Source organism: Ciconia boyciana, chromosome 2 (genome assembly GCF_034638445.1).
Source record: "Ciconia boyciana chromosome 2, ASM3463844v1, whole genome shotgun sequence".
Classification (NCBI taxonomy): domain Eukaryota; kingdom Metazoa; phylum Chordata; class Aves; order Ciconiiformes; family Ciconiidae; genus Ciconia; species Ciconia boyciana.
The window spans coordinates 146,546,189-146,988,407 of NC_132935.1; the positions used below are offsets into that span (position 1 = coordinate 146,546,189).

At 38.3% G+C, this 442,219-nt stretch overlaps 3 protein-coding genes and 1 long non-coding RNA gene across 7 annotated transcripts; 3 read left to right on the plus strand and 1 right to left on the minus strand.

Annotated features, from left to right (window-relative positions):
* Window positions 1-26,248: 26,248 nt before the first annotated feature.
* CACNB2 (calcium voltage-gated channel auxiliary subunit beta 2) lies at window positions 26,249-287,558 on the plus strand. Of its 2 annotated transcripts, none has more exons than XM_072854405.1 (14): window positions 26,249-26,548; window positions 38,240-38,332; window positions 196,938-197,057; window positions 243,150-243,272; window positions 247,700-247,836; window positions 249,633-249,709; window positions 253,618-253,751; window positions 257,211-257,291; window positions 257,607-257,665; window positions 260,772-260,881; window positions 278,547-278,698; window positions 279,384-279,479; window positions 280,798-280,983; window positions 285,718-287,558. In XM_072854405.1, the coding sequence occupies exons 1-14, from the start codon at window positions 26,453-26,455 to the stop codon at window positions 286,207-286,209; spliced, it is 1,956 nt and encodes a 651-aa protein (XP_072710506.1). In that variant the 5' UTR covers window positions 26,249-26,452; the 3' UTR covers window positions 286,210-287,558. The 2 variants fall into 2 exon arrangements, with proteins under 2 accessions (XP_072710506.1, XP_072710507.1); XM_072854406.1 differs by having other exon boundaries at window positions 285,721-287,558.
* Window positions 86,955-90,308, plus strand: LOC140648031 (uncharacterized). Its single transcript, XR_012041058.1, has 3 exons — window positions 86,955-87,020; window positions 88,534-88,653; window positions 90,249-90,308. It is a non-coding gene; the product is annotated as an uncharacterized lncRNA (long non-coding RNA).
* Window positions 287,559-291,526: 3,968 nt separating the features above from the next.
* NSUN6 (NOP2/Sun RNA methyltransferase 6) lies at window positions 291,527-316,973 on the minus strand. 3 transcript variants are annotated; one of them, XM_072854409.1, is made up of 12 exons: window positions 316,953-316,973; window positions 313,438-313,546; window positions 312,526-312,681; window positions 310,766-310,845; window positions 309,469-309,578; window positions 306,538-306,691; window positions 304,815-304,896; window positions 302,269-302,388; window positions 300,234-300,378; window positions 298,218-298,366; window positions 297,134-297,259; window positions 291,527-294,191 (listed from the first exon to the last, which is right to left on the minus strand). In XM_072854409.1, exons 2-12 carry the CDS (start codon window positions 313,510-313,512, stop codon window positions 293,979-293,981), a joined length of 1,410 nt encoding a protein of 469 aa, XP_072710510.1. In that variant the 5' UTR covers window positions 313,513-313,546; window positions 316,953-316,973; the 3' UTR covers window positions 291,527-293,978. The 3 variants fall into 3 exon arrangements, with proteins under 3 accessions (XP_072710510.1, XP_072710511.1, XP_072710508.1); XM_072854410.1 differs by having other exon boundaries at window positions 316,949-316,968; XM_072854407.1 differs by lacking the exon at window positions 316,953-316,973 and adding an exon at window positions 316,374-316,927.
* A 1,289-nt stretch (window positions 316,974-318,262) lies between these two features.
* On the plus strand, window positions 318,263-336,422 carry ARL5B (ARF like GTPase 5B). Its single transcript, XM_072854411.1, has 6 exons — window positions 318,263-318,437; window positions 326,530-326,590; window positions 327,849-327,996; window positions 330,507-330,590; window positions 332,272-332,423; window positions 334,402-336,422. The coding sequence occupies exons 1-6, from the start codon at window positions 318,269-318,271 to the stop codon at window positions 334,448-334,450; spliced, it is 663 nt and encodes a 220-aa protein (XP_072710512.1). The 5' UTR covers window positions 318,263-318,268; the 3' UTR covers window positions 334,451-336,422.
* The last annotated feature ends 105,797 nt before the right edge of the window (window positions 336,423-442,219 follow it).

The following is a 442,219-nucleotide window of genomic DNA, read 5'->3' on the forward strand; positions in this document are numbered from 1 at the left end:
CTGTATATGTTACACATTACCCAGTGACTCCTAAGATAAATAGTACCTTTTTTGCAGCCAGCTATGCTAATGCCCTTAGAAGTTTCTGGAGCTCATCTGCATGTTTTAAATACTGCCATCTATTCCTTCACTGTATTTTGTGCTTTAGGCATGAATGTGGCATTTCTCCAGAGACAAAAAATGACTTTTTAGTATAAGAAAACATGGTTAGTTTTGATATGTATATTTGGATTGCTTTTCTTTCACCTTGCGACTGTATTTGAGAAAGCATATCATCACTGCAACAATTTTTAGTCTGCAGCTGGAAACCAAAACCAGGTTTATATTGAAGTAAGGATTAGGGCTGATAATTTTATAAGAAGGGCATACTTTATCAATGTTGTTAGCTTTTCTTGCTTTACTGTAACCTTTTGTCAAGTCTTCCTCTCATCTTAAAAATAAGCTGCCTTCTGTTGTGAGTGTAGCCTTAGGAATGTGACTACAGAAAATGCAAGCAGTAGTTACACAATGGCTTTAATCAAAACAAAAGGTCCTGCAATTTATGTTACTAGACCCACCTTCATTCTCTTCTCCCCAAAAGAACAAAAAATCCACACGTGGAGCTGTTGCTCTGGGTCACGTAGGAGAATGTAAGAAGTGCCTTCTTCCTTTTATGTCTCTGATAACAGGAGCGAGCACAATGGGAGACCCTGTGTAGACGTCTGGTTGCATTGAAGTCACTGCCAAGCTCCCATCGGCGGCAACATCCTGGTGCAGGGGGGTGCAGGAATCGCAGAGGGCTGGTGCCGCTTCCTTTTGTAGAGATGACAGGAGACAGAGCAGGCAGGGGGACTCCGGAGGGGCATACTTCACTGCAGCACTTCCACATTGTAGCAGAAGGATCAAAGGTTTTATAGCTGTCTCTGTATCATCCTGCAGGAGCTCACTTCAGGGCAAATTCTCAGACGGTTCATGTTGTCTTGGCTTTAGACGTGAAGGATATTGTAAAAGCGATCTGGCTGATAACCCTGTGAGTACGGGCTCCCGCCGTGCAATAACCCACAGGACCCCAGCAGTCAGGGTGACCCCAGGGAATGCCATTTCTCTGCAGAGGAACCTCCCATGATACTCTCATAAAGGACAAGGCCTGTAGTCATGACCAGGGTGGTCCACCTCCACATTACAGCCACAGGGCACCCAAAGGGAGCACGATGTGGCAGTCCCTCCGCCCCAGGGTCTCAGCTCTGACATTGCCAGAGAACATTAACCACAGGATTACCTGGCAACCCAAATCTGCCCAGCATGCATTTACATATTGGCCCAAGATAATGCTGACCAACCACTAATTCAGTGCTATAGACTTGTCTGTATGTGACATCATTTTGTCCCTCTGCAGCCGGCTGGGGAGCCCTCCCTCATCCTTTTCCCAGGGGCCAGCAGAAACTAACTTGACCTATCCCAGAGAGATGACAAGAGATATGCATAGGGGAATAGACCAGTCAATTATTATGACACATTCCAGTCTTAATTTAAGACCACACCAAATTCCGCTATCTCTCCATGGACTCTCATACTGCAGGGAAGGCACCAGAACAATGTCTGCACTGGTCTGTTGGGTAGCTGCCCAGGCTGTCCTTGCCAGGGTACATGATGGGTGAGCAGCAGCCATATCTCAGGCCTGACAATTGTTTCAGAGTACCCCAGGTGTCCCTGTCATTGCATACCAGATATGGCATCCACCAGCACACCACCTCACACGAAAACTCTTTTTGGCTTTTCTGGCAAGGACTTTCTAGCGTTCGTCCTGCCACCTGCTTGTCTGTGCTATGCAAATATCATAACCCATATGGTATGGGCTCTTACGTGTTCTCTTCCACCATCCATACTGATGGTTTTGGACCAATGTGTTGCAACTGTTTGTGACTTGTGATGCTCAGAAAGGGCAACAGAGCATTGGAAATTTCACTGAGAAGCACACAGAAGGAGATACTATTATCTACACTGTGGTACCAGCAATTTGACTCTTCTTATTTGAGAGATGCTGCTATGAGTACTGAACACAAACACAAGTCATTCTTTTGTATTCCACGCTGAAGTGTGTTGGTGTTGTCTTGGTGGTCTTGGGTAGTTTTATCACTAGCAACTGGTAGTGTGCCCTAATTTCAGGACTTCAAAGGCCATCTTCATATTCCTGTGCAAAGGTTTCATATGAGCTCCAGAGCAAGAGTACACCTACTTTATGGCTGCCATCCCAATCCAGAAGTGGGTGGGTATTGCTCTTCTTAAGTATACAAGCAGAAGTCATCTATATACATGCTACAGCAGCTCAGTAGCAAGTAGCTGTAATTATCAGCAAGTTTAGAGAGGTGTAAGTGGACAATATACATCTGGTGGTTTAGTATGCCCAGGACAGCAGCGCAGCATTCAGAAAACATAACATCCACAACTCAGCTATAGCCATTAATGCAATTCTTTCCCCAGGTACTATCCACGTGAGGAGTCCCATGAGTATTCGAATCATTCTGTCGTATTCCAGGACTTCACTGATGATAATTTTTTTGTGCACTTTGCACAAGCCTTCAGAGGAAAAGATGCAATTGAGAATAAGGCCTCTTCTGTAATTTGCTAAAGAAATGAACACAAGTGGTAATGCACTCTAAATTGCATAGTGATTCATTGTCCTGCACAAATGCAAAGCATCTCCCTTTTAACTTCAAGACATACAAGGCAAAACAGATACATAACAGGAAAGCCAGAAGAAGGAAATGTCCAGTAGAAAGATCTTGTAGATGACTGTGTAAATGCCAAAACAAACAGCAAACATGTGAAGAATATTACCCCCTCCTCTTTGTAGTTCATTCTCATTGGTAAACACAAAACCCACACAATTCTGTGCAAATGTTGCTGGAAAATATCGTGTCTAAGAAGTCGAGCTTTAACACTGGAAATAGTTTAAATATTACAAAACAGATGACTTTTAATAACTCTTAAACTTGAGACATGCATTGAAAATATGATCCATATGTTCATAGCCATATATTTTGGAAAATACATATTCATAGTTGATGAAATCAGTATAATTTCGTGTGCAGGATTTCAATTCCATCTCAAGTAATGAGAAGGAAAAAAGCTTATGAGAGCATAGTCCATTTTCTATCATTTCCTACTAACATAAAATCTACTTTTTAATTTGGCTCTTTGTACTTGCAATTAGCAAGAATATGCCATTTGTCTAGACAACAGAGTAGCTGACTGTCTGGCATAGTGTTTCTGGCATTATTAGGGTGGACTAAGAAAGCACATGACTATTTGTTGTAAATTCTTTTCTAGCATGTAATATTTTAATATGCCATCAAAATTCTTAGGTTGGATTGCACTTAATTAACCCTGCATTCTCCACCTTGATTCTCCTTCACGGAGATGTGTTTTTTTAGAAGTAATTATAATGTACTTCACTTGAGTGAAGTGGGATTTTTTGTTTCCTTCCCTTCCTCTCATTTCATTTCTCCCCCCAATATAATTTCTGCTATGTGTTAAGTTTCAGTGTTGGTGGAGAAAAACTAATTTGTCGGAAGATCTTTTTCCAGACATTTCATAGTTATAGTGTATGTTGGATCATGGGCAAGAGGGACCTCGGCAAGGATGGTCTGAATTCTAAGGAAGCATAACTAGAGCAAAAGCAGTTCCTACCCACTTTTCGTTGGTATCAGAAAGCATACTCCAGCTCTAAAGGAAAAAAACCCAAAACAACAGAAGATTTAAATGGCATGGTGCAAATACCAACACTGGTATTCACCAGTCAGTTTACACTAGACTGCAAGTGATCAGATCCCCTGCACTTCTTCAACCACTCTTTTTTAAAGTTATTGCTTCCCAGCTGAGACATATTAGCTGACACTGGGCATGTGCCTAATCTTTTGCAAAGTCTCAGTAAAACAATTGCTAACCACTTTCACTTTTACAGCCTACTAGTATTACATATGAAGACATAGAAAAACAGTTTCTAATAATGGATAGTTATTTGGTTTAGGCAATATAAACTGAAAATTCCTGATGACCTGAAGTAGATACTAATGAACTTGCAATATGCTCTTGCAGTTTACAGTTCTGGTATGAATGTAAACCATAGCCTTAACAAGAGACGCTTTTGATACTCTTGTATCTGTGTCATATAAGAGATATTTTATACCTTTCCCTCTTCCTCCAGAATTCACAACACAAAACATATCCCAGATTCAAGACAGTAAGAACAAACCTTCAGGTCCCTAGCTTTCTCAAGAACTACTTTTTTGTATGCTCAAAATTACTATCTGAATAGTAAAAAGGCCCTTTCTTCTCTTCTGCACTTATGTCCTACTTATTTCAGAAATGGCCACCTTCAACAAAGAATTGTCAAGCTTGTTCCCCAGCGAAGCTGGTGGTTCACATGGTAACAAACAGTCTTGGCAGAAGAGACATTCATGTTCACTATATTAATGTTTACAAAATAGCATCAGATGTCAGATTCAGACTTTGCTCTCTAATGCTCTTACAATCAGCAAGACTTACTTCATAGCAGGTAAATGCATAAAGCACTTCTGAATTCTCAGGTTAGTTTTATACTGCTGAAACTTTACTAAAAGCAATAATTTCTGCTTTATACTATTTTAAACAAAAGAAAACATGGGCTTTTCCATTCTTTGTAACAAAAACCCCAAGTCTGCACAGTGCCTCTGTTGCTGAGATCTACATGATAAGATCATCTGAAATACAGCCGGCAACCAGCACTGTTTCTCAAGAACTGAAAGTTCCGAGGCAGTATGTTTGATGAAAAACACATTGCGTGTTCATTTATCCCCTACGCCTATTTAAAATGTGAGATATAAACATCTCTTCTACAAACATACTCAACAAACCTATATCTGGTTTACATCCTTCAGTCACCACAATGACATTTCGTTAGCTAATCCATTGTGGAACTGATTTTTAACAAAATAGAAGCAAATTCAATTTGTTAAGTTTAACCTGATCATGTAATACCCTTCCAGTAAGTCTACCACTACAGTTCTGGCTGCCTTATGTTATTGTTTTCTGGTGACAGATAGGCTGCTACAAATACTTCTACCATAATTAATCTGCTCCAAGGGAAAAAAAAAGAGTTGAAAGTAAACTTCTAAATGACACGTACTGCACCTTACAGTGTAAATGTGTCCTTGCGATTTTTAGCTCTATGAAGATAAGACAAATAAGACAGAACAAAACTCTGTGCAGTGACAGGGAAGAAGCAGTGTTTGATATCTCTGTGACGGCTAGATAATAATCATCAGTGACAACGTAACAGTTTTGGCACTAGGTTGCTTCTCTTTAACTCTGCCTGTTGGCTACATGCTCATCTACTGTTTTCACTCTAATTATACAGTGTTTCATATTACCTACTTAAATGAGAAAATAATTGATCAAGCTCTCTCAGGGAAAATCTAATGAAGAAGATAGTTCCTTCCCAAATGAGATTTTTCCATGCCTCATCTATCACATTATCCCATCAGTTGAGCTCTGCAGAAAGGTAAGAAAATAGAAAGAATTCTACAAGAGGTCAATGGAAAATTCAAAACCCAGGGATTTCCCAACAGTGTTGGGAGCAGCATCTGTGGGTGCTTCAAGTAACCCCTAGGGCTTGGTAAGTTTGTCCATTTGTTTATCAGTAGTTAGATACAGCAAAAGACACTTCCTTAGGTGCATGGTCTTATCTGTGCACTAGACTTTGGAAGAGAGCACGAAGACAGTAGAGGAGAATAGAATTGTCAGTGAAAAGCCCCAAATATTCTGTACAGAAGCCAGCCATTTCTAGGGATGGCTAATGCAAAAGGTAGCAAAATATCTTAATCTAGCCCTTCTCTCTACATCTGAGAGGACTTTGAGATTGCAGGTATAAGCCTTTATCTGGATCTAGCGAACTGGATCTAATCCTCTCCTGAGAACACACACCTTATTTTTCAAAGATCTGGACATGGTCTCTCTTCTCTTTTAGAGATTGTCTGAAGGAGGTTCTTCCACCAAATTTTATAAAACAGCATGGCAAATCAGAATACTCAAAAGCTAGTCCAAAACTAGCTAGTTGCAATTCCAGAGACTGCTTATGCATTTTCTCCAGGGCGTATGAAATGTAAATACAGAAACAGTCCTTGGAGCAAAGACTAGAGTCCACAAGTGATAAACTGGTCACCAGGCTGGAGAGTAACAGAATCACAGAAGAGCTGAGGTGGAGAGGCACCTCTGGAGATTGTTTAGTCCAACCACCCTTGCTCAGAGCAGGCTCAGCTAGAGAAGGTTGCTCACGGCCATGTCCAGCTAGGCTTTGAGACTCTCCAAGGATGGAGACTGCACAACCTCTCTGGGCAACCTGTGCCAGTGCTCAGTCACCCTCACAGGAAAAAAAGTTTTTTTCTTACGTTTAAGTAGAATTTCTTGTATTTCAATTTGTGCATATCACCTCTTGTCCTATTGATAGATACCACTGAGAAGAGTCTGGCTCCATTTTCTTTATTCTTTTACTTCAGGTATCCATACTCATGGATAAGATGCCCCCAAGCCTTCTCTTCTCCAGGCTGAACAGTCCCAGCTCTCTCAGCTTTTCCTTGTGCAGCAAATGCTCCAAGCCCTTAACCATCTTTGTGGATCTTTGCTGACCTTGTATGTCCATGTCTCTCTTGTCCTGGGGAGCCCAGCACTGGGCCCAGAACTCCAGATGTGTCTCACCAGGGCTGAGTAGAGGGGAAGAGTCACCTCCTTCAGCCTGCTAGCAATGCTCTGCCTAATGCAGCCCAGGAAGCTTTTGACCTTCTTTGCTGCAAGGACACGCTGCTGGCTGACGTCCAACTTGTCCACCAGCATCCCCAGAGCCTTTTCTGCGAAGCTGCTTTCCAGCTGGTCTCCAGCCTGCACTGGTGCATGGGGTTATTCCTCCCCAGGGGCAGGACTTGGCATTTATGTTTGTTGAACTTCATGAGATTCCTGTTTGCCCATTTCTCCAGTCTGTCAAGGTCCCTCTGAATGACAGTACAACCCCCAGGTGTATCAGCCCGTCCTCCCAGTATAGTACCACCTGTAAGTCATATTCCTTCTTTGCTTTCTCTCTGACGTACTACCTTAAATTAATTCTTACAGAGTGCTAACAGGCATAGAGGAGTACCACTCCTTAGAATGGCCAATAAGCGTGATGTAAGCATAGTCCTTTGGGGAGTAGGAGACAGGGATTTCAACCCCCTCCTGAAGAAAGCAACAAGCCAAGATCCCCAGCAAAGTTAGACAGCTTGCATAAGGATAGGGATCTGTGTTTCTCTTTCAACTATTTTTCAAAAGGCAGTGACTATACTTACTTTTTTTCAGAAGTCAGTTCACATATTAGGTTATTTTGAAGCATGTCTTGACTGGGCCTTAGAAAATACTTAGTTTCTAGATCCTAATCCTTAAGAGAGACATTCTGATTTGCTCAGACTGTGCAAGAAACTGAACTTTAGGGAGTTTACAAGTCAAATGGGAGTTACTTAGTGTGCTCATGTACCTCTAAAATTTATGCATCAAATGAGTGGATGCTCCAGGATTGCAACTTTTAAACTAGGTGCTTGGGTTCTGCTTAACTCCTGCTCCAAACATCTTCATAATCTATGGGCTCTAGAGTTATAGAGGGAAAGCAAACGTCACAAGCTTTTGGTCCAAGGGTATGACATATAGCAACTTTACGCTGACTTTGTCCTTTCCACCCAGCCTCACAGCCCCCACAGTGTACAACACTCACTGTCAAACTACTGCTACAGACTGTAGAGAAGGGAGAACGAGAGGTGAGACAGATATTGCATAGTTATTTCATCCTGCCTAACACTCCCAGCCAGTCCACGTCCCTGCAAATTAGTACAGTTTATGCTGTACAAAGAGTATTAGAGCTACAGATTTTTATGTTTAAAAGTTTAAACAAGTAAGCATTTTTGAAAAATAAAAATAAAAATTGCAAACTCTACTTACTACCTATCATCTCCAGCCATCTCCATTTCTGCCGAAGCTATGCGAACATGTGAAGTACCCAAACACCGGTTCGTTAATAAGCTTGTTGGGAAATCTGAAATTCAAAGAATAACTTCTTCTTTTCATAAGTTAACAGTTTAATTGCTATCAATAAACTTCTTCAGTTTCCTGCACTGAACAGTTCTGACTGTACTAGGAGATTTCCACGCTTTTGTTAATCCCAAAACGTGCCCATCAGATAAAATTTTCTATTTGGATAGCACTTCTTGTCTTTCCAAAGTTGTTCATAACTCTGGAACATAAGCTTTAAAATGCCAAGTTACTAAGAAGTCTCTTCATCTGAGTGAATGCGTCCTCAGTTAAAGCAATAGTCCCTTGCATTTCAGAGATTGCCTTCAGAGAAACCAGGAAGAAATTAAAGATAATCATGAGTAGTGAACTACAATAATGAACCTAATGTATCTCAAAGGTGATCTCAATGCATTTTAATTGTATAATTTAATTTAATACAAATTTTATAAACCACAGACCCTTTGATTAGAATAGTTTTCAGAGCTCCTGCTTCATTTCTATGGCAGTTTCAGGTCTGACTCCTGCGTGAAGTCATTGAAATTCATCTACACAAAACAGTTCTGCACCCCTACAGGGATGCAAAGGGGTCATTTTAGCAGAAATACCAGCTGACAGACTTCAGGGTTCCTCTGGTGTCCTCGAGGGTCCAAATATAAGAAAAATCTGTATGTACTAAGAGAATTGGTGTAGTAGAAATGGATAATATGCAGAACTGTGATTCCTTCAGAAGACAGCAAACATTTGTGGGTAGAATGAAAGCAGGATTTTTGCCTTATTTAGTATTTCATCAGAACAGAAGATAAACAGTAGTTAGGTAAAATACGGGACATGAGAAGACTAGAAGGTGTTAAACAAGGCAGACTTTACATAAGAAAATTATTCTCCCACAGGCAACAGCTTCTTTGTCTCCTTAATACACGATGGCTCCCTTACCTCCACATGCTGAGAGAGAAAAATGTCATCAGGTTTTGGCCCACTGGCTTCTTCAGCCCATGTAACAGCTGAGTTTGGCCTGCTCTTCTCTGTGAAGGCAATCATTGGGGTGGTGCTCCTCTACCTAGTCTAGCCTTTCCATAAGGAGTGTTACAACTTAGTTATCTCTAATTCTGGCAAATTTAGTTGAGAGAGGAAGCAAGGGACAGGCTGATTAATAGGTCATTTGATCATACAGTTTTTACATCCTCTGAAAAGTAAGCTAAAAGAACCACTGTGGGATGTAGTTTACCCTGATGTTCAAAGCTTTAACAGCAGTTTGAGTTTCAACAAGCAACTCCAAGCTACTATCTTCCTATTCAGGAAAGTTTCTTTAAAGGCAAGTCAAGCTTCTGCAAAGCTATTCAAACATGACAATATCCAAACCAACACTCCAGTTCTCAAAATTCAAATTCAAAATTCAAATTAAAAAAAAAATTCAAATTGGGCACATCTAGTCTGGCTAAAGCCTAAAGGGGGCATACTATCTAAAATATGGTAGCAAGATCAAGTTTTTGCTGAACCTCTGGTGAAGATTTGTGCAGTAGTGATGCTGCAAGTGTTTGTATTTTGTAGACTGAGGAGCAAACACTAAGTAAGTTTAGGTTGCTTTTGCTTTATGAACTGCTGTTGTATGTCAGATGAGTTGTATGTCTCTAGTTAACTTCATAATTATACAGGCAGGAAAAGAAAAAGATGTTTTGCTTTGGTCTAGAAAATTATGAGACTAATGAAATGGTAAGATAATTCTAAAAGATAAAGAGAAAACATTGCCTCTTTCTAAGTGTAGCAGTCAGTTCATAGAGTTATCCTGCCACAACAAAAATGGAATTGCTTATTTCTTGCTATCAAAAATTTATCAGCATTTATAGTTTTAAATGTAGTTACCTGCCCAACATTTCCTCTGCAAAAAACCAAAATTAAATTATTTCTTTAACGGTGAAATGAGTTCTTTGGAAGTTCACAAACATACGCTTTTGTGCTGTTTCAAGTACTTTCAGTACTTTGATCACATGCTTTCTCAAAGGTTTATTGGGTGACTACAACTAGTTAGCACTTCACAAAGGTGCTACAAGATAAAGTGGAGGATATTCAGTGGGTTTATTGGAGCAATATTTGCTCCTGTTGACTTTTTTCCAAAATGTTCAACATTCAGTTACTCTAGGAAAAGCTCTTTTATTCGCTTTAAGGCACATATTTTACTGTGGTAAAATGAAAGACAATCCCTTTCTTGTGCTGTAAACAGCTATGGAATTGCAAACAACTCCAATTCACCCAAGGAATGCTATGTTTCAATAATATTTAATCCCAAATAAATATATCAAGGGATTTATTTAATGTGAAATCTTTAAAATGCTCTTTCCTTAAGTATAACTCCTATCCTTTTCATGACACAGATTAGTGGGTTTAGCATAAAATATATTATAATCTCATTGGTTTGTAATCCAGTCTGATTTCACCATCAAATTTTTTAGATATTGTTTCTTGACATCTTTTAGTTATAAACAATATAGAACAGAAGTCAATGATATGGCTTCTCCAGAGAAACTAGTCTCTGTTTACTAAATGTTGTAATTTTTTGTGCGTCAGATACATATTGCTCATAAAGTCATAGCAAATAACAGTTGATATCATAAATCATATGAAAATACTAACATTTTTCGTGAAGTGATCCCTACCTGTATATTGCATGTTTGCCTTCAGAACACATTTATGGTCTGAAGAAAATCTGGAGATAATGAAAATGGTAGTAAATGCATTCCTCAGAATACTGTATACTTCATACTAACCACTTATTTATGGTGTGGGCCAGATCCAAGATAGTAGAAAAGAAAATTAATAGCTATTTTCTGGCAGGAGAGTTTAATCCATTATTATGCACTGGATATCACAACAAAGAAGGGCTGTTTCTATTTGGACTCTCCCAGTGAATTGACAAGACACTTGGCTGTCATCCTTAAAATTTTTGGATATACAAAACCAGGCTTTGCAATAAATATTTACGTTTGGTATTTTATATAAAACACTGTGCCAAGACCAAATGAGAAAAAGGCTTTAAACCTTCAAAAATGTTGAAGTAATGTTTAGCTTTTCTCATTTTAAAGCATTCCTTTCTTTTAACTGTATTTGTGCTTCTCATTTGGGAATTCCTAGCAAGATCAAATTGTCTGAGGCTTTTAACATAATTGAAGATAAAATTTGGAAGCTGCTGTGGAAAACAGGTTATTATCCTGTGAACTTGTTTTCTACCCAAGATTTTACAGAGGTTCAGAAGCTTGGGTGGATATTTCAGGTCTCTTCCGTGGGGACATTTTGTAAGGAAATTACAATATCCATGTAAATAGATCTAATTTTAAGGGTTTGGGTATTTCAAATAGAGGCTGGTACAAAATCTTGACGTGAGGTTTTATTTATTTATTTATTAATGAGGATCACAACCAAAGTAAGCTAAGTCGCATTCACATGAAGTTACTACTGAGAAATGGAAAAGATGGCAGTACAAGTAGCTATAGTGTTCCTGCTTGTGTCATCAGCCTGTAGGGTAAGAGAGTATCAGGGTGGGAGCTGTGGATTTAGAGCTAGGTAGTGCACTGCTACATTACTTCCCCGGGTTTCAAATTTCCACCGGTCGTGACTGTACAGGGGAGTTGTGTCAGGACGGGAATGAAATAAATGTGTCGCTCAGGTTTCTTGACTATCAACCAAATTTTGATTCTTTAGTATTACAGTATGACATTATTGCATCCTTTATAGGGAAGAGATGTACACTCAGTATCCCAACCTGTTTTTCAGGCTACCATGCAAAAAGGACTATCTAATAGCTGTCAGTGTTATAAATTCTCTGAAGAACAATAGTTCTAGCAAATTTAGAGAGCTGCAATAAAACAGCTTCATCTTATGGCAGTTTTAATACTTGATAGAAGCCCAGAGCACTGGAACAATCAAACGAGAAAAATCTGATCTCCTCTCTGGAGTGACTTATCTGGCAATGCTCAGAGAACGTGACCTAATTTGAGGAACCCTTCTTGCATTCATGCTAATATGAAATGTGACAAGAGCACTTAAAAACTATTCCTGATAAAATCTCAGGGGCAAAGGGTGGCTTGTGTCTGTATCCTATCTCATTACCCCAGCAGGCAGCTATACAAACTGAGCTCTCTTAGCTGGAATCCAAGTGACTCATTGCTTTAAAGACAATTGCGATGCTAGCATAGATTTAAAGCATGCATTCTATAGTAGCTTGAAACTTTCCTTATGACTTGTAAAGGAGATGACTTTATGAATAAGAGTGCATATTTATATTGTTCATGTTTTCCTTTTCTCTTAAAGATTTATGGTAATCATTACAAAATAGTTTATCCATATAAAATACATAAGAAGAGTTTTGTCAAGAATAATTGTTTGAAATGATTATTAAAATAGCTAGAGCTTGCATGGTCTCTGCCTCAATTCAGAGCTCTGCTATAGGAGTTTATCAGTCATAAATAACTTATAAATTATCCCAACTGGTTGTTATTCAGCTGGCCTACTGGTAAAGATGTAGTCATTCTAGGACAGCTGATGTTACAGAGGTTTCATTTTTTTTATACTAGCCTGCTTGATAAGATATCCTTTATTAGACTTGATTTACATTTATGGAGCTGCAGTAAAATACTGCCTTTTCAAAAAGTTATGCCTCGACCTGGTACAGAATGATGTGATTGTCCGTCACACCACTGGTAACATGGGTATGATGTTTACAAGTCTCTTAGGAGAGTTTTGTTTGTCACAAGTAACACTGGTGAAATGTTATTTTTGGAAATATTATCGTATGCAGCTTTTTTACTAGCGGCATTCTCGCACATGAGACTAGTGCTGTTAGAAGTGTGTTCACAGCATCACTGTTAATCTGAGAAGCTTCCATGACTGCTACAACCCATATATGCTTAAAATAACCATGATGCAAGTTCTTTAAGGCTCTAGTAAGAAAGTCCCGAGGTAGAAGTGCATTGAAAACACAAATTAAAGTCAGAATAAGTACCAGAGCACAAGGGCATGGAACAACATGGAGCAATAGAGCAACTGCTGCTTTGATGAAAAGGTAGCAGCCAACAGAGAGCAGGCTGAGGAATTTTAGCCTCAAGAGAGTGATTAGATTTATTAGGCAACAAATTGTATTTTCATTCTGTATGATGGCTTCAATGGCTATTGAATCAAAGAATGTTTCAAAATCACAGATATTTGATTGGTTGGTACTCCATATGCCAACCTGGTGGGTATGTATAAGCAGCCGTCAGATAAATTTCTAACTCTGAAATGGAGAATCATACTTAATCTGTGTCAATGAACCTTGTTTTTTTGATACTGCTCCTCTTATAGCTAAAACTTTTTCCATGGTACCTGTCGGGACAGTGCAGCTTTTTGACATTTTCTAAGCAGGAGGTATAGCTCCAAACATGTTTTTCTTTTAAACCTCACGAGAAGCAACTGAGGAGCTGTAGAAGCAAAGGTCTCTTGGCGTATACATACTTACTAGAGTGAAAGGGAATTAGTCATATAAGCCAACATTTAAAAATCCTTCCAAACCAAGATTAATTACCAGATGTTCCAGGAACTTTATCATCAGTCCAGTCAGTACAGATGTCCTTGCTTTGTGGTATATGTGGTAGTTGCCTTTTTGGCACTGTATATTGTTTCCTGGAGGGCTTCAAGGGCTGCAGTTACATGGCTTTTTGCATTAACTGATTTTACTGCACACTTTTTTAGGCTACAGGAAATATGAGAAGTCTGTATGGTTTCTCTTGATTATAGTGCGATCTGGAAAGCACCACCACAGGCGTCTAATCTGCCTTTGCTCTAAAGGCATGGGGATTAGTGCTAACAGACGTTGCATGTGAGACTCACTCACAGTATCCAGAGAGTACCCAAGCACCACTTCCCATTCATGAAACCCTGCTGTGTTTATCTTAGGGCATTTTGGCCTCATAGTTTCCATGTATGTAGTCATAGTCACATGGAGCAATCTCCAGTTAAACCGTCTCCCCTCTAAAACAATAAGGAAAGTAAACACTAGAAACATTAAAGCTGCTCTGAGAGCCCTGTGCTTCGCTTACCTGTGAGTTTCAGCATGTGTCCACTATAGCCAAGGATCACACAGGCTGCAGCCATAAATCAGAGCCAGTTTTACAATAGCTGGCCAGCACAGAAGAAGCATACTTAGAGCAGGACAGAGCGCAGTACGTGCCAGCTACCTGAGTACTACCAGCTTGCTCAGGCTGAATTTACAGCCCTCGCTGAACCCCGCTGCTTTCCTGTTATCTGTGCCGGCTCACTTCGGCCATTTGCAGTACAGACTTCTGGCTGCCCAGGGACGCGTCATGAGACACCTTTACACACTTTGCTAACCATGTTGTCACAGACCAGTTGTTGTTCCACAGCAGGCTTTCATTTACCCTTGGCTTTATAAATCTTCGTAGATCAGCAGCGGTGTTTCAAAATCATTTTGAAGCAGGGGAGAAGCTGATGAAATAATTTGGATTTCCAATTTGCAGCAATTTACTCTCAGCAAAGCCACTGACTGGCAAATATTTAGCAATTCATACGGGGTTTTTTGCTAGAAATACAAAGATGCGATCTATCTGCAGATGTAATTTATTCATAATATTAATAACATCTTGGGGTATTTTTACAGAGAGCAATGTAAGTTGATATAGAGATTATGAAAATGCCTCTTGACAAAGCTGATACTTGTTAATCATAGGTCCCACAGAGAAGTGTAATTTCTTACTGACAAAGATATGAAGAAGTTTCAAAGATGATGTGGGCGTTGTCCGAAACACCTAACAAACAATGAAGGGCGCTGATTGTACTTCCGCAGAAGCACAGCCTCAGGGCCTCACACTTTCAGAAGACTTATAGTACTGCTCCAACACCAGTGAAATCAGACAACGTGGTAGACTCCACAGCCTGTCAGACTGGGATCAGTTCACATGTCAATAATGTGATTTTCCTATTGCTAGCCTGCATGGCTAAGTAAAGACTAAAATTCTTTGGAAAAGATTATATATTTTATAGAAAACAATAGCTTTTCATCAAATAACACTTCTGTCTGTGCTTTCACTTTTCAAGTCTTGCAGGCCTTTGTTATTTTTACTCTACCAGCAATTTTCTTTTTTTTTTCTTTTTTTTCCCCCTCTTTTTTCACCAAACTTGGCCTTGGATCGCAGACAGCTTAACCTAGGCTAAGGGTTACAAGTGGCATTTTACTATATGTTTTTGTCAATAAAGTTGGCCAGTCAAATCTAGTCCTCCTTTTTTGTACAAATGATAAACACAGTTATCAAGTACTTGCATCTAATTACTGTAAAGTTGTTTGATTCCAGTTGTTTGGGTGATGACAATGGTTAGGCAGCAAACAATTTTAAGATGCCAAACCTTGAAAGACTGGGTTTTAGTTTGGAGGGAGGTTGGGGACGTGGGGGTTGTTATTTGTTTTTGTAATAAACTGATCCTATACACTTGTTGCATATGGCTCCCAATCTGATCATTAACTTTGAATGTAATGCAATGCTACTTCTACCTCTCTGAGCTCTGAAAATCTAATCAAACCACCCTTCCATAATATTGTATCTGTTACCTACATCTATTCTCAAGTACTTTCCTTACTGAAGCATATCCTTAGTAAGGAAGATGTGGAAATGTTAGTGAATGCTGTATGTTCCTTTGCACTGATGGGTTGAAATATGTCATTTTACCTCCTAACAAAGAAATTTTTTTTAAGAATTGTTTTTGGAAAAGGAATTATTTTTCAGACGTTTTGTATTTATAGTTTTTTGTACTTGTATGTTACATTTACAAGCAATCAATATTTTTAATATTTGTGATGCTCATAAGTAAAAATATGTATGTGCATAGACAAACTGGATGTATAGTAACTGTGCTGAAAGAGTTTTGGTTTCTGTTTTTAAGGATATTTTTATTTCTAATCTAATATCTGTTTTATTACCCCAAAACCACAAAGGGACATTTTTAGACATGTAATATCAGCTTTTTTTACCACTTGTGTTTTCAATACTTTTTGTCATATTTTTCTGGTTTGAGCTGGATTTTTTTTGTTTGATTTGACAATCAGATTGGATTTCCTCTAAAAGATGTTATGTCGTGTCTCTGAAATTTAAGCTACTTCAAAAATACAAAGTCTGATCTAAAAATGGGATTACTGTCATAAAATGTGGTCTGAATTGAGGTTCCACACTAGTAAAGAGCAAACCTGAAAAGCCCTGCTGGGGTGCCAAGTGATCTCAGAGGCACTCAACTCAGTGGACACCGTATTTCTTTTTAGAGTTGCACCTGTGAGCTAAGACTAGGTAACTTTTTTCCCTAAGAAACACCTATAGGGATGCTTAGATCCACATTATTTATCTGTCAGGAGGTTCCTGTAACTGTCACGGATGGTCTATTCTGAAAACAAGGTTCCTTAGGACTAGGAATGGGAGGAAGAGTAAATATTAGTTTTTAATCTAATGCTTGAATGTTCCAAGAAGATGGGAAAATCCCGAGATTTGATTCCTGTTCTTAAAGGACATTTTAATTTATTCAATGCCTATTTTGGTTAAAAAGCTGGAATAGTCTCACCTTGGAAACATTTAACTGTTCTGTACTTCTGTTTCCTGATCCGTAAGTTGTAATTTAACTGGCTTATTATACTATTATTTCTAATCAACACTTGAGATCTGTGGATGGTTTCTTTCTGTGCAAGAAAACATCAACAAAAATGTTTGAGAAAAGACTGCATTTAAATTATACAGTGCAAGACAATTAGAAAAATTACTCATTCTATCAGACATTCAGAATAATGAAAACATTAAAAGTACTGGAACACATACTTCTTGTGCATGAAAGACACCTATCTTGAAATTGGTTTTCCCTTTCTAGTTGAAACATAGCAGCAAATGTAGAAACTGGTGAGTTTTCTTGAAATATACAGAATTCAGCTATGCAAATGAAGAGATTATATATAAGCACTATACTAGATTGTGGTAAATAAACTTTTATTGCAGTTGCAAACAGCAACATGAATGCTAATTAAATAGAGTTTACAGACTGTTATTGCACAACAGCATATGTGCAATCCAAGAAAAACAGAGCAGAGACTCAGCTACGTAGCGAACTGAGGGTGCAGTGTGGAGTAGCATGCATTTTGACAGCAGCACTTTATGAGGAGCACTTATGAGCAGCACCTAATCTGCTTCTGAAGTCTCAGAGCAAGAAATTTCTTTCTTTTACGTGATCTTCATGTTCTGCCTGATACTTTGGTGTGCACTCTGTTTGCATTGCTAATTGGTAAGAAAGGCATGTAAAAGCCCTTATTACAACTTTAACCTTGTTTATTCAGGAAAAAAAAAATGAAAGAAATATTATCTGGTATATTTAACTGGCAAAAGTTCCTAGTAAAAGCCCTTTTGGTTTACACTAGTGGCTGAACAAACACTGCAGGCAAACTAATGTTTCTTCCAGAAGGAGCTACTCGGCAAATGAAGTTGGAATCGCTGAATGGGTGACCACCCTCAGCTGGCCACTTTGCTGCTTTAGGACATTGCTGCCTCAGCAAAAAGGATGGCCACGTGGCTATTTTACTGGTTGGAGAACTATTGCACTCAACATACGAGTGAGAACCAAGAATTAATCTTGTTTTAAATTAGCATACTGGATTTGAAACAGCGGGAGTTCAGGAGTTGATTCATGAACAATAGTTTGGCTGCAAACAGCTAAAATTTCGGTCCTGACTATCTCACTGTGTTTACTGTCATTGTTTCCTTTATGCTGGGTGACATATATAGCAAAACTGAATAAAACAGTATTGGTTTTGGTAAAAGCATGCAGCGAGATTTTTCTCAAGGAAAACAACCTCACAGTGGACCAAACTGCAAATCCCTGAGCAGTTAATCATGAGATTCACACTGATAAGTAATTCTTATGACATTGGCCATATTACTTATGCAAGTAGCCATTCACCAATGTATTATTCTGTTGTTAGGAAACTTACTCTAATACACAGTGTTGGCTTTTTTCATGTGTGTTTGATCTATTCTAAATGTTTTGTTTCAGCCTGTAGAAACGAAAACATGTTTTTCGCTATGTGTTGAATAGTAGATGAGCATTTGGAAGATATCAAAATATTTACTGCAGTAAATATTGAATTAGTTTGTATAAAGTGCTTTGGAATACTTGCACGAAGTAAGAATTGTGTTAGTGTTTATAAGCCATACTGAAATATATCCAATGCAAAAGAAAACTTATTGTTTGAGATTCTGTCATCCAGTTAAAAACTACTGTAGAGCACTTCGTAACTCATGAAAGGTTCTACAAAGCTAATGAAGCTACTCACTTGAATGATTTGCAGGACTCCTTTTGGTGTCTTTATCTACAGCTCATTCACAAATCTAGGAAAACTAGGGCTTAAGTAATAGATGAACATGAATTGTTCTCTTTTTTTGATGCTTCCTCTTCAGGTGAGCATGAAAAATTGCACTGCAGTCAATAGGACTAGTAGCAAGGGCTGGGCTTCAGGGTTGCATCCAAATTTGCTTTTCTTAGCCATTAGAACATGACTAAATTGTCCCCCAATTTCTCTAGCCAAATCTGGATGTCAGCAAATGAACAGGTGATCCTGCTGAGAGATGGCTCAGCTAGGAAGCCAACAAGATTAAAGATTCATTTGGAAAATACCATATGACTTCAGCAACCTTCACATATGTCTTCATGTAACTCTATAACTAAGTTAATTTGACACAATTTCAATGTCAAGCATCGCTTAAGCAAGCTGTGCTTTAAAATTGTCTCTGACTAGTTATTTTGGGGGTCTGAAATATATCCATCTCACTAAAACCACATTGTTAGAGAAAATAAGACTTTGATGATGGAGTTTCTCTGCTTTTGTGAGCTCTACAGTGATTCAGTCATGGGAAAACATAGATTAATGTATGTTACTGTGAAAGCTGCAACAATGGATTTAGAAGACGTTATTTTTGTGGTAGGGTAATCTGAGTATCAACTTTAAAAAATTAAGACATATCTTATTTTACAGATTATTTTTTAATATTGCCATTGGTTAGTAGAACACTCAAAAATAATTTTTCTGTCCTCCCTGACTCCTTATACAGACACAGTCCACAGGCAATAGTCTAGCAACAAATGGCTTCAATATTCTTGTTCTGATAGTAACTCCTGGTTCAGACCTTCATGAGCTGCAAGTGAATAAACAGATGCACACTGACTATATTAAAAAAAAAAAAAGAAACAAACCAACTGGGTGAAATGGATTTGAATATTGCCCAAACAAAGGCTGTAAAATCTCATCCTGAATTTATTTTGTTCTCAGGAAAAATCATTTAGTGTACAGAAAAATGACTAATTACCAAAGATGATGATCTGCTTCCATTCTTGAGGAGGAAACTTTTTAAGGGTTTGCTCATTATCACTATCCGAAATGTATTTTTCTTCCTGTTGTGCTAGAATGAAAGCAAAAATGCTCCACATATCTTTCTTTGTAGAATTAGGGCTCTGGCTAACAGGCTGCTTCTTTAGTATTTGTTGCCATGGAGCTGCCTCTGCCTATTGAATTCACCTGGGTGGACTTCGGATGGCACACTGAAGTTGATTCAGTCTGTCACTAACATTTGTCTTCAGTGACCACAGAGTTTCATAAAGGCCGTAAGGAAAAGCAAGTCCTGTTCAGATTTCCTATTAAGGGATTGTTATAAGTAAAATTAAAGCTTCATTTTTTCATCAGGTGCTTTGTGAGATCATTGATGGCCTGACAGTCCCCCCTTGGAAGAACAATGCTTCGTCATTACCGTTCTTTGCTGCCTTTTTCAGAAATATCCATTCGGGAAACTAATCCAAGAGCGGATGTGGATGTGTTTCACCATGGCTTTCACCAGCAGCACCAGTGCTACCCAGCAGGGGTAGTACGGCATTGTTTGATTTTTAATGTCCTAGGCGTCACAGGCTTGGACACCAATACATTAGCTGTTGGTTTTTAATAGATACGTCATTTTTAAAGTTGATCCTTTCCTATTATTTTTATCTATGTAATTGCATCATGTAAAAAAAAAGGTATTATGTCTATTTCAAGCTATTTTTCCTACAAAATAGACCAGGGCAAAATTGAAGGGAATTTGTTTTCTTAGCATCTAATGATATAAAGAAACCATCCAGATTTGAGAAACATGTCATAGAAAGTACTTGAGAGTGTATTTTAAAATACATGATTTCAAAATAGTATTAAAGTACATTTTTAGCTACAAAATGTAGAGTAAATCTGATTGATGCTTGCCACAGTTTTCTTCTTTGCACATGACTAGGAACAAAATGTTGCTCTTAGGCTTCTGGCATTTTTTTTCTACAGAGGTCATATGGGATACCGTTGCAATGTCACAATAAAAAACTATCATCTCAGCACAAACTTGGTTCTTAGGTTTTCAAAGGACACTTCAAGGACAGTTATCTTAATACAGTGTAGGGCAGCACAGAATCAGAGGGGAAGATGGTGAAGTCTTATGCACTTTTTCAGGTTTTAGGTGGACAAATGTTTCTCTCAAAATTTTACTCTGGAAATAGATAAGATGGTTTTGATGGCAACTAATTGACTGTGGCTAATACAGAATTTACATCACGGTATTAACGTGACTGCTGATATCTTATTGTTCAGAATCATTTTTTTTTATGAAACTTGAAGGCTGCTAAAGCTTTATTGAAAATCGCTTTCTTACAAAATGAGAACTTTAATTTTGGTAAAGATTGGGGAGCAGCTGAGTAAAAAAGACTTAGCAGTAAGGGAGAAAAAGGAGGAACAAACAAAAGCTTGAAGACTTGTCTTTCCTCGCCCTCCTTTTGTTGCATAAACTCAAAGTGCTTACCAAAAATTACTTTTCAGAAGCCAAACTGACGTTATTCTGCAGTAATGTTTTCAAAACTGACCGTGGTTGCAGTTTGATGTTTATAGCTAAGCTGCTGTAAGAGCTGGTGTGCTGCCAGGAAGGAATTCCTGCAACCCTGCTCTAAGCTACGTAATCCTGCTGTCCCCCCCTTCCCCTTTCACCCTGGCAGTTGCACTTATGGGACTTCATGGTAAGATGGCTCATGGAGATAAAACAGCAGAGAATTAACCCTATGGAAAGGTACTTAATTTTCTGCTAGATTTTGCTTTTAATTCTTGAATGGAGTCCCTCGTGCTCTGAGAAGCACAAGTGGTGTGCAACGGAGGATGAGGTTAGTGCAGCCAAGGTGAGGAGGGAGGGAAATGACTTCTGGCAAATGCTTGCTGTCGAAATCGACTTGATGGTAATATGGAGCTGTGCCATCAGTGATCTGTGCTTCAGATCTGTGCAAGTATAATTGGCAAAGAATTTGTAAACTCTTAGGTTTATTAGCTCTGCCAACAGCCTTGGTAATGATGAGTTAACTGTCAACCATGTTGACGGTTTGGCAATCCTCATACAGATTAGAGGTTGTCATTGTCTTTTCTTACACCATTTATTGTGAATGAAGTTTTGCTTCGGTGCCACAAATAAGTGACTGTTAGGTGGAAAAAAAATATGTCTTCCTAAAGCTGAGCACAGGGCTTAATGAAGGGTAGAGGAAAGGCCAACCTCAAGGAGCTGAGAAGAGCCCGGATGCCGTCCCTGGACACAGGCCGCACGGTCTATTAAAAGCTGTCTCTTATGTCAGTAACTCACATGGACTGAGCATATTTGTGGGTGAGAGTGCTATAAAACCTTTTTGTGCTCTTGTGATTCAAGTGTTTAATAATAAGAGAGCAATAAGACTATAAATAGGAACACCATAGTTGGTAAGGACTGGGGATACAAAAGGAGGTATGTGGTCTCAGTTATGACAGGAGGGCAAAGAAAAAGGAAAGAAAATATCAACAGAAACCAGCAACTTGTGCAGAAGTGCTTAATCAAACATGAACTTTGTATACAACTCATTGACAACAAAATTGCCTCGCAAAGTGAACGGCTTGCGAGCAGGAGCGTGCCTTTTTTGGTTACGTTCTGCAAAGGGCTGAAAATATGTGCTTAGTAGGTGTTGTGGCTTTTGCAAGTATTGCGAGCCTTCCTGTGCATTAGAAGCATTTTTGCCAGTGTTTGTACTTCGCTCATATCTTCCATCATGTAGGAACATTGCTCCTTCCTATCTTGTGTCCCCCCCCCCCACCCCCCGAATATACCGTAACAGTATCAGCCAAGGTTTTGCTGCATGGCACCTATATCCTACAGAATAAAGCATAATAAACACGAGCTGGAAGAACAGATCAGTTCATTAAATCCAGCCAGGCAGCGTTGTGCTCTGATACAGACCGATAATAGATTTGTAAGTGAGCCTGTCTGGAGTGGTTTTGTTCAGACTTGTCGTGTGAAAGATAAAGTACAATAATAAGAGGAATCTCTTTAGTTTGCAGTTGTGACAGCCAGCTTCCAGTTTATCACTGGAGAAGAGGATGAACTATATCTATTCCGAGATATTAAATCCAGGTAACCGAGTGAATTCTTGTTTTCACAACACTGAATTTCTAGCTACAATGTATTTTAAGCAGGGGGTAGCACAGAGTAGTAGATGGTCAGCACTTCTAAACTGGTATTACTAAAGAAATCTGCCGTATCAGGGCTTTAAACATATGCTCAATTAGAAGCATGTTAGTAGTTTTGTAAGAGTCGTTGTAAGCTCACTGGCCTACATTTATGCAAGTTTTTAATGATCTCCCTTTTAGCTTTTAAATGCATTTACACAAATATCAGCCAGTCATCCTAGGCCTATTTTTGCACATTCAGGCGATGGTTACAGACTAAATCAATCCTGTACTCACTGTACGTGTGTGCAAAGGTTAGGACATGGTGCTGACACCACATTCTTGTATTGGTGGTAAAGGACAATTAAACATGCAAAATAATACAGTGCTCCTTGCTCGAAAAGAACATCTAATCTCTCATACAATGAAAAAAAGCTATTTTTTTGGTACCCAAATCAGGTTATCTTTGTCAGCCTAAGGTTTTAGGGTTGTTTTTTAAAAAACAAAACAAAACAAAACCAAACCAGCTTATCTTTTCTTCTGGTCTTCTAACATTTACATGTTTAGAAAAATCCAAATAAGCATGCACAACACCTCTCCATTGCAGATAAAAGCATAAAAAAATGCAGCAGAGTGGTTTTCTGCTGAGAAGTGGTTAGGCATAGCAGGTTGTTTTCCCGTTGAGAAAGAACAAGCAATTTGGAATCTCTGCATATTGTTTTTACACATTGACCCTTATCCTGGAGCAGATGTGGCCAAAAACAGTGTGCAGAGGGATGTCTGTGTTCAGCTGAAGGATTTTCACTGCACTTTTCAAGGTTAGAGAACTCTGTTCAACTGCTAAACAAAAGGAGTGAAACAGAGTAAGATACTTACAGTTATTTTTCTAGGCTAATCTTCTAGCCACTCATTACATCAAGGCAATGAATGATAATTGCTACTAAAGAACCATTAGGTAGAATATTTTTTCTCAGGAAGAAAAATGAAATAAACTTCCTAGAAATGTGGAAGTGATTAGTGTGTGGGGGGGTTGTTGTGGGTTTTTTTCAGAGAAAACTGTACAACACAACTATTTATATTTAACTGTTTTTTTAAAGTCAGTGAGTTCCCTTTTGTTTATTTGTGCCTTAAAAAATTAATTCCTGAGTCCCTGCTTTCTACAGCCCTTGTATGTGTGTACATTAACAAGCAAAATCATTACCTTTATCTTTTTATAAAGGAAAGAAAAGAAGACAAAGTAATCATAAAAGATATAAGACAGCAAACAAAAAATGAAGTTCATTTGATATATTCAAGCTCTAATTTATGAGGGAGTAGAAATACCCTTTCAACACAGATACACAATTTATAGGTTTAGAAACTGTAATGCTTCCAAAATGATCTCTACTACTCTTAAAGAAGAACGGTATACTTGAAAAAAAGTGCTATGTTATTTATACAGTCTTTACAAAGTGAAAAATTCAGAGGGCAATACGAAGGACCACTGTTACATGATTAAATAACTTCCACCCCTTCTCTGCGTGAGAGAGAATAGGCAATCTCTGACAGATGCCTGAAATTTACCAAGTAAATGTACTGAATCACGGTGGATGAAGTGCCTGTCGTAGAGAATGGCTTGAAACAGAAGGATAAATGGTTCCAAAGCTATAAAGGTGTTAGAAGTCAAAGCCAACATCTTTCGACAACACCACCCCACTTAGCATCATTAACAGGAATACTGTGTTTAGGTTATTTTGTATGTCTTTATTTATGTATTATCCTTCCTCAATTATTATGATGGTCACAAAAAAGTAATTCTATTAAAACAATCTAATTTGGAAGTGACAAAGAAATAACTACTTCAAGGCCTACATTAGAGGGTGAGGTGTGCATTCTTCCCACCAAATGCATAAAGAGAAAATATCTTTTTGGTTACAGCCACTAAGAGAATATCTGGAAGCAGTCCAGGCTCTAGCATCTTTATAGTTTCAAGATTATTCAGCATCTCTATTGAACAGTTTGAATGAAATGTAAGCATGTAAATGACATTCTTTTCACTTAAAATTAAGGTTCTGTTTTGCCATAGACACAACTTGGACAAAATTCTAGAAATTATTTTTGAAGAATACTATGACCACTTTTCAAAATGAAATGTGAACCTTCTTGGACAAGTGAAAGTTTTCAAGCTCCTTCAAACCTTGGAGCACTTCCATTTGCAGGGAAAGCCAATTTCTTTACAAAAAATGGGTAGTTCCTGCAGGATATTTTCACTGTTCACGTGAGAAAATCCATAGGGGTAAGCTAATTCAGAGAGGAAATTTATTAGCTGTTATGAAAAATGAGATAAATCAACCACACAACTGGGAGAAGGCTTGAAAGTACTTCTTGAAGTTGAACTGGCTTTTGTGCTGGTTTTGGTTTGCTGGCTTCTTTTCCCGTATGTGACTATTATAATGCTCTAAGTAATGGTTGTGATTTTAAGTATATGACGTTAGCCCACTCAGAGTTTCTGTACTGTTTTTTCACTGTTTACAATCAACTGATAAGAGATTTCACAAGCAATCACACAAGTTTCCCTCTTGTGCTGCGTGGAGCGCAGCTAGGTCCGATCCAAAGGCGACAACAAGAGGTAACAAGTCTTCCCCTACAAAGTCTTCTCTGACTACAAGTACCAGTCCATTGTGTGCTTATGTGGTCAGAGGGCTTGGTCTCTGTTGGGACAGTCTTAAGCTGGGTTTTGTTTCCAAGAAATGAACGACAGATCATTTCAGGGGTGGAGGGTGATTTCCCGGGTCAGATTTTGAAGAGGTCTTTCAAAAGCCTCCCGTGGGGTATCTGATAACACAAGTGAAATTGTGCTGCTACAGGTTATATAGAATTAGACAGCGGTCTTTCTCTCACCTGCTACCTGGGAATTACTCATCCCTTGTTGATACGTGCAGGGGAATCTCCAGGAAGTACAGGAAGAAACCGTATCAACAAGACAGACCCATGGAACTTTCTCTTTGGGAAGTGCAGGTTTGTCCACTAGAACCAACCGTACCCCACGACTCGGGCTTCGGTACGGGTTGAGACATGCCGTGCCGTCTCAAGGGCCAGGAGGAGCAGCACCGCAGGGCCGAGGGAGGGGTGCACCCTGCCTCCCCCCGCTCTCCCGGGCGTACCTGGCTGGCGGGGGCTTGGCTGAGGGGGAGCGGCGCGCCTCTCCCACCGCTCCGACCCAAACCGCACCCGGGAATCGGCGCTCCACAAGCCACGGAGTTGTCTGACCGGCGGGAAGCGTCGTTTGCAACAACTTACCGACGGCAGGCGGGAGCGAGCCCCTCCCGCCCACGGCCACGGCCGCGGCCACGGCCGCGCCGGGGCCGACCCGGCCCGGCGCACACCCACCCACCGGCCGGGCCGCCCTCCCGCGGCCCGGCCGAGCGGCGGGGAAGAGCAGGGCCTGGCGCCCGCCGCGCCCCCAGCCCCAACTTTCTTGCTCGCCCCTCCGCCGCGGCCGCGGCCGCGCAGCCCTGCCCTGCCCTCCCCTGCCCTCCCCTCCCCGCCGCGCCGCGCCCGGCGGGGAGGCAGGCGCCGCCCCGCGCCCGCCGCCCGGCCGCTGCCGGAGGGAGATGCTCCCTGTCACTTTCCCTTTTCCCCACGCGCCGCCCCCGGCCCTCCCCCCGCGCCCGGCGGCGGTGCCCCGTCCCCCGGCGCCGCGCCGCGCCGCGCCGCGCTGCGCGCTCCCCGCCGGCAGCAGGCAGGGCCGCGCCGCCGCCCGCGTCCGCCCGCCCGCCCCCTCCCCCGGCATGGCCGGGCGCTGAGGGGCGCCCCGCCGCCCCGGCTCGGCTCGGCTCGGCTCGGCACGGCTCTGCCCCGCCGAGGGGCTCGGCGCCCGGCCGCCCGCTCTCCTCGCCAATGGTCCAGAGCGACATGTCCAAATCGCCTCCCAGCCCGGCGCAGGAGGTGCAGATGGAGCTGCTGGACAACCCCCTGCCCGCGGCGGCGGCGCAGGTACCGCGGGGCCGGCGGGGCTGGGGCCGGCGGCCCGGGGCTGCGGCGGGGAGCGGGGCGGAGGACGGCGGGGCCGGGCCGGGCGCGGAGGGCTTCGCCCTGAGGCGGCGGGCGGCAGGCTGGGGGAGGCGGAGAGGGGGGCGAGGGGGCTGCCGGAGCTCCGCGTCCTTCAACTTCGGCTGCCCGCCGCCGGAAAAGTTTGCCGGCTCTCCTAAGACGCCTGAAACCCCTGTCCTCCTCCCTGCCCCCAAATGCCATTTAATTAACGCGCACAACGGGATGCTCTGTGCCACAGAAGCTTCGTACGTCAAAAGAACCTTGCAGTTGTCTGGAGGGTGGATATATAAGAGAACGTTGCTGTCTAGGTGCTCTCCGTGCATGTATTACAGGTTACGGCTGTTTTTCCCTGCTCCAGTAACCTGTTGTATCTGTACCTGATGCTTACCACGCACTGCCGAAACCTTCCTCATCTGTTACACAGGCTGGTAACAGTCTGTGTTGATGGGGGAAGGCGATTCAGGCTGGTTGTTGAGCAGGATTTTTGGGGAGGCTGAAGGTGTTGGGCACGCTGCAGATTTCAGCTGCTCCATTACCGCGCAGAAGGTGGCTGTACAGTCATCGCTGAAATTTTAACAACTCGGTCCATGTGCACTGCGTTCAGGTGGATGGATGAAGAGAAGGAGACAGGGTATGGATGTTTGCACGCTTGGTAAAGACTTTATATTTTGAAAGGTGGCTCCTGTTTAGTATATGAATGTTGCATAATATCTTCGAGTTTGCAATAGTTGGCTACAAAGACTTATGGTGCTATTTTTAAACCCAGTAAAAGGGTGGTAAAATCTGATTGCGTGCGTTTTAAATTACAAACATGCTTGTTCTTGTTAGGACAGAGTTTTTTTTCCTTTTGGGGTGGCAGTTTTTATTGCTGCTGCCAAAGCTATCTCTGATGCTTTATTTTCTTTGAGAAGGTGGTCCAGTTTCATCACAGAAGTGCTCGATTGCGAGAGGAAAATGCTGTCAGTCTGTCAAAAGACTCGCTAATTGATCTTTACTTACTGGGGACCAGTGACAGCAGAACAAAATCCAGGCACTGAAACAGAGTCTAGGTTAAGCTAAAAAAAAAAAAAGTGTCTCTTTGGATGTGAATTTGACTGCAGCCTCCAAGTGCAGAACAGACATTTCAGTAGGGCCATATGTTTTGCCAGCTTCTCCAGAAGCAGTGGCAAGGGAACTAATTTCTGACCCACAAATCCCCCCTTTTTATATCTTTTCAGCCCTAAGCACAGAATCGGCAACTGTCAAATCATATGGTGCCTCTCTGCTGTGGACAAATGTCAAATACTGATCATAAAATCGATTTTCACCCCGTCCTTTTAACTAGGCATAAAGAACCTCTGTTTAGAGAGGAAGGATAGTTTGCTAACTCCCGTGTTATTTATGTTTCAGGTAAAATACTTATATTCTCTTTTATAGAACTGGTTTCTGAACACTCACAGACAAAAAGATCCACTTTTTAAGATAGTAATAATGCAGCTTTTTAGTTCAGGGAATACTTTTCAGTTTTTGGAACCAAAGCCATTAGGCAAAACAAGAACTGTATCTTCACCATATACACATATTCTAGTCATACATAAACCTTTGGTGTAGAGGAAATAAGATTATGGAAGCAAAAGAGCCCTTTGTCTGAATAATAATGTTAGTTAATTCCTTAGCATGCACTGCATTGAGAGACAATTATTCTGATTTGAATTTTTGCTCCATTAACATGATTTCGAAAAAAATCAATATTGTAAGATCTTGCTGCTTTAGAACATACTCGCAGTGATAAGGAGAGGCTTAATGAGAACATGTGAATCATCAAGTAGATTGCCTACAGGTACTTCAGTTATGCCCACCTCTATCTTTTTCTCTAAGGTACTTGAGTATCAATCCTAGAAACATTTCATGCCAAGTAATGCGTCAGGAAAAAAAAAAAAAAAACAACCAGCATTCGAGCTTATGGAGTGATATCACTCCTAAAAGTATTCTCTCTGAAGTACTACTTCTGGGAATTATGATTTAGCAAAATGTAATTGAAGAGCCTTTGTAGAGTTGTAACAAGCCTCAAAATTTCTCTTATCCAAGAATTTTATTTTTGCAAAGCTGAGGATTTCTTTTAACCTGGCTGTACATCATGGTCGATAGCTTGGATCATGCCTGTCCATCGATTTTGGCCAAACTTGTCACCACTTGGCAGGGGAGTGAATGTAGTTAACACTCTGGAAGTAATTACTCTTAAAAGGTAGTTAAATGTGTGAACTGTTCCTAGAGAGCCTCTATTTCTTATTTTCATAATGCATTTTCCTAACAAGATCTGCAAACAAAATTAAATCCCTTTACGTGTTGATCATGACAGTTATACTGTACTCTCCCTGGGAAGTTCTTTGCAATGGGGACAAGGTATTGGTGTGTTATTCTGTATTACCTAAATTTGGTGGCTTTTAGGTCCATATTACTGTAAAAACATAGTTTTAGGTACTCGCTGTGATCCTAGTCCAGATGGGGTTGTGCTATAGTTTCAGATGTCCAGTTTTATCCAGATGAATGCACATGCTGACAGTTACACTGTGGAGTTACTCACAACGTCCAGGTATATGTCAGTGCAAAGTGGTAGTTTTAGGTGTGGCCCTTTTGTAATCAAATCAGCATTTGATTTTCTGAAATCGTAAAACAAGCAAACTCTGTTCAAATGCATGAGTGTTTGATGATCAGTATCTGTTTTTTAAAAAAATCAACTCCAGTCCTTTTTTTAATTCTTTATTTCAAGAACCCCTTCAATCTAGGAAGTTGAATTAGTAGAATGTTCAGTTTAATCGTTTTAATTAACTCAGATGCTATGCTGATTTGTTTATAGTATATTACAGCATAGCATATTAATGCCTTTCATGGGAGCTCTTGGCCTCTCTTCTTCTATTTTCCCTCCCTCCCATGTAATTTTTTTCAGATCCTACTTCAAAGTCCCTCAGTCCCCAGAAATCATTAGATTCAATTTCTATTGCTATTTTCTCATCATAAAGCTTCCTGTGTTGTGTCATAGGAACAGTCATAGCAAATCAGATCAGTAAATTATAAGAGATGTTTCAAAGAAAATACAATGAAACCTTGTATCAAGCAACTACAGACTACCTTGTGGAGGGAAAAGGTATCTTACCCTGGATGAATTCTTCCTTATTCCCCATTATTTTCCTCCTCTTCTTTTGCTTGCCTTCTTATGCATCACCTGTCAATGCAGGTCCTAATAACCTGACACATTTTAAATGAAAACAGTTCTCTTGATTGTTTTCTTCAGCTCTTTCACTTGCATTTAGATTTCCTCTGTGCCCTGATACTGTTACGTGCTTCCCCCTTCCAAGTCTAAAGGCTTCATCATCTCAGGAGCTTGTCTCCAGCTGGTCTGGTTGCATTGCTGAAGGTAAACTGCAGGCATGGGGTTAGGGACAGGCTTGTTCAGTTTTCCTTCTGTATTGACTGTGATAGATGTTAATGTGAATCTTAGATTAATGTGCATGTGGTGACTCCAGAATATCAGCTTAGTTATTTGGCTCTAGCACTGACTGTTGTTCTTCCTGGATCTCCAGCTATCTTTTCAGTTGCATAGCACCATCACCTCACTGCCTGTCTTGTGGTAATGAGGAATGGAAAGAATAGCCAGAGATTTATTCTCAGCAGATTAATCACACTGCCCTCTGCTGCTCTCTTTCAGCTGAGCTGATTTATCACAATTCATACCATGTTTACCTATTCTTCAAACAAACATTTTGCAACAGTGTATTTCCCAGTACTGGCTTGCAAGAATACTTTGTAAGCAATAAACAAACAAAATTTATATCCCTTTGCTTACTTAAATAATAACAATAACCATTCATTGTAGAGGCATGGAAGGTTTTACTCTCTGCTGGCAGCATCCCTAGAAGCCAGATCCAATGTGGCAGCAGCTCAATGGAGTATATACAAATGAAGAAGAGATGAAATCAAACTCCATTCATTGGACTTCCTCATGGTCCTCAGCAAGAGGTAGTATTTTCACTCCCAATGTGGTAACCCCCTTTCAGTGTTGTACTCCTTACTGACAAAAATAAATTTTAATAGTCCTTCACTAAAGAAAGCCCTTCAAGTTTCAGCTGTTAATTTTCTGGTGGTTCTTTTCTGCTCCTTGGGTTTGTTTTTCATTGTCCTGAATTCTATCAGTAATAGGTGATGTTGCATGCTCATCTCTTCCAGAGACATTTATTTGCCACTTGGGTATTACACATCATCAGCATATATGGTCTATAATAATTGTATTTTACATTTTCCTAGAGTGTAAAATCCCTCTGAAACAATTCAGCAGTTTCAGTCCTACCTTATTTGAGTATCTGGTAACCTTCTTCTAGAGACGATCTCTGTTTTTGTCTTGTTTTGTCTCTAGGTTTATAATTACAAACTGTTACGGATGAAAAGTTCCTGTACTTTCCCAGGCTGGCTTCTCTGGAGCCTCAGTTACTTTTCTTCTGCTTCCTTTACTCAGTTCTTTTCTGTGCTGGGATAGAAGAGATTCGAAATAACACAAAGGAACCAAAATCAGCCTTCCTGACCTCCAAGGGCTTGCTTTAGTCTCTGTTGGCAGGGCAGCAGACCCTTAGCAGTGGGAAGCTTCCCCATAGTTGGCTGTTGCTCCATGAAAATATCTTTCTGTCATAGAGTCAGATCTCTTTTTCTGTGTGCTTGTGTAAGAGAAATACAGAAATCCATGGAGAGCAGGTGGGGCATGTAGGCACGTGGCCTACAACTGTAGCTGCCAATCCTAAAAGGCTGCAGGAGCCACAGCAGGGTTTGCACATGAGCTTCAACACCTACTGCTGTTGTGTGCTCCTGTTTTGCCGAGTTGCAAGCAGACATCTTCATCACTGGTGTTACCGGGAGATGTGCAGCAGATTTGCACTGAGGTGGGTTCCCAAGCCACTGGAGAGGAGGAGAGCAGGCCGAGTCCCCTACTTCTTGTCTGACGGGTGGAAACTGCCGGGTTCTGAGGCCAGGGTGAGAGCACTGGAATATGGCTTAGAAGTGTAGGAACTGGTGAGAATTAGGCTATTTCTAGCTGCAGTACTGGCAAGGCTTTATCACAGGCCAGCAGAAAAGAACATCAGAGATTTAACCCTGTTACAGATTTCTCAGCAGAAATGGGTTTTCCTTTTTTTATGGGGAAAAATGGAGCATCTGTCAAATACTTATTTTTGGATTATGTATGCAAGTTTGGATAAATAAATTATTTGTGGGTTGTTTTTGTTGTTGTTGTTTGGATGGATTTTTTTCTGGTGTAGGTGGAATATTTTTATAAAAGGACTATGGAATGGACTTAGCAGACTCATCATTGTAGCTTGTGTGAACTCGATGACTGTATATGGAGATCCTCACTTTGATAGCATTCCTGAAGGGAAGTCTTGTCTTTTCTGAATTGTGTCCTGATAGCAAATGGTGTTTGTTTGAAGAAATCCAGGTTTTGAGACCTAACCTTGGGATTCTTCTCTGCTATGGGGACATGAGTCTGTGCTCCTCAGGCAACTCCTTCACTGAAGGTATGCCACAGGGCTGACTGCCTGTCACAGGGCTGCACTGGTGTTGGTCGTGTAGGGTGACCTGAAACCCCAGCCCTGAGACAGAGGCAAGCCAGGATATCTTTCTATGTCCAGTATTGCCCCCTTGTCCCCATTGCCATTATGAAATGCCACGAGGTCTGTGTACGTCTTCCAGCCCTTGGCTGTACTGTCAGAAGGCTGACCACCCCTCACTTACAAGATTAGTGTGATTTGTGGTGCAAAGATCAGAAATATTCATGTCTCTTTCTGTAGCTGACCCTTTATATCCAAAGATGCGCAGTTTGCATTGTTTGAGTGTGGGTGTGGGGGTTTACAGTTATGCAGCTGATGGTGGAGGCTGCACCACCCGGTAGCTGGAGGGTATTGGTTCTGGGTGGTGGCAAGCCTGGCCATTGACCAGAGAGGGCTCAGGAGGTCTGACCAACAGGAACATTCTGTTGCCTTGTTGTAAGGAATTGATTAAAGTGGCAATTCCTTGTTTTCCTAAGAGGTGGATGGAGCTGGATGTGCATGTTCTGCACTGTCCTGGCATGCTATTCTTTGCCTGGGACATAGGCATTCTAAAAAATCTTTTAAAGCCTTTGCATGGGAAGGAAAAATGCTTAGTGCGCGCTCTCATTTCTGACTTTCCTAGCAATTCTCTAATCCTTCAGGGGGTTGCTCATTTACCTTTAGGTATTCTTTTGATCCTTGTAATTGGTCATTTGTTCATCTGAGATGGTGAAGCCTCATTCCAGCTCTGAATTTTTATTTTCTGTTTTTGTTCTCTCCAGTTCCTTTCTTGCATCATTATTTCTGTTTTGAGACCTGACTCCACATCAGTGACTCTGCTGCCTAAATCTTCTGCACCTTTCCTTTATTCTTTGAATGAGACCAGTAGGATAGTTTTTAAGGGTTTATGTTTACCACTAACGATGATATCAGTCTCAATGACTGGTGCTATTTTACCCATTATAATTAGTAAAGGTTCAGACTCAACCCTGTGTATACTGCTTTTCTCTGCTTTGCTGTTAAATACTATTGGAGTGGTTACTGGTAAAGGGCATTTTAAGACTTTTACTGAAGAAGAACAAGAAGACTTTTGAACAAGAAGAACAAGAAGACTTTTACAACCAGTTCCCTGGTTGTAGATACTTGGTCATTGTAAATGTTTTATATTCCCTCTTCCAGATCATAGTATTTTCCCTACAGGGATAAACTATGCCTTCTGCTTGTCGTGTGTGTTAGAGGATTAAATCTTACGGGTGCATGCCTTTCATGCATTGAGGCAGAACCTCATTAAAATTAAAGGGTTTTACTGAGTGACATTGATCTCATCTGTTTGCAATAATGAGTAATTGTATATGAAACTGTTAATTATCAGGAAACTGCTACGCATGCCTCTAATGCTTCATATGATTCTCATATTTTGTTTGATTAGATGGGCTGAATAAAGGTTGCAAAATGTATTTTCACATCAGAGTTGGAAAGCAGAGTCTTTCTTTGCTTAATCTTAATAAATTAATATTATATAAAATAAATACATAAATCTTAATAAATTAAGACTTTGTTGATGAAATGTTTTTAATGAGATTACTCTGGTAGGGCTTTCTTTGGGGTTTTTTTAAGGTTTCACATTGTCTGCTAGGTATTTTAAGAAGCTGCAGAACCTAAGTGCGTGTGTTGTGTTTCTCGTCTCTGGCAACTCAGCCAATTTTAAAAGAACTTCACACATCTGACTAATAAACCAAGCTACAGTTTTGATCTTGTAAACACTTACATGTATACGTAACTTTATTTGTGTAAGATGTTCTGCTGAAATCCAGTGAGAATGTTCCTGTCAGCAAACTTTTTATATAAACAGGCTTGTTCGCAGTGCTGGGGTTGGTTGTATTAAAATCAGCTGGGGCAAATGATGGTATGCCATAGGCACCCGGTTATGCTGGGTTTCGAGATTGTTACCATTGGGTACTGTATACTGGGGTGCAGAGACTTTTGGTCCCCTATGGTTCTGTTAGGTAGAGCTACCGTATAGGTTGAGAAAGACTGCCCCGTGTTGCTGCTTTTACTGGCCGATGTCCGCACGTTATGATTCAGCCCTTTATTTTTAGCTGCCTAATTGCGGCTGACTGCTGCACACAACACAGATAAGGCAGCTAATTTTAATATGAAAATCACAGTAACATATTGAGTTCATTGTGAAAAAAATTTTTTTTGTTTTCCAGAATTGAAAGTAACTGGTGGTAGTGGGTTTGGTTTTTTTTGTTTTTGTTTTTTTTTTTTTTTTTTTTTTCACAAAGGTCTTGTTCTCGCATTAAGCTCTTATGGAAAAAATACACTCAGAGAAGCAAAACATAATGAATATGACAGGATGAATATTCATGATTCTCCACATGACAGAGATATTTAATAATTTTTACAAATATGTAAGAATCTGTTTTGTTTATGGAAGACTTATCTCATTTTTAGAAGAGAGTTTCAGATATTTCTGACTGTGGGAATAAGCTTGAAAGGCATGGAAGACAAAAGTAATGTCAGATTAGCATCCTTTAAAATAATGAGAAGAGTCATCATATCCCACTTTTCCCACGTGCCAAAATTGTCCCCCTTTCCTCTGACTCAGAGGTGGTCTGTGCGCAGAAGCAGCTGTAAAACTGACTTTCCCTACACTGTGTAGCCATGGCCTCCCATCATGTCAACTGCTTTTTGTGTTTAAAGTTAGTATTTAGCTTGTACTTCTGAATAGTTTCACATATATAAGACTGGAACAAAAATGTGCATGCTGCTATGCACAAAAAAACCCCCTAAACAACTGAAAAATCAAGGTAAGTTTCAGTTTGAGCTGGATTTGCTGTGTGATGTTGCCCACAATCAATGCTGTTAGGTGTTGCTATGCAGGTAGAGAAGTGTGTATTTTATCTGTGCTTGTAAGACGTTTTTATTCTGCTCTTGTTTGTTTTATCCTCATCACTCTAGACACAGTCCCTCTTCTGCCTTTGTAGTAATTTTTTGCATTAGAAAACTGAACACTATGATTCTGTAAATAAAATAAATATTGTAGAAACTGGGTACAAATACAAAAATATGACTGTGAAAGAGAATATGTGTATATTTTTTCTAGGGATTACAAAATACTATACTGTACATTATTTATGAAGTTGCCTAGATAGTGTGATCTTTATGTAGATGCTTTATATTCTTGAGCTGCTCTGTGAATGTTTTGAATTCTTTATTTTTTTGTAAGTATATTTCCATATTCTTCCACAAAAAATTGGAGAAAAGAGGGTCAGAATGTTGGTGGGTAGCTACAGTCAGTTACCTCTGTAAGAACCATTTTTAAGAGGTAAATTTAGATTGAAAGATGTTTTATTTGAAGACTACTGATGTCAAAGATACTTTTTATGTATTTTACATACCTTAATATTATATTATATTAGATGGAATATTATACTGGGTGGAAAAAGATTGTTCTCATAGGACTGTCTATTCTAACAGTAACTGGAAAATGTTTGGAATAATTTGCTGGTAACGGTGGTTCCGATCTACTTTTTATTCTTATAGATCTATGAAGACCTTTCTACTCTCACAAAGTTCTTCTGTTATCAAAGATCCTTTTTAGAAATGCAACCATGTAAAGTCATTCCTCGTTCAATTTTCATTTTACATTTTGTGACGTACTGGGTTACAGTTCTAGACTCATTAGAAAGTCATATTTTCATCCCCATAATGTGTAGTATGCTGATTTTTATATAGTTCTGCCTTAACCAATGAGTGTAGTATCAGTTCATGTGCCCTTCAGAAACTTATTACATGGCTTTTTTACAGTTTTGTAAAAATCATATGAATTTGGCAAAATATCTTTCCCATGAATCTATATTTTGGGGGAAAGTCATTGCTTTTCTTGTAAGTCATTGTTAGTTCAGTGACATAACAGATATTAAATTATTTTTGCTGAGAATCAGTGTCAGGCTGACAGATCTCGTTACTTGAGTCATTCTTTCTAAAAGATTGGTATAATATTAGATTTCTACTAGTGCTCTGAACTTCCCCGGAGTCAACACTAATGGTCCAGATACAGCCTGAGACTGTTCTCGTGCATCTTGTGGTGGCAAATTACCTGGATTTGTCAATTTAACAAATGATCTGAAGTTAGTAGTGGTTATCTGTCGTCCTCCTCAGTTACTCTTAGATTGCAAAATATTCCGTCTTATTTATGATATGTGTTACTGCTAAGAGCTACAGCTCAGATTTTCAAGTCATGATCTTAAAAACTTGCCAGTATGAGGTTTTAAGTGCGCCTCCGAGCCTGTGCTGGAGCCCACCCTCCCCTACCATGAGAACCGACAGGACGCAGCCCCAAAGCTCAGGCGGTGCTCTGAGGATTGCCCAAGCCCAGAGAAGGACATGCTTTATGCAAAAACCCAGGCAGAGTTTTATCCCAGGGTCTGCTGGATCAGGGCCAGGTTGTCAGGTGTGTTGTGTTGTAACACATGCACAGCCACGTTCTCCAGTAAGCTGATCATAATTTTCTCACTGTGCCTAAACCCAGGACTGACAGCGGCTTAGGGCCAAAAACAACAGCAGGATGCGGATGCATGGACTTGGAATTCTAGGAAATAATAGTGGATAAATAATATAATTTTAGTGTAATGTTTTGAGATAGTAGCACACTAGCACCTTATTATCAAGAGGGGTTTTGTTGTTGTGGTATACTTTAAGGAGAACAATGAGATTTCTGTAAAGGAATTTTTATTCTTGGGAGAAGGATTGTGAGATAGTATTGGGGAGGATATGAAATTACTCTCTGAAAATTTAGCATGTAGGTGATGGAGGCTGGTTGTGTTTGGTTTTGTGTTGTTTTTTCTCCCCTGAGTTATTGCAGAACTCAAAAGTTCAGTGCTGAACGCAAGATGAGAGCTAAGATTGGGAATAGGCCAAGGCAGACCTTGAAAGTGAAGACAAAGACCCTGTTTATTTCAGGGAACTGTGGGAGGTATTTAGAGACAGGAGATGTGATCCAGAGAGATGGATTAGTAAAATGACCTTTACAGCAGCATGATGAGCGAGGAAAAAAATTGCACTTATCAACCTCAAGGAAAATAATGTTTGAAGTAGTCAGGACATGATTTTGATGTAAGTTTAGATGAATTTAAGCAATGTGACTAGATAGGAAGAGCTGTCTCTTAATGTAGTTGTGCAGAACAAATCTGTGAGATTTTGCTATACCTGGGAGGGACACCCTGGGAAGGGTCTGAGGTGGTGTCATGGCACAATTTACAGTCACCACAAAAGTAAGTGGTTGCAAATAGCATAGTTTTAAACTCTTTCATGTTTTTTGAAATTTGTTTTATGATACTTATTGATGGTCCATATTAATCGCATAGAACAAATAGCTTTTTTTGGGGGGGCTGGGCCATTTTCTGTGTTCCTAAACCGTAGTTTAATAATTTCTTCTTCAGCCAACCATTGCTTTCTCCTGGTGTCTTTTTGATTTCCGAATAGAATTCCTAATAAACGATGCTTTGCTTTTTAGTTGTATATTATCCCTTTTCCAGTTACATGTTTAGTCCTTTTTTTATTGTTATACTGCTTTTACTTACTTTGACTTTTTTTAAAAAAATATTATTATAAATTCTTCCTTGGTTGTAAGTTTGTATCTGAATCAACAAGTTGTTGGTCACTTCTTGCTGTTTAATGTCCCTCAGCTGACTTGGCTCATAGCTGTGATGTATTGGAGACTGCTCCAGTATCTCCTTTCCTAGCTCATTTATTTAAACTAGCTGCAAAACAAACTGTACTTTTTAATTATTGTGACTTGCATGAATAATACTACAACTATAGAAGTCTATAAATGCTTCTCCAAACCTGAATGTGAAAAACCCCCCAAAACAATCAGGGCTCAATTGGCCAAGCCTGGTTGCGTTGGTGAGCACTTGCGCACATAGTCCCATCAGTTCCTTACTGAATATGTGCTTATTAATTGGCATGAAGCTGATCGTCTGAATCCCTGCTAGTCTAGGAGACATTGGTAATGCTTGTACTGAAAGCTTTCTGTGCAACACAAACTAATGCTGTTCCTCTAATCTTTTTTTTACAGTCTTATGGTAAAGGGGCAAGAAGAAAAAACCGATTTAAAGGATCAGATGGGAGTACATCTTCTGACACTACCTCTAACAGTTTTGTACGCCAGGTATGTGTTTTTCAGTTTTTAAAAGACTGGATGACTTGCTGATGTTAATGTTCAAGTAATTTTTTTTTTTTTTTGGTAAATTGTCAAATCAAAGAGTGATACTGTAGCTTGAGAAATAGCAGAAGTCTCTGCCGGCACAATGAAAAATATTTGGTTGCTATTGTTTTGATCTTGGCAGAAAAATACTTTTTCATTTCTTATTCATTTCCATGTATAGTAGTTTTCATTATTTTTGTTACTCTAATGCCGTCAGGTGATTAAAGCTGGAGGAGGCAGAGTCTGATGGGAGTGCCTAAAGTGGCAACATTTGGGAGAAAGCATCAAAACCCTACCAATGCTCAGGGTTTTCTTGCTTAAAATAGTGCTGTGCGAGGCAGTGTTAACTTAGATGCTTTCCTCCCACATCCCAGTGTTATTTTAAGGCATGGGTTGGAGGGGAAATCCCTGGCAGCATTTGTGCCCATCGCACTGATGCTGAAAGGCCTGTAGAGGACGGAGTGGTGCCATAGGCTCCCGTGACCTGTGCCTACATGTCTCTCCCTCAAAGGGGGAGACCCAAGTGGACTCTCATGGGGATTCCAGACCTGTGTGGGTCCTTGGAGGACAGCTCAATCTGGCCAACAGAGGTGACAAAAAATGCAGGAAAGGGTATCCAGAGCACAGGATGGTCTTTGACTGCAGAACGGTGCTACTGAAGCTGTGCTTTTATGGAAGGAGAGTGAGTTTTGATGCGCTTATGGTTGACAGCAACTTGGAGAGCATGAAGGGTAGCCAGAGCATCACGGCGACTGTGCCTGTGCAGAGTCTGAAATACAGTTCTTCATGCATTGGTTTTATCAGTACACATCTTCTGTTTGCAAAATTCTTCTGCTTTGTCCTGCTGTGATCATGTTAGCAGGTTTTGTGATAGGCTGTTGATTTGATAAAGTCAGGCCCCTATTACATTTCAGTGTCTGTTGGACATAGGCGTGAAATATTAATTGATCATGGGAGTTTTTCAGTGGCAGTAAACAATATGAAGGCAGAAACCCTGCATCAATAAATTACTTACTTGTAACATTTTGTCCTGTTTAAAAATACTCTGAAAAAAGCAGTCCAAGTAGTGTTTGGGAGCAGCAACAGGATCTCCCTCTTCCAAGGAATCTTTGTAGGGAAATCTGTGTTGCTGTTTTCCTTAGCCCCTCATGGATCTTGAATTCAGTCTGGCACACTTTTAGCAGAGTATGAGTGTTTATTTTACACCGGCTGCACAAGGTTCTTTGCCTTTCTTGTTTACCTAAATGAAGTCTGAAGTTGGTCTCAAGTATCTCTTCTTGCTGTCATGAGGGGGAGCAAGGCAAAGAGGATGTAGCACAAGGAGGTGGATTATCAAACTACATATAGATGTTGAGGTGGACTCCTGTAGTCAGTAGAGATCTGGTTGGCTCTATAGACTGTGGAGCATGATTTATCAAATCTTCAAAACAGAGATATAAAACAGGGTTGGTGAGCTACAGTCTAAAAGTGTCTATATCTTTCCCAGGGCTGTAAAGGGAGCATAGGGTGTGACTACCTCAAGTGTAGATTTTTACAGAAGAGATTTATGTATTTCCCTGAAATAAATCCAAATTTAGTAGTTACTCAAGTGATATAATACAAATGACTGAAAGGTGAAATAGGCTTCTGCAAAAACCCAGAGATTTAATAGATTGCTGAAGCAAAACTCAGTTTTGAAATGGTGTTGTCACTGAAGATAATGAAGGGATGTTAATGGATAATTATATGTTATGTGACATTGTCCAAAATAAATTTAAAAAAAGAAAATCATCACAAAACATTCCTGGTAAGTAATGCACAGGCAGAGCTGTTCAAATTGTAGGAGATGTATGAGAGTGTCTCATCACAGTTGCTGCTGAGAGGTTTATTTCAGAGCTTGGACTGCATCTTCAAAAGGCTTTCCTGCACTATTCTCCTCCTGGGACAGCTTGGTTTTCTCCTGCACTAAGGAATAATTGCCACCAGCATGACGAGGGTGCCCAGTGCTCCAGATAATAAACAGAACGGGTGCAGTCGCTTTCTGCTGGCTCAGCTGCTGTGCCCTTCCCGGAAGCTACCTTGGTGCTGCATATTGCTTGTCTCCATCTTTCTTGGAGGACATTTTGCATGTTATAAATGAACATAATTGTTTTGCCATAGCCATTTGTTTGCAGGAGAAAAAGTGACTCCAAGAATTTGGTGTTTCCCCTGCGATGGGTGAAAGCTGCAGAAAAGCAGAGCGGACAAATGAATCCAAACCCAGTAGAACCAATGACGCACCCGTTTATTTTCCATTATTTTATTTTGGTGCTATCTTAAAGTCAATTTTTGCTTGGAATGGGGTTTGTGGGTTTTTTTGGCAGTGCTTTTGATCTACACATGGGATACACACAACCTGTTTGTTTCAGCGATGCTTATGATGCTTATAGCTGCCTCTTTTTTTTCCAGCTTCCTTTTTTCCTCCCTTGCTTCCTGTCTCCTTTCACATTTACTTCTTAACTTGTCCTGCAACTTTTATGTGCATCTCTACAAGTATTCCCTTCTGCACTCAAGAAGGAATCCTGGGACTGTCCTGAACATTTATTGCTAAGGTCTGCCTACATTCCTCATAAAGAAGAAAGAATGTTTGGAAGGTGCTTTTGTGCATATTTAGCTGGCCTGTCCTTAAACTGGGAGGGCTGCGAGAGGCATGCAGGTTCTTGTCGCAAGCATCGATGGAAAGCGGACATTTCCTAACAGAGACATATATTGGTGCTGGATAAAACAAGACAGATATGTCTAGTCCTAAAGAAATGTTATGCATGTGGAAGGCAGTGGGAGGTATTGTGCAAGAGCAAGGATATAGTATTCAGCCCTTTGAATCCACGGAGCTGCTGGCCATTTAAGTTAAAGCTGCTGCAGGAGGGAGGGAGTTAGTATCTATTACTTACATTGACAAAGCTTTATTATGTCTGCGTTTTACTATTTCCTTAAGGACATATGCACCTCTGGCTCCAATGTGTACCTGGCAAATTTCCTGCAATGCATACCAAATGCTGCAGTAGTAAAAATAATGCCAACTTAGTTTTATTTGAATGAGAGAGAACAAAGTAACATTTTATTCAAATTGCTTGAAAATTCCTGCTGTTGTATAAGGAGAATGAAATGCACTCTGCACAGCCCTGTGCACAATGATCTTTTCCGTTTAAATCTGGTTTTCAGCGTGCTGAAATAGAGCAGAGCAATCTATCCAGTATTGTTTCTAATGTATATAAAAGAAGCATTAAACTGAAGCAAGAGCATTTATATATATGTAAAATACAAATTTAAAAAAATGTTCTTTTCAATCCAGTTAAACCTCCTCTGTACTGTGAATTTTATCTATTGATATAGATTTTTATTTCTATTTTTTACTTGTGACACTGTAAAACCAATGAGATTTTAGGAGAATGTTTTGGATCATGTTCTCTTTGTTTGTTACAAAAAATTGTTTGTTTAGTTTTGTCTCCAGAATATTATTGATGATGCTGGAGCTTAAAAAAATAACAACAACTTGGCCTTCCTTTCACTTGCCAGCAGCTACTGCTTGACTTTTCAGTAGCAGGAGAGGGAAGAATTTTTCCTCCCCTCTGTTGTGTTGTGAAGTTGTATGGGCAATTAAGCAGTGTATTTGGAAAGCAGAAGCATCATTGCACACCGATCAGCTCCTAACTGACTTTAATCAGTTGTCTTTAGGGAGCTAAAGAGCATTGTGTTATATATTTTTCATAATCTTTTTTGAGCTTTGGAATGATAAGCAGCTTGTTCTTAGGGTTAGTGATGAATTGGATCTGATCTCTACTTGCTGCCATTTTGACTGATGCATGGCAATGATTTTGTTCCCAAGGGTTTTTTCAAAATACGGATCAGACAAAATATTTTGCAGACAACACCATGGCACTTCCCAGCAACATTATTTTAAGCAAATTGCATGTTCTGATAGCATTACATATTTTGTGGTTGCTCTTCTGGACCTGTCTTTGTCAAGGTTTTATTTTAAATCCTAATGATTAATCACAGAGGCAGTCTAGGTTGTTGGGATTTTTACGTATTGCAAAGGCAGATTAGATTGTGAAATAGACTGTAGACTATGGACTTGCTTACTAAAATATTTAAGGTTTTACAAATCTGGTTTTTTGCCTTTAAATATTGGCTTGATGCCTGTTACACTGTGTTCACTCAAAAACACAGCTATAAATAATATGTAGGGAATTCATTATTCTTCTACTTTCCTCTAAGGACGTTTGCCTAGCTGTGTAATTACCTATTGAATTTTATGAATGGTAAAACTAAGATTTGCACTAAGAAATGATTTGAAAATATTGACTTAGTTTTGCTCATAAACATGCCTCTTAATCTTGAGTTCACCAGAGAACTGGGCCGTGTCAGAAATGTATTCCTCTTCTTTTAATTGCCCTTTTTTTTTTTTCCCCCAGATATAGAGCTTAGCTTTGATTTATTTTTTTTCTTTTTCATGAGGGGAAGAGCTTATGTATTCAGCTCATACATGCAGCCTGCCAGTGAGGCAATGCATTTACAGGCTGAGCTGCAAAGAGCTGGTGTAGAGCGGGCACGGATATTAGCTTTCGTCTTAATGCCCAGTACTAACAATCTTATGCTGAAAACCTGCTTATGCTTTCTCTGCTAGGACTATTCCTGCTTCTTGAAGACTTTGTGTGAACAAGATTGTGGCTATCCAGAAAATCTAAATAAATAATTAAAAAAGCTCATTTGCAAATTAATATATTCTTACATCCTTTGTGTGCCTCTAATTATGAGACATGTTTGGCTTGTAGAGAAAAAAGGAGCTTTTCAGACTTGCCTTTAGCTTTTACACATAACAAAATGAGGTATGTCAGAAATTTTTAGAGCTATTGTGCAAACACTGATTGTGGTACATGAAAATGTATACCTTCTGCTCCGCTTAATTTTCTCGTCTTTTATTTCTGGTGCTAATGTCTGGGCATATTTTGTTAGGTTCAGTTTTTTTCTGGTCTGATTCTGCTGATTTCACTGAAAGCCACAGCAGTGATGCTTGTGGCCTGTGCTTGCTGTTGTGGTTGCATTGAAGCCTTACGCAAGTGATAAGTACTAGAACATCTGCTTATTTGAAACACATTAGAACTGTTATTTCGTGGGTTTTTAATTTGATGGAATTGTGGTATCCTATGTTTTTCACTGTGAATTATAAGTTTTTGAAGGAAATGTATTGCACTTGGATAAAGCCACCTTACGCTGGGGTTGGTATATGGAGTATGATGTCTGTACTGCTGTGTTCTGGCATTAGCAGGAGCCACCAAACTTTGCTGTTAAGGCCAGTGTGTGACCTTAAATCATGGACAGGCAATGTAGTTTCAGGGTGATGTGCTGTTCGTATCAAGCAACGTTAATCAGTTTTTAGTCAAATCCAGTGAGTCTGTATTTGTTATGATACAAAATTAGGTAATGTCTCTAGGAGTAGCACTAGTATGGGAAAGTGACTATTTTTTATGTATTTCTTGCCGTATGAAGTATACCAAGTTCACAGCGGAAGAGTGGGCGAAGCACGTAGAGCAGTGTAGGGATTCATAAGAATGTGTCAGTTCAGCTGTTGATGTAGAGTTTCATTCATGGCTGATATCTCAGTTCCTCAGTCATGTCGTAAAAACCAGCTAGATGGAGGAGTGGGAGGAGGACAGCTTTTAGAAGAGGCCTGGACTGGGAGCGTGTGGCTGGAAGGAGGAAGGGTGGAGGGAGGAGAAAGGGACTTTCCCTTCTGGTGGCAGTTGTGAAGCTGCACTTTAGGCTCTGTAGACATGGGAAAATCACATTAGGCTAATTGAGCTATACATTTCCTCAGCTGTAGTAAGGGTTTGAAAAGTCTCCTTTTTTGGCCTGGAGAGAAAAGAACAGATGCCCCTATAAAGCATGGGATTTTGGCACGCGTGACTGGAGGGGAGATGGCTGAGAAAAACCCAGCAGAAAGGAAGTTCATTTGCGGACTTCAGTTCTTTCATGGGCCCTTTTTTGCCTCAAATGGTTTCTAAGAATAGAAATCAAAATGCTGCCATGTGTTTTAAAAAAAAAACAACAAAAAACCCAAAAAACCACACACCCTCTAACCAAAACAAACAGGCAAAACATCATAAAACTCTTCTTATACATCCGTTTACTCTTTTTGTAACAGGGTGTGAGAAAATTACAGGGGGGAACAACTAAATGTAATACTTTATTAAAAACTGAAGGATATGAGCCCTCCTTATAGCCTGTTTGATGTTTGCATGCAGCTGAATTCAACACATCCTTTTCCAAGCAGCAGTGGGAACCATGAAATTTTGAAGATGGGGCTCATATCTAATGGCTGCTGAGATGATTGCCAGTGTTGCTTTTGAGCTCGCCACGATGATGGGTAGGTGTTGCGAGATGTCAGAGAGGACATATGTGGCCTCCTGAGAGGATGTGGGGAGATGCGAGCCCTGAGGTGGGAGGTGGCATCCCCGCCGGTGGCAGCTGCTGGACCTTCTCCTTTGCCGTTCCCGTTGCTGCTGTCTCATGTGTGTCCTGGCTACGTGCTTCTCCTCTGGGTCTATCAGGGAGAGGAGAAATGGGGCTTTCCAGCTGCTCAGGAACTACCACAGCCTGTGCTCAAGTTCGGCAGCATCAGATGCGTCCCTTTGTACTGGAGCGTTCGAAGAGTGCGACAGGATTTGTGTGTCCCTGAGCCACGTGGGATTTCTGCGGGTGACAGGGCTGCCGCCGTGCTGCAGGGGAGGAGGAGGAGGCAAGGGCTCAGCTGCTCAGGCAGGCAGAGGTGTGAGGGTTTTTTAAGCAGTTAGGCAAACTGATGGAGGTAAAGCATCATCTTTGCAAGTTTGCTGAATATACAGTTGGAGACTTTTCCATCATAGTGCATGGCATAGGGAATGAGCAGAAAGGCTTAAGCCTAACTGTGTTTTTAGGCTTTCTCTTTGGCCAAATATCTTCATGACTGGCAATTGTCCTCTGGCAGTCTCTGTCTTGCAGTTTTGTGCTAATCAGAGTGTGCTTTGCATGAGCTGAACCTCTCAAAGCCTTACAGCTGCACCGAGAATCTCCTTGCGTGTATTTGTTGGTCTTTTGGGTGGGGTATAGCGGGAGCTCCAAGAAAAAAACTACACAGTTGTAAACAGTTAAGATCAAAATTAGGAAGAGAATTGAATGAGAATCAAGTGTTTTGTTTTGTCCCCTGCTTCTCCCAGGAAATTCACTGCGGTTTCTAGTTCTTGTGTGCAGCATTGTCTTACTCAAAATAATTTTAAGCATTGTGGTGAGATGCAAGGTTCTATTATATGCTATCATAGATGGCTTCTAGTTATAGTTAGCACAGACATACAAAGTATCTGCAATGGGACAAGAGTTCCGATGCATAAATTTAATTATAGCTAATGAAAAAAAGTAAAAAATAATTTATGAAGAAAAATACAGTATATTGACAACTTTTTCTTACAGGCCAATTTAGTTGGAGTGGATGTGTTTTGGGGTTGGTTTTTTAATTTTTTTTTTTTTAATGGAGCAGTCCATTGGAAATTCTTTAACAAGGCCTTAAAATATAGGGGTTTATTTGAGAACTAAGGTGGTTTAAGTCACTTGCAAAGTTCAAGTTTATATTTATATGTGAATGCTATAAACATAGCTGCTGACTTAGCTCCTTTTAAGGAAAATTAAATCTGAAATGATTTTTGGCATTTTAAATATTGCATTCAGAGCTTGCATTTATGCTGTATGGTTTTGATTGGGGACGAATGTCTAACAGAAGGGAACAGTTTGGTCCTCTGTAAAGCAAATGTCACCTTCCACTCCAAAATGCAAGCAGTTTCAAGGGAAAATAATTGCTGGTTGGCCGATGTGCAGCAAGCTGCTTCAGTTTCTCTTTGGTGTGGAGCTTGGCTGCTCCCAGTCACTGGGAGGGCTCAGGGAGTAAAGAAAGGTACTTTGCAATTAGCCAGAGGGATGTACTGAATCTTTTGTCTTTCATGATACCCCACCAGTACGTTCCTGCTCAAACTCAGGAATGTTATACCTCACTAAGTAGATATATTACAACATATACAAGTGCCATTTCTGTCCAATTAGTCATGAAGTTGCCAGTTTTATGGGCAGTTGCAGCAGAAAGCTGTCTTTGCTTGGGCTATGTATTTAGACAGTACTTCCAAAACTGATTATATATTTCTGTAGATTTGAACGTTGCTTTTTTCGTCTGATCTCATTCAGACTTTTCTTTGCTGGAATATCAGGTTCATTGAAAAGCTTCATGCTCCAGTCCTTCTAAAATGAATTGTAAATCTTCAAACAAATTTACAGTAAAGCTTTTTTTGTGGCCATTGAATTACAGAGTGGCATCCGTGTGAGCACAATTAGTGCACATTTTTTCACTGATGCTTACATAATGTTTTAGTTCCCAAATATGACTGGCCTGAAAAATAGTAGGACCTGAAACAGTCCTAGGTATATGAAAAAATGGAAAGCTACTCTTCCTCGAAATCTGATATTGTGGGATATCTGAATTCTTCCACCTCTGCCAAAGGAGGTCATTAATAATCCTGCTGAGATGTGTAGCGTTAATTCTAAGCTCCACATAAACCTGTAGCAACCTATATGATAAATGATTGTCATCAGAGGGTTTACCCGTAGGATAATCAAGTCTTGGGTAGGAAAGAGAACTGGTTCTTGCAAACAAGTGAGGAGCTGAAAGAGGGGAGGACAGGTGAAGTGAAAAAGGGAGAAAAATATCTCTATATGCTTTGATGTTGCCCTCCTATTGCCCCTAGTGATATTTTTGAGTTTTCAGTTGTTTTGCAGATTGAACTGGAAAATATTTCTGAAGTCTGGGAAGGCTGTTACAGGATGAAAACTAGACTTCTGCATTTATGCTGAATTAGCTTGAGATGCTATGTCTTTTGTGTTAGAAATGCAGCTTTAAGCCATGGTTGATTAGTTGGCTCTCAAAGGTCTGCTTATCAGATGCTACTTTTGGAGGAACTGAGTTGTAGGCAGGTGCCATTGTTCCTGTAGAAACAGTGAAGCATGGTTAGTTGGGTTTAGTTTTCCTATAAATTATGAAAATTATAGTATATGTTCAGTAATCTCCCCTTACTAGTTTTCTAAAAACATGTTATTGCATGCATAGCTCTCTGAAAAACAAATCATTCATTGTCCACCTTCTTTGACCTTATTTACTTTTTAGGAATTCTTTTGAAAACAGTAATGTGTCAAGGAAATGTTTGCTTATAATAAGAAAAGATTAAAGATTATTTCAGCCTTGTCCTTGAAATAATTGCTGAGGAAATTGCCAGAGTTAGTAATAGAGTATAATCAGAAGTTGATTGGTTTAACTTATCTCTTCTCAACATTACCTACAATTTGTCCATCATCTGCCATTTATACTGAAATGGAAATAAAATGCTTTCTTAATCTGCTTGTATTCTTAAATAACACGCTAAAATAATATGTTAAAATGAAATTGCCCATGATTTTGAGAAATAATGTTTGAACTTCAAACTACTCCATCAATAGTTTGAAGATATCAAAGGGTAAAATTTACAAAATCTTCATGTTTCTGTTGTTATCTGAGAAAAGTGAACAGTATTTAAAATGCTGTTGCAGACCTGACAAAGAAACGAAAGCATGTTAATAGATTTGACCAACTATGCTGTTACTATACTTTGAAATCTGAATGTAGAAAATGAGTCAACAGCTTATATAATAAATAAGTGTGGTGATAAAGTGTGGTGTTGAGATAAAGCCTCCGAATGAAATGACACAGCCAAGTGGAAGAGAGACAGCATCAGTTTGAGGCCTAAGAAGCAGTGATTCATTGGAGATAGTCTGGAAGAACTGGCAGTGTGCTGTGTGCTTTTTTTTTAATGGAAACGACTTAACTCTGGAAGGTTTAAGATTTTTCTAATCTTATTTGATTAACTGCTCATAAGCAAGAGCTACTTAGACCACTACTTAAATTTTTTGCACAGTGTTCAGCCTACGTGTGATATTTATTTATTTTAGAAAGACTGCAAGCAAGTTAAAATATCTTGAATTTGCATTGTTAGGTAAAATATTGCTGAAGGTTTTGAAGAGATAAACTGCTTGGAGGTTATAATGCTCTGTCAGCAGTTTTGCAGAAAATTTTGGGATTACCTCCCATAGGTAGTGTTTGAACTTAAAGAAAACTTATATACATTAGCAGTATGCAGTTCTTATTTGAACCACCGCTTATATCTGTATTTCGTTTTTGAAGTGCATGCTTTGCCATTCTCTCAGCAGTGCAGCCCTGGCTAGCTATGGCAGTTGAAGCCAGTCACTCTGCCAGTGTCCTTGTGGTAGACAGTGGGCGTGAGAAGGGCTTGCGCCAACCAGTCAGCCATAGATTAGGTCATTCTCCCTTCCTCTACTCTGAGGCAAATCCGCTGATACCCATTTTATGATGCTCTGATGCCTCTCTCTCTTTGCATCTGTTTCCTAAAATCCCAAGTTAAACTAGCTAGATAATTTATTAATGCTGTATTAAAACTTCTGTATTGGAAGTTTTCTGTTTACCACAAAACATGCTCTTTCTTAAACCCGAGTGACTAATTCTAAGTCTCTTGAGCTCGGATGCAGGCAAGGGAGCACTGCTAGTGAATTGAAACTGTGCAGGGGAACTCCACACATCCAGAAAACATGTGATTGCCAGGTCCATGTCAAAGCTTGGAGTTCATACGGGCCTGCATCCAAGGTTTTCACTGAGATATGCAGAGCATCTGCTCTGAACTTTGAGGTATCTAATTCTCATGTGCACTAAACTAACTTGTAATGAAAAGTATTACCCTCAGGTCCAGGTCTACAAACTCCTGAACTTCTGCATGAACCAGCACGTCTTGTTAGGAGTCTACCTGTGAAGAAGATTAATTTAGAGGAGGAGTCCAAAGTAAGACCTCTTTTTTTTTTTTTTTTTTTTTTTTTTTCTCCAACAGAACAGTGGCTTTCCTTTTCTAGTCCGGCTCAAGAGTCCCATCTCAACCCAGTAGACTCTTTTGTGTTTATTCATCTCTTAGCTCAACTGTATGGTTTTTTGCATCTGCCTGAATAGCTTGTCAAATAGACGCAACTAACATGAATCCTGCAGAAACCCTCTGAACAGATTATGTGAGCTACTCTGTCTTGAAAATGAGCCAAGAAATGTCATCTTTCTTCCAGTGGGGCTGGATTCTTTTATTCCCACTCACAGCTAGGGTCTCTGGTGGCACACTTGAAAATGAACAATCTAAGCCACAACTAAAAAATGTAACAAAGGATTGAGAAGCAAAGCATATTCTGTACACTGCCTGTATTATATCTCCTAAATGCAGTTTCCTTTATATGCAAATAATACCCGTTAACTGTTTATGAGCCACAGTCACATTTATTATAAGTCTCTGATGAGAGATATTCCCTAATTTACAATAACTTGTTAAAGTTTTGTTGGTTGGCTGCTCTTGAATGATGAAAAGAATATTTTTTAAAATTTACATCTAAGGTTTCTGTAAGTTTTCTTGATGTATACATCCCGTGTTAACTGATGGACTCATGGTCATGACTTGTGGTAAGGTTTGTGGGCTTCATGAATATGGTACTGACCAAGAGGTTCAAGACACTGTGAGGGACTTGTCATCTCGGTAGGTAAATGAATGCAGAGTGCTCACAAATCTGTCAGGTCAGTGTAAGGATTTATGAGCTGTTCTTTACTCCATCAAAATCTAAACTCCATTTCTAAAAAGAATGGAGTTGTATTACCCAATAGGTATCTCATATATCCTTAGCAGGCCACCTTTTTTTTTTTTTTTTTTTTAACCCTCTTGGAACTTGGCAAAGTTTTCTAGAAGGAAGTAGTAAATTTAGAAAAGATAGAAATAATTCCTTTGTTGTCTGCAACTTAGCTTTTAGATCGCTGTTTCAGAGATCCCTGTCTCTTATTTCTGGCAATCATTTAACTTTCTTCAAGTATCTGTAGACTGTCATCATCTCGGACAAATGGATATGTGTTATAACAACACTGGGATAGTTTACATACACCTTGCCTATTTCCACCTGTCTTCCATGCTTTTTGAAGGACCCATATCTGAAAGACTGATGTCATAAATAATTACTTTATGATACCAAGAGAAAGAGTTTTAATTTAAACACTTATTCATTCCAAAAGAATAAAAAAACAAATAGTGTTCATCTCAGACCAAAGAAGATCTGAAACTTTGTGAAAAAATAAAACTCTGTGGTTACATTTGCACTACAATTCTCCCTCTAGAACCTGGAGACTTCCTCTGAATCTCTCAGGACTGTGTACTTACAAGTATTGGTAGTTCTAGAAATCTTACATACTTCCAGTTTGGTCATGAACATTTTAAGTAGAAAGGTTTTTTGCTATGGATGTATATATAAAAATTATATATATAATTTACACATATTTTACATGAATCTATAAATCAATATCTATTTATATCTATACATATAATGACCAAACTCCTGGCAGTCTCAGGTACACAGCAGTATCACATTTTATCCTTCCTGCAATTTTCACTATTCAGAGGGCAGCTCAGAACTTACTTAACTGGTCCCTGTTAGATGCCTGAAAGTCAATGTGGTGAAATCCAATTTAACACAACTTCAGAATTTGGCATTTAATCTGGTATTCTTCTTTCTATCAGCAATTGGCTTTCTACTTTGGCAGGATTCATCATGTCAGTCCAGAGCTAAATCCTTACTCCATGCTCAGGAAATCCTTTGGTCTCCTTTGACATGTGATGTCATGCACTTTTTGTTATGCTACACCTTGTGCTTTCTCACAAAGCAGGGTCACCTAAATCTAGGGCTTATTTCCAGCATGTATCAACTGTATCTGCTTTGGAAAATGTCCTACTAGTTCTTCCAGAAATGGTAAATGGAGCCCAGAAACACCGAAAAATCCGTATCTTTTGTACGTCATCTCCTGCTTGTAACTATAGCTATGGATGTTTCATTGTTGATGTGAGGAAGCACTTGTAGGTGACTTACATTTAGCTGAGTTACTAATCACCAGGGGAAACAGAGAAATGAAATAATAATGAAACCCACTGCTGCAGTATTTGCTTGATTAAATGAAAGAGGGAAAGTTAATCCATGGAAACAGGTAGGGTCTGAGGTATAATAATTTTGGCAGATCTTTACTTCATTTGTGCTTTTATCATCTCTGCAGAACAAAAGTGCACAGCTTGCCCCCCGGCCCCGATCGGGAAGGGAGTCAGTCTTTGTGATGGTTCCCTTGGGGTTGCTTTGAGCTGGATCTGCTTGTGCTGTACTCCTGACTAAAGACTGAAGCATGTTGTTCAGAAGGTGGCATTCATCTGCTCCATTTTTCTAATTTTTGTGCTGTAAAACATACAAAAAACCTGTTTAGGCTTGCCAGTTATGTTGGTTCTGCAGGCTGTTTACAAGGAGAGCAAACCTTGGCTGGATGAAATTACTAACTCTGCTGTTTCCAAGGTAGTTTTAATTTTCTGGTTTTGGGAAATTTGTGGTCAGTCAGCTTACAATTCTGGATCAACTTACACATTGGAAAAGAAGAGTTCTTCATTTAGACATTGAATTCCTTCCTCTTATTGCCTGACTATTTGGTAGACATTGGGCTTGGGGGAAATCCTATTCCGAGCTTATACAAAACTTAAACACAAAGTTTCTAGGCAGACTTTCTTGGCAGCACATGTAAGATTTTATTTTTCATGTTAGAAAAGTTCACTGTATTTATAAGACTGGTATTATTCATGGTTTTTCAGAACACATACTTGAAGTCAAGCAGCTGCAACTTACGGTTAATCTGGCAAACATTTACCTCTCTGCTTACTCTGAGTGTCGCTCAGGGATTTTTCTCTATCAGCTCTTCATAAGGCTTTTTGAATGGTCTCACCAATGTGGTTCTGCCAGCTGTGGAACAGGACCTTAACTTGGTCTTATTTGTACTCATGGACCTTCTTTTCAAGTCTGTTTAACTGTATACGCATCATTACATTTTTCTGTGAAAGTGGTATTTTAACGGTCACTCGAGTTGGAAATACAATAGCCCTTATGTTTCCAGTAAGACAGGATCTCTCTCAAAAGACATCATTGGTTTTATCACGTAAGTCATCCCCAAAGCAGAACACTACCAAATCTGAAATGTGTATAAAACCATCTCTGCCAGCTTGGGGAAGTGCTTCTCATTGTTTTGACTCGGCTGATGAGAGGGTTTGCCAGCCACTGGGGCAAGGAGACACCCCTCAGACAAGTGGGCAAGCTGCTGAAGATTAATTTACCAATGCTGGCAGCTACCAGACTGTGGGCTTGCGCTGGCTTGCTGGGGCGGTGAGGCTGTACAGGCTGCTCAGGCTGCTGTAAGGCGAAGGGTCTGGATGCTGCGTCCCGGCAGGTCTCCTCTCTGGCCCCAGGTGGCCAGCCCAGCAGTCAGGAGGCCTCTGTGTTGCTGGCGTGCTGTTTCAGGTCAAGCGTTGCATGCTGCTCCTCAGCCACAGAGGACCATAGGAGTAGTCACTTGGATGTATACTGTATACAGTAGAGCCCAGGGCTGGAGAGTGTGGTTGAAGACCCTATCATGCGAAAAACTGTTGAACGTGGACACCTTAGTCCCTCTGGTTTTGCCCAGACTTTGGGAAGGCCCTGGGCTTGGAGCACATTCTGCCTGCACCCTGGCAAGCAGAGGTGTGTGTGGACACCACTGCCTTTTTCCTCATCCCTACATTGTGGTTTCCCTGGAAGGAAACGAGTTTGCAAGGAGACTGAACCTGCTGTGTGTTCCCAGAAGGTTGGGCAACGGCTGGACCGTTCTCTCCCTGGGGCTGTAGGACATTCCTCCCACAGGTTCACACCTGTCTCGCTGGCAAGGGGTCCCCAGCTACTAAAAGGAGAGATCAAATCCTGTTTTGAAAGAGTGTTTTAACAAAAAATGCATTGGAAATTGTGAGGTAAGCCGGTGCTTAGTATGAGATAGGTCTGGAAACAGACAGAAATGGAAATGAAGTTAATATATCAACGCAGCGAATAATTCCCAGCCTTTGTAAGCAGAAAACCCAGAATACCAGGGTGAATGAAGAGAAATTTTCCCACTGTGACTACAAACATTTTATACAGCCCATTTGCTATATAGAGTATACTAGGGATTTCTGAATAGAACTGATTTATCTGATTGCTAGCAGTCTGTTGTTTGTTAGGTCTCTAGGCACCATAAATGAGGGTGACTGAGGCATTTGGATAGAAGTTGCTTCTTCCTTATATGGTACATCCTTACCATCTAAGAGAGTATCTATTAATTACTATCCACTTTGCAAACTTGTCTGTTCTTTCATGAGAAGATAGGGTACAATTTGTACTATTTTATTTTAGAATATTTTTTTCTTGCTTTTCTAGGATAAAAGGGAGAACCTGGTACAAAGTCAACCCTCACTGTTGCTTAGCACATTTTGTATGCCTTCGGTGGATGCTGTTGGCGTCAGCCAAGGCAGAAAGTGCCACTTGAGCTCTCACCCGAGCTCGCAGCATTCCTGTGTATGCTGGATGGTTATGGAGACAGATCAGCTCTTCCAGAAGTTGATTTGCATTACCTAAATTAGTCTTCTGCTCTGAATTACTCTCCACAAGAGGGTAATTATAGTCCCACTGAGTACAGGGGGGAACATCAGGGAACCAGCTTTCTCATTTAGCTGCCTGTGGTTGCTTGCTGTGAATAGTCTCTTTTGCTCATACCTGTATCTGATGGTCAGGCTCTCTTCTCAGTTGATGTTTCTGCAGCTGTTTAACATCATTAGCACCTCTTTAGCTAGTTAGCACAGATTCAGCACACATTGCTACAGTGTTTTCTGCATCTATGAAGCTTTCTTATTTCTATGGAACCTTTTTGCATCTGTTCTACTCTATTGAAATCATATGGTCTATACCTATGGGGTGTAGAATACAGCAGCCCATAAGCTGTTTTTAATTTTATTGCTGTTCTGCATTTAGAAGTGACTCATTGCTCTGGAGATTGAGTTGATAAAACATTTGCACATCTCATTAATCTAATACTGTAATTCCCAAGAAACATTACAGTGAAAAAGCCTATTGTCCAGATGGTGCATGGTGAGCTTTATTTTATTGATAATACTATGGTCTGCATGTAACAATCCTAGGTGTAATTTTCTAGCAAATGAAAATACAATACAAGGACTCCTTTACAGAATCCAAAAAGTGATGTCTTGGAACTCAGACCTCAGGGAGCACTGCATCAAGAGTTTTAAAAGCTTGCAGTTTAATTCTGTTAGTCATACCATTCATTGTCATTAATATCAACCTTGATGCTTTTCTGAGCAGTGAAATTTTTCTTTCTTTTTAAATATAAAGCTTGGAAATTGGTGACAGCCACCTGATTCAGCAAGAGATTGGTTTGAAAATTTTAAAGCTCTTATTTTATGTAATGGTAGCCCATAAAGTGATACAGAATAATAAAACAAATGGAAAACGTCATACAGCCTTGCTCCCCTGTAGTTTTACAATTCTCATTTAGACAAGAATTTTAATGCAGAGCATAGCTAGCGAGCTGCTTCTTAAATTCTGAGGACTAGATTGATTATCTTCTTGTTTCACTGACTATTTCTTTCTACTTTGTCTTGCAATATAATGTCTCATGTCTCCTCTGCTTCCCTCCCCCTCCAAAAACCCCAAACCAAAAAGAGTTAATGAAGGGTCCATACAATCTATTTTTGCAGTATAAAAGATTCCAAAAGTGAGGAGAAGCTGAAGGTAACGTGCACCTTGGCAAACAATCATTCCCAATATTAATTGTAATGGAATGTGCCTACTGCAGAAACAGTGAGTAAAAGGTAGGAAGCAAAACCAGTGGAGAGTCCACTGGAAAAGACTTCACCACAGTCGGGCTTCAAACCTCTCCCTTCAAAGACAGTAATATTAGGCCAGGCTTAGGAGCAGCCTGTTTTCCTGGGTCTGGGCAGCCTGCTTCCACATGAACTTGAAGTCTCTCTATCTGGAGCAACAGCTTGGTGTTTGCTGTAACATCCTTCATGGTGAGTGTTAGAGTCTGCAGCATTTGTGTGTCATCTGGGAGTGATAACTTTTGAGGTAGTCATGTTGTGACGATAACATACGAAGGATGAAGATTTGGACTGTGCTAAAATGTATGGGCAGTTTTCAACTTAAGGCAAACTCCCTGGTTCTAAACAGTTTCTTCTCTGTGGTCCTTTTCAGATATCTTTGCTCTATGTGAAAGGCTGTAAGTTTTTCCTCTTCCTCTTTTCCTTTTCCCCTCCTGTAAGCCTTTTTCCATAAGGCTTTTCTTTTTTATGCTGTAAGAGGATAGCATGATGAGGTGTATGTGTAAGGTGAAGTAAAGAACTTTACTTAATTTTTATGTTATCCATACTCTGTGTGTGTGTGTATACGTGTTTTATTTTCTTTTTCTCCAGAGAACATAAAAATAGTTCTCTTGTCCTGGAAGTTCTGGGCAGACTGGTGGGCACCTGATGGGTGAATTTGCCCCACAGTTTCTGGAGGGCAATGTTCACTGAGTCACAGTGATTTTTTTTTTTTTTTTTTTTTTTTGGCTCATGTAAATGACATCTGCTCTGTTCAACGTTGTATGCATTCCAGGGAGACTCTGTTTATTGCAAGTACAAGACTAGGCACAGAAACTCCAGTTTAAGAAATATTTCTTTAACTTCCTATGACTTCAGATTTTAACCTCCAGTTTAGGTTGGAGAGCGTACCTACACACAATCCAATCCAGTAGATGGTGTTTGATCATGTTGTGGTTCAAGATATAGAAATATAAATGAGCAAGTGGCCAACACGTAAACTGTATGGACATAACTATCTGTAATTAATGGATTTTTAGATACCTGAAGTCCACAGGACAACCTTGGGTATTTCCTCTGCAGCCTGTCTTCATTGTCTGCCTGGGATTCTTAACCTCTAGGCTAAGATAAATGCCAAAATAGTCACCTTTTATTCTTTTTGTTTATTCTGTCCAAACCTTTATTGTTTCTCACAGCTTAAGACATAGCACTGGTCTGTGGATAAATTCTAGTAAAAGTTCTCCCGAGTAAAACAGGAAGGTTTCATCAGAAAGTTATGTCTCAAATATTAGTAGCTTTACAGTAAAAGACAAAAAAGAACTATACCTTCCTATACCTTGCTTAATTATGAAATAAACCTTAGAGGAATAAATAACTGTAAGTATGTTTGAAATGTATGTTTGAAAGAGCAGTTTTTATCCAAGCTTCATTGTTTTTAAATTTCCATATAAATTTATTTTTTAACTTTGATTAGTAACATCCCCTATGTGCTACAGGCAGTAAAACAGAGTACATAATCTTTCTAGAATGTGTTGGACACACGCTTTCACTGTTCTCTAAAATATTTATGTGAATTAGAATAGGTTGTTTTCAAAACTTTTTTGAAAGTACATGTCCTTGGACCTTTTATTTCCTTTTTTTTTTTTTTTTTACTTACAGTCTGTATAATTATATTGTAGTATCTCTACTATTGTGATTTGTCTTTGCATTCCTTCAGATACGAAAAGTCTTTCGGGCTGGATTTATATAACACCTTTTGTTCCAAATATCTTGTGTGTCCTTTAAAAAAAAGAAAAAGCAGTGTATTCTTGCCCAGATGATTAAAATGTGAATTAAGTATCCTTTGATATTGAAGCAGTTTTGATTGAAGCAATAGGCACCTGCCATGTGTTTAGCAGAAAGGAAAATGGCGAGAGGAATGAAAGGGAGTCAGAACATGATTAAAATGCGGCGAGGTGCTGAGACAAGTGCTTCAGCGCTGGGACAGGTTTCACGGTGTGCCAGCTGTGGGGTGGGTTTCCACAGCCAGGAGGGCAACCCCTGGACCAGCCCGTGGGAAGCAGTGGCCACGAGTAGGCAGGGAGTGAGGACAGGGTGCGCGCCGGGAGCGGGACCCCGGAGTGGTTCCCTGTGTCCCCCTTGAGCCCTTCCTTCCCCAGGGCCTGGAGAGGGCCTTATTCTTGAGCAGTGACATGAACGGGCAAAGAGAAAGTTAATTTGGAGTGGGAATCGCAAACATGGGGGAAGCGTGGCCTCTCGTGCGTTTCTTTGGTGTCGTACAAGCGTGGGGCCAGCTCTGTGAAGAGCAAGTTGTGGATAGGTGTCCAAGCAAAGAAAGCATAGCCGCGTTTTGTTTTCTTCAGCTGGAAAAGCAGACGGGAGTGCTTTGTTCATAGCCTCTGTCAGCATATGCACAAGGCACGTGTGTGCCAGGCTGCAACGTCTACTGTGTGAGCGGGGAGCAGGGGGGCTCCTCTACGGGTGACCCTGTTAATTGTCTTAAATGAGCGGGGAGGGAGGGAAAAATGTGAAGTGCCTCAACAGCTGACAGGAGCATTCAGTATTTAATATCCTTATCTGCCCAGAAATTTAAGCATTAAGGAGGCACAATTTGTTTCAGCCGTTTTCCCCTCTTGGAGCTGTCATCCGGGCTGTTAATAATGGATTATTTGGAGGAGGAAAAAAATTCCTTGAAGGCACAACTCACTGCCATCACAGATGACTTTATATCTTTTTTTCCGCATATGTTTGAATTATATATAGCGGAGATTCTGAAATAGTGCCCTGGTACAAAAGTTATAGGAGAGTATTGCAAAGGCTGCTAGCTTTTGTATTCTTGAGTGTGAATTTCCCTGATCTTGATGAAATGCAGACTTCGTAGCCACAAATGAGCGTTGCTGTATCTCGGAGGAAAGGCTCTTAGCCCCTTGAAGCAGCGGCAGCCGATGCCACGCAACGACCGGTGTCACAGTTCTGCACGGGCTGTGAGCAGCTGTCTCGTTAACCGGAGGAGATGGAGAGGCAGTGGTTTACAAACTATTACATTCTACTGTTAACCTTTCTTTTTGAGGCCTATTTAATTTTATAATGTTTTAGGCCATTGGTATTTGATTTTTATCCTGTGACTTAGAATCTAGCTACTATGTTAACAACAATAGTGCAAGAAGTGTCCATCATTCACTGAAGAAAATCTAAGATTTTATGCATTCAAAATTATTTTTTATTAATGAATAAATATATATTTATTCAAAAGTATCAGGAAAATTTCTGTTTTATCTAGCAGTGCTCTCCAGCAGTTCTACATGAAGCTTTACACGTTGCCCCAGAGCTGCTGTACTCCAGGTCTTTCCCTGGCTGCCGCCATACCACGTTGTGTTGTCCATCTGTTTCTCTAGTTGACAACATACAGCTATTCACAGAATATTGATCAAATTAATGATACTGAGTGGTTTTTGCCCTATAAAGAAACTTAGTATATCTTTAATTCTGGAGGCATATTTTTTTCTGTTCCTTGCGCAAAGCTTATGCTAGTTCTTTTGTGTTATTCAACCTGTGGGATAATCTGGACTTTCTGCTCCTATCTAAAGATGCTGGCTGTCATGGTAGACTACTAAGGCTACCACTACTTTGTAAAGGTGATTGTTAAAGCTAAACATATTTCATTTTTATTCTTACTTTTGTTGGGTTTTTAGATACACAGACTGGCTCTAGTCACGATGCTTTTAAATTATGGTTTTGGTTTTATTTAAGCATAAAGGAAACAAAACTCTATAAGAAAATAAAATGTTCTCTTTGCTGAGATCAAGATGTATTATATGTAATATATTATGCAGAAATCTGTGCTTTGTTTTCTAAATTGCATGTGGTTGTTTCCAAAAGTAAATAAAATTGTATATGAACTGGACTAAAATAAAAAAAGGATGAGGAGTTTTAAGTTTGCTTGATAATGTCAAAAGTTAACATAATAGGTGTCTGTTTCTAGGTATAGGAGGAATCACCTAAAGTATGTTTTGATGCCATTACTATTTATCAGACTAGGTGACGTTTTTTCTTGGTCCTTGCAGGTAAAAAAAGAAAAGAATTATCCTACTTTTTTCATATTTTTGATACAGATTCTGAGATATTTAACTGTCTGTATAATTTGTGAAAGGCAGTGAGACATATGCATGTTGTCCTGAATAAATGATCATGGACTGAGTAAAATTGAACCGATGTTAGCTTGTTGTTTCATTTGCATGTTAAGCAATAAAAAAAAAAAGACAATATTTTGTTTTATTCTCTGTTAGTCTATGTGCATTGTTTAATAAGCTACCAGATACTTCCTCTTCTGATTAATCCTACAGGAAAATATTTGAGCACTATTAGCAATATTACTAATAAGTGGTGGTACTGACTCTATTAAGTTGCCATAATACTTTCATAATGAGAGCTCATTTGTGTAACTTAGGCTAAAAGCATATGTATAAAAAACTTAAGAGATCTGGCAAAAAGGGACATTTTTTCTTTCCCTAGAGAATCAAATGATACCTGTTTTTATTGTGATTCAGGTAGTTCAGAAAAATGCTAATTAAATACATCCAATTGATTGAAGATGTAGCCAGTTTTTGCCCTTTGCCTTTTCCATTTGTCCTTTCCCTTCTTCTTCTCTAATATTACATATTTGGTCACATAATTTCAATAGGTAATCCCCTTAGCAGAAGCTTGCATCATCTTCTATTTAAACCGAATAAATGTAATTAGCAAATTCCTGCTATAGCATCTTGTGTTTGATGTAATGCTAAATTGAACACCAACTGGGTAACTCTCTTTCATCTTACTCATGTTTGAGCCTGAGAGCTCCAACACTGTTGCGGGTCCCATCACACTGGACAGAGCTTGGTACGACGTGTTTCATAGAATCATAGAATAGTTTGGGTTGGAAGGGACATTTAAAGGTCATCTAGTCCAGCCCCGCTGCAATGAGCAGGGACGTGTTCAACTAGATCAGGCTGCTCAGAGCCTCGTCCAACCGGACCTTGAAAGTTTCCAGGGCCGGGGTATCCATCACCTCTCTGGGCAACCTGTTCCACTGTTTCACCACCCTCATCGTAAAAAAATTTCTTCCTTACATCTAGTCTGAGATCTAGTTTCCTTCCCGTCTGTTCTCTGTGCTCTTGCGGATACTTTCACATGGGAAGAATTTTGTTCCCAGTTCTGTTCCTGGCCCCATTTTGGGGTTACTTTGAACTTTAGGGCTGGTTACTGGAAGCTTTAAAAAGACTCCTGGGAGCACACGGGTATCAATGAGCTGAAGATCAGTGATCCTGAATCATTTGCATCAGTTTTGGCTCGCTCTCACCACTGCAATACCTAGAGCTCTCTTCTCATAGGACCCACTGTGCTATTTTTACCAATAAGTCGCTTTTAAAATGATTATTTCAAGTAAAATGAAATCTAATCTTTAATAGATACAGCTCATGAGCGGAGTAAAAGATTGCTTACAGTGGGTATTTTAAAATACGACTATTTTAAAACAGATGTGTTTCTTGTTTTATGTACTTGCTGAGAGCAGGGTTCAGGTGTCTGTAATCTTTCCCTGCCAGGGCTGATGCTATCGTTACCAGGTCGCTTCTGCAAGGAGCGCTCTTCCTTTCTCCGCACCAGGGTGAGCGATGGAATCGGCTCTTGGAGGCGAGACACAGGCCCCAACGCCTGATAGTCTGCAGGAATCAAATATTTCAGACTTTGCAGAAGACACTCTAAGTCTTAGACCCAAGGATGAGCTGGAAACAGTTCCTGTGGAAGAAATTCAAGGCCTTAAACCTGAAGGCTTGCAGGAATCTGCTCCTGCTGAAGCAATACAGGACACTAAACCTGAGACTGGGCAGGTACCGCAAAGGGATACTATAGGTTAAAGGTTCGGGGCGTTTTTATAGTTATAGTAATGTATTTGTTAGCAATTATAAACTTACAGCTTTCTCAATTATACTTGAGAGGCTTGCTTGGGTTTTACAGATTCAGCCTGTTATTTCTGTAGAGGTAGGATCTGTGAAGCCCCAGCAAGGTCTGTGGTGCAGGGCTATCGGTGCATGCCATGCAAACCTTTTTTGTCGTAGCTAGGCAGAAGTTTCTGTATGCTGCTGTCATCTTCAGGTGGATTAAGTGGAATGAGAATATCTGTTGCAAGCTGACCTAGATAGCTAACTTCTAGGTATAATGCTGGGCACTATCCATAGTGGATAAATTGAAGCTGTCCTAATATGAGGTGGACTTTTGTGCGCAATTTGAAATTACTGGCCTCTGTTCAGAGTAAGGCTAAAAATATGATTGTTTCTATCTGCAATAGTCTTTGATTTTTTTGCGGTGTTGTTTCTCTGCAGAAAATTGCACTCCACAGTGCCATCACACAGCTCAAGGAGATATATGTGTATTGGGGCCTTCAAGTAGAGCAGATGTAAAATAACCTTTCTACATTGGAACAAACTTAAAATCTTTTTCAGTGTTGTTCCTAACAAGGGAAAAAAAAGATGTCAGGAATGAGAGAGAGGCTTTGATGAACAGTCCTGGTGATCTGATCCTCCACTGCAGCATGAATCGTTGCTCTTCTGCATTGCAGGAAGCAGACATGTCCTAAACACTGGACTGTGCTCTTGCCCAGAAATTTTCTCCTGTTAATATTACTCTGGAAAGTTTTCCCATTTGTGTGAAATGTTCAGCACTCACTGCAGCAGGCCGTTGAAACATCTGCTGCGCTCCAGGTGAGTGTCCTACCCAGCAGGCTAGTAGGTCCGTATCTTTTCCTCCAAGTCAGTAGTCCAAATCTACCAGAAGTCAGATCTCAGCCTGGCTATCTACATCCTGCATGGGTGTCTTTCTGTTCCTTGAATACTTGTTTTGTGATGAGTGTTTTGGAGTTTTTTAAATTGAAATTTTCACCAGAAGTCTTATCCTGAACTTGAGAAGTCTGTCTCAAAGAAACTTTTTTTAAAAATAGCATATTGTTGCAAAAAGTCTGTACTGACAGATTGACTGCTTTTATCTACGGTGTCGTTCTTTTGCAAAACTCTTAATCAAGTAAAGTTAGGAAGAATTCCTTGTCAGAATGAAAAGATGACTGTTGTTTCTGGATGAAAGAATACTTAATAATACAACAAGAAAATTAACAAGTGTCTGACATTATAACAATTCAGGAATCTGAAAACGTTTTTTACAGGGTGCCTTGACTCTGTCAAAAAAATCTTAACTTCTGATGTTGAGAGGGTTTTTTCTTGTTGAGGGTTTGTCTGAGCTTCAGAGAGATGAAGGGTCAGGGTGGGATGGTAGTCCTCTTAAACAATGTGGCATGCAAAAACTCAGTTAGTTACTAAAATTTTGAAGAATAAATGCTGCTGAAACAGGGCTTTCTACTTCTAAAAATGATTTCTTGGTATGAGCAGACTTTACCCTAAATCTTAGCCTTTAATCTTTGATTTTCCTATTTGTCAAATATCTTGATTATTTACTAAATGATAATATTAGTCCATCTGTAAGGTTAAAGTGTGAGGGAATTCCTTTAGTTCCATTTTAACAGTGCATCTTTTATGTCTTTTTATCCAGGTAATATTTTTATAAAGCATTAGTAGTGAAATGTGACAATATTTGGTCATTATTATACTATAACAGCCATCTAGTTTTACTGTTGCTTACATTGGTTGCTCACCCTGCCATACATTTTGTGCAATTTTGCAGTTTTCACCAAATTTCTCCTGCAGTAATCCACAGAAGCACATGTGCCATAGTTAGAGCTCTGTTTCTGGTGTGACATATACCACATGCTGCCACATGTTTGCACTTAGTGTTGCCAAATATAAGAGTGTGCTTGATTAATGAGCAGTCGTGATCCCATTACATGTGTCCTACATTCTTCAGGCTGGTTTGTAAAGCTGAATTGACGGGAAATCAGCCCCATTGCATGTCTTCAAGTATGCGAGTCGGGAAAGGACAAGGGCTATTTTCAAAACCTTGCGATTTAATCTTGGCATAGTTTATTACTTTGCTCTGATGCTGCTGAATGTACAGTTTCAGAACACAGAAATACAGCTCTGTGAAAGCACTCACTTTGGCATAGCCCTCCTTTTTTCTTTGTCTAATAGCTGGGAACAGTTCTTGCTGTTTAGTTCTGTAATGTTTCCCGAGTTCTTTTTGCTGTTGCTGACTGCGTGTGCAGGACCTCATACGTTATGGGGTTGTATATGTCCATGGCCCCTTTCAAAATGAAACTATTAATCACATTGATAAAGTTGTGAAAATCTTGGCATATGTACAGGAGTTCTTTGCTTATATTCAGAAGCTCTTTTTATTGTTTTTAAAATTCATCTAAAGTACATCCCAACATTTCTTTAAACTGTCTAGTGAACATTTAATTTAGCTTAAAAAAAAAGGGATTAATTAGAAAATATGTTCTCTCTTAGGAAACTTCTTAGTCTTAATACTTTGAACTAGATATAAATAAGTTTAGAAGTTATTTCCATTAGTGTTTTGATGTAAGGTAAATAAAAGTAAAGAGCCATTTATAAAGAACTAAAGAATGCTATTGTTAGTAATGATACAAAATGCTCAATCTATGCTTTTAAAAATATTTCTGCCTTTTTAGGAATGTCAAGAGGCAAACTTTCCGTGTATTCTGGAAACTAAGTACTTGCATTATATAATGATGTGTGTGTAGTTCTTGAACTTTTAAAATAATGTTTAGTTTATGAACTTTCCAACTTGAGATACAGCAGATTCTGCCTGGTGACAGAAAGTAAACAGAAGTTACAACCTGCAGTTTCATTAGATGCCTGGACTAAATACAGTTTGTTTTCTAACACACCAGTACAAATGCCATTCATTCCCCAGCCTTTATATTCAGGGACTTCTGATAGATTTATGGATCTTCAGTGTCTTTTTCTTTCTGTCTCTTTGTCTTCCTCCCTCCCTCCCTCCGTGGCATCATTTTCTAATGATTCAGATATTCCACTATTATTCTCTCTTTAAAGTGAAAGTAGTGCTTGCAAGAAATGCCAGTCTAATGGACTAGGAAATTCTGGTTTCTTATCTCTAGAACCAATCCAGGACAGGCAGTGGCCAGCCCAGCATCATCATACAGATGAGAGAGCCACCATTTCTTACCAATCTTAGCCTACGAATGGGGAGTCCTTTGTGGCTAATGGCTGCCCCTAATAACAGCAGAAGCATGTACTGTTACGAGAGCCCAGACTGAACCGGGCGTGGGAGAAGATTGTTTCCTATAAAGGCTGCATTTGTCCCTGTGAAGTGTGAGTGTGCTTACATAAGAGTAAGTGAAATGCTTAACCAAATATTTGGGTTTCTGGGTAACCCAAAAGGGATGGGAGACTTCCCTGACTGGATCAGCTATGGCACTGTTCTCTACTGGGATGCTGCTGGTTCAGCATTCCTCTGAAGGTGTTATTCTGCACCGCCCCGATTGTGGTTTCCCATTCTGCACTGCTTGCTCTGCTCCCGTTCTCAATGAGAATAACTTCATTGGTTGCTCCAAGTTAGTCTAATAGGTCTCGCATAAAGAAAGTAATAGTTTGCCTCAGACTGGCTCCTTGGTATAACATACACATTCATACCACTAGTGCCTTCTGTCTGTGCTTTCTTTGGATGCAAACAGAAAGCAACCCTAAAAGGACCTGGAGTCTGGAACATTGGCACGTTCCCAACGTTTGTTACATCATGCCTTCTTCGGGGCGTGCAGTTGTGTGTCATCTTCACCTGTGTTCAGAGTACATTAGAATGAGTGGATATTGTTCTTTCCCAAATAATATGCAGCTCTTGTTTCTGTTTGTGATCAAGAGCAATTTAGATTGATAATATCCTCAGAGGAAGAAAAAAAATATTTGTAATGATGGATATCCTGCATTTGAAGCAGCCCGATTTCTGTTCTCTATTCTCAGTAGCATCTTATTTGTCAGAATTTGCAACGTCCATGGTGATGCCTTGCTTCCCTTAAGGGGATTCATGTCCAGATTTTGTCAGACTGCCTAATGCTTTGTGAATTTTCCATGAATTCTTTTAATTGTATTTGAGATAGCTCCCGTGATTTTTGGCTTTTCTTCTAGTCTGCATTAATGATTACTTCAACTGGTTGTAACAGGGTTGACTGGGACAGGGGATGTTGCCCTTCATCATTGGCCTGTCCTGCCTGAGTCCTGTTTTATAAATGTGTAACATGCTGAATCTGAAGCCAGCAACTGGAAATGCGTTTGGCTTGTTCAAGCTGGTCCACAGTTTATTGGTGTATTAATTTTCATATTTGAACGCGAGTAAGCTGTTGGTTTCAAAGCTAAATATTCCATCAGGAAACCGCTGCTTCTTTCAAGCTGGGTTTTGCTGTCCCTGGCCGTGGTCAGTAAGCTGGTGCTAAAAGAGGTGAAGCAAGCGCACTGCGTGACTTACCTTACGGTGCTGAAGCCTTTGGTAACCACAGCCTGCCCAAGTCCCGATGTGAAATCTGGGTGAGCAGCTGGAGAATTATGAATCATTGCTCGTAATGAGGAGCCATAACTTAGGCAAATATAAGTGGTGACTCAGGGGGCCCCGTGAACTGTGAAAACAGAGAACAGCAGATTAGTTTCAGAGGGGCAGGTAGCTGAATGCCCAGCAACCTCACTTCAGCAAACCAAGGAGTGGAAAATGGCACATGGCATTAAATGCCAAATGATCCAAAACACAAACTGGAATTATATGTGTGATTTCAGAATCCAGGTGAAAATGAGAAGGTTTCATAAATCAATAACAACAAAGAGGAGGAAAAAACATGAGGCTGATCTTAGTTTCTAAAATGCTTTTTTAGAGATCATAGCATTGTGAATCAGGTTCATTACTGTAACTCAAATAACATTAATTTAGGCCTCACATTATCTAAATTACTTAAGCACATCAAAAGTGCTTCTCTACATTTCAGTATTTATGGGGTTAACAGTGATCATTGCAAGTTTTTTCTGTTCATTTTAATGCAATAAACCCCCCTTCACTCACTTTATTCTCCCCCTTCCTCCCCTCCCCTCAAATAGCCTTTCCTGTTTTTTAAAATTTGTGCCATCTACCTTTATTCTTAAAGACTGTTCAAAATGTAGTTACTCACCTAATTTGTCTAGCTTCAGTTTCTAATCCTTTCCTTTTGTTGTGACGTTTTCTACTAGATTAAAGACCTGTTTACTGTTAGAAGCCCTTCCTGCTCTAGCTTACATGTAATCCTTGTTCAAGTCACCTCTTAACTTTCTCACTGCAATAAACAGACTCAGCTGCTTTAACATGCCCGAAGTAATTTTTTTTTTAGCACTCCTCTAAAATTTTACTGTTTTCAGCAGCAGCCTAAAAGATGTGTGGACATCTGTCCTGTGCTTATTATCCCAGTAATAATCTTACTAATACCGTAACATGACCTACCTGCTCTCTCTTGACATTTCTTTATACGTTCAAGGATCAGGTTGACCTTCTAAGCTACAGACCTGCAGAGAGACTTTGTGTGAAACCAGTATTGTTCATGATCCTTTCTAGATTGCTACTTTTCTAGGTACTCTACTATTACCTATTCCCCCTTTTTAAATAGATCTGTGTGTTTGGCTTAAATTAACTTAATTTACTCAGGCCAAGTTCCCACAAACGTGCGCCATCTCCATCATTGTTTATTGCGTCCCAGAGTTTTCAGATCAACCTACCAGTGAAGTGTCCACTTTTCCTGCAAACTCATTTGCTTATTTAATTGAATTTGTCAGAGCAGCAGAGATCCCAAAGATGTTAATTTTATGCTGACTTTGTGAAAAACAGAGGGGGGGGCTGTGAAGCAGGCAGAAATGGATGGTTCCACAGTGGGCAGATGGGTGAAGTCTGGCCTTTGCCCACTCTGTATGGCAATGGTTGGACAGTCAGTAAATGTGAAGCTCGTCGTGGAGCAACAAGCACATGTGTAGCTTCAGGACAGCCACTGTCTTCTGAAGCTTGCCCTTGCAGAGGTGGGAGAGGACATAGGTGGAAACTGGGAGCACTGTGGTGCCGCTGAAAGTGGGGATTTGGCACACGAGGGAGCTTAGGGAACTGGGGACACTGGGCTAATGCAATGGTTGTGATGGGGAAATGTGTAAGGACTTCAGACAGACACATGTAGGTTTTTCTGGTTTAGGCTCCACTGAACCGGTCTGATCCTATGTAGCCGTTCTTACGTTCACATATTAGATATGTCATGGGTCTGGGCTATATATTTAGACTGAAATGTAATTGTTTGCACTTTGCTTTCTTGTCAAATGTTGTTTATTTGTCAGAGTACTAAACACCCAAATCTATCTGAAAAAAATATTTTTATTTAGGTTAAAAAAATGACTGTACTATCCTAGTTTTTCACAATGAAAAAGTTCTAACAGGAGATAGTCATAGCTAGAAGTACTAAGCAAATATTTTTAGAGTAGCAGAAGAAACCTAGTGTTGCAGTACTTTGGGTACCATATCACAAAACTGGTTAGAGTGCTGTTTGACACCTAGCCTGTGTTTTCAAAGATAAATCCTACATGGTTAGGCACCTAATGCATTATACATGTGACACTAGGGAGAGGTATAGATTTCTACTGATAGATACATGTGGCTGGTCAGGGCAGTAGTGTCTGGTCTTTCTTGCTGTAGCCTGCCATGGGGAAACACGAGCAGGCAGACATCGTGCCGTTACTGGGCACTTTAGACCGCATCCGCTGTTGTGTAGAAAGCCACTGCAAAATGCAAAAAGGGAATGGCAATGAGAAGATACTAATTTTTGTTGTATTTTTTGATGACAGTGGTTCAATTTCAAGTAACACCTTTTAATAATGATGTGTTTCTGTATTTGATATTTTTTATCAAATTTATATTTTCTTTCTTAAAAATACTCTAGCAGAAATGTGTGTAAGAATGTATATCAAGAAAAAAAAGATAAAAATTTTAGATGGCCTTCAACTGCATTTTTCAGAAGAAGTTTTAAACATGTTGCCAGGCCAGGTTACTTGAGTTTTTCTGTGTTACTTTCTGTTGTTCTTTTGAATAATAGCTTCTAAATAATAATGCATTATGATATAAATATAGAAATTAACTCATGTTGCATGTCCTCTTTAAATGATTAGCCCATTAAATTTGCTCTCCCAAAGCTATCTGTTATAAATATTTTGCTGGTGTCCAAGCACTGTTCAAATGAACTTTCTAATAATGTCTCTCAAGTCTGACATAACAGGAGATTTGTTGTGATTATATAAAGGTGGGACTTGACATGATTAAGACACTGGGCCATGGGGTGTTTGACTGTGAAGCTCAAATGTTCAGTTTAAGTCGAGCGTATAAAATTACTTTGTACTACTGAAGACAGTTGGTGTTGTTGTAGGTTTGACTTATTACGAAAATGAAGGAAAATTACATAAAAGCAGGTCATATTGGAGTATTTTATTTATTCTGAAGACTGCTTCTCTTAATGGTATGGAAATTGGGTCAGTCGTATCCCCCCCAACCTTCTGTGATCCACTAATGTGCAAATACTTTTAATTTCTACTCTGTTTTACTTCGTAGCTGTGAGCTTCCATGCAGATTTAATGTTGTTCTCTGTAGAAATACCAGGAATAGTTTTGATTTAAAGACCATTAAGGCCAGCATTGTATCATTTACGTCTATGTAGTGTCTAACAAATCAGTCTCTGATGTTTGTTGAAGTCTTGCATGACATTTTATGCTAAATTTTTACTATGCCTACTATTAGCAATGATTGGTTGGAGAGTCAGCTTATATTTTTCTAGTTTATTAATACAGCAAATTTATTGTTGTTTTTTGTACTGACCATTCAAAATATAGCCACAAGAATTCTGTTTTGCCTGATTAAAATTAAAAGCTCCCAGACCTTCAAGGGGAGTTTTCACAGCTGGCATGTGATGGCATTAGACCTAGATTGCAAGAAACAAGACTGAATTTCTGACCTGTAGGGTGTTTTTTTGGGTGTTATTAAAAAATTGCCCCACCTATTGGAAAAGCACACTACGTTGGTGGTCTACAAAGTGGCTGCCAGCAGTTGCTTCTGCAGTTCAAATAATCAGATTGTAAAGATCAGTGTCCAGTGATCTACTCTTGGCCAGCTTCAGGAGATTTCATAGTCATATATAAAGCAAACACTAAAAAAAGGGCACATTTAAAAATGGGCAATGAAATTTAATACATGCTATTCTGTGAATGCCAACTAATTCATGAGAATTCACATTTAATTTCTTGTCAAATACTACACATTCAAGTTTAAACTCCATGACACTGAGCTACATGCTGCAGCTGGCATCTTTTGGAAATCGTGCTGAAAGTGATAAAAAGTGCTTAAAAGTGTTATTGAAAGTCAGTAAGAAGGCAGAATTACATTACAGAGAAGTATTATTCCAGATGTGTGAGCATGATGGAATCATGTGTTGAATATAAAGTTAGGTAATTTTTTTTTCCTTTTTGACCAACACATTAAAAAGACTATACACAGCATAAATTATCATTAAAAAAAAAGAAGGGAAGAAAGACGGGATCAGTGTTATTTTGGGATTTTTTAAAAGTATTTTTGTTCACTTTGGTTAATTTGAATTATTTTTATTTGTGAGACTGCAAATATAGTCAACTAGGTTAATTACATTAATCAAAGATAGTGACTGATGAATCAGGCAAGGGAGGATAAGAAGTCATCACTGTTTCAGTAATAACTGGGAAAACATTAAATGCAAAATGCAGTCCAAATGAGTGTGCATAGGGATATATTTTAGAGAGGCTGCTAGAAATGGTTTCTGTAATTCTTTCTCTCTTCATGATCACTGCTGAAACACAGCTGTGTGTCCCCGTGTTTGTCACACAAGGGATAGCTCTTCATGATTGTTATTGCCCATGCTTTGTAAGTTATTTACAGAGTAAAGTAGCATTAAAATTTCCTATCATATATTATAAGTAAAAAAAAAAAAAAAGGTTCAGAATATATTAATATTCAAAGTGGAAGTACAATAGCTTTATTTAAGAATAAGTTAAAATGTTTTTCTGCTGACAACAGTAATGTCCTATCTGGGTAATTTGTTTTTGTGGTATCTCATCACCATGTATTCAGGGAAATAGAAAATGTGGTCATCTATAGTTTCTAAAATATAAATCATTGTTAGAAAAGCATCATATATCATATATGTATCTTTTAATGGCAAGAGTACTGTGCCCATAATTATTACAGGGGGATGTTGTTTATTCATTTAAATAAAACCAAAACATTTTGAAAATGTAAATTGCATAGTTTCTTTGTGAAATAAATTTGTCTTTTTTTTCTGCTCAGCAATCAGGCTTATGTCCCTTTGAATATGGATGTTTATCTTTGTCATTTTTGCGTTAGAGCAGAACAGAGATAAATGTGGCAGAAGTGAAGTTACTGTGCACTGCCAGTACGCATGTATTTTTTTCCTAATATGTATTCTGCTGCATGTACTGGCCAGCAGCATGTGTGTGTGTGTAATGGATTCCTCTTTTTGTGTTTTCATATATCCTCTGAGGATAAATCTTTTGCTGCATGTAATTGTAATATTCAGAACATATTCCCTCAGTGACCCCAAATGTTACATATTTTGTAGTGTTGCTGCCAGCTTAAGAGATATCTAAGCTTAAGGACACAAATACATAAAAATGCACTTCCAGAATTCTGATTTTGTCCTTCATTGTTTAATATTTCATAAAGTTTCTCAATACAGTGAATAAACAGAGGCATGGCAATTACTCAGTTCTGTCTGAGGCTGCAACAAGTACATATAGACGTTAGTGCACTAAATCACTGTTTCAAGAATGGTTACAGAAAATGATTTGTCAGTTGTATTGACTGATTCTCTGATGAAAGGAAAACAGGTTTTGACTACAGCACAAATGTGTCTTCTAAATTTTGCAGTTAGAAGTGAGAAGTTTTGTTAGTGAATATTGAAAACAGCCTTTTATGTTATTTAAATCAATTCAGATGAATTAAAATAAAAAATTAATATGCAGAAGCTAGTCTTAAATGGTTATTTAGCATATTTAAGGTGAAGACGAATAACTAATTTTTTGTGTACTTGCTGAAATGGTTTTGGAATTCAAAGAGTTACAGGAAAAAAAGCAACTCTAAGAAATTCTACTACAGTGGTAAAGGGTAGACCAGCAAGGAGGTTAATCATGTTTTCACTCAGTTTCCATGCAATTGTATGCAAGTTCCAGATAAATTGTAAGTACAGTCAGATGACAGACAGTGAACTGGTTAATATTTACAGAATTATATACTTGGATACAGAACTGTTGCTCTTTTGTTGGTCTGGAAAATGGAATTCCATTTTTAATTTCTAAATATATGTTTGTTCCTCCTGCTCTCTGAATTTTATATTTAGTCCAATACACATGACATGGATACTAAGTTTACCTAAAACAAGTATCAATCTTGCCAGCCTTGACAAGGTTAGGGGAATTGTTCTGACCTTTTGCAGTGTCATTTAAAATGGAATATGTCTCATGCTGCAGTTTTACAGATGTCAGAGATGAAGACAAACTTTCTAATAAGAATAGTTTTGATTCCATCTTATACTTTACCATCCTATGCTGGGAGTAGATCTCTATTCCAACAGGATTATCTTGTATTTAAAATTTATGCATACTATTTTAAAAAATTGTGTAGATTTTAATTTCTCTGGTAGTGCACATATATTTGTCATAGATATAGCACCAAAGCAATTAAGTCATAATGGATAAAGCAGTATAGAATTCCCAGAGATCATAAATTGTATGTTAGTTATACAATTGCAGGGAAGAAGTTCTGCTGTACTGTGAGTATCTGAGGATATAATTACTATCAATGTTCATTAACTTGGTAAGACACATATTTTGAAAATGTAAAGCAAATTGGATCAAACGCTATGTTGTTACTGAACATTTATGAAATATTTTCACATAATTTTAAGAAGGTTGGTTTAAATGTGCATGTGTGTGTTATGTCGGTTTTTTGTTGTTTGTTGGTTTGGTGTTTTTTTTTTTTCCCCAAATTGTCATTATCTCCATAGATGGTCTATTTGCTCTCATATTCCCACTTTCACTGTGAGGTTTGAACAAATCTAAAGATCAAAACTGAACAAAATCTTAAATTTCCTTGACTTTGTGCTGAAAATTTTGCATGATATTATTTGCGAGACACAAGTGAACTCTAGTTTACTGCAAGATTTCAGGGTCTTCTTTCTTTATATATTGAGAATACTTTAAAAATTTATATGGAAGTAAATCTCCTGATTATAGGATGGTTTTGATAAGCATGAACCACATTCCTTAGATAGGAAACTAAACTGGAAGCTGTGTGGAAAAGCTCGAGGTGTGCCCCAAATGTACCCCAATGGTTTATGGTTCCAGTAGGGTCCAAACCAATGCTTGAACCATGTGTGTGCTGGCAACATTTTGTCCAGGGGACCAGACTAAATCTTGTCTGAAATAAAAAACTTTTCTGCATATAGTGGAGACCTATAGGGGCCTTGGCACCAATTTCTTTGATCTACTGAATGACTCCTGCTGTGCTGAATAATTGCTAAGGGAGACCAAGAATATTATAGCCAAGAATATAATCTCCTACACGTGTTAATGACTTCCTTAGATAACCCATTGCAAGGCTGCCTCCTTAGCATTCCACAACCTCCCCACTTCTTCCTTGTATAAGCGCTAGTACATTTTGTAAAACTTGTTACTATCAGGGTTAATTATAAGTTTTTTTTAGTTGTAGGCTTCCATTCCTTGCATACTGTGCAAACCAGTTGGAAGATATGGCATGGCTTTGACTTTTGGCTAAAAAAGAATAAGGATTGTTAGTAGTTCAAGGTACTTGTGAAGCCAGAGGATTTGGTTTTTGAAAGCTGTTACCTACACATATGTATTATCAGGAAGGATGTATAGCATCTTAACGTTGATTTCATTGTTCACTGACATCAGTAATGTGATAATCTCATCAAATGGGTTTGTGGGCAAAATTATGAAAACAACGCTTTAAATCTATTTAAATCTAATTTTGCCTAAATCTGTGAAAGAGTATACCCCGACCACAGCTGTTGGTTATTTTTCAGGATAATTATAGGTCCAAGCTAAGATTGTGTGAGTGCTGAGATTACTCTCACATCTAAACAAATACAGACATCTTTACAAAAGGGATTTTGAAGGTCTGTTACATGAAAGACACTCTTCAGCACCCGATTGAACTCTTCTTACAAGACTCATTCTGAATTCTGTTACAGCTACACTCAGTCAAGTAACTTCTGGCTTTGAGTGCCAATACAACCTATGTTTCCTGTAAAAATAAAAGCATCTCAGTGATTAAAATTTTGTCTCTTAATTGTTTTATTCCCGTTGCACTTTGCTGTCTGGGTTAGGCTACATTTCTTTTTTGTATGGTGTGAGAAGACCAGACACTGCAGAGCTTGTGTGCCACCTGAAGGAAAAACTGCACAACCCACCTAGATGGGCTGTTCTCCGCCATGTCTGAAAAGTGGGAAAGATGGTGGCAGGGAATACGCAGCTGTTACCACAGCAATTTATCTAACCCGTGTGCTTTTTCCAGTGCTGTTTGGATACAGACAGGGAGTAGGTTTGCAGGCTTGGTGAATATTTGGCCCTAATTGTTTGCTCTCATCTGCCATCTTGTCCAGAGACCTCTGTTTCTTCTCATCTTAGTACCTCAGGCAGAGCAGAGAAGGGTGGTGTGTGCTGGAGCAGTCACCAGCGCTGCCGTCCAGCTGTCCTGCTGCCTTGACCCAGGGAAGTGAGCCGGGAGATGTACAGACCATCCAGGTAGTAGGCTGAACATCTGTAGTTTAGTCCATCCTGATGGTGAGGAAGTGGGTTTAATCAGCTGGCATGCAAGCTCTAGTGAAGAATAAACTTCTGACAGCATAGGATCGCCATGGTGGTTCCTTCGTGCTCTTTCCCCATACTGAAGAGAGAAGTGGTTTTGTGATTATTCCAGATTGCTCCCTTTCTGCTTTGCATGAACCCGGGAGGCTGTAATGCCTGCCTTTAGCACGTCAGTGATTGATGTTCAGCAAATCAGCATTTTCCCAGGCAAAAGAAATGGACTGATGTTGATAATTTTTTGTTCACTGATTCCTGGTTCTGTAATTTATTAAAAGCCTATTTATAGCCAGCTAATTTCCACCAAAAATTACATTTAGTACAAAAGTATTTCCCCATCTAGATATAATGGTCCCTTTTATTTTCTCCGGATCTAAAATACTGAAAGGTAAAGAAGAGAGTGCCTTGCATTGCTAACATTGAATTTACCTTCCATTCATGTGTGGTGTGCCTTAATATAATATTGTTCTATTCAGCACACCAACTGCACAACACAAATGCCACTCTGGTTATAGAAGGTTTTGTTTTGTTGTTGTTTTTTCCCTTTGTTGTGTTCTCATATCCTAATTTCTTTGATTTATTAGGAACCAATTTTCAAAAGCTGGATGAGCCTTTATATTTTAGAAACAGAGTGGTTAAATGTTTCTGTCTGAGATTATATCTTTCTAGAAACAGTTCTGTATAATAGATATCAAGAAATATTATGCTATTAGCCCTCTTACAGTATTTGAGTTTCAGAATAAAATAGTAACCAAATACTTTATTAGCACATGGATTATGGATCTTGAGGGTCATATATGTCCGGTGTCTGAAAAACATTGGCTTTTATATAAAGGTGTCATTTGTAGTTAGGGAGATAGAGCTGGTGAATTTTAATCAGCATTCTATTAAGTAAAAACTTTTTTCAGCAGCTTGTGTAGATTTCTTGCACTTAAATAATATTTTTACACTGGAGTTGAACATTAAGGAGCAATATATTTTAAATACACAAATACTCTTCCAGTATGCAAAATCCCCCATTTTGTTTCCCTTGCTACAATTCCTTTTGATTACAGATGGTCTGTGTGATAGTTGCTATAGAAACCAGACCATTTTACTTCAATTTCTCCCTGTTGCTATGGTGTGCAGAGAGCTGCTACGTGTAAAGTGTCATTTAGATTTTTTTGTGATACTCCATGTAATAGTTAACTTGCAATCAATATTCTCTAATGGCAGATAGAGTAATGTGACACACTAATTAATGCTTTCTACCACCAACTGTTGGATACAACAGTTGGGCAGAAATTAGTTGCAAAGTTGGTTTAATGAATTCTGCAAGCTTTCTTTAAATGCTTAATATTAGAAGAAAATAACTCTGTTCACTCACTGTTAGGCAGAATTGTTTTTCTTGCCGCAGCACGTTCCCTCACTGAGCACGAGCGTATGTGAGGCACCCAGAAGCTCTGAAGGCAGAGACCTCGGGTCTCCAGGGAGCCTCGGCGCAGCCGCTACGCCAGCCGAAGAGGCTGGTTTTGCAATCTGCAGTTGCTAGTTGCAGCTGTAGCCTGCTGGCGGTTCCTGAAGGCAGCGGCAGTGGGGATTGCTGAGTGGGAATAAGCTGGAGCGCAGCTGTCCTGGCCTCCAACCTTCACCCTTCTGCCAGCCTGAAATAGAACCAGTGTGGGGTAGCGTGTAACACTTGTGACACTTCCATGTTGCAGTTCCCCTTGTTGGATTTGGCACCTAAAAAAAAAAATAAATCAGTTTCTATCCGATTTCAAAGATTATATTTTCAGGAAATACTCTAGGGGTGGCATGAGCGGGTCCTTGGTGAAGATGATGATCTTGTCATTATTCTGAGATGAAGATCAGATTATTTTTCATGCAGAATAGTTGTATCCGGAACAAAAGCCTCATCTGAAGCAGGTTAGTGAGGATATCCACATCCCACGGCAAATCTTCAGTGATTAGTTGCCTGCCATCTGACTTAGTTTAGTAGTATCTCCTGCTTGATTTATTTTGCTCACACACACAATGGAGATGCCAGCGCAGCATAAAAATAACAAAGCTTGCCCTGCATCTGAGGTGTCAGGAGGAGTCCTCACCGCAGGAGCGTGGTGGCCCTTTGCCTCCCTTCGGGGGTTAACCAGCCCGCCGGGAGTTTTGTGCCGTGTTGGGGTCAGGAGCCGGGCTGCTGCCGTTGGGGTGGGCTGGCACAGCACCTCGGTGTGCAGCACCGCTGTGCTCCCCAGCAACACGTTCCGTGCAAGTAAAGCGAGTTTCATGGGGATTTTGTTTTTTTCCCAAGTTTTGCTGCCCCAGAGAGGCTCCAAGATCCTCTTTCCGCTTTTCCTGCATCATTTCAGTAATAAAGAGCAAGGAACATTTAGATGATGTTAGTTTTGTCCTGAAGCGTAGTCAACCACCTGCTCTGCAGTTCTGTCTCTAAGACAGGAAAATGGTACCATCAGGGGGCATCTGTATATGGCTTTGGTAGAGTTGTTTCAAAGGAGAGACTTTGAGTCACGAAGTGGAAGTCATTTTGAGACAGGAAAACTTAATGATAGTCCCTTCTCAGATGTAAAATGTTCTTTAATATTATTTAACCACCAGTAAAGGGGAATAAAGAGAAATTATTGGTCCTGCTAAGAGGAGTTCTGGGAAAGTTATGTGTGCTTTTTGGAAATGCAAGAAGATAAACCTTTGCAAACATCTGGATTCCTCTACCAGTTTATGTATTTTGTGCTATCTATAGTTATATATATATTAGTATAACTCCATTGATTGTGGTTAAGTGTTCAGAGTTAAGCCTGGTATAAGTTAAATGAGAATTCTTCTTCAGTCTAGCTAATTGCCTCACAGCTCACACTTCATCTTGTTTTAAATTTTTTTCAAGGTATTTGCGTAATAAATATATGGAGTTAAATGTGGTGAATTGAATTTTTTCTTAATCTGATTTGCAGTGCTGAAGTTGAGTAGCACAGATGCCTGTTACCTACCATCTGAGCAGCTGAGGCAGGAGATAGTCATGGCACTTACACTTTCCACTGTTTTTTTTTATCACTTCTCTTTCTGTTTGTTCTTGTGACTGAGCTTAAAATTAAATAATTGAAACTTCCGCTTTAGGTCTCATGCCTTTGTTTAGAAAAAAAATATTTTTTGCATCTTGAAGAAACATTGGATCACATAGCTATGACTGCAAAGCACAATTCTTGATTCTTTGAGAGAGAGAGAGATACATTTATCATGTTGTAGGAACTGGCTTCTAAATTGCACCCTTTCCAACACACGTGTGTACAAACGGCACTCGCAGGGTTTGTATTTCACATATGTGCTTTGCTGTGAGAACGGAAACCTTCTGTCACAGTCTGTATGGATTATGGGCTTGGGCCCTGTTGTATTCTAATAATATGGATTTTCAGAGTTGTAATACTTTATTGATATTTACAAAGGAGAGGATAAATGCCATTAAAGAGCCAATATTGTATTGCAGACTCTCTAACAGTAAAGTAGATCCACATTTCAGCATAATTCTTCATATTAAAAGTTAAATTCTTGCATAGTCTGCTTAATTAAAAATTAAACCACCCAAGACACTACAACATTGAGAAAAGCTTTCTGAAGCTGTTGCTGTAATAGTAAAAATTGAAACAGAGGGTAAAATATGTTTATGTTGTATCTTATTCATTCTTTTTGTTGTTGCTGTTGTATGTGAGCTAATGAAAATGGAAGACCACTAATGTAGATAATTGAGCCTGGTCAGCCAAGATGCATTGAGAATCTGACATCTGGAAACATCAGGGCATATTAATTTTTTCATTTTAAGTGGTTGTGTTTTAAAGGACGCTATTAAGACTGCTGTGCTGTGTTTATGGTTTGGGCTGTTTCCAAAATCAATCTTGGTCTTAAAATATTTGCCCATGTGGATGATATTGAAGGTAGGTATTCAGATGGATGCATGAACACATAGGAACAGAATGTATTTATTTTTTTTCATGTGTGGGACTATGCACCTGTTTGTGGTCCTCTCAACAAAATGCTGGCTATAAAGGTGTTTTTTTTTTTTTTTAAGGAAGTTTAAACTGGGCTCTGCTCATCTGGTATCATATAACATGTAATCCAGAGATTGTTCTTGAAACTTTAAGGTTTTATTTTGCAAGTCCAGATTGACTTGCTTCCTAGTATCACTGTTATCTAAGGAAAACAGAAAAATCATAGTAACCATTAGAAGTCACAGTTTATTACCGAGTCACATATAATGTGTCCTTGAGCAGGAAATGTTACTTGCACCATGGTGGCATAAATAAATTTCAGTTATTGACTGAACTAAAAGTTTTGCTAAAAGCATAGTCATTATAGTTTACATGCAAGACTACTTCCTACAGAGATTTCCTTTATACCCTAAAGAAGGCTGCTCCATTTCTAACTTTCTAACTCTCTCAATCCCTCTTCAGCAAAAGTGAGCCATCTCTGGCTTCTTTAGGTGTGATGAGCTGTACTTGCCTGTAAAAACCCCGAGAATATTGCGATAAAGTTGGAGTAGAACTGCAGGATGCTACTATAGGGTAAGAAGAGGAGCAAGAGCTTGTTGGTGCCATTTCAGGGAGAGACATCTAGTGTCTGGTTGCAAATTAGCATGGAAATAGCCTTTATATTTTTTTTTTCTTCTTAAAAAAAATATTAGACTTAAAATAGCACGTCAGGTTTTAATGTAGGCAAAATATTGCCAGTGGGGCAGGAATCTTTTTTTTCTTTTTAAGAGACATTTGGTAGTTGATGTAATACTGCTTTATGATTAACCGTGGAGATAGGGTTTTTTTTTTTACATTTGTTTCAGTAGAAAACCAGATGTGGCACGGTTATTCTGCTATTTCTAGAAGTGAAAATTTCTCTGTTGAAGAGTTGAGTCAAAGTGGAATGAAGCTTCTCCCGAAATTACACATTTATTGCTTTTTTGCCAAAAATGGTTGTAGATCTAAAACTGTCATTTTTTTCTGAGAGTGGAATTGACTAATGGCTCAGCATGCTATGAATATTAACTAAACAGCCTTTTTATCGGCTTGTTGACTAACATGTTGTTTTATGTACTATTAGCAATAGAGTTCTTGTTGATTGGACTAATGTCTGTCTTCTGTCCTCACACTTTTCTTTCCCCTTTGTGATACTTTTAAAAATTACATTGTAATCTCTTTGGAACACATGCTTTGCTCTGTTTGAGTTCTGTGAAGTACTTCACACAATCGGGAGCAATGAAAATTATCAGGTATGACAAATATTACACCTAAATTCACATTCTAGATGCTGAAAAGTAGACAAGATTAAACTAAAGGGCTTTTTTTAAGGAAAGAAAAGGGAAAACTATACATATAATTTAAAAAAGGGAAAAGAAAAATATCTTTACTTGTTTTATTCCAGAATTCAGGACCCACTGTGGACTAACTTTAGCATCCCCACCATTGCTCAGCTTTTACAATTTTAGTGTAAGATGTAGTACACAGAACTAAATTAGGAAAAAACTTGCAGGAAGCAAAACTTGGTTTGCTATATTTTTGCAAAAATGATGAATATACTGCTGAGATTCCTAGTGACAAGCAAATCTACATGATTTGATGGAGCACAACCTAAATTCAAACAGTAAGTCCGTAAACGTGTTTGACAACTAATTTCTCCATTCAAGAGAAAAGTGCCTCCTCCTTTGTTTGAAGCCGAAACCATTCCGTGCCTATTGTGTGTGTGGCAGCAGCTGTATGAAACGATTTCCTATACTGTGAATATAGTTAATTGCTGCAGCTATCATTTCCCTTGGTGGGGAGAAAAGCCCCATGCCATCTGAAGGGGAAAGGAGAAAAGGAAAAAAATGCTTCAGGATTGGAATTGTAATTGTGGCTTTGTTTTCTCTATTCTTTGTCAAGGTAGTTGGGTACTGAAAACATAAGCCTGTCAGTGAGTTTGAAAGTTGCTGTGATGCAGGAAGGTTGCTAACCTTATGATGAATGCAATGCCAACAATGTGACATCTGTGAACGGTGTAACAGATATTCATCTCCGTGAGTCATTGATGGTGAGAAACGTTCTTGGTTGTTCTAAGATGTAGGACTGTGTTGAGAAATGTCTGTCTTTTTCATGAGCTGAATCTCTCTCCACAATGTGGACCTGTTTGCCACTTCATTAACACTGTCAATTCTGTCTTTAATTCTGCTGAGGGAAGAGACAACTTAGTGTGTGAGGCACATCCTCTTTCACCTACCCTGCAAAGGTGTCAAGCTGCTCAACATGTGAAAGATGTGTTGGGCTCTTTCTTCCTGTCTCCCGTTACTTCTCTGAAGATCAGGGAGTATATTAATGCATAGATTTTAGCTCCCAACTTTGTTTTCCTTTAGCCTCTTTGGCATTTGCTCCCTATAAACTAATTATGAAAACAGGTAGGTATGTAAAACATAGCTAGTTTTATGTTGCTTATTAGTAGTCCCTTTAGGAACCACAGTTAAGTTTCAAAGGAGAAATAGCTGTAAATTCAGAACCAGTTTCAATCACTGGTATCAAAATATAAGGTTTTAAAATATTTTATTAATTCCCTTTCTGAATATATATATATTTTTTTTTTTAATGTCTGATTTCTCAAAAATAAGCTCACTGACTTGTTGGGTACTGGTGGCATGTTATGAACAAGGTGGGGGGTCTGGCTAAGCATAAGATGTACAAACTTTCCTGTGTCTGTGATCCTGGACAAAGAGAATTTGGGGCAAATCCTTCTGAATCATTTATATGCCATTCTGTGAATGAAACCAAGTTGGTACTTATCCAGGACTAAGCATTTAGTGTATGATAGTGGTGCTTAGCCTATCACCAAGTGTCAAGACTTAGTATACCTGATGCCATGCAGGAACACATCCATAATTGGTCTGAATCCAGCTGCACTCTTTGTTAATATCATTTATTCCCTCTATTGTAACCAAAGCAATGTGCAGATATAGTCTAAAGCAACCATTCTGTAAGTGAGGTAAACTGCACTTTGAATCCTCTGTGGAAAAGCAGTGAGGATATAAGATTGGACGTGGAAAGTTTTTTTTTTTTGCTTTTAGTCCTATTTCCAAAATGTATTAAGTATTGCAGGCAGTTAGGTGATACCTAGCTTTTGCCCTCTGCAATATTTGAAGGAAATTGTGACAAGAGTAACTATGACAATCATCTCTTTTGTAAAAGGAGAAGTCCTAAAAAGAATGAATGATGTCAAGGGATGGGAGAAAGCAAGATTTATGTAACTGCTTGTAATGACCTGGTAAAACTGTGATGAAAGGAGCAGAAGTACTGTATTGCTTTTTAAAAGAGCTATAGCATACATTTATGGAAGAGATTGTCCTTAAATAAGGATAGACACTCCTGAATTAGCAGCAGTTAAGATTTTTATGCATTGTGAAGAGTAGGTGAGAGACTGGAGGGGATAGCGGAACATCATTTTGCATAAAGACTTGTTCTCTTTTGACTTACATGAAGCTGAGATTGAAATACCAGCTCTGCATCCCCAGCACTCGTGTATGCCATAGTAGTGTGAAAGGGTATGCTGGCCTCTCTTTGCCATTTTTTAACCATTCATGACCAAACTCATTGATGGTGTCGAATAAGTTGAAATTAGACATTCTTGGGCCACCCCAAGCCTTCTTCCAGGGACAATTTAAAGTAGGGCAAACTGGGCCATCTGCTCCAGGAGCAGATGCCAGTTCTGGAGCTCCTACAGGCTTTAGCAGGGGCACAGCAGTGCCTGGGACTGCGCTGGGCAGGGCATGGTCAGAGGAGATGTCTTCTGTCACCCCGGTGGCTGCTTCCCATCCAGACCGGACTGCTGGAGGGTGCGGAAAGGGGCCTGTGTTTGTTCATCTGTCAGCGATGCTGATTCCTGGCCCTTACCTGGGGAGGAGGTGGTGGACAGTGGGGAAACGTTGGGCTGGCTGCCAGCAGGGCTCTCCAGGATATTAAGCTACAACATAAATTAATAAAGTTGGTGAAAGGGAGTTTAAGTTCTGGCTTTGTGTCATGGTTTAACCCCAGCTGGCAACTAAGCCCCACGCAGCCGCTCGCTCACTCCCCCCCGGTGGGATGGGGGAGGGAATCAGAAGAGTAAAAGTGAGAAAACTCGTGGGTTGAGATAAAGACAGTTTAATAGGTAAAGCAAAAGCCGTGTGCACAAGCAAAGCAAAGCAAGGAATTCATTCACTGCTTCCCATGGGCAGGCAGGTGTTCAGCCATCTCCAGGAAAGCAGGGCTCCATCACACGTAATGGTTACGTGGGAAGACAAGCGCCATCACTCTGAATGTCCCCCCCCTTCCTTCTTCTTCCCCCAGCTTTATATGCTGAGCATGATGCCCTATGGTATGGAATAGCCCTTTGGTCAGTTGGGGTCAGCTGTCCCAGCTGTGTCCCCTCCCAGCTTCTTGTGCAGCTCCAGCCTGCTCGCTGGTGGGGTGGGGTGAGGAGCAGAAAAGGCCTTGACTCTGTGTAAGCACTGCTCAGCAGTAACGAAAACATCCCTGTGTTATCAACACTGTTTTCAGCACAAATCCAAAACACAGCCCCACTCTAGCTACTATGAAGAAAAGTAACTCTATCCCAGCCAAAACCAGCACACTTTGAAACAAGGTTTTTGTTTTCAAGGATGACTTTTTAAAAAAAAATTATATATATATATAAGTAGTGTAAGAATACAGAAACTAAACATTTCATTATAGATCAAATAAAAGGTTTGAGGTCCTTAGTATTACATTTCCTGAACTGTTCATGTCTGTATAAATAATCTAATTTTTTCTCTTTACTGGAACCCAAATTACTTTCTTAATCTGTAACAGTCCAAAAATGTTTATCTTGCAGGATATCTTTTGACTTCTGTCATCTTTTTAGTTATTTGCTCTCGTTCCTTCACAGAATGGAGCTGCTATTTTTCTGTTATTTTAGTCATCACTTCATGTCTAGTGTTATCCTCATTTCAGAATTCAAAGTGGCATCTACAAGGGAATGTAAAAGTATTAGCAGCGCATAGCACTACAGTTTGCTTCCTATGTCATACTTTTATTTGCAACTAGTAACACTTTTTGACTTAATTATGCCTCTAGGAGAAAAAAAAATGTATAGGTGCGACATGCTGCGTTTCACAATAGTGTGCTGTATTTGTTATCATATATACATTACACAGCTATGAAACCTGCAGTCCTTGTTCTTCTACTCATCCCTCATTCCAGTCTGTTTGAACTTCTGATCGCTCCGTTATCAAAACAATATACCATACAAACAGAGAAGCCAAGATTAGCCAGTCTCAAGTTATCATGCACGCAGTCTGTCTCAGGAGACAAGGGCTTCCTGACACCACATCAGGTTTCAAGCGAAGTAGGACTGCGAGGTTTAAAATGTTTTCATTTCCAGTGAAATGCTTCAGTGCCATCTGAATTCTTCCAGGCAAGAAGTAGCTGGAGGAAGTAGAAATTTCATTACTTAATACCCCAGGGATGTCTTATTTGAGTTCACGAGACGTGCCATCTGGAAATTCTTCTTCATTCACATGCTGCAGCCTTTTTTGGACACTGAAGAGCTCCAAGGTGCTTGGTTTGAGTTGCTTTGGAAGTGCCCAAAATAAAATGGGAAGAAATATTTGAAAGTCTTTATTTAAAAAAAAAAAAAAAAAGAAAAAAATCTGTTTCCATCTGAGTTGCCCAAGTTACCCTGCTCCACTATGAAGCCAGTCCAACCTTTGCTGTGGCGTACTTCTACACACCAAGCACTGCCTCTTTTCCTTCTGCTTTTTACCCAGTCATCCCTTAAAATTCCTCATAGGTCACCAGCAGCAGGGTATCCCTCTTTCTTCCTCTTTTTTTTTTTTTTTTTTCTGCTTCCCAAACTTTCAGCCAGCAGAGGCTCCGGTGGGGGCTCTGGGGGCTGTGGGAACACCGCCAACCCCGGACAAGCACACTTGGTGCAACCGTTGGGACATTTTCACGGCGTCCATGTAGCTGTCTTTTTTTTCATTGCATATGTGTGCCAGAATGTAAGCTTGGGGTCTCCTGGTTCAATTGGGTTTTGTGTAGAAAATGTGAATTTGGGAAAAGTCTTTGTTTTGGCGGAGCCTGACATGTGGCAGAGGTGTACCTTGTGGTTTGCTGTCTCTCTTCACCTCCTACCCCACAGGCCCAGCCTTGGAGATCAAGGGCTCCTGGGCTTTCGTGGTCTGGGGTATGGTGCCTGCCCATGGAGCCAGGGGTCGGGAAACCTTTGTCCCCACGGAGATAGGCAAAGCCCAGAGGGTGCTGCAAAACTGGTAGTAAAATGTGGTTTGCATCACTTACCGTTGCGTAACGCAGACATCCTTTTTGGGTTTGGGTCAGGTTGGAGAAGAATGTTTTGAATGACTTTAATGAAGTGTGCTGAAATTTTAACAATAAAACAGGATTTATTTTGCTATTTAAAAATCTATTCAAGTCTATTTAGCCTCAGTTTCTAAGGCTTTTTTTGTCTCAGAATTGAGACCCTTTGTGACTTATGTTTAATGGTGGTGGTGTTTATCCCTCAGTCTTTCCTATAGAACCTACAGTTTCTTTTTATTTGGCTACTTATTTAAGTAAATATGTAGGAAATTAATATTTATTGAGATTCTGCCCCTCAGTCAAATACTATAAAAATGGGCAAATGAGCCCAGTACATAGAGGGAGAAATAAGTTTTATTTTATTACAAAACCAGACTACAAAGGTATTATTTGCTTGCTTCTATTTGATTGGAAATAGTGAAACATTGCCCATCATCTGCAGAAAATCCAGTTCATATTGCACTGACTGCTTTTACCATAACAGATTCTGTTTATTTCCCTAGAAAAAGTTTGTTTTAAACAAGCTGTGATATATATTTTAAAAAAAAAACATTGTTTTTCATTTTGTAAGAAAGAAATATCAGGGAATTTCATGGCATACTCTGAATCTCTTAAGAAATGTATTTTGTGTTGCATTTGAACTTCTCTGTTCCTTATGTTATGGTTTGCCTATCAGTAACAGAACAATTCAATAGAAATATATTGGATAGCTGTTTTCTAAGAGTCCAACAAGTTTGGTAATTTTGGGGGAATACTTGAAGAAGCCTTTGGAAGATAATGAAACTATTGTAAAATTAAAGTTTTGTGGCTTTTTTTTTTAACACTGTAGCTTATGTTTACTTTTTAATAGCAGCATGTTCTTAAAACTTTCCAGCATCATCTTAATAGCTATAAAAGCTTGAGAAAACAATTGTAAAGCGTAGTGTCATTGTCTTTTGAATACATTTCTTCTTCAGTTAGTAATAAGGACAGATTTAGGGAGCCAGACTTCTTTTCAATAAAAATTAAACTGGTTATGCCCTTGCTTATTATTTAAAATGCGTAAATAGCAGAGCATTACTTTCCCATTGTTTTCTAAATCCTGAGCATTAAGTAGTATAAGAAACGGAGATTGTCAGTTCTTTCTTTAAGCCACAAGACTGCTGCAAGTTAAGTTTGGGCAAAATTCTGTAGAAATTTACGTATTCAGTGTTTGTAGAATCACAGAACGGTTGAGGTTGAGGCACTGCTGGAGATCAAGTCCAACCCCTTGCTCAGAGCAGGCTCAGCTAGAGCAGGTTGTTCAGGGCTGCGTCCAGGCAGGTGTTGAGTATATACAAGGATGGAAACTGCACAGCCTCTCTGGGCAACCTGTTACAGTGCTTGACCACCTGCACTATGAAATATAGTTTTCTTATATTTAATTGGAATTGTCTGTATTTCATTTGTGTCCATTGCCTCTTGTCCTGTCATGGGGCACCACTGAGTAGTCTGGTTCTGTCTTCTTTACAATTTCCTTTTGGGTATGTATACATATGGATAAGATCTCCCTGAACCTTCTCTTCTCCAGGCTGAATAGTCTTAGCTTTCTGTGTCTCCTTGCATGTCAGATGCTCCAAGCCCTTCATCACCTTCATGGCCCTTGGCTGGACTCACTCCAGTATGTCCCTGTCTGTCTTGATGAGGCTTTGTTTCTCTGGGGAAGAAGATTTTCTGTGGGGAAGAAAATTTGCAAGATTATGCCCTGTTGGAAATGTGTGGTGAGCTCTCCCCCTCCTAGAGCTGCCATGAATGAGTGGTTTGGAGCCCTCCTGAGATCCAGGGGCTCAGGCTGAGCCCTCACTGTGGACATGATTGTAAGCTGCTTCCAAGTAACCTGTTAGCAGACTCCTGCTTTTTTGGGGCTGAAAATCAAGGTAGCCAGCTGTGAAAGTACCTTTCTCCCTTGTGTGCTCCAGAAACAGGACTGCTCGAATGTGCTTACCAGGTGGCTTGTCTTTTGTTCCTCCATGTCCGTCCCCTCCTTCGCCCTCACAGTGTCCTCTGGACAGAGAGTTGCAGCAGTTTAGGTTAAAAACTTCACAGTTGGAGCTGGGGTCAAAGTAGGACTCAAACTCAATGTGGTTCTGGCTGTTTATTTTAGCATCTCCTGTGACACAAAAGCTCATAGATTTTATAGCTGTGTCACTGCAATCAGCGGTTTACTGACATGTTAAATGACACACATCTAGGAAGGGGAGCGGATGCTACTGGGCAAAAATACATTCCACATCTACTGCGTGTAGTTGGTAACTTTCCAAATGGGCAGTGCACATTGCTTTGGAATGACTCGTTCTCAATCTGGTTTATTCTGTTTTCTTTCTTCCTCATTCTGAGTGGGATGTTTTTTGATGACTTTCACTTGAAAGAAAATGCAAACTAAATAGTGTCATTACTCAGCATTAGCTCTTCCCCCTTTACTGTAAAGAATATGATCAAAACTGTCAAATGTTTCATACCTGCAGTGGTTGGCTCCCCTTTGATGCTCACACTCCTTCTTCTCTCCAGTCTCCCTCCCTTGACAATGTGATGCTGTAGCCCCATTGGCTTTTAAAGAGCTTGAGCTGGATATGACAAGAGCTTACCATTAGCACACCCACTCGATGCAGTAAGTTTATAATTTTCTGACTGGGTAAGTTGTTTAGTCAAGCTGGTTAGCTGGTTAGTCAAGTCAAAAGCCCTGGACTGTGGAGTTCACCATACTTCTATCTTGGAGCTAGCCAGATTTGTCCCATGAAACATGAGAAAACAAGCCAGGAACCTCCTCTCTTTGTGCACTCTTTGGGCACTTCATGCTCCTGGTCCATTAATTTTTTTGGAAGAGGGAGATGCTAATATTGGAAGTAGATTTTTATGAAGTGATGGCTCAGTAGTTCTATGGGGTCTGTGGGACAGGAAAGGTCTTCCAAACTCCTTTCTTTAACATGTCCCCGTATGAGTCAGATGGGGTTTGCTCTGCAGGATATTTGCAGAGAGTTTGTGGATCAACTAATGGTGTGTATTTCATGTCACTATTACCTGCATTGCAGGTACCACTAATTCCAGTACATTGGGATGTGTAAGTGTATATAGTAGACAGCTTGGAATTTAACTTGAAGCATGATTCAACAAGGAGATGTGCTGAAATAAAGAGAAAAAATAAGAACTAGCAAGAAAAGGTTAAGGAGAAGGAAGTACTACAAGAACAGGTTAAAAGACTGGCTGTCTTTCTAAAGTATTTGCTGGGATTCAACCATATGGAGAGTTTGACTGCTGATTTGAAAGGAAGAAAAGCAGCTTTTATGTCAAGAAACATAAGGAGTACTGTGTCTTCCGTAGTCAAAAGATAGCATTACTGTGCCTGGTGTCAAGTCAGAAGATAGTGTATGTGTTCATAGGTATGCTTTTCTAAACTTAAAATCTGTATTCAGTACTTTTATTGTTGCCCAGTGCAGGAATTTCTCTATGTGATTTCAAGAACATTCACTAAAAATATTTTACCTTCAGTATTTTAAGAATTTTAATAGATAGATGAAGCAGTTCAATAGTATTTACAGATAATGTCATAAAATAGGTTTCTGGTTACTGACTTTTTATTTTACACTTTTTTTATTTTCTGTGGCATTATTTAATAACCCCTTTTATATTCAAATAGATGCAAAGGCAAGTTTCAAATTATTTAGTTACTCTTAATTGTTCTTTGGCCAATTTTGCCACCTAGTGGCTATAATTAAACAGAACAGTTCATTTTCTTGATTTTTTTAAAAAGTGATGTAGCACAGTACTGCTGTATTTTTTCCTTTGCACTGAATATTCTATGATTTTTGAGTTGGCATAATTTTCAGATGCAACTGAAACCATTCATAATATGCATATGAAAATAAGCACTTTGTCTTCTAATGTTGTTTAAAAGCTTAGTAAATAAGTGACTGCAAGTATAGGAGAGTTTAATACTAGGCAATTTTTTTTTTTTTTTTAAGAAAGTAGTCTTCTCATAATAGAATCAAAAGAAAAACTGTAAGCCCTGTTAAAATCTCATGAAAAGATGCAATTTTAGGCCTCTGCTTGTATGTACTACAGCCTGTTTTTTCCCTAATAGTATCCCCCTTGTAGCATATGTAAAATAAATCATCCTTCTTCAGATATCATCCCTACAATGCAGAGAAAGAAGAAACCTGCATCTGCAGTGCTTTTGCTTCTAGTATGCTTTATTAGGCACCTTTGCAGGCTGCTGAGTCCATAGTAGGAGTAATAAAGACTGTGTAAGTATTGTTTTCTCCCCTTTCACTTGCTCCTAGTTCTGATGCAGAACCAGATCAAAAAGAAATTAATATGACCCTAAACTGTAATTTCGTATGTTGTAGTGCTTTTATTTTAACTCTGCATTAGCGGTTTCCTCAGTCTCCTGTATCCTGCGATGGCATACATGCTATGAACAACCACAGTAGACAAGAAATGGGTGGGGCAGTGATGAACCCTAAAACCTCTGGACAGTGGTCCAGCTGCCGTCTCCTCTCTGGGCTACGCCAAGCCACAAGCAAAGCAGCTTCCCAATTTATAACTTATATGTAATTTTTTTTTCCTCTTTCTTTCTTGTTTTTTATATAGAAGCATTACCCTTTTTTTTCTTCCTCAAATGCTTCAAGCTGACCTTTTTAATACATTTTTACTAAATTTAAAGAGAGATGTTGAGGGAAAAATAATTCTTTCAACAGGAAAAAAGCATGTCTATCCATAACATGGGCATTTGAAATTAACAGTGATATTTAATGTTGGAAAATGTTATGATCACCATTGCAGCAAGTTGTTTTTTAGATGTGAGTTCTCTCCTTTCGATGTCTTTTATGTTTCAAAGGAAAAAATAGCTGTTCTTTGAGCAGCAGAGCTACAGAAGCTTGATTTCCTTTTGTTATATGTCCTTTTTTTCTTTTATATATCCCAATGACAAGAATTCTTTCTAGGCAAGTGACAGCATGCGCTCTGACTGATTCAAAGTTCTATGTGTGGTGATTTCCCACACGTATAGGCACAATATAGTATAATTGGCCTAGCAGAGCATGTGATGCTTGTTTATAATTTAGTATGATTTTGTAATTATCAGGATTTGGGTGTCTCTTATTTTATCCATCTTCTAGTACTTGCCAAGCCTGTAGAAATGAAATATCCTTGAAAACTCCAATATTTGAATTAAATTGACTGACAGCTGCAGAAGCTGATGAGGTTGTGAAAGGGAGGAGGATCTGCTGGATGAAAGAAATGATCACACAGTTACATAAAGCTTTGCCCCCTAAGAAACCTCATCTGAAAAGCTATGGGAAAGGCCATCCTACATCTTGATCAAAATATGGCCTAGAGAGCATTCTGCATATAAGAAACTAAAATAGCATGGACATCTTGTTAATGTTGTCATAGCATTCATATTATCAGATTCAATACAGCAAATTATTTAACTGTTGGAATATGTTCAATAAACCCCTAAAGTACAGGAGCGAGTAAACATAGGAGCAGAAAAAAAGGGGGAGGTGGTGCAGACTTTGTCTTTAATGAGAAATAAACAAGTCCTTGGCTTTTGAGCTGGGGACTAGGGAGAGGTGCTGATAGTCTCTGAGATGGCATTAGAGATGACCTTCACCCTGAAGGAGAAAACAAAGATGAATAGGTGTAGAAGCTGCCAAATGTGCGTTGCTAATGAGATTTCTGATACCATCTGTATATGCATGGTATGATCTGAACTGTTGGCAGAACATAGGTGAGAGTTAGAGTTCTCAGGTAGAAACAGTAGGATTGTAGACAAATTGGAGACAAGAAGAGAGGATATCATGTAGAATCATGGTGCGTTCAAATACCTGTCTGACAGGAAAACCTGAAAAGCAGGCTGCCAATACAGAGGATGATGGATACAAGTAGGGAATCACAAGAAAAGAAGTTGAAATGCAGTTGATGTTTCTGGATAACAAGAGGCAGAATGAACTGCAGGCAAAGGGAACGATGGGGCATAAAGAACCTCAACAGGCATGAAGAAGACAACATATGTCTGTGAGTAGAAATCCCTTTAAAGAAGACTAGATAGGTTGGATAGCAGATCACATAAAATCTCCTGCATCAGAGCGGTGGTCCATCTAGCATAGTAGTCTGTCTCTAAGAGCAGTTAAAAATAATGCTAGTTAGGGAGGGTATGAGAGAGCCTGTCGGCTTTATGAGGTCCCTTGTTCTCCTTGTTTTGTCAGCGGGTATATCCCTGACTATTTGCCTTTGTATCAGTTTAGGTATCAGCTGTCCTTGAATTTGTCCAGTCCCTTCTTCCCCAGTAGTGTCTGTGGTACTGCCAGTGGCAGCAAATTCCAGAATTTCATGCCTGATATTGTAATAAGTATTTTATTTTACTTGTTTTACTTTACTTGTTTGAAACTGATCTAGAAAATTTAAACTATGACTTGCTGATTGCGATTCTCTGACTGTAGATCTGTATGAGAAAAACTACAGCTATAGCTAGGATGATAGCTTGACAGATTAATACAAGCCAAGGTTAGTGATCATTTGAGGCAAATTGTTTATTATCTTTCTTTGGAGAGCTTTTAACATGTTGAAAAATGAGCTTAAAAAATGAGCTCGAAAAAATGTTACCTCTCTAGATTAACAGGCACAGTAAGGTTTGCATATATTGCCTCTTTCAGGATCGACTATGATAGCAATGAGGGACTGCCTTATTAAAAGATAATTTTAAAATTATTTAACCTATTTTTGCTCAGAAATTATGTATGCATAGATGATGTAAGCAAGAAGATTTTAAATATTGCTAATTAATTAATACATGCTAACTAGCAAAAATAGCATAATGATAGATCACTAAATCAAAAGATTTCACATTAAAAGGATTTTGCTTTTTTTCAGTCTACATTGAGAAATAGTTGTCTGCAACTTCAGCAGCTTTATAAGAAAATATAAATTAAAAATTGAGCAGTACAGCTCTAAAGTAAAGCCAGCCAGCATGAAGCCATCTTAATGAAAATGAAGACTCCTTAGTGCTAATATTCTTTTCCAGAGAAAGGCTGGCAGAGAAGAGGATGTTTATAACATTAATAGAAAGCCAACAATATTCATTTCTGGTGGAAGACAGGAAGGTGGGAGCCATAGTTGGCAAAAGCTCATTGTCAATGATTAAATCAGCAAACTGTTATTTAAGAATGTTAACTGAATGCAGAAGTCTTGAGCTAGTATTGCATATTTTTTATATTAAATTTAGTTACTTAGATTTTTTCTGGAGAATACAGATCATATATGGATGATACAGTAGAGGATATCCATTTGGAATACCAGTAAAAAAGCAGCTGACTGAAGAGAACGTCATTGTGCTCTTTCAAGCAGTAGAAGAGTTGACCATCAACGAAAGTAGGTTCTTGAAAAGCCTTGGGAGGAATTGAGTACAGCATGTGACCAGTAAAATGTCACGTGGAGAAAGACAACACCAATGGAGAGAAGTCATATTCTTAAGGTTATTTCCAGCACTTTCTGAGAGCCAGATTTTTTATACCTTTTTGTGTGTGTGTGTGTGTAATGTATTGCATAATACGTAGCAAATGCTTCATAAAAGTTGGACTGTTTTTGAGAATCCCATATAGGTTTTTACCAGTAACTTCATAAGCAAAATAAGTTTTTTGGTTTGGTTTTGATTTTTGAGGGGGAGGGACTGCATCACTTTCTCTACAGTTCACGAAACCAAGGGATTCAGAAACAGCTTATTCTGCCAAAAAGTCTGAGATGTTCTTGTCATAATTTCTCTGTCACCATAGACCCCTCATACAGTTTTGCATGGATGCTTAAAATGCTTTATTTGTAGATAACTGAGTGCCTTAAAATATCTCAAATGAGTTTCTCTGAAGTGCTGTATGGAAAGAATGTTAAATGAGTAAATTAATCTATTTAACAACTGACTAATATGCCAAAAACCGTTAGCTAAAAATAATACATTATTTCGTAAACGCTGACTCAGATAAACTGCTAAGAAGTGGGCCTGAAAAGCTTTAGAAGAAGGATTACATTTAGAAGCAAATTAAACATTTTTATGTAAATTTAGGAATCCATTCAAGTACTTAAAACGAAGTTGTTGTTGTGATGCAACTGAGAAAATCAGACCTAAATATTTGTGTGTACAAATTTTAGGGGGAGAGGCCTTTCTGAGGGACAGTGGTTTGCACTGAGTATCCATACCACTAAGCTGACGTCTTAGAAAAATAACTCTTAATAATCTTTGAAGGGTCATGGTGATTGGGGAGGCTTTGTGAGGACTGGAAGAAAGCAAATATAACCACAGTCTTCATGAAGGGTGAGAAGGAGGATCTGGGGAACTACAGGCTGGTCAGCCTTACCTTGATCCCTGTGAAGGTGATGGAGCAAATCCTCTCAGAAACCATTATTAAACGTATGGAGGACAAGTAGGTGACTGGAAGCAGTCAGTATAGATTTATAAAGGGCAAATCAGGCTTGACTAGCTTGACAGCCTTTTACGATGAGCTGATTGGCTTAGAAGACAAGGGGAGAAGAGTGAATGCTGTTTATCTTGCCTCTGGCAAGGTTTCCCAAGCTGTTTCCCAGGACATCCTCGTAGACAAAATGATGGACTAAATAAGTGGATGGTGAAGTGGACTGAAGTCTGTCAGAACTGCCAGGCTCGAAGGGTTGTGATCAGCGGCATGAAGTCCAGCCCAGCTGGAGGCCAGTCACTAGTTTTGTGCCCCAGGCGTGGTCCTGGAGCCAATGCAATTTAACCTCTTCATTAGTAGTCTGGATGATTGAGCAGAGTGTACCCTCAGCAAGTTTGCAGATGCTACAAAACTGGGAGGAGCAGGTGATACACCAGGGGGTTGTGCTGCCATCCAAATGGATCTCAACAGGCTGGAGAAATGGACTGACAGGAACCTCACAAAGTTCAACAAAGGGAAGTGCGAAGTCTTGCACCTGGGAAAGAATAACCCCATGCACCAGTACAGACTGGGGCTGATCAGCTAGAAAGCAGCTTTGTAGAAAAGGCCCTGGGGGTCCTGGTGGACTGCAAGTGAACATTAGCAGCAAAGGCCAACAGCCTCCTGCGCTGTGTTAGGAAGGTCAAGGGAGGTGATCCTTGCCATCTGCTCAGCTGTGGTGAGAGATATCTGGAGTGCTTGGTCCCGTTCTGGGCTCCCTAGGTGAGACGAGAGACATGGACATTCTGGAGTGAGTGCAGCCAAGGGCCACAAACTTGATAAAGGGCTTGGAGCCTGTGTCATGAGGACAGGCTGAGAGGGCTGGCTGGGACTGTTCAGCTGGAGAAGGGAAGGCTCAGGGGGATCTTCTCCATATGTATAAATACCTGCATGGAAGGAGTAAAGAAGACAGAGCTAGATTCTTCTCAGTGGTGCCCCATGACAGGACAAGAGGCAATGGGCACAAATTGAAATACAGGAAATTACAACTAAGCATAAAAAAAAGCTTTTTTTCTGTGGGGATGGTCAAGCACTTTAATGGGTTGCCCAGAGAGGTTATGGAGTCTCCATCCTTGGAGGTAGTTTGAAACTCTCAGGACACAGCCCTGAGCAACCTGCTCTAGCTGAGCCTGTTCTGAGCAGGGGGTTGGACTCGATGATCTGCAGTGGTGCCTTCTCACCTCAACTGTTCTGTAATTCTGTGGATAAACTGAAATAATAATTTAATGGAACTTATCTGTAAAGGATCCTGAAAGTAGCATAGGGTGGACAGTAATTTTTCTGTGACTTGTTTTGAGGAGGGGTTGTGTCTTGTGGTTTTTTTTCATCCAGAAAAAGGATTCAACATGGTTTTATTCCATCATCGCTCTCATTTGGAGTGGATGTGATGCCATTTGAGGTAGCTGGGGCAGCTGTGCCTTGAGCTTGCTGGCACTGAACACTTCAGATCCATCTCATTAGCCCTGGGCAGTCACTTGATCAGATTATGGAAGGTCTGGCCACGAGCTTTGGGTGACTGAGCTGGCAGAGGCTTTACCCAGATAGTGCTGGTTAGCTGAGGAAGCCAATCAAAGTAAATGATAACAATTTTCTGGCAGCCTCTTTTTCTTTTCCCACCTTTCAGTTTATATAACCTGTGAAATGAAGCACTTGAGGGGAATACAAATAGCTGTATCACTCATTCACCCTCTAAGGGTTCATTCCTACTCAACCTTTCATGCCAGCCTGTTAATTTAATTTCAGATAAAAACTTTTGTCCTTTCTTCCATGCTGTTTCAATATTGGAGAAGCTGCCTCTAAATATTTGAAAATCAACATCACCAATTACTTTAAAACAATTCTAAAGTTTCTCCTTATTTATTGTACCTGTTGGTATATTTGTCACCACAGTGTTACTGTTTCTTCCTGCTCCCCAAGTGTCTGCACCAATCTTTTGAATGTTGTTTTATATGTATCTGATAAGCTTCTCTTTTGAAGGTGCTATCATTTTTCCCTATGTGCAAAAATAAAATTATTCATGGAGAACATTAACCTTGGTATTGTCTTAATGATAATGGCTAACTAAAAGTTCATTTCAAAAATATATCACAAGAAATACAAGACCAGAAGAATTGCTGTGTTCATAGAGCTATTTTTTTCGATGTTAGAGCATGGAAAAAATAGCTTTCACTGGCTTGACAGTATTCTGTCTTTTAGTGAGATTTTCTGCTTTTTAGTTATTCTTGGGTTAGGTGCCTTGTTACACCTTCAATTTAAGGTAGCATGGAGGTTTTTTAATTAGAGTGGCAATGTTAAGGGGGGTTTTGGTTGCAGATTGGCCAAGAAACATTAGATTAGATTGTTGCAGTTTACCTAAAGGCTAAGTTCACCTAGAAAGTACAGGAAGGATAGTGATAAAATTTGCTGCCTGAATAGTCATCATTGTTTCTTTAAACGCAATAAACACTGCTAGACATTACAAATGTGGTAATGAGAATGAGCAAGATGAAAGTAAAATCCAGTGTATGTGCTGAAGAAAATTTAACAGAAGATGTAAATGGTCTGATTCTGTATTCATTGCATTGTCCTATGGGGACTGTAAACAAAGTCATATCTGAAGAACATAAAATTTTACTGGATTTCAATTACAGATGAGTTTGACTTGGAGATACTTGTGTCCCTTCTATCCCCAAAATAGTCATCCCTTCCCCACCCCTCCATAAAAAGCAACTTAGAATCACGTTGAAAGAAATGTCTTTGGTAATTGTTGGAAGTATGGTCATGACAAAGTATTTTAGTAATTTGGGAGTAGGAGGGGAAAGGGACAACCAAACAATTTTCCTGCCTATGTTGAAAGCAGAGATTTTATTGTTGATTATGAAATCTTTGGTTGTGAGAGTAGATGCACGCTAATTTGAGTGAGAGTTATGATACTGATTTTGTAAGGGATGCTCATGTTGCTGTGGGTCTTGATGAGTTTTAGGAAGAGTTAGAAATATAGATGCATTTATCTTCTTCAGAAGCAATTGAAACTTCTAAAATTAATTGCTACTTTTTCATATTTTTTGCTTTACCAGTGCAAGAAACACTTATGCAAAACCAGTATTATTGATGATTTCCACACAAATTTCACAAATCTTTAAAAAAAGTTAAATGTATAACATATAGCTGAACTATGGCTTTCATACTGGTGTTAGTTTATATTTGGATCTTCCCCAAGAGTAAAAAGTAGTCATTATAAGGAGAGAATATAGAGAACTGATTGTTATGTATGTATGTACGCAACTGCTGTATTATTCTTTCTAGCTTTATTTGATTAGCTGTTTTGAACAAGTGGTTCTTTTTTATGGTAATGTTCAATATGTCCTGACTTCCAAATGCTTTTTTCTTCCTGCTAGTTGTCATTATTACTGTATTTATTAATGGTTTTGCTAGAATAACTCTTAAACAGTCCTGATCTGAAGAGATGAATGGTCTGCATTGTTTATTCGTCCGGTATATTGTTTTTGCACTGTGAAATTGTTACAAGGACTCTTCCTTATGTGTCGTCGTGAAGTACCAACTTCTGTCCTTCTGCTAAAGATAAATCATTACCTATCTGACTGTATAGTAGGAGGTAAAATAAAGCTAACTTAGATTTAGGTGTATAAATTCGGTTCTTACATCCACAATTTCCTGGTTTTAATTATATTAGTCTTAGTATATTTTTTTAAGATACTGAGAGCATCTGCAGGTCCAGCTGAGATGAGTTATCAACAATACATCTTCACTAACAATTGTGGCTTTACACCAAAAGTACATTTGGCTTAGAAAGACCAGTCAACCCACTGGTGTCCATAGGAACTGCTGGTTGTTAAATGGTCTGGAAAAATAACTACCAAAAAAAACCCCAAACCAGTCAAGCTAGTGATATTGGAATGGCTAAATATGCATTTTGGTCCCCAAAGACACATAGATGCTTAACACTGCTGATTATTTATTTTTTTTTTTTTAAAGAGGGAAATTGCACATGAAAAAAATGTAATTGAAATTGGCAGGAGTTAGGTGCCTAAATTGAGTTTTAGTTGCCAGATTTGGGGCTTGTAAATGTTAAGCCTCTTAGTTACGTGATTTTAGCACAGAGTCAGAGGGCTTCCTGCTCCTGTGGGCAGACCTTCATTATCTTCCACTGGAATAAAACTCTCTCCTGACTGTTCAGCCAGTTTGAGTACCTGATACCATTTTGCCTACATACAGATAATTTGCATTCTTTGGAGTCCCCTCTTTCAAGCTTGGAAGCCAAACTAATCTCTGAGGAACACCATCTTCTCTTTCTTTACCCTTTTGAGAAGATTTAACCCTTTCATTAGCCATCATCACACAGCCTACATAAAGACAGGGTAGAAATATCTTGTATAATCTCTAATTTTTTCATTGCAGATTTTAATAATAAACTCAGTAATGAAATGAAAAAGAAAAGTACCTTTACCTTTTAAAAGTAATATATTGGTCCTCTTATTTTACTATTTTAAGCATACTGTGTATACTATTTTTTAGCAAAATGCTGGTGGTGAAAGAGTTAAGTTTGCCTCAGTGTTAAAAAAGTAAGTGAATCGTATTCATCTGACTGGAGATGTACAGTACAGGAGACATGTGAGACTCTTAGACCACTGCCATAAATTACTGAAGGATTTAATTTTAAGATTTAATACACCTATTAAGCCTTTTCAGAACTGGATTATTCAGTCCCTCCCAGAAGAAGAGTGATGAACTGTGATCATAAACAGGTTAATTTAATCTGACCTGATTTCAGATGTGTCCCCTTATTGCTTTAAGGATAATAATTTTTCATTATATTTATTTTTTCAAAATCATTATCCATAAGTCTCAATTATCCAAGTATTTAATTAGCTCTGTCAGTGTTTTAGGTAAAAAAAAAAAAAAAAGAAAAAGAAAAAAGAAAAAAAAAGGGTGTTAATCTCAAAGTCTAAGTGTGTATTCTGAGTTTTTATGTTCTCTCAAGTTCTTTTTGTAAACAGTATCAGCAGAGGAGACTGTGCCTCTGATGCAAGTCAGGTAGTAAGGCCACTCAGCAGTCCTGCCTACAATTCATGTGAAACGCGTCTCGCCAGACAAAGCATCTGACTATTTGGAGGGTGGTTCTGTAGTCTTGAGAATCCAGAGTGAATTAAAGTCTAGACTCCGTCATTTTTTCAGGCTGTTGGGAAGGGATAAATAACAAATCAGATATGCCCAAGATAGAACAGAGGTAACGCTGAAGCAAGGATGCTCTTGCTGGTTTGTGCATTGGGAAGAAAGCTGTAATAGCAGCAGCAGCAGTAACAACAGCAGCAGCGGCAGCAGCAGCAGCAAGAGACCTTCGGAAAGCTGGGTGTTGCAGTAGTCTGAGATATAAAGATCCTGTTACATCTCTGTCTTTCCTAAATTCAGAATGGTTGATGCAAACCTTATGCCACGTGTAGTAAAAGATGTATATGAATACGGAATTTGCTTTGTAATAACTGGATGCTGAGGAAATAAAGACGTGCCTCTGGGTTTTTGTTGTTGGTTTTTTTCTTTCTTTCTTTTTTTTTTTTTTAAATCATCTGGAACAGAAGAGATTGATTGACTCAGAGAAAGTAAGTTTCATCTGTCTTCAAGATAATTTAAAAGAACAGCTTGGGAGCTGGAGGGTGACTGTTTTTCTACCTGTTTCCTTGCACCTGGGGCTGAAAAGTGAGGAGAGATGGACAGTGTCTCAGAGGAGACGGGAATGACCGAACCTTGGTGAAAGCATACACTGCTTGTTGTCTGCTGTCCTCTTCATGCAGTGCTGTGGGCTGGTGCACCGACGGCGAGTACGGGTTTCCTATGTAAGTTTTCGTTTGTATTAGAATGATGCTAACTTGTATGATCAACTCCTAATATATTAGATGGTATGGTATGCCTCAGGCAGGTATTTTAATGTATATCTGAGTGACTGACCAGAGCACTAAGTATCTGTGAAGTAAGTTTTTACAGCACAGAGTCACAAGGATCATTTTAACAGGTATGAGTTTCTTGTCATCTATTTTTTCAGAACTTGTTCATATCAAGAATATATCTTATTTCAAAATGACCTGCAGTGTTAAAAGACTGGAAGTCTTACCCTTCTGAGTTCTTTTTTAAATTGTGTATTTTTTCTTGCTAGTAGCTCTGTGTAAGTGGAGTCATTAGAAAAGGACATCTCTATTTATCCATATATGATAACTGAAAATCAATTAAAGTTATAAGCAATTATGGACTAGCACAAAAATTATTTGAAAGACCCTGAGGAAGATAAAAATCATCTCATGAGGTAGTTCTTTTGAAAAAGAGCAGTAGCACAGTGGCAGAAGTATGGCCTGATGGTTTGCGTGGTTTGTTTGCTTTCCAGAGCAGGGTATTTCAATACTCTGATATGATAAGACTGCTCTCTATTGCAAAATGGCTGTCTCTAATAAATTCCACAAGGAAAGCCAGTGCCAAAGCTTAAGTATTAGTAATGAAAAAGATTGGCTATTAGCTGAAATAAGTCTGAACTATACTCAGCTGACGTGATAATCTCCTAAGTAATTCATTTATGTTTTAACATTCCTTTTCTATTCTGCTGTTCAGTTGTCAGATAGACGTGATAAGAAACAGGAGGTTGAAACGATCTGGCTAAGCTGCAAATTGAAATTGCTGAGTATTTGCAACAAGCAGCTTGTAGCTTGTTGCACAAAAGAGCAAATATATCAGGAGAAATAGTTCTGTTGTCAGGAATGCTGTCTGTTTCTCTGTCGTAGAAAGCTCTTTTACACAATGCTTAAAAAATGATCACAGAACAAGCAAGGTCATAAATAGGTGTGATCTAAGTCAAAGTTTGTGTAGGGGATTGATGGAGAGAATAAAATTATTAAAAAGAAAACAAATCTCTCCTTCAGAATATATCACAGAGATGTAAACAATTAGAAATGTGAGTGTGGTCATAGTTGTTTTGCACAGCTAATTTGACTTTGGCTGTATTTTGTTCTCACTGGTGCAACAGTTGATACTGTTCTGTAAGAAGCAGGCAGAAGCACGGAGATTCAGATGAGAACTTTGCTCAAGGTTAGAACTTAAACAGTACAGTATTTTGCATAAATTATGCAAAACCCAACGTGTAGTTCATTTTAACCATCAATTCAATATAAAATCAAAACTTGGACATCTGTTATGCAGATACTTATTTGATATAGAGCTATTCCCACTGTTATGCAGAAACTGAAATATGAATGCATTGAAAGCACTTCTTATTTGTTAGCTCTCTCATGCCAGTGGAGTTTAGGGCATATGAAAATAATGACCTCTTGAGATGCATCACCCACCCTTTAATTTCTTCTTGTTATTGTTACTTAACAGTAGCACCCGCCACTGTGAATAATATTATCTAGACAGAATAAAATATTCACAACCTGGAAGTGTCAGAATACTTGTTTGTGAACCGTGACATCTACTCGGGTTTAGTCTCAGACTAAACACATTAAACTCCATGAACTCCATAATATTTTGGATGTTTGTGGGTAATGGAGAGAAAGGTGTTTAGTGAATGTCTTATAAAATACTAAGGTTTGTACCTTATTTTGTGGTACTTGTTGGGTAAAGGGTATTGTGCAATGCTGCTGGGCCTCGTGGTATTCTGAGTACCTCACTAACTTCACAAAAAAGGTTGCTCCGTCTTAGTTAGGATGAGTGAAATGGAGTTTGCCCTTGATCTTTTTGATCCGAATCCCGTTATGTGAAAGATGACCGTGTTCTCAAATAACTTAATTACAATGAAAATTCTCTCTGTTGTTTGAATCCTTGATTATCCAAACCCGTTATTATTGAATTTTTTTGGTGCTCCCCATGGCATTGGGCTAATTGAAGTTGTACTGTGTGATTCTTTTGGGATGAAAACACTGAAATTAAAGTGAGCCAAGATATGACCCTTTTTATTAACGTCTGACTCACTGGGGAAAAACATCAGACTTTTATTCTGGGTTATTAGTTTACAGTTCTTAAGTTGCTTATGAATTGCAGTGGTGAATGATCCAACTTAGAAGCTGTTTTTTTTATTTTGGGGAGAGTTTAAGGTATTGTACTTTATGTATCAAAAAATGTAAGACCAAATCTAACTGACTATTGTTTTGCAACGAATACAGCTCTTTCTGGTCCAGGTCCTAAAAATTGTGCGGATCTTAGGCATAATCGATCCCTTTGATGGTCTTTTGGGTAAGGAATAGACAGACCACTGCAATTAGTTATGTGGGCTCACGTTGTTTCTTTGGAGGAGCAGCATTATTGGTGGAGAAGATGGTTGTATGCTTATGTTGCTCCTTTCTATGATCTCCTGCATGTTAGACTCCTTATGGTGCTCCTTTCTATGATCTCCTGCGTGTTAGACTCTCATGCACAGAGATAAGTCCTGCATCTGTGTGCAGCGACAAAATTGAAGGCCTGGATGAATTGTATCCATCTTTAGCTTCTCTCCAGGTTTTGCTGCTATTGAGTGATGTGCAGACCACACAATGTTAACAAGACTAAATTTGGCTCAGGCGTACTCCCCAGGCTTTCCTGATCATTGACTCTTCCTTCAGCATGGCACCGTGTACTGCCTGCATCCACTAAGTTTCCACTCTTTCTCATCCTCTTCTGAGAGTTTCTCTCTGTGAGTGGGTAATCAGGGTGATGGGGGAGCCATTTAATGTGATATGTTTAATATGGTGTGGCATAATCTGGAGCTTCTAATGGTAGGGTGTGTCATATGGGCATTACGACTGCATACTAATACTCCATTCCAGAAATAAAGACCCTTATATTGGACATTTTCATGGCAAAAGCTGGAGATAATTCCAAATAACATCTTCACCTTATCCCTTTAGTTGTGTCTGTGAGATGGAGTCATGCCATTTGTCAAATGGGATCCATTTGGGGTAGTATGGAGGAGCAGCTGTGTGGATTTCTTCCAGTGGACAATCTCATCTCTTTCTGGAACGTGGAGTCTAAAACATTAGTACTCATTGTATGTTGCCCGAAAATGTTTTCACAACTCTTACTGCCAGCGTGTCACAGAACATTTAAAAGCACTGGAGCCTGAGACTGACCAGTATATTTCAGCTTTCAAACTTTAGTCCGGTCTATCCACCTGTTGGTCCAGCCTTCAGGAGAAGTTGCAGTCTGATGGAAGTCACTCAGAAATCTTGCACTGTCTTCAGCTCTCTGCTTGTTCTCCCTGGAAGTGTCTGGAAATGAAGGCTGTTTGAACACAGAGTCCAAGATATTTCCAGAGTCTGAACATTTCTTAACAGAGCAATTAGCTGTCAACCACTTTGCCTGACCGTACGTACTGTCTCCTATTATTGCTGTGAGTGGTCCCATTTGCAGTGGTGCAATATACCTGCCAAACTGGAAAAATTGCTTATATGGCAGCATAATAGGGGTTGACTCTGAACTTTTTATCCATGGCAAGTGAAAGCAATGACAGGTACAGGAGGAGAGTCTGTATAGTTTCTTGAAAGACTCTTCAAGATGGTGAACTTGGAAGTGACCTAATGCATAGCTGGAAGTCACCTACCGGAGCATACAAGACAGGCAAATCCAAGCGCATTGAGCACGTTAGTGTACTGCAAAGCATAGTGTACCTGCAAAGCTTCCTGGCTTCTCAGGGTGCAGGTGTGTTTGCAGAGTACATGTTTCTTGCCACTCTTACAGCTGCACAATGGGTAGCTGGATGTAGCCAGGGAGGGCCAGCATATGATAATCTGGATAGGCAAGCCATAGGCTGGAATCTGTTGTATTTTTAATAACAGCTTAAAATCTTTAGTTGTCTGGATTTCCCAACACTGTATTTAATACTTATTTATTTACTAGTTTGAAAACTCATCTTGTTGATTTTTTGAATTTTTCCTTTTTTTTTTTTTTTTTTAGAATTATCAAATGACATTTTTGCTAACTGAAAGGACTATTCAGAATAAATCTGAGCCAATGTTTTAAAGACTTTTCTCAGATATATAACTAATTTGATAAAGCATGGAGATGATGTCTGGAAGGCAAATATTCATTACTCTGACTCTAATCCTTAACAAAAGGCTGTGAGAATTCGATATTAAAAAACCCCAAACCTTAAAAAAATGCATTCCAAACCAATATAAACTTTATTTGAAGATTAGTAGTGAAATTTATGGTATGGCTTGCACTGTGTGTTTTAATTTAATGTGATTAAGGACCTTGGTATGGTTTTGTTTCAAGATGCTTCTTTTCTAATGGTGGGGACTGTAATTGGAGAGCTTTCTGCCCGCAGCAGCAAGCAGAATCCAGACAGCAGGCTTTTTGTGCCTGTGTCTGGAGGATATCTCAGACCTCCTGAGGGAATGTTCTCTTTTTGGTGGTGTTAGATTTGGACTAGGGTTTTTTGTCTGTTCCTCTTGATACTGTAATCTTTTCCATCTATCACTTAATCATGTTTCTCACCAGACCATTCTTTATCATAGCAGATGCTGTCCTTCTTGTTCCTTTTGCTCACTACCTCCCTATCTCTTCTTCATTGCTGATTTATAAGGTCATTTTTTTCCAGATATAGCTACGTTTTTTCCTCTTCTCCACCATGCTTCTCTAGTTTTGACATGCAGAAATCTTGCTTCACATTTGCAAACTTCTGTTGACATTAGTCCCAGCCTTGTATTTTCCTTTCCCCGGACTGCACCTTCCAGGGCTATTTCTAAGACCCTTAATACTCCTGCGCCATCAACTCTAGCCTTGCGTCTATCCCTTGTCTTTTCTCCATTGCTGCTGTTGTCAGTTTAGTGGAAGTTTGAGCTGTTCGCAAGCAGAAGTTGCAGGCTAAGGCAGCTGTTGATGAACCGTTGTTATTATCAGGATTTACCTCCACGATTCTCCTCTTTGTGTATTGTAGGCAGAAAAACAACATGCTGAGAAGGAGGAAAGAAAGTATAAAGAAGTTGTGGTTTTCTGATGATGAGAATTAAATGACATGTTTTAGCATAAACACAGTATATTTACACCTTAAAGGAATTGGCTGGACTAGCAAAAATAGTCCTTTAACTTTTTTAAGTGACTGGACTGTCCTCTGTACTGGGTGAGTATGGCTGACATAAAACTGTTAGGGAGCAACTCATAATGTCTGGATTTGGGGGATACTTTCTGTATTTTAAATATCTGTTGGAAGTCCTTCTGCATTTATTCTGTGCCCTACTTTTCTTATATTTTGCTTTGGTAGTATGGGAAGAAAACAGTAAGTGAATAAAGTGGAATAAACTGGTTTGGCAATATTTAAAGGGAAAGTGACCTGAACCAAGACTCTGTCAGGCATTGTATACCAGCCAAACCACGGTAAACTTTGCACTGCCCAAATTAAAGGGAAATAAATCCCCTTTATCTGCATTTATTCTGCTACAACTGTCTAACAACCTATAGTCGTTATGTTGGGGAGTATTACTGAAGCTAAACTGTTTCCCTTGCAGCTCCAATTTTTCCAAGTGAAACTTCACACATTTGCTCCAGTTGTTTTGGTTTTTCCCTTTTACATATTAGGTGGTCATAACTTCTTATTTTTGACTCCTGTGGCTGCGTTTAAATGATCTCGTTCCATTTTACTAGCATAGACTTTGGACTACAAAGCCTCTGTTTAAAGAAACAAAATAAGAATATATTTTCTTGTCCCCATTCTTTAAATTCTTTCTTCTTGCTGCATTCCCTAGGTACAACCTTTGAATTTAATTAACTAGCAAAAGGGGCTTCTTTTGAGAAACTTTCTTACATTTAGGAGAATTAAGTGGAATATTTATAGTTCATTGTGCATTTTGAAGTAAAATTATATAACAATGTGGCTGGTGGATAAAATATTGTGACAATATATGCAATAAGGGCCTGCTCTCTTTCATTTTGTATGTAATGTAACTGCTTGAAAAATAGATTTAAAATATTTAAAATTTCAAGTCAGCAGCAATATCACAATTTTAAATATACTGAAATAAAGAATTAGAGAATCCTGTTTTAGTTATTTTCCTCTATCCTCATCTGTTAAGGCTAAATTCATATTTCCATTGGTAATACTATTGCTAACTGCTAAATGGGGGCATTATTTTGTTACCCTCCACTAATTTGGGTATATCAAAGTAGCGACATTATTTGCATTGTTTCTGGCAAGAAAAGCTCAGACTTGGGAAACCAATCTGCTTCCCTCATAACCTCTTCCTATATCAGTAGCACCCTTGACTTTGATTTTATGCATATTATTTTAATGTTAGAGTTTTCTGAAGCTGTATTTTAAATAAGTTGTTCTTAAAAAGGCTATGTATTTTCTGAAACCTGTGTTATATTCATGAAATTAAGTAGCAAATTTGCAATAAGTCATACACTTAGAGCACTGTCTGTTCTGTTACTAGTCTCTTGGAGTTAATAAGTGGGAATCAGGACTTGTAACATCCGTCTCCAGACCTGCCATTGATTCCTCCTGTGGCTGTGGACAAATCATGTGGAAAGAGGCCTGAGGTGCTTCCTTTCCACAGAGCTGCGATGCTTTGATGGAAGGAGAATCCTGCTGCACAAGTATGTGTACAGAAGTAGGACATTTTCTACGAAACCTGAAAAAAAGAGTATTTGTTAAAAATAAACACTTAAAACTAACTTAAGATATTGTTACAAGTAAAATATAACTCATTTTCATCCTTCATTTCTTTTCGGCTCACGGTCTTTTTACCCTCTGCCTTTTCTCCCACTTCATACACAGTGAGCTTTGCTATTCTCTCTTGGTAAAAATGTTTTTCTCCTTTCTTCTTAGTCCTTTATTGGTTTGGTTTCTTGTGTTCTCTCCTGACTGTATTTTTTCCCTTCAACATTTACTTTTTCTTTCTGGTCTTCTTGGGTGCAGAAATGTTTACTGACTTCAGTGAGGGAGGAAAAATTTAAGTATTCTTGGCAATTTTAATACATTTTCTGATGAGTTGGCATTCCATAACAATTTTATGAGACTGTGAAGTCATGATAAATTAACTGGCTGTCTTACAATACTAATTGAGTCTCCTCACTTCTTTGAGGAAGATTGCCATGTCTTTCCTACTATCTTTATACTAAACAGCGGTAGCAAAATTAATAACTTTCTAAAAGGGAAATGAGAGGAAAATAAAAAAATACTTTTAGATTTGAATTGAAAAGATATATTTGGTGAAGTGCTGAACATAGCAAGAGTGCTTCAATGAGCAGACACTCTTCTAGAAAACGTCTTGCAATGGTTCTGGTGTGATTAAACATCCCCTTCCAGCAGGAATGTTGAAGGAAAAGGGAGTTGCTGGTTAGTGAACGAAAGAAGAAACAGAGAGGGTCAAGGTCAAGATAGGCTGGAAGAGGCCAAACAAGATTACTGAAAAAAGGTCAGTTTTTTGCTTCATCCTAAAAGAGCTGAAGGAACCCATTTTGTTTAAGTAATGGGTTAATGTGCCTTTTCTGTGTAGCAGAAAAAGAAGCCTTTGGGGAGCCCTTAAAAAGTTTTGCTAGTCAAGGGAAGATGAAATGAAATTAGGGCTGAGAGTCGAGGAGGTATTTTGGTTTACATTGGCTTGAATATATAATTTACACCTCATTGAAGAAGATCACTTGCAGAGCTCTTTTATATGTCATTCCTAGTCACACCTACTTTAACATTATTTGTGGATGCCGATATTGCCAGGACTGTCCAGGATGTAGCTGTTAATAACTCTGATGGTTACAACATGATCTTTTCTGTCCAGTTCAACCAAGCACGCACTGCTGTAAGAAACAGGTTATTCATGGAGCTATGACACCAAGTAGCAGGCCCTTTAATACTGAGTGTGCTGTATTAATGGTTTATGCCTATTTATTTAAAAATAGCTAGTCATCAGCGATGAGTAGTTTTTACACACTCTTCCTCTAGATGGAACCACTCTGCTGCTTCACTTGGCTGAAATACTGTTTGTTTAACAGCCGAAGAAACTGCTGCAGCATGTACTTGCAATCGTGCATCTATGTTCAAGTGTGCACACATGGCTAGGAGCACACTGTGTGGCATTAGAGGCATGATGCGAAAGAAGGAATGCTCTTGGGTTTTGTGTTGCTTTTGGAAATACATAATTTGAAGGTAGTGTTTGCAAACTTTGGCCTGTTATAGAGTAGTGAAAATTATTATCTTTATGGGAATAGTGACCTACTTATTCTATGTCTGGCGAAATGCAGTCAGATACTTCATCTTGTCCCTCGTCTCTGTGAAGTCTATTTCAGAGTTTATAACCAGACTGTTAGCAATAACACTCACCATCTTCACATTTTATAATCCTTTATGTTTATGGGTTTGTGCACAGAACTTGCTCTACTAAACCAGGCATTGATACCTCTATTTTCAGTAGAAACATCTTGCTTCATTTATTGCTTCTCTATTTCCATTTGTTTTTTTCCAGAAACTATCCCAGTTAAATTAGCTTTCTTTTTCTTTACTAATGCTTTTCCCATATTTTGTGATTATGTGGTTTTTTTCAGTAAATTGTGTATACAACTTTCTCAAGGTTTCTCTATTTTTATCTGAGTTGGAAATAAACGGGTCTGTTTAACTCTTATCTTCCCAGTTTTAAATGTGAGCTAAGTGTATTACATAACATACTTTTCATGTTGGTTTTGTTGAATTAATCTGGGAGCCACAGATTTTACTGAAACTGGGTATTTTACTATCTCTAAGAGCAGCATTTATGTGCAAGACTTGGCCTACTGCAGGCCATGTAAAAGATTCAGAAGATAAACTAGTTTGATTAATTAATCTGCCTAATCAGAATCAAACATAGTAAAAGATTGTCCAAAAGAGAAGAAAGGAAAAAATGGTGTAGTACAGTTAATCTCATGGTTTTGAGTCCTCTTTTTCTCCCAGAATATTGGAAGTGTGCTGAAATAGCATGGCCGTACACAAAACCAGCACCAGTAAATAAATATAAGACAGTGCTTCTTGATCCCTAGCAGCTAAGGAAGGAAAGGCTTAGTCATACAATGGCTTTAAGACTGTACCCACTGATTGATGTTACCCTATCTGTCTTGTGAGCAGAAAGAAATATGGCAATGGATTATTATCCATTTTGTAGAATCTCTATTCGCACATAATAACATAAAATAACAAGTGATGAAACATTATTACTAGGCTATAGATTTTTAGAAAAGAAAAATACTGTTTAGCAGTTATGTTGTCAGTGCAATTCCTGTATCTTGAGTTTTCCAGCTTTTGGTAAAACATACCTGAGGTATGCCGATATTCATTTATTATTATTATACTAGAAAAACTTGATCAAAAAAGTCCAAATGCAAGGCTAGAAGTGAATTTAATCTAGATTGTGTTTCTGGGGAATAATAAACTATTTAAATTGAAAGAATTGGAGAAAGGATAAAGAGAAATTTAGAGAGGATGCCAAAGAGAATTCAGCAGACCCTGAGGAGGTATGCCATGTGTATAGAAAAAATAGATGGAGAGGGGTTGCCTTTTCTTGGTGGAGGAAATGGTTAATGTTGTTATGAACTAGTGCACACATTTCATTAAAGATATATGTTTGTGTGTATATATCTGCAAACACAGTACCATAATTCAAGTAATATATTCAAGTAATATGGGCAGCTGAATTTTTACAGATTTTAATTAAACTATGTTGGCTAATGGCTGCTGGTAGTTATTAAGTATTGTCATGTTTGATCTATTGAATCAGCAATGTGCCATGATCCATTAATCCTATTTATATTTTAGTAATAGTCAGTCTATACATGGGCTAACGTATTTGTGTAGGTTACGTATAGATTACAATACAAACCTTAGGAGAAGATAACAGGCGCAACAAATCACCAAAGGGCAAGAGAAGGAAAGAAACGTTACCCTGACTGAGGCAAAGAAATATTCATTAAACCAAGCAAGTACCTGAGATGGTACCTGGTCTAAGAAGGCAATATTTGCATCTCTGAGGAAACAAATCAGTATTTATTTTGACAGGAAGAATGACCATGCAGCTTTGTAAATCAGGAGGAAATAAATTAAGTCTTAGTGACAAACATCGAGGAGGACTTCAATGACCAGATTGGTTATAAAAAGCTAAGTGCTTCACCAAAAAGAGGTGCTCAGTGAGGGTTGCAGCCTGAGGGTTAAGAGTTGCAGAAAAAGGGAAAATGCAGTAGAAACACAGGAAATTCTGTGGAAAGTTTTCTGGAGAAGGATTTAGCTTCTTCACTTTTGTCTTCATAAACTGTTGACTGCTTTGGAAGGAAATATTTTTCTTTTTGTTTTTGTCTTAATCTGGCTTGTGTTAGATGTTGGAAAGCACCTGGGTGATAACACATCTCACCCAAGCCTATCGTGAGTCAAACACCCCAATGTATTCATTGCATATTTTAAGAAATATTCTATTTGTCCAATGCATCCTCCAGGGTGTCCAAAGGTGATAGTCTGCCATAGAAAAGGGTGTCCCAGGGTCAGGTGAGTCTGTGTGTCCCAGGTGTGTCCCAGTCAGTGGTGGGAACCAAGACAGCAACGTTTGGACAGGTCTCCACTGAGCTTGTCACAAAACATTTTAAAACTGTTTTCCCTTTTATGATCTATGGTAATACATCCTCCCATCCATATGGAGTAGGATTTCTTGAAAATTACCACGATTTTTAAAAAATTAAATAAAAAATAATAGAAAAAAATTAAGAAGGCTTCTAAGGAAAGCTGGCAGATTGTACAGCGAATCTCTCCTGGTCCGAAGTGCAGCGACCTGGCTCGGCCTCGCCATTGCCGAGCTCCTGCCAGCCATGGGCATGGGACTTCCCGCGGGGGACCCTTCCTCCAGGCATGCATTTGCAAATGTGGTGTTTAGGCCGAATATTCTCCCCTTATTTTATACTGAGTTTTGAAATTGCTTTGGATTCGAAGAAATATGGCATCATCTCATAATTTTTTTGTGCTAGTACTGGTACTTATGGTTAAGGAGTTGACCCCAGTCATAGCTACATTTCTAAGCTGGATGAAGTGATCCTTGTACATTTTAAAGAAAAATGCCAAAGTACTGTAGATTGAAATAAACCTCAGACATGAATTGAAATAACTTCTTCTTAAAAGAGAGAAATTAAAAGGAGACAGAACAGAGAAGATAAAAACTCTTTCCAGAGATTTGACCTATTTATTTACCAATGGTATAGGCAGAGATCATAGAGGTGGTTTGTGTTCTGTGAGCTCTCTGCAGTCACTCATGGCTGAGCTCTGGCTGGATTCAAAGGAAATCTCTCTGCCTTCACGTGCAAAGCTTGCTCACAGTAACAGTTGTTATTGTGAGGCTCTGTCGCAGGAACGCTAAACAGAAATGCTTTCTGTACCCTTTGAGAAATGGCATGATTATAGGGGGGGTGAAATCCTTATTTTCCTAGGATACTGTAAAAGTACCAAAGGAACAGTGTAGAAGTTCTGCGTTAGGGAAGTCATATATTCTGGAAAAAATACATTTAGACAGAGAACATGGATGATAGACGATACAGAAAAGTCAGTTCATGACTACTGCAGTAAAAACAAGTTGTTCAAGAACAGTTCAACCAGCTGGAAATAAAAATTTTGTAAAACTGCCAAGGTCAGTGAGACCCAAAGTGATTTGCTGATTAAATGATGGTCATATGTTCGCGTGCCTGTGGGTTGTGTTTAATTTCTGTACTTTCATGCTGCAAAATTGAAAGCATGCTAAAAAAGGACAAATTAGAACCACAAAATAAAACTTGCATTCGCAGTCATTTCTTTAGAGGTTGCATTCTTTTTTGTGTATGTGACAAGTTTCTGGGGTACTCTCCAAATACAAAGTCGTGTGAATCGCAAATTGAAAGCAACTTCTCTGTCACTTTGTCATTACATAAAATGTGGATTTCTGATCTAGAAGGTGGAAAAGTAATTTACTTTATTCTTTTTTTAAAATAAATGATTACATTCGGGTTCCTTGATTTGACATAGCAAATTAGATAGAGAAGTCTTAATATAAGAATTAATATAAGCAACTAATTATTGAAGTAAATATAAAACTCTTACCGTGATTTCAATAGATCAACTTTTTCTGTTTGAATTTTGGAGGTTTCTCAGTGTAATTCCCCAGCTGAATAGGTACAATGGGGCATTGTTACCATAACGCTACAGATCAGCTTGTCTAGTTAGTAGGGTTGGCCTGCAACAGTGAACATTAGGACACAGGAAAAATTGATTTGTAAGAAATTCCTTCTTTCTAGACGGGAGAATTGTTTAGATTTCCCAATCAGAACTGGGATGAGAAAGTAAAACGTGCCAGTTATTCACAACTCAGGAGGGTAAAGTGTCTTGCCCAAGGCAAGTGAATTAGATGAATTTAAGGCCTGCAGGAATGGTAATGAGTGTTGCTTGCCAAAACTAGTTGCGGACTCCAGCAAGCTGGAGAAGGTACAATCGGGACTGTTTTCGGCCACCAAGCCTGGTTCTCCTAGTTCAGTTTCAGTTTGTTGGTGCAGGACATCTGTGCCAGCCCAGCAGCAGGGACCTCGGTGGTACCGAGAGAAGTATGGAGGAACCTGTGGGACCCCGCTGCGCAAGGTAAACCTGTCTCCAAACGCACGTTGCTCTAAAGTCTTGGAGATCAACTTGAATGTTGGGGTTCACACAATTTGTGAAAATGAAGTTTCTCAGCTTTGCCGGTGGCTGTGCTTTGCTGTGAAGGAAGACTGAGGAGAGACCCCACCAGAGGCCATTGCCGCTGCGGTCGCTGCCTGCCTCCTGCCTGCCCAGTGCTGCAGCCCTGTGCAGGAGGAGGAGGCTGGAGTAATGCCGCCTCTTCGCTAACTTAAATTTAAGATATATTGCAGCCCCAGCGTTATATGTTGTGAATCTTGTTGAGGTAGAGATGTTTGTGTTAGGTTATGGAGTTTATAAGAATCTCTCCCGTTTTTTCTTCACATATTTACCCACTGGCTGTTTTCTCAGCTCAGGAGGCCGCTCTCTGACACCACTCACACCCTGACATTCCTGTTAACAGGCACCAGAAATTGCTGAATATCATTCTGCCACTTGCTAGTCCCCATTGCTTTCACCCATCAGCACCTGAGACGTGCTTCTGAGCTCACTCTGCTGCTGGAACATTTAATTTGGTGCATGAAAGATGATGCAATTTGTGGCCCTTTTCCAGTACAATACTTTTGATTATATTGGATTGTGTTGGGCAGCCCAGGAGGATAATCTGTGTATGTAATATATAAATATTACCTGAACAAGCTGAACTTTGTTTAATTGCCTTTTTTGTCCCCCATTTCTGCTTTTTCTCCTCAGAGCCTCTTGTTGACTTTAACTACCAAGGTACTATAAGCCAGAGCCAGGTGTTTTCCCTTGATCTGTCCTGGACTGGCTGCTCACACCACACTTGCTGTCTTACCTGCACGTAGAAACTAAAACACGAGAAGCAGAGATGCAGATCCATCATATCATTTTGTTTATAGCAAATATAAATAGGCATGAGAAAGGTGAGATCAAAAAAGGCTGTACAAGCCAGTGTCTTTCTTGACGCACGGTCTTCAATATGTCAAATAGTCATCTGTGGTTTTAAGCACATGTTTCAGAGCATTTTTGTTTTGAAATCCATGCTTCACAGTATGTTACTTGTCCCTGAGGAACAATGTGACATGGTAGAACAGATTTGATTTGTACTGGCTTTTCACTGATGATTTCATTAATTAAAATACAACATTGTGTGAGTTTAAAATGAAACTGTCTCTCTGAAAGGCTTGCACAGTTCTAGTAGTGATTTTGAATATCACTTCTCTAAATTTCATTGCACACTTTTAGCAATTTGGGCTTGAGATGCTTGATGATGTTGTCTAATAACAACAGAGAAGAAAATCCTATCAATGGTAGGAAGGCTGAATTCGCCTACACTGTATCTGATACCAAAAAACCAAACCAAAACAATTGAACATTGAATAAATTCACCATCCAGTCCTTTTCAAACATTTAATGTGTAACTGAAGGTTTTATAATCTCTGTTATTGCTGTAGTCTAGGATATTTGGCTTTTCAGTCGGTGAATTTTCAATCAGTGCAAGAGACGGCCACAGGAAAATAGTGTCATCTGATGGTGTATTTAATTAGTCTTAGAAGTAAAGAAAAAGTTAAATTTTTGTTTCCCCAAGCACCTTTATACTCTTTCATGGCTTTGCTTATGTGTGTACAATGTTCCAGTTGTTTTGTTATATAAAATATTGCAAAAGAGTCATCTTAGCTTCTTTTTTTTGTGTGTGTGTGTTCTGAAGGAACTGTTGGAGTAGTCATAAGACGAATAGAAAAATAAAAAGGAAAATATTCAAGTAATTATGTCAGTAAGTCATAGTAAAGGATATTGCCCAACTATTCAAATAAATAAATGCAGTGAAAAGCATTTATTTAATGTAAATATATTTGGATGCGAGATGCATACAAAAGGGTTGGGGTAGTAGGTTTCATAGTATACTCACTGTACTTTTGATTTCCTTATATAAGAATTACACAAAACTTTTCAGGTGTGTAGAAAAAATTAATAGTTTTTGAAAAAGTCAGATACCAGAATTCCTATTGCTCACCAAGGCTTGAAGAATTTTGTTTTATCAAAATATTCTTAGAATTAATATATTACCTCAGTAATTGATACCTTTCTTAACATGTAGTACATTTTCTTCTTTCACAGAAAAGCCTGATTTGGCTTACCATTGATTATTGAGTGATGTTTTTGATTATTTTTCTTTGTGATTTCGAATACAACTTAATACGTGACACTCACCAAGTATTAAATCTCACTTCTTTGAGTATTTTTGGTACTTCCATTATTACTTATATGCAATGAACCGAAATACCACTGAAATATTACATTTACATACTCTTTGAGCTTTCCTTTGCCGTGAGCATGTCATTAATATTCTACTTATAAATATCCAATGTGAACTTTTCAGTAACCTCTAAAGCATCGTGCAGAAGCTTGTAAAAATCATAGATATTTTCCGTTTTCTGTTTCTTTTGGTGAACCTCCTTTTTTACACTTTTCTGCATTATTATGAAACCTTTATGTTTGTTCTTTGTACTGCTGAATAGGACGGACATGGAAAGAAGTTTGTTGTCCAACCTACCTTAGAAACTAACTACTGGAAACAGAGACTGCATGTTATTAATATCCATAGAATTTCTTCCTGTTCTGAGAAACATAATCCCTGAGTCAGCTGCAGTATCTCAGATAATAAATGTTGAAAATATGAATGATGATTATAACCTTATGACAACTGCTGAAGAATTATTTTTCAATCAAACTTTGAGTTATCTGAAGTTTGGTTGGTTTCACAGCTTTGCAGGTAGGGGGATCCTGTCTCTTTGTAAATCCATCCCATTTTCTTCCCTGCCTGGTGGGCTGTACCAGCATGGCGGCAGCTTTCTCACCTTGCTACCCAACCGCTCCTTTCATCCTGTACACATTGGCTCTGAAATTGTGCAACTTGGAGGTTTTCTACAACCACGATCTCTATTCTAGAAGAGGGTTTTTAGAATTAGGTTAGAGGAAATAAGCTGATCCTTTGAGAAACACTAGTTACAAGTGTGATTTGGAATAGGCTGTGGGGTTCTGTCTAAAGCAAGGGGTCGGTCTGCCGCTGTCTTGTGTTTGGCAGTCCAAGCAGGGTGGTGGCAGTGCTGGTGGCTGGGACTGACGGGAGGGACAGTGAGGCTGGGAGTCAGAGGAGGATGGAGGGGAGGCCAGGAACTGGGCTGTGCAGTCACAAGTCATTTGGTGACAGGGAGGAGATGACCACCAAGATGCAGAGCTGGCAGGGACAGCAGGAGGAGGGACCAGTGTCTAAGCTGCAGTATCTTTCCGGTATCAGTAAGCAGAAGACCATGTGCCTCATCCTTTTTGAGGGCCTGGTCTGTATAAAGAATAACAATTACGGTTTGGCAGCCCATGTCACGGACTCTTGTGTTATGTGTACGAAGTCTTTTCTTTAATGATCTTCATTAAGCAGTGCAGTCTTCTATAATGTTCATCTAATTGCTTCACAAACTTTAATGAGCAAATTTACAGCATTTCTTTGCAAGGTTATGTTGTTATTTCTGTTTTCTATCTGGAGAGCAGACATGTTAATTCCAGTGTCTGCTTATTTTGAGGAGCCAAATTGAAACGACTCTGGCAACATGCATCTGTTTCAGCCACAGCTCTGAACTGAGGACAGTTGCAGGCAGTACTGTGAAGCTTGTTGCAATCGAAATAATTCCATTAATCCAAATAATTCCATATGGTTTTTCTTCTGGTGGTGATGGTGCTGGGACTTCTGTTAAAACCTATAAAAAAAAAAAAGGGAAAACCTCTGCATTATAAAGTATTAAGTTTAAGAAGTCAGTTATTTGAAAGCTGAAACACCCTAGAATTGTGCATATACACTACAATGCAGTATTTAAAGACCAAGAACCACATTCTCTTTTTCCTAAGATCACAACTATATTCGTCACTGGATGGCTGATACTCAGGAAAAAAAAAAAAATCAATTTTCTTCATGTGAGGTATCACTTTGTTGCTGAAGTAGGAGCTCAGTAAGTGAATGCAGGACAGGAAGAGAGAGGATAGTTTCATGAATAAGATGGAAATGGATTTGGTGCTTGTTTGGCCCTTGGCAAGGCTGGACATTTTACTTACATCAGAGATTCAGATCATTCTCTAGGTGTGTTGTGTACCACCATTTGGGAATACCTGGCTTAAAACAACTCTGTGATCTCAAAATTGAAGTGATCAAGATTTATTTGCAGAACTGCTGAGTATGCAATACAGCGGAATTCCACAAGTGTGCTCTAAATACAGAAAGTATTACAGAATGTTAAATTCTTGGAAGGATCAGAGCAGAATCCTCTCAGACTACAGTCCTCATTAGCTAATGGACTCATCTGGAATTGATATTCCAGCTATCAAATTACAATAACAGTAGCATCTTCCCTCACATCTTCTGAAAGCATCTTCTGAACATATGCTCATTAAAGATGGGAAAACTATCGGATGTTGCAGTGACTGTAAAAGAATGCAGCCTCAGAAAGGAGATGATGCATGATGAACATGTGCAGAATATGTCTGTCATTTTAGGTTTATTGCTCAGCATTGTTCATCTGATGAGGACCTTCTGTTTTCTACAATGAGATTTGTGTCCTCTCGAATTAGAGATTATAACATAGGTCCTACATATAACAGGGCTAATTTCTGGACTTTCTAGTCTTTTTAGCATCTAAATTTTCAACCTTTGTTGTCTTTTAATTCATTATTTTTTGTAGTAGGAATTTTTAATGCATCCTGTTGGCACTAAATTACTAAATTACACTTTAAGTAAAATTCAGTATTTCTAAATCCTTCTGTGTGAGGGAATAAATTTAGTTCATTTTACTTGAGCACATGTCTGGCAAGCTATCAGCAGCTGCTGATCTAAGATTCTGTGAACTGAGTTAATATTAAGAAGAACGGGAAAACTCAAATGCCAGCTGTTTTCCAGCTTGTTTGTATGCGACCAAGTTTATGTTTATTAGCACAGTAAATAGGGTCAGATCTGATCTAATCTGTTCTACACCAGTGACAGTACTGTTGGATATCTTTGTGTTAGATACTAACGTAACAAGCTCTGTACTTATATCCTCTAACTTTCAGAATGGAATAAAGTCATTAATTTCTCTGTGAAAGCTTTTCTTTTCTTTAATATGTCTAGACATGGTATATTTGAAACAGAACTGTTTCTAATAACTGCTTAACATCTCATTGAAAATCTTTCTTGTACTTTTAAGTGTTTCACTGCAGAAAGTTGCCACACTACTGTAGGGATGTCTATCCAGTCATATACCCTTTTATTTCACCTGTCCAACTACTATAATTTGAACCTCAGCACACTTATTGGAGGCAATCATCCACAGTTTTATTCTGAGTCCAAATCATTTAAAAATTGAGTGTAGCTTTGCAGAGAGACTTCTTCCAGAGGATGCTATTGCCCTCGTGCTGCGGGACCTGGACGAGAGCCTGGTACGTGGTGTGTGCCACGACGGACCTTACTACACAGCATTCTGTCCATACATATGTATGGACAGCATATGTCCATACATCGTACTTGGGCTTTTGGGAAAGACTTGCTGGCTTTCTGCTGTGCTGGTGATGACTCGCTTCGCATTTGTAAGTTGCATCTAAATGGACTCACTAACTCAGGTTGTTTCATCGGGGATACATGTATGATACATTAAGACTGTAGAAACTGTGAAAATTCAACTGGGAAGTAGAAATCTATGCCTTTATAAGTGCACAAATGTATATTTATAGTGTTTCTGTCTGTGCAAGCATGCAATATGCAGGTGCTTACCTTTAGCATTCTGAGAAGCCCAGAAATTCTTACCTTTTAATGTATTTGCAGGTAATTGTATTAAGTAGAATTTAATCTCTACTACGAGATTACCGCAGTGGCAGCCTCATTTATGTTACACAGCCTATTTAAGTTAAAGTTTCTTTTGGTTTATGTATACTGGTTTGAGCCATTTCTTCCCCTTCGCAGGACTAAAATGGATTTGTACTCTTCAGGATCCCCTCTTCCCAGGAATCGGCTGTAGGCAGACTTTTCTCAGCCCAGTTCCTTTATCAGATATATATTGACTGTAGTGCGGATTCAGCAAAGATCGCAAAAACCACAGGTTCAAGTCTGTTTAGGGTGCTTCAGGTTGCTCCTGCTGACATCAGCTTATTAGTTTCACTCCATTGGAATCAGGGGAATTACAGAGAATAATGACATAATAATGAAACAAGTGTTGACTAATGTAACTGCTTGATTCTCAATCAGTGGAAAGCAAATTAGCTTCTAAAGTTATTTTTCCATGTTAAGAACTAACTTGTTGCAGAACAGCATTGAAATCTCCTTTGCACTTATTTCTGTCATTTTAATCTGTTTTGTTTCTCCCAGAACTAATGTTTTTTGTGGGCTTTTCTTACTTTATTACTTTAATGTATCTTATGGTCAAAGTCAGATAGAGGGAAATAATAAATTGATATCAAAGTATGTGGGAATTCTGTTGTGATATTTGCCTGTGTTACATATGTATCAATAAGTATGCATGCATACTATAAATATCATATGTAAGAGATATTTTGTCACCATAAAAAAAGAATGTCAGTGGCAGTTTCCTACTGCTAACAAAACCATATATGAGATGAAACAACTCACACAAGTAATTTATATTTTATCAGAGATCTATTCCAGAGATATTAGGAGAAAGTACAGAGATCTATAGCACACAGTTATTCATAACATACACACTCTTTTGTCTTTGGTGAGAGCCACATATTAGATTAGAAATGTTTCAATAGAAATGAATGGATAAAAATACCACAGTCTTCATTGGTATTGAAGTCAAATCCCATGCATTTAAGTATATGCCTTTAACAGGAGCAAAAGCACGACCTAAAAAAGCTTTTCCTGATTATGTGTCACTGATGAATGGAAGGCAGCTCCAATCAGTAAGCACTGCTAAAGTGCTTAAGACTGGCTTGTAGTTTATTGTCTCCAGACAATTTTAACTCACAGGCCTTGTTGTATGGCATTTTATGCCTTGAAAACTATTGCTTATGTGTTGCCATCTGTGGCTTATGCTTTTTTCGTTGTTTTCTTTTGAAGGGGGAGGCCTTTATTTGGCCATCTTAATTACACTGCTACCTCAGAGAATTTTTACTCTTTCTGCCTTTCAGTGTCGGTTTTTAAAATGTATAGTTTCTTTTTCAGGACAAGGAGTATTTATCTTTCTGTATGAAAAGATAAAACATTATCAGTACGAAGTATTTCTGTGATTAGGACTGAACCAGAAGTATTTCCTCTGACCTGTTTCAGTCAGCATTTGACATATCAGTTATTTGAATGAACCTTCTCCTGGAGATGCAACAGCTTGTCCAGACAGGAGAAAACCATTGTAGAACTGCATAAATCCTGAGCTTCTGTTTGCCATTGTGCATCTGTTAACCTGGTGTATCATGAGTGACTGGTTAATGGCTTGCTGGCAAGTGATTCTGTGGTCAGCATGAACAACAAAGGGGATAACAGGTAGCTTTGATATATGATTCATGTGAAGATGAATCCAGGAAGAATATGCCTCACTGGTGAAAATCAATGCCAGAGTTGTTCTGAGATTGAGTAAAGTTATTCCATATGCCATATGAGAGAACAGTTATAAGATTTTGGAGGGTCTCTGTAAGCCAGAAGAAGTGCTGCATAGTTTAGCAAGATAGATACAGGTGTGCATATACCTGTATATGAATCTTCAAATTTTCCTACCTGGCTGGGTTATGCAGTTAATAGAAAGAAGGATGTACATGAGCTTGTATTTTAACATTGATCTTTGTAGTTTTCACTGAAACTTTCAAAATATATGTATTTCATAAATGGTCTCCTCATTTAAAGGATGACGTGAAAACTACTAGTGCAATTTAGGGATACAAATACATATCCAACTTTGAGCTTCACTGAAGGAAGCAAGTTCAACCTGCTGTTTTCTAACGTTGTCTTCCCTGGAATGTGTATTGACCTGTGATTTATACAACCTAAGTCCTGATGTAAAGCTGCCAATGTACAGTAGCACAGTGTTTCAACATTTTGTTCTGTAATATCCAAGGTATTCTATATCTCAATATTTTTGAAAAGGCTAGAAACTTTTTTTTTTTCAAATATAGACAACATTTAATAGTTGCATTCTTGGTAATTTTTTTTTCAGAAGTGAATTACACTTTCCTTAACTCCAGCAGGATTTCTGCCTACTGGATTATATTTGAACATCTGTAGTAGAATAATGATGTTTCTCTTAAACGAAAAACCTACTGGTAAACTACCCAGTAGTTCATACTGTCTCAAATAGATGGTTCTACTTCATCAACTTCTAGAGTTTATCAGCTGCTGATTTCCTAGATAGAAATCAAGGTCTACAGATTCTTCTAGTTAAAGATGCCAATGAGCCAGTAATGGATAGTGCTTCAGCTCCATGAGACTGGGTGGACTTATTAAAAACAGGGGAACCTATTAAAAAACTGTGTGCATACAAGCCTTCATTCTAGCATATGCAAAGCAGAGTGTACCAAACTTATTCTAGTTACCTTCCGTGTGGACTACAAATCTGCAGAAGACTGTAATTATTTTGAAATCGGATGGTTATTTCCACTGGAAAATACAAGTATTTTGCTTTTCTGTCTGTCCCAATCAGGGTAAACAGTTTCTGGAGTTTCTTTTAACAAAATAAAAAGTTTATGCTGTCATCTTGGAAAAGACCTTAATATTACTGTAATACCCACAAACAAATTAGGGACCATCCACAAATTGAATTTGTGGAATCACGAACTCATTGCATTTACACAAATACATTAAATAATGAGTCTAAAGTGACAGATGATGCTTGGAGCATAATCTAGGTCTGTATCATGAGTAGATAATAATATTAAGTTATTATTTAGGTAGTCCTAGAAAAATGCTATGTTGCAATGCAAACTGCATCTGTGTGTCACATTCATGGTGTCTGTCAGCTGGACTTAACTGAATTTTGTACATTTTTAATTGTTTGTTTTATAATCTCGCACCCTTACTTGTTCTGTTCCACCAGTCTCCTTTTGTATTTTAATTTCTGTTTCCTTCTTTTCAAGATTCAATACCACAGTTTTATGACAGCACTATAATTTTATAATATGTCCTACCTTTTTAACTTGATAGCTTGTGTTTGTATTTAAATAAATGAATATACATATTTGAATATGGTTCAGGCAGATCACTTGCTCATACATTTAATGATATGCTTTGGAAAAAGCACATTTGAATTAGATTGTTTGTGAGTTGCATAGATACCAGCAGTAGGATCTGCAGGTGTTACCCTGGGGAAGGATGATGCTTCTCACATGTTTCGTGCTCAGACACCACGCAGTTACACTTGTACTGGATCCGTATTTGAGCAGTAGCAATCAGGTACACAGCGCTTTAGGTACATCATGCCACTCTTTGATATACCATGCTTTCTGATGAATCCATGGGACTACAGCAAACTCTTCCATCTGGAAATGCTTTGAAACATTCCCCTGTAAATTCATGCAGCTATTAAAAACAGGATCCCTTTTCCATTTTCTCTTTTTAAAGGCAGCTCAGTCTGGCTTGTTTTTACTGCACCGTTTCTCTTAAAATGGACTGCTCCAAATGCTCTCATACTGTGCGGTGAAGCATAAGTATTTTGCAAATGGTACTGGCCTGTGTGCTGAGTGAGGAAGCAGAGATCTTCCTGTATAATCCGATTTCAATCAACTCACTCTAATCACTACTGATAGTTGCAAAATTTAGCCTGGATCTGCTCTGGTAATCTAGATTGACAGGAGGTAAAAGTAAAGGGACAGAAGGGCAGAGGAACAAAGAGAAACGAGCAGGGACAGTGATTTTCTGCTTTTGCTTGCCCTTCTGGGACACGTGTTTGTGCTGGCGGGTGTGCCCAGCGCCGCGGCACAGAGGTGCCGGGACAACAGGTGCCCTCCGTGGGGCTGGAGCGGCAGCCGCCACACTGCGGGCGTGCACAGCACAACAGGTACCCACGCGACCTGTTGGCGTGCATTATTTATTGACATTGAGATCCTAATTCTCTTTATTACTCGGAAGATCCCGGGGTCCTGAAATATTCAGGCATAGCAACAGTTAAACGGTGCAGCCAGCAACTGGGCGTCTCTTCGACATCCTCTGAAGGCGAGTGGCTTCCAGTGTTGGGCTTCATTCTCCTACAAGCTCCAGTCTCAGAGCTTGAGTGGAAGCTTGGTGGGTACCCAGGCGCTGCGTCTTGCCGGTGGAAGGGGGAAGTCTCTGTGAGAGTGGGTCCTTTTGCCTTTCGTTTTTTACTTTTCCAAGAGAAGAGCCAACTTTGGATTTCATGGATATACAGAAATATAGCCAGCTGCTGCTGAAGACCAGTGTTTCGCAAAGATTTGTCTCTGTTTGACTGGATTGTACATCGGGAAGAAAAATGACTTTTTTTATTGTTACCTGACCACATGCTCAGTGTGCCTGTGTCAGCCAGGCTAAGGGATTGTACTCCCTGGGGTAAGAGGCACCTGGACTACCCCTCCATCTGACTTTCCATGCTGGTGAGGCTGTTGTTGGTCATCTCAGCCTTGCATGTTGCCATGCTAAAAACACCCAAGGCTAAAAATGTGTCCTGGGTAAGTACAAAAGGATGAACGCATTTTCTATAAATATGCATTTTTTTCAGATATATATGAATATGCTTTTCTCTCTATATATGTAGAAGTATAAACTTAAATAGGTGTAATGAGGTGTAAGTTAGATTAAAAAATTATAAGTGATTAAATATCATAATTATTTAAATTATTCCTAAGAATTAAGAAAAATAACAAATACATTAACTGGAACACCGGTATTTTGAAGGAACTGTATTTTAAATTTATTATGGAAATTTAAAAATTACAGGCTTTCAGCTTACTTGGTTTTGATATATACTTTTCATCTATGCTAGTAAAGGGTTTGTGCTATGTGCTTTTAAATCAGTTGCAGAATTGGTGTAGCTTTCAGGGTACAGGATCAAGGCCTTAAGAGTAAGGTTAAAAGATGTGGAGCGGATTAATGATTTAAGTTATATTTTAATTTCTATTTTTGCATATTTCAATGATTTGTGACTGTAGGTATTCTTATGTGTAGTATGATCCACATCTTTAAACATTATTAAAAAAGTCCCAGGAGTTGTTTCATTATGTTGTAGGAAGTTGTAATACACAGTGGGATGAGGGGGCCCGTGTTCAGTGTCTTTTCTGTTGACTTGCTTCTTTTTTACTAAGAAAATACATTGTTATTTTGTCTTTATACATTATTTCTGTGTCAGAAACTAGGATTCCCTGTTGAGGAATAAAGTAAGCCATGAAATACAATTCCAGAGTAAGTAACAGTGCCCTTTCCTAACCCCCATCACGTATGATTATACAACGCTGCCAGCGCACAGCCTGCTCTACTGAACAAGCAGAATATCATCAAACCCCAGTTCCACCCAGAAACCTGGACATGCTGATAACTGCTCAGTAGGTGGCTTTAGGTCTTTTTCAGTGACCTCACTGAGTCCCAATCTTGCCCAACTGTGTTGCCCCTAACTGCATTACCTTGTCTACAGTGCTGGGGTTGTTCAGGAGTAAAGGACATCACTCCCAGACATGAGGATACAGATACCTTCCCTTCCCTGTGCTCAGGATTAATAGCTATGAAAATGCGTTAAGTTTCAGATTACTTGGAAATTTAAGTGTGTTCATGAAGCAGGCTATGGTTGTATATAAGCGTAGTTGATAGATATTTGTATCCCCCAACTTAGGTACTGAGGGATAAAACACTCACATACACAGTGTGTCCTCCTGGAAGTAGAAATCTCATATGTTTGCAGCTATGATTGTCTCCAGGTTTAGGTACTTAAAATACTTATTTCTGGTGTTTATGTTGGAGAACGCCGAGGTACTTACTCTTACCAATAGTTTTGCACTGTGGAATAATCAACAAGAATAAAATAAATAACACCTCTCTCCCCCTCCATACTTTCACTACCAGTTTGTATACAAAAGGAAACAGACATATACTGTCATGAAAATAGTAAATTTTGGTGATAATTTCAATTGAGTGATTGATACAGAGTTTATCTATCATGGCATAGCCCTATGTTGCAGACATTAATGACCTTTAATTGTTTCACTAAAACCGTAGTTGCACATGTGAAATATATAACCATAAACTGATTTGAAAATTCCAATGCAAAAATGGCAACTTACAGGATTGCAACTTTGTGCTATATAAAGAAATAAATGCAGCATCCAAACCACTGTAGCTTTTGGGATTACTTCTACTTTATGTAACGTTTTTCCCCTTCAAACATAAATAAATAAAACCGCAAAAGTTATTTGTAAGCATTTCTGACTTAATTTTGAATTAAATGTGTTCTATTAGTAATTTATGGTTGTGACTGGATATCTATTTGAGACACAGAGAAGGAAAGGAAGAAATTCATAGTTCTATAAAAAGGTGAAGATAGTTTTATGTAACTCTTGCATTCACCTCTTTCCCTTTGGTTTTTCTGGGGGGGGCAGGAAGGGGGAGGGGCGTGTTTAATCACTTCATCCATCTTTGGCAATGTAGTATAAAAGTTATTCACTACTAAGTGATGGAAGGTATCATTTTCTTAGTAAGTATAAAGATAATTTTGTGACCAGTATTTTAATTAAAAAACAAAATAGAATAGCTAGTGTACTGAGGATGTTTAAAACAAGTAATGAGAATTTTTCGGAACATAATAGTGATTGTTTTTTAGTGCTCTAATGTTTTGAAAACCTGAGATTCCCTGCAGTGAAGTACAAGGGCACTTTACAGAATCAGATACCTGCTCAAAGTATCACTTGGTTTAAGTCCCGACAAGTGGAGATTATCTTCAACTCCCTGAAATTATGGAATGCGACTCTGGAAGTTTTACCTGTCTGGTGATTTGATTTTGACCTTTGTGCATATGCAGTGAAAATATGAGGGTCCAAGGCTGAAGCACAAGGATGAGTGCAAGAAAAATTTTTTGGCTATAATCTAACAAAGCACTTCAACATCTGCTGAAATTTCAGCTTATTTCTCACCTGCTTAAAACTTAAGATTGTGGTCAACCACTTTGCTGAATCAGTGTGTTTGCTAAATTTATGTTATTCTGTAATTAAAGTTGGCATTTGATCCTTGGGTCCTTAGCATACAAGTTCTTAAGGACAAAAACCACGCTATGCTGGTGTATCTTTGTACAAAAGACTGCTACCTGCCTAATTCATATTTCCTCTTTAGGGCTTTGAAGTGCCTACCTGGGTGCCTTCCCCTCTAAAAAAAAACCTGCTACAGTGTTTAAAAACTAGGCAGCTTCTGGGACCTTTGCTGACATTTTGCACCAATGTGTCTGACAGACCCCTGACTGCTGCAAGGACCCTCACCTCAGAAATTGCAAGGCTGAGAAATTAATTTCTCGTATCTTTCAAGAGCTGATGAATCGACAGCTTCTTAGTGGGTTGTTTCTTCCCTGGAAGCTCTTCAGATACCGTTTGATAGATCTGCATGACTTTTATACAGGCTCCGAGGTTTCCAGACATGTGAATTACAGCCTTGGTTTTGTGCTTGCAGTCTTGAGGAAAGCTTTAGTCACTGCTGCACAAGGTGTGTGGCTTTTTAAGTGCATTAAATGGCCATGGAGGAGCTGCAGTGACTTTAGTTTTAAATTACATAGAGAATATTTTCATTTATCTCTCTAAAGGCTGTTGGTGCTGCCACATGTGAATGTCCCTGAAAGTTACTGGGAAGAACTAAGGCTGAACTAGACAAGATAACTGTAAAATCTGTTTGTCATCTAATGCCTTGGGTTTTTTTAATATTTGATTTGCAAAATGCATCCATTTAATTATCCCTAATGGAATCATTTTGTTAAATTGACTCCTATTGATATGAATTTAATTTTTATTGTCCTATATAAGCAATTTTATTGTTTGTTACTTTATGTAGATACAAGCAATCCTGTCCTTGAGCTCTGTGGCAACTGTAGGTAGGACCTACACCTGTGAAAAAGCCAGTAGATTACAATAAATGCAGCTATGGGACATGGTGGGGTTTTTTTAAACTGTGTTTTTGACCTAAGCAGCAGATGATGGTGGGATCTGAGCTTAAAGGAACTTTTAAATTTGAAGTACCATAAGGTCTTCAAAATATAGCTCTACACCTGTTAATGAAAGATTTCTTCCCTATATTTTCTGTAAACTATTTGGCCAATCTGTCATGCTGGTATATTACAGGAGTAAACACCTTTAAGTATTCTGTGAAAGACACTTAATTTTGTACCCGATGTAATTTTCAAGGGTAGCATGATCTTATAGAGTTCCAGATACAGCCCTTTTTTCCTATCCAAACGTCCTCTGGCCTTTGGAGCCATACAAGCCTTGCTAGAGGGCTGCAAACCTTGATTCCGTGCCAAGGCAACCTACTGAGCAGAAAGGTCATTGAGCCACAGATATCCAAAAATAAATTCTAGCTCTTTAGCTGAAAGCTGTGGAGCCTCCTGCCATGCTCTGCTGTCAGTAGTTGTAGATCGTCGTACCCACTGCAAAAAAAGAACAAGTCTGTGTGCCACTTTGGTAGAGTAACTCTTCTTCCCTGAAAGACAGGTTTGGATGGGTACGAAATTTGCTGCATTGCTATTACCAGAAGTTAGGATAATTAAGAGTGCATACACAGTATGTTTCTGCTTTTATTAATATTTAAATTGAGTTGTCGTTGGTATTTAAGAGATAAATCTTCTTGATTGCAAAGTATCCATTATCTCTGTCCTCTTACTTATTAACGCTCTTTGTCACACACCTAGCATCACTCACATTCAAAGGAGTGTAATTTACAGAGGAGGAAGACTGACTTTTATGTAATTAACTAAATTACAATTCCTGGTGAATTCCCTGAGCTAATAAAAGGGGCTGATATTTCTATCTCACTTTATTACTTGAGAAGTTACACGGTGGTACACATAGTGTTACACTGGTACAGAAAGTGAGGAATGAAAGAAGAAAGATGGGATGTAAATAGTGAAATATGCTTGTTCCAGCTCAGAAGAATGTTTCAAGAGAGGATGGGACATCTGTGGAAAATGTAAAGAATAGGTCAGTTTTATTGATTTGGAAACTCTTGAAATATGGAGTAACTTGAAAAAATGGAGGATTAAATGGTCAAAGAAAAAAGGAGAGGAGAAGATATAAGGGAGACAAGGGAGATAAAGAGAAAGACAAACTAGAGCTTTGAATCTTAAAGAGATGTGATAGTATTAGAAAGGAAGGATTAAACAAATGCAGAAATACCAAGAGGAGGGTGTGGCTACATTAAGAGTTCTATTTTTGTGTCTCCATTTGGGATCAGCTTGAAAATAGGAAATTAAACAGGTAGTTTGAAGAACAGACAGTGGAAAAAGCTTGAAAATAATTGAAAAATTATCTGAGCGTGGGTTTACCCTGAAACATGGAGGATAGTGATAATGCAAATGAAATTTCCTGTTCCTAACAGAGAGGACAAAACACTCCCTTGGGTGAGTTCTTTTTGCTTGAGGTTCTCAAGGTACACGAAGGAGGAAAGCTTGGACAGAAGCACTCACTATTTACAGGCATATTACTCTGGTGTGGGTTCGTATCGATCTTGTGAGGAGACTGCTTGTAGCTACAAAAGTGGGTGAAGTCAGGAAATATTAGATGGAAATGTCTCCTGTCTGTGGAACAATAATAGAACTATTGCTCATTTCAAGGGGTTGTTTTAAGATGTTATTGAAAGAGGGTAGGCAAGGATCTGATGGAAGGTCTAAGTAGAGAACTGCTGACTGCAATAGTATCTCCGTGGGCTTAAAGATCTCTCCGTGCAGTAATTGGAGTAGTCTATGGCACAATAGACAATTGATTACTCAACTCTGGCTTGCATGGAGGACTTAATCCTTTGATAAATCATGGCTCTTGATATTTAAAGATTGACATAGCTGAAACAGCCGTAGATATTTTTGGCTGAAATACAACATTATTGGTAAAAAAAATAAAACTAAAACCAAACAAAACAACCAACAACCCTCCCCCCCCCCAGTTGTTTACATTGCTTATGAAGTGTGTTTCTTTTCAGTAAATCAATAGGATGCTGTTTTGGTTCTGTCTTGGCCTGGCCTAATGTGTGCTAATGTGATACTCAGTCTGTCAAATAATCATGGACTGAAATGACATTGTCATTTGCTTTCCTTCCGGTTCTTGTAAAGTCTTTAGTTTCTATTGGAGACGGCTCTTAGGTGCTCATTTTGGGTGACAGAGCAAGCTTCCTCCGTGAAGTTCTGATGAGGACTTTGGCTCTGTCCACTGGCAGCCCAGGTTTGTTCTGTTAATAGAGGCAGGCCTGGGTTGTCCCCATCCTTCAGAGGGAAACCTGTGGGAAAGCTACTGTGGCTGCTAGATTGTCTCCCTTTGCTTGTGCAGGACTCAAGTGGTGTGCTACAGAAAGTTCAGGGGATTCGAAGCACTAGGAAACAAAAGGCAAAAATCTTAATCACATATTATCCCCTCCTCTGGTTTTTCTTGTACTTATTTAACAGTGTAATTCCCACTGATCTTGGTTGGAGCTACATGCATAATCCGATTAGCAGAAAGGTCGTCAGGGCATGCAGAACTTAAAGTAGTCTGCTGTAAGCTGCAGGACTTGCTTCCCCTGAAATTTCTGAATGTTTTGCCTTGAATCAGGGGAACCAGGATTCTGCCCACATCCTCACAGCAGCTGGGCTGTACCAGCAGAGTCGCACTGATGGCAGTTTCTGTGGGCAGTAGTAGCCTGTGTGTGCAAGGCTGTGATTTGTGCTCAGTCTGCTGGCACTGGGACTTTGGGCTGGATGTGGGTGATACATCCCTATCAATAACACTGCTTGACTCAGGCAGATTGCTTGATCTTTAAAATTAAGCAATCATGTTTGAAAAATAAATTAATGATACATTCCAAATTGAAATCTATCATTAATTTTAGCACCTCATCTTTATGTGCACCATGCTGAGTTTGTGACTACCAGGCAGCAATTCAAAAGGGGCTGGAGGATAATTTATGTTAAAGGTAGAAAGTTGTTGTGACTGACTTCATACAGCAATGCAAAGTTAACTTTCCTAGAATACTTTTTCTTAATACTGTGTAATAGCATACATAAGCATTTACCACAGACATCTAATTGCTACTTCTAATCTCTACAGACTTTTGTAACCACACAAAGGGGAAGGTAAGAGGAATGTGTTTTTCCCTTTTTAAGACGTAAAAGATGGTTGGTTTTCCAGTATCAAGAGTTAATAAAAAGGCAGAAGAAGTTACCAGTTGACCCAGTCACAAGCAGTCTGAACTGCCTTGATAAAGAGAAATTTTGAGAGATCTTCAGTTTATTCTGGGATAAAGGAAGGCGTAGGAAAAAATACAAGCCTGAGTTTGAAGGTAATGTTGTTTGAGATGAAATAGAATTACAGAAGAATCTGCGGATAAAAGAAAATTATGCCCGTTTTTCTCAGTAGTATTTGTACTGGCCTTTGACATTAAAATCTGGATACAGGAATGCCAGCTATCTATTCCAGTGGTTTAGTTATTTCTATTGTCATTTTGCTTTTTCTTTTCTTTTTTTTTGCCACTACTAAAATCAGAGAAGCCTGCAATATAAATTTGCAATGTAATTTTCCTGTATTTGAATTGCAAAGACTAAAGCTGACTGAGGTCTGCCTGTAACTTAAATTTATGACAAATTGCCAGATACATCTTGCATTTCTAGAGGCATCAGTGGGCCCAGAGTGTTTAAAGTGTAAATGGTTTATTTTTCCAGTGATGCATGACAAATTTAAACATGTAACTGCATAACTATTTATGAGTTCTTCACTTGAATCATCAGTGCATTAATGGGAGAATTATTCCTAAAAATATGGTAGCCAAGGGAAATAGAAAGGGAGAGAGGAGAACAGCTACTGGACATTTAGGGCTGAGAACATACTGCAACACTAGGAAGACTCTATAAAAAATAAGGAAGATGGGGAAGTTTTAACCCTTTCATGTTTGATTGATGTTATAGATGATACAGAAATGTTATGTTGTGTTGAACACACTAGCACTGTATGTTAAGGCTGTATAATTTTCTGTTTCGATTCATCTTGCTCCCTTTCAAAAATACTTGTCCTCATCATGGTTGCTAAATTTCAGCTGTAATTCTGCTTGTGGTTAGATTTTGTAATGTCCTGCAGTTATTTATACCATCAAGTTATACTGTCCTTCAAGTAATGTGTGATGCTGGACAAAAATTATGCATACAATAAGTAAGGCTTATGAGAAATATTCAAGAAATGTGTCCATATTTTAGTCATAAAGTTTTGGATACAGTGGATCAGAATTTCATGGAAATTTAGTAATTATATGCTCAAGCTTTTCTGTATCTGTTTATTTCTTGCTATTTATACTCATTCATAAGAGGATATTTATATCTAACCATTAACTATTTTATACCGAATTCATAAGGGCTACTGACTACATTGAAAGCCTTCCTAAGTGCTATTTTCATTAGGTAGCCTTTTCTTGAAGGAAACTAAGGACAGGATTTCCCATGTGGAAATAATTTTTGAGTATTTAGAGACAATCTGAATGTAATACTGTGCAGAAAACTAAACCAAGTAAAGCATGCATTTTTATTATTTATTGGGGTAGAAAGAACTATGATAAAAATTACCACAATAAAAAAAGCCAACAACACAGTTACCATAGTTTCTCTGAATGATCATCAGGAATATACTTACCTAGTTACTAGGAAGTGTTTATTTGTTACCTCTTGGGGTGTCAGTAAGATGTCTTCTATAGAATGAAAACAGCATCATCACTTGTAACACAGAATATAACAGCTGATTACTAGACTAGATAAATCTGGGCAATGATATGCAAAGGTATGTCACACAGAAAAAAATAGATGTACAAATAAGATGCAAAAAAGTTACCCACGTGGAAGCGTATGTTGCATTCCGAAGGTACACATTGGTAATGCAGATCTCTCTCTTTTCCATTATACATGATTCCTAAATGCTTTCAATCACAAGTGAAAACATCTTGGAAATGAGAGAAGGGATTCAAAAGACATTAGAGATTCAAAATAAATTGCCCTGAAAAAACAGCAAAGAGGTAAATACAGCTGTAAAAGCTTTAGGTTTCAAGAACTCGAAAATCCAGACCTGTGCCTAGAGCCCATGGGTGATGCCTTTTCTGCAGAGGCCTAAGGGATTGCCTTTATGTCTGACTTCCCACTGTCTCTGCTTCCTAATTTCCTTCACTTCATGTTGGCTTTGGTAAATAAGTATCTGGCTACTATAATAGATTCAGTTCTATTGGATACAGCGTATTGAATTCTTGCCCTATTTCCAGGCCAAATGCTGTTTGCTCATTTCAGCATGTCCTTGGCTGCTCTTCAGAGCAAATCCCACTCCGTGAGACCTCTGCCACGTTATAGAACCTGGTTCTTGAGTGCAAAATATCCATAACCAGCTCTGAGAGAATTTATTAAGCAAATTTACTTTATTAAACTTCTGCAGGCACTTTGATAGTTACTGTAATAATATCTTGTTATCTTCAGAATTTTTTGAAAATAATAGAAGGTGCTTTCCAAACACCACCTCAATTTTTGAATATTCAGCATTTCAAACCAATACCATATTCTTCAGGTGTGAATTATTTTATTGCAGGGCTCATCTATGTTCAATACTTGCAAGTTTTACTGTCTTGTGGGCTTTTTCTTTCACTGGAAGACTTGCTTCCAATTTGAAATCTACCCTGTGGCAAAGAGTGAATTGCACTTTTTGATATGATTTCCCTTGAGTCTTCCAGTGATTTTGAGGCTTTACTGTCAGATTTCCCTCTATATCCACCCTGTGTTGAATAAAGAATCCATATGCACCATAGGAGACAGTAATCAAAAGAGAAGGCCATGAAATACATAAAGCACTGTCTAGTGCACTAGGTACTTTTATTGTGAATAAGAGTAATATTTTAAAATAATAGTAAATGTTAATTCTTGAAATAAGACTAGTAAACAATTTGAGCGAGACGCATGTAAAGAACATAATCTCTCTAAGACTAAGAAGAGAGGATGCTGTTATAAAAAAAATGGAGTGTAGCTGTGTGGGGTCCTTTGAGTGCACTAATATGCAAGATAGTATTTTACAGGTTTTTTCATTGCTGCACTTCTGAATGTGGTTTCCTGTTGTTAAACTATAAATAACTAAAGTTCTGGCTTACTCTTTCTTTGGCTAACAAGGGCCACTCAGGAGTAAGGGGCATTAAGTTGTCCTTGAAGTTAAAGTTCCTTCCTAAAGATGCAAGAATGTCTAAAGACATTAGGAAAACCAGAATGAAATCCAAAAAGCACAAAGGGAACAGGGAAATCGAAGTAATATTATCTCAGCTGTTGATACCTACCTCTTCATTGATTTCTTATTAGAAGGCATGGGTCAGATATGACAACTTCTGACAAACTGCTTCCTCTTTATAAACCAACATCTTAGTCTAGTCCTAGAGCTGTTCCTGCCTATTGGTGAAAGTGAGATGTTACTAGAATGCCTCGGCATAATTATGGCCTTTTTTAGTTGTCGGAGCGGCAGTTAATACACTCTGCTTTGATTCAGACAGATGAATATGCAGCAGAAGCACCACAGGACAACCCCTAAATTCAAGAACTCGTGGCTTCTTCCATGAAAACCTTGATTTGCACTCGGTAGTTGGTCATATACCATGACTTGCTTCTCACAGACCAGACAACTAATTTTTTGGTTCTGTTTAGTTGATCACTTAGGAAAGAGTGCACTTTCTTCTAACTTTTACCATACTTTGTATTGTAAGGAAATCAAGGTTTTATTTAATGACTTAGTCTCTTTCTGAACACTGACAAAACAGGAATGCCTAAGTACTTGATGTGCGTAAGTGCATAGAATACCGTACTCGGAAGGCATTAATACACGGTGATATTCTTTGGAGTCATTAACAATTGACAGAGAATAAAGCTAATGAGGCAAATTATAACTATAGAATGGACATTAATTTCCTCTTAAAATAACGTATTTTTAGGAGTAGATTTTTGTAGAGGAAGAAGAAACATAATCACCCTTGGCCAGCTAAAGCAGCTTTGCAATTCAGCAACTGATAAATTGTATTCTTCCGTGAAAAATAAACAAAAAATCTAATTTCAAATATATTTTCAACCGTTAAAAAGTATTAATGTAATATTAATGTATTATTAATGTAGTAGTAATGTCTATAATTAGTTTCACTTAGGTAGTTTTCATTTTAAGAGTGTTGACAAATTCTTGGGGTTTTTTAATTGTAAAATGTTTCTCAATATCACGGAGACTTGTGTTAGGAGATTTTTCCCATTGCAAACAGAAATTAAACAAGCTGTATGCCAGCTATTTCAGCTCTGACAGTTGGGCTGTTGCAAGGTCACTTACAAAAGCTCATAAACTTAATTAAGCTCACTTGCAAGCTTTGACATGAAGAGTAAGTTGAAAGGTGTCGGATTGCCAGAAATTTCGAAGTGTTCCCAGTGGTACAGCCAACAAAGCAGCAGGAGAGGGGACAGGGCAGACCAGGGCTGTGCTCCTTAGTTCCTGGCAAAATGACACAAAGATAGAGCAAAATCTCTTAAGTGACTTTCCGACGTTCTTCTGAACAAACTGTACTCTCAAGTATCATTTCAAAAGGCGTCAGCTCTGTCACGTGCTTAATGTTGTCATATAAGGGTAAGAAATTATCTCTGAATGTTTGAAGTCAGTAAATCTGCCCTGATGTAACCTCTATGTGCTGTATAACAGTGTGAGGGCAACGCTAGGTATGATTGTACTATATTTCTGGTAAGTAAAATAACATCAGTCACACAGCCTCTTTTTACACTGTCACCAGAGCAGACATTTTCGTCTTTTCACCTGTGTTAGGGATGACAGGGAATGTGGGCTGCACTGCAATGTGTGCATTATTGGGTCTGGTTTTCTCCATCAGATGAGCTCACGTGATCCCGTGATTGACGTGATCACATGATCATGTCAATCACCTCTGTACACTGTTGGACTGGCAGTCTTTTTAAATAAATAAAAACAATGTCCCACCTTCCTAAACCAATGGGAAGTTCATTTTATATTAGCAAATCTGGTGATCCAGTAGGAGCCCGCGGGGCTGCAGTCCCCATGCCTGCGCCCCGAGCAGTGTGGCCGGGCAGTGCTGGTCTGCAGGGTTTGGAAGGAAACTCAAGTGGGGCATTGAGCTGGTGTGCATGCCTGGAGTGGGGTTGGTGTGAGGAGGGGAGATAGTTCTCTGTCTGAAGCAAAGTCAGTCCCCATTGATAGCCTAGCAGCATGGCTATTTAATCCAGTGCCATCATTTCTAAGATGTCTGTGGGAGGACCTGACCTGCAGGGATCACGTCTGAGGAGGCTTGATAAGCACCCCCAAACACCATCAGGCACCACATCAATTTGCCGACCCTTATTTTCCCTTCTCTCCTCCCAAGTTCTTCCCCTTTCCCACCCTCATTCTCACCCAAATAAACAGCCCTCCCCTAATCACTTTTTTTTTTCCCATAGGTGCCAATTTTGGTATGTCTGACAGTGTTGCCCAGATAACATGGTCTTATACCACCTTACTGATAGGGTTACCTACTCACTGTGTTACGTGCGTGACCAGTTCGGTGGTCACGGAGAAGGGTTCACGTATTGATGGATAAATGAGGCACCTCTCTAAATCATAACTGCTAGTGGGAAAACAATGTGCTAAGTGATCAGATCCAAGTAAGCATGTGGGTTTTAATTTGAACTATTTTTGTGGGTGATTCAAGCACTCACGAAGAAATGGCTTTTGAATTGCAGCCTTTCCTGTAAATTTCCCTTAACATCTTGGCAAATTCGAAAGAGATTATTTTAAGATACATTTTGTAGGTGACCTCTTCCAAGTGACAAAGTATCTGGCTTGTTTTTAAAGTACCTCCTTGGAAATTGTGTTTGTAACTAAAATAAATCTTAAAAATGTGCACACTGCCTCCTTTAAAAAAATAATAATTAAAAAAAAGTCACTTAAGTTGAAATCCAAAACCCAATTGGTCTAAACTACTGGAGTAATTTCTGCATATTTATGAGTTGAACAGTGCTAGACTAGCTCATGATAATGAATTAAGGACTTCTTTTCACTTACAGCCACTGCTTTTAACTACTCCCTTGTATCTTTTTCCATAGATTTATTGTTGCTAAGGGAAATACTTTGAATCCTATGAGAAATGCGGTATGTTCCCACACTAATGGAAACTACTGTATTCTTGTAGTATATGGTTTTCAAGGAACTCCTCATGCTGCAAGTTACATCATGAGTAATGAACGTGTTGGCTCTGGGAACTGGTGTTCTCCTAGTGACGGCGTAAACTCGCTGTTGTAAATACTGCATTTTTAAGGAAAAGGAATGAAAAAGCTCTTTAGCCATAATCCATGCATTCCAGATTAGTTAATTATAATGTTGTATGGTGGTCTTTGAACTCAGGCTCTTCTTCAAGTGCCAGTAGCTGATTTATTCTTGATATACTGTAGTGTGCTAATGTCTTACTGGTGGGTTTTAGCAGTGTGATTTTATCGCTGTATAGTTGTTGGATAGTTATATTAATCATTGTATTGTTGACACATTGGATTGTATTACAGTTCTAAAACTGCATAGAAAATTAAACTATTGAAGATTCAAGGCCAAATCTCACTATGTGTGAAAAAGAAGGGAGTTAACTTCCTACAATTATTTCAGGTATAATGCACAGAGGAGAAGATAAATATTAACAATGGTAATAATGTTGAAGCATATTTGGAAACAAAGGGTAAAATATCTCTGACGTACGTTATGTTTTGGTGTCAATCCATCATTAACAAGAGACTTAATGGCACTGTTAAAATTGTAGTTCAGGTTGAAATTTTCAAGACTTGCCAAACTGTGTAATTTGTAAAAATCCGTAGATAATTCCTCACGTCCAGACAGCAAAAACTGCTTTAATGTTCTCACTGAAATCAGAGTCTTTAAAAACCAGACTTGGCACGTGCCCATAATTAACTACTTAATGCACACACTCTGATAGGATTTTGCTTGTGTGAGTGTGCCTGACTAAAAGGAGGAGGTTGAGGAAAAGCCATTCAAAACCATTGTGCTTCCGAAGTGATTGATTCCTATTATTTCTGGTATCAGCCGTGCGCTTGTATCAAGTTACACAAAAACTAGCCTAGTTAGATGTTCACATCTTGTGTGGCTATTATGTGAAAAGTGACAGAGAATATAAAGTCCAAAGAGAAAAAATTCCTCCCTAAAGATGCCAAGTAGTCATTGTAGAGAAACGGGAGAGTTTTATACCTCATTGATGCAAAGGGCTGTTTACTAACCGGTAAGTACATGACTCCAAACATAATGTTTATGAACATAACAGAAATGTTTATCTACTTGTTGGATGGGGACAAACTTGATTCTCATTTAAGAGGGTGGCCAGGCTGTTCTCTGCTTGAGGCAGAAGAAAAGGAGTTTAATGAAAAAATAATAAACCTGTTGAAAATCTGAAAAGGGAGACTGGCTGTGAAAGTGAAGAAGGCAGAGGGCAGAGGACATTCAGGAATGCTGAAATCTTTGCCTTTTTATCTTAAACTGGTTTGAGCTAACCGTGAGCATCCATGTTGGGCCATTTCTCATGCAAGGATTTGGCCCATTTATGAGGTGGGGCCTTGCAAAGCCATCAGAGGTGTTCCAGCTCTCTTCTGCATTATCCAGAATATCCAGAAAAGAAACCAAGGAGAATAGCAAATGTTTAGAATCAGGGCTTAACTTTTCAGGATTCAGGAAGACAAGAGAACCTTCACCTGATCCCACACTTTTTGAGAAAGTGACCAATTCCCATTATAAGTTAGTTTAAGGGGAAAAAAACGTATACCAAAGTTCTGAGCCTTTCCTCCTTAACCCTGCCTGTTAAACTGCAGCTGCTTGTGTTATAGTAAAGTAGATGAAGTACTTTTGTAGTAAAAAATAATTTATCTTCCTTTCTAGCAGAAAACCACCTAGAAAGGAGAAAGGACTGTAGAGTGAAAACATAAAAAATAAAGTTGAATTACAAAATAATTCAGCAATAACAGTAATTATTAATAGGAAATGTATCTAGTAATAGAAAAGAATTATTATACATTATTTACTGTCTCTTTATCAATTATTATACATTATTTACTGGCTCTTAATCAACTGACTGTTATCAATTTCTACTCATACATTCATTTTCAGGGACACTATGTAGCTACTAGAAACACAGGTTTTGTGTCACAATTTACTTAAAGAATGCATTCAGTAAAGATTTACTGTAGGATAGACAGGTGTAGTATTTTGTGATCAAAGTCTTCAAGTTGTTTTTGGTAATTCATGATGCCTTTGCAATTCTGTGCTTAGGGTTATTTATTTTATTCTTCCATTAATATATTGTTAATCCTCTGAAATGTGACTAAGTGGATCTGTTGCGCAAAGTGTAACAACTGCGACTTCATCCAGAGCCTCCTGTAAGGACTGAGTTCCCATTTTTCAGGTATTCATGGCACTTTCATCCCTTGCAAACCGTGTTCTGGCATGTTGTGTTCCTTAACGGTACTGAACTTACTGGTCCACTATTACCAGAGAACTGGTCAGTTCTCTCGCTAAATGGGTGCAACTCCTCCGCACTGTTACTGCCAAATTCTGCTTTCTGTTTCAGAGGGTTTTAATTTTTAATTTGCATGAATAAGCATTGCTTCATCTGTTTACAGCTGTAAATTAGGACAGTTGAATGCTTTTGTTTTCACAGAACAGGGCAAATGTCAGTTATTCGTGGGAATTTATCATAGCATATAGGGTGGGGGTTGGGACTGCTTACTGCATCCCTCAGTTCGCCCCAGGGGAACTCCCCAGGCCGTCAGCCCGTCCCTGGGGTCTGGTGGGGAAAGTCTTCCTTCATGGGAGGCCAATCCATGGTCGGAGTGGGGGATCAGAACTTTAAATCTGATAATTTTGCAGAGTTTTTAGTTATTTCCATGGTTCCCCTGATGTGGGCACTCCTGACAAGTTGTTAGTAAAGCTCATCCATCTTTTCAGCTTGCCTTTTCCTGGTCAAACGCAACCTTCAGGCTCAGGAGCACTTCAGCTTCATGCGTTTGTGAATGTGAATTGAGGGCTCTATTGAATGAGAGGAGGGAGGTGTGTGAGAAATACCTTCAGTGAGACCCATTTCTGGCATTTTTTAGACATAAAGTCAGCATATTAACCAGAGCTGTATTTTGAGCCAGGATTGCTTCCTAGCAACGGACCGTTTACTGTACTATGGGCTTAAAATGTATTAAATAATTTTAGCTTTCCTATTTTAACCTCGGAGGATTACACTAATGCCTCAAGGCTCTTTTCCTGTGCTGCACTATATGCCTTCCGGTATAATACAGCAAACTACTGTCAAGGCGATATTGTGCTTAACCCCAAATGCTGTTAAACTTTTTTTGGCATAAGGGTGGTAACATAATTTCTACTACCTTCCTACTAAGCAACTAGCTAAGTAAATATTTAGAAACTCAAGAGACTGCTATCCAAAAGCTGTCCTGATTTATACTTTGGCAAGTTAAAAAACAAAACAGAACAAAACAAAAAACTCCCAACTAAGTAATTTTGTAAAAGTAGTAAATAAAAATGAAGGAAAAAATCAGAATGGGGTGGTTAACCTTCAAATCTGATAAATTTGCAGAATGTTTAGTTATTTCCATGGGATAGGAAAGAATAAATTTTGCTGGGTAGATTTCTTTTAAGATTTTTTTTTTTAATTTATCTTGACTTATTTCCTTCTAATTCTAAATATTTAAGACTTTGTACTGAAAGATTTTCACTTCATGGTTCAATTTTGACTTTTATATTCATGTTACAGTACTGTTTTGTAGAACTTACTCCAAAAGTAGTCTTGATTTTCAGCTGTAACCAATGCTATCATGCTGAAGGCAAATAAGAAACCTGTCTGGCTTGAGCAGCTTATTGTCTAAATAATATTTGCCTGTACTGTTTAAAGAGGGTACTTTGGCTGAAGTATTTAAATGGTCTAGACTTGATAGTGCAAGAAGGCAAAGGGCATACAAGCCATTTTCTTCCCTATCCTCCCTCCTAAGTGTTGATTAAATCTGAAGAAAATCATCCCCTCAGATGAGGAACCTGCCTTTCCATCGGCAGAGTGCAGTCACCTAGACAAAAGCAAAAATTACTTTTACACACATTTTGTATAGCTAGAAATGGTCATAGAAAGAAGCAAATAATAAACCTTCAGTAAATTCAGGCCAGTGATGGGTACTGATAGTAGACTTCTAAAAACATCTTAAAGTTTAATTGTAGAATTAATTAACCAAAGTATTTTAGAATACTTTAATTATTGTAAAGTTCTATAAGTATTTTGAAATGCTTTAAATTTTAATTTTAATTTATTTGAAAGTTGTAAATATTTGAAATATTTGGATATTCTCCAGATATACAAATATTTGTATATTTGAAATATTAAGTTCTCAAAATATTTTAAAATACTCTTTACCATTTAGAAGAAATAACTATTGATTTAGCCTCTGTAACTATAGTTATGTCCCATTCAGCATTGACGTCAATAGGTACAAATCTCCTGAGATTTAGGAATTTCATAGTTTTTTATTTATTAACATTCCTTGTCCTGTTTTCTGGTCTTTTGTTTTTTTACTAGGTCTGAGCTAAGTGTTTTTGCAGTATTCCTGGAAGTGATAACCTTTTCCTTTGCTCTGTTAGGCTTCAGATTTAAAATGTGAAGTAAAAGTCTTTGGGCCAATTTTGTTGTTACTTATGCATGGGTAAAGCAAATCACAGCTGTCAAGTTTTGTGCACACCATGGAAGATGTTTATGCAAATCACTGAATAAGTAATTTTGCTTGCTTAATGCAATTTTGCATATAATAAAAAACTTCAATTTGAAAAACAAAGGTGCTGATGAAAAATGTCTATTCACTCTGGTTGCTGAAGCCTTTTATTATGTACAGGGTAAACATAAAAGGTAAACATACTGCCCTATTAGCATGTCTCAGTTCTTGCTTGGTGGGAATAAAAAGGTTATTTCTGTCTTGTTTCTTTGCTTCAGGTGCTTTTCTGTTTGATTACCAATTAATATTAACTGTGGTAATGAGTATGTAGCATGGAAGCTGGAACTGAAATCTCAGCAGTCTGGCAGATGGGAGATATGTTTTAACTGTTACTGAGATGCAAAGGGAAATCATCAATGCATTCATGACACAGTACATTACCCAGCCCAAATAAGTATAAGTTTCTGACGAGGGGTTGTACTTGTAACATACAATCTTAATTCAGACATTTCTTAAAACTGAGTCCTGAATTAGACATCACTTTTTAAAATATTAAATTCTTTAACCCCAAATGATTCATTTTGTACTCACATTTCAGTAAGAGTAAACTGATAAAAATAATTTTGATGTATTCCTAGTATTGTACAAGACATTGCATAATGTTACAAGACACTGATTTGGCCCCTGCTCCCAAAAATGAATTATTCAAGCAGCTCTAACTAGGAGTGATAGAACATGATCTTCAGCATTGCTTTCCTGCTTTTCAGTCTGGCAGACCAGGTGCTTGAAATCTGATGATTTTCCTTACTTTTCGTACAGCTGTATGTTCATTATTTTTATTCTGTTAGACTTTTTATGTATTTGGGTCTCAATCTTTCACATGTTTAAGTCTTATTACAGTATCTCGCGCCTGTTTGTGCACGCTCTGAAGCTGCCAGATGAAGTCTGGCAGGGGAGCGAGGCAGAGATATTCTGGGATCTCAACGCTAGGAGCTGAGCTCGTTTGTCTCAAGAGTAAGATGCTGCTTTCCCATAAGAAATTTCAAAGCCTTGTAGGAAAGAGCTTTCAGGGTCGAAACGTTGGGTTTGGCCTCTAGCCTTGCCAGGTCCTTTTCTGGATCTGGTGCTTCCCGTCCTTCATGAGCATGCGGTACCTTCACGGGCCTTACCCGCCCGGCACAGCTGGATGTGGATCCAGTCGAAAAGGCCTGAAGTGCCAGTACCTCCAGAAGGTAGTCAAAGGGGGCAGCTTGAAATTCAGCCAAGGGCAACGCTGTGATGCTGCCCTTGTGCATCACTCTGAATGTGCAGCTCAACATAACCATGCCCAAATGTAATTGGCACCACCTATCGTGACGGGAGATTGTACAGGTCGGTTCTCTAGCATTGTCCATGAACTATGCTTTTTTTAAGGTCAGGATAATTCAGTGGAAAAATGCTGTGTAATAAATATTAGGATTATGCTAAGCTTAAAACATTCCATGGTGTCTTTTTGATTGTGCCAGGAAGATTTCAGCCTGTATAAAAACGATAGTTTGGGATGTCCATTTTGTATTGAGCTTCTGATTTTCTCTTTTATGTGTAGCTTGACATGAGAAAAGATGGAATCATCGAATGTATTTCAGAGCAAAAAGGCATGCTGAACATGTTGATATGGCAGTGGGCTGCAGAGCACTGAGCTGAAAACTGGTTTGGAAAGTCTAAGGCTGTATTTTTTAGAGATAGATGTTTTAATTGCCATTTTCTATATGCTTGAGAAATCTAAACGATGCTTCCCAGCCGGCACCCAGGCTGCCTGGGCTGGCTGTGGCTGTGGGCAGGGAGCCTCCAGGGCCGCTTGCTGGCCTGTGCTGGGAGGTGCAGAATCAGCTCCTTAATCGGCTGTTTTCTCCTACCTTCTACAAAATCCCGCCGTAAAGTGAGTTTATGCTGCTGGCAGCACTTGATGTTTTTATCCTTCCATATTTTGTATTGTCCCAGTTTCAAGATGAATTCTAGTGAGATTATAGTATGAACATGCCTTTTAAATTTTCTTTAGTAAATCTGAATAGATTAGTCTGAATCGTATGTATAAGAAAAAAATTTTAAAGTAGTTGTATTAAAATCCCAAGGGTGAAACATCATCCTGAGTTCCTCTGAAAAGTAGCCTTGCCTGCTCCACCAAAATGACCTTCCTGAAGCTCACTTCTTTCTCTGCTCTGAAGTATTTTCTTATTCTGTTGCACAAAACCTTCCCTTATCTGATCCCTTTCTAAGGATTTTGGTGAGCTTCAGAGATATTTATGGTTGGCTGCAGTGTTTCATGATATAACATTATCAGTTGCCAGTTGATGGTACAGGAACCCCCCCCTCTGTCCCCTGCTCTTTTACAGACAGGTGGTCTGATATATCATGTGGTGAGGGGCACACCAGAAGTCTTTCAATGTTTCTATGTCAGCGTTACACTTGACGTTTGGTGTTCTTTTGTGGTTCTTGGTTTATAAAACTGTATTGGTGTTATTATAGCGGAACTTAGAAAATTCTGTTGCAATTTATTTACGAGACAGCTTTAAAAAAATTGGTCTATGGTGAATATGAAATAATTAAATACTCATCAGAATCTGTTTTGTTGCACATATGCCTAAGTATTTGTTCAGATATCTGTCTGACTTGAAGAAAACCACATACTTAAATCTTTAGTTGACTTAATAGTCTTTGATTTTTCTTACTAAAATTGCCTTCAAGGAAGTGTGAAAGAGTATAGATACAGGAGCAGATACAAATTTCCTTATGCTGCTATACTACGTTTTTTTCAAGATTTTTATATGTTACTGCTTTGCTAATTAAAAAAAACCAAAAAACAAAAAACAAAAAACAAAAAAACCCCAACGGAGTAGTCTCCTAACTGGCAGAGTTAAAAATGAGTTTTACCAAGGGTGCTAAATTTGAGTATTTTACACAAGGCAAGAGACAACAGGTGAAAAAATTGAGTGAAATTGGAAAATAAGCTGTCACAAAATCAGTGGTCTTTAAATGGTACCCAGGTGTTCTGAGAAGAGGTATCAGTGAAAATGTCATGTCACTCATGTCCCTTATGTCATGAGGACAGGAATATCCTGAAAAGTGTAGGTGTATTTATCTGCATAATACAGTGTTCCTGGCTTCAACATCAGGCAGAACAGCACCTCCTTTCAGCCCTGCTGTGAGCTGCCCATTTTGCAGAGCTGTGAAGAAATAGCAAGCACAGCTAGGTGAGCTCTTCCTCGCCTGCGTAGGTGGCTGGACGTGACCATGGAGCCAATAAAGGCAGGCTGCCAAAGAGCATGAAACCCTGGACCTGGTGCAGGAGCTGGCCCTGTTTAATTCCTGCGTGGCGTAAATGGGAAATCAGAAACTGAATTTGGAGTACTTGTCCCCAGAGGATGCACCATTGCAGATTGCCCTTTATTCCACGTAGATTATAATGTCAGCAGAGCAAGGAGATGAACTTGGAAATATTTATAAAACTGGTCTCCATTTAGTAGAGAAGACCGATTTGTTTGCAGAATCTGGTTTTATTTATATCATAAAGCTTAGTTTCCTATGCTAAACCCTCAGCCTTATATCCTGGGTTACAGATAATGAGCCATAAGTGCAGCTCAGGCGAGGAGGTGCAAAATGGCCTTGAGCCATCAGCCTTGGGACAATGACGTGACCTAATCTAAACTTTCCCCGGCTCTGCTCCAGCAGCCTCTGGGATGCTCAGTCCATCGTTTCTCCCTGTGTTCCCCTGCCCTCACAGGCCCTTTTTCTGGGAGCCAGGAGATAAATATTGTAAAAACAGCTGCTCTGCTTTAGCTGCTCCAGTGTCTCATTTTTAATGCAGTCCTAAGACACTAAACAAATGGGTTTGTTATTTTTAGCTTACACGTTAGATGGTACTCTGTCTCTCTGATACTCTCTTTCTGAATGTTCTGCTTGCATTTTATAATTTGAGATGTACTTTGTAGACATACAATAAATGAGGGAAGACTCTATCCTTGCAAAGACTCGGTTATTTCCAAATGAGTGTCTCAATCTACAGGCCAAAATAGTCGTCATCTTTTTTGATTTCTTTCTCAAAATAGATATCATTGTCACCATTTCTGTGTGTAATACAAGTACAGTCAAGTGGAAAAGGCTTAGAAAATAAATCATAGCACTAGGCAAACTCATTCAGTGGCATTGAAAAGTCATTTCTAGAATTATCTGGCTTACTGGGGAGTGTTTCAAGGAATAACCTTCTGGCATGGCAGCCTACAGTGCGGGGATTAGACGGAGCTTGCACAGCGGGCCAAATTCTGCCTGGTGTTAATTAGGATTCTGTGAGCATAAGTGAGAACAAGAACTGTCCCAGCGATTGCCATTTTATTTTAAAATCTCTGTGGTATGTTTGTGGCATTATTTTTCCCCAGGTAGGAGTGGTCTCATACCCCTTTATCTTTAAAAAAAAAAAAGAATTAAAAGGTAATCAGATGATGTGTCGACAAAATTGTTCTACTAAGTCACAGCATCTGTTTTGTTTTCAGAAATTTAGTATATGTTTAGGACCCTGCTTTCAAGAGAAATACATCTCATTCTAATTTTGTCTAAGAAACCCTGGAGTATTACCCTGCGAGCAGGACCTAGAGTTTTGAAGGTTTCTGTAAACATCCTTAGACCACAAATGGATGCTGTTCACAGAGGTTTTCCAGAAAAGCAAGAAGGCTCCTAAGGAAGCCACAGAGTGAAGAATAGGTGCTGAGCCTGCGAGGCAGTTGCCCTGGTCCTACAACCATCTCTGTTTCTGCAGGGGCAGAGAAAGAAAGAAACTCATGGTGAGACTTTTGGATTTGACTCCCAAAAACCTGTCAGCAGAAGAACATGGGAAGTTAAGATGGACAAGCTTTACCTCAAAACATTAGCAGAGGGCTTTGCACACCTCCCAGATTGCTATTTAACAGTGTCAGAATGAGAGATCTGAAGACACAGCTTTGAATTTCAGGTCAGTCCGGATGTGGAATAGAGTATGCAGCAGGCTGCCTTCTGCTTCAAGAGGCTAGAATAAATTGGAGCAGATTAAATAGCATTAATACTGTTATTTTCAATAATGTTCTTTTGATCTGTGAGTCTTTGCTATTTTTAAGAAGTCAGATCAAAAGTTCAAGTGCTAAGAGGTGCTATAATTGTAATAAGCTTCTAACATCCTGAAGGGAACTTTCGGAACTGTTGCTAAAAGGATGACTGCGACTGGTTCAATGGTGTTTGGTGGGAGCTACCAAACAGCTTATTGAAAGGAGAATCTAGGGCAAAGAAGTACTCAGGTTTAAATTATTTTATGAGGAAGTAAGACAATATGTGAGCTGTATTTCGGCCACTTCATTTCTACCTGGAAAAAAATTGCAAGTGTGTGCTGGTGGTGAAGAGCGTGGAAGGGAGCGAGCAGGAGAAACGCATCCAGCCCTGCCGCTGAGCCACTGAGTGACAGGGGCAGGGATGTTTCCTCATTTGCCTTCTACTGGGCATCTGGCAAACTGCTAATTTCATGCTAATTCCCCGAAGTTCATTGTGGGAATAATTGGGCCAGTTTTTAAAGAATTCATAATTCTGTTATGTAATTGTCCTGTATGTAAGTATGGGTTGAACATGGCCAGGTTTAAAAAGCAGAAGCTGTTGCTTGCAAAATCAAGCACGTTTTGTGTTGATATTGCAATTTGAAACAATTAATTTCAAGATTTTTTAAAATTATTATTATTCAATTTACTGCAAAAAGATCTGACAAGGCTTGAAGCCTTGTGACTTGTGAATGCTGATTTCTGCTGTTTTTCTGATATAGATATACTCCATGAACCAAGGAGCAAGCCTTATACAATAATGCATTATTTGAATTCTATCTGTTTCCTCATTTAGACAGTTGGAGTTGAAAAAACATTTAATGGTTGCTTATGCTTACTCTGTTAATGGTTTTTGTACTCTGTATGGAATTCTGGACATTTAATATTATTATTCATAAGAATTGCCATTTTATTTATATCTGCCTTTATAGTATTTTTAAGTATTTTTTTGCTACCACAGAAAAAAGAGGACCTTTAAAATCAGTCCTATGATTAAATGGTAAGATTAGGTAGCATGTTTGAAAGGGGAGAATACAGCAGAAATGACTAACTTCTATAATTTTTGCCAGCCACCCATGCACCCTGAGCTCACCAGGGAAGGTGCTGGCAGCTGTTTGTTTATGTTAGGAGGGGATGGCATTTATGTCTCTCGTTAAATCCTTGATTGATGCAAACTGCCTAAATCTCCTTAGGCAGGAACAATCACTGCGAGGCACGCTGGGACGCGTGGGCAGGAGACTCCTCTCATGCGCAGAGCAGTGTCAGGACAAACGCGTGCCTTGTGCCGCCTGCGCTTGTCCGAGGCGGTTTGCTGAAGGAGGAGGCTGAGGAGCTGCAGTCAAACTCCTTTGTGCTCCCTGGGCACGGCCTTTGCCGGTGAGCTGGAGGGGTTGTGCAAGGGAGTAAGTTCTGGGTCAAAACAATTGCTTAAAATGCGACTGTGCTTGAATTTCCTCTCACAGTATGATAAGGAGTAAATTTTAAAAATAACAAACGTAATGAAAAGTTAGTTTTTCTGTTCTCTCTGGGAATTTCCCTCTATAGATCAATAAACCCAGTGGGTTTTGTTGTTTGTTTATGAACAGAATTGCAGCATTCTGCTTCCTTTAAGTAAGCCCACCATGCAAAGAAGGGGAAAAATTGAAATGACATTGCTTACCAGCAAGAATACCTTTCTGTCCTGGTTTAAAGAAATAATTAAACTTGGTAGTTTTGCAGCCATGACACAACCTGTTTCATGACCATACCAGGCTTGGCAGTGGCAAACCAATACCTAGGTCTTCCCGTTCTCTTGTGCACTATTTCTCACCCAGACTGATGTGCAAGCGTGTCAGCAGATGAAAAATATGTAACCAAGGAGAGAGCAGAGCTCTGAACCCTCCATCAAAAGGTATCTCTCACAAAATGTCCTGTAAAGCAGCTTTAAACCAAAAATACTAGAGGTGTAGCACCTTCCAAATGACCTGACTTTTCCGAGTACCTAAATGATTTATGTTCTCCGTTACAAATTCATCTTTGTCAGGGCTGATCTAATAGGTTTACTACAGAAATAATTTTGCAAGTAATGGATCTTTATTTAGCTCTCCTGGATTTCATAAGGAAAAAAGGATTAAGAATTTTTTTTTAAGCAAACTGTATTCTCTTACAGATCTCAGGTGAAGTTTCAGGTATTTAAAACAAAAGTTCTGCTGCTGTTTGATTAAATTCTGATTTCCTGGGTGTTTTAAGAAAGTAGAATTTGGAGCAGGGGTTTCCTTGCAGGGTTTTTGTTTGTTTGTTTTTCAAGGAGCGCTAATATAGGAAAACAACAGAATAAGTTGAAATAGAATGGATTAAAAGACTATTGGAAGGAAAATCATATTAATTAGAAAAAAAAAATCAAAATATGGCGAGAGCAGCAAGTGATATGGAGGGAGAAGAGAATGATGATATATATGAGTGAGTGACGGAAGACAGAAGCAGAGAGAAGACACAGAAAAGAATTAATGCAGAGTTAAAGGTGAGCTTGAGTAACAGCCATGGTTGAAAAAAAGATGTATACAGAAATAGGCAGTTGTAATTTAAAACAGAAGTAATCTGAATAATTGAATTCTTAAAAATTCTTCTGGTTTGTAGATATTCCTTTAAGGTGGTATGGTTGAGAGGTTAATGTTTTGAGATGTACCGAAGTGGTATTTGGGATTCAAATAATCAGAGAATCACATACAACTGAATACTGATTTCGTACCTGTAACTCAGGGCTCAGTGTTGTCAGACACCACAAAACTGTGTAAACTTCTGTTTTTCTGGGTTGCCAACAAATTTGCATGGTACACGAAAGACATCACAGCCTGATGAAGAGGGCTTCATCTCTGACTTCTATGTGCTATTAATGAAACAAAATAGGTAATACTTAAAAATTCAGTCTACAAGACGATTTCAGCTTCTGATACTTTCAGGAAGAGGTGGAAAAGATGAATTCCATGTTTCTTTACTGTCCAGGAGCTGGAAAAGAGACGTCCCTCCTCCCTCTCTCAGCCTCAGCTGCGGGGCAGGCAGAGGGTTTTGGACGGGCAGGACAGCACTGAGCATGCTGCAGCCATGCATCAGATTCAAAATCGTTTCTGTAGTAAAGTATGCTCTTTTAGAAAATCCTTGTGTTTAGCTTCATTCTCTTTTCTTCCTTAATCCCTTTCCCTTCTTTTATTTCTGTTACACAAGCAGCCTAATTGCTTTTATAATTCACATTCTTTCTGTTCTACAATGTATTCACCTCTCTACATCGTAAGCTAATCCCAAAATATCTGTTATGTACCAGAAATAGCAAATGGGAGTTTTGTGTTCCGTTTTGGTTTGGTTTTGTGTTTTTTTCTTTTTTTTCTAGAAGCTTCTTTCCAGCAGCCTCTTGTCTAAATATTGCCCAGCATTCCCCGGATCTGGGACACAAAATCATTCTCTTAATTCCCATCTCTGATTACTTTCTGCTTCTGACCGGTCTCTGGAGCTGAAGCACGCAGATTTAGTATGTTCGATTTGCTGCGCCATTGAAATCTTTTATTGGCCAAGAATAAAAAACAAAAAAAACCAGAAAAACCCAGCCAAACCTGTTCTCTCTGCAGCTGTACTGGAGGACACATTGTCTTAGGGAGCCATAGAGTCTAAAATACTCTCCAGGTGATCCAAAGCAAACATGCGCTTTAATTTATGTTATGTTATACTGATCTGAATATTTGCTGTGTCTAAAAGGTAATGATATTTGGTGTGGAAAGGTGATGAGAAGGGGAACAGTGGTTGGCATGGGTCAGTATCAGTGAAAATTTGTCTTAAAGAGATTTATAGAAAGAAATCCAGTTTCAGGGAGATACATATGTATTTTTCTTAATGGATGCCATCAGCAATCCTAAATCCGCATGTAAAATGCCTGGAAGTGTGTCGTATGTGTACATAACCTAGGCCTTAAACAAACATCAACTGCATTAAACTAACCAGGCATTTAAATAACCGTGCTGCATCCAACACGGTTTTGTTTTCTAAATCTCCTTGTACAGGCTTTACCAAAGCTTTATGGAAATAATTAACTGAGTTAAAGTGAAAAAGGAAGAAGATTCAGAACAGAAATAAACCCATATTAGTGGTGCTCAAATTTGACAGAAAGTCTCAAAGCTTGTAAGACCCGTGTGAGATGCTCCGTGCTGCGTGGGCAGCCAGTGGCCTGGCCCGGCCGGCCAGGGGGACAGCTGGCTGTCCCACCAGGCAGGGATGGAGGGACGTCTCTGGAAAGACACCGGAGAGGTTTAGCAGCACAGTGTCTGTCTGGGTTGATGCCGTATGGTGCCAGATTGAGAGACAACTCCAGATGAGCAGGTGAGGATATAAAATGGAAATACTTGAGTTGGCTTAGAAATGACAGTGAAACAATCGCCTGAGTGTACTTTAAAGTACATTTGGGGCCATAAATGGGGCCTGGCTTTGCCTGTAGGAGTTATTGAAGCTGTCTAGCGCTAAGGCTGTTTCTGCACACGGGAGCTGAGGAGCATCAGAGGTTTCCTGGCACAGGAGCGCAACTCTGTAGAGTTGTCAGCGTGGTCCCCAGTGTGCGTTTGGCCGGGACTAACTCGCAGTCTTCCAGGCAGCTCTTTGGCATGGCTTGTGAGACAGCACAGGCCAGGTAGTATTCCTGTGGGGCAGTTGGATTCATCCATCCTCTTTTGAAGGTGAAGAGAGTTAAATACTATGGACGTGGGCAACTCCAAGCCAGTTGGCTTTGGTTTGGGAGAATGGTCCAGGTATGTTTGATGCATTAGACCCCAGTAAGAGGAGCCAGGAATACTGTCCCAGGCTAGTAGTCGCTGATTTATCTTCTGGGGCCCTGCAGTGATTGCACAGTTAACTGCTAGGAGTGGACCAGGAGCCAAATAAGCCAAGAGGAGAAGTCCTAATCTTCCTCCAACCCTTGGAGGTATCTCCATGTTTATTGAAAAAATGTTTCTGTTTCTGCCCTTGTATGAAAGATGGGCATTTGCAAGGCCAAGATTACATTTTAGTAATCATTTGTAAGTCGTGTTGTGCTTGATAATTCACAGAGCAGTAGCTGTTTTGCAGAGTAATTTTCTTTTTTTACTGTACAGCTGATCTGAAATGCAATCAGTGGTATTGCACTGTCTGTTAAAAAATATTAAGACTCTTTTGGTTAACTTGCTCTCCATATTCTTCTGCTTTTGAAAAATAGTACATTCACAAATACGTTATGTGTTGCAAATGAAACTTTGCCAACAAAATACTGACATTGGCTATACGGCAAAGTTAAATAGGAAGCACAGTGTCTACTATAACTTCTGGTTATGGGCAAAATCAGGTTTAAAAGCAGGGTATGTCATGTCCTTGGCTCTTGGAGAATATTAAGGAAGTAATCATGGGAAAGAAATGGAACAGAATTATATTAGGGAGGAAAATAAAATAACACTATCAGCTGAAGTCTCTATTTGCAGAGATAATGTAACCTTCTGGGCAGTTCCTGCTGTCATGGGCTGTCCCTCTGCTGCCTAGTTCAGGGTTGGAAGCACTGTTTAATGCTCTAGGGAAAACTCCTTCCCATAACCTGGTACTTGACAGTACTAACATCTGTACTGACCTCTGTAGTTAAATGGAAATGCACAGCAGTTCTTTGAATGTGCATTTTTTTCTCCTGTGTACAGTCATCTAAAGGGACTGCTTGCACTTAGTACCCCACATTTGGGTGTGAAGTTTCTGGAGAATTTGTGCTTTAATACAACAAGAGGTTGCTTTTTATTTTACCAGAGGGAAAGGTAAGTCTTTGATCACAAAACCAGAACCAGAGTTAAAAAAGAAAAACATACAAGCAATGAAAATGAAACTTTAAGTATATTTAACACCAACCTCCTTCTCTGGAAGATTTAGCAGAGGCATCTTCTCAGCCATGAAGCCTTAGGGGCAGCTTAGCACCACGATGCTTCCTGGGACTTATGTTTCATATCAGCCTTTAAGCTAACTTTGAAAGTTGAAGAACTCAGCATGCATCTCCTTTTCTTCTCCCTTTGTTCCCCTTATCTGTTAATTTAGCACTTGACACAAAACATGCTGTACCCAGTTAGACCAAAGATTTCTCTAGCTGTTTCCAATAGTAGCCAGTAGCAGAAATAAGGAGAAATATAAGCACAAAGCAAGTGTGTAGTGATACCATTCCACAAGACAGTTTATTGTCCACCAAGTGTGACACAAGAACTGCGACAGCGGTACTATATATAAGGTTTATTTAATGTGTGTTCACTGGCTCTCAATGGATTTGTATTCCAAGAACATGTCGTGTCCACTTGCTTTTTGGGTCCAGTTCTGTCATTTGCTGCATATGTTATATACTCAACAGAAATACGATTTCTGAACTTACACTGGGATGGTTGGGATGGCTCCAGTTCTTCCTTGAGGACTGATCTTTGAGGTCAAAATGCAACAGGAGGGACACTTCTGCCTTAAGGGGTTTGTCTGTATTTGAATTCTGTTGTACCCATTAATTAGCACCTTCTTCCTACTTTAAAAAACTTCTTTTTGGTCATTTTGTGGAGACAAATATTCTGCATGTCTTCCAAAGACGTGTGATCTAGCAAGAGGATCTCTTGCTCTTGTCAGCTACTGAGAGGTGAGGTGCTGCTGCTGGGAGCAGGAGGCTTTCTCTTACACACCAAATTTTGGTGCCACAGGCAACAAAAAGATCACATGCTCCTATTTCAAATGCTGAGGAGATACCATGGCCTTCAGAACAAGCAGCCCCTTCTGACCATATTCTGCCTGCTTTAGCTCTCATCTGTAAAGTAGGAAAAAAGCCCTCTTCATCTTACTGTGCTTCTTATTTTGAAGGTAAATTCTTTTTGACGCTATAGAAAATGCTAGTGATAAGCTTCTCAGAAAATTCCAAGAACAAGTTAATAATACAGGCTTCAGAGCAATACAGGAGGCCTGAGGCCCAAACACTCAGGAGAACAAAGAGGAGAAAAAATATCTATAAGGTAGCAGCTCAGTAAACATTCATCTGTCTGTATGCTGAAAAATGTAGGAGCTCTCTGGAAATCAGAATATGATTATGTAGGTGAGCATAAGAGAATTCAATTAAAGCTGACCAAATGCTTAATTGCTTTATTTTGTAGTCTTGTTAATCTTCTTTCAAAGTAGGCTCTGTGTGTACTATATTGTAGTTTAACCTCGGTATGACTATGGGTTTTGTCATTCTTTCCATGCTTATAAGAAAAAAAAAAATATTACAGTGTTTGTTATTATTTTAAAAAGTATGTTAGTATTTTTTTTGCTGTGCTACATTGTTTTCTTGAGCCTATTTACATGTCTTAATTGGCATGCAATTGCTTTCCCAATCCAGATAAGTAGTGTTGAACTGTGAATTGCAAAGTCCAGTGCCTTTTAGAATGATGGGTGGAGACTCTGCTGTTGTTTGCAAAGGATCACTGAAAATTCTGCATTACTGGCCTAATAAACTGTAACTTCTATCAGTATAGAAAGATAATCTCAGGTATTTGTAGGCTGTAGTGTTCTGTGATAAATGGTGAAAACACGTGAAACATGATAGATGAGAGTGTGAATAATCCACTCTTACTACATTGGTAAAAGTTGGAAAAATAATTTTAAAATAACTTATTTTTAGTCCTTTTAATGAATTATTGTACTGACCTATTTTTGATATAATCTTAGAGGCTGTAATCTGAAGACCATTCTCTTATTCCCTGTAAACCAGTGCACGTTACTGGGTAGTAGTTCTGGCTCATCTATTTATTTCAGCAAGGCTTCTTCTATAGCAGTAGTACTGAATTCTTCACAAGGATTTAGTGATAATCCTGTTAATATTTTATTGTTTGTGCAATTACAAGGATGGATATAGTTATCCTTGTGTGATGTTTTTATTGTCGGTAGAAAAAAAAAAGCAAAAAAACCCCAGCAACTTTACAAGAAATTCTAATTGCTTTTCACTGGAGGAAAATTATGCTTAAGAACAAAGTATATTATAACAGTTCATCATACTTCTTCATTACATATAGCCTAACAAGCTCTATTGTATGGAGAGTTTTTGCTAATTGATAGCAATCCCTTCCAAACTTCACTGGGGAGTTGCACATAAACAAATATGCACATATTGCCAATTGCTTCATGTGGGCTATGCAATGGCGTCTTTTGTACTTAGTATTAGATTGCTCTGCTGTCTCCTGAGGAAGATCACAGATTAAGCTAGAATTTACAAAGTATATGTACTACTTTGGATACTTTGTATAAAAATAATGTAGGAGAAAAGTACTGACCCTGGGCCTTCTTCCTTCCAGTAGTTCCAGCTGTGGCAATAATGGTCTGCTGTGGTTTTTATCCCCTGTGCAGAGATGGACATGAATTTGCAAAGCACAGACGTTAAAAAAACCACACTGGAATACATTAAGGGTGTATGTCACACAAAATTGCATTATTTATTTCATTCCTTTCTGGGAGAATATGTATTAACTTGGATGTTCAATGAACAGAATTGTGTATGAGTTCTGCTTTTTCAAAATACAGGGGTCTGTTAAATACAAATGAATTTACATACACAGAAATTGTGTCTGTTGGAACTAGCATAGTAGAAATGGGCCCCAGATGTTACAGTTATGTAAGGGCCTAATCTAAAGTCAACCGAAGAGAGCCTTGTGGGCTTCAGATCACACCAATAAGAACATTTTCAGGAGAATTAACATCGAAGGAGATTGCAGTAAGCTAACATTGTCTGTAGCTATTGTAAGTATAAAATAAAAATGTATGGATGGAGGGGTGAGCCTTACTCACTGTGGCTGGAGTTAAATTTGTACTTTGAAGGGGAAAAATGTGACATGAATTATCTTTAATAAAAAAAAGACTTCATTTCAATGTTAAGCACAACTATATGTATCTTAAAGCTGTCATTTTTTCTGTTTACTTGAGTAAGTGTTTGTGTGGGGGTGGTTGATTATTAATGTTTTGAGTATGAAATACTTGTTTTGAAGTAGATGTCTTTTCTGCTTTTAAACTGATACAGCATTACATTGCATAGCTATTGCTATGCATTACAAAATAGAAATTCAACCTACAAAGGGATTTAGGCCCGTGGTGGGTTATCTTGTAATGCTTTGCAGTGAGGTTTGGGTGGTGGAGGTTGTTGCCCCACCACTACCAGCATCCTTTCCCCTGCTTTTGTTCCCTTTAGCTATTTCATCTTACTGACCTGGCAGAAAAAAAATAAAAACAAAATAAAAACAAGTAGTTCCCTACTGGGCTAGGTATGTCACTCTCCTGGAGGGGTCTGACAAGTGCTGGGACCAGCAGAGGGGAGGGAAGGCACTGCTGGAGGTGCCAGGGACGGGGGCAGGAATGGAGAGGACCAAGAGCTCTGCTCTCAGCAGGGGTGTTTACTTATTTAAATTGTTAGTTTAGCTGGTTTATGTGATGTTTACATTTTATATGCTGCACTCAGATTCCTGTAAAGTTCCTAACACATCTTTCAGTGCCATCAGGGAACTTAAATTTTCGTCTAGTGCTGAAGTTCCTTCTCTGCAGATATTACAAACGATCCGTAGCAGCTCTGGGAATCCTGCTTTCCTAATCAACACCTAAACTTACAGTACTGTTGCGCACTGATCCTGCTTTGTGGACCTTGCAGTAAGGCAGTGTCATATGCGTGGGAGTGTATTTAGACTGGTGGAATTCCACATTTTCCATTAAATTGATTTTTGTCAAAGCAGTGCGTACTTGAAGTCAGGAAGATCAGCATCGACGAAGATGCAACAGTTTGCTCTCAGATGCAACTGTTGCTCTCAGGAGTACCAGTTTGCAAGACAAATTCCACAAGTTAGCTGGGCAAAAATGAGGAATATGAAGGTGCAGTTCTTGGTAAGCCAGGCACTCTTATTGTGCATTTTAATTGTAAAACATAGCTGTGAACCTTTTTCTCCCAGTAGGTATCTAACCAAGTCAGCTTGCCCTTATTTAAAAAAAAATAAATAAAAAAATCTTCCCTGTGCATTATAACCAGTAAGCCTGCTGGTTTGAGTACTCACCTGTTTCAAACCTTCAAACCTATTTTGCAATATTTAGGCATTACAGAATTTTGTCCTGTATTCTGTGATGAATTTTTCATCTTGAACGCTCTCCCACTTATAGAAAATAGTTGACTTTTCATTGGCCACAGAGAGAAAAGCAAGAGATTGACTTTATATCTGGTAGTGAAGAAACTTTTCCTTGGAGGTGGGAGACCCTGTTTGTGTCCCTTACTCAAACTGGGCAGAGTGTACTCGGGAAGCAGTTGGCTGTCCTAAAGCTCAGCTCCCACCATGCTGGGTAAGCGGCTGGGTTATTGTCTGTTGCTAGAAGTGTCAACCAACCACTCTCTCAGCATTTCACCTGGGACTTTGCTGCGTAAGCAGCTCTATTCAGTTAGTGTGCAAAACACCAAGCGGACTGGCTCTTTGGTAAAGATCTGAGAGGGAATGATGAACCTGAGAAACCTTCATGAGCTTTGACATGAGCAAGGGAACTGAGCGGTCTCCTGCCGACAGAGTGGTTTTGAGTGTTTTCTGTGGAAAGACTGTTGCAGCAATTTAGGAAATCTGGGTTTGGGTCTGTTTGCTACTGAACTGTTGACTCTGAGTGAGCTTTGACTAATTTATCATCTGTCTTCTCAACAAAAATTTTTTAGGTGTCAAAATTTGTATCTATCAACTTTGTGTAGGCATATACAGAGTTCTGCTGTCTTGTCACATTAAATAAATGAGCGATTTTAATACCTTGATGTCTTTTGGGAAGACTTTGAGTCTTCTCAACGGGGAAAGGAAAATCTTCTAAAGTTGACTCTTGCCCGGTGAGAAAAGCTGGTAACATATGTAACTTACATGAATGGCAAAGGTATAAGTATTCACCTTCAAATAGGGAAAGGGAACAGCTTGGACCATACTTAATTTAACCCGAGGTCTTTGTATGGGATACTAGGATACCTAAAGAGTTGGCTGAGGAATCTCAGAAACATGATGTTATCTTTTGAGAAACTGTGTAAGACTGGTGAGGTACCCAATGACTGAATAAAAGTACATTTGATATCTCAGGTAACTGAAGAAAACCAAACACAGCATCTGCTTTTAAAATGGGAAGGAAATGAGAAACAGAAGAATCCTCCTCTGTGTGTGTGTATATATATATATATTTATTAGATTTAGACATGTGGATTGACAAGTTGCCATGCATTACTTGTTCATGCATTTATCCATCAGCAAATGCCAGATAACATAATCCATAATGAGGCAGAATTACAATAAATTGCCTCAATTTGGTTGCCATATGCTAAGGGTACGCACATGTCCACATATGGATCAGCTGATGCACAATAACTTGGTGATGAGAAAAATTACTCATATGTCTAAGCTTTTATTATTTCTGAGATATTGACTGCTGTGATCTCAAACAACTCATTTATGAACTCAATATGACCTTATATTTTTCTGTAAGTGGCTGAAGGTCACTCACTTTTGTTCTAAGGCACCTTAATTAATTTGTCAGGTTACGCACAGCATGCAGCTTTTAACAGGCCCAGTACTTCTTAGGTGACAATTCACCCTCTTGGGCAAAAAAGGGCAGAAGTCATCTAGCATTTACTATATACCAGTTTCGTGACTGCCCGCTGCTCAGAAGTTAAAAAAAAAAAAGGAAAAAAAGAAAGAAAAATAAGTGGTTTCTATTCTATGGCTAGAAGATTTAGGGAGCTTTTGAAGCTTTGTGATCGGTACCAGGGAATTTCTCTGTTGCTGTTTCTGCAGTTTAAATCATTTTATTACTGTGTTTTCTAGTACAAAGTTCTTTTGTTTCAATATTGTGATGCCAAAATTCGCCATGATGACAGCCTGGTCTTGCAAGCTTAGTTTCAGTATTCTGTAAAATCTGCTGAAGGGCAGAAAATAAGCCTCTGGAATCAGAGCTGCCCTGTCCTAATTGCGATATTCCAGCTGGGACTGTGATTGTGTATTCTTCAGAGTAGTTCTGATTTGCCCCAAGGTATTTGTGTCCCACAGCATGTGTTAAACTTTTTAAGGATGATAATTTTGCCAAAAAGCTAGCTCAGTAATTGTACTGTAAAAAAAAAAACCAAAAAAAACCAACCCACAAAAAAACCCCAAACCTTTATTAATACAGTATTGCATCAGAAATTGCTATACTTCTCACAGCCTTCTAAAATTGTATTCGCTGAAGTTTACTGTTTGCTTCCTCTGAAAACAGTAGTTGTTTCAACATTTCCAGTTTAATAATGCATCCTAGAAGTACCTTATGGAAGTCAAAATAAATTAGACAAGAGACAATGTTCTGTGTATTTTTCTTTGCTGAATCTATTTCAGGTAAATAGAAATACGCATTTCATGAGAAAGAAATATTTGGCTATCATAAAAATCTTATGCAACGTTTCTACTTATTTAATTCTATTTTGGCATCTGAACTGAACCTAACATGAATATTGGTTTCTGAAACAGTGGCAAAATTTTAACAATCCTGCATTCCCAGCCTCCCCTTGCAAAAAAAAAAAAAAAGGCAAACCTGATCATGTATAAACCAAAAGTCACTTCTAGTTTCAGTGAGTTAGAATTGTTAACAATATGCTATGCAGCTAATATAAATAAGAAATCACATTTTAAGTGATGGGGGGGAGGGAAGTGCATAACTTTATTGTGACCTTGGTACACCTTAGAAGTGGCTGTGTGAAAATACGTGTAGAAACCAGTTAATTTAAATGGAAGCCAGTCTGAAGTCTTTATTTGGGGGGAAAAAAAAAAAAGTAATCTGTTTTGATTCTTATTGTGAGACATGTAGGTGGGGTCTGCCCTTCCTTCTCCAACTACCGTCGACTTTACAGAGTGTCATTACAAAGTCACAAAGTCAGTGTTAAGAGTTTGGCCTTTGGAAATAGGCAATATTTTCAGCTCTCACAGACCAGAGTGTTCTCTTTATGGAGCTTTGCTTGCCTAGCATGCCTTTAAAGACCAGTCTCGAGGCAAAAGCAGAGGAGAAGATTGCCTAGCTCACTGAGCAGCTGGAGCCAAAAAAAAATGTTTGTGCTTGTTGCTACTCTCAGGAGTCACTGCCTCATCATTTATTATCTCAGTGGTAGCAGGAGCAGAAAGCTGCTTCTCTGCAGCTCCTTCTGTGTTCATACCATTCCCTGCCCATTGCTGCCTGCTCCTTACTCCTCTTTACTACGCCTCCAGAAGCCTCTGACCAGGACAGGAATGTATCCTTCATTCTTCTTACTTACATTTAACCCATACTCTTATTTTAAGCCAGTTGACCCTAATCTTGCAAACTCTTAAACTCATTAGGGCAAATAATATTATACATGTGAGCTTCCCTGATGATTTCAGTAGACTGGCTAATGCATGGAAGTACTGCCATGCTGATGTGTCTAATAAGTTTTTTTTTAGGATGGTAGTTTTTATAAAGAACCATGGTAAAGGTTCATTTGAATGTATCTTCTACCATAACAGGTCTTCTACCTTAATTATGATCAAGCATTTTCCTTTTACGGGGGAGATTTCCAAGTTGAATTGAGATTTCCAAGTTGAAATACCAGTACTTAATATCTCTGTTCAGGAGGGGGGGGAAGAAAAAAACTCCATATCCACAAACATCAAGAAGTCTGATTATCCAGTGTTCATGTTCAGATACTTCTCCACGATTTGTTTCTGGCTGCATAGCCAGTTGTTGTATGTTAACAGAAGGCCATGTGTGCTGCAAGGCATGCATCTGAGATTAATAAAGTGTTTTGTTACCCCAGCAAGTGTGCAGGCTTCGTTCCTAAAGCAGCTGACGTCACCGGGAGCACGGAGCCCTTCCACTCCTCCTCGGTAATTGATGGTGATGGGCTCTCTGCTGAGCTGTAACCTAACATAGGGACTGAATCAGATCAACAGCTGAGAGGAATCGCCAGCAAACAGTATTGCGCCATATAGACAAAAGCAGGGCACTTTAAACCAGGCTTTAGACGGACCAGTATTTCAAATAATGGTTAACGCAGGCTGATTTGCTGAAGTTTTCGCTGGTGCACTGCTTCGTGTCAGAGGTTTTGCTCCTGTAAGAGTGTTGTTGCTGCTGGAAGGGCTGGCCCGCTTGGACTGAGGCTGACATGCTCGACAGACGCCTGATGTCTACTCAAACTAAGCACATTACTCCTGGGGTAAGCATATGTTGAAGGAGCCCAGGCCAGATGCTCGGGAGCCCTTTAATTTTACAATGCAATGTATGGGCTGGCTTGCAAGTTAACTTAATTACAGTTAAACTGTTTCACTTTGCTCTCATCTAGCCAAGCTCAAATGTTGTTGAAAAATGTGCCAGCCTTTTTGTGGAAGTCCAAATTATACTTTTGAGCTTCCTTTTTTAAAACATACTAACTTGCTGTCACATTGAAAAACTGCAAAAAACTAGATTTGAGGGGAAAGGAAAGCACTCACAGGTGGCTGTTGCTGAGAGCGCTTCTGTCTATAACCCTATTAAAATAGTTAAAACGAGGTAGCTTGCTGTTTGTTCTGTGTTTTGGGAGATTGTGCTAAATTGTTTTCTCCTCAATACGAGAGCAATGGGACTCTCTGCTGGCAGTAGTTTGAAGTACATTCTCTTTACAGACACAAAAATTACACTCTGTATTATTTTTGGTCTGGATTAGGTTGTAACATGCTCATGAGTTTTGGTTTGGCAGCATTTGACCAGGTACATGTATCTGGGGCCAGGGACTTATACTAGCAGATATCCCACTACAGCTGTGCTTGTGAAATACAATATAAATAGATGACAAATATTTTTTAAAAGTTATGATTGGATGTGCTTTGTTTTCTTTTTTACACTGTAGAAAACAAAGGATGGAGATTAAAATAATGAAAGTAACGTAGGCATAAACTTCAGCCAAATGTTTGGCTTAATCTTGCTGCTTTCTATAACCTTTATGAGAGATTTGAATATTGTTGCAGTGAAAGAAGTGTACTGGAGGCATGACAGTAGCTTTCCAGAGTTATTCTGAAAAAACCCAGGGACAGTGTGTTGTGCAACAGCTACTCCACAGCTTTCTTCTGGAAGGAAATCAGATTTGGATCATTCCTATTCCTGGATTGTTTAGGGATCTCCACATAGGAAGCTGAATAGTTATTGCTAACATCCATTCTATCCTCCTCTTATGGACAACTTTTCTTTACTCAGATTAGAACGTGCTCATATGTTTGTGGGGGGAATAATGCAACAATGGATCTTATAGGCAGTGTGCCATGAAGTAGGAAGGTATACAACTACCATATACAACTCCACTGGACTTGTTTTCAGCATGGATGTTCAGAACAGCAGAAATCAGCTACTAGTAGAATCACGGAATCATTTAGGTTGGAAAAGACCCTTAAGATCATCAAGTCCAACCATAGCTTTAGTTGCCTTTAGCATTTTCTTATGTAATTAATATAGTTAAAAGCTTAAGTCTTTAAGTTATAATATATAACTTTTCCAAGCAGTTCTCAAGAGTTCTGGTGAATTAGTGTGTTTTGGGGTCCTCTGACAATTCCAATACAATTATAAACGGGGAGAAACTGGAGAATAACTTTTTGGGTGGGAAAAGGGTGTAAAATGAAAAAAAAAATCAATTGGAAAATATTGTTTTCCTAAAGAGAAGCTACCTGATGTTAGAACTTAGCACAAATAATGTCCACATTTCCGTGCAACTTTTTCATCTTTCTGTCTACTGGGCGTCAAATAATGTCTTCAAGGGGAAAGTTAGTTGGGCTTATCTGGGCTATAGAGTAAAATGAAGCTTTTCCCTCATATCACATCATGAAGAAGTCCAAGCTCTGTTTGGCATAGTCACAGAGGTCCTGGTGGGCGGAGGAAGAAGTTACTGTTTGACAGGGCGAGGGGATCGCAGGGAGCGGTGCTGTGGATGTACAGCCCTTGTGAACTGAGAAGCAGCAACAAAGCAGGATAGGTGAAGTGGAACACAGATGGAAGGGAATAAAATTTGGCTGAAGGGATTCTGCCGTGTATATTAAGTGAATTTCTGAACATTTGGTCAACCCTTCTTTCAAAATGATGGTTGATGATTGTTCTTTCTGTGTTTCCTCAGTTTCTATCCTAGATGTGTCATGAGGGGAAGAGGACCATTTAGCTTTGCTAATGTGAATTTTGGCTGTGGTCACTTCTTGTTCAGAAGCATTTTAAAGGAAGCTGTGCTTGCAAATTAGCTTGGTTTTAGCGGTAGTAGTCCTCAAACATTATCTAATTGAAAAAAGAAACGTTTAGATGGATGAGAGGAAAGTAATGGGAAGATTGGGAAGATTAAAAAAGAGATATAGCTTGAACTTTCTCTTTCATGTTTCTTGGCATGTATAACTATGTAAATTGACTATCAATGATAATCTCTTAATGACAGATGTTGCATCACAAGTGGACACAAATTGCATAAATGAACAGAAATTCAGATAACCATTTAATGGGTACTTTTTTCTGAATTGCCAAATTTCAGGATGTCCCTTGTAACAAGTTGACTCCTGAAGTATTCAAGTCAATTAAAATGTTACAGTAGGATGAAATAAAATAATACTTATTGCATAACCACTGACACGTTTTTCACCACCAACGCAGTCCTTGTGACATAGAAATTCTTCAATATGGAAATTTCTGTAACTGCCAGAAAGCGTAAGCACATCAGGCGCAGTAATTCCTTGCGGTCTCCTGAGGCTGTCATTTTATCCTTACCTCACCCACTATGCAGAGAAGTGACATCCTGCTTTTTGCAAATTTACTCAGATTTTCCTGAATTTATGTTTTCAGCATCAGTGGAATAGATAATTGCTGCCGCTATTTTTAATTCGGTTTTCAAATTGCAGTGAACAAGCCTAGGAATTCATAAACTTGAAAGGGAGAATTCTGCTTTTTGCTTCCCAGGATGGATAGTATGGAAATGCAGCATAAAAACGGTGTAAAAGGAGGGGAGGTAAAGTGCCTTGAAACTTCCATTGCATTCAGATACCCAGTTTGTAGGCTATTAAACCACTGGGCTGCTTTATTTTAATTTCTATTTTTTTGCTATTGGCCAAAATACAGAAGATGTTATAATTCTGAAAATAGGTTTTCTGATTACATATGCACGTATGACTTTTTGCAGTTTTTTTATTACTGATTGCTAAAGTTCTTTATTATAAGTACAGTATTTCTTTGCAAATTTTTATGCGCCACTGGTGCTGCACGTACACTGCATGAAAGCCTGTGGTTTATATCGTACTTGCAACTGCTTAATAACAGCAACCAATGTTCTGTGAAAAAGATAGTTTGAAAATTCTCCACACTGACTGACAGACTAAATGTTTACATTGCTGCTCATGCCATCATCTTATATTTAAACGAGCTGCTGAGTATTAAAGCGTATGAACAGTCTTTGTATAACAGCTCTGATTTTTAGGTTGGTTTCCTAAGACAAGATTTATGCAATCCCACTTTCCATCTGTTAGTTGTGCTTCTCAGTAACTTCAATCCAATGGCCAATTTAAATCAGTCTTGCAGAGGTCTCAGAAGTGCTGAGTGCTTATAACAGGCCTTCTTAGGGGCTGGACAGAGCTGTTTAAGCCATTTGCTCGACATGCCAGTGTGTGAGAGTCAAGGCACTCTCTGGGCTCCTCTGGCATCCAAAAGATAGCATCCAGCCAGCCGATGAGCACAAACTTAACTCCAGAGTAGCTGAAACAAATGCTGCCTCTTCTTCAACCAGCAGCTCGCGGAAAGGGAGGGGAAGTTTGGGGAGGGGAGGGGAACTGAGGGTACGGACCATGTGGTGTGTAGGGAAAATGAGAGCGCGCTGAAGGTATTGTGGAGGTGTGTGTGGGAAACCAGGCTTCGTTACTTCTGCTGTTCACAAAACAACTTGTTTTTCTTCAGCTCATCATTAATGATACATTGCATTTCACAGTGTTTTAGTGGATATAAATTTCTGGTTTTTTCTGAATGTTTTGAAGCTGCTGAAAGGATGCTGACAGATTGATGATTTAGAGCATTCATCCCTTAAAAATTATTAGCCCGTTAGTGAATGGTATTGGTAGAATATTAGTATCAGAAAAAAATATCATTTTAAAGCTCTGCTAGCAATTCTAGGTATAAAAGCTACATTTCACTTTGAATAGGCTCATACTGATCAAAGGATGTCAGTAGAAAGACTGGCTCACAGTTGCAATAGTTGTAATGTAACTTAGTGTCTTCTCAGTTTGACAAAGTCCTCGGTCAAGTATGTATTATCATTTCTGGGCAATTCAGCACAGTCTTGTAAGTACGCAGTTCAGCAGCTCAGTTCATCAGGATAGAGTTTCTTTGAAAATCTGTGTGACCCAGACATGCTTGGGCTTTACATCTTTCCCTCTTTGCTTACTTGTTTAAGCATTATTCAGTGACTGTTTTTTATTGGAAAGTTTCTGTTTTTTTTCTTTTTATGTCACATTCACATATACTTTATCATTATATGATAATAAAATATGCATATCTTTCTTGCCTTTTAATAAGGTAACAATGAAACAAGTATTTTCAAACCATAGTATTATTCGAAAGCCTAATCTCTTCAGTATTTGCTCTCTAGAAACTAGTAAGTGAATATATGTAAGGCACTGGAAAAAGTATGTTTGAACTTTGTAAATACTGCTTTTCAGCAATATTTCCAGTTCATCTGGGAAACAGGGTCACTTTGATATGTAAGAAACAGGTTAATGTTTAATTATATAGTAGTTTCAATAGCTTATGCTATGGTGGAATGCTAGAAAAGTCATTTTCAAACTAAGCACTTTGATAACTTTCTGCCAAATTTGAAGTAAATCAGTGAGTTCCCAGAACATCAGGATATTTTCTGGCTGAATATTTTCTGTCAAGAAAATGTGATCAGCTTCTGTCGCTGTGCTTTCACATGGATCTCCCAGCTTCATTAGAATTTGTATAGACTGAAACAAAGCAACTAGCCTCGTAATAGCAGAAGTCTTTCATTTTAGGAGAAGCTTAAGGTGTCTGAACTAAACTGCTTGAGAGGATAATTTCCTTCTTAAATTTTAGAAGCAACTTTCTGCATTGATGCTGATTTAGTGTAAATCCATTATTCCATTCTTATCATGCACAACATTATATACAACTTAGGTTCAGTTTTGTGAATTTAGGGGAGTAGAAATTCTCGTACCTTGGAATTCAGAATACTGTCTTTTTATAGGTCACTACCATATTAAGATCAACAATTATGGATTTGAGCAGAATTCTTATATTATTGACTTTTTTCATCATGGTAAATCAGTTGTCTAGTAAATTTTTTGTACTTAGGAGGAGTTTCTCAGTGACTTCAGAAATCCTCACCCAACTCCCCTTAGTATCACAGATTTGAGCCTGGAAAAGGTAGTGGGCGATGACTGCTGAATCACACGGACAGGTTCACCTTTAAAACCCTAACTGGGATGTAGAAAATGCTGGAGTGCCTTTCTTGGAGTATCAGAGCCCTGCAGTCTCAGACAGAGAAGGCAAGCCCGACATAGAAATGCAGTTTGAGGTATGCTCTTTGGTTTGATGCATGAGCTTTCAGTAGTGTCAGCACTGGGGAACCAGGCTGTTCAGAGCATTTTTTTTACAAACACCATGAACTGTAGCAACAGGGAGGGGAGAAAATGTACCAAACAGAAAAATGTCATTGAAAAATCACATTTTTACACCAATTTAGGAAAATATAAATAGGAAAAAATATGTATCATTTCAATGTAGGAGAGGGAAGACCTTTCCACTCTGCCCTAAGTATTCTTACTGTCTGCTAACAAGATGCAGTTAATTTGGGCGGACACGGAAGAGTCACTAAAAGTATCTTACCTTCATGCTGCATCTCGTCAAGGCAGTTCTGAAAATGTCGTTGTAACATGTTGCATTAGTTCTCTGTAAGGAACGACTTACTCGAGGTATTGCACCATTATATTGCAAACTACTGACTCCGCTTAGCTAACGTCCTGGTTCTTCTGACTGTGTTTTCACTGCAACACACTCGGAATTATTAGCCAGGGTTGCACATCTGGCCCCCTGCTCATTAAACTGAAGTATGTTTCTGCAGTGCCAGGGTGACGCCCATCCTCATAGGTGAGAGAGGCCATTACAGCAGCACATGTGCTGCCTGAATTCCATTTAATTCCTATTCTGAGCTCTGAAGTGGGTCTCAAGTGATATGTAGTCCTTTCTGCAGAGACAAGTTTTCCAGCTTTCACATTTCGCCAGAACTCATTTCACTGGAGCTCATTCAATTGTACAAGCCAGTCTTCACCAAAAATTAAACATTAATAAAGCTTTTAGGATTGCGAAAAATGTAAGCATCAGAAATATTAGAGGTTTCAAACATCGTAAAAACGAGAAATGAGAACCGAAATTTGAAGAATTGATGGGGCCAAAGAAACTACATTTGGTGAGAATCAATAACTTAAATTGACGGAATTGTGGAATGATGGCTTGTGGCAAAAATGCATAAACAAACACAAAGTGTGCAAAATTACCTCCTGTGGCCTGCTGCTGTGGCTCAGCTGATCAGATACACTTTTGTTTCTGAAACGAGAACAGAATTTGGAGGTCTCAATAGCTCAAGTTTTACAAGCACTTTTATAAATACAATTTTGAGGTATGGTTGGACTTAGTACATGAATTATTACCTCATTTTAAAAACCAAAACAGTTTTAAAGGACCAAGGGCTCAGACCTCTCCTCTCTGAAGTGTCGGTTGATAAGTCAATGTCCCGAGTATGGGAATTGCACAGCAATAGTGCCCAGAGGACAAGCTGTAACTCGAGCACAGTTTTCAGGACGTGGATGTGGCCAGAGGTGGTTAAGACCCCTGGTAGTTTGTGGTGGCTTCTGTACACAGCTACAAGCCAAAGTTCCTCCTCAGTCACCAGCTCTGGGAGGTCAGCATCTGGCGATCATCATGCTGCTTGTGGCACTTGACACATTTCAGTGCACCCAGGAGCAGACGTGCAGAGTGTGAGAGTTGAAAGCCTTTCACTGAGATTAAATCCCAGTGTTTGTTTAATGTAGCCTTCAGTGTGGCAACATGTAGTACATCAGCAGCATGTCGTGGTGACATTATAGAGTTAAATTAGTAACTTTCCAATGGAAAGCTGTATTTTCTAAGGAACTATAGCCATCACAGGCTGTTTTTCCAGGGTTGTGTAAGTTTTGTACATTTTACTTCAAGGTCTTACTGTTATCTGTGAAGATTTGTTCCATTACTGATGTTCTTGTGCTCAAAAGCATATGCATCTCCCTTCTTGCAATTAATAAATACAGCAAAATTAACATTATATCTGTTTTAATCTTCAGGGTATTACTTTTAAATGTGGTTGTTGAAGACAATTTTTTTCCAACCCCTTAAAGCTCTGACAAAATTTACAGCTGTTTCAGAAGTGTTTGGCAGCACATTCGGTTGCAGGCGACTTGTGTGAGCATCCTAGACCAGCAACAGCATGTTAAGCACTTGACTTGTTCTTTCTGTCTGTATCCCCATTCTCTGTGCTTCACTGCCGCAAGGCGACAAGAAGACAATGTTCCCCATGACTCTGCATTACATTTAAAAAATAAAAAATCTTGCCCACGCATGGGAACAATCACCTGTGGGCAGACCTTCCAACTTTATAGTATTTATAGCACCTCTCCAATATCCAAGTGATGCAGAGGATCCCTAATACAACAGGTATTTGTATTATGTATCCGTAAAACAAATGGTATCAAACTTTTGCTATGTTCCTGACACTCATTGTGAGTTGGGTTAAATGTTTTAACATCTGACTGCAAGAAGATCGGCAGCCATTTGCAGCTTGTTATTTCTGTGACACTGTGAGAACATACTCATTTTATCTTTCAATGCAGGAGGAGATAGCATGTGCCCCTAATGTAAGTATGTTTGCAAGTTGAGAAGTTTAGTCTGCTGTTAATGTTATCACTGCTGTATCCTGAAATAGAAAACTGCAGGCAGATTGGATTGTGTTAGAGAATGGTAACCATAATAACCAATAACAATCTGCAAATGATAAGCAGCTTTAGTGTTTAAAAATAAAATTTAAATAGCATTCCAATAGTTCCATGGGCATACTTTCAGATTTTATTTTATTATTCATTAATTTTAAGCTTGTTTTTGAGATTTAAGATGTGACATTAATCTTAAGGAAGTGTTTAATGATTGCATCTTGAATTAGTTGACAGTGGTTTATTATATACTTAAATTAAATCTCATAGAATAAAATGTTACTTATCAACCCTCTTTCAGATGTACACCATCTGTAAAGGAGAATTACAAACATCCTACATGATGTAGGGTATTTTATGTAAGGAGGTGGACTTCGATTTTATGGCTAGATGTAAAGCAAATACATTCAGAAAAGAAATACAAAGTCTGCTGGAGATGAACGCAGAGCATCTGGATGGTTTGGAATCTGCACCATGTTCTGGGATGCTGCCCAACACTTCTGCTGATATGAAAATTAAAAACAAACAAACAAAAAAACCCCTTTTAACTGGACCCAAAAAATGCTATTTTTTGGGGGGGTGCTTTAAAAAGAAAGGAAGGTGTCATTCAAAAGAAGTGAGGAGGAGCTCCAAATTGTGTCCTGGCCCCTCCATTCCCCTCCATCCCTCTCCCCAGCATACAGACAGGGGTGTTTAGCAGGAGTCTGGGAAACTCAAACTGAATTACTTACCTGTCATGAAAGTGTATGAGAAGCATGGTGCTATGATCAAGCTGTTAACTCTTCTGGCTTAATTTGTTTTCAGTCTCCCTTGCTGAGACAGTCCTATCATCTTCATAAAATACTTGGATGTTTCTTAGAACGCAGAGTCTTATTTCCCAGTTATTCTAACTGCTGGGACACTGCGGTTACCACCATACTGCATGCAGAGAGTAACAAGGGCAATGAGAAGAATTGAAGAAGACCTATCCTTCAGAACATGCTGATGTTCAGAGGAACAAGAAGGCCAGGGCTTCAGATCCTTCCTGTAGCTCTTTCAGGGCAGTAACACTCCTGGAGGTGTAAGCGAGCCACAGTTTATGCTGCTGGAGGTGCGGTGCCCACAGTTATCCTGACCACCAAGGAAGAAAATCAATGGGGGAGTTACCATTCATAGGAAAAACTGAAAAATTACTTGCTAATCATCAGTTTCCCATTTAAGTAACACTGTTAAATGATTATTTAGCGCTGGTGTGGGATAGGATAGTTTGGATGGTAGGTAATTAAAGCAAAATAGCTCTTGCTCTTTGGTTCCATATGTGAAAGTTCGTCAGCATTTTTTGCCACAGGTAAATGAAAATAGGAGCATTGCTGAAGTTCCCGTAAGAATGAAACCCTGGCATTTACAAGAGACAATTCTTGTTGCTAGCTGTGCAAAAGACAGTTACAAGCTGTTGACATTCTTCACTGGGATTTGAATTTGAATCTGAATTAGGTACGAGAGAGTTGATTGCTTTCCATTTGAGTTCCTGAAGAAAAAATAGTTGTTACTGTTGGATGCAAGTTGAAAGATTCTTGTTTATCAAGGAAGGTCTGTTTAGTCTATTAACCTTGACAACCATGTCAGCAGTTTTTTCTGGTTGTTTTCCCAAAGGCACTATGCTGAAGTAGTATGATATACAGTTATTTATAGTGTAGACAATTCATAGCTATGCTTAAAAGACATGAGTCAGAGTTTAAATACCAGAGTTAAATGCTATCCTCCTAGACAATTTGAAAAGTCATTATGCTTAATCTTTGAAAATTAGAATGGAGAGATGGAATCACTAAAATATCAACATGAATCAGATATATTTTATATGAATTTGTTATGGTTTCACAGAGGGGTTGAGGTAGGAAGGCACCTCTGGCGGTCATCTAGTCCAATCACCTGCTCAGAGTAGGTCTACCTAGACCCAGTTGCCCAGGTCTGTGTCTAGACAGCTTTTGAATATCTCCAAGGATGGAGACTCCACAACCTTCCTGGGAAACCTGTGTCAGTGCTTAGACACTCTCACAGTAAAAAAAAAAAGAAAAAAGAAAAAAAGAAAAAAATAATTTCTTTATGTTTAAATGGAATTTCCTATATTTCAATCTATGCTCATTGCTTCTTGTCCTTTCACTGGGAACCACTGAGAAGAATCTGGCTCTGTCTTCTTTACTGCCTCCCATCAGGTGTTATACATGTTAGTAGATTTTTATGAAAGGAACAAAATTTACAGAAACAATCAGAGCAAACAAAGTCCACACATAATGACACACCTGCATTTCTACCTGGTTGCCTGTTAACAGACATTTAATATTGCCATTGCTGTCCTGGATTCTACAGCTGAGCAAGGGCTACTCTAAATGTACTTGTGTACAGTAGAAAGCTAAAGAAGTGATTTTTTTTATTCTTGTGATTTACTCATCATTTCAGACTGTAGTCTTGACTCTCGCAGTCAAGCCTCCAGGTAGTTTTTTTCTTTAGTCTGAAGGCTGGTTCTTAAGGCCCAGCCTTCATCAAGTTGGGTTTCTGTACCTGTGTAGCTCTCTGTTGTATGTCTTCAAGTACACGCCTTGCTGGAAAGTATGAGTGGGGGAGAGGAGCAATTCCACCCTTAGTTTTGTTTCCACCTTCTTTTTTTATAGAGCCATTGCTGTGGTTTTGACTCTTTCTGCCTTTATCCCAGGTCCATTGCTATCCTAAACATTGTCTCTTGCTCAAGTCTCCACCCTACAGGTTTTTCAGTAGCCCCTCTTTGTTTGATCAGCCAGTTCTGCCCAGGCATCCCATCTCAGCATCTCTGCCCTGCTCCTCACCATTCCCCTCTGCCCTGGTTACCTCCTAGCTTTAGGCTAGTCAGGTAGCCAGCTGTCCCTGTGCAGGTCTTTTCAAATCCTATTGCGTTCCCTGCCTACCATGAGTGTTTTTCTTGCCTAATCTTAATTTGTGTCTTCTGGCCTGGTTTATAGCATCTCCTCCCTGTAGGTCACGCAGTCACACTGCTTCCTTCCTTGTTCTGCACTCTGGTTTCCTGCCCTTCCCATTCCCACCACCTTTCCAGTCCCATTGCTGCCAGATTCCTTTTTCCAACCTACTTTCTCTCTCCCATTTCCACTTCTGTGCTCTTTCTATGCGGATCATGAGATTCTCATCTGTACTGCCTCGCTGCAAGGGTCAGCACCGGTGAGACACTGTTTGCCCTGTGCTGGCCAGTCCCATGCCACACTGAGCCACTGAGGGAAGGAAGCGCAGAGAAAACCCACCGCTGTCACTTAGCTGGGAGTGGAGCACAGGTCTTCCAGAAGTGCTGGCCTAAGTTTAAACGCCCTCAACAGGGGTGGCATTTTTGCAGACTTTAACTCTTGAACCATAAAAGCTATATACAGATTTGCTTTGTGGAGCCCTAAGATAGACTTGGGTACCTGTCATGATGTTTCAATTCAAGAGAGCAATGAGCAATTCAGCTTATTTACTGTCCAAGCTGCCAGACTCTGGCTGCTTGTACTGTCTGTAGTGAGAATTACTTGTGACATCTAAGTCACTTATGGTGACAGTCTGAATAATGCCCTAAGTCTCTGTTGAGTATGTGTGAACTGCAATCCTCCCTGATTTCATATTCATGCCCAAAGTACAGGAACTGATGAAACTATTTAAAAAAAAATCACCATAATTTTTAATACATAGAAAGCAATATGTTTTCCTTATTCTTGATGGTAGCAGCAGCTGTGACATTCCTGCTGATTTTTCTTTTTTTTCCAAATTTAATAGTGAGAGCCATATCCAATAAGGAAGCAATCAAGTTACGGCACCCAAATTTCAGTTGCTTGTAAGAGCTGTATCAGGCAAGCGAAGTAATGGGTGATGACAGTAGCTTTGCCTAGTATTGACAGGTGTGGTTTCATGCTAAAAAGCTGTGTAGTAAAGTTTAAGCAATTACATTAAAACTAATAAATGTATGTAACCACACTTGTTCAGCATCAAGAGTGGCAACCAGCTAGGGTGGACAAGTGATTATCACATTCCACTAGCATTGTCTTACGTCTGTTATTTACCTCCATGCAGGAATGGTGCATGTTTTGTTTACTTTCTGGGAACACAGTATTATGATATTGTTTGTTCGAAGCGTAATTTGCAATTGATATAATGTGAAGTGACCAGTTTGACTGACAGATTAAACTACTGCTATTTTGTAAACATATGGTTAGAAGATAGTGAAGGGAAGTAAAATTAATCTCTTCTGATTTTTAATTTGCTCTTCCCAAGAGTATATAGCTTGCTTTTAACTCTGCTTGTGAATACATATGAGAACTTAAAAAAATCCAGACTCATGAGTCACATCACATAGAGTTAACAGAGGACCAAAGGTCTGTTTTGGCAGAGAAGGCAGGCTGAGAGAAGAATATCCTACTAACTCATGCAAAGAAACTGAGGTAGTCAAGACAAGATCTATTTAGAATAAGCAGGGGGTGAGGCGGGGAGAGGAACAGGGAGGATGTTTACAATGTATCTGAACTGCATCATCTGGTGTCTTTCTTAGGAAAGAGGCCTTGCCCTCTTTCCTCTGTGAAGAGAAGGAAGTTGAGTTACACAAACTGGTTTTCAATGCTCTATGTGTTCATGGTATCTTGTCATGATATGTTGTGTGTATTATATTAACATGATTATAGATATAAATGGGCAAGCATACACCCACACATTTCCTTCTTCAGACATTACATATTCCATGATTTTTCTTACAGCTTATGTATAGTTCTGATTATCTGATATAGTCATAGCAGCAATATGAACTATAAGGAATTCAGAGGACTGAGCAGAGAGGGGATGGGTTTCCTAGTGCTGTTTTAAAGCTGTTTTGATTGGGGTTGTGTCACTGGATGCCAACTGGTGGCCTCTTCCCCAGTTGTGAAGGACAGCCTTTCCCAGAGGGCAATATTTCTGTATGCTTGGCTTACTTTATGCTGTATTCCTAAACCATCTTTGATGAGATTTATTTTTAAAGCCCCATTTTAATATTAGATTGGGAATGCTGTGGGTGAATTAGTCTCTGAAGTCTTTTAGTCTTTAGTGGTTTATCCTGCTTTTCGGCTACTTTTACTCTTTCTTGCCTGCTCTACCTGGACTGGAAGTTGGCCAGGAGCGAGGCAGGGCCTCAGGCTCTTCTCATGGCGTGGTATCGTACGCTGGATCTGCTTCCCGTGCTGTGGAGGTAGCGGGTAGAACTTTTCTGTTACCTACATGCCAGCATGTTGTAAAGTTGCACTGTGTTTCGCTAGCAGAGCAGTCTGGGATTAATCAGCAGAAGGAAGCAATGCAGTGAGCGAAACATAGCAATGGAAAACTATCCCGGAATGATTTTGATTTTTATTTTTTTACTAGAGATAGACAGTGAGATACCTCCATGGGTTTCTGCAGAACTATCAGAGGCGTGAGGGATAAATTTAGAAGAGCTCAGGTAATGCAGGCTGTGAACTGCCTGTTTCTGAGCTCCTCCAGGTTGCACTAGTTGTGCTCGCTCACACCGGGCACTTCACCTGCCTGCAGCGTTCGCTCCCTCTGCCTCTCGGGGATGAATACAGCCGAGTGTCCGCTCCCACTCCAACAGCGCTACTCCTGCGGCGTTCCCGGGCTCTCCCGTCCCAAACCCCGGGTCATCGGGCTCCCACTCGCTTTTTCCCGACCCTGCTTTTCCCCGCAGCCAATCAGGGCAGCGCCAGCAACATGTGATGAGGAGCAGGAGCCTGAATGAGCTCGGCCCCGCTCGGCGCTGCCAGCCCGGAGCTGCCCACAGCCGCGCTCCGGCCGGGCGCGGGTTTGCTGGTGCCGGTGCCGGTGCCGCCGCCGCTGCTGCTCCCGCCGCTGCTGCTCCCGCCGCTGCTGCTCCCGCCGCTGCTGCTCCCGCCGCTGCTGCTCCCGCCGCTGCTGCTCCCGCCGCTGCTGCTCCCGCTCCCGCTCCCGCTCCCGTCTGTGGAGTTTCGTCTTCGGAGCAGTTTGCCAGACCGTCGGTTCCTCCGCCTCTTGCAGCAAGAGGTTTTGTTTTCGTGGAGCAGTTTGAGCGTGGGAAACGAGCGCTGGGACTGTATCGCAGCTGTGAAGCCTGCCTGGCTGAAGCACAGAAGTTGAAGATGCAGTTGAAGACCTTACTTTAGGCGGTTTGGACGCTCCGGACGTCTAGTGTCAGGCCGTGGAGGTGCAGCTATGTACCTTTTTGGCAGTGAGGATTACGAAGTGGTAAGATGTAAACCAAGGATTTTTTTCTAAATGATTATTTACTTTTCATGTTTCCTGTCTCTCAGAATTTATTGGGCAGCTTGAATTTCTGTCAGTGCTGTTATTTCTGTAGTTGAACTTCAGTACTCACCAATTCGATTGCTTTTAAAAAATGACATTTTTCTGCAAGTTCTTCAAGTAGTGAGATGCTATTTGCTAGGTAAAATTGAATTTACTTTCCTTGTCATGTTTATCACATTGTGGTGATTTTGAAAATATTCAAGTACTGGTTATTTTGAGGCAATTCAGAATCTGGCTGAAGCAAAACCATGCTTCCAAATAATTCAGAATTTGTCCCACACTTTGTAATGGAGATAGACTACAAGTAGCTTACGGAACTGCCCTTAATTGTATGTTTGTGGGGACGTTGCCAAACCATTTCTTTTGTACAGTTCAAAACATGTCATTGTAATGTAATGTAATGTCCGTCAAAAGAGCTAGCTTAAAAAAAAGCCCAAACACACCCACATTAGGATCCGACGCTCTTTACTTCAGTATTTGTGTAAAGTGACATCTGAAATAAGTCGATGATGTAAGAGAAGACAAGAAGGAAACCACGAATCACTCTGTGCTGTTGCGTGGCATTGGTAGCTGACATAAAAGTTTGCAATTTTGCAGCCTGAGGCTCATGTGCTACGTTGTAAGCAAAATGGATGGATTCTTCCACCCACACGCCACTCGTGACCGAGTCAAGACCTGAGGAGCTTTGGGGAAAAATAATGAGACCAAAAAATGTGTATGAACTCTACTACAGGACATCAAAATAAATTTCACATGTTAAAAAGTGGCACATTCTTTGCATGTAACTGGCAATTGAAAATGTTTTGTTTTGATTATTGAAGTTGCTCTTTGAAGTATGAAAGCGCCTTTTATGGCAGTCTGGGTTCTACAACACATTTCAAGGAATTAATTTAGTTATTTTGGATTTTTTCCTTGGTTTTTTTTTTTAATTCCAACCAGCTATGTTTTTGAGATGCAGGAAACGTAGAAGAAGTTGTTGAGGAAAATAATTTAAACGCAGCTGTCTGCACATTGAACTCATTTGTGTGTGCGACTCGCACAAACTTTCACAAACCAAGCAAGGCAACTGAAAAGAACTTAGTTTCTTCAAAGCAGCAAACAACATGGTATTGCAGTAATTATGCTATGGATTGATTACTTGTTGATAAAAATTGACAAGTAAAAGAAAGTTTCCAGCTTTAAAGCTTTTAAGGGACTGATTTCTTTTTTTGATCCATTACATCTTTGTAGCTATTTGTTAAGGGTTACAAATCTCTTTTAATAGATTTTTGCCATCTGTACGTTCCATTGTAGCCTGTGTAGTTACTTACTGGTTTGTGCAGAAAGTAAAGCTTTGGTTCTGAAATTTTAAAGTATCTTGAAAATAACCTAGATGACTGAAGAATGGTGTTAGAGTTTTGGACTCCAATGTATCTCTCAATCTCTTTTCCTGATGCTGTTTCAACTTTTAAAAAGTATTGAAGTATTCTGTGTCATAGAAAATAGTTTAATATTTGACACCTTTCCGAGGCAGGTGGGACATCTCATTCCAGTCCCTTTTCTACTACATAGTTAAGCAAAGTGGAATAGCATCAATAGAAAAAGGTAAGAAGTCCACCATGAATTGTGTTGGTTTGGGTTTTTTTTAATTTTCTTTTTTCTTTTTTTTTTTTCTCTTTGATATCTCTAGAGGTCCCTGAAACAGAAGTGTAATGATCTGTTCAAACAAAATGTTTTGTTAAGTGCGGACCAAAATATAATTTGGGTTTTTTCTTCCTAGTTTTTCTTTAAAGCAAGATAGTTCAGGGGAAAATATGGATGCACTTTTTTGGTGTTATTTTGGCAGCCAGACTTACAAAAGATGTTTGCTTTACTCAGTGATAAGTAAAATAGAATAGATGGCCTACATAAACTTGAAGAACAGTTTTATTGTTCAGTAAAAGCTAGAATCAATGTAAAACTTCTATTTGTACAGATTTGTAGTCCATGAAGCCATATGCTCTGCACTGTGGAAAAGGCATTTGTTTTATCTTCCCACACAAACAATTACTTGTGAGTCACTGAAGGACAAAGTGACTGAAAAGAGTGACAGTGACGAATCTCAGGATTTAATTTTAAGTTCACTATTAATTTTAAACAATTTTAAATTAGTTTGAGGCATTCTAGCTATGCATATAAAATTTGATTTTTATCCTAGAAAAGAGATTATTGGTAAAATGAAACATAGAATGATTAAAACAACTCTTAGAGGAATTCAATAAAACCCTCTTTAAAAACCCAACTCTTAAATAGAGTAATAGAGAAATAGAACTTTCTGTGGTCATTGTGTGCATTTCATATGCACACATATATGTCCACATGAGCGCGCGCACACATCTGCAGAAATGTGAGCATTTGAAGCGGTATTCTGACTCAGTTAAATTTAATAGCGAAACTCCACATACTGGTACAACCAGCTTTTGCATGTGGTGTCCTCTTTTGCTTTCTTTTTGTTCCTGTGTATAAACAAGCTTGAATTATTACCTTACTCTGAGTGCATAATAAGTCCAGATATCTGATGGCACTGATAATCTATTTTTATATCATCTCCCACAAACCCTAGGTAAACAAAGATAATACCACTTCAGGATCAGTTATGAAAAGACAATGCTGGGGTTTATGACCACTTCATATTGAAAAAAAAAAGTGTAATTTTGTGACATAGTGACAAATGCTATATTTTTTAAATCATTAATAAAACCATGTAGCTGTGGTCCTCCCCTCTTTGAATGAGTTTTTGCGTAAATGTTCTGACTTGGGATATTGAGTGTCTTTGACACTGCATTTTAGCACTTCAGGCAGATGTTTATTAACCTCTTAAAGACTGGGGGAACAAACATATGGTATTGGGGCTTTTTTTAATGCCATATACCTGGAAATGTAGAGGTCTTTGAGTATAGTAAGCAATTTAATTTCATAAATACAGGAAACACTAAAAACCTACAGGCCAAGCAATCTCATTTGTGGCTATAACTTGTTTGTGTATGGATTTCCCTGTTTGTTTACAAAAGAAACCTCTGATAACAGAACAGAATTGGAATAGTTCATCAAAACTGGAGCAGAAAGTGGGAGCTCCTTTTCAGGGCTGCCCAAATCATCTGCATTAACCTCCCAAAGCAAAAGCATCTAAAACTTACTTCCAACAGCCTTTTGAGTTGCTGCATAAGGGATGAGGAAAATCTAGCGTAGTGCTTGCATGTTTGGGAGGCCTGGCTGGCTCTCCCGTGCCCCCAGGCTATGCTTGGCCCAGCAGAGCATTCCCATAGCTGCAGAGCCTCTGCTCTTGCTCCCTCAGGTGGGCTTCGCCTGGGCTGCGGGCACTGGGCACCTCCAGCCACGTCCCACCACTGCCCTTGCAGGGGGCCCTGGGTGTAGGTACGCAGGCCAAGCCTGACAGCACCAACTCATCTCTAATCGGGCACGGGACACCTTGGCGTTTCACCTCTCCTCCCTCCCAGCACTCTTTCCCAGTAGAAACTTTGGGCTGTGTTGCAGTAGGATGATCAGACATTGTGATGGTAAGTGCAGGATTAATTAGGATTTCTTTTGAAAACAACCTAATCATTGGAAAGCTATTTTATAGCAGAGTAATTCAGAGGCAGGGAGGAGTTTTCTTGATAATTGGCCATTTAAGGAAAAGCACTGAATTTCATTCACTCTATTGCATGCAACTTTCAAACTTTTGCAGTCAAGTAGCTGTTTTTAACTTTCTTAAGAAACTCAAAACTCGACTCTTTTGCTCTTCATAGATTTGTCTCTTTGAAAATATCCTTGCAAAGAATGGAAAACCTCTGTATAATTCCATTGATTTGGTTGTGATGTCCAGAGAAAATGTTTTGGTTGCCTTGGAAATCCAGCATTTGTCACTTGTATTCTACAGGCAAAAGTTTTGAAGTTGTCTATTTAAATTAAATATTCACTTCCCTGGAGTTTGCCTATGTCCTCTTGCAGGATGGAGCACTTCTTATGGAATATTAAGTTTGATGTTGATAGATGGCAGTTATACTTATGGCTCCTGCAGGGTAGCGTTATTTTCTAAAAAGTATGAAAATCTGTCTGCTAAATTTCTGAAGGAGTGGAAGATCTTGAAGCAGCCAAATGACATTCAGGTTTGAGAAAAGTTACTTTTTGAGTGCTATTTGTGAATCAGTCAGACCCTGATTCTGTTTGCAGCAGGCATACTGCTGATAGGGCCAGTTTCGCTGTGAGAAGGGAAAACCCCACCTGTTTTAGAAACATGCTATTGAAGTCCTAGAAATCAGTGGGGAGAACATGTTGATGTGTTTCAGTGTTTATTCTGAGTCATTGTTACTTACCTTATTTCATAAACTGAGCAAAGGGAGAAAAGATAATAAGGGTGTTCTTTAAGATTGGAGAGAGTCACATGCAGCTGTTTAGCAACAGTATTTTTTATCATACTGTGGATTAACATAGGAACGTGTCTAAAAATCATAAATCAGGATTGCTCCTTTGGAAACCTACTCACTTTAATTGCAAGTTTCTTACTGCAAGCGCAGTTCTGCAAATTTCCTGGCAGAATGCTGTAAAATCGTAACCCTGAGATTTTGGAATGACTTTTCCTTGTTCACCTTAGTTCAACCTAAGGCAAAAACATCTAATGCTATGTTCAGATGAATAAGTTGTGTGGCACATGTGAGAGTAACTTCAAGTACAGACTTGAAAGGTAGGAAAATTAAATTCAGCCTCTGAGGTTTGCTTCAGAGTCATGATGAGTCCATCCTTGGACAAATCACTTGACATTTTGATTCTTTGCCTTTAAATTTTAGGTGGCATTTGGTTCTCTTCTGGTAACGATAAAGGTTTGACTTTTTAAAGCTGATAAGATGCTTTAAAAATACCTGCTTTACACATAACAAATACTAGTATTTGATTAATTTTCAACTGCAAATGTTGTACACGTGTACTAGGAATGGAGTTAGTCATGCCTAAAACAGGGTGTTTAGTGGGAAGAGCTCTGTATGAAAGACAGATGTGCTCACATCCAGAGCTGGATGTGGGTTTGTGAAACGGTCACCCTTAGCAAGCCTTAACCCATGGATTCTCTGCAGCAGCCAAAGTGTAGAAGCAATACAGTTTTTCTTTCCTAAATTGGAAAAATGAGGATCATGCTGTATGGCATTGTTCCCCATGACTACCTCAGAGATGTCTCAGCTGTGTTTTAAGCATTGCATATGAGTTTTGGGATTCCCCCAAGGGAAGCCTGGGAGAGCCACCGGCTTCGATTGTGTGGCAGAATTGCTCCTGAAGTAGTTTCAGTTTAGGATAGGGAAACACTAGAGAGGAAAACCTTAATAAACTCATGCAGAGAGAGGTATCGGTCATTTCTGTGTTACTCACAAGACACCCAGTGTGCTTGTCAGTCAGCGATTTGCGCAGTTGTAGTGACCATACTTTTTTCCTCGGAGTAAAACAGGTGTTTAACCTCCTGTAGTGTATGCAGAGTAGATTCTTTAATAATGATATTACTGTTTGACCTTCATATAGCTTTCTTTTCTATGTCTCCTTTCTTTAAGTTGAATGTCACTGACTGAGGATGGAGCCTCTTTGATTATTGACACTATACTGAAGGGATTTATACTATGTTTGGCTTTCCTCTACCTCTGTCCCAACGACCCAGCACACAAACAGGCAAGAAAAGGGGGGGAGCTCTGTGGAGGCACTGAGCTGTAAGTCCTGATATGTATGTGAGTCTATGAACGGTAGATCAGCTGTCACTCACGTAGAGCGCAACATAGCTATTTTATAACATAGTGTCCTGGGGTATGTGAAGCTCTCAGAGATTAAAAACAGTGTTCCCCCCTCAGGAATTAACTTTTAGAAATAGGTATTTCCGACAGCAAATATGAGGCAAAGCAATGACTATAATGAACCTGGATCCTTTCGTACTGGTTTAGTGCCGAGTGGTGTCTGAAGGCAATGGAGGAAGGGAATGAGCATACCTCTTACCATGGAAGCGGGTCATGGTTAGTGTACCATGTTTGAGAGCAGGTTTGTACCTGAGGCACGCACGGCGGGGAGCCCTGGGAAGTGAGCAAAGGTCAAATGGTTTCTAGTATTTAGAAACCAACCACACTGACCAGCTCCAGCTGATGAAAATAGCAAGCTGATGAAATAGCAAGGGAGAAGTTTAATTCTGTTTATGGAGTAGAGGGGAAGAGATGTGGAGTGCAGAAATTGGCTTGGGTTGGCAGGACCACTGCAGTTTACCTCACAAACGTGAAGACAAAATAACGAAACCAAAGTATTTACAAATGGTATTCCAGATGGTGTGGGTGAGCAGCCTTGTGAACACTTTACACAGAATCACAGAATGGTTGAGGTTGGAAGGCACCCCTGGAGGTCATCTGGTCCAACCCTCCTGCTTAAGCAGGGACACCTATAGAGCCGCTTGCCCAGGACCATGTTCGGACAGCTTTTACATATCTCCAAGGATAGAAACTCCACTGGGTAACCTGTGCCAGTGCTTGGTCACCCTTACAGTGAAAAAGCATTTCCTGATGTTGAGAGGGAATCTCCTGTGTTTCAGTGTGTGCCCATTGCCCCTGGTCCTGTCACTGGGCACCACTGAGATAAGCCTGGCTCTGTCCTCTTTGCATCCTCCCTTAATGTACATTAAAAAGATCCCCCCCTGAGCCTTCTCTTCTCCAGGCTGAACAGTCCCTGCTCTCTCAGACGTTCCTCATGTAAGAGATGCTCCAGTCCCTTCATCATCTTTGTGGCCTTTCATTGGACTCTCTCCAGTATGTCCATGTCTCTCTTTTACTGAGGAGCCCAGAACTGGACACACTGCTCCAGGTGTGGCCTCACCAGTGCTAAGTGTTTTGTTTGTGTATTTTTATCGTATCTCCCTCCTTTGCTTCTCACCTTCATCTTGCAGCTCGTAGTAAGTGCTGGTGATAAAAAACAACGGGTGGAGATGAGTGGAGAGACTTGTCTCTGCATGCTCTCCACCGAACTGCTCAAGGTAGCTCTGTGCCTCTCAGCTCCTTTTCCATTTGTGAGACAGCAGTGGGAAGGAAGGAAGGAAGTCTCGCTCAGGATCTGCGAATAGTTGGCTTCTAATTGTGTCGATAGCGCCAAGTCCTGATGAAATCTTTAAACTGCTTGGTCTTGGTTTCAGTTTTTTCCATCTGAAGGAAATAAAGATGATAATACTACCTACTTCCTCACAAAGCACTAATCAACCTCTCTTGCTGGACAGTTTACCTTACTGAAGTGAACCAGCATGAACTTTTTAAAAAAAAAAACCTTCATGATCAGGAATACTTAGTTTTTCTTTTCCGTATTGTCATCTGCTCTACAGGTCTTCATATTAAAAATATGGCTATTTTTCAGTAAGGAACTTGAATGGAACCTAATGTAGCCATAACAGGTATTACGAGGAGGGGCAGTAATCTAGCTATGGCTGCACAGAGCTAACAACAAGCTGATTCATTGTGCTTCTCTGATTTACGTAGCTGCAACATACTTAATGAGCTTGGATTCCTCTGCACACGTGTATGTGTGTGTATGTTTCCAGGCTTTTGGGAATTATTTACAACTTGCTCCCTGTTATGCCACATATATTCGTACTTCTTTTTTAATTAGATGTTGGGGGACCTGTGTAGCTAGAGAAGTCTTGTGGGTAAAAGATACTAATGGCATGCCTGTTTTAAGTCATGAATTTATAACTCTTGGGGTGGAGCCCTGCATGGAAAAGTCGGAGGTATTTAGAAGAAGGTAGCTTGAATGTCTCTAGTTAAAGAAATGGGACTTGTATATGCTGTGCATGAATATGGTACAACAAAATTCCAGATCTTGCAGGGGCCTCAATGTAGTGCCTCTAACAATAGTTATTTTAAAGTCTGTTTCACAGTTAAGTATTTGTGACATGCATTTTGATGTCTATGTTGTTTAGTCTGTGGATGGATGTAAATTAGCAAAAGGGGTACACATGCAAGATGTTTTATGTGAAAAATTGAAATCGTGACTCCCCTGCAGCACATATGGAAAGCCAAAGTCAAGAAGGCATGTTCATGCTCTCTGCCGTACATGCCTGCCTGCCTGGTGCGGCAGACTGCCTGTTTTAGATGCTCTATCCTGGGTAGCGCAGCTACTTTTCTCCCATCAATGGTATATGAGGTGGTGTCTGGCAGTCTAGGTAGCGCATTCCTCTCTTGACCTTTCAACACTATAGTAGTTACGACAGCTCCGTTAAGCACTCCTAGCAGGCAGGCTGGATATAATCCAATGTAATTTTGACAGGAACCTTCCACGCAGGGGAAACAAGGGCCAAAAATCCTGTTTCAGATTATCTGATCTGAAACTTCTTTGATAATCTCTTCCAGGCACAATTCCTTTTTTCTTTTTTTTTTTCCCCCTCTTCTTTTACAGTTGAGATTGCGTGTTTATGTCTATGTGGGAATACATTTTTGTTTTCCAGTTGTTTATAATAAGTAGGTCTGATGAACCAGTTTGGAAAAAGCTGATCCAACTAAACCTATTATTTATTTTTATTCAATATTGGGTGTCAGGAAGTCTATGACAGAAAAAAAATCCATCTACCTCTTTACCGAAGACATGGGCATCTGTCTTAATGAAGGCATATTCTCCCTAACTTATAAACAAGCTCTGGGCAACTGGACTGACTAAATGAAGTGCTTTTTGTTTACTCATACATGTTACTTTCCAGATAACGACTTTAGCTGATGAATAAGAATTATGAAGTGCTGGGGTTAGTTAGCTCATCTTCCACTGGAGTCATTAATTCTTTTTTTTGCCAAGTCTTTTATATACATAGAAACAGGTAATGATAGCCATGACAAGCTTATTTATTATTTCATGCATCTCTGACCAGATTACTGTCTAAGATTTCTGCAGGGAGAAAATTTAGCCAAACTTGGGTGTTATGATTGCTGTAACTACAGGACTATAGGAACCAGCAATTTTAAAAGCTTTTCTCTGAGAAATGAAAGAATGAAATCCCTGAAAAGTTCTCCTGTGTACATTTCATTGTACATTGTTATTTGCAACATGATGTGAATCAATACGTTTTCATTTAGCAATGCATAGGACGTTTTGGTATTTAAAATGCTAGAATAACATATTGTATTTTATGATGTACAATATAGTTTTAGTGTTCTGTTAAATTTTATAGGCTTATTAACTCAATGGAGTTAATAAGCATTGGTTTTAATACATTTTTTACTTTTTTTAAGGCAGTTTCTGTGTTTTGTTCCAAATATCTTGCCAAATTTTCTTATTAAAAAGAAATTCTTTAAATCAAAGTATTTGTTTATTGGTGCAAGCAAAGCAATGTTGGCGCAGAAATCCAAAATGAGAATGCTCCCTACCTAGTTGAGCTCTTAAGTCTAAGGGCAGGTAGACCATTACAGGAATTTTAAGCAGAGGGAACAATAGTAGGCTAGTTTTTAGGAGCAACGCTGATACGTGCATAGCTATTATTAGAGTATTATAATATAAGAATATAATTGTACTGCAAAGCTATTCCTTTAAGGAGCAAGTCAGTATGATAGGAAAAAAGTCTCTGCATGTCTTTTTATAAAGTGTATTTGCCCGAAAGTAAATGAGAAACTTAATTTTTTCTTCACTGGAAGTAATTAAGGTTTTTTCATGTGCAGAAATGGGCTTTACTAAAACTGACTTTGTTCTGAACTTGATACAGTTGTATTTGTCTGCTTGTGGAAGCAGCTCAGCAGACTAATTTTTGAGGCTAAATGTCATATAACTTATTAATTTATTATCTTAAGATGATAGATTACTCTTAGAATCTCCTTACATTTTTCTGGTGTAGGAGATTAACAAGTAAAATTCTATATAGAGTTGAAAAATTTCCATCCATGGGAGTTTTTCAAAACTCAACTAGACAAGGCCCTGAGCAAGCTAATCTGGTTTTGAATCTGGCACTGCATTGAGCAGGAGGTTGGACTAGATGTCCTGTCCTCCAGATGTCCCCTCCCCAACCTATTTTTTTCTGTGATTCTATTCAGAGAATACAGGCTATATAGAAATCTTACTGGCATCAAAGTAGAAATTCCCATGTTTTATGTTACAAGTCAAAACTCACTCTTAGAAGTCTTCATCTTGTCCAGCAATTGCTGATGATTTAGTTCCCATTGCTGAAGGAGGCACTATATAATTCTGAAATTTTAGGCCTCTAATCTGTAATTCACTGTGATTCTTCTGCCTTCATCTGCATTCCATATAAATATAGTGATCTATCTATAAAGTGAGATCTGAAGGACAGGGGCATTAGATTGTTGCTCAAATATAGTCAGTTTATCATATGTATCATATTGTGGTTTACCCCATATATTTAAGAAAGTTGTGTTCTGTTTCCCTTAATTATCCTGTGGTCTTTCTAAGATGGAATTATTCGTATTGTTTGCTGTAATTCTGTTATTCGTTATACGGACATACTGGCAAGAACATGGGTGGCCTTCAGAGATGCTTAAGCAAAATCATAAGGCTCACTGTACAAGGCTCTAGTACCATATGTGAAATTTTGCTTTTGCTGATTGACATTTCACTATAACTTAACAGCAAGAAAATGCTACTTTTTTTTTAATAATCACCACATACACCTATTTGCTGATATCAGCTAATAACTTAAACTGTTTTGTCTTCTGAATATAAGAGTTTTCCCATGCATGCGTGAATGTTATCCCCCCTCCCCCCCATCAGTAACATAGATTTGTAAGGAAAAATGAATAACTCTGTTCAGCTGTATCTTGTTAGTACAAAATAATGTTCTGATCAGTTTGGATCCAGAGGTTCAATGGAATTTGCAAGCAAGAACATCTGGGAAATGGATGGGACTGTCCTTAGTGTATTGAGGGAGAAAATACAATCCAACTGATAGCATTTCCTCTAACTGTTGTTGCCTTGTCAGCATAGGAATAAAATTTGAGATTTTTCTCTAATCAAATGCCTCCCAGTAAAAAGCATACATTTAAAAAAAACCCCAAACACCACAAGTTGTGCTGTTTCACTTAGGGCTATTTTAAATAAACCTGGACATCTGTGTCTGTAAGTGTGGTGGGAGAGATTAGTTCTGCCAGTTACGCAACATGTTTTGTGGATCAGCCTGCCTTGTGACAATTGACAGTGTTGTCCCTGTATGTCTCTGGTAGATTTTATGACGTGAATGAAATGCTATTCAATTTAAATAAGGTCTATTTCAGCATAATCAAAGAGGAAACAAGAAGGAACTGCTATTGAGATCATAGGCTATGATCATTTTGAAAATGAACAGGACTTAAAAATACTGATGCCTTTTCAAATCATAAAAAAGATCCATGCCTGCAGACAACGAACAAAACACGAGAGGTTATAAAAGAGCACATTTGTGTTACTGTGCCAACTTCAGCAACAAACATTTCCTTTTCTTCTGCATGAGGAAAGAAACAATAAGCCATCATGTTTGTTTTACCCTTTGTAAACTCAAAAACTTTGAACAGGAAGGGAGATGCTAACTATACGAATTACTGCTGATTATAGATAGAATAATTATTACAGAAGGAGTGATGGAAGGAGAGCAGTGCAAATCTACAGTGAAATTCTGGTTTCCCCAAATAAAAGTTTACAATACTTTGTAATAAGTGTTTCAGCCTAGTTGAAATCAGTTAAGGATAACTGTAAAATAAAATAAAAAAAATAATAATTAAGATACTAAGTTCCTTTTTTTCCAAAATGGGAGATGAACTGGAATACTATTGAACGCCAGTAGGAGTCAGACTTCTTAAAGCATGAAAAGCCTGTCTTGCATTTAGTGTTGAGTTCTGACTTTAACCTGGCCAGGGAAGCTGGCCTTGTGTCTCTGGAGAATCTTCCAGGGGATTTGAGTACAAGTGTATTTGAATTGTGATGTAGCAGCATGTATACAATCTGCGTGTCTACTGAGTGGGCAATAGGTGTGACATGGAAAAGATGATGCATCTTGGGTTTCTTTATCATTTTGTAATTCTTATCTGTCCATGAATACTTTGGGGACTAACCTCATGTAGAGCAGGGTGAACACAAAGAGACTGTTGAATGCTCGTAAGTAGAAAAACTAGTTGTGGAATTAGCTTTCTGCTTATATGCTTTTATTTGGAAGCCTAGAACCACTGGATATTTATTGGCTCTAATGGAAAACTACATACAGTACAGAGATGGAAGTGGTTAGATGTTATAAAAATGTATATTGTTTTTTAAAAAAAAAAAGGCAGATACTAGCTTACTAACTATCCTTGTCGTGCCAGGCGTATAAGCACAAATAACAGTGAAGTAATTTTTTTGTTTGACAGTATTTTTATACAATATTTTTCATCCTAGAAAAGATATCTTTCTGCTTTTGTGACCTTCTCTGCTGCTAGACTGGAGAGTGGAAAGAACTAGTAAAAGTTCAGAAATGCTTGTTGGCCTGCCATCCATCTCCTACATTCTTGAAATCTTTCTCTCATATTTCTCCTCTCAAAGCCTTGTCCTTCTTTGCTGCTTTGTCATAGGTGCTTCTTTTCCGTGTGGTATGGATGATGCCCATCATCCACCTACCTACTTTCTGCTGGCTCCTTGTTCACTCTCTTCCTTTCTCATTAGGAGTCTCATCCAAATAGAAATTGCCTTACTAATTAGCACAGCAGAGCAGCAATCTCAGTGACATCTTTGTAATATTGCTGTCCCCTCAGCAGGAGTCCAGTGAAGATATCAGCAGTGGTACAGTTGATAAGTTTGGGTGGTAATTTCTTAAGCAGAAACTGATTCCCTCGTAGACTGGAGGAAATATGACTTTTAATTGAGCATAACTGGGTGAGTTTAAGGAGAGAATTAATTCCATTTCTAAACAATGGAGCAGCAAGAAGAAAGCAGGCTTTAGCCAGTGCAGTTCCTGAAGAAAATAAATTGTCAGGGATGACATGGGTTCGTTTGTATTTCTTCGGTTAGAGTTTAGCACAACATGTTTTGAGACCTTAAGGCTTGCAGAAGTGGAGTTTCCATTTTTGTGTCTTTCATCGTTGCAGGTGCTGGAGACTCTCTTGTGACCAGAAACTTGCTAGGGATGTGTTGGAAGGAATCTCTTTGTCTGAGGGATTTTACAAAGTTGATTGATCCTGGTGGCATATTAATAATGTTGCTTTACAGCAATGTGAGGCATTGCTTGTCTTAAATTTTTTGAACGATTTGACTGTTGTATAGCACATCTATAAATACAGGTTTGCCCAAGGTGTATGTTGGCTCTTTTTTAAGGAGAATTCTATTTGATTTCCAAAGCCACAGATTCTTTTGAAATGCTGAACTGAGTCCTGTATGAACAGGAGCACAGGCACTATATCCAGGGAGGTGATCATCCCCTTCTGTACAGCACTCGTTAGAACGTACCTGCTTTACTGTGACCAGTTTTGGTGCCCCAACAGAAGAAAGATGTGGATAAATCAGGGAGGGTTCAGTGACGGGCCCCAGGATGGTTGGGGCTGGATCACTTGGCCTGCAGGGACAGGCTGAGGGATGGGGGCTTGTTCAGCCTGGAGACGAGATGGCTTTGAGGGGAAACTGAAGGCCCCCAGCATCTGCAAAGAGGTTATCAAAAGCACGGAGCCAGGCTTTTCAGAGGTGCATGGTGGGAGGGCAAGAGGCAAACACTGGAAATTGAAGGAAGAGAGGTTCAGACTGGATATAAGCAAAACCAACTTCATCGTGACGATAGTCTGTCAATGGGACGGGTTTTCCCAGAGAGGTTGTGCAATTGGTTGTTCTCGCAGGTTTTCAAGGCCCAACTGGATAAAGTCCTGAACAAGCTGGTCTGGTCTCACAGCTTGAGCAGGAGTTGGGCTAGAGACCTCCTGAGCCCCCTTTCTGCCTGAACTATCTTGTGGTCCTGAGAACAAGATGTCGTACGTCGTCATAGCTCTGACACAGGAGAACTCATGCAGATATTGTAGTCCTCAGGCATTCTTTTTGAAGATTGTGGATTTATCAGCAAATCAAACATGTATTTTGTGTCGATATTCAGTATTGCAGCAATAGATGAAAGAGCAACCAGTGGTCCAAAATTTGGTGCTTCCTCTAGAGAAGGAAATAGCTCAGCAAGGGATATGATGTAATGTGCTCTCCTGACCCAGACAAAGTCTGTTCTGAATCAGAAAGAAGTCTGTCCTGATGTTTCTTTTCTATCTGAAAAACAGAAAATGTTTGGTCTTCTAGGTCGCAATAATTTAAAAAACCTGAGTTCACTTATTATCCTAGAAAGTGGGTGTTGTACTCTACTAAGCTTTGAATATTCCAGAACACAAAAAATATTCCAACATTGAGTTAGGAAAGATCACAAGACCATGTGCTGCTTTTATGATTTCCTTTAATTTTTCTATTGCAATTAATTTATATTTTATTTTCCTTCAGGTTAGCATCTAATCATTGTCACCATCTTCAGTAGCAGGCATGTTTCTGTTTCCAGGTTACCTAAAACATATACTCCTCTTTTAACCCTCCCATCTTCATTTAAACAATCGTATCTCAGTAGTGCTAATATAAATCCATAGTACGAGGTCTGTTTTAGCTGTAATGAAAATATACTTAGATTTATTTGTTATTAGAGATGATATACTATCAGATGGCTTCCTACAACCTTTCACTAATTTGTTTTTAGTAAACTAGTGTTGTATATACCCTTCACATCCTTGTGTTTGCTTGCAGATGGAAAAAGCAGCAGTAACATACAGAGACTTCAGCCTCTCTTCTTAGTAATGAGGTGGGGATAGTGCTCTAAAAGTGCAGTAGGAAGGACTCAGGAGTCAGAATCACAAACCCTGTCTTGCTCTCCCTCTTGCAAAAGGCAGTTGGTGGAGCTGTGCAAGCAGTGACAGCCCCATGGATCGGGATGGGGGAATCAGGCATGCAGTGCTTGCTTTAGCTTCCCGCCCTTTGTTGCACGCTGCATACCCTTACCCGCTCTGTGTGGATGTGCTAGGTTAAATATCTTTTAGAGTCAAATCTAAAAGAGCCGACGGATGTGAACAGTTGACATCATCCAGTCGATACATTAACTGGTATATTTTGGTTTTAGAACACAAACCGTGAAGATATAATATGCTGGTGAGAGAGAATTTTCCAAGATTATTATTCTGATATGTGATAGACAAGAGGGACAAAAGGCCTTTCCAGAGACTTTTCCATCAATGAGAAAGTATTACACACTGCTGTATTCTTGAAATCAGATGAGAATAATTGTAATATCTAAATGGTGTAAGGAGCCTCATCCTCTTGGGAAAATTGCAAGTAGTTTGCTTTGGTTTATGCTAGACGTGGAGGATAGGTAATGGGTATAAAGAAGCAGTTCTGGTATTTTTCAAGCAGCGTACATGAGGATGAAGGCTGGAACAAAGGACTAACACCTGAAACTACAAGGACTCATGTGGCTTCTGACACACTTGGAAACTGAGCTTACATTTAGCCCACTGACGAGGATATGTGTATTTTATGTAGTGTTTTTATCCTGAAGTAAATGGTGCCATGCAGTGTGAAAGCTGCTCACTTGGTGTTTCTGGCAGTATCAGAGAGAGCCAGGCTGCAGATGCTTAAAGGATGATTGCTCCTGCCAGAGATACCTGGGCTGAGTCACAAACAAACCGCTGTTTGACAAGGTTGAGCTTTCAGTGAGCCTGGGTTAGGGAAAATAATTAATTCCTTAGTCTTTACTGTGTGTAATCTAACAAAGATGTTGATGAGAAAACCTCTCCTAATATAAGCAGTGAGCAAACTGCAGTGTTTTATGTCATGACAGTCACTGATTGCTGTTAACAGAAGATCCTGACTAGAAAAATCAAGATTTCAGGAGTAGATGATGGTCTGGAAAATAAACTTATCAGAGGTTGAAAAATATTGTAGACAACTAGTCTATGACAGCAGTTTCTTCAGAGTGCATGCTTGCCAAACTAACTAATGAAGATATATGGAAAAAAGATAATTATTTAAAGAGATAAATACTATATTTACAGTATAGAAATGAAGGGTAGCAAGCAAAAATATGTATTTAAAGCAGTTGTTACATTTCAAATGGTAAACTATGGAAGACTTCACTGTATATACTTAATCTCAACATTTTTAACAAGTTAAAAAACAAACAAACAAACAGACCCCCAAACCTTCCATTTGTTATCTGGAGTAGATTAAAAATGTTACATTTGAATACCAAGTAGGGATTGTACATATAGAGATAATTTGATAAAATGCAAAGAAAATATTTTTTTCCCTTCAAAATTCTCCATTGCTAACCGAATTTCATGCTAAATTTTCAAGGAAGTTATTTTTAAGTATGCAGAAAATCTTAATGACTCGAACCAAAATCCCAGATAAAAATATACTGAAGATCTGGAACAGAGAATCTAAATTGGCACTTTTAACTGAGCTGAGACAAATTGAGATGATGGTTGCCATGCTTTCCTTTAAATTCTTTCCTTTTCTAGTTGTCTTTCTGTTTCCTTGTTGTCATCCCAGATGTGTTTTCCATTTTTCCTCTTTTTAATTAAGCCCTTGTCATTTTGTGGCTGACCCAATCTTTGTCTTTCTCTCTGTGCTCTTGTATCGACACATAGCACTTTATATTTTAATCCTTTTTTCTGAGTTGCCTTTCTGCAATTTGAATTCCTTCCTGTGTGATATCTGCTGTTGATTAATTAATACAGTCAAAAATGATGTTTTCATTTTTCCTGAAAACCTTCAATATTTTACCTGCTTCTGTCTCAGTAAACACCACCACGGTTCAGCTTGTTGTTACTAATAATCCTGGTTCACCTTTGCCTAAGGGCTTAGACATATAATCAAGTTACCAGAGCTTTAAAAAGTTATCATGAGTCAACCAAGTTGTGTTAATATCCATGTGTGTGCTGACAGTCTGAGGCAAAAGTGAGATGATTCAAGTTCATGCAGCTTGCCATCATTTCCTTAGTGTATTTTTCTTCCTTTGACACCTGTCTCTGAGTTGTTCCACTGGCAACATCTTAGCTCTGTCATTGCTCTGACTTTTCCTTACAGCTCAAAATCATCAGTAATTTAATCCCATCCTCTAAATCCAATTAATTGTCTTGAAAAATCAAAACCCATGGTTTTCTTTAGTTTTGTTGGGGTTTTTTTTGTTTTTGAAGTTTACAATTATGTGATTATATTGTTGATAAAGAATCTTTTGATAAGCTAGGAGACCTCCTTATATTCCTGTCATTGCCCTCTTCCTCAAAAGCACTTTCTCTTGTTTCATAAGTGGGAGAATCTCTCTTAGAATATACAGAGCTACCAGATTATCCTCCTTCAGAGGCTTTCACAGAACTAATCTCTGCCATAATACATATAGAAAACTTACTTAAACAACAACCCACCATGGTTATGCAAGGGATGAGTCATAATGCTGGGATCGAATATTTAAAAATGCTTCATTTTCTATTGCATTGCTACCTTGATCCCTTTCTTATTCCTTTTTTTCCTGCTCATATTCTTTCATCCTTTAGACTGGAAGTTCTTTTAAGCAGGGTTTGTCGTTCACTTTGTGACTGTACAGTGCTTAGTACAATAGTGTCTCAAGTAGTTTTCCCTCTTTTGCAAAAAATGGTAAACCATAACACACCAGAGCATCCCACAGATTTGGGGAAAGTTTAGATCTCACTCTGAGGGGTCTGTTTGTTTGTTTGCTAACTAGGCTGAGCTCTGCAGCTGCCCTTTTGGAAACAATTTGCATATTGCCAAAGTTTTTCTGAAGAGTCACATGAAAATACTATAATTCCTCTAAAAATACCTACTCATGCTACTTTTTCTTAGCAAAACAACAGGAAACAAAAAATTTAGGCTAATATCATGAAAATGTGAGTGGAAATGGGGGGGGTGGGGTGGTGGTGGTGTGGGGGGTTGGCTTTGGTTTGGGGTTTTTTTGTTTTGTTTTTCCCTGATGAAACACCTGGTTCATGAATGCCAAAATCTAGGCTTCTGCAAACCTAAGGGCTATTTTAAAAAACTCTGCTTTCATCCAGCTGTCGATTGGATTAGCACCTTGGAAACCTGTTAATGTCGAGCTGGGTGCTGTGATCAAGCTTGCCAAAGTCATGTTAAGGGTAAAGAGGAGATTGGTTTCCTATATAATCTCCTTTTTAATCACACTGCCACCCTAAAGCTCCCGAGCTGTTCTAAAATTTCACTCCTCCTGTTATTTGAACGTCCCCCATGGCTGTAGATGCCATAGCAATGCCCAATTAGCTCTAAACAACAACAACAACAAAATTCTAATCAACATTGGTTTTGTTTTTTAAATGCAAACATAGCAGAGGATGTCAGGGACTACTGTAGGAGCTGGTAGCCCTCCTTGTATAGTAATTGTGGGAGAGCACAGTTTTATAGCACTTAAATGTAAATGTGTGTGTAGGGGCAAATGACCAAGCACTGCAGGGCCCATGCCAAGGACCAGCGAGGACATCAGGACTAGACTTGGCAGTTGCCAGGCTGTGGAGTGTCCATGGCCCTTACACAAGGAATCAACAATTCCTGCTTGATATCCCCTTAATGAACACATGGTCTCTTTCCTTTTTTCTTTGTTAAAATACATTTCTTCAGTTTGTCATAAGCGCCAAATATACATGCCAAACAATTAATTGGAATTAGTTCGGTCTTTCCATAAAAATTCTACCCTTAAATAATTAATTTTAACATCTATATAAGATTGCATAGCATTCTCAGAGCAGCATTTTGTGCTTTCTTCAACATCATTCAAAATAATGACATTACTTAGACATCTGGAGAAAACTTCATAGATAAGAAATTTTCACATTCACCAGCTGTGGCCACTGTGCCACACTGAGGTCCCTACTGATGGTACATTTGTGGGAGTGCTTCTGGTTTTCTAGTTGTGTGGCCCATACATTTCATTTTGGTCAGTTATGAAAAAGACAATCTGTATTCCCCGTTGGCAAATTTTAACTATAATTTGCCAATGTCAGCAGTTTTACTTCATGCTAAAATTTAACATTTCACATTTTGCCTTTGTTCTGAATCAGTTTTAAAGATTTTAAGTGAAATGAACATTTTATGGAAATAACCTTTCAACATTTTTTTCTATTACCTTATTTCCTAGCACTCAAGAAGTAGTAGTACATCACAAGGACATAATATACCATCTCAAATCATGTCCTAACAGGACATGTGATGTTCTGACTGTTTCAACAAGATTAGAAGATAAGCAGTTAGCAATATCGGTGTATAAATTCTCAATATTGAAATGAATTGTTCCTCTTATTGGCACAGTGAGTCCTGAGCTTTCCATACTGAAAGTATAAATAAAATGAAAACATAAAGATATTTCTCCTTTTGGATTTAAAATTCTTTTCAGCATTAAATGAATTAAGAGATAAAAAATATATCTAGGAGAAGAACCCAGTATTATAAATGAAGAGTTTAGATATATATATGTGCAGTCACATATATTTCTTTATTCCTTATAAAATAGTTTTATGTTTGCTTACTGCTTCATGCCTTCATTTCATGAATAATAATGTAATAAGTCTCTACTTGAAGGAACTTGTTTGATCTTTTTAAGACAAGAATTATTTGAGAATTTTAAGGAATTTGGAAAGTCATCTGCCCTAATGATATCCAATTCGTAAGTGGATTACCCTGTTAAAGAGAAACACATGGTACTAGGAGGATCACTTTTATTTTTTGACCGAGACATAATATAAAGGCCATGAGTGAATTTGCAAGTGTAATGATAGCTATATTAACCCAGTGAGAATTTATTACAGTAACAGACCAAACACATCAACAGATTTTACACTATGACTGTAACACTGCAGTCAAAATCTGTACTTGGGCTCCAACTGTACTTACCAAAGTTAAGTGTGGGTACAGAAAACTAACAAGAAAAATAAGAGATCTAGAGGTACCACCTAATTTAACTAAGGAGTTTCTACCTGCAAGTAAAGGAAAATAACAAAACGCCCTCATATTTACAGAGCAGTGTTTCTTACTTGAAGGACCCAGTTTCTTGAAGATGATACACTTCTAATACTACAGAAGATAAGGCATGTATGGTGTTGAAGAAGAAGGAGCTCAAATGTGATCACGTATGACCACTAGCAGTGTGAAAAGTACAGCTTCATATTATAAGAATACCTCATAGAAGCTACTCTAATGTAATAAGCGGTAGGATAGTTGGTAAATATTTGTCAAGCATGTCATTAAAACAGGAAATGATTTTTCAAACAAACTGGGTTTGTAAACCTGCCAAGTAAGGAGGAAAAGAAAAAGAAGAAAGAATAAATAGATGGGCTAATTATTAACATGACTTATCTCACTTTTATTAGACAGTTTCCCATGAAAGATGAGGAATTGGGGGCTACAGTAGCATATATTACATACATATATTACTGCAGCTCTTCCATATTGCAGTGGAAGGAGATGGAGACCTGCAGAATCTCAGAAAGGCTGAATTTCAGAAGCCCTTGGGAAAAGATCCATACCGTTCTCCAGAGCAACCCCAAAAACTCGTGTAACCCAGGGAGGAAATGTAGTTTCCTTAGCTGTCATGAATGGACAATGCACATCCACTTGGCCTTATTTTCCTTGAATAGTCAACGGATTTCTACTGTAGTATCATCATAGTTTTTATCTGTTTGAATTTTTTTTCATCTTAAAGTGGTTGAAGATATTCTTAGCTCATATAAAAATACTCAGCAGTTTATAAAATGAATTAATTATAATTGTATGCTCCCCTTTTTCCTGGATTGCCCTGATGTCAGGCTTTGAATTTTTTCCATATTCAAGAAGCAAAGCTTCTCCCAACTTCTGCTTTCCACAGAAAATTTACATGACCATGTCGGTCCCACTGGGAAAATAAGTGTAATGTTGAGTTTGATTCATGTGATTTGTCAATGTAATTAAAATAAACAGAATCATTATGATTTTTTGGATGTGTGTTGGGACTGTGGCCAACACAAGACATGACCAGCAAATGATCTTTGTGGCCTGGAAGATGGAATTCCAATTTTAGCAATTCTGGCCTGACCCAAAAGGCATCTTGCCCCCTTAGGGGAGATAGGAATTACATTTCTGTGCTTCATGACTTTTTTTTTTTTAATAGGGTGAGGACCAATTAAGCAGCATCCCTTCTGGACAGCAGAATGAACGATAGTAAAAGTGTTGCCATGCCACTTGGTCAGTGGAAAATATGATGCGTTAACCGTGGAAGTGCTGTAGAAAGCTAACACCCACACTGTCCATTGTGCAGCTGCCGTGTCAGGCTTAATGGCTGGTTTGTTTGTTTTCCTCTTATTTAAAGGTAGCGTTGCTTTGGGGTTGGTTTATGACACCGTGCCTTACTTGGCAGCAGCGTGGCACTGAGGAACTGCAGTGCTGGTGGGGAAGGGTTTGGATGCCCCCTTTCTTGAAGGGGGTTGAGTGTTGGGGGACCCTGGAGTGTCCTGGGGGCTGGGGCTCTACGGCGGGGGTTCAACACAGTCTCATCTTTCATTAATGCTGTGATAACATCAATGGTTTGGACCATAGGCCACTGTTGTGTCAACCATAATAGGATTTAATCTCTACACTAAACTTCTGTCCGCTTGTTGCTGCTTGTCTTTTGCCACTGTTTCTGTTGGGGAGCTGTGCCAGAAGTTGTGGCAAAGGGAAATTTTAAAGAATAGCCAAATTTGAAAGGCTCTGGGGAGGTTGCAGGGCTTCTGAGTATATTCCTAACAGACAAGATTTTTCAAAACATTCCAGAAAAGTTTGAGTGTATTTTCTTTTATTTTCTGCTCCTTTTGCTTTAGCTCACTAGGCAGTTTAGTTTTGGAAGATCACTATAACGTAGCAGATGTATTTGGACTCCTGTAAGCAAAATATCTCTCAGAGAGTAATTTTCTTTATGTCAGTTCAAAGACAGCTTATTAAACTCTATGCTGTAACTATTATGGGCTTCAGGAAATACAAAAACATTTGGAAAGTTAAAATTTACCTTTATTTTAAACTCGCAGTTTAGGGAAAACTATTGTTTGCTCTAATAGTGGTTAAATGTAGGCTGCATCACTTGTGATGCGGCAAGTTAGTTGTTACACAGACACAAACCATGGCAGGGTTTGGTCCTTCCTGGGACATGCTGACATGCTATGACACGTGCATGACCACTGTTCTCAGCTGTAATCTCTACTCTCTATTTTTCTTGTAACTGTGAATTTATATTGAAGGCAGGCACTGCAGTCAGCTACAGTGATCTTTGTCAACTAGAATTTTGCTTGTCTGTCAGTGAATCGTAATACCCTAGAAAACCATGCCTTAGTATGTTGTTCCCGTGTCAGTTTATGAAAGGATAGAGGGTGACTCTGAAAAGCAGAATATAGAAATTCAACGTGTTGTTTGGCTTTTGCCATATTAGGATCTAATGTGTATGCATTAAGTGGTATGTTGCAGTTATTCTTTGCTTCTTTCCTCTGCTGATGTCAGAAAAATATAAGCAGCAACTAGGGGGTTAAATTCCTGCTTAACAGGCATATTTTTGGATTTACGTTTTTGTAAGAGAGCTCGGAGTGGAGCTCAGCGCTTTGCAGCGGAGGGAAGCGCTGCGTGACAGAACCGAGCGTCCGAGGGAAACGTGGCTCGTAGCAGACATACATGATGGGAACGAGACGCTGTACCAGCTCTTCCAGTTTCGCAGGGACCTTGCATTTTCCAGCTGTTTACCCTTGAGATGTAAAATGGCAATTTGGCATAGGCTAACAACCCGGTGTGATGTGAGCATCTGCGTAAAAGGCTGCACATATGGAGCATGCCCAGTGATATGAACAGCCTGTTACCCCACCCCCAGCCAATCTAGGAAGAGATGAAATGAACTTTGCACTTGTAAATGTCACTGAATACATTTTGCACAGGATTTTAAAAGGTTCTCTTATAAGCACTATTTTTAACGGCCAAATCCGCCCCCCAAAACAGAAAGGAAAAAGCCCTAGGTATTTTTCGATGATCTGTCTCAGTTTATGATCCATTGAAGCATCTCTCACAACATTTACCTGAAGCCTGGCTTATTTTACCTTTTTATCATTCAAGTTGAGATTTTTGGAGGTGGTGTGGATTTTTTGTTTTTTTGGATTTGTGGTTTTTTTTTTCTACTGGCATGAGAAAATTTGAGAATTTAATTGCAGTAGAATACTTGGAAACAGTGAGGCTGCAAGCTTGAAAGGCAGAGGGAAGAGAAGGAAGGCTCTCACAGCAGAGCATGGATAGGAAAGGAGCAGTGATTCTGCGGTGCTCAGTGTGCACATGTTTTATGAGATCAGTGCCGGGCGCTGCAGCTGCGGACAATAACTGAGTTGTCTGGCTAATGAAGGCCACCTGGATCAGGCTTCTGAAAAGAGCCAAAGGAGGACGTCTGAAGAATTCTGATATCTGTGTAAGCCCTACGTTTTCATTATCGGCATGTATTATATGTATTACAGAGAGGGAGAAAAAAAAAGACAGCGAGGAGAGGACAGTTGTTTTCGTTCTGATTGAATTAACAGAACTCTATTTTGTATGCAGGGAGATGCAGAGGGAAAGCAGAGCTGTCATTATTTATAGAGCTGTTCTGGCATTGTGGCTGCTTCCATTGTGGCGATACGGGGACATGTGTTGAGTCCAGACGGATTTTATTAGTTGGAAGTTGATTTGTGGTCATTTGCATGTTTTGCTGAAGGGCAGAGATGGATACGAGCCATTTGCAGTTCTGATGGGGAAAGTGTGTCAGGTAAAGAGGTTGCCCTAAAATAAAAATGGATAGCAGAGGTTAAATCTGTTGGCAGTGATACTATGTAATGGTAATTATTGATACTGAATTTGCATTTCTATTATAAAAAGCCTGTTTCCTTGCTAATACTGTCACTGTTTAGACTTTTAATTTTTATGGAGCCATCCTTGAAGTGTGTCCTTCAGCCCTGCACTGCACCACTGCTGTAACTCTGTGGAACAACTGACTGCTTGCTGAAAAGCACACAAATAAGAGCACGGGGATGGTGCAGGAAGTGAAACACTGGGGAAGACACCTGCACTTCTGGAAAGTCTCCAGAAGAAAACATTTACCTAGACATAATTTTTCTAAGTGACTTCCCTTTTGGGCAGTTATTCTCTTTTCAGGGATACAGAAGTACGAGAAAAAGCAAGGTGCATAACCACTTCTTTTTTTTTTTTCTTGAACACAGAAACAACTTGCAACATTATTTTTCCTTTTCTTGTGCAGGGTTCGGCGGACTCCTACACCAGCCGTCCATCCGATTCAGATGTATCTCTGGAAGAAGACAGGGAAGCAGTGCGGAGAGAGGCAGAGCGACAGGCCCAGGCCCAGCTGGAAAAAGCAAAGGTAAGGTGTTACTTCATGTCACGGACTCATAAACTGTTCAGCTTTAAAGGACTGTCATCTCAGCTGTTACTGTTTTTAATGTGTTAACATATAGCATAAGACCTCTTATAAAGATTTTCCTGACAACACTAGAAAATATATTTTCCAGGAAAAATCACTTAGAATCAGTTTTCCACAAAAGGCACTTGATTGGCTTGTGTATTTCCGAATAATCTTATTTCAATGTGTGCATTTTTTTCTCTATTGAACATACCCATTTATTTGCAGTGTATAGGGTCAAAGCTTTGAGTTCTTCCTGAAGATGTTTGTGGAAGTTTGCCCGTGGATCGCTACAGTACTCAAAACTTACAGTCCTAGAAGTCAGCCCTCAAACATCCTATTCATCTTCCTTCAGTGAAGGATCGGTCCCTACAAGTCATATGTAAATAGGGAGAATCTGTTACAAAGGTCTCTTTTGCCTGAAGACTTCACTGGCTTTCTTTACAGTTTGTGTGTTAAATGACCCTGTGAGTAATATGCTCTAGGACTTGTTAAGATTTCTCCTTCTGTCTCCATGCTCCTGGCAGATAGTGACAGTTTAGTAAGGAAATACTAAATAAGCTTTGGGTTCTTGCTGTGTGTTTATATATTTTCCAGGAGATGCATTTAGGACTGTGAGGGTTTTAGCAGTGAAAGGGTATGGGCTTGTTTTTCATTCATCCATACTGTATCTTTAAGTACCATTGCACCTGTAAAAATCACGCTCATCTTATTTGTTATAATTTCTTTATCACGTCATTCCAGTTTTTCTTTTTTGTGTGCTACCTGCCAGATCTTGGTGTATCACTGTTTTCCAAGATCTGTTTTCCTTTTTCATTTCTCATATTTAAATATTTAATTTTTAAGAACCGTTGAGATCCCTCCTCTGATCTACCTGATATACGTTTCTTTCTCACTTTCTCTCTGACTCCCCTCCTCCATTTTGCCTTGTTTTTTCTTTCCCTATCTCCCTTCCGTCCGTCTCCCATTCTGTTTCCTTTTCTGCTGCCAGCTTTGCCTCTACCCATTTACACCACCTGTTTTACAAGGGTTCTTCAGAAATTCGGGAGTCTAGGTCATTGAGCTATGTGCCTGATTGTATTGCGAGGGCCAGCTCCGTAAATAATGCAGTACTATAATGCACAAGCAGACAGTTTCATCAGGCCAGAAAACTTGAGCAGGGAAGCCAAGGATTTTTTTTTAAGGTAATTGTTGACAGATATTTAATAAGAGCTCCTAAAGCAGCTTTTTAATGAGATGCTGGAACTTGCCGAGAGATCCTGAACATCTCTTTGAAGTCAGGTCCTGCTGTCCTGGGATCAGTATAGCAGAAACTCAACAGAAGCAGCCCGCTTCTTCCGTTCCACCTTGTATCTTAGACATGTTGCTGATCAGAATCAGGAGTTTCAGTTTTATCGGGTTGCTTTTTGCTAGTTTGAGATTTCTTTGCTTCTAGGAAAGATGATAAAGGCTGCCCTGAAATTCAGGTGAAGTGTTGAATTTTATCAGTAAACCCACAGTCTTTAAAAGAAGAGTTGAAGTAACAATATCTTGCAGACTAATCAGGGTAGCAGTACAGCACTTACTGCTGAACCGGTGCATCTCTTAGCGATGAGTAAATCTATGCGAGTGTTGCTATGGGAATTTGGCTTACTGATGCTGGCTTGAATGCATGGACAGCCCTTATGTAATATTCATGACCTCTAGCACAGCTGCCATTGTAGTTTGTAGAGAAACTGCTAGCAGACCCTGACTTTTTAAAACTGTATTTCTATACATCAAAGCAATGTTCTCACTCCAGCTGGCATAAGATATAGTCTCTAGGTCTGACACCGTCTGAGACTGTAAGACAACTTGTGAACAGTCAAAAGTAGCAAAGGCACTGCCAAAATCAACCTGCTATAACAATAGGTAATTCCAGTCATACAGAAAACACAAAATGAATTATTTAAATCATTTGTGCTTTAAAATGGATTAAAGCTGGAACTACATTAGCAGATTTGTTTCTCGAGTCAAATGTTAAAAAACATTCCAGGCTGTAATGTATGGAAATCATTTTATGTAGCGGCTATAACAGTGAAATATTTAGTCTAGTGTAATATTTAAATTAATAATATTAAATAAAATATTATATGCATTTGGTGCTTACATCTGAAATAAATGTTTAAAAAGACATAAATTAAACCTAACGCAGTAGATCTAAAATATGACAGGGTTTGCTTTTCTGCCTTTATCGGTGACTCAGTTCGTCACCTCCCTGAAACACAGTAAAACTAATGAAGCGGTAACTTCTGTTGGTGCTGCCTGGCTGCTGTGCGCACCCAGACCTGTTTCCTGCAGGCAGCAGGTTTTGCTGCCTGCTCTCCGTGGCTGCCTCGCCTTCGCCCTGACCGGCTATCAGGCAGAGCCAAGTGACGCAGCTGCTTTAACTTTTTGCCTTTTAATATCGTGAGTGGAAGTGTTGATCCTAAATAAAGTAATTACAGTTGTATTTGTCACAGGAATAAGAAGAGGATGACATACATGAATAATGCAGCGGTGGAGGGAAAATAATAGTGAATTAAGGGTAGATGAAAAACTCTTGAACTGTGTCATGCACTTAATGAAAACAGTTTAATGACATCCATTTTCCTTCCTTACAGCTAGGGAAAACACCTTAAACTGAAGAGACGAATATAGTAATAAAGCACATAATGGCAAATTGTTAGGAGGATTTTAAGATTTTTAGATTTGGATTTTTATGGATTCTAGGTGTTTGTGTAGCATGAAGCCAGAATATAATATGCATATCTGAGACATATCCAAACAGGGAAAATAAAAACAAAAAAGCTTGTAAGAAGATACACATTCTGGCCATAGTTATTTATTTATTTATTTTCTACAAGCATTGCTTCTCTGGAAAACGGTTAAGCATATTTTGCTGACTCACTCTGGCACGTGACTTACTGTAAGGAAGGTGGGGCCATGGGTGCATGTATGGAGTTGTCCAGGCATGGCAAATTAAGAGGCAACTGATGAAGCTACCTGCAGGCCAGCGGCTGTTCCCAGGGGAAACGAATCTTCAAATGAAGCTGTTAAGCTCGAAGCAGAGGTAATATATTCCTGGTTAGAACAGTTTAGCAATGCAAATACAGAAATACAGAGAGGTTGGGTTTTGTTGGGTTTTGTTTTTTTGTTTTGTTTTTTGAAAAATAAAAATAAAAAAACTTCAAGGCGTTGAGGATTTCCTGGGAATCCTCCTCATAGTCCATAGCATGTGGCTCTCTCTGGGGCAGAGACCTGCATTGTGGCTGAGGAGGGCATCCGAGTAATGCCTGAATCTAAGGACTTGTAGTAATATTTTACTGAATTTCCTATTTCCATAAAAACATGAATCTTAAGCATTCACAAGACAAAAAATAAATAAGAAGCCCAATGACATTAATTGCTTTTAGTGTTAATATTTTAAAAATTGTAATTTCTACAGGAAAAAAGCTTTTTAGTTTTGAAGGGTGAGGATCAAAAATAGGTGATAGTAAGTAAAGATTTTTTTTGTCCATTCCTTGCAAGTATTCAATTAATTATCCCTTAAATATTGCACTGAGTGAGAGGGATGAGATCAAAGGAAAACTGTGAGGTACAAGTATTAATGAGACCTTAAAATTCAGTACTAAATGAGCTAAAGTTTGTACATAAGAAAGGGGACTTCAGTACTGATTTTTGGCCCTCTCCAATGCTGGTAAAATCAATTCAAATATTCTGTTGATTTATTTTGCCTCAAGCACATCATATGTTATGAACTAGTTTTTGACTGAAATACCATTAGTCAGGTGGTCTGTAAAGCTCTCCTCTTCTGCAAGGGTAACTACTTTCTTCTCTTCAGTCTCTTCTCTTCAAATGTTTAGATTTTGCCTCTTTTTTTTCTCCCATGGCTTTAGAGCTCCAGAAACTATTTTCAAATGAGACATATAGAATATTTTCAGCATTTTGGAAAATGAAATATTTTTTTTCAGTTATTTCTAGTACCTTGGTTACTTAATGTGCCAGTTGATAATCCAGGTTCTGTGTCTCACCTGGGACTAAGGGACAGCCCTATGCTCTTCGTTCTCTGTTAAGGATTGTTCTCAGCATCCTTTGGTCCTGAAACTTCTTAAATGGCTGTTGAAGGTGGATTGTGGCCTTCCAGAAGTCAGTAATTGTGTCTGTAATAGGAAATCTTAGTTCCTCTCAGCTCTGCTTTGTTTGCACTCCACCTAATATTGAAATATCCATAGTCCTAGTTTAAAATGCTATTCAAATAATTTTTATGTTAAGGTGGTGAACCACTGAAATTTTGATACCAGACATCCCTTTGTTGGCTCTTAGGCAATAATATAAGCTGTTGTGTTTTGCTTTCTTGGTGTGTGCCGTAGTAGTGGTGATGGCTTGTGACTGTGAGTAATAATGCAATGTCTTAAGTGTAATGCATTGCCTCCATGCATGGGTTGGGGACCACAGCTTTGAAATGTGTAGCAGGCTGGGATAATACCTACATATCCCTGCAAGGCTGAAAGCGTGAAAAAGATTGTCAGATGTAATTATCCAGTGCAGTGTGCCAAGACTAGTTATTTAAGTATTTTTTCATTCTCAGACAGGTTTCACAGCCTCTGAATGACCCCATGCTGCTAGCAGGCAGCTGCAAAGCTAGTTAAGGTATGTCTACTTAAGCTGCAGTAGCATTTTTGACAGACCAGAAGTGCCCATCACCTTGATATGTGTCCTTATATTATGTCAGCTTGTTCCATCATGGAGACTCTATTTTTCTCTCAATTACGAGAATGTCGTGGTGCTGAACAGCACCCAAAGCCATAGCAACTTAGGATAGTACTTTGTGTTAGCTGTTGTGTACGGCAATATTTTTTTCATTGATTTCTTCTCATTTGCCCTTTTGTTTTAGAATACTTCCATTGCATGTTATCATTTAGACAGCTAATGTTGCGTGTCAGAGTTGCTGGGATTACATGGGAGCTGGCACAGTGGTCTAGCTGGAAATAAATGAGTTGTTGATCCAAAAGTACAGTTCCAAATCTGGATGTTGCTTAGCTGGAGGCGAGTTCTGCATTGCTGGATCTGCTCAAATCAGGTTACAGATACTCTTTCTCTTCATTTTCTTCATTAATTTCTGCTGCTTTTTCTTAGAACTGTAACATGGGGACATAAAGCAGCTCCCTTTATACTGCTGTCTGTGACCTATAGTTTTTTCTTGTTTATATTCATGATCTATTTTGTCTTCAATTTAAGTGTATACACTTGTTCTGCACTAGTGCCTGTCATTATGTTGGTTATTTCCCTGGACAGTTTATCTGTTCTCACTGTTGGGCTGCATTGTTCGGGGGCTGGAATTGTTTCTTCCAGCAGGGTCTCATGTAACCTGGGATTGAACGCTCCAGAAATAGCACCCTCTCTAATTAAAAAACATCTGTTGTCTCCCATTCATACTGTGTTACGGAGTGATCAAATCTGTTTCATAAGTATCCTTTCCTCTTCTGCTTCTTGAGTGTGAGTGGGGGAAAAAAGAATGGAAGGATATTAACACAGCCTAAATTTAGATACTTAACTGTAGATAGATCCTAGAGTATCCTGATGTTCTTTAAATAATCAGCAGAAAGAGATAATTTTTTTCTGAGGAATAGAGAGACAATACTTAGAAAAAGTCCTGAGGACAAGCATAGCTCTTCTGCCTGCTCTCACCTGCTGCTTTCACATGGGCCTGCTCGCTTCCTTGACAAGACGTCTTTGCTCTGACTTTATCTGTACGCTTAAATTCCTGTACAAAGGTCAGTAATACAAATGTTACTTTTCGTTTGTAAAACTAAACCAGTTCTTTATTAAAAGAAGTGCTGAAGAAGTATTTTAACCAAAGTAAGCATTGTAAGCCAAGTACAAAGAGCCGCATGCATCTTAAATCCGTGTCTGGACTTTTTCTCCCCCTCCTCCCTCGGGTCTCCATGGCATAGGCGACCTGTTAGCTGTCAGGCACTGCAGACCTTACGGTAGAGGTTCCCAAACCGTGAGGTGCCTGTTGCTGGCCAGTTGTACGGGGTGACGGCCGCATGCTACCTCCTACTTGTGGCTGCTGAGCCGAGCTGCAGTGTCAGTGTGGTCAGGCTAGCCCTTTGCTGTGCCTTGGGCAGCGGTGACCGATGGGTCTGGGTGTCAGGCCAGGTGCTGGTGTGGGGGTCAGCGGAGGCTACGGAGGGTCGTGGGAATCGTACGAGAGGATGAGAAGCAGCTTTGGGGATGCTCTCTGTGACCGGTGGGGAGTGAGTGTGGTTGATGGACCCTGGGAAAGGAGGAATTAAGATACGCCTCTGCAGGCTGCTCAGGCTGGCACAAAGGTGAGCACTTTCGCTCATGTTAGATAAAGGTAGATGCTGCTGGTTGCTCTAAGCAAAGTAATTTTCAGTTAAGACATATATGACCTGGTTCATTAACTTTCTTGATTTACTGGGTCCGATTTAGTTTTGCCAGCATCTGAGACGGTATGCTGCAATCCAGAACTTCACTTTTCTCAGCAGCTGGTTCAGCTATCTGAATGCCATGGTTTTTTCAGCGGTTAACATATGTCTTTTTACTTAAAAGAGAATACTGATCCAAAAATAGAGGGGGAAAATAGGATTTTAGGGCACAGGCCATTGTTAAAGGTAGCTAAAATGTTCGTAATCACCTTAAGGTAAATGCTGAGCTTTTTGCATCTGTAATATCTATTTTGGGGATAATTTACATAACTTTATCTTTTCTACTCTAAATGATTGATATATATTTCCCATTTAAATTCCAGCTTAATGTAGAATCTATCTGGAGATTTTTGGTGGGTTTATCTTTTTAAAAATCTTTTATTTTTCTAAAATTAAACATGTACTTGTAAAATGTTTTCAAGGTAGGCATTGCTGATGCAGGTTTATACAAGCATTAGGGCTCTTAGTTATTCTTGAGTTCAGTAAAATACAGGATTTTAAATGTGTGTGGATCTGGACCTGTGTTTATATCTGTGTGTGCTTATACATATATGTATGGATTATATATATCCATATACACATACATGTGTATATTTGGATATACATTTGTATATATGTCTGCATGTATTGGGTAACTAGCACTGGTGACTTGAACTGGCCATCTATGTTCTGCAGCTGGTAACTTCCTGTTGTAAAGTGTTTATTTTGTACGCAGGGAGAACTGTTGTACCAAAGGATTAACTTGTGAGGAAATAGAAGGGTTTTATCAGAGAACAAAGTTATCCTGTGATCAGAGCTGGTAGTGGACTGCCATGGGCTTTTTGGAAGCAGGAATGAGATGGAGTAAGGACTTCAGTGTAGCCAACAGTGGCTCACTTTGCAGAGATGCCCCAGCTAACACTGACCCACATGAGGTGGTGCAGTGGCTTGGAGAAAGACTAGTTTGGACAACAAAAGCATTATGCTTTCTGCTGTTGTACCGAAGTGGCTATTTGCCAACCAGTTCAGGAACTAACCTGATTTCTGTTAGAGCGGACACCTGGCTGATGTGTGTTATTATGCAGGCAGGTGCTTGTCATCTGCAACGAAAACAAACCCCCAGACACAGTTCTTGAGTCCTTGGCAAAGATCTGAATCGCTTCCCTCCTCACTAACCCACTCTCCCAAAAAAACAGGAAGGAAGAAAAAAGAAAAAAACAGGTATCTGTAGTCTTGGTTTTATACTTAATCAGAAAAAGATAATGGAAGGAAGCTTCAAAAATATTTTTTTTTTTTTTAAATAATTGCAACTTGTTGTATAACATTACACACAAGATGCCAATGAGTTCTAACTATAGGTAGCAGTAGAGTGCTTTGGTACAAAATTAGACTGATGTTAGTGCCAATTCAAAAGTGTTTACTTTGGAAAATTTAACATTAGTTACATAAACTAGTCACTGGTTGTATAAAACTTAAGAAAAATCAGTAGGAGCCCAAAGTAAACCTGTGATACCTGGGAGGAAGATACTCTGTGTTCCCAGGCTAGGAACATTTTAAGTGCAAAACTCAGCTTGAACTATGAACAGTGTCTGGATTCTGCATAATTCATCGTATGAGAGAAATTAATTAAAAATGAAGATTCAGAGAGAGGCCCCCACTGATGCAGGTTGTTTTCCTGCTATCTTTTCATCTATATTCTGTGTAAAGCCAGTGCATGCCCTAGAGCAAAAAACATAGCATGAACTTCCCCTAACGTTCACTTGTGGAGCCTACAGAAACCTCTGAACACCTCCTCTGTACCTTTAACCTCCAACCCCGTATTGATATTTTCCTCCAGCATTTCATAGTCACCTGGTTTGTATTTCCAAATACAATATTATACAGAATATTGAATGCATAAACCCTCTCTTTTATACCTTTAAAATCAATCCTAAAGTAAAGTGTATGTGCTGAGATATGTTTTGGGCTGCAACAAAATATCAAAGATGAAACAGACATTTATCCTTTGTGGAACGATGGATAACCATTTACTCTTCTCCCTCCAAGTCTGAGATGTAAATGTGTACCAAGGGTTTTAGTCATATAATTCTGCAACTACCTAGTTTTAATTTTACTTACTTGATTAAACAAGTTCAGCTCTAATAGCAAGGAAGCAAGCAATCAAATACTTTTATTGGATCTGATATGAAATCTTAACATCTAAGTTTTAGATGACATGCTTTAGCTGAGATACTACCCACTGAAATATTACTTGTTGCAGTTATTTTTCTTAAAGAAAGTTCTCCTCCTTGCTAAATAGATAAATATGATATTTTCATCCAGGATTTTTTATTTAAATCCAAGTTTACTGATAGCAACACACATGCAAATGCTACCTAAGTTTTTTTAAAGTTATACAATATCAAGCAATACAACTGTGCAAACAATTCAGATGTTACTAATACTGCTGGAGAGAATCCAAGGCTTTCTCCCATTTTCTTTTTCTTTACTGTCTTCAGCTTTACTTTACTTAGTCTCCTCCCTGCCCTTATTTGGGTAATTTTAGCATACTGTAATCATTATATTACCTTTTTTAAAAAAAAAAAAAAATTTTGGTTGCCTCCAACAAGTGGCATTAAAATGTGAACTTCTCATTTGCTTATTCTTAGAAGTGAGACTCCCTTCTCGCATCTTTTCTTGATGTTGGAATATTTAGTGAAATAAAATTTTCCCAACTTTCTAACTCTTATAAAATGATCTTTCTTTGCTAACAGCTTAACCCATTTTGTCTTATGAGAGTAATTTTTTTTTCTTTTTTCTTCTTGGAAAAGTATGGTAGTACATTGATGGTAAAATAAAATATTTAAGATAAATATATGACTATAATACATACTAACAAGACTGTCCTTCATTCTCATTTTGGGAATCTTATCAGGTAGATACATATTTTCAAGGTGATCTCTTGTTTATTATCTCTGGAATGCAAAATCCAGTGATGCCTTGTTGTCAGTATTTTGACCAGAGCTGCATTTGACAGGTATGGAGAGCGGGGATGCAGCCTGTGGTTTGGGTTTTTATTGTGCAAATATACTTGTGTTATTGATCTGCAAGCCATCCTTTTTCAATGACTGAAGGAAAAGTGAGGGGAAAAATATCTTGAAAGGGAAGATGAAGGATCAAACTGCAGCTGCTTTGATTATTTTGACTGGAGATGTCAGATTGTTGAAGTGAGAGAAGAGATGCGCCTGCTGCTTTTTGACTCCATCCGTTCTGTCAATTATTTGAAAATTGAGTTTTAAAAAGTTGTTGGATTCTAATATTTCACTTGTGGTAAAATAGATGAACACAAAGCACTTGGGGTTACTATAACTCCTGATCACCTCTGTCTGTCATAAGAGAAACACTTCCTGACTGAAATAAAAATGAGAAGAAATGCTGAGTACCTGCCGTCTTGTGAATCAGCTGTGCACATTGCTTTTAATAATCGGCAGTAATAAACGACAGTAATTGGGAAGGCAAATGTGTTTCTGACTTTTAGTAGCAGTCAAATTACAGCCGAAAGTGTCCTTCCCAGAGGGGCTGTAAGGGAACTTACTACATTTATCCCAGCTCTTTCATTATTTTGACCCTTTATTCCCTTCTTGCAGTGAGGCAAGTGACTCGCCCACAAAGTACAAATTTCCTTGCCTTCTCCCCTGGTGTTTCCTGGTAGTTTAATCCAGCTGAGACGTAACACAGAGCCACTGTGGAAGTGCTCTACTGTGTTGCTTATTATTTTCTGCCTTTATAGTAGCCCCGGTATGTTCGGTGAAGCTGGTCTGGTGGGGGCTGAGCGTGGGCCTGCCTATTCTTGCTGCTTCTCCGGTGCTTGAGCTGTGTGCTGCAGACACAGGGATGTGACATTAGGTTCCCTGACAGGAAGGTGAGGAAGAGGAGTGTTTCCAGTGCCTGTCCCAGCTCTGCCTGCAGTGACCTGGGGACCCAGATAACTCTAGCAGCTTGTGACAAAGGAGATGGGTTCTTCCCTCTCATGAGGATAAAGCCATGGGGCTGTGCTGGTGTACGTGTGCTATGTATGTGTGAACTCAAATGCAGTTGAAACCCTTACTTGCTCTTCAGAAAGGGAAAGATTCTTTACTCCTACTTTTAAACTCCTCTCAGCAGATAAAATCACCAGATTAAATCACCCAGCATGTAACTGTAGCCTTGCCGTTTGCCTTCCAGAGCAAGAGCTCATCTTGGCATTAGGCTCAGTGCTGGGTAAAATCTCCAAGGAAAGCTCTCAAACCAAGAGTTTCTCTTGAAAGCTCGGGATTGAGGGGCAGGCCTGAGGATGAGGGGAGATCAGGGGAGGGTAAATGGGGCAAAATAATTTTGGAAAGAAGCAGACATAATGTGGATCGATTCACACAGCCGCCTTCTGTGATTCAGCTTGAAGATCTGGTGGGAAGGAGGAGATACAGGGAGTTGAACGTTGACATTCTTGAGCAGTGTCCAGGTTTGGAAGACCCAACCTTTACTTTGCATTTCTGAGACTTGACTGTCTGTCTCCCACACCTTTTAATTGTGCTGCATCTCTCTGGCAACATAGTTTCATGGAAGTGGCTTTGGCTCCAAAGCATTAGTTTAAGAAGTTTCCATCCACAGCTGCTCAGTTCATTTGTTTTGGTAGGGTTACTTCTAAGCTAGGTCAGTTAACTACGGTGAGGGCGGTGCAGCCTCATAGGCAGCGGTGTGCTGTGGCATGGGGACGTGGATGGAGACTGAGTGCTCCATACTACAAGACTGAAAAAGTAAGTGTACCCTTTTCAGCTGAGAAATCCATCTTCTCCTGTCTGGGACAGGATCTTGCACTTAACCTACCGCTGATCCTGATTTCTGATACAGCAGCACATGCTGTTGGCTGTTCATCAGTCACAAGTGAATTTGATTGCTCTTCAGGACTTTCCTTCAGAAGCTGTCTGATGTGAACAGGGACACATCTACACTATTGTTACTTAATCTCAGGAAAAGCGGCAAGACATAAAAAGGGCATAAAGCAATGTCTCTACTTTATCTGCTTCACTCTGTCATGAATTGAGAAGGTCTTATTTTTGTCTCCAAAATGACGTTTCAGTATTTCTTCCTGAATGCCCCTTGCAAATCCAGGCTAGAAATTTTGCCTAGTGCAATCTGGTGGATAGTTGTGTTCCCACAGTCAGAAGTAAACCTGCGTTTTTTCTTTAAACGTCAGTGTGTGTTGCAGCAATTTTCCTGTATTCATGAGCTATAGGCTCTCTGCCATTACTGCAGGACTGTTGCACACTGAGACAGGAGTGAAGGCAAGCATCATTCAACAGCTGGAACATATAGTATTGATACCATCCTTCATGCATCTTTCATGTCATCACAAAGGCATTTTGTGATACCTCTTTCTGTGTTTCATTCATCACTGGGTTCTTGAAGCTATGATCATTAATTCTAGGCACCATGAACGTCTGTCCTTGTACATGACTTCCCACAGATTCTCCCTGTATGTTTTAATCCTGATTTGAAGCTCTCACCACGGTGGTCTTTTGTCAGAAAAAAACAACTACATGTAATAAACCATGCCCACTGAAGCAAACTCCTTTATGGGAGCCTGGAATTGCAGAGATGAAATATGCCATAACTGTATCTTATTCTCAAATGTTTTGTATGAAACTAAAATTCATCATATGTGTGTTAATAGTAGAAGTTTTATTAATTGTGAACACAGAGACGCTTCTCTTTTTTAAAAGCGTAAAAAATTAATGCCTTACTGATATTGTCAAGTTTCTTATGCATGTACTCAAAACAAAGTAACTTCAAGTCCTAAATCTGTTTCTCTGAGATGTTGCAGAAAGCATATGGTTGTTTTGTGAGATGGTTCATTTAGGTGCTCATATAGAGTATTCAATGGCAGTATTGCTATAATACTGTCTGTTCAGATTGTGTTTATTCATATAATCATAGCGTCAAGCTCTAGACATTATAAAAAATACTATGGCAATTCTTTTCAAAAGCTCTGAAAAAAGTCTTCATTTTTGCCAAAAAACTCATTTCTTTTCAGAAATTTCTATAAACCACAGCTAACTCGAGAACCTCCATGTCAAAACCCACAAGCAATTTTTTTCCCTGTTGAAATTAGTGGTTTTCTTTTGAATATTTTAAGTAAAAGAAGTCAAGTGACAAAGTACACACAAGGATTTATGTGGCATTAATGCAGCTGGAGAAAAGTTCATGTACCGATCCCTCTTCCAATTCAGGGCTAAGAAATATCTAAGCATTTATGAGAAATATGGGAGACCTAGGTTGGACACCATTTCTCTTGATTTATAGCAAGGAGTTAAATTTGTTTCTCTTGGTCCAGACTTTTTTCAGTCTTCTTGTGAAGCCTTTCTGCTTGGATAAAATAGAATGTTATCTGTTGAATATGTTGGCAGAAACAAGTTGTCTACTTTGAATGTCCCGACCTTTTTTCTTTCTTTAACTTGTTTAACATATTTTCTAACAAGCTGAAAGTTTAGGTAGTTTAGGAAGTAAAAGGGGAAAGAGATCTTGTCAAATTACTGAAATCTGTTGATGCTCTTTTTTTGATGGAAGAACTTTGAATGGAAATAGAAGATAATGTCTTATAATATCTTGGGGCAGTTCAGAACATACTGTTTGATTTTAACTAGTAAATTAACCAGCTACTCAAGGTCTAAGACCCCAAATTTATGTTGTTCAAAGAATATAAATTTAAGCAAGCAGTCTGGTCACACACATTCATTTCAAGAGAGTCAAAATATGTTTTTGTAGAATTATGTCACTTATTGCAGAATTCTAAACCTTAAAATTTTATTTTTTTTCTTCTCATTATTGTAGTAGATTTTTGCTCAAATAAAGAAGCTTTAAGTTATTTTGTTATTAGCGTTTTCAGTACATTCAGTATTCCTTGCGACTTAGGTTCTTCACATTTTATCTAAGGTTTGAGATCTTTACTAATGTATGAGGTCTTTAGTACAGTAAAAGGAAGAGAAGCTGTTGAAGACCCAGCAAATTAAGTGCATGATTTCTTTTAGCAACCGTTGAGTAGCTGCTGTGTGTTGCTTTAACTATATTAAGGACAGAAACAGCTTTAGCAAATGCTGGGCCCTGTGTGAAATCAGTATCAAGTGTGCACAGGAGAGAAACCTTTTGCAGAGGTGGGGGACGCACATGTTCTTGCATAACACTGTCAAATTTAGCAGTGAGTTGAATAACACCCGAAGAAATTTCATGTGTGGAGAGTAAGGCTTCTCTAATTAGCTGTAAAACGCCAAATGATGGGCACTAAACACAGTATTATAGCAGTAAGCATCTCTGCTACAATGCATCGATCACTCTATCATATTAAAGGGGCTGCTGGGCGTGGTGGTCAGTGGTGTTTCAGGGTGTCAAAGAGCTCTGTTGAAGCTCAGATTGTTTCTGCACTTCTTTGGCTATTTCACAGCCCTTTGAATATCAGCTGTCTCCAGTCAGACTGAAACATGTACTGATTTTGGGTGGCCTTCATAAAAAAGAGAGGATAATAAAAATAAAAAACATAGTTAAAATAATTACAGTAAACCAGCCACTGCCTCTCACACATCTCTGTTGCATAAAATGCACTTTTAATGGAAGGTATTAACACTTGTGCCTTGCTCATGCTTTGCAGACGTTTTCTTTATGTTTGCTTTGAGTTTTTCAGAGCAAGTAGACTTGTTTGTATGACTATAGGTTCACCTATATGATATGATAGTTTTTGTTGAGTTGTATCTGTGGTGTCTGCCAATGCCAAATTCTTGTTTGACGTTGTCTGTAGGTGTACCAAATACTTGTGGTTCACTGCACATTGTCTGAGGCATTCTGTGTTTACAGAAGGTTGTTTCATTTTGGAAGGGGGTAGAGGGGATAAAATCTCACAAATCTTCATTGAACGTTCTGCAGATGTTTCTGATCTTTTTCTTGCCTTTTGTGCACTTCTGAGTCCCAACACACACTTCCTCAGTGTCTCCCCCCTGGGATGACCAACAGAAGCTTTAACACCAGATTCTCCTCTAGTCTGCTTTTAGAGGTGAAAAAGGTTTAAATTGCTTCCGCTCCCTGACCAGCAGCTCAAAGATTTAACAACCTTGCTAAAAGCCAACTCCAACTGGCATACAAAAGGCCAGCCATGTCCAGCGGATGATACTTAGACCCATACTGACGCTATCTTGCTTCCAGTCAGCTGCTTTGAGACCTGATTTCTGCCCAATTAGAGGGAGAATTTCTTCGATCAACTTCATTACAAAGCAAATTAATAGATCTATTTAGTAACACATAGATCATGTTTAAATTATTATTTCATCTCAGGGTCAAATTCAGAGGAATAGGAAAAAAGTATATTTTAGTGTCATTTTAGAACTTAAAAGAAAAAAAATCTGTCACATATTAAATGTCCCCTAAATCACTCCTACTTTCCCTAAAGTTGTGAGGTGGTAGGCTGCATATGCAGAAAGCCAGTTTTGAGCAGCATATTTTGTTTACTGTTGAATGTTTAAATTGTAATACAAATTCTGTATTCAAGCCTGGGCTTAGTCATTATATTTAGCCTAGTTAAAGTAGAAGTTAGCAGGTAGGCTTTTGCATTTTTTAAAAATTCATCTGATCAGTTTAGAATGTCTATCAAAGCAGGCACTTATTACATGTATAATTTATGTATGCAAATAATAGATACAGGTAAAGAGATGAGCCTGCACTGACTGTGAAAGAAGTCTGTTAGTAGGCTGCAGTGAATTTCTGCACATTAAGTAGTGAAAGAAATTCTTTCAACTTTAAGTCAAAAGGTAGTCCATGAAGCAAAGTGCTTTTATCCCACAATTACTTTAAAAAGGCATGAAATCGACAACCAAATAAAGTGTACATTTGAAAAAGAAACATATTGCAAATATATTGTATTTAAACATGTTTGTAAGCAGAATTATTCCCAGTTATTTTAGGTTTTTATTGGACTGCCCTAATTAGTTAATGCTGCAAACTTTACACAGTATTTTCTATAGAAGAATGCTGCAGTCCAGCCCTCTTGCTGGAAAAGCTTTTATGTCACTGCATGGTGAAATAAAACTGAGAATCACTAGAGTTAAATGTAACCTAATGGGAAAAAATAGGTACAAGCAGTATCAGTTTTGTGATCCTGTTCACCCCATTGCCATCCAAATTGTGGTTGGGACCAGGAGAGAGGCTGCACAGGAGTAAGAAGACATAATTTGGAGGTCATGGGAAGACAGCATTTAATTTTGGTGAGGATGTTGGCTGAAAAGAATTGAAAGTATGCATAAAACTGTGGCTTGAAGGACATTCTGAATTAGAGTTCAATTTCATTATTAAAATACCCTTGAAAGTACATTTTAAAAGACTTCTGCTTCACTTCACAAATAATCAGTACATGACATCTGATCCAGGGCCATTCACCTCACTTATCTCTGTATTTCTCAAACAGGTACTTTATAGAGGGGATAGCTAATTTATATGTAGACATAAATTGACTAGTCCTAATTTTCTGAAATGCAAGGTTTGTCTAGATTTCATTACAACAGAGGATTGCATCCAGATCAATGTCTTGTCTGTAGGACAACTACAATAGCTCTGTTTGGTGGTGGTTTTGCCCTAATTTTCTCCTTCTTGCTATATATTTTACCTGGCCTGTTACTCTCTTCAGATTTCTAATTCTTTCCTCCTCCCTTTTCCTCAATTTCTCCTTGTTAGTCATGGTGATGAGGTGCATTAAGACCCAGGCACCCTGCTCCCTTCCTCCATGCCCAGCTGGAGCATCTCCACAGGCAGGCCATGATGCAGGGGCCAGGAGGGGCTGGGAGCTGCTGCCTGCCACATGTGAAAAAGAGGCACCAGTCATCACAGAAAGAAAATGTCATTTTTGCAAAGCTTGAGAGCTGCGCCTTGTGTTGAGTTTAAAGAGGAGAGAGGAAATTGAGGGGAAGGATATGATCTCCTTTGCAGAAATTCCTTCATCACCAGTATTTGGCTCCTCAGCTGTGGAAATAAAACCAACTGTGTAGACAGCACACATTATCCACCTTTCATGTCTAGTCTAGTTGCTGGGGTCTTTCTTAACTGCCTTCATTCACGTGTTTGCCAATCAATCAGCAAGTTGGGTAAAATTCACAACTAATGCATTAAGCTGCCTTGAGACAGAGCAGGAACTTTCTTCTTTTTGCCAGAAGTGAGAAAAGGGGTCATCGCATGTGTGAAGTCTTTCCAAATGCATGCTTGTATGATTTCCTTACAGTTCTTTGGTGGCTATTTTATATTCTCTTCGTACAATGGGCATTTACCCCGTTCTGTTTGCCGTTCTGTAACAGTCATCAATGTTTTCTTTAAGTTCAGAATGTCTTTTGTCCAGGCTGTTTTTAACCTGTAAAAAGTAGTTGTACTTGGCTACATGGCTCATATTTCAAAAAGATGGACACATATGATCTCTAGAGTTAAAATTGTGTGTCTTTATACACATAAACTTAGATTATTTTCAAGTATCGAGTCTTAAATCTTTTCAAAATGGCCACTCATGTTTCAACTAGCAGATCATCAAATCACACCTGTGTGATGTCCTGTGTGAAAAAGAAGCTGAATTCAAGTGAAATAAATTACAAGTTCCATTTTATAGCATAAGAGAATACAAGACTATAAATGTAGTCAGTAAATATCTCAGATATGACACAACTTTTTTTGCTTGTCTGGATTCTCTCTCAAGGTATGAACCTTTCCCCCCACCTCCCTCTAAGATTCAGTGCTGAATTCTCTGGATGTAGTAAAGGTTTTTCACTGGTGTTTCATAATGTTTCACAGATCAGAATTAGGAGCTATTTCCATATCCTTATAAAATACATGCTCGCCTTTATTTTAGGACACGGACTTTTGCTTGATGAATAATCTATTGAAATAAAAAAAAAAATTGCACTTGATTCGATTTAGTCAAGACCTAGTGTAAGGCTTTGTGGGCTCTGGACACTGTACGCTGACGGAACGTGAAGTAAGTGAAGTAGCCTTTTGGGCCTAGGCTTTGTAATGATTGCTGCCTCTTTCTTCTCCTCGTTGTTTCCCCCATTCATATTTCTTAAAGAAGGTTTCTTTTCTACTAAGCCTGATTTTCGAGATAAGAAAACCTCTTGCATGATAACATATGTTAAAGTCTCCCCACACACACGCTTGCAGCTGTTCTTCTGTGCATCTTTAAGACAGTGGGTTGGTGATGACTTTGGTGATATTGCTCGCAGTGTAGGTTAAGTTAATATCTCATGCTAATGGACTGAAGCCCCAAAACCATGAAAGCCCCGTGGTCCTGATTTTTGGCACCTCTTTCTTGTCATGTGTCATCCACTTAAAACATTGCTGATACTGTGTTCAAAATCAGCTGTGGATGTTTCTCAAGAAGTCAGTAGCTTCTTCAAGGTTTAAGGGCTGTTAATAGATTTCTACTGGTATTATTATTTTTTTTTTTTTTGGCAGTTAATTGACTTATTAATAATCTTCCAATGTGTCAGACGTTCTTCCTTTCCTTGAAGATGACCACTGGTCCACAGTATGAGAGTACTATTGCTATTGCTGCTTGATTCTTTGTTTGCTTGATTTCTTGCTTAAGGTTGAAACATTTCTTTTTGTCCAGTTTGTGCGTTATGATGACAAAGACTGTGAGGTATGTGCAATATTGGTAAATGCAGTAGTCTACGTATCTATTAAATGGAAAAGGGCATCTCTGTAGTTGATAGCTTTTAAGTGATAATGTTCTTTTGGACTGGTGAAAAATCACAAATAAGTTTACGTTTCTAATATTTTACAGTGCAATTTACCATTGCAAGTAATGCCACCTCAGCCATCTCTGTTGCATTTGCTTTCCTATTAGTGAGTTTCCCTTGCCCTGCTTCCTTTGCTTATAGTTTTTTAATGAGGGAGGAGTATTGTCTTTCCATAGAAAAGTAGGTGCAGTGATTGCAAATCTAGTGGAAAGGGAGGTATTAAACTGTTCATACATCAAGCATATTTTTATAGATATCCCTTTCAACAGGACTAAATAACGGTGTGAAACGTGTTTTCATGTCTGATTTATAGTTGGATCTCTGAGCTTGCAAAGGTACTGCCTTCCTTCGCTCTACCCAGCAAACTTCTTCTGTAAGTTCACATAGTAGTTGGCACTAGCTTGCAAATCAGGAACACTGAAAGGACTATTCGCTGTGCTTGAGGTAGAGAATTTGCAAATATTAAGCTTTGAGGGACTCTGATTTTATAGCCCTCAGCTTTATACACAGAAGGGATAAAGACAGAGACAATATTTGCCTCTTGAATTCTGGATGTGGGTCTATCTTTGTTCTTCTGTTTAGGAATGTTTGGTACTTTCAAGAGCTAAAAATAGCTCTTGGCACTGTAAAACTGAACAAAATTTCACCCAAAAGATTCCTCTTATTCTTTTCCTTTCCAGATGTATGAGCATGCACAGGAGAAAAAAATCCAATTGAAAATCTGATTTATAGCCCTGCACAGGCAGAATTTGTTACAAGTTTTGCCTTATTTTTATGATGTTGCTTGGTTTGAAATTTCAGGAGACCAAGGAGAAGTTTAACTGCAATGTCATATGTGCTTGGAAAAACAGCATTTCAAACTTAACCTTTTATAAAAGAAAATAGGGTACAAGTACAGCTTAAGAGACCTTAAGAGACATGTGAATGATTGAGTTGGTGCCTGTTTTATTTGCTTTATCTTTGCATTTAGTACTTTGCTTTAAAAAGTATCGCTTTTTCAATAATTAGCCCACATTTCTACAAACAATGTTTTTTCTGTACAACAGAAAAATGTAAGTATAACCCCAGTAAACTTTGGTTTTGGTTTATTTATTAGCTGTAGTAATAAAAAATGAATGCATTTGTGAGTCTTGAATCTTGAAGAGTAGAATGAAGATATGAGAAATATGATACTAGAAAGATTTGGCTGGGTGCTCCTTGGACAACTTCAAAGCAAATAATTTGAGTGATGTGGAAAAGAACAGTGATTTAATGCCATCCATTTGTTGGCCTGGGTTTAGCTAACAACATGCATTTTTTGAGAAGGCAAAAAACTTTGAGCTTTCTCTATTGTAATCTGTAGGAAAAATGAACCAAATTTTACTTTTCACTTCTAAACACCAGGATGTTTGATTTGGGGGCATTGATGTTTTGGGAAGAGGTTGGTTGAATTATTACCAGGTTTTGACTCATAAGGTCATTATGGACAAACAGAAGCACTTTATATGGAAAGCCAAGAATTTATTGTTAGTTTAATCAAAGAACTATTGTTATTGCAATTTCAATACAATTTCAATAAATTTAAATAAAATAAAATTATATGCAGTTAAAAGGATAGATACACAAACTTTCTAATATCCACCCTCTTTTTTCCCACTGCACCTCTGGGTCCTAAGGTTGGTCGCAGCTGTTGTGATTAGGATGAGGGTGCAGGGAGTCATCAGCGTCCTTTACCGGGAGGAGGACAGTGCCGATACTGGTGGTTTCTTCCTCCTGCGATAGGATCCATCTTGGATCCATCTTATCTGTTTGCTAGCATGCTTTGTGGCTTGCGCTTCTTTTGTGGCCCTGTAACTCCACATTACATCCAAAGGTGCTGTGTATGGCGTGTTTTACGTGTGCTGATACTGGTTCTTTGGTCTCTTTTTACCCCTAAGACTGGTTTTATGCACAGCTCCCAAGGTTGCATTCATTGATGGCCAGTCATAGACCACTAGACAAGTTGCTTCGAGCCCTTGGGCCTCCAGGATTGTTCAGGGCCTCTGCCTTCATCCCGTGCATGTATTCCTCTCTGCTGCATTTTATTGTAGGGTCACAGACAGTCCAGTCTGCACAGAATAATTATTAGTTATTACTGTTTATTAGTTGTAAAACCATATTTACTAGGTGTTACACAACACAGTTGTACAAAGTTAAGCAAAAAGTAAAGCAAAGTGTGTAGCAGTTACCTGGACATCAGATAATTTCTGTTAGGAGCTAAAGCAAGTCTCCAGGCAGGGGAAGACAGGACCCTCAGGCCTGTGGTATTAATTTAACAGTAAGCCTGTGGCCTGTCACAAGAAACAGCAGCACTTTATTTCTTTCTCTCCAAGGCCTGCGGGGGGTTGGTGTTTATACAGCCCTTCACTTGCCAGGTGCCATTTCTTCCACCTTCTCCAGTGAGCCTTTGAAAGGAGAAGAATTGCACAGGTACCAGGTAGGCATCACGGTAGCACCGAGGTCTGAGGGGCCGGGCAGAGTTTTATCCAGTTAATCCTGACGGAGTCAGCAGGAGAAGGGAGAGAGGATGTGGCGAGTGCCCTTTGAGAGCGAGGAAGGAGAAAACCCCAAAGAACTTCAAAATAGCAAAATGTAGGAGAGCTGAGAAGCATAGTTTGTGATGAAGCGGCAATGAAGGGAAGGAAATAAATACGGAAAAAAGATCACAGAAGTAAATGGAATTTCCCTGGTTGCAGACCTCAAGAAGTCACAAGCCGAACACTAAAAACAATGTCATTTATTAAGTGCACTCCCAAGTTTCTGAGCCTTTAGGCAAGGTTTGGGAAATATTTTCAAACCTCCTTTCATAATTGTAAGGACTAGAATATTAGCTTTTTTTTTTTTTAAATGAAAGCTGAGATTGTAACTAAATCATAAAATTTTAAGACCATGGACATTAAGAATAAGGACTAAATAATCCAAGACTTAAATATTATGCATATTGCTCACTTGCTTTCACAAAATTATTAGCTGACAGGGAGGGGAGATGAGAAATGTGAACGTTCCTTATCGTTTCACCCTTGAAAACTGTCTCCTAGTGCATGCGGCCATCTGTACATCTCTTCTTCTGCGTTTCAAATCTTTTTATCTGAATAACTTCAGCAAGTAACTTAGATACTCCAGCACATTACTGACTTAATGAGTTCAAGGGTTCTGGGAATTAACGGAGATGGTGAAGATAATAGGTGAAAACTTAGAAAGATGATAATACCTATTTCCATTTTGTGACAAAGGCTATAGATAGCCTCTCATGTTTTTCTTTCTGAAGTGAGTTTGTATCTCTGAAAACATTCTAGAAAACATCTTTAAAAGATACAAATGTCTGGAAAGGAGACTTTAATTTACCAAGAAGGAAACTAGTTTTGTTGTGAGCAGCCTTAGTGGTGTCTGTCCAGTGACTGCACAGCCGGATTTGTGTGAAGAGCCTTACAGAAAAGCCATACAGCATCTAGATTTAGTCACTGCTGTCATATTTCTATATTTAATCAAGAGTTATTATAGAAATACTCCTTTTAAAGTAATACCAGTGTCACATGAGGATTATCTCAGAGGACTGTTTGTATTTTTTATGGTTATGACCTAAATTATCTATATTTAGAGCACATCACAGATCTTAATACCTGTGACTTCACAGTTTCTACTGTGAACTTCAAGGTTTAGTCAATCATGAATGCATGCAAGTAGCAGTATAAGCTTCTTTATTGTGGCCTTTTAGACCTGTGCAACATTTTTCCATGGTAAAATGCTCCTATTCTTTAAGCTGGTTACACTTCAGAGGGAGAATAAAGTCAAAACTGTTTGCCATGGTCTTAGTCTATGCATGCTCACTAGTTATCCTTGTTTTGTATTATTCTGGTAAGAATTTGGTATGTTAGTAATTTTGTATTTTTACAGAAGAGATGTACCTTTTCTTCCTTGGAAGACGTATTATTCAGGATTTCTGTCTCACCAACTTCCCCTTTGAGACTTATTCTTCAATGTGATGTTCTTTGCACTTAAAGATATATATGTGATTTCTTAATTACCCTTTGTGATGCTTGGTCATTTTTTTGTCCAGGACTAAAGTCAAATGAAAGGTAATTTATGATTATTGCATTAAAGTAATGGGCTTCACAATTGAGATGTCTTAGCATATTAGTTACAAAGGTTACTAATGGAAATAGTAACACTGAATGGAGGACAGTAACCCTGCTAAATTGGAATTGATTATATGGTCATATACTTGGATAGCTAATTGTAAACCAAGAATCTTGTATTAAATGCAACGTTGTTACTGGTGAATTAATGCAATGAAAAGAAGAGAATTCTGTTTTGAGCACTCTCATTTGATTATCACATCTTTATAAAACACATTTTTATTTTCAATTAACAATAGATATGATTTCAAAGCAGCTGGTGTATCACACGTTGAAAACAGCCAGTTAGTTACTTACATTCTCCTGTCATGATAGTACCTTAGAGGATACTTTACTATTGATTTTTTTCCCCTATAGATTATTGTATCTTAATCAGTTGTACTTCCAGTTGTCCTGGAACTTTCTGACGGATACAGAAGTTGTCTGCCAGAATATGTCAGAGGCAAAATTGAGCATCTGATTCCTTACCGGTTAGGGTGAAACTACTTAAAGAATTAAAATTATGTTTGGTTTTGGGTTTTTTTTCCCTCTACAAAAGACTAAGATTAACTTTGTCTGAAACAGAGTAACTTCTGAAAAGTGATTGTTATTATTTATTCTTATTCTTACATATTAAGTAAAACTATTCTTATATTTTTCTAAAAGTCATTTGCTAATAGTTTTATTAAAAGCCATGACTCCCTAATGCAAATCAATCTTTAAGCATCATTTGAGGCAAGAAGTCTATAACTTTTGATCAGTACAGCTTAGTTACATATTGGAAGGAGTAAATGAAATGAAAAAATCACAGCCTGTAACACAATTTCAATTTATGTCAGAAATAGAAAATTGTGAATAGAAAATTGGTCAAACGGCAGGGGCGGAGAGGCTGGGGGTCTGTCATTCATGAACTGCTTACAAAATTGGGAGGTATTGAATTGCTTTCCCTTAGGTAGTTTTCAGTAGTAGCCTTTCCCATGCCATAACCAAGGTTGGAGAGCAACATCTCTGCTAACAGTTCTAGTGGAAATATCTGCTTAGTCTTAATGCTAAAGAGTCTTGTTGATTAAGATCCTGTACGGTATTTTCTTAAATAATGCGCATACTGTCTGTTCAATTTTGTATTTTAGCTGCGTTGTACAAGAGGGTGAGAAGAGGAGTTTTGTGCCCTGTGTGGGGGCATGAGCCTCCCCAGAGGCTGAGCAGGCTGCAGCCTCCGGGAGCTGCTGCCGTGGGGGCACATTTGCAGAGCAGCACCAGCCGACAGCCGTGCCACCCTGTCCTTTTTGGGCAGGATCTGGCCGTGCTCTAAGGATCTGGGCTCCCTCCCTTTGCCTCCATAAGGGGATCATTTTCTCACAGGAAACTTATGCAACTTACCCACCTTGCCATTCCACAATTAATGAACTCTGTTAAGTTCAATAAGGATTTTATAACCTGCATTTTGGTCAAGACAAATACAGTGTTTCCTCAGTTGTTTTTACAGTTCATACTTGCATTTTTCACTTGAGTAGTTTGTTGTCATGGTTTGCTGTGCCGTTCAGTCTTCCTTGGATGTACATGTGGAAGATGGCCATGCTTCAATATACTTTAATAATGAATGTTTTGTCAGGTATTACCTTGCTGAAAGGGCGGTGTAAAACCAAGACTGATCCTGCTCATTTTAACTTGCCAGGGAATCACATTAACTTTTGTTCCCCTGCAAAGGTAGCAAGCAGAGTTCGGTAAGGTTGTTTAACATTGGGAGGATGTTCTAACGCTGCAACCATGAAATTTAGCTCAAAAACTGCTATTAGTTTCCACCATTTCTGAAACCAGGGAACCAGGAAGGAGCAGGGGTATGAAAATGAATGGAGGAGGCAGTCATTGGCAGCACTGCAGCGGTCAGTGAGATTTCTGAGGAACAGGACTGCCAGGGTTGTCCCTTTCCAGGTTGGAAAGGATGAAGCTAGACTGGGCAGTGGAGGAGGATCGTGTGCTTTCCCCACACAGCCTGGCAGCCAGGGGAGCAATGGAGGTTTTGGCTGCTGCTTTGCCCTAGGCTGGAGGAATGGGATCAGGACAGTGAAATACAGGAGCCTGTTGGGAGCTTCTCTAAGCTGCAGAAAGGTCTGTGAAGGCCAAGAGAATGCATGTAGTTAAAGTTGGAGAGCTCCTGGATGTCCTGGTGGGAAGAGGGAAGACATGCTGCGTGAAGGGCTACAGTGTTCATTTTGAGGACGGGAACTGGTGAAGTGCATAGGAGTGGCAGATTGTTGCTGAACTGCCATATCTTCATTGCTATCTTCATTTATGTCTTCTGTCTGGGAGCACAGTCACCTTGTGCGCAAGTTGCTTATAAAGGTGAACAGAAAAATCACACGTCTTCTGTAGCATATGTTAAAAAAAAAAAGACAAAAAAAAAAGGTAGATAAGTCACAGTTTTCTTACCGTAACGTCAAGATATTGTCAAATTGTCTGTTCAGAGGAAACCCGTTAGCCTGCACCTCAAAGACTCCAGTTACTTGCAAATGTTCTCACTTTCCTCTGTATGCAAAGGAACAGGTAGTGATTTCTAAGACTTGGAAGATTTTAGTCGTTTCCTTCATATGCATTGTCCATCTACAGAAATGCCAGGTTTGTTTAACATGGGAATTTACTTTCCTGGCCTTTTGGCCTTTTTATGTTCTTGGCACTGGGTACAAGTTCTGTTGTAATGAACTGAACTGTTTCTTTAAAGTCAGATATTGATAGCTTGGACTTCATTCATCCAGTGATGTATGTGTAAGATAAAGAAGGAAAAAAAGTCAACAGACCTATGCCAGTGTGATCTAATAGAAGAGTTCCTTTATAATTTGGGAAAAAAAGAACAATAAAGGTAAAATATTCAGAATACTTGAAACAGCTCATCAAATGCTGATGGGAGAGAAATTACAAGGCCAGGGGGTCTAGTGGTTTGCAAGGTTATGGGATGCGAAAGCCAGTCAGCTACCATTACCCTTTGGTTGACCACTCTGATATGGTGAACAAAAAGGTTAAAGGTTTCATGTTGTTTGCTCCTTCCCTCTTCTTTCTGGGAACAGTTGCGTCCCTTTTCTTGGCTTGATCAGCAGTGATCTCCTGACCTCATGAGGCATTTTCCCAGGAATTAAAGTCCCCTCCCTCTCTTCCCTCCCCTCCTGCATCCCATGGGATGGTGCTTCTCTCAGCAGTCTGACTAAATATCCCCCTCTGAGAAGGATGTGTCTTCCAAGGTCTTTTCATTGGGGTGGCAGGATTTTCTCTTTCCGGAGAGGAAACGGTATTTATGATGGAGGATCTGCTGGGTGTTTGTCTGCTATGCTTTTAAATGCTCTAAGCTTTCCTAAGCCTCTCAAAGGTTACTGGGTCACCTACGGCTTCTGCTTCCAGAGGAATTCATTGGTTGGTTTCAATGCTAATGGTTCAAATCTGGTATAATGTACTAAGCCGGTGAAAGACAACATGCTCTTCACTGCTCGCTTGTAACATAGGGTGGAAAAACACTCTCACACATTGCTTAAAAGAACAAAGCTTTGTCGCAGAATGGCTTGATGTTACCTTTTGGCGAGTTTAATACTTAACTTGATTTGTATTTAGGATAATAAATGTAGTTTGTAGACCCCGGATCCTTTTTCATACTGAATTCCTCTTTGTTGAGGTTGTCATGTTACTGTACTACCATCAAAACAAAGGAGTTCTCCAGCACTAGAATTAAACGCTCTTCTTCTGTGACTTTGACTTTTGATTGCAAAGTGAGGTTGACATTTGTGCCTTAGTTGCACTGTTTACACTTTTTTCGCTTTTTCCTGCTCACCTATCATCACACAACTTAAGCGAACTTACTATGTATAGACTTCTACTCCCTCTATCAAATTTGTGTGAAAGACTGGAAACTTACTGGGTGCAGAAGTCATGGTGTGTGGGACAGGCAAGCACCAGAGCACAGTCACGCGCAGCTTCTGAGTATGATGCTGTGAGCCTCATTCCTTTGGGCACCCGGTGTAAAAGTCTCAGAAATGGTTTTCCTTTGGTCTTCTGGTTTCCCATAATTCCAGTGCTTCTGAATGTCAGAAGCAAAAAAAAAATACAGTCTTGATACAAAGACCAATATAAAACCGATATCCTCTTATTCTTTCTGAATTCAGAAATGGCTAATCTGATCCTGTGCAGGGAAAAAAAAAGGGAAAAAAAAAAAGTGTGAGTAAATAATACTGGTGCTGGTAAAATAGAAAGTGGGATTTATGGGAACATTGAGTTACATGGCCAGAACATATTATACCAAGCTGGACTGTAAAAAAAGGGGAATAAAATTGTTACTTCCAACTTTAACTCTGTTTATACCTTTTGCCTTTGACTTGTTACGTAAAATGAGAATAAATAAAAGGAATCAATTTACAATTGTAACTGATGAGAAAAGTTACATGGTGTTTGTTTTGTACCTCCAATCGCAAAAGTGCAAACAACTGCAAAAGATAGGATTTATACTGGAAATTTATTTTTTATTAGTTTTATACAACAGAAAACCCCCAATTTGACACACAGGGTGGCAGACTTGCTGCCTGACCAGCAGCTTCTTTTGGCCCTGGGAGCTTAGCCGGGGCCAGTCCTGCCACTCAGGGCTGTGCTTTCCAGGGTGCAGTTGTTTCATGCCCACCTGACTGCAGTGTTGGGGTTGGGGAGGTTGGGGTGCATGACAAAAATGTCTAACTGAGGCCAGGACACTGTCCATCAAAATGCCTCAGCTACTTTGGTAGCTGCATTTCATTGCAACACTCAGTTTTTTAAGATTCTGGTCACTTACTAGATTTTTGTTCCTCTCTGTGACCGCTGGGTCTAACACATACACATTTTAGCAAGAAAGTCTGCCAGGCTACATAGAGCAGGCAGATAGTGAACAGTCTTGCACTTTACATATGCTTATGACCTTCCTTTAATGCTTGGCACAATGGTTGAAGGTGATGGGGGGGAAGTACAGAGGGAAAAGGAAGAGGGGGAATGAATTTTAAAATATATTTTGAGCAATATGCTCTAGCCTTACTTTACTAGCTGCTGTGCTTTTGCCATCTGGGGAGAGCTCTGTAGTAATCACGTCAGAGGTGCAGCTAAAGGCCAGATCTCCCGCTACTTCTACTAATTTTCTCCATGAGCAGTGCTGTGACGCAGGGTGGTACTAGCTCACGTGCCAGGGCTGCTTCCAGGAGCCCAGCGAGCTCGGTCAGCTGCTGCTTGAAGACAAGTGACAGAACAGCATCCCATAAATTTCTCTCCTAGCAGGCTCTTTCACAGCTTAAGCTGTTTCTCTTCTTCTCTCTCCTTTGCCTTTTTATTTATTTATTTTTCCTCTGTGACAGTTTTATCAGTCCTCAGGGTGTTTTAAATGTCACATTTCTGGTGGGTGTAAAAAGCTTTGAATCAGCAAGTTCTAACACTTCCCTGTCTGGCCCATGAGGCCAAGGCATGGTTACCTGACCCTCCTATATTAGCTTCCCTGCAGCAGATAATCCTGAAACAAAATGCCCTCTGGAGTACCACCTTGTTCACATCTCTTGTCCTTTTCCCTGCCTGTTTCTTGGGAGTCTGGGTGTTGAAATCACTGGCTTTAGCATTGGGACCAGCCTGGGAATAGCAGATACCTGATGCTTTTCTCTCTGTGCCTTAGGTTTTGTGGGTTGAACCTGGGGGCAGGGCTGCATACTAACGTTAACTTCGTGGTAATGTCCTTTGGGTTCAGCAATCCAGGATGTTTGGCTATTTTTCTGGCTCCTCTGAGCTTCCATCTCCTGACATACTTCCCACTTTGTTTCTGTCTTTTTGTGACCTCTCTGCTCACAGATACACCTGCCACCATCGTGGTTGGCTTCATCATGCCTACAAACACAGGCAGCCCCCTTATTGTGAGGGATCAAGGAGGGCTTTATGGGCCACTTTTCCAAACTTTCTGTGTCTCAGTAAGTTGCTACCTGACCTGACCTACTACAGAGTGACTTTTTCTCTCTGCGGGTTGCTCCCTGAATGTCCCTGGAGGGGACTGTCTCTTCAGGATTAAGCTAACCCTTTTCCTCACAGGGTCGGGGATCTTGGCCTGTGCTTCCCACCAAGGCATGTATTCTCCCACACCCGTCAGCCTGTGTGGCAGCCTCCCACGCGAGGCAGAGTGCTGTCCTTTACCTACAACCAACCTCAGTGCTGAAGGTTAATGTGCTACTTCTCCAATAGCAAAGTATGCCCAAGTGCTTCTACGTTTTCTTCCCTTCTTTCTTTGCTGTTTTCCCAGATGTTCCCATAAACTGTAACTAGTTCTCCAAGCTACCTCCTTACAGTTTTATTTGCCCAAAACTGAGTTAGTAGTACTCTGGGGCTCTTCCAGCACAGGCAGAAGTACTTTCTGGTGTAAACTGTACTGGTGTGAACTACGTCCTCTGGAGACATGTTTGAATACATCTAGAGCGTTTTGTTTGACTATTGAGGCAGCACATCAGTGTTTCTCTCTACTCAGTTTCATACAGTGGACAAACCTTTCATATATTAAAGAAAAGTGTTAGTAGTAAACACTTTTTTATATCTGGGAAACAGCTTAGTGCCATTGGGGTCATCCAGAACCCTTGCATGAGATCCCTTCTTTTCCATATCGTCTCTCCAAGCTGTCATACCACCTAGAAGTTAAGTCTTTTTGTCAGTAAAGTCACTTGTAGCATCTCGTGATCTGGGTTGGTTAAAGCGATGAACAACGTCCAGGCGTTTGGCCTGTGTGCCGTCTCACTCCTCCCCAGAAGGTAATGTACCACCTTCACTGCCTGAGATACCTGGGTTGCAGCTCCTTCCATCTCTCCTGGGTTTCTATTTTAAAGCTGCAACCTCTGCATGCTGTCATGGTCTGAACTGTGCAGCAGTTGCAGCAAATAGGCGTTGGTCAGCTCTCCATGTAGGAGCAATCTGCCTGCGCACAAGGGCTTGCCTCTCCTTACTGGTGACTGAATTCCTTTGCCGTGGTCCTGTCTTGTTCCTCTTTCCACAGGGACAGAAACAAAGCGAAAAAAAATTCTTGCTGAAATCTGCTCAAAACTCCCTAAACTATTTAAAACTAGAACAACAAACTTCGTGAAATTGAGAACTTGAAATGAGAAAGGCGACTTCTGGCCTGAGTAGGGTTGGCCTTTTCTTTAAGGCTTGTTTTCTGCCCAGCAACTTAGTAACTTTTTCTGTTGAAATAAACTCCACCTTGTCTCTTTTAGGATCCAAGAAAAAAAATCTTTCCTTCTGTCACACCGAGTCTAGTCTTTTTTTATGCTTCTCTCCCTGCCTGCATATTGCCATTGTGAGCTGCATATGAATGCTTTTATGAATTTTAATATATAGCACTTAGATGCCACATTAATAAACACATGAGAAGTTCATAGAGTACCAGAAAAGGATAATTAACAAATCCAATATATATGTATATAAAGCCTGTCTGGTTTGGGGACAAAAAGTAGGTAAAAAATAATTAACTAGAAATATCTCTGTTCATAGAAAACAATAGTATGAGATATGCAAGAGAGAACAGATTAGCTGTGCTGGTGACTTCATGAAGTCCAGCATGAGTTTGACCAAGCAAGGGGAAGCAGTGAAACAGAGAGACAGTTTGAGTGTTTTGTGAATGTTAAGTTCTACAGTCTGTTGCCTGGTGGTTGATGTCATCTTTCTGGGGTTTTTTTTTCTTGTTCTTCTTTCTTTTTTTCTTTTTTTAATGTTTAAGTAGTATTAAATGCTCAGACTTTTGACAAAATAGCTGGCAAAGAGTGGAGATAAATCTAAAATTAAATGAGTTTAATAAGATTGACATATTTTGTTTTTTAAAATAAACTTATGTAAATGTGAAAGAGCTCACACAGTAAAGTAAAATTAAGACTTATAGGGGTTTCAAGGCATTCCCAAGAAGTCTGTTCTTCTACATCAACTCAGGATGAGTTGTACCTAAGCATTTCCTTATACGTATTTGTGTAACTTATTCTTAAAACCCCTGGCAGTTAGAAAATAAGTAATGTTTCTGTGTTCTCCCTCCTGTTTTCTACACCTCTAATCATCATTGCTGTTCCTGTCCAAACCATTTCTCTTCTTCCCACACCCTCTTGAAGCGCTGTGCCCGAGATGGTGCAGCACGTGCTGGGTGAGGCCCCAGCCCCTCGCGAATCGTGTGGAAAGATTGTTTTGGGCCTTGTGGGCTGTATTCTTGCCGGGTCATCTTCCATGGGGTATTGTCTTTCACGCATGTATGACGGTCACTTCTAATTGTGATCTAGTCCTTAAATCCTGTCGTTAGGACAACCATCGAGTCAGTTAAACATTTCTTACTTATGGAGTTCATGAGTGCTGCCTGGTCATCTGCAGCTTTCCTGATTAAATTGTGGTCTATTTTTCATTTGGATCATTATTCTGGTTTAGAAAGACAGTTCTGAAGTCTTCCTGCTTTCTTCCACAGTTCTTTTACTTTCTCCCAGTTCAGTATCATTTTTAAATTTAAGAAGGACATTCTGTATCCCATCATCCAAATAGTTAATGGAAATACGGAATAGTAATGGACAAGGGATACAAAGCTGTAGAAAATCAATTAATCCATCTTCCATGTTTGATAGCACCCTACTGTTAACTTTTCCAATCCATTGTGCAGTCCCCTTATTTCAGCAATACTTTTAAAGCTTGCTTGTGAGACTGTTAGAGGAGCCAAGTTCAGAGCATCAGTCGGTCCAGCAGAGAGACGGTTCTTTGCTGTCTGTGTATTCTCCCGTAGAAGGAAGTTAGGGCTGTGTGGCATATTTTGTTATAGAGGTTTTCCTTGTTATCTTCTGCTTTCTCTGCATAAGCTTTTTATTTTATTTATGTTTTTCTAGAAACTGAAGTTAGCTCAACTGTTCTTCCATTTGTCATAGTCCTTTTTCCCCACTTACTATGGCTCAAAGATCACCAGAGCAAAATACGCTATAACTGGAGTTTTATTAAACCTCTGTCTCACCTGTGCTTTTCTTTCTCTACCATTAATTTTTACTCCTTCATCATCAGGGCGTTTTTTGGGGTTTTGGTTTTTTTGTTTGTTCATTTGTTTCTTTGGTGTTTTTTTTTTCTCTTTAAATATGCAGTAATAGTGAACTTTTTAAAAATTGAAGACTGAACCAAATATACATGGTATTTCTGCTTTGTCAGGGACATAGAGTTTTAGATTTTTCCTTTGGGTGAAAGAACTCTTTTATTGATCTGCTTTTTACTATTCATATACATTAAAAGCAGGAGGAAAAAATATTTTTCATATTGCTAACTAATTGTATATAACTGTATACTGTTTTTTTTTTCCTTTTTGTTGGTTCTGTTGTATTCATATTAATTTCCCCTTTAGTGTTCTTTCCTAAGTTTCAGGTTATGTACTTTCTATCTTTTTTCATATAGGTTAATTTGTGCTTGTGCCCTTAATATTATTTCACTGAGGACCTGTCACTTTCCTGAACTAATTTTTTCCTTGAGAACTGCTTCCCATGGGAAGCAGTTATACTTGAGAATACACTGAAAGTATGTTAAAATCTGCTTTCCCGGAGACCATTGCATTCATTCTCTTGTTATCACTCTTTCCTCACTGTTGGTGAGTTTTTCCATTTCATGAGCACTTGTTTCTTTCCACTTTTGAGTTCTTAAACACTTCCTACCAATTGATTAGAAACAAACCTAGAAGAGTCCCTTTTATTTTGTTTCCCCTACTTGTGGTTTCCAGCACGTGTTTCAAAGGTATTACTCTTATTCTGCTTGGCTCCATTCTCAGTAAATATCTACATAGTTTAAATATGCCATTAAGACAATGACCTATCTGTATATGATTGGTAATTATTCAGATAAAACTCTTATCACCTTCTCCAGGCTTGATTGCTTATAACACCTCTCTTGGATTTCCCTTCCTTGGCTTTTTTTTTCCCCTTAATTTTATTCTTAAATCAGAGACTTTCAATGGTCTATCTCACAGTGCATTCTGAACCTTAGAGAAGGTCTACATATTTGTTATGCTAGGCAACATCTTTCTTTTCCTTTCCAGAAAATGCTATCTCCTTCATGTAAATTCTAATTATACAAATTATCACACAACTCTGTTTTGTTAATTAAGACATGATTTTTGTTATGCAGTGGACTTCCAGTTCCTTTCAGTTACCACATTGGTGAGAACGCAAAGTGACAACAAAAAAATTGTGTAAATTGTTTAGTGATATGTAAACAGATGAGTTAGTTATCTTAAGTTTTTAACAAATGAAAGTATACTGATTAATTAGGTACACAATCTGTATTGTTTCATGTGAAACCAACCTTTATAAACCCATCATGATATCATGCACTATATTAAATAAGTGTTATTTTACAATGAACATTTTAAATCTTAAGCTAATGTTGCATTAGAGTAATATAAAAATTACAAAGCTGCATAAAGTTAATATTGTGTTTATATTTATTCATTTTAAGTAGTTTTTATTCCCATTGTGCAGAAAAGGATTCATTTCAGATGAAAACCAGTAAAACATGCTTTTGTCTTCCAATGTCTGCCTCAAAAAATGAACAAAGCCATAAAAACAAGTGCTAGAAATCTTGTATTTGATACCAATCAACCAATTTAAAAAGTTATTCACACTAGCAAAGATGACAATTTATTTGGGATGAAATACAAATGTAAAACAAGATTAAAATATATTAATTAAATAATACCTACTGATTTTATTTTTCTCTCCATTCTCTATGTCTTGTAAACAGGTTTTATTCACAAAAATAGAACGTAGAGTATTAAGCATTGCAGCTTAATACTCTCCTTTTAAGCTTCACTCCAGTCTCTTAATTTCTTTAAGTAAATATGGAAATAGAATATGGCTATTAATAAAATTCATTTAAATTAAAAAAATAAATAAAGAGCAGAATTCTAGCATCTGTTTTCCTGTATCCCCAGTATCACTTTGTGCACGAGTTATGCTATAACAGCCATTTACAACCTTCTGGTTGACTACCAGCAATTCAAAAAGGATTGCAGATCTCCTTGGAGTATAGCCATAGATTTTATATAATTTTGATACTAGAGGAAAGATAAAGAATTTGAAAACTGTTCTTTTAGAAGCTTTAAAGTATGCAGAGTTCTAGTTGCTTATTAGCAAACCATATTTACTGTCTACTAATTCTTTGTATTGCATGTAAATGGCCTTGATGCACAAAGGGTGTTGAGGTGGGCTTACATGCACAAAGCTGTATCACCAGATCCATAGTTGACATACATCAACTCTTTATACTAAAAGGTACTTCGGGGGAAAAATAAGAAAAAAAAAGGGGAGAGAAAGAGAGGGAAAAAAGGGGAGACTCCCATTGGCCAGCTGGAGAAAGAACTGATGGGGTCCCCTGATGAGCATCCTCATCCTCCTCCAGGTGTTCTCCTCTCTACAGTTTGTGGCGATGAGAAAGAAACTAAATGTTGAGTTTCTCTAATATAAAATAAGCCCTACAAAATAAAGGGCAAGACACTTTGGGGACTGGAGGGGAGAAGGGCTGCTTCTCATGCCAGTGGCAGTTGCTTCCCAGGAGAACCTATTGCAACAACAGGTGAAGACATGTAAAGCCCTGTATAATGTTGAGCATGTAAGTGACAGCTGCTTATCAATAAGATGCTAGTATGTGTAATACCTGTTGTCTGTGGATAAAACAACTGTGTGTAGATAGGCAGCCGTATTATACAGGGTATTGTCTTGCTCAGGTTGATTTCCCGGTAAGACTGAGCATGGCCTTCTCCACTTGCTTTGGTTGAGCCTAAGGAACTAAGTCCCTGCATACCCACAGAAAATTCAGTCCACTGAGCTGAAGAAAGTAGAGTAAGTTAAAAATGTCTAGAAACCCAAATTAGAATTCTTACCACTGCTTTGCATTTTGATGCCGTGTCTCTTTTTCTTATAAAGAGAAAATTGTTACAATTCTGTGTAATTTCATTTCATGCTTTTGTAATAACTCTTGCTCCATCCAACCTGGAATTAAACCTTAGCAGTTCTACGGCTATAATAAGAGTAAGGTTTATTGCCAGCTAGTGTTTCATCTGCTGGCTAGATGACTAGCTGTGCACCAGCTGTATAATATATTCTGTAAGGATATCATCATCACAGCACTTCACTCTTGCATCTCATACACCCACCAGGAAACCTGTTTTATCTTGTGCTCAAAGCAAGGAATCCAAATGAGATGTCTCAAGGAAAAGTAAGTAAGAATATTAGGAAATATTAAAGAGAAGTAATTCCGTTTCTAGCGCATTACTGTGAGAGTTTTTGGACAGGAATGGGGTGAGGACTCTCATAAATTTCTAGGCCCTGACTATGGGCTACTCTTGGCATGGCTCAGACAAAGAATGGCCCAAAGCCTGACTTTTAGCCACTCTTATGTTGGCTTCTCCCCTGCATGATTCTGCCTGGTTCCTGGCTTATGTCAGAGAAGCAATAGTGCTACTCTAACTTAATCTAAATCTTTGGAGGATTTTTCTGGCAAAAGGGATCTCCAGAACATATGGGCAAGGCCGTGACTCTTCCTATAACAGGGCAGGATAACTGCAGTGCAACAGCAGCTCTGCTGATGCTAAACCTCCCAGGAACCCTTCCATGCAAAGAGAAGGGGAAGGGGTAAGCGCTCAGTGGTCTCCTAGGTGTGCATGGCCACAGTGATGGCCAAGGTGAGGACTCAAGATGTGCATTTTTGGCCAAAGTGCAAAAGGAGGATTACAATAGATACAGGAGGATTATAATAGATGAAGTTAGTGACATAGAATTTATGCTTCCTCTGTTTGTCATTCTGCCAAAATTAAGATATTTGGCCTAATATTTTATTTTGTATCAGCTTCAGGTAAATTTTATTAAAAAAAAAAAACAAACAACCTAATTTCAGATAAAACTACGTTTCTGATTAGCTTTGCTTTGAATAGCTCTAGTTCCCAAGTCTCACAGTTCTTCTGTTTTCAGCAAATGTTTGAGAAGAGCAGAGCCAAAATGTGCCTCAACTCTAGTGCTATTCCTCTTACAGAATATTAAACCATTTGCAGTCTGTTATTTCTGCAGTTGAAGTTGCAAGGAGTTTTTGGCAGTGGATATAAAGATTTCAGTCGTACTGATGGGGTATGAAAATGTCAGCATGACACTAGAAATGTATTGCTTATGGGATCTTTTTCTTGTTTGTTTTATTTAAACATAGAAAATTGCACATACACAAAATTAAACTAAAAGACCCCAAACTAATATCCAATATCAGGTGCTCCAAAGCTAGAAAATTAAAGATGTAAGGTGGTTTGTGCTAGCTTAACTTTCCTTCCTGTGCAGGTATGTAATGCTATAGTCTTTACTGTATATCTGATTATATTTAACAAGTAGCTGTTGATGACTTTGTTTCTCCTTTCTTGTTCTCTTTCTCGCCCAGTGTTGTATTTATTGCATATTAAGAAGAGAGAAGTATTCACTTCTCTAATGATTTCTTGGTTTTGTGGGGCCTTGTGCAGAAGCTATCTGAATGCTTTGTGAGCATTGATTTGTCTTTATAGTATCACAGCTGGGCAGCTAAGTCACAGATTGAGATCAAAAGTTTCCATTAATGTTGAGTGCCAAATTTAAGAAACCTTTCATTCATAGCACTGAGTTGTGGGTAGGATTTGGTAAGCCTAGATAACTAGGGTTTGGTGCTTTTGTTCCCTACTTGGGGGAAAGAGAGAGGCAAAAGGTGATTCATGCCATTTTAAAAGAGATAAATCATTCCTTAGAGACTGCTTACCTTTCTGTGTTGAACTGGGTGAGCCTAGCTCTTTGATGGCAAAAGTTAATTAATCAGAGGAGTATAGGATACTATAGATAGTTCCTTGTGTTTCATACGTTCTTGATCTATCCCAAGAGGAGATCCATCCTGCATGCAAGTAAGATATACTACTGGAGTGGGGGAGAACATATGATTATGAAGTTAATGGTTGTACCATAATACTATACATGGTACAAGGCCTAAGTTAAAGAAACCACCATTCCCCTAAGTTAAAGGTACTTCCATTTTCACTTTTCCTAAGTCTGGGATGTTTAACTTTCAACTTTAATAAATGTTCTTTTACCACAGCTCTAAATGTATGTGCTATGTGTTATAATTTCTGTAATCTGTATCTAGGCTGTCAAGGAGATTTGCAGTAGAGTTTCCATTTGAATTTATAAATGAGAAGTATCTCAGATAGTGCAAGACCTACAGAAACAATAGATACTGAGTTGAAGAGTAGGATAACATAAGCTTTGGCCATAAAATGTAATCACGTGAAAGGGGCAGGCACATCGAAAAAGATGTAGTGTTTAGCATGTGCTGAAATAACTTCTCAGATTTTGTTCATCATATTAGTTAAGAGCTAATAATAACGTTTGACTTTTCAAACTCTAAAATATCGTCCTTGGAATATACATTCATATAACTCCTGAAAACAGAGCAGTCTAGCTACAAAATGTATGTTTCTAATAAATGAAGAATTTTTCAGCATAGTTTCTTAAAAAACACATGCTTAACATACTATGTGAAAGTGAAACATTTTAACAACATTAACCTTTGGCTCTAGTAGTCTTTCTGATCCAATTGAAAAAATGAAGTGCAAAATTATTTAAGTATTGGAACTAGCAATAAAACTTGCATGCATAATACTGAATTAAGAAACATTTTCAATGATACAGCTTTTTTTCAGGAGCTTTTGATAATAGTATCTACATTTTTAACCAACCATTACATTGTTGATTTATTTAGTGCTTACTGTAGCTTGCTGTGCACAGATTTATGCTTTTCTGGAGAATTTTTGTTTATGAATGGCCTGAAAATGTTACTGCAAATCTTTTCTCTATGTGAACCTCAATTTAGCCAGAAAGCTAAGATCTACAAAAATGCTGTCTCATAAGCTTAAAATGTCTCATAAGCATAAAATGTCCTCACTTGTGACGTTGAAAAAAAGAACTTGAAATCCCAGCACAGTATTTTTATTGCAAATGACAGTTTTCATCTGCTGGCTTTTGCTGCCAGAATAAGCATGTTTTCAGTAAGCACAAACAGACTTCTTCAGCTGTGCCGGTTCCAGTTGTTCCCGTTAACTCCCCAAGTGGGTGGTACCAAAGAGCCACCTTTCTGGCACAGTTGCATGCAGACAACACATGGCCAGCGATGAGTTTTGGCATTATGCTCTAATAAAAAGAGACCCTGCTCATATGAGAAAGCTCCATGTGCGTCACTAAAGCTATTTCAGTCTTTGCTGCCTCCTGAGCTGAATGTAAACCGACATCGGTGACTCTCTATTCAAATATGATTTCGTAAAAGGAAGTAGGAAGCATGACTTTCAAGCTGTGTGTGAAGATGAGCTAAAATAGTAACAAAAGTATGTCTAGAGACTATGAGAGGACAAAAAAAAATTCTCTTAAGCCTACCTGTTGTTAAGAAAAAATGGATCTGGCAGACTCTCTTTTGTACCAGCCGGATGTGTTAAATTTTCCTTCTTTTCTTTAACATTGAGAGCAGGCATTGCTGTAGCAGGGATACTAAGGAACTGGACGGATTCAGAGATTTCCTCAGCGAATTTCACCAATGGGCCTTGATCCTGAGGAAAATCACACTTAAGCTTTAATAGCTGAGTTTCCATGCAGTGACACTTACAGCCTGCTTAGAGAGTCCGAGAGGAAGGGTGATTGCAGCGGTGGCTTGTGTAACGGGCACGCCTCCTTGCTGGCTGCTCTTGCAGGAGGGTGCACGTTAGAATCAGGCGCCGGAGAGCAGTGGTTGTGATGTTTCCTAGGCAAGAATGTGGTGAGCCAACCCTTTGTAAGGTAGCCCTGCAAGCACTAGTAATGGCCAGGCATAGTTCACGTTGCCTTAGTTTTGGAAGTAGATGGTAAAATGTACTCAGATCAAATAATTTCTCAGTGCTTGAGTCAGTAGTGAAGTTTGGCTCCAGAACTCCATGTTCTGCCTGACCACTTCTCTCCCAGATCCCTCAGGAGAGATCTATGCTTTAATAATCCAAAAGCCTTAATAATTCAAAAGAGTTTGAATCTCATTATGTCATTGTTATACTCAGGCTGCTATTTATTAACTACAATTTTATTGTGTTTTGTTCTCCCACTGTACTTTTGTTTCTCAGCTCCTTCACTTTGTTGGAAGTGCTGAGTACAGCACCTTGCACAGGCAGGCACTAATCCAAGACTTGAGCCTCAGGCATTAGGTGGTTATGAGGACAGTGCTATCTGCTGTAGGAAAGTAATACAACTGCTGTCTTAACCTGAAGTAATAGTATATGTCACACACACACACAAAACCCCCAACCTAGTGGTTAAAACCCCCCTCTTTTTAGACCACTTACAATTAAAACTGGAAATTGGTGATTTCCACTTGTAAGAACACTTCATTTTCCTTGTACTGGAGTATAAAATCCACTATTTGTTGTCCGTTAAGATTTTTATGTCCCTCACTCATAAATATATGAGTGTACATAGTTCCTGTATGGTTTTTTACCATGAGGGTGGTGACATACTAGAGCAGGATGCACAGAGAGGTCGTGGTGTCTGTCCTTGGAAGTGCTCAAGACTCACCTGGGCATAGCCCTGAGCAGCCTGATCTAACCAGACCTGCTTTGGGCAGGGGTTGGACTAGGCGACTCTGCAGGCCCCTTCCAACCTCAATTATTCTGTGGTTCTGTCATGCTGCCAGACTTATTTGATACGTACTGCCATGCCAATAAAAGAAGGCCTGATCTTTGCTGGGAAGTCATATTATTGATTGCTACTTTTAGTGACAGCAGGTATACTCTAATTTTCTATTGGGACATCCGTGAATTGTCGTTGCTTCCTTAGCGATGAGACTGCTGAGCAGATGCTATTTTTAGAGATTGGACAATTACTTGCCTGTAATGAGGCTCCAGCAATAATCAGCATTTAGGATGTAAATTTCCTGTGAATTGTTTGTGTACTCAGGTGGGTTTGATTTTTGTTTCTTGTGTAACAGATGTATAAATTAGTTATACATCTATATAACTTACATACATCAAAATAAAAAAATTCAAATAGGAAAGTTCTTTTATTGTTTATTTTTCAATTCTTGAGCTGCTTTTGTGACAGTATATATTTTATAATATTATAAACTTCTTTAAAATAATCACAAAAATCATGTAATTCTGTAAAACGTCTGGATTTTGAACTGCTTTTGCTTTATATATTTGACTCTCAGTCAACAGCAGGGCAGCATAAAGTTGTATTTTAAGACTGCAGTTATCAGGCCATCACATTGCTATTGATCTTTGTCCTATGTGCGATATTATTGCATATGGCCTAAACACTGTACAGGGCTACTCTGTGGAAATCATGCCAAATGTAGGTCTTTGTTTGACATATTTACTCCCTACCAAGGCTACTAATGAAAAGTTCAGTAGTAGTATCATCTTTCCTCAGCTGAAAAAAATTGTGTGGTATTTTAAATTTTCATGAGTGCAAACCTGGTAGTGTTTCGAGAGAGACCCATTATATTCATTACCCAAGAGAAAAATAATTCTTTGCTTTCAGGATAAGGTTACAGGTATCTGTGAAAAGTGGATATGATGAAGGACGCATAGCATTATGTAGAAATACTGAGGGAGGAGACTTGCTTTGAGACAAATTTTCCAAACTTTAACACAGATGCCAACTTCAACAAGCACTTTGTCAAAGTGATAACTGGAGTAATTTTCCAAGTCAGTTCTTGACTTAGCTGGCGTTGCCTTCATGAAAGATGCATTCTGATCAGCATTCTGGTTTCATGTAAGCTGGTGTAAATGCAGTGTACCTCTACTGTGGGAATGATGTAACAGAGTGAGAAATGAGATGGATCAGAGACCCTAGATCCTCATCACCTACTGCTGAAGAAAGTAAAGGCAGCCTTAAGCCTTGCTTGTGTTTCTGGAGCCCTGGAGTCCTTGCTTCACATAGGACAGCCTCAGGTGTAAATGAAAGTGGATTGGAGAATGCTCTAATCTGTTTTTCTACGTTCTGGTAGTGGATGGGGAATAGAGATACCTCGATTATCAAGCAACACTCCCAAAATTAGTGGCCGTGAGGGAGATGACCTGTTCTGTGAGCAAATTCTGTGTCAGAAAATTTGCCTCCTTGGCTGAGATCCCCAGAGGCTGCATCCACTGGGTTTATGGCACAGCATAAAAAATCTGAAATGAGTTACAGGAAAAAAAGGGTCCTGTCATGTTTTAAGTACATTACTAGAAAACAGATTGTATTCTTTTGCTCTGTTATTGGGTGAAATATTTCCCATATACAAATTCAGCCAAGCAGGTGCAAACTTGTTTAAACTGACAAATTGACTAAGACAGATACAATGTGCAAATGCCCGTGTATGCATTGAATACAAGTTAGTCATAAAACAGGAGTGAGGGAATATAAGTAGCAGAGTATAATAATACTGTAAATAATACTGACTTAGTAATGAGGGTTGGCATGAAGATGTATAAAGTGACTATAACTTGTGAACCAAAAGGAAGAAGTGAGATCCAGACAGAAAAAGAGAAAATTAAGTAAGGTCTCCCTAGTCCCACTTTAATTTATGTTTGTTACCAAAAGCCTACAGCCAAAGTTGGTTTAACAGTTGGTGAATATGTTTTTGTTGATTTATATTCTCAGTTTAAATCAGAAGCTGAAATTGGTTCATGAGGAACCCTACTCCAGAGTGTGTTCCCTGCTGCCCTAGTGGTACAGATGATGGTAATGTTCATGGTCTGGTTATTGTTCTCCTTGTGGGGTTATTCAGTCTGTTGAGTGCTGTATTTTTACAGGGGAAAAAAGGAAAACAAGGTGGAAATGTTCATTCTGGAGATAAGTGAGCTTTTTCAAGCTACGTTGTTTCTCTTGAGAGAGGTGAAATGTTAAACTCTTTAACTTCTGGAAGCATCTGTCCTTCTAGTCCAGCCTGTGGAGTAACTGAGTGCTAAACTGCCATCACATTTTCATGGAGATTTAGAGAATGAACAGAAAGTGCTTAACTGTTTTGACCCAGTCTAATTTTAGAACTGTAGAATATGTAAGCAAATGTTAGATATATTTTAAAATATACACATGCATATGTTAAAAAAAGATATTTTTTTATGTAAGGCCCTAATTATATAACAACTGGATTTTTTTTTTTTTAGTTCAGGACACTGTAGTTCAAGACAAGAAAAAGTAGTTAATCTGTCAGTTCTATGAAACTTTCATAATTATTTATTTATGTAAAAAGGCTAGCATTTAACTTTTATAAATTAATTAGTTTTAAATATTCAATTAGATGAATTATTGTAGTCCAATCCCATGGTAATTCAGTCTCTTTCTACCAGTATGACAAGTATCTAAAATGGGACATACCATTTCTGCGAATATCTGTAGCTCAATGTTCTGCTTTGCTTTTCTACTCAGAGTTTTTATATTAATTTTTTGATAGCAGAAAATGACAGGATTTTTTTTACCTGCTACTTATCTTTCATGTTAAGATAGTTCTGGAGTAGTTTCCATTTTTCTCTTTTTCTTGGGTAGTCAGGTGTTGCCCTCTAATAGGAAATTTCAGATCACTTCTAAGAAGTATGTCAAGGACATTGACTTGCTGAAGATGTCTGTTTGTTGCAATGCAGCAGAGATTTTAAAGTCTTTAGTCAGCCTAAAGTCTTTCATCCACTTGATACTATTAGGAGTAAGTCACAATACTCTGAGCATTTTTTATATTCGCTAGAGGATATAGCAAATGTGAGAATGGGTAAGCAAGCATATTATCCTCCCTATCAGTGTTTGGTAAAGATTGTTCCTTAGTATTTCCATTCTTGTTCTGAGATACATTTCTACAATGACAGTTTACTATGCTTTACTATGCTTAATAAAAAGATCATTCTTAATAACAATGAATTATTTATTCCATGCTGTACTATTTAATGATGAGGTATTATTTAGAAGATTTGACAATTTAATGCTTATTCATATCTGTATTTTCAGTATTGAAATGAGTAATAGCATCAAAAGCATCAACTCTGTTAGTCTATAATTCTTAAATTCAGGAAAGTTGTGGGGTTTTGTATGAATATTAAACACCAGTAATTTATGTTATCTTATTTTTAAGGAAGATACATGATATCACTGAATTCAGTGCCTTTGTGACTACTTTTTTTTTTTTTTTTTTTTTTTTGTGGCGTGCCTAGTTCTGTAATAATGAGCTATCTTTTCTGTAGGGTAACTGAGTGCCAGTAATAACTGAGTGAATTGTAGAGGAGTTGAATAAGGTACGAATTTGAGCTGCTAGAAAGTGGACGTACCTGTGTTGCATCAGCACTGCAAGGTTTTTAAATTGATGCGGAGGAATCACCAAATTTTATTTTTTGGATGATCATTCTCATAAATGCCCATTTTCAGAAATGTATTCATGAATTCATAATCATATCTGCATGCCCTTCTAACAGTTCATCTGTGTAATGACAAGGTGAACTTTTTAAGCGACATTTGTGCTTAGCATTACATACCTTTCTCTCATACTGGAGTCCAGAAATTTGTGTTAGGTGCCTAAACTCCTTTTGTAGCACACTGGAAGAGTTCAGGGTATGAGGAAGATGCCCAATGCAATGAGTTAAGCCAGCTATTGGTTTTTGATTGTGTTTTTTGTATATATAAAAAAATTGCACCTATCATTTCCTAACATAGGATGGTAGCTAATAAGAACATCTAGTAAACTTATCTAAACCAATTCCCTCATTATACATATTTTTCTACATACTTTTCCTGTTAATGGATGAATTTGATCCACTTATCAGTTGCATCTGTGTATTTTTTAAATATTGTTTCTAATTTTAACTTTTTTCTGTTGCACAGTGCAAATGTAATCAAGTTATTTATATAACCTATATCTATTGAGTAACATCTCCAGCATGTTCCAACAGCAATAGGATTTTCCTTGTTGAAAGAAAACAAACACTTTAAAAATTACTGTCTATTTATTTTATTATTGCGTTTCACATAGTACTCTAATTTGTGAATTTTTTTTTTTTTCTAGAACAGGTGACTTGGAAAGAAAAGCAGTCAACTATTTGCAATATTCTAATTGCGGCTAAAAGCCAAGAAAGACATTGAACTCTTGGGATGTGTTATTTCAACCTGTAAATATGTTCAGCTGTATTTAATTTTTTAGTCTGCCATAGACTCCAGTTTCAATAAGTGCCTGTTTAAATGGTACCAGTTTCAGTCTTTAGAGCCCTTCTACCCAACCTTTCTTAAGATTCTTAAGATTTTTCCACTAATCCTGGAAGAACAGATGGGATAGAATAAAGTCCTTTTCCAATGATTTCCTGATCATCTCTTTGTACAAATACATATTTAGATGCAGAATACCACATAGACATGAAGCCCATTCTGCAGTCCCCTTCCAAAATTTATTTCCATTGAAACTGCCTGTTTCACTTCCGGACACAGAGACTCTCTTGACCCCACTGTTATGAAAGAGCTTATTGTTTCTCCCTCTAAATTAAAAAGTCTTCCTAGAATGTGCACTTAGATGTAAATTGTTTGACTGTGGTAGTTCATTCAAATACAGGCCTATTTAAGGAGTTTTAAAATCTGCTTTATTGGAACCCTGTGGCTTTTACAGCACATCAGAACTAAATTAAGTAACAGGGAACATTCTCTCCCTTTATTTCCAACTGTCCTTTCCAGGCCAGGTGGCATGATATTGTCTTTAGAATTATTTATATATCTCCCTCATTATTTTATCATGTATTTTAATGTGGCGGATTTCTGTCCTCTAGCACTATGCAAATAGTCAGAGTAATCCTGGATGGAGCAGGCAGGGATTTTTGGTAATCAGAAAAATATAGGACGATTTTTGGTTTCAGGTATTTGGGTTTGCTGTCAGGAAGTAGGGGATACATTTTCATATCCTTTTTTTGAGAATAAGTGGAAGCGATTCCTTACATAGCAAATGAGATCTATTTTTTTGCTTGTCATCTCAGCAAAATACCATATTTTTAGCCAAGCCGAAGTGATGATGGACACCAACTAATAAAGCTAAAATTGTTGTCTGGTAGAAGTTTTAGTATATTTTAAGATGAAAAGTTATGTCACGCCTTCCTCAATCACTCGTGAGCACCTCTGAGACTCAGTTCACATCTTTAAAAATATTTTACCAGCCATGATGTATAGGGACTTCAGACTAGATCATAAGAGCAGTGTGGAGGATTTTGGGGTGGGCTAAAAATTTAGCCTGGGGTAGGACAACGGTGGGTCCCAGGGATACTGTGTGATATCCTCTGTCGGGAGAGCAAGCTCAAGGTGTTGTTTGGCATAGAATAAACCAGAATAAACATCTGAGAACAAGGTTGTACATCCAAGAAAAGGAAGCCCTCTATAGCTATAGGCTGGGCTGAGCTGGATGGCAGCTTTTACTACCTGCTTAACCGTACCGTGCAGAGAGGTGTTCAGCACCAGTGGGGCTTGGAAAGAGAAGCTGTGCAGGAGGCTGGAGGGTGGCTGGGGGGCCACAGGGGCCACTGACTCTTCTTGCAACTGCTTCTTGAAAATAAAACTTGTGAAAATCCTGTAACTCACCGATACCAACTACCAGTATAGGTTGTAGTATGAATTGTGGGCACCAGCAAATCTCTCTGTGGCTGGTATTCGGTAACAACCTGATGATCCGAGGGCACGTTACCACACTCTCCGAATGGCTCTGCAGTGAGATGTCTTGCTCAGGGGTCACTGGCAGCCACTGGCACCGCTCCTTCTAAATTGTAATTTCTCTGGAGACGAGGTGGGGGCTGGCACGTGCTCCTTTGTAGCGTGAGGTACCTCTGAGCAAGCATTGCGGCAGAACTGCAAGTTCCTAGGGACATTCAGCTCAGCCAAGGAGGATGTATTTAATTTTTAGGTCCATCCAGGGTTAGGCAACTGCGTAGTGCCAATGTTGAGATCTCGGGTTTGAATATGAATGCCTAAAAAAGTGCCTCATTCTTCTTACAATTCTTCCTTCTGTAGGCAGTGGAGCCAAATTACAATAGGTTTGGCCATTATACCATGCTTTAATTTAATGACTTACTTTGAAATGGTATACTTAAATTCTCATTATTATACAAATTTATATTATATCTCTTTGTTTATTAGCAAAGCATAGTAAACCATTGCAATTTAAACTTCAAGTACTAGTAACCTGAAATCTGATTCCCTTGTTCTCATTCCCTTCTGAATTTGACAAGGGCCCAGTAATTGCCATGAAAGCAGGACAAAACACTCCATGCAAATTCAAGCGCGCCTCTTAAAAATACTACAACACAAGTGTGAGGCGTGACCACCTCAGTACAGGACTGTGGTTAGAAATCTCTAATAAATCTTAGCCAAATGAAGATGTGCTGTGCAATGCCATTGTAACTGAGCATAGTATATGGATTGCCAACTGTTTTATGATTACTGATTTGACTTATCCCAAATTAATTCAGAACACTAGTAGCTAGATAAAAATCTTTTATTCTATCAAATGTGTTGATATTAAATAACAACAGGTAAGTAAACATGACGCTTCATAATGTTTTACGTGGATGTTTTGAGTGTTCTTTGTAATTGTTATAATTTTAAAAAGATAATTTTCAGAAACCATCGTCTGTGTGTGCGTTTGTACATATGCACGTGTTTGCAAGGGAAATCTTCATGCTGTTTATCTTTTGTCTTGCAGACAAAACCTGTTGCATTTGCAGTTCGGACAAATGTTGGGTACAGTGCAGCTCACGATGATGATGTTCCAGTCCCAGGCATGGCCATCTCATTTGAGGCTAAAGATTTTCTTCATGTTAAAGAAGTAAGTAAAACTGAAGGAGGAAATGAATCTCACTTTAAGGGTCTATTTGAGTAATAGTGCTACTATTTATTAACATTAAGGTAATGCTTCACATTGTCAAACCACTATACAAATGTTATATAAATAAGGTAACTGTATGTAAGAAATTGGATGTTCTTTGAAATACTATTCTCATAAAAGCAATGGCACAAATTCCTTACAATCAAATTAATGAAGTTTGGAAACCAATTCCTTTTCTTCTCTAGTAACTTTAAAAATCTCCATCTGCATATTCAAAGATATAATACCTGTGGGTTTTACCATTCTAGAACTCTGAGGTTTCATTGTGATTTAGCAGTCAAGCGTTGATTCTCTTTTACTTGTGTGACTTAATCTCAAAAACCCCAGAATCCTTAGGTCTCCTTTTTTTCACTAAAGTTACTTCCCTGGCACAGACAATATTTTGTTGTTAACAGTTACATACTGAAGAACTGACATGATAACTTTAAAGATGCACATAGCAACTGTCAAAAAAGGCACTTTGTGTTTGCTGCATTGGTTTTCTTTTCCTGTAGTTTTGCTTTGAAAATTTTCAAGCTTTATGGCTTCAAACACCTAAACTCTTGTTCTTTCTCTGCTCCTTGCAAGACAGTCCAAAGCAAATAACTTGGTAACTTTCCCATACAGCCTTTCCTTAGCAGCGTGCTGCGCCCTTCTGAATGATTCCCTCATTTTACAAGATTTCCCAGCTTCTGGTCGTATTCCATTGTGTTTTGTCACAAAATGGTCCATCTGGAAATAGAAATTTATAGCAGAAGAACTAGAAAGTTAGCTTAAGGATGGGAGCAACTTAGCCATGCATTTGAAATTATATGTTTGCCCCATTTTAGATTGTTGAAAAATCCCTCAGTAGTTATGATTGATGATGCACAATGATTCTGCTAGTGCACGTGCTTTGCAGAAGCAAGAAGCATTCCTAATACACAGGTGGAAATACAGGTGGACAGAGTCTAAGGAAACACAAGAAATGGACTTTTAATGCCTTTATACTGATGACTAATGATCATAATTTTCCTTATATATGAAACACCAAAAAAAGGGGGATAATTTGGAGTCAAACTGTATATAGTGAAGAAAATAGGTTTTCTGTCTGATGATAGTGCAAAAGAATTGCTCTGCTCTGTCTTGTGACCAAAGTAGGGATGAGCAGGCACAGAGTCCTGGCAATAGAAAACCATCACCATTCTCTGGTGAGTCTGGAAGCCCTGGAAGATACAGCTAAGTTTGGTTAGATTAAATGATTTTGTGTGGTCATCTATTCCATCTGCATTTCAAACAAACTGGTAATCTCAGACTTCACATCAAGTCTTTCCCCTGTTTCCATATGAACCAGAAACACAGTGCTAGCAGATTTTCTGTTAATAATTTATGCTTTTTTCCTCACAGCACAACTTAGACTCAGATGTAAATATGAGTGGAAGATAATGAGGAATAAAAAGTTTCCTGAACTTTTCTGGATCTCCAGAAATGCCTTAAAAGGAAACTTAGCTCAGCTGAGTTGTTATATTGTCTGTGGCTGCATGTAGTGCTGAGGAATGAAAATATAGATTAAAATGCTGCTGTTCTTGCAGCTTCAGGTGCAAGAACAGCCACTCTGTGCTAACTGCCTTTAAAAATATCTGGTTTTCTCCCTAAGCAGTTAAGGAAAGTTGACTGTCTAGTGGTGCTAGGCCAGAGCTGGGTTGTGGAAGGGACCCTGCTCCTGGGCCAGGTGCACCGCTGGGATGGAGAGGTGGGAAGGGACCCCCAAAGAGTCTGACTTGGACTTGCTGGTCCTGCGTTTGGCAGCGGCTGTTGTGTCTGGGCAGGTTGAACCTCTTCAGGAGGGTCGCCTGAGGAGCAGCCCTTCCCTGCACAGCCACAGCCTCCCCTTCCTTGTTCTGTGGCCGTGCCCTGCTCACTCTCCAGGGTTCTGTGTCCCACCAGATAATTTTGGTGCTCCCTGTAGTTGATGCTGGGAGAACTGAAATGTCCAAAATGTAATTATTTATGCAGATGAAAAGTAAAAACACATATTTGACTATAAAATGCAGTGTTGCTTTTATATTTTATACCTAACTGGTTGCTAGAAATAAGGAAATCTAAGTTAATCTCCAATAACTTTTGCCTGCATAGTAATGCCGTATCAGATCAATGCTGTCCTCTTCTTGTCTGCGAGGAGTGTTCTCCAGTTTGTACTGCTGAGAGGGCTCAAACAAGAAAAACCTCAGTTCAAAATGTACATGGGCAATGGTGAAAAGTACTGCAGTGATTGAGTGTGAGGGAAATTTATTTTCATTATTAGGTTGCATTCATTAAAACTCAGTACATATAAAGACGAAGGATTCCTTCCTGCATGAAGAAGCATGCACTACATCATAGTAACTCCTGAATCTTTTGGGGCTTTAACACATGGCCATAATTCTGCTTTGCATTTAATTAATATTTGTGTTTCCCTTAATGCTCCATGCACAGGTGAATTACAGAGAATCGCTCACCCCATCCAGTACCTTGAGAGCTTGACACCTTGCTACCAAGATTTCCACTATTGCTTTTTAAAATTAGCAAGTATTATGTGTGGTATTATTTACTTATAAAAGTATCTTATCCTCCTTTTCATATACTGACATGGCTTTTAGATTTGAGACTGCAGGATTGAATTCCAGATGCCTTTATTTTTGTATGAAGAAAAAAATCCTATGGATTTGCATTTCTATCATTTAGAATAAAATTAGTGTTCTTGCGTAGTAGTCTGTTGTACTATAGGACAGTATAAAAAAGTAGTGGCTGTTCAGATTTTTATTTAATGGTGTTTTTTAAGTATCTATCTCTTCCTTCTACCAAGTTAATGATACTACTTCTGCAGACTTCATGTATACCATAGAGCAGATCCATATAATAGCAACCTCCATTGCTCAGCTGCTATAGTCTTCCTCCACCTGTGTTGTCCTACAACATATTTTAAATGCACATGCATATTTTTAGTTAGCATTTTGCAATGAAAGGTTATGATTTTAATAATATGTTTCAGTCTAATACAGTTTTGAGAAACTGCTATTCCAGATTAGCTCCCTATTAAATGTTGGTATTCTTACTCATAAAGGCATCCCATTGGATGAATGTTATAGATCCCCTTATATTTTATGAGCTCAAAAGTGTGTTTATTTTAATCTTTATTTTTTGTTAGCTAAATATCTTAAACTTTGTTTCAAGCATCACAACATTTCTATAGTAGCTAAAATGAAGGATAATACCGCAATTTAGGTTGTGTATCATTGATACACCAATGTTGTATTCTCAGTGAAATGAATTCCTTTTTATGGGAGCCCACACATTTTACATGTTTTACTCCTAACTGTACACTTGTTAAAACTACTTATTAAATAATTAAACATGCACTATAATATCTACATTCATAGCTTCAGATTCAAGAAGGCAACTTCTCTTCCCATTCAGATGTTCTCTTACAGTTTCATAAATAATCCAAATTATCCAAAATTCATATTTGATGGTAGTTATTCCCATGGAACTCCTAGAGTATTGCATACAGGGCCATACATAACAGTGATGTATTCTCATCCAAACATGGTGAATAAATAATAAAGGAAAAAGCAAATAGTTCTGCTCTACAGTCCTCTGCAAAACAAACAAACAAAACCCCCTGTGTGTGTATGAATAAATATTATTAGAGTAGTCATTAACTCATATTTCATATAGCTGAAAATCAGTCAATTGGACTATCTTATGCATTTGCAGAATTGTAAGGTTTTTTAGTTATTTAGAGATATCCATTCCTTGTGGATCTATCACTGTATGTTTAAGATGCAGGTCACATGAGCTGTATGCAGTAGAGCATATATAAGCAATGGAATGTAGTCGTATTTCAGAAGATTTTAGTGAGTTCAGAGAAGCGGGGGAGTTTGAGAAGTAGTATTTTTTATTTTAAATCGAGAACTGAATATAATGGAATAAGAAAAATAGATTATTACAGAGCTGTAAAAGTTGTTGCAGTGGGTAGGCGCAGATCAGAAGAAATCTCTGGTGTCCACCAAGGAGAAACATCAAGGGAGAACAAAAGCAGCTCTCATGCATGAGGAGAAAAGACTGTGAAGTAGGAAAAAATAAAGATGGTGAAATGGGTGGAAATAACAGCCAGGGAGAATCATGAAATCTATGAGGGAAGGTTTCTGCTTAAGTACTGTAGTATTTTAATAATTTGCAAGGTGTAATTATTTTAATGTATTTCTGAATATTACCACAATTCTTCATTGCCATAACAACACAGTACAGTGATCAACTGCAGGGAAGAATTACATAAAATGGCTTAGCTGCAAATTAAAAATAATAACAAAATGATCCCAAATACAGTAATTTCTTAGTACATGACTTTTTTTTTTTTTTATCTGTAGAAATTTAATAATGACTGGTGGATAGGACGGTTGGTAAAAGAAGGCTGTGAAATAGGATTCATACCAAGCCCAGTCAAACTAGAAAACATGAGGCTGCAGCATGAACAAAAGGCAAAACAAGGAAAATTCTACTCCAGGTAATAACAACAGATCATTAAAAATAGTAGCATTGACTGTGACACAACTTGGAAGTTAATGCTGTGTATGCTATAGTTCTCTTTAATTATTGTAATTGGCAGCTACGAACATTTTGAATCAATGAAGGAAGTAATATTTATTTATATAATTAATGTCATTGCCATTTGAGAGAGAAAGTAGATATTTAGATTGGTGGTCTGTGGTAGCCTACAATGGCTATTATTTCATTTTATTTTCATAAAATATTTGCAAATATACATTGCAGTTAGTACATTTACTACGTGCAAGCACGATTTTTTACTTAAAAATCGATCTCCCTAAATTGTTTAGCATTTGTTACTTGTTTTCATGATCTTGCAATTTCTAAACACTTTTAAAGCTGATTTTAGAAATTGCAGAAAATGTTACAATGAATTTATTTGTAAGCTGAAGCCAGTGCCTGTTAGTTAGCTCTTAGGGAAAAAAATGTTGTGGTCTTGTCAAATTCATTGCCTACAAATACAGCTTTTAGGAATACTGCATTTTACTATGGAAGTTTCATGTCAAGTCATTTGTTGTCTCTGACTGCAGCCACCAGTCAAAATAGAGATTTAGTATCTAAATGTATTGAACAATACTGCGAGATGGTAATAATGCCATCTTTACTGTAGAATTCAATTCTTAATAAAGTAGTTTTCCAGTAAACATTAACACATGTGGAAGCAAATGCCACTTGCTTCCCTTCGGGTATACAGGAAACAAATATTTCCAGTACGTCTGAGCGGGATGGAGCTGGAATTGAGAAAACATCTGGGAAACATTTGGAAAGCCAGAAAGGCTTTCTTACTTCAACAGGAAGGGCATCAGGGTTTGAAGAGCATGCCTATGCTAGGAGGAGACCAGGATGCTGCAGTGCTTGGCCGCATTTGCCAGCTGTGAAATGCCTTTGCTATGAGTGTGCTGTTCTCAGCAGGGGGATGTCAGGTTCCTTTTTCCTCTCATGACGCTTCTGATACAGCCAAACCTGACCCAGTGATTCGGTCCATTTCCAAATTGTAAAGGCTTCCATTCTCCAGAAGTTCTCGCTGGAGATAACACTGTCCTATGCCACAAGTGCATTTACTTAGTGCTTATTAATATTTTAAGATGGAGAAACTAGAAACTAGTACTATCACGTGAATTATTTGAAGAGTGAAATAGCCTTTCTTACATTCTTTCAGTGCTTTTCTCATTATGGTAACTGAAATAAAATGACCAGAAATATTGTTTCATTTTCACAACTTGGATAGGTTTTCACAAAGCAGAACTTGACAAAACCCTAGACTGCTTTATCTTCGTTTGACAGACTTTTTTTCCCAAGTGCTACCTGTTATTGAGACAGGAAAAGAATTTGTACTTTAATTAAATTGAAAAGATGTTAGGCAAACACACTATCAGTTTCACTAGGGAGCTATCTTCTGTTAAAGGAAACAGATATGCTCACTGGCTTAAAAATTAGTCTTAGTAATGAGTAGTAATATTAATAATTATATATCAGTAGCCATATTAATAGTTGGATCACACTAAGATCATGAGGTAATGAGAGCATATGCAGCAGAATGAAGTTGCACAGCAAAACAAGGAGTGTGATTGATGTTTGCAGTTCCTCAGTCCTCAAAATGTACACACATTTTGTGTAAGATGTATATTTTATACCACTGCCAGAAATACTGTTTGTCTCTTGGCTAGCAGCTCATTTAGAAGGCAGGTAATACATAAACTAGAATGAACATTGAGAAAGCTATGAAACGTCAAACTAATTTGTGCTTTACTCCAGTAAATCAGGAGGAAACTCTTCATCCAGTTTGGGTGACATCGTTCCTAGTTCCAGAAAATCGACGCCTCCATCATCTGGTGAGTAGGTCATGAACCCTTCAGTTTATGGACTCATGCACCTAGTCTGTTAAAATGTATGTGCAATTAGTCCTATTTTTTTTATTCCTTGTACTACATAGGTATAAGGTTGGATGGTTGCATTGCCCTATAAGGCTGGTTTGGGTAGGTTTGAAGTAAGGGAGTCAATGCCAGCAAGTTCAGGCAATGATAAGGCTGTTAACAATCCACAAAATTCCCTCTTTGCTTGTACCATGGTGTTTTATAGCAAAGACATAATCAAATTATGAGACTGCGTTGCAGTAGGATAGTTTTGGTCTGGTCTAAGCACTCCTGCTGAACAAGAAATACCTTCTGGCACAGGAGAAAAAGCAGCAATAAGAATAAAAATTCCCAAGAGCTTTCTGCAGTAGCATCAAGAACGGCATTATTTTATAGTAACAGGAACTTTCAGTTTCACAATTCTGATAATGAGGATGTGCTTCACATAATTCTAGCATACTGGATATTTTTTGCCTTTTGTGACAAATTTTTCACAAATACTCTTTTGTATTTAGAGCATCAACAGAGAGATTTAACTTTAGTTAGGTTGGATTCAAGAGGTATGAAGTAAATACATGGCGAGCTGGTGGAGGAAACTGGCATTAGCTCCTTGAAAAAAGCATAGCAGAGTACCAAAAAAAAAAAAAAAATTCTACTAAATTCAGCTGCTGCATTGCTGGATGTTTTATCTTCTCTCCTGAGAGAGAAAATGTACATTTTGAATACCCAAAATCAGAAAATATTAATGAATGTTGCTAGTGCCTTGTCTACTGAGGCAAAGATGTGTATTTTCCAGTCATATTAGTTTATATGGTGCCTGGTCTACAGAGCAGGCATCTTAAAATGATCCTGAAGATTTTAAAGTATTTATGTGGACATTAAGAGAGAGACAGAGGAATTCAATCAAGTTATGATAGTAGCTTCATTTGATTAAATTAATTGAAAAATATAGCTGTCTTTCTTGTGAAACCATGAATTTGTAACAACGAACTTTATTACAATTGCAGTTTGTTTACTAAAATTCCACATAAGTTCCCTACCTCCCTTTTTTTTGGAAAATGTATTTTTAGCTTACTGATGTGTGTCCATCACAAGTCTGTAGAACACACCTTAATCTTTTATTTTACGATTACTTTAAACTGTCATATTTACTGTTAAGGCCCACTTGTTCAATGTCTGCATTTTTGCAGTAGAAAGTGTCCATGGACCTATGTTGTAATTTTATAGTTAGAGCATCTGAAATGCTATAAATTTTTTTTTGTATCCTAAAAACACTTGGTCAGCAGAGCATGTGAAATTTTCAGAATGTTGCACAGAATTTAGAGGTAAGAGAACGGGCAGCCTACTTAGGTTACCAACTGACTGATTGCTACCGATGCTGTAATTTTCATTGCATTGAGTCATTTCTTCAGACTGTAGTTTTCAGAAACCTGTTTTTCTGGAGAAGGAAGAAAGTCTGGTTACATTTATTTAGTTACATTGAAGGTTTGGAGAATATTTATACACATTAGCTTATTCTGTGGTCTTAAGATTTTGGGTCTGCAGTATTTTTTTTTGCTTATCTTAAGACATCCCAAGAAGGGTGAAAGAGGCATAGTTTGTGACTAACACAAGAACTCAAGTAACTTTGAAGTACAGTTCAATTATTCCCAGACGTCCTCTTTTTGAAAGTATAATAAATGAAAAATACATAAATTATTTAATGAGTTGAAGAGATTGTAACTGAATAAGTTAACTTCATTTTTTGACTTTGAGTCGGGGATTTTTTATTCAGTATACAGTAGTGCCACAGAAACAAAAAAACCCAAACAAGATGAAGAACCAGTGAAAAAAACAAATGAAAAGGAGGCTCATAGCCATTTAAATAATCAGTATTATATTGATGTAATAATCAATCCATACAGTCCTCATGGGCCACCAAACAGGATGAGGATAATGGTGAAAATGACTTTGAAAAAAACCCAATGAAGTAAAGATAATTAACAGTAAAAGAACTAGCACAGAAGATGTTACATAATGTGAAGACTGAGAATGAAAAAAGGAGATACTGATATCTAGCTGATCAAATGCTGCATTTCTTTTTTACAGGAAAAACCTAACAGCCCTGATTTTTCTTTACTGATTATTTTAGTTGAACATAGAACTGAAGGAGTTTTAATATGCCTTATTATGAGTGATTTATAGCATCTGTGCTGGCCTGTATTCAAGAAAAAGATAATATGTTCTTTTTATACTTATGAAGAGGATGAAGGAACAGTGTTGCTAGAAGAAAATGTTACGTGATTTCTGTGGCTGTTTTTAGGAGCAGGAGTGTAGAAACAGGGTGCAGATCTACTCACAGGCTTTCCTGGCAAGGGTAGCCTCAAAGGCACAGTTCTGTAACTCAAGGATTGTCAAGCATCATGGCATTAGATCTGCGGATAATTCAAATGGGAAAATATACTTTACTCAAACAGAAGAGATCACTGTCCCAGGTGTCTCTTAAATCAGTAGCTGCACGTAGGCTTGACAGAAATATTTATTTATTGCATAATTTAATAGCACATGCCGCTGTATTAGTCGATGTCCCACTCATCAAGCAGCTGAAAGCAAGTCACTTAGGTGGTTTCATAATAGTTTGCAATGATTACATATGGGTTTGGATGAAGTCAATGCAAACGATACTGCTTACAGATCTATTTAGAGTTAGATTCAGTTCAACATAATGGCAGGGCAAGATAAGCATGTGTTATCAGTGTGTGTCAAGAGGTGGGTAAGATCTTTACACACAAAGGTGGCATTGTACAGCATGTTTGTGGATCACTTTTGTGTATGTACGTGCTTTCTGAAGACAAATTTAATACATTACTTAATATCAGGATTGAGCATTGTACACAAGAAAGCTTTTTTTTTTGTTTTGTTTTGGATGTAGTTAGCAGGTATCTGTTGGACTCAGCATTCAGGATAACATGGCTTTTCATTTTGAAAATGTATTTATTTCTGAGTCCATGATGATTTTTGCTTAAACTGTTGTTACTTACTTGCTAAAGAGGGTAAATACTTTATATGTATGGTATAAGTGTTGTGTGCTGTATATTCTTTTGGGGTAAAGGTTGAAAAGCAGTGGTTTATTGTATTCACTTCCATTTTGCCCTGCCTACTTCCTCACTCTTTACAACAGGATCCAGGTCTCTGAGACAAGCTGGGATCAATTTCCTTTCTTCTGCTACCCATTCTTTTTAGTTTTCACTATTAGTAGGTCTGCTTTTATTATTTCTAATAAGTGTATCTTATGACTAATGTGCATTTTTAGTTAAAAGGGTTAAAAATGCCAATTGTAGTCCACCCTGAGATAAATGTAGATATTATTGTACCAGTATCAGGCTGACTCTGTCTTCAAAAAGTGATTCTTCTGTTCTTAATTTCCTGTAGACATGCTAGTGACGTTTCAAATTTCAATTGATGATACCCATTTTGAATTAGTGTTCATTGCTATAAAATAATTCAAAAGTTGTTGGCCAAGTTCTGTTGTTTACATTGGTGAAAGTCTTCTCTATTCCAGTAAACTAGTTTGGATTTACACTGGTATAACAAGAAAGAACTTGGCAGTTGCTCTGTTTTGTAAGAGTAATTCTGTGTATGTCTGATGTAGCTGTGTAAAAGGGGATCAGAGGAAAATGTTATAGTAGCTGTTACAGATTGCCTTCTGTCTTCTAATCCTAATGTACTGCACCTTTAAATTTTTCCCTTTGTTTTATTGTGTTTTGTACTCATGGTTGATTTTTAAATTTTTATTTATTTATTTATTACTCTGGACAGTTTTATTTTTCTTTACCTGTTATTTCCTTTTTAACCTATCTTTACTTTCCCTGTCATCTGATAATTCTGAATTGTTTGTCTGTATATAGCTATAGACATAGATGCCACTGGCTTAGATGCAGAAGAAAATGATATTCCAGCAAACCATCGCTCCCCCAAACCCAGTGCAAACAGTGTAACATCACCCCACTCCAAAGAGAAAAGAATGCCCTTCTTTAAGAAGGTAACACCGACTTCCAAGCTCCCATCTGTCCACCTGCTCACCTGCACTGCGTCACATTTCTAGTCCTGTTAACTGTCTGCGTCCTTTGACAAGCCAATAACATGCATGCTTTGTTGTTCTTTGTTTCTTTTCCATGCTGCTGTAGCTAAGCAGAAGCAGAAATCGGTAAGTTTATATCGGCATTACCTGTGTTTATCCTGCCACTGGCATCATTAGCATTATTACCCCAGATTAACAACGCAGCTATTCTAGAATTAAGGAAGAGATATATCGAGCTGTTAGCGGATTCAGTACAAGAAAACAAACAGTCCCAAGTTCAGTGCATCTGTGAAACTCTGCTACAGTACTTATCCTTTTTGATGGAATAATAGGACACACTTAGAAGGCCTTCTAAAAGTTTGAGAAATGTATTTCTAACAAATCCATATAGTTCACCTCTCTAGTGCATGTTTATTCTTTCCATCTGTATCTTTCTCAAGTTTTTTTTTTTTCCTTATAACTCAGTCTATTGAAATAATTATTGGAATCTAATCAGATACTCAGATTGTACTTAGAAAACAAATAGTCAAAACCGTTGTATTTTTAATTTAGTTAGTATTTAAACTTCTAATTCACTAGGTGCAAAATCGGCAGGTGAACAAGCCGGGTGGAAAACCGCAGACTTCTTTTGGCAGTTTACCTTGAGTTTTCCCTGTTGTCATGTATAAATTATCAGCCAAATGTTCTTGCCATCCATCAGTCAGACTTTCTTAGTATCTCAGCTATTGGAAATGGTGCTGGTGGTTCCCAGGAGGGCCAATGTCTCTCCGTAGATAACCCAGATAACTACAGAATTATGCAATTGGCATCCTGTTATAGCAAACTGCAATACATTTCTAGGATCTTTGCTGGTATAAGTTATCAAGACATTAGGTAGCTGCCAAACTATGCAGTGAAATACCACATTTCTACTCTTTTTTTTTTTTAATCTTAGTCTTCATAGCTCTTATTCATTTGTTTTTAACCACTCACTTAAATCTACAGGTAACAACAGACTGTTATAGTGCTTAGAAACAGTGCCAAGTGACACTGTTGCCATTGCTGTGCATGGTCTCATGTTTAGTAAAGAAAACTTTTTTTCTCTCTCTTTTTTCTCCTTGATCTCTTCGAAATAATATTGGATCCTTCTCATTTCCAAAGTCACCAGTATTTGCTTCAGTAGGGCCTGTTAAGTACCGTGTTATTCACAGCCCGCTATGGAAATCAACACCAGTTTCTTGCTTCTGAGTAATTTCTTATTTAATCATATTTATAACCAAATATAAATGCTAAGGAAGAATAGTACATGTTGACATGTATTGGATGCTATCTGCATAAGCATCTTTTGAAGATGCAGCTTCTAGATGAACCACCTTGGACCTGGATGGTGGCTAGTCCCATCTCTCTGTTCATTCTGTGGTGCCTCTTTTCTTCTGTATCAGAATCATTACTGGTTATATTGGTTTTTGTAATGCTGACACTTATAGTAAATACTGGCTGGGCATCCCAAACTAATAATACATAGTCAAACCACTGAACAAAAGCCATATGGTCAAAACTATGCTAGTCTGTATTCCTAGTTCATATTCGAACTTGACTCTGCAAGTGAAAGCTGTATAGCTCAGTGCCAGTTCCTTAGAAAATATTAGATTCTCTAATGCTAAATTAAAGAACTTTAATGCTTCCATTAGATAACTTTTACTCAGTTTTCTGCTGACAGCTTCATTACTTCAAGCTGTAAAGATCAGAGAAAAAAACCCGCCTGTTTCCCCAGAATAGATTTTAAAAATATCCCATATTCCATCAAATAAGGTAATTTCTGTGCTTTCCCTAATTTTCAAATAGCTGGTTAACTTCTAGCAGTAATACCTTTGGTTGAGTCAGCCACATTAAGACAAAGATCTGTTGCATTAGGACGCTCAAGCTATAAGCACTTACACGTCTGTAATGATTTTTTCTTAAGATCTGTCTCTAATATGCTTATCAGATTATTAGTAACATTAGCAAGAACAGTGGAGGGCTGCATTTTGATACTGGCACAGCATAATTGCAGGGTTTTGCTTTGAAATGTGTTGAGTCAGATTCTGCACTGTGTAAAACAAATTCATTTCACATGCTTATGATGCCTTGGGCACTAGTGTTCATTCTTATGTTACTAATTAGCTGGTGGAGCTACAGGTTAACAAAAAATAAGATAAATTACTTTGAAAAACATTCACAAAAATGTTTTCCATGTTTTAGACTGCTTTAGACTGCTGCTTGTGTAGCATTTTGTGCTGTCACTGTATTAATGTCTGTCTGTGTTTTTGTGTTTTGGAATGTATATAGTTATTTTAATGTTATTGTGAAACACCTTGGGATACCTTGAATACTGAAACAATGAGCAATGACTGTATTCTGTGATCTTGACTGATGTATTTGTACTATGTAGACATTTGAAAAATAGATCTGGCATACCTTTTTCCATATCACTCACACATTCCTGGGTTTGGATTTCAACCATTTTTTCCCCAAGACAAAGACAAACCAAACCCTCCCTTACAAACAAAAAACTCTTTCTGATAAGACTCATTCTTGGTGATATATATTGAATAGCCATTTATTAAAGGAAAAAAAACAGTTTAATTTGTTTATATTTTATTTCAATAACAATATAAAACTTTTTGCAATCTTTGGAAGCAGGCAATCCTTTTATCTTTGTATTTTAAAGTACTTTTTACAAATTGTGCATGATACATCAGTAAGTAGTTTGGTGAATATTGTACTAACAGAATCCATTCTTGGGTGGTGAGGGGAACTTCCCAAAGTGGAAGGATTGCTATCCCAAGCTCTGTTTATGAAAATTTTCTATAAATACTAACTTGATCAGTCATTATTTTGATTTCATTTGCAAGTGAATTGCAGATGCAAATGTGGAAGTCAGACTATGGGTGCCCCTATGGGAATTTGCAGTGGTGTCACAATGTTTTGTCAAGCAGTGGGCAGATCTGAACATAGAAAGAGGTGTGTTATGCTTTTCCCCTCCCTTTTTGTTTTATTTTTCTCCTTCATAATTTGCCTATGTCAAATTTTGGTGGGATACAGATGTCACAGCTCTAGAGTCAATCATTTCAAATCATTAACTATTGGAAATAACCTTTTCAATTAACCAGTTAGGAATTATGGAGTGGGACGTGAATGTCTCCAGAATAACAGTTTTGTAGCTATCCAGAGTAAATATGAAAACAGCAAGAAAACCAAAAGTCAAAGAAAAGCTTTTTCAAATGAAATCCCTGAACCTGTTATGTCCTTATCTTGTACTACCAGTTTTTGGGAAAGGTTAATGAATCCATGATTCCTGCGTTGGTGACATCACTGGAAATTCAGAGTTCCTAATATTGTAAGTAACGTGTAACACTTTCTCTAGGTGTTGCAATGCTGAAAGCTTTTTCTGTTTTGCAGACAGAGCACATCCCTCCCTATGATGTAGTGCCTTCTATGCGACCAGTAGTTTTAGTGGGGCCTTCTCTGAAGGGATATGAGGTAAGTGATCGTCGTGAATCGTTTTATTTTGCCAAAAATATTGTGCTTAATTTGGATTTGAAGGTTCAAAGGTAGTTAAGCTGAATAACATAATTTATATCATGGACAAAAATATAGACAGTTTTTACTTCTACCAGGTACCTGCTTACATGTATTTTATTTCATAGCAGAATTCAGATTAAGAATAAATTACTTACATTCCACTCATATTGTTCAGATATAAGATTTACTGTCAACTGTATTACATATTATTATTGGCATCAAGTATTATGAGTTTCCTATGTGATTACTAATTTTTTGTTTGTTTGCTTCTAGGTAACAGATATGATGCAAAAAGCATTATTTGATTTTTTAAAACATAGATTCGAAGGGCGGTAAGTACTTTGCAATGCAAATCTACTTGAGTTCAGGTCCTGTTTAGGTACTACCAGGTTCTTAAGAAATAATGACAATCTTGGCAAAATATGTGTAGAAAATTAGGAATGGCAGTTAATTCCTTGTTAAGTGGACTATAGTGCTTCCTTAGCAGAGCACACTGAGGCTGTATTGCAGTAGGAAGTATTCAGGAGTGTATATTTATTGAGAGTGGAAAAAAGGATGTCTTCTTGTTCATGAGTGACATTCATACTCTGGATTGGTAGATGTTTATCTACAGATTTAATAAATGTGTACTATTAAAAAAATCTTTTGTTTAAGTATTTTTTAAGTGATATCTCATCAATGCTTCCTGGGTTCTATACAAGCTGATGAGGGCCACTGTTCCACCTCAGCTCTAGCTGCTTACAGTGGCATCTAACTTGGAAAGAGTGATACAAGATTCAGACTATCTAATGTTATATGATTGTCAAACTCTTGATCCCTCAAGCTGGGAGCTAGGTTTGACAGTAGTGCTGGACTTTATAATAGGAAGTCTCAAAAGGATTGCTGGGGGCGTGTCAGTCCCCCACTTTGCTGAAATATGGCCACCCTTGGTAGCAGACAGGCTGCATTTTGCTGGGTTTTGATCTGAGTGCTGTTACAGCCTGTCCCCTGCAGCATACTCGGCAAGGTCCAATATGATTTGTATTTGAGCCTCCAGGCATTACTGTAGTACAAATGTCAAATGATAATCCATCTCTAAAAGCAGTGGCATGTTCTGTAATTCTAACATCATGGACCCATGGACCAGAGACATCAGGTGGATTCTCCATATGTAATTATATTGCTACTGGATCAGGCCCCAGATTAATATGTGCTAGTGGGTTGACATTTGGGGGGAAAAAATGAGAAAACGGGAAGGTTTTCTTATAATATCTGTAACTTCAATGAATGTTCTATTTAGTTTGGAAGTGGACAGAGCAGTAACACTATTCTGTCTGTCCTGGTGCTGTCAAACTTTCAAGAGGGAGCTTGAGGTTTTCTGTCAATAGCTTCAGCTCTTTAAAATACTGGACATTGTGGTTTAAACTGTTGGATTTTCTCAGTCAGAATTATGATGTTGAGACCTAACCACTTAGTAGTCCCTCTTTATATTAGTCAGGGTTGTCAAATCTTAGATATGTACCTTCAGAATTGGAAGTTAACAAAATAGTGAGTGTCGCAAGCAGAAGAAAGTTGTTGCATCTTTATGTCTTAAAGTATTTTAGAGCATATCTAATTTTCAGTTATAGATCCAAGTGTGCCAGGGTGAATCCACAAATAATCTCAATACAATTGATGTCTATAGTAGCAGATTTGAAGCATCCCAAACTTCAGTAGCAATCTGAATTTGTACTCAAGGTCCTCAACAAATTTGTACAGGAGGTTCTTAGATTCATGCTACTGCTTTCACTGCCACTCTGCAATGAGTCCCCACTCTCATTGCAATTGTTTTGCTATGTGAACATACATAGCCTTTGTTTTGAGAGCAGACTTGTTCTTCCTGGTGTTACATATCTCAAAAGACATTAAAATGACCTTAAAAAGATGTTAAAAGATCTTAACATGAAAAATAGCATTTTTAGACTGATAAATCTAGCTTCGTTCAATATACCATAATTGCATTTGAAAAGGGAAAAATTATTTTCTATTGCATGTAGGAAGGAAGACTGTCAGGAAACAAAAAAAACCCCAAAACCAACAACAAAAAAAAAACCCAAAAAGCTATAAAAGTTTGTAGTGTTCATCAATTAGCAAATAAAGATAACTAATGAATACCCAAATTACGTGTTGGATTTCATTTTAAGACTAATGGCATTATCTCTGAGGAGCTGTGCCAGAAATCACAATCTTTGGTTATGTTTTTAGGTTAAGTTAAACCGTGCCTAAATTTCAAAAATTATGTTACTAATCAGTATTGTGCAAATAATTCTGTTTTTCTGTATTAACTTCTGGCTTTGTCACATTTTATAGGGTTTTAGATAAATATATACACATGTTGAGCTCATTGAGAAATGACCTATTTGGTTACATTTCAGCTGAACAGCATCTGACTGTGCTTGCTAGAGAGGAGCCCTCCCTGTTCTTAGCAAGTCCATTTCCTCCTTTTAAATTGCAAGTAAAATCATACAAGGAAGAACAAGGGAATATCATCAGTCTGATTTAACTCTCAGCACTGGAAAAATGTGACCCCTAAATCTCATTAGACCAGAAAGTTTGAAAGGGAATGTATCCAAAGGGTGCATTTTGACCCTGTAAAGCAAAACAAACTGAGTTAACTGTTTGCCTAGGAAGAAGAATATGCAGAAGGTTATGTAGCAGGTCAGTGCAAACAACTGGAAGTAACCACTTCTTTCTTGGCTTATCTTTTCTCATAAACACAAAACTGAGCCTGCCAGATACTCAGCGCAGAGTTTTCATTTGCTTGCTTCTCTGTGCTGCAGTCCACATTTTTGGGTGGCCAGCGTATTGCTGGATCTTTCTGCAAAATTATAGGTAACTCTTGCACTCTGTTAAAAAACATATGAAAGTAAACTGAACAATAAAAATAAGAGTTATATGGCTGTACTAGGTTCCCTGCTAAGTCTTACCTTTACCTGTTAACTCTGCATATCTCTATGTGTCTTACACATATGGTTAAAGTAAGCCAGGCTGTCCTTCAGTACCTTTCAACAAATTAATCAAAATTAGGGAAAGGAGTAACCAGCCTATTCATACTGGGGATACCAGTACAAAGTCTAACCACATCAGGCCTGGAGTCCCCAGGGAGGTCCCATCTTCTTGCAGCACGTCTCTGACGTCCTCCTGCCTCCCCTCTCCCCAGACACGTGTAGCTTTGCAGTCAGTGGTCATACTGCATTTTGGTGCAGAAAGGGGCATGTCTTCTCAATAGCTCTTGTAACAGTATTAGTTAGATAAAGTTTTTTCTCTGTTCACATTGTGCAAAGCATACTGTGCTGCTGAGGAGAACTTGTTTTCCTGTAGTCTTAGCCATCTTCTAGTGTTAAATGAGTATCTCTTTCTCCCTACATCCCTGCAAGAAAATAATGTTCTGTTCTATTTTACTGTATTTCATTTTTGCAGTATATCAATTACACGAGTCACAGCAGACATCTCGCTTGCCAAACGCTCAGTATTAAACAACCCCAGTAAGCACGCGATAATAGAGCGATCTAACACAAGATCAAGCTTAGGTAAGTACCTATAATGATACTATCTACAAACTGGCTGTAAAATACACTGCTCTCAATTCATATCTGTAAGCTAAAAATAGCCTTCTCTCTGCTGTGAGAAAATCACAATTCCCATAATTCAGAAATCCCGGCACTAGAAATCATTTTAAAATCACTACCAGATAAATCAGCACTATAAGAAGTTTTGGTTTATCCTGTTTATGTTGTTTTCATGTTTTGCTGTTTGCCTCAGTGGGGAGAAGTAGCCATCTGTAAGGTAAATAAAATCTGAAGATATGTTCTTCTGGGTAAATAGAAGTGATGGTTTCAGAATACCTGAAATTATATGGATATTATTGATATTATGCATTACCTTTGATAAGATTACTAGTAGTGATAGCTACTGATATTAGACCTGAAAAAAATTATTGAAGTACACATTTTCTGAATGTAATATCAGTTTAATGCTCAGGTTGGTACAAAAAATGAAGGATGGAAAAGGGGAGACCTTTATAAAAACTATATAGCTAGGTTCATGGCATACATACCTGTCATCTTACATGAGTCTTTTTGTACTGAAGCTTGTCCAGTTGTATAAGTAATTAAACATTTATTAGCCAGAAAGAAAAACAAGCTTAGCTGGGAAGATGTAACTAAACGTCACCATCTACAGTACAGCTGGTCACACTGAAGCTTGTCATCCCAAGGTGTCCTTAAACAGGAGGAGGTGGTCACTTTGGAGTCTCGGCTCACATGGACTGACTTCAGCCTTTCCTCTAGCATGAGGTGTATTATCTGAGATTCTGCTGCCACAGCTGGCTCATTCCCTGTGTAGGGACACCTGGAGGTAGCCAAGATGAATCCTACCAGGAGTCTACATACTTGTGTTAGGGCGCTCAGCTGAGATACGGGACACCCAAGTTCAAGTCTGTCGTGGTTTAAACCCAGTCAGCAACTAAGCACCACACAGCCGCTCACTCACCCTCCCCCCCTCAGTGGGATGGGGGAGAGAATTGGAAAAAAAAAAGTAAAACCTGTGGGTTGAGATAAAGACAGTTTAATAGGACAGCAGAGGAAGAGAAAATAATAATAATAATAATGATAAAAGAACGTACAAAACAAGCGATGCACAATGCAATTGCTCATCACCTGCTGACCAATGCCCAGCCCGTCCCCAAGCAGTGATCGTTCCCCCCAGTTTATATGCTGAGCATGACATCATATGGTATGGAATATCCCTTTGGTCAGTTGGGGTCAGCTGTCCCAGCTGTGTCCCCTCCCAGCTTCCTGTGTGCCTGGCAGAGCATGGGAAGCTGAAAAGTCCTTGACCAGTGTAAACACTACTTAGCAACAACTAAAACATCAGTGTGTTATCAACATTATTCTCATACTAAATCCAAAACACAGCACTATACCAGCTACAAGGAAGAAAATCAACTCTATCCCAGCCCAAACCAGGACAAAGTCCCTGCTCAAATACAAAAAAGGAGGAAGTTGAACTCGAATGTCCTGGATCACAGGTGAATGCTCCAGCCAGGTCTCTGTCTTTACAAGGCTGCAAATTTCTCTTAGTAGCCTTTGAGAGAGCTTGATTTCTCCTGAATACAGCATTGTATCTTGAAATCTTGTAAAATTTGTGGAACAGGAAAAGAATCTCATTCATCCTACTAAATGGGTTCTTTATCAGTTTTATAACAAAATTTCTGAGTACACATGTACTTTGACTGAGTATTTAACATTTGCCTAATACAGCTGTCCTTAGAATGAGCTTCTCTGCCTTAAAAAGTTTGACTTCCCTTTCTTGAAAATTTGCTTCTTAAAACCCTTGCTTTCAGCTATGTGGAGGCTGTGAATCTTTACTTGCAAATAGTCTGATAGCTTCCAAGTATGTCTTAATTTAAGTGTTTTCAAATATCAAAATGCAAGGTACTGTAACAACATAATGAATATCTTTAAATACAAGAATATTCTTCTATATGAATTTCAGTCTTGCCACCAAAGTCTATTTAATAATCTAATGAAAAGATAGTGTCACTTGTTTTGAATAGAACTGAAAATTGGTAATAAAGATAGAGGTCACCCACTCGTGGAACAAACAGAGCCATGGTGATTAATTTCCCAACCTAAACATCAAAGCATGTGCAATAATGCACAAATATATGCAGCAGTAAAAAGCATATTAACTATTCCTCATGCTAAAATATTTTCATGTATGTAAAACAGCTATCACAAAAATTCATACAGGAGAAAAAAAATCTATAAGAAGTAAATGCAGCCCAGTCGTGTACACCTTTATCTCATGGTAACCTTACCCTTAAGAATGTAAACATCTTTTCTTGGGGTCAAGGTATTTTTTTGATAGATGTATTTAAAATGGAAGTTCTCACAGAACCTCCGTTGGAGACACCCAAAAGATGACAGTGATTATGTATATATGTAAATATGTGGATAGATAGATATGTCTTGTAACAGGCCTATTATTATTACCTAAGATTTCCTGCTACATATCAGGTTTTCAGTTGCTTGTAAATGTTCTAAATATTAACTGATTTATAAAATCATTTTGAATTATCTTGGGAAATATTTGTTAGAGCAACTAGGTCATTTTAAGGGCAAAAATTAATTCTACCTCTGTTAAAATATTCTCAAAACCTTTTCTTTCAGAAGCTGTAATAGTCCCATACTTCTAATAATCTAGAAGGGTTTTGAAATTTGGTAGTGAATCGAACAGTATTTCAGTTACATGTTTCTGGGCATTTTTTATGAAAATAATGAGAAAACTTGACCAAATTATTTGAAGCTGCCATTAACACATGCCAGGCTTTGCATTTGCATCTGAATTGCTTAAAGACTCATCTCTCCCTGGGCAAGGTCCAGCAGTGATGATGAGTAAAACCTGCCCCCAGCAGACTGGATCAGGGCAGCCAAACAGAACTAAAGTGGGAAGGTGCTCATCTTTCAGCTTTTGATCCCGACTTTACTGTGCAGCATGGAGTATGGAGTAAAGAGTTGTTTACTTTAAAGATGTTCAACTGGAGGAGCAGGTGGCTGGGCTAAGGGAGAAAGGCAAGTAGTGAAAATCCATTATGGAAAAGGTTGGAGTTATGGAGTAGGAGCTGGGATAGTTGAACCCACTGGTGAAGTACTGCCAGGGTCTGTGCTCCAGACATGGGGTAAACCATGGGAGGACAAAAACCAGCCAGGAAGGAAGTCAGGGAGGGAAACGATGTGGTAGCAGTGGACTGGGAGGGAAACTGAGAGGATAAAACAACCTGGAGTCAGAAAAGGGAACCGCTTTTGTAAGGTGATGGGAAAACCCTTGTGTAAGGGCAAAAGAAAGAAAATACAAGGAGTGTTACAGCCTGTTCCCTTGCTTGCCTGCAATGTACGTCAAGGTAGAAATAGAGTCAGAATCAGAAAATATCATTGTATCCTGCTGGCAGGTGGCCTCTTCTAGCAGTGGTTCACAAAGAAGATGACAACATACCACTGCTGTGAGTACTTAGTTGGCTCAAGTAGCAGAGGTGACTGGCAATATCACACCATGTAGTGGAATTTTTATTTTCTGTTTGTGTGATGAATTTGCTATAAGTCAACAAAAAATGCTATTAAAAGAATATTACTAGGTTTATGAACTCAAGTTGTGCAAAATAAAGGTTAGGAAGTAATAGTAAGAAGGTTAACTGTGCAACTTCTTAGTACCTTTACGTTATATATGCTGTGATTCAGTCTTTGGTTATGTGTTTGCAGACTACTTTTCCACAAGTCCTCTGCCTCAGTTTTTTTGAAAAATGTACAGACTAATGGTGGGGAATTGGAATTGCTCAGTGTATTGCTATTTTGCTTGCTATGAAACTTGCAGAATGTATGAGGCAAGAAATTTCAGGAAGGCAAATGAAGTTCTCTAAAAGCACAAAAGGGCATTTTAAATTTAAATTTTGGGGGAGCAGGACAAGAAATAGTGATTTGACCAAAACTTTTTGTGGCAGTAAATCAATCAGTTTTAACAGGAAATATTTCTTGGATCCAAGATTGAATTCCTGATCGTAAAGAGGAAACTCCTTCATCACCCATCTTCTACCCTTCAAGGAGCTCATAGCCCAGTAATTAAGACACGCATTTGGGATGCAGGACATGCAGAGTCAAGCTTCTACTGTATCTGGTTTGGAACAGGGATTTGAATTTCAGTCTTAAGTGTACTGAGCACTGGTCTATCTCTGTTGGATCAGCAGATGTTGATTCTCTGTTGAAAAAAGGGATAGCCCCAGTAGGACAGAGGGGGCCTGCTGCCTATAACCCGATAGCCTGTAAGCTACAGCACTGCAGCATGACACGCAATGAGCCTCTCTTCTGAATCACAGCAGCCGGCACACCTCACCCAGGGCCAACAAGTAGCCCCTTGGCACCACCGAGGGCTTGCTGCCAGGCACAGCACCCCTTAAAGCTCACCAAGGTAGTGCAGAGCATGCTGTGCCTGCGGCATGGTGACTGCCCGTGCCTGGAGCCAGGGTCAGTGCCAGCGGAGGATGGAGGCACAGAAGGAAGGGGCATCCCCTTGCTCCCCTTCCTGCCGGGCCCCTCCATGCTACCTCCAACCCTGCCACCAGCAGTCCTGGCTCACCGCGTCAGAGGTGAGGTGCAGTGCTGAGGGGTGGAAAGGGAGACTCTTTTTATCAAATTAACTGAAGAGCCCAAGGCAATAGTGGATTTTTCTGCCTCTGATACATAATTACTGTATAGTATTGGACTAGTTATTTACAGGCTTTATAAAAATGGTTGGGTTTTTTTTCCAGTGTTTTCTGCATGCCTCAAGCATGATTTGTAGAAGTACTGAGTATTGTGGCTGAAACTGAGATTCAGGCTTTGAACCTGTCAAACAATAACGTATGTCATTGAAATCAGCATGTTGCATGGTAATGCACTGATTTGGAAAATGCAGATGGAAACCAGGCAGTACTTTATGGACTACTGGAGCTACTGTTGGGTACCTTGTGAAATACCAGCCTTATGGCTCCTCATTCCCCAGAAGTCCTCTTATTTAGTCCGCAGACATTTAACTGCGGAGCTGTTCTTTTCATTCCCAGCCTAGCTCAAAGAATTTTTCCCTTCTCTCAGATCAGTACTGATATCATGTACTGACAGTACAGGGCAGCATCAGGAATGTCCTGAGTCTTAGAACTGACTTCTAAAAGAAGCTTCAAGGTTACATTTCATTTTGGAAGAAAAAATCCCCAGAAACCAGGATTTCCTGTAGGATGGCTTCCATTTTTCTAGTTTGAATGTGATTTTTACTATGGTAATTACTCTGAAGGATCAGGCACTACATTTCTGAAATTGAACCCCCGCAAATTAGTGATAACTTGTGATTATTCTTTGTGATTCGATTTTCTATCTGGAAAATATAAATAATTCTAGCTTCTCGGCTAACTGGGATGTTTCAAAGTGAAAAATCATTTTATTGCATCAGTGAAATACCACCACAGTAAGTTCCATAAAATAGGCCACAAATAATTTATTCATTCTGTTTTCAGAGAAAGATTAGAACAATGTGCTCTAAATGAGACACGAAACACCTATCTGACAAGGAAGAGAAAGTAAGTGATTCAATAGCTGCTTATCAGTTGACAGTGTATGGAATTGTGCACTGATTGAGACAGTAGCCCTACAGAAACAACTTTATTATATGTTCCTGAGCATGCTGTCTTATAATACAGACCACAGAAGCTTTGATTTAAGAGAGCTATCGTGGCATTTCCTAATTTATTAGTATTAGCTTTGCAGCCAAATAATATTCTCTTCTCATACACATTTCAGTCACAGATAAATAATTGAGTCAGGGCACACGTTACCTTAGTTCTTTTCTAGTATCTGCTGCAGGTCGGCTGAGGGGTCCTGGGAAATGAGTTCTTTCTCTACCTACATTTTCCCTTGTATAAAGTAAGAATAATAAGGCCTTTTCTCCAAATCACTGAAAAAAAAAAAGACAGAATTTCAGCAAACACGTAATTTGTGCCTTTTTTTTTTTTGTCCACATTATCTACAATGACTTATTTCTGGTCCAGATATTTAAAAATGGTATTTATTGCAATAAAATTTGATCTTGTTGATGAAAAACAGGGTTGGGTTGGGTTGGGTTGGGTTGGGTTTGGTTTGGTTTGGTTTGCTCTGAACGGGCCTCCTTGGCTGCACAGCTGTGGGACATGGGGGAGGTGAGTTGCTGTCTGTCTCTCTCCTCCTTGAACAGTCGGTGGCACATGGACTGAGACCCATGTGTTTATTTCCACATCTGGTATCAATTAAAATCAGCTTTTAATTAGAGCATATATAGCTCCCCAGAACTGCTATATGTTAATCCAAATAAATGCCTTCCCCTTTGCAGGTTCAATGGGAAGCTATTCCTTTACTCACCCACCTTTGTGTAGTGGTACTTCATGCAGCTAGATAGTCAAGTGACTGATTTATGTCTCAGTTATGCTCACATTTGTGAGCAGCAGTTGTAACTGCAGCAGAGAAGGCTATTTCTTAGACTTTTGAAAAGGTATTGTTGGTTTTTATGTAAGTATTTTGATAAGTGACCCTTGTTCTGTCAATGAGTTAATATAGTATGAAGGTAATGTGCTTGATATGTTAATACCAAATACTTTTTTCTGGAAAATAAATGAACCTCTTTTTGAGAACAGCTCTTACCTTATCACCCAATATAGGTTTGCAGTATTGTGCATATTGTTCATAGTTGTGCATAACACAGTAAACAGTTCAGTGAGCGCCATTATTTGGAACTAATTTAATAGATAAACCAGAATTAATTTCAAGGAGGCATAGACAAACAATGTGATAATCATAGAATCATAGAATCATTTAGGTTGGAAAAGACCTTTAAGATCATTGAGTCCAACCGTTAACCTTGCACTGCCAAGTCCACCACTAAACCATGTCCCTAAGCACCTCATCTACACGTCTTTTAAATACCTCCAGCGATGGCAGATGACTCAACCCCTTTCCTGGGCAGCCTGTTCCAATGCCTGACAACCCTTTCTGTGGAGAAATTTATCCTAATATCCAGTCTAAACCTCCCCTAGTGCAACTTGAGGCCATTTCCTCTTGTCCTATGGCTTGTTACTTAGGAGAAGAGACTGACCCCCACCTCACTACAACCTCCTTTCAGGTCATTGTAGAGAGCGATAAGGTCTCCCCTCAGCCTCCTTTTCTCCAGGCTAAACAACCCCAGTTCCCTCAGCTGCTCCTCATCAGGCTTGTGCTCCAGACCCTTCACCAGCTTCGTTGCCCTTCTCTGGACACGCTCGCGCACCTCAATGTCTTTCTTGTAGTGAGGGGCCCAAAACTGAACACAGTATTTGAGGGGCAGCCTCACCAGTGCCAAGTACAGAGGCACGATCACTTCCCTAGTCCTGCTGGCCACACTATTTCTGATACAAGCCAGGATGCCATTGGCCTTCTTGGCCACCTGGGCACACTGCTGGCTCATATTCAGCCGGCTGTCAACCAACACCCCCCCAGGTCCTTCTCTACTGGGCAGCTTTCCAGCCACTCTTCCCCAAGCCTGTAGCGTTGCATGGGGTTGTTGTGACCCAAGTGCAGGACCTTGCACTTAGCCTTGTTGAACCTCATCCAGTTGGCCTCGGCCCATGGATCCAGCCTGTCCAGATCCCTCTGTAGAGCCTTCCTGCCCTCAAGCAGATCAACACTCCCACACAACTTGGTGTCATCTGCAAACTTACTGAGGGTGCACTTGATCCCCTCATCCAGATCGTTGATAAAGATATTAAACAGAACTGGCTCCAATACTGAGCCCTGGGGACACCACTTGTGACTGGCCACCAACTGGATTTAACTCCATTCACCACCACTCTTTGGGCCTGGCCATCCAGCCAGTTTTTTACCCAGCAAAGAGTACACCCATCCAAGCCATGAGCAGCGAGTTTCTCCAGGAGAATGCTGTGGGAAATGGTGTCAAAGGCTTTACTAAAGTGCAGGTAAATAACATCCACAGCCTTTCCCTCATCCACTAAGCAGGTCACCTTGTCATAGAAGATCAGGTTAGTCAAGCAGGACCTGCCTTTCACAAACCCATGCTGACTGGGCCTGATCACCTGGTTGTCCTGTACATGCCACGTGATGGCACTCAAGATGATCTGCTCCATAACCTTCCCCAGCAGGTAGGTCAGGCTGACAGGCCTGTAGTTCCCCGGATCCTCCTTCTGGCCCTTCTTGTAGATGGGTGTAACATTTGCTAACCTCCAGTCACCTGGGACCTCCCCGCTTAGCCAGGACTGCTGATAAATCATTGAAAGTGGCTTGGTGAGCGCTTCTGCCAGTTCCTTCAGTACCCTTGGGTGGATGCCATCCAGCCCCATAGACTTGTGTGTGTCTAAGTGGCGTAGCAGGTCACTAACCATTTCCCCTTGGATTATGGGGCTTCATTCTGCTCCCTGTCCCTGTCTTCCAGCTGAGGGGGCTGGGTACCCTGAGAACAACTGGTCTTACTATTAAAGACTGAGGCAAAGAAGGCATTAAGTACCTCAGCCTTTTCCTCATCCTTTGTCACTATGTTTCTCCCCATGTCCAATAAAGGATGGAGATTCTCCTTAGCCCTCCTTTTGTTGCTAATGTATTTATAGAAACATGTTTTATTGCAGTACGGCAGTTGCCAGATTAAGTTCTAGTTGGGCTTTGGCCCTTCTAATTTTCTCCCTGCATAACCTCATGTCATCCTTGTAGTCCTCCTGAGCTGCCTGCCCCTTCTTCCTATCAGGAGTAGAAACTGGCATAAGGAACTGGATTTACAGGATTATCGGGAAGTCTCAATGGGCTTAACGCTACACACATCTATCGACTGAAAGTTTGCTTCTGTAAAGGAATCAGTTAAAAATAGACTTGGGATTTGACTCATTGGAAACCAATGCTGCCACTGAGTATTTATCATTCACTGAGTATTCCAGTGTAAAATGTATCCAAGAATTTTATAAAAATAGTATCTGGCTCGTAAAGATTTAGGAGGGCAGTACAGTCTTATTTCTCTCCTATATGAAAGCTTGCTTTGTATATAAAGAGAGATGTTTGCTTGTCAATAGCGTTACATGTTTAATATATGAAATGCTAGAAGTAAATTTAAGGAAAGGGCAATTCATTAATTTCTTTAAAAGCCTAGAAGAAATCTGTAATTTCGAAAAGACTTTTCTCTCCAAGAAGGTAAAGAACATGGTTAAATCTCATTCACCTGAAAATCAGTCCTATTTGGCTTACTTAAATTTCTATATGCGCATATGCCATTTGCAGAAACTGCTGAACCAGCTCTGTGCTTTTGTTGCATTTCTTTGTCAAAAGGACCCAAACCTTTTTCTTGTTGTTTCTGTGTATGTTACACTTGTTATAACCTTACCTCATGCTGTATGCTTTGTACAAGAACCTGATTGTCTTGGCTTTTTCCATTCTTTGCTTCATTAATGCTCTCCCTTTCCAGATGTTTTGGGTATGTATACAAGCTTGCAAATTACTTTTCCTGCTGTTTTGTGTTCAGTGCTTTATTGTACCTCACAGAACCACCGAGTGTTTCTCGTAACTGGCTCACTGATAGACAAAAGCCAATCCTGTACTGTGTTGCTAAGTATTTCCTTTAGGAAATCTTGCTGGTTTTCCTTCTTTATTTTCAAGTAATTCTAAAAATAAAGTTGAGATTGACAAGTAAATGCTGACGATTAGGTTTTCCACTGCAAATTTCTAAGGTGTGTGCACCTAATCTGCATATTCTAACACAGACGTGTGACTGTTGCTGTAAAATACGGCATCATGTGTATGGTAAATCAATTGTAGTCAAATGGCTGGCAATCTGTTTATTTGCTTTCTATGTTCATATGCAGTAACCTGTCAGGAATTGCATGCACCCAATTTGCATGTGCAATTGAGTGCCTACCTTTAGAAAGTTGTCTCTAGAAAATGTATAGAGCTCTCATTCACATTATTAGGTTGATATCTCAGAGTTTTGTTTTCTGAAAATGAAACATAAATGCTTGAAGAAATAGTAGCGCAAATTTCAGCCTTGTATTTTTGTTTTCTTCATATCTGTGTAAAAAGCCAGTTGAATGCTTAAAACTATGGTAAATATTTTATATATATATACATATTTTTTATATATATATATATATGATAATATTATGTATTCTCCATATTTGGTAATTTAATGACAGTTGTTGTATATGATAAGTTTCAAGTAAATGCTTCCCTGACTATAAATTAAAAATAAACTTAAAAGAGTGCTAGGTAAGCCTCATAAAAATCCTTCCCTACTTACAGAGGCTGTAGAACAGGAATGCAAAATTGGGATTTGACCAAGAGTGTATTTCCATTCCAAAGTCTCAAGGATCTAATATAGTTCAAAGAGAAGAAAAAGGGTGTTCAATGTGTTATGGAAAATCCTGATTGTCCCTTTATAATTTATCTTCGAGATAGCTGGGACAAATGTCCAGAACTCTCACTTGCAGGCATTAAATCCTCAGATATGGTAAAGTAATGTGCTAAACCTGAAGCTGCCTTGAAGCAGAATGCTGTAATATAGCAGCCAAGAGCTTTTGGGTTATCATGAGGATGTGCCTACACATCTTTTTACACACAGATGGGGAAAGAGTGGCATGAAGATCCTGAACCTGTTATAATTTATCAGCCTCAGACGTCTCAAAATGGTCTTTTATCCTGCTGGCCCAGCCTTGTTTTTGTTAACAACTAAGGTCAGAGTCTCTCTAATGAATTCTCCAGGTAGTTCTACATTATAAGTTTGGTACTAACTTTCCAATATTCTAACTTATGGATACTTTTTGATACAGTATTAGCAAAGTATTTTAATGAAAATTCCTGAGTGCTTCTAAAGGACATAAGGAAAAAAAAAAAAATTCTTGATTTCTGTAAATTAGAGATAGCTGTCAGCAACATGTCACTATATTTGGTACTGCACTGAAATACATATGATTTATAACTATCTTGAAACAAAACATGTGCTAGAGACAAAACAATATAGCAATGTGTTAGAATAATTTTTAAGGTCACAGATATCTATATAATAACTAAGACACCTGGATAGGTGAATTAAGTATTTTTAGCAAGTTAGCTGTTTGCTTAAGAATACAGTTTGCTTCCCTTAAAACTATTCACACCTATAGGTTGAATTGATCCAGTATTTTTTCTTTCTCCTAGGCTCATGGAACTGATAAAAGTTGGTGTCTGTGTCCTCATTTTATCCAAGACTAAGGGTTTGAGTTGTTCAACCAGAATGCCAAGAAGTCTGGGTTCATTTCTGTTCTCTGCTAACAGAGGCATGAACTCATAATTTCCATCACCATGACAGGGCTATGATCACCTTTACGATGATTGTCAGTCGGTCCTGCTGAGTCTTACGCACATTGCATAATAATTAAACTTTCCCTGGAGAAAGAACTGGAATCCACGTGTTTTGCCTCCCACTCTAAGCATTAGGCTACAGAGTCAGTATCTCTCCCACTCTGTGAATACACAAATGTTTTGCAAGTGGTACACCATCAGCAGGAGGGGTTGAATAGCCAGCGATGCAGTGGTTCCACATCGTATCTGTGAGAAAAGCTGAGCATTTTTATTTATGTTTGTTCTGAATAAAGCAACAAACCTGGGGAATACTTACTTAGTGTCTATGTATGGACCAGAGCTGTAAAAGCCTATAGGACTGCGCTGAGTAATGAGGCATGGTGCAGAAATACCCAAGTTAGTGCCAGCCTGACGTGATGATATCAGTTATGAACTATGCAGAGACACTTGCTTGGTCCCCTGGGCAAAATAAATGTTAGGCTGCTTCTTTGCCCAGTCTTACTATCCCAATTACTCGCTAACAGAGTGTAGAGGAGCTTAAAGATGGACGCAGCGCTATGCTGCTGCACAGCACCTTCTGGAGCATCTGCGGTTCTACCTGTCATCTCAGTGAAGCTCTCTCCTGTGCAGCGCTCATCCACTTGTGTTTGTGCTGCAATCTGCTGATTTCAAGCTTTTCTATTCATAGGCTGTTAAAATTTGCTTCCAGTTTAAACCTGGCATAAGAAGCATCATTCCATGAATGCTATTGTTTTGCTAGCCCAGAGAAATAGGGGAGGAAGTAGATATTTTCATGTGCTATTTAGTATTTTTAAATGGCACTATCTGTTTTATATTTTCACATAATTACAGTATTGCATTTCAGGAGATGTTAGTCCATTATAAATAGATTTTGGTTATGTTGAGGTTTCCAAACATCACATTGTATCTGTAAATACCACTTGGACATGTGTGTGCATTCAAGGCCATCTGAATTCTGTCTAAACTGAGCCTCAGCAGGCAGAAAGAGGAGAACTGTTTTCCTGCAGCACCTCACCCCACAGCTCCCCTTCAGCGCAGCCCAGACGTGAGCGCCAGGCGGAGCAGCAGGCATGCTCCTCTCCTTTCTGCCTTATCCCTCGCAGGAGCCCCATCTGTTAGGTGTGAGTAACACATGCAGCCACTTTCCCTGGAAAATATTGTTATCCTCCCACTCCCACCCTCCCCTTTTTATGTAACAAGTTAGTGGTTAAGAGATTTGGTTGAGACCAGGGAAATGTCAGTATAATTACAAAACTACATTTATGTTAGAAATTTGATGAAAACACCTGTAATCCAGGTATCTTCTGGCCCATTGCCTGAGGACTAAGCTAGAGCATTTATTCCCTCTTAATTGCTTATATTCCCCTCCAAGACTTTTTCCTTCTTAGCTGGGTACGCTGGAGGGGAGGCACAGAGGCTTTTGCTCCCCAGCATTGCCACCGGTGTGGAGTGGGACACCTAATCCTGCCTGGAGACCACGAGGCTGAACCTCCCTCGCTGGGGAGGGGATGGAGCCAGCTGTCCGCTGTCCAGCATGACCCCGCTGTTAGCTCCCTGCCCACCCAGCGCAACCTTGGTGCTTGAGGGGAGGAAAGGGTAAGATGAGACGAGAGAGGCCAAGTACTTACGTACGTGTGGGGTTTCTTACTGGCTTGCTCCGGACTGCTCACAAACCATGTAGCTTTCTGGATCACTCTCGGTAGCATCTTGGTCTCTCCACTTTGTATACAGCGAGCACCGGCGTCCAGTGTAGTCTGGGACAGCGTGCTGTGGCCAAGTACCTGCATTCTGGTTAGTGCAGTACCTAATGTAGACACTTTGGTGATTTTTGCCCACAATATAAGCATGTGTATACACACACGTGCTCACAAATTAAAATTTAAAGTTTGAATGCTGTTAGTCAAGCTCATGATTTACTTCTTAATCAAGAGGTGTGTGGGCACAACTCAACAGTCATCGCTTCCTTTTTGTTTTTTCATTTTCTTGGATTTCAGATATGACCTTTATCCATTTCTCAGCTGTTTTTTTGGTGCAATACTTTCTATGTGCTTTTAAGGTACTGGAGATATATAGCACGTTGTGTCTTTTGCCTTTGTTTTGGAATTCCTGAGGCTGCCTTAAACTTCTCATTTCTTTAATTATGTTCATGGAATTTAGTGATTAATTATTTTGAAGTAAGTGTGCTTGTATAAAAGAATTACCATAAGAAAAATCATGGCTGCTGATGCCTGTTCTCCGTAATTTATAAAATTACTTGACAGCCATTTGTGCAAGGTGTTGCTAATCATTTTTATATGACGTGCATTGACTTGGATATGTTCTTTTCATGCTATACGTCTGTAATATCAGGAGCTCTGTTTAGAAAAGAACACTTTGTCTCTGTGGCTGTTGCAGTCCAAGTAATGATTTACAAATCTGTTTCTATGAACAAAACAGTGCCACTGATATCAAAGAGAAGTAGACAAGTTCAAATTGAATAGGATATTAAAGTCATATTGTACTCAGTTGACAGTATGTGAACATCACTGTTCCTGCTGAAGATCAAAACCTCCTTGCTGTGTATAAGCAATATTTTGTGGGTTCTAATTTGGCCTTTGCAGGCCAGAAGCATGGCCATTTTGCATCGCATCCCCATCACAAAACTTCCATCTCATCAGGGTCTTCCTAACACACAGTGCTGATGTAGCCACTGCTCTGTCAAGTTGGGTGTCCCAGTGACTCCTGGCTGCTATGGATGCTTTCTGCCCAGGTTTGAAGGAGGCTGTGTTTCTCCAACTGTGTAGAGCAGAGAATGTTCTTTTACCATGGCATTGTATAAGTGACCCTGAATTCCACCATAGTTCATCTTGTTATTAGTGAATTGATGTAGGTGCAATGCCGTGTTGCTGTGTCTTTGCCTTTACTTTAGGTGAGATTATTGTAATGAACTGTTAAAGATTTTTGCTTGAAATTCACTTGTAAGGTCCAGCTGATGTGAAGAATATTTGTCTGCCCCATAATGGGATAAGCCATTTACCTGTGCTCTCATTGCACTGAATTTCTATTCATTTCAGGGTACAGTAGGGATATTTGGAATTAATATATGGGAGTAAGTTTAAATGTGGAATATTTAAAGTTGGCTGGGAGATGTGTACTTCTTTTTTCTTAGAGTTGACCCCCTATTGTATGGAATAAATAGTTGAGTGCTCCTGTCATTTAAAATATGTTCCCTTTCTGATTACCAAGGAGGCCATACCAAATAGATTGTAAGGGTCACTTTAAAATTTGATAGCTTATTTCTGGTTTTGAGTGTTGTAGCTGGGCTGCCAGCATTTCATGATGATTGTCACAGTAGATCTAATTATGCTTATGCCTCTCATTATGATTGGCAAATATAATTTATTGGAGTTAACTATTAGAGCCTCACTGTTATGCCTCTCTAGTATATCAGAAGGGACATTATTATAAAGAAATTATATTCATGGAGGTGGGAGATTGCTAAGCTATTACTATGCTCCTTTGACGATACCACACTGTCATTGTTCTCAGCTCCCTATTTTAACTACCAGTGACATTTGTGTTACTATCCCCACATGACATTTAGGGTGCTTTGCTTACTTTGGTCAAAAGTCTGAGAGAAAATTTGAGTTGAGTGTCTTGTTGGGAAAGAATCTTTACAGGTATAGAGTTTGTTTTTTGACAGTTGTTGCTAAATAAAGATGAAAACCAAAGCTGCAGCAGTAGATAAAGCCATTGTCATCTGATAAGAGAAGCTACTATTATTTAAGCAATTGCAACAATCTTACGTCTAGTTAAAAGTTAGAATACAAGGAAGGTTTCAAGCAAAATGCAGGCTTTTCCAGAAGCTGAAGAAGTACTCTAAGGGACAGGAGATCAGGACCTCTTTGGCAATGTCTGTGGCATTTTTTCCATCCATTCTTGACTGGAAAGGTAGAGGCACAACATACTAGTTCATCAACCATGCAGTGTAGTTCCTTGAACTTTTCTCCTATACCCAAGTTAAGAAAAATAAATACTGAAATATTTTTTAATTGATGGAAAATATATCTCTCCATCTTCAGTCTTAGGTGGAAACTATTGATTCATAGGACCATAGTTACCTGCAATTATTGCCCTGGGTACGTTTCACAATAGAAGATATCCTGAGGCATACTCTGCCCTAGAAAAGGGTTGTTTCAAAAAGTATAGCATGAAATCCAGCTCAGAGAGATGTATTCTATACTGGCAGAAAAGTGCTTCCAGCAGTGTAGCAAGTACTGCTTCCCCAGACAAAATTATGATACACTGGCAAAAAGACAGATTTTGCTGGTTATAAATTGTCTTGAACAAGGGTTTTTAGCAGTCTGGAATGGTCTTAAAATGATACATTAACTGATATTGTTATACTGACTGAAGTGCTGAGCCTGTTTGAAATTGCAGGAAAGCAATCCAAACTCATCATCAGAACAGTATGACAAATAATCTCTGATATGTTTATTCTAGTTGTCATTTGGACTTAAATTAGGGATAGACTATTGACTATTTTCTGCTAAATCACTGAGACAATGGTATTCAGTCATTCCAACAATATCTCTATGTAACAAAGTTGCAGAAGATGTAATTGTGAATGTGCCAAGAACCATCAGACATTCTGTCTTCAAAGATGTGGTCCTAATTCAGACAGCAGCTGGGCCAGAGTGCTTTTATCAACAAGCAGGAAAGCACACACCGGTGCCTTCCATACCAGCACGCTGTGCACATCTTGCAATGTTCTCTACTGTAAAGGACTGATTGGCATGTACTCCGCCAAAATCGGAGATAACTACAAGCAGATGGAGGTGATCTCTAATAGATCCAAAACAATGTCAACCTCTTCCAATAGAGAGCATCATATATAGATTTTCTGATGGCCATTTAAGACATTACTTCATTTATAAAATGATCATAGTAGTCACCTACTAATTTGGAACTGGAAGACTTTGAGCTAAATGGAGACTAGCTGGGATGTTTTGCTCTCTCTTGGAAATTTTGCAACCTTATCATGGTACCTAATTTATTCAGTTGCTATTCTAGGATAACAAAAATCAATCTCTTCACACCTCTTTAAAGAGACCATTCGCTCTAGGAAAGTCTCTCTAGCCAGATCAGATAGGCTGTGCTTTCAAGCAAATGTAAAGCTTGTGCTAGCATAATAGATAAAATGCTGATAGTGTAATTTCAAGAAACTCTCTAATAAATAAGTTTTTGGTACCTCTTGTTGACATTTAAGTTTCTGTTGGTTATCTTCTAATATTTACTTTGAATGGGCTAGATATCTAATCTGGTTTTGGTTCATGGAGTGTGCACGACCTTTAAAGGGAAACCTATATGAATTACAATCTTGTCTAGCTCTATAACTTTCTTTATAGACTTGTACAAATCACCCAACTTCTGTAATTTTTCTGTGAAGTCAGCCTATAGCAAGATTTGAGCAGGAAATTGTGATTCCATTTTAAGGATGATTTTGCTATTATAAGATTTAGTTTCCTTTCATTTGGGAACTAAGACAGTTTCTACATCACTTGTGAAAGCGGACACAGTCCATCTGTCTTGGAGAGGTTTGCCCTGGAAACTACTGCTAATCAGGCAGGGTGCTGAGGAGCTGGCAGCATGAGTTACCAGAAGGCAAGATGATTTTTTTGGGGAAAATCACCTTTCCAGAACTCCTGGGGTTGTGAGGAGGATACCATAGCATTATTTGGATTATTGATTTTTTTTTTAAAGTGTTTTACACATATTAATCAAATTTTTAATATGGTGCCATACTGAGGCCAGTATATGAAGGAAACTGTTTTCCAGAGCTTTGATAAGTTGAAGTAAATGGAAAAACAGGAGCTTCTGCTAATATAGACACCTCAGTACATCTTAATGCCTATCTCGGGCACTCCAGTTTGAGCACATTGATTACTACATAAGATTAAAGTCTGAGCTGAAATTATTTACATATAGGAAATTAATGGCATAGTAAGATTGCCATGTGATGCAGCAAGCATTCTTACCTCTTTTTTTCTTACATACATGGACTGGTGTCTTGTAAGAAAGGATCTCTCCAGGCTGGGATTGCAGGAGGCGGTGGAGGTGAGAGAGGCAGGCAGTGCTGCCTGCAGGGGCAACAACCCGGGGGCAAAATGCTCTCGTTAACATTGCATTCGTTTCCCTAGCGTGCCAGGGACGTGCACAGCTAACAACTCCTGCTAACCTGAGGAGGAGCAACACACCAGTCTACTACATTTTTACATTTCTTGAAACTAATTGCCTTTTAATATTTTCATAACTCTGATTTTCTACTTATCTGCAGCTGAAGTTCAAAGTGAAATTGAACGGATTTTTGAACTAGCAAGGACACTGCAGTTGGTAGTGCTGGATGCTGATACCATTAACCACCCAGCTCAACTAAGCAAAACCTCTCTGGCTCCCATTATAGTATACGTAAAGATTTCTTCTCCTAAGGTAAATATTTTACTGATATTTGTGCTGTTTCGGTCTTTTTTTTTTGTCGTAAATGCAGATAATCACATGTCCTCATTAAAGTTCAGAGCTCTATATTGTTATTGCTTCCCTTTGGATGGTGAAATGTTATTAATCAAAAAAGTATCTTGCCTCTGGTGTTACGAAAACCCATTTCGGAAAAGATGCTATAGTTCCAATGTTTTTTTTAAATTGAGATTGCACTTTTAGTATCAGTCACGTAAGTAATGCTAACAGTTAGCTTGTTAAATCAAAGTTATACAGAAATGAAAGAAAGATTTTCATGTAATGAATATCAGACTGATTGGTAAACTTTAACATCTGGTAATGTACTGCGCAGACCTTGTGAAGGGGCATTTGAAAGAGGAGAATGAATTATGGGAAGAGAACTCAGGAGAGCAATTAAAGCATTTCAACTTAGAAAACAAACAAAACCAGAAGCAGCAGAGGAAAATAAGAGGGGAACTTTTTAGTGCTCATAACAGGAAAGGAGATGTTGGGAAGTAAATGAAAATTAGCTTGTTCTGGATGTAAACAGCATGGGAAGCCAGCTAATGAAGAACTTGATCTGCTCAAGTGGGCAGTTAAAAATGTAAACATTTTAAGTGGTTATGTATGTACAGTAAGTCCGAACCTGCTCACTTTTATTATGTCTTATTTTTCACAGGTTTTACAGAGGTTAATAAAATCTCGAGGGAAATCTCAGGCCAAACACCTTAATGTTCAGATGGTGGCAGCTGATAAACTGGCACAGTGTCCTCCTGTGAGTTACTGTTAATTTATGTCTCATCTTTGAAAAGTGCCTTTCTTTTACGTCATTACGTCAATTACGTCATTTCTGAGAATGTTTGCCCTCTTCTACCCATATGTCACTATTGCTTTTTTGCAGCACGCCTCCTGAGGTCTGTGGGCTCTGCACAAGGGTGCAGGGAAAAACATTCCTAGTCACAAGCAGTTATTAGAATGTGTGCTGAATACATTCACCACTCGAACAAGCGGAGCATTTGTTTTACTTGATAATTCTTTTGGGCTTATTGGTCTAAAAATGAACCCTCTTAGTGACTGTGCTTTATCTCTGGCAGTTTAGGGTAAGGCTGGTGGTTTGGATAGCTCCCCGTGGGTATATGGCACCACAGCCTATCACTGCTGGCATTCTTGGTCACAGTTTTAGCAAAGATCTGCAGTTCTTCTGTTGATGTGCACTGAAGCAAATTCTTTCAACTTCCACCTATGAAGTGGAGATGATGAGACCCCAGCTGTGTTTTAAACATGGCAAGCATTACTACCTGCATACTCAACTGTCAAGAGTATGGATAAGAGACCAGAAGATGAAGGTTCACTTCAGTTGCAGATATGGGAATTTGCTATAGTTACAGAGCTGAGTGAGAGGGATGTTTTCATCATTTAAGTTCAAGCATCTCAGTTAAGAGACTAGTCTCCTCACATCCCAAGAAGTCAATGAAGAATGCTAGAGACCTGCATAGGCTCTCAAAGCTGCCTTCAGGAGGACTTCTGTCTCCCTGACCAGGGAGAGAACACAGGAAACTTGCCTCCTAACTTTAGATGCCTAAAATTAGACAGTGTGACTAATCTCTTACCTAATATTTGTACAACACTTGGAAACTGGATAATCTGTATTACTTGTGTTTCTTACTGTTACTAGTTATTGGTCTCAGTTTGTCTTAGTTTTCTCTTAGTTATTCTGGTTATGGGGAGTGAATCCCTTTTCTTGCCATTCCATTATGTTCCGATAGCTAAAAATGTCAATATTTAACCTTTCTTTCTGGATATTTTAGTTTTAAGATTTGTTCAAGCTGCCTCTTCCTATCTTCATTGACTGTTTGTGTATTACTAAGCGGAAGTCATGAGGACTTGCTTTAGCAAGTGTAACATTAGTGCTAGTTATGATTGCTGTCTTTTGTATCAATTGTATTTAAAAATAAAACCAAAAGGCTGAAATATCTTAACACAAGTATTAGAAATGTGGTTCATTTTTGATTAATGGGAAGTGTGGTCATCCATGTCTCTAGCTGATCTCTCTTTAGCTCTCTTTATTCTCACTAAAACCTTTCCTTTATCAGGAAATGTTCGATGTAATTCTTGATGAGAACCAGCTTGAAGATGCTTGTGAGCACCTTGCTGACTATCTGGAAGCCTACTGGAAGGCCACACATCCACCTAGCAGCAATCCTCCTAACCAGCTTCTCACTCGCACACTTGCAACAGCCACTCTTCCTATTAGCCCAGGTCCAAATATTAATTTACAGGTACAGTTTTTATGCCATCTCTTCTGTTTTTTCTATCAACTTCTTCCTCTTCCAAAGCACAGTGGTAGTCTGATACTAGAATACGTTGAATATGTCTTACTGTTGTTGATAGAGTAAGAGCTTTTTCAGTAGACATTCACCCATTTTCAGTATAAAAGGCAAATACACGCACATTATTGTTATTGCTATTGTATTCACAGTAGCATGTGTTTGCGTATTGACTAGGGGGCTGGTTTTGATTCCAAGGACTAAGCCAGCCTGACTGAAAACATATGGTGATGTGAAGTGGAATACTTAAGATTTCATTGTGCCCAGGACACCACTGTGCCAGTAATATGTGTACCAGCCACGAGCATTTTTATAGCTGGCCATATGTAATCCAATCAGCGGAATTAAACTGGGCTAATACTATGCATGTTACAGCCTCTGGTAACTCTCTGACTGATGGGCACACTATCGCTAATAGGCAAATCCCAGTCCCAGAGGCCCTGCATGACAAATTGGGTTATGTACAGAGCAGATCCACAAATGTTGGAGGGAATCTGTTCCTATCTTCCCACAGGCTATAGAGCTGTAGAGGTTGAAAATGACTGACTGTATTAGTGAAGTCTCAAGGTCAAAGTGGCCCTTCCAGTGTTTCCTTTGTTCTTTTATTCATTGGCCATTGCTGCGAAAAGTACATACTTCCTTCAAGCCAAACTCTTACATAAAACCTGAGTCCTGCTGCACATTGTGCAGAATGACCTTGAGAGGCAGTATGTTCTAAACAGCGAGGATACTGTCTAGCGAGCTGGGAAAAACAGGCTTTATTCCCACCTCCGCACTGACCTGCCTGGTGACTTTGGGCATATTTTCTCCTCTCTTTTCTCCTTCAACTTTTGCTTTGTATAATTGTATTAAGGTTTTCAGCATAAGGAGATCCTCTCCTTTTTATATGTGTTGCATGGCATGAAATTACGTCTTTAAAGATGCTATTTCATTATAATAGCGAGTAACGCCTTGAGGCCGAGAAGATCACAGTGGGGGTTAAAATATATCTGTCCCAGCTCAAATAATGGCTTATAACATCTAAATTTCCACCTAAGTTCCATATATGCCCATAAGTTACAGACCTATGTCAGTTAAAATTCATAACTTTGGCTAAGAAAAATGCCTCCTTTTAGAAAATCAAAGAAAAAAATATATCTGCACCCAAATTAAAATGCTAAAAAATTGCTTTTTGTGTTTATGGTCTTGCAAAACAATTTTTTGTGTCAAAGAATTTAATTCCCATTAGAAGACCACAGACTTGACAGGTTTGTTCTTTGACAAGAAAAATTGCTTCAGCCACCTTGCAGGTATCTCCTTCTCTTGCTTTCAAAAGCAGTTGCAGGAAAAAAGACTGTAAGCTGTAGCTTATTTCTGCCTTTTTTTCTGTCCTCAGAGCTGAAACACCCTGAAAAAATTGTGAGCTGGAAGAATTTCTGAGTATGAAATTCAGTATTGTCGTGTGCAGACTTGATAGATAAACTCTTTGCTTTGTAGACATGTTTACTATTTTGCTCAAGGTTTTTTTACGCCTTTTGGGTGTGGATTTATAGTTCACTTACTTACTCATTTTATTAACCACATTCTCTGGAAAAACTATACAGAGTTTTAATAACACTTTTCTGAATGTTGTGCTATCTCCTTACAAATTAACAGGCTTTTATTTTAAGGACTAAAACTGAGAATGTATTTGCAGTTTCACAGTTTGTTTGTAGGTCTACTAATCCAAAAGTGCGAAGCAAGAGGGGTCCCTTATAGAACACGGAACTTTTACATTCCTTTTGTTTCATTTTCCTATGATACATTTTCAGCTGACATCTCAAACCTGAGCCTGTCATGGTCTTGGAATAGAGTGGGTTTATTTTCTAATCACAGTGCCTGAACCCATTCTCTCAATAGTGTTAAGACCCTCTGTTTGGAGAATTTAAAGTCTATGTCTGCGCTGGTTTTTTGTACTGCTCTGCAGAGAAAAACCATGCCACCAGCCATTTGGCCTAGAGGGGCCACATCCGCACTGCAAAGCATTTGAGTCATTCTCCCCTGGGTCCAATGCAGCACCCCTTTGCCATGAGACATAATTGATTTTTGTGGTTTTTCAGTCCCGGGTGTACATTGTAATGAGAGATTTGTGTTGCCAGCTGCCAGAGTGGTATTTTTATAGAGCGATGCTGACTGTGTGCATTGCATGGCACGAGGTGCTTGGAAGTGTGAGGCCTCCTGGGACTGTTTGAAATGAAGTTGGTGAAGACCATACACCTCCTGTCCATCTGATGGAGAGCTTTGGAGCAAACTGTTCTGACAACTGTTCTCAGGTTTCCTCATGTAGGCAAATATTTGACTAACTCCAAAAAGAAGACTGGAGCAACCTCACACGCACATGTGGTGCAGGCGATTAGGGACCACTGGATGGAAATAGGGAGCAAGCCAAATTGACTCGGTGGACACAGACTTCTCTCTCCTATTTCAACACTGCTTAAACTTCTTTCCAAAAATGCCTACTTCTTTGAAATTACAACCTGAAAAATGAAATGGGCTTATCTCAAACTTCTCCATTTTAGGCAAAAAGCCTTATGAGATTGGGCCATAAAATTCCTGCACTGTGGAATCTAATCCAAATCAGAGCCCTAATTTTGTTATGAACCACAAAGCCAGACCCTAATCCAGTTTCAGACGTTGCCTGCTTGGTGTCCCTGTAATATTTAGGGAAAGTTAATGTCAATGAACTTGCCCATAAATCCCAATAGCCCTAACACTATTTGGAAATTGCAGGTATTGGTTCTAAATTTATTCATTGTGCTCCTCCACATGTATTTGTCATAGCAGAGAAGATGCATCTGAGTTTGTAAAAGTAGCATTCTGTTCAAAGCAGGTTCAAATTTTGCATTTGTTCTCAAATCACAGCAATGACAGATTTTATTAGTCATGATTATATATATATAGGTACATACATAGTTGACATTTGACCATATGAGAATTAAAGGGTTTCATGTGTGTACCCAGTTTACGTGCCTTAAAAACAGTAATGGTTGTGAACTCATAAAAATGTGTTTACACATCCAAAGCAGGCATTGCTTTAGGCTCTTTAGCTTTTCACTTGATTTCATTTATAATTCACCTCTGTTGAGTCATTTCTGTTCACCTTGAACACATCTATTCATGTTTACAATTACTACATTCCTTTTCTGGCAAATCAGAATCCTCTTGAGAATCATAAAAACAAGAACAAAAAAGAAAATTTACTGCTTTTTCTGTTACCTTGTTCTCATCTATACCATTTGTTTTAAATTAGGAACACATGGAGCAACTCAGCTAGTCACTGGGAAGTTTACAGAACAAAATGTTCTTAGAAAATGAAGATTTGTCAAATTTATCAAATTGCTGATTTGAAATATGTTGCTTTTTATAAATTTCTGATAAAATACAGATTTGTTCCTGTCCAATTTCCTGTCATTTTACTTTTTGGGTTGCTGGGAAACCCACCTGCCAGGATCTGTGGCTGAAGGACAACATTTCCTCCTTCCCCTACCTCTTTTCCACAAAATAGAAAGACAGAAAGAAGATAGATTCGTGAGCTGCCCTGGAGGCAATCCTTATTTTTAGACAACTCTGAACATAGGAGGGCAAACTTTAGACTAACTTTGGTAAATTCAGAACAGTTTCACAAACAAATGCCTGTATAACTCTGTTAAAGCCTACTTTAATTTTGTGCCAGTAGAGATGATTTTGTCTTGACGTTCTTCACCTCACGTGAGAAGGATAATTCAATTTCACCATAAACTATTTATTAAAATTTTGCAATTATGCTTGAAACGTCTTTGGCTGTGGTTTGGGAATAAAAGCAGGTTAATGTAATGAAACCCCCAAATGAGTTAAATAATGCCACTTGTTCGTTTTGCAGTGATTTCAAAGCATTATGCTGGTGAAGAGTAGGTTTGTTATTACCTGGTAATTTTCATTTCAGTCCTTTAATAGTAGTGGTGTGTTAGGAAATTCTATAGGTGATAATATTGCTCTCCTCCTGCTTTTCTTGGCAATGGTCTGTATTCTTGAGCTCTTAAAATTATGATATCAAAGTTTAATTTTTCATTACGATGAAGAAATGGAATTATTGCTGAGAAAAACAGAAGGTCAGTGATACTATTAGTATCATAATACAAACTTTATTCATACCAGATTCAATTGCATTTTTTTCTTTTAAAAAAAAGCTACTCTAAAAGAGCCAAGGTTTTGTACTTTGGTTCTCTGCTAGAATCCACCTCCTCAGCCCTCTAAAATCACGTTCCCATAGTGGCTGTTTCCAAGCAGGCATCTGTAAATTCTCAACTGATACCTGCCCTCTCCTGGCATGTCCTCTTTAATTTTTCTGCAGTTTGTCCTGTTTCTGCATGCTCTCTTTTTGTCTGGAGTGTGGTAGGCAATTATTGCTAACTGGAATAGTCAGAAACATCACAGGAGATGAGAAAGTGTCACAGAATAACCCAAGTGCCACCCTCCATTCTGATGAGAGTGAAAGGAATTGTTTGTATTATAATACTGAATTTTCAGTAAAAGTTGAATTCTAATTTATTTTTTTTTAGTTTAGATTCAAAGTGGATTGTTGTGTACTTAAATTTTATTGGTTTCATGTACTTTCTAGTTGAATTTGATATTGGGGAAAGTGTTTAAATGTGTACTTCATGTATGTGAACTTACTGCTGGTTGTGATAGCAGGGATCTCAAGGAGACCAGAGGAATGACCATTCAGTCCCTGAACGCAGCGCTTCACAAATTGAAGAGGAAGCACGGGTTGAACCCATCAAGAAATCCCAGCATCGCTCTTCCTCAAGCCAACACCACAACCATCGCAGTGGTGTTAGAGGCCTTTCTAGGCAAGAAACTTTTGACTCGGAAACACAAGACAGCAGAGATTCGGCTTATGTAGAGCCAAAGGAGGACTACTCACATGAGCATGGTGACCACTATGATTCTCACAGGGATCACAATCATAGAGACGAGTCCCACGGGAGCAGTGATCACAGACATAGAGAATCAAGGCATCGCTCAAAGGAGAGGGACCGCGAGCAGGACCACAATGAATGCAACAAACAGCGTAGTCGTCATAAATCAAGGGACCAATATTGTGACAAGGATGGGGAAGTGATATCGAAAAAACGTAATGACGCAGGAGAATGGAACAGGGATGTTTACATCCGTCAGTAACTTTTGCCTCCGGCAGTCTTGTGTTTCTTTGAAGTCTTGTAACAATGCCCCTTGAAAATATCTTTGGGTTCTTCATTGCAGAACATATGGTATCCTTCTGTATGCTGATTTGTATTGCTGTTGCTTGCATAGCAATAGCATGAAATAGAATATTCATATACTTGTTTTTTTGGTTAGCGCTATATGAATTAGCGTAGTACAACTGCAGAGTTCCTGATGTTGTACTATGCCATTTTTCAAGCTGTTTTTTGGTAGCTGCCACGTGAACAATATCTGTTGCCATCAAGGTGTTGTTAGTGTTTTTTAAAAAAAGGTACATTTGATGTTTAATAACTTCCCGTGTATTCAGCAAGCCAGAATCAGCACATAAAAAAAAAAAAATCTAAAACTTTTTGTCTGCTCTGATTTTTAATTTGTAAGCACTTGATTTGCATATTGATTTAAGAGCCACTATCTGTTGCTTGTACCTCTGGTGGACTCCATTTGAAGACGGAATTCAGTCTTGCCTTACACACAGGGGATCATAAAGTCAAAATCTATTTTCTATGTACTGGTACTGTGTACTGTATATACAGTTTATAAATGTTATTTCTGCAGACACCTTCTTACTATATAAGTTTGATCACACTGTTTTAGAGTCCTAATGCCAAGTCAGCAGATTTGCTTTTGAATTACTGGCAACTGGAACTAGCCTCATTTAGGAAATCTGTAACAGTGTTCAGTCTAAATACTTTTTCTTCTGTAGCAGAAAGCTTATACTTATTGTAAATACGAATGAGTGCTTGAGATAAAGGGTCTAACTCTTATACCTTATGCTGTCCTTGCAAACCCAATTTTGCATTTTAAATTTATGGTAAAGATAATGAATTTACCACTATAAATTATTCTTCTGTGTACAGGTTACAAAATTGCAATGGGCACAGCTTAATTTTTGTTCTATTGTCAGAATAATAGAGCACATATGACAGAGGTGTGTATGTGAGTGGGTGGGTGGTGGATGGGCGTACGAGTGCATGGGCACGTTAGGCAGCAAAGTATGAGAATCTACTGAAGAAGACAAAGGTTACTCAAAAGCCCAACAAGTCTGTTTCTTCATTCTGTCTATTAATTTAAAACTCCAAATTGCAGTCAGGGAATATGAGGGAGTTTACTGACCCAGGTAATTGAGAAAGCATAAATCTGCTGGCTCTTTGTTGAGACTTCAGGAGAGTAAAAACAGGCAAATGTTACTGTGAGTGTTTCACTGGAAATGTAAAATCTTTGTGTTTTAGAGTATTTGTTTTAGTAAGAAAAGTTTACACAGCTTGTGGAGAGTTATTTTGTTGGAAAATAAATTTTTGTAGCTTGTCCACTTTTTCTACACTTGCCAATTCCTCTGCATTCCCACTTTGCAGCCAGCTCACTGCTTTTCCTTCACCTAAACTGTTGTGCTGCTGGTGAGAGCTTAGAAAAATGACTGTGACAAAGTACTCTGTTACGAGCTTGCTAGAGATAATGCATTGAAATCAAAGGGAGTGAACACAGTTTGTTTTGCATTGAACACCTGTTGCACTGGTAAGTGGGGGGAAATTCACTGTTATTTTTGACTACAGGTTCCATACCCTTGCCTAGTGTAAAAGCTGTTCTGCATCACATACACTCTTTGTAGTAATTGTAGGAATGAAATACTTTTTGTATTTCACTGTAAATAGCACATTATATAAAGACTGTAGTGGGATGATAATTAATTTAGCTGGAAGTCCTTTTTATTTATTAATTCTGGGAATATCAGCATTGCCTGATTTCAAATATCATTTTAGTGAAATGGATAAGATATATGGCAGGTGCATGTTTTCTCCAATCTCCTATTCCAGCATCCAAGCAATTCAGTTTAACTCCCTTAAACATACTCCATCCTCCCTCTCCCTCTTCTGCCCCTCTCCCTGGTGCTTTATATGCATTTTATACAACAATGTAAGAGTGTGAAATTCTGCTGTCAGATATCTGGCCATTCCTCCCAGTGCTGCTGACTGTTGTGGTTATTCAAGGGTAGTATTTGGCTCAAAGCATGAACTGTGGGGAACACAAGGAAAAGGGTATTTTTCTAGAAATAAAATTCTTAGCGTTTTTCTAAACATCGCTAAATGACTTTGTAGACAAAGGAAGCATAGGTAAGTAGATGTGTTGTATTACTAAATGGATATATAAGAGTATATAAACAGTGGCTTTTGATACGAGACGATTTTCAGAGTATCAGTGGAAAACGACATTGAAAGACTTTGTTGTTTGAATCATATCAGATGACATGTAAATGGGAAGAGAAGTTATATTGTCTTGCTCTGTATAGCCTGGCTGTAGCTGTTTTACCAGCTTCAGCAAATGCTCTTGCTCCCTACAACTGTGTCCTCCAAGAAGTGATCTATGGATTCCACTTCAATACCTTGAATTTTTTTGTTCTTTTCTTTTTTTTTTTAACTTTTGCTCCAGAGAGTGTTTCTTTTCCACCTTTCTCACAGTATTTTTTAAGGAATGTTGGGCAGAATTTCAAAGCACTGAGTAGTGTAAGAAAGCCATGGAGTAGGTAGCCATGTATAGACAAATAAATGAGAAAATAAAGAGCATAGTCCAAGTCCTAATATTTAAGTGTGGCCTATATATTGATTTATGGAATATAAATATCTTATCACAAAAAAAGGCATGTCCCAATCCAAATAATGAGAGAGAATCATGTTTTATATAGTGCTGATAATTGTGTACAGACACCATACTAAACAACCACATGCATTTCTTAGGCAGACTCACTAGTAGGTTTTTATTAGCCTTGCTAACTTTCCTTCAGTTATTGGTTTGAGTGACATCATTTGTAATGCGAGCTTGTACTACACATATTGCACAATACCACCTGCCTGCTGAGCACTACTTTGAAAAGCACTTTAACAGAATTATTTCAAATCAAAGGTTATTGTGATGAAATGTCTTTGCAAAGTTCTACCAACAGAAAGTTTAGTATTATTGTTTGCATTAGGAAACTAATGAGTTCATATTTCTGTATCTGGTTTCAGGAGCTTTGAATCTGAGGAATGGTAGAGGTCCCAGTGAGCTCCAGAGTCTTCTTATGTATGTGTGGTACAAAACAACCTGTAAAATTTCTATTCAAGTGAGCTAAAAAAGATAATAAAACCAGTGAGACAGAAGGAAAGGGAGGAAGATAAAATAGTTAAGTGATACGTAGGTCTTGTCAGTTCTTGCTCTCTATTTTTCTAAAGAATTTCAGTACATGGAAGGAATGGGATGCATTTTAACATTTACGTGTATATATGTTAATGTTAACCTTACTTTTGTACATCTTTTCAAATGAATACACATCAGTGCTGTTCAGCAGCCCAAGTCTATCCTTTATCGGTTGTTTAGTGTCACACAGACATCATGGAAGAAAGAATTCTTGAGGAGGGACTGGAAGGAGGTGAGAGTACCAGTCTGCAGCCCTGTTAAGGCACAGGACAGTGGGGATGAATAAGCAAACAGGTTTGTGCACAAAGGCAGCATCAGTAGGAGTTAAGAGCTGAAAGAAACTTATTTTTAAATTGATCCATGAATTACTGCCTAGAAATTAAAAAATTCTTCTAGAATACTCATGAATTCATATTCTGTATCTGGCATCAGGAGTTCAGAATTTGAGAAGAGTACCACAATTTTGCTTCTCAAGGTGTAAAATCAAATAGATAGTTTCTCCTAAAGATTTGGCCCTAATTAATGAAGACCGGTTTTAAAGCTATAATGAGTTTGAGTGGAGTACCTGTTTTCACAGAAATCTGTAAACTCTTAACCTATAGCCCTTATTATAAATGGAGGATAAGGAAATGAAATTCCATTCATCAAACCCTGAAGAAAAGTCAAGACCTATTTTCACTTCTTCCTGCATATCTGGTCACTCATCCTATACATGCAGTTCCTGCCCAGGTCTAATACCCTGCCCCTTAATACTTACTGTCTTTTATGAATTTGTTAGTAATTATCATTTTTAAACTCTGTTGGTTTGTAAAGTCATATTCACATTCTGTGACACCTGCAGAGGTTTTAACATGGTCCATTATCATTCCCTTAGCTGGCGTGCAATGAGTGGGCTGATTGCTTTTAATCAGTGTCTGTCCAAAGTAAAAAGGTTAGTGTAAACCACCTCCTGTGTTAGTTACTAAAGCCTCTTCAAGATTTATTTTGGTTTGTGGTTACATTTGACCTCTGATTGCTTTAACACATCAGGCTGAAAGCTATTTCCCAAATGCTTTTGACTTTAATTCTATTCCGTCCATGAAAATAAAGCACATTGCAAAAAACTTTATTACATAGTCTAGAGGACGAACAGAGAAATTATTTTTCAGATTGTAATATAACATTTCTAGTGTACATTTACTTATATTTATTACTTTATTGCAGATCTTTCACCAAAATTTTAGTTATTCTATCATCTGTAAAATACATGAATGCCATTTTTATTGTGAATGTTTTTAATCAGATGTTATTCAATTGAATGTATTGCAAACATTTTAACATAAACAGTTACGTATGAGCTTACAGTAGCTTTATAGACAGTTTCTTTTTATAACTTACCACCCTAGAGATGTGTTCCTACGCAGCCCCAAAAAAGATTTCTCTCAGATGTAATAGAGATTAAGCTGGTTCTTCTAACTCATCCGTGTTCTCTTTTCTTACTTTATTCTTACCACTTTTATCTATCAGGCTTACCTACACTGCACTGAATTGTAGCAGTACAAAATTGGATTTGCTCATAAATATTTTAGTCATGAACAATTAAACACACAAAGAAGGCTCTTTATATTTTAAACTACCCAATCCAAAGTAATTTCTTGTTGATCACCATCACCAGCCTATTTCTTACTGAAATATTCCCTTTCCATTAAAAAGCATATGAAATCCTATGATCTAAAAATTGGTGGACTCCATGACACTGAAACAGGAAAAAGCTGTATAATAATTTCATACTATACTGGGCTGCCTATTTTAATATCTTTATATTGACCAAGATAAATATTTAGATTTGGCACTACTACTAATCACTGTTTCTGCAAATAGAGAAAACTACTTTTCAGACTTTCTTAAAGACAGGATCTGATTGCATGCCTAATCTCTCTATTTTGTAGAGTTAATCTTTCGTTACAATGACAATAACTTTTTTTAATTTAATATATAAATATCTCGTACAGTATATATGTAAATAAATATATATTCAATTGTGCTTCAGCACCAAACGCTGAAGCATAATGATTCAGTGTATAAAGCATTCTTATCAGGAAAGTAATCCCATTATGTATTAAATATATATATATACACCATACATCAAAATTGTGACAATGAGAAAGTATGCCTGTACTTCTAGTTAAAGTCACAGTAAGATTGGAAAATAAAAAGAAAAAGGCATCCATCCAACTTTAGTCATCTAACTTCGCCAAGCCTGTAGTCAAAGGAAGGACGCTGGCTCCTTCAAGGGATGATTTGGAGCATCTTAATTGAGTTTCTGTTCTGAACTGCCCGATGGAGAAGTCTGTCCCCCCCACCACTCCCCAATTACCAACACAGAGAGGGGCCTAGGGGAAAGAGCTGAGGCTTATCCCTTTAATATGCTAAGTGTTCTTTTAATTCTAGCAGTTGACCTTTGCAGAAATGACTCTAGTAGTTAAAGTTCAGATATCAGTAACTTTTTTCAGGTGAAGTCTGGTCTGCAATTACACTGGAATCAAATAAAAGTCAGTTACTTTTTTTTTTTCCCCTCCCCCTAAGAAACTTCTCACATAAAATCAAGTGAGATCACCTTGAAAAGCCTGTTTATCATTCAAAACTAAAGAAATCTGGGGAAGTCTCAACCAATCTTCCACTAAAAATTCAGCAATCTTAATTCTTTCAAATTCAGCATTGCACAAATCCTGCTATTGAAACTGGAGGCAAAGTTCCTTACTTTATATGCATACGCAAATTTCAGTATATAGTCTATGTGTGCTGATTAATGTTTACAGAATTTATATATTCTGCAAAAAGAAAATGCTTTTTAACTAGCACTGAGTTAAAGATTTCAACATGTACTTACAATACAACTTGTTACCAAGTAATCATTTTAGCCATATTTAGACTAAAAAGACTGTAATTTATAGTATGAGCTTTCATGATTCTAAATAGGATATCTCACCTACTACTGATGAAACAAAATGACTTTAAACTTCTTTAGACATGTTGTGGTTAATGGCAAGGAGTGACCAACAAAAGTAGACAAGTAGTACACAAGAATTCCTTCCTCCTATCCTGCTAGGATAGCCCTTACAAAGGATGTACTAGTCAACCTTGGCAGAACAGAAGGGATATTTGTTTTATTTAAGAACAGTAGAAAACATACAGTATCAAAACATTTATAGCAAATGTAAGTAAACAACCAGACTACTGAGAAACAGAATTGTATAAATTGTTTTGATTGCAAGCAAATGCAAAAGCACTTCTGACAGTATAAAGACAAATTTTAAAAGAAGTATCGCTCTGTTTAATCCAACCAAATATTTATGTGTGTAAAAACAGACATTTTTCAGATAATGCTTTTAGAAACTGGAAATTGATGAGTGAGAGGAAGAAACCAAACACACACAGATGTCAGTTTACGTTTTTGAATTGTACTTACCTTTTCCCTCTAATTTTAGTGCTATTGTCAGTTCCAGCAGTACTGAGAAAAGAGAATACTGTTCAAACGGAGAACATCTCGAACTGAAGCAGAGTTTTCAAATACATCTAACACCTTTAAGAAATTTAGATTATTAAAACTTTGAGCAGTGTATTAAGGCAGTTCTCATTAGCATGCTTCCCCATATCAATTTTCATCTGATTTTAGCTGGTGGTGCTTTCTAACCAATAAAGAGTTAATATTCTTAGTTGTCTGAAAGGTGATTTGCAACATTTCTGATCGTATTATGCATTGTTTTCTGTCTTTTGATATATTAATCACATCTGTAGCCCCTTCTGTTGCAAATGTTTGATTTTAAAATTGTCACTTGTCAGCCAGTCCAATAGGCTATTTCAGAGCCAATACAGCTTATGCATGGGAAGTTTGATGTTGAAACAATATTTATTTACATTCCCAGAGTGAGATGGTTTAATATATTCATGCTGCTATAAAAGACATGCTACAAAGCCTAATCGTATTTTGTGTATATACTATGTGTACAGAGAATCTTGCTTGTATTAAAATAAAAGAGAAATGAGGTTCTAAGTATCAATTTATAAAACAGTTCTTTGTAAAGTGTTACAGTGTTTCGTGAAGCACTATTTAATGAAACATTAACTATTGGTAAACCTCCATTGAAACTACCTTTTCCAAAATTCATTATAATAGTTCCCATCTATTTTATTTATGTTTGTATTTCATAAAGTAGCTTACTTCCCCTCCCAGAGAAACCCTGTTCCTAGGCTTGCTGCACTAGGTAAGCGACTCACATGGGGAAAGATAGAACAGACAGCAGTATGAGTGAACATACTTGTCATTCATGCACTGACCTGCTGTAAATACAAAAGGAAATGGAGACTTAAAAATGATACTACCCTTCCCCCAGCCATGACTTTCTTTCTGCAACCTGTGGCTCTTTCCCAGCAGAACAGCTGGCAGATTTTATTGCTGCCATAGCAACCCTGCCGTCAGCCTGTTGGCTTGGCAACATTGCAGCAGTAAGAAACACTCTTCACGGCTGAACTGTTCTTAGACTCACAGAGGTATTTTTTCAGGTTGCATTCCTAAATGCTTATTTACTGTTCAATTTAATAAATTTTGCAATAAAAAATCCTATACAGTCCTTATTTGCCAGTGAAATCAGGTCATCTTCCCTGGAATCTTGCAAAGAATTAATATCCATTCCTTGCAACGTCACAGCAGATGGATCAAATCTCTGCAGCAGCTTCAACTGATCAAGCGACAGTCCAGCTCCCCTCATGCCTTCTCCTCCAATGTGAGGTTCCTTTTTAAGTAACAAAGAAAGAAAAGCAAATTATTGCATCGGTAAAGTTCTTAAGTGCCCTAAATGTATTCCACTGAGTATATGCAGAGCTGCCTAACTGTTAACGCGGACAAGCTGGTTTATATCATTCACACCAGGGGAGGATTTAGAAGTAATGTGGCCCTTCTTTTCTTGCCTTCATCTGGCCAATATGCTTACAAGCATGCATACAAGGTCCAAAGTCCTTTGAGGAGGTGGTGGTGCACCTAATCCACTTTACCCCAGTAGTTTAGAGCACTTATTGAGGACAGGTACACAGGTCTAAATCAATTCATTCCTCAAAGGACTGAAACATCACAAGAAAGCTGTTATCACCAGACAATAAGAAGGTCTAAAGGTTTTAGGCTGCCACTTTTAAATGATGCAGCGCTTCTGTGTACTGACTGATAGCTATGAGTTAAGTAAAAAATAGTGATTCCTTAGCCAGTTACTAATATACTCAGTAACAGTAGTAGAAATACCTGGATTCTTCACATTAAAAACTTCAACTGGAGAGACTGAAAGCCCCAATCCAGAATACTGCCTGAAGAGGCATAATTTTGGAAGATGATGCAGCAGAAAAATCTGAGCGTCAGATTTTCTACATCATGTAATTAGACTAACAGGTAAACGGGACTAGTGTTACCTGTGCATGTATATGAGGCAGAGAAAGAAAGAAAGGAACAGCTTCGGTATCTGAATTCAGGAGATGACATTTGGCATCAAAATTCTGAAGAGAAGGGCTTAAAATTACAGCCCTTTTCTCAGCATTTCTTGTGAGTAGCCTTGACTGCTTTTCATTTAATACACTGCTTCCTGGAAAAAATGTAATTCTTAGCTGGATTGTTCTTTCAATGTATTCAGTAAGGAGATAGAACAAAATGTGCAAAAGCTGGCATTGCAATATCGAAGTAGATCTCCTTTGTAAATCTAGTCTAGCATAGTCTAGAATGCAGCCTACAGCAGAGTATTTTTTGAGCTATCACACTTTGCTAACGCATGAGCTCACCCAGACAGCACAAGATGCGAGTTAGTTGCTTAACCACGTTCTGTGTGCTGTAAAGCTGGGCAGCCAAGAGGTTGCAGCCTGATTCTTCTCTTCCTTTCCCTCAGCAGGATTTCAGTTTTTTCCAGGTAAGAGACAAAAAGAGGTGTCCATTGCAAATTGAGAAAAAATAACATTCAAAGGGAGGCAGGGGTAGCGACTTGAAGTAATGTAATAGAAGGATGGAAAGGTCTAGGGAAAACAGTATTACACAGGGTCAAGCGGCTTGCTCAAAGACAGACCAATTTTTTCCTCTACCTTTTCCTTTTTTCTTCCAGTTAAGTTACTGCATTTAAGCTGATATACAGTATCTCCTGTGTAAACCCCTAAGAGGAAGTAAGTCTGCACAAAGGATCAGCTGCCATACAGTAAACTCCACCTACGAGATCAACACCTATGGCTCCATCTCCTGTTTTTTCCTTACCCAACACGATTCCAGAATCTGTTGCCAAACTGAGAAAGTGGGAGACAGTGGACTGGGTATATAAGGAGGTGTCCACTGAGAGACTAAAGAATATGGGAAATACATAAAGGAACATGAGGTAAGTCGACCCTAGACTCCCGTTTCCTGTTCATTGGAAAAGATCACCTTAGTTTACACTACTGGGGAACTGGTTATAAGATACTATAAACTATCTGTGGGTAAACAATTCTGTGTCATCTCATTTAAAATATACTATAAACAAAAGTTTAATTTTTACAGATATGGCATTTGTGTGTGAAAACTAGTGCTTTTTTCAAGACTGATATTACCAGGGAGAGAAAATCTATTAAACCAGAATTAATCTTGCATTTGAGTTAATAGGGCTTGTGTTTTGCTCTGTCATTCTATCGAGGACAATTTTTATGCTGTTTGGTAAAATGTATAATCTCAGTTGAAACAGCTGAACTGAAAAATTCCTAGTAAATGGATGGTGAGAAAGCAGGTGGAAAAACCCTGACATACAAATCTTTTAAAAAAAGCTTCAGCTCTGTTAAATCTTTACCAGCCTTCATATAATTTCTCATTGTACACCTATTGTATATATATTTTTAAATTTCAGTTAAAAGATGCATTTAAACTTCTTAAGATAGATAAAAGTCATCACAGAATGTGTAAGTAAGCAAGCTAAACAGGTATCAGAGTTAGACTTTTTCTCAAAGCCATGATGATAAACAACTAACCCACCCAACTCATCACATCAACAAAGAGGAAGAGAGATGCATACGGTCTGATGATAAACTCTCTCAAGGTACTAATAAATGTAACAGATATTTTTGAAATGTATGCAGTATAGATAAAAAATTCTAGTATCTCCCTATATATTACCTCCTCCCAGACATCTTAATGGTAGACATTGACTCCAAAAAAGACAAGGTACATTCTTGGGACAGTGAGGCTGAAATAAATTTGTTCCCTTATTCCTTTACATCATGCAAAAATAGCTCCCATACATATAAAATCCTCCTTCCTCAAAACACAAAGTTCTTTCCATTTATCTCCCATCCTTTATGCAAGTCTTCACTACTTCAGTGGCATTAATAAAAAATTTTTCACCTCTCCTGTGAATGTGCAAAAAAAGAGAATAAAATATATGCAAGAGAAATTTTAACCTGTCTGAACTATCTTTTGTCCCTGTTGTGTTTTAAATGACAATTGTACAAATCAAAACAACCACAGTACACAGTGTGAAACTACTTAAGGATCCCTAAATGAAGCTCAATTAAGCATGAAAATAGATTTAAAAGAGCCTCAGAAATCCTTGTGTTATTTCTATCCACAGCAGTTAAAACTGCCTCCAGTAAAAAAGAGATTTATTGATAGTAAATGTAGCATGTAACTTTACAGTGCCAAAACAAGCTCACTGGATTGTGTGAAGTACCCTGAAAATACTATTACCTGTGGCTGAAGCTGGAGGCATGGAAAAGTTTTCAGGGCCCAAGCAACTTGCTCCTCATTCTCAGAGAGTGTAATCGTACATGTACTGTATACTAAAACACCTCCTGGCTTCAGCAATTTCACTGCCTGCAGGGAGAAATAAACAATAGTTCAGCTTATTTTTAAATGCAAAACTTTCATATTAAGCAACATTAATCAAGAAACCATTAAGCTATAATATTAAAACTTAGCACTTAATTAAATTCAAACCTTTCTGTCTAAAATAGGCATTAGGATACTAATTCTTCTCAGGGAATACAGTAAAGGATCCCATGGATTAGAAAGATTCTTCTTTCCAAATCAGCGTTATAGCTCATGCAGTTTATTAATGCCATTGAGATGATTCACCTTGTAAGATTTGTTATTTGTACAGCTCTGCATATCCCAGACAGATTAGTTCTGTTTTCATCACCTGCTGCCAACCATGGATACACCATATTTTTCAGTGATATTAGATGTCAACTGTTTCCACCTATTTGGCATGGAAGCTGTATCTATGCTGCTTTTCAAGCTGTGGTTCACTTTGTATACATATAATTCAGATTTAGACAAGCGTCATGAAATCTTATCTTTCAGCATCAGCCCAAGCACACTCCTACTAGCAAGAAAAGTTGTAATATGGCCTCCTGGCTTTGTACTCCATCTCACATCCCATACAGTACCTCACAGCACCACTGCATGGGAGTTCTAGGCAGTGAGCTTATAAGAGTCTGTGCTGCTGCAGAGAAAAGACTTTAACCTGCTCCGTAACTTAGACCCTTGTGATTATTATAAATTAAAACTGATGAAACTGAAAGAATAAAAAACTACAACAAAGGTTTTTATTTACTATGGCTTACATATACCTTTCCCATGCTCCAATGAATTGACTTCACCTACCAACAGATATGGTGCAGCTAAGAGGTTAACTAAATCCTAACAGTATCTTCTTTACTTACCTGCTGAAAAGGCAGGGAAAATGAGGCACCATTTTTCAGTATGAAGTTTTATGCTGCAAAAGCATTTATGTTCACTTTAGCTTATCTACTCAATGACTAATACATACCACAGTGAAAAGCTTGCGCTGTAGTGGCTGATAAGAGGTCACTTCCTTTAAAGTCGAGGAATAAGCCATGTTTGGTCTCTGTCCCATCCCACTACATGGAGCATCAAGAAGAATTCGATCAAATGACTCTGGTAAGAATGGAGGTCCTTCTGTAAAAAGCAGTTAGTAATGTAAAATGTGGCTATTTCTTTCCTTGAGACTTCATCATAGATAAGGACAAGCTGTTACTGCTTCCTTGACATAAAACATTTATGTTCTATAGATAGTGTCTGCAAAAGTAATCTCAGCTAGAGACAAGTCTCAGCACTGCTGGTGGTAGACTTCACCTCCTAGAAAACTAAAGAGTTTTAGTTCTGTGAGCTCAAAAAATACATGATTCCTTTAGGCAATAATATTTTTTAACCTTAATTTAATAATTTGAAAGCAAAATGTAATAGTAATCGAACAAAAATGTTTAAATATGATTGATCAGAGGTGCTGGGTACAGAGTTGTACATATATGCTGTAATGAACCACAGTCAGCTCATAACTGAACCAAGTGTGCAAATCTTTACTGACAGAAGCCTGTAGTTAACCATTAAGACTGTCTTAAATAATAATAATTGGACTGTCTATATAATAACTATTTTGTGCGATGCATATATAACTGTAGAAAACAAAGCACTTCATAATAACATGAAATATTACAAGTTCTAATGCATGACACATGCTGTCCCCACAGCAGAACAATTCGGTAAACAAGGACTGTGAAGACAAGAACAATTTCTGAATATTACCTGGATAGATAAGCAAATATTTAACTTCTATATGCAGAGCCTATCCTTTCATCTGAATCCCACTGGCTCAAGAGCCCAAAAGTTTCTATCGCCTTAGTGCTAGAGAGACTCTTCAGCTCAGCATCACCAAGACAAAAGTGGCTCCATACGTGTATCTGTGAGTAACCAATGAGGAAGAGAGCCATATATATCCTTTACCTCCTTTTCTCCTTCTGTTCCTCAAATATTCAAGTTAGGTCACAAGTGAAAACAAGTGAGTGACTTCATACTACTGCTACCTAGCTTGTTCCAGCACTACAAAATGAGTCTATCTGATTTATCTACCTCTGATCCATTACTACAACATTCAGAATATGTCATGTCTTACTTGCAGGGATGTACAGAAAAGCCTTCATGATCTCTCAGTATTACAGTTAGCTCTTGTTCATCTGTGTTAAGTGCTACATACCACCTACAATATTTTGTGTTCATAGAAAGACTACTAAGAAAGTACCTTTATTCCTCCAAAGCAGGAATAACTGCAAGGCATAGGGATAAGGAAGGTGAATTATGCAACCTGATTCCTACTTAGGCTAACCAGTGCCTGGGATAAAATAGAGTGAGAAAGAACAGCATACTTTGCACAACAAACTAAAAATAATCAAGACAGCAGATACCATTTAAATGGTTCCATCATGGGAACAGAACCAGTATCATAAATACAGCACTCCAGAAAAGCAAATTAAATGAACTTAAAATAATACACTGTGCTTCTATAGAAATTTCCCCTGAACAGCTGAACAAACATCAATGAACTAAACCTTGCAGCACTCCTGGGAGTTAGGTATTAATAACCCCATTTTACAGATGAGGATTCTGAGGCAGAAAAGCCAAGCAATTCTGCAAAAATAATTTTTTTCTCAGACTAAGTCAAACAATTCAGAGTATGGGGTTAAACGTTATCATGAAAGAAGCTTTAAGGCTTCTTCAGTCTTTGATATTATCTGGAAAAGGAATGCATTTCCTTTGAGCATATTAGGTTGTGGTAAGGACAGATAGTTTGAGTTTTGTATTTGCTTCATGGAGAAGCTGATAATCACAAAAGAATAGAAAATAAAAGAGCATTCACAGTGCTGAAGCAACTTAGGTATCTGCCAAGATTTTAAGGACTTGTAGACCTGTGGCAGGTTTAATACTATTAGTGCAAAACTGGTTACTATTTTCTTCTAAAAGCTACTACTACCCCAGTGGTTTACATTACCTTGTTCATCCTCTCTCTTCTCAACTGAAAGTGCCTTTATTCCATCATAGCAAAAGGCCTTAATGCAATTCAGCTGTAGCAATTCAGCATTCTGCTTAATTTTTTTGACCTTGTTAGCTATCTTGTCCATGGCTATTACTTCACCCTGAAAAAAACCCGAAGTTTTTATAAAAAGCATAGGGATTAAATGGATGTGCAGTTCCTGATTTCCTCCCCTGGCCATGAGCAGTGTAATGAATGAAGCTTAGTTTTCCCTACAGAATTTTGTTGTTATTAAATCCACACTCCAGTAGTCCTTGTTCACCCATATTTTCCATGATACCCACATTAGGCTAGATACTGGTCTGAAGCTGTGTGCATTCTGACTGGCACTAGCTGTTTGGCACAGTCACTCCCTAAGGGACCCTATAATGTCTGACTTCTGGCAAGTGTTTTTTTTGTTTGTTTTGAACTGTTTTACTGGGCACTAAGTTAGGTAAAAATGTAATCATTTGAAAGAGGGTAGGAGTCTCAAATACATGGTAAAATTGGTCAACAGGTTTTAAATTTGCATGGAGATGGTAGGAAACATGATCACATAAAGCTCAGTCCTGAGGAAATGAGGCCCACAGCCACACCTCTGGCTTGCTCAGACTCATAACATACTGTTATACTTGCAGTAGTTGTCACTCAAGATACTTTGGGAAATACTGTAAATACTAGAATTTACTAATATATTTTTCCATATCTTAAATAAAAATTATATACTCAGAAAAGGAAAACCAATTCAGATAAATTTCAACATCTGTATTCTTAATCTTTACCACTTCAGCTGGAGGTAAGCACAATCAAAATATCTAAAATTACTAAGGAAAAAAACAGTTATGCAAAGTTATACAAAATGTACATACACAGATGGAAAAAGTATAGATGTAAATTAATCCACGTCAGAAATAGATGTTTTTACAGACTTCCTTTCTTTATCACACTAAAATTCTTTACTGGTAGCTTTATAAATCTATCTAATAAATGTCTAATGACTGTCTAATGCAAGTTTAATGCATATTTGCAAACTTTCCATACTGAGGGAAGAAACATTTCAACAAGCAAACCATCACAGAAATGAATATGTCTTTTCTAAATACATTCACATCATTGCCCACTTCCCATAACTTCCCATTAACGCACAGACAATCGTTGAAGTACCGCATAACATTAACTGCAGGATTTCTAAATAATCTGATATATTCTAATACCCCTATTCCAATGAAAATAATAATGCCTTACAAAATTTTTAGAGGAAACATTGCACATTTTTCCCCTCTCTGCTAGAAAAGAGTAACCTCCATTTCTGTCTTTCATTTTGTGTATAGCAATTTAATATATGCAAATTGTTATTTCTAGATCTACATTCCTTTTGGCTTGTGTGTTATTTTCCTTTGTCTTTCTCTAAATATTTTTTTTGTTTCTTCTCATACTGTTACTTTCTCATGAGACATTTTTGGTTTTGTGACCTTCTACCTTAGAATGACAAATTCAGACTAGAAATTCAGTCTAATATCATATCTGTACTGTATAATTGATAGTTTTTACTGAGAAGAAAGTTAATTGCATTAGGAACATTTTAACATTTTAACATTTTTTGTACAGAGTTGTGCATTCTTTTGGCACACAGTAGTAACCCCTGATTTCCATGTATTCTCAGTTTCATGAATCCAGCATATTCCTGCCTAACTTTGCCTTGCATGTTACGAATTCTTCCATTACAAATAAATCAGTAACATTTAAAAAGTGAAATCAAACATATTTCAACAGGTCAATTTGCAGCAAATAAGGTTTTAAAAGTGGTGGTGACTATTGGATAAAGATAGTCTGTGCCCATTTCAGTAACTCTGATGTGTAGCAAAATATGCTGGTAAGCAGAATGTTCAAATATTAATTGTTTGCTGTTGTAAATTATCTGTGCATTCTGACAGCTAAGTGAAGTGAGCTGTGCAAATGAACAGTGGTCAGACTTTCTTCACTGAGACAGAAAATGCTCAATGCCTTCTCTTACCTGGTCACGCATTAATGTTGCAAGATGGGTTGTTTTTCCTCCAGGTGCAGCACACATATCCAAAATTCTCTCTCCTGGTTGAGGGTTTAAAATATGGCTCACAACCACAGAAGGCAAGTTCTATCATAAAAACAAATATGGGAGAATTCAAACCTTATGTCCTGTATGAAGTCCTGCATTAAGGAATGACAAACTCGTTGAAACAAAAATTCATTCAGCAGTGAAGATACCTATGATATTCCTGTCGGTTCCTTAACAGAAAATTAACTATTGGGATTATATAAAAGAGACAGTATAGGTCAGAACTTTCCTGTGGCTCCTTTTTTATTTAAAGCTATATATGAGTATCTATGATTGAAGTTTAAGGGTTCACGACTACGGAGACTACAGTGCTAAAAGTCAAAATAAAATAAGCCAATACTATCACAGACACAGAGCAGCTCTGTATATTACAAATATTTTATATTGACCTCTTTATTGGAACATTTACTATATGAACATACTGGGGTAGTATAGTAGCAAACAGTAAGATCAATAGGTAGGAGTTTAAACTTGCTGAATTAAGGTACCAAGAAGCTGAACTGTGCTATTAATTGTATAAACAGAACAGATACTTTGAAGAGAAATAATATACAGTAATTGTGCACACTATTGCATCTTACACAATACAGAAATATTCTGAAAGATTCTCTTCTAACTTGGTTCAACACAAAGGTATAAAAACCTTTTAAAGTTGTCTTTACTACATGTTGTCTTTGGTTAGCACGGTTACAAGTTCCATGCCACAGTGTTCAAAAAAATGAACAATAATTCATCTTACACATAATGAATTCAAGTTAAAAAAGCTGGGCTCAAAGGGTTGTGATCAGTGGCACAAAGCCCAGCGGGAGGCCAGTCAACAGTGGTGTACCCCAGGGATGGACACTGGCGCCAATGTTGTCTAACGTCTTCCTTAGGGACCTGGATAATAGAACAGAGCGCACCCTAAGCAAGTTTACAGAGGATACAAAACTGGAAAGAGTGGTTGATAAACTGGAAGGTTGTGCTGCCATTCAGCGGGACCTTGACAGGCTGGAGAAATGGAGAAACAGAAATCTCATGAAGCTCAACAAACAGGAATGCTAACTCCTGCACCTGGTGCACCCCATGCACCAATACAGGCTGGGGCTGACTGGCTGGAAGGCAGCTTTGCAGAGAAGGCCCTGGGGATCCTGGTGGACAAGAGGTTGAATATGATCTAAATTCTCATGTGCACCGGTCTCTTAAATAACCTGTCTCTAACAATTCTGTTCCTTGAAAGCAAGTACTCTGATAAGCTGAATCAGGGAAGAAAAGGCCTCTCCTTTACCGCAGGCCATGAGACAAGATACTGCTTGATAAACTAGCCTTTGCCCACACCAGAAGACAGCATTGAAGCTGATTTTAAAATATTAAGATCAATTACAAACAGAATATATGCATAGAAATAACTCATCTGCTCGACTGGCTCTTCTGACAAAAGAAATAGTGACTAAGACAATTCACTGTAATAAAGGACTTACCTTACTGTCTGAGTGATAGTTATACAAAATCAAATGAGGAGATAACTTAGAATTTCAGACAATATCTCTGAACAAGGGTTTATTTGAGATAAAATTTACATTTGCTTTAAAGATTAAAATAACTTTTTTTTGAAGGCTGGACCACTGATTTTGTATTAAACCCTGCTTCTAAATCATCATATTTATATAAAAAAATACAATACCATTGTTGGCACACTAATTGTCTTAGAAATCTAATTGAGGTGTTCACCTTATCTTTTTATGCCAGCAAACTGAAATCAAGAATTTTACCTGATCTAAGAAAACTAGAAAGTTCCATGATTTCATCATGCTATGTTTCAACATAGCACAGGAGGCCAATTGTCATGTCTGAGTATTGCTTTTAATTAGTTTTATTGTGGGGAAAAGGAGTATAGGTATCACAAATATTAAAGATGCAAAAGGAAAAGCTAGCTTGAAATAAGTTCTTAAATTTACAATAAAAACTACACAAAAATTTGTCATTCTTCGGAAGCTGTGCAGTTTTATGGTAAGAGGTAGTGCTACTGTAAGGTTTTTCATGGTTATTTTGTTCAGGTCGATTTTTTTCATTACGGCTAAAAAGATATGGATTTTCTCTTCAACTTAAAGTCAACCTAATATTTGGAGATTTTCCTGATTATCTACAGAAGGATGTACCCTGAAAGAGGCTCATATTTCAGAGTTCATAGGCAGATTCCAAAAACTAAAAGTTCTATGCAGAGTATCTGTGCAAAAAGAATTTCTAAGTTTTTAATTTAATATCTCTTAAGTCACTTTGAAGTCCCTTAACATATCTCAGACACAGTATGATTAAACCACCTACATGTAGATACTGACTTCATTCTAAATGCTTTGTTTTCTTTAAATCCAAAGAGTGAATCTGGTGCCACAATACACAATGAATATATAAAGTATTAATGTGTGCTTAGAGGATATTCATTATTCTGCAAATAGTACAGACTTTTATATTTGTAACAAACATACCTGTAAAAACAAATGGCTAGGGAGCACATTGTCAAACGAAGGACTAAGGTAGACTCGCTCTATCATTCTTATGCCCATCCCACTGAAAAAATGAAAAAAAAAAAAATTAACTACTCAAATTTATAATTTTTAACAGTATTCAATTAAAATCGTTATGCTTACAAATAGAAACTTGAAACAATAATCTTACAAAAATGAAAGCACTTACAAATCAACTAAGAAAAATACTTTTACAATTTTATAATCTGATATTCTCTAAAATTACATCCTAAAGTTGGGTAAACCATAACAAAAAATGTACTACATTATAAATTGGATCGATCTGTAAAAACTGCATAAAGCAAATTTATCTTTTTTGTACACAAGACAAACTGAGATCGAATCCAAGCCTTCATAATGTAAAGAAATGCATAAAAAACAGATTTAAGTATGTTAATTTCAATCCGTAACTGCTTTTGGCTAACCATGTATGCACTAGGGCACTGGCATATGATTTCCTACTTAGATCTTCCTCCATCTTTCTAGCCTGTCTGAGATGTCAGTCAAATAACTAAAGAAATTCTATTTCAAAAGCCTTACAGAACACTAATTTACCTGCAAAGCAAAGGTTTGAACTTAGAAGCAACATAAAAGTTTTAAATATGGATGAAGTTCTGACACAAATTTAATTAAGACAAATGTATAATGAAAGGACAACAATAAAGAGAAAAACAAGAAAAAACAATACTGAGCCTGAAAACAATAGATTACTGAAGATAACGAGAATGAGTATTATTTTGCATATGCACTGCACAGTCCGACAAGAAGGAAGGATATGAGAAAGCAAACTTGCAGACACCAGATTTAGTGTTACATACTGCCATTCCACGTCATTAACTCAACAGGTATATCCTACCACTACTTCTAGTATATTTAAGCTCTAATAAAACAGAGATCCTTTGACAATGTAATCTTTTTTACTAGATCTTTTGTAGTTTGTTCTCAGGATGTAAAGCCTCAGTCATTAATTTGATGTCCGTGTTCTTCTACACTGCTTTTCATATGTGTTTTAGATGACAGAAGAGGAACAAACCACATGCTTTGGCAACAAAGTAGAAAAGCAAGTAATCTTGAAATAGATAACTACCTTGGCAAATGCTATAAAATTTTTTAAGATATCTAACCTTATGTTCTGATCCCTGCCCCACCAACAAAAGCCCCTACAAATATTTTCAGGAGATGGAGAAATCGACAAGGCTGTATTTCTGTTCCATCCAAATAGAAAAGTGGTACAGAACAATTTACCAAAATTCAATTTTGCCACAGTGAGAATGTTTGTCACTTCTGTTTGTTCTATATCATTGAAGTCATATGCTAAACATAAATTCTGAAAAGGCTCCCATTTATTTCCTCCTACCTCTCAAGTAAACTGGTATCTGGATACCACTATGAAACTAAATGTTGAGTCCACTAATACTTACTGTAGTACTTTAATCATAATTGCCATCACATTGCCGCTACCTTAGTCGTGAAGTTACAGAAGACAGCAGGAGGCACAATTCTATTATATTCCCAGAAGCTAACGCTTCCCAAAAAATACTGGAAATCCCAACATGCAACACAGGTCTCAGTCAAAGCCATCTTGTGGTTTCACATAGGTTACAGAACATTTCAAATTGCCTCCCCATCTTCCTCCTTCCCTTTGCAAAGTTGTAGATGTAGACTGCAGTTACTACGGACTTACTTCAATGGGCCACTTGAACTAAAGATGTCACTGCGACTCAGTTCTGAAATCCCATTTCCAAGGAAAACTTTGACTCCTTCAAATTCTTTGGCTCCTCTTTTACATTTCCCTTCAATATCTGAATACACTGAGACCAGATCTCCAGCTTTCACAACTGCGCAAAAAACGGAAATTTTGAGATTAGTATTACACTTCACAAGACAGTAGTGACCAAATAACCTAGGATTTTCAGTAGACTACTTACTTCAACTCCTATATCATAGGAAAATTTAAACTTTCTTAATGTAATCAAAGAAAAAGATTAACTGATATTAGGCTTGAAAGTGTACATGGTGAACGATGGCTACCAAATGACTAGAGCTACTGAGACACAAGGTTACAAATCAGAGAGCATGTCTCGTTTTTTAAGAGGCTTGACAAATCTACACTTTATTTATTTTATCACCGCATGGTCACCCATTAGTTTTAAGCACACTCTTCAGGATTCAGACCTCTGTGTGCGCTCCAAGCATGCAAGTACATCAAACAACACTGGTTCATGCTTACTGTACAAAGACAATAATACTAAATTTGTCTAATGACCTCTCAATAGCTAGGTAGAACATAGCTATAGCTGCTTTTTCTCTAACTATTGCTTTCATACAAGTGATTATATATTCCCGTTGAAACAATTTTTCTGGTGTGGCTCTCTTCCCTATAAGGCAACTGCTATTCTCGATAATCCTCTACAGGAGTTTTGCATCTCCAATTAAAACCCTCCAGATCAGTAAATATACACCAAACTCCAGAACTGTACTCCTAGGGACTTAAACTTTCTGAGCTAGAACAAAAATAGATGGAAAAGGGGGATGGTTTAGGTGACTTTGCAGAACACTGAGCAAGCTCTATGCACTGACTGGCTGAAAAATATGCTTAAAAATAAAGGCCTCCACTGACAGCAATAAACAATTTTCCAAAATTACATTTCTGACACGTCTGACTGGCTGGAGCAACCAGAAGATATGACAAGTAAGACTAATGACAGTTCAGCTTCCCAAGAATTCTTTTAATTGTATTTAGGAATCTTTTTTCCATTTTCACGTTGCTGCCTGAATATGCACAAATGCCCCGGCATTCTTAAATGGTAGTATCTGTTGGGTAGCCACTAAACATTTCTTTTTTGCATAGCTTCTTTTTACACAATGTGACACAAAACATTATGTGATAGCCTACTGTTATTGTCTGCTTAAATTTCACTGAACAAAAACTTGCAGCAATTTAACTCTACCATCAAGCATATTTGCCAACAATTTTTTGCAGTATTCAAACATAAAGGATTTTATTTCATTCTCTGCTGACAATCGTCCTTTCAAAATGCATTAGTACTGTGTACAGTTCTTAAGCTTTTTGTAGCTTATATTGGCATTCCATAAACATAAAGCTTAGAGTCTGATTAGTTAAATTAAACTCAAAGCCCCCCGATAATTAGTTTACCCTCATTTGGGTTGCAAGTTCAGTGATTAAATATGTGTTCTTTCTGTACTCTTTTTTTCCCTAGTTAGACCATCTGTGCTTAAGACAGCCTTATTATATTTGGCCTCAAGTGGGTAACATGCCCTTTTATTTTATTTTCCCATCTTCAATTCCCCTGAAGTGTTCCTAAAGTTTTATAGTATCTTTTCTTTTCTTTGAATTGATGTTGCATGCATAATTACATGAGGCAATTATGATAAATCACTAGTTGACGCAAAGAGGGATTTGAATATTTATGAGGTTGCCTAAATAAGCAGTTTCAACAACTGCTACGGCAATATACTTATTTCATTATCAAGTCCCAGATTGAAAAACATTCCTGTTCAGTGAATTGGACTTAAGCACATGCTTAAAACTTCTTGAAGGTTTTTTCCTGAAAGGGAATGAAGTTAAGTGGCTAGATGAATGCTTTCCTGACTCACTTTGTTTAATAATAAGAACCATGATGATTAGTATATCACACTGTGTGTATATCACACAGTATATCACACAGATTCTATTCTCATCACAATAGAATAATGAGGCGAATCATGCAAAATTATACTGGTTTCACATAAAGTTAATTTGACCTTTAAATAAAAAATAAATAGGCTGCTGAAGACTAAGCATGTATATGTAGATTTTTTTATCTTGTCTCACAGGCATGGAAACAAAAATTTCCATTTCTTAAGAATCTGACATTAAAATTGAAGATTTTTCTCATCAACAGAAAAAACCCTTTTTACTTGATCTCTCATACACAAACAATATCAAATGAATCGCCAATGGATTAAAAAAAGAAAATCCATTTTTTTAGATCTGTAACTTGGAATCTGACAGGACCACGAAGGCAAGTGCCTTTGTGACTGAATGAAGGAATAACATGTCTGGAAATACTATCTATTAAATAATCAACATACATCCAGTTACCATCCAGATGTATCTGTTGTGGCATTGCTTTTATTCTTTTTTTTTTTTTTTTTTGACAAGACTGGAAAGCAGTAAACTTCTGCGAGTTTATTCTACTGAACATCCATATTAAAAGTTACAGTATTCAGTAGTAAAAAACTTCCTAAAAAGCTAGGTTTTACTTTGAACATCCTCCTTAAAAAGGTTTTTCAAATGAAGACAAGAAACTGAAATCCTTGAGAACTAATACTTCAGCTAGGAATTACATATGGAAAAAGGAACTTAAAACAGGCCAGGTGAGAAATAATTACATATAATTTATTACAAGTATAATGCAAAAATAGTGAAAATATCCCCAAAAAGCCAGAAAAACTTAAAAAATGTATTTACCATAAATTCAACTATAAGATTAATTTCAGCTGTGAAGAGAAAAAAAAATTAATGTCACTCTTTATCGGAAATTGTCATCAAAGGGTGACATTTCTTCCATCCTCTTTACAACTTAACTGGGTGTATTTAGAGAACTCTTACATCTTGAGGTAGATATGATTCCAGGGACGTAAACATGTGCTCCTCGAAGTACTGCATATCCACAGTGGGCTCCAACAATGACTTCAGATGCATGTTTTTTTAAATCTCGCCTAAAAATACAAAATGTAGTTCAGTTTAAAAAGAAAAAAAAGTATACTGAAAAAAACCAAATACCCCCCAAGTAAACTCTAGCTCATAAATACTGATTTTGTCACAATATAATAGAAAACAAACAGTTAACTATCATGTATTACATTTAAAAGATTTATTTTAGTCCCAGAGGATTCAAAGGAAAGAGCCAAGAAGGAAACCAGTCCTCAAAATAAAGCAGATTCTGACACATTCTGCCATTATTATGAACCTGACACAGGAATACAATTAAATTATACTGGGATGGAGAAATAATCCTCTATCCCTTCTTAGGCAGATGATTGTAAAGTGATTTTTTATGTTTAACAACTGTTAAGTACTTCTATAATAAATGTCTAACCAGGTGAAGGAACTTTGCCAGTAGGAACTGTGAAGAAGATAGTTACTCAAACTTATTAGAGTGTAAAAAAATTTGAATATAAAAAGAACAGAAAGTTCAGAAAAAGATGCTACAAAAGAGAATTAAATGAATGAATGAAGAATAAATAAAAGCATTAAATGGTATTTTAGGGTGTACAGCATTTACAAACTAGTACTGCTTGTTACCAATCTCTACCTAATCATGATATAAACTGAATCTTAACTTCATTATGAACAAGATACTTTAAATAAAATGTCCATCAGTGAATTCATTAAAACAATGAAGAAACTCCATAGGGGCAGACACAGATGCAACACGGGCAATATCCAATCATATCTTAAGAATGATGAACGAATAGTCATTTTGTAGGGGATAAAATTGATTCAGGAATCCTCTCAGCATTATTGATCCAGTCTACCTAAGTCTTGCTCTGGACTTGATTCCAGTGGAAGAAAACCCTGCCTGTATTTAACTATAGTTCTATATTCCACCACAAAAGTTTAGTTCTTCTGTCTGCCACCTACCTGGCTTTCCAGAGACGATGTACTTATGTTACATTTTCCCTATAAAAAGTTAATCTCATAAACAAGGAGAGAACTCTATGTTTTCTTACATCTTTTAAGAACTAAAACTCTGACTTGATTAGGATATGGACTGTCCACTAGGTCTTAATATAAATGACGTTGTACTTCATTTATTTTGAGTTAGCTATCATAACTGTTTAACAAATCTGTAAGTAAAATATATGTTACGACATTTTAAGGCTAAAGACTGAAAATTTCAAACCTGGGTCCAATGACAGGAATTAACAAGATGTCCTGGAGTTTCGGGTGCTGAAGAACTGGAACACATAGTCCTTTAAATTGCTGTTTCATTAAAAAACATAATTATTAAGCAATACTAACAAACCTAATATTTAAGTACTTAATTTAAGTACTTAATGGAAAAACTATTTTTCCATTCACAATTTATAGCTGTAGAGTACAAAAAAACAAATATAGTGAAAAGAGTTAGGAGAGGTAGGGAAATAGTGTGTAAGGAGACACTCCATATTAAAAATAATGGTGTAAAACACTAAACATTTAATAAATTGAGAAACAAGGCCACAAAGGGATTCACTGAGAACTGACTGCGGGGAGTGGGACAGTGTTATGACACTCATAACCCTACCACTATTTTTTGCTTTCTGCTGGAAGAAGGTTGTGTCAAGTTGTCATCAGATCACAGTAACACCACCAGAGAAGCTTAGGTCTAATCTGTGTTATCTTTTTGATGTTATTAATTATAAACCACTGTTTAACTCTACTCATGGATTGCCTATTTTACTTAATATGCCAGGTTGGTAATACTTTTTATTTTTCTTTTCAGCTTAACTTTGATTGGGTACTGAGAGCTGAGTTATGCATATAGTTGAAAAAAAATGACAGCTTGCCATTTTAAAACTGTTCCTGGACGTTAAAAAGACGATGTCTTCTCGCCTGAGCCTTCTAAAATAAAACCTTAAAACATGCAAAACCATAAATTAGTTTGCATCTGATTAATAAGTATTTTCTCTTAAGAAAGAACACGATCCATGAGCATAATTTTGTTAAAAACTGTTATGTAGTTTCCTTTTGTAATATAACCACAATTCAAAATACAAAATGTTTATGAAAAGCCAGTCTTAATTCAGTTTTCAGCAAAGCTTTTTCCCTTGAAGCAAAATATCATACTGCAATACCCCATTTCCAGATTTCTACAATCAAGCTAAAATTAGCATAACTCATTACCACTCCAGCCAGCAGAATACTGTCAACTGCCTCTGCATCACAGAAATGTCTTGGCTCCTGTCATGCAATAGCTCCCTGTACACCCACTAGCATTAATAATTTACGTAAAGAAGAACTGGATCTTTTTAGACAGAGTGAAGATCTAGGATAGAGTTTCAAAATAATCTACTTCTTAAACATAATGGCTTACATGTTATCAGATAAATAAATTTTTAAGGTAAGTAAAAATCCAGAAAATTATATAAAGATTAAAAACAGGTTAAAAAAAGAAAATACAGCAGCTGCAGTGCATCACTCTGGCTCCAGTTTCTAAAACATACAGATTTTCTCACTTTCCTAAACAGTTTGTGCAATGAGACATACAGCCATTCTCCTTTAATCTTAAATAAAAATGTTCTAAACATGCTGAATGCAGCATATTGAACTACAGTTTTTATCTCTTTCTACCATCTTCTCTGGACTTACAATGCCTTTACAGTACTTACTACAGTAGTACCCCAATCCTATCTAAGGTCTGGATCTGCCATATGAAAAAGAGTTGGTTGTCTTTTCCCTCTTTTATTGCCTTTCTTGGACATATTAGATGAGGAATACTGCTAGTCAATGAATTTTCATTTAACATTTAAAGCTGACAAGAAATCAGTATGACTGCATAATGTTAATACTAGTGGACATGTATTAAGTTAAGGAATAGTGTCCAGTAATGAAAAGCTCTCATAATCAGGCAAAAGATGAAATATCCTGTTACTTTTGCTGTAACAAAGAAATTGCACAAACCTTCTGGATCTCTTCAAACAGCAATTTTTTCACATGTTCCACTGAGGCCAAGTGGGTATTAACTCTAACAGTTGTGAAACCTGGTGGATGAGATAGATGACTTAACAGAGATTGGTATTTACTCTCCGCCTCCTGTATACCTAAAGCAGTGATAAGCTGAAAGTGAAAGAAGATATTTTATATTAAAGAGATTCACACAGCAGCGTCTTGCTCAGTGCAAAAAAAGCACTGAATAAACATTCTGTAGAAATGGAGGAATATGGTTATGTGGTGTGCAATAGTGAGGAATGTCTGTGTCTGGAGACCTAATTCCAATGAAAACCTCATAAATTTATTGAAAAGGACTTGTTGGAAAAACAGTCGTATTAGCAAGATTATTGTAAACAGGTACAGATCATTGCCGCAGCAAGTACCAAAAGTAACTGCTAGCAAGCTCTGTGATACAGTAAAAAGAACAGTCCTAAGGAGATGGAAGAGTAGATTCAAAACTATGAATTAGTAACTCTTATCCTGATACACAAAAACGTCATTTTTGTGCCTTTGACATTAGGAATTCATAGATTGTCTATAGTATTTTTGGTTCTACACTGGGGTAAGGGAGTATTTCTTGTCAACATTATGTGGTTAATAAGTGGTTAATTTTCTCTGTGATCATTTTTCAGTGGGATCAAAATCCCAAAATCTCACATTTATGCTAAGTTTAGTTTAAATATTTTTATGTTACTTTGAGCCAACAGGCGTAAAAAAATAATATTATATTTTAAATAGAACTATATATAAAAATCTGTGTCTAATGTAAAGACAATACCTTATTGTAAGGTATTAAAGTCACACAAAATATTAAATCAAAAGAACATTAAGTGTTCAGTTAGTGAATATTTGTTGATGATTAGTAGCATCTGTTTCACATACCTCATTATTTCTGAACACTTTGGTGAGATACTCTTCAACTTCACGTTGGAAAGAGATTTTGGGGAAAAAAGACATCTTCCTTTAGTTTTTAAAATCTGCTGGTAAAGAACTGAAATAAACAAAATATTTTCTTAGCAGTTTTTATCATATTCTATAAGTTTATAAATGTAATGTAAGATGTACCCACAAACTAAGCTGCAGTTTCTGATTCTTCTGGTTTAACAATGCAATTTTACTGCACTCAAAATTCCAAATATTGCTCAGGATATGACTGTAACACTACTGTTAATTACATTTCAGAGTATGTTCATTAACATGTTTAGCATTTGTAATCACCTTACAATGAGGCTACTGGTTTCCTTGCTGTCATATCCTTCCCAGCCATACCTTCCAAGGCTACTGTATCAGTGTTTGAAACATGAAGAAGGTGTCACCACCTCTAAATTCTGTCCCGCTAAAGCTCCCCTAGCTATCCTTGGGGAGAACTTGCTGTTTAGTCCTAGAATTCACTCACAAAGGCTCCTCACAGAATTTAGCTTTGACTCTTCTAAGTCCCATCTTTGAAATCCTTATTCTATTACATCATCATATCTGTTCATTTTTAGACATAATCTTCTAATTTTTCCCTGTCAGATTTCATTTTTCTCAAGCTTAACTTCTTAGGCTTCCTCCATAGTTCAAACTACCCAAACTTCATAACAGGAGGACATGTGCATGACTGTGGACAATGATTTTTATTTTTTCCATACATGCTTAAAAAATTAAAGAAGGACTATAAGTAACAATTTTCTCTTGAGTCTGTTTAATTCACAGTAGGAATAGTGAAGCATTAATGCAACAGAAGCTCTGCTGATCCTTACTGAAAATCTTCAAGCTGCCTGGTGAAAGATTACATAGTTAAAAGGTACAGGAAATTTACAGATGTTACTCTAAGTCCTTCTGCAAAGTCCCTATTGCAATTTTATTCTTTGTCATTATTCTCTGTTTATCTTTCTCTGTAGGTAATAAAATACAGTTATCGTCCCAAATTGTATCTGCCCACCCCTATATTGCCTGTATTTTGAAAGATTATACACACTTCAGTCTGAAATGAGACTTCCTAAAAATTTAATAGTTTGTTTACACCAACTTAAATGGAGGGAAAGTGAGAACACCCCACCGTCAGTGAGGTTTATTCCATCCATAACAAGGAAATTTGAATACTAAAATACTATATTTTCATTGTATTAAACATACTTGGAGAAAATACTGGGAAAGTTTGGTATTCATTCTATTTGAATAAGAGGCTATTTGTCACTTTTATCATACAAAACCCTTCAAAAATCTAACAAATCTAACAAAAAGAATCTAACAAAAAGCCCAAAACAATTTACCTTGATATTTCTACTAAATCTAATAGTACTACAACAGTTCATATTACAACTGAAATTACCAAAGTTCAGTTTTAACATTTCAGACAATGTGACATATCATGCCTCTGAGCTGTTGTCCTAGGATGCCTACATTACGGGGGGGGGTCACCAAAAAAACCCCCATATGGCTCACATTCGGAAAGTTTTTTTCTTCAGAAGCATAATAAACTAGCATTTTAAAAAATCCCACACTTGTGAATTTTTCAAAGAATTGGAATCCTGAAAAGAATTAAGCAGGCATTTGAAAACTGGTAGAAATATGTGTTATTTATGAGCCCTACAAGTGACTTTGGTATTAACAGTATGAAGGTATCTTTTTAGGACATTAAATGGGTATTTTATGATAAGTGCAGAATCCCACAGAATGACTGAGGTCATCTCACAATTACAGTTACTTCTTCATGGAAAACCAACCACTGATCTGACAGCATGTTGGCAACAGGACTTGTTTCTACCTCATTTTTAAAATGTTACTGAGTGCTACCATGAAACATGAGCCAGTAGGTGGTCAAAACCAAAACCTCTTGGTCAAAAACAATGTGCACAAGGGATAGAACTGCAATGAAGTTCCCTAAATGTGTTATAAAAGGGAAGCTAGTCCCATGATACAAATTAACAAGACAACTATGTCAACAAATAATTGTGGTTTGAAATTTCATACCAAAATAGAAAAGTTATAATGTGTTAGAAACCACTATCCTTCTAAACAGGATGGCAAGTATATTACAATGCCTGCAACATAATGAGGGCCAACAGAAAAACAAGAATAAAACCAAGGAGATTTCACTTCTCCCTGTGTAGACAGGGTAGACATCACACAGAAGCATGATGCCACATTTGTGCTTTTAACCACAGTTAATGAACACTTTAGGAAGTCAAGGGACACGTAACAGGAGAAGTTAAGACTTGACCCTGGCTAGTTCATAGGGCCTGGTACGAAATGTTACTGCAGAAGAACTGCTCTGTCACAGCAATTATAAGGCATGTGGACTCAACACATGCATTCAAATGACAAATACAAGAAACCCACTATCATTGTGCTTAGTTCAGGGAGAAGAACAACACACAAATGAAAAGCAATTCCTCGGTTAAAGAGAGAAGTCAAAAGAATAAAACCATTGTAAGCAGCCTAGAAATTTTAAAACCACACAACTGGAGGTTCAGAGCACACCCACACAACCTGTGGCTTCAGCGCTCTAGGTATGCCCTTTCAGTGCCCATTATCTCAGAAAAGATACAATGTAACTTAGAAAGGTTCAGGGAAAAGTGATAACCTATAGATAGGAAATGGCTTTCAAATAAGGAGAGACTAAATAGTTTGTAGTCTTCTAGGCTGGGGAACATAGGTGAGGGGGAATAGGATAAAAGCTTATAAATTCAGACACGGCAGGAAGAAAGGCTGATGAGGGAGACTGCCTAGTGCCTCTTCAAATATAAGAGTTAGACATCAAACAGAACTAGCAGGAGGCAGGTTTGAAACCAAAGAGAGGTATTTTTTTCCCCCAGACCCGCTGTGCAGTATACCTTGCCCCAGGAAAGGCTTGATGGACTTCAGAAGAGAGCCCTTGAGGGAGCATCACCCCCTGTTCACCATCTCCTTACGGATTTCCCTGTGCCTCTGTTGGGAGATGCTGCGGGGGACACAATGCTGGACCAGGGCTTCGATTTAACTACGCACATAAGCACTGCGAACCGTCAAACGTAGCCAGCACCAGAGATGCCGAGCAAAATTTAACTTTCAAACCTCCCTTCCCCACCCCTTCCCACACGAGGAAAAAGTCAGTCGGCTCACTGCTGTGGGGAGCGGAATTTAGGGCTCCCTCCCTTATTCCCCCATCCGCCCCGTTATTGAAAACACCAACTGTGGGAGGGGCACAGCTCTTCGCTGCCTCCCTGAAGCCCTCAAGCCAGGCCCAGGGGTACCCGCCGCCGCCACCGCCACCACTGTCCCCTCAGCGCCGGTCGACACTGAGGGAGACATAGGCCCGGCCCAGCCCGGCCCCGGGACGCCACGAGAAGGGCGGAGCAGGCAGGCGCCGGGCCACCCTCCACCCTCCCGCGGCGGCGCGCAGACCTCCCGCACGCCGCCAGACCCTCACCTACCGCCGCGCCCCAGGCCAGTCCCGCCTCCTCCGGGGCAGCGGCAGGAAGTCCCGCCTCTGCGGCCGCCGAGGATTGGTCGGAGGCCGACAGGGCGGTGCCGGCCCGGCTGTTACTATGGGAGCCAGACACGCCGCAGCGGGGTCGGGGAGCGGCCGCGGCGCTGTAGCGCTCTGCCCGGGGTGGCGACGTGGCCGCCCGGCCCCAGCGGGAGGCCCGCCTAGGGCGCGGGAAGGGCGGCAGCAGGGCCGGCCCAGCGCCCGGGGGCCACCCAGCGCGGCCCGAGCCCTGCCGGGGTAAGCAGCGCCGTTAGCACCCCCGTCGCCGCTTACGGGCGGCCGCAGGAGTTTCTCCCGCGGGCAGAGCCCGCTTTGCCGCAGCGCTGCGGGGCGGGCCGCTGCAGTGTCCTCCTCCCTCTCTAGGGTTGCGAGGTCTGTCTTGGAACAGCCGCCTGCATCGCTGCCGGCGGGTGCGTGCGGTGGAGCAGCGTGTCCCCGAGTTACGGGGCAGCAATGAGTCTGCGAAGCTGCAGTAGCTCAGGCCGCAAGTTCAGGGCACAACTCCAGTAATAAACTCGTTTGACAAAACGCTGCTGACAGCGCTTTTTTTGTTCCGCATCAGCAAGCTTAAATGCTGCTGAGTGGATTAAAATGACAGGTTTTGTATTTCCATCCCTCCTGCACGTAAGCGCCTGCGGATTCCTATGCTAAGGCAGAGCAGGGCTCGTCCTCTTCTACTGACCCTCCCCAAGGTGCTGCCGAGTGAGAAAGCTGGGGGACTCACGCCAGAGTTCAATACGCAAGAACCATTAGTACAGCACAGGAAACGAGTCTGCCGTTTTACAATGCTTTACTATACGGGAAAAAAACGAGTGCCTTGGAAACCACGAGCCCTTCCCAACCATAACGAAGGCCGTGGATCAGCCACAGCACCGCCCGGCTAAATGACACGGTGACGGGAGAAGAACGCTGCCAGCGCAACGCTCCCACTCCAGGCCCGACGGCCGCGGCGGGGCTGCTTCTACCCCGGGCGGGGGACAACCATACCCCGCGGCACCCCTCCCTCGCGGGGAGGCTCCCTCTTCCCCGGCAGCGCTAGACCCCAGACCGCTCGGCTCTTCACCAGCCCTGGGGAAAACCCGGCCTCTCCTAGCAGCGTCCCGGAAAGACGCCGCCGCCGCCGCTGACCCCGCTCCCGCTCAGGCCACCCGCCGTGGGCGTACGTGATGACGCACGGAGGGACGCGGCGCCACAGCCGCGTAGGCGTTGGGGCGGTGCCTCGCGCCGTGCGGCCGTTGGCCGGGGGCGGGGCAGCGCCGTATGCCCGCCCCCCCGCCCCCTGGCCCGGGGCCGCAGCGGGCTGCGTCCGCCGAAGGGAGCCGCGGGAGCCGCCACCGCCGCCTGGCTGAGCCCTGGGTGCCCGGCGGGAAGCCGAGGCCAGGCATGGGCCTGATCTTCGCCAAGCTGTGGAGTCTCTTCGGTAACCAAGGTGGGCGCGGGGGCCCGAGCCGGCTGCGGGGAGGTGGGGCGGGCGGCGCGGCGGTGGTGAGGGGGGGGCGAGCGGAGCCCGCGGGGCTGAGGGGGCCGCGGGCAGCTGTCGGAGGCCGGGGGCCTGCTCTGGTCGCCGGGCTTCCCCTGAGGGTGCGCTCAGGCAAAAGTTGGTCTTTTCTTCGTGCAACGCCTTGAGCGCTGGTTCCGCGGCGCCTCCTGCTCGGAGTCGCTTTGTTTCTCTTACTGAGGTGGTCCCCTCCTCTCCCCCTTCCTCCCTGGCTGCTCCAAACACTTCGTTTATCCCGGGCAGCCCTTCGAGCGGTGTGCTCCCGAGTTCTCATGGTGGTGAGTGCTGCTGCCTCTCAGACATGTTTTTTCCCTATGGTAGCGGCTGAAGCTTTGATGGACGGTGAAGGTCTTGTTTGTCTTTGCAGATCCTCTGTTTTTAAGTCGGAGTCTGCTATTAAAATCATGCTATTTTTATCTTTTATATCAAGAAAAAAACCGACCAAACTTGCGTGAGGCCTTTGAGGTAAAGATGTGTTTGTGTTTTGGCAAAGATGCTAGTTAAATACAGTTAGTGACCCAAGAAAATCACGTCTCAAGCCAAGAATAAAAAGGTTGTAAGGGGATAGCTTTCCATTCTCTCCTAGCTAGTGCACCCAGCCCCACAATAATCACTCATGCTCTAATCCAGAGTTCAAAACTTGTGGCTGCCACCACCTTTAGCTTGGCCAGTTATCATAAAAATAGAAAATTATGTTTTATCTATTAATTCATTTATTTTAATGAATCTTATTTACCTAGCCTTCTTTGGTTAGAAGAGAAATTAGTCAAGGAATGTATTGTTCGTATTGTTTTTCTTTGAGGCCCTGAGTTTGGAGCAGGCAAACTGATGTTAATGTTATTGTTCTCTTGTCAGGTTTCCAAATGCACACTTCATTCCCACTTTAAAGTTACTACAAATGCAGTTAAGCTTTTTTGTGCAACACTTTGTTGCCAATACAATTTTGCAAGTTTTGGGAGGCAGGTACACCTGGTGTCCCTTTAATAGTCTTGTCACTGTCAGTGTACATAACCCATTCTAATGCTGTAAATACTAGAGCAAAGTCTCAGTGTGTGTACATATTAACATCTATGTATCAAACTGTCTTTTCGTGGATGGGAGGGAGATCCAGGCCATTTATCTTTCCCCTGCATACACTATTCCACTGCATCGTTCCTGAAGTCTTCTAACAGTCTTCTGAATTTGTTGTTGTTAATTTGAAGATTCTTATTTGTCTGAACCAGAAAACCCATTTGGTAAGATTCAAAGTTCCCCTTATTCTCCAGAAAACTATTAAGTACTGTCTTGGTTTTCATCAAATACTGCTATCTGCAACCTTTCCTTCTGTGAAGGTCTCCGAAGAGACAACTATAAGCAGAGAACTGGTCAGGAGATAACTTCTGGTGGTTTTAGTGTTGGTCTATATGGTACCTTATGAAGTCAATATTTATCTTCAGGGAGGAAGCAAGAGGGGCAGTTTTGTTGTTTTGGTTTTTGGTTTGGTTTTTTTTTTGGTTAGTACTTGACAACATTACATTACGTTGATTCCATTTCATTAGTGGAAAACACGTCTTTGTTACTGTATATTAATTCCTGAAAGGGAAGTTATTCTTCATATATTTAAAATGTTAATGAAAATTAGTATCACAGTTAAGATAAATGAGGCAGTACTGTGAAATACTTACCATTTGGCTTTTATCCCAATGAGAGGCTTCTGGGGTGTGTTCTGATCTTGTTTTGTTGCTGGGGTTCTTTTTGGTTTGGTTTGTTGAGGGTTTTTTGCCCCCTCTTCTTGTGGTGACCACAGAGAAGGAAGTGAGTTTCTTTTCATGGCCAAAATTGAAATTACACCCTAGAAAATTCTCTTCAAACATAAATTTTTGACCCATCTAGTGGGAAATTATTCTCTAATTTACATGACTATTTTCCTCTAAATATTATTATTATTAATAATAAAGGGTAGTAATTATTGAGTTGGTTTTGGTTGCTCTTCTAGTTATATCAAATCTAGACAATTTCTTGGATAATTCATATGCTGTCCCATGAAACTGCTTGTTGAGCAGACTAGCACAGTAGCTTACGCAATGATTTTGACTATCTAGAGGGAATATTCCAAAGATGCAAATAAACCCCAATGTGTGTGGAGCATATCATCAGTTCATTGTGGCTAGTGTGGGTTGTGCTGATAGTCTGAAGCACTTTATACTAGCAAAATGAAAGGTTAAACAAAGCAAAGATTTAGAAAGTGCCATCTGTCTTCTATCAAGTAGAACATGGGGGAGGAGGTGTGCCTGAGTGCAGGAAGATACAGAACAGGAAATCGTTGGCATTTCACTCAAGTATTAATTAGGCACTGCTTTTCATAAATGTGAATAATAGCTGAGCTGAAAATGCCAAATCTGAAAGGTATTTGATCAATAATGTCTGGACAACGTTAAAGAAATATCTACTGATGAACTAATACTGTTAACTCACAGGAAGAAGATATGTTAGTAGCTTTCTGGAAAAGGCACATCTTAACTAACATCTTAAACGTGCATTTTTGTGCTTCAGGGTTCAGCGCAGTTAGAGTAAATGCGCAACGTACAGAAAATTGCATTCACTCAGTACAGAAAATTGCATTCACTCAGAGTGACTTCTGCCTGTTAGGAAAACAGGCAGGTTATAATGAAGGTACCTTAGATCCTACTAAAGCACTGGATGTCATTTTATTAATTTATACATCATCTTTACTACTTTGCAATTTGATTTTTTTGCCATCCTCTTCAATTGTAAGGATGAGGTTCTGGAAGGAAGGTCGAGAGGCTTGACCTAGTCTGTTTCTAAAGACATTCGGGGTAAGTTTCTGTTGACTAATGTTATCTATTGACCTCTTCCAGCAGCATTTCTTACTATTTGTATTCAACTGTTTTAGCCCTGTGACTTGGGTAGCATCCGTGTGTTCCTACCAGGGAGTTGAACCTGTCTGTTGTTCTGTTTCAACTCACTGTGCCTGCAACAGAAATTGATCCAGTTGGTTCAGCCCATTTTGATTATGGTTAGCCCATTTTGGAAAACCCAGACTGGCTCATGGTGAAAAATGTAACGGTTAAAATAGTGTTCTGTGGTTTTGACCTGTGATGAACTTTTAGGAGGGGAAAGCCTTTAGCTCTTTTTGCCTGCTCCCCTGGCAGAATGCACTTGCTTTTCCATTGCAGTGCACTATCTACTCTCCAAATCTGGTATGTGGGATTATGGAACAAGAAAAGCTGCAGTGCAGAGCAGTTTAAGGAAACTGGGTGATGCCTGTGCTGGTCTGTGAGTCAATGACTAATGAAAGAGAGGAACGCTAACAGTCTCTGCGCTGAGCACAGTCCATCAGGGAATATCTATTTAGTTCTGTGGATATGTTTGGAAGGATTCATTTCCAGTTTGAGTTTGGCAGTAGTCTTTAAACAGTGGCTGGTTTTGTTTGTGTGGTGGTGGCGGTAGTGGACAAAACTGTTGCAAGGCCTTATTTAATCTTGTTTTCTGGTCTTTGTGCCTTTTCAGTGCAGAGGTTAAAGCCTGAAGGAGGGAGGACAATAAGCATTTCTATATCTTTCAGCTCTCAATATATGTTGTCTCTAAATCAAGTAGTAACTGAACAATGCGAACTGAAATAGAGATACTTTACTTGTAAGAGAAACAATTGGCTTAAAAATAGACTTTTGTCTTTTTTCCAGGTGACTTACTGATGGCTTCCTGATTCTTTTTCCTTATTTTTGAAATTGACAAAAAACATTGCCCGAGTATTGTTTTCATTTAAAACATTATGCCCTGCAGCCATTTAAAGTCTAGTTCTAAAGTGTCCTAAGTTCAGATTGAATTTACACTTATTTTGAAAATGACTTTTAAAAGTATGTTTAAAAAAAAAATCAGACTTCAAAAATGACTGGCTTAAGCTATTATTCAGTACTCAGATGCCACAGTCTTGTAAGTAGCATGCAGTAATAGGAATAAATGGTGGAGCAACTAACTTATTGCCTGTGTTAACTCAAAGCTGAATAAAACTTGCGTGACTTATCATTCCATCAATACTGTCAAGATTGCTCTTAATGAAACTATAAGGAAAAAACAGAAGTGAATGTCAGCATCCCTGATAAAGGCAACTCTGACAATTGTCAATACCTTATTCCTTTGTGTGTGTGTGTTTGTGGCTGATAGAGTTCTTTAAGAAGTTCACAAATCTGTATTTTCATTTTTTGGAATGATAGTCATTCAGAGTCTTCCAAGTTGCTCTGAATAAATGCTATAGGTGTTAAAAAACTGCCGTAAGAAAAATAACGGTAAGCTCTAAGTCAAGTTCGTTGAACTTCTGTAACTCCACAGTTTATTTCACTTAGGCTTGCTGACAGTTCACAGACTGTACAGTCAGGTTAGCAGAGACCATTATCTGGAAAACCAAATGGATTTTGGTTCCGGTGACTACTAAAGGCTATTCTCTTGTAATCAAGTCTGGAAATACAAGATGTATTTAAGCAGTTATTCTGTGTTTAAAAGAAGACTGTAAGGCAGCTTTTAGTATGCACAATGAATCCTTGTATTGAAATGTCTTTGAACTTTAGTAAAATGCTATTCCTCCTGCCTCCTCTTTAGCAAACTTCTATCTGCATTCTGTCTTCAGCCTTGAAGCCGCCGAGATTGTTGTTCTTTGGAACTAGGTGTGGGGTTTGTGTTTCATAGCCTGGAAAGTATTGGTACCCTTTCCAATATTCATTTCTTCTTTCAAATATGTTGGAAGAGCCTTGCTCATCATTAAAGTATTTAGAAATATTTTTATTTTTAATTTTTGCAAATTAGAAAGAGGAAAGGCTGAAGTTGTGAGAATTGAATCTTCCATTTTGGGTCCTTTTACCACAGAGGAATATAGAAAAGTAAGTGATGAAAAGAGCATATTATTTCTTCCTTCTAAGATCTGCTAGAAGATCATCTTCACTGTCCTGTTATTTTGTAATACTAGACTGCCTGAGATTTTTTTTTAACAATACTGTATATATATATATTTATTTTTTTTTAAGTCTGCCAGGAATGATTGATATAACAGAATTCTTTGGATTCTTTCAAACAGTAGTTTAATACTGTCTTTTTTTCCCCCTGCGTATGCCTACTTTTTCTACTTATTTTTTTCCGCTCTTTGTACCTGATTTATAAAGACTCTGCTCTTCTGCTCTGGCAACTCTGTTACGGATTTTCTTCTTCCTTTGCCAAGAACATGGTGGACTGGGAAGATATGCATGAATACAACCCAAACTGAGTTAGAATACCAGCCAGTGAAAGGGAGAAACTTGGGTTAGTCTGTAAGTACAGAACACAAATATGAGCAGAAATCACTGCCTATGGTTTAATCCATAATTGTCCTTTCTCTTAAGTGTTGCATCTATCTTCTACTAGTTGCTCTTGTAAACAAGTACTTCTCTTGCTAAAATTTTGTTCTGTCTTAGTTTGACAGTTTTTAAGTTCACAAGTTTTTCCTCTAATGCACATATACAAGTAAAAATTCTGTAATCTAGCCAAACTAGACAGAGATTCAACTTTTGAATGTTTTAAGTGAAGAGTTTTCTATTACCATATATGACAGTTCTGAAAGTAACTGCCATTAATAAAAGGTGGAAACTGCTATTTGTATGAGATATTGATGCTTTCATCTTATTATTTTCATCCCCAAATCGACATTAATTAAGACTTGTGTGACTCTTTCTTGTTTGTGCTTATTCCGTTACTGTATAAAATACCATTTGAATATGGAGTAACACAGATAAGCTCTGCCTTTTTTTCCCAATTAGTGTTGAACCATTCACACTTCAGTGGCTTTCAAAAAGTCATCTCATGGGGATTTTTTTTTTTTTCACTACTTTAAGTAGCGTGATACTGTTTCATCCAACACTTTTCTTATTCATTCCTAAGTAAGACTCTGTATTCTGATGTGAAGGTGGGAAAGAGCAATGTAATGCCTGACTGGAATTCCTTTTCTTTTCCTTCTTGAAAATAACTCAAACAGAATGTTGCAAAAGTAGTCGTCTTCTTCCAGACAATAGTTGACAACCTGGCTGTTTTGAAAGCAACAGAAAGGTATTTCTGTGTTTGAACTTTGAAAGCCCTTTAAACTTAACTGAATTTGAAGAAGAGATGAACAGTCTAGCTATGTGGCATGGTTTATTAGAGTTGAAAGCAGAGAGGATTTTGTACTGTATTGGGAAAGGTTATTAATTGCTGATGCTGCTTCTTATGGGGTTAAAAATATTACTGGATTTAAAGCCAGGAAAAGTTCTTTCCTTAGAATGTGTTGGCAGGATGCAGTAGTAGGGGAAGTGATACAAGGAAATACATTTCAACATTTGTTAGGGCCGTATCACATAGCAAAACTTCTAAAAGTCCCAAGCAAGAGATTATTTTATTAAAATCACTTCCAGTATGAAAAGACCTAGGTTATTATATATAAATAGGTTTTAAAACAAAACAAAACACTTTTATTCTTCCTTAGACCACCCACTTGCAGGCAAAACCCCACCAATTTGATATTTATGACAGATCTTCTGACCTTTTAGTAATTTTTTATAAGTCTTGTAGATTGAATGTGGTGTTTTAGAGGAAATCTTTAAGCTGTGAACCATGTTTTGCTTTGGAATAAGTGCCCTAGAATTTTAAATATTACCCCTTCAAAAGTGAGTCTGTTCACAGACTTTTAATGCAAGTTTTACTTGTAGTATCCATTTGTAAATTCTCTACTCTCAAGTGATTTGCTTTTTTGTCAGTAAGTGGATCAGTATTGATTCATTAACTGCACACATGTTCAAAAGAACCACCATTCTAATTGTCTGTGCTGCTGTATTTGAAATTCTAAGAAGGATTAACTACAGAGAAGTATGTAAGTTCTGGGGTTTTTGTTGTTTTTGTTTGGTTTTGGTTTTGTTTCCCCTGTGCCTGGAAAAATAACATTGCAGCATTTGGAAGGTCACTATTCTATAAGCTGGACTTTCCAGCAGGTTGAGGGAGGTGACCTTTCCCTTCTGCTTAGCACTGGTGAGGCCTCACCTGGAGTAGTGTGTCCAGTTCCAGGCTCCTCAGAACAAGAGAGACATGGACATACTGGAGAGAGTCCAGTGGTAGGCCACAAGGATGATTAAGGGACTGGAGCATCTCATATGAGAAAAGGCTGAGAGCTGGGACTGTTTAGCCTTGAGAAGAAAAGGCTTGGAGGGGATCTTGTTAATGTATATAAACACCTGAAAGGAGGGTGCAAAGAGGACAGAGACAGGCCCTTCTCAGTGATGCCCAGTGACAGGACCAGAGGTGGTGGGCACAAACTGAAACACAGGAGGTTCCCTCTGAACATCAGGAAACACTTTTTCACTGTAAGGGTGACTGAGCACTCGCACAGGTTGCCCAGGGAGGTTGTGGAATCTCCATCCTTGGAATACTCAAAAGCCTGGGCAGTGGTCCTGGGCAACTGGCTCTAGGTGGCCCTGGTTGAACAAGGGGGTTGGACCAGATGACCTCCAGAAGTGTCTTCCAACCTTGACCATTCTGTCATTCTGTGACTTTTCAGTTCAGAAAATGTTGGAATTTGTGATCTATTCAAAATATGGCTTCCTCTTAGTTTTTACCGTGCGAATGATGGTGGTCCTTTAACAAGTGGTTATTATTGAGCCTTGAATGTTAGGCTAATATTTTGTGCAGTCTTTGGATGTTTGGTGATGTTCTTAATATAACTCATAGCAGTGTATCATCCTTTTTCATTGTACTTTTCTTTCTAAAACTAGATTTTTTAAATGAAGTAATCATATTAGTAACCATTCCTTTATGAAGACTTCCAGTACTGACTTCTCTTGAGACTACAGTTTTAGGAAAAGATGAGGCTTTGTGGATTTTTTTTTTTTCTGTCCTCAATCACCAGTAGACTGTGTAAGCTATTGAAAGAAGTCAAACAAGCAGTTGCTTTCTTCAGTAAGGAAAAGTGATTAACCAGAATTATAATTATTGCTGTTTCCACTAATTTATTCTTGTCTTTTTTGTGTATATGCAGAGCACAAAGTAATCATAGTGGGTCTTGATAATGCTGGAAAGACTACTATTCTTTACCAATTGTAAGTATATGAACTATTTTGTTTTTCTGTTTATATTTTAGTATTTGTCATTGTTTAATCATTGAAAATTCAGCTTTGCCACCTGGCGGAATCTCTAGGGTTCTAGATCACAGATTGTACATTAATGGTATTAGTTGTTCTAAACAGAGTAAATATTTAAAGGATAAGTGAAGGAACTGCAGTGTTTTAAAACTGAACTGTAAATTGAATAACAAAAGTGTACATACAAGCACAAAGTGAACTGCAAATTCTTTTGCCATCAAAGCCTATCTTTATTTGTAAGCATAGAAATAATCCTGTTGCCAAGAACTGCAGAGAAGAAAGTGATTTCTAAACTAGTGGTTGATTTCTAGCTACTCTGCAAAAATCCATAAATGTTTCCTAATTCCAGTGTCTAAAATTTGTGATGGAGGATTCCTCAAAATAGCGCCTAGGCAAGATGAAATACTACCTTTAGCATTTTCAATAGCATCATTGCACCCAAATCTTGCCAGCATTACAACATAATATACAATTTATCTATGATAAATTCAAGAATATTGGCAGGAAAGTAATTACTATTATAATTGTAGAAAAGGAGGAGGGTGTAGCCAAATTACTATGCATATATTTGGATATGAAGGCAGCAGAGGATGTTTTCCAAAAAAACTTTTTCCTAAGCACTTTTGACAAAGCTTAAAGGTAGGACTGAGAAACTTTCAGCTATGTAAACAAACAGTCCTTAGGAATTTGTTTTAATATTGAGTTACTAAGTTGAGTGCTCTGATAAAATTATATTCTGATTTATATTTTGCACAGTTTAGTGTTCCCCTTATTTGGGATCTTTAGAATAGCAGCTTCTACTTTGAAACAAGTGCATTTTAAGTATCTGTTAGAGTGCCCTTTAAAAAGAGAAGCCTCTTAAAACACAGATGCTTGTCCATTAGTTATAAGCCTTTTATGTGCTTGTTTTTCAGTACTGATGTCTTTAAGCATGTCTACAGTCTGCTACAAAAGCACACTGGAACTTCGTCAGCCACAGTTTTTAGTCCAAATTCAGATTGAACTAATCTTTTCACTAAAGAACTGCTCTTAAATATTCGCTTTATTTCTGTAAAAAATCAAATATATAGCTTTTTGAAATATGCCTATTTAAAAATATTTTTAATCACAGTTACACATATTTACTTTTTCTACAACAAATTTGTTGTAATTGAACTGTGACAACCCTTGTGGATTTTACTGGCTGGTCTTTATGGTGTGATATTGTTTCCTTTAGCTTAATGAATGAAGTGGTTCATACTTCTCCAACCATAGGAAGCAATGTAGAAGAAATAGTGGTGAAGAACACTCATTTCTTAATGTGGGATATTGGAGGACAAGAATCGTTACGGTCATCGTGGAATACCTATTATTCAAACACAGAGGTATGAGAAGCTGCTTTGAAATCTGCAAATTCAATAAGTTTGTCTGGAATTGTATTTATTTATTAGGAATATTGGTAGATTTTTATAAAGATTGCAGCTGTATTGTTTTCAAATCTTTTTGAGGAAGAACAAACCAGAAAAGTGTAAGGTGTCTCTGGTATGCAGCCAATTTCCTAGTAATATTTGAAGTATTTTTCCTGTATACTTTACGGTAATGTTGTTCGATCTGCGGTATAAACTGCGAAGTTAGACTTTTTTCCTAGACAATCAAATGATATCGAAATACATTTCAGATCAAATGGGTTTTTTGCATATTTTTTCAAGTAGATTAAAAAGACAATTTTGCAATGTACTTTGCAAATTCAGTGAGGATTTGCAGTGGTTAACCGAACTTCTGTACATCTAGTCTGAAATGTTTTTGAGGTAACGATAATTAAGGATGAGGAATGAAACTTTCTCTAGGCAGCAGTTTTTAAAAAGCTCATCAGCTCGTGGTTTTTATCCAAAGGATAAAGGAACGTCTAGCTGTGCAGTACTCGTGAGGTAACTGGTAAAGCTGCCATTGCTGGAAAGGTTGGAGTAGAACTCAGCAATAGTTGTCTTCTGGGGGTTTGTTTTTTATGCCAGTCTTTTTCATGCCAAAAGGTTATCAACGCAGCATGCACATAAAATCTCTGTAGCCTCGCTTTGAGACATCTACTTTGATGCAAAAGATTTTAGACTTCATTTCTTACTATTTCTACTAAAAGTAGACTACTAAAGCTTTGACTGCTGGAAACAGATGAGGAAGAAAAAGGGGTCTGTTTAGTACGCTAATCCTAACCTCCCCGATATGAATAATTCCTTTACTGTTCCTCCTCTTGTGCTGGACAACTCAAAGTCACAGCAGCATTAAATTGACTTATTTTTTTGTACTTTGTGGTCATTTTCAATGGGTAATGAATCTCCTTAATTTTATAAGGCAAAGTGATTTGGAGCATATGTTAGAGAATTATAGCGGTGACTTCTAATCCTCCTTTTTTTCTTACTATCTCTCTTTTCTGTCTTTCCTTATCTGTAAATTGAAAAAATCTAAACAAAATGTTTGGAGTAATGTAAAAATCCCACAAATAAGCTTTTCAGTGCATACCTGTCTTAATTAGTTTCAACTTAATATGGCTAATTCTGCAATTCTGTTTTAAGAGTCAGATAGTATTCTTACAGAAAGGATGTTGAGACGGGCTTACAGACACAAGATTTGCGGGGAGAGGAAAGGGGAGGGAGCTGTCATGGTTAAGTTATTGGGGCTGGGGGCAAACAAAAAGAGTTACAGTAAAAGAGAAAAGGTATAGAAAACTATTCCCCTCTGGGCAGAGAAGTGGAGTCTCTTAGATGAACGTCACCTCCTAGGTCTCCTCTCCAGTGTGGCATGTGTTCCCTGTAATTTTTTTTTTTTTATAGTATCTGTATGATTTTCATCAGAACGTACTTGATCTCCCTACTGGTTGTTCCCACCTATGACACTGTTAGCGCTGCAAGTGTTGAACACTGATCAGTTGTTATGGTTTGTGTACACATACTGTTGTGTAATGCTTACAAGCATTTAGTTGAGTATTACCTACCCTGTAATGCCATGTCTTTTTCCCCTCTAGTCTAAGGCCATAAAATAGAAGGTACAAAACAAGGGGCAGAAGGAGTGGGGTAAAAGAGAGTAATTTTCATACCAATGACAATCACTTCCCATGGGAGAGACCTGATGTACCAGACCTAGCAGTGTCTCAGGATTCACAAGTGCACGGCCATGAGAATAATGTGCCTGGCAGGAACAGTAAGGGTAAAATCACTGCTATAGCTATCTCCAGGCCCTAGGTGGAAGGGTGCAAAGTTGTAAGTGAGAAGCCAACTGTACAGGCCCTTTGCGTTACAAAGGTTAAGTTGTTGTGCAACAACATAATGCTACGCCCTACAGGTACCTAGCTTTCTGAGGTCTGATGTACTACTTTGAAATAACATTTCTTAAACCTTGTGAGTAAGATGATGCTGAATTGCTAAAAATGCTTCTTTCAAAATAGGGAATTTCAATTTCGGTTTTATAGCTGAGTATACAAGTAGTAGTTATCAATGAAAACAGCTATTACTGTGCACTGTATAGCGAGTTTGTCATCCACATTTTAAATGTAATCCACTACCCATAGGTGCTTTTGGTACTTACATCACTATTTTGCTTATGATGTAGGGCCTTCAAATCCACCAAGGAGATTTAACCATAGTACGTGAAAGTAGATCTTAATAGCAGTGCTGAAATGTACAAGCACAATAATTTTTTATTTATCTTTAACTATAATCTTCACATGGTTCCCAGGGTTCTAGCAAAAGACTGTAACAATAAACCTCTTGTTCTGTTTTCTCGTGTGCTCTGAAAGTCTATGTCTCTCTTATATAAGAAGACTTGTGGTAGTGGTCTTCTGAAAACATGCTTTCTGTAATTTATACTTTGTACTTACATACTGTATTATTGTTTTTTCCCCTAGTTCATCATTCTTGTTGTTGACAGCATTGATAGAGAGCGACTTTCTATTACAAAAGAAGAACTTTATAGAATGCTGGCTCATGAGGTATGGTGGGGAGTTGGGATAATAGTTTTTTTGTGAATAACATTACATGCTTCCTATGTTAGCAAAAATTATAGTGTCACAAAAATATTTCTGAGCCTAAATGTGCATCCATGTTGGTCACATTTTAAAATTATGTAAATTACAGATAAACAGGAAAATTATTATGAAGCAATCTTCTACAAGGGCTTGTTTGATTGTAATCAAATCACTCTTTACTTTGCAAATGTTGAACTTGTAAAATATCTTAAACTTCATATTAATATAACTGGGTATTATTGTTCTCCACCACTATCTCTCTTCTTTTGGTTAAATGGCTAAAATTTCAATAAACTTTTTTAGAAAGTAGGCAATTCCATTTCTCTGTCTTGCTTCTTTTAATCTGCTTCCTTAAAATTAAGGAGCGTATCTAATACTACGGATAAATTAGTTTCATTTCAGTTTCCTTCCAGATTATTTTGTTTGTAGTTTTATTACTGTATGTTGTATTGAGGACTGTTCAACATTGGGTCAACTCCCTCAAACATCCTAAATTAACATCTATGTTGGATTAGCTAAAAACCTTCTGTGATCACCCTTAAGCTAAATTAGGGTTGTTTTAAATCTAAATATCCATTTTTTAAGGAAAAGGATTTAGTACAATGCAAGTAATTCTGTGGAGTTCATTTCTGTGAGACATGCATTGTTTCAAATGAGTGAGGATTTTACTTTATAGTTAATATTAATGTAGTTTGGGTCTGGTAGTAAGGAGCAAATACATTACCAAAAAAGGTGGAAAGATGACTTTTTGTGGTGAAGTTTTCCCATGTAATTTATTAGTTTCCGGTGTTATAAAGTCTTATGAGATTGTGATCTACCATCTCTTGAAAACAGCCGGTAGGCCTAGACTGGACTACTTGTAAGAGTGAATTTTCAACTTTGGACCATAAAGGTTTGGGTTTTTTTTCTCTTGATGGAGAAATAATCTCAAAATTTAATATACATTTAAATGTGTTGAACACTTTTAATTACAACTGTCAGCTTCCTATTGCATTTGTTTACCCTTCTGCAGTCCTAAAACCATACATCCCAGTTCTTGTCTCATTGCTGTGTGGAATGCTGATTTCTATACAGACACAAAACAACTTTTTATTAGATTCTGTTTTTACTAAAGCTGCTGCAGCATTATTAGAGCTCACTTTATTGAACAATAGGATAAAACTTACAAGGATTTAGATAGCTTTCTTAAATTGTTATTGCTTTAATCACTACAGAACTTGTTTAATGAAGTTGAAAGTAATTTCAAGGGAATGATATCTAGCAGGCTTTTCCATTTGAATAGTATCTAATGTAGATTTTTGGAATGTTTATCCAGTAATAATTCTGCTGGCTGGATGGTTTGGAGCTTTATGAAATATATTTTATCAAGACTTTCATTAGTTAACATATGAACATGTGATCAACACGAAAAGGACAGCTGTATAATACATTGTAATTTGATTCTCTGTGGTGGAGAACACTTCTGAATAAATTGGTTTCTTCAGTCTTAGTGTAATTAATTTTTAATGCAGTAAGTCTGTTAAAATTACATGCTGCTGTGTAATTGTAGATTAGCTTGAATACAGTTCTTCTAAGAACTTCAGTTAACGCAATAGCCTTTTAGTTCTTTATAATAACCATTATGAATACTCTAAATTACTTCTAGGATTTACGGAAGGCTGCAGTTCTCATCTTTGCAAACAAGCAGGACATGAAAGGTTGCATGACAGCTGCTGAGATATCTACCTACCTCACCCTTAGCTCCATAAAGGATCACCCATGGCACATTCAGTCCTGTTGTGCTTTGACAGGAGAAGGGTAAATGCTTACTGCTTAGTATAGTAATATATGGTAAATGAGAATACTGATTCAGAAGCCTATAGAACCAATGTGGATTTCCTGAAAGAACATATTTTCTGATCTTTGCAGTCAGAGGGACATTTTGAATTTTTCCTTTTTTTAATTGAACCTTGTGGATCTTTTTTCATAGCTCAAACTCCAAATTTGTATTAAACTCTTTCAGCTTATTTTTTTAAAAAAACTAAAAACCCAAACACCACCACAAAACCCAGAACAAAACAAACCCACTCTCCCCCAAATATGTAGCTGTTGGCATAATTTTTTATTCTCTGTGCACTACCCTCTCATTCTGTGTGTCTTTGTGTAGTTAAAGAAATAAGCTATTGCATCTTCCTTTACATTCTGATCTGCCATAAGTTTCTAAGGTGTGGGAGGGGTTGGGGTGGTTTTGGGATTTTTTTGGTTGGTTGGGTTTTTTGATAAACATTCAAACATAGTTTTGATGAAAAGGTATGTAGATCTGGCATAAAACAAAATTGTTACCAATATTAAACCTTTTATTTATATCTGGCTGATGTAGCTAATTTTGAAACTTTGTATACCTTATGCCAGCAATTACTAAAATGGAAAGCTGAGCTTTCCTTATATCCTTTGTCTATAAAGATCAAAAAACATTTTTGGATGCCTGTAACAAGTTGGATAGTGTCTTCCTTACGTGGTTTGAAGTGTGCTAATTTTTCATCTTGATTCTTAAAGCAGTCTTGTAATGTGTAATAGTTAGAAGTTTTTTCAGCTATGTTGTACAACGTTTACAATAAAGTCGTCTTGTGACATCAAAAATAGTGAATCCAACTGAGTGGGAAGTGAGACTATCTTCCTCACTTCTAGCATGAAGTATTTTCTAATGTAATGAAGATGTCTTGTAGAGTGATTGGCAGCATTCACTTCCTTAGGGTGGGATGTATTAGGGAAAACAAACTGGTTTTTTTAATTGAGTCTTTGGATTGTATTGTTTCATTCTAAGATTTAACTCTGCTTTCTTCCTAACAGTTTTGCCAAAGTGGCTTTTGAGTATTTAGTTTATGTACTAAATTAGATCTTCAAATAAGTTGGCATTTGGAGGAAGGTAGAAATTAATGAATATGAACTTCAGTTTAGAAACATTGTCCATCCTAAGCTGCTTCTTTCTTATTTAAAAAAGATGAGTAATTCGAATACTTAAAACTGTGACAGTAGTGAGACCAACTCATAAAAAAATTCCCAGAGTTAGATTGCTGAGCTGAATCTTCCTTGGGAAGATCTGACAGAAGTCTAGGGAGATTAACCCCATGTGAGTGAAGCTAGCCCTCTTGGATAGCTAAATCATGATATACTTTACAAAGGTAAAGCTTAAAGATGGCATAAACTAGGTAACTAGATCCCTAGAACATCAAAGGAAAACCTGTATCCTGAAATGGAAGACTTTTAAATAGAGATGCAAATTGAGTGAGTAGGCAGATTAGATCCCATGCAATCTTGGTGTTGAACATAAACATATTTTTAATTTTGTAATGGGCTTTTGGAATTCTTGATACACTGCCTTTTTGTGAACCAATTCAGCCTGGGTACCTGTCCTTTGTCTTTTAGTATTAGTATATAAAGGTCTAGCTTTCAAGTAAGCAGTCTTTCATGGGAAACGTATAGAAAGAGCAAAACTTATCTGGTTTCATGTACTTTTGAGAAAGCATGTTAAGAATAGTGTCTTTTAGATTTACAAGGAAAAAAAAAATTGAAGGAGTGCCAAGCTTCAATAAAATAGCATGCTTGACCATCTTCTTGTGGTTAAAGCCTAAGTAGACTTAGTTTAAAACAATATTTACTCTGTTCAAGTTTCAATCCCAATTCCAGTTGATTTTATTTATTTTGAGTAGATGTTTTTAAACATAAAAACAAGTAGAAAATACTTTAAAGATGCTGGAATAGAACTGGTATCAATATAACATCTCTTATCTTTCAGATTATGCCAAGGCTTGGAGTGGATGACCTCCCGTATTGGAGTGAGATAGCTTTTTTTTTTTTTCCCCCTCCAAAAGAAGAGACTTCTATTTATCCTGTGAACATGTACATTTTTCTGTACTTCTGGCTGCTGAGGCGCAGTGACCATGTTTAATTTATATCGGCCAACCCCCAAGCTGTACTTGAATCAAGTGCGGTCGAACTGAAACACAAAGTATTTTCTTAACTTTTTTTAATACACTAATCTTCAACTGGATGAACATATGTGAATCTGTTTTTAAGCATTGAAATTCCTCTGAATATGTATTCTAACTTTTTCAACGATAGCTTTTTAAAATCTGTTTTGTCTTTGTCAATATTTCATACTTCTTTCTAAATAGTTTATATAACTTACTAACATAAATGAGCACAGTTTGTTTAATGATGAAAAAGTAGTGAGTAGGTTGACTTTACTCTGGCATAGCTTTAGCCTCTAAGGATAACCATATCTCCAGCTGGGCTTCCTGGAACATCAGTAGAGTTCTAGCCAGCATGCAAATTAATAGTTATGAATGCAAGTTTTTAAATGCTGAACAAGTTAGTTATAGTTAATATTGTGGTGGCTTTTAACCTGGTATATAATTGAACTTCTGCCTTAAAATAAATCTATTTCATTCTCAGTTTCTCTGGTAAGTAGTTCTAGGATATGATTCTTTTTCTTTTACTTAAAAATACATCTCTCTACAGTGGGTAAAAGTTTTGTTATTAAGTTCTGGTTTAGTCATTTAGAACTCAAATACCTTTTTAAAAATAAACCTCTTGATAATTAAATTTGGAATCATGACAGCCAGTGTTATGTGTAGACTTGCTGTAACCTGTTAAAATTTTAAATACTGTATACATGAGCCTTCCTCACCTTTTAGTGAGAGTGCTGTTTTCTAAATGAATGCAAAATCAAAAGGGAAGCCAGATTTATAAACAGAACAAAATCATGGTGCTGTATCTGTAGACTTCAGAGTGAAGCTAATCTTGACATTTATTTACCTAGTATCAAATATGTTTTCAGATTCTGTTGCAGAAAAAATATCTTGCCTTAATTTTTGTTTTTAGTCTTATTTGCAGGAGCAGAGAACTTTTGATGTTGTTTGAGTTAGATTAATTCACCTGAAATTTAGGAACTGAAAGTTGAAAAAGTAGAAAGCTTCCATTTGAAAAAAAGGTGTTGAAAGATTGGACCTAGTAACTCTTAATTCAATTTGAAGGGGATGAAGTTAGATCTGTAAGGAGAATCTAAAGCTATGGATGAAGTTAATTGAGAACATTAGACACCAAAAAACCCCAACCACCAAAGGCCCAAAAAACCATCTGAGAAAGAAAGCAAAAAGAAAACAAAAACAATGGTGGGCACCCAATTCCTAGTGAAATTCCAGCAGCAGTCAAGGATCTAACCTACATAAATGCTTGGCAGGCTTTCCAAAAGCACCATTCTGCACTTTTGCGTGCCTAAAAACTACGTGGAGTCCGGTTACTAGAACCATTATGCTAATTGAGTAGAGTCTTTTAATGATAAAATGTTTTTGATAAATCTTGTTTTGATAATTCAATCACACAGAGTTTTCATTAATAAAATTTTAAGTTTTGTAAATTTCAATTTGATACCATTTTTATTTGAACAAAGCTTAATGAAATTTTAAAAGTATCAGCAAATATGTTGTCGTAAGTGTTAAAAAGAAGACTTTGAATACATGTGAAGTCAGTGAATGGTTGAATGAAGTTGCATATTAATGCTAGTTAGCAAAAGTCACATTTAGGAGAAAGACTATGTTGAGTGTCAAGTCAAAACGCTCAGAAAATAATTTACATCAGTGAAAAGTAGTGCTTAAAGAAAAAAGAAGAATGCAAGGCAAGGTTAAAATCTGATACTAAAGTTTCTTGCTCCAATGTTCATGCTAACAACAGTTCTAACGTGTGAAAATAAGATTTGGTTTGTTCTTAGGGAAGCAAATTATAAATGAAAATAATAAAATGATACTGTGAATGAGATTTCTTGTTTGGTGATTTAATAATTTCAGTTTGCAATTTAGATTTATTTCCAGGTTTACTTTTATGTAATTCGGAATGTAGTCCTGAATAGTTATAAAAAGCACTATCTGGATGTATAACCCTTTGATTGTTTGGGGTTGTTTTGTTGTTTTTTTTTTAAAAAAGGCATGATTTTATATTTAACATTTTGCAGGTGAAACCATTCATAAATGTATAGTTCGATTACTAAATCCAGTCTCACCTGAGGTAATACATCTAACTGATTAAGAGGAAATGGTCATACTGTAGACCTCAGAATAATGAAAGTTTTATTTTAATTCCTTAACGCTTAAGACCTTTGAGTACCTTTACAGAAGGAAACATTCTTGACAACAGCAATGATTTTGATCATCGTACTGCTTCATTTTCTACAACAGTTTTCCATTTATGATATCGGTTTGTTTACAGCGTTTATGCTGTGGTTTAGTTTTTTGAAAAAGGCTTGGTGTGGAATTTTGGGGGGTTTATTTTTAATCACCTTCAGAGCCTGTTGAAGTAAAAGTACTTTGGTTAAAATAATTTTTACAATGGGGTGCTTTAGAACACTGCATGTGTCTTTGCACTGCCAAACACTGCATTATTTTTGTTAATCTATAGGTAGTAATTATATTGCAGGTAGTTTTTGCACTTCGAAAATATTTTGCATTTAATACACTGTTCACAAAGAACACTGTTAATCAGCTTCTCATTATAAATGTAAATTATAATAAGGAAATTAGAAATGTAAGGAAACATTTAAAAATATTCTCAAGTAAAAGATCACAAAGGTTTTTCCTCCAAAATAATCCATTTTACACAAAATATAGGATACTGTAATAAAATAATTGATATGCATGCTATAGTCTAATTTATGAAATCGGACCCATTGTGTTAAAATAATTCATCATATTATGAGAGAAATAGTTCTGATTGTGTTTAGCAGCCTCTATCAGCATGCACCTTTGAGCATGCACAATTTTTGTCATGCTTGGATGAGGTTGGCAGGATCCGCTTTTTGAAAGTAGTCTTTACAGATTTTTAATCTCTTTTGCTTAATTGAATTTGCTTAGTTTATTTGAGGTGGAATTAAGTTTTACAATAAGACTTTCCCTTCCCCCTTCCCCGATGTGTTCATCTGTAAGCTAACTGTTGTTACTAGGTAGATCTAGTAATAATTTTAATGTTTCCCTCCCTGTTAATAATTTTAAGACTGAATAAAGCTTATAGCATAAATAAGTACTAGAAAAAACACATCGGCTAATTGAGTAGTGAGTGTACTATCCTTCCTACCTTTTTTGTCCAGCTAAGATTTATTTGCTTCAATAATATATGGTAAGTGAAAACCATTTACTAAGGAAAAAGATATGTTTTGTGATCATAAAAAGTTGCTTTTCCTTTTGTACCTTTTAGCACATTAAAGTGGTTGAGAAGGAAACCATTTTCTTTCCTTTCTTTACCCTACAGTGCACAGTTACTGTAGCTTGCCAATATTCAAGTGTTCTCTATTATAATTTCATATATTGAATTTTTGAAAAGTTCATTTGCTCTTCGTAAACTGAAATGTCCCCTGTAAAACATGCAATTTGAATTTTTTCCAGTTTTGAAAATAAAATTCTGCAGTCAAACTGGTAGTCATTTCACCATGTAAATATTGTAACAGACACCAAAATAGGTTTTTGGGGTGTAAAAAAAGCTCTGATGAAAAATTACTTAAGTGTTCGATTTTGTGCTCTTCAAGTAATTTTTTTAAGAGTCTGTACTTTCATTTGTGTTCTTGGTTTTTGGTAAAAAAAAAAAGCTTTGGACAAAACATGACTTGTAGACGAATATGTACAGACAGATCAGTAATTTGAAAATGAGGGTGAGGGGTGGGAAGTACAGCCAGTTGAATTACTGTTTTTCTGTTCAATCCCAACGCTATTTCATAAGGATAGGCTTTAAACAGGAGATACTTTTTCAGTGTCTTTGCCTAGTGTGTTAATTTTTACCTTCTTAATGTAACATGATATGTTTCCTTTTTCCCCAGCAATTCCAAAAGTCTTCCCAAATAATAAAGGGTTTTGAAGATGTTCTCAAAGCAGAAGGGCCAGAGTAGCAAAATAAGTATATGCTTATATTTACATGCTGTTACCTAGACATGATGCATCTCTCGCATAGGAATACACATCCTGAAACACTGAATAAAGTTGCCTTCCTGAAACCATGCTTTTTATCATGTTTAAAAAACAAACCCAGAAACCTCACATGTATGTTTGGCTTTAGTTTCTTAAATTAATGGAAAGATAAGCATATGTTAAATGAAATGAGACTTTGTAGATACAAGCCAATGAATTACAGAATTTTGGATAGTTCAGAACTTCTGTGGGACTACACAGATGTCACTGTAAATAGTTAAATCTGACGTAAAATTGCTTTGTTTTCAGAAAACTAAAGCTGGAACGTGTCAGCTTGCATAGGCACAAAAGTTCTCCTTTTGTCTGAATGTGACTTCTTTATAGTTTACTTCATTAAGTGCAATGTTCAATCTGTTTGATATGCGTCCCAGTTTTTTTTCCACTGTTCACGAGTATGTTCATGGCAGTTTGCATTAAGGGTGTACCTTATCTTAGTCTCTGTACTCACCACTGGAGGTCAGGCTTAGGAAACAACCTGTCTTGGTTTCTTGATGGTGCCTTACTACCTTACTACCTTTCCATCCTGTCTCTAATTCGAGCCCTTGTCCTTCCCCCCCCCCCCTCCCCCGCCCCCCGAGGTATTGTTGCCTTGTACTGTCTTGTCTAAAGATGCTGACAAAGGCATGTGAGGTACAGTACAAAAAAAAAAGTGCTCATACAGTATAGGTTTTACCAAGTAAGCTGCATTTTCCTCATACAGCTGTCTTGCTAAATCCAATCTCATTTCACTGTTCTCTCCTTTTTTTTGTTTTTAATATTTTTTTTTACATAGCTTAAATACCTTCTCTGAGTTTGTCTGTGTTCATGTTTACCTTCTAGCCCTGAGCAGTCTCAATTTCCAAGACATTGCTGGCATCTTATCTGGGGATCTAGAGAGTCCCCTAGCTGGATGTTCTACAGAACCTGGACAACAGTTTCTGGTAGAGGGGCACAGATTTCCTAATGTTTAGCCAGGCAGGCTGTACTAACGCTCGGGATCCATGTCACAGCTTCCTCCAATACCTATGGGCACTAGCAGTTTTCTAGTTTTAATCTCTGCAAGTTCTTTTGTATCAAATTTAAGGCTCGCTATTGACCACTGGGATTTTTCTTCTGAAATGTGTGCTGGTATCCTGATCTTGCAGGAGATCTTCCTTTTTTTTTTTCTGTGAATAACAAATTCCATAAATATAATAGCTAGACAGAAAGAGATTATTTTTTTTTCAGCAGCAGTGTTGGTCTAGTGTCAAACTTCTGTTTGTGCTGTGCAAGCATATACTATGTTCAGGATATTAAGGTGTCTTATACAGATTTATATTATACTGCTGTAAATGGGTTGGTACATTGCTTTTTATTTCTTTATTTTTTGGAATTTCTTGTCTAGGTATCTAGGTATCTTGCCTAAGAGCTTCAGTATCCCCAAGCCAGTGATTCTTTCCAGCTATTTAGATATGCTACGCACAGTAATGGGAAGAGGACTTGGGCAGAGCTACTAAAAAAAATTTTTTTATCAAAATAAAATTAATTGAAGAGTTGTTCTGTTAAATTTGTGGGGCTTTTTGTTTGTGTTTGTTCCTCGGTGAAGAGGTATCAAAGTAGTGTAACACTGTCACTTTAAGTGTAGGGGTTAGGGAAAGCATTTAATCTTCAGTCCCTTCACTGGGGCACAGTGGGGGCCTGCATCTTGTGCAACTATAGCCAGTTCATGAAACGTCTTGGTTGGACACCTGCTTCCTTTCATCCCAGGAGGAGCTCCAACTTTGATCCTAAAGAAACTTTCACATCGTTTCAGCCATGGGAAGCATCGGTCTTAGGGGTTTTTTTTAGTGAAGGGTGTTTGTTTTAGTGGACTGTTCCCTTTCAAAGTAAGAGCAAAACAAATCCAAATGGAAGAGGAGGAAAAAACTTGTTTGGATTTTTGTGTGTGTGTTTGACTGTGCTTAGCATTTAGCTGAGTTTGCTCTTTCCTTTTGTAGAGTCTGCCATGTGAAAGAGCCTGGAAGGCAACAGTGAAGAGAGCAAATATGAAAAATGTGACTGTGATGCCAACACTAGCAATAGGAACTTGCATCTTGGAACAACCTTTAACTTTTTTAAAATTAACTTGATGACCTTTTGACATCGAGTGTTTCTATATTTTGCTTCTTATGGTAGAGCAATAGAAAGGTGCATACTGTCTGCACAGTGTGTGGGGCACGTTGTTGCATACTAAGTTTCTGCCCTGGCCACCACGGCAGGCAGCAGAATGAGGCTCTGAGAAAATGCGTGCTTCATGTAAATGATGTATTGAAAAGCAAGTTCTGACACTGAGCTAAGTTTACATAATATCAGGTGTGATGCAACTTTGCTTTTTCTGACTTTCTCCATTTTTGGGACCATAGACATCTCGATCCTTTCTTTTCATCTCTGTATTGGCTGTTGACAGCTACACGCTGTTTATAGCAGCATAGATCTTGCTCTCTTGAGGTATTCAGGAAAATCAAAGGGCTTTTCATATATCCGAGTAGCTCAGAAGACATGGCTGTGTGTCATAAAAGCAAGGCTTAAATTGTCAACTCAGTAATTTTGCTGGGCATTTAACTGAAATTTACTGTAGAAAATTTTAGGGTTATGCGAGAATTAAACTGTTAGGCATCTGGTCTCTAATAAAATTGTTGTGCTACTCTTCAGTTAAGTCGATTTTTGTTTTGCTGCGTAGGGATAAGCATTTCATATAGAAAGCTTTCCTATACGTAACTGTAGACAATCCTCTGTTCCTCCGTTTGCACACCAGTATGTGTCCCCTAGATGGCAGGAAAGGATCACTTTAACAATGCCAAACCTGCATTAACTCGTGTGCTTCAGCATCGACCTGGGGGATTTTAAAAATACCTCAGTAAAACGAAGTTGTTGTGTATCACTAGCTAATGGAGAAAGCACAGAGGAGAGGAAAGTTGAATCACTTCTGTGGGAGTGAAGCTTATGGTAAGTTTTGAATAAATTTGAAACTCAGTTCTATATCTTAAAAGCATTTTGTCTTCATCATTTATGGTTCGAATTATATTCCACACCTTTTATTGTTGTTCCATCTGAGAATAGAGACAACAAGAAATTGAATACAATTCACAACATATTTCATTTTTATAATAACCTCTGTCTGCTGTCCATGACATCCTTTATTTTCTTGAGGTCTGGTTGATTGACAAATGTTCCTCTAAGGCTCTGCAAAGTTATACTACTACTCCTCAGAAATTGCAAAGCAAATGTCTATAACATTTGGGATGTATAACATTTGAACTGTCAGTTGTACCTCTAAAATATACCTTTCTGTGTGTTTAGCTGTGATTATGATTTGTAGTCTCCTATATACTTATTACATATGAAGGCTAAATTCAGGTAAAACGGCAGTTTCTTTGCAAGGTTTAGATCATCTTTAATGGTAAGCAGCACTCTAAATAACTGTGGTCCCAATCTGCAATACCACCAATAGTACATTGGTGGTGGGTCTTTCATTGAGTGAGATTGAGTGAGATGGGTCTTTCATTGCGCATCTCATTTCTGTTGCAGTTGATGTAATGCATGTCTCCTGTGAAACGGTACTTAATTCTCACTAGTTTGTACAGTTGGTACTACGTGATTTAGTATTTTTTAAAAATGTATGAAATTAGAGAACCAAGGAATGTAGAGTGGTACCAAATGTTGCAAGGTTCATGAAAATAAGTATCTGAGATGCAATTGTTCCTGCAAGATTTTTCTTCCTCTGAAATTCAGATAGAGGTGAGAGGAGAAAATAGAACAAAGATTAAACTGTAGTGCTGAAATACTACTTGCTGAGGAAAGGTTGGAAAGGAGCAAGGAAGCACAGTGTGGTGACACGTCATGCTACCAGTTCTTCAGTAATTGTGTCATTTGGAAAGCTGTATGCATTTGGTTTAGATTTGATAATTCAGAATAAGAAAAAAAAATGATGTGGTGCTGTTTGACAGAATAGGATGCCAGCTTCTACTAAGGCGTGTCTTATTGGTGACTTTGATGAAGACAGTAGAATTTGGGCAGTCTTGGGTTGTACCGGAGGCTTGGTTGCCAGTGTGAATTCTTGACAAGTGTTCACGATCACCTCCCTCCTTATGGTGGTGAAATGAGGATCTTCAACTGTACTTCTTGTATAAAATAGAATTCTAGATGAAAAAAGTAGCTTTTTAGCCAAAAGGACGCTTTGGACACAAAAAGGACACTGCTTTTCTCTGACTAACCCAGAGGAGGTATTACACTACATCTCTGGCATCCATCCGTTTGACAGTTAGAGCTGACTTTTCTCTAATTGTTGATGAACAAAATCAAACTAATCTCAAAACAACTGTTCTCAGCTTATTTGTAGTTCACAAGTTATTGTTTCAGGCCTGAAGAAAGATTTATACAAAACATTGCCAGTCTGTTCCAAATATCAAAATATATGGGAAATTTTTGGTCTAATTATATTTTTAGAAAGACACAAGCTATATATGTGAATGTGTTAATTCAGTGGGTATGTGTAATGTCAGCATCCTCTCATATGCTTGGCACCTTCCAAAATACTTGGAAAAAAGTATTTACCCAAAACTGTTGGGCAATATCAAAGGAGTTTCAAGATGAATGGTGTGCAGTGAGGACAGAGACAGACAAAGGTGGAAGGAAGTGCAGGGAAGCAATAGCAGCGATAGGGTGCGGTTACTCAATGAGAGCAGTGCTGCACGTGAAGAAGAAAATATCCTTTTCTTACTCATCGATTTCTATCATTGCTTCTTGCTTTATATTTCCTCAGTTCATCCTTTTCTGATCACTCCTTTCACTTCTCTCTTTGCACATCCAGAATTCAGGCTAGTTACTTCTTTTTCGTTCTCTTTGATTAAAACTGGGAGTTTCTGCCAGGTGGAATGAGCCTGGAAGCAGGAAACATAGCAGAAGGCAGCAGCAGTGCAACCAAAGACGTTGCAATTGAAGTGGTAGACTAGATTTAGTGCTCTGTTCACAGGTAGAAGCAATGTTAAGTTTGGGAAGACAGCAAAATAACTCTCCTCCTGTCCCTGCTAAATCTTTCCTTCATGACTTTGCAAAGCCCAGTGTCATCATATTTGATCATGGAACAGTATTAAAGCCTCAGCTGGGTGGCACATGGGCAGAATTTAAAATTATTTTCTGTAAAATACTTTGAAATATGCACAAGAGGAAAAAACAATCTTATATAAATGCAAATGGAAAGCTATAATTCTCTCTAATTCATGGTCTCATATTTTGTGTATTTCCCTTTATACATTTTTTTAAAAAAAAACTATTTACATTATTACTGTTGACAAGAGTAATGCCTAATAATTAGCACTTCATTACTTCATTTTTATGTCCACAATGAAAGTTACTGCTGGCCAAGCTTCTTTACAGGTGGAATTGACTTGTATGGTCTCAAAGGGCACATCCTCCATAGTGAAAAAGAAAAGAAGTGATAAACAGTGTGGAGCACCCAGGGAGGGAGTGAAGTCTGTAAGATCATAATTTCTTCCAGCTCTTCTCTAAGTATATTCTTTAATGAAGTGATGAGCAAGAACTTCTTGAAACTCACTTTCTATCTGTTTCTGCAGTGCATCTTTCCCAGCTGGTTGCAGAGATAACTTTTGTGTACAAGTTGTACCAAAGAGTTTAATGGATAAAACTTTAGACATTTGTTGGGGTGGTTGGGAGCAGTCATGACCTAGCTCAGCGGTGCTCTTGAATCTGTAGGGTGAGATCCCCTTCTGTTCCCAAAGCTGCTTAGATAGATGTACTAGCACAGGATTGTGTCAAAACCACACACACTTCAGGATTTGAACATGCTTTCTAAGAAAGCTGACCTGTAGATCTCCACACCCTGATTGCATACGTATACCCTTTCTGTGGCTGTATTGTCCAGCCCTCAGAAGCTGTCTCCAAAGCCCTACGGCGTACAGTGGCACATGGTGCAGTCACTGCATCCACAAAGAAAGAGGTGAATCTGCCTCCGGAGATGACTTTGGTCTCACTGCACAAACTTTTGGACTTTGTGCAAAAAGACTTTTGCACAAAAGTCTCACTGACTTTTGGTCTCACTGCACATTTCTGGAGTGTTCTGGAGAACGCTCCAGAAATGGCCATGATTACCAGTGAAGACATTGGAAGCTGAAATGAAAGGTACAAAGATAAAACGTAGTGAAAGTATTGGTTAAAATTTTCTAACCTTTTGGAATTAAATTAATAAAAAGGCACTGTTGGTCAGGAAAATGTCTACTGAATTCTTTCAAAGAATTTCAGAAACACATTTCAAAAATAGTGCTGCTAAAACTGATAGTTACTTAAGAAAATCTTGGTAACTGGCTAATAACTGGTCAAAATCTTCTATGACAGTTTTAAGAAAAATATGTCTGTTTTCTTTACAAAACAAAACTCTGGTTTCTGGCCTCTTATTTTTCAAGATTGCAATTTTTAAGCAGTGTTTTCACTGAATCATTTGAGTACTTATAATTTTTCCATCAGCTTCTCCAACATCCTCTTGGGGGTTTTATTCCATTCTGTAGACAACAGAACTAGAGCAGAAAGGTCACTAGTTTGACCAGAGTCAAAAAAGAAGTTGCTGTCTTGGAAATTAGGCTTGGAAATTTGTTATTCTAATCCCACGTTGAGACAAAGGGCTTTTGGTCAAGCTTTAAAGTTTGACAACAATATATCTTCAGTCACCACCAATACTTAAACTCCGGTGTTGGGAAAAACTTTGAACGCATTTTTTAAAAATAGCATAACTAGAAATTTGGTATAGATTTCAGCTGAGTACACTACAGTTAGATAGAAGCTGAAAAAGCCAATTGAAAGAATAATGTTGAAACTTGTAGGAAAATATGAATGACTGATTTTTTTAAAGAGATACATATACAAATTTCTCTTACCTGTAAAGGAAATTGATGCAGATACATATTGTAGTCTGTCCAGTGAATATTGAACAAAATTAGTGTTGATCCTACAAAGGCCCAAACACTCTGTTCTTAGCCCTGCTTTTCCCATCTAACAGTTGCTCTTGGACTCAGCACCTTTCAAAGATGAATACAAACTCTTAAAATATTTTCCCTTTGCTCTTTTATCAGTAAGTTGCAAGACAGCAGCTACTTGATAGAATCCATTTTCAGTTTAGTAGGAAATGTAATAATATACTTTTGCTCTGGAGGAAAATTGGGAAGTAATTACTGTAGAATTAAATCCTATTGCTTCTGTGAAAATAAACACAATATATGAAGTGTCTGGGGACTTGCAGTAGGTACGTAATCCAACAGTCCTCATTCTTCTTTATAGAACTATCTAATTAGGAGTTAATGAACAAAATATTGGACTGCTTGCAATTCCATAGACTGATTTTCTGCAAGTGTTGTAGACCGTTTCTTTGGCTTCTTGTAAATCTTTTTATCTTTTTGCTTTGCTTTTTAGCTGCAATGAGAATGGGATCTTACATTGACATTAATTGTGTGTATCTGGACAATGAGCAATTAAATTCAGTACCTTCTTAATTCAGTTGCTGGTCTGATTGGCTCTTCTGTGCAGCCGAGACTCTTTCTGCTAGTTTCTGTATAGATTTGTAAATATTTCTAAAAAAAGTTTATATGTGAGTTGAAATAAGGAGGGGGCAAAAGTATTCTCATCTAGGGTCAGACCATTTTTGCCTCATGTGAATCTGTGTCTGCCTTGTGCTGTGTGACTAATTTAGAAGCTTCTTTGGGAGAGAAAAGAATTTGAGGTTTTTAATTGTGCTGAACAAGTATTAGACAAGGGGCCCATGTGTGAGCCATGGGCTTTACATTCCAACCTTTTTCTTTTCAGTTGTTGTTCTATTGACTTCTTGTCAGCTGGGATTTCTCAGCACTGAACACAAACTCTCTAAGATTCCTGGGCAGAGACTATATTGGTGAGAGAGTAGTAAACCATGGCATACTGCTGTGCCCTGTTTTTACTCTGCCAGGATTTCTGGCTTAAGCCAAAGATCCACAGAGTCTCCCAACCAATTACAAGGTATAGACACAGTTTTAGATTAAAAGTTGTCCAATACACTTATAATGCAACAAGTAAAAATTAGCCACTAAGCCTATAAATCTACTTTAATATACATACTAATGAATTCAGGGTTATGGGGAAAAAAAATACTTGCAAGATTCATAAATATTTGATTGCTTTGAAACACAGATGTCAGTGGCTTTATTTTTAAAGCCTAGTACTAGAATCAGAGAGAATTTTAATATTGCTAAAATGCCATTGGAACTTCAGGCAAAACAGATCTAACTTAGGCTAGTAAATCTATTTCATTTCAAAGGAACAGAGCAATAAAACCCATGAAGCAGGCATTACCTGAAGGTAATTGACTGCATCTATGAGTTAAATGTTCCAAGGAAAAGAGAAGACTGCTTCTAGCTGACAAGGTCAATTATCCCCTCACTGTGTCCTTTTTGGGTGGTACTGGCCTTCTGAACACATCTGAAATTGTTAAATAAAACTTTTGAGAGCAGAATAATGTTTATTTTTAAATAAAATTCCTATTAACTATTTTTAAAAACACAGTTGTTAAAGAAATTTCAGTTGGAGTAATGAACAGAAATAGTACTAATCCTATGGATATATGCACTTCACTTCCAGGTAGTAGTTACGTACCTGTCATCACTTGTGGTTGGGTGGAATCTTATCATGGGATTTTTGTGTTTTGTTTGGTTGTTTTTAAACATTGACTGTAAAATGGCATTGTGTGATCAATGGAGTAGTTAAAGGTTGATGTACAGTTTTTGTATTTGGGCATCCCTGTAAGCCCTATTTCTATTGTGGGTGGAATCCTGCTGAAGTAGAAACAAATTAAATATATGTGGGCCAAATCAGGCAGTGCTGAGCCAAATAGGGAATTGGTAAAAGGTCAGTCCACTGGTTCGGAAGCCAGTAGCAGTGTTCTTTCTCTGTTTTGTTTCAGATGTTCCAGGTTCAGCTGGTGAGTCCCGCACACAAGAAGAGCCTCACCTGCTCTCTGTGCCTGAGGAGCATGAAGTAGGTGGGCTCTCTCAGGCCCTCTCTCAGCATGTTCTTCAGGGAACATCCTCAAACTCTTCCCATAGCTGTTTTGGCTTGATGCCCCTCTTACGGGCTTCTCAATGCTGAAACACAGACCATGATGCATCTTTTACTCTATTTGAGACTTTTTTCTTCCCCTTTGGTAATATTGTATATAGATTGTACCTTTTCCCTCGCCTTAATTTCCTGTTCATTTACTTCATAAACTTCTTCAGTTGTGAATAAAATCTTTATTATAAGATTTGAGTTTCATCTGTTTTCCTGCAGCTTTTCTCTCAAGAGCAACAATTACCATGTCCTGATAACACCAGATTGTTCATCTGTGTCCACTTTGAAATGAACATTCTGCTTTCTTTAAAATTGATAGCCCGTTCACTTTTTACTGCAATGTTATTCATTCCTTCCAATATGTTAATAATGCTGTTTCCAGCCCTGCTCATGCTGTTTATACTCTGCTAATGTTTGCATTTGAAAAATGCTAATGTTTGCATTTGATCCATTGTGAAGGATCGTCTGTATTGTTTTATTTTAAAGTGACAGGCATATTCTTGGTTTGGGAGTCTGCCACACAACTTAATGTTCTGTGCAACTTTTTGTCTTGTTTTGACTCCAGTGTTAACCTCTGCAAGTCCTTCTTCTCCCCCTTTTTCTCCCCCTTCTAGATTATATTTAAAAATCACAAGTTTATCTTTTCAGTCTTTAGTTAGAGACTCCTTCTGCCTTTGCTTATTCTTCATACTATCTATTTAAAAGTGTGCTTAAGCTATTTCAGAATTAGTTGCTTGCAAAAATAGTGTCCTGTGGCTGTCTTCCTCTCCTTCGTGAACCCACTTCTTGTAGCCAGAAATGGAAGTTCTGTTTTAAACATTTTGTTGTCCTTCATGTTTGCAGAACATTTCAGCTGTTAACAGATATTCAGAGTATTTTCTTAGCTTCATGTGCTCCCTGATACGTTATTCGGTAATTGTCCAAAAGCAGACGCCTGCTTTGCTGGCTGTCTTACAGGGTGTTTGAGTAGGAGTGCAGAACGATGCTGCCTGTGTGGTGAAATGAGTAGGGGAAAAGGAGAAGGGAAAAGGCCTCGGAGGCAGAAGTGCCTTGAGTCTGCCCAGGTGAGGAAACGTGGGAGTCTGCTTGAGTGAGAGGGCACTGCTCTGTGGCACCTGGAATAGAATAATTGAGGCTGCAAGATATCTTTAGAGCTCATGTAGTTCAGTGCTTGGCCAAAAACTTCCAACTTAGGCTTAGAGCCTTGTCCAGTTGTCTTGGTCTGAACCTCTTTGGGCACCGAGTGCCGGTGCTTGCCGGTGTTAGCCGCTTCACCTGCAGTCATGTCTCCATGCCCAGGGCATCAGTTTGAGCATTCGTGTGACCACACTGAGAGGCAGCCGATTTGGCTAAAAATCAACCGTTAAGTGACTTCAAGAGAAATAATGACAACATTAGTGTTAACAACATCCTCTCTTGGCTCTTCCTGAAGGAAGTGAGGTGGAGAGATGCAGGAAAAAAGCAACCCTTTTGCAAATGCAAAAACTGTCCCTTCTTCCTTCCCCCCACGATGCACACACAGGGGGTGTAGGAAACCTCTTGCATTTAAGCATGTGAGAAATTTCATCAATGTAAATTGTGCTTTGGAAGAACAGACAACACAATCAGAAGCTATTCAATTCTTTTTACTTCCTGAAACAACCCCCAAAACAAAATTAAAAAATGCAGAAGTACATTTCTTGGCAATGTCTCAAATTTAGGCTCCATGCAAAAACAGAGTGGAAAACCAAGCATTTGCTGTAATTTTCTCAAAGTTCACTGAAAGCTATAGTTCAATTCAAATTCCAAGTCTGGAACTGGTGTGAAAAATATATGTAAAATCCAAACCCTGGTGTTTACTAAACAAACGAAAGCCTCACAAAACCTTCCTGTCCCAGATCTTGCTCAGCTTTTCCATAGCCTAATATTAAGCTCAATGACAGCCAAAGTATTCACTCTGGTTTATTCTTTGTTATAGAAAAACCTTTAATTTAGCCTCTAGGAGATTTGAACTTTCAATGGAGAGCTGTCACATTCACTCTGGTTCTATGTGCAAATCTGCTAACTCTCACAGTCGTTCAGTGCTTTATACTGTTTATAAATAACCTTAAAATTATTTCTGCTGCACTGCATCAGGTTTTTGAAGCACATAGCATGCTAATAGGACAATCAAATGTCATGGGGATCAAGTTTTAGCAATATTACTTTGAATTCAACAACCAGCTCTAGTTCAGAGATCTTGCATTTCTGTTATTTAAATCCTGGTTGTTTTCATCTCAGCGAGGGCAATGTAGTCAAAGGAAATGGAGGTGGGAGTGGAGCTAGGGGAATGTGTGGCAAAAGGGGAAGCTTTAGGTACAGGAAAGCTATACAAGGTGGTATTCTATAGATAGTATGCAAAAAAAGAAACGGAGACTCAACTCTGATTTTTTTGGTTGTTCTTGTTTTGTTCTTTGTCATTCTCTGAATGTTTTTTCTATGGTTTCTGTGTTTCTGCCCTTTCCTTCCCTAGCTTCTAAGGGAAGCATCAACTCGGAAGATTTTGAGTTTTCTTTTCAAGATTTGTATATTACAGTGGAGCTTAAGATAAGCTTAATAAATTAGGCTACCTGAATAGCATCGAGTGTTATAACTATAAATGCCATTCTCATATAAGTAACTGATATTTTCAATGTATTGCATGCATTTTTAATTTGAACAGTTTCCTCAACATAAAATAGTGCTTAATAACCTGATACCTGTGCAAATATAGACAATATGTATTTTAAATTCTTCCTGCCTGCACCAGTCCTACCTTCTGTTCTTCCCCCTGTTCTTAGGATTAAGTCTAAAGGATGTTAAAGGAGAAGCTGCTGCCAAAGCACTCACACACCATTCGGGGAGTGGCACACACACCACCCGAGACTTTAACTGCTAGGACCCGAGTCCCTTCACAGCAGCAGCTCCACTGAGCTGACGGGTGCCCCTTTTCGACTCCTCGCTCACACACACGCTTGCTCTTGGACTCTTTCTCTCCCCGCTGGCTCGACCCTAGGTTTCCCAACACAGTCTCTGCTACAACGAACTCCAGACGAATTTACTGATTTGTACAGCAGTGAAAAATAGCTCGAGCTGGGTGCCTCCGGAGAGGGACCCTGAACAAAGAAATCCCTGGGCAATTATACCCTTACAATTTAAAGTCCCCACCCCTCACATGACAGTTTGGACCAACAGTATCATTAGGGTCTGGGGTCTTCCCATTCTTCATTAGGTCCCTTCCTTGTCTCTAGGCAGGCCCATTCTTCTCTTGTCTCTAAGGTTGTAACTTCTGCTAAGGTTGAAGCTTCCTTATCTTTCTGGTTTGCACCGGTTTTGGGGGCCTTCCTTCATGTCGCCAAGTAAAAGTTGGGTGTACAGTCAGCGAATCTGGGTGAAAGTTCACAGCTTGCGGCCTAAGGCTTCAACGAGCCTTGATACTAATGACATGTATTGGATTCCGTTTGGGCTAGAAAGTGACTACTACAACAAGGAGAGGCACTTGTGATGTAAAAGATCTCTTTCTGAAGATTTAAACTAGTTTATTCAGTAGTATTACTCATGATCTTATTGGATCTTGGTTGCTTCCTCTAGAGATCAAAGAAACATAGTTCTTTTTTATCAGTTTATTTCATCCAGTATACCATACTATACAATGCTGCCCAGCTTCATTGGGATTGTAAAGTTTAAGGTCTTAAAGATGTTTGGTAAATTTAATGATGTTTTAATTCAGCCTATTTTTCCAACTCGGCTTTCCTTCCATTTGCTGTCAAAATATAGCAAGTGTTAACATCTATGATAAACTGGTTCCCTGGAAGAAGAGGCCTCTCTGCACTGTCACAGAACAATTGGCCTCTTCTGTAGATTAGTTCAAACCATATTCTGTACATAATTGTCTGGTTGCAAATGAGTACAGTAAAATAGATATTTTTATTTCAGACGTGTGAAATATTATATTAATGAAAATAATAATATAGAAAAAAACCTCAGGTTTCTATTCTCAGTCATGACTTTAAGAAGATGAAAAATAACAATGTAATTGGAAATGCAGCTCGGAATGAAGTTAACATTAGATTCATATTTTTATGACACCAAAATATGTTTTGAAAATGTAAGACACAAGATAGGTCCTACAAAGACATTAAAGAAAGACCCTTCAAATGGCCAGCAATTTAGACTCAATATGTGACTTCAATTCCGGAAACTGGAATCCGGCAAACTTTGGGATTGAACATCTTGGAGGCAATAAAAGTTAAAAGAACAACATATTAACTGCTACAAACCGTGAAAATTACAGATGTTAAGCATCTGTAAAAAACGTTCACACCATTGTAGAGCAAGGATTGCAGGAGTGATTGATATGCCGAGTCAGCTCCTCTTTCAGTTGAGAATGAATTCATCATTCAGCAGATACCCTGACAACATCTGCACTTGTGTTATGAGATTTCCGACAGAATTTGCACAGTTTATTGTGTGCATGTAATGCTTCAAATTAATAACCTAAAATTCATTCAATTCTGATGACCCTTCCACTGAAGCTGTAGATTTTTACCCCTGTTACTGATTAGTGATCTTCCATGATAATCAGTGAATTACTTTCTCAGCTAATCATATTTTGTACCGCGTACCGGATTATTCAAACTGCAAAGGTCTCACATAAGATGGTCTGCTTATCACCATCAATTTAAAGAACAATGAACAGGAAACAATAAAATGAAATCAAATTCATGAAGGAAGCGCAACGTAGTTTTCTATCGCTTGTTGAAAAACTTAGGTCATGTTGGTGAGATAAATAACCTGTGAAAATTAAATATGCTGTGTTACTTCCAGTATCTTAAATATGCTTTACTGAGCTAGAGAGTAAGTCTATCAGCAGTTATCAGCCCTCTTAAAACTCTAAAGGTTCTGCTAAACACAGACCAGAGCCAAACAACATTGCTTTTGTGTTTTGGCATTGAGAGTTAGCGAAAGTACTGCATCTGACTTAGTGTATGAAACTTGAGTGCCATTTAAACTGTCTAAACAGTGAGCATGCATTTTTAAACACTAAGTAGATGTTAAATAATAAAACCTGGTTTATTTTCATTTTATATACCACCTAATGCATAATGAATAGCTTTAAGGGATGTTCTGTAGTGAGTTTGCTTAATGGGGGGTGCATTCTGTACAAAGAGCTTCATCTGAAATGAGTACTGGCTTGAACTATGTGCAGCTGTGCTGAGCTTCTTGGGATTGGATATTTTGCTATCTGTAGGGGCAACGTCTCCTTAAAAATACATAATGGATAAAATTCAAATTGTGTTTAAAAATGAACAAAATCATGAACAAACACAGCTGTGTTTGCATGTATATTCTTTGTCATAATCTCTCCGTGTAGGTTTATGTCTGACTTCATTCCCATAAGAAAAGAGGAGGAGATAGTTGCAAAGGAATTATTTTATTTGCTTGTTTAAAACACGTTAACAGTTCCACTACTTTCTATGAGCAAATTAAGACTTTCTGTCTTTGTTAACCCCAACCAAAAACATGTGACCTAGCCCAAAAAGTTTAAAATAAGTAGAATTGCCTTAAGGGAAGCTAGTAGGTCTAGTGATGGTGAAAGTATTGCACTGAAATGTCTCTAAAACTGCTTGGATAGTTCCTAAATGTTTACATTAGAGCCAGCATATTAGTATATTCATTGCTAATTATGTTTTGAGTCTGCACAGGGATGTTCAAGGTGTATTTCATGAAAACATTAACAGATTATCGCTACTCTGAGGAGAGAACTATTAATATAACCATTACCTGCTAAGTGAGAGTTAAGACAAGGAGTAGTAAACTAGGCTGGTGATGTTGTAATTCTTACTCAGGAAGTTATGTATGAATGTTGATGGCTCAGTTAATTTTATTTTCCCAATTTGGTTACTTACTCTCCCATTCACTTCTCATAGTGAAATGTTTTTTCAACCATTTCCTTATACTACTGAATGTTATATGAAAGAATGTGAAGGAAATGTCATATGAAAGGGCTGGAGATATAACTTATGCATCAGAAGGCTTTAGAACAGTTAGGAGTTATTTGAAGGCACAAATGAGATTTAAAAGACCTCACTGATGTGACTGAAATTAGCTGTTCTGAGGAGAGTGGGGCAGAATTGCATATGAGGAGCTTTCCAAACTTGGTGTATTTGGCTACCAGCTCAAGTTCAAATCTGGCTTGGGACACAAGTTAAAATGAGTTTGCACACTTGTCCCCAGGGGACATTTATCTATACACCAATGCCACCTTGCAGTTTGGCACAATAGTAGTGAGAGAAAGCTTTCTCAGTGGCCGCCTGCCCTGTATGTGCTTCTCTTGCCATGAAATCAGTTCTGAGTGAATCAGTCTCATTCATCATCAGGATGAAATATTAAAAAAAAAAAAAAAAAAGAAAGAAAGAAAGAAAAAAGAAGTGTTGCCTAAGAGGAATTGTAGCTTTTTGTACAGAGTGATTTAATGATTTAAATACATAGGTGATGTTATTTTCTTTTTATCTTTATTAAGCACATAGCTTGGAACACCACTCAAGAAGGAACAGTAAAATAGAAGAAGTGTTTTATCTATTCATTGTATCTTATCTTACTTTTGTACATTAAATCTCCTTCAAAATGCCATGTAAAATTAGAAAGTAGCAATCAGATTCCTCCTGAGAGTAGACTTTTATTTTAGATATAATCCAAAGCCACTGGTTTCATAGATTTCTTTGCATACCTAGTACAGATATTTGAAAGGCATAATTTAAAATATCCCTTTAACTAGCTCTACAGCACTTTGTAGACTCTGTTCAAATATTATTTAGAATGTTATCTTTGCCAACCAGATGAATTTCAGAAGCAAAATAACATAACAGAAAATAACAGTAGCTGGTGCTATATTATGTAGAAGTAGCTGCTGTGGCTGGAGTATGTCCCATCTCCAATATTCAGGATAGGGACAGATTCTTATACTTTCTCCAAGTGAGGTGTCTGCATCTGGTCCCAGTGCAGTTGCCTCAGACCAGAAAACTGCTTTTCTTCACCGAACCAAGTGGGATGGATCCTAGATATCTAGCCCTGAGAGATTCAGGCATGCTGACATGTCTGCAATATGCTCATAAAATCTGCATAATTCAGTGCCTCACTCCCCATCCTTCATAATTTTTCCACTACTGGCTCCAGATTCCCTCTCAGAGGTACCCGTTTCTTCCTTGCCTGTGAAGCAGCCATTACCTCCCTGCTTAGGAGGGCCAGAAAACAGCAAATGCAGCCAGGAGTGAAGATGCAGTGCCAAGGACATCGCCTGAGCATTGGTCAGCCAATGAAGAAATGAGGCAATTACAAGTGCAGTAGAGCAGAACACCTATAGTGAAGTTCCTACATAACAAATTTTCATCATCCGGAATCCTCCCACAGCCTAAGCCTGTGCATTTGTCTCCTAGATTGCAAGTGTAACAGCCTTTTTTTCCAGATTGTCCAGCTTTTCATCATTACCTACAATTTCAAACAACCCTGTTTTTCTTCAGTTGTCTGAAGTGTCTCCATGCTGTTGCACTGCACAAAATGTAACATATCTCGTAGCCCAGAGTCCAGCTGTTTTACTTTTAATGAGGGTTGTGTTTTGTTTTGGTTTTTTTTCCACTGATCTTGAGCGAATGAAAATAGGAGAATGGGGGCAGGGGATGTGGGACACACCAGTTTCCCAAAGATGAAGTTCGCCAACACTTTTTAATTTGCCCTTATTACTACTGGGGAATCATTGCCTGGCCATACTTTCTAAACTACTGTTATTTCTTTCCTAAATGTATACTTGCCATACAGGTAATCCTTATGTATCAAAGGAGACTGGGATTATTTTTTTTAATTGTTATTTGTTTTAGAGTACAAAGGTGCTGTAAAAACAAGCAGGTGACAGAAATTTCTGAAAATAGGGCATAAGGGATTAGTGCAAGAGAATATTATGGGGAACTGAGAGTAGCAAAATAAAGATCAATAAATGAATTATTTAAATCCTTCTAAAAAGAAAGGAAGCAGCAATGTATAATTCTTCACAGGGAAAAAGGACCTTTTAATTGGCCTTGACAAAGTTTAAAATGTAAACATTTTATTATATAGCCTTTCTGATACTTATTTTGTTACTTGAAACAGTTGTAGTCAAAGCTCCATTCAAAATAACTTTCTTTTGTTGGATTCATTGATGTCTGAGGTGGGAGTGGTGCATTATTTTGTAAGCCTTGAGTTAAGCAGGGTGGGATAACTTCCTAGGTGTGTTTCATTGTTATTTAATGTAACACTGGTTAAGGACAGCAGAGGTGCTTCATGCTGAGAGCGAGCTACAGTAGGCTGCTTGGAAGGTTTTCAAACATAAAGCTGTAAGTGTGCACTGGAATTCCAGGGAAATATGTGCTAGAGTTCTAGGCTATGGCAAGAGGACTTAAAATCGGAGGTATAGAAGGAGGAGCTGATGATTGTGTCTTTGTGAACTGTTTGGACGAGTTTTTAGCAGGTGTCTGAGCGATGGAGGGAGCTGTGTGAATGAGGAAAGCTTTGTCGCTTTGGAAGCAGGCTGAAGAGATGAACATGAGGAGGTTGCTGAGCACTTGGTAGAAGGCTTAGCCTGTGAACCCCATAAAGGAGTCTTGGCTTTGCTGTCTGTATCTTTCCTTCCTGGAACGAAAGATTGGAAAACATAGACTGGTAGGGACTGTCAGTATTGAAAGAATCGAGCAGCCTGGCCTCACATCTGCAAACACACTAGAAGTAAAGCTCTCCCCACCCAGTGCCCTCACCTGCCCCCCTGTCCCAGCACACCCTGCTCAATGGGACTTCAAATGGTGAAAGAGAGCCCGCTCCAGCGGGGCACTGAGCTAACAGCCAAGCCTAGACTGCAAGAGTCCTACGGTTGGGCTGTCATGATGAACTCTTCTGTCTATCATACAACACCTCTTCAGATAGATCACCACAAGTCACGAGCAGTTTTGCATAAATTAAGGGCAGCACACAGATCCGTGCTTGTCAGTAATTACATGTTTATATTAAACTTGTAAACTTTATATTTAAATTAAAGTGATGCTCAGAAAACATATCTTAATATTTTGTCATATAGCAAAATCACAGTGAGGGAAATCTGGAATGTTGTGTTTAGTTTGAAGCTTGCAGTCAAATTGCTAAAGGCTAACCAATGCCTGTTAGAGCCAAGTAATTTTTTGAATCAGAATGCAAGGTGAGATTGCTGAAATGTTATTTCCTAACATGTCACATTGAAAACTTGGTGTTTTGCACTGTTCTAAGAAATTGCTGTTGCTAATAATGAAGAATAGCTTTTGAGTTAGCAAAAATAAAAGAAATATTAAAACAAATTTTCCTTCTGTTTTTGTTACCCTTGGGCTAGCAAGTGGATTTTCCACAGCAAGTGAATAGGTAAGATTAATACTTTATTAAAGACATAAACAGTTTCTTGATCACTTCTAAAAAGTCAAATAATTAGGAAAAAATTACAGTAATGAATAAATTAAAAATCCTCATATTAGTAATAGTACCTATTGCCACTAGTGGTACTGACTTGGTCTATGAACGTTGCTTCACTTCTCTGGCCTATTTTCCTATCTGAAAAACAGGGAATAATGATGGTTTAGAAACTGCTGAGAGAACTAAGGCTGACAGGTGCAGGAGAGCTGCTGAGGGGATTTTAAATCTAATCTGTGTGTTCCTTCCTAAGACATCACTACCCCAAGAGATGTTGCTCCCTCCTCCTCTCTCTTTCTCTATTCTCCTATTATCATGCGCATGTTGGGACTGTAAATTCAGGTTTTCTGAAAAAAGTAAGAAAACTCCACATTCCAAACAGGAATCTAGTTGAATCTATTGCATAGTTGTTCTGTCTGAGAAAGGCTGTTGAGATAGATGTCCCAGAAACCCTGGGCAAATGTAAGCTATCATAGTAGCCCTGACAAAACTGCAGGTAACTTGTGGGACACGTTTAGTGAAACTGTGACATTTGGAAGCTATGTCAAACTGTGACATCTCACCAGCTAAGGAAGATGTTTGAGGTCCAGATCCTGTGTGCTGATGTAGTTCCCATGCTGCTTTCTGTTTATCTTTTCCATTTGCTTTTGATCAGCATTTTCTGCAACTCTGATCTTTCCCAAGAGCCTCTTCCTCAAGATCACACTAGCAACAGTATGTCAGTCTGTGATGCACCATGGTTGTAGAGTTAACATATGTTGTGCTTTGACTTGTGTATAGGTAGAAAGTGGTTACAAATTACCCTGTGTATCTATTGACCTGTTCCAGAATCAGTGATCGGCCTGCATAAAATTTTTAAATTGTTAACATTAAAACAGTGCTTGTCATATTCTCTACTGGAGAGAAAGTTGGCTCCTCTTATTGCTCAAGTCTGTAGTGAAAACGTTTTGGGAAAAAAAGAATTATTACATTTATACGTTCAGTCTTCTCCAGGCTACAATTGCTTTTTTCTTCTCAGAATCAATTGCTGAAAACTCTACATCACCGCTGCTGTTAATAAAAGTCGTCATTTTAGTGTGCAGTGAATAGGCTTTTAATTTTCATTCTGTTCATTTATAAAGAAATGAATTCTCAGTCTTGCTATTTGCAGTTAAAGTGTAACATTGGTCAAATCTCAAATAGTTTACATGTGCCCTTTTGTCCCAGAGAAGTTCCACAAAGTTTGATGTGGGAGCTTTTACAGACTTGAGAGGATACTTATCCCAAGGCTTTCCTGGACGTTTCAGCATCGAAAGGAAAAATCCTTGGAAGCTCTTTATTTCTTTCTTCCTCTGCCTTGATATGAACAGGGCAGGTTTATTTTATTGCAAAGTGAGCCACTGGATAAGAAACAAAATAATAAACCCCATTCCTGCCTTCACTGTTGTGCCAGCTTAGCCCTCCACCTTCCTGCTTGAACCTGCTTGGGAAGCAGTGAAAGGTCTGCTCCCTTCGGTATCCAAGCCCTGCTCGTGGTTAGGCTGCAGCAGCCCGAATGGGCCAGACAGAAGCACCGGGCACATATCCTTCTCCTCTCAGAGCCAGAGGAAGCGGTGACACTTACAACAGGAACATCCCTCATCTTTGCAGGTTAGATGCTATCCTGGTCCTCAGATGTTCAGGACATCCAGTAACATAATTCGGTAGCATAACACCTCTCTCTCTTCAGTCATCAGGTTGTGACACAAAAGCAATGAGAGGATTGATTGCAAAGCTAGTGCTGTTAAAAGTTACTTTTGTTTATTTTTTTTCTCATGAAGAGAGAGAGGTGCCCACAAGCGTTCTTATTGGCTTAATGAACTGCTGAAAAGTTTCAACCAACATGAATGACACTAAAATGACTTCTTCTTCATGATGATAGGAAAAAAATAGTTCTTAGCATAGCATGCTGCTGCTATAACTGCGTGCATCTTGAGCTTACACTACAGGTATTTTTCCAAAAATGGCATCAGCTACGTATGAGGAAAAGAGAAACCCAAGGTGGCTTAACAAAACAACTTTCCTGTGCTTATCAAGCTTCAGCTTTCTTGTCTATTTTTAATAGACACTATTCCATTAGATCAGTCAAAGGCATCACAGGAAGGCACAAAGAACTGAAAGAATTTTCAGGTACCCGTAATTAGACTATGATACAGGTTTTATACCCTCATCTCTGTAACAAGCAAAGAGAAAAATCAAGGCTTTATAACCTTTCTGAAAACAGAGAGGAAAAATAAATAGATAAAGGTTATTTACTAAACATATTGCCACCATAGATTAACGTATGTTGCCTAGATGACAGGAAATCTCAACAAAAATTAACTAGAGCTGCTATATTCTTCTATTATACAGTTCCAATTGCATTAATATTCTTATTTCTTTAATTAGTAGGAAAGTTACTGTGAACAAAAAGGAAATAATTATACTTCTCAGTTGTGGACTTACTCAGGAAATGCATGTCATCTGCTCCTCGTTGACTACAGTTCTTCGACTAACATCTACCCTGTTATTTCTTAAAGTAATAAAATATGGAAAAAGAAATGTGTGCTTGGTATGTTAAGACCTGACTTACCTCGCCTGTTTGAATAAAAATGTCTGATTTGGAAACAATGGAGTTGGGCTTTCTTCTTCTCATTACATGCACTATGTAAAGAAATAAAATTATATGTGTTTCTTCTGATGTCTGCTTAGATGGTACCTTTCCTAAAATAGAGAGAGAGGTTTAGCCTTACCCTATTTTGTATCACATGGTAGGCAGTATCACACAATAATATATGCTGTGAGAACTAAAGCCCAGATCTTATCTTGATGAACCTATATTTATCAGAGACTCCTGGAAAATTCTTTTTGCCTGTTCAAATAGAAAATAATTTGTCTTTACTTAGTATTAACATATTTATTATGCACGTGCCTGTACTTGCTTTGTTGGGTTGGAAAACTAATTTGAGTGAGTGTAGCCCAGTGTGGAAGAGGAGTTGAACCCCTGCTTGGAGCAGGCTCATGGGGACTCAATCCCCGTTGTGGGAAAAGGAATGAACTTTATTTTTAGTAGTCATGGGCTACATTCGTGAAGTTAAGCTTAAATTGCTTCTTACTTTTTTTAGGCTTATTTTTTCTAAGAGAACTGTCCCAAACCACTTCCACCGTGCTAGTAATGGCAGTGCTCTCTGCAGCGTGCTGCTAATGGATCACTGGAAAACTGGTGTTTGCACAATGACTGGGCAGTAGGTGTCCCTGAGTTCATTTAAAAAAAATCCCCACACAACGAAATTTGTTACTTCACCCAGAAGCTTGAAAAATGAGAAAGAATACAGTGTTTTGCATAAGTATTTGCTTTGCTTGTTTCAACCTGTTTTTAGTGGGTTTAGGAACATGCTTAAGGCAACTGTGCTCATTAGATTCACAATTGCCATACACACACACACACAAATCAAAGTATCATAACTGAAAACTTGACAGTAAAAAATCAATTGGACAATTTCAGTTGCTGCAACTGTGTCCTTCTGGTAACTGGTTTTTTTCCTCAGTATTTTCACCAACTTAAAATTTTTCCTTCTTATTTACTAATACAGACTGAAGTTTCCTACAGATTCTTCAGTGAAAACAATTAAACTGACATCATAGAAAGGACTATTACTTATGGTAATATATAAGATTATTTTTTCCTTTTTATGGTTTTGTTCTCTGGTTTCTAATAGCTATTACTTGAAGCAAATCTCAGTTTTGAAGATATCTTCAGAGTGCTGTGTTTCAAAGAATAGTTTAAACATCTATTTCAGCAAAACACAAAGTTCTCTCGGCAGGTAATAGTTACGTGCTATCTGAAATCCGGAGGACAATATCTCTGCAGTTTTGTCTATCTTTCAGCCCACACGTTTAAACTTAAAGACCCAGGCATGACGGGGTAGCAAACTTCTGCAGAAATAGGAAATGTCAAACACTGATGACCTGTGACTAGCAGGAGTTTTAGAACAACTGAAATTTTCACTCTTATTCCATCAATCCTTACTTGCGACCGCACTCTTTGAGCATTAACAACTCTGCAACAAACAGTGGATAAATGAATCCACACAAACAGAAAAAATGCTTGGTAGACATTGTGGATGAGAGTCATCAATCCTAAATTTAGACATTTAAATATTGCTGTTAATAGTTAAGCTAGTTACACTATGCTCCTTCTGCAGCCATCTAAAACAACTAGCATGTAATTCACTTGACCTGTGTTAGTTGTCAACATTAGGATGACATGACTGTTGCCCTGCCCTCCTCTGACTATAGCTACTAGCTGTTGCTTGAAGGTAATCGTGGGTGAATAGCTCAGGTGTAGACATTTATACTAAATCAGATTAATCCCATCCTATACCATCATTACTTTTTTAAATCAATATCACATTGAAAGGGATGCATTTTTGGTGCTTTTGTTTTACTTTATCAATAGGTAGGCTTAAAAAGATGCTTAGTTTACTGCATTTGTGTACAGTTCATAAGTATTTGAAGATTTTTTTTTAAGGAGGAAATAATTATCTTTTTACAAGGAATAATGTTTCCCTAAGGTAGGTGAGCGTTCCTTGGGCATCTTGAAATGCTCATACTGTATTGATATGTACTACAGAAAATTCAACAACGTAAATTAATATAGTAAAAGATCATGATTTGAAATGGAAAGCCTACAATTCTGCAACTGCAAATCAATGCATAGAGCATTTCTATGTATCTGGTTTACAAGTACAGGTTTTATCAAGACAGAACTACCTAATAAATATTCTCTTAGCAGTGCAAGATATTGGTACTAAACCAGAAAACCTGATAACTGCTCTGTGAATCTGCTTTGGTACCATTAGGGGATACATTTAACAGGTGTGCTTTCATAACTAAAATGAAAATAACGTAAAAGTAATTGAAATGGAATTCTCTTCTTTTATGCCTTTGGCATCATAGATATAAATGATACCATGTTAGGTGGTTGTCCATTCAAAATTGTGTTGCAAACAATCTCTAAATCTTCAGTGATAACTTTTTCATTACCTTTGAAATTTTATGATGTGCTGACAATAATTATCAAATCAAACAGTCACTAATCCTACACATCACTCCTCCAGCATATCTGCTTGTCTCAATGAAAGGGAGAAAGAGAATTAATCTGGAATTCCAAGTTAATTTTTTCTTTAATTTCTTCACTGCTACTAGCCACCCTTAAAATAAACTCCCTGAAATAAGTTCTAAGATCTATACATCACCACTTTTATGATCTATCTTTTAAATATGTCTGAAGCAAAAGCTGCACACATGTACCATGGTAAGATGCAAGTGCTAAAAGATGTATGTCTTTGGTCAAACTTTGCAAGATTGTTTCTAACACAAACAAATGGTGACAATTAAAAATGTAAAGATAATAGTGAAGAAAACATTTCTCCTGGTGGCTTGCTTAGATATTAGACCAAAAGGCTTGTAAATCCAGTTTAGCAAAACTTCAATGAAAAGTATAAAATCTGAAAAGAAGAGTAAAAGCTCTGAATCTTGGGTGTTATAAATCGTCAGTATGGTGTAAGTATCATGGTGTTTGATACAGTAGTCCGGCTCTGTTGTCTTTAGTGTATGAATGGGAATGAACAAAATGATAACCATCCATTTTGGATGCATCTCTAAACTGAATTAAGCCCTTAATATTGCCTCCATCTACTGGTGTGTGGTTCATTAACCATCTCAAAAGCCACAGTGCCGTGCAAATCTGTTGGCACATGGTGCCAGTGAAGAAGGCACTCTGAGGGCTCAAGTGCTGCTCTGAAGATAGAGGACTTGCTGCTCACTACATCATCCAGTATAAATACGAATCAAAGGCCCGTGAAGATGCTAGAGCAAAATAATACCTGTTGCAGCTTCTGATAAGATGACCAGCAGTAGATGGCCAACTCCTTAAAATACTGTCCAACAAATTAATATCTGGCACATCTGTGGCTAAAAGAATCTTCTTCAAGTTCTAGATTGGTAATTGGCAGTGCTGAGGTTTGTATTTGCCTAGCAATTATCTTCTACTTTTGTCATATTGTTCTGCAGTAATTTGCAGCTGACTATTCTTTTTCACTCTTTCTTTTACTATTTCTTACTTATAAATAAATTCTCTGTATTTTGCATGGGTGTAGAAGAGGTAAGTTTGTAATTTTTTTTCTTGCATTAAGGGGTAGCATAATCTCTCTGATTCTTTTTACTCATGGAGGCTTCTGTTCGCAGCAGATTTTAATAATCCTTTTGAAGCCCCTGAACTTCCGTGTTCTATAAAGTCTAGTCAATTTTTTATTTCATGCCATCATGCTTAATCTTTTTACTGCTAAAAATTGTTCCACTTTGGTAATGGGCATGTCAGTCTTCATCACACCAATATGTGTTATTAGCTCTCATCTCCTGTGCTCCTGATTGACTTATCATAGTTTCTTCTTTTTATCTTATAAGCAATCTGCCTTTTCTGCTTTTTATCATATATAAAACCATTTGGCTATTTTTATCTTGAATTTAATCACTGGATGGGATAGCTGGCAGATAATGATAGCTCAGTTTTTTTCATTGGATGATGTTGCATTTTCGAGAACTGAAGAACTAAAAATAATGGTTGTTGTTCTCCATAGAAATGTACCCATATAAAAAAGAGAAAGTGGGCTGAAACCCAGGTAGAACAGTGTTTGGTACTTGGAAATGCATCCAGAAATGTAAAAAAATTTTGCAATAAGGTAAAAAAACCCTATGGATTGTCCTGTTATTTTTCCAACATTTATCTAAAAAAAAAAAATTCCGATGGGCCATACAAAAAAATTTCGGTTATCTTCTCATTCAGATGGTAAATGTTTAGTGCTCCTCAGATTTGTTTCTTCATTGATGTATTAAATTTCTTCTTTTTTAAGCCTGATTTTGTAGAGAAACAAGACTTATGTATTCACACTGCCAGCTAAATTCAGTTGCCAAAGCATTCAGTGTCATTTTCAATACCTTAACACTTCCCATTTGGCTTCTAGCTGCCACTCCAAAAGGGAATGGAGTCCAATGGGACCTGGGTCACATCTGCTAGTCCTGTGTGGGTATCGTGGGTGCTTAGGGTATAAAAATGGCACTAGACAACAGTATCTAAGCAGCTGAATCCCCTACCATCTGTTCACCTGCCAGTTCTTGCCTAATAACTTCAGAGCCTATTTCTATTCCAATAATTTGGCAGAGTGATGAAAACCCGATAGGTACCACCTTTTGTATGACTCTGTGAAAGCTGTCATCTAGGTAGAGGAGAATCCCCCTCACCAAGGGAAAGCAATTCTCGAGGGGCAGCTTCAGTCAGCATGCACACATGGGATGGCCTGGCAGCACCCAGGTGGTCCTCATCGGCTTGAGCTGATGGACGGTGGGGGCACGGGCAGGAGCTGAGAGGGGGCTTGCAAGATTTCAAATCAAGTCCTTCTACTGAAGCCAGTGGGAGATCAGCTCAGCTCGGGAAATCCTACTGAATTCAAGGACTATGTTTTGTCTGAAGATGAATAAGGTTATTCTTAAAGAAATCTTCCTCGAGGTAGGTGGTTAGAATTGATTTCCCACATTTAAGTTTTCTTTCACTTCAAATGTTGTATGAGAGGGTAACTGCAGCACACAGAGTATGTCCAAATGTGATCTTAAATTGCAGTCTGATCACAATATGTACATCCACATTTTTCTTTTTCATATATTTTCTTTTTACATCTATATTTCTCATTTGCTTTTATTTCATTTTCTTTTAATGATTTTTCTCTAGTACATGTTCGTGCTTGCTATTGCTCTTCCTGAATGGAATGCCTAAATCTGCTTGCTGTAACTTACACAGTAGTCTGAGGCACCAAAGCGTTATTTTGTCAGCTATGCTTCATTTTTTTTCTGCCTTCTACTCTGGGGCTGATACCAGTTTCTATTAAGCAGCTTCTTGTGAAATGCTCTACCACCTAGTGGTCTTAATTTTCAGGTAGCACACAAGCATACTTTTTACCCCTTGTCAACAGCACAGTTTCAATGTTCTCAGACTTAAACTCAATGTCATACTGATGATAATACATTGCATAGTGGAAAACTTGCAATTACTCTCTATACAACAAATATTTCTTATGCAAGAATTTGCAATAATTTCTTGTTATTGTGCCTTTATTACAGAGAGAGAGAGATGTATTCAACATGTGGGTTTGAAGGACTTTAGTATTTATGCTGAAAGCTATTTTCAACACATAAATTTAAATCTTTGATCCCGTTGCAAAATATGCCATAAATATTGATCTGAACAGCTTGTCGTTTGCAGAGAACACTGGAAAATTCAGCAGTGAGATCACTTGTTTGGTCCTTTTTCTACTTTAACTTGACCATGTATTGTGTTTCATTGGCTGCTAGCAAACCAGAATATGAATTTTAGGTGTTTGACTGCAAGCTTTTATAGACTTAAAATTCCTGAATATGGCACTTTTTAAATCTGTAACAGAATCATGTTTCTGTAACAGAAACATTTTCATTGGATTTAAGGCGAGTTGGACAACATTCCATATGCATCCATTTATTCATTCCTTAAATAGTTTATCTTTAACCATAAATATACACTATGTCTTAGAAAATATGGGAACTAATGCACAAATAATATATAACTGATTTCTGTAACGATACTGGAAATGTAAAGGGCAATATAGAGGGACCAGCTTGATTATCCAGCTAAGATTTCTTGCATGCTTTGCTGGAAGTCAAAGGGTTACGTGGCTATTAGTGAGTGGATTAATTTGACCTGCATTTCTTGGATTATTTTTAAACTTATTGCAGACTTTTGTACTTTTGGGTCACATTCCTAGAAAAATTCTTATATAGAAACATGCAGCAAAAAGACACAAAGCTTTGCATTTTCAGCTTTGGCATAGCTGTTTTTTATGTTCCAGTGTTGAAGTTATTAGCCAAAAAGCTTTTTGCTAATTAAATAATGAAGCAATAAATTATTTGTTTGCACTTTTTCCAGAGACTAATGGTAGCATTCTGCCACTAATCCTGTTTACATATTGCCCCGTGTGTCTGCCAGTTGGAACAAGGGCTTTCCATTATCACTCAACAGTCTCAGGATATTATCTTTAGCAGTAAAGACAAAGTAGGAAGTTTAAAAGGATTTTAATGGCATTTTACTCAAAACCTGTTTTTCTATGCCAGTGTTTATAATGTGAAATGGAAATATAGTTTTATTTTAATAAAAGTCCTTACATTTTCTTGCTGGAAAAATATTTTGTGCTAGAAAAGAAAGTTGCTTGTACTGAAACAATTGATAGCTGTCTGTTGTCTGACAACTCACTTGCAGCCAGTGGGGCCTTGGTGAAACATTTGGGTGCAGAATGTCAATTAGGTGGCTTTTCTCCTATTATTAAACAATTTTAATGAAAATAAAATATTTTCTACAAGTTCTTATGTCTCTAGTTCCTTTGTTTATTGTGAACTGGGCTCTCACAGTGCTACAGGATCTTGCCTATAATTGCTTAGGTAAGTTTTGGCACAGCCCTCATATATGCCTTCTCTCTGTGTCGTGAATGAGTGATTTAGATCGCTTAAAAAACCCACCATCAAAGGTATTAGCAAAAGTGCTTTTAACATGATTTATAAAAGTGCGACTTAACAAAGTTCGATGGCAAGGTTCACTCTATTAATTACTGCATGGAAGAAATATACACAGAAATATTGGGTTACACTCGAGTTAAAATGATTCACAGAGAGACCGAGGATACAAAAGGGTACAGAGGACCCTCCCGTTAAGTCACAAGGTTCAGAGTAGACCCCCTTGCTTTCTAAACTCCTGATGGAGCTTAGTCTCAGACTTGGACAAGGGTTTATGTCTAAGGGATTATATATGCAAAATTTATCAATTCAGCATGCAATCAAAGTTACCAAGACAAAATCAAAGTTACGATATTACAAGGTTATGCATGATATTGGTCGCTTACCAAAGGTCTGTCTTTGGTAAAAGGTCTGTCTGCCTCAGGGAGCAACCTTGAGAGGTGTCCCAGCCCAAGGGGAGATCACCTCCATGCAGCCATGCTGCCTAGCAGGGAGACCTCAGAAAAGGCTCACTTTGGCTGTCATATTTATAGATAAAGTGGTTGGCTAGTAGTCAAATTACATGCGATAGGAAAGATACGCATGATGCTCCTTGTACCCACAACTTTCTTTGTTCCTTGATAAATGAGTCTTGGAAAAGCCACCCGCTATTCATGTGTCAATCGCATGATCGGTGTTCCAAGCTCATATGCATTGATGCTCACTGTGCCACTCAGCTTCTTTGTGGGTTCTCAGAGAACAGATCGGAACCAGAGGAGTTCTTGGCCTGGCCACGGCTCAGGCCTTTACCTCCTTTGGAGTCTGTACTGCTAGTTGTACTACTGCTAGTTTGGTTAAGAGGTCGAGTGCATCCATCACACTCTGTATTCAACGATGCAAGTTCATCTAATTTTTCAAAGAAAGAAAAGGAGGGTAGCTTGCAAGTGCTTTAGTTAAAGAGGATGTTTCTTTTGCTGTACAGGTGTATCTCCTGATGTGCTGAATGGAGTTACTGTTAATATTTTATGCCAATGCTTTTGATTTAAAAATGTACTATCCTTATGAAAAGTAGGTTGGAATGTATTTTCTGACTTTGAAGCCACTTATTACAGCAAGGTCTGAATTAAGCATTGATGCTGCTCGAAGCAGTAGGTTGCTTTAGATGACCAACCTATCATCAAGGGAAGCCAATAGATGTGCTTTTTTTGGATTTTAGCAAAGCTTTTGATACTGTCTCTCACAATATCCTTCTAGATAAAATGTCCAGCACACATCTAGACAAGTCCATATTGCACACCATGCTGGGTGAGCAATGGGCTGACAGGTCAGGCTGAAAGACTTTTAGTAAATGGGGTTACATCAGGCTGGTGGCCAGTCACTAGTGGGGTTCACCAGGGCTCAATTTTAGGGCCAGTTCTCTTCAGTGTTTTTATAAATTATCTTACATTAAGTAAGTTTGCTGATGATACTAAACTAGGATGAGCTGTGGACTCCCTTGAGGGTAGAGAGGCCTTACAGAGAGATCTGGATAGACTAGAGAGCTGGGCAATCACCAACCATGTGAAATTTAACAAGAGCAAGTGCAGGATTCTCTACCTGGGACAAGGCAATCCTGGTTTACATACAAACTGGGGGACAAGAGGCTGGAGAGCAGGCCCGCGGAAAGAGATCTGAGGGTTTGGGTTGATGGCAAGTTGAACATGAGTCAACAGTGTGTCCTGGCAGCCAAAAGGGCCAACCGTGTCTTGGGGTGCATCAAGCACAGCATAGCTAGCTAGTCATGGGAGGTGAGACTCCCACTCTACATTGCACTGGTGCGGCCCCACTTCAAGTACTGTGTGCAGTTTGGGTGCCTCAATATAGGAAGGACATCAAACTATTAGAGTGTGTGCAGAGGAGGGCAACCAAGTTGGTGAAAGGTCTTGAGGGCAAGACTTAGGAGGAGCGGCTGAGGCCACGTGGTTTGTTCAGCTTGGAGAAGAGAAGGCTGAGGGGTGCCCTCATCACAGTCTACAGCTTCCTCAAGGGGGTGCTGATCTCCTCTCTCTGGTGACCAGCGATAGGACATGAGGAAATGGAATGAAGCTGCGTCAGGGGAAATTCAGACTGGGCATTAGGAAAATGTTCTTCACTGAGAGGGTGGTCAGTCACTGGAAGAGGCTCCCCACAGAAGTAGTCATGGCACCAAGCCTGTCAGAGTTCAAGGAGCACCTAGATGATGCTCTTAGTCATATGGTTTAGTTTTACGTAGTTCTGCAAGGAGCGGGGAGTAGGACTAGATGATCCTTATGGGTCCCTTCCAATTTGAGATATTTTATGATTCTGTGATTCTATGATCCTTTGATGATATCTCTGCCAAAGTTAAGTTGTCAAAGAAAAGCAAATGTTTTGGTTTTGCTATAAGCAAGTGCCAGATGAGAGGATCTACCACTCATTTATGTTCTCCCCTCAGATTTTGGTGGTGATGGGGTAATTCTTTTGTTGTATTAAGCTGTCAGCCCTTCCAGCTTCACTTAGTGTTTTATAAATTAATCTTTGTGATATTATTTCTTTGTCTTCATTCAGTGAAGTTTAACACAATCTTTTTTCCACCTTCTGTTATTACAGGAGGGCTTCCTTGCTTTATAAATGGAGAAGATGAGTAAGGAGTTTCCTTCTGCCACTGTCACTATGTGCCTGCTTTGCAAATAATTACATTCCTCTCAATGGGCTTTATGTCAAATTAGTGGGAACATTTTCTAGCATTTCCGTGCTAGAATGCTGGCAGTTATATCATTGTCTGCCTGTGATTTAAAAGGATGTGTGAATATGATGAGACAAACCTCAAAAGTAATTCTAGAATTGGGATAGGTCAAGACCTCCAATTCTGTTCTTTTTAATTAAATCAATTTTTATTCTTAAATCTGAAAACTGTATGGATATTTTATAAGACATTTCATTGAGAAATTACTAGGACTCCATCTTTATTTAAGGGGAGGAGGGAAGCAGTTTGCCTCAAAAGACAGGAAGAGAAGCTGCTCTTGCAGTTTCTTGAATTCTTTTAGGCATTTTTAAAATGCCATCTGCAATACAAAAGTGGAAAAGGCCAGTAAAACAAAAATGAAGGTTGAAATGGAAGGACCATATGCTGTTATTTTCATCAACAATTTAGTTTAAGTCCATTAGTGTAAGAATTCAAAAAGTTCTTTTTGTTTTGGTTTTTTTTTTCCAAATCAGCTCAGTCGTCCTCAGATGCATGGATCTTATTTTCCTCTCTCTTACTTAATGGATAGATATTCCATTTATACCTTTAACCTATGTCCTCAACTTTAAACTACAGTAATTAATGTATTGCCAAGCTGAAGCATGAGTACTTAAAAATCGGCATGAATAGCTTGAGTGCCCTGAGGTTTAAAATAAAAAGATGTTCTTAATAAACTGATATAATTGTGTTTGCCTCCAATGTTTTGATCCTTTTCAACTTATTCAATTTTGTCACCTTTAATGAAGGAACAGAAAAGTATTTATTTTTCTACTTTTTAAATGGAATGCACTGGAATTCACACTTGGTTCCCTAACAGACTAACCCTAAGTGTTGCCAGAGTTATGAAAAAATCTGGAACTTGATAAAGGAAGAAATCTTAGTGTTTGTTTGTTTGGTTGGTTGGTTTTTATTCCAAGAAGCTATAAGAAAAAAAATCTTTCAAGAGTCAGCCCCTGGGCCATTGATAGCCTGTTATGTCTGACAAGGGTATAGGATAATGGTTTCTGAAACCACTGCGCCTTTTGAAAATAGGTATTAGAAAGTAGATGATGGAGCAAAAACTCTTTAAGGACATAACCTTTTCTATAATAAGTTGTATAAGCTTGTGATTAATGGTTTCATTCCTTATATGTAAAATTAGCGTTATGAAATACCACTGTAGCATCAGAGTAATCCTAAATGCTGAGTTATGAAGTGTCTTATGACAGAGGCCTCTAGGAGTTTCCTACAGGGGCATGCACAGCAGCAGCTAGAACGTTACTTCTGAGAATCAAGTTTTCTACTGTGACTTTCACATATTCCACTCATTTAAGTACGAAATTTGGAATTACAACATGTTTTGCATAAAGGCATGCTCTTCTAATTAGGAACAGATGAGGAACTGATTAGGAACAACTCCTATTTTCTCCTTTGTGTAACTACATAACTATAGCAGAACAAAAATTCTCTTTTGCCTCATGACAAACAGTGCTGTTGATTCTCAAGTGTGTGCAGTCATTTTGCATAAACTTGTCTTGATCTCTAATGAGAACCAAAAGGGAAAAGAATGTATTCAACAAAAAGAAAATATGACCAACTTGGCGGAATGCAGGTGCTGCATCTCTGTTCTCTTTCTTTCCAAATGAAAATGATTGATGTGGCATGGCATGGACTCAGCATGGCTGCTGTAGCTTGGCCTACATCAGTTCCCTCTGAAGACAGCAATATCGGGTTCACTCTAGGCATGGGCTGCACAATTCTCTGAAGTGAGTGTTCATGAAAGCATTCAGAAATCAAAAAGGGAATAAATTAGTTAGCTGGTGTGGAATTCATTTAGCATTAAGGATGCAAGAGAAAAGATAGTCAAATAAACTGATGAGAAATGTGTAAGTCAAGTTGATGCAGAAATATCTATGCATTTTATTTTAATGTCTCTGCCCTTCTTTATTTTGTATTTTTCTTGATCCTACCTAAAATTGGCTATATGGAATTAGACCAAAAAATTGCACCCAAGTATCCTCTTTATCATAAAGAATAGTAACAGGTACCCATGAAGGAGATGGAGAGCTGAGCAAGTATAAAGTGGCTTTTCCCTCCTGTGCTCCTCCAGTTTCCAGCAACCCTCAGGTCTTTGAAAGTTATCCTGCTTTCCAGTGTGTTTCCACCTAGATTATTAAAGTTTCCATGAACTGACAAATGAAAGGCAGATGTTGACCAGCAACATGTTTGACTCTCTGAACTTCATTCTTACCTCTTGCAGACGGTGTCTACTACTCTCCTTTTCTACAGTCCTGAGTGTCTTTGATGCTCCTCAGTTACAGCTCTCCCCAGCAGCAGAGCTGGAATGAGCTTCAGGCCCCATACTGGGCTGAAAAAAAACAGAAGAAGGATAAAGTACAGACAGTTTTTGAACAAACAGGAGAAAGATGAGCTTACTGGAAAAGGAAGCTGCAGGAAGGTCAGAGAGAAGAAGGGATAATAGTTCCCATGTCCTGTGTTATATGGTGTATCCTGTACAACCATTTTAAAAGAAAATAAGTCGGATTAGTGATTTAACTGCAGTTTAAGAAAGGATGAAGACTTATGAATACTGGAGATGATAAGCAATTTTATTCCCTCTTGGGTCAAATACTAGGATTATTTTAATAAGAGAAGCAGAAGTTTAGTATCAACTTAGTAGTTATTCATCGTTCTATATTAGCATATTAAAACCATTAATCCATCTCTCATCTTTCCCCTTCTACTCAAACTCCTACTGCACTCTCTTCCCTGCCTCTTTCTTCTTTTTTTTAATATTAGTTCACAAAAAGGACTGAGGAAATGCTGACATGCTTGTCTTCTCAGTTGACTTTTTTGGGTGGGGGCATTTGACCAATACAGAAAGCTTTCTGCTGTCAAACATCTTCTAATTAGATAGCTTACTCTGGACTGTAACCTTTCTTAAATTGCATTCAACAGATTTTTTAAAAAAGTCTCAATCTAAAATAGCTTTCCCAAATCTGGACTAGTTTTTGCAGCTCTCTTCTGATTGTTTTCCAGTTTGTCAATGTCTATTTTAAAGCATCAGCAGAAGTGGGATGTGGTATCACTAGGGAAATATTCATTAGTGCTTCAGATAGTACTTCAGATAGTAATCTAAGCTTCTTCCTCTTTCCGTTCTTCACAATTTACAGCATAAATATGCAGTGAATAGCATAAGTCTACAGTGTGGACTTTATACACTACTATTCTACTACTATAGAATAATAGTAATAATAAAAAAACACAAGGAAATCCTTTGCATCTTTTGTGATAAAATCCTCAAAGGCTTCATGAAAAGTAGGTGAAAAAGGCTTTAGCTTTAGGTCTTGATGCAGTTACAAGGAGGCTACTCTTTTCTAGATGAAATGACCATTCTGTACTTTAAAAAAGGGAAGCAAATTTTATCATTTGGAACCTTTAAAAAAAACTTCTAACCTTGCTTGTCTTAGCGGCAGATGTCATTAGAATTCTATCAGGATGTCAGATATCCAGATCAGCTGTATCTCTGCCAAGGCACCTTACTGATTTGACTCATTGCTATAAAATTTAGCGTTTATTGTGATGAATGTGTAATGCAAGATTTTTTTGTACAGAAGGTGTTCAAAGAACTAGGACTCTTTCAGAACTCATTAGTGTATAAAGTCATAAAATTTTGATTATTTTTTTTTTTATTGTTTCTTACTGGATTCAAGAGATGTAGCATCAGTTCAGGTCTATTTTCTCCAAGTGTTCATGTGATGGACAGATAGTGCTGAGCAAGCCTGGAGCAGCAATGGCACGTGAATAGGAGGAATAACACATGGTCACCACTGGTGAGGTGTCCAGCTGGTTCAGAAAGTGTGCTGATAGCTCCAGACTCTAACGGCTGAAAAAAGTAAGGGAGGAGACTGAAGCATCCAGTTAAAATGTATGGAAGAATTTTATTTTCTACATTTTATTGTGTACCACTTATGAGGTCTTGGATTAGTTAGGGAGGAAACATTTTAGTAGCAAGATCAGCGAGCAGTTTTACGTGATGAAATTGCTTATTATCTTATCTTTACCTTAAATTGTCAGAAAAATTCTTAGTCCTCTTTGTAGACTGTTACAGTATAGTGGAATAAAAATTCTGATGTACAAATCAGAACTTAAATATTTTTCATTGAAATGGTTTGGACAACTAGACTGCAACATAGTCATATAGTCAATTACTCTACTGGAACCAATTTTTTGGGTAATGGACAGATGTTGGTGAGGCACTACCTTGGAACCCTTTTTCTCTCTGGGTTTTTAAAAATTCCAGTATATTTTAAGCAGGAATGTTAGTCATATAATTTGTTATCCAATAGAAATGTAGCTAGTATCACGTTTACAAAGGTTATCTAAACACTTGTGTAGTCAGATAAGCACTTCTCATTAATACATCGATCAGCCAAATGTGCTGAGCATCACATCCTCACTCCTCATAGTAGCTGATCTTTCTACTGGAAGGTCATGAAAACACTTGGTCTTTTTATTTCATCTTAGGAGTGACTTTATTCCAGGATGTAAGAGGAAGATTATTTCCCTCTGACACCTCTACATATTCATATTTTATGTAATTTTTCATTGTGCTTTGTTATATACATTGTTACTTGTATTGCCTTCAGCGGGAAGTCTCCAGATGATGCCATAGAAGGGTGATGTGTCTGGTCACATGATGAGCGTCTCTGGGATGCAGATGTTGGTGGGGAGGCTTAAGCATATATAGAGGACGAGAACTTTATGAAGTCCAGAGACACTAACTTATCCAAATGAAAAATATACATCCATAGTACTTTTATGCATGTGGCACCTTTTTTGCCCCAACTACATTGCAGACTATGTACATAGAAATTAACTCACCTGCACTGATAAGTGACATGCTCTAGGGTTGTAAACATCAACTGATTAGTAAGGGAGCATGAAGTGAATAACATTATGTCTAATTGACATAGGAACGGGAATTCAGTTAGTCGGAATGTAATTTGAAGCTGTTTTAATTTTGTTTCAGTTAAGTTAAAAAATGTCCTGTCTGTAGAAGCAAGATCATAGCAGATAAAATAGTGGTGATAGATTGCTTACATTACTGAAAACATTTCTGTGGTTAACTTTAATCAGATTTTATCAGAAAAAGTCATATTGAATTCCAGCACCTACCCTGTTTATATTAGTTTCCCTGTACAATCTGATCCTGATGATTTTAAAACTTAGTAAGGTAAACTTTATTCCTTGAGATTTATAAATTATCCTTTTTTTCTAATTCCAAGTTAACTTCCCCCCCCCCCCCCCCTTTTACATTTTCCAAATGTAAAAGATTATGGAATCTTTTACATAATCAGAGCACTGATTTTCTTGGCGACCACTGAATTTAAGGTTCTGTTGGTTATTTGACTTCTTGTTTGTACTTCAGTTTTTCATAAGCTTTGGTAACTCTTTCAGCTGAGGTTAAGAGGTCTAGTAAATGGGTAGTAACGGGTTTGAGATAAATGATTAGTTATCAACCACTTGATTGTTTCTTTACTCATTATCTCTTAGGTTAACATTTAATGTCAAAAACATGTCGTTTATCAAAAATCACTAATATTGCTTACCACAAGGGAAAGAATGTGTTAAGCTGATCATGCTGACTGCAAAATCTTGACTGAATACTGATTTGTATATTACTTTACAGTTTTGTCCAAGTATTGGATATCTGAGAGGCTTTAATCTCAAACAGATCATACAGCATTCTCCTTGTCTCTGTTATAAATGTCCTTGACATACTTATCATATGAGATTCCTGGGATAAATATAGTGTTAAAAATGGAACAGGCTCTTGATGGCTATTCTCACAATTTTTAATCAATGTTTCAGTGCCCATTCTGGGGGATCAAGCAAGTGGTTCTAAAATCAGTGAAGGCTGTGCATATCAGAAAAGGGCTTTTGAATCACACTGTTCTTTGGAAAGTCAGTGTAGACAGTGGAGTAGTAGTCTGGTGTATTCACGGTGACCTCTGACACTCAGTAGAAAGCTACAGTATTTAAGACTGGCTGCTGCTATTTCTGGACATTCTTAGCTATGAGCTATAGTCATGATGACTATAGCTGAAGGTCATGAGTGTCTGAAACACAATTGTGTGTATCTAAAATGGCGGGGACAGCTTTCTACCCAGAGGCAGATGACCATAGCTATAATGGGAATGAAAGGTAGTAAAGATTTAGAATTAATCCCAAGTTTGAAGTTCTACTTTGTGTGATATTGGGGGTAAAAAAAAAGAAGAAGAAGAAAAAGACATTCTTTTTCTTTCTGCCTGTCTGTCTTGATATTTAATCTTCAATCAGATGTTAAACAGCAAGGCTTGGGGTGGCGATGGGATGGGATATGCTGTCCCTCAAATTTAATATAACTAGACCTCTGGATGATTTTCAAGTGCATTTCTATTGGCTTAGTACTTTCCTTAAAGAAGACCTTGAAAATGAAAGGCAAAAGAGTCAAGCTTTGGATTCAGTTTGCAACGATTATTCACTATCATTTTTTACCTCTAAAACAAGTTTAATCAGTTGACTGCTACAAGCAGTAATGGTGAATTCTGGTTGTGTGTTCCACCATGGATAAGGAAAAGATGATCTGTGAGTACAGTGCTATACCCTATGCATCTCATTTGATCTGAGTCTGACAGAGGGTGCTTCAGGATGTCCACATAACGTAGCAGACTTTCTATAAACTTCTCCATTTGGTGTTATTCTGAAAATGAATCTAGGTCGTGAGAAGTTAACTAGTGGCATCAATAGTGCGATGGCTTCCTTAGAGTTGCTTGTCAGTGTATGGGCGTTTAATAATAGATTTCTCCCTTTGAAGCATGGATGTTTTCTTTGATAAAGGTCCTAGCTGTGGTCAGAAGCAGAGGCAGAACACTTGCAAGCATTCAGGCTGCCTGCAAACTCACTTTTCCCAGTATGCTGAAGCTCCCATCTAATCTACAAATTTATAGTTCCTTTCCATGGAAACAAGTGTGTGGATGAGGGACTAGTGTTTGTTAATCTTACCCTGATACGGAGTTGGTATATGGCTAGAGCAAACTGCAGAGAACCTGAAAACATGCTTGAGCCTGATAATGCAGATGAGGCTCCAATAATACAGATGTAGCCTGATGGGTTCCCACAATGGATATCATGGAGGTTAAACTAAATTATTTTTGGTGTTTACTACCTGTGATATCTCCTAAAGCACTTTGTGGAGATGAAGCAAAAGTTCTTGAAGGAAAATGATGATTTCTTAGAGAACTAAGAGATTAAAAGAATCTGAACCTAAAAATAATAGTATCTCTTTGAGCCTTTAAGGGTAGCAACCTAAATATATGAAATAGTTTCAGGGCAGTATTTTTCTATTATTGATTTTTTTCCAGGACTTTTCAGAACTGTCATTGTCTGTTCACATGGTTGTCAGGAAAATAATACTTTGGTATTGTGTTCCCAATAGTCAAAGAACTACCGTTAGGTTTTATGAGTTCTTTGACTTTCTGATTACTTGGGGTGATTCAGTATTATAATTTGATATTGATATGGTCCAAGTAATTTCAAAGGCTTCTAGCTTCTTCTTTAGAATGAGAGACAATGCTGGTTTTGCAAATGAACCAGAGAATGGTTTGACAATCGATTTTCGTTTTATTTATATGTGGATCAGGGCATAGCTAGCTGAGTGTATCTGTGGAGAATTACAGTGGCACCACACAGTCTTTCCTTGGAGCATAGATTTTAGTTTTGGAAGTCTACAATATTTAGTGTATGTATTAGAGTATTGGATCAATACTTAAAGACCTATAATACACAAAAAGTCAGATTAACTAATCCAGTGATTCCATTTTGCTGTATTTTCTAGGAAAGCTGTGAAGAATTTATGTCAGAATTCAATGTGCTGGGTTGTTTTTATATTCCAGGAGTTTGATTTTATTGTTAATTTGCTTGTTAGTTTTTTTGTTTGTTGTGGGTTTTGGTTCTTTTTTTGGTGGGAGAAATGTTACTGAAAATTAGGGATTTCAAACTGTAATTGCTTTCTACCACCACATACATATGTGCAGATATTTCTGCTCTAATTCTAGGAAAAGGTATCTACTTTTAGATTTTCAATCTTAACAGACTTATACAATAGTCTTAACAGAATTATACAATCTTGGCTTTGTGAGTATATTTTTGTCGACCAGGAACACAATGATCTGCCACGAGATGGAGTATTCACTCTGGATTTCACATATCCTCGTATACCCTTCAGTAACTGGAGATACGGCTTATGTCTCTGAAATGCTAGAGTGAAAGTGACAAGACACAATTTAAATTACTAATTTCTATGCTCAACTAGTTAGGCAACATGGGAGACTAGTAACTGAAGTTAGCCAGAGAGGATATTAATTTATATTGGAATTATTTGTTTATCTGTTCTATTCAATTTGTGGTTAGTTTTAAGGAAAAATGGGTAGCTGAAAATGTCTTTATTAATTTCTTATAGATTATAATGCAGAGCAAAACACTTAGTAGCAGCAACTATATAGCTGAGGCTCTAGCACAGTTCATGTTGTTAGCTTTGGTGACCCCATAGGCTCCATAGGAAAAGTTAACAGGAAGAGTGGCTCCTCAAACCGGCTGTTCTCAGCAAAAGCCTGCCAGATTCCTCGCTTTCTTAGGTCTGTACATTGTACTGTCACTGCAGAGGATGCCATGGCTTTTGGTCCGTTCCTCATTTGCAAAATAAATGTGCTGGCTTTGCAAAGCATCTTCGTGAAGTCTGACATTGCCTGGCTGTCTCGCTGGAGGTATGTGCCAGTCTGTTGAGCTGCATCCTGCGGCACTGGTCTAGCTCCCCACCACTGTTAGTAGTAAAGAAAAAAACATAATACTCTAGATCTGCTGAGACAGACTTCATCTGTCACAAGATATATTTCAATTAGGAATTGGAGCAGACATGGAGAAGAGACCATGGCAACATGCAGAGCTGTCTGGGGCTCCACAGGTTACAGCTGAAGCTCCCTACGTCTATAGATCCTTGGTTCTTTGAAGCTTTTCTTTTCTGCTTTGCTGCTCCCAGCCTCTGAGGGCAAAAGAGTAGGTCAGAAGCCACACAACAGAAACTAACACAAATTTATGATTTTCTCTTCAGCCAGTCATTTCTATATGAGAAGAAAGTGCACAGGCCACAAACAATACATGGTATGATTGACATTCATTTGCAATCGTTTAGCTAGTAACTCAGTCCATTTCAGTGCGTGTCCTGACATAAATTACCTGAGTTTTTCTAAATGGACTACTAGGTATATACTACCAAAAATTCAGCACCTCTCTTTCTCACCAGGAATCGTGTGCTGTAGTTCTGCAGTGCAATGGTTGGAGGCTCTGCCATTTACTGTGGATTAGTCTTGATGGGAATAGGGCTCTTACAGAGACCTGTTGCTTGTCCCTGTTCCTCTCTACCACCATTGATTGAATATTAGTAAGAGTCTTGCTAGGAATCACTCATGTTCACAATGCTTTTTCTGCCACAAATAGTAGAAACTCTTCCTAGGTAAAGTTCAGACCTGTAGGTTTGTTCTGGTGAGATTTGACAAATCCTTCTCCAAGGGCAAAAGCAAAGCTACATTTTAAAACTGCCATTTTTTCTAAGAGTGCATTGACTGAAGTGGGTTAAGTAATGGTAAAGGGAATCACAGAAAAAATCTCCCTGGTATGGCATTCTAGTAGTCCCATTCGGATCAGCTCTCAGTTATGCAAATGGAGTTTTCATTTACTTGTGTTATTTTACATGGCCTTACAACTTTTATTTCCATTACACATACACTTTTTTTGGGTTTTGTTTGTTTGTTTGTTTGTTTTAGTATGTATTTGCCTTTGCTGCCACTCTTTTTGTTGGCAAACAACTGTACTCAAGGCTGCAATAGTTTGGACTCTTTGAAGATTTATCTATTACAGAATCTTTCATGATTTTTGACATGGAAGACATAGAAAATCTATACATTAATCATCCAGCTTTGTTGGATGTGTTCTTCATAACAATTCATAAACATTTCAAGTTTGTGGTCCGAATACCCGAGAGGTCTCACAGATTATAATAGCTGCCATTTTATAAAATTCAGTTGTGATTTCTGCGTAGCCTGTCTGTAAGAAATAAACAGTTCAACATTATCATGTAAATATGGAAGCAGCTGCTGTGGTTGTTTTAGTTTCTTATTTGTTTCAGCAGCAGAGATCCAAATCTTTTAAAGTATTAGAAGAGCTGTTAGTTTAACACTATATTACTCAGAACTTTCCACTCCATGTAATTTCAATTTTTAAAGTGCTGAGTGAGACTTAGTGCAATAATTAAAAAGACATCATTTGTAATTATGAGGAAGTTGATAAAACTAGCACAATAACATTAACTTCATAAAACTTGGCTGTTCTTTTCGGACTTTTTTCCCTGTGTCATCACATCTTGCTGTTTTCCACGCTCCAGTATTTTCTAGAATCTAAAGAGGAACAAGTCACGTAATTCCACCTCTGTAGCATAGGCATGTTGTTTTTCCATTGCTCTTTTTCCTCTTTGGATAATAGCTTGCTGCAGAAGTTAGCAGTTTCCTTTGGCTGGGGTTGTGCTCCACATAATTTTTACCTTTATTTTTCATGTGGATAGTCACAACCTGAGCCCTGAATCCTTTTTTTTTTTTTTCTGATGTCTAGAAGAAACCAAGGAAGCTGATAGAAAATGGTTTCAACTTTGTGCTACAGTATTAGATGGTGTTAGGATTTGATGCCTTTAGTTGCACAAGTACCTTTTCAAGGAACTGGACACAATTTGGAAGGCTTTCAAAGCTTTAGGGCACCTGGGACTCCTGTTAGTTTCAATCAAAGCTCTAGCTACTCATCACTTTTTAATAATTGTTTGATGATTGTGCTTTTAAAAGCTGTATTCAGGCTGTCATGTAAATATGATAGAGTCTGGTTTTGTCTTCTTTTGTTGTCCTAGGGGAAAGGTTTCCTACAAATGGCCTGTGGTACTTACAAAGTGGTAGGAAGCAAAATTTCACATCTTTTTTTGTCCTACAAATTGACAATTTAATTAGAGGTGTAGCACCAGTAGGAAAAATGAACATGCAATAGAGTACTGTAATTGCTGCAGAAGACACTCTGCATCCTTTAGTTGCCCAAATGGCATATATGATTTCTTTTGGCTGTGTATGTGATTGGTTCTGATACCTGGAGGAAGTATGATACTGATAAAAATAAATAAAAATATTTATTTTTAAAGAATTTTCATCTATAATATATAAAATCTATCTATATAATAGTCCCAAATTATATATGAGATACTATATTATTATGATACATACTACATTGTATATAATATATATTATAATATATATTATAGAGATACATAGATAAAATTGTTTGAAATAAATTGCTGGACAACTGCAAGCAGTAAAGAATAGTGAATGTCCTGTGATTGGGAAAAGTAAGAATAGGCCCCAGTCTGCTCTAAAGCTGTGTGCCAAACCTTATCTCCTTGAGCATTAAAGCTTTCTGGCCTATAATCTGACAATTATGGCTGAGTGTTCTCCCTTAGACAGAACAACTGTATTCTTAGTCATGATGTCTAAGATAAATACACCATTCTGCTGACATATATTGACAAAATAAACATATCCATTTCATCAATGTAATCACAAATTTGGCCAATAGGTCTGCCTTCCACCCCTGACAATTTGAGTATTCTCTTGTCCTGACAAGCGGTCTTTCCCTGGGCAAGTCCTGGAAGAACAGGCATTTAGAGCTGGCGGGATAGGGGAACCTGGTAACGAATTGTTTCACAGAAGACCCCTACAAAGTGGATTTCCCACATCTGATGTACCAAATTCATTTTGGTTCAGATCTATGTTGGAAGACCAGGTAGTTGCCTGAATTTTAAGAGTGAGTACTGTTAAAGGTTGCACACATCAGTGGTAGCTGCAACCCCACTCCTAGATTATGCACATCTTCTGATCTAGGCAAAGACAACCCCAGCGCTTGTCTAGCAAATAAAACATTTAAGACATTAGAAGAAAAAGTCTTTTGAATATCTTTAATTGGAACTATGATGACTGCAAGTATATGACTTAAGCACTAATTTGGCTGCCAGTTCTGGAAATGTCCTAAAATTTAAAACCCTGATTTAGAAGAAAGCATGTTTTATGAAAAGAGCAAGAGAATAAGGAATGTATTTTCTTCCTTCATAAAACTTGTATGTCTGTTAGTAGGACTAAAAGGTGTGGGTTTAGGTGAGAGCTGAATGCGGAATTTCTGTTTTCCTCTAAGATAGTGTCTTCTGAGAACTGAAAACTTCGATGGCATTCAGTGTATTTTATAAAAAAAAAAATTATTTGAGTGAATACATTGATCGTGTGTAAAAAGTAGAAACTGACTCTTTTTTAAAAAAAATTGATCCATTATTATGCAGTAATGATAATAAGATCTTTTGACTATCATATTAATTTTTAGTATATATTTAATGGGCTTCTTTTGAAATTGTCAGTGAACACTCATTAATGTGCATTACAGATTGGTGAACTCCAAAAGCTTTAAGCTTTTGATGGAGAACTATAAGGTTTGATTCTGCTCTGAAGCTTCTGCAGCATCCCTACCTGTGTTCAACTAGCAAAAGCAAATTTAATGAAAAGAAGCCTAACTATATGACCTGCAAGAGGAACAAAAGTATTTGGAAATGTGATCTTCCCATCTAGAACTAGTGAGAATTACGTCTGCTGCAACACTTGCTCTGCTGGCAGCCCACGGGGGGAAGAATGATCATAAAATGCACGGGTAGAGCGGCACTGCACACTGATAGGTGGTGCACAGGATGTGCCAGCAATCTTCTTCTATAGCTTCTGTTGAAAAATCCACATAGTAACTGCCAGGCTATAAAACAAAGCAATTGGACTGATCACGTAAGCCGTAAGGAGCATGTAGTTAGAAATATGCACAGTTGTTTCTGTCTGTAAATACAGCTACAAAAAATTGGGTAAAACATTCAGCTACAGTAAATTAGTTTGTTTCAGTTGAAATTTTGGGGACAACACCATTTAGCACCAGATGTAGTTGGAGCCCTCTAAGTCTAGACACTATTGTCATTCCTGCAGTGGAAAGGGATTTTCAAGCAAAGAATTAGAAACAATGCACTAAGTCAAGTGGAAATTTTTATTATAACTCTGCATGCTTCCGAATGCTGATATCTTCTTATTCAAAGGATTACTATTCCCAAATCTTCTTGTGTCAGGGTGATAGAGGGCTACTTGATTGGTTGCTTAGAGGCTAATCTTGGGAACTGTAAATAAAGGCTTATTAAAAACAGAACAAATCTATCTTAGAGCCTATGAAAAACAACCTAGGAAAGTGCTCATTCTCATTTCAGTGTCTCTGTTTGTACATTGCTTTTTTTCTTTTTTAACCTGTCTCAAACAAAGGTTTTATTTAGATAAGCAACATACACCTTTCGAAAAGCGATCAAGAACATATTCCTTTTTATTCAGTTAGTTCTTCCATGCATATAGAAAAAAAAAAATCTGTACTCCACAATCTATGCTGCTCTTCTGATAGATTTGCTGGAAGTTCTGTAGCTTACTTTGATTTTTTTCTGCCTGTAGAGCCATGATGACATCCCTTTTTCATACACTGTATCTCTGACAGTCCTGGCAGTTGTTGCAAACTTCAGAATTTTGCAGCCTTCAAGGACAAGTATTGAACTTTGTTGAAAAACTGTGGTTTCATCTGTCCGTGCGGTATTTACTCTGACACACTGATGATTACTTAATGCTATTTGCTGTACACACTTTTAAAATGTGATTTACAAAAAAGCAACCCACCATACAAAATAAAAACCCACACAAAAGTTTCTTGAAACAAACATCTTCAAAACAAGTTGATCATTTGTATTCTGTAAAGAAGGTTGGTGTGTTTATAGAACTGGAATTCCTACGGGAAGCGCTATATTGGAGAAACACCAGCCTGAAGGTAAACACACTTCCATGCTTGTTTAACTTAGCTTGGCTGCACGCTATGAAAAATGAAAGTGTCATCATCTCCTACAACAGCTTTACTTTCATTTTTGTTCACTGGTCATGCAAACAGAAAGCTGTTCACGGAAGTGCTACTATTAGTAGAGGTGAGCAGGTGTAGCTTGATTTGTACAGCCTTTACTAGTGGGACTGATGTGGAAAAAACAGCACAGAGAAATTTGTGCTATTGGTGAGTAGAACATATTCCTTTTTGGTTAAAAGCTCATCAAACATGAAACAAAATAATGTAAATACAAGCAAGATGGGATCCCCCAAAGACACTGGTAGTGTTCCTTCTCAAAGCAATAGCCAACCCTTGGATTTTTTGTCACCTTACAGTTAAATCTGCAGACACTTTATCTCCATTATCCCTTTAGTAACCAGATCAAACTGGATAGAACACCGTCTTCAGAGGAGCAGTGGTTTTAATTTTCTTTGTTGCGTCTCTCCTGTAAGTCTCCATTTTCCCTGTATTGTATTTGCTACTTTTTAGCCCTGCTTCTTTTCTTATCATGCCGTTTATAGTTTTGGGGTTTTGGGTGGGGTTTTTTTGTTTGTTTTTCTTTTTTTTAAACAGCCTGGGAGCTGTTATTTTTTGTAATTTTTATCTTTGGTCCTTGGTTGCTTACTACCTTACCTTTAGTTTAATTATTTGGTGAGTAGTTAAAATGTGTCTGAATTATGTGCCCCCCCCCCCCCCCCCCCTTTATTGGGCAGATACAAAGTATACAAATTACTTTTCCATGGCAATTTTGCTTGACACAACATATTTTGCTGTGTCAGGCACATCTGCACTAAGGAGATGTTGCAGTAGAAGTGTATTCAGTTTGAGCATTTTGGCTTTCAAGAGTCATTTGAAGATCCTTTTCTTCCAATATCCATGTAACTGAGTTTGGACCTCTGTTACTCCAAGGGAAATTAACTCAAAATTTCCAACTTTTTCTTGTCATTGGTATGAAGACATAAACCAGCTGAGGTTTGCTGTGAGCTAGGCTCAGCATAACTTACTGGGAATTAATGAAGTTATATCTGCAAAAAATATCCACCTGACAGCTGCAGAGTGGAAAATCAGTGCACTGTCTACAAAAGACAGCTATAAAGATGTTTTTAAAATTGGGTATTTCAGTAATTGTTGCAAAATGAAAATTTAATTGAACAACAAGATAACCTAGCAAAGGACATTAAAATTGTCTAGGTGTGCAGCTTGATATGATAGAAGGATAATTGGACTCACTAGTACTTGAATAAAGAACCACAATAGACTTCATTCAGAAAGATCATAATTAAGTACTATATAGATGTCAGTGTATTCATTTTTTGTTATGATACACTGATCAAAGTACAGATGCCTACTACTGAAATCACCTCCATTAACGAACCTGTGTGTCGTGGTTTAACCCCAGCCAGCAACTAAGCCCCACACAGCTGCTTGCTCACTCCCCCTGATGGGATGGGGGAGAGAATCGGAAGAGTAGAAGTGAGAAAACTCGTGGGTTGAGATAAAGACAGTTTAATAGGTAAAGCAAAATCCATGCACATAAGCAAAGGAAAACAAGGAATTCATTCCCTACTTCCCATTGGCAGGCAGGTGTTCAGCCATCTCCAGGAAAGGTGGGCTCCATCACACGTAATGGTTACGTGGGAAGACAAAAGCCATCACTCCAAAAGTCCCCCCCTTCTTCCTCCTTCTTCCCCCAGCTTTATATATTGAGAATGACGCCATATGGTATGGAATAGCCCTTTGGTCAGTTGGGGTCAGCTGTCCCAGCCGTGTCCCCTCCCAACTTCTTGTGCAGCCCCAGCCTACTCGCTGGTGGGGTGGGGTGAGAAGCAGAAAAGGCCTTGACTCTGTGTAAGCACTGCTCAGCAGTAATGAAAACATCCCTGTGTTATCAACACTGTTTTTAGCACAAAGCCAAAACACAGCCCCACTCTAGCTACTATGAAGAAAAGTAACTCTATCCCAGCCAAAATCAGCACACTGTGCTTATAGGGGAACTAGAGAAATCTTTCAAAGTATTAATGAAGAACGATTTGATGCTGTTTTAATATGGTGCAACAATCATGCACATAGCAAAAATACTCCTGGGAGTCTGAACTCTTCCTGTGGAAGAAACTTTAATTTGTGCTTTCCATAGTATTAATATAAGACGTTCTCAGACCTTCACAGTAAACTATGTAGAGGAGGTATCAAATGTAGCCTGAACAGCTTCCTTGAATTTTCCCTGTTTCATTCTCAATTTGTTGGGCTTTCAGTTTGAGGTGGCTACCTTACTCCTGGGCAAAAGATGAATTAATCCCACTCCCTAATTATTCCTGCTAAATGTTTTTCCCTTTGGGGAAAATCATACCCCTACCAATATAACACCTCAAAGTCGACTAGATGACCTAATATTCCAACTTTCTCTTGCCTTTTTTCTTACCTTTTCCACCTTTTTTTTTTTTTTGCCTTACTTGGCTTTTCTATGCCTTTTCTTTCATCTCAGCCTATTTTGCTTTGCTTTTTTCTTTTCTTTTTTTTTTTTCTATTGCTATTGTTTTGCCTTTTTTTTTTCTCTTCTGTTGTGTTTGTCCTGGCTGTTCTTGCCAGCTGCATTCATAATTTACTTCTCTGTCTTTTATGGACTTTCTTAGGTCCACTGACTCTCTTAGGTTAAATGGCACCAGACTCATAGCTGAGGCCCAATTCTGACTTCCATCTGAAACTGCCACTTTGTCATTTCACAATGCAGAGCACATACCTCCATATCTCAACTGAGGATGATGACTCCCATCATGAATTGTGTGGTTCAATCATTAATGTTTAAAAGACATGCAGACTTCTCTTCTGGACTGTTAAATAATATTACTGAGCTTGCAGTTTCAATTTTCCTGTATCATTTTTTTCAGCATTGCTAGCTAATTTACTTTTGCATTTTGGTCTGGGTAACTATTTTGGCAGATAATCTCCCCTGTCCAATTTTGAATACTTGTTTTGGACATGGAAAGTGATGGAGTCACTGAACTGCAGATATCTGCATTCTGGTGGCAGCTCTTTAGCTGGGTTATTCCTTGTCTTGTGTATAAGGTTAGTGCTATAGAAGGGAAAAAAATATCTATCTATCTAGTGCACCTGGTGGCCCCAAAATAGGAGCTGGTCTCAACAGCACTTCCACTTTAGCATTGTTAGGTGATATCCAAAGAAACAGGGCCAGTAGAACTTAAAAAATGTCTGTTGAGATGAGGGGGGCCCAACAACTGAGTGCAGGCTAGGAAACAGTAGATTTCATTTTGTACAGGTTGCTACAGATCACACAGCACTACATGGCAGAAGGATGAAGGAATGCTGAGTGATTACCCTTTACAAGGAAAAATAATCTGGTACGTCTCATTAACAGGTAACTCCACGCAATTGCATCATAAAGTCTGACTGCCCTTCTTAACATTACTTTGTGTACATTTGTGTGTATGTAAATAAAATCAGCATGAATATACATTTGTGTCTCTGTGGTTATAAATCTGTTTATATGAGATTCTACTATTTTAGTCACGTCCTCAAGGGACAAAAAGTGGATGATTTAATTTCTGACTTGTTTGGCATATCTTTTTTAATCAGCTTTCCCATCAGTACAAAAGGAATTATTTCCATGGTTAAAAAACACACCAGGGCACTATAGTAAGATGTAGAATTTCTATTTATTATTTGTAACTCTGCATTTACCAGTAGCCTTTCTCATAGAGAGTTTTTTGCAGCATACTATAACTGATGGTAGCATATACTCTGTATTACCCTACCCTGGCCTCTTTCTAATTCGAGTCGTGTTTTCCTTAACTGCATTTTTTTTCATTAATATTCTGAACTTTTAAGACCGGTAGTGGCACGAATAAGTCACTCCACTAATACCAGTATGTCAGAATTTATAAGAGCTTTGTTCAAACTACTCATAAATGCCAATAATGACATAAAGCCTCCTTGAATCTAGAAGTGCTTAGCTGGAGCTAATGTCTTTACTGAAACTCCCAAATCACGTGTGAAGTCTCCTTAGCAATTGTAATTGTATTTAAACTATTATTTACAAAGAAGCCTATGATGTTCTCACCATCTTAATGACCTCAAAAAGCCAAAGTCAATGCACACATGCATGAAACACCAGATTATCTGAAACTCATTAAAGTGAACAACTCAAACATAATGTGAGCCTCCCACCACCCAGTTGTTCCACCAGCTGTCACTTCAATAACTTTTAGTAAATGTGCTTTAAAGTTTTGATTTTTCTTTTCTATTTTTCTTTTTTCTTTTATCAAGATATTCATTTCATTGAATAAATTTACTCATATACCTGCAGATAAAGTACTTCTTCCATTAATTAACCGATGACATAGACCCAAAATTAGGTTTTACTGTACCAGAATCTCCGTGAGTATCAAGGTTTTGAATAAAGGAGCATTCATCCCAAAGTCTCTTTGTTGCTAGTTTAGCAAAACAAATTTCTGTTAGGAATTTAACTAAAGACATGTCTTTCTCTCAGTCTAGTTTATTTATCTGTAATAACCATGATAAGGTAGATGAAAATATTTAACCCCAAAGCTCCCCTACATACATTATAAAGCTTTATATAGACAAGAGCTCTTTCGTACATGCATTGTAAGAGCAGTGAAGCCACCTTATGAATATAATTGATATGAAGCTGTATTTTGGTTCAGTTGTTCTTTCAAGGTACTAAGAACCCCTGACTCCTCTAAAAGCAGGCCTGAAAGTACTGAGCCTGGTACAGCCTTCTGTTCTGGAGACAAGTCACATGGCACATGACATTCTGGCTTTCATAGTTTTTGATGCTCTAATTACACAGCAGTAGCTTGAAGTCTTTCTAATAATCCTACTATATATATAACTTTTAATGGGTTGCAGTGGTATAAGCTATTTTGATTTCTGGATTAGTGCAGAAACTTTGCAGTGAAGTTGCTTAAGACAGAATTTGGGAATAACTGCTGAGATGCGAAGAAGAAAATAGAAAGAACATTGTTCGGGGGAAATTAAGTTAATGTAGTCACAGATCTTAATCCAGTGGGCATTTTTTATTGCATTTGTTTTAAAGTTTTATATTGGCCTTCCTTGCTGTATTGACCTACAATAGTCCCTCTTTTTTTGTGTGTGGGACTGGTTCCATTTTCAGTGTTACCTTGTTTGATATTAATTAAATGTACTAGAAAGCTTCTTATCTCTAGAAGGAAATATTTTTCAGTAAGAAAAATAATTATTTCTGAGAAATGGAAAGAAAAAGGAAATTAGATGATAGAAAGTGGCAAGAAAATAAAAATCACTATGAAAGTGATGAATAGAAATTGCTTGGCTCTTTATCATTTATGAACTAGTACTTTTCTCAAAGTCCACAGAGCTATGCCAATTATGCAACCACAAATTTAGCAGATCAGCAGGCCAAAATTAAATAGCTGTTTAATGAAAACATAAATTATTTGGTAGCATCTTGTTCCAAAGACAGATTTTATTTCAAAAGGAAAAGGAGTTTTTTTATTTGAAACTGTTGTATTGCAAAGAAAAGCAGTATTTTTCTATGTGTGATAGGCCACATTCTCTTTTCTTAATTCAATTATTTATTCATTTTTTCTTTCTCTCTTTCCTTTTTTTTATTAAATCAGTGTATAAGTTATGTTCCTCCCCTGAAAAAACGCCAGTTAGCTCATTGCTATGGAAACACAAAAAAGGATGTGTTTGTCTTAACTAATGGAATAATTTAAAAATCAGTTTAATTAAAGCAAACCAAAGGGATGATTTCGTATTATTTTAAGGAATAGACATACAAGTTAGCCTGACATGTGTCAACTCAACCATGATAATTGCTCATTCATGCACTCTTCAGACATGACAAGTCACGAGTTAAGTCTACTTAAGTCACAGTTAAACAAGATTAAAGTAAGTGGCACTGCTTCCTTTTGCTATAGGTTTGGAGTGGACAGATTGCCACAGCGTAGTTTTTGAGTAGTGACTTGTTAAACAATGTCAACTTGACCAGGTATCTGAGTCTTTGGTAGTTTGAGATATGGTTTAAACTAAACTTAAATACTCTTTGTGTACACTTGAAACTAAAATAGATTCCTTAATAGTATTTGCACTGCTTTAACCTAATGGGAGCTTAAATCAAATTAAAATTAAAGCATCATAGGAAGACCTAGTTTGGCCATGCAGAACAAGGGTAAGCTCAGTCCTCTGGTAGGTGGAATGCTCCCAGTTCTAGTGGCACATAATTTGAGGGGGAAATGTTGCACATACTTCAAACTTCAGAAGAGAGGACTGGACCCCCATGAACTTAATGGAGCCTAAAATTGATTTAGCAAACCAGTTCTTTAACTGGAGCCTCAATAGTGCAATTGAAAAACATCATTTGATTATCAAAAAAGGAATTGAAAATCACCAAGGAAGACACTAGGTTTCCATTAACAATTATTTTCTTGTTTACATGCAAATGTATTCTAAGTGTTCTGAGTGTCTCTGTAAGGACTGTGCTTTAATATAGATTTTGAATACTTTTTAATATATATATAATACTTTCCAAATATATATTTGGAAAAAAAAATACTTGCAGCTTTTGGTTTTTTAGCAGCTACATGTTAGTGTTGCAGAAAGTGAGCGTCACCTGATTCCATGAAATGAAGAGGGTTTTTTTATTTTCAAAAGACCTGGAGTGATAAATACTTTTTGTTAGTTGAGATAACAATAAACTTTGAGTCATGAAAGTGAGGCTAGCTAATACAGGAAGTTAATCATCACCCATTTAATCAGAGGCAGGCATTTCCTAGGTAAAGTGCAATATGATACAAATTTTAAAAATCTTCCAATTCTTTTTGAATGAGTGACCATAGCTGATCATAACTTTAAAATGTTGCATTGGGTTTATGTGGCAAGGTTTTGGTAGCAGGGGGTCTGCAGGGGTGGCTTCTGTGAGAAGACACCAGAAGTTTCCCTCATGTTGGACAGACGCAGCTCCAGCCAGCTCCAAGATGGACCTATGACTGGCCAAAGCTGAGCCCATTGGCAACATTGGTAGCACCTCTGTGCTAACATATTTAAGAAAGGGTAAAAAGTGCTGCACTACAGCAGCTGGGGAAGAGGAGTGAAAAAATGAGAGAAACAGCCCTGCAGACACCAAGGTCAGTAAAGAAAGAGGGGAAGGAGGTGCTCCAGGTGCTGGAGCAGAGATTTCCCTGCAGCCCATGGTGAAGGCCATGGTGATGCAGGTTGTCCCACTGCAGCCCATGGAGGACTACAGTGGAGCAGATATCCACACTGCAGCCCATGGAGGACCCCATGCTGGATCAGGTGGATGCGCCCCGAAGGAAGCTGTGACCCCTTGGAGAGCCCACACTAGAGCAGGCTCCTGGCAGGACCTGTGGCCTCGTGGAGAGGAGCCCATGCAGGAACAGGTTTTCTGGCAGGACCTGTGACCCCGTGGGGGACGCACACTGGAGCAGTCTGCTCCTGAAGGACTGCACCCTAGGGAAAGGACCCATGCTGGAGCAGTTTGTGAAGAACTGTAGCCCATGGGAAGGACTCATGTTGAAGAAGTTCATGAAAGACTGTATTCCATGGGAAGGATCCCATGCTGGAGCAGGGGAAGACTGTGAGAAGGAAGGAGTGGCAAGAGACCACAACTCCTGTTCCCCATCCCCCTGCATCGCTAGCGAGGAGGAGATAGAAGAGTTGGGAGTGAAGTTGAGCCTGGGAAGAAGGGAGGGGTCAAGTGGAAGGTGGTTTTAGATTTGTTCTTATTTCTCATTATCCTACTCTAGTTAATAGACAATAAATTAAATTAATTTCCCTAAGTCAGGTCTGTTTTGCCTGTGACAGTAATTGGTAAGTCATCTCCCTGTCCTTATATTGGCCCATGAGCTTTTGTCCTATTTTTCTCCTCCTGTCCTGTTGAGAAGGAGGAGTGATAGAGTGGCTTGGTGGGCACCTGGTGGCTAGCCAAGGTCAACCCACTGCAAATGTAATTGTAAGTTTGCTATCAACAAAGGAATTCAAATCCAGTTGTAACAGGATAAATGTTCACACCAACCTTTATTAAGAAGGGCCTCTAGTGGGCTTTAAGTGAATTTGTTCTGCCACCTCAAAATTTACTAAGGTCTCAACATTGGACTAATGCTGAGCTGCAAGAAAGATAACTAGAAGGAGTTTGCACATGCAGTAAGGGAAGTATTCAGAATGGCCATGCACAGGGTAATGGTTCAGATGTGCCTATTTGCCTCACTACATACTCTAAAGACACAGACATGCCTAAGACTGTATGTCTAAAACCAGTTAATTTACCTCATTCTCATTTTCATTGACTGACTCAATTTTTCATTATGTTTAATCAAATCAACAAGAACTAGGCAATTTATTTTGTAATTAATATAGCCTTCTTTTTAATATTGATGAGTTTTCTATTTGGACAATTCAATCACTGATGCCTAAAAGAAACCTGCAATGACTGCAGAAAATAATATTTTTTCCCCAATAGACGTGCTTTTGCATAATTGTCTTTTAACTGTATTCATAGTTTTCTCTAACAGGATACAGGAATGTATCTGTAACAGTGGTCTAACTGATGTGGTAAGACCTGTATTGCATTGTCTTTCTCCTTAAAAGAGTAGAAAAATATTTTCATTATTATCTTTTTTGTCTTCCTCTGGGCTGATGTTACCAGGCTGTAACTAAGATCTGGGAAATGCCTCATGACACTTATAACTTCTGTTATGAAAAATTTTAGACTAAATAATCCTAATGGTCCTGTTTGTACATAAACCCTATGAAATAATAAATATTCTTGCGTGCACCTGGCCAAGTAACCTTGTAGTATAACCTCATGCATTCTTTTCAGAAACTTTGATGGCCTTTTTATCTTTTAAATTATGTTCTTGTATGTGTCATCCAACTACTGCTTCATACATAGCCACTATAATCTTTATTTATGTGCTTGCATGCCTATATAAGGAGGTGTGTAAAAAAAGTTGGTTAAAAAAGTAATATATTGTAAAAAATGGCAAGTGTACAGACTTTGCCCCAGAGGAAGCTGGTGCATAAAGAAATATCTGAACATGAAGGAAACTCACTTGTGAACCAAAACCAGCAGCCATGTGGAGGGCTGGATTAGATGGGCTCCTTGCATCTCTTCCAGGTGCCATTTCACAGTCCTTCCTGCTCCACTTCCCCTTCCACACAGTAAAGGTTTTCCTGAGACAGTAAACCCTGAGTCGTCGGCCTCAGACATTGTTTTGTGGACTTTCAGGCGTCCATCTCTGGTCACATGGAAACAGCAAGATGTACATGTTTGGGCCTGCAGATCTAGACTTTGAAATATCACTTAGATTGCAGGGTGTTGTAGCTTGCAGAAAAGCAAGCACATTTACTTCCAACAGGTTTAATAATGTGCCAGTAATATTACTGTAGTTGAATAGATATTAATAATGAGTCATTTCCAGCTTTTTCTTCCAAAAGAGGAACTTGCAATTGTAGTAATTGACACTGAACTTAGTCTTTGTGTTTACAGTTGGTCAAAGCAATAGGAGGCTACCCTCCCTTTCCTATGCTGTGTTTCCTCTGCTGTCTTATCCAGCTTCTGTATGGAAACTGATGTCCCTGCATAGCTGTGCAAAGAAATTTCTTGAAGATAAATTCCTTAAGCTTAAAATTCCTTGTGGATGCTGGCCACATTTGCAGTGCCTGGGATCCCTGAACATGAGGATCACTATTGGCTACTGCCTCTGGGGCACTGACTGCCTCATGTATCTGCTTTTTTTCCAAGGCAATATAACAGCCATTAATAATTTAGCGCCGAAGAAATACCTCAGTAAAGTACTTCCCAGTGGTAGGAGACAGATTCCACAACTACTGATGCAGGGCTATATTTAGTATTCCATACTCAGAATTTCTGAGTATATAGTAGCTTGTTCCATCACCATCACGACTGAGGATGGAGGAGTTCCCATTCTGATTCAGCCTCCAGGTCTGTAACAGGTCTCATTTGTGCCATTAGCAATTTGAAACCTTCAGTTGTTCCCAGCCACAGCTCGTTATTGTCCACTATACTGATGCAGTTACTGAGTACCAACTATATTTAGTTTCCTAGCTCTCATACGAAATGGGGCAGAAACATTAATCAAAGCTCCAGAGTATTCAGCAGGTAAGTTTCCAGTCAAAGAAAAAAAATCTATCCTTTTACATCATTGTAAGTGGCTCATAATTTATGTCAAAGGAGAAGTAATAGGAGGACCAGGCAGCAATTTCCTTCCAGTGGTCCATGCAAAGGGAAGACACATTATTTGTTTATCAGTCTAGTGACAGGTGCAGGTGCCTCACTTACCATCCCTACAAAAGCCGACAAAACAGAAAGGCATTGTGGAGAGCTATAAAATGTGAGAGTGTTTTCAAATCTTCAGTATGATTTTACGCTTTGTAATTACTGGAATCAACTATATTAGATTATTCATTCATGTTTGGTTTTTTTTTTAACCCCACAACATGTAACATGGTCTGGATAATGAAATTTATCCTTTAATTTCGTCAAAGAATGAAGAAGGTTCACTTTGCTAAGAAAACACATTTTCAGTCCTCCCTTTTTGTTTTCCTCTTCCTTCACTGTTTAGCTTTACTGCTGAAGATGTCTTGCTGAGGCAACTTCTAAAATTCTTTAATTTAACTGTAAAGGGCAGTTTTGCAAGCGTAAAGGTACAATATTTTTTCCACATCAGCTCTCCATGTTGTTCTTGCAGGTAGGTGATTGTTTATAGACTGTTCTTTCAAATCTGATGCTCTAGCCGTTTTGATTTAATTCTGCAGTCCTACAACTTGCTGGCAGTTTTCAGTAATAGTTTCTTCAGCATCATTGTTAGTTAGGGAAGGAGTTCAGAAAGGGCTTTGCAAACTATTGCTTTCTTTTAGCTGTTGCTTGTCAAAGAAATGTAACTAAAGAAACAAATTACATTTTTAAATAGATGGAGATTTGTGTTAGGTAAACAAAGCAGATTATTTAAAACAATATTCACTCTGCTTCCAACACTAGGGATAGATTTTTTTAAATTTTGTGAAAGTTTAAAATTCACATTTTTCTGAAGCAAATCAGAACTCCAGGAGTCTTGAGTTTTGAATCTGAAACAAATCCTCCCTCCTCCTATTAAAAATAACAGCTTTCAGTCCTTGCTCAGACAGACAGTGATGGGAAGGAATGGATGTTTTTTTCCTTGCTCATTTTGACCAGACATTTCTTCCTATTGACAGAAGTGCCATTTCCAATGAAAAGCTGGCGTCCTGAGTGATCAAATTTTTACAATGGAAAAATGTTCTCATCATAAATTGCTCTTTAGACATTGTTCTTGGCTGTCACTTGGATTGAGGGACAGATTCTCTGCCCTTTTCTACTCTCAGCCTTGGTGACAGGAAGAGAAAAGTCTCCAGCTGGAATACATTTGCTTGTACCACCTCTGAGAGCAGCAGAGTCTCTGTGACAACTGGTACTTACATGGTGTTGGTGAAAGACCTGAGCCTGGAGGTGAGGAGCACAGATGACATGGTCAGCTGGGAGGCAAACCTTAGTCTTCTCCCACATGTACCTGCTCCAATGAGAGAGGTTGAGTAATTTTCCTGACTTCATCCCTGGTTCCCTCTTTGTCATTCTTCACCATGCCACAGTTATAATGAAATAGAAACTTCAGCCTTGGGGGTGTAATAGCATTGGTTCATTAAAGCTTCAGCTTTTTGGACTTGAGAGAGAGGGTCACTTCTCTTCTTTGGGCACAGCAAAATTTTCTGAAGGAGTTGTGTGTATGGGTTTGCTCTAGCATGGTATCAGTAATGCGGGAACAACAGTATTTGAGTTCTGCATTACTTTTGCATTCCTTAGACTTTGTCAATAGATCATCACTTCGTTGGCTGACCTTTTTGTTTCTCTCTTGTTTAGCCTCGTTAACCTTTGAGGAATGAGGTGGATGGGACAGCAGGCAATCAAAACACAGAAAACCCGAGAAGGTCACTGCAATGTGGTGTACAGCTGGACTTCACATAATAAAAGGGTATGCATTTCCTTTCCTCTCTATTCAATATTTCTTAAGGGAGGAAGTACAACATGTTAGTTAAGTCTGTGCTGGTCCCTCAGGAGCACTGCCTGTCTCGTGGGCACACAGGGCCTTCTGTGTGAGCTGACTGTATCTCTTGATATCCAAGGGCTCATCAGCTCTCTTCCCCATATCTTCATACCAGTGGGAAGGTATTTTGGGTATACAAGCCAGAAAGGAACCACAGTTTGTGCTGACAGACCCTCCACTCTGGACAATGTTGGGAACCAGAGCTGCACAGTACTGCACGTAGCATTGGAAACCTATCTAGTCACTGCTTTTTTCTTACAGATTGAGGAATTATCAATTTATAGTTTGCAGCACATCCTAAAGGGTTCTTATGGAGATCAGGACCCTTTGCAAAACTGGACAAGTCTCCTTTTCTCCAGTGGTCTGAGAAGATTCCTGTTGGTAGGTTTTTATCATTTGGACCATTCTGGGGATTCAATTTAGTTTCATTTGGGTCAGATTACCTCCTTAAGTCTGTGATTTCAATGTGGGAAATCTGTCAACGCATAGCAAAATCAGGAGGTACTTTGATCCAATATTTTTAAAAAATTATGGATGACCTTGTGAGCATGTAAGCATGTAATAGCATGTAAGAGGAAAATCATGAGCAAAATCATGAGAAAAGAAAAGGTGAGAGGACAATAGTGATTTGAGGGATTTTTTGGTTCTTGTGCTGCTCCTTTAGGAGCACTGCCCATCTCCTATGGGGTGTGTTCTGGATAACGCTGGGATGCATAGCTGGTATAATCAAAGTTGTCACACCAGTCAGGGAGGTTGGGTGAATCAGAAATAACTGGGCATAAGGTGGGGAAGATGCAGAAGTTGCTGTGTTGTGACTTTGCATATGTGGTTGATTTTAACCCTTGTAGTCAGAATTTTAAGATTGAACATTCTAAACCAGAACTAAACCAAAACAACCACCCAACCCCACAAAAGTATTCATCACTGATATTTATTACAACAGATCTGTTTTTCTAGAAGAGGAGAGAATGATTTAAAAAATGTAGCATTTGTGAAAAATGTTAGCTTGACAGTTAGAAATGGAGCTTGTCGGAGGGAAAGTTGTACCACTTTAAATAAATCTGTTTCCCCTTGTGGATACTCTTCTTTCAAAGATCGTACTTTTCAGAATTAAAAGTAAAAAACATGTCAACAAAACTTCTTGCATCAGTTTAACTGTTTTAGTGTCAAATAAGACCTTTAATTATACCAGCACAACTTTCTTACCAGGGCAGGGGCAGACACTTTGCAAACAGCTGTGCTGGTGGAAGACACTGGTGTCCTCTTCATTCCCTGCACTTTGCTAAGGAAGCTCACCTGATAGAAGGGACCGTATGGACAGTTCCCCCTATAGACCAGGCAAAGGCAAGTTTAAGTAGACGAGTTACTGGGGGGAGTCCTCTCCACACACAGAGAGTTGAAGACAGCAACACCCGTCCAGCTGTCAGTGACATGCAGCTGAGAATCGTAATGTCTTCATTGCACATCTAGATCTGGAAAGGATACCTGTCCTGGCCTTAGGCAACAAATAGATGAGTGTAAAAAAGCCCTGAAATCCTGTACTCACTCAAAGTGTATGGCTGTGTTAGAAATTTGCAGCAGCATGAACTAATGGATAGTCAATAAGTTACCGTGTTTGACTCACGTAATTGAACCATCTAACATTGTCCAATAATGCTTGCTCCTGGGCATGTTTTGTGAGCATCTACACAATATTTAATTCTAAGTACATGTAGGACAGATGTAGTGCAGTGTTATTTAAGAAATCTAGAAGCTAATTTATCATACTCTAATATGACTGATAAAGTGAACAATGATTAGGACTGTATTTTGCAGAACTGCTTTAATAAAGAAAAGCAGGCAAATTCCACTTCATTACTGATAACCTTTTTGTTTCGGAAAGAAAAAGAAGAAAAAAAAGAGTTATGTTGTTTGTTTAAAATAGACACCTAGAAATCCTAAGGATTTCTCATTGCCACATATAGGTCCTTACCTATCATAGGGTAGTCACAATCTTGTATGAAAACCAGCATCTTCCTGAAGTTTTAAAATGTAGCAAAAGATAAACACAGTATACTTTCACATGCAGGGAATCATGATTTTTAAAATGTTTTTGAAATGTCTTTTTTTTTGTAATAAAGATTAAAAAACCCTAACAAAAACAAGGGTTGATTTTTTTGTGTGTGATTTAAAAGAGGAAACATACTGTTGTTAATGTTACTTGTACAGGGCTTGTATAAAGCTTGCAGTTTTAAAAACATACTGCTGTGTGGGTACACTACTAGTCTGGAAAGATAAGCCATGACAGGGCTGTTCAGCTATCTCACTTGAGCATTTTCTCTGACATCAGTGACATTGCTTCCAAGGATAAGATATTGGCAGGATTTGGTGCTCAGAAGTTGTGCTCTGACTATTATGTTGTACATTGCTGTATCTTGTATTTGCTGCTTATAGGGAATTATATAGCAGGTAAAAGTGGGCTATAGTGGTGTCAGTCCAGGGTCTGAGAACTCAGTAGCATTACACATGTCCTTTGAGTTAAGCACATGCTTTACTAGATCCAGGGTGGAAATTCTGAGTCTCAGGATGAGACAACATCATCCTGACTGAAAATCTTCCTTTCTTTCTTTAAAAAAAATCCCTACAACTCTAATGAAGAAATGAAAAAACCTAAGAAACAGCAAGAGCTGTTCATTTCAAAGCCAAGCATGTCTGAGCTTTATAGAGCCAGAAGTTGTTTTTTATAGAGTGTGTGATTTAGTACCACTGAGACTGAAACAGGTTGTCAGGCAGAAGATGAAGCAAGCACGAGCTACTGAGCCCTGTTCTTGCAGCAGCTCTGTCATAACCGATGGCAGCATCTGTACTGTCAGCACTAAAATAAGTGTGTGAACAAGGAGGTGACCCAAGCAAAATTAGCCATTTCTGCTCCAGTAAATATACAGTGATGTAACTGCTTGGTAACCGAGCAAAGAAAATAGTGGTTTTGCATTGCTTCATTTTCTAGTTTCTATTTATCTGTATATGGCATGTCTGAGAGAGCTCTAAACCCTAGAAAGTAGCAAAACATCTTCCTCCAAATTGAAGGAAGGGACGTGAGAGAGGAACCAGAAAAGTTTGTTCTATCTACATTTAGACTTTGCTAAATGGAGAAGATTTGAGTAGTAAAGATAATACTTGTGTGTCACTTGCTTTATAGCTTCTCTCTTACATTTGGATTTATCATCTAGTGATGGTATTCTGTGACTTTACTCAAAAGACTTTCGTGCTCCCTGTGAAACACTTTTGTGCTCCCTGTGTGGCCATTGTGGATTTGAATCATTTGCCAATTTGAATCTCTCACAATCTAAATCATGTCTGACCAGGAACCACTGTGCCTGCAGCAGACCCAGCCAAAAGCAGCAGGGCTACGGCCATCTCTGTGACTGTCCCATGCTACAGAGAAGATGAGGTCCAGCCTCTTCCCAGCCTCTCCTGGGAAGCTGATGCCTTGAACATTTATGGACACTCTGGTTTGCATACTTGCACAGAGAGCATACTATCCTGAAACGTAAGTGTTCAGAAATAATGAAACAAAGTCAAGAAAGGCAAAGGCCGTGTTTCTTGGGCTTAGCCAGATCTGTTAAAATACCTGATTTGTGGGACTCCATCGTATCTGGTGAAATGCAGTGCTCTTTCCTATATGGCATAAAGGAACATGCATTCCACTTGTAAGGCATGTTTCAAACAGCTCTGTGAAGCTGTGCAGCTTTTCCTGCCTTTTTGAGCTCTTCCCATTGCAAAGGTGAAAGTGTGTCCCTGGACTATGGAGCAGTCCATGCTAGCAGAGGAGTGCAAAAGGCAAAGATTATGCCACCTTCGGTAAGACTGAGAGAGATGTGACTTTCTTTTACTTACTGATGGAAATTAAGAGGTACGCTTATCTTCAAAGCTGAAAAATGTAGGAGGACAAGAAGGATAAAAGGTGTATAATGCTGTTATTCAGCTCTGTTTAAGGACACCTCAGACTTCCTCAAAAGATCCCTTCAGAGATCCCTTCAGACTCAATGGTATGAGGGAGACCAGAGGCAAGATGGACACATGGAACATTAAATTAGGCAGTTGAAAAAAATAAAAAATGGCTTTGGAATTCTTTTGGAGGGAAAAACCCCACCCAACTTGTAAAATACCTATATAATATCTACCAGTAGCTTTACTTCAATATCTGCATCTTCATTACTCATTTTTAAGGTATATTTCCACTACAGAAAGTGGTCTTTCTCCATTTCTCTGTTCATCACAGGCTTACAACTCAATTCCTGCCTTCCAGGGTCAAACAATGTATGCACCGTCCTCAAGCACAGTACCCTATGTTATGTCTGTCCTTTCATCTTGTCTCTTCTCCCTGTATCTCCATTGCTCCCATAGCCATGTGAGATACCTGGTGAAATAGAGAACACAGGGCATTTGGATGTCAAGTTGTTTCATATGTGCTACTACTCCTTTCCCTAAAGTGTTCCTGAGTTAAATCTGTGCATCTTCTCTGCAGCGTGCTCAGACCATCTCATTTCAAGACTCATCTCTGAAAAATGACTTGGGCAAAGAAATATTCTCTGTTCTTTTTTTTTAAATGAAAATAATTGAAAGAACAACATAAAAATAAATTCTTTCAAAGCTTAGAAAGTCAGGTGAGCATATTCTCATTGTCCTCATTGCAATAATTGTCTTTGTAGGGAGAGCATTACAATGATGGCACTTTTATATTTGAAAGCCAGCACTGGGGGATGGAGATAGTCAGTGACTGATCCTTTCCTATCCTGCTCAGAGAGGAATACATGCTCTTTGTTTTCACAGTAAAACAGGCAGCAATAATAAAAGCATCATATTGAGAAGTTGTTTTCCTTTTTAGAAGCTCAGGGCAAGATGCATATTCAACCAACTGAACTGATGCCTGTCATTGCACAGGTCTGTTCATCCCACCTAGCTTGAGGCATCTAATTAAAGGCAGCCATTTTTCTTTGACTCTGAAAAATCACTGGGGAGAATCTAAGGGGATCTTAACTGCCCTCTGAAGGAGCCTACCTGTCCTGTGACTTCACAATGACTACCTTCATACTAGGGTGTCTAAATTAGATTCCTCATGCTGGGTAAAATGAAGGTCCCTGATGTGATTTAAACCAGATTTGGTGTGAATAAGGTAGTTAAATGCTGTGAAATGAGATGATAACAGGATTCTATATTGTGAACTATGGAGCTGTTCAAAGTTACAAAACATTGTATATTTTGCTAGGCTACCCTAAAAAAAAAAGTATGGGAACTGGCTTACCTTGTGTAAAATTGTTTCAGATTTACTAGTACATCACTCAATGAGGGAGATGGTTCAAACACGTTGAACATCTATGTACAGTTCTCTACTTTCTGAGGGTGCTCAAACTTTTGAGAACTGGTTGATGATGGTGCTTCCTGAATAGACAGGGCAAACATATGATTTTGTACAGCTTTCTGAAAATTTAGGGTATGGAAAAAAAAGTGGTAAGTCTTCAGAAATTCTTTTTGCTTTCATCTTTTGATATTGTTAATGCACATTTAATTCCCTTTAATTCCCAGGTCAGACGAATTTGAGATTTTTCTTTCATTTATAACTACAATTTTCCAGTCCATGCTTTTCAGGTGTTCTCTCTTTCAGCAGAGGACTGCTTTCACTGAGGCAGACAGTGGCTCATAGCACACAGGTGAGGAGCAATATAAGAACATGGTTAGGAGCAAGGCAAGACTGAGGAAGTAGTTCCCAAACACACTGTCCCAGCTTCCAGCAACCTACAGCTCAGAGATTAATCTAGTTGTCATTACTTTGTGTTTAGTAGTCCTTGATGGATTTCTGTTCAATGGATGGGTCTAGTCACTTCTGAAGTCAAGTAAACTTTTAGCATTCTCAGCAACTTGGGACGACGAATTGCACAGTTTATCTCTGATTTATGTGGAAAAAGTATTCTATTTTTTATTCTGAATTGCCACCTGCTACTTTCATTTGTTGTCTTCTGCTTTTTGTATAATGAGAAATAATGAATTACTGTTCCCTATTTCCCTTCAGTCATGTCTTTATAAAGTTTTATCGTATTTCCCAACAGACAATTATTTTCCAGGCTTCAGAGTCCAAATCTATTGGGTTACCCTTTCAGTGTGAGCTATTTTATACTTCTGTTGCCTTTCTTTGCATCTGTTCTAGTTCTACTCTAGCCTTATTGTGACAGAAGTGGAACACCCATTTAAGATGTACTGTGGATTTATTCTGTGGTATAGGGACATTTTTCTCTATGTTCAATATTCCTTTCCTAAAAATTACTAACATCATAGTTGCTTTTCTGAAAGTATCATATTTAACCTATTAAAACACTCTAATATCTTTTCCATGAGGGATAATAGCTAGTTCAGAATACATCGGCATGTATGCATCCAGTCAGTGTTGTTTTTCCTATGTGCATTACCTTATCAGTAATTTACTTTCCAGTGCATTGCTCAGTGACTTACCTCCAGCATGTCCTTCCTCAGTCATTTGTTTCTGGCTTTTGTATTTACTGTCCTGAACTTATAATCATGATAAGATGTTGTCATCTTACTTTTATTACCTTACACAAATTTATGAAAACTTGCCATAGTTTACTATTTATGAGTATGTTGAGTATCAGATTCAGCTAAGATTCCTTTGGCATGCAAATGGGTCTCTCCCTCACCTTTTGAGTTTATTCTCATTCTGCTTCCTGTTTTGCATCTAGGAATCCACAAGAGGACTTTCTTTCTTATCCCATGACGCTTGTATTCTAGCACTTTGACAGGGACTTTGTTAAAAAACCCACAGAAACCCACAAGTAAATGTTATATTAACCGAATGACTCTACTTTACAAACTCATTTTGATTTATTCTGGAAACTCCAAAGGAACATGAGGCCATGACCTCCATCTACAGAATCTACTTTGGTTCTTCCTCAAGAGTCCTTATTTGTTTATGTGTCTCCTGATCCATTATCTTACTGGGTCACGATTAGCAGGCAGACCACTGCGGTATGTTGTGGTGGACATCTGCTACAGACTGTCTGAGCAGAAAGAAGAAATAGATGAGGCTTTCTTCAGACAAATAGAAGAAACCTTATATTTGCAGACTCTGGTCCTCATGGGAGACTTTAACCATCCTCCAGTCAGGATCACGATAGATGTGAAGGTCAGAGACAGCCTTGGCTGCAGTGATGGTGGAGTTCAAGATCCTGAGAGCAGAGTACAAGGCAAAAAGCATCACAACCCTTGACCTTTGGAGAGCAGACTTTGGCCTGTTCAGGGACTTGATTGGAAGGATCCCATGGGATATGGCCCTGGAGAGGAGTCCAGGAGAGCTGCCTGATTTTCAAGGATTACATCCTCCAGGCTCAAGATTGACCCATACCAATGTGCAGAAAGTCAGACAAAGGCAGCAGGAGGCCTGTAAGGATGAACAAAAAGCTCCTGACTAAAGTCAGATGTGAAAAGGAAGCATACAAGAGTTGGAAGCAGGGACAGGTGTCCTGGGAAGAGTATAGAGATACTGTCTGAGCATGGAGGAATGGGGTTAGGGAAGCCAAGGTATATCTGACGTTGCACCTGGTGAGGGGCATGAAGGACAACAAGAAGGGCTTCTGCAGTTATATCATCTGCAAAAGGAAGACTAGGGAAAATGTGGGCTAGCTGCTGAATGGGTCAGGGGATCTGGTGACAAAGAACACAGAAAAGGCTCACCTCTTTCTCCTCCGTCTTTACTAGGAAGGCCTTCAGGAATCCCAGGTCCCTGAGAGCAGTGGGAAAGTTCAGAGAAAGGAAGTTTTACCCTTGGTTGAGGAGGAACAGGTTAGGGATGTTTAAACAAACTGGACATACTCTAGTCCATGGGACCTGATGGGATGCACCCCCAAGTGCTGAGGGAGCTGGCTGATGTCATTGTGAGGCCACTCTTGATCATCTTTGAAAGGTCATGGTGACTGGGGAAGTTTTCTGAGGACTGGAAGACAGCACCCTCAGCAAGTTTGTTGATAATATAGAATTGGGAGGGGTGGCTGATACACCAGAATGTTGCACTGCTATTTAAAGGGACCTTTACAGGATGGAGAAAGGGATAAAAAGGACTCTCATGATGCTCAACAAATGGAAAAGCCATGTCCTTTACTTGGGGAGGAATAACCCCATGCACTACTACAGGCTGGGGCCAGCCATCTGGAAAGCAGTCAGGGAAGGCCCTAGGGATGCTGGTGGACAAGAATTTGGGCATGAGTCAGCAATGCACCCTTGCAGCAAAAAAGGCTATCAGCTTTCTGGGCTGTGTTAGGAAAAGCATTGCCAGCAGGCTGACAGAAGTGATCCTTCCCCTCTGCTCAGCCCTGGTGAGACACATCTGGAGGGAGTGCTGTGTCCACTGCTGGGCTACCCAGGACAACCAAGACATGGACACACTAGAGTTCACGTAAAAAATTAAAATTTTTTTACTGTGAGGGTGATTGAACAAGGAACAGGTTGCCCAGAGAGGTGTGGAGACATTCTGGAGACATTCTGGATTTCACTGGGCGTTGCCGTAAGCAGCCAGCTTCTGTTGTCCTGCTTTGAGCAGGGAGTTGGACTACCTCTGGACGATCTCCAGAGATTCCCTCCAACCTCAGTGATTCTGTGTTTCCATGTTTCTGTAGTTGTTACAGTTTCTACCAGTTTCCCCAGTGCAGATGTCAGAAACAGTTGTCAATATTTTACCATCAGAGCCTTTCAAAAACAGATTGCTTTTTTGCTGTGTTTCATTCACCTGGTACTAATACAATTTTAAGGGATATAGTTTAGCAGCACAGTTAATAATCTTTAGATTTTATTTTTCAATTTTTCAGAACTTTTTCTGATATTAGAATTCTGTCTTTTCATTTTCTGTATTTTTCTAAAGCCTCTTCTACTGACACTTTTATCAGCAACAGATTCTTCAGTCTATTCCAAGTAAAGAAAGTTTCAGTCATGAGAACTTTTCTAATATCTCTACAGTGACTACAGGTATAAATGATTTGAAGACCTCTCTTCTTTAAGAACTTCTTTTGTACTTTCATTTTCTGGCCCCACAGACTGTTCATTTCTAATTTTGGAATACTTATTACACATTTATTATTAGCCCTTATGTAATTAGCTCTTATGTGTTCAATTAGGTACTGCAGTCCATAGACTACTTTGTGTTTAAAAGTATACATCAGCTGTGCATCATATTAATACTTGGAAAAAAAACCTCTTTATCCAAAACTATGTTTTAGGGATATGAAAAAGTTGTATCATTTTTTCCCATCTCTCTCTGTAGTGTTCAGAATTTATAGATAATGACTTTGACCCCATCAGGACCTTTTCAGGTAATAGATAACCAGAATGATGTGTATGCCTGGAGAAGACTGTGTGGGGTCAAGAAGTTCAATTTCCAAAAGGTCTTTAGGGGATAAAGCTAAAGATTTTTAAGGACATCGCTAGGCAGCAGTGCAGTGATATTGAATTTTAATGAATACAGCTGCATCTGTTGGATGGTCCCTGTCCTAGCTTATAGCTATGAATTATGGTCTAAGTAATGTTTGCCTTTTCTTCTTTAGGTCATTAGGACTTCTTTGTGCACACTATTATTTTTAGTAGCTGGTCAATGTCACTTCATCAGAGTTCTCATTCTTTGAAAAATACCTTTTCTTTTTATATGCATACATATTTGTTTGTGGATATGTTTGTTTGCATGATTGGATGCATTTATATTTATACATTTATAGGCTTTACTTATTGGAACCATTATGATATGCATATATCGAAACTAAGCACTCTCAATCAATATTTAATTAAGAAATTGAATTTTGAGATTTTTTAAAAAATGTATTTTCCCTTCAATACAGTGACCAAGAAAGGAGTAAGAAAACATTAAATAATGAAAGACAGCATACTTTTAGTCAGTATTGGACCAAACTAGAAAAAGCGACTGTGCCTGCAAATGGAGTGCAAAATGACCTGTATGGAGAACTTTTTGCCACTTATAAATTAATGTTTGTGAGTACTAAATAAAGATACAGTCTACTAGAAGCATATTTACAGACCAGATATGTTAACAACATCAGTATTTCTTTGGACAGTGTTTGCCAGAGGTTCATTTGTTCATAAACTTTGGTGTAATTTTTTCATCAGTTCAAAGATGGGGATGTTAATGCCTGTGGATATTATCTGATTTAAAAGAGCATATTTTGTTTAATTTATTTAGTTTCATGTGGAATATAGATAATATACTATGTGAATTCAGACTCATTGCTGGTATTACTGCCCATAAGAAAAATCTCCCACTGTGAAAGGGTTTTGGTCTCCAAGACGGAGAAGGTTTTGTTCTCCAAGTAGCTCCATATGCTAGCCAAAATCAAGGGCTATAGGAAAAGGACTGTTTGGAAAATGATGTGGAGTCATATAAGCTGCTGAACAACACCATGTCTGCTTTAGAACTTCTGTCTTTCTATTCTATGATAAATGCAGAGAGTCACTGCTAACTACTGCCAATCTTTGCCACAGAAGAGTTCATGAATCAATATCCAGAGGTAGCTCCACCTTTTCATCAGATAGCAAGGACTTTGAAGTTGGGTAAAGCAGGCATTTTGTCTCAGAGAATAAGGCCAATTTCACATTATGCTACATTGTTGATACAGAATTTTGACCAAAATAATGTTTTATATTAAAATCTAAAATCCAATTATTTTATTCCTAAGAATGAGAATGGGTCTTGAAATAGGAAACTGTTCAGAGGATGGCTATGTTGTCCCCCTGCATTAGCATAAGGGAAACGAGTTCCATGAAACATGGCTCTTAAATGTACAGAGCTTTACAGATTAGAACCAATACACTGAAACCTAAAGGAAAGAGACCAGAAGTAATTGCACAGATGAAGAACAACTGAAATATGTTCGTGATAACATATCACACTAAGCAATGTATTATGAAGGTTTTCTTCCACATTGGGACAGTAACTCCATGTATCCAGCATTGATCCCTCTTTATAACAGACTTAAGATCAGTACTGCTCTCATTCAACATGCACTGTGACTCAAATCTGGGTTAATTTGAATAGGTATATGGACAACAGTCTTATCTATAAACCAGTAAATGGTGTTAGAATCAAATAATCCAATAAAACCAGAAGTGTTCCAACTGAGCAGAAGTGAAAAGGGTTATACAAAATTCCTGATATACCTGGAATTACAGAAAGGATCAAAATTAGCAGAGATAATTTGCAGCGTTATTATTGACTGAAAATGATTGATAGTTGTATATTTTTGGAGGATATAGAGAGTGTATTTTCTGCTTCTTTGGCAAGCTGTTCTCAGAACAGAATTTAATCTGTAATAAACCAGCTTTTTACTTCCCCCTCTTCAGTCAAGGTTATGTTTCTCTTTACACAGAAACTGCTGTTTAAATTCATTATGAATGCTTAAAAAAATCCAGAGTGAATTTGGCCAATGGCTAGTCCTTTGTATAAAAAATAGCCTTCTAATGAGGTCAGCTTTGGTCACAGTGATTTGTTAGAAGCAACAGACCACGTTCCTGTTCATCAAAACTTCATTATATTCCAGTTCCTAAAAGTGCCAAGAAAAAATTACGTTGTAATCTAAGATGTCAAGGAAATAATGTATCCAAACAGTTTATGTGCTTCTTAACACCTGAGTGAGGTGGTGATGTGCTGTGCTGCAACTTTCTTTTTATTACAACTGACAAGACAATTCCTTTTGCAACAGGAATAATCCATAGTTAAGAACATAGTCCTATTACCTTTATTAGAGGTATTGAAAGCTATCTTATAATTGAGAGCTTCTTTACGTTCTTGGGGCTGTGTGGCAACTGCCTCCTTCATGGCTGTTCAGAGTTGTGGAAGGATAAAGAAGGAGAGAGTCTTGAGTTTGTAATGTCATCTGTTGCAAGGTCTATACGACATAAGAGGGTAATGTACACTCCACAGTGCATATCCCCCTGAACGTTCTCAAGACCCTTCTGGATTTTGGATGTCTTTCTGCTGAGATTAGTCACAAGGCTTTCAGGCTTGTAGTTCTAGCTTCATTTTGTCTCTAAAGTCTGCTTATGTCCCTCTTGGCATATCAGTCCACTTTTAGGTCTGGCCCGCAGGTACTATAATGATGATTACTAGGAGGGAAAAAAATGCCTCAAAAGGGACAAGCTGTATTCCACTGTGCAAACTAGGGGATGCAGGAAAACTGAAATCTCTCTGTGTCCTACACCCTGAACTCTTTGAGTGTATTTATTATACCCGAGTCCTGCCTTTCTACTTCAAAGAAGGCTCTAAAGTGATCATTAATGTTCCCTTAGTATAACCTTAGCATTCTGATGAAATTCCATCTCAGATAATTGCGTTCTGCCTTCCCAAATTCCCTGTGCCATTTCAGCTGGATATGAGATTCTTATCTCACTATCTGTTCTTAGCTGTTGTGAGCAATTGCTGTCTAGAGGCAATGTTGCGGTGGGTGAGCGATCTACTTACATAGTCTCTCCTTCATTTATTTCCCAAGGGAATGTTGATTCTTAGTTTAATGTTTTTAAAGCACTGTAGGGGCAATTGTAGTAAGCACTGGACAAAGCATTGTTTTCTTTGCTATTTCAAGGGGTTTGATACTTTGATAAAAGGTGTATAAAATAGTATAACTTTTTTAAATGTAAGAAGATGTCTACTAAGTATGGTAATTTGATGAGTATTGTAACTCAGCTGTAAATCATCCTGTTTCTTCTGTTTCCTGGTGGTAGAAAAGTTGCCTTGCTCCATGAGGCAGAAATAGGAGATGATCAGGTGAATGTACATGATAGCAGGAAGAAAGAGGAAAGGAGGGTTGTACATAAAGCAAGATAACTAAAGTGCAATTTCCTTTCCTTTTCTGAGACACGGTGTGAAACATACAGTTGCATGACAGAATGACAATTTTGCTGTTATTATGCCCTCTTGATCAAATTAATTAACTTGTTCAACCAAAATAAAGATGTTTTCTTTGGATGTAATATAGAATTTGCTTTAGTGGAATGCTAATCAAATATAACAGCAAGGGAACAATTTAATTCTTGTCAAGTTATGAACTTCCCTGTGCTCCAGCAAAGGACAGTAAAAGTCTTTGGACATATCCCACATGGAATAACATAACTTCTTTATTCAGAGCAACTCCATTAGTAACAGTTTTTAGATATAAGGAAGGGAATTTGTCTCCTTGTGTTGAACTGGTATACATAATTCTTTACTACAGTTCTCCTATGGAGAATGATCTTTGCTATAATCATCTTTGAGGGTAAAGGGAGAAATCTGTTGAATTCAAATGTCAATATATAACCCTCTCTATTCATATTATGCTGGTTTCTGCAGCTATTGGAATAGCCTTGGCAGTTACAGGGCAATGGGGAGCTTAATTGACACTTTGCATACTGTCACATACAACTGGAAAGCACTGTCAGTGTCAGCAAGGACATCCTCTATCACACACCTCAGCTATAGTGTGCTATGCAGAACCATCCCATAAGCATAATGAAAACTGTGTGCAGAAATGACCAGTATGGGAGAAAAGCTGCAGAATGCCTGAAAATTTAAGGCTGGAATAGATTACTAGATAATAGTAGACCATCCAGTCAGACCTCCTTTATGCCATGTGGTGTTGCATTTCATACCATGATACATTTGTTGAGTCAGTATCTATCTGGCTTGGACTTTTTTGATCTGTGTTCCAGAATCCTTCTTTGAGGTGGCAAATCTCATGTGACCATTAAGTATGCTTCATGTATAGGACTGCAAACTCTACTCTGAGCATGGAACATAACTTTTCTTCCTTTTCTTTTTGCCTTAATCTAGTACGGAAATGCCAAAGCCTGCCCTTCAAAGAAGGCTAACTGAAAACAGATAACAGCATTCGCAGATGCTGAACAAGGAATCACCTGACATTGAAGTATTTGTTAAAACTTATCTCCCAGAAAAGTCAACACTTCTGATTAGAAGATATCAAAAACTGAACTGCAGTGTCTGCTACTGTTTTGGGGAAATACCCTCCAAAGTTTAATCACCCTGATTATAAAAAATCCTTATTCCTTGTTGCAGTCATGTTTAGCTGCAATCATCAGCTTCTTTCATTAATCTAAGTGGCCCCTTCATATCTGGTGAGTTGTCTCAGATAAGGTGCTAAGTACTTGAATATTATTATGGAGCTTTATTTTTATAATTTTAAAATGTCTGCAGTTTTAAAACATTAATTCTAAAACATGAGATATAGATGAAAAATTTCTAATTGAAAAAATTTTTTTTTGTAAGACTAAAACTTTCCACAAAAACATTTCCAAATAAAATGTATCAGAGTGTACAGAAAAAGCAATATGATAGCTGACAGACTGCTGACTTACAGCCTCAGATAGTGTTTGTCATGTGCCCACCAGGTGTGAAGTTGTTTTGTCATGTTTTTATTTTGGTTTGTTTTCTGTTTTGTGAGAAAGATTTGTGCAGAAATTTCTTTTATGAAGTTGTTTGAGTTTTTAAATTTTTTTTATTTTCATCTTAATTCAATTCCAAAAATACCGATATTTTAGCCAAGAAGGACTTTTATTCCCACGTAGGCTCTTTTCAGAATATTCGAGCTTTGGTCTTATTAAACAGAAGTAAAATCATCTCTGCTCCCTTTTTGTTAGTCCTTGGTTTTGCAAGTAACAACTGTATTAAATCCTTTTTGCTTCACGGAAGTTACTTGGGAGCTGACTATTTATTATAATTCCTACACAATTTCTGTAGTTTTTGTGTCCAAGCAAGGCCTACATTCCTCATTTCCTGCTATAAATGTTTACATTTAGCTGTATTAAAATGAAGGTTTTGTAAAGACCTCTTTAACCAAGAAATCTCTATTACTTTTATGTTATTGTGTTAGCAATACCTTTATATTCCTGTCTGATCACCGATAGTTAAATACTATTAAATCTAGATGCTATTAGAAAATGCCCATTTGTTGATGAGTCTCACAGACATTCCTTTCAAGCTTGGCTAATAGACTAATTTGTAATCTTCTCATTATGTACTGGCAGTGCTAATTCAGATGCCTTTATTGTTCCTAGAGTCTTCTACAGTAAGAATACTTAAACAAATTTGCTATTTCATTCAATAATTAAGTCAATTTTGCTTGACAAGATCAATTTCCTGTAAAACAATTAAAAATTGAATTATTTGATTCCTGTAACAGGTTTTCCAAGAGTTTGTCTCATTTAATGTCAGTAGTTATCCCTGTCATCCTCTTTGCCTTTTGTGACTTCAGCCTAATGTTAATCCTCTAGCAATATTTTAGCATTTCCTTGGAGTCCCAGATTTATTTGAAGGAATATACACAGACCAAAGCTTGTCCACTGGTTTAGAAGTAACCAGCACTACTAAGTGTTGATTAACAGCCTCTTTAGTTATTGCTAGTTGTGAAATCTTCCACGTTTGTGGATTTGTACATTATCCTGCTTCTTCCCAAATATAAAATAGAAATATTTATCACTTCAGTCTGTTCATTACTTATTGCTGTTGTTATTATCATTCCCATCTCCATTTGATAATGGATATAAAATTTTATTAGATTTATTTCTTTCCAAGATGCTTAAAACTTGTTTTGGTCTTTTGCTCTGCCAACAATTGGTTTTCCCCAATGTACACATTATCCCTTGTCACTTCTATTTGCGTCATAACTTCTAATTTACTTTAATTTCCTTTTTTTCTTTTCCTCAGTCTTTTATTTCTAATTGCTTTCTTATTTCCAATTGCTGCCTTAACTTTTCCACTGAAAGCAGAATGGGCTTTTAGGTAAAGATGCATAGTTTATACATGCAATTAAAAAATTAGGGCATCTTAGAGACTCAGAGGAAAACTGGCATAATTCTGTTAAATTCAGGAGTGTCATCTGTACAAAACCACTTTGAATAGTTTGAAATAGAGTGAAGCTGATTTTGTCAAGATTGGAAAAACAGGAAGGCCTGAAAGGGAAACTTGTGTGTATGAATCATGAGGAAAGCCTATGTCTTAAAGACACTTTTCAGGAAAAATTAGGAGTGTTGTAAATTATCTGGATTTGACGACGGTAAGATAACACCTAGGTTATTGGGCCTGACTAGGTAGTGGATATAAAAAGGAAGTTTGCCAGAATAATACAGGCTGAAGAGGTGATTCCTGAGGAAAACAACAAGCTCTGCTTAGTCATGTTTAACTTAGATGGGGAGACAAAAAATGTCAGAAGGTCTGGCAGAGATTTCAGTCTGAGTAAAAGGAGACAAATCTGATGGCAGAAATGGATCTGCACATCCTAGCAAAGAGGTGATGGCTGAAGCCATGCTTGCAACAGAGATCATAAGTGAAAAAGAAGACTGAGAGAAGATGGGGTAAGAATACTGATCTGTGGATTCAAATAAACAACTGCCATTGACTTTCTTTCACTGCTTTGCTGAGAGGAAGTTGGCCAGGTCCATTCCCCACCTGGTTTTAGAAACTGAAACTGGGTGAGTGAGTGGACATGTGATGTTGTTACTTCATATCTTGTTATCTGACGAAGTCTAGGATAAGTTTCTGAGACTTTCACTATTTCATGAAGAAATAGCATCAGAAACAGCTGGTGAACAGTTACAGGGAGACAATTTGGGAAATGTTGCAATTAGAATTTTATTTTATTTTATTCCAAAAATTATGTCTATGAATACATTTCTGGCTTGATCTCAGTTTATGATGAATTTTCTCAAACTATAATCTCATGATTGAAATGTTGTTTTTTCCAACCTGTGTAGAGCTGGAAGGGATGCAGTCAGATTCTCTCCTGCCATCTTATGTCAGAGTGCCAGGGGAGAGGTCTGTAAACACTCTCTTTCCTCTACCAGAAAATGGTCTGTGCCCGTGAAAGAAAGGAGGAAGATCTGGTGAAAGTGGTCAGAATGGCTGACAATTTCTGTAGCCAGTGGTGCAAAATGCCTCATGTGACTAATCTTGTCTCAGTCACCTTTACCTGCTCAGGTCCTCCATTTGCAGCAAGATACAGATAAAGTTTAGTTCCTGGACCTGTAGTGAAGTGCTTTCTGTTCACTACATCCTGCCCGATAAAGAAGATAGCATTTATCATATGAATATGCAAGGAATGATTTTAAAGTCGATTTGCACAAGAAAGTATTTGAATAAAATTTTTCTTGGAGAATTCTCCATGAGTCTAACCAAAACTGTTCAAACAAGTTCATTCTCTAATGTGACTGCTGTGATTATTATTTTCACTAACCTACCAGTTTCAAGTAGTGATTTGGTTTGTTCCATTTGGTGTAAAATAAACAACAGAAATAAGTTATTATTTATGTTGTACAGATTAAAATGGTCAAATTTAGTAATGTTGCTACTATGTGTTTTAACATTACTGTTCTAGTCCCACTAGACCTATTCAAGCGATGCTGAGGATCTGAAGCTCACAGCAGTGGGGGGCAAAGATGCCTATCTTTCAACTGCTTTGACATTGGGTTCACCTTCAGTGAAGCAGCCATCACTGCTAAAGTTACACCTCTGTCCAAGCATGGTGCCATCAGCCAAACTTCATACAGATACAAAGACACAACCCTTTTTTTCAATGGCAGAATTGTATCTGTGGTTTGTATAAAAAATGTTTTTTCTCCAGAAATAGGATACATTATAGGATACAAATGGGTCACAAACAATTTTCAGTTTAGTGTTTAGGCTTTGATAAAGACTCCCATAACCTTTTCTGATATTTATTTTTTAAAAAGGCTGAAACATTCAAGCATCTGCTAAGTATTTTACATCAAAACCTGCCAATGGAATATATAGCTCAGTAATTCAGTTTGTTTCTTATTCTTTACATCAGCAACATTTTGTTACACCTTGGATCGATTTCTAGTTCCAGAGTGCAGCATATTTCAAACTATATCCTTCCTGAATTGTGTTGAAAACTATGATTTGTTAATCATGACAACAAAATAATGCCATCACATTGGCGTACCTTGGTATTACAAATAGAAGACAAGGAATGTTAATTCAACCAGCATGTGTATTATTGGTCTCACTGCCATGTAATTCGATCTACTGAAAATGAAGATATGCTGCTCTTAAAGTGTAACCAAGAATGGTGGAATTCAGCCAGGCAATACTTTCCTCAAGTTGATTCCATCCATAATGCACTACTAAAGAAAAAAAGAATCTTTCTAAAGTGGTACTAATTGCTGTACACTTTGAGTCCTTTTGGAAGTTATATAAGAGAATGTCAGGGTAAAATGACTTAGTCTTCATTTGTCATGATAATGAAATTGTAGAACATTGCTTTAAATTTACCTCATTTTAGGTGCACATTGCATAATGATAATATATCCTGATAGCCACTATTCTTCATGCAATCAAGTTGCTATTACGGTGACTATTTGATTTGAAAATATGAAGATATATCTTCATAATGATATTATGTGATGAAAGCAAATGGCATTTGTTTTAAGTGAAGCGTGTGAAGGAATGAAAATAAGCTAATCATTACATTTTTTAGAAACAGGATGTTTCTTGTTCATGGGAAATATTCCACAGAAAATGTATGTGTCTTGATAAGTATGGGCTTGCAAGTGAGCTGAGGATATTTAGATTTTAGAATCATTCCATCTACTGAAAATAAATATGCACTATTGTATCAGTATTTCATTGTGACTAGCAAGGGTAAAAATGCTTTGACTCCATACTGCAAATGATTGTGGGAGCAGTTCTTGGTAGGCAAAAGTTTACTATTTTTAGTCTACTATCTTTACATACAGACAAGTCTTGGTTTTTAATGTTGTCTGATCATTACTTATGTGAATCAGTTAGCTAGTGTTTGAATTTCTTGTAGCTTTGTTTAAAATTTGAATTTTTCATAAGGAACAATGTTAATGGATTCATTAACAGTTAATGACAAGCATTTATTTTTTTTAAAAAACCCACCTTCTAGCTACTCGACTTGCATCCATGTCTGATTCCAGGAAAGTCTCCGATGTTAGGACCTTTCTGATTTCATTGGTCTAAGTGCTATGAAGAACAGGGAAAGGGGTATGGATCTGAGCTTTTGTATTTCCTCAACATCACATAGTTTTGTTCTTAATATCTAGTAAATTCAAAGTTGAAGTTAGGACTGGATAGTCACTTTTTGCATGCTTCCTGTGTCTGCTGTTGCATGTATTACACGCATAATATGCAAACATATAATTACGTTCTGTATATTCACCAAGAATAATACATATGTATGTGTATACATGTATATACTTAAGTATATATGCATATACAAATATGTGAAGACCATATATATATGTACATACCTACAGACACACATATCTTTGGCTTGTAGGACATGACTAATCACTGAGTTTCATTATGAGCTCAAACACCTTGACATTTTCATTGCACAGGACACAACAAATGCTGGCAAAAGAAAAGCAGGCAATACAAAACCAATTAATATGTTAGCCTTTGCTCACCCTATATTCAATTATGCTGTTTCATTTTATGTTCTCTAGTGTAACTATCATCCCTATATAAATAAGTTGTTATAACACAGAATGTGTTAGGAGGCTGCATACATGGACATGTACCGTCTTTAACCAAAAGGAAGTAATTCCTTCTGATTAAAAAGCTGTTCTGTCACTCCTTGGCATGCCATACACAATTTGGAACACACCTTTGAAAGAATATATTGCTAGAGGGAAGAGAGCCATTAAATAATTAAAGTATATATTAATAAAGCATCTCTATGTTTTGTGGTAATGTAAAGTGTAAGGGGTCAGATTGAAGAGTGTTTAGATTTTGAAAAAGTAATGGCAATGCTGACACTTGGAAGCTCCTGTTTTTTCACTGATATTGTAATAGATCACCTTACTTCCCCATTAAAAATAAACCTTTAGAACTGCCACACCTGTAAACTCGCCGTAGGCACTAAAATCAAATCATTTATCTTCCTACATAGATAACAAATCCAATTAGGACCCATCAGACTGTGAAGTCTCATTAAAAAAGCTCCAGTTTTACCTTGGTTAATCACAAATGTGTATTTATTTAAGATACCAGAAAGCAAAAAGGAGAGATTAAAATGCAACCACTGGAAGTACACCTACACTGAAATTCCAAGGTATATTTTGACTTTATGTTTACTTCATTCTTCTCACTATCATCCTGCTCTTATTTAATATGATTCCTTTTTCTGTTTCTATTTTCTTGGGCAGATAAATAACTCTATTGTAAGGTATACACTGAGAAATTTTAGGGTAGTCCATGTTTGTCCTATGAGATACCACTTCCCCCCCCACCCCCCCACCCCCGGAAAAGGAATATCTTCAAAAGGATTATGCAATTTCTTTATCTAGATCTATAGAGAGTGCTAACTCAAAATTAGTCTGTTAGATTACTTTGGCATTTTTTATTAATCAGGTGATGGGACCAGATTTGGCTTTGAATTAGTGGCAAAGATGAGGATAAAAATGGTAGCCTTGGCTTGCAGATAGAGCCATTAACTATTTGGCAACATAGTCTGAAGGGTGTATGAATTTATGAGATTAAGATCTCCAGCAGTGGTTGGAATGAATCAGACCACAATACTGGGAGATTCATCATCTTTTGCTTTTTCCACTTGTATAACTGGATTAATTCCTAACCTTAGGTCTTTGAAAATTAATCATTAAATACACATTATTTACTGAAATTGGAAATACATTATGAAATGTACAGCATGTAAGTATCAGCAGTGGAAAATCTGTATGTATTTACTAGTTTTGGGGTATTTATAGACTTCAGGAATGTTAGACTAATTTCTTTGGACAGCATTCTGTATACTGAGTATTTTGATTTACATTCCCTGTATTATTAATTGTAAGCATTACAATGTGCAATATTGTTCTCTTCAGTTTTATCTTTCACTATCATCATGATTTTTAACCAAGCAGCTTTTCCTTATCATTCACTTAGAAATCTTGGAAAATACTTCACTTGATTTCGAAAATTCTTTACTTGTATCTTGGAAAATGGGATGAAAAGTGACCTCCTGAGCTGCTGATGCCCAGTACCCTCTGGTTTCAGACAACTACGCACCATAACATCTTTCTTTAGCTGGCCAAAAGTCAAATTTTGTCCCCAGTTTGTCTTCCAGAACTATGCTGCTCTGTAGGTTAGAGATCTTCTTTATTAGTCATGGATAGTTTATGCCTGTTTATTTTTTCTCCCAATACCCTTTTATTTCAAGTATGGCCTTTCGATGAGTTGTGTTTACCCTCCTGCCTGCTGATGTACTCATTGAAAGCAATTATATCCTCACTTGCCTTGGTTTTCTACTTCAGCTTATTTTAGCCTCTTTTTGTAAGGTGATCTCTTCAAGCCTCTTCTCAGTCTAGGAAATTTATGCTTATTGCTGTAATTAAACATTTTAGTAAATGAAGGACTAGTGCTCTGCAAATTATTTGTTGTGCACCAGCACTTTGGACAATGGAGTTACACTTCCTTAGCTCTGTTCACTGTACTTCTTCGTGGCTACATGACATTGTTAACTGATAGCTGATGAGTCTTTCTCCTTCTCTCTCATCTCCACTAAACTCATATTTTAGACATCAGTGAAACTCATATGACCCTGTGCTTTGCATTGTCGTATTGTACCTTATTCTAATAGGCCTCTTTTCAGAGTATCTGGTGTTTGTTATTTTCTGGAATGGGAAGCTAAAAATACATTTTGCTAGGACATTACTCTAGGTGTTAACACAGAGACTCCTCAATCAAGTCCTTCTTCCAAAGAGTGTTTATGTATTTTAGCTGTATCTTCCACTGCCCTTTTTGAAGTATGTGGTATGCGTTGTTAAATTCTGCAGGCAGCCCAATGACCTATTAGATGACACTCCCCTTGCCACTCCCAGTAAATAGGTTCTTCATTTCCCTTTTGCTTAGTAAATTGGTTCTTTATTTCCCTTTTGCTTAGTCCTCTCCAGGGAAAGTCAGGACAATTTTGATTTGCCTTTAATGGCTCATTGCTTCCTAATCAATATTCTTATCTGACATTTTATTTCCTATAAGAAATTTGTGCTTGACACAGCTAAAAAGAAGTCAGAGAAGAGAAAAGGACCTATTTAGGCCCCAATCCCAGCACAAGTGTGAGGCAAGTGCCTTCAACATGCCTGAAAACACCCCATCACATTGATTCTCAACAACTGTTGAGATTCCTTTCTTACGAGAAGAAATTGCCTTGTAAAGCACTAAGGATGTTGCCTCTTGGTACTCAGTCTCAAACATCAGCACAGTCCCCTCTTCAAAGAAAATATATACAAGCATAAAATAAATCCAGTATTTTAATGCTGTCCTGATACACAGCACCTGGCAGAATTTGCCCAATACTGAGACCTGTTGCTATATACAATCCTTTACAAACTTCAGATCCAACAGCCAACCACAACCATATTGGTGTTGTTTGGTATATCTCCAGGGATATCAATTAATCTTGATATCATTTAGCATGTGGTATTAGTTTTATTAAATATGCAGATTTATTAATATTTCACTGCATCATTTAGTTGGATGTTTAAAAAAAGATTTTATGAATCTATTATTTAAATGAGATAAAGGATTATATGGTTCTTTATGCAGAAAATATATCTCATCTCTCTTACTTTATTATCTCATTTGGTTTTAGATGAAGGATGTCGGATTGCATAATGAGGGAACGAGATCTCATTTTCACCAAGGCTGCTCAAACTTAATGCATGGGCTTCAAGCTCCACTGTTCTTCTAAGTAATAAGACTCTATATGTCATACTTTTTTGCTTGAGAAATGTGGAGTAGTGCATTGTGAAGTTTCTAGTTCCATTGTGCTCAACTGCCTGTGACATTATTAATTGAAAAGACTATAGTATATTATGGCTTTCTGGGTTACAGTTTCTTCTTCCTTTTAATATGCATGGTTTTGTTCCTTCAGGGCTTTCAGAAGAAAGAAAACAAGTGTGTGGTCAAAGAATATCTAGCAATGATGCATCAGTGATATTCTCTTGTGTACAAGATGTACATTTCAAATGCTTTCTAAAAACCTAACTACAAGTTAGAATGGATTTCTGAGGTAAAGCAGAGTCAGCAAACAAACCATTTTTAAAATATTACTTGACTTAAATTAACTGCACACCACCTGTCTCTGGTGATCTTCTTCCATTATTCATTATCATCCTTGGGTTCTTCAGTCGTCTTCTTAGAGCACCTAACTATTTTTGTTAGTAAGCATGTGTGGCTTGCTTTGAAATGTCCAGACTATGTCTGATGATTCATAAACCAATGGTGGCTAGATTCATTTGAGGGTCTAAGTCTAATGAAATATTATTAAATGACCTAAGTCTAATGAAATGTAAGCCATCAGCTGAAATCTGGAATAGAGCCAAGATAGAGGCTATGATTTTCTTGTTTTACTTGCTGGGTCAGGGCTGACAAGGTCAAACCTCACATGGACAGCTAAGTGAAAATGAAAATAGCACTGTTTACAATAACTTTTGGTGACATGTTTAGGAATTTTAAATTGCCCTAGAAATATGAAGCCAAAATATTTAAAGATTATTCAACCACAATTCATGGAATTTTAATTTGAGTGTAAACTGATGAGTTGCTATGGGTCATAGACCTAGAAAAATAATTTTTGAAATGCAAGATCAGTAGAACAGCACATGCTTAATACTTATGGGAAAATTAGGCTTTCTCATTTATTCCTTCCCCCAACCTGGGGGGAAGAGAAGGCAGTTAGGGTTTCTACAGGCATTATTGAAGGTGTTGGAACCTGCAGGAAGGAGATAATATGCAGAACTCTGGTGGTGATCAGGGGCTAACATGAGATCAGAATTGCTGGGAGGTTGAGTTCACAGGATTAATATGGGTATATCAAGAAAGTACAATTTATTGCTTAACAGAGAAATTGGCAGATGTGGCAAGATAATGGAAATTTCCCCCTTCTCTCAAATCATTTCACATCATGAATTCAGTGCATTTGTAAAATCATTGCTGGGTTTGGTCCAAGAAGTCATGAGGAATTATTCCTTAATTTTTCACTGTGCTGTTATTAGTGTAAAGTAGGGTGTCGTGAATATTGAGGTGGCTGACCACATAAAATTAAGCATGAAATTCCTGGCTTAATTTATTTTGTTGATTCCAGAGATAATATTTAATTTCATATCTGTAACAAGGCATGAGAGTTCTTCCCACACTTCTTGTCTCAACTCACAATTTTTGCTTTTGCACTGCCATTTTTACATGTTTTAAGGTGGAGATACCAAGCAACAGCAACTTGTCCTCACTAGGGCACTGAGCACTTTGTAAACAAACTTGAATCACTAGTCTCCTATTCAGCTGAGAAATGAGTCCAAGTTCTAGAGTCAGATCTCCAGAGATAATTGTAGTCAAATACAATCATATGCAAGCAATAGTGCAAGGCTTTAAATTTGAGTTTTCTAAAATTAGTAAAGAAATTACTAGTTCAGACTGCAATCAAAAAGAAGATAAATAATCTAAAGGCATGCCATCACGGCAGATCACATTTAATAGGCTATTCTGTCTACAATATTTCTCCAGATGGTTCCCATAGTTATATTTAATAGCTAACTTAAATGTCAGATGGAAACTTCAAAATGAGCTGATGAAATCACTCAAGGCAAAATCTGGCTTGGTGATGCATACAGCATTTGTCATTCCAATATGGGCCTTTATTGCTACTGTTGTATTGCTTTCAAACATTGAATTTTAATGGCATGTAAAGAAACTTCAGTGAGCATTACTCAAACAATAATTGAAGACTGATTATTTTATGTATGGTTTTTTTGAAGAAGGGATTATTTTCTTAATGAGTCTGGGATTAAAATATGAGTGATTTAACTCTCACAGAACTAATGTGATGCATACTCCAAAATTATCTGATCCAACCTTTCTTCAAGTCTCTGCAGAAGAGAGAAGTTAAGTGCCTCTGTGTACACTCCTGAGATAGAACAAAACTAAGTCCAGAGGTATGAGCCCAACATTTTGGTAAACATATGTAAATAAAATGATCCTTATAAAACAGAAATGCCAAAATGAGTAATGAGAGAAAGGAGTTTGATTTCCATCTAATAGTCTAATCGTCATTAATACTGCTAATAAAATTCCATAATTTCTTGTTGATACCTTAGTTAAAAACTGTCTTTGAACCCACAGATCTGTAATGTTCTATACAGTCTGTTATTTCATTACCAAAGAATAACCAACAATGACATCTATTTTATTTCCAAGAAAAGATATTTAAAATACTGCATTAAATGGTCACCTATTTGTGTTCAATATGTTCTCGAGTACCTTTTTTGACTTTTCCACAGTCTGTTTTAAAATCAGTTAGTATAACTCTTCCAAAAAGACTTCTGTGTGTGGAGACTTATATGATTTGTTTATGCTATAGTAATTTTTAAATGTTGTTTATATTCAACAGGAATATATATCTATTTGAATAATCACTTCATATAAATTAATGCAGGTAGGAAATGAGTGTTTGGAATAGAAGTATTTCAGAGAGAGGACAGGAAAGATGCTGGATTTGATGGCAAAGAAATATATAAATATCCCCATATCTGGGTTGAAAATCACAGTCATAGTTTATTGCACTCGAGAAATGAAAAACAAATTAATCTTTATGCAAAACGCCCTGAGACACATTTTTTTTTGCACATCCTAAGTTCTTTATGTGGGGAAGAGTCTGGGCATTTTTAGAGTGTTACATTCTGGTTATCTGTATAAAACTCAGATAAACAGGATTTGTTCAGGGAATTGAGTTACAAGTCGACTAGTTTGAGGTGAATGTTTTATTTTTATTGTTGATCAAGACAAGTCTGCTCTCTATGTGATCAGCATATGCACAAAATCAGCTTCCAATACTGTTTAGGTTTCCAGGATACAAAACTGTACCCCTACATCATGATACTCTCCAGATCTTTTTTCCTTAATCTTGCCTAGAGTGCACTTGTACATTCATTGAAAGAGTACACAGGGGATGCAAGAGAGCTGTAAAAATGACTGAACAGAAATGGCTTTGATCATTACCAAAAATGAACAAAACAGAAAATTGGAATAAAACTTATGCAGTGTAAATGATCATAACTTTGTAGCATATCTATTTAACTAATGTGGTGTAAAAATATATAAGACCCTCCAGATATCCTTATTCTCTTAAAATTCTCCATTCATATTTTATTTTCTCATTTTTTTTGCAGCTCCTTTTTGCAAAATAGACCTTTTTGCAATTGGTCTAGCTGACATTGTCAACACTGCTTAGAATTTCACGCTGTTTGTTTAAGTAGTATCTTGACATCTACTTTCATAGGCTAAAGAGAAAAGTAGGCATTCAAATGCCTCTTAAAATTAAAACTGGTCAGCCAGGCTGGATAGAATTAAACTCAAATAAATTCAGATTATTTCCCATTGCCATTTCTTGAGAAGACTTGATCAGAACACATGAAAACTTCTGTCACAGAATGAGCACAGATCTATCTTTTGAGTGCATAGATACCAATTTTGTGTTCTTCAAATTTCAGCCATATGGCAAAAATGTGTTATTTTGTAACAATAAACCATAAAATCTTCAATATTGAAATTCAGCTAACATGATTATTAATCCAATAGCAAAATTTATGTTGACATATAACAAGAACCTTCCTATTTCAGTGGTTATGGCTGTATACAAAAATTCCAAAGGTAAAGCATAGTGCTGTTTTTTCTCTGAAGTTTTTCTGTAACCCCCCATGGAATTAATTATATTTTTTATGGTTTTAAAAATTCAAGCTTAGTTTTCTTTTTTCAGATTGGTAAGTTTTTCATGTCCAGAGCTGACTACATAAGCATTTCTAGGACTAAAAAATAATTTTTAAGAGTTATAAGAAAAAGAATAAAGTTCATATTAGAACTTTAAACTTTCTCACTTTTATAACTGAATCATTTTAAAATCTCAGTTGATTCCCTCTTCTCTTCCAGAAACAGTTTTCTTAATGAAAAGGATGAAACCCTGTACTTTGGTGAACTCTATGGGAAATTTGTCTTCAACTTCAGTGGAGTCAGCGTTATCCAATGCAAACAACCATAACATGACGTAATTTAAAAAATATGTCAGGGAGGACATTACAAAGAGGGCCCCTGGGTTCTGTAAACACAGTCCTTATATCTCATGAAGTAACTAAAGAATATAAGAGAATAAAATTTTTAAGATGGACCTCCAGACCAGTATGCTCAACATGAGCTCTTCAAATTCAACCATTTGCCCCTGTTTTGCATCACAAGGAATTTATTAACTTTGGTATTTTGGATATAAGGCATATATTCTGCATTTAGGTACAGAAATACAAATAATTTGATGTCAGAAGTCCTAAAGACTTCCAATTCTGGCTAACGGTAATGAATATGAGGGTGATCAGGATTCGTGAAAATTGGTCTGCTTTGACTTATGTGTCTGTCCGTGGATTTAGGTACAAAGGTTTGCTCAGATTCAAGATTCTTCCTTAAACCTCTCTGACCCTAAGGTATAAGGAATGTACAATATTTTTACTTGCACATGTATAACATTCTTAGATATAGAAGTGTTTGAAAATTTGTTAGCAAAAAAACCCATATTAAACAAGGCTGCAAAAAGAAGGTGAATTCTCTGTACATCACTTCTGAAACCATCAGTAGTCTTCGCCTCAGTTTCCAGTCAATCAGTATCCCTTCTTTGTTTCCAGCACTCATGTCCACATTATTTTAAAATTTTCTGTATGAGCTTCCTACCTTCTTTTTCAGCATCAAGTTGATTAAGTTGTTTCTCTACCTACTTAATCCCTCATCAAATAGAAGAGTTCTTTCAATGAATGTAAGACCATTTCCTTTCTCTATGTCTCTTCTACCTTTCTCTAGTAAATGAATAATTTAATACCATATTAGTATTCATGCACATCCTCATCATTTAGCGATGACAGTAAATCAAAGCTGAAAACACATCTGTTTACAGAGAAATTACCATATTTCATATACTGTATGCAAATTCTATGCAAGTTTTGTTATTTCCTTGAAGGCAGAATGCTCATTCTTCTGACACAGCTAATTACTTCCGTATCCAAGTTTGACTTGCTGATGAGATATATTTATGGTTTTCAATACTGCATTTGGAGTCTTCTTCCTATCCATGAACTTGACATAGTGAATCCAAGCTGCTGGAGATGGCATAATCTTTAAAGACCCTATCATTTTAAGCATGGTAAGTTAACACAAAGGGAAAAGAGTATTGTTGTAAGTAGAATGAATAAACCATAGTCAAAATTTAAACAGAAGTATCTGCTCTATTTTTCATTGTATATTAGTTAAATTATTGCAAGTGCTTTGTTTTGTGCTTTTTAATTAATTAGTTTTACCAGCATGCAAGAAGAAAATGTTATTTCATTAGACATTTAATTGCAAACCTACTTTGTAGGGTTGAACAGTAAAACATAGCACCAGTAATATTTTCTTTGCTAATAAAAAAAAATTCATTTTTTCATAATTTCATTGAATAGCCTTCCACTGCATAAAAAATTATTCATATGTAATGTATGATGACTTGAAATTGGTTCTGAGCCCTATAGCTTATGAACCTTTCACTAAGAGCATATGCACACACCAACTTAAGACCTAAGAAATAAGCTGTTTTACCTGGAAACGTCCATGACAACAAGTTTTCTCTTTCACAGATTTTGTTCATGTTCCCATGTTACATAAAGAAATCGTAACTAAGCACCCAACAAAGATACAATCACTAATAGATATGCACTTCCTACAATATTGTTTATATACCCAAAGTATAGCAATAAGAATGACAATCAGTTCCCCGGAAGAACTTTAATGGTTTTAATGTCATATAATGTTTGTACGTGCTGTGGACTAATGGCAAATGCTCCCATAATTGATTGTTATGGAGACAAAGGCAGCAAATATAGTTTTTATGGGCAAGTGTGGCAGTTCAAAAAAGAATTCCAACAAAACTCATAATAATTTCTAGCTGCTTGTTGAGTTAAACAATATTAGCAAGACCATCTGCAGTATTGCTCTGATGATTACAATTAACTTAATAGTTCAACTGGTGTATAACCTGATATTAGGGACTCATTCCTTCCGTGCTGCAAATTCTGCAAATCTATTTACTTAGTGAGATGGAAGTAGAACAGAATTTTTGTTTCCTATAGAGAAGTGGAAAAATGTATTCTTCTCTGCTATATTTCCTAAATAAATATCCGCAATTACTTTACAGTCAGTGGAAAGTTTGTCACGTTATGTAACAAAATAGTAAATCTAATTCACTAATTAATGAATTTTCAAGAAAGTGATGAGCAGCAAAAGAGTGATTGTCATTCCTTCAAAATGGTGATGACATCAGATTTGTCTTGCTATACTGCCTGCCTTTGCTTAATTTTATTGTAAATCAGGCCAAGATTTGGACTCCTCCCTTTTATGCATGTTGCAGTTCCTGGAGGAGGATTCATAGCTGGAGTAGGTACAACTATTAAGGAAGCTGCTCATTAGAATTTGATGTATTTGAGGACATAGTATTGTTTTGACTCTGCAGGTTTAATGCTTATGGTTTAATGTTCATAGTTATGGAAGGCATAAATTATGCTTTGTCAGCATAATTTGATATCCATCAATTAAAAAAATTACCTTACTCCATGGCTGCTGCTTTTTTTTTTTTTTTGAAAGTCAGCTTCTTTGTCTATAACTTGCTCGTTGCTATTATAAAGCATAAGACTGCAACAGTGCCTCAGAATAAAATTCCACTTGAGCCAGTGTGCTGACAATGAAGGCACTCTGACAATGAAGGCACCAAGTGAATGTGAGCTGACTTTCCATATACTTGATAGCAGTAAAATCACTAACCAAAAAGTGTGAAAATTTTGAATAGCCGAGTGAATTTTTCAGGTCTGCTCAGAAAATTGTTTCATGTCTTTCAGAAGAAATGTGAGAAGAAAGTTGAGCAGGGATTTAACAATTTTCAGGACCAAACGCCACATCTGTTCCTGTATCTTAGCTTTTCCTCTCTAATTGGCTTGCATGAGACAAATTCATTCATTGAAATAAAGCACCAAGAAACTAACAGCCATTTTTTCTTGCTGTGTTCATCCTGAATTAAGCACGTGGAGATTCTAAGTCAAAAAATGATATGGCAATCCTATAAAAATATCTGTACAAATGACAGCCTGTCTATTTTTTATGACACACACACATAAAAAAATTGTTTCCCTGATCCTTATATTTCATTAAAGAAAACAATGTATGAAGTAAAAAGCTCTCTTAAAACCTCAAGAAAATAATATTATACATACAACATATTTGACAAAAGGGAGTTATCAAAAAATTGAGATATAATAAAGGATCTTTCTTTGACAGGAGCAGAACACAAGATAATATGTCAGTTTGAATAACTAAAAAGACCCCCTAATTTCTGCAATTCAAAGTTTAGCACTGTGTTAGTAAAAGTCTAAGGAGATCAATCAAGACTTTATTTTATTTTACAAATCATTATATACTTGCCAAAATCCTAATAATAAATGTACTCAGAAAAACCTCAAAAATCTGAAATCACCTGTATTAAACCTATGATCATGCAATTATTTATATTATGCCTAGAATGGACACAGGGACATAAATCATACTTAATGTGATTAAGCTCTACCACCACCACTGGCAGTCAAAGCAGGTGGGCAGAGCAATTTAAAGCCAGTTAGCTCTTCCACTCATATCAGTTTTATGAATTATAGGTGTTGGGTTAAAACTTGTTCACACTGTGAATGAAACAGCTCTTCATTATGGTAAATGAAGCAAAACATTAGCTATTTCATGTAACCAGGTAGCTAAACCAAAAACCTTCACCTAAAGTGCTGGTACTTGGCACTATCCAAAAGTCAGATAAACTAAACCACATATGCACCAAGAAAGCAGCTGGATGTTCCTCTCTTGGTGGGTGAATGCACTTGTATCTGAGAGAAAGAGGAGAAAAATTGATGGTATGGCAGTGAAAATCAAAGCCGCAGCGAGAACAGATATTGGGAACATAGGCCTAAGAGAAACCTGTAGAGAAGTTTTAGATGAAGTCCTGGATGAAGGAGTCTTACACTGGGTGTTAACAAACCATCTTTCTGTACTTGACTCATAGTGTATTCAGAGAAACAAGATTTCTCATTTTTTTAGAAATATGAAGAATTAGATCAAAAATAATGGTTATCAATGTCATTTGACTGGTATCATTTGGGCCCTATAAGGCAATCCATCAGACTTTATTTGATTTACCTCTATGAATTTTATTTTAAAGGCCTGATACTAAGAAGTAGAACCAAGTTAAATTAAAAAAAAAAAATAGATACATGAAGTTAGGCTGCCTAATCTATAATTATTTTGCAATGTTTCAGGAAACACTGTTATTTGACAACTTCTTCATTTTTGCCTTTCAATTTTTATTTATGTTCTAGGTTCATCCAATGTTCACTTGGGTAGATAATCTGAGGATGCTGGTAAAGGAATAGTAATTATGAGTATGATAAAAATGGGCATTGCACAATCTTAATTTACTCATTGAGAGGCTGGAAGGAACAAGAGTCTCAACTGTCTTCACCGATCATAATAAAAAACTCATTTACCTTAAGCATGTCAATCTGAAAACATCATCAGCTCATGTAATGAAAAGTTCTTTAGAGAGACTGGAGGGAGTATGTTCAGACACATATTCCTGCACTAGTTACACAGTTATATTGCATTATAGGAAGAAAACAGTAGTGACAGATACTCAAAGAAAAAGAAACAATATAATTTATATAAATTTAGCGGAAAATATTGGAACTGGGTGCCTGAAAGAGAAAGATAAACAGAGGAAGAAAAATAGGAAACATAAAGCATTTGTTAACCCAGTTAAATACTATACTAAGGAGGTCTGAGCTGATCAATATTTTTCACACTATGGCAAAAGCAGGCTTAGGGTTTACAATCAGTAGCAGAATGATACACTGGCTTTGCAAGGCAGTTAAGCATAGGACTTTTATATTATACTTGTGAATAGTCCTGCTGACTTCTGAAGGGTTTAATCCAAAGCTTTTTGAAATCATTGACAGGATTTCCTTTGGCTGGATGGGGTTTAAAGCCTGTCCTAAGTATTTGTCTGAGGAGGTAGAGGATGCTATCAGCATTCTGCCAAGTGTATTCATTTTGGCTTTCTTGTTACTCTTAAAAATGCTTTAATTTTATAGAAAGTTAAAATTTAATATGTTCTTAGCCAGTTCCAACCAGGATTTAATTTCTTTTTTATGTTTATACTTTCACTTCAGTTCTCAGTAAAATAAAAGAAGTTATTTAATATTTAAAACAAATATATCTGCTGTACCTGGAGATTAATCAGCCTGGGAAAAACTATTATTATAACGCTGGGTATATGATTTTGACAATGAAATATGTATTTTTTTAGTACTTCTGGCAAGGAAATGGTTTTAGTATTCTTAACTGCTTAGAAAGGTTAAGAAATGAAATGCAAATGTGTTTCTCTATTAAGCCAGTACATTTCCACCTAAACTGAAGTGAAAAAGCCAGTACAGTGGGATCTTTTCAGACTCGTACAATGCATAATATGAAAAACAGCATTCCCAGCGCATTTGTTCTTTCTTTTCCAGCTCATTTACTTTCCATCTATAAGCCTATTTGGAACTTCTATTACACAGTGAATGGTTTTCCAATTTATGCCACATTCATTCATATTTTACTTACTGTCAGTAATTAAAAGAACACTTATTTTGGCTTTAAAGCTTAATTTTTATTGTCATAACTAAGTTTATATCTTAATTCCACTTAATTTTATTGGAAATTTGGTTCTTTGGTTGGGAGACGAGTTGGTTCAGCCTGCTCAGCGTTACACTGGGACAGAACTGCAAGACCTTCGTTTTCTACAGGATTGTGAGAAAGGTTCTTTAATTGCGTGTATTTCATCCAAATCTTCTCTTTTGATCTGAAAGCCTGTCCATGTGGTAAGACTTGTTCCACTGGCAGCCTTAACTTCAAATGAAGTTCATATTCAGGAGCAAATCTGGGAACCTAAATGTTCCCAGTGTTACACCGTGTGAATATATACATCCACACATATGCACAGACACATTACTGCTAGCTAACACCCACTCCATCCTCCACAAGCCTGATGTTTGCCAAATCTTACCTCCTGTGGGGAAATTTCATGTACTTGCATATACTGTGTATTCCTGTTGATATCTGTCTTTGTGCTCAAGGTGGCATAGGAGCTGTAGCTATGAGTTATGTAGTTCTTTTTTCATGTTTTCCCTTGCCTTCTCTTTTTGGGTCTTCTGGTACCAGACCTGGACAAAAACTTGGAGAAAGTATAGTCTTTGAAACAGACGCCAGCCTGTGAAGAGAAGGTAAAAATTCTGGACGCTCACTTTGTTGTCAATGTACGAAAAAGGAGTATTACACTTTCTTGGCCACCCTCGTTCATACAGATTTAAGAAAACAGAGAGAAAGGATTGCTTTTCCTAGTAGAGCCAACTGTGCAGCAACTTGCTTTCCCTGCTTTTCTCCCTCCAAAACCCAGTGGGATTTAAATTTAGGAAAGTCCAGCTCAACAACAATCCCAATTATTTTTTTCAAAAGTGAACTGACCCAAAGATTAACTTAGTGTTGTGGTGCTAGCAAACTATTTGGATAAAGGCCCATTTCTATCAGTTTGGAGATGTGTATACTTCTGTGTGGGTGACAGATTTGTTTTCATTTTGCTGCACAGTGCTTTCATTTTGTAAGTGCTTTTAGCTGTGAGTGACTGTGGGAGGCATGTAACAGCATTATTTAAAATTTCAGAATGTAATTCTGCTAACAAATTAAATTAACTGCAGATTGCAGCACCGGGAATATTGACATTGTGCCCTTTAGTGGTGGATCTGCTAGCAGATGTGTTTTCTTCTGTCGCTTAAATAACTAGTTTTAATTTACTTGTTTAGACGTTTGTATGGAACTCAAATGTAGCAATTTTCACCCAATCTATCTTGTCCCTCCTGGCACATTTCTGGTCCATTTTATTGTTTGTTTCATGAGGTTTTGTGCTAAGGCTGTCATTCCAGTCTTAGCTTTATTTTCTATCACACTCTCTGATTTTTAAAATCCCTTCTCCCTTCCTTTCTTAAATACTTTCCATTCTTGTGTCCTTGGGTCTCTGTGAGTAATATGGTCACCTGTCATCAGAAACACTCTGTCATTTGCGCTTGATTAAAAAACCAAAAAAACCCCATGACTCAAATGAGTGTTAATAGTGCCTTTCCAAGAGTCTTAAAGATACATCAAAACATTAATAAATCTAGTGTTATATGACAGCAGTAACTTAAGGGAGGACAGAATTTAAGACAAAAGCGGGTTGTTCTGATCATCTGGTCTGACTGTCCACAATAATTTCATCCAGCAGTTGTGCATCAGTAGTAAATATCATATGTTCCTTTTGGATATGGGGATACTAAGGATTTCAGTTTCCTGTAAGTCACAAATTAGACGTTAGAAGCATGCAGCTCAGATTCCAGCCTCCTTCTCCTAACCAACAAAGCAAGTTTTCTCACAAAAAAAAAATCCATGTCTATTAAGCTCTGGGAAAACAGTTCCATCAAATAAAACTAAATACAAAATTAAGCTCTAAACTGGGGCCTAGTTTGATGTTGCCAGCAGGCTTTGATTTTGTTTTATTCTTAAAAATTCCAGAGAAAATTTATTTCTACATCTGTTGATTACACTGTCAGAACATAATTTATCCCCAGAGAGCTAGAGGAAAGTTTCCACTTAAATTCCCATCTTCAAAACCTCCTCAGAGTTCATATGCTGGAATAGGAGGTATCATATTGTATTTGATGCAAACCACCAATGTTTTTAGCTTCATTTAGGATGAATAGTTTTTTGCTCAGAGTTTTTTTATCTTGCTAAGACTTAAAATTTCAAAATAAAATCTGTTTCAGCTATTCATTGAAAATCTAATGTCTGTCCCACTTAGACTTGCACTCCATGGCAATGCTTTGTTCCTATCACTTTTTCAGGGGGTTTTTCCTTCTGAACATCCATGGCTCTTCTCCATGTTCTGCACTGCTGACTCCTTTTACCCCTGGTTTCAGGTTCAGACGCTCCCCTGCAGGTGTTGTAGAAAGAGTGTAGGTAAAGATAAAAATGTACAAAATCAGACACTTTGGTGTAGTGTCTGTTAACCAAAGTCCAAAATGGCAAAGAGCAAGAAAACTAGCTGCTATTTATTTTGATGTGAAATAGCCAGAAATGAGCAAACACATACAAAACCACATTTTCTCATAAGTAACAAATCTCTGTGAGTTTTTAGTAACAGAGTATTTTGATTTTTTTTTTAGTATGTGTAATTCAAATGCAGTCTCACCATGTCAGCAGCATAGGCATTTCAGCAGCGAAATAACATTTATTATACAATTACTATCTTCAGAATTTCAAAGGCTTCACTAATGTTCACAAGAATTTTTTGTAACTCCATAACTTCCATTAAAATTATTTAGGAGGGAGATGTGTTTTAATGTAAAAAAGTTTATGTCTACTGGAAAGGTGAATACATGACCAAATGAAATCTCTGTTGACCTGTCTCTTGTGCATTTTCTGTGGAGGTTACAGAGGTTATTAAGGGAAATTGGTTCAAAGCTCAGGTGTGGCAGTGGCTGAGCCCCAGCTCTGGGCCAGGTGGTGAGGAGCTTGTGTCCACCAGGGAGCTCAGCACTGCCCTTCATCCCTTTAACCATGCTGGCAGGGCAAGAAGGATTAGTGAGCTGTTTGGCAGATTGGCTTCCCCTTCTGCCCGAGCTTTTCTCTGTGCTCAAGGCCTGAGGTGGTCAAAAAAAAGGCTGTTTCCCAGGCTGCTATGGAGCCAAGAGGAGCCAGAGCACAAGTGGGTCTAGTGGCCTCTTGTCCTAGTACTGGTCTCGCTCGCTTGGAGGATGCCTGTGTAATCAGCTGTACGCCAGCTGCAGCCAGAGCCCAGGGGCTCCACGTATCCTGCCAGCAGTTTTCTCAGTCAGGAAGGCATTGTCCACCCTGCAGGCACAAGCACAATGCCAAGCTGCTGTGAAATCTCTCTGTGCTTGTTTGTCCAGATGCGCCTGCACCTACATCCACCAGCCTGGACACCTCCAGGCAAACACTAATCATTGCCATGATCTCTCTGTTTTCATTGGAAAGCTTTTGCCACTATGATGTCATAATGGCAAAAAGAAATCTGAGAAAAATAAGGAGTTTGTTTACTGCTTGTCAGAACTGCTCTTTTCCAGTATAAAAAGGTTGAGAGCACGCATTTCACTCCGTGTGTCATAGGGAAGGAGATGTCAGAGCACAGGACCTTCAGATACAGTGTTAGAAGACAGCTGGGTAACTATGGGTTGTTGTCTGCCTCCAAACTGTCTTTCTAGACTGTGGTAGGTATTATTCCCTCAGCATGGCCTGGTTTTCCTCCTGGGAAGGGTTATAACGCTGACAGTGTAGTTATCCTGTCAGTGATCCATTTGCTAGAGGGTTGCATGCAAGAGACAACTAAAAGAGACGTCTAATCTCTGTCCATACTTCCTGCACCTGCATCCAGCCAGCTGCAGGACCTGCCTTTATCCAGACATTTGTTCTCATTTCCTGCCGATCATTCTGCACTAGGTTTTGAGTTGACCTCTTTGATTTGGAGTTATTTATTCAAAACTTCTTTGCTTTGAAGTAGAAATTAAAAGTCCCTAATTTTACCTGGGTCATTGATTGATGTTATTACATACTTTTCAGGCAGCCACACTGCAGATCTGCACTGGCAGGTTTGTACTGCAAACTTTTATGCTACCTACTTTCTCAATACATATCTTCACCCATTGCTGTGAATATTTCATTTGTGCCACCAGGGGCTGAAATTCATTAGTATTTGTCAGTTGCTGTTTGCTCGTCTCCCACATGAAATGGGTCAGCTATGTCAAAGCTGTCCGTGGTTTATGCCTCAGAAATGACTACAGCCAAAACTGGCACCCTGGCAACAGCCTCAGCAGAACAAAGGAACTGAAAAGGGATAAAGTCTGAAGTAAATTGACAAAAATCTAAAGGAACTCTGACATTTTAAATGTCTTGAGACTCTGCTTCAGGGACATTGCTAACTCCTTGATCCCATGTGTGAAGTGGCAATTGGTAAGGTAAATGTTCACCATGGTACTTGGGTATATTCTGTGTCTTTGGAAAGGTGATACTTTTTCTAACTCCTTTTGTTAATTGAAAACTTCCATTATTAAAACTTAATTTTAAAGAAAGCTTGTGTAGGTACATATTTACAGACCAGTCTGAATTTACTAGTCATTTCATCTCAAATTTTGTTTTTTCCTATGATCTTAACTTTAGATTTTTTTAAATTCAATTGCCATTAATAAGTGTTTCTTCTAATGTTAGCAGAATATTGAAGATGGACTCTAATGTGTGGTCTGTATTTACCATGTATATAGAAAATATTTAACTGCTTATTATAAAGTAATTTCTATCTGCTTGGGAAACATTACACTGGGCTTCTACCTCCTTCACAACTGTAATTTTACCTGATATTAAGTTATGCAAGTATTCTTTGATGAGTTACCTCATTTCTACATAATTCATGCTAAAAATGTAATTTTCTTGCAGGGATAGATGTCAAATCATTTATTTATTGTCTGGGGAATTTGCTTTCCAAAATAGAATTTTAATAGGCATTAAATCAATTAATATCCATTTACCAGTCTTTGAAGATTAACTGTTTAGTGTAGAGCTCTGACTACTGTCAAGAAACCACCTTTTGATGTTGATTACTATCTGATTTCTGACTTTGTTTCCTATGAAGGTTATGCTGAAATTGCTTCAGGATTATCTGGAGTCCTTGATTGCAGTCAGTGAGGCTTTTGGCCTTATGAAGACAAGCAGAAGGCTCATTGATCAGTAGGTTTTTTACTGGGAATAGGAAAATGCTGAGTTCCAGTGTTAGGTACTGCATCTTGAAGATTTTGAAATTGTAGATTTGAAATTATGTGCCTTGGGTGAAAAGTGTCACTCACTTTTTGTTAAAAGGGCTCACAGAATAGGTCTGGATGACTTATATGGAAGTAGTCAGGGATAAAAATGTCAAAATATTGTATTGTTCTTCACCCTTTTGTATAGCCCAGTATATAAGATATTTGCTATTACCAGTCACAGGCCATAGCCTTCGTGTCAATTTAACAGTGCAGGGTCTCAGGACTCATCAGGGCTTGTCTTGTCCTGTTTGAACTTGTTTTAACAATTTTCTAGTGGCCAATTCATGGTAGCCTAGCCCATTTTAGCGTAAGCTCTGTGATAACTATCTACAGCAAAGGTCTGAGAAATGTATGTAGTCCCTGACCAAACAGCAGCCCTTTATTTCAGCTGAGGATGAGGGGGGCATTGGGTGACTTTCAAACTTCACCTGGGAACCAAGGAGAAGGAAGAAAGCTCTTGCAAGAAAACATGCTAAATTAGACCCAAATGTACCCTAGACCAAAGATGAAGACTCTCTGAATTACACCCCTAAAAGGGCATAATTTCCCTCCTGGTGAAGACTTCAGGTTGCTGATGACTTGTCTCAATACTCCCCCATTCTTCTTGAGGGATATTGAAACTGCTGAAGTTAGGACCCAGAGGACCATTGTAGAGATGAACATGACAGGAAGAAAACGGTTAGATACTTGGAAGGTCATGTACATCAACTGGATTAATGAGGATTTTCTTAGAAAATTTGGACTATTAAAACAGACATTGGACTGTTTAAAATTCCTAGCTCCATATTTACGTGTTTCCCTATTACTCTTGTAAGATTTTGAGTGTAACAGTTTCATATATTTCAGATTTAAGTTATTTGATACTGAAATACAGACACTGGAGTGGGTGGAACAATTCTGCCTCTCAGTAGTGTGGTGGACCTCTAAATATTTATCAGTCTGGGAAAATTTTTGGCCTAACTTAGAACTCCTCAAGACTCAAATTTTTCCTGAATGTTTTGATACCATTCAGCTAAAATCTTCATTAGAGTTGTTTAATGAAGCTGCTGCCTATACAGTTGAAAAAAATACATGTAGGAATTTGTTCACTGAGATGAGTTGTCTTTTTGATGTGGTAAATAGCTAATTCATAGCAGCTGTCTAGAATTTTAAATCAGTAAGGAAAAGCAATAAAAGTTTGTTGCCATACCTGAAATAACCTGTCATTATATATAACCATTACATTCATTTTAAACTTTGTAATTCACCAGAAACATCCAATAAGTCTGATAAGGACTGAAAACTATTGCTGCTGATGGTGGGCAATGCGTAACTGTGAAAAACAGCAACCATGCAAAACTTTGGAAACAAACACTGGGTGATGTAAAACCTAAATCACACCTTTGTCAGCTGCAATCTGACAATGCGTGGTGCATCTCACAGAAGAGTGGATGAGATGAGAAAACATTTCTTTTTATCTCAGTTTTTGATACACTGCAACTGCATTCAAAGCAGCTCTGGAACTAGTTTTGCTTCCTGCAGGAGGACCACACCTGTGGTGGTAGACCCTTGCCATGGCAGCTTCTCTGGCATCAGTACTCTGAGACTTCAAGCTTTTGCAAGAAAAGAAAATCTGTCAATTTTCTAGGCAGCGTGTAGCTCAAACCATGACTTTTTTTCTAAGAGAGCAGCTGAAAGCTGTTTGCTTTAATGCAGCTGTAGTGGATTACTGCCTGATGAACTACCTGGGGAGATGCAGCAGGCTGGGTAAGGACTGTAGAGGAATGGTAGGAAGTCAGGAAGATCTGGAGGCTGCATGCTAGACTAAGGTATTTGGGAGTTTTAGGCTGTGAATGGGGTTTAGGTTTTTTTCCTGTGATTGGGGAGAATAATGTGTTTCTTTCAGCTGTTTAGGGCTGGTCTAGCCTGCCAACTCCACACTCTTTCCTAGAAGTAGTCAGGAGCTCTGGGGGTGCTTTGTGTGACTGGGAGATGGGAATACTGGCATGGGGGTGTTTCTGATTCATTCCCTGTCTGGGGTGGCTCTAGAAATGTCATTTGGAGCAGTTTCAAGGTCCCTCTGAGCTATACCTACAGCTGCTGCTCTATGAGAGTTTTTACAGTGGTGGAAAAATTACTGTGTCTTAGTGGCAGCCCACTTAGGAAGAGCATAGGAAGGATTTTGTTTGTTTGTTTATTTTGCTTTTTCACTTCTTTGCTTACCCCATTGATGATCTTTCAGTGTAAGCAAAGTCACTTGAAGTATAAAGCAACATTAAAAAGAGGTTAGAACCAGTAAGGAAGGTTCAAACCTTCTGATGATCTGACCTTCTGATGATCTATGAGAATGTATTACATTTCACACTAACTCACTAATGCATCTAGACTGAGATTCATATCCATTTAGCTTAGATTTTAGGATTAAATTAATCACTAGATCTAAACAGTATTTTTTTTTTTTAAATGTGGGGGTTTTGTTGTGGTGGTAGCATATAAAATAATTTAAAAATTAATAACAGTGACATAATATTTCCTACAGTTCCTTAAAGTGTGAAATTGCTCTAAGTATCACATAGCTCCAATTGAAAAGTGGTTATCCTAAATACAATTTCTAATGTCGTCTGGGTTAATTTGAGAAACATAACTAAGCATTTTAGACTTAGAATAAAGCTGCTTTATTGACACACCACAAGTGACCCTGTGGTTTATTTTAATTAAATTTTTTACAAATGAAGCACGCACTCTGAATTTTACACAATTTCATTGCGTAAGTGTTAAGCTTTTATCATTAATCTTGCAAGTGCTTTAATTCCTAGGACTCTTCCCAAACCATGCATATGCCTTTATTGCATAAAGTTCAACTTTGTATTAATTGCACTGAAAGGATGTTTTGAAGGAGCTGTTCTCTGTTGAGAATGTCACCTTTTCATTTAATCTTTCTGAAAATCAGAGCTGGAAAGTATCCCTCTGTTATTTTTTTTATTATTTCTTTGGATATCAAGATATTCCCCTCATATTGAAGGTCGACTTACAATTGGTGGAGAAAAGTTACTCAGGACTATTAGTTTCTATTTAGTCTTATTTCTCAGGAGGTATTAGAGCAATTCAGAAATTTTCAGACCCCTTATCAGTTTACAGATGAGGAAATTGAGATAAATGGGAGTTTTGATCAAGAAATATTTGTAATAACATACTACTTCTATCTTTCTTGGGGGATAACTTCTCGAAATGTATGGAGCAAGCATGACTGCTGAGAAACCCTCAGGAGCAGTGTCATGCCAGAGATGTCTTAAAGCCAAAATCAATAATATGGAAAAACCTGGTGAATACATTTATTTATTTTTAATCTGGTTGCTAAGGTATATGCTCTGTTGAGACTCCCTCTAGGTCTTAACAGCCTAACTTCCAGCTCTTGGGCACCCGGACATGTTTCAGGACTAAAGATGAATATTGCTACAGTCACCACTCTGGGCTGTGCTGATTCTGCTCCAGTTATGGGAGATAAGCCCAGGAAGATTGCTTTCTTCCAGATTTCTCCCTTATCCTGCTGCTTTTTCTAACTAATGTTATGTGTTAACAGACAGAAACAGGCAGATAGACCATGGGAAGGATTTGTTTGCCCTCATTTGCATACCTAGAAGTGATACCAAAGACTAAGCTTGTTTTATTGTTAATGGAAAACACCAGGCATCTCTAAAGGGGTTGTTTCATGCAGAGATAGACATCTTTGGGTGATTTGCCCTGGGATGGTGTTTGTCTGCCTCTGCTACCTGCAAAGCTTTTGGTTGTTGGCTCAGTCTTTAGCAACCAAGGTTAGGATAGATGAATCCTCCAATGTATACAATTGAGATGGATAGCAAAACTGTTTCATTTGGTTCCAGTTTAATTTTTATAATATATTTTCTCTCCAAACTTTGGAAGAAAACTAGATCTATTTATATTTCTTGGGGGTGAGAAGAAGGCCAGCTTTTGTTCTGAGAGCCATTAAGCATGCTTAGCTCGTTAGCATTTTGGTTCCAGTGAGAGGTGCGTTATTGAAAGAAGTGTCCCAACTGTTCCTGCACACTATGTGACCTAAGGCAGAGCAGCCATGGAGAGTGTGAAATGAATACCTTGCATGAGACTAGAGCAGAGGATGAGCTTCAGGAGCACACCTAATACACCTTGGCCACTGATGGCTGTTTGGTCCATGGGACCAGACTGGAGCTAGTTTGAGTTAAACACCTTGTGAAATGCATTTAGTCATGTGATGTAATAGTTCACGTTACATAATGCATCAGATCCTCAGCCCCATGGGTTTCACTCTGCAGCTCTGCTCTTGTGAAACAGTGCTACTTCATCAATTAGTTACAGCTGAAGAAGGCTTAGAGGACCAGGGAGCTGCTTATAGCAGAGAACAGAACCAAAATGCTTGGTAGAATGATGTCATGGAAGAAAGACTTTCCTATTGACTTGGAGAAGACTGTGTGGGAGCAGTATGCACTGAAATCTATTGGAAGTTTTTAGAATGGAAAGCAAATGTTGAGAAAATAATTATTCTCCTCTTGTTCCAATTTCTCTGAAGAAGCATATAGTAGGTAGGAGGTAGAAATGGTTTTTGCCTGACCAGAGTTACTTTATGTCAATTTATAGTATTGTCTCCTAATAGGATATTGCTTTATGGATTAGAAGCACTTTTTGTAATTTTTTTTTCCCCTCTTACTTTGGGGTTGAGAGAGAGAAGGGCAGTTCTACTGAGCTCTTGACAGTTCAGAATTGAAATATTTTTTTCCTCCAAACTCTAGGTACCGAGACAAATTTTAGCACATGGTACACATAGGGATCAGATTAGCCTTTCGTGTCTCCCATTGATTATTTTCTTTACTTTCCCTTCTATTAGCACCTGTCATCTGTCTTTGAATGTAATATGGTCTGTCATTAGAAAAATAGAAATTATGCTACTAAAAATTTTCCTGAAGTGTTACCTTATTTCAGTCTATAATGATCTAGGACTTTGATTGACCTGATTTGATTTAGTTCATCACACCTTGCGTTAATATTATGCGCTTTTTCCTTCACTAGTTGTAACTGTGGTGTTCATGCTGTACACTGATCAATATATTAAGTTTGGTTTTAACCTCTCAATTGATTTTACTAATTTCGTTTAGCAAATGGAGATGGGTGGTAAGAACGCTTACCCAGAATCCTTTTTAATCAAATGTATTAATATCTTAGTCCTCTTTCACGTTAACTGTTGAATTAGTGCCACTTAACTGGAAGCAGATGTTATGCAATTATTGCCTTTCACATAAAAAATAAAGAATTCTGTCAATTCTTGTTAAAAAATGATCAATTTGAGGTTACTGTGATTGCTTGACTTTCCTTCTACTTTGCAGATGTCATTCAGTTCTAATTTGACAATTAAAAACTAGAGCAGTCATATGATAATACAAATAGCATATTTTTGGGAGGGGGCTCTCAAAATGATCTTGGCTGAATAGTTGTGAATTATTTCCAAAATACAATTTTGATGGTTTTCTAAATGATTGGATAAAATTGTTCTTGTGTAAACAAATTTGGAGAATTGTTTGTATTAAAATTAATGGTGTTTACTAAACCTGTACGTTAGGAGAAAATGACATAGATGTTAAAGGCATGTACACTGGTGCTGTAATGCTCCCTAATCCAATCACATATAAAATTTTAATGGCAAGATTATAACATTTTTATATTAACTTTAATGAAATTTTGATTTCTCTGAAGATGTGACTGTGTTTTCTATTCTGTAAGACTCTTGCCTGAAAGAAAGTTAGTAGTGGCAGCAAAATTTGAACACTGTTTTCAGATAGTGAAACTAATATCCCATTTTTTGAGTTCTTTCCTCGATTTCATGTGTTGATAATAACTGGCTCTACAAAAACTTAATGGAGAGTTACTAACTGCAATCCTTTTTCTGCTTAAGCAGATAACTTTCTGTTGACATGAAAAATAGACTTAAAAATGAGCCTGTTTGGACTTCTTTATAAGACTTATCATTTAAAAATCCTAGATTAAATGTCTAGAACTTTTTCAACAGCCTTACTTAAACAAGTGGAAAGGCTGAAGGGGGCAAACTTTTTTTTACTTGCAGCAAATGCATTTTGTCTTGGCTTAAATGAAATTAATTAGGCTAAGTGAGATAAATCCAGCTTTGATGTAAATTCAAGCAGTTTTTTATTTCAACTTTTGTCCTTTTTCAGAACTGCTTGTTTGCTAAAGTAGATTTGAAAATAGACACAGTGCCTGGCTCTGCTTGTTCTCCTTTTTGTCTGTAGTTTCTCTGCTTTCAAAACCCCTCTTTGATTCTTGCTCATCCTTCTGCTTTTCTGACATCCTGCATATTTTTCCTGGTTTATACAACTCCATTCTCTCTCTGTTCCTCCTTTTTCTAGATCTTGATTCTTCTTTCTGCTTTCAGGGTGCTGGCAGTTCAGTACTTGAAGTGTTTGCCTTTTTGACTTTCCCTGCAAGTCTTTTGCTTCCAAGTCATCTTTTTGTCCCTTTTATATGTTTCTCAGAGATAAGAAAAACTGTGGTGGTGGTGTTGTTATTTGACAAGAGGGCTGACTTGTTGCACTTGTCAAGACACTCTCCCTTCTTGTACATAGACACACACTTGCAAAAAAGACATGTTTTGTTTGGTTGCACTTTTTGTTAGACCTTCACTGAAATACCATTTTTTTTCTTCTTCAACAAAAATCCTTGGATAAGACCTTAAATCCTTTCTCAAGATTTGATGCATTTTTCATCTATTTCCACTTATAACAGATCTTATGGTGATTTTGACTTGTTTGGGTTATGCAATTTTGCTTCTTATTAATGTTTTGGAGCATAATAAAAATGGAAATGCATACGAGTTTCTGCTAAAAATTACCCTCTTATTCACAGAGCTTGTATACAGGTTTTATGCTACAGACAGAGCAGAACAGCTTAGAATATTGCAGCAGAAGTTTTATTAAAATGGGAGAAAGCTGAAAGACTGGGAAATCCCGTCATTGTGAAGTACAACATTGTGAGAAGGAGTTTTAGAACATGTAGGAGAAAAGAAGAAATAACGTGAAATATTTTATGGTGGAGAAAATAGATTGGAAAACAAAACAGCTGAATAGCATAAAACATTTAAGCCTTTACAAATGCAGTAATATGACATATTATATGGATTTTTTAAATATATATATGCTTCTAATCTAAGCTGTACTTACAGAACGGAAGCAAGCAATTGAATGATACACATTCTTGATGAACTCTGATATATATATATCAATGAACTCTGAATTAATTTATTAGTAGCTCTGCCTTTCTTCAGGAAATTTTCCAATCAGCTCTATGGCCTGAGGACAAGGTGTTAAAATGAAGCACATAAATGATGTCCACAGAAGGATAGTGACGAAAAGGGTGGAGTTGAACCAAATCAGCTGGAAAATGCTTTCTAGGCAGAACTGAAACCTTTATTGCAATAAACATATGTCTGCCTCTGGTGTTGGAGATAATAAGAAGTTGCATCAGACCTTGGACTGCTAGCCTTCAGGCAATGTTGGGGTAGTAGTCTTTGTACCCTGCCAAGAGATTTCTTACATTATGAAAATACAGTTCTGCAATGATTTATATGCCTCCAGACATAGGTTGTCTGTTTCCCTTTGTAGATACTATAGCACTTGTGCTTCCTAATCAGCATACTTTAGTTACAGAGATATACCTTGTCTTCATTCTGGTCACCAGGGCTAACAGGCAAGTCGGAGGTATGCACAGTGGTATGTGCATTCCAGTTATTTGATCTTGGGAATCTACAGTTGAAGAAATCTCCAGAGCTCCATCAGTTACTTATTACAAGCTGCCACTTGGGCAACTGTATGATCCTTTTAGCAAAGTAATACAACTCTGTCATAAAAGTAGTTAGATTTTTTTTCATCCCACTATTCCTATTAAAGGAGTGCCAGGCTTACATGATTGTCAGCCTAATTTTGTCTAGTCTTCACAGTCATTTGCCTTGGGCTAATACTGTCCTTTAACTTTTACAATTATCTTCTCCTTTTCCTACCATCTCTCCTTCCCCTGGGTTTAGGGCATCTAAAGTGTTTAAGGTACTTCATTAATATAATTTCCCTGTTTTCTTCTGTTGCTAGGCTGAACAAAACAAGTTGATTCAATCTTCTCTCACAAGGTTGGCTTTTTGGACTGGCTGGATATTTCTCCTCATTCCCCCTCCTCAATTTGAAGATCCTCGATTCATCCATGTAAAAGCTTTGTCAGAACTAGTGTGTTTCAGTGAAACATAGTTGAGAAATTCCAAGCTGATTTTGCATCAAAGGGATTGTAAATCAGTGCACTGACTTCCGTCTCTTGTACTGACAGAGTCCTTTTGTATGAGGATGTTTTAGTAATGCCCATCTCTGCTGGGTGAGCCCTGATTGGCTTATCATATAATGTACTGTAAATCTACTTACACGATGCAAATACTCTTCTTGACAGCTTAATAAGGAACTGTTGTGTCACTTCTGACTATATACTTTTTCTTATAAATGCACTATTTCAGAACTAGTCTTTACGCAAATTATGGGGGGTGGGCGG

Excerpts from the sequence above, each read along its gene's own strand:
- CACNB2 (XM_072854405.1), top strand. The coding sequence starts at position 26,453 with ATGGTCCAGAGCGACATGTCCAAATCGCCTCCCAGCCCGGCGCAGGAG. Across the intron at positions 38,333-196,937 it reads CTAACAGTTTTGTACGCCAG|GGTTCGGCGGACTCCTACAC; the intron begins GTATGTGTTTTT and ends TTTCTTGTGCAG. Across the intron at positions 257,666-260,771 it reads AAACATAGATTCGAAGGGCG|TATATCAATTACACGAGTCA; the intron begins GTAAGTACTTTG and ends TCATTTTTGCAG.
- NSUN6 (XM_072854409.1), bottom strand. The coding sequence starts at position 313,512 with ATGTCTTTTTTCCCCAAAATCTCTTTCCAACGTGAAGTTGAAGAGTAT. Across the intron at positions 312,682-313,437 it reads AAGTGTTCAGAAATAATGAG|CTTATCACTGCTTTAGGTAT; the intron begins GTATGTGAAACA and ends TTTCACTTTCAG. Across the intron at positions 310,846-312,525 it reads TGTTTGAAGAGATCCAGAAG|CAATTTAAAGGACTATGTGT; the intron begins GTTTGTGCAATT and ends TTAATGAAACAG.
- ARL5B (XM_072854411.1), top strand. The coding sequence starts at position 318,269 with ATGCCCGCCCCCCCGCCCCCTGGCCCGGGGCCGCAGCGGGCTGCGTCC. Across the intron at positions 318,438-326,529 it reads GAGTCTCTTCGGTAACCAAG|AGCACAAAGTAATCATAGTG; the intron begins GTGGGCGCGGGG and ends GTGTATATGCAG. Across the intron at positions 332,424-334,401 it reads TGTGCTTTGACAGGAGAAGG|ATTATGCCAAGGCTTGGAGT; the intron begins GTAAATGCTTAC and ends CTTATCTTTCAG.